General features: G+C 47.1%; 15 protein-coding genes and 1 non-coding gene across 40 annotated transcripts; 9 read left to right on the top strand and 7 right to left on the bottom strand.

Annotated features, from left to right (window-relative positions):
• The first annotated feature begins 6,535 nt into the window (after nucleotides 1-6,535).
• Nucleotides 6,536-9,183, top strand: Hps6 (HPS6 biogenesis of lysosomal organelles complex 2 subunit 3). Its single transcript, XM_041661413.1, has one exon. The coding sequence runs from the start codon at nucleotides 6,654-6,656 to the stop codon at nucleotides 9,072-9,074; it is 2,421 nt and encodes an 806-aa protein (XP_041517347.1). The 5' UTR covers nucleotides 6,536-6,653; the 3' UTR covers nucleotides 9,075-9,183.
• A 16,617-nt stretch (nucleotides 9,184-25,800) lies between these two features.
• Ldb1 (LIM domain binding 1) lies at nucleotides 25,801-38,399 on the bottom strand. Of its 2 annotated transcripts, none has more exons than XM_041661562.1 (11): nucleotides 38,034-38,399; nucleotides 29,545-29,647; nucleotides 29,387-29,431; nucleotides 29,205-29,280; nucleotides 29,002-29,104; nucleotides 28,707-28,879; nucleotides 28,094-28,216; nucleotides 27,827-27,910; nucleotides 27,607-27,730; nucleotides 27,266-27,408; nucleotides 25,801-26,552 (listed from the first exon to the last, which is right to left on the bottom strand). In XM_041661562.1, the coding sequence occupies exons 1-11, from the start codon at nucleotides 38,056-38,058 to the stop codon at nucleotides 26,322-26,324; spliced, it is 1,230 nt and encodes a 409-aa protein (XP_041517496.1). In that variant the 5' UTR covers nucleotides 38,059-38,399; the 3' UTR covers nucleotides 25,801-26,321. The 2 variants fall into 2 exon arrangements, with proteins under 2 accessions (XP_041517496.1, XP_041517495.1); XM_041661561.1 differs by having other exon boundaries at nucleotides 27,260-27,408; nucleotides 38,034-38,398.
• An 8,368-nt stretch (nucleotides 38,400-46,767) lies between these two features.
• Pprc1 (PPARG related coactivator 1) lies at nucleotides 46,768-63,272 on the top strand. 9 transcript variants are annotated; one of them, XM_041661691.1, is made up of 14 exons: nucleotides 46,768-46,944; nucleotides 52,467-52,649; nucleotides 53,202-53,348; nucleotides 53,456-53,557; nucleotides 53,669-56,447; nucleotides 56,730-56,783; nucleotides 57,962-58,019; nucleotides 58,718-58,785; nucleotides 59,628-60,336; nucleotides 61,717-61,851; nucleotides 61,956-62,022; nucleotides 62,132-62,253; nucleotides 62,475-62,626; nucleotides 63,024-63,272. In XM_041661691.1, exons 1-14 carry the CDS (start codon nucleotides 46,792-46,794, stop codon nucleotides 63,125-63,127), a joined length of 4,833 nt encoding a protein of 1,610 aa, XP_041517625.1. In that variant the 5' UTR covers nucleotides 46,768-46,791; the 3' UTR covers nucleotides 63,128-63,272. The 9 variants fall into 9 exon arrangements, with proteins under 9 accessions (XP_041517625.1, XP_041517623.1, XP_041517624.1 ...); XM_041661689.1 differs by having other exon boundaries at nucleotides 58,715-58,785; XM_041661690.1 differs by having other exon boundaries at nucleotides 53,199-53,348.
• A 3,143-nt stretch (nucleotides 63,273-66,415) lies between these two features.
• Nucleotides 66,416-79,188, top strand: Nolc1 (nucleolar and coiled-body phosphoprotein 1). 4 transcript variants are annotated; one of them, XM_041661853.1, is made up of 13 exons: nucleotides 66,416-66,603; nucleotides 69,680-69,735; nucleotides 69,851-69,993; nucleotides 70,094-70,230; nucleotides 71,562-71,724; nucleotides 74,480-74,595; nucleotides 74,890-75,022; nucleotides 75,560-75,688; nucleotides 75,877-75,987; nucleotides 76,103-76,726; nucleotides 76,846-76,952; nucleotides 77,083-77,175; nucleotides 77,329-79,188. In XM_041661853.1, the coding sequence occupies exons 1-13, from the start codon at nucleotides 66,484-66,486 to the stop codon at nucleotides 77,485-77,487; spliced, it is 2,091 nt and encodes a 696-aa protein (XP_041517787.1). In that variant the 5' UTR covers nucleotides 66,416-66,483; the 3' UTR covers nucleotides 77,488-79,188. The 4 variants fall into 4 exon arrangements, with proteins under 4 accessions (XP_041517787.1, XP_041517785.1, XP_041517786.1 ...); XM_041661851.1 differs by having other exon boundaries at nucleotides 74,884-75,022; XM_041661852.1 differs by having other exon boundaries at nucleotides 71,559-71,724.
• A 48,386-nt stretch (nucleotides 79,189-127,574) lies between these two features.
• On the top strand, nucleotides 127,575-130,449 carry Elovl3 (ELOVL fatty acid elongase 3). The gene is made up of 4 exons (XM_041660684.1): nucleotides 127,575-127,678; nucleotides 128,463-128,594; nucleotides 129,701-129,852; nucleotides 130,022-130,449. Exons 1-4 carry the CDS (start codon nucleotides 127,575-127,577, stop codon nucleotides 130,447-130,449), a joined length of 816 nt encoding a protein of 271 aa, XP_041516618.1.
• An 896-nt stretch (nucleotides 130,450-131,345) lies between these two features.
• Pitx3 (paired like homeodomain 3) lies at nucleotides 131,346-143,291 on the bottom strand. Its single transcript, XM_041661926.1, has 4 exons — nucleotides 143,210-143,291; nucleotides 132,963-133,092; nucleotides 132,613-132,815; nucleotides 131,346-132,211 (listed from the first exon to the last, which is right to left on the bottom strand). The coding sequence occupies exons 2-4, from the start codon at nucleotides 133,078-133,080 to the stop codon at nucleotides 131,624-131,626; spliced, it is 909 nt and encodes a 302-aa protein (XP_041517860.1). The 5' UTR covers nucleotides 133,081-133,092; nucleotides 143,210-143,291; the 3' UTR covers nucleotides 131,346-131,623.
• A 4,972-nt stretch (nucleotides 143,292-148,263) lies between these two features.
• Gbf1 (golgi brefeldin A resistant guanine nucleotide exchange factor 1) lies at nucleotides 148,264-291,094 on the top strand. Of its 4 annotated transcripts, none has more exons than XM_041660931.1 (40): nucleotides 148,264-148,506; nucleotides 157,186-157,291; nucleotides 163,469-163,535; nucleotides 245,923-246,054; nucleotides 249,838-249,956; nucleotides 251,314-251,422; nucleotides 251,895-251,955; nucleotides 252,990-253,044; nucleotides 256,881-257,028; nucleotides 257,350-257,573; nucleotides 258,224-258,389; nucleotides 258,740-258,951; nucleotides 259,820-259,918; nucleotides 269,001-269,195; nucleotides 269,413-269,602; nucleotides 269,809-269,949; nucleotides 270,245-270,333; nucleotides 271,579-271,781; nucleotides 272,241-272,364; nucleotides 272,629-272,754; nucleotides 273,236-273,318; nucleotides 274,217-274,453; nucleotides 274,723-274,816; nucleotides 275,147-275,323; nucleotides 277,006-277,070; nucleotides 277,159-277,282; nucleotides 277,471-277,542; nucleotides 277,662-277,756; nucleotides 277,987-278,140; nucleotides 283,957-284,182; nucleotides 284,636-284,796; nucleotides 284,903-285,149; nucleotides 285,242-285,435; nucleotides 288,013-288,163; nucleotides 288,242-288,372; nucleotides 288,562-288,663; nucleotides 288,933-289,046; nucleotides 289,163-289,343; nucleotides 289,636-289,764; nucleotides 290,253-291,094. In XM_041660931.1, exons 2-40 carry the CDS (start codon nucleotides 157,196-157,198, stop codon nucleotides 290,531-290,533), a joined length of 5,574 nt encoding a protein of 1,857 aa, XP_041516865.1. In that variant the 5' UTR covers nucleotides 148,264-148,506; nucleotides 157,186-157,195; the 3' UTR covers nucleotides 290,534-291,094. The 4 variants fall into 4 exon arrangements, with proteins under 4 accessions (XP_041516865.1, XP_041516864.1, XP_041516863.1 ...); XM_041660930.1 differs by having other exon boundaries at nucleotides 285,242-285,447; XM_041660929.1 differs by having other exon boundaries at nucleotides 285,227-285,435.
• A 6,729-nt stretch (nucleotides 291,095-297,823) lies between these two features.
• Nucleotides 297,824-305,208, top strand: Nfkb2 (nuclear factor kappa B subunit 2). Of its 2 annotated transcripts, none has more exons than XM_041660799.1 (23): nucleotides 297,824-297,986; nucleotides 299,060-299,154; nucleotides 299,398-299,479; nucleotides 299,593-299,633; nucleotides 299,847-299,945; nucleotides 300,026-300,177; nucleotides 300,372-300,478; nucleotides 300,561-300,719; nucleotides 300,938-301,042; nucleotides 301,182-301,267; nucleotides 301,356-301,494; nucleotides 301,633-301,755; nucleotides 301,865-302,071; nucleotides 302,155-302,296; nucleotides 302,649-302,763; nucleotides 302,855-303,068; nucleotides 303,190-303,359; nucleotides 303,478-303,580; nucleotides 303,689-303,840; nucleotides 303,978-304,047; nucleotides 304,248-304,420; nucleotides 304,544-304,655; nucleotides 304,738-305,208. In XM_041660799.1, the coding sequence occupies exons 2-23, from the start codon at nucleotides 299,134-299,136 to the stop codon at nucleotides 304,857-304,859; spliced, it is 2,694 nt and encodes an 897-aa protein (XP_041516733.1). In that variant the 5' UTR covers nucleotides 297,824-297,986; nucleotides 299,060-299,133; the 3' UTR covers nucleotides 304,860-305,208. The 2 variants fall into 2 exon arrangements, with proteins under 2 accessions (XP_041516733.1, XP_041516732.1); XM_041660798.1 differs by having other exon boundaries at nucleotides 297,827-297,986; nucleotides 304,735-305,208.
• Psd (pleckstrin and Sec7 domain containing) lies at nucleotides 305,061-319,487 on the bottom strand. Of its 3 annotated transcripts, none has more exons than XM_041660796.1 (18): nucleotides 319,400-319,487; nucleotides 318,802-318,857; nucleotides 316,788-317,521; nucleotides 316,424-316,526; nucleotides 315,657-316,011; nucleotides 314,555-314,995; nucleotides 313,297-313,491; nucleotides 313,078-313,158; nucleotides 312,803-312,915; nucleotides 312,426-312,484; nucleotides 312,233-312,322; nucleotides 308,844-308,887; nucleotides 307,429-307,619; nucleotides 307,274-307,344; nucleotides 307,016-307,173; nucleotides 306,515-306,659; nucleotides 306,199-306,342; nucleotides 305,061-305,857 (listed from the first exon to the last, which is right to left on the bottom strand). In XM_041660796.1, the coding sequence occupies exons 3-18, from the start codon at nucleotides 317,436-317,438 to the stop codon at nucleotides 305,627-305,629; spliced, it is 3,072 nt and encodes a 1,023-aa protein (XP_041516730.1). In that variant the 5' UTR covers nucleotides 317,439-317,521; nucleotides 318,802-318,857; nucleotides 319,400-319,487; the 3' UTR covers nucleotides 305,061-305,626. The 3 variants fall into 3 exon arrangements, with proteins under 3 accessions (XP_041516730.1, XP_041516729.1, XP_041516731.1); XM_041660795.1 differs by lacking the exon at nucleotides 319,400-319,487 and adding an exon at nucleotides 319,028-319,176; XM_041660797.1 differs by lacking the exon at nucleotides 319,400-319,487 and adding an exon at nucleotides 319,091-319,152.
• Nucleotides 319,488-320,801: 1,314 nt separating this feature from the next.
• Nucleotides 320,802-322,972, top strand: Fbxl15 (F-box and leucine rich repeat protein 15). The gene is made up of 4 exons (XM_041662008.1): nucleotides 320,802-321,144; nucleotides 321,309-321,462; nucleotides 321,667-322,172; nucleotides 322,630-322,972. Exons 1-4 carry the CDS (start codon nucleotides 321,092-321,094, stop codon nucleotides 322,817-322,819), a joined length of 903 nt encoding a protein of 300 aa, XP_041517942.1. The 5' UTR covers nucleotides 320,802-321,091; the 3' UTR covers nucleotides 322,820-322,972.
• Nucleotides 322,973-323,064: 92 nt separating this feature from the next.
• On the bottom strand, nucleotides 323,065-331,217 carry Cuedc2 (CUE domain containing 2). 4 transcript variants are annotated; one of them, XM_041662009.1, is made up of 9 exons: nucleotides 331,097-331,217; nucleotides 325,267-325,350; nucleotides 324,375-324,518; nucleotides 324,228-324,289; nucleotides 324,017-324,144; nucleotides 323,747-323,929; nucleotides 323,584-323,645; nucleotides 323,446-323,506; nucleotides 323,065-323,372 (listed from the first exon to the last, which is right to left on the bottom strand). In XM_041662009.1, the coding sequence occupies exons 2-9, from the start codon at nucleotides 325,338-325,340 to the stop codon at nucleotides 323,226-323,228; spliced, it is 861 nt and encodes a 286-aa protein (XP_041517943.1). In that variant the 5' UTR covers nucleotides 325,341-325,350; nucleotides 331,097-331,217; the 3' UTR covers nucleotides 323,065-323,225. The 4 variants fall into 4 exon arrangements, with proteins under 4 accessions (XP_041517943.1, XP_041517946.1, XP_041517944.1 ...); XM_041662012.1 differs by having other exon boundaries at nucleotides 324,017-324,090; XM_041662010.1 differs by having other exon boundaries at nucleotides 325,267-325,347; nucleotides 331,097-331,157.
• Nucleotides 331,218-339,324: 8,107 nt separating this feature from the next.
• CUNH10orf95 (chromosome unknown C10orf95 homolog) lies at nucleotides 339,325-339,960 on the bottom strand. Its single transcript, XM_041661292.1, has one exon. It carries the CDS (start codon nucleotides 339,958-339,960, stop codon nucleotides 339,325-339,327), a length of 636 nt encoding a protein of 211 aa, XP_041517226.1.
• Nucleotides 339,961-344,595: 4,635 nt separating this feature from the next.
• On the top strand, nucleotides 344,596-359,038 carry Mfsd13a (major facilitator superfamily domain containing 13A). 2 transcript variants are annotated; one of them, XM_041661536.1, is made up of 9 exons: nucleotides 344,596-344,649; nucleotides 350,165-350,407; nucleotides 350,779-350,861; nucleotides 351,711-352,163; nucleotides 352,268-352,391; nucleotides 353,378-353,474; nucleotides 355,666-355,837; nucleotides 355,912-356,105; nucleotides 358,280-359,038. In XM_041661536.1, the coding sequence occupies exons 2-9, from the start codon at nucleotides 350,240-350,242 to the stop codon at nucleotides 358,537-358,539; spliced, it is 1,551 nt and encodes a 516-aa protein (XP_041517470.1). In that variant the 5' UTR covers nucleotides 344,596-344,649; nucleotides 350,165-350,239; the 3' UTR covers nucleotides 358,540-359,038. The 2 variants fall into 2 exon arrangements, with proteins under 2 accessions (XP_041517470.1, XP_041517469.1); XM_041661535.1 differs by having other exon boundaries at nucleotides 355,618-355,837.
• Nucleotides 359,039-360,935: 1,897 nt separating this feature from the next.
• On the bottom strand, nucleotides 360,936-379,063 carry Actr1a (actin related protein 1A). Of its 2 annotated transcripts, XM_041661512.1 has the most exons (11): nucleotides 378,920-379,063; nucleotides 371,783-371,847; nucleotides 369,996-370,071; nucleotides 369,255-369,380; nucleotides 367,576-367,700; nucleotides 365,276-365,492; nucleotides 364,602-364,694; nucleotides 363,905-364,079; nucleotides 363,743-363,804; nucleotides 362,776-362,816; nucleotides 360,936-362,622 (listed from the first exon to the last, which is right to left on the bottom strand). In XM_041661512.1, the coding sequence occupies exons 1-11, from the start codon at nucleotides 378,965-378,967 to the stop codon at nucleotides 362,520-362,522; spliced, it is 1,131 nt and encodes a 376-aa protein (XP_041517446.1). In that variant the 5' UTR covers nucleotides 378,968-379,063; the 3' UTR covers nucleotides 360,936-362,519. The 2 variants fall into 2 exon arrangements, with proteins under 2 accessions (XP_041517446.1, XP_041517447.1); XM_041661513.1 differs by lacking the exon at nucleotides 363,743-363,804.
• Nucleotides 379,064-380,590: 1,527 nt separating this feature from the next.
• On the top strand, nucleotides 380,591-481,156 carry Sufu (SUFU negative regulator of hedgehog signaling). Of its 2 annotated transcripts, none has more exons than XM_041661847.1 (12): nucleotides 380,591-380,955; nucleotides 385,691-385,825; nucleotides 412,554-412,690; nucleotides 441,893-442,035; nucleotides 442,617-442,702; nucleotides 442,938-443,010; nucleotides 445,967-446,120; nucleotides 447,767-447,878; nucleotides 464,820-464,954; nucleotides 466,939-467,077; nucleotides 475,622-475,690; nucleotides 478,012-481,156. In XM_041661847.1, the coding sequence occupies exons 1-12, from the start codon at nucleotides 380,774-380,776 to the stop codon at nucleotides 478,099-478,101; spliced, it is 1,455 nt and encodes a 484-aa protein (XP_041517781.1). In that variant the 5' UTR covers nucleotides 380,591-380,773; the 3' UTR covers nucleotides 478,102-481,156. The 2 variants fall into 2 exon arrangements, with proteins under 2 accessions (XP_041517781.1, XP_041517780.1); XM_041661846.1 differs by having other exon boundaries at nucleotides 445,964-446,120.
• LOC121454814 lies at nucleotides 407,918-408,024 on the bottom strand. The gene has a single exon (XR_005975334.1). It is a non-coding gene; the product is annotated as a U6 spliceosomal RNA (small nuclear RNA).
• Nucleotides 481,157-493,861: the final 12,705 nt, after the last annotated feature.

The following is a 493,861-nucleotide window of genomic DNA, read 5'->3' as shown; positions in this document are numbered from 1 at the left end:
CTCTATGGACACGAGGCACACACAAGGTAAACATACATAAAGGATAAATACTCATTCACATTTAAAAAACAAAGAAGAACGGATGGGAAAGAGAGGGAATTGGGGGGCTGGGGAGATGGCTCAGTGGTTAAGAGCACTGCCTGCTCTTCCAAAGGTCCTGAGTTCAATTCCCAGCAACCACATGGTGGCTCTAGTGAGATCTGGTGCCCTCTTCTGGACTGTAGGAATACATGCAGACAGAATACTGAGAATACTGTATACATAATAAATAAATTTTTTTAAAAAAAAGAGAGGGAATTGGGAGGGGGGAGGGAAGGAGGGGAAATGAAAGAAAGGAAGCATGCCTTCAGTAATCAGGGTAAATGAAGACACATGACTTGAATTTAGCGACTAAATTCAGTCCCAAAGGCTTTAAGTCTTGATCAAGGAATGCAAACCGGGCAGCAGTTTGCACACACTTTGGTTCCTGCACTCAGGGGGCAGAGACAGGCCAATCTCTCAGTTCAAGGGCATCCTGGTCTGCAGGGTTCCAGAAAAACCAGGGAGAAAGAGAAACTGTGTTTTGAAGAAAAAACAAACCAAACAAACAAAAAGATGAAAAGAGACCTTTGGCAAAAAAAAAAGCCACTGGAGGAAAAAATAATCTGGGTCAGGAAGATGCTATATACTAAGGGCACATTAGGATCAAGATGTCTGTGAGATAATAGCCAGTAGACATGTACACGACCTTTATTGGCACTCAGCTGAGCAATTAGATGGTAGCTAAACACTTTAGAGCCATTGGCTTGGAAGTAATTGTTCAAGCCAAGAGGAAGGAGAAGATGGCAAGCCAAAGACAAGACAAAACACGGAGGATAATGATATCTAAAAATCAAAGCAAACAAAGGCACAGCAGAAGCGACTGCAGTGTGGACTTTCAGAGAACTGTCAATGCCTCAGAAGAAACAGGAAATAAAAATGTCTTTGACCTTGTGTGTGGCATCACAGGCATGCAATACCAATACTGAGAGACTGAGGTAAGACAATGGAGAGTTCACGGCACACAGACTACAGAGTAAATTCAAGGACAGCTTGCGCTTTCAAAAACCCAAAATGCAGGGTCTGGAGGGATGGCATCACCATTAATACTCAATGGGCCTGGGCTGGAGAGATGCCTCAGAGGTTAAAAGCACTAGCTACTCTTCTAAAGGTCCTGAGTTCAATTCCCAGCACCTACATGGTGGCTCACAACCATCTGTAATGAGATCTAGTGCCCTCTTCTGGCCTGCAGGCATGCATCCAGACAGAACATTGTATACATAATAAATGAATAAGTAAATAAATAAATAAATAAATAGCATATAAAAGATCTGAGCTCCAACATTTCAGGTTATTGGGGAAAAAAAGATGGGATGGGTCTGGTGGTGGTGGCGGCACACATGCCTTTAATCCCAGCACTCAAGAAGCATCTGACTGTTTTGAACCGCCAGCTCCCAAATCATGATACAGAGACTTATTAATTATGAAAGCTTGGTTTAGGCTCGTTCTTTTTATTTCTTTTTTTCCTTTTTTTTTGGGGGGGGGGTGTTTAAGGCAAGGTTTCTTCGTAGCTTTGGAGCCTGCTCTGGAACTGACTCTGTAGACCAGGCTGGCCTCAGACTCACAGAGATGCTGGGATTCAAGGTGTGCACCACCACCACCTAGTTTAGGCTTGTTTCTAACTAGCTCTTATAACTTAAATTAGCCCACTTCTATTAATCTACATGATGTCATGTGACTCGTGGCTTTTATCTCTCCTCCTGCATCTTTTCCCCAAGACCTCTCTGCCCTAGAAGCCCTACCTAACCTCTTCCTGCCTAGCTATTGGCCATTCAGCTCTTTATTAAACCAATCACAATGACACATCTTCACACAGTATAAAGAAATATTCAGCAAGTGTCCTCTTCTGGCCTAGTTACATACACAAGGTGCACGCGCGCACACACACACACACACACACACACTCACATTAAAATTAAACTTTAAGATTTTAATTTCTATTTTTATGTGTGTGTGTCTGGCTCCCTGTATAGGTAGAAGTCTAAACAGAGAGTCTGATTGCCTGTAACTGGAGTTTCAGGCAGTTGTGAGCTGCCTGATGGGGGTACTAGAAACCAAACTCAGGTCCCCTTGAAAAGCAGAAAGTTCTCTCAGTGGCTTAACCATCTCTCCAAACCCCCAAACTAAAAATAAATTTTAAAAAATACCCCAATTAAAAAAAACAAAGACCCACTGGGCAGTGGTGGCATTCCTTTAATCCCAGCACTCAGGAGGCAGAGGCAGGCAGATCTCTGTGAGTTCGAGGCCAGCCTGGTCTACAGAGCTAGTTCCAGGACAGGCTCTAAAGAAAAGAAACCCTGTCTTGAAAAAAAAAAACAGAACAAAACAAAGACTCTAAAATGCAGAGGAACCTTACATATAAATCAGGAGGTGTAGAGGAGCAGGGTATGGTAGTTAATGCATACACAGGAACAACAGCTTATAATACCAGCATTTGGAAAGCTGAGGCAGGGGGATTGTCAAGAGCTCAAGGACAAGCTAGGCTACAGAGTGAGAATTTGTCTCAAAAAATAGTAATAAGGAACTGAGGAGGCGACTCGGTGGGTGAGTATGAACCTAAGTGCTTACCACTCCAGTTGGAAGGATGAACCCGGGAGAGCAGGACCTGAAAACGAGGCTGCCTAAAGGCTCATGAAATAACCAACTTTATTCGGAGCATCAGACAGTTTATACTCTGAGGGTTAAGAAGAGTCACCTGAATAAAGAACAAAATCACAAGGATAAAAGCATATTTTCCATAGAGGCAAATAAACAAACAATAGCCAGCTGCAATGAACAATCTAAAGTGGACTCCCACCACACCTGAGAGACACATGAGCACATCAGCTAAGAACAACCCATGTCATAGAGGAACAGAGGTCACAAGACTCCTGTGCACTTGGAGTTTCCTCACAGGTCCCAGAAATCTCCTCACATAGCTTCACATGGACCAGGTTCCATCACCTGAGTTTGGTCATTGGGACTTGTCTTAGTCACTATTCTATTGCTGTGAATGGATGCCACAACCGCAGCCATTGTTATAAAAGAAAACGTCTAACTGGGGGCTTGCTTACAGTTTCAGAGAGTTATCCCATTATCATCCTGGCAGAGAGCATGGTGCCGAAGCAGTAGTTGACAGTTACATCTTGATCCACAGGCAGAGAATGAGAGACTGGGCTTGGCATGGGTTTTTGACATCTCAAAGCCCACCACCAGGGTCATACACTAACAACAAGGCCACTGTAGGGCCATATTATACAGGCCCATAATTCTAAATCTATGGCGGTCAGAATTTCAGAAGAGTTTGCACCTGCCACACAGGAGGTGATCACCTAGCCTGTTGAGACAAACTGATGCCATCCTAAACAAAGGCTCAGGATATGCTAATATCCTGCTCCTTCTTTGTAATTTGGGAGGTCCCCTGGATGTTAATTCAATCTGTGTGACAGAGCAGGCATAGATAGGTGTGGATGTGACAACAGTCTCCCAGTTACCTAGGAAACGGAATGCTAATGAATTTTTCCCTCAGTTTACATTTTGGTATAAAAGCTGTTTGGAGGCCGGGCGGTGGTGGCGCACGCCTTTAATCCCAGCACTTGGGAGGCAGAGGCAGGCGGATCTTTGTGAGTTCGAGACCAGCCTGGTCTACAGAGCTAGTTCCAGGACAGGCGCCAAAGCCACAAAGAAACCCTGTCTCGAAAAACCAAAAAAAAAAAAAAAAAAAAAAAAGCTGTTTGGAAAATGAATGCAGGTGAAAATTTCAGGGTGTGAACTCAGGATTTCATGAGAGATCACTGAAAATTGCCTCCTGATAAAGCCATGTGAGTTGTGTCTTTATTCCCATGCCTCCCCACTGGTCCAAGAGATGATTTATGATGCGGGCTAGTCCTGGACCACAACAGGCCGCACCTCCTAATCCTTCTAATTCTTTTCAAATAGTGCCAGTCACTAATGACTAAACATTCAAATTTATGTGTTGTGGGACAGTGGTCTGTACCCTGTCACTTGTATTTTAAATAAATGCTGATTGGCCAGTAGCCAGGCAGGAAGTAGAGGCAGGATGATGAAAATTCTGGAAACAGAAAGAGTCAGTCTGCAGTTGTCACCCAGACACAGAGCAAGCAAGACGTGACTGCCTTGCCAAAAAACGTACCAGGCCACATGGCTAATACAGACAAGAATTAAAAGCTAATACAAGTTATAAGAGTTAATAAGAGCCGGGCGTTGGTGGCACACGCCTTTAATCCCAGCACTTGGGAGGCAGAGGCAGGTGGATCTCTGTGAGTTGGAGGCCAGCCTGGTCTACAAGAGCTAGTTCCAGGACAGGAACCAAAAGCTACAGAGAAACCCTGTCTCGAAAATCCAAAAAAAAAAGAGTAAATAAGAATCCTTGAAAGACCCTCAGAGTTGTCCTTCCCTCAGGAGGAGACCCCTAATCCAGGGAACAGTCGAGACCACTGGCTGCAATTAGCAAGAGGTTTATTGGGTGGGCACAGGTACCTGTGGGTGGCAAAGTCCTTTCGGAGGACTTGTGCGCCTGCAGGCTGGGAGAAGGTCTTTTTATAGGAAAAGGGTGGCAAAAGCAGGCATACAGAAGCAATGCATGATTACAGGGATCTCACTGGTCAGTTTGAATGAGGCAATGGGTTCATTTAGGGGACAAGTTCCCCGGAGACATGAAGGTCTGATAATAATAGCAGACTTGGCCCTATCTAGGGAACATGTAGTTTTTCCCAGAACTGTTCGTTCCCCTCCTAGGCCTGGTGTCTGACCACAGATATCCTGTTTGACCACCTAGGAGTACTGACTTTTCCTTGAACTTACATTTGTTTGTGTGAAGGCTTTGCAAAATGGCATTACAGCAGCTAAGCTGGGGTCTTTCAGCCTGAGATACTAGGTCAATCAGTTGATAATTAACGTAGATCTCTGCGTGATTTCCTTGGGACTTAACGACCGCAGGAACCCAGCAGCACAGAAACCTTGGTTAACATATATGAGCCTATGGAGGCCGTTCTAATTCAAACCACCACAGGACCAATGTGGTAGAAGGCAAGAACCAGCTCCTGAACACACACACTAAATTTAATTTTAAAATACAATGAAGACCAGGTGGTAGTAGTGCCTGTCTTTGATCCTAGCACTCGGGAGGCAGGGTCAGGTGAATCTCTGTGAGTTTGAGGCCAGCTTGGTCTACAGAGTGAGTTCGAGGACAACCAAGGCTGCACAGAGAAACCTTGTACGAAAAATGAGAAGAAAAAAAGTTAATGAGGAAGAGAATGAACAGGAATAAGTATAACGATATGCATGTATGGAAATGCTATAATAAGGAGTGGTGGTAGCTCCATCACTAAAGTGTGTACTGCAAGAGCATGAAATTCACCAGGAGGTGGCGCACGCCTTTAATCCTAGCACTTGGGAGGCAGAGACAGGTGTATCTCTGAGTTCAAGACCAGCCAGGAATACATGGAGAAACTCTGTCTCTCAAAACCAAAATAGGGGAAGCTGGAGAGGTGGCTCAGAAGTTAGGAGCACTGCTACTTTTCCAGAGGTCCTGAGTTCAATTCCCAGTAACCACATGGTGGCTCACAGCCATCTGTAATGAGATCTGGTGCCCTCTTCTGGCATGTAGGAATACATGCAGGTAGAACTCTGTATACATAATAAAAGAATGAATTTTATAAAAAAAAATAAGAAGAAAAAATAAAACAAACCCATGAAAACCCCAGTTTTATCCCCAGCTCTTGCTAAAGTGATTTGAACCTGTAATCTCAGCGTGGAAGGCAGACCAGGAGGATCCCTGGAGCTCATTGGCTGCCTAGCACAACCTAATGGGTGAGAAGTCCTTGTGAATGAAGCTGTCTCAAAACAATGTAGACAGATGGCTTCTCAGAAAAGACATCGAGGCTGTCCTCTGGCCTCCACAGGTGCACACAGAAATAAGCATATGGAGGAAGGGGATGCTATAATAATGAAAATCATTACATTGTGTGCTAACCTTTTGAAAAATATGTATAAAGACCAGGGGTGGTACATGCCTTTAATCCCAGTACTCGAAAGGCAGAGACAGGCCAAGCTCCGTGAGTTCCAAGCTTGGACCACTCAGTGAGTGAAGCGTTAACCTTCCTGTTTTCCGCTAGATTTCCGGAGGTTGAGGTTTTCGGTCTTGCTGGGGAGTGGGGGAGAGGCTGACACAAGTCAGTACTCAACCTTGATGAACGAATAACTTCGGGTGAAAGGGCGAGGTCTGGAAGAAAAAAAAAAAAGGACGCCTTGATAGTTTGTCTCAACGCCTGGGATACGTGGGGTCCCAGGGTTGAGACCCCTGGTTGCTGAGGAGGCTCCTCCCCTGACTATCTTCCAGAAGCTCCTCCCACGGCGTGCTAGCCAGGCGTGCCCCGGGGCAGTCCGGACCGGCGGGGGGGGGGGGGGGGGGGGAGAGGGGGGCGGGGCGGGGCGGAGTCGACACTCAGGCCAGGGCTTGGCTCACCTCATCCACCAGGGACGGAAGTGCACTCCCCCCGGCACCACGGACTAGCAGCCGGGCGTCGCCCCACCGGGCGACCAGGCCCTTGGGGAGCTCCAGCGCCAGAGGCATCATGAAGCGTGCAGGAACTCTGCGCCTGCTTTCGGATTTGAGCAACTTTACCGGCGCGGCCCGGCTCCGCGAGTTGTTAGCCGGGGACCCAGATGTCCTAGTCCGCTGCAGCCCTGACGGCCGCCACCTGCTGCTGTTAAGATCCCCCGGGTCGCCTGCCCCGCAACTTCTAGTGTCAATGCGGGGGCCGGGCCTGACGCTAGAGCGTGCCTGGCCGGAGGGCTACCCCTCGCCGCTGGACGCCTTCTTCGTTCCGTGGCTGGCGCGACCTGCGCTGATCTTGGTGTGGGAGAGTGGCCTAGCGGAGGTGTGGGGCACGGGGATGGAGCCTGGCTGGAAGCTACTTCAGAGCACGGAGTTGTGTCCCCATGGTGGAGCCCGCTTGTTGGCCGTGGCAGCAACTCGAGGCCGCCTAGTGTGGTGTGAGGAGCGTCAGCTTGGCGTTGAGGACCAGCCAGGGCAGCTTTCAATGGCTTTCAGCCACCGTGTGTGCGTCAAGACCCTGGAGACCAGCGGGGAGGCTGGCACCAAACTAGGCCGCACACACATCCTGCTGCACCACTGCCCCCCTTTTGGACTGATAGCCTCCCGCAAGGACCTCTTCCTGGTGCCCACTACCACCACCTGGCCTGGCGTGGCCCATGTCCTGCTCATCTGGAACCCAAGCAAGAGCAAGGTGATAGTTGTCGCCCCATCTCTTGGCCTTTCTCACAGTAAAAGCCTGAATCCCAGACAAGGAGACACCTGGGACTTTCGGACCCTGCTGCGAGACCTTCCTGGGTTCCTGTCCCCCAGGGAGCCATTGGCTGTCCACACCTGGGCCCCATCTTCCCATGGCTTGTTGTTACTGGACTTGAAAGGCAAGGTGAGCCTAGTGCAATGCCATGGTGGTACTCGGACTGTGGGAACCCTGCAGGAGGCGCCTGTCGGCCTAAAGGGTTCTGCAGCTCTGGGAACATTTCATGGCACCTTAGCCTGTGTCCTGGGCTCCACGTTGGAACTACTGGACATGAGCAGCGGGCAGCTGTTGGAAAGGAAGGTCTTAAGTACAGATAAAGTACATCTGCTGGAGCCGTCAGCCCCTGGCATGAAGAATGAGGAAGACATGGAGATGCAAGGAGCTCTCTGCTTGCTTTCAGCCTTGGGTCTCTTTTGTGTGGGTTGGGAAGCTCCCCAAGGCCTTGAGCTACCCTCAGACAAGGATATGGTGTTTGAGGAGGCCTGTGGGTACTACCAGCGACGGAGCCTGCGTGGTACCCAGCTTACCCCAGAAGAGCTGAGACACAACAGCATGTTTCGGGCACCTCAGGCCTTGGCCTCCATCCTCCAGGGCCACCTGCCCCCATCTGCACTGTTGACCACGCTGAGGGCTGAGCTTCGGGACTACCGGAGTTTGGAGCAGCTCAAGGCCCAGCTGGTGGCCGGGGATGAGGAGGAGGCTGGCTGGACCGAGCTGGCAGAGCATGAGGTGGCACGCCTGCTGAGAACGCAGTTGACCGGCGACCACCTGGTCCAATTCAACACCATTTTCCAAGCCCTTCCTACAGCAGCGTGGAGTGCCACCCTCCAGGCCCTGCAGCTCCAGCCAGATAGGACGGGCAGGCTGAGGTCCCAGGCACCCCCTGATGTATGGAAGAAGATACTGAGGGGTCCAACAGCTGGAAAGGAGCACCCCAATGGAATCTTGCCCCCCTTTGAACTCCTGTGTCAGTGCTTATGCCAGCTAGAGCCTCAGTGGCTCCCCCCATTTGTGGAACTGGCTCAGCAGCAAGGTGGGCCAGGCTGGGCAGCCGAAGGCCCCAGTCTGCCCCTTTATCGGCGAGCCCTAGCTGTGCTGGGTGAGGAAGGGAAGAGACCTGAGGCCCTGGAACTAGAGCTGCTTCTGGGCAGTGGGCGGCCCAAGGCTGTGCTGCAAGCCGTGAGGCAGCTAATAGAGAAGGAGCAGTGGGAAAAGGCTCTGCAGGCCGGCCTGGCCCTGGACTCCTCCAGCCCCCTGCTTCGGAGCGAGATCTTTAAGCTCCTGCTGGCAGAATTTGCCCGGCACCGCCGCCTTGATGCTCACCTCCCCCTCCTTTGCCGCCTGTGCCCACCAGAAGTGGCTCCAGATGAGCTGCTGCTTTTACTGAGGACGCACCTCCCAGATGATGTGGGAACCGCCAACCCTTTCCCTGAGCCTGGGGCAGAGCCCCCTCTCACAGTGGGTTTGGTCAGAGCCCTCCTAGAACAAACTGGGGCTCAAGGACGACCTTCTGGCCCCGCTCAAAGCAAATATGAGGACATCCTGTGGGATCCAGACACTCCACCCCCAACCCCACCCCGCGGACCTATTGCTACTCTCCAGGCATCCGACCACTCAGGACCAGAAGCATGGGTACCATCTGGACAGGGGCTCTGTGCAACTGACATGGGAGGTCACTTGTAGAGCACTGAGAAGGGGGAAGGATACCTAGGGTTAACAAAAAGCGGGATTTGGATGTGCAATGCTGTCTGTCGTGGAACGATTTCTAAAATACATGCAAATACCAAATGTATTCACATTTTTGTGTTATTTTGAACGGCCGAGCATTGCGGCTTATAGAAGAAATGGTTGGATCTGGATCTCTTTCATAAAGCAGCCACTGCTAGTCATGAACAGCAGTCACGAGTGTTTCATATGTGCTAGGTAGCCCTTAATCTTTTATAGAAATCTTGTCGAATGCTTCTCATAACCCCACTGGGAAGGTGTTAATATTTTTTTTTTATTTTTATTTTTTTATTTTTTTTTGGAAGGTGTTAATATTATCTCTATTTTCTAGATGGAAAAAATAGCTGTTTAGAAAGATTAAATAATGCCTTGAATCCCCACACTTGGGAGGCAGAGGTAGGCAGATGGATCTCTGTGGGTTCGAGGCCAGTCTGGCCTACAGAGAGGGCATTCCAGCGACAGCTAGGGCTACTAAGAAAAACCCTGTCTCGAAAAAACAAACAAAAAAAGATGAAATAGCTTGTCCACATATGTCAGCTATAACAGAGGCTTTAGCATGTGAATCATCTCATATAACCCAGTGGTTCCTGCCCATCTGGGGTGCGCACCTCCTCCAGAGCAGGCTTTCTCAAGGAAGGCAAGGAGAATCCAACTTTCTTTTTCCGGGTCTCTTCTGCGCCTGCGCAGGAATTGTGGCGGACAGACTTCTCCCAGGTTTCTACAAACAGGCCAAGTACTTACAGAGCCCTAGACCAGTGGAGTCACTGCAGCCGGGCATAGCTCTTCGGAGGGCCTCACACTTACACTCCCTAAGCCAGAGGCAGTAGCAAAAGACCTAGGGCTAGGAACTGTTTCCTCAGTTTCTAGATCTTTCCTACTCTGGCAAGGGTTCCTTGGCCACCATACCTGGCTGGTCTTGAGCTGGGCCCATTAGGTCTCTGCAGTGGGAAGCTGTTCCCTGCTCATGATCTTATAGTCTTCACAGTCTTTGAGATTTTGGTTGGGTCCTCCTTCTGTGCCTAGAAAAGAAGGAATTATACTTGGGAACATACAGGGAGCCAGATTTTTACTTAGAGTTGTATGACGTGGGGCAGTTCCTCAGGGCTCCCCGCTAGTGAGGTTTCTATGTGTGCAGCTTCCTGTGAGGGTAGTAGGCAGACTTAGTTGTGAATTCTCACCTGCTTTTGCAGGCTGCATGCTTGGTCATATTCAGCCTCCAGTGAACGGTGCAAGCAATCCCAAGCTACATTCCAGGGCTGTCTACTGGGTTTTGGTGGTGTACGGATCTGGACATGAGTTCTCAGCTACTGCTCAGTGCCCTGCCTACCTGCTTGCTGCCAGCAACCGTGCTCCCAGAGTTGATGCTCGTTGGCTCTAACCCTATGGAACTGTGAGCCCCAAATTAAATGCTTTCATTTATAAGCTAGTCACGTTAGGTTATCAGGGCAATAGAAAAGTGACTAAGACACAGGCCCTTTGGCATGGCTTTGGCCACCTGTCATTGAGACTATTACAAAGGCTTTCAGTTGGTAGCTTTGTCTCCTTACATCTCATCTTGTTTGTTTGTAATGGGATATCTCTACATAGTCCTGCTGTCCTAGAACTCACTCTCTAGACCAGGCTAGCCTCAAACTAGATCCATCTGCCTCTGCCTCTGCCTCCTGAGTTCTGGGATTAAAGGTGTGCACCACCATACCTGGCTGATCTTGATCTCCCAGAACAAAACATTTAAAAACAAGCAAACAGAGAGGCGTGCATAGATCTAATCTACATGGGAAGTAGAAAAAGACAAGATCTCCGGTGTAAATTAGGGAGTGAGTGTGGAGACCTTGGGAGAGGATTGAAGGGGAGGGGAGAGAAAGGGAGGGAAGCAGAGAAAAATGTAGAGCTCAATCAAAAATCAGTAAGAAGGGCTGGAGAGATGGCTCAGAGGTTAAGAGCATTGCCTGCTCTTCCAAAGGTCCTGAGTTCAATTCCCAGCAACCACATGGTGGCTCACAACCATCTGTACTGAGATCTGGCGTGCGGGCATACATGGAGGCAGAATGGTGTATACATAATAAATAAATAAATCTTAAAAAAAATCAGTAAGAGGGGGCTGGAGAGATGGCTCAGTGGTTAAGAGCATTGCCTGCTCTTCCAAAGGTCCTAAGTTCAATTCCGGCAACCACATGGTGGCTCACAATCATCTGTAATGAGGTCTGGTTTCCTCTTCTGGCTTGCAGACATACACACAGACAGAATATTGTATACATAATAAATAAATAAGTATTTTAAAAAAATCAGTAAGAAAAACAAGCAAACAACAAATCTGATGGAGTTTCGTCCCCTGCTTTAATAATAGTCAATGTAAAAGCTGAAGTCCTGACACACAGCTATCTTCCAGTCTGGCCTTGTCTCCTTTCCAGTTTTCTCTCCAGCCATTCTTCTTTGCTGTTCTGTTTCCCAGTTATTCAGTTTTTTTTAAGGCTGACGCCATGATTATCTGTAATTTTGTAACCTCATCATTGGATGCAGGATTTAATGGGTGGAAAGGGCCTTCTTCCCATTTCTCTGTAGGCAAAGCTGACCAACTGATCTATCTAGACATAAAAATACAGGTGGGGGAGGCTGGAGAGATAGCTCAGAGGTCAAGAGCACTGGCGGTTCTTCCAGAGGACACGGGTTCAATTCCCCACAACCATATGGTGCCTCACAACCATCTGTAATGACATCTGGTGTACTCTTTTAGCATGCAGGCATACACGGGGGCAGAACACTGTACATAACTGATAAATCTTTAAACAAAAGAATACAGGTCGCTCTAAAACCACAGAGAAACCCTGTCTAGAAAAAACCAAAAAAAAAAAAAAAAGAATACAGGTCGGCCTAAAGGAAGGAATAGATGACCTGGGCAGTGTTAGGGTCAGTGCAGCAGCTAAGCCAGAAGCATCTTGGATGATGGAGATAGAAGGAAATGATCATCAAGTCCTACTCAGGGCTTCAAGTCCCCAAGTCAGAAGGGAAGACAGGAAAGCCTGTGTCAGTGAGGATCCAGGACAGATGAGCATCTGCTGGAGTGGGAGTTGTAGGTTGAACCAAGAGTGCCAAAGATTGATCTCCATGTATTAAACGTGGGCCATGAGCTAACCAGCCCTGAAGTATTCTGTGCTGGGTGGTGGTGGCTCATGCCTTTAATCCCAGGAAGCTTTTAAACTCAGTAGGCAGAGGCAGGTGGATCTCTGTGAGTTCAAGGCCAGCCTGGTCTGCAGAGCAAGTTCCTTGACAGGCTCTGAATCCAAGACAGGAGAAACCCTGTCTTGAAAAACCAAGAATGCAGATGCACTAGAGTTTGGTTCCTACCGACCTAAGTGGTCATGAAGAAGGAGAGGGGTAGCTCTAGACTCTCAGCCCCCTAAGGAGCCATCCCAAATTTGAATACTTGTCGTTCTTACTGTGGGGACTGGCAGGGGGTTGAAGGGAGTCAAAAGTCTTGAGTGGCTCTTTTTTTATAATTTGTTTTCTGATTCTCCCTCTTCTTCCCTTCCTGATAGATAAAGACGAGGATGACCTTGACTTCTGATCCACACACACACACACACACACACACACACACACCCAGGGTCACAGGAGTACTGTACCACTCCCTGTACCTGGTTTATTGTTGAGAAGTGTCAGGGGAGACCAAGGTCAACCTCAAACTTTGTCCCTGAGACTGGCCTTGAACAGTGACCCCCCACGCACACCTCTGTCTGCTAAGTGCTATAATCCCAGGCCCCAGCCTGACTTCTGTCTTGTTCTAGAGTTTTGTTTTTGTTTTTGTTTTTTTTGCTTTGTTTTGATTTTGTGGGTTTCTTTTTTAACATTTATTTATTTTGTGGATGTTACTATGGGGGCACCTAGGCAAGGGTATGGAGGTCAGAGAACAACTTGGACAGCTTGCCAAAGTCGAGGCTCTCCTTCCACTACGTGGGTTCTGGAATCCAGTGATCCAGTGCAGATCATCAGGCTTGGCAGCAGGTGCCTTACCTGATAAGCCATTCCCCAGTCCAATTCTTGGTGTTTTTCAAATATTCATTTCTTTCTGTTTTATGTGTATGACTATTTGACTTGCATGTATGTCTGTGCACCACGTGTCTGATGCCTTTGGTGTTCACGGGAGGGAGTTGGGTTCCCAGGACCTGGAGTTTTGGAGGTTATACCCAGCTAACATGGGTGCTGGGAACTGAACCCAGGACCTCTGGAGAGCAGAGGAAGCTCTTATCTGAGGAGCCATCTTTCCAATCCCAAGATTTTTTTCTTTTAGTGGATATCTTAAAACAGTGTGTGTGTGTGTGTGTGTGTGTGTGTGTGTACATGTATTCAAATGACCTCAGAGGCCAGAAGAGCTCTTGAGATTCCCTGGAGCTGCAGTTATTAGATGATTGTGAGCTTCTAGACACGCAACTCAGATTCTCTGCAAGAACAGCAACATTCTTAGCTACTGAGCCATCTCTTGCTTTGTTGCCCAGGCTGGCCTGGAACTCACTGTACAGTCAAGGTTTGCTTCAAATTTAGGGGTGTTCCAGTCTCATTCTCTCCAGAAGGAGCAGGACTTCAGCTTCTATAGCCAGGAGCCACCATGCAGGGCTTCAGCATCTTCTTAGGCACTGGCTCCCCCTGCTGGGCTTGCTTGTCACTGCCAGCTTCACTCATCAAATGTGCACAAGGAAGCCTTTAAAAAAGGTAGCAAAATCAAGGTTCTACAGGCCAAGAGAGAAGAAAGAAAGGATGTTAGAAAAAAACTCAGGAAGTAGAGTCATGGCAAGAGGAGAGGGTCCTAGGATTGAACCCAAAGGTGAAGTCAGAGGAAAATGAACCTGAGCCCCAGAATTTTCTTCGGGATTGAAACCAAGTTGACCATACAGTTGTTTCCAAGGGGCAGAGTAAGGTCTTATTTTCTATGAACTTAAAACACAAGAATGTCAGACTTTGTTTTTAAAATTAAGATAATCTCATGTTTTTGTTTGTGTTTTTGCTTTTTATTTTTTGGGACAGGGTTTCTCTGCAGTTTTGGAACCTGTCCTGGAATTCACTATGTAGACCAGGCTGGCCTGGAATTCACAGGGCTCAGCCAACCTCTGCCAAATGCTGGAATTAAAGGCATGCGCCACCACCGCCCGGCTATAGTCTCACTTTTTTTATTTTATTTTAAATATTTATTTATTATGTATACAATATTCTGTCTGTGTGTATGCCCGAAGGCCAGAAGAGGGCACCAGACCCCATTACAGATGGTTGTGAGCCACCATGTGGTTGCTGGGAATTGAACTCAGGACCTTTGGAAGAGCAGGCAGTGCTCTTAACCTCTGAGCCATCTCTCCAGCCCCCTAGTCTCACTTTCATACACAAAATGTGAAATAGAGGTGGACCAACTTCTAATTAATATAACAAAGAACTTTGGGAGGTGGTACTTTACCATGGTGGTATTTCCAGACATTTGGAGCTAGAGGCAGGAGGATCAGGATTTCTAGTTAGTGCTCAGTTACATAGCAAGATCAAGGTCTTGGGGGGTGGGAGGAGGTTACTGAGATCAAGTCTCTTGTAGCCCAGGCTGGCCTCAGATGCATTATGTAGCTGAAGATAATTTTGAAATTCTAGTATATCTATCCTTTTTTTTTTTCTTTTCGAGACAGGGTTTCTCTGTAGCTTTGGAGCCTGTCCTGGAACTAGCTCTTGTAGACCAGGCTGGCCTCGAACTCACAGAGATCCGCCTGACTCTGCCTCCGCCTCCGGAGTGCTGGGATTAAAGGCGTGCGCCACCACTGCCCGGCCTATCTTTCTCTTCTTTCTCTCTCTCTTTTCTTGTGTGTATGTGTACGAGTGTGTGAGGCCAGAAGACCATGTTGGGTGTCTGACTCTATTGTTCTCCACCTTATTTTATATATGTTTACATTTATTATTTGGGTCTGCACACGGGAGAATGCCATGTCCCTTGAGTGGAGGTCAAGGACAATCTATAGCAGTTGATTCTCACCTCCAATTACATGAGTCTGAAGAGTCCAACTCAGACCAGACACCTGCTAGGTACCTTGCCACCTTTCTCTCTTTTTTTTTTTTTGGTTTTTCGAGACAGGGTTTCTCTGTGGTTTTGGAGCCTGTCCTGGAACTAGCTCTTGTAGACCAGGCTGGTCTCGAACTCACAGAGATCTGCTTGTCTCTGCCTCCCGAGTGCTGGGATTAAAAGCATGTGTCGCCACCACCCAAATGAAACACCCTTTCTAAAATAAAATAAAAATGAAAAATAAGGCTGGATGGTGGTAGCACACACCTTTAATCCCAGCACTCGGGAGGCAGAGGCAGGCGGATCTCTGTGAGTTCAAGGCCAGCCTGGTCTACAAGAGCTAGTTTCAGGACAGGCTCCAAAGCTGCAGAGAAACTCTGTCTTTTTTTTTTTTTTTTTTTTTTTTTTTGGTTTTTCGAGACAGGGTTTCTCCGTAGGTTTTGGTTCCTGTCCTGGAACTAGCTCTGTAGACCAGACTGGTCTCAAACTCACAGAGATACGCCTGCCTCTGCCTCCCGAGTGCTGGGATTAAAGGCGTGCACCACCACCGCCCGGCTAAACTTTTTTTTTTTTTTTTTTTGAGAAACCCTGTCTTGAAAAACAACAAAAAAAATAAAATAAAAATAAAAATGGGTCTCTCACTGAACCTGGAGCTAACTAATCAGACTGGCTGATCATAGAGCTTGGGTATCTGCTATCTCTGCCCCTGGGCGTCTACACTGTCCAGGGACGTGGACAATAAGGACCTGAATTTAGGTCCTTATTACAGAGCAGCCACCCTAGCACCAGAAACAGTGTTCTTTTCTTTTAGTTTTTTTACTTAAAGATGTATTTATTGTATGCATATGTGTGAGTGCCTGCATATATACATGTGTACTACATGCAGGCTGGTGCCCCTCAAGAGCAGAGGATGATACTGGATGCCCTAGAACTGGAGTCACGGGGATAGCAAGTTAGCCATCTCTCCAGCCCCAGGGCCTGATCTTTCTTCCTCTACCTGCAAAGGGCTAGAACTGCAGTCCTGGGCCACCAAACTCTTGGAAGGGTTTTGTTTGTTTGTTTGGTTAGGGTTTTGTTTTGTTTTTTGAGTCAGGATCTCACTATGTATCCTTGGCTGTCTGGAGCTTGCTAAACAGACCAAGTTGGGATTAAAGGAGTTCATCACTACGCTTGGCACATTTTTGTTGTTGTTTGTTTTGTTTTTCCAAGGCAGTTTCTTTGTAGTCAGAACTGTGCAGGCTGTCCTGGAACGCACTCTGTAGACCAGGGTGGCTTTGAACTCACAGAGATATGCCTACCTCTCTCTTTTGAATACTGGGATTAAAGGTGTATGCCACTACGACCTGGCAGTTTTTGTTGCTTGAAACAAGTGTCTTGCTGTGTATTCCAGACTGGCCTTGAATTTTTAGCAATCATGCTGCCTCAGCCTCCCAAGGGCTGGCCAGACCCTTCCTGACTACTATCTTTCACCCTTTTTAAAGTGTTGTTTTCAGATTGGAGATGTCTCAGAGGTTAAGAGCACTGAGTTCCAGAGGTTCTGAGTTCAATTCCCAACAACCACACGGTGGCTCACAACCATCTGTAATGAGATCTGGTGCCCTCTTCTGGCATGAAGGCATACGGGCACGCAGAACTTTTATTTAGAAATATTTATAAATAAAGTATTGTTTTATTTTTAAACATATGTTTGTGTGTGCCACACGTGTATGGGTATCTGTGGAAGCCAAAGGAGGCAGATCTCCTGGAGCTGGAGTTAGAGGCAATTGTGAGCTGCTTGATGTGGGTGCAGGAAATTGAACTTGGATTCTTCTGGAATAATACACACTCAAGCACTGACCCATCTCTCCAGCCCTTGACTACTGATTCATTTATTTATTTATTTATTTATTTATTTATTTAAAATGTATACAATATTCTTTCTGTGTGTATGCCTGAAGGCCAGAAGAGGGCACCAGACCTCATTACAGATGGCTGTGAGCCACCATGTGGTTGCTGGGAATTGAACTCAGGACCTTTGGAAGAGCGGGCAATGCTCTTAACCACTGAGCCATCTCTCCAGCCCCCTTGACTACTGATTCTTTGTTTTTTTTTTTTGTTTTTTTTTTGTTTTTCGGTTTTTCGAGACAAGGTTTCTCTGTAGCTTTGGAACCTGTCCTGGAACTTGCTCTGTAGACCAGGCTGGTCTCGAACTCACAGAGATCCGCCTGCCTCTGCCTCCCGAGTGCTGGGATTAAAGGCGTGCGCCACCACTGCCCGGCTTTGACTACTGATTCTTAATCCAGCTCAGTTCAGGGTCCCAGCATGAGTTTTGATGCCCATGAAGAACAATCCTCATGCTGATCATAAAGTCTGGAGAAAATACGCTGACGAAAGGCAGCCTGAGAGCCCCACCCTCTTGGTTCCGCATGGACTGTCCATCTCACTCAACAGGTTGGGCTGGATTTTCTGATGGGCACCCATCCATACGCGGAATATAGCAAGAGGTTGGGAAAGTCTGAGGGAAGATTTCCTGACCAGAAATGAGCCCTTCTGAGAAGGGACAGAAATGAGAGTGGGTAAGCCAATGTCACAACTCTGGGGTCAGGATACCCAGAATCTGAGGGTCCTATCTGGGTGGACCGAGATGCCCTGAGATTCTGGAGACAAGGCTCAGAGAGAAAGTTCTAGATGAAGGCAAGTTAAATCCTTAGTGTGACACCATGACTATAACCTCAGGGGGTCTGAAGCTGGAAGGAGTTCAAGAGTTTGAGGCTAGCCTAGACTACGTAGTGATATCTTGTCTTGAAAACAACTCTTGGGCGGTGGTGGCACATGCCTTTAATCCCAGCACTCGGGAGAAAGAGGCAGGCGGATCTCTGTGAGTTTGAGGCCAGTTTGGTCTACAAAGTGAGTTCCAAGACAGGTTCCAACCCTACACAGAGAAACACTATCTCAGAAAAAAAACAAAAAACAAAAAAGAAAAAGAAACACAAAACAGGGCAGGCTCACTGGGCAAAGATGATTCCACAGTAGAATAAGAAAGCTAACTCCCACAGGTTGTTTGTGACCTCCTTGAATGTCCGTGTGTGTATGGGGGTGAATGGGTGTACGCACCCCCCCCCCCATGATGGATAAACATAATTAAACGAATAATAACAAAACCAGCGGTGGTGCAAGGTAACAGAAGTGGTAGCATTCAGTCAGGAAGGGGAAGCCTGAAGTCTAGGAGTTCAAGGTCAACCTCCGAAGAGCCTTGGCCTGGTCTACCCGAGACTGACAGAAACAGTCTCTCTGGGCCTGAAGGACAGAAGGGATATAGGCCAGGCATAGTAACATCTATCAGTAATCTTAGCCATTCAGAAGGCTGAAGCAAGATCACCATGAGCTCAAACCCAGCCCGGGCTGCATAATGAATAGGGAGTTCCACGCCAGTGTAGACTACAGTGTGAAAATCCGTCTCAAAAAAACGAAGAGAACTTCGGAACTCCGTGAATTCAAGGCCAGCCTGGTCTACAGAGCTAGTTCCGGGACAGCTAGGGCTTTTACACAGAGAAACCCTGTCTCAAAGAAAACAACAATGACAACAAAAACAAATTAAAAATGTAAAAGAGAGTCCAAATCAGGAGCAGAAGGAGAGAGAGCACGAGCAAGGAACTCAGGTCAGGACCATGAGGGGTGCACCCACACACTTAGACAATGGGGATGTTCTACTGGGAACTCACCAAGACCAGCTGGCCTGGGTCTGGAAAAGCCTGGGATAAAACCGGACTCTCTGAACATAACGGACAATGAGGACTACTGAGAACTCAAGAACAATGGCACTGGGTTTCTGATCCTACTGCACGTACTGGCTTTGTGGGAGCCTAGACAGTTTGGATGCTCAACTTACTAGACCTGGATGGAGGTGGGGGGTTCCTTGGACTTCCCACAGGACAGGGAACCCTGATTGCTTTTCGGGCTGAGGGGGGGGGACTTAATTAGGGGAGGGGGAGGGAAATGGGAGGCGGTGGCTGGGAAGAGACAGAAATCTTTAATAAATAAATAAATTAAAAAAAAAGATAAAAAAATGTAAAAGAGAGGGAGGGAAGGAGAGATAGTGAGAGAGACTAGTGACAACTCAAGAGATAAGAGCCCTTGAGTTTAGTTCCCAGAGCTAGTGGAAGGAGAGAACCAACTCTATAAGATGTCTTCTGAACATCCTACCCCAATCTAACTAAATAAAAATTTTATTTATTTATTTATTGAGACAGGGTTTCTCTGTGTAACAGTCCTGGCCCCATCCTAGAACTTGCTTTGTAGAGCAGGCTGGCCTCGAACTCACAGAGAAACACCTCTCTTTGTCTCCCAAGTGCTGGAATTGAAGGTGTGTGCCACCTCCGCCCAGCTATAAAAAAACATTTTAAAGCACATAAAAATTGGACATGCAGCTAGGCAGAGTGGTGCACACCTTTAAACTCAGCACTCCAAAGGCAGGCAGATTTCTGAGAGTTTGAAGTCAGCCTGGTCTACAGAGCAAGTTTTAGAGAATTGATGGTGTAAAGGGGTGTGGTCACAGGTGACTGGTGGAAATGGGAGAAGGGTTGGGCCTGAGGAAAAGCAGATACAGCAGGTGTTGGCCTGGAGTTCTTAATAATGAACCATATACGCAGGGCGGTGGTGGCGCACGCCTTTAATCCCAGCACTCGGGAGGCAGAGGCAGGCGGATATCTGTGAGTTCCAGGCCAGCCTGGTCTACAAGAGCTAGTTCCAGGACAGGCTCCAAAGCTACAGGGAAACTCTGTCTCGGAAAAAAAAAAATGAACCATATAACTCCCAGGGCAGTGGGTGGTTCCTGGCTGCAAACCCAGCTCTCAGAAAACTGAGGAGGGAAAGTTGTGAGCTAGAAGCAAGGCTGGACTACGGAGTGAGTTCCAGACCAGCCTCAGCTACATAGATCCTGTTTTGAGAAAGAATGAAGAGACAGTTCAACCAGAGAGCGAACTAAGTTAAGGTGTGGAGGAGTCCCAGTTTAGGGATTTCTAGAGGAGGACAGAGGTGACTCCTGCCTTGAGAGATCAGAGATGAGGTGAGGACGCGGGGCAGGGGCAGGGGAACATCAAAGGATAGTTATGGTTGGCAGGAAGTAAGGAGTGGATGGTGTTTCAACTGCACTGGAGGAAAGATGTCCCGGCAGAGCGCTGTGGGTGGCAGTCTACCCAACAGGCTAAGCCTCAACAGGCCTGGCAGCAGCAGAGTCCCCGGCACATATCAGGCATGTTGTGCAGCCGGACGTGATGGCGGCTAGCATTAACTGTCAACTCACAGAGTCTATAATCGCCTAGGAGACAGGCCTCTGGGCATGCCTGCTGGGTGCTGTCTTGATGGCAGTGGAGTGGGAAAACCCAGCCATTATGGGTAGTGGACTGTAATTGGAGGGAAGGACACACGGGCATTGCTCTGTTTCACTCTGGTTACAATGTAACCAGCTGTCTGAAACCCCAACCTGACTTTCCCACAATGGCAAACTGTAACCTTGAACAGAGCAAACTAAATCCTTTCTCCCTCAATTGCTTTCATCCATATTTTGTCACAGCAATGAACCAAGTAACTAAGAGAGTCTGTGCTTCCAGCCCAGCAGACAAAAGCAAACGGATCCCGGAATTCACTGACAGCCAGCCTGGCCAAGTCAGTGAACTGCAGGTTCAGCCGGAGACCATGTCTCAAAACCAAGGTGGAGGGGCTGAGAATAGAGTTCAGGGTTATAGTGTTTGCCAGCAAGTGCAAGGCCCTAAGTTTAGTCCTCAGTTCCAGGAGGAAGAAAAGACAAAACAAAACACACAAAAGGACAACAACGCAACTAGCCAAAAAAAAAAAAAAAATGTGGGCAGCAATTGAGGAACACACCAGATGTTAACCTCTGACCTCCGTCCACATGTGCACAACACACAGGCAAACACCACATACCCATACAAACACAACAGAGACATAAAAGTAGCCAGGCACAGTGATGTGCAGCTATCCTCACAGTATCTGGAAACCAGAGGCAGGAAGATCAAGGACAGCCTGGTTTACATAGTAAGTTCTATGCAAGCCAGGGCTATACAATGAGGTTCTATCTTAAAAAAGAAAAATGGTGCCAGGGTGCTAGCACCCACCTTTAATTGCAGCACTCGGGAGGCATAGGCAGTGTAGATCTCTGGGAGTTCGAGGCCAGCCTAGTCTACCAGAGTTAGTTCTAGGACAGGCTCCAAAGCTACAGAGAAACCCTGCCTCGAAAAACCAAAAAAGAAAAAGAAAAAAGAAAAAAAGGAAAGAAAAGAAAAACGGAGCAGTGGGGAGCGAGGGAAGTAGCTCAGCATGCAGAAAGCTCAACAGTCAGTTTCCAGAGTGGCATAAACTGGGGGTGGAGGAAGTACATACTCATTGTCCCAGCATTTGGTTGGTAAAGGCAACAAGATCAGAAGTTCAAGGTTACCCTCAACTGCATAATTTCCAGCCATTCTAGGATATGTGAGACATCTCAAAATAAATATATACATTTCAAAAAACCATTCATTTCCTAGGCTGGAGAAGAACATGGAGGTGTGGTGAGCTCCATTCTCACTAAGTTCCTGCATATCCCAGGCTGAGCGAAGCAATGGATAATCCCCTACCCACTTCCTTTGTAGCAGAAGATAACAGGGTCGGTGGAGAGGAGCCCCTGCCCTGGGCCTCTTGGGAAGATGGCCTCATCAATGACAGTCAGTAGATGACTGTATCACCGAGTTCTTGGGAGTCAGGACTAGCAAGGGCAAACGCAACATTTTTTTTTTTTTTTTTTTTTTTTTGGTTTTTCGAGACAGGGTTTCTCTGTGGCTTTGGAGCCTGTCCTGGAACTAGCTCTGTAGACCAGGCTGGTCTCGAACTCACAGAGATCCGCCAGCCTCTGCCTCCCGAGTGCTAGGATTAAAGGCGTGCGCCACCATCGCCCGGCCCAAAGGCAACATTTTTGAAATCTGGCTGGAACTCTGTGTTTTGAGACAGCCGTGAATTCAGTCCTCTCTGCATCTTGGGTGCTGTCAAAAGTTCCATTTGGGGTTCCCTTCCCTCCTCCTGACACAGAACACAGCTCCTCTGACCCCTCATCTCCTCCTTCTCCCAGATAGTTCCTGACCCTCACAGCTACCAACTCCACAATACAACCAGACTTGGTTAAAGACGCTACGGAAGGACTGGCGAGGCCAGCTTTTTTGCTTAGGGAAAGGAGCTTGAGATCTGATTAACAGGATGTAGGATGGTTGGCTAAGGGGCTTCCTTTTTTAAACGCTTGTGTGTAGGTGTTTACATGTATTTCCGTTTGTGTGCACTGTATGCATGCCTGGAGCTCTTGGAGTCTGAAAAGGTTTCTCTGTAGCTTTGGTGCCTGTCCTGGAACTAGCTCTCGTAGACCAGGTTGGCCTTGAACTCACAGAGATCCCCCTGCCTCTACCTCTGCCTCCCAAGTGCTGGGATTAAAGTTGTGTGACACCACTGACCGGCTCTCTTTTTTTTTTCTCCCTCAGAAAATGTTCTTAGCCGCTGAGCCATCATTCTAGCCCTGGTCTTGCTTTTGAACAGGTGAAGGTCAAACTAGTTTAAGAGCTGCAGGTTGTGAAAGACTAGCAGGGATCTTAAGAAAGGGGTCAGAGCTCAGGTTCCATGCTTCCAGGCCAGAACTGTGAGAAAGGAGCTCAGCGCTGTGGTTTGTAGGGGTTTCACAGCAGGAACGGACTGAGACAAGTTCTTCAGTAGCAGGCTGGAGTCTGGGACTAAATCACACTTGTGGCTCTAACAGAGGGCATGAGAGCCTTGGAGGGACTCTCCCTTCCTTTACCTCAGAAATGCTTTCACCAGGGGCCTTCGCCACAGGGGCTGCTGAGGGACAATGGTGAGGACCTCTGGGGCTCCAGAGAAAAACTGCTAGCCATTGCTGCCTGAGTCCAAAGAGTGAGTTCCTGTCTCTTGAGCCCACCCTTCTCCAAGCAGGGTACTGTCTGCACCTGGCCAGCACTTGCTCGCGCTCTCTCTCTCTCTCTCTTACACACACACACACACACACACACACACACACACACACACCATATAATGTTCAATTCAGTCTTACAACTATTGCCCCAGGACCCAATAATACAGTACAACCTAAATGCTAAGCCATGTATTCAATATCAACACTCACATTACATACTTAGAGCCTCCACGAACACCCAGATGTCATGTTCTCTTTGCCTTGTTTGGTACTACACTCCTAGTACCTAGAATTGGGCCTGGCATCTAAGAGGACTCAGTATTAGCTGAATGAATTCTCCAACCCACACATAAACACGCATACATACACATTTACACACACACTTTTTGTTTTTCAAGACAGGGTTTCTCTGTGTAGCTTTGGAGTCTGTCCTGTAACTCAGTCTGTAGACCAGGCTAGCCTCAAACTCACAGAGATCCACCTGTCTCTGTCTCCTAAGTGCTGGGATTAAAGGCGTGCACCACCACTGCTGGCTCCATTTATACACACTCCTAGGACCTCCTCAGTCCAGCAGCCGTATGCAGAAACACACTGGTACACTCTCAGGCAATGGAGGCCAGATGTGCACTCTACACCAGTCATAGAGCACCTACAGGTATTACACGGTACTTGGAATGAGAAAGTGGCTAGCCAATGCCCTTGTCAGGCCCAGTGAAGCCTGTATGTCTGTGTGTATGTGTGCCCATGTCCATGTGTGAGCAGGCCGGTAACAGGCAGGTAAACTGTGGCAGGGGGTGGGTGTGGCAGTGTGGCAGCCAGCTGGTCCTTCTGCTATCTCCCGGTAACTTGGCAGACGAGGCAGCACAGGTCTATCAGTGTTAGCTGAAGATCCACAGACCTCAGTAAGGGAAGTCTGAGGCTTCCCGTTAGGATGAATATGAGACACTGGGTAGGTAGGGGGCATCATGGGTGCCGAGACCCAAGCTTCAACCCACACTAGGGTCTCCCAGATCTTGACAATCTCTTCAATGGTGGGGCAGTTAGTAGTTAACTAGAAAGAACTTAGGTGACCCTAACAAAGTTTGCAGGAGACAAATCTGTTCCTCTCTTTATCACTCACCAGGGGCCTTGGGTCCCAGGGGAGACTGGTTTAGATCTCATTTGGGCTGGGGGGCTAAGTTGTTCCAGAAACAGCAAAGAGCCTCACAGGCATCCTGACTATTCCTTTCAAGGACCCCTTCCCAAGCCTCTGAACATCTTCATCCAAGACTCTCTTCCAGGTACAGGAGTATAGGAGTATCTCCTCCAGGTACAGGAGTATAGGAGTATCTCCTCCTAACAGCTAGAGATAGCGGTTGGGAGTGGGGTGCCTGTGAGAAAAGACATGATCTAAGATATTGGGGCTAGGCTGGGATACCTAAGAAGAAAGACTGGGACCTGGAGTGAAAGACAAGCATGAGTCAACAACTCCACTGAAAAAAACGTGGGAAGGAAATTCCTGAGAAAACCTGTCTTCAATGGAGAGATTTTGTTTTTGAGACAAGGTCTCAATGTATAGCCCTGGCTAGCCTGGAACTCACTACTATATAGAGGCTGATTTTGAACTCACAGAGATCCTCTTGTCTCTGAGTGTTAGGACTAAAGCCATACGCCACCTTGCCTGACAAACTTTGCACCAATGACTAACCAGGACACTCTCAAACCAAAAAGTCTCTTTATTGATTGGTACCATACATGACTCAAATGGCCAAAAATAGAAAAAAAAAAAGGTAAAGAAAAAATAGAAGAAAAAATCATTTTAGTAGGGATGGGACATCCACCTTCCTCACCCTTTCCTTTGGCTCCTGACAGCATCCTCCCAAAAGTGGCTGGCATGGAGGAAGCAGGGCACAAGGGACCCCATAATCCAAAAGGGAGAATGGGGAGAGGAGGCACCCATACACACTGGCCACGGGAAAAGGCAGCAGAGCCATGAGCCACGGACCCCTGCGTCTGGCCTCTCCTCACCCTGAACCACATGCTCAACTATGAAAGGGAGCTGAGGATACTGGCTGCCCCTCCTCTCTTCTATGAGGGAGGGGACACGGGGACAGGAATGTTTACCTCAGCTTGGGGGAGGACAGAGGCCTTCTCCCTGGTGGGCTTACGCAGGACAGTCTCGGGGCTCCTTTTTCCTCTGTGAGAGAGAGGTTAGGACTAAATACACGGTTTGAGGGGCCGGGAGAGGTGTAAAGTGGGCAAGATCCTCTCATCCTATTCCTGACACACTGAGACAAAAAGACAGTGACAAGCAAAGCAGCTCCCTTCCCTCCCCGCTCCAGGGAGCGAGCCTCCGCACCCATCCAGGATAGCTGCTCTAGTGGAGGACTGTAAAAATACACACCACAGAGGGGGAGGCTGGAGGGCCTCACGGGCACGAGGAGGCCAGGCTAGAGCCCTGGAGGCTGGGGAGACAGACAACATGGGGGTTGCCAGAAGATGTGGTCATCAATGATGCCATTCCCAAGCGATGGCATGCGGCCCCCAACTCCAGTCACCCCAGAAGGAAAGAAGAGAGATGGATGGCAAAGAGTCTCCTTGGTCTGAAGCTTCTCCAACTGTATAAAATGGCACACACACTTCCCCTGCCCCAACTCTCACCCCACCTGGGCCCTAGGCCCTCCATCTGCCGGACGGAGGGAGGTAGCTGGATTTTCAACAGGGGAATAGGGGAACAGGAGTGACTTTTTTTTTTTAATTTACATTTTTAATAATATTATTTTTTTTAAAAACTTGGAGCTGGGTAAGTGGCAAAAGGGAGGAGCCCAGAATTTTACCCCGTTAACAGCCGCCTAGGGAAAAGGCATTCAATCAAGCCCCTTAAGTTTAAGCCCCTAAGGGCTGTGGGTATAAACCCCAGGCTCAGAGGGATAAATCAGGAAGCTGGGACACCCAGAACCTGGGGTGAGAATGGGGGCAAATGCCCTGGGGAGAGGTGGGTCAGGACATTTCTCAGAGGCCCAGGGTCCACAAAGGCATCCACATGAGTACCCCCTTCCCCCAAAAGGCTCTGCAGGGGCCAGGCCCAGCCCAGGGCAACTGGGGGACAAATCTTGGCACCTGCCCCCAGTGAGTCCAGTTCCTCCCTGAAGTGGGTGGATGGAGGTTGCCCATTTCAGATGCTCAGTCTCTTATTGTCTTCTGCTCCCCGGGGCTGTGAGGGGTGGGGCAGGCAGAGCACTGGGTGGCCATGGCAGGGCCTTTACTGGGAGGCCTGTGATGTGGGATTCTCCGATTTGCTTTCTTGGCTGGATGGAGGCTTGCTGTTCCAGGGGCTGTTGGCGCCCAGTGCAGGGGAGTTGTTAAAGCTGTCCTCGTCGTCAATGCCGTTGGCCGCGTCAAACTGGGTGTTCTCCAGCCGAGTGATGAGCCTCTCGTCCTCGTCCCCGAACTCCCCGCCCATCAGGGTGGGCTCCCCCACCACCATCACATCCTGAGAGTGGCGGAGGTCCCCAAACATAATCGGGGCAGGGGCTCGCCCGACCCAGGGCAGTAGATATCCCCAAAGCCCCCATACCCTCCCTAGCGCGATACCCGCCCCCTCTTCATAGCCAAGTTTAAAACCCCAACTCTAGACACCCTCTGCTCCTGGAATCCTTTTTAGTAAAGGATGCCAAAGCATCACAGCTTTTAGCCCCTACCCACTGGATTCTGGAAATACCATTTTACTTCCTAGCTCCCTCATCCATCTCCCTCTGGTTTTAGGGGCTCCCTAAACTTCTGTCCATATTTTAAGAGAGCTTACAGATCAAAAATACGAGGGAGGGAAATGTGTATGTGTAGAAATGTGCATGTATTCTACATATGCAACATTCGAGCCTGCCATCCCTTCCATCCATCAGCAAGTGTATTCTGATGGTGTGTGCCTCACGCTGTCTGCTCTGAACGCCTGTATATTCTCACAGCTGATCCTGTCCCATGCTCTATGTACCTATGGCTGAGTTTGTGTGATCAGAACCATGCATGGATGTGCCTGACAAGGGTTCTCCCATCAATAAAAGGAGTCAGGTCATGCTGGCTCTAGAGTGAGTACATGGGGAAACTGTCTTTGCTTCTACACCTGCTAGTCAGCTCAGGTCAGACAGGGGTCAGGGATGAGCAGTGGGGCAGCCCAGAAGAGAAGAAAGCCGAGATGCTTACAGGTACCTGGCTGGAGAGAGCGAAGGTGCTGGCTGGGCTCTTCTTCTTGCTGTTGCTGTTGTTGGTGTTGCCACCCCCCGAGCTCATGGTGCTACCCCCTGACATCTTCCGTTTCCTCCGTTTGCTGGGCTGCTGCCGTGCAGGCTCCGCTGTGCCAGGGAAAAGACTCAGGTGGGAAAGGGCTCTGGACAACTTTCTCCATTCCCATTCCTCAGGAGCGTCTACCCTGCCCTCAGTCTTGTAGTCCCAGGAGTAAGAAACAGAGCAGAGGGAACTTCATGGAGATAAAAGATACAGTCTCAGGGTATGCTGTCAGAGCCTGGAGAGGGCAGGGACAAGGCACTCACCAGGAGGTGCTACCATGCGCTGCCACTTCTGGAAAAGGCAGGTCTTGAGGCAGTCTCGGGGGCTGAGGCTGTAGGTCTTGTGGCGGGACATGAGTTCCTGCATGGGCTCGAGTATCACACAGAGCTGGGGTAGACCAGAAGGTGAGTTAGATTGTTAGGGGAGAGACATACAGCTCAAACAAGAGAGGCTGGGGCAAAACTGGGGTGATCAGAGACTCACTCGGAGGTAGTTGAGAGTGGAATTGGATAGCCCACACCGGGTAATGTTTTTGGAGAGTTGATCCAGCATCTGGGGGTCCTGGGCCTGGAGACAGAGAAAGAATACTGACATCTGGTTTCATCTTCTCACCTGAGCATGTGACATATTGAGAGAAAGGGGCTAGTATGAAACCCATCTCCCCTCTCTAAGTTCAGGCAGGGAATGGCAGTCTGCTTAGCCCCACCACTGCTAGCCTTCCCCGCATCTCAGGTCCTGCTCACAACTCACGTGCATGGCCAGAATGCTCCTGGGGATGAGTTCTCGGTGCTGCCGGATACTGAAGTGCCATGTCTTTATCCGCATCATGTCGTCAAACATGAACTCCAGGTACAACCGGCCCTCCACACACACCTGGGGATAGGCTTGTCAAAACCCTGTGCCTTCCCCACATACAGAAAAATGTGCCTACTACAGTTCTCCCCTTGACTCACGACTCCCCCTGCATATGCCTCTGCTACCTGTGCAAATATCTGGGTGCATAACTGTTGTAGCATGCCCCCTCCCCATATACCTGTCATACCTGGCCTTTACACACTCACATATACTTACACACACATAGTAGGAAAGCTTAACAGATCCTCGTCCTTTTCCCAAGTAGCCAGAGAAAAACCCATCAGCTACAAGCTCTATGAGGGCAGGCTCTCGTTCACCGTATACCTCGGGGCCCAGAAAACTGACATGAATAAACCAAATAAATATCTGCTGAGTGCTACGCCTGCCCTCCCTTCTCATTTGGCCACTTCCCATTATGCCTCCTTGGGGAACAGCTGTAGTACATGTTGGGAAAGAGGAAATCAAAGCCAGGTGCCCTTGGTGTTCCATATCCTGTTGGTCTGCTGACCTGGGTGAACATGGGTTTGCCGTGCTGGGTCACCATGCTGCCCTGGTCACAGTCGAGGGACACAAAGTTGCTGTGGAATGCCTCCTTGGGGTGCTTAAGTACATAATACAGCTCTGTAGCACCCCCCTCAAAAATGCTGCGGAAGTAGCGTGGGATCAGGGTCCGGCCGATGGCTACAAAACAGGACAAGGTGTTCAGGACAAAGGTACTTCAAAAAGGACCAAGGCAGACCTCTTAAGACTTCTAGACTCACAAAGTACAGAGAGAGTGTAATATTCTCACAGAAGCCACTCACTGTATCTCTTTGGTCCATCCTCCAAGCAGAAAGTGATGGTCAACATGGCATCATCCTCAAAGAACTCAGTCGTGAAAGCGTCCCACCAGAGATTGTCACACTCCTGCAGAACACAGAAATGAGTGCCAGTGTGCAATAAAACATTCCACAGGGGTGCTCACTTGGACCGCCCCGTCGTCCTGATCTCTTTTTCTCGGCCATACCTCTGTCCAGTTCTGTAGCCGTTTGTTAAGCTCAAATATTCTATAGTCGGTTTGGTTACCATATGGTGTATGCCTCCTGGGGAAGTAAAGAAGTGAGGTCAGGAGCAGAACCGTCCTATCTACCCCACTTATGCTTAGATCCATGCAAAGAAAAGCTTCCCTACTGGCTGGAATCCACTTACCCTATCCCAGGCTCCAGGTATGTAGGCGGGTACATGGGAGTTGGGCTGTGTAAGGGGAGAGACGGAGAATCAGGGTGGAAGACAGAAATTACTGGAGGAGGGGACCTTTCCAGGCAGGTTACCATCTAATGAGGGTTAGAAGTAGGAATGCAACTCACCCCACATCCCGATCCAGCATGGTGCCGGGATGAAAGGGAGGGAAGGCGTTGCCGTTCGGGGGCTCCTTCGGCGAGTACAGCTTGAATGACTTTGAGGAACAACCTAACAGAGAGAATGGCACGGCTCCCTTAAGCTTCTTGGGAATTTCCCTGGTAGCCTGCTAGACCGTGTCCATCAATCACCTCTTCAAAATCTAGCTCCCATCTTATTTAATTAAGAAACTGGGACTGGGGCTGGAGAGCTGGCTCAGGCTCTTCCAGAGGACCCGAGTTCAGTTCCCAGCACATAGGGCTGGCTACTCACAACTTCCTGTAACCCTAGCTCCCAGGGACATGGCATCCTCCTCTGGCTTCTGTGGGTACCTGGAATTGTGTGCCCCTTCCTATGTCCCCTCCCCCATAATTAAAAATACAATAAAACAAGGAAAGGAGGGAGGGAGAAAGAGAGCAAGCAGGTAGGGCACAGTATTGAGCACTAATCTCAGCTCATGCTCAAGACCCTGTCTTTTTTGACTGAGACTAAATGATGAAGGATGAACTGAAGCAAGGAAAAATGCCAGGACACAGAAAAAAAGGCCAAACATTACAATTTTGCAAACCTTTTTTTGTTTTTTTTTTGGGGGGGGGTTTCTTGGTTTTTTTTTTTTTTTTTTTTTTTTTTTTGAGACAGGGTTTCCCAGTAGCTGTGGAGCCTGTCCTGGAACTCGCTCTGTAGACCAGGCTGGTCTTGAACTCAGAGATCCGCCTGCCTCTGCCTCCTGAGTGCTGGGATTAAAGCATGCATTACCAGTGCCTGGTCCTAACCTCCTTTTTATCTGCATTGTTTTGTTCAACTTTGTGAGGCAGCAGGATTGACAATAACATTCCCATTTTTAAGATGTGGCAACTGAGGAAGGGACTTGCCAAGAACATACCATTAGCGACCAGCAAAGCCAGGATCTGAACCTAGATATCCTAATCCCCACATCCTACTCTCTTTCTACCCTGTGACCCCTTTAATATGTGCTCTGGTGACCAAGGTGGGGAAAGATAGAGGGACTTAGAGATTTCTCAGCTCTTCCTGGACCCTGCAGGGTCTCAGGAGGGCAAGGGATAGAAAGATAAGGGTGGCTGGTGTGCCTGTTGGGTGCGGCCCACCAGATAAACAGTTGAGCTTTTAGCCTCCCCACCAACAGCCACCCCCTTATCAGCCCATCCCCTAGACCCACACCTACAATGGGTAGAGCATTGTTTCCAGACCAGAAGCTCCAAGTCTAGCCCTTTCTGAGCCTTGAGGTGGGAGGGAAACAGATGGACCTCTCTACTACAGTCTACTTACAAACGAACACAGGAGCCTGGTAAAGCCCCTCCATCCCAGGGGCTCAGTCTAGGGGGCAACACTACTAGAAAGGGGTCTCTGCTGTACACTGCAGGGGTGCCCTCTCCTCCACTACTTTGAAGCAGCATGTGTACTTTCTTGAGTCCTAGTTTATAACTACCACAGTTAAATTCATGCTTGGATAGGAGCCAGTTACCCAGGCAACTCCATTCTTTCCCTCCCCACCAGAAAAGAGGGGAAACTGAGGCATGGTCTCAAAGATTCTGGCCCTGTTTTCACTTTCTTGGCCCCTAAAACTTGATTGCATTTGGAAGACTACCTGTATTGGCTATGTCTGAGCCTTGTCCCCTAATTTAAACATAAAATTTATTTTGCTCCTGGGGGGAAGAGACAAAAGAAGACCCTGTGCCAACTTGTGTCATTTAATTTTCTCCCCAGGGGTTCCATATTACAATGGGCAAGGGGGGGGGGTCCCAGAGGGGCCCAGACTACAGTCTCTAAAGGTGCCAAGAGTCAGAGCCTGTGTGTGCCAGCAATCGGGTGCCTCATCCTGCCTAGCAGGCTTCCACCTTTAGCTCGCCTCAACACGCCTACTGCCGGCTGGAACCCAGCAGCCCCAGGCGGTGTCAGGGTGTCCACAAAAGGCCCTCATCTTCCGCAGGAGCTCACAGGGCCCAGAACACACTCTCAGCACTGCACACACTGCTTTCTCACAATCCTGGACTGAACCCTTGCTTCAGGAAATGACAGCCTTTATCCAGCAGGACTCTCCACTCCACAGACATGCACACCAAAGCCATAAAGAAAGTTGGAACTAATGTAGCCCACCAAAGGTCAGCCCTAGGCAATGAATCCAAGAGTCTGCTTCTCAGAATTGGCCCTCATCCCCTCTTTGCCTAAAAAGCCGAGCTACCTCTGCCCCACAGAATTTCTGGGCCTCCTGTAAAAATTTATCAGCTCAAGAACTTGAAGAGAAGAAAAGCAAGACAGTTGAGTTCCTCATGGGTATTGTTTGGGCTAGTCTTAAAAGTTGTGGGGGGCTAAAGCCCAAACTCTGGGGCCTCTCCACCTCAAGTGAACGGATGCAAACAAATTCAGCATCTCTCAGAGAGCCATAGCAACTCCCAGTAGCACCAGCACAAGGGGCTGGGAGTGCGAAGGGGAGGGACATCACCCTGGCCATCTGTCCCTGTTGCTGCCTGTCCACCGTAGGAGGAATACAGGGACCAAGGTGGGGGTGGGAGTAAAGGAAACGTGTCATTCAGCCCCAGAGTCAACACCTGCCCCTCAACACTCTGAGAGCTCTAAGGAAGCGGGTTGAAAGGAAGAGCTCAGAACTAGCAAAGTTTGCTCAGGTTGGAAGCACCGTCCCGAGGCTGAGAAGGTACCTCCAGCTGGGCATTTCCATGGTAACCAGACTGACCTGAGGGCAGGCCTCCTCCCTTCGGGACTGACCATAGGTCAGCACGCTTGCAGCCCACACGCTGGGAGTCGGGGTACTTCTACCCCAGCCAGCATACCAGGCCTGGGCTAGACAGAGGGCCTTTTGCCCACCCCAACAAGCTTTCAAGGCGCCCAGACTTACCTGGGAGAACTGAGGGGGTCGGGGAAGGTGCGGGGAGCGCCTGGAAGCCCCTGGGACCCTGGCAAGGGTGAGGACTTAGGTGGAGCCAACTTCAGCAGCTCATGTCCCGAGTGGGACAGGCCGGTCAGGCTGGGAGTTCCACTCCGCAGGCCGCACAAAGACTCGCATGCACAGCCTCTGCCCGCCCCGCGGCGTCCACAGCCAGGGGGGAAAGTTACAATGGCCACTGGGCCGGGGGTTGGGGGCCAGGGGGCCGGCCTGGGGGGCGGGGGGCCGCGGGGAGTCCGGAGCCTTCTTTGTTTGCAAGGTTTCCCTCAACAATGGCTGCTCGGCTCTTTCCTCTCTCCTCCTCCTCCTCCTCGGCTCTGCCCGCCGCCGCCTCTCGCTGCCTCTGCCTCCAAGCAGCCCGCCCTCCCTAGGCCACCGGGACCCTCTACTGGGGAGGCGGGAGAGGCAGGGCCCGGCACTCACACTCACTCACACTGGCACACTCAGACACACGCAGCTCCCGCCTGCTCCTTCCTTTCTCCCTTTCTCTCCCTCCTCCCTCCCTCTCCTCCCCGCTCGCTCTCCGAGCCTCTCGCCGAAGGAGGCCCCAGGGCGGGCGGAGGGTGGAGCTGCCCCGCCGGCCCCGCCCCCTCCCCGCCAGCGAGGAGGAAGAGCGGAGGGAGGGAGCGAGGAGGGACTGCTGAGAAAAACAAAAGAGATTGAGACCTGGGGACTGGGGACTGAACGGATTGGGTCAGGGGAGACCTGGACCGAGAGAAGGCCTAGGGAGGGCCAGCAACGAAACGCACCCTTCAGAGCCACATGCTGGGGTGAAGGGCGGTGCTGGCCTTTGCAGACTCCCAATATCTTCACCCAGCCAAACCTCCCACAGACCTCTCAGGTTAAAGGCCGGCCTGAGCTGCCACTCCGGGCTCTCCGGAGAAATCCCTAAGCAGCTAGGAGGGAGGAAGCTGGGGAGGGACGGGACTTTTGAAGGACCCACATTCTGAGTTCAGCTTGTAAATACTAGAGAGAAACGGATAGTCCAGGCTTCCCTGCCCCAAACCCAGCCAAGTTCCAAGCCCTGGATTAGATCCCCCTTTAGAGAACACCCTTCCGGGACACCACCCCTGAAGCCACGTGGATGCTAGGGAAAGCGGCGTTGGGGCGTTGTCAGGATAAGGATGGCCAATTTGCCTATCCAAGGGTTCTTGAAAGGGGCGATGAATCCTGCCCACTACCCCCAGGTCTTAATAAAGGTATTCGGTTAGTGGGGAAGGGCTTGGGTTATCTGAAAAGGGCTTTCCTAGGGGAAGGGATACTTGTGAAACTTCGGTACTAACAGGAAAAGGAAACACACGCGCAGGCACACACTTGAGGAAGGAGCACCTACTTTTATTCTCGGCAGCTGGACTCCTTCCCCAACTACAACACAACAACCCAAGGCCAGGGTTTTCATGACGAGCACAGAAGCAAGAAAATGATAAGACTGCACCCGGCTCTGTAAACACGCTCCAATGTAAATTACACCCCTGACTTTCACATAAATCAGCATCTGGTACACACTCCTTAAACCCTAAATACACTCATAGCCTGGACAAATACAAATTCTGAGTTAGACCCTGACGTCCATGGATAGGGGGACCAGGACCAGGCATGAACCCTGACCCCAACATACACACCAAAACTGCTGAATGGGAACACACTGTAACATGGATGTCCTGGTCACAGCCCACCTTCCCTGCACCGTACCCCTTTCTCTATCACACCACGCTCACCTGCAACACCCCAGCTCTCAAACACTGAAATCCTGGTCATTTATCCAGAACCTGCAGTACGCAGCCTACCGCGAGGATAGGAGACATTTCTTTTAGCTTCGAAATTTAGATACCAATTCTGAAAAAAAAAAAACCACTTTCCCTCACCAACAGAACAACAATGCCTGTAATTAGTGCCTTTAAACTCTCCAGAGTGACCCTGACAGAGCGGAACACAACTGTAATCCCAGAACTTGGGAAGCTGAAGAAGGATTTCAATGAGTTTGAGGACAGTCTGGAACATATACAAGCTCTATGGCCAGTCTCAGCCACAGGGAGACTACTCCAAAAATTAATACATGTTATGGATGTGGTGGCATAAACCTTTAATCCCAGCTCTTGGAGGTAAAGGTAGGCAGATGTCTGTGAGTTCAAGGACAGCCTAGTCTAAATAACAAGTTCCAGGTCACACATGACTACATACATATATACATGGGGCATGTTGGCCTAGTGGAACAAGCACACCCACAATCCCAACACTCAGAGGTAGAGGCAGGAAGAAGGGTCAAGGAATTCAAAAACAGCCTCAGTGAAAAGCCGAAACTCTTCAAAGCATGTTGATGGGCATCACCTGAAGTGTGCACACAGACACACAGACAGACACACACGGATGTCCTTATAGGGGGTCAAACACACACATTTCACCAGAATCAGAGCCAGGAGGCCTTGAGGCTAGGAACCTGGACATTAAACTCCACCTGATAGAAACCCAGTCCTGGAGAGAGGCAGCCATTCCTAGTCTAGACCCTTCCTCCTCCAGGCTTCAAATGACTGTCCACATAGGGATGGGGGAGGAGTATGTGCTCTGGCTTTTGCCCCCAGCCGAGAGCTCAGAACTATCTAGTCAGACAGGAGCCACAAGGGGCCTCTGCTCTTTCTGTGAGGGGCCCTTGAGCACCAAGATGTACCAAGACTCTGACCTATCATTCAAAAGGCTCTTAGTTCCTTTTCTGTAGTAAGTCTACTCCTGCTCTGACCCAGTTCCCCAGTCACAGGGCAGAAAAGGTCCAGCCAAAGGCTGCAAGTCTATGTCAGAAGGTCCTAAAAATTGGTGCGTGGGGGGCAGCCAAGGATGACAAAGGTGATGAGGGAGAGAAGCCTATGAGTACTTCTGGAGGTGGGGGCTCAGAGAAAGGCAGCCCACAGTATGAGGTACCAGCACTGCCCCCTGCCCGGGGCCCCTGACCCAGGCCTCCAGTGTGCCTGCCCCCATTCCTTTGTCTGTGCCCGGCCTCCCGTTGGCCTGGCGCTCTGCCATCCTCCTCTCCTGGCTCCCAGCCGCCACCACTGCTGCCTCCTCCCCTCCCCCTACTTCTCCCTGCCTTAACCCTTCTGAGCCACATGCTGCCCCAGACAGGCCTTAGCCCCTTAGCATCCTGCCCAGGGAGATGCTCCTCAGCAAGGCTTGTTCCTGCTTCTGGCCCTTTAGCCCCAAGATGTTCTCCACCCCAGGAGCACCAGGAGGGCTGGAGAGGCGTGTACATGTGTATCCTGTGGTGTTTCCGCATGTGCCTCTGTGTGGCTGTGTGTGCTCTGGCTCCCTCAGTCACATGTGTGGGGCATGTGCTGTCTCTGGCTGGCTGGGGGAGGAGGAGCCCAGAGACAGCAGAGCACAAAGGAGAGACTCAGGCAGGCAGGCAGCCTGCCAGGGCGCCTAGGCCCCAGGGCTGCTCAGGGTGATGGTGGTCCTCAGGCCTGAGCGGCTAGATGCGGTCAGAATGCCCTTGGTTGAATGATGTGTGTGCTCCCCCCCACATGCAAGCCTGGTCCCCTCTCTTAGCCCAACTCCTACCACTCTACCTCAAGGCCTCTCTCTAAGCCCCTCCCACAGGGTTCTCCTCTTTTAAAGTCTCACCACTCGCTGGGTCATCAGTCCATCAGACTTCTTCACAATTAAGAAAAAGACTCTCCCCTTGGCCATATTTTGCTCCTTCTCTCTCACCCAGCTCCCAGACATATCATGAGCTTTGGGGAACTGACTGAAAATGTACATAGGCATCCCTGGGCAGTGACTCTGAGGGGAACAGGTTCCTCCCACTGACACAGGTACTGGGCCCCAATTCCAGAACCAATCTCCCATCCTCCCCCAGGCTGACAACCTCTCCATATACAACCCCTAGCTACTATCTGCGGGAACTAAGCCAGGAGGTGGTAGGAAACACCATAGTCCCCGCACTCAGGAGGCAGAGTCAGGCGGATCTCTGAGTTCGAGCTCTGTAGCCCCCAGTCTACAGAGCGAGTTCCAGGACAGCCAGGGCTGTTACACAGAGAAACCTTGTGTGTGTGTGGGGGGGGGGGGCGGAGGGGGATTACAGGTTTCAGCCGCTAGCTTGTTTTGAGCCTTACCTTACTTTGGGCTCTCAAGCATGATGCTGGAGGAAAAGGACCCAAGGGTGGGCTGAGAACATGAACTACCTTCTCTAGCATTGGCCAATTGCAAAGGAGAAATACACACACAAACATACACCTCAAATTGGTGGGCCGAATATGAGGCTAGGCAGGATTCCAGCCTAGCAAGCTCTTCTCTCCTCTTCTCCACCCTCTGCAGCAGGAGCCAGGGGTCCTCACACCTAGGTACCCCAGGATCCTCAGGCTCTCCTAGCCCTCCTCCTGGGCACTATGCCTCTAAAATGTCAGCTTCAGCAGGCACCTGAAGTGTGTGCTCAACCCAGTCCAACTTGGCTAGGGTCACATGACTTCCAAGGAAGCTTCAGCACTGGCAGCTTCCCCTGAGGGAGCGTGTATTTGTGAGTGTTGAAGGGGAGGGGGGTCCTGGTTATGAAGTATAGGCTTCTCAGAATACAAGACGTCTAGAGGGGCAAAGAATCCAGACCAGGCTAGACCCAGGACACTGAGCACTGACTTCCTAGAGAAAGCCGACTCCATCCTCGAAGGAAGGCCAATTGAGAACACAGAGTTATAAAGAAGGGGACAGACTATATTCTGGGACCCTCTTTAGCCTACCTCTCCTGTCGCATGGCTCTACTGTTTCCTCCTAGCACCTGTAGAGCCTAAACCCCGACCCTATGAGAAGAAAAAACTCAAACACAGCTATCGCCTGGCAAGATCTGCTGTGCTTGGGGGAAGGTTGTGATTTGAAATTTGGTCCTCAAGTTTTTACTTCGGGGTCAAGCCTTGCTCCCCCTAACACAACTCGGCAAGCCACTCTTACTTCATAGCCAACTTGGAACTGATACATTTCCCCTCCCCCGAAGGGAGATAGCTAACCCAAGGGCCCAATTATCTGACACCCCCTAGGAGTGCTTTCTGTCCCTTAGGAGAGCCAACCTTCTTCCCTGGCAACAGACAGGAAAAGTTAGAGGGGGGCAAGATGGGTCCCGATCAACTCCTCCCCCAAACAGCATCCTGAGAAACAGCCCGAGGGGGGTAATGTCACAAAATATGTAAGAGGCAATAAGAAGCAGGGAAGGGGGGGGGAACCCAAACCAGCCAATCACAACTCTACCATGACCTGAGGGGGGGGTCAAAAGTCCAAAGTCACTTCTGATTGGCTAACACCCTGGAATTCTGGGAATTTTAGTCCCCCATCCCTCCCCAGTTAGCCTCCCCCCCCCTCAAAAAAAATACAAGCCATCCTCGGCACCCCTCCCCGTGCCTCTGGGCTGCTGCGCATTTATACTGAGGCCCCGCTAACTCTATATAGTCCCCGACCCCACCATGCCTTCGACACCCCCCCACACATACAAATTACAACCAAACCAGGGGTGAGGGAGCCTACAGGGAGGGAGGGAGGGGCCAGGCGGCCGCGAGACCCACTCACCAGGACAGGCACAGCCCACTGACATCTTCACATCGCCCGCCGCTGGGGGCCCAGCCGAGTCACGGTGCCCGCCCCTCGCAGGGACAGGCCGGGCATGAGCCGCTGCCGCCACCCGCGGCCCCCGATGCCCTCGCCGCCGGCCCGGCCCGGCCTCTGCCCGGTGCGGGCGGCCCCTGCCTGCAGCGAGGGGCCTGTCAGGCGCGGAGCAGACAGGAAGGAAGCCAGGCAGGAAGACGAGCTGCCTCAGCGTGTGTACGCGCGGGTGTGCGTCCCCGGAGTGTGTGTCCGTGTGTGCGCGTGTGCGTGTCTGTGCGCTCCCGCCGCCCTCGCCGTCGCCGCCCTCGCGCTCGCTCCCGCTCGCGCGGCCTCTCCCTCTCGCCGGCGCCGGCTCCCCGGCCCTAGTCGGGCTGGGCCGGGCTTTATTAATATGCTAATTGTCCTGCTAGTGGGAGGGGAGAGCCGTGTCAAAGTGACCCGGGCGAGCGCGCCGCGAGCGACGACGTGCGTGCGCCGCGCGGCGAGGGGCAGGGAGCGTTCCCGGGAACGGCATGCATGTGACGCAGCTCTTAAAAAACGAGACGGAGGCAGAGACCCCGGTGAGGGCGGGCGCTGGGGAGCGGGAGGAGACGAAGCCTCACGCTCGGCGTCCGTCCTCCGGGTGCGCGGGGTTGGGAGCGGGGCTGAGCGGGAGTGGGGCTTGGGGGAGGCGGAGCCTGAGTGGGCAGTGAGGTGTAGCCCTCTCTCCACCCCCGGGAAGGATGGGGCACTGACCCCTGCCTGTGCTCTCTGCAGAGACCCTAGCCTCAGTCTGCGGGCCCTGTGTTATGCGCTCCACCCGCAGCTCTGTCCTAATTCTCAGAGCAACCCCTAGACTCATCCCCCCCACCACCACCACCACCATTTAAATTAACCAGACCTTGCCTGCTGAACCAGTTAGGACTAGAGAGCTAAAAGGGTTAATTAAGTAGGGTCCCCGCCCTCCCCCGCCTAAGGCCTGAGGTCTGCTTTTTGCAAGGGGACAGGGGCTGTGAATTGACCACTAGGTTTGAATGGGGGGGGGGGGCGGACTACGAAGGCCATCCTTTCCTCTTGCAGGCTCTGACGCACCAGTTGAGACACTTCCCATCCCCCCACTTTCTCCTTCCAGCCCTGGAGCCTTCTACCCACCCACCCCCATCCTCCGCCCCCTGGAAACAGCTCTGGGTTGAGGGTTTTAGTGGTGGAGAACAGGAAGCCGACTCCTCCAGTGCCCCCTACCCGTAGGGGCAGAGGCCACGGCGCGGGTGGGGGGTGGGGCATCCTGGACAGTCTACGTAAGAAACACCCTTCCAGAGGGAGAAGCCGCCCAACCTTCAGGCAGTCCTCAAGGACTCCCCAACCCAGCCCTGAGAAGGGAAGAACTCCTCCATCCCTTCCCCAAAGCCCAGCCCTAGCTGCCTCATAAACAGGAAATACCTATTAGTGGGGAGGAGGGGACTGCCTGAAGGACAGAGTTCCAGGGGGTCCCCAAGCCCTAGCCTCCCTCTCTTAAGCTTCAGTGTGTGTTCCACGGGTAGATGCTGGGGACCTGGGCTAGTGTCCCTTCCCTAAGGTGTCTGGACTAGATTGGGTAGGGGGTGGCTTCCCTTTGTTGCTAAAAGGGGGATTGGTTGAGAAAGGTGTTTGATTTCCCTTCTCGGACCTAGAGTTTGCATAGCTGGCTTGACTAGCCAGGGGAAGGCTACAGATGTGGAAGCTAAAGTACTATGGGACCCCCTTCTCCCAATCTTAGGGTTTTTTTGTTTTTTTCTGCTAAGGAGTAAGAAACTAAGGACGGTCTGGGGATTGGAAGGAGGGCGTGCCTAGGAATGAGAACACCCCTCCCCCAGTGTTTAGAATAGGGGGAGCTCCTCACACTGGCTAACTCCGCTTGCAGTCTTCCCCGTCCCCACCCCCACCAAGGGCAGAGAGGGCCTTGACTGAAATCATCCACACACAACCATTTCCTTGGCAGCACCCTCTGCTAGAGGCCATCGCCTTCCCATTTTCTCTCAGAGGTCAGCGCTAGAGGGAGCAGAGAGAACCTAAGGCAACGGCAACAAATAGCCCAAGAGTTCTGGACGCGTGGACTTGAAACCCAGCCACAACCCCTCGCGAGCTGACTGACCAGGACAACCTGCAGCCCCACCCTGAGCTCCAGCTTTACCTCCTGTAATTGGCACCTGCAGCTTGCTGAGATGTAAACCAGACAATGTATACCCAGAGGCTGGAAAGCCCTCCTGCCCATGCCGCCCCTGCGCTCCCCAAGCCGCCAGTGCGGGTTAGACAGCAATACCGGCACATTTTTTTTTTTTGAGATTATTTCAAGGACAACGGTGCTGACTGTGCCGTGGCGCAGAGTAAGGAGAATATTTTTCAGCCTTAACTCTCTGTCTCCACTGTCCATGAGTGTGCCTTCCCCAGTCCTGTGACCACTTCTCCCTAAGGCCACTCATTCCAGACAACTAGCTAGGCCAGATTCCACGGTGATCCTGATCACCTTGTGGACGCTGCAGAGGTTTCCCTGCCTTTTCAACCAAAGGTTCTTTTGGAGATGTGGAAGGTGAAAGACAAGGAGGGAGAAAAAACCTGCAACAGTGGGCAAGTACCAGGCTCTGCGCTAGGAGGGTCATGCCTGTGGTCTCCTTTACAAGGACATTTTTTTTTTTTTTTTTTTTTTGTCGAGACAGGGTTTCTCTGTAGCTTTGGAGCCTGTCCTGAAACTAGCTCTTATAGACCAGGCTGGCCTCCAACTCACAAAGATCCACCTGCCTCTGCCTCTAAATGCTGGGATTAAAAGTGTGTGCCACCACCGCCAGGCCTAGAAGGACATTTTATATTTGAGTGTGGGTGTGGATGTCTGGGTGTGTGCAGCTGCTTGTGCCTGTGCATCCCTGTGCACGTGGAGGCCAGAGGTTAACCTCTGGTGTAGTTCCTCAAGAGTCATCTTGGTTTTGAGGCAGGGTCTCTCTCTGAGCTCTGGGGCTCCCTGGCTTCTGTGTAGCCCTAGGAATGTGCTCATCTCCACCACGATGCTGGGATTACAAGTGTTTACTACCATATCTGCACTTTGTAAAAAGTTTTTATTTTATTTTCTTTATTTTTTGAGACAGGGTTTCTCTGTGGCTTTGGAGCCTGTCCTGGAACTAGCTCTTATAGACCAGGCTGGCCTTGAAACTCACAGTGATCCACCTGCCTCTGCCTCCCTAGTGCTGGGATTAAAGGTGTGTGCCACCACTGCCCAGCCGGCCATATCTGCAGTTTTTATGTAGGTGCTGGGAATCAAACTCAAGTCATCACGCTTACAGAGCAAACACTTTCCCAACTTAGCTTCTCCCTTGTCTGGAACTCCTGATCCTTCTGCTCCTGCCTCCCAACTGATGGAGTACCATGCCTGGATTTCTCCCTTGTCTGGAACTCTTGATTCTTCTGCTCCTGCCTCCCAAGTGATGGGGTACCATGGCTGGATTTCAAAAGGACTTTTGAAAGGTGCTGGTTATTGACTGCACTAAGCTAGCAAATTGAGGTCAGGGCTGGGCCACAGCTCAGTGGTAGAGAACACATGCCAAAACATGTGTCTTGTGTCTTCAGCTCTGTGACACTGGGGTTCAAAGAGCTTAATACTTTTTTGGGGGGGCACAGGGTTTCTCTATGTAGTTTTGTAGCCTAGCAGGCTGGCCTCGAACTCACGGAGATCCTCCAGCCTCTGTTTCCTGAATGCTGGGGTTAAAGGTGTGTGCCACCATTGCCCAGTGCTTAATACATTTTATAGAGAGAGGAGGAAGAAATTTTAGGAGAGGGAAAGGGGGGAGGTGGTGGCACAGTGGTTCACGCCTTTAGTTCCAGCACTTGGGAAGCAGAGACAAGTGGAGGTTCGAGGCTAGCCTGGTCTACAGAGTGCATTCCAGGACAGACAGGGCTACACAGAGAAAACTCCCATCTTGAAGAAAAAAAAGAGAAAGAGAGAGGTGGGAGTGGGTACCAGCAAGAAGAGGTATGGGGGAGAAGAGGGGAAGGGTGGGTAAATAAAAAATAAAGCATAAATTGGGCAGTGGTGGTGCATGCCTTTAATCGCAGAGGCAGGTGGATATCTGAGTTCAAGACCAGTCTGGTCTACAAGAGCTAGATCCAGGACAGGCTCGATAGCCACAGAGAAAGTCTGTCTCAGAAAAAAAAAAAAAAAAGCATAATGCTGGAGCTGGAGAGATGGCTCAGGGTTTAAAAGCACAGGCTGCTCTTTTGTTTGTTTGTTCTTGGAGACCAGAGTTTCTTTGAGTAGTTCTGTCTGAACTAGAACTTGCTCCATAGACCAGGCTGGTCTTGAACTCAGAAATCAGAAATCTGCCTGCCTCTGCCTCTGCCTCCTGGGATAAAGGCATGGGCAACTACCACCTAGCTCACACAGGCTGCTCTGGCAGAAGACCAGGATTCAATTTCCAGCACCAGCTCACCACCACGTCAATACAGTTCCCACAGTTCCCATAGATAGGGTGCTCTCTTCTCGTTTCCAAGGACACTGAAAGCGTGCTAGACGAGTTCTCTACCACTGAATATGTCACCAACTCTGAAAACCTCATAATGAAACCTATTTCTGCATATGTTTACTTAGAAATAATTTTGTGTGGCTGGTAAAATGGCTCAGCAGTTCAAAGTGCTTGCCACCCAGGCCTGAGTACTTGAGTTCTGAACCTGGGATCTACAGTGGAAGACGAGCTGCCTCCCAGTTCATTGACTGCCATACAGACAACATGGCACTTGCACTGTCTGTCATACTCACACATAACACACATTGCAAAATGAATGTTCTTCCACTGACCCCCAACCCTTAGTGCGGGAGGTTAATAGATCTGAATCTCTTTGAAAACACTTTTCCCTCTTTTCTGCCTATGAACTAGCCACTGCTTCCCAAGTACCTCTAGACTCCCGCACTCCCACCCGCCCAAGTAATGACTTCCTGACCTGGCTGTGTAGTAGTGAGTGGTTAAAGTGAGATTTTGACTGCCCAAGGAACTGTGCCTCAGGTACTTAGGTAATTTTAATTTGCCCAAGGTCACAGAGCTAACCTGCACTAGGCTTTCTCATTAGGGATACTACGTCTCCGGAACTGCTCTGAGTGGGAACTGTAGTGCAGGCACAAAGAAAAGAGACTCTGTCTTGGTTGACACACTTCCTTCCCATTGAAAACTATGATGGAGGGGGCTCGAGAGATGGCTCAGAGGATAAGAGCACTGGCTGCTCTTCCAGAGGTCCTGAGTTCAATTCCCAGCAACCACATGGTGGCTCACAACCATCTGTACTGAGATCTGGCACCCTCCTCTGGTGTGCGGGCAGAATGTTGTATACATAATAAATAAATAAATCTTTAAAAAAAAAAGAAAACTATGATAGAGTCTATGGCTATACTAGCCTGAATATGCTTACTTTGTTTTTTAACATGTATTGTGTATGTATGTACCTCTGCATGCCAGAGGAGGGCACCAGGTCTCATTATAGATGAGTTGCGAGCCACCATGTGGTAGCTGGAAATTGAACTAGGACTTATGGAGGAGTGCTCTTAACCTGTGAGTCATCTCTCCAGCCCCAGATATGCTTACTCTTATTAACAAAGCTAAACAGGTTCAAGCCTGGCTGATAGGAAAATTACGGAGGCTGTGGATGTAGTTCAGTGATAAGAGTGATAAGAGTACAGGCTTAGGGGGCTGGAGAGATGGCTCAGTGGTTAAGAGCATTGCCTGCTCTTCCAAAGGTCCTGAGTTCAATTCCCAGCAACCACATGGTGGCTCACAACCATCTGTAATGGGGTCTGGTGCCCTCTTCTGGCCTGCAGGCATACACACAGACAGAATATTGGTCTAAAAAAATCAAGTTCTAGGAAAAAGAAAAAGAAAGTGGATGTGCTGACAAACACACCTAGAGTTCCAGACTGGAGATGCTATTCCAGGATGCTGCAAATTCCGGACCAGCTGGGGTTATAGGGTGAGGCCCTATTTAGATAACAAAAGAAGGTGAGGCATGGTGGCACGTGCCTTTAATCCCAGCACTCTGGAGGCAGAAGTAGGCAGATCTTTGTGGGTTCTGGGCCAACCTAATCTATAAAATAAGTTCCAAGACACACAGAAACCCTGTCTCCAAAAAAGAAAAAAGAAAAGAAAAACAAAAAGAAATATACTGAAGTCTTTGGTGGACATGGACCCAAACCAGGACAAATAGAGTTCCCTGTGGGGCAGTGGTGGCACAAGCCCTTAATCTTAGCACTTGGGAGGCAGGTTGGTCTCTGTGAGTTCAAGGTCAACTAGAGCTAGTTCCGGGACCAAAGACGTAGAAAAACCCTGTCTTAAAAAACAAAACAAAACAAAAGTTCCCAATGTTGTTTGGTGGTCTCTGAGGTTTTCCTTCACAGTCTTCGGGAATGTGCTTGTAGACAAACCCATGTCTGTCACTTGTTCTTAGACCTGCATGGCTTTAGGGTGAGCTACACGCTCTGATGACCTACACGCAGCCAGAAAATTCAGCTGACACAGCCAACCCTGAACCAACAAGCAGGGTACCTAATTTTGGTAGAGTGTGTCTGTAGGGGACAGTCTCGAACTGCGGTCACCTGGGAGCAGGGCAATACCTTCTGTGCACACTACCAACAGGCTCAGGGGAACTGGGGAAAGACTTGCCATTCCTATGGGTTTAGGTCATTGGACTCCCTGATATGGCTACACTCATGTAGCAATACACGTTCACTGAGGACATCATCTCCTCCCTACACACTGGAGACTTAGATTTTTTTGTTTGTTTTTGTTTTTCAAGACAGGGTTTCTCTGTAGCTTTGGAGCCTATCCTGGAACTCACTCTGTAGACCAGGCTAGCCTCAAACTCACAGAGATCCACTTGTCTCTGCCTCCTGAGTGCTGGGATTAAAGGCCTGTGCAACCAATCTTGGCTTCAAATTATCTATCTATCTATCTATCTATCTATTATGTATACAACATTCTGCCTCCATGTATGCCCAAATGTATGCCCACATGCCAGAAGAGGGCACCAGATCTCATTACATGATGGTTGTGAGCCACCATGTGGTTGCTGGGAATTGAACTCAGGACCTCTGGAAGAGCAGCCAGTGCTTTTAACCACTGAGCCCTATCTCCAGCCCAAACTTTTGGGTTTTTTTTTTAGTATTTCTACAGGCTGGGCAGTGATGAACGCATGCTTTTTTTTTTTTTTTTTTTTTTTTGATTTTTCGAGACAGGGTTTCTTCGTAGCTTTTGGTTCCTGTCCTGGAACTAGCTCTTGTAGACCAGGCTGGCCTCGAACTCACAGAGATCCGCCTGCCTCTGCCTCCCGAGTGCTGGGATTAAAGGTGTGCGCCACCACCGCCCGGCTGAACGCATGCTTTTAATCCCAGCACTCAGGAGGCAGAGACAGACGGAGAAACCCTTTCTCGAAAAACAAAAGACCTTTTTACATCGATTTCTTCATTTTGTGCTTATGTATGTGTGTGTGTGGGTGCACAGGTGTGGACGTCCAAAGACAACTTTAGGGAGTCAATTCTCAGTCCTTCCACCACACCATCATATGGATTCTGGGGATGGGACTCAGGATTGTTGGCAAAGTACCTTTATTGGCTGAGCCTCTCATTGGCTTCCAAAGGTGAGCGTGCCGTGTATCTGTAAACCCCACCCCAACTCTGGTCTAAGGAGGGCATCAGATATGGAGTGTTCGGTGTTTTGGTGCTAGATCCTCTGGAAGAGTGGCAAGCAATCTGAATCGCTGAGTATTCCGTCTCCAGCCCCCTCAAATAACCTGAAGTTTTGTAGTAAATTGTTAAAACAAACAGGAAAATACGACGAATGAACAGTAAAGATAGGCATGAAGACTGGGCTGTGGTGGTGCACACCTTTAATCCCAGCTCTCAGGAGGCAGAGGCAGGTGGATTTCTGTGAATTTGAGGTCAGCCTGGTTCACGGAGCGAGTTCCAGGACAGTCAAGACTGTTACACAATGAAACCCTGTGGGGGGGTGGAGGAGTGGAGAAGAGATGAGAAAGTGTGAAAATACAGAAAAGGGTCCTGACTGACTGGAATAATCAGAAAAGCTTTCCTACATTTATTTAATAAGGTTCCATGCAGAGACGCAAAGGAAAGAATACTTGTCTTTGGAGGATGGCAAGGATTTCTGGAGCAGTAGGAAAGAAGCTTGGTAGAGACCAACGTAATTGCAGAGAAAGAGTGGAAAATGCGGTATTTTTAAGAGAAAATTTTGCTCTAGTGCCGCAGTATGATATTAGATGAGGGTTAGTGTCTTGACTGCGAGTGTCCACTTGGGGGTGCTGTTTCAAAACAGCGGCGACTTGAACTAAGGTGAAAGGAAAGTGCAGCAGGTAGAACGTCAAACAAAGAAAGCGGTCTAACATTTGCACAAATAAACACAAACAGAGTGATACGCAAATGTTAACTCTCTCCCTTACTACTGCGTACTCGGCAACTTAGTCTCTGACAGTGCCACAAAACTGAGCCCTACAATCCTCCTTGGGCTCCGACCAGCTTATCTCCCTTTAGAGACTACTATTCCCAGGAACCCTCGAGGGAGGTCAGGGTCCCTGTCCTCTTCCAGGGTGCAAGAGTGGCCCGTCGCATGGCCTTCTGGGAGTTGTAGTTCTGCAGTGTCCTTCGGGAGATGTAGTTCCCTTCCCACAATCGGCTGGGCGAGGCGGCGCCGGCGATCAGAGCTGCGCTGGGTGTTCAGGGGCCAAGATGGCGGCGCGCCGGGGACGGAGAGACCGAGTCGCGCCGCCTCCGACCGGGGGCCCGGGTCCTGACCCTGGCGGTGGAGTTCGCGGCGGCGGTTGGACGAGTTGGAGCCAAGCGCCGTATGGGACCGTGGGCACCGTGAGCGCCGCGGAGCAGGTGAGAGCGTGGCCGGCGGCCCGCGGCTGGCAGCAAAGCGGCGTGTGCCGGGCGGTGACACGTGGACGCCACAGGAAAGGGAGGAAGCACTTGCGTGCCGATGCTGCGGGAGCTGGGTAGGGTTGAGAGGACCTAAGTCGTTTGCTGGGGGTTCACCAGCAGAGGTAGGAATCCTGCGGCGACTCCTGGGGACGCCTGATGGACAGAGTCGGGCGTCGGAAACGTGGCCCTTGCTGGGGCGGCAGGCATCCGGGATTGGACTGGAAGGCTAAGACTCCTTTCTAAGGATGCCGGAGAGAGCTCCACCAGCTTGGCGCCGTAGTTCCTTTTTCGGAGCACGTGGGGTGTGTGGGGGACGATTTTCCCGGGAGAACTTGTCTGCTCCCTCTCCCCCTAGGCGGCGCGGGCGCCCACGTGGGTAGGGCTCGCCGCCGGGGCGGGGGGAGCCCGGGGCGCGGGTCCACGTGGGGGCGGGGAAGGGATGTCCACGTGGCTCCTGTCCCAGGCTGTCGGGCATCTAGTCTCCGCGCTGGAGCCGCACTGCCGGGAACTGGGTGTGTCTCAGCTGCTCCCGCCATCTCTGGCCTGTGCTGGGGACCTCTGGCCTGGAGGTAGGGGCTGCTAGAGGCAACTTTTCTCAGAGCCTTAGGAGAGTTTTTTCCCTCTTGCGTGGGTCTACAACGCCTTCCGTCGGTGGATGGTGGACTTTCCAGATGTTCTCGAAGCGCGACTTCCTAGAAATGTCAGTGTGAGGCGAGGGTTGGAGGACTGAGCTGAAGGGCAGTGGAGGAATGAGTTCGTTGAGGCTTCAGTCTGACCGGCTCGAAGTAGGTTGAGTCACAAGACACTGGCGGTTTTGATTGCCTGAAGTCCTTCGTCTGTGATTCAAGGGTCATGGGAATGTCAGTTTACCTGGACCTAGCTTAATTTGTCCTCTCACTTTTTTTTTTTGCATCTTATTTTTTGGAGGAGACGGTTAAGGCATGCTCCTCCGAACTCACAGATACAACTGCTTGTGAGTTGTGTCTGTGTGAGTCTTTGAAATTTTTGATGGAGATAGGAAAAGTTTTACGTGGTTTGAAAACTATTAAATATTAGTTGAATATTTCATGGGGGTCAGGAAGAATTCTGTATGTGTGTTTCCTTCAGTTCTCCTTACTTAAGAGGGTTTTTATCCTGCCCTTCATGGTGGGATTCCAAAAATGTTCAACCAGGTTGGCAGTGAGTGAGCAGGAATTGTGTTCTTGAAGCAGTTTAAGCAGAGTCCTTGACAGCACACACCCCCACCCCCACAAACACAAGTGAAAGTTGGGTTGCAGGCTTCCCAGTAATACAAGGTCCCACAGAACGGCCTAGAGGATAATGACTTTGGGATCAATTACTCTCTTCTTTCAACTTGTAAGAGGTCCCATCTTTTGTGTGCTGTTCACATCACCATCTGGGAGAAACAGTAGGGATCCAAGATTCAGCTCTAATGTGTTAGATAGTCCGTCAACCCAGTAGTTATCGAGGTGCCATATGTTTACGTGCAGATGTGTTGCTAAACCACGCAGATGTGATCCGTGCGGTCTTCGGTTTAACTCAGGGTGGACAGATAATAATGAGTGGTTGTGGGAGAGAGAAGGAAAGTGCAGTTTCTTTAGGGTTGTGCAGTCATTAGTAGTAATCTTACTTGAAGAGTCTGTGAATGGAAGAGACCCCCAAGACTGAACTGTGAGACACTTTCATCAGAGGAATGGTCTTAGAGAAGAACTGAGACCCGCCTACCAGAAGGGTGGAATGGGAGAAGATGAGCTGGCGAAGAGACTGGCTGGAAGAGCAGAGCATAAGCCATTATAAGGAGTTTAAATCCATTGCTAAGAGCTGTAAGATACCACTGAAGGGATTTTGTTTGTTTGTTTGGTTTTTTTCAAGACAGTGTTTCTCTGTAGTATTGGCTGTCCCAGAACTTGCTCGGTAGAACAGATCAACCTGCCTTTGCCTCCTGAGTGCTGAGATCAAAGATGGCAGCACACACACCCCTCCCCCCATAGCTTTTGAAGAGACTAATGATGGTCCTAGGACATGACTTGATGGTCCTAGAAATGACAGTTTTTGTTGCTTGGGATTCAGCTATATGTTAGTGTCTAGATAAAGTGCCTGGACTGGGCTTAGAGGTAGGAGAATCAAAAGTTTAAGGTTTTAGCCTGGTGGAGGTAGTCTGTACCTATAATCCCAGCACTGAGGAGATGGAGGCAGGGGAATATCTGTGAGTTCAAGGCCAACCTAGTCTACAGAGTGAGTTTCAGAATAGAGGGCAGTCTAAGGATAGCTTTGGTTACATAGCAAGTGCAAGACCAGCCTGAGCTACATGATATTTTTGTCTCCAAAAACTAGATTTAAAGTTGGCTTTGAATTCTGGATGAGCAAACTTGGTGTGAGAAAGCCAACTGAGAGGCTGCTGGAGTTCAGAGTGTTAGTGGGGAGCATGCTTTGTCTTGGACTCAGCCTTGGTTGGTCTGGACCCCCTGGGATCTACCTTCCCTAGGGATTGTGTAGAGTATGGGTGAAGTGGTTCAAGGGAGATAGATGACTCCATCTTAGCCTCCAGCACCTGCTGAGAGGAGGTGGAGACGATGGTTTACAGGGCTGGACCAGTCTGGCCTGGGCTGGAGAAGGGAGGAGGCAGATGCAAGCTACTGCTCACCTATGACTGTTTGCTGAGCCAGGCGCTATTCAGCTTCTGGTTCTAATTACAGGACTGAAGATCTAGGTGGGAGGGGTTAGTCCCTAAAACCTGCTGCCTTTTCACAGGAGCTCTGGGCCTAGACTCCTAGAGCGTCCTCAACCAGCTTTTCCTCCCTGGGCCCTGCAGCTCCAACTCTGAAGAGGATTGGGTGTATCGAGAGGTGTGATCTTTTTCTTTGGAGGAGTCCAAGTACCTCCTCATCTCCCTTTGCTGCAGAAGGGCGTCTTGTTTGTCTGTTGGATTCTGCCCCCAGCCTTTACACCACACTTCCAAGAGCACATATGCATAGTTGGGGCTCTGGCCTCACCAGTTCCATTTTGGGCCTTGCCCATTCCCTGTCTGTGACACTTAACAGGTCTGGGCGGGTCCTGCTTCATGACAAAGCTTAAGATACTGCTAGTTCACAGAAGCATTCGAGGCGGGGCCTCCATCTCTGGAATCAGGCTTTCTCTCTAGCTCCCATTTGGTAGGGGTGGTGAAGAGTTTCTTCCCTTAGAACTGCTTTCAACATATTGTGGCTCACCATTGGGTCTACTGGTGTAGCTCAGTTACAGTCTTAGAGTGGGCTCCAGCTCCAAAAAACAGGGATTGTGGATCTTGTATACAAGATGTTGTAAGGCATAATGGATAAGGAGGGGGGGATAGGCCCAGAAGAATATAAGTGAATACATGGATGCAATCCTAAGTATTATTTGCACCAAATGAGTTGGAATCTATTATTTTCCTCTTTTAAGAAGAGTAATTTTCTGCCGGGCGGTGGTGGCGCACGCCTTTAATCCCAGCACTCGGGAGGCAGAGGCAGGCGGATCTCTGTGAGTTCGAGACCAGCCTGGTCTACAAGAGCTAGTTCCAGGACAGGCTCCAAAACCACAGAGAAACCCTGTCTCGAAAAACCAAAAAAAAAAAAAAAAAAGAAGAGTAATTTTCTTCCTAGCACTCTGGAGGCAGAGACTGGCAGATAGATCTCTGAGTTCGAGGTCAGCTTGGTCTAAAGAGCAAGTTCCAAGACAGGCTCCAAAGCTATAGAGAAACCCTGTCTCGAAAAACCAAAATCAAACAAACAAATAAAAAGTACAGAGAAATCCTGTCTTGAAGAAAAGAAAAAAGAAAAACTTAAACAACAAAAAGGTTTTGGGGGCTCTTGTTTTGGTGTGAGAAACTCTACCTTGTGAGTTCAGGGGACTGGACAGAGAAGTTGAGCCATTTCCATGGCCCAGGGTTATGTTAGGGATTTGACAGGATAGGCAGGATGTGGTTGTCAGGAGGTTGAAAGATTGAAAAGAATATTTTTGAGCTGGTGTGAGACGAGATCAGCCTGGGTGAGGGAGGCCTAAAAGGTCCTCTTTAAAGCCTGGGATTGGAGCTCAGTCCAGAACAGAAGCCTAAGGGGGCCTGGGGTGAATTGTGAGTTAGAAGCTTAACTCCCCTGACTTTTCTTTTTTCTCTGGTACCTTTCCCGCTGGCAGCAGATGACTTGTTTTGTTTTTTCGAGACAGTGTAGCGCTAGCTGCCCTGGAACTCACTCTGTAGACCAGGTTGGCCTTGAGCACAGAAACAGTACTGCCTCTGCACCCCTTGCTGGGAGTAAAGGAGTGAACTGCTGCCCACCTAGCAGATAACTTTTTTGTTGTTGTTTGTTTTTCAAGCCAGGGTTTCTCTGTAGCTTTAGAATCTGTTCTGGAACTAGCTCTCGTAGTTTAGGCTGGCCTCGAACTCACGGAGATTGCCCTGTGCCTCCTGAGTGCTGGGATTAAAGGTGTGGGCCACCTTCCGCCCATAACTTCTTAAGATAAACATTTAGCCCGGACAATCCCAGCACTTGGGAAGCACCGGGCAATCTCTGAGTTCAAGGCCAGCCTGGACCTACAGATAGCTAGTTCCGGGATAGCCAAGGCTATGAGAAACCTTATCTTGAAGCAAATGTTTATTTACTCTTTGTGGTAGGGTTTTTTTGTTTGTTTTGTTTTGTTTTTGTTTTTGGAGACTGGGTTTCTCTCAATAGCTTTGGAGCCTGTCCTGGAACTTGCTCTGTAGGCCAGGTTGGCCTCGAATTCACAGAGCTCTAAGTGCTGGAATTAAGGCATGCACCACCACCGCCCTGCATGACGGGGTACAGGGTTTCTTAAATAGATCAGTTTGGTCTGAAATTCACATACAATCCTTCTGCCTCAGTTTTTCCAGTGTTTGTGTTACAGGTGTGTGCTACCTTAAGCAGTCCAGCACTTGGGAGGCAGAGGCAGGCAGATATTTGAGGCCAGCCTGCTCTTGAAAACAAGTTCCAGGACAGCCAGGGCTACATAGAGAAACTCTCTATCTCCTAAAAGCCTTTATTATCATCACTGCCATCATCATAGTGTGAGCGTGGGTGAAGGAGTCCTTTGGAGTACGTGTGGGTCAGTGAGAGGACAACTTTGTGGAGTTGTTTCTTTCCTACACCTCTGTGGGTTTTGGGGATTCAATTCCAGTAGGCTTTTGAAGTAAGTACTTGTACTTGCTCGCCAATCTTGATCTTTCTGATGTTCTTACTCCCCAGTTTGATAACATCTCATGGCTCCAGCTGTTTGTGGGTAGAGTCTGAACTCCGCTCTGCCCAGAACACTGCCAGCCTTGTTGGTGCTTTTGCTTCTGGCTTATACCTCTTTGCCTAGCTAGTCTAGATCTTAGACCATGGTGGTGATGCTGCTGTTTGAGCCCATTGGTGGAGGGCTGGATGTCTGAATTTAATGGGGTTTAGTTAGCTGCTCTCCAAAGGACTTGGGTCTTTCTGACTCACTCTTTCTCTCTTTTGCCTCAGGTCCATGAGGAGGGGGACGACTCTAGCTTTGTCAGTCTTTCTCGACTGGGCCCATCTCTGAGGGATAAAGACCTGGAAATGGAGGAGCTGATACTGCAGGATGAGACACTACTGGGGACCATGCAGAGCTACATGGATGCCTCCCTCATCTCCCTCATTGAGGATTTTGGGAGTCTTGGAGAGGTGAACTGGGGCAAGGCTTGGAGTTCTCTAGACAGGATCTTTGCATGGGCTGTTCTGTCTCCTAATATCTGTGGAGTTGTTTTAGACATGGCTTTGTACCCAGATCCTTGGCCTATCTGGAAGCTGAGTATTTGAAAGATGTTTTGTGTGGGTCGAGTTAGACTGCAGAATGTCAGACAGGTGCATGAAGGGATGCCTTTAGCTTGGAGCATGCTCCAAAGCTTATCTCCTTTCAGGCTCTTTGACCTATATGTCCAGGAGGTCCTGGTCTGCTTTTGAGCCTAATACTGGTCTAGCCCAGGATAGGTTTCTGAACATCTTACCTCTTAACTGAATGTGAGAATGTGAAGCCCAAGCTAAGAGTCAGTTTAATAGGTCTCTGTTAGCACTGGAGTTGAGCGGGTAGGAAAAGATGGGAGCCCATGCGACCTGGAACTCAGATCCTTCTTGCTGGGAGGTTAATTCTCTTGCATCTATCTTGGCATCTAGTTATTTTTGTGGCTTAGTAGGTTATTAGAGATCTTGGGGGGACCCCTTTTCTTTCTGGAGCAGAGCAGGTTATCTCTGGAAGACCAGAATGAAATGTCGCTGCTCACAGCTCTGACAGAGATCTTGGACAACGCAGATTCTGAGAACCTGTCCCCATTTGACAGCATTCCTGATTCAGAGCTGCTTGTGTCTCCTCGCGAGAGTTCCTCTGTGAGTATGAGAGGGTGGGATGTGGCTAGTACAGAGGTCACAGCCACATCTGTAAGCATCTTCATATAACTCTGCACAAACTGATTTGGGGTGTCTCTTCTTTTTAGCTCCACAAGCTACTCACTCTTTCTCGGACACCCCCAGAACATGACCTAATCACTCCAGTTGACCCCTTGGGGCCTAGCACAGGCAGTAGTAGGATGAGTGGGGTAAGCCCGACCTGGGGACCTTCGTGAACTCACGGTTTGGGGAGGACATAGGGACAATCTGGAAAGCATGTCTTGAGGAATGCCTTTTGAGCCTGCTTTTCTCTCCTGCAGGTAGAGATGTCCCTTGCAGATTCTCCTTGGGACTTTTCTCCACCTCCTTTCTTGGAAACTTCTTCCCCTAAGCTACCTAGCTGGAGACCCTCAAGACCAAGACCTCGATGGGGTCAGTCCCCTGTCCCACAGCAGCGCAGTGATGGAGAAGAGGAGGAGGAGGTTGCCAGCTTCAGTAGTCAGATGCTTGCTGGAGAACTGGACAACTCTGTGAACAGCTTGGACTTCCCCATGCACCTGGCATGCCCAGAGGAAGAAGACAAGCCAACAGCAGCAGAGGTGGCAGTGTCAGCACCTGCTGATGAGAGCATCTCCTCCCTGAGTGAGCTGGTACGCGCCATGCATCCCTACTGCTTGCCCAACCTCACACACTTGGCATCACTTGAGGATGAGCTTCAGGAACAGGTGGATGATTTGACAGCTCCTGAGGGCTGTGTGGTGCTGGAGATAGTGGGCCAGGCAGCCACAGCTGGTGATGACCTGGAGATCCCGGTTGTGGTGCGCCAGATTCCTTCTGGATCCCAGTCTCTGCTCTTGGATGAGTCTGCAGGGGCCAGTCCTGCCTTGCAGCTACTCATGCCCACCATGGAGGCCAGGATGGAAGCAGCTGTGCCTAAGGTTGTCCCTTGCCCTGATCAAGAAGAATTATCATTGAACTCTGCCTGCTTATTGGAGCCCAGGGAAATCATGGAGTCATTGGCACCCAAGGAGCTTCAGAACCTACCTGCCAGTTCAATTCAGGGTTCTCAGAGAGTTCCCAGAAAGGGCAGGAAGAAGAGCAAGGAACAGCCAGCAGCCTGTTTGGAAGGTTATACCAGGAGACTGAGATCATCTTCTCGTGGACAGTCTATTGTGGCTACAGAGGTGAACTCTCAGGCGGGTAACTTACAGAAACAGCCTCAGGAAGAATTGCAGAGAGAGGCTGGAGCTCCTCAGAGCAGGGGGAAGCCACGGGCCTGGGCTCGGGCATGGGCAGCTGCCTTGGAGAAGCCTGAGTCTGAGAACTTAGAGAGAAGTGCAGGACAGGATAGCCCTGCTGAAGAAGATGCCCTTGACCTCTGCCCTAAGCTGGTTGATACTAGCCAAGCTGACCCCATGCCAGTTGACTCTGTTGAAGCTGGTGCAGCTGCAGTTACGCATGCTATAGCTGACTGTATACCTGTTGACCAGGCTTCAGCTAGTACAGAACTGATTGGTCCTCTCCCGGTAGGCCCAATGCTGACTGACAGGACAGGAATTAAACCTGCAGTGTCTATTCCCATTTCAGATAACTTGTCTCCAGCTGGTGCTGTCCCAGCTAACACAGTGACAGTTGACTCTGTTCCACATGACCTGGCTCCAGTAGACCCTGTGCTAGTTAAGCACAGACCAACCGACCCTAGACGTGCTGCAGTAGCAGCAGCTCAGGGGACTCGTCTTTCCCTAGATTCCTCAGCCCACCCCAAGGTTGCAGGTCCTCTGAAGGTGGAAGGTAGCACCAGCGCTACAACCCAGGAAGCCAGACCTCGACCTCTCAGCCTGTCTGAGTACCGCCAGCGAAGGCAGCAAAGACAAACAGAAGCAGAAGGCAGGAATTCTCAGCCCCCCGCTGGCAAGTGGCCTAGTCTCCCAGAGACCCCCACAGGGCTGGCCGATATCCCTTGTCTTGTTCCACCAGCCCCAGCCAAGAAGACAGCTCCACAGAGAAGCTCTGTACCAGAGACTTGTTTTGTGTCTGTGGGTACCAACCCTGCTTCCCCTACTCATGAGCCTTCTGCAAGCAAACCTATGGTTTCCGTTCTCTTGGAACAGGTGCCGTCTCATGAGATGCCACTTCCAGTTAGACCGCCCCATCCTACCTTGCATTCTGTGTCTCCTGCTGGGCCCATCCCTTCCACAGTGCCCACTCCTTTGCCTTTCCCTCCAGGCATGCCTCCTTTGCTTCCTCTTCCTTCAAGTGGCCATGGAGTCCCTAGTCTGCCCCCACCTCCCTTGCAACCACCTGGACTTCCAGTGTCCAGGAGACAAATACCACCTGATCCCTATACTCATTATGCCCCTGTGCCACCCTGGCCTTGTTATCCCTCTGTGTCCCCTTCTGGCTATCCTTGTCTGCCCCCACAACCAACGGTGCCCATGGTGTCTGGTACTCCTGGTACCTATGCTGTACCCCCAACTTGCAATGTGCCTTGGGTACCCACTCCTGCTCCAGTTTCACCTTACAGCTCCAGCTGTGCCTATGGGCACATGGGATGGGGCCCTGGGCCTCAACAGCCTCCGTTCTGGTCTACTGTTTCTCCACCTCCTTTGTCTTCAGCGTCTACAGAAAGAGCTATTCCCCCATCCAATGTGGAACCTAGTAGTAATCCAGCTGGTTCTCCTGAAGATGAACTTCCTGTGCCAGTGACTCCTTCCCTAAGTTCTGGGCCAGGCAGCCCCATAGCTCCACCAGTCGAGCCTACGAAACTGGAGGTTCAGCCAGTGCCTGTGTCTCCCCAGCCAAAACACAAAGTGTCTACCCTGGTACAAAGTCTCCAGGTCAAGACTTCACCATGTCTATCTACTGAGTGTGTAGCTGTTGGGGAGTCTGCATCAGAGAGGCTAAAGCCTGAGGCTCAGGAGAACAGAGCCAAGGAAAAGCCCCTCTCTGCAACTGTCAAGGCTGGTCCCATACCAAGGCAGATTACTGCTCCAAAGCTGCCTGCTGTCCATCCAGCCCGACTAAGAAAACTGTCCTTCCTGCCTACTCCACGTTCTCAGGGGTCTGAGGATGTGGTACAGGCATTCATCAGTGAGATTGGTGAGTGACAGAATGCAGTTGGTATGAGAAAGGTACAGGGGCTGTCTACAAGTGTTGTTCACCAGCCAGAAGGAATGCTTTCCACGAGGCTGCCTCTTATTGGATTTCTTTGGGAGTGTTCTGAGATACGGAGCTCTAATTATATTGGAATTCTTGCTGTGTACTGCTCCCTTGCTTCATTTACTTTGGACAGGGAGGCATGGAAAGGGACAACTGGGACTTCTAGGACCTGTGAACTCAGTTGATCAGGCTGGATCCTAATCCTCTTGTATTCCTTCACAGGAATTGAAGCATCAGACCTGTCCAGTCTGTTGGAGCAGTTTGAGAAATCAGAAGGTGAGGGCACCTAGGTCGTTTAGTTTCCACTTTTTTTTTTTTTTTTTTGATTTTTCGAGGCAGGGTTTCTCCGTAGCTTTTTGGTTCCTGTCCTGGAACTAGCTCTTGTAGACCAGGCTGGCCTCGAACTCACAGAGATCCGGCTGCCTCTGCCTCCCGAGTGCTGGGATTAAAGGCGTGCGCCACCACCGCCCGGCTTATTTTTTTTTTTTTTAACGCTTCCTTTTGGTTTAGTCTTGTAGTAGCTTAAACTGAGATAGAGAAAGAGTAGGGGCAATCTCAACCACCAGGAGAGCCTCCTCATTGGCACAGGGAGGCATCATTTCCCCTGGGAGAGTAATCTAACCTAGGGACATGGTAGGATAGCATAAGTAATTGAAAGAGTAAATATGGAGAGAGTGTTGGAAGGTTGGGATTGGATGGGGATTTTTTTTCTAGAGGGAGACAGCTCTTTGGTTGAGCTTTGAGAGGTCGGATCTCATACATGGTATATAAGGCAGAAGGAGGTAAAGGATGGTTCGTATAAGATGCTTTTGGAAGGCAATGAAGAGCTTGATTTTCTGAAGCTAGGTACTGTGGAGATTACTGATTGTCTTCTAGAGGAGCTCATGGTAGAATTGGGGAAAGAATCTGCACAGATAATTTGAGTTGATAACATATCTGTAGGTTATAAACAGAACAGCGTGACAGGTAGGCTCTGTGTTAGAGATGGAGTTTCATGGGAGAACCTATGTTTAGCCTGTGCATGGTTTTGGATTTATTTGCTAGACAGTCTAATATCGAGTGTGGTGTGTGCCTTTGATCCCAGCACTGGGAAGCAGATCTCTGAGCTCAAGGCCAGCCTGGTTTATGTGGGGAGTTCTAGGCCTGTTGGGCTCCATAGTGAGACCCTATTCCAGTTTATGGCTAGGACATTAGGTAGGTAGATCATGTTGAACCTTGACTACTAGGCTCATCAGTTTGGACTCTGACTCAGAATCAGTGGGGAATGGGTGTTTCTGAGCAGAAGAGAAATAACTAAATGTCATTATCTAAATAGCACTGGAGGAACTGAATCTGAGCTTAGCGGGGCTATCTAGGCAAGGCTGGCTTCTTCCTCTGGGTATCAGAATGCATTTCTATGCCACCTCAGTTTGGAACATCTGGTTGGGCTTTTAACTAATATGATTTCTTTACAGCCAAAAAGGAGTGTCCTCTCCCGGCTCCTGCTGACAGCCTGGCTGTAGGAAACTCAGGGTGAGTATGGAGATGTGAGCGAGTTACCCTACAGCTGTTGGTCAGCAGCCGGCAGCACTCCAGGACTCCAGCTGGACACTTGTGGCAGAGATGTCCCATCGACTCTAGTTCTTCCCCATTTCTGTCCCCTGCTCTTTTACCACCAGACTCTGTCTTGGGTGATGAGGTTGGGGAGGGTATGTACTACCAGGAATTCCAAATGCCTTGGCGATGCCTCTTACAATTTGTAATTTGGCAAATTATGTCTTCTGGATTTCTTCCCCTCTGTTGTCAGGCTTTGGGCTTGTTCAGTGCTGGTGATGGGGTCACTTAAAGTAGTGGGGGGGGGATTTCTGGGGCTTCCCCTAACTCCCTGAAGGACACAGGCTCCTGAACCTCTTTACTTCCTGGTATTCTAAGAATGAGAGGCGTCATTTTTCACGTTCCACACTGATTTCAGTTAAGAGTTTTTAGAGTTTTGTAGGCAAGCCTCCTCATTGAAGCTCCTAGCCAGCCTGCCTCCCCAGATTTGGCAGAACTGAATAGGCCCAGGCTACAGCATGGTCATTATGGCCCTTTTGTGCTAGAAAATGACCATGGGGTAGTTTGGGCATCCCGTTTTTCTCTGCTACACCTTTTTCATTGCTTTGTGAGGAGAGCAGATAATACAAGATATTGAGGCAATGAATCAGGTTTTCCCTTTTCCCCCCTGCCAGCAGCATTGACACTCCCCAGGAGAAGAGACCCCTAGACCGGTTACAAGCCCCAGAACTGGCCAACGTGGCAGGTGGGTTCAGGTTGAACTCCTCGTCTGTGCAGCACTTGTACAGTACCTGCTGTACATCAGTGTGTGTAGACAGTGGGGTACAGACATCTGATCTTTGTGGTTGTGTTCATGGTCAAGGGGGCAGATGTGTAAACATCTAAGCATGTTGATCATCAGAGATGTATTCAGAGGCTGTGAGGGGTAGTGGGGGATGGGGTTATCACTGAGCTGAGGCTTGAGAACAATCATGGCTCTCAGATGGTAGCTTTTAGGGAATTGAGCAACCTGACTGAAGTACAGAAGCAACTAGCTTGTTAAGTTTTGCAGCACTGTAAGTGGTGTGGTTTGATCTGGAGCGTAGAGACTGATTAGGGTAGTGGACAGAGCAAAAGCAAAAGTTGAGGCTGAGTGACTAAACAAGAGGTTCAATTATGGAGTGTGAATGCTATATTAAGCTGGTTGGACTTCATCCTGTGTGTGTACTGAAGAAAGAATTAAAAAAGCATTCTCAGCCTGGTTTTTTTAATGGTTTGTCTAGCAAGGATCTAGATAATAGGTATGGAGCTGGAAGGGAAGTGGGTAAGTTTATGGCGCGAGCCTAGGCAAGATGCAAACTAGTCATTAGATAATGCTAGTTAGAGGGGTGGATTTAAGCATGAAAATGATTGGTAAATGAGCTAGAGCCTGGTCACTAGGTAGTTTTAGGTAGTTAGTGGCCGATGTGTAGTTACAGCATGAGAGAAGTGGGGCTGTTGTTGATACCTAGTGTACTCTGAGAAGTGGGGTCTTGAGCCTAGGTACACAGAATTTAGAGTATTGAACTGGATCTCACCCTGCTATCTCCATCCTCCCTCCCCCCACAGGGCTCACCCCTCCAGCTACCCCTCCCCACCAGTTATGGAAGCCCTTGGCTGCTGTCTCACTGTTGGCCAAATCTCCTAAATCTACCGCCCAGGAGGGAACCCTGAAGCCTGAAGGAGTTACAGAGGCCAAACATCCAGCTGCAGCCTGCCTCCAAGAAAGGGTCCATGGCCCTAGTCCTGTCCATGTGGGCTCTGGGGACCATGATTATTGTGTCCGAAGCAGGACACCCCCAAAAAAGATGCCTACCCTAGTCATTCCAGAGGTGGGCTCCCGATGGAATGTCAAGCGCCATCAGGACATCACCATCAAACCCGTCTTGTCATTGGGCCCAGCTGCTCCCCTACTTCCATGCACGACTTCCCAGGAGCCACTTGATCACAGGACTAGCAGTGAGCAGGCAGAGCCTTCAGCGCCTTGTCTTGCCCCGTCCACCTTGCTGTCTCCTGAGGCCTCACCCTGCCGGAAAGACATGAACACTAGGACTCCCTCTGAGCCCCCAGGCAAGCAGCGGTCAATGCGCTGTTACCGAAAAGCCTGCAGATCAGTCAGTCCCCCAGGTCGGGGCTGGCAGGGCCGTCGAGGCCGCAGCAGCCGCTCTGTCAGCTCTGGGTCCAACCGGACCAGCGAAGCATCCTCATCTTCATCGGTGTCTTCCTCATCCCGATCCCGGTCCAGGTCCCTCTCCCCCCCACACAAGAGGTGGCGAAGGTGAGCTTTGTTGGCCTCTTAGATTCTTTCCATTTGGGAAGCTCATGAACTCTTTTGTAGTTTACTTTGAAAAGGCTATAGGTTAACTAGTGTACTTTCCAGTCTCTAAGGCTGAAGGTTCTGTCTTTGGCTTTTGTCTTCCTTTTTGTGGCCTGTTAGAGGCAAGCTGTGGGGCCATCCTGTGTTGGAGTCTGGGATAGTGCTGAAATTTTCTGCTTCCTTGAGATGTGCCTTGGGTAGACTGTTACGTTTGATCTTGACTGTGATTACTTAACACTATTATTATTGGTGCTCATACATAGTGTTTTCTTGGTGTTAATGCAGGATAGTGGGTTACCCTTAAATGCTGGTGAGATGGCTCACTAGATAAAGATGCATGCTTGGTGACCTGAGTTTGATCCTGGGACCACACGGTGGAGTGAGAAAAATAATTCTTGAAAGTCGTCCTCTGACCTTTGCGTGTATGCAGTGGTACAACTCACACACGACAGATTAATGTAAAAACAAAGGAAAAGAATTCTCATGGGGTGATGCTGCAGCTGTAGCTCAGTAGAGTGCCTGCCTGGCATGCATGAAGCCCTGGATTTGATTCCCAGCACCATGTAAACTACACACGTGTTACATGCCTGGAATCCTAGCACTGAGGAGATGGAGGCAGAAAGATCACAATTATCCTTGGCAACATTCAGAGTTTGGGGCCAGTATGTGAGGTGCTGTGTTTTAGCACTGGTGCCGGTCTCCAAAAATGACTGTGAATGGTAGTTCTGGCATGGTAACCTCCTTGGTTATCGCCTTGGTTACAGCATTGCTCTGAGATGGCGAGGGAGGGGGGGGATTACAGTTAGAATGTAGACTCTGGTATCCTGCTCCAGCACTGCAATAAAGTAACTGTCCAAACCAGGCTTAGCTAGCTCTCCGTCTCCTGAGTGCCTCTATTTTTCTTTCTGAGTTCAGTGTTCTCCCATTTTCAGTGGAAATCGTGGTAAATGAAGCTCAATAGTAACAGCTGTGTCAAGTCTGTGACGGCCCTAGGTATAATCCTCAGTACCACAAATAAGTATGCGCGCTGGGTACAGTAGCACAATTCCAGTGCTGGCAAGGCAGAGGTAGGAGAATCAGAAGTTCAAGGGCAGCTTGGGCTGCCTAGTGAGACCCCTTTTCAAGAGAAAAGGGGTAATAAAAATGCCATTTAAAACTACTTAGTGTATATAAAATTCTATGAAGTGTTTCCCATTTGTCATCTGCGAAGAAAACTTGGAACGTTTCTGCTCTCCTTTATCGGGGGTCCTGAGCTTCCTGCCAGGGAGGCAAGTCTGAGCCTGGCTGAGGTAATGGAACTTATCTGTATCATTCCCATCATTCCTATGTCCTTTATTCCAGGTCCAGCTGCAGTTCCTCTGGACGTTCGAGAAGATGTTCATCCTCTTCATCATCTTCATCCTCTTCTTCCTCATCATCCAGTTCCAGAAGCCGTTCTCCCTCTCTGTCCCCTCGCAGAAGTGACCGAAGGCGGCGGTGAGCATGATCAAATGTTTGAGTGCAATGCATCTAGGATGCACGTGTCTGAGAGTTCTGAGTCTTGAATTGTGTCTGGGGGCTGATGGGACTTTTCTTGTCAGGTACAGCTCTTACCGTTCAAATGACCATTACCAAAGGCAGAGAGTGCTGCAGAAGGAGCGTGCAATAGTGAGTAGAGAAGCCAGGCATGGGAGGAGGGGTTGACCTCTTCCAAGAGCGCACTTATCAGCAGCTGCAGCTCTGGCTCCCAGAGTGACTTTTTCCTTGTCTGACACAGGAAGAGAGAAGGGTGGTCTTCATTGGGAAGATACCTGGCCGCATGACTCGGTCAGAGCTGAAACAGAGATTCTCTGTTTTTGGAGAGATTGAGGAGTGCACCATTCATTTTCGTGTCCAAGGGTAAGCTTGCTCTTTACAAGGGTAGGATGTTTGTTCTGTTATGTTCATATCCTTGATGCTCCTTTCTTTCTATGTTTTGTTGTGCTGGGCTGTGTGGGGTCACTTTTATTTTTTTAAGATCAGAGGGTTGACCATTGGGGAAATGAGAAGCACCTGTGTACTCTGGGGTGCCGAGTCTGCTTCATAACCTGTGTGCAAATGGCTCACCCTCTCTCCACTAGTGACAACTATGGTTTCGTCACTTACCGTTATGCTGAAGAGGCATTTGCAGCCATCGAGAGTGGCCACAAGTTGCGGCAGGCAGATGAGCAGCCCTTTGATCTCTGCTTTGGGGGCCGCAGGCAGTTCTGCAAAAGGAGTTACTCTGATCTTGGTGAGTGTTGGAGGAGGGCTTGAGACTTGGACATGTGTCATCTCCTCTCCAGAAGGGTTTCTCTGTAGCTTTGGAGCCCGTCCTGGAACTAGCTCTTGTAGACCAGGTTGGCCTCGAACTCACAGAGGTCCACCTGCTCTGCCACCTTAGTGCTGGGATTAAAGGCATGTGCCACCACAGCCCAGCTTCTCAAATATTTGAGAGTAAACCTAGTACCATCTGACATACAAAGACCCCAAAGGAGTGTGGTAAGAGGAAGTGTACTCTCCCACACCTCTGTACAAGCAGGGGAGTTTTGCTCCATCTGCTACTGGTATGAGCCATGGCTCCATTTGAAAACCATGTACTTGAGAACTGTGGTAAGAGACCTAAGTGTTTGTTCCTCTTTGCTCTGTAGACTCCAATCGGGAAGACTTTGATCCTGCTCCCGTGAAGAGCAAATTTGATTCTCTTGACTTTGATACATTATTGAAACAGGCCCAGAAGAACCTGAGGAGGTAACCCTGGGCACTCCTCTCCTACCCATTTTCTCTGGAGGTGCCCAACCTCCTCCACTCCCCTCCCCCACTCTAGGGGGAGAGCTGCTAGTGTGGAAATGACTGTTTTATAAATAAATGGAAAAAAGTTAAATAAAAATGTGTTAAAACCGGGATTTTTAAGTGGTATTTTTTTTAAATAACAGATATTGAACAAATTAACTTGCATTTCTAGGTAATAAATATGAACTGTGGAGAATTTCCAAGTGTTGTTCTTCCTTTTGTGTATGTGTGCTAATGTCACGTGTACTTAGAACTTTTATGAACACATTTAGGGTCATGCTTACATTCATCAAGTTCCTAGGAGCCCTCTTCTGGTTAGGTGTAAAATCACATTGGATTTGGACTGGATAGATGAGTACTGCCTGCTCTTCCAAAGGTCCTGAGTTCAATTCCCAGCAACCACATGGTGGCTCACAACCATCTGTAATGAGATCTGGTGCCCTCTTCTGGATTGCAGGCAAAACACTGTATACATACTAAATTAAAAAAAAAAAAATCGCCGGGCGATGGTGGCGCACGCCTTTAATCCCAGCACTCGGGAGGCAGAGGTAGGCGGATCTCTGTGAGTTCGAGACCAGCCTGGTCTACAGAGCTAGTTCCAGGACAGGCTCCAAAGCCACAGAGAAACCCTGTCTCGAAAAACCAAAAAAAAAAAAAAAAAAAAAATCACATTGGTTTTAACTTAATTTCTCAGGTCTGTCACATAAGTCAAAAAGGGAAAAACACTTCTCAAAGACATTTGAAATATTTATTTATTTATTTATTTAAAGTATTTTATTTATTTATTATGTATACAATATTCTGTCTGCGTGTTTGCCTGCGGGCCAGAAGAGGGCACCAGACCCCATTACAGATGGTTGTGAGCCACCATGTGGTTGCTGGGAATTGAACTCAGGACCTTTGGAAGAGCAGGCAGTGCTCTTAACCTCTGAGCCATCTCTCCAGCCCTTTATTTTTTTAAATATTTATTTATTTGTTATGTATACAATATTCTGTCTGTGTGTATGTCTGTAGGCCAGAAGAGGGCACCAGACCTCATTACAGATGGTTGTGAGCCACCATGTGGTTGCCGGGAATTGAACTCAGGACCTTTGGAAGAGCAGGCAATGCTTTTAACCTCTGAGCCATCTCTCCAGCCCCTGAAATACTTATTTATACCTTGGCAGTCAGTGTGTCCTAGTCTGTCCTTTAGCTTGCCTTGAACATCTGATGATCCCCTCCTAAGTGCTGGAATAACAGACATATGTTAGAACATCTTGTTTCTATGGTACTAGGAAGTGAACCCGGAGCATTGTTCATCTGGGGAAAGCCCTATCTTCTGTATGTGGGTATATGTGTGTATGGAGGCAATAGGACAGCTTCTTGTGTAACCCTCAGGAATGCTGACCGCCTCATTGTCCTGAAGCTCACTAGTTAGCCTAGTCTGGAGTCTTTACCATCCCACCAGCCGGCTCCCAAATCACAACACAGAAACTTCTGAATTATTACAAAGGTTTGGCAGATAATTTAGGCTTGTTTTTAACTAGCTCATGTAACAACCCAGTTTTATTATGTGCTGCCCTGAGGCTCGTGTAACTCATCTACAGACTGTTCATCCTGCTTTCTTGCTTGCTCTGTCTCCGCCCTTTCTAGTGTCCTCTGCCTGGAAATCCTGCCTAGCTATTGGCTATTTAGCTTTTTATTAAACCAGAGTGACAGTAGTCGGCAGTGGTAGGACACCTTTAGTCAGGAGACGGGGAGTCTGGTCTATGGAGTGAGTCCCAAGACAGTCATAGAAAGCCTGTCTCTGGGATTAAATGCGTGCAGGTTTTAAACTTTTTTTTTTTTTAAATATTTATTTATATGGATACAGTATTGTGTATCCCTGCAGGCCAGAAGAGGGCACCAGATCTCATTACAGATGGTTGTGAGCCACCATGTGGTTTCTTGGAATTGAACTCAGGACCTTTGGAAGAGCAGGCAGTGCTCTTAACCACTGAGCCATCTCTCCAGCCCGTAAACGTTTTTTTTTTTGAGACTGGATTTCTCTGTAGTTTTGGAGCCTATCCTGGAACTAGCTCTTTTTAAAAAGATTTATTATGTATACATTATGTGTTATATGTATATAGTATTTATTATGTATACAGTATTCTCAGTATTCTATCTGCATGCAGGCCAGAAGAGGGCACCAGATCTCATTAGAGATGGTTGTGAGCCATCATGTGGTTGCTGGGAATTGAACTCAGGATCTTTGGAAGAGCAGGCAGTGCTCTTAACCACTGAGCCATCTCTCTAGTCCGGAACTATCTCTTGTAGACCAGGCTGGCCTCAAACTCACAGCTATCTGCCTGCCTCTGCCTCCTAAGTGCTGGGAGTAAAGGCGTGCGCCACCACTGCCAGGCTCAAATTACTTTTTTTTTTTTTAATACATATATATGGTTAGAACCATCTCTGGTAAAGAGAGACATAATGGTTCTCTTGAGAAAGGCATGCCTGTTTTGAGGGAAAAAAAAGTTCGTCCACAGGAAATGGATCTTTTCTGCTTCCTAAGGGAAGACTAGTGTAACCTGGAAACGGCTGATACTAGAGTTAGACAGAATTCAGTGACTTCTGACTTACGAAGAAAGCATTACTTTTAGGTCTAATAGAGTATTGCTGTTTGATTCAGGTTTCATACATGATGCATGATCCCTTTTTCTTAAACAGCTGTCCCTCCCCACTCCATGGAATTGTGTAACCTAAGTATGATTGACAGACAGTTTTGGGGGGTATTAACACCATTGTCACCACAATGAGCAACTTTTAAGGATCCTCTTATGATTTGAGCCTGGTGATAACACTTGAGTGTGAAGGTGACAGAAGAGAATGACAATGGCAGAAGAGAAGACATTGTCAGTGGGAATGTTACCAGTAGGGGACACCTAGAAAGGTGGAAAAGGTTGGAGTACTGCAGTCCATTCATTATTGGGTCTGAGTAGCAGCCGGTACTGTGGAAAAAAAGATCCATTCAGCAAAGATAATGCGCGGGAAATCGCAAGTTTTCCCGCCACAGAAGGGAGCGTGACCTCTGACGCAAACGCTCCGCCTTCGTAATGGGCGGCCCACTGGCTAAGCCCTTAGCGGGATGGCGACGCACGTGAGACCGGAAAGACCTTATGCGCGTCGTGGCCTGGGTCCCGCCTCCGAGGTTGATGGGGAGCCGCATCGGCGAGCCCCACGCTTCCGCTGCGCGCCGCGCGACGTGATGACGACACCTGGCCCGCCCCCTGCCCTGGCCGTGCTTTGGAGTTCCTAAGTCGTGCAGCGTGCGCGACTGTAGTGACGCGTATTACCGGGAGTATGGCGGATACCGGCTTGCGCCGCGTGGTTCCAAGCGACCTTTATCCACTCGTGCTCGGCTTTCTGCGTGATAACCAACTTTCGGAGGTGGCCAACAAATTTGCAAAAGCGACAGGCGCTGTGAGTCTTGGCTTTGGTCGCGGACCTGGGTGGGTCGGCTCCAAGAATTTCTAGGCCTTGACATGCTTAGGAGGCAAGGAGGAACGGTCTGGGGTCTGTCAGTCTAATGTCCGCGAAGCCTTTCTGCTCCCCTTTCTAAAGCTTGAGGCCTCGGCGTCTCCTCTGACTATGTCTGACTAGCGAATCTTGCAGCGACGGCAGGCGTGGGTCCCGCGTGGCCCAGGTCATGTGGCTGACAACATACGATGAGCGAGCGCTAGGTCCCGCTGAGAGCATTGGATTGGCGGTGCTTGGGTCTTCTGGTGTATTTTTTTGTTGGTCGCAAATTAGCCTGAGACTCGACGATAAAGTAATGAAGGCTAAGATTTTATTTTATTTTTGCAAGAGAAGAATTGAATGAGTGTAGGGAGAGGCTACTTTCTGTAGGAGGAGTGAACATCCTTCCCTGCCAGTTTCCACTGAGCGTGGAGCTTTAGGTAGTGAAATAAAACAAATGTAGGCTTTGGCCAGGCTCTGCGATTTTCCACATATATGATCCTAGCAGCCTTCTTTTGTTTGGGACAGGTTCTATGTAACTCTTGCGTAGGAGAGAATGGCTTTGATCTTCTCTTCCTCTTGCCTCACCCTCCTGGTGCTGAGATACAGAATGTATTAGGATGTGAACATAGCAGGATGTCATTTACTTTACAGACTTTGTTGTTTTATTTTAGGTTTTTCTTTTTTTCTTTCTTTTTAGTTTTTCGCGACAGGGTTTCTCTGTAGCTTTTGGAGCCTGGCCTGGCTCTTGTAGACCAGGCTGACCGCGAACTCACAGAGATCTGCCTGCTTCTGTCTCCCGAGTGCTGGGATTAAAGGCGTGTGCCACCACCGCCCAGCTGTTCTTTAGTTTTTCAACAAAGGGTTTCTTTGTGTAACCTGGCTGTCCTGGAACTCGCTTTGTAGACCATGTTGTTCCTGATTTACTGGGATTAAAGGTGTGCGCCACCATATCCAGCTTAATTTACAGAGTTTTGATGCATGAGATGCACCAAGAGAAAATGCACGAAGTAGTAATCCCATTATAAGTAGACAGTAAGCACGAGATGAGGGACAGCTTTTCGGGCGATTTGAACCCATGTAAGAGCAAGGTGAAATGGACGACGTGAAATGTTTAGAGTCTACTCAAGGAGAGCTGTAGCATTCATGGAAACACCGTGAGGAGCTGTAGACCTGTGGTCTTTTTTCCAAGGATGGAACCAAGACTAAGAACTTAGGCTGCTTTTGCTTTGCTTTTATTTTTGAGATAAAGTCTCCCTGTGTAACCCTGGCTAGCCTGGAATTTATGTGCCAACTAGACTGGCCTCAAAGAAATGCTCCTGCCTCTGACTGTTGGAATTAAAGGCTGCACACCTGGTCTGCGTGTTTGTCTTTTCCTTCCCCCCCTTGTTTCTGCAGACCTTCCTGGCCTAGAACTTGGTTGGTAGGCCTTTTGGCCTTATTGATCCGCCTGCCTTAGATTCTGAGAATCTTGGGTTAAGGTGAGAAGACCTTTTGAGGTTGACTACTTCTTTGTATGAGTAGGATGAAGGGAACTTTACTGCAAAGGGAAGGGATCAGATCAGTTTCACAAGGGAGTTTCTTCAGCCCGGACAACCTGGCATGTCAGCTCTTAACTGTTGCCCTTTTCTTCTTTTGAACAGGGTTTCTCTGTAACAGCTCTGGCTCTTCTGGCCCTCCTGAACTCACACAGACCCGCCTGGCTCTGCCTCCGGAGTGATGGGATTAAGGGCGTGTGTCACCATTGCTTGACTCTTCCATCTCTCCCTCCCTCCCTTTCCTTCTCTTTCACACAGGATCTCTATGTAACTGTGCCTGTCCTGGGACTCACTATTTAGACCAAGTTAACTCAAATGCAAGAGATCTTCCTATCTCTCCCTCCCAAGTGCTAGGGTTAAAGGCATGTGCCACCACACCTTGTACCTTTTAAAAAGTCAGTTAATTGCTGGGCGGTGGAGGCAGAGGCAGGTGGAGCTCTGTGAGTTCAAGGCCAAGCTGATCTACAGAGCTAGTTCCAGGACAAGCTCCAAAACTACAGAGAAACCCTGTCTCGAAAAACAAAAAAGACAATGAGGAATACTGAGAATTCAAGAACAATCGCAGTGGGTTTTTGATCCTACTGCAAGTACTGGCTTGTGGGAGCCTAGGCAGTTTGGATGCTCACCTTACGAGACCTGGATAGAGGTGGGCAGTCCTTGGGCTTCCCACAGGTCAGGGAACCCTGATTGCTCTTAGAGCAGATGAGGGAGGGGGACTTGATCGGAGGAGGGGGAGGGAAATGGGAAGCGGTTGCGGGGAGGAGGCAGAAATCCTTAATAAATAAATAAATTAAAAAAAAAACAAGGCCGGGCGGTGGTGGCACACGCCTATAATCCCAGCACTCGGGAGGCAGAGGCAGGCGGATCTCTGTGAGTTCGAGACCAGCCTGGTCTACAAGAGCTAGTTCCAGGACAGGCTCCAAAACCACAGAGAAACCCTGTCTCGAAAAACCAAAAAAAAAAACACAAAAAAACAAAAAAGAAAGAAAGAAGTCAATTAATTAAGCCTGCAGTGGTGAACATTAGTACAGGTGCCCGCAGAGACCAGGAATGTCAGAACTCCCTGGATCTGAAATTAACAGGTAGTTGTGAGTCTCCTGGTGGGTAGTGGAGAATGAGCACAGGTCCTCTAGAAGAGCAGTGTGTTCTCTTCACCACTTAGCCGTCAATATTCTTTATCAACATTATTAATTGCTGAAATCTTTCTAAGACTTTGAAAAGTATGGTTGGAAAGGCTTGGGAGTAGATTATATATTAGAGGAAGCCCATTTTTCTGCTCACAGCCAGGCGATATGTAAGTGAACTAAGTTGAGAAAATCTTATGCATCCATGTCAAGTTGAGTAAGTAAATAGCATAACTTTTTTTTTTTTTTTTTGAGACAGGGTCTTCTTAGAAGGCCCTGGCTGTCTATAACTCCATGTCCTATAACCAGGCAGGTCTTGATGAAAGAATAACATAGAATCATGCTATTTCTTTAATTTCTTTAATTCTTTTCTTGTAGACACGGCAGGATGCCAATGCTTCTTCCCTCTTGGACATCTATAGCTTCTGGCTCAAGTAAGCTTTCCTTGTTACACTTGGACTGTTTTCTCCCCTTAGGTGGGCTGGGCTGTGTTCCCTTTTTTTAAGAAGGTTCTGATCCCTTAGAAGTAAGCCTGATCTAAATCAATAGGTCCACCAAAGCCCCAAAGCGGAAGTTACAGTCAAATGGACCAGTGACCAAGAAGGCTAAGAAGGAGACTTCGTCCAGTGACAGCAGTGAGGACAGCAGTGAGGAAGAGGACAAAGCCCAAGGACCTCCAGCAAAGAAGGCTGGTAAGGCGCTGCAGGGGTTGGGGGCGGTGCTTCAGGAAGGACATTTGACACCTGCCTGCACAGCATAGTGATTCTTGTGGGTGCCTATCCTTCTATTCAGCTGTACCTGCCAAGCGAACCAGTTTGCCTCAGCATGCTGGGAAGGCGGCAGCAGCCAAAGCGTCAGAGAGCAGCAGTAGCGAAGAATCCAGCGATGAGGAGGAGGAAGAAGACAACAAAAAGAAGAAGCCTGTCCAGGTTTGCAGCTTTTGTTGTAAAGAATTTGGCAATGAACCTAAACTGGGCATCTAGTCTATGGTTGGGGTGGTGGGAGCTGTTCAGTAAGGGATACATTCTGGGGATTTTTTTTCTTTTTTCTTTCTTTCTTTTTTATTTTTGAATTGGTTTCTCTGTATCTTTGGAGCCTGTCCTGGAACTTGCTCTGTAGACCAGGCTGGCCTCAAACTCAGAGATCCTCCTGCCTCTGTCTCCCAAGTGCTGGGATTAAAGGCCTGTGCCCCCACCACCTGGCTAATTCTGTTTTTTTTTTTTTTATTTTTATTTATTATGTATACATTATTCTGTCTGTGTGTATGTCTGCAGGCCAGAAGAGGGCATCAGACCTCATTACAGATGGTTGTGAGCCACCATGTGGTTCCTGGGAGTTGAACTCAGAACCTTTGGAAGAGCAGGCAATGCTCTTAACCACTGAGCCATCTCTCCAGCCCCTTCTGGGGATTTTTGAAGAAGATAAAATTGAGGTCTAGAATGATGGGATCCAAATGTAGGCAGAAATCACCTTTACTCGGGACTGTGTGTTCTTTGGGATATGTAGAGGGCCCGAGAACACAGTTGTTTTGATGGGAGCTGTTGACAAGATTGTGAGGAACAGGCCAGTGTTAGCGAGTTGTTGAACTTTTTTTTCACTGCTTAGCTCTTTGAGTATTTTATCTTCCTTTTCCTTGCCATTTCAGTGGGTTCTTAAAAAAAAAAAAAAACACGCATCTTGGGAGCCTTTTGAGTGCCCAGGTGTTCTTGCTGATTGCCCTGGTGCATGTTTTGTTTTGTGGTGTTATTTTTCTGTTTTTGTTTCTTTGGGTGGTGGGGGGTGTTTTTGTTTTTTTATTTTTCAAGACAGGGATTCTTTGTAGTTTTGGAGCCTGTCCTAGAACTAGCTCTTATAGACCAGACTGGCTCCGAACTCAGAGATCCGCTTGCCTCTGCCTCCTGAGTGCTGGGATTAAAGGTGTACGCCACCAACGCTTGGCATATTTATTTAGTATGTATACAGTGTTCTGCCTGCACACGAGAAGAGGGCATCAGATCATATTACAGATGGTTGTGAGCCATCTTGTGGTTGCTGGGAATTGAACTCAGGACGTTTGAAAGAACAGCCAGTATTCTTAACCTCTGAGCCACCTCTCCAGTCCTATTTTGTGGGTTTTTTGAGATAGGGTCTCTTTGTATAGCACTGGCTGTCCTGGAACCTTCTGTGTTGATCAGGTTGACGTTGAACTCAGATCCACCTGTCTACCTCCTACTTGTTTCAGTTAAAGACATTTGCCACCATCTTTGTTTTGTTTTAGCAGAAGGTAGTTAAGCCCCAAGCCAAGGCAGTCAGAACTCCTCCTAAGAAAGCCAAGAGCTCTGAGTCCGAGTCAGACTCAAGCTCGGAGGATGAAACACCGCAGACCCAGAAGCTAAAGACAGCTCCGGCAGCCAAAGCTCAGCCGAAAGCCTCAGCCAAGCCAGGTATTTCTGTCCCCGGGAGGGTAGGCTGGGACCAGTGTCAGATGGGTATGGTTGCCGAATGACAGGCGTTCATCTCCTCTTTGGCCGGTCATGACTGGAAAGGGCTGTCATCTCACCTACCCAGAAAAGGGAAACAGGAGAAGTATAAGGCGAGCCTGGAAAACCTACTGAGACCCTGTCTCAAAGTTTTAGGAGGGGAATATGAGGCTGGTCATTATTCCAGTACTTGGGATAAGTCTGTGGGAAGGTACTTGCCTCAACTGTGCAAGGCCTGGGTTTAGTCCTCAATGCTACACACATGTGTCAGGCACAGTGCGCTCCTGTAATACCTGCAGCTGAACTGGAATTGCTGTAATTCAGGGCCAGTTTAGTTAACTTCCCAAGTTCTGGGCCATCTGAAGAGGGGGAAAGAAATCAAAAAACAATTTTATAAAATTTTATGGCTGGGACCAGTATATAAGAAAAGCAGCTTTAGCAAGAAAAACTTTGGTTTCTATTTCTTTTTTGGGTTTTTTTTTTTTTTTTGGTTTTTTTTGGTTTTTCGAGACAGGGTTTCTCTGTGGCTTTGGAGCCTGTCCTGGAACTAGCTCTGTAGACCAGGCTGGTCTCGAACTCACAGAGATCCGCCTGCCTCTGCCTCCCGAGTGCTGGGATTAAAGGCGTGCGCCACCATCGCCCGGCTCTTTTTTGGTTTTTTAATACAAGGTTTCTCTGTAACAGTTCTGTCTGTCCTTGAACTTGCTTTGTACATCAGGCTGGCCTTGAACTTGCTTGTCTCTGCCTCCCAAGTGCTGGGATTAAAGGTGTGCATCACTACCACCTGGCAAGAAAATTTTTTTTTTTTTTAATTTGCTTTTTGCGTAGCAACCCATACCATCCTTGAACTGATTCGTCCTTCTTTACTAAAGGGCTAAGTAGCAATTAAGTTCCAGGTCATCCTGTCTCAGCCTCTTGACAGCTAGAATTACAGATACATGGTCATAAAACCCAGGGGGAAGATAGATGACTTTAAAAAGAACTTTTAGGGGGCTGGAGAGATGGCTCAGCGGTTAAGAGCATTGCCTGCTCTTCCAAAGGTCCTGAGTTCAATTCCCAGCAACCACATGGTGGCTCACAACCATCTGTAATGAGGTCTGGTGCCCTCTTCTGGCCTGCAGGCATACACACAGTAATAAATAAATAAATATAAAAAACAAATAAAAACCAAAATAAATAAAGTTTAATGCAGCCAGGCATGGTGGCACATATGTTAAAAAAAAAAAAAAGAACTTTTAGCCAGGTATAGTAGGGCATGCCTTTAATCTCTGCACTTGGGAGACAGAGGCAAGCAGATCTTTAAGTTCCAGGACAGCCAGACCTATGTGATAACCGTGTGTGTGTGAGCATGCCCCATATGAGTGCAGGGGACTCTGGGACTCGAGATAGAGGAGCTGCTGAGCCATTTCTCCAGCCCCTTAATTTCTATTTTTTTTTTTTTTTTTTTTTTTTTTTTTTTTAGTTTTTCGAGACAGGGTTTCACTGTGGTTTTGGAGCCTGTCCTGGAACTAGCTCTTGTAGACCAGGCTGGCCTCAAACTCACAGAGATCCGCCTGCCTCTGCCTTCCAAGTGCTGGGATTAAAGGCGTGCACCACTACCTCCCGGCTCTTAATTTCTATTTTTTTTTTATGCTGTTCTATTCCATTTCCTTGAATTTTTTTTAAATTTATTTATTTATTAAAGATTTCTGTCTCTTCCCAGCCACCGCCTCCCATTTCCCTCCCCCTCCCCTAATTAAGTCCCCCCCCCCTCAGCCCGAAAAGCAATCAGGGTTCCCTGTCCTGTGGGAAGTCCAAGGAACCCCCCACCTCCATCCAGGTCTAGTAAGTTGAGCATCCAAACTGCCTAGGCTCCCACAAAGCTAGTACGTGCAGTAGGATCAGAAACCCAGTGCCATTGTTCTTGAGTTCTCAGTAGTCCTCATTGTCCGTTATGTTCAGAGAGTCCGGTTTTATCCCAGGCTTTTCCAGACCCAGGCCTTAATTTCTATTTTTGAGAGAAAAAAAAAGTTTAAAAGCGCAGGCTGGCCTTGTAGTTGATCCTCCTACCTCTGCTTCCAAGTGCTAAGGTTGTGTGTGTGTGCGTGTGTGTTACGCATATTTATTTTGTTTGTTCCTTGGGTAAGGTCAGGACTCTCTAGTCCTGTGGCCTTAAACTTGTGATCTTTCTGCCTCAGGCTATCACGTGTGGAACTGATGGGCATTCCTTAGCTCAGCTTAGTGGTACACGCCTCCTCTCAGCCTGAGGTTAGACCCTCAGTCACAGCTGAGCAGATTCCCAGGCTGGGCTGTGTGTGTGATAAGTACTTTATTCCCTGTGAGCAGCACTCACAGGCTGTGTGTTCTTTCCTGCTTTCACTGCCACCCTTACTCCATAAAACAAGCAGTTTCTTATGATGTGGGCTGACTTAGGCTTTACAAGGTCTGTGAATAGAGGTTGAAGAGAAAGACTGAGAAAGTGATGTTTAAGTGGCTTATTGTCTGTGAGGTGTATCTGTACATGTCACAGCATGCACATGGAGCTTAAGAGGAGGGACAGCTTAAAGAACTGGTTCTCCTTTTACTATGTACCCACTAGGCTTCAAGTTCAGGCTTGGTGACAAGCACCTTTATCCACTGAGCCATTTCACTAGCCTTAGAATTGCTAGAGACTCTTAACTCTGCTAGCAGGAGCTTTTTTTGAAGTCTCCCAATTTATCTCTTCGGCTTTGTGTCTCAGGTTCACCAGCGAGAGCACAGCCTAAAGCAGCCAATGGCAAAGCAGCCAGCAGCAGCAGCAGCGACAGCAGCAGCGACGACTCTGAGGAGGAGGAGAAGGCAGCAGCACCTCCCAAGGTTAGGGTTGTGACTGTCCGCTGAAGTTAAGGAGCTATACAGGGTGTCTCTCTGATTGGAGTGACTTGTGGGTTTTGGTTTGTTTGTTTTTATTTATTTATTTTTGCTTGCTTTTCAAGACAGAGTTTTTCTGTAGCCCTGACTATCTTGGATGCTATGTAGGCCAGGCTTGTCTCAGACTCCACCCGCCTCCACCTCTCGTGCTGGGATCAAAGTCGTGTGCTATTAATTCAGCTTGATTGAATTATTTGGAAAGTTATTTTCCTCTAATTTAAATTTTTCTCTCAGATGCAGACTATACCTAAAAAGCAAGTCGTGGCCAAGGCACCAGTGAAAGTAGCTGCCACCCCTACCCAGAAGAGCTCTAGCAGTGAAGAGTCCTCTAGTGAAGAGGAAGAACAGAAAAAACCTGTGAAGAAAAAACCAGGTGATTGGACACTAGGCATCAGGCTGTTGAACGCGCCTGTGAAACGGTCCTCATGGCCCAGCAACTAAGAGTGACACACTGTTAGAGATTCTGTTTCTAGGTAGAGAGAACCAAAGAATTTAAGTACTCACTTTATTTTGTGGTGCTAGGGATTAAACCTAGGACTTTATGCATGTTAGGCAGGTTTTGTTCTTAGAAGATACAATCCTGTGTGCATATTTTATTATTTCTGTTACCTGTCTGTTTTAAAGATTTATTTATTTATTATGGGTACAGCACTCTGCCTGCATGTATACCTACACACCAGAAGAGGACACCAGATCTCATTAAGATGATTGTGAGCCACCATGTGATTACTGGGAAATGAACTCAGGACCTCCAGAAGAGCAGCCATGTTTATTTGAAATATTTGAGGCCCAGGCTAACCTCAAATTTATAGTGTTCTTCCTACCTTAGCCTTATGAATGTCAGAATTACAGGCATGAACCACTGTGCCTAACTAATGCATGTTTCAAAATTATTCTACCTTTTAAACAGGTCCTTACAGTTCAGTCCCACCGCCTTCTGTTCCTTTGCAAAAGAAGACCTTGGGAACCCAGTCTCCAAAGAAAGCTGCCGTGCAGAAACAGCCCGCAGAAAGCAGTGAGGACAGCAGTGAGGAGTCTGGTGAGTTCCAGGATGCAGTGGAACTACAGGGATGGGGGAAGAACACAGAGAAAAATACTCTGCATCTCTGTTGCTTTTGAGTGATGTAAGAGAAAGCTCAGGGCTGTGTAAATTGTTACGTTATTTCCATTGCTTTCCTGGTTGGCTTGCAATTCTGGACCTTTCCTAATGTCACAAGTTCTCCCCAGATTCAAGTTCCCAGGAAGAGAAAAAAACCCCTGCTAAAGCAGTCGTCTCCAAGACACCTGCCAAACCAACTCCAGTGAAGAAGAAAGCAGAGAGCTCTTCAGACAGCTCGGGTAATGCTGCCTAACCCTGGGGTTCCTGGGATACTCATTGTTTTGGGTATCCTGCTGTTATGGGGTTCCCCTGAATTTATTTTTGGGGAGCTGTTCATTCTGTCCTCTTATCTAGATTCTGACAGTTCTGAGGATGAAGCTCCTGCCAAGCCAGTCAGTACCACCAAGAATTCCTTAAGCAAGTCAGCTGTCACTCCCAAGCCATCTGCAACTAAGGCAGCTGTAACTCCTAAGCAACCTGCAGGCAGTGGCCAGAAACCTCAGACCAGAAAGGCTGACAGTAGCTCCAGCGAGGAGGAGAGCAGCTCCAGCGAGGAGGAGACGACAAAGAAAACTGTGACAACCCCCAAGCCCAAGGTTACTGCTAAAGCAGCACCATCTCTGCCCGCCAAACAGGTTCCTCGGGCTGCGGACAGCAGCTCAGACTCAGACAGTTCCAGCAGTGATGAAGAGGAGAAGACACCTAAGCCTCCAGCTAAGAAGGCAGGAGGAGGTGGAAGCGCATCCAAACCAGCAGCTGTGAAGAAAGCAGCAGCCAAGAGCAGCAGCTCCTCCGAAGATTCCAGTGAGGAGGAAGAGGAGAAGCCCAAGGGCAAGGGCACTGCTAAACCACAGACCAGCAAGGCCAATGGCACTCCAGCTTCTCAGAACGGAAAAGCAGACAGGGAAAGCGAGGAGGAGGAAGAAGAGGAGGAAGAGAAAGAGACGAAAAAGGCGGCAGTGTCGGCTTCCAAGTCAGGTCTATATCTGTAGGGTCACCCCCTGGGTTTTATCCTCCATTACTGGGTATACTCAGGGGGGAAGGTAGACAGGGAGACGTTTGCCCCCTGACTTTTGAGTCTGGCTATTGTTTTGCAGGTTCAGGAAAGAAACGAAAGCAGAATGAGACAACAGAAGAAGCAGAGACTCCTCAAGCTAAGAAAGTTAAGCTCCAGACTCCAAACACATTTCCAAAAAGGAAGAAAGTACGTTGCTCCACGGTGTCCTCATAACACGCCCTTAAACCATAGAGGAAACCCTCAGGCCTACCTTGACAGTTGGGCCTGACACCACGGGGCTATCAGTCAACACCATATCTTCTGCTTCATTCTCTAGGCAGAAAAAAGGGCATCGTCCCCATTCCGAAGGGTCAGGGAAGAGGAGATTGAGGTGGATTCACGAGTAGCAGACAATTCCTTTGATGCCAAGGTGAGGGGTGCTGGCTGCTCAGGACCTGGGAGAGAAGGGCAGTTGGGTTTAGGTTGCTGGAACCTCATGGATTCAGATCGCCTTGAAGGGACAGTAGGGGAGGTGACGGTTTTGGTGTTGTCTTCTGTGTATTAACCTATCATTGTTTACCAGCGAGGGGCAGCTGGAGACTGGGGTGAGCGAGCCAATCAGGTCCTGAAGTTCACCAAAGGCAAGTCCTTCCGACATGAAAAAACGAAGAAAAAGCGGGGCAGCTACCGGGGAGGCTCCATCTCTGTCCAGGTCAATTCTGTCAAGTTTGATAGCGAGTGACCTGTGAACATCTTAGAAAAGGAAGGTGATGCTGAGAGACTGGCCCGTCACCTCCACTGGACCAGAGACTCGGTGTTGTTAGGGGAGGGTCTCAGCAAGGATGGTTTTGAGCAGATCCTGACGTCATTACAATCTCCAGGCCTTTTATGTTCCACTTTTGTGTGGGTTTGTTTTTGAGTATTGTCATTGCCTTCCTGTTCTGGGGTCTTCGTACTGAGAAGTTTTATATTTTATATTAAATGATTTCGTACAGATTTTTGTTGTGATTTTCAGAAGTCAGTTCTACAGATTCAAGTCTTAGTTATTGCCTAAGACATAGCAAAATGTCACATGGTAAAGATTTTTGTCAGCCAGGCGGTGGTGGCGCACGCCTTTAATCCCAGCACTCGGGAGGCAGAGGCAGGTGGATCTCTGTGAGTTCGAGGCCAGCCTGGTCTACAAGAGCTAGTTCCAGGATAGGCTCCAGAACTACAGAAAAACCCTGTCTTGTAAAACCAAAAAAAATTAAGTTTCTCCCTGTAGGATTATGTCCACATTTTACCCTTCCTTTCCTCAGAAAGCAGAAATGGCGGGCGCTGACTCTCTGGGTCTGAGATTGATGCTTTCAGAAGCCAGTATGGATCTACCAGCTTTTGGGGATAAAATTGCTGTTCTTGGAATATAACAGCCTATAAAATTGATAGGCAGTGGTGGCGCACACCTTTAATCCCAGCACTTGGGGGACAGAGGCAGGTAGATCAGGACAGCCAGGGCTACACAAAAACCCTGTCTGGGGTGGGAGTTAACAGGCAGAATTTTGTGTGGTGTGAATATAACTGTCTTGAGTATTTTGTTTATAGTAGTTAATATTACATGTTTACAGTTCATCTTGGTTTTAATTTCAGAGCAAGCTTTTCTGATATTTAAAGGCATTTTCAACAACTTGACTATTACTGCTATGTATTCTAAGTTCATGACTATTTGATTTTAACATTGTCACGAACTGAATGACAATGCTTAATTACTTCTGTCTTGGTAACAGTGGTGACATGAAATTGGTGTAATTAATTTCTGCATGGTTGAAAACCACTGGTCAAGGAAATGGAAATGATGGATTCAAATACTAAATCTTCAGCCCCCAATATCTAGTAGGTTCAGTGGGCACATCACGGGAAACTTGTGAGGCGTGGAGGACCTTACAGAGACAGGCTGGAGAACAGGGAGGTTGGAGGCATCTGAACGGATCATTTCGTCTTGGGTGGTTCCCTGGGAGTGATTGTGTCTTGTTTAAGTTTGTCTTCTGGACTAATTGTTAGTACCTTAGCTGTGGAGTTACTGATGCAGACTAATGGGTACCGCTGGGAGGCATCTTGGATAGTGCGCTTGCCGAGCATCCATGAGACCCTAGTTTGATCCCTGACACTTTAAGTAAATACACAAATGAGCAGAGAGATTCCTGGGCCAAGGGAGTAGATGATAAAGACTTGGAATGAGACCATTGACAGCTCAGCCGGCACGAGGGAGGGAAGGAAGATCCGACCCGAGGACAGGCCCAGGTTTCACGGATGAAGAGGAAGATGTCAAGAACGGCCTTCCGTGTTCAGTCCACAGTCACCTGATAACTTGTTAGAGCTGGTTTTCTGTGACCGAAAGAATGTGCTGATGTCTGCGTGGTCAGAGCTGTGCGCCTCACTACAAAACAATAAACTGGATGCTTTATGATGTGCTGAGTTATTTTTGTGAGTGTAAGGCCTCAGCTCCACACAACAGAATGAGGGGCAGGTTTGGGACCTGTTGGGAGTTCATTACAGAGGTTTCTTGGCAGTGGTTTGCCAGATCTTACCCACACTTCTCAGTACGGTTGCTAGGCTCAGCTACTGCACAGTTCAGTTGGGAATTCACAAGATGGCCTATAAACCAAACCTAGCCTGTGCTTTTTGCATCTAGGGGTTAAATGATTTTTACATTAAAATGTCAGCACTTAGAAAGTAGAGGCCAGCCTGGTCTACAGAGCAAGTACCAGTATAGCCAGGGCTACACAGAGAAACCCTGTTGCACAAAAAGAAGAAAAAGCCTTATTTTGGCCTGGGTGTAGTAGTGCAGACCTCTTATTCCAGGCTAGCCTAGCCTACATAGAAAGTTCCAGGTTAGACAATACTACATTAGTGAGACCCTATTTCAAGAAAATACAGCTGGGTGATAGTGTTGTACCCCATTAATCCCAGCACTGAGAAGACAGGCGGGTGGATCTTTGAGGTCAACCAAATCTACAGAGTGAGTTCCAAGACAGCCAGGGCTACATAGTGAAAAACTTAGGCCGGACGATGGTGGCACACGCCTTTAATCCCAGCACTCAGGAGGCAGCAGGCAGGCGGATCTCTGAGTTCGAGACCAGCCTGGTCTGCAGAGCTAGTTCCAGGACAGGCTCCAAAGTCACGGAGAAACCCTGTCTCGAAAAAAAAAAAAAAAGAAAAGAAAAGAAAAAACAACTTAGGGTCCTCTTCCCTCAGATCATGACTAGTCTGACTATGGAACATTTTTGCTTTAATTTTTTTTTATTTTTAGTTTATGTACATTGGTGTTTTGACTGCATGTATGCGTGAGGGTTTTGATCCATTCGAACTGGAGTAACACATAGTTGTGAGCTGGGAAGTAGACCCAGGTCCTGCAGAAGAGCAGCCAGTGCTCTTGACCACTGACCCATCTCCAGCCCCTGTAAAACCTTTTTTAAAATTCCACTTATTGGAGCTGGACAGATGGATCAAAAGCACTTACTGCTTTTGTAGAGGACTGGGGTTCAATTCCCAGCACCCATGTGGCGAATGGTTCACAACCCCAGTTCCAGAGGATCCAAAGCCCTACTCTGACCTTGGGCACCAGGCATGAATGTGGTACACATACGTACATGAAGTTTGTGGGTGGATGGGTGGGGATAGTGCACATGTGGTCAGACAACAGCTATGAGTCAGTTTTCTCCACCATGTGGGTCCTGGTGATTGCATTGGGTCTTCAGGCTTAGGCAAAGTGTCTTTAATTAACCACACTTTTTTATTTTTAAAGACTGGGTCTAGACTAATGGTGGTGTCACACACTTGTCTACAAAACTTAAAAAAGACAGGATCTCATGTAATCCAGGCCTCACTGTAGCTGAGAATGACAGATCTTTTTTCCGGAGTTCTGGGATTAGAGTGCAATGTACCACGTTTTATGTGGTGCTGGAGATCAAAGCCAACTACTCATGAACAGTAGTAGGTTAGCACCCCACCAGCTGAGTCACGTTCTCAGCCCCAGAATAATACTCTTGACCCAAACACAACTGAACTGCTAGGGAAACAATTATTCTAAAGGTGAGTTTTCAGAATTGCAGCTCTGAAGGACCCCTTAAACTTCTGCAGTTACTGAAGAGGCCAGTAGGCGGCGCTCTTACCCACCGCATAGGAAGCCTGTTCTTGCTGTGAGCTAAATACAGAGTAAGACTGATCTTAGTTGCAGCTGTTTCTGGAGGGTACCAAAAGGCAATCTGGCCTATGGGATCATTTGTCACCTGAAAGCCAGCTGCAAGCAATGTGGCTTGTAAAAGCCAAGACTACCGTGGAACCCTGCCACCCAAGTGAAGGGATAAGGAGGGAAAAGCGATATAAAGAGTATAAAGCTAGGTAGAGTCAGGCGGTGGTGGCGCACACCTTTAATCCCAGCACTCAGAAGGCAGAGGCGGGTCATCTCTGAGTTCCAGGACAGCCAGGGCTACACAGAGAAACCCTGTCTCAAAAACAACAACAAAAAAGTATAAAGATAGATACAGAGGGAATATTGGTTGCCTTCATGGATGGCTAAGAGTTGTGTTTAGGAAGTGAGGAAGGCAGCTTTCAGGAGATAAGCAATGCACTCTATCCTGAACTGAACAGGATGTGTGTGTGTGTGTGTGTGTGTGTGTGTGTGTGTGTATTCCCACTAAAGATGGTTGTGAGCCCATGTGGTTGCTGGGAATTGAACTCAGGAACATTGGAAGAGCAATCCATGTTCTGAACTACTGAGCCATCTCTCCAGCCCCCTCCTTCCATCTTCTTACCTTTGGTGAAGTGTTCGTAGTAGACATAAGCTCATTCAGCAGCTGTGCCTGCCCATTCAGGCTCTCAGCATCAGAAGCACTACAAACTAGTGCTCCCTGGCTGGCTGCTGTCCTCAGGAACTAGATTACATAGGCACAGAGGTCACCTGTAGGACTCTGAACTCACCTCAGGCTAAGCAGCAGTCAAACTCAGAGACTGGCCCAGTCCATTCACCTTGAAATTCCTCCTGGGTGTAGCTCTGCCACTGTTACTGCTTCTCCTCCTTAGGGACTCCATAGATCACGGGGTTCTCACCTGTCCTCTGCGACCCTTTAATCCAGTTCCTCATGTTGCGGTGACCCCCAACCATGAAATTATTTTGTGGCTACTTCATATCTGTAATTTTGCTGTTATGAACCGTAATGTAAGTATCTGATATATGACCCCTGTTGGGGTCGCGACCTTCCACACTGTTATATAGGTCCCAAGCATGATCTATTGATGTGTATGCACAGAATTTTTGGGGGCAGCATCCACCACGTCAGACCTACTGGGGGAGCTCCTTGTTGCAAGGATGGCAGTGTTCACAGAGCGGGGAGAGCTGCTGCATACAAGGCAACAGTCGGCAGCCCTGGGGTCATTGACCACTTGAAGATGCAGCTGCTTGGATTTGGTTCATGAGGCTTTCATGAATGAAGTCAGAGTGGTTCCAGTGGCTGGAATTCCTGGAGGGGATAACAGTGACATCTTTCTTTCACAGCTTTCTTTCTTTCTTTCTTTCTTTCTTCCTTTCTTCCTTTCTTTTTTTCTTTCTCTCATCAGTCTTCCTTCCTTCCTTAATTTCTTTCTTTCTTTCTCTCTTGTTTTTCGAGACAGAATTTCTCTGTGTACCTTTGGAGCCTGTCCTGGAACTCACTCTGTAGACCAGGCCGGCCTCAAACTCACAGAGATCCGCCTGCCTCTGCCTCCTGATTGCTGGGATTTAAGGCGTGCGCCACCACCGCCCAGTCTTCAGATTTTTTATGGATATGTCATCACTTTTTCTTTTGTAGATATGCTCGTCTATCAGGAAGTCAAGATGGGTGCCAATGGAGGGGGCCTCCTGCCACGCGAAATTTGAAGATAACCCTTCTACTTTATTTGTATCAAGGGCTGTGCACCCTGCACAGTTTCTCTTTAAGTGACCAAACAAGAACAGTGATGTGTTGTTCTCTTCCTGGGTAGCACAGAAAGGCTTTTGTTTTGTTCATTTCTGTTTAAGGTGGTGCCGTTTCCTTGGGACAAGTGAGATGAGGTGAGCCATGAAACATGAAAAAATATGTTTACACGTTAGGTTGATTTTATTTTTTGACCTAGATATAACCTAAAACCTTCTGGGTTTACTCTTTGGATCACAGATCTTGTAGTCAGGTTCAGTGGTCATTCTTTCGGTTCTGTCCACATTGGGGAATATGTTAAGACATGTGACTTGTTTACACTGCATTTGTTTAACTCTGAAGCTGCAATTCTTCACCTGTCTAAAATATCTGAGTGGCCAATAGCAAGGCAGGAGCAAGGACAGGTGGGGCTGGCAGGCAGATAGGATAAAGAGGAGGAACAAGAGAACAAGGAGAGGAGGACATCAGGAGCCAGCCAGTCAGCCAGCCATGGACTAAGGGTGAAAGTAAGATATACAGAAGTAAGAAAAGGAAAAGGCCGAGAAACAAAAGGTAGTCGGGATAATTTAAGAAAAGCAGGCAAGAAGCAAGCCAAGCTAAGGCCAGACATTCCTAACTAAGAAAAAGCCCCCACCTCTGATTTATTTGGGAGCTGGGTAGTGGGTCCCTCAAAAAGCCCAAAGAGTAAAACTTTACACATGTCTACCTTAGTTTTTCGTGACAGAGTCTCACACTTAACCTGGGTCTCACTGAGTAGGCCATGTTGGCTAGCCAGCAAGCCCCAGGGATTGACCTCCCCAGTGCTGGGATGCTAAGTGCATGCTACCATGCTTTGACAGGGTCTCTCTGTGGCACTGGCTGCTGTGGAACTTGCTGCATAGACCAGGCTGGCTTCTAATTCACAAGGCTCCCGGAGTACTGTGATAAATGGGGTGCTATTGCACGCAGCATCTGCCCCCCGAAGTACGAGGATAAATAGTGTGCCATCGCACACAGCAACAATTTTTTTTTGAGACAGTGTTTCACATTGTACCCCGGCTTGCCATGGAACTCATTAATTATATTGCCATGTTGACCTATAACTTGTGGCAATCTTTTTGCCTCAACCTCTTTAGTGCTGGAATTATCAGTGTCAGCAACCATATCCAGCTCACACTTTTGTTGGGGGAATTGTAGCCCTGGCTGGTCTGGAACTCCTCGCCATATACGCTAGGCTGACCTCAAATTCATGATAATCCACTTGCTTCTGCCTCTTTAGTGCTGAGATGCATCACTGTTTTAAAGAAAAATCAAAGAACTGAAAGAAGGGGCTGGAGAGATAACTCAGCAGTTAAGAGCACCGGCTGCTCTTCCAGAGGTCAAGAGGGTCCTGAGATCAGTTCCCAGCAACCCCATGAAGGCTCACAACCATTTATAATCCAATCTGGTGCACTCTACTGACCTGCAGGCAGGTCACTGTTTACAAAAATTAAATCTTTTTAAAAAAGAAGTAGAGAAGTAGAGGAAGTAAACAAACAAAAATGATGTCTGTACAAAGTAGACAAATGAGAAGAAGTAGAAATCCAGCTGAAGCTGGGAAGTGGGGTGTGGCTCTCGCCTTTCAATCCAACACTTGGGAGGCAGAGGCAGGTGATCTCTGTGAGTTTGAGGCCAGCCTGGTCTACAGGGAGAGTTTCAGTCCAGCCACGGCAATATAAGGAGACCTGTATTTTTAAAAAAAAAAAAATCTTTAGTTGGGCGGTGGTGGTGCATGCCTTTAATCCCAAAACTCGGGAGGCAGAGGCAGGCGGATCTCTGAGTTCGAGACCAGCCTGGTCTGCAGAGCTAGTTCCAGGACAGGCTCCAAAGCCACGGAGAAACCCTGTCTCGAAAAAAAAAAGAAAAGAAAAGAAAAAACAACTTAGGGTCCTCTTCCCTCACATCATGACTAGTCTGACTATGGAACATTTTTGCTTTAATTTTTTTAATTTTTAGTTTATGTACATTGGTGTTTTGACTGCATGTATGCGTGAGGGTTTTGATCCATTCGAACTGGAGTAACACATAGTTGTGAGCTGGGAAGTAGACCCAGGTCCTGCAGAAGAGCAGCCAGTGCTCTTGGCCACTGACCCATCTCCAGCCTCTGTAAAACCTTTTTTAAAATTCCACTTATTGGAGCTGGACAGATGGATCAAAAGCACTTACTGCTTTTGTAGAGGACTGGGGTTCAATTCCCAGCACCCATGTGGCGAATGGTTCACAACCCCAGTTCCAGAGGATCCAAAGCCCTACTCTGACCTTGGGCACCAGGCATGAATGTGGTACACATACGTACATGAAGTTTGTGGGTGGATGGGTGGGGATAGTGCACATGTGGTCAGACAACAGCTATGAGTCAGTTTTCTCCACCATGTGGGTCCTGGTGATTGCATTGGGTCTTCAGGCTTAGGCAAAGTGTCTTTAATTAACCACACTTTTTTATTTTTAAAGACTGGGTCTAGACTAATGGTGGTGTCACACACTTGTCTACAAAACTTAAAAAAGACAGGATCTCATGTAATCCAGGCCTCACTGTAGCTGAGAATGACAGATCTTTTTTTCGGAGTTCTGGGATTAGAGTGCAATGTACCACGTTTTATGTGGTGCTGGAGATCAAAGCCAACTACTCATGAACAGTAGTAGGTTAGCACCCCACCAGCTGAGTCACGTTCTCAGCCCCAGAATAATACTCTTGACCCAAACACAACTGAACTGCTAGGGAAACAATTATTCTAAAGGTGAGTTTTCAGAATTGCAGCTCTGAAGGACCCCTTAAACTTCTGCAGTTACTGAAGAGGCCAGTAGGCGGCGCTCTTACCCACCGCATAGGAAGCCTGTTCTTGCTGTGAGCTAAATACAGAGTAAGACTGATCTTAGTTGCAGCTGTTTCTGGAGGGTACCAAAAGGCAATCTGGCCTATGGGATCATTTGTCACCTGAAAGCCAGCTGCAAGCAATGTGGCTTGTAAAAGCCAAGACTACCGTGGAACCCTGCCACCCAAGTGAAGGGATAAGGAGGGAAAAGCGATATAAAGAGTATAAAGCTAGGTAGAGTCAGGCGGTGGTGGCGCACACCTTTAATCCCAGCACTCAGAAGGCAGAGGCGGGTCATCTCTGAGTTCCAGGACAGCCAGGGCTACACAGAGAAACCCTGTCTCAAAAACAACAACAAAAAAGTATAAAGATAGATACAGAGGGAATATTGGTTGCCTTCATGGATGGCTAAGAGTTGTGTTTAGGAAGTGAGGAAGGCAGCTTTCAGGAGATAAGCAATGCACTCTATCCTGAACTGAACAGGATGTGTGTGTGTGTGTGTGTGTGTGTGTGTGTGTGTGTGTGTATTCCCACTAAAGATGGTTGTGAGCCCATGTGGTTGCTGGGAATTGAACTCAGGAACATTGGAAGAGCAATCCATGTTCTGAACTACTGAGCCATCTCTCCAGCCCCCTCCTTCCATCTTCTTACCTTTGGTGAAGTGTTCGTAGTAGACATAAGCTCATTCAGCAGCTGTGCCTGCCCATTCAGGCTCTCAGCATCAGAAGCACTACAAACTAGTGCTCCCTGGCTGGCTGCTGTCCTCAGGAACTAGATTACATAGGCACAGAGGTCACCTGTAGGACTCTGAACTCACCTCAGGCTAAGCAGCAGTCAAACTCAGAGACTGGCCCAGTCCATTCACCTTGAAATTCCTCCTGGGTGTAGCTCTGCCACTGTTACTGCTTCTCCTCCTTAGGGACTCCATAGATCACGGGGTTCTCACCTGTCCTCTGCGACCCTTTAATCCAGTTCCTCATGTTGCGGTGACCCCCAACCATGAAATTATTTTGTGGCTACTTCATATCTGTAATTTTGCTGTTATGAACCGTAATGTAAGTATCTGATATATGACCCCTGTTGGGGTCGCGACCTTCCACACTGTTATATAGGTCCCAAGCATGATCTATTGATGTGTATGCACAGAATTTTTGGGGGCAGCATCCACCACGTCAGACCTACTGGGGGAGCTCCTTGTTGCAAGGATGGCAGTGTTCACAGAGCGGGGAGAGCTGCTGCATACAAGGCAACAGTCGGCAGCCCTGGGGTCATTGACCACTTGAAGATGCAGCTGCTTGGATTTGGTTCATGAGGCTTTCATGAATGAAGTCAGAGTGGTTCCAGTGGCTGGAATTCCTGGAGGGGATAACAGTGACATCTTTCTTTCACAGCTTTCTTTCTTTCTTTCTTTCTTTCTTTCTTTCTTCCTTTCTTCCTTTCTTTTTTTCTTTCTCTCATCAGTCTTCCTTCCTTCCTTAATTTCTTTCTTTCTTTCTCTCTTGTTTTTCGAGACAGAATTTCTCTGTGTACCTTTGGAGCCTGTCCTGGAACTCACTCTGTAGACCAGGCCGGCCTCAAACTCACAGAGATCCGCCTGCCTCTGCCTCCTGATTGCTGGGATTTAAGGCGTGCGCCACCACCGCCCAGTCTTCAGATTTTTTATGGATATGTCATCACTTTTTCTTTTGTAGATATGCTCGTCTATCAGGAAGTCAAGATGGGTGCCAATGGAGGGGGCCTCCTGCCACGCGAAATTTGAAGATAACCCTTCTACTTTATTTGTATCAAGGGCTGTGCACCCTGCACAGTTTCTCTTTAAGTGACCAAACAAGAACAGTGATGTGTTGTTCTCTTCCTGGGTAGCACAGAAAGGCTTTTGTTTTGTTCATTTCTGTTTAAGGTGGTGCCGTTTCCTTGGGACAAGTGAGATGAGGTGAGCCATGAAACATGAAAAAATATGTTTACACGTTAGGTTGATTTTATTTTTTGACCTAGATATAACCTAAAACCTTCTGGGTTTACTCTTTGGATCACAGATCTTGTAGTCAGGTTCAGTGGTCATTCTTTCGGTTCTGTCCACATTGGGGAATATGTTAAGACATGTGACTTGTTTACACTGCATTTGTTTAACTCTGAAGCTGCAATTCTTCACCTGTCTAAAATATCTGAGTGGCCAATAGCAAGGCAGGAGCAAGGACAGGTGGGGCTGGCAGGCAGATAGGATAAAGAGGAGGAACAAGAGAACAAGGAGAGGAGGACATCAGGAGCCAGCCAGTCAGCCAGCCATGGACTAAGGGTGAAAGTAAGATATACAGAAGTAAGAAAAGGAAAAGGCCGAGAAACAAAAGGTAGTCGGGATAATTTAAGAAAAGCAGGCAAGAAGCAAGCCAAGCTAAGGCCAGACATTCCTAACTAAGAAAAAGCCCCCACCTCTGATTTATTTGGGAGCTGGGTAGTGGGTCCCTCAAAAAGCCCAAAGAGTAAAACTTTACACATGTCTACCTTAGTTTTTCGTGACAGAGTCTCACACTTAACCTGGGTCTCACTGAGTAGGCCATGTTGGCTAGCCAGCAAGCCCCAGGGATTGACCTCCCCAGTGCTGGGATGCTAAGTGCATGCTACCATGCTTTGACAGGGTCTCTCTGTGGCACTGGCTGCTGTGGAACTTGCTGCATAGACCAGGCTGGCTTCTAATTCACAAGGCTCCCGGAGTACTGTGATAAATGGGGTGCTATTGCACGCAGCATCTGCCCCCCGAAGTACGAGGATAAATAGTGTGCCATCGCACACAGCAACAATTTTTTTTTGAGACAGTGTTTCACATTGTACCCCGGCTTGCCATGGAACTCATTAATTATATTGCCATGTTGACCTATAACTTGTGGCAATCTTTTTGCCTCAACCTCTTTAGTGCTGGAATTATCAGTGTCAGCAACCATATCCAGCTCACACTTTTGTTGGGGGAATTGTAGCCCTGGCTGGTCTGGAACTCCTCGCCATATACGCTAGGCTGACCTCAAATTCATGATAATCCACTTGCTTCTGCCTCTTTAGTGCTGAGATGCATCACTGTTTTAAAGAAAAATCAAAGAACTGAAAGAAGGGGCTGGAGAGATAACTCAGCAGTTAAGAGCACCGGCTGCTCTTCCAGAGGTCAAGAGGGTCCTGAGATCAGTTCCCAGCAACCCCATGAAGGCTCACAACCATTTATAATCCAATCTGGTGCACTCTACTGACCTGCAGGCAGGTCACTGTTTACAAAAATTAAATCTTTTTAAAAAAGAAGTAGAGAAGTAGAGGAAGTAAACAAACAAAAATGATGTCTGTACAAAGTAGACAAATGAGAAGAAGTAGAAATCCAGCTGAAGCTGGGAAGTGGGGTGTGGCTCTCGCCTTTCAATCCAACACTTGGGAGGCAGAGGCAGGTGATCTCTGTGAGTTTGAGGCCAGCCTGGTCTACAGGGAGAGTTTCAGTCCAGCCACGGCAATATAAGGAGACCTGTATTTTTAAAAAAAAAAAAATCTTTAGTTGGGCGGTGGTGGTGCATGCCTTTAATCCCAAAACTCGGGAGGCAGAGGCAGGCGGATCTCTGAGTTCGAGACCAGCCTGGTCTGCAGAGCTAGTTCCAGGACAGGCTCCAAAGCCACGGAGAAACCCTGTCTCGAAAAAAAAAAGAAAAGAAAAGAAAAAACAACTTAGGGTCCTCTTCCCTCACATCATGACTAGTCTGACTATGGAACATTTTTGCTTTAATTTTTTTAATTTTTAGTTTATGTACATTGGTGTTTTGACTGCATGTATGCGTGAGGGTTTTGATCCATTCGAACTGGAGTAACACATAGTTGTGAGCTGGGAAGTAGACCCAGGTCCTGCAGAAGAGCAGCCAGTGCTCTTGGCCACTGACCCATCTCCAGCCTCTGTAAAACCTTTTTTAAAATTCCACTTATTGGAGCTGGACAGATGGATCAAAAGCACTTACTGCTTTTGTAGAGGACTGGGGTTCAATTCCCAGCACCCATGTGGCGAATGGTTCACAACCCCAGTTCCAGAGGATCCAAAGCCCTACTCTGACCTTGGGCACCAGGCATGAATGTGGTACACATACGTACATGAAGTTTGTGGGTGGATGGGTGGGGATAGTGCACATGTGGTCAGACAACAGCTATGAGTCAGTTTTCTCCACCATGTGGGTCCTGGTGATTGCATTGGGTCTTCAGGCTTAGGCAAAGTGTCTTTAATTAACCACACTTTTTTATTTTTAAAGACTGGGTCTAGACTAATGGTGGTGTCACACACTTGTCTACAAAACTTAAAAAAGACAGGATCTCATGTAATCCAGGCCTCACTGTAGCTGAGAATGACAGATCTTTTTTTCGGAGTTCTGGGATTAGAGTGCAATGTACCACGTTTTATGTGGTGCTGGAGATCAAAGCCAACTACTCATGAACAGTAGTAGGTTAGCACCCCACCAGCTGAGTCACGTTCTCAGCCCCAGAATAATACTCTTGACCCAAACACAACTGAACTGCTAGGGAAACAATTATTCTAAAGGTGAGTTTTCAGAATTGCAGCTCTGAAGGACCCCTTAAACTTCTGCAGTTACTGAAGAGGCCAGTAGGCGGCGCTCTTACCCACCGCATAGGAAGCCTGTTCTTGCTGTGAGCTAAATACAGAGTAAGACTGATCTTAGTTGCAGCTGTTTCTGGAGGGTACCAAAAGGCAATCTGGCCTATGGGATCATTTGTCACCTGAAAGCCAGCTGCAAGCAATGTGGCTTGTAAAAGCCAAGACTACCGTGGAACCCTGCCACCCAAGTGAAGGGATAAGGAGGGAAAAGCGATATAAAGAGTATAAAGCTAGGTAGAGTCAGGCGGTGGTGGCGCACACCTTTAATCCCAGCACTCAGAAGGCAGAGGCGGGTCATCTCTGAGTTCCAGGACAGCCAGGGCTACACAGAGAAACCCTGTCTCAAAAACAACAACAAAAAAGTATAAAGATAGATACAGAGGGAATATTGGTTGCCTTCATGGATGGCTAAGAGTTGTGTTTAGGAAGTGAGGAAGGCAGCTTTCAGGAGATAAGCAATGCACTCTATCCTGAACTGAACAGGATGTGTGTGTGTGTGTGTGTGTGTGTGTGTGTGTGTGTGTGTGTGTATTCCCACTAAAGATGGTTGTGAGCCCATGTGGTTGCTGGGAATTGAACTCAGGAACATTGGAAGAGCAATCCATGTTCTGAACTACTGAGCCATCTCTCCAGCCCCCTCCTTCCATCTTCTTACCTTTGGTGAAGTGTTCGTAGTAGACATAAGCTCATTCAGCAGCTGTGCCTGCCCATTCAGGCTCTCAGCATCAGAAGCTACAAACTAGTGCTCCCTGGCTGGCTGCTGTCCTCAGGAACTAGATTACATAGGCACAGAGGTCACCTGTAGGACTCCGAACTCACCTCAGGCTAAGCAGCAGTCAAACTCAGAGACTGGCCCAGTCCATTCACCTTGAAATTCCTCCTGGGTGTAGCTCTGCCACTGTTACTGCTTCTCCTCCTTAGGGACTCCATAGATCACGGGGTTCTCACCTGTCCTCTGCGACCCTTTAATCCAGTTCCTCATGTTGCGGTGACCCCCAACCATGAAATTATTTTGTGGCTACTTCATAACTGTAATTTTGCTGTTATGAACCGTAATGTAAGTATCTGATATATGACCCCTGTTGGGGTCGCGACCTTCCACACTGCTATATAGGTCCCAGGCATGATCTTTGATGTGTATGCACAGAATTTTTGGGGGCAGCATCCACCACGTCAGACCTACTGAGGGAGCTCCTTGTTGCAAGGATGGCAGTGTTCACAGAGCGGGGAGAGCTGCTGCATACAAGGCAACAGTCGGCAGCCCTGGGGTCATTGACCACTTGAAGATGCAGCTGCTTGGATTTGGTTCATGAGGCTTTCATGAATGAAGTCAGAGTGGTTCCAGTGGCTGGAATTCCTGGAGGGGATAACAGTGACATCTTTCTTTCACAGCTTTCTTTCTTTCTTTCTTTCTTCCTTATTCCTTCCTTCCTTTCTTCCTTTCCTTTTTTCTTTCTCTCATCAGTCTTCCTTCCTTCCTTAATTTCTTTCTTTCTTTCTCTCTTGTTTTTCGAGACAGAATTTCTCTGTGTACCTTTGGAGCCTGTCCTGGAACTCACTCTGTAGACCAGGCCGGCCTCAAACTCACAGAGATCCGCCTGCCTCTGCCTCCTGATTGCTGGGATTTAAGGCGTGCGCCACCACCGCCCAGTCTTCAGATTTTTTATGGATATGTCATCACTTTTTCTTTTGTAGATATGCTCGTCTATCAGGAAGTCAAGATGGGTGCCAATGGAGGGGGCCTCCTGCCACGCGAAATTTGAAGATAACCCTTCTACTTTATTTGTATCAAGGGCTGTGCACCCTGCACAGTTTCTCTTTAAGTGACCAAACAAGAACAGTGATGTGTTGTTCTCTTCCTGGGTAGCACAGAAAGGCTTTTGTTTTGTTCATTTCTGTTTAAGGTGGTGCCGTTTCCTTGGGACAAGTGAGATGAGGTGAGCCATGAAACATGAAAAAATATGTTTACACGTTAGGTTGATTTTATTTTTTGACCTAGATATAACCTAAAACCTTCTGGGTTTACTCTTTGGATCACAGATCTTGTAGTCAGGTTCAGTGGTCATTCTTTCGGTTCTGTCCACATTGGGGAATATGTTAAGACATGTGACTTGTTTACACTGCATTTGTTTAACTCTGAAGCTGCGATTCTTCACCTGTCTAAAATATCTGAGTGGCCAATAGCAAGGCAGGAGCAAGGACAGGTGGGGCTGGCAGGCAGATAGGATAAAGAGGAGGAACAAGAGAACAAGGAGAGGAGGACATCAGGAGCCAGCCAGTCAGCCAGCCATGGACTAAGGGTGAAAGTAAGATATACAGAAGTAAGAAAAGGAAAAGGCCGAGAAACAAAAGGTAGTCGGGATAATTTAAGAAAAGCAGGCAAGAAGCAAGCCAAGCTAAGGCCAGACATTCCTAACTAAGAAAAAGCCCCCAACTTGGGAGGCAGAGGCAGGTGGATCTCTGTGAGTTCGAGACCAGCCTGGTCTACAAAAGCTAGTTCCAGGACAGGCTCCAAAACCACAGAGAAACCCTGTCTCGAAAAACCAAAAAAAAAAAAAAAAAAAAAAAAAAGAAAAAGCCCCCACCTCTGATTTATTTGGGAGCTGGGTAGTGGGTCCCTCAAAAAGCCCAAAGAGTAAAACTTTACACATGTCTACCTTAGTTTTTCGTGACAGAGTCTCACACTTAACCTGGGTCTCACTGAGTAGGCCATGTTGGCTAGCCAGCAAGCCCCAGGGATTGACCTCCCTAGTGCTGGGATGCTAAGTGCATGCTACCATGCTTTGACAGGGTCTCTCTGTGGCACTGGCTGCTGTGGAACTTGCTGCATAGACCAGGCTGGCTTCTAATTCACAAGGCTCCCGGAGTACTGTGATAAATGGGGTGCTATTACATGCAGCATCTGCCCCCCGAAGTACGAGGATAAATAGTGTGCCATCGCACACAGCAACAATTTTTTTTTGAGACAGTGTTTCACATTGTACCCCGGCTTGCCATGGAACTCATTAATTATATTGCCATGTTGACCTATAACTTGTGGCAATCTTTTTGCCTCAACCTCTTTAGTGCTGGAATTATCAGTGTCAGCAACCATATCCAGCTCACACTTTTGTTGGGGGAATTGTAGCCCTGGCTGGTCTGGAACTCCTCGCCATATACGCTAGGCTGACCTCAAATTCATGATAATCCACTTGCTTCTGCCTCTTTAGTGCTGAGATGCATCACTGTTTTAAAGAAAAATCAAAGAACTGAAAGAAGGGGCTGGAGAGATAACTCAGCAGTTAAGAGCACCGGCTGCTCTTCCAGAGGTCAAGAGGGTCCTGAGATCAGTTCCCAGCAACCCCATGAAGGCTCACAACCATTTATAATCCAATCTGGTGCACTCTACTGACCTGCAGGCAGGTCACTGTTTGCAAAAATTAAATCTTTTCAAAAGGAAGTAGAGAAGTAGAGGAAGTAAACAAACAAAAATGATATCTGTACAAAGTAGACAAATGAGAAGAAGTAGAAATCAGTTGAAGCTGGGAAGTGGGGTGTGGCTCTCGCCTTTCAATCCAACACTTGGGAGGCAGAGGCAGGTGATCTCTGTGAGTTTGAGGCCAGCCTGGTCTACAGGGAGAGTTTCAGTCCAGCCACGGCAATATAAGGAGACCTGTATTTTTTTTTAAAAAAAAAATCTTTAGTTGGGCGGTGGTGGTGCATGCCTTTAATCCCAAAACTCGGGAGGCAGAGGCAGGTGGATTTCTGTGAGTTCGAGGCCAACCTAGTCTACAGAGCGAGTTCCAGGATAGCCAGGAAAGTTTCATAGAGAAACCCTGTCTCAAAAAAACCAAGAAAATAAGAATCTACTTTGTATGCTTTGGACCTGATGACGTGCAGTGGCAGCCTGGAGAGGGGTGTGAGGGACAGTGAGAGACGTGAGGGACAGTGAGGGACAGTGAGGGATAGTGAGGGACAGTGAGGGACAGTGAGGGACAGTGAGGGACAGTGAGGGACAGTGAGGGACAGTGAGGGACAGTGAGAGACGTGAGGGACAGTGAGGGACAGTGAGGGACAGTGAGGGACAGTGAGGGACAGTGAGGGACAGTGAGGGACAGTGAGGGACAGTGAGAGACGTGAGGGACAGTGAGGGACAGTGAGGGACAGTGAGGGACAGTGAGGGACAGTGAGAGACGTGAGGGACAGTGAGGGACAGTGAGGGACAGTGAGGGACAGTGAGGGACAGTGAGGGACAGTGAGGGACAGTGAGAGACGTGAGGGACAGTGAGGGACAGTGAGGGACAGTGAGGGACAGTGAGGGACAGTGAGGGACAGTGAGGGACAGTGAGGGACAGTGAGAGACGTGAGGGACAGTGAGGGACAGTGAGGGACAGTGAGGGACAGTGAGGGACAGTGAGGGACAGTGAGGGACAGTGAGAGACGTGAGGGACAGTGAGGGACAGTGAGGGACAGTGAGGGACAGTGAGGGACAGTGAGGGACAGTGAGGGACAGTGAGGGACAGTGAGGGACAGTGAGAGACGTGAGGGACAGTGAGGGACAGTGAGGGACAGTGAGGGACAGTGAGGGACAGTGAGGGACAGTGAGGGACAGTGAGGGACAGTGAGGGACAGTGTGGGACAGTGAGGGACATGTGGAACAGCAAACTGTGTGTCTTTTACTGCAGCAGTAAGAGAAGCTCCTAATGTTGGGATACTTACCTCTCTGATGCTGTCTCAGTTCCAAAATGCAACTGGATCCTATGGTCGTGGACCACGAAGCGAAGGAGCTGAGCCAGCAGCTGGCTGCACACAGCCTCCCTGGACAATACATCATGTTTTATCTCAGATATATCTCTCATTTTAGAATCTTCACAATGTGCACCTCTCGTAATCCTGACCTCGCATTCAGTACTTTCCTCGGGGCACAGAAACGCCAAGGACGCCTTTGCTATCTGCAGAAGTGGTGGTGTGATACAGTTAGCTCAACTTGATTGCCAGTTTGATGGGACCTGAAATCAAATAAGAGATATGTCTCTGGCAGAGGCAGGCGGATCTCTGTTGTTGGACTCTAGCGTCCAAACACCGAGAAGGAGTCGCCCTCAAAGACCATCTCACACACCACAGCCATTGCAAAAGCATGAGGATTTTATTAATTCTGTCATGACAGGGTCCCCCAGCATTCGGGAAGCCGAGGGACCTCGAATAGCGGGTACAGTCTACTTTTAAAGGGGCCACAGAAGCAAGGGGGGTTGTTCTTTGACTCTTCTGATTGGCTTATTCGAAACGGCTATTACCAATAATTGACTGGAGAGCTGTTGCCAGATCAGATGAGGTAAGAGGGGACCGAACCAAAGCATACGTATATGGGTAATTGTTCAGGAACTGAGTACGTGCGAGTGTAGCTGTTAGGTCCTTGGTTCCCAGGTGAGGAGGGGAAGCACTATGGCACAGAGGCTGAGAGGATTTAGAATTGTCAAAAATGGCTTCAGGATTGTCTTAAAGTCTTACATTCCCTCCTCTTATTTGGTCAAATATCTCAATCTTGAGATATTAGTAAATTTGGAGAACCATTTGGATCTGTACACAGAGATTAACGAACCAGTGTTGTTTTTTCATAATAGGGAGGTCCTGCTGACAAGCATAGCCAATAAGATTGTGTCAAGATGGGGTCAGTACTATTTAGCAAAGAAAAGGCTCCCACTATCAGATTAAACAGTCACTGGCCTGTATTAGAGCTTGCCAGCAGTGAAGCAGGAGTTGTTACTACAACAACTCACAGGGTGAACAGAATCCCTATGTCTTTCCTTCCTGAATCATATAACTATAAAGCCCAAGTATTGCCTGTTAACTGGTTAGCTCTTTTTTTTTTCTCAGTGAAAGTGACTGTGATTTTAGATTTTTTTTTTTTTTTTGGTGTGGTATGGGTGAAAGAGACTAAGTCCTTTTTGTTAACTCTCAACCAGGATACATTGACATTGGTTTTACATTTTTAGGCAGCATAATAAAATACTTTAGGCCCCTCCATATTGCTTTTCCCCCCGGACAAATATATCATTCAGAATATTTGCATACAGGATAAAAGTTTCCAGGGGTTTGCTCAGTATAAAACACACAGGTCAAAAGTTATCTGAAGGAACCAGGTATCCAGGGGTTGAACTCCAGTGGCTAGCCTTAGGGCTTGCCCAGTCTCAAAGTTAGAGTCCAGGTTAAGTCCTGAGGATCAGGGCAAAGATCAGCAAGCCCGGCAGAGTCAGGCCTCCTTGAGAGTATTTGGGGTACACTGAAGTTTTCATTTGGAAGGTCCTGTGGAAGTGCAGGCTTGACATGAGACGCATGGATCCAGGCTGCAATACCGTCCACTTTGAGGGCAGTAGGTGTAGGGTCCCTTCCAGCGAGGTTCAAGGTTCTGGGACCGGTGTCTCTGAAAGTACACAGAATTGCCAACCTGGAAAGGGTGTGAGATTTCCGGGTGCCCGGGCTGGTGTTGGGAGGTGCCAGCAGAGAAGCAGGGAGAGTAGCTTAGTCCAGCGGACAGCAGCAGGGATAGCTAGGGCCCCTTTAGGGAGGGTCTAGTCAGGCTGGCAGCAGCAGGCTCTGGTCAGATAAATACCATTTTATGTCCCAAGTCCTTCCCAACACCCATGGAGACAGTCCCGCTTCTCACCCCTGGGAGACAAGTGGGGGAGATGTCTGAACCCCCGTGTTTAAATATTTTTTCCAGGGGAAAATATTTTGCCAGCCTCCAGGGGCAGCTGTGGGGGATATGTATCTCAGATATCCCAGGAGGCTAGCTCTGCCACTAGTTGACAGAAATCAGGGGTGAGGGCAGGGGTATTAAAAAGCAAGGGCTTGAGGAGGCGTGGATTGCAGGTATGAGTGGGCAGCTGCTGTTCTGGCTGTGGGGTGCTGCAGCTTTTCTCATGTCCCTCCGGATATACCCCAGGCGTCAATTCTGGAACGAATGCGAGATTTTCAGGTGTCAGGGTGGCCAGGGGTCTCTATGTCTGGGCTCGGAGATCTGGAGAGCCTTTAACCGCGCCTGCAGATGGGGTTTGTGAGCAAATGGGTCATGAGGGGCCTTAGGAAACTAAGAGGGGGGTCCCCCATATTGGATCTCATCGGGGGTTAGTCCAAGCTGAGACGGGGTGTTTCGTACACAGAACAGGGCTAGGGGAAGGAGCTGTACTCAGTCTCTAGTGCCAGATTCCAAAGGCTAATTTGGTAAGGGTCTTTATCCTTTTTACCTGTCCTGAACTCTGGGGTCTGTATGCACAATGTAAATTTCCCCAGTCTTACCTATGCCCTGACTTTTCTGAGCAACAAGGCAGTTTTACCATCAACCTCGATTACCTTGAGCAGGCCAAACCTCGAGAAGATTTCTTCTTTGATCTTCTTAGTCCTGGTAAGAAAAAGCTTCTCTGCCATCCGGCCGATGTTCCTTTAAGTAGGCTGCTCAGGTCATTCACCATGGCTGCCCTGTCTTCTTCAGCAAATCCTACCAGCATGTGTCACCAAAACCGGCTCTGCTTGGGCATTGCTGTACCCCAAGCTTCCCACAGCTGCGGTCTGGGAGCTGGGAGCAGTTGTTCTCTGTGAAACTTGCAAGCAGCTCAGGAAGGCTGTTTGGAATTGGGCTCCGGCATCTCCCAGCCCCTCCTCGCTTCAGCCAGTCGCTACCTGCTGGGGCCGGTGGCTGTAAGCGAGTTCCCAGGCTTGGGCTGTGACCAAGGCAGCGGGGAGGAGGATTCAGCTGGCAGTGGCTGCAAAGCCTTCCTCAGCGAGGTGGGCATGGCAAAGGCAGAGAGTAGCCTGCTATTCTTTACAGCCCTGGAGAACAGTAGGGGAAGTCAAAGTCTCCAACAGGTCTTTTTGTAATAAAAGCGTGGGACACTCAGGAATAATCAGCCGTCCTTGTGTCCATAGTCAAATGCTTTAGACAGAGCGAGGGGGAACCTCTCTCCTTTTTTTTCTCCGTACACCCCAGAATCGAACACCTGGGTGCACAGCGTAAGCAAGGGGGAGAATTTCAGTACTGTCACTGTGGCTGCTGCATAGGCCTCTCAGGTGGGCAGAGCGCCCCTTCAGTAGCCGGCTGTGCTCGGCGCCGTTCTCCGACCCGCTTCTATTCAGCAGCTGGTTTGGGAAGTGTCTCGAGCCCAAAGTCCTGTAGGGCCATTTTTCCTCACTAAAGTCCGCATTTGGCCACTCAGGGGCTGCTCTGTCTGAGATGCGCAGTCTCTGCAGCTGTCATCTTCTGTTGCCTCCCTAACTGTCTAATTTTTTCCTTTACTAAGTCTTGGAGGGAGCATCTCTGCAGTCCCTCCATTCTCTGCAACTTGCTGTCTGATGCTGACTGGACTATAAAAGACATCACTGCATTGGCTTGGCAATCTGCTGCCATGGGATCAAAAGGGGTTTATATCCTGTACCCCTCCAATAGTCTTTCTAAAAATCCTGTAGGAGTACTATCAGACCTTTGTACTATTGCTCTTACCTTAGCAAAATTAGCAAATTAGTGGGGTGCTTTGCAAACCCCCCCCCTCCTTTTTTTTTTCAAACCCGCCAACTGGACTCTGGCAATAAAGACGGAGCTGCTCCCTACCTGCTGGAGTATTGAAGTCCCATCCTCTATCTTGTCCGGTGATTGGGTTGGCCTGCTGTCAGCTCCTGGGACATTCTTTTTTTCTCTGTGGTTAGGAGCACCTGTAAGAGCTGTTGGCAATCATCCCAAGTGGGCTGATGAATAACCAGAACAGATTCTATAAGCCCGGTCATGGCCTGAGGGTCCCGAGAAAAGGAAGGGTTGTAAGTAAAGATTAGAGGCAGAAAAAGGCAGTATTGCAATTGGCCTGCTACTGAGTGAAGGGGAAATGTTTGGGAAGTCACTTTCATCCGTCCCAGCGTAGACTCTGAGTACTGAAGTTTTCAGGGCTAGGGCCCAACCAACGGGGCTCCTTAGGAATGAAGTGCTTCCTCCGGGGGAGGAGGAGGAAGAAGTCTGTCATGCTTGGCTGGATATCAGGAAGAACTAGAGGTGCCTGGATTCTGGGTTTCTTTTGCTCCTGTACAGGAAAGAGAGAAAACAAAGGGCTTGGGGAGGGGCAGCCATCACCTCCTCCAGCAGTGGGGCTGCTTTCGGAATCAGGGAAACTGATGAAGGCCAGGGGGGCTGGTACCAGGTTCTGAATTCCTGCAGGTGGATTTTAACAAAGACAAACAGACATACAAAAACAAAAAATACAAAGAGACAGACATAAACTCAAAACCAGAAGCTGGTGCTCTCACCACCACTCTGGTGTAGAACTGAAAATACACAAGAACAAAAAGACAGACATAGACTCAAAATCAGAAGCCGCTCTGCAACAAACTGATATGAACCTGGAAGGGAGTGGGCGATAAGGGCCACAATCCCTAGAAACTAAGATGACCTGGTCGCTCCTAGTTTCACAAATTGCCAGTGAAGCGTCCTCCACAGCTGGGCCAGGGAGTCTTCCCGGACACGTCTGTCCCACTGCCTGGTCCCCTTCAAATACTAGCCCTGCATAGGTACAATTCTCAAGTTACTGATTTACAATTACACAGAAACAGAAACACAATACACAAACAGACAGACAAAAATGAGCTCGTTTCTTTATACCTCCAACTGGGTTTAGAGTGTGTCTGGGAGAGACTCGATTCCCCGTCAGGGAACCAAATGTTGGACTCTAGCGTCCAAACACCGAGAGGAGTCGCCCTCAGAGACCAGCCTGGTCTACAAGAGCTAGTTCCAGGACAGGCTCCAAAACCACAGAGAAACCCTGTCTCGAAAAAACAAAAAACAAAACAAAAAAAAAAAAGAGAGATATGTCTCTGGACAGGTCTGTGGGGAATCTTCCAGAAAGGATATACTGGGAGAAATAGAGCCCCTCTGCAGAGTACGGGAGAAACCTCCCTTCGAGTGGACAGCAGCTTAGAAACCAAGGTAGAAAGCTCTCGGAGGAATATCAGAGTTGCCCGCCCTCCCGTCTTGGTTTCAGTGCTGAGCATGTCTGTCCCTGCTGCTGCTGCTATTGAGGCTGCCATCCTTTCTGACACGAGACTCCAGATTCTTGGGCCCTTCAACACAGACTGAACTGTCCAAGCCTGCAGAATCGATGGGGTCTACTGAGATGTTTAGTTTATGAACTAAAGAGTGACAGGGTCCTCAGCCTCTCCAGAATCTTGCAGACGGTCATTATTAGACTCCCCAGACCCTATCCCATAAGCCATTAGATCCTCTCAGCCGGCAGTCTTAAAGCTGTTCTGAATGCAGAACTCAGAAGAAACTGCAACAGAGGTGTCCTGAAACATTGGATCATCTGGTCCATCTCTTCCCACTGGAGATTTTTTAGGGGGTCTTGTTTGATTAGCCTTATTTTTCTTAACCAAAAATGAATCCACAGCCTCTCATTTCTTGTGGAAACAAAAGCAAACCTCTTTTCCAAAGTAACATATCTTTTGGCTTAAATTTTGAATTCAAAATATATATGTTGGATTAATCCAGCAACACTTATAATCAAATAGCAGCTGTTGCTCCTTCCTCAGTTGTCAAACAATTCAAAGACAACACAATAACGTGCACTATTTCCGGGCGGTGGTGGCACGCACGCCTTTAATCCCAGCACTCGGGAGCAGAGGCAGGTGGATCTCTCGGAGTTCAAGGCCAGTCTGGTCTACAAGAGCTAGTTCCTAGTTCCAGGACAGGCACCAAAGCTACAGAGAAACCCTGTCTTGAAAAACCAAAAAAAAAAAAAATACACTATTCAGATTCTCTGTGTATCTTTATGTGCCTTTTTAAAAATTTCTTCTTTTATTTTAATTTTTAGTTTTTTTGAGATTACAGATGGTTGTGAGCCACTATGTGGTTGCTGGGAATTGAACTCAGGACCTCTGGAAGAGTAGCCAGTGCTCTTAACCTCTGAGCCATCTCTCCAGCCCCAAATAAATATTTTTTTAAAAAGAATTATTAATGTTGGGATCAACAAGATGGCTCAGTGGGAAAAGGACTTGTTACCAAGTTTGAGAACCTGAGTTTGACCCCGGGGGCACCCATGGTGGAAGACAGCATCTACAAGTTGTCCTCGGACCTCCACACAAGCACTGTGGTGTATGCACCAAAGCTTCCTCTCTCTTCTCACTTAGTAAACATGTATAGGTAAGCTTGATGGTAAGCTATGTGTTCCATGTGCCTGCAGGTGCACACAGAAGCCTCAGGAGGGCACTGGAACACCTGAGTCGGAGTTACTGGCAACTGTGAGGTGCCCTATATAGGTTCTGGGAATTAACAATGGTCTTCAGATAGCACTATTGACCACACAGTCCAGCACCTACTCATAAATTTTGAGCGAGGGTCTTGCTTGCCTGGAACTTACTACATAGTCCAGGCTAGCCTCAAACTCACAGAGATCCACCTGCCTCTGCCTCTGCCTCCTGAGTGCTGGGACTAAAGGGCGCGCCGCCACCCCCCCCACCCCATCCTCTTATCTTAACTTCTGTGGCTCTTGGACTTCAAGTGTGAGTGCTGCCACACCTGGACCGTTGTTTTTTGTTTTGTTTTAGATGAGGTTTTACTATGTTGCCCAAGCAGGTCTTGCTGGGCCTAAATGCTGAGACTGGTCGGGGAGGGGTGCCAGAAATTGAGACATGAGGCTTCTTTTCAGGTGGAAGAACAGCAACCTTTATTTTGTCCCAAGCTAAAGCCTTTTATACCTCTACTGCTTCTGTGGAAAACCACCATCCAGAAAGAACACAAACATCCTTGTCAATTACAGACCACAAGGAAGTTCCGCTGTGGGTCAGGGGGAGTGAGGGCAGCTAGATCACAACAGCCTCAAACTCACAGAGATCCGCCTGCCTCTGCCTCCTGAGTGCTGGGATTAAAGGTGTGCACCAACACCACCCGGCTATTGTTCTGTTTGTTTAAAAGATTTATTTATTTATACATTTTATGTATATGGGTACTTTGTCTGCATGTACATCTGCCCACCAGAACATGGCATCAGTCAGTTGTAAACTGCCATGGGGGTGTTGGGAATTGAACTCAGGACCTTCTGAAGAGAAGTGAGTACCCTTAACCACTGAACCATTTCTTCAGGTTACAACCTCTGTCCTATTTTCAAAATTAGTGCTTCTTCTCTCCACTTAGTCTGCTTTTTTTATTATTCTAGGGGTTATTTTCAGTTATTGCTCTTTTCTTCTCTAGAACTCTGTGTGTGTTTGTGTGTGTGTGTGAATGTGTATGAGTGTGTGTGTGAGAGAGATAGACAGACAGAGACATTGAGACAGAGAGACAAAGATGTTGTAGGAATTTAGTAGAGTTACTGTATCCAGGGTATTAGAATGAACAACCATTTTTTTTTTTTAAGAAGCATTTTGGCCTTGAAGAATCCTTGTGGGAAAACAGTAGTTGTTTCCAGTGATTCATAGAATTTTTTCATGATTTTGGCCACAAGAGGCTCAGGCACACCTGAGGCTCTTGGATTATTGTATATTACAAAGGATACATAATAAAGGCCTAGAGTCATGAGGGCATGTGATGATCTCCTTTAGTAAGACATGTAAATCAGATTACGAATCTTGCTATGAGGAAATACTTTGTGTAACGATCAATAAATACACCTTTGTGTGACAGGATCCTCTGAAAGAGCAGCCAGGGTTCTCAACTGCTGAGCTGTCTCCCTAGCTCCCCAAATGCATTATTTATTTCATTTTATATTTATTTATTATTCTTTTTTGGTTGTTCGAGTCAGGGTTGTGGACGACTTTTTTTTTCCTCCACCAGACCCAAATAATGACACGGAGACTTTATAATTATGTAGCTTGGCCTTATCTTAGGCTTGTCTCAACTAGCTCTCATAACTTAAATTAGCCCTTATAATAATCCATGTTCTATCATATGGCATTACCTCTCTCATCTTGCACCTCCTGTTCCCTCTGAGTCTCAATTCCTCCTTCTCTTCCTTTCTCCCCCCTGAAATCCCACCTATACTCCTGCCTCGAGATTGACTGTTCAGCTTTTTATTACACCAGTCACAATACATTTTCACACAGCGTACAAATATCTCACAACAAGGGTTTCTCTGTGTGTCTCTGGCTGTTTGGAACTTGCTGTATAGACTAGGCTGTCCTTGAACTCACAGAGATCCCTCTGTCTCTGCCTCCCAAGTGCTGGGAATTAAGGTGTGTGCCACTACCACCACTGGGCGACTAGATGCATTCTTTATTTTATTTTTGAGTGGGAAGAGTTTATTTTTGGCTTCATCTGAGGCTATACATCACAGCAGGAAGGCATGGTGACAGGCGGATGAGGAGGTGGGTGGTCCCATTGCATCTGCACTCAGCAAGCAGAGATGAAGGCTGGCTCTCAGTCTCAACCTCCCTTGGACTGCATCTGGAGCTTCATCCAAGGAATGGTGCTGTAACACCCAATTCTGTGTTACCCCGTCGGTACAGTTCACGCGCCACTGTACCATACGCGAGTCGGGCAAGGGCCTGGAGAATTAAAGAACACACAAAGAGACCTGGGTCATTCGAAAGGAGATCAGCCAAATGTCGTTTATTTAACCTTGGGGAAATCCTTACTTACCTCGCTGCTGCACAAAGATTTCCACCCAGGCAGGTGGGAAATTACCACACCAAAGATGGAGTCAACAATGCCCTACAGCTAATCACCAGGCAGGGCAGAGGGAGCACAGGAACAAACAGGATGCTTTAGTTAGCTGACCAGAAACTGTCCTCAAGATGAACCCCAGGAACAAGGGTAGACCCGGGCCCCACATGGTGCTACTTACCAGGTACACTTGGATAAACTCCATCCAGAACCCCTCACAGGCACGCCTGCAGGTCTGTCTCCTGGGGGATTGGTTTTAAAGCCTGTCAATAATCAGTACCAACTTCCACACCATCACACATATCTCCCTTGCTCTGTCCCTACTGTGTTTGGGCAGTGGACGCTGGAGACATCCTTTCTGATTTCCATCCCCTTCTGTGCAGAGGCTTCCTCCCCCTTTTGATGTCCTCCTCTCTTCCATGCATCCCTTAGTGGGACAGAGCCCCTGGAGACCTCAGTAGCTGTGCGAAGTTGTCCCTGTATTCTGTACATCCCCCCCACCCCAAGCCCTCATTGTCATCTGCAGACTCGGCCCCCACAAGCCCTCCCCACCATCTGAAGACTGGGATTTCCACCCAAAGCTTCCTCACCCTCTCCTGCGCTCGTGCCTTTTCTCTGTTTCTGGCTAATGCTGAAAGTCATTTGAGGTTTAGTCTCTGAGTCTCATAGTTTATACGGCATGAAACTAGATCCCAGGGCTTCAATGCACGCTGGGGCAAGACTCTACCAACTGAACTACATCCTCGGTGCCCCGCTTGTTTTGTTTTGTTTTTGAGACAGAAACACATGTAGTCTAGGCTGACCTCAACTTACTGAGGTGCCTGAGGTTAGCCTTGAACCCCTGATCCTCCCACCTCTGCCTTTTCAGTGGAATTATAAACAGATGCCATCCCAGCCAGATACCTTTGTTCATTTTTTAATTGTGTTTTATTTGTACTGTTGGTTGACAAGAATTCTTTATTTTCTTTGGTGAGGGAAAATTATGGTTTAAGACAGGATCTCACCCTGTAGCCCAGGCTCGCATCAAACTCACAGCAGTCCCTAGATTGAAGAGGAGACAGGAATATCTAGAAGTTCAGACCAGCTTAGCTTAGACATACAAGTATACAAGTGCTACACAGACATGCATTATCTACAAAACACTCACACACAAATAAATAAATAAGCTTTTTTTTTTAAAGAAAAATATGGGGCTGGAGAGATGGCTCAGAGGTTAAGAGTACTGACTGCTCTTCCAGAGGTCCTGAGTTCAATTCCCAGCAACCACATGGTGGCTCACAACCATCAGTAATGAGATCTGGTGCCCTCTTCTGGCCTGCAGGCATACACCCAGAGAGACACTGTCTATATAATTAGTAAATATAAATATATAAAAAAAGAAAAATATAGCTGGGCATGGTGGCACACCCTTTAATCTTCACACTCAGGAGGCAAGTCAGGTGAATCTCTGTGAGTTTGAGGCCAGCCTGGTTTACAAAGTGAGTTCCAGGACAGCCAAGGCTGTTACATAGAGAAGCCCTGTCTTGAAAACAACAATAGCAACAACAACAACAAACAAGAGAGAGATGAGAATGAGAGCGAGAGAGAGGGAGAAGAGAAGAGAAAGAAAACTATGATGATTCTACTTCCAATAAAAATCTTAATGTCAGAAATTGGGTTCCAAGAAGATTGTGGTGGTATATGCCTGAATTCTCAGTGCTTAACAAGATGAGGTGTAAGGATTGGTGTGGATCCAAGACCAACCTGGCCTAAGCAACATAACAAGTTCCAGACTACATGCCAAGACCCTTTCTCAAAAAACAAAAACAACCACACCCAAACAAGCGGAACCCCCACAAAGACAGCCTCCCTTTCCCTGAAATCAGAAAAGACAGAGAGGGAGAGAGATGATAGGTGAGAGGTTATCAGGACCTGAGGGCAGGGATCAGGGGTGCTTGTTGCTTAATGAGCAGAGTTTCTGTGGCAGAGATGAACAGCTTAGCAAAGAGGCATCGTGGTTGCAAAACCCTGGGAATGTGGGCTGTGAGGGAGCATTTACTTGTAGCATGGCACAGGGTGGTGGTCTGAGCGTCAGCCCTGCTGTTGTGAATATAATTGTTACCACTGAATTAAATTCTTTAAAATGATCAGGCAGTGGCAGTTCAGCACTCAGGAGACAGAGGCAGGCAGATCTATAGTGTGAGTTCCAGGACATCCAGCAATACACAAAGAAACCTGTCTCAAAAAACAAAACAAAACAAAACAAAAATGATTTAAGTTACTTAATATGGGATTCCCTTCTGTATGCTGTGAATACCATTGATTAATAAAGAATCTGTCTTGGGCTTGTACAGGGAGTAGAGGTTGGGGGGGGGGAAACTAAACTGAATTCTGGGAGGAAGAAGGAAGAGTTAGAGAGAAGCCTTGTCGCCGCACCGGAAACAGAACCTGGAACTTTACCAGATAAGGCACAGGCATGTGGCGATGCACAGATTACTAGAAATGGGTTAAATTAAGATATAAGAGTTAGCCAGTAAGAAGCTCGAGCTAATGAGCCAAGCAGTGTTTTAAATAATCTCGTTTCTGTGTGATTATTTCGGGGCTGAGCTTCCAGGCAGCCCGGAAACAACAAGCAGCCATCTTACAACAGCTACACAGTAATTAAGAGCACCATGCGGCAGACAGCTCACATCTGCTCCTGGCTCCTCTGGCACCAGGCACGCACCTCCTGCGCACACACTTATGCCGTCAAACACATCACATCAAAATTGAATTCTATTTTATATTAAAAAATGATAAAAATGGAGCCAGTGAGATGCCTCGGTAGGTAAAGGTGCCTGCTTTCAAGGCTGACCACCCGAGTTCAATCCCTGGGAGCCACACACTAGGAGAGAACGGACTCCTGCAAGTTGTCCTTGGACTCCATGCACACCTGTGCTCCCCCAATAAAGAATTGTAAAACATGTTATTTAAGTGATTAAAATAAGGCTGGGGCTGTAGCTCAGCTGGTAGTGCTCTCTTGCAATGTATAGGCACTGGGTTTCATCCTGAGAAGCAAATGAACCAGGAGCAGTAGCCGGTGCCTTTCCAGTACTGGAAGTGGAGTCAGAAGTTCACGGTTATTTTTTTTTAAATATTTATTTATTTATTATGTATACAATTTTCTGTCTGTGTGTATGCCTGAAGGCCAGAAGAGGGCGCCAGACCTCTTTACAGATGGTTGTGAGCCACCATGTGGTTGCTGGGAATTGAACTCGGGTCCTTTGGAAGAGCAGGCAATGCTCTTAACCACTGAGCCATCTCTCCAGCCCCCCACGGTTATTTTTGTTACACATTACACAGCAAACTCAAGGTCAGTCAGAACTCTTGCCAGGCAGTGGTGACACACGCCTTTAATCCTAGCACTTGGGAGATGGAGTGGAGGCAGAAGGACCGCTGGAGAGAGGGTGGTTAAGAGAACTGTCTGCTCTTCCAGGGGACCTGGGTTCAATTCTTAGCACCCACATGGCAGCTCACAACTGTTTGTAACCCCAGTTCCAGGGGATCTAGCATCCTCACACCAAAAAAGAAAAAGGGGACTGGGGGTGGAAAAAATGTGGTTGTGGTATTTATTACACATCTAAAATCCCAAGAGAGACTGAAGCAGGAGAATTGCCTCAAGTTGGAACCTTGGGCTATACAGGGAGGTCTAAATCAGCATGGATTACAGTGTGTATGGGGGCACGTGGGTGCTGGCAGAAGGTAGCAAGTAATCCAAGGTAGGGGACGGTTTTCAGGATGGGCAAGATGGACACAGAGGTGACATAGTCCTGTCATTCCAGTACTCCAGAGACTCAGGCAGGAGGCTCAAGAGTTTTAGACCAGCCTGGGCTACATAAAACAAGAAGGATAGCTTCTGTCTACCTTTGAGATGCAATTCATTCTCCGTCCCACACGGTGCTTCTGCTGACGTCTTGGCTGAGTAACTGTGTATAGCTCTGGATTAGTTTAGCCAACGTGGCAAACCATCACAGGGAAGAGAAGAGTGAGGGCAGCATATTCTGGCTTCCAGCCTTCAGGTTGAGTAAGTATGTGCAATATGTGTGTCTTTAGTGGCCTTTGAGGTCACTGGATTCCCTGGCCCTGGAGTTTCAGACAGTTGTGAGCCACCAGGTGGATGCTAGAGACTGAACCCAGGTTCTCTCCAAGAGCGACAAGTGCTCGTAACCACTGAGTCATCTCTCCAGTCCCCCCCCCCAATATATGGTTATTTTACTTTGTTCTGGGGACACCTCACCTTGGTAAACTGACAAGTGGGGATGGCCAAGGCAGACAAAGAGAAACTGAAGTTACTGGGGTCTTCAAGAAGGAGTCGCACAAGTTAATAATTTAAAGGAAACTTCTATGTCTCTAAGGAGGGGATCTCCACCTAGCCCATCATTCTCCTATGAAAGTCCTATGGCCTCCCAGTTCCACAATAGGGGACCCTCTAAGTCAGTGCTTCTCAACCTTCCTAACGCTGAGACCCCTTAGTACAGTTCCTCATGTTGTGGTGACCTCAACCATAAAATTATTTTCGTTACCACTTCAGAACTGTATGTTTGCTACTGTTATGGTTCAAAATGTAAATCTTTTTAGAGACCCTTGCCAAAGGGTCGTGACCCACATGTTGAGAAGCACTGTTCTAAGCACAAGAGTCAGGAGCTAGGACGGGGGTGGGGGGCACAGCTGAGAACAGGGTAAGGAGCTGCTGGATCAAGGATGGACACAAACGCTTGACAGCCCACTGAAGAAAGAGGGCCTGCATTCAACCCAGCTGCTGAATGAGGACTTTCCAGGTGAGGGGCAGCGAGGTGAGGGTACCTGTGACCCTGACTTCCCAGAAGATGGGCAGGGAGGGAGAGAAGCTGTTATTTTTTATTTGTTTGTTTTTTTTTTCGAGACAGGGTTTCTCTGTGGTTTTGGATCCTGTCCTGGAACTAGCTCTTGTAGACCAGGCTGGTCTCGAACTCACAGAGATCCGCCTGCCTCTGCCTCCCAAGTGCTGGGATTAAAGGCGTGCGCCACCACCGCCCAGCGAGAAGCTGTTATTAAGGTGATTTTTTTTTTGAGACATCTGACCTTGAACTCAAACTTGCTATTTAGCTTAGGACAACCCTCAACTCCTGACCACCTTGGCTTCAGCTTCCGTGTGTTGGGATTACAGGTGTGCATTCTCAGCTGGGCTGCTGTGTGTCTTGCCAAAATCTTATGTAAGACTTTAAGACAATCTTTTTTTTTTTTTTTGATTTTTCGAGACAGGGTTTCTCCGTAGCTTTTGGTTCCTGTCCTGGAACTAGCTCTTGTAGACCAGGCTGGCCTCGAACTCACAGAGATCCGTCTGCCTCTGCCTCCCAAGTGCTGGGATTAAAGGCGTGCGCCACCACCGCCCGGCGACTTAAAGACAATCTTGAAGCCATTTTTGACAATTCTGAATTCTCTCAGCCTCTGTGCCATAGTGCTTCCCCTCCTCCCCTGGGAACCAAGGATCTAACAGCTACACTCACACGTACTCAGTTCCTGAACAATTACCCATATATGTATGTTTTGGTTCGGTTCCCTGGGAAACGGGGCCAAAATGACCTCTTATCTCATCTGATCTGGCAACAGCTCTCCAGCCAATTATTGGTAATAGCCCTTTCGAATAAGCCAATCAGAATAGTCAAAGAACAACCTCTCTTGCTTCTGTGGCCCCTTTAAAAGTAGACTGTACCAGCTATTCGGGGTCCCTCGGCTTCCCGAATGCTGGGGGACCCTGTCATGACAGAATTAATAAAATCCTCATGCTTTTGCATCGGCTGTGGTGTGTGAGATGGTCTCTGGGGGCGACTCCTTCTCGGTGTTTGGACACTAGAGTTCAACACTTAGCTCTGGTGAGGCAATCCTCTATGTCAAGTTCCTTTATTCTCTGTCTTTTGGCAATAGGTACCTTCCTCCACTTCTTGGCAAGCAAACTCCATGTGAAATATCCTTGTCTTTCACGATACTGGGGCTTTGTTTGAATGACCTAGTTTGGGTGTGCGCTAAGTCCTGCCGTAGATCATGATGGTAGGATGAGAGGAGAAGGAAATGTTTTTTTTTTTTTTTGAGATAAATTCCTGAGAGTTTGATAGACTGGTGGTGTTGTAGATAAGACCTTGACTTTCAGAAAAGTTCTTATAAACTGGGGTGACAAGACACGTGGCCTGGAAACCCCCCCCCCCACAAGATTTGGATATAACTTAGAGAAATAACAATTTCAATTCACAGCAACCAATCATAGTCGAATCTAACCACAGAGTCAAGCCATGAAACAGTGGGAAGTAGGCACATATTGTGTGCTTATCCACTCTGGGGCCAGTATGGACTCTTGTTCAAGCTCTCAGATGTGCTGGAAGGAAGTTTAAGGGAGCTGGCTGTTTTCTACAGACAAATCTGAAAACCAATGTCCCAGGGAAGTGGCAGAAAGAATCTCAAAGACAAGTTTGAAACAAGTCCAATGAAGTGTCAAATCCACCTTAGCTCACAGTGGCTCAACCTCCCAGTCAAATGCAAGCAGCAAGTCATGGAGAGAGCCACACCCCAGGGTTTATCCCGTGAGTAGCTGTCCTGCACCTTCCCTCCCAGAAGCCACTCACAGGGCAAAAGCAGGGAGTTGCTGTACCCATACCTCTGAAGGACTTTTCCCTGTTTGTGTATCTTTCAATGTCCCTCTCCCAGCTGCAGGAAGATTCTCTTTGAACTCACATCTCTTTGAGGCCAAAGTCTGAAGTAGAAGTATTAGCACATGTTCAGGACTTCCTGGTTCATACGGAACTCCTGACAAGCTACTTGGCTTATTCCCTTTTCATTGAACCCCAAAGTCTCTTTCAAGGGTGTAACTTGCACAGCGAGTTTTCCGAAGGTTCTTGGCATGACTGGTAATGGGGTACATGCTTTTGCCAAGGGCACTCATTTGCTTCATCTGAATTTCTTCCGTGCTCTAAGGTCCTGGACACCCTGAGAAGGGTGACACTCACAGCTTATGGTCAGCTGTGGGATCTAGGCCTGGTAGCTTATTTTGTATTCTTCACCTTGTTATTAAGTTCTTAGCCAATGTCTGGCAAACAGCCAAACAGTAAACGTTAGCTGTTATTATCAGTTACTAGATTTTTTGTTTGTTTTTCAAGACAGGGTCTCACTATGTAGCCTTGGCTGGCCTGGAATAAGATACTTTACGTAAGCCAGGTTGGTCTTGAATTCATAAAGATCTGCCTGCTTCGGCCTCTGTGTCAGGCTCATCGCTGTGTGTATGCGTGTGCATAATACGTGTGAACATGTTTGATCTGGAGATCAAACCTAGGGCCTCATATGTGCTACGTAAGTGTTCTACCACGAAAGCCTGTTGTCCTCTGACCCCACACAAGCACTGTGGCATGTACCCTGTCCCCATCAGCAAATGGAATAGATTTTTTTTGCAAAGAAATTCAAATTCATCATTTTTTGGCTTTTGACAAATATTGAGTATCCAAGCTCAAAGTCATCCTTGGTCTTAGCCAGCTTATGGTAGGTTTGAGGCTAGCCCTAACCTTACTTTCCCTCTAATGGGTTCTGAGTTTGGTCTGACAGGAAGGTCTTTGATCTCTTTTGGAATGGATTCTTGTGCAAGATGAGAGATAGGCTATAGCTTCATCTGTTTACCTGTAGATATCCCACTTCCCCAACACTGTCTGTTAAAGATGCCATCTTTCCTCCAATGTATATTTTTGTCATCTTTGCCAAAAATCAGGTAGTTCTTGCCATGTGGATATATATCTTGGGTCTTTCTTTTTTCTTTTTTGAGACAGGGTTTCTCTATGTATCAGCCCTAGCTGTCCTGGTATTATTAGCTCTGTAGACCAGGCTGGTCTCGAACTCACAGAGATTCACCCGCCTCTGCCTCCCGATTGCTGAAATTAAAGGTGTGAGTCACCACTGCCCAGCTGGTTCTTTTCTTCTTAAGACAGGGTTTCTCTATGTAGCCCTGGCTATCCTGGAACTTGCTATGTAGACCAGGCTGGCCTCCAACTCACAGAGATTTGCCTGCCTCTGCCTCCTAAGTGCTGGGATTAAAGGTGTTTACTACTGCACTTACCTGTATCTGGGTCTTCCAATCAGCGTCATTGATCTATGTATTATCTGTTTTTTTGTGCCATTACTGTATTGCTTTTGTTACCTTGACTCTGTGGTATAACTTGAAGTCAAGCAAGGGTGGCGTTGACATCATTCTTCTTTTTTTTTTTTAAATTTATTTATTATGTATACAATATTCTGTCTGTGTGTATGTCTGCAGGCCAGAAGAGGGCACCAGACCTCATTACAGATGGTTGTGAGCCACCATATGGTTGCCGGGAATTGAACTCAGGACCTTTGGAAGAGCAGGCAATGCTCTTAACCTCTGAGCCATCTCTCCAGCCCTCTTCTTTTTTTTTTTTTAAAGTATTTATTTATCATGTGTACAATATTCTATCTGTGTGTATGTCTGCAGGCCAGAAGGGGGCACCAGACCTCATTACAGATGGTTGTGAGCCACCATGTGGTTGCCGGGAATTGAACTCGGGACCTTTGGAAGAGCAGGCAATGCTCTTAACCACTGAGCCACCTCTCCAGCCCCGACATCATTATTCTTTTAGCTCAAGATTGTTTTGGCTGTGAAGGTCCCGTGTGTGTATTTTAAGACCAATTTTTAAAATTAGATTTAAAAAAAGATACCAATCCAAATTCCCACTCCCTCACCTCCTCCCTCTACACAACCTCCCACCCCACCCCCTCCAATCCTAGGAGAGGGTAAGGCACTTTGCTCCCTACTATACCTAGGCTGAGCAATGTATACATCCAAAGAGAATAGGATCCCCAAAAGCCAGTAGAGATAACTCCCAGTGCCACTGCCCATGGCCCCTCAGTCTGCCCCAGCCATACAACTGTCAACCACATTCAGAGGGACTAATTTGGTCCTATGCTTGTTCCTTCCCAGTCCAGCTGGAGTTGGTGAGCTCCCATTAGCTCAGGTAAACTGTCTCAGTGGATGAACCTCTCATGGTCTTGACCTCCTTGCTCATACTCTTACTTCTACTCTTCAACTGGACCTTGGGAGTTCAGTCCAGTGCTCTGATGTGAGTCTCTGCCTCTGTTTTCATCTGTTGTTAGACGAAGTTTCTATGGTGATATTTAAGATAATCATCAGTCTGACTACAGGGCAAGGCCAGTTCAGGCCCCCTCTCCTCTATTGCTTACGGTCTTAGCTGGGGTCATCCTTGTGGATTCCTGGGCATTTTTCTAGAGCCAGGTTTCTTACTAACCCCGTAATGGCTCCCTCAATCAAGATATCTCTTTGCTTGCTCTCCTATCTGTCCTTCCTCCATCTCGACTATCCCATTCCCTCAAGTTCTCCTCAACCCTCTCCTTCTCCTCTCCTCTTCCCCTTCTCCTCTTCCTTCTACCCCCACCCCAAGACCCAATTTCTTTATTTTTTTAATTAAAATTTTATTTTTCTGTGTACAAGTGTCTACATGTAGGTCTGTGCACCGTTTGTGTGCCTGGTATCCATAGGGGCCAGAAGAGGGCTTCTAATCCTTAGATCTGGAGTTACAGAAGATTGTGGGGTGGGAATTGAACCTGGGTCCTTTGCAAGAGCAATAAATGGCACAAAGATAACAGCTTTCTCCTTCTGCCTTATTTTAAGCAGGGGTGTTGTGTCCAGACTCTTGCCCCCCAAAGAGACCACCAGGGATCTGGGACTTGGATGCAAAAGCAAAGTTTATTCCAAAGCACAGTATGAGCATAGGTAAGGAACTCATCCAGCACAGTCAGTGTTGAGGACAACAAATGATTACAAAAGGGTGCGAAATTCAGTGTGCATGGTATCATTATGCAAATGAAGTATGGATGTAAGTACTCCTCAGTTGGCCTGTTCCTGTCTGTCCTTGGGGTATGTAGATGAAGAGTACTATGGACCTATTTTTAATTGGCCAGTTCTTGGCTATCCTTGAGACAATGCTCTCCCAGTTGTATCAGCACCTGGCCCTTGTGATGCAAGAAATGTTCTAGCCTTGAACAGCGTGATTCAAGTGGAAAACAATTAAGTCACTCTGACCAATTTTTCATTTCTCCCAGGGGTTTTCTTGTTCTTTGTACCACTGCACTGCATGTGTGAACTTCTGGCTGACTGAATATTCTATACATGTCTCTTGGTCAATTTTATCTGTGATAACACTGAACTCAACGAGATTGCTTATTTTTGGGTGGGTATGATCCATATATAGGTGAGAATGAGATATTGAAGTCATCTCTTGTTACTGTGTGGTGGGTTTGGGGTTTTTGGTTTGTTGAGCTGGGATCTCATTATGCAGCCCTGGCTATCCTAGAACTTGCTATGTAGAGCAGACTAGTCTAGAACTCACAGAGATCCTCCTGCCTCTATCTTCTGAATTCTGGCATGAAAGGCGTGTACAACTCAACCAGCTGTGCTATGTTTAATCTGTTTACATGGCCTAGTACCTGTTTTATGAAATTGAGTAATCTGTGTTTGATATATAAATTACACATCACCTTAATACAGAGAGACATGCAGTCAAAACACCAGTGCACATAAAATAAATAATTATAAAATGTTAATAAAAATCTCTGCTGACAGTTTTGTGCCTGCAATCTTTCGTCAGTACCAGGACAGCTGCACCTGCTGGCTTCCTGTTTCAACCTCCTACCCTCTTCTGCTCCTGAGGTAGCAGCTGAGGTAGTCGGTGAGGTGTCTTTCTTTCTCTTTCTTTCTTTCTTTCTTTCTTTCCTCCCTCCCTCCTTCCCTCCCTCCCTTCTTTTTTCTCCTCTCTCTCTCTTGCTCTCTCTCTTTTTCTTCCCAAGACAGGTTTTCTCTGTGTAACAGCCCCTGCTGTCCTGGAACTCACTCTGTAGTCCAAGCTGCTCTCGAAGTCACAGAAATCCACCTGCCTCCGCCTTCCGATTGCTGGGATTAAAGGCATGTAGCACTACTGCCCAGCGAGGTGTGTTTCTTTATTTATATTAATTTCATATGCACTGGTGTTTTGCCTGCATCTATATCTGTATGAGGCTATCAGATCTGCTGGAACTGGAGTTACAGACAGTTGTGAGCTGCTGTGTGAATGGTGGGGATTGAACTGGGGTCCTCTGGAAGAGCAGCCAGTGCTCTGAACCACTGAGCCATTGCCTCAGTCTGCAAGGTGGGTTTCTTAAAGGCAACAAATAGATGGATCCTCTTATTATCTATCTATCTGTCTGTCTGTCTGTCTGTCTATCTATCTATCATCTATCTTGTGTGTGTGTGCGTTTGAGAAATGTGTGAGTGTGGTGTGGGTGTGTGCACAGAAGTCAGAGGACAACTTTCAGGAATTAGTTCTCTCCTTCTACTCTAGGATCTAGAACTCAGGTCATATGGTTTTTGTGGCTTCACCTGCTAAACCCTCTTGCTGGTCCCAATCCTATTTTTTTTTATTGAGTCTGTTTGTTTGATTGAGGGACTGACCCCACTCTGTCCATACTTATTATTATATTACTATGTATTATGGCGCTGTTTAAGATGGCTCAGCAGTTAAGAGCACTGACTGCTCTTCCAGAGAGCCCGGGGTTCAATTCCCACCACCCACATGACTGTAACTTCGGTTCCAGGGGACCCGACACTCTCCTCAGACATACATGAGGTAAAACACCAATAGGCATAAAAAATTTTAATACAAACAACAAAACTATGTATTATTTATGCAGTTTTATTGGGTTTTTAGTCTATGGTGGTTTCCTACTCTTTATTTGTTTAACCACTGTTTCTGTGTGGCTAAAACCCTTTCCTGCAGCCCCATGGGTGTGCCTATGGTTCCCTTCACTTTGGAAGACTCCTTCCTGTCATGAGTGGTCATGACTTCCGTTAGCCTGTTTGGGTTTCTCTGCATAGCCCTGGCTGTCTTGGAACTCACTCTGTTGGCCATGCTGGCCTCAAACTCAGAGATCCTCCTGCTTCTATTCCCAAGTGCTGGGATTAAAGGTATGTGCCACCATGCCGGAATTGTTTGTTTTTAATATCTAGCATATTTTTGTTTCTTTTAAAAAATAATTTTTGCTTACATTGCCCCTTTGCTTTGCATGTATACTATCCACTTTATTCTGTACAGCTCTTAATTACGGCAGGAGATTCTGGCTCAATATGAAGAGCGCTTACTGCTTCTGTAGATCGCCAGGGTTTGGTGTACAGTGTCTGCGCTAAGCGGTTCACAACCTCTGTAATGCCAGTACCGGGGCATCTGACACTGTCTTCTGACCTCCCCAGACACCTGCTTGCACATGCTGCACATAAATTCACACAGCCACACACACATATACGTTTGTTCGTTCGTTCATTCATTCATTCACTTACTCGTTTGAGATATGACCTCACAGTGTATCCCTAGCAGGTCTAGAATTTGCTATGTAGAGCAGGTTGACCTTGAACTTTTTCTTTTCTTTTCCATAGTGTCTTGCTGATCCAGGAGCCAAGGCTGGTCTGGAATTCACCATTCTGCTCCAGCTTCTGGGTTAGAGGTATTGCAAATCTGCACCATCCTGCATTCCTCTGCCCATGGCTTTAAAAATGGGCAGAGTCATATCTCCAGACAGCCCCGGGCTGAAGGGTTTTTTTTTTTAACCTTTTTCTTTTCTTATATGCTGAGGATTGAAGCCAGGGTCTTGGGCATGCACCATGAAAGTACATGATCAAGGAAGCTGGAAGCTGCTCACTCGTGGCAAGGAAGCAAAGAGCGAGAAGGGAAGAAATTGACCATGGTTCATTTCCTCTGTATTAGGGAAGCGCCCTGCCATCAAGTTACGTCCCCAGCTTGGATGTTTAAGCTCTTATTTGTCTTAAGTTAATATAGATTTCTGTTCTGGTGTGCTGTGATTCTCTGTATTAGCCTGTTTCTCCAATTCTGGAGACTATAGCAGTTTGCCTTGTGAGTTTTTTTCTTTGTTTGTTTGTTTGTTTATACATGCTCTATATGCCAGGCTAGCTTGGAGCATGTTATTTACTTACTTTCTTACTTGAGATAAGGCCCTCTGATTTCAGGGTAGACTGGAGGGTAGCCTGGGCTATATTACACTGTGTCTCAAACAAGAACAGACTGACAGCCCAGCGATGGTGGCTCACACCTTTAATCCCAGCACTCGGGAGGCAGAGGCAGGTGGATTTCTGTGTTTGAGGCCAGCCTGGTCTACAGAGCTAGTTCTTGTACAGCCAGAGATCCACAGAGAAACCCTGTCTGGGGTGGGGAGGGCAGGACATACAAGAAACCCGACAGTGAAACAGTGACCCGTGAATGAGGAGTGGGGCAGGGACTGGGGGCAGAGGAGGGAGGGGAACCCGCAGTGGGGATGTAAATAAATCAATAACACAGTAAGTGACATCATGGGGATGAGTTAGCAAGTGAGGTCCTAGAAAAAGGAGGAAGGGCCAGGGGTGGGGCTTTAGGAAGCATTACAGAGATAAAGAGATGAGAAGACGAAGTAGCAAAATGCCAGGCTGGGAAAACAGACAATTAAATACTGGGAAAAAGTGAGTTTGATAGACTCTTGTCAAGTGCTCAGTCAGGAGAGCTACAGCAGAAAAACCACTTAGTGAGAGAACACATGTGACAGACAGAACGCACCTCTCCATGTCACAGCCTGAGGGTCAAGCCCCAGCATCAAAATAAATAAAGAGCCATAAAGCTGAGGAATTCCAACACATTTATTAATAAATAAAAACAATAATCCCATCACCCAGAGACAAACTCTTAATGCTTTGATTTATTTACTTATTTTTTGGTTCAATCTTCCTTGCAGTTTCTTCTGTAATTTTTTTTTCTCTGCAAAAATGTTATGCTAGGGGGGCTGGAGAGATGGCTCAGCGGTTAAGAGCACTGGCTGCTCTTCCAAAGGTCCGGAGTTCAATTCCCAGCAACCATATGGTGGCTCACAACCATCTGTAACAAGATCTGGCGCCCTCTTCTGGCTTGCGGGCATACATGGAGGCAGAATGTTGTGTACATAATAAATAAATCTTTAAAAAAAAATGTTATGCTAGGCGGCTGGTGGTGCGCACTTTTAATCCCAGCACTAGGGAGGCAGAGTCAGGTGAATCTCTGAGTTCAAGGCCAGCCTGGTCTACAGAGAGAGTTCCAGGACAGATAGAGATACACAGAGAAAGCCTGTCTCGAAAAACTAAACCAACCAAACAAGCACACAAAAAACTTCATAAACACTCTTCCATCTAAGGAACAGTTAGTCTTACATTTTAAAACTTACCATGATTCCTTGAGAATGTCCTGTATTGTTTTTTTATTTTTAGTTTTTTGGACAAAGGGTCTTACTATGTAGCTCCTGCTGTCCCACTATGAACTCACTATGTAGGTAGACCAGGCTGAGCTCAAACTCACAGAGATCCCATGTCTGCCTCCCGAGTGTGTGTGTGTGTGTAACAGCTCTGGCTGTTGTGGAACTCTCTTTGTAGAGGAGGCTGGCCTCGAATTCACAGAGATCTACCTACCTTTGCTTCTCAAGTGCTGGGATTAAAGGTGGGCACTACCACCATTCAGCTATTTATTTTTGAGATGGGGGTGGGTCTCATGCAGTCCAGGCTGACTTCAATGTTGCAATATAGCAGAGGTTAGCCCTGAGCTCCTGGTCTGCTTGCCTTTGTTTTCCAGTTTCAGGGAGTGGGGAGTAGAGGTCTATGGCCCTCACTCAGCTATGCTTTCCTTTGTTTGTTTGTTTTTATAGACAGGGTCTCTTGTAACCCAGGCTGCTCTGAACCCCCTGTGTAGTAACTGAGGATGATCTTGAACTTGTGATCCTCCTGCTTGTGGCTTCAAGTCCTGGAATTACAGGCTTGTATCACTGAGCCCATTTTTTTGTGATGGTGGGGATTGGGCTCAGGGCCTCTTAAGTGTTAGGTAGTCACTCTACAGACTAAACCCTGTTCATTTTCTGTGGTTGACCCGTCTTGTTACATAGTCCTGGCTGGACTGGTACTCGTGCTAATGGAAATCCTTCCTCAGTCTCCTGAGTGCCGGACTACAAGTGCATACACACCACCAGGCCTGGCAGCTGATTTTACAGCATTTGAGTAATGGAGTAGCTATGACTTTGAATACTGTTTTTCTTTTGTATCATATCATAAACCTGGTTTCATATTTCTTCATATTCTGGTAGGTGCCCAAGCTCTGCTATATTGTCAGTAGTCAATATTGCAGACACCCATGAATGGGTTAATTCCAGCTCGCCATCTTTTTTAAAAATTGTTTTTATTGAGCTATGTATTCTTCCTATACCCCTTCCTTCCTCCCTTCCCCCTCCCCCCTCCCCCTATGCTCCCTAATTCTCTGGTAGCTCTCTGCCTTTAAAAAAATATTTATTTATTTACATATTTTATGAATATGGGTACTCTGCCTACACATACCTCTGCACAACAGAAGGGGACACCAGACAGTTGTGAGCTGCCATGAAATTGAGCCCAGGTCCTCTGGAAGAGCAGCCAGGGCTCTTAACCACTGAGCCAACTTTCCAGCCTCAAGAGAGACTGTCTTAAAAAAAAACAAGTCAGTACTTGGGAGGCAAAGGCAGGTGGATCTCTTTGAGTTTCAGGCCAGCCTGGTCTACAGAGCGAGTTCCAGGACAGGATCCAAAGCTACACGAAGAAACCCTGTCTTGAAAAACAAAACAAACAAACAAACAACAACAACAAAAATCAGTTGGTTCTCGTTACATATTTCCTAATCCTGTTTTTAGATGGATTATGAAAATTGACCTGGCTATTAGTCAGGTTTGAATAGCACTGCTCCAAGTCACTGGCCAGCGTTAGATATTTTTGCTTGGTTTAATAGGCGCTAATCAGAATGGTATTATACATAGTCTTTAATTTTCACTTCCTTAATTACTAAGGAAGTTGAGTCCTTTAAAAAATATATGTTTATTGTTTCTATTTACACTTAGGTGCATATTCAGTTCAAGGCCACAGACATTTTGTATGTCTACCATGTGACCAGGTGTTCTCGAGAGCAAGTGACCTAGTGAAGATTTGGGAGGACTAGGATTGTGCAGCAAATGAACGGCTAACTACATGCCAGAGGTAGAAACACTATTGCTAGGCAGTTTGGGTAAAGACCTCTGGGTAGAAACAAGGATGAGGTTGATCCTATCCTACAAACTAGGCTTGTTGTTGTTGTAAGAGCATCTTTCATGTAGCCTGGGCTGGCTCAGACTAGGTCTGCTGCTGCAGGGGATTTGGAACTTTCCACCTGTCAAGAGCTGGGGTTAATTACAGGCATGTGCCACCACACCTGGCTTTGACTAGTCTCTCAAAAACCGAGTGACTTTAGGGCCAAGCAGCGAATACAAACATGTCCAGGAGAGGAATGTTCTCAGAAAGGGAACCAAATGTGGAGGGAAAGGAGAGGCTGTATTATGGCTAAAATATGAAATGTAGGGCAGAGGGATGCTATGTAGTGTCCTGAGGACTTGGTTGTCATCCTTAAAGAGAACTGACTTGGGGCCCAGAGGATGGCTCAGTCCAGATCCCCATCACCCGTGGGAAAAGCCAGGCAGGCACATGTCTGCAGTCTCAGCACTGGGAGAAGGGCAGATGAGGAGACAAGCAGCCAGAGCTCACTGGCTGACCAGTCTAACCAAACCAAAGTTTCATGTTGAGTGAAAGACAATGACTGAAAAAAGTAAGACAGAGGTAAACCTGTCAACCTCTGGTCTCCATCTACACGTGCATATACATGTGAAAATGTGACACACACCCCTGTAGACACACGTGCAAACATCCACTCGAGCACCTATGTGTGTTCACCCGCTAGATCATTATGCAGGTGTCACACACACATACAGACACATACAAAGAGGAGTGGCAATGGCACGAATGGATCTCACTGACATGTGCTTTCTTGTTTCTGAGATGGCTTCTTGCTATGAAGCCCAGGCTGTTCCTCCTACCTCCGCCTCTCAAGTTACAGGCATGTCTGATGTGTGTTTCAGAAAGACCTTTCTGGATAACCAGGACCGATGGTGCATTGCCTGTGATCCCAGCACTCAGGAGTTCGAGGCAGGAGGATTGTTCTCAAGGATAACATGAGCCACACACATAGTGAGGACATGTCTAATAACCGAAGAGGAAGAGGAGGAAGAGAAGGGGGAAATGATGGAGGAGGAGGAGGAGGAGGAGGAGGAGGAGGAGGAGGAGGAAGGGGCCTGTAATGGTGGCAGCTAGGGAAACAGAAAAGCAGTTACCATTATCTAGAAAGCGCCTTCTCGCAACAGAGGTGGACTTAGAAGGGCTGGAGCGTGTGAAATGAACCATTCATCAGGAGTCCTAGATAGGGCTGTGAATATGTTCCATTCTTTATTTGCCCTACTTAAAACTTTATGTCCATTTCATGATTCTCCCCCTAAAGTTTTTTTTTCTAATATTTATTTATTTATTATGTATACAATATTCTGTCTGTGTGTATGTCTGCAGGCCAGAAGAGGACACCAGACCTCATTACTGATGGTTGTGAGCCACCATGTGGTTGCTGGGAATTGAACTCAGGACCTTTGGAAGAGCAGGCAGTGCTCTTAACCACTGAGCCATCTCTCCAGCCCTCCCCCTAAAGTTTTTAAACTGTGGAAAAAGGTATATAAACATAACCTTTACCATTTTCAACTTTTTTAAGTATACAATACAGCAGTGCTAAGCCTACCCTAGAGTTCAAAAGTCAATCTTCAATCATGACTTTCCTTTTTTTTACAATGTTATGTTTATTGGCATTTGTCTGCATGTATGCCTGTGTGGGGGTGTCAAAAGCCCTGGAACTGGGCTAAAGACCAGTGTGAGCTGCCATGTGGGTGCTGGGGACTGAACCCAGGTCCTTTGGAAGAGCAACCAGTGCTCTTAGCCAGTGAGCCATCTCTCCAGACCCCATGACTTTCCTTTTAATGTAGTTTCATTGAGTTTTATTGAAAATAAACTGAAATTTGTGGTTACCTTTTAAGCAATAATGATTGGTGTTTGCTCAGTGTCTAATATTATTTAATATGCATTCTATAAAATATAGTCCAGGCTTATTTGAAACTCACTATGTAGCCCAGGCTGACCTCAAACCTCAAATAATCTCCTACCTTTTCTTTCCAAGTGTGGGGAATATAAGCATGAACTGCCCTGGGGCTGGAGAGATGGCTCAGCTGGTAGAGCACGAGACTCTTAATCTTAGGGTTGTGGGTTCAAGCCCCATGTTGGGTGAAATTTTGTAAGTAAAGACTGCTCATTTATATTAATTACAACATTGTTTGGCCAATAGCTTAAACTTATTTCTAGCTAACTCTTTTTTTTTCAAGACAGGGTTTTTCTGTAGCTTTGGTGCCTGTCCTGGAACTAGCTCTTATAGACCAGGCTGTCCTCAAACTCACAAAGATCTACTTGCCTCTGCCTCCCGAGTGCTGAGATTAAAGGCGTGTGCCACCACCGCCCAGCTCTAGCTAACTCTTAAATCTTAAATTAACCCATTTATATTAATCTGTGTATTGCCACCAGTCTATAGTTTACCAGTCCTGGCATGTTACTCCTTTGGCAGTTACATGGAGTCTCTTCGACTCTGCCTACTTTCTCTCTATATCTCTGTTTGGATTTCTTGCCTGGCTTTACTCTACTAAGCCATTGGCCGAAACAGCTTCTTTAATAAACAATGGTAATAAAAACGTATTCATAGCCGGGCGGTGGTGGTGCACGCCTTTAATCCCAGCACCTGGGAGGCAGAGGCAGGTGGATCTTTGTGAGTTCGAGACCAGCCTGGTCTACAAGAGCTAGTTCCAGGACAGGCTCCAAAACCACAAAGAAACCCTGTCTCGAAAAACCAAAAAACCAAAACAAAACAAAACAAAAAAAACAAAAAAAAAAACTCGTATTCATAGCATACTGAGGGGAATCACACATCAGTTAAGAGCACTGATTGCTATTCCAGAGGACCTGGGTTCAATTTCCAGCACCCACATGACAGCTTACAACTGTCTGTAACTCCAGTTCCCCAGGATCTGAAATCTTCACACCAATGCACATAAAATAAAGTTAAAATAAATTATTTTTAAAAGGCATAAGCTGTCACACCAGCTGTGCAATCCTCGTTAGAGCATAGTTTCACATGATTTCCATAAACATCCTTCTGAGGAGGGTATTTTCTCCATTTTACAGACTGGAAAGCTGAGGCCAAGAGGTGAGATGTGATCCCTTTCTCCAAGGTTACCTGGAGACAGAATTTGAAGAGAGGAATCAAATGACCATGTCATTTCTAGAAGAAATGCTAGTATTTCATGTCACATGGAAGAATTAAAAAAAAATCTAACCTGAGAGATTAGATAATTAGCAACTGGAAAGATCAGCCTATTTTTGAAGAATTAAAGAAGATAGCAATAAACCTTCTTCTTCTTCTTCTTCTTCTTCTTCTTCTTCTTCTTCTTCTTCTTTTAAAAGAAGAGTCTTATTGTTTAGTTCTGGCTATCTTGGACCTCACTATATAGACTAGGCTAGCTTCAACCTCTGAGAGATATGCCTGCTTCTGCCTCCATAGTGCAGGGAGTAAAGACAGCTGGTCATAACGTCTTTCTGACGGGTTTATTTGACAGTGCTCTGGAAGAGACTGGTGGAGAGGTCAACAGACAGTTGCAGATGGGAGACAAGAGCTGGACGAGAATCCCTAAGCACAGCAGGCAGTGGCCTGGCACCAGCAAACACAGTGGCATGTTATAGAAATTTTGCAAGCCACGGCCTGAGCCAGTCGCCCTGCTCAAACCACCCTATCACTTCTTCCTCAATGCCGAGGTTTTCAGGAAGGCCATCACAAATAGCACAGAAGATAAATAAGTCTGGAACATTTTTCCTGGAGAAACAGTATCACCCAGGTTTACAGACAGCGAATTCCATTGGTCACTGTCTCGTTCAGTGCCTGGTGTTGAGAGACTGATTTTGACTATTTTCCTGCAAAAGTATGTGTGCAGTGTCCTTGGAGGTCAGACAGGGCATCAGATGCCCTGGAACTGGAGTTCAGATGGTTGTGAGAGGTCAGACAGGGCATCAGATGCCCTGGAACTGGAGTTCAGATCATTGTGAGCAGGTCAGACAGGGCATCAGATGCCCTGGGACTGGAGTTCAGATAGTTGTGAGAGGTCAGACAGGGCATCAGATCCCGAGGAACTGGAGTTCAGATTGTTGTGAGCTGCCATGTGGGTGCTGAGAACTAATACTGTTATTCTTTAAAACTTTTATTTTTTCACCAGTCAGCCATGGTGGTGCAGATTTTTAACCCCAGCACTCGGGAGGCAGGTGGATCTCTGTGAGTTCAAGGCCATTCTCTTCTACCTAGCATTTCCCAAGTCACTCAGGGCTGTGTAATGAGACACCGTCTTTTTGGTTTGTTTTATTTTGTTTATTTGTTTTTCAATACAGGGTTTCTCCTTAGCTTTGGCGCCTCTTCTAGAACTTGCTCTGTAGACCAAGCTGTCCTCGAACTCACAGAGATCTGCCTGCCTCTGCCTCCCAAGTGCTGAGATTAAAGGTGTATGCCACCCACCACCACTCGGCTGAGACAGTGTCTTAAAGTGGTTTTTTTTTAATTAATTTATTTTTTTATGGAGTAGGAACACTTCTGCCACAGTATGCATGTGGATCACAGGAGAAAATTTATGGATGTTGTTTCTCTCCTTCTAAAGTGTGGATCTCAGAGATCAAACCAAATTCACCAGGCTGGGCAGCAAGTCCCTTTACCCACTGAGTCTCCCTGCTGGCCAATGCGAGTTTTTTTTTTTTTAATAGTCATTGTTTTGCTTGTTCATTCACCCATCAAACATGTTCTCTCTGATGGCCTCTGAGAGCCAAGTTATGAGTGAAGCAATTAGGAATCCCTGGTTATAGGTTAGAGGTAGGAAAGCCGCAGGATCCGACAGAAATTTGACAGAACTGTCTTCTGCGTGGTTAGGCGGAGATGAGCTAAGGATTAACTACTAAGAGATTAACTATGGCTGGAGCTTATGAACCTGGTAAACACCAGGTTTGGGAACAGTTTTTCTGATTTCAGGATAATAAAGAAAGAAATGTACTGTATTAAAGAAGGCTGAAGTATAACCAGCTAGTGTGAGTTCAGTGGTGGTGGCTATGGTAACCAGGTGAGAGGTGACAAGATACAGAGACACCAGATGCACACTCAAGTCATTTAGATGGGATAGGCAGAGCTTCCCACTTCCTCCTTCTGTAAGACAGCCCTAAATTTTTTTTTTTAAACTGCTTAAATGGCTTTGGGGGTTGAGGGATGGCTCAGTGGTTAAAAATGCTTAAAGGACCTGTTTAATTCCCAGCATCCATGTTGGGTAGTTCATGATGGCCAGGAAAGATAGTTGGCCTCAAAGGGCATCTTTGCATACATAGCACAGACATATACACATAAATGCAAATACATTTTTTTTAAAAAAAATTAAAAATTAATTTTTATGTGGTGTTTTGCCTGTATGTATGTCTGTGTGAGGGTGCAGATCCCTTCAACAGTTAGACAGTTGTGAGCCACCATGTAGGTGCTGGAAATTGAACCCAGGCCCTCTAGGAGAGCAGCTTGTGTTCTTATTTTTTTTAATTTAAATTTATTTTATATACATTGATGTGAGGGTGTCAGATCCCCTGGAACTGGAGTTACAGACAGTTGTGAGCTGCCATGTGGGTGTTGGGAATTGAACCCAGGTCCTTTGGAGGAGCAGCCAATGCTCTTAACCATTGAGCTATTTCTCCAGACCAGTAAACAAACAAACAAGCAAATAAATATGAGTGGTGTGTGTATTTTTATTTGTTTGTTTTGTTTTGATTTTATTTTTTCAGACAGGGTTTTTCTGTGTATCCCTGGCTGTCCTGGAACTCAGATATCTGCCTACTTCTGCCTCCTGAGTGCTGGGATTAAAAGTGTGCACCACCACTGCCCGACTTAAATTTTTTTTTTAATGAAAACTTCTGGGGCCGGGCGGTGGTGGCACACGCCTTTAATCCCAGCACTCGGGAGGCAGAGGCAGGCGGATCTCTGTGAGTTCGAGACCAGCCTGGTCTACAGAGCTAGTTCCAGGACAGGCTCCAAAACCACAGAGAAACCTTGTCTCGAAAAAACCAAAAAAAAAAAAAAAAAAAAAAAAACTTTTGTTTTCCTAATTCATTTGTGTGTGTGAGTGTGTGTGTGCTTGTGTGTTTGCACGCATGTGGTATATGGGTGTAGGAGTTACTCCTTTGAGGCACAGTCTTTGAATGAATCTAGAGCTTGTGATTTCCTGGTAGGCTGGCAGCTAGAAAATCCCAGCAATCCTCTTATCTGTGTCCCCACAGCCCGGGGGTTACAGGTGGTTAGGACAGAACACTGCCTTGTTACAGGTGTCTGGATCTGAACTCAGGCCCTCAAGGTTGTACAGCAAGTGCTCTTAATCATTGAGCCATCTCTCCAGCCCCTTAAATATTTCTTTCTTTCCTTCCTTCCTTCCTTCCTTTCCTTCCTTTCTTTTCTTTTCTTTTCTTTTCTTTTCTTTTTTTAAGACAGAATTTCTCTCTGTGTAGCCCTGACTGTCCTGGAACTCTCTCTGTAGACCGGTGGTGTTGAACTTACAGAGTTCTGCCTGCCTCTGCCTGAGTGCTGGAATTAAATACCGGCCCAGGTGATATTTCTTTTCTTTGCATTTGTTTTGGAGATTCCCATCGCCTCTCAAACTGTTCTAAAGCCTTCCAGTCTCCCTTCACTTTCATAAGTCAAGGGCAAAAAGAGGGACAGCCAGTAAGGGCTTACAAGTTTCGAAGCTTTTTGTTCACTGGAGCCAGACACATAGGTGTAGGAGTAGACTTCATTAGACAAGTTCAGACTGGGAGGAGAAACGGCAGGGAGCCTCTCCTGGACCTGGATATGAGGAGCCCAGAGGGTGACCCCATTTTTCTCTCCAAAGTTTTTACTGGGCGTCAGAGAGGACGGTTCAGGAAACTATAAAAAAAAAAAAAAACCATAACAGCTTGAGTGCCACCTCCTCAGATATTAACATCAGCAACTCGACAGTAAAATCCATTAAATTTATCTCCCTCCTCCCACAAGCACAACTCCAAAGCTAGGAGACAGAACCAGAGCCGTTCTTCAGGGCCCTGCTTGCTCTTCCTTATTCCAGCCTGGGTTTCATAAGGACATTGGCGCTTCCTTCTCTGAAAGTGGGTGCCTGCAGCCGAGAAAGAGTACCTCCACTTTCTCTTCACTGCCAAGTAGGGGAAGATGAAAGCAAAATGAGGCAAAGGCTACGGTCGGCTGTGCCAGAGGAAGACTGGTCTGCCTGGGTACTCAGTGAAATCAAGGATTGGGGCAGGGGGTGTTTATGAGTCAACCTGGAGCAGCTGACAGAATTTTAAAAAAAGAAGGAGGAGGAACCGGGAGGAGTGAAGGAGGACTACTGGGTTCGGGGCGTGCTTGGTTCATTGTTCATGGGGGAGGTGCCCTTGAGGACCGATCAGTCCAAGAGGAGGATGCTGGTGAGGCTCAGGGGCGGGACAGAGATGACTCTTGGCTAAGATTGGATAACTGCTGAGGGCGGGAGCTGACCTTGCACAGCCTGGGTCCCCCAGTTTAATAATTGGCGATATATACGGCCAGCCCTGGCCACAGGAGTGCGAGCGGGCTGGTTAGCAGCGCACGTGTCAGGGTCCCTTCTTCCTACACACAAGTTCTTTCCGTCCTGGTTTTCTTCGTCCGGTCCTGAAATCCATCCATTCCATCTTTGGCTCTCTCGGCTCTCATCCAGCTCCCACCCCAAGCTCTGAACCTCGTCCTGTGCAAAAGCGAAATGGCCACATCCATGAACTTCTCACGTGGTTTAAATGCGGATCTGGTGCAACCCTATGACTTCGAGATGTCGCGGGACTTAAGGCCCTTTTTGGAGGAGTACTGGTGAGACCTGGTGAGGGGGAAGGACCAACTGCTTTGAGGGGAGTAGAGACAGGGAGTGAATGCCTGTAATATTTCTCATGCTGCCGGGATACTGGCTCCAAACCTCCCCACTTCCCATTCCCTCCTTCAAGGTTTGCTTTTCAAAGAGATCAGAACTGGAAGTAAAGGATCCCAGAAGTGAGAAGATGGGGAGAGGGGTGTGGAGGGAGACAAAAACAAAGGGGAAAGTGCAAACTACAGCTGAGGAGTGAGATTCACCAGAATGAAACACTGTTAGGTTACCTCAGAGACAGAGGACCTGCCTGTCGGGAGTGCCTACAGTCAGCGGTCCTACACAATTACTATGTATCTTGGCTGCTGTGAGGATTGCCACAAAGTTGGGAACTTCTTCCAAGCTTTCCCAAGGCTCTGTCTTATCCGCCAGACATGTTCTGTGGGCTGTTTTTGTTGTTCAATCAACTCAGCATGAGCCAAACAGGCAGAAGATGTTCTTCCCCTCCTTACACCGCAGCCTGGACGGAGTAGTTATTGGCTGCAGGTGGACAACTGTCACTGAGAAAGTCAAAGTCACAGAAACCTTGCATACGACTCCTCCTGTCCTGTGCTAGGAACTTTATATGTGAATACTGCTGGTCTCCCCTCACCCCCAACCCGGTGTTCCCACACGAAAAAGCAATGTCACAGTGGTGGAACTCCAGTCTAGAGAAGTCCCTGGGGAGCTCAGTGGGCTTTCCTCTAGGCAGTGCCCACCTGTGACTCCTTCCTCTCTTCCTCCTGTCTCCAGGGTTACCTCGTTTCTCATAGTACTCATCTATCTGTTGCTCATCTTCGTGGGCCAGAACTACATGAGACCACGGAAGAGCTTCAGCTTGCAGGGGCCTCTCATCCTCTGGTCCTTCTGTCTGGCCATATTCAGGTAAGGCACTCTCCACCCAACCCCTGCTATTCCTTAGTCCTTACACCTGCCTGTCATCCCGAAGGGTTTCTAAAGTCCCTAGCTGCATTGACTTCCTCATTATCTTATTTTCCTCCTTTCTTGGGCCCAAGATGGCAGTCTCTGTCTGTCCCATACCTTATCTATTTATTTATTTAGGTTTCTCAAGACAGCATTTCATTGCATAACAACCTTGGCTATGTTGAAATTAGCGCTGTAGATCAGGCTGGCCTTGAACTCATATCCATTTGCCTGCCTCTGCCTCTGGAGTGCTAGGGTTCAACGTGTGCACCACTCCTACCTGGCCCATACCTTTGAAAAAATGTTTACTTTTTTTATTTATTTATTTTAGATTTTATTTGTTATGTATACAATACAGTGTGATGCCTCCATGTATGACTGCATGCCGGAAGAGGGCACCAGATCTCATTGTAGATGGTTGTGAGCCACCATGTGGTTGCTGGGAATTGAACTCAGGACCTCTGGAAGAACGGTCTGCGTCCTTAACCTCTGAGCCATCTCTCCAGCCCCAGAAATGTTTACTTTTAAAGACAGCCTTTCAAGTATTATCCCAGACTGCCCTAATTGCCCCTATGGAACCCAGGCTGGCCTCATACTCTCTGCATCCTTCCTGTCCCAGTCGTCTGAGTTCTGGGGATACAGATGTGAGGATCCACTCTGGGCCTCTTGTACTCACGAAACCAATACAGCCAGCACATTTCTCTAGCCTTAAATACCGAAATTCTTCTTCAAAGTCTCCAACCACTTCCCCAGCCCTTGTTCCCATGCTCGTCCATCCCCATGTTGCCACTCATTTCTTCCGACTTTCACCCCATCACAAGAACCTCATTCTTGACTTTTAGTTCCACCCCTCCCCCATGTTGATTGGTCTTTTCTCAACCCTTATCTCCCTGAGAATACTTGTTAGATCTATCAGATTGGCGTCAGGATCTTGAAAGCTGGAACCACCCTCTTTGGAAGGGTAAGGAGGTAACAGGGTTTAGAGAGCGTGTCCAGATGAGGAGAGGTGGGGATGGGTTCACTCCGGGGAATGGGCCATTATGCTCCTGTGCTCTGTCTCACTTTAGTATCCTGGGTACAGTGAGGACATGGAAGTTTATGGGAACACTGCTATTTACACGGGGCCTCCAGCAAACTGTGTGCTTCGCCAACTACATCGATGCCACCATAGTCAAATTCTGGTCCAGTATCTTTCTTCTCAGCAAGGTTGTTGAACTCGGTGAGTGTAGGGGCTTTTTCTCTAATGCCCAGTGGCTTGCATTCCTCCTCAGAGCCTCCCCTTCCCCTTCACGTAGAGAGTCCCTTCTTCCCCACCCTGAGAACACACCCAGAGCAGTGGGTGGTCCCAGACTTGAGTGGGATGCCAGCTGTGATTCCTCATCTCTCAGGAGATACGGCCTTCATCATCCTGCGTAAGCGGCCGCTCATCTTTATCCACTGGTACCACCACAGCACTGTGCTCCTGTTCACGAGCTTTGGATTCAAGAACAAATTGCCTTCAGGTGGCTGGTTCATGACCATGAACTTCGGAGTACATTCCATCATGTACACCTACTACACTCTGAAAGCTGCCAAGGTGAAATACCCCAGCATGCTACCTATAGCCATCACCAGCTTGCAGATCCTGCAGATGGTTATGGGAACCATCTTTGGCATCCTGAATTATATCTGGAGGCAGGAAAAAGGGTGCTACACCACAACAGAATACTTCTTCTGGTCCTTTATGTTGTACGGGACCTATTTCCTCCTTTTTGCTCACTTCTTCCACCAAGCCTACTTCAGACCCAAGAGCAAAGCTAAGTCCAAGAGCCAATGAGAACTGAACGAAAAGATGGAACCTCGGGCTTTTCTCTGTGGCACTAAGGGTTAGGTGTGGGAGAATGATTAGGGTACCTTCCCTGTCTGGTTTCCCCCATGGGGCTTGTACCCAAAAGTGGCAGGGAGCTATGACAAACAAGAAATGTCATCCTTTGATCTTTCTGCCTTTAATGTGAAGGCCGACCAAACCCTAGGAAGGGGATAGAACTGAGGTCCTTAAAAATGATAATATAAAATTTATTTATATTTAGAAATCTTTCTCTTCTTGCCCTATTTTTTAATTAAAGAGATCAACATTATTTTGAGGGTTTGCAGACTTGCAGAGGGAAAGTGGACGCTGGTGGGGAAGGCTGCCCAAGTGATCTACAAGTGGGAAGCCTGAGGATCTCTGAAGGATAGAGGCACACACAAAGAATCCTAGGCCTGGTAGGCGCTTAATAAATGTCTGTTACAGACTAGAATTTTATTGCTATTCTGTTAGAGGTCCGAGCCTCTGAAAGGAACAGTGAGAAACAAGTGCCAAAATCATAGGCTTCCTAAATTGCAAAATAGATCCCTGAAAGGAAGCATCGGAGATCAAACCTACTAGCTGTCCTCCCTGAGACCACGAGGTGGCGTCGCAGCACCAGCATAAGACGATTCCTGTCAACTAACTGGTTACACCAAGCTTCGTATTCCTTTACTCCAGAAATCCTCGCTTTCCCATCCCGGAGGAAAGGAGTGAGACTGAATGAAGCCATAGAAGCCTGGAGACTCACTCCGTTCCCGTACATCCAGCTGTTCTTTAGGACAATGGGAAGGATGAAGGGAAGGAGGGCTCAACCGCAAGTCTGAATCATTAGGCTTTTGACAGTCCGCGCACTTTTATTTCATTGATCTTTGAAAACGGGATAGGGGAAGTCTGGAGAAGGCGGGATGGGCCAAGGGTGAACTGGCCCTGGGGGAGCTGGTCCCTGTTCCTGGCCTTAGTCCCAGGGGCGCGGTCTCCGTCTAGGGGCCAGACCACCCCTCGGGGCTGTGAGGGGAAAGGCCCTCTTCGGAGTCTGCCGCTTCTCCCCGGGTGCTCAAGCACCCCTTTCAGACCCTGGGACGAGAAGCCAGTCTAGGCGATCCCTGTCCAGAGGGCTGTGAATTACTGCCCCGCCCTCGGGGATGATCCACAGACCTGCGGCTCACACGGGCCGTTCCACGGCATACTGGCAGGGGCTGAGGTTGGCGGCAGGAGGCGGCCCGGGCACGGCGGGGTAGCTGAAAGAGGCGTGCTGTTTGGCTTTGAGCCGCAAGCTAGCCAGGCTCGAGTTACACGGGTCCCGATATACGTAGGGGGAGGAGGCGGCTGCCGCAGCGGCGGCTGCTGCCGAGGCGTAAGGGCAGGACACTGCCCCGGAGGACACGGCCGCTGGAGCCAACCCAGGGGGTGCTCCTCCCAGGCCCTGCAAGGCTCCGGGACCTGGTACAGTGCCCGGAGCAGCGGCGGCCGAGGGCACTATGGAGGCGGCGATGGAGCTGGGTGGTGAGAACACAGGCTGCGAGGCCAGAGGCCCCACGTTGACCGAGTTGAAGGCGAACGGGAAGGTCTTGGCGGCGAGCGGCGGGGCGAGCGCCTTGGGCGGCCAGTTGCCATAGGAGTAGCCGGGGTACACCTCCTCGTAGGGCGGCACCAGGCCCCCGAGCGGGGCTGCGAAGCCACCTTTGCACAGCTCCGCCTGCTGGCTGCGCTCTCGCTTCCGCCACTTGGCGCGTCTGTTCTTGAACCACACCTGCGGGCAGCGGAGAAAGGCTGTGAGGACCCCGGGCAGCTGGGGAGGGGGCCAGCCAGAGTAGGATCGAGCCCGGGCGGGAAAGATCAGAGGTGGATGCAGCCTAGAAGGGAGGTGCACTCTGAACCAGGGGCCCCGAGAAGAGAAGCTAGCGGCCGCAAGGTCTTGCTGGGGAGGGAGGCAGCTTGGGATCAAAGAGAAACAAGACGGAGAAGGTGGGACCGGGGCCGAGCAAGGAATCGCTTTCTAGGGAGTGGCAGGCAAGGCTGCTGGAAGGTGGGGATCCCCGGCGGGAACTGGACCCGACGTGGGGCCCGTACCGCAGAGCCACCAGCTCCTTGGAGAGCCCCGCGAGAGCGAGATGCTTGCAGGTGTGGGCTGCGGGTCAGGCGGAGCCATACCCTCACGCGGGCCTCGGTGAGGTTGGTCCACACGGCAATCTCTTCGCGCGTGCTCATGTCGGGGTAGCGATTCCTCTGGAAGGTGGCCTCCAGCTCCTGCAGCTGCTGGCTAGTGAAGTGCGTACGCTGCCGCCGCTGCTTCTTCTTCAGCGAGCCGTCCTCGGGGGAGCCCCCCGGCAGTGAGGCCGAGGCCTTCTCCGAGTCTAGGGGGCGGAGAACAGATTGAGATAGGTCACAGCGAGCAAGGGCCTGTGCTGATTCTCTGGCTTTGGGACCTCTAGGAATTCTCAACACACAGCCATCAAGGCTAAACTGTTTTCTCCTCCACCCCCAGAAGGGGGCGCGCTCACCACTGTGCTCCTGGCCCTTGCAGCCATGTTCCAGGAGCGGAGGGTGTGGAGTGCCTGCATCTGACAGGGACAGGGCAGGGCTCCGAGCCTCTGCCTCGCTGAGCAGCCCGAACTCCATGGAGGGAGGGCTCTAGGGGAAAGAGAAAACACAGATCAAGTTAACAGAGGTAAAAACCAGGGACTAACGGCCACCCTGACGCGGTGGTGCATGCCTGTGATCTTAAGACTCAAGAGGCAGACCCAGGAAGATCGCCCATGAATTCGAGCCCAGTCTACCCTACATTGTGAGCGCCAGGTCAGCCAAGAACACATAGCAAGACCCTGCCTCAAACAAACAAGACAACAACAACTAAACCCTGGGGTTATCACATTTCCCAACAACATTCTCGCCTCGTTTCTCATGTGTTGACATAAAGCTGTCTTGAATAGTGTACTCTAGAATAAGCGTGGAGAGACAGCTCGGCGGTTTAAAGCACCACTTGGATTCCCAGCACCCACATGACTGGTGGCTCACAACCATCTGTAATTCACTACTAGTGGATGCAAAGCCTTCTTCCGGCCTTCCCGGGGACTGGACACCCAGGTGCACAGGCATGCATGCAGGGAAGACACCCACGCACTGAAAATACATCTAAAAAAACGGAAGAGTTGAGAAAGAGAAACCAAGTGAGAAAAAGGTGTACACGGAGAGGTTTTATGCACACATGAGGACCACAGATACACTAACTGGTAGACACAGGCCTAGTGCCACAGCCGTTCCTTTTTGTTTGTTTGAGGCAGGGTCTCATGAAGCTCGTGGCTTTAATCTGTGATCTTCCTGCCTCTACTTTCGAATGCTGAAATTACAGGCCTGTGTTACCATGCTTTATTAAGTTTCAGTTTTATTTATTTGTTTTTTGGGGGGAGGGTCGAGACAGGGTTTCTCTGTATAGCCCTGACTGTCCTAGAACTCTCTCTGTAGACCAGGCTGGCCTTGAACTCATAGAGATCTGCTTACCTCTACCACCCTAGTGCTGGGATTAAAGGCATGCAATACCACCACCGCCTGGCTTTAAAGACTTTTTCTTTTTTTTTTCAGTTTTATTTTTTAAAATATAATGTTTGTTTAGAGCCAGATGTGGTAATAATTCCAGTACCCAGAAGGTAAAAGGTCTGGACTTTAAGACCAACCTTGGCTACATGAAACCCTGTCTCAAAAAACAAGGGGTGATTCTTCTGTAAAATGCTTGTCACACAAACGTGAGGACTTGGGTTTGACTTTTTTTAGCACGAACATAACACCACTCTTTAACCCCATGCCTAGGGATAGAAACAGGAGGAACCAGAAGATTACTGGCCAGCTCTAAGTTCAATGAGAAACTTGACAAGATGCAGGATGATTGAAGAAGACACAGATGCTGCTCTCTGCCTCCACATATATGTGCACGCATACCTTCATACACATGAACATGTACACAAGGAATACTTGTTTAGATTTCCTGTAGAGCATCTCTAATCAAAAGCTCTGGAACTGCAGGCTGGGGAAATGGCTCGCTAATGAAGAGCAGTGGTTGCTTTTCCAAAGGTCCTGAGTTCAATTCCCAGCATCCACATGCTAATCCACAACCATAGCTATGACTGTAGTTCCATGGGATCTGATGCCCTCTTCTGGCATGCAGGCATACACACAGATAAAATACCCATATACATAAACAAAATAAAATAATTAAAAAATAAACCTGAAACTGGAAATGTAACCGTAGCATGGAATTCATAGAATCCCAGGTTTCAGACACAGACACCAAGATTAGGGATGATCAAGCCAGCTCAACCATTTCATAGGTGGACCCAAAGAACCAAAGTAACTCAACTAAGTCACTGAGCTTATTTACACAGTTAGGACCTGAACTAGATCTGTGGGCTCCTAAAAGGCTTTTTTCAAATTGTGTCCTTGGAGCCTGCTGCAGAAGCCCCGTCAGAGGTTCCACCAGAACGCCACCTTGGGTCTCCTTAGGTCTGCTTCAGCACTAGGGCCACCTTACTTGTTTGGGTTATTATACTTTCTGAAAGGATTTTGTTTGAATAAAGGTTCCATGTCAAAACCAAGTTTGAAAACCACGAGGGGGGGGGATTGTTGGGAGAGATGGCTCGGTGGCTTCAAGCACCTGTTCTTACTGAAGATCTAGGTTTGATTCCCAGCATCCACAAGGCAGCTCATAACCATCTGTAACTCCAGCTCCAGGGTATTCAGTACCCTTGTCTTGTCTCCACATTGGCAAAACAGTCTTGCAAAGTAAAAATAAATAAATGAATACAAATTACAAAAGAAAAGAAAACCAAAGGCACTTAGGACCCTTCTGTTCCTTTGCTTGTCTAAAACATCTTGCTTCCTATTAGTTATCCCTCCATCTCTTGCCTGGCAGTATGTATGGATTCCTTTAGACACATCCCCAACACACACACACACACACACACACACACACACACACTTCCTGCTAGTATTCCTATCCCAAACCTCCTAGCCTGATCTTGTCAAGGAGCCTGCCTAGGTCCCTCTGGAGGGTTTCCCTGCAGGGTCCTCCTTCTGGTGGGCTCTCCCAAGACCTCTCATGGGAAGAAAGGGAAGGGACAGTACTGGCACTGATGATTCCAGGAGCCTCTTCAGCAGGAAATAGAAACTAGAAAGGACAGAGCTAGGTGTGTGCATGGGGGTGTGTATGTGTCCCTCTCTCCAACACCTTCTCCCCATCTTCAGGGACACAGCACAGGCTACACGGGGAGGCATTAATGTGCTGGATTAGCCCATGTCGAGATGAACTTCATTTGGCAGATCTGAATTATTAAGAGCCTTTCTCAAGGGTGTGCAGATAGACAATGGCCTGTGTTTGTACATGGTAATGCCCCCTTCAGCCAGCTCTGAGAGCACAGCTGTGCCCCACCCCAAGCCAGGTTGACAGTAAGGCAGAGGTCAAGGCAGAGGTTAAAAACAGTCCTCCCTCTTCTGCTGGCATAAGGGTTGTGATCTTAGACTTTTTGCTGGGGTTAGAGGGGCGAGCAAGACCAGAGGGAACCCAGCAAGGAAGGGAGAAGTCACCCAAGTGTGCAAGTGTGCTCAGTTTTTCTCCCTTTCCAGGTCTCAGGGCAGGAGCTTGGAATTTGAGAATTCAGACTCGACAGACCACTCCCCACTGGAATGGAGGTGGCCTTGCAGGGACCTGTGACAGTTTGACTAGCACTTCTTCACAAATTTCTGGAAAGATGTGGGGGGCACTTAGAGCTGGAAATTGAGGTGCAGCTTCAGCCTGCCCTTCCTTTAGATTCAAGATGACCTTGAAATTCAAACCGCGCTGCTGACTTTTCCAGGAGCCACCAAAGCAACACAGAACCGGGCGAAAGGGACAGTGAGGTTTGCTTGTGGGAAAAGCTATGTCCCTCTGTTGCCATTCATCCATCCAGTCTGTTTTGGCAGCAGACTCCTAGTTTTCCAAGCTCCCCTTCCCCTGGCATTCCATACCTGGGTCTTTATTTCATCCTCTATTTCAGTAGGAGGAGGCCAGGGAGGAGGATAGCAGCCGGAGCAAAAGACAGGGCTAAGTCCAAGCTGTGCGTTCTCAGAGACAGGCAGACACATGTGCAGACCAACACGGCCCTGACTTAGACACAATGAGCACTTGGACTTGAAGCTAGAGGCACAAAAACACGCACTCTCCCACACATGCTGTCCTACATTCAGGCAGACAGACACACACCGGCACACAGTCTCCTCTCTCTCTGACAGGGACAGCTGCCTGGGTTGTTTTGGAGCTAGCCATTCCCCTCCCCCTCTCCCTTCCCCTCCCTGGCCCCTCTGTACCTCAGCTCTCTCAGTCCCCGGAGTTCAGAACTCTGTATGGGGGAGGAGGAAGCCAAGGGGACCAGGGAATAATATTTTTCATGTAGTGGCTATTGGAGAGAGGCGGCTCGGCTGAGTAAGAAGACACGAGAAAGCTGGTGCCAGGTAATAAAGGCAGGGAGGTAATCTGTTATGGGCCAAAGAAATTAGGTTTGGAGTTAAAAGATCTAGGTTCGTGTCCGGGTAACCCCAAACTTACTCTGTATCCTTGGCAAGATGTTTCATCATCTCTAAGAGGGAGATTGTAATCCCTTTTCTACCTTTGTTCATTTTTTTTTATCTTTCCCCTTCAGATGGGGTATCCTATATAGCACAGGTTGTCCTCAAATTTGTTATCTTCCTAGTAGGATTACAGGTATGTGCCCGTGATCTGCCTTCATTATTATATTTTCTATCTATCTGTCTGTCTGTCTATCATCTATCAGCCCAAGAAGGCCTTGGGCTCACTTATAGCTGAGGATGACCTTGAATTTCTGTTCCTGCTGGCTGTTTCTAGCCCCTAAGTACTGGGGTTAAAGGCACGTGCCACCACCATACCTAGTTGATGTGGTGCTGGGAATCGAACCCAGGGCTTCCTTCATTTTAGGCAAGCACTCTACCAACTGACCCACGTCTCTAGCTCCAAAGTATAGCCTGGGCTGCCTCCTGCCTCATGATCCTCCTGTTTTACCCTCGTTAGCATTTGCCTACTGACAAGCACCACCACAATTGGCCAGTATTGTTATAAGGTTCAAATAACATATAGCTTATATAAAAATAAAATTCAGAATATTTTTCTAGTTCCTTCTAGGAGTTGAGCACTAACACCTCACCCTTGCTTGGGTGGCTCACCTGCCCAGGCTCTGTGTCTGGAGGAGAAAGTCATCTTGTGAAGACTGGCGAGATACTGCACTTCAGTGAGGGCTGCGGCGCTCAGTCCTGAACTTAGAGCACAGGGAATAAAGAAGCAGCAAAAATGGGCTAAGGAGTGCAAGCAGGGAGCCACCGGCATCAGGGGCTGCTGAAGAAAGAATGGAGCTGTCTGACTCTTGACTGAGTTCATAACTACAGTGAGGGGCTGCAGACAGAAGGAGCGCGCACAAAAGCCGGGCTCTGAAGAGATGAGAGGGAGGGCACAGAACTCAGGCAGGCAGCCTCATGTCCGGGTGGGCCGGTCAGGCAGAGACTGGGGGCGCCAAGTTGTTATCTGAGTTGGAGACAGGCTGACTGAGGATTAAGCTCCCCCAAACTGCTACAGGTCAGGAAGCTGAGGAGTTGGGCCAGGGGCCAGTGGAGAGGGAGGGAAATGCAGCCCTGTGGAAGCTGCCTGGCTGGTTGATGCTGGCAGGGTCAAACATAGCCAAAAGATAATTGGTGATGAATCTATCTCCCAGAGGGTTTGCATGTCCTCGCCTACTCTTTTTGACACCCTTTGCTGGAGATGCAAGGACCAGGCTTCACTGGCATCATGGAGGCTAGCCCAGGCCTAGGGAAAACAGAAGTGCAGGTATGTTTTGATTCCAAAGTACAATAAGTCTGTAATGGACCAGCAACAACAAAATATGCAGAAGACATTAAGGCAAAGACCAGATCATAGGCCACTGTGGTTCCCAAGGGACACAGGCTTATTGGAAGAAGGCAACTATCATGGAACCAACTTGCAGTCCAAAAGCCAGAGGAGTAGATGAAGACCACTGGGAGAACCCAAGATAAGTTGAAATAGCAATACCTGAAACAGGAGCAACAGCATGGAAAGAATGGGAAAAAATCCTCAGCTTGCAGGGAGTGGATGAGGAGGGGCAGAAGCAGCCCTGGGGTTGTGGCCTATGGCTCTGCTCAGCAAATAGTAAACTGGGAACAGGGGAAAACCAAGGTCCCTAAACTAGACAGTACCATCCCATAAGCCTAGGGCTGAAGCAAATCCCTGGCATGCCTATAGCCTTCCATTCAGTTGGGGTGTCCAACACCCAGACTCTGGTCTGCTGACCCGCAGTGTGCCAAGGGGAACGGATGCCTCTTAGTTTCCTCGTAGCTTCAGGACAAAACGCAGCACCTCAGGTGGAGACAGGGGTGACTTGATGGACCCAAGTCACCAAGTTTCTGAGTGTTCCTTCTTTGGTCAAGCATTGTATGTGTGCTAAATAAGAGGGTTCCCCTAGAACTGTAGCCCACAGGCTTTAACTGATTACTTACAGTCTAGGGAGCACACAGAACATATGATAAGAGAAAGGTTGTGGGAGATCAGATGTGGGAACCTGTAAGAAGAGGTATCAAGTGTTGGGGCTCAGAGGATGTAGGTACTTGACTGATAGGGTGGTTGTGGAGAAAGAGAAGGGGCAGGGCCTTCTAAAGAACCCAGAACCAACCATTGGGAGTGGTTAAAGTTCTACACAGACCATCGTTTGATCAAAGGCTTAATGTGAGACATGAAGGACTAGCAGCAAAAAGGGCTTAGATCGAGGGGGCCCGTGATGAGAGACAAGTGCTGGTTCAAATTTGATAAAGTCAAGGCTAGAGTGTTCCTGGCTTTTCTGTGGGAAAAAAAAATCCTAAATTCAGGGTGTGGTCGCATATGTGATCCCAGCACTGAAAAGACTGAGGCAGGAAGATCAAGAGCTCAAACCCAGCGTGGGCTTTATAAGGAAACCATACAGAAAAATAGAGATGGGATGTGGTAGCAACTAATAGGAAATTTCTCTGAGATCTCTAGCTTGATTTTATTAATTTTCCTGTGCTCAGGATTGAGTCAGGTCCCTTGTACATGCTAAGTGAAGACCCTACCACCACTAAGCTACCTGAGGCATATCCCTGGCCTCTCTAGCTGAAATTTAAGACTTTAAATTGACTTTGCACCCTATTTCATAAAGCATATGTGTATTTACAACCCCAGTCTTAAGGTAACATCCATCACACAGGGAAGGTAGGCCACAGGCTGCCTATCACTCTCTACTCCTGTATGGCCTTCCCAGCTCTCCCAGGAAGCACTGCTGCAAGCTGTGGGATTAGTTTTGCCAGTAGCCAGTGACATACAAAAGCAGCATCTCTGTGCCTTTATTTGCGGCGGTAACTAGAATGGATTGGCTTTACAAGGTTTACAAGGAAGGTTGCCACCATGCCTGGCAGCACTAGGGAGGCTGAGGCAGGAAGTTTCCAGTTCAAAGCCAGCCTGGAATACATAAAGGAGACTCTGTTACAAACAAACAAAAAAATTAAAGATTGTCTTAAGGAAGGAAGACAGGGAAGAGAGGTGGATTGGACTGTCACTCTTATAGGTCATTGCACACCCTGCACACCCTGCAGGTCCTCTAAAGCTCAGGACCTAATAGATCCCTTTGGCTCGCTGTCATCTCCCTCTCCCATACTGAAGCAAATGTTAGGTTAAGTGAATGGAGAAGAAAAGATCTGACTGTTCCCACCCCTCCGTCACTAGTTCTGCTTCAGTCTTCACCCTGCCCTCCCTTCCTGGACTTGGATCCTCAGCTCTCATTGACATTCTTGAGCAGTAGACAGGCAGAGTCCAGGTAAGCCTATTTGGTAGAGAGGTTAAGACATATGGGGAGCTCCTCATGTACCCAGAGAGGGACAGGATGATGGCTGACACAGGAACTCCAGGGAAGATGTTCCAACTGTCCTTAAGAACCTGGCTGTGGCTGAATCAAGGACACGATGGGGCTACTCCAAAGCAGAAGACCCCACCTCCTAAAGAAAGGTTCTGTGGCCATGGGGAGTGCAGTTTGGGCAGAATAACAGCAGGAAGGTTTCTTGTGGTGTTTCTCCATTTACAAGGAGCTTTCCTTCTGTACACAACTGATATGTTTCATGTAGGTCTCACAGGCCCTGAGTGGCAGGAATGTCCATCCCTGCTTATCTCCAAGGAGGCAGGGAACTGTGTCCTAGGATGCACAGAACCAAGAGGTTTGAGCGGAGTTCTGCTTTTCCTTGTCTCGCCCTCCACACTGCAACCATGAGGGACTGAAGCCCTGATAGATTCCGTTTCTACTTCTCTGAAAATGAACCCTGGAAGTTAGCGGTCCACTGTGTCAGAGCACATTCTCCTATTTATCCTAAGCTGCAATTCTCTAGTTCTAAGAGTCCCCACCCCCCAACATCTCCAGTTTCAGGATTCAGCAGGCAAGTCCTCCACTCATTTAGGTCTTTTATTGTGTTGTAGATTTTCTTCTTGTTTCCCAGCAAGCCCTCCCTGTTCTCCATTTTGCCAACCATCCCCTCTCTCTCTCTCTCTCTCTCTCTCTCTCTCTCTCTCTCTCTCTAACCCAGGACTTTGGGTATGCTATGCAAACACTCTCCCACTAGGCTACACTCCTGGCTCTGGTCTCTGACTTCCCTACGGCCATAGCATCCTCCCTGAGAGCTTCTGGGTCAAGCACTTAGCTACATGGTTTCATACGCGAGAGGAAGAAAGTTCTGCTTTGCTTTGTTTTTGTTTTCAATCATCTTTGCTATGATGCTATCTTTTTTTTTCTTTTTCAGTCTTTTTGGTGAAAGCCAAACTTTGGGTTTTCAAAGAGCCAGCTGTAATGCCTTCATTATTTCTTCCCTGATATGGAGTCCTTAATTTCCTGCATAGTTTCAGTGATTTCCCCCCCAAAAGCAGTGGGAACACAAGCCCCTAAGATGTATACGGACTGTGATGGGAATAGTTGGGGTGTGAGTCTATGTTTATCAAGGAGGGCAAGGGACAAACAAAAGATGAGGAGCAAGGTCTCAGCCAGAACCTTAGGACTGAGGAGTGGAGGCAGGAGTGTGAGAAATAAGAATTATATTTTCCTTATGGGTGGAGGAGGAGAAAAGTGGACTTTTTAAGATTACTCATTGTTAAACAATTTTTTTGTACCCCGGATGAGTTGTCCTGTTCAAGTGTGTAGATTCGGAGTTCCCTTCTGCTTAACTGGGCTCTAGTTAGAGTTGGAGGTCAGGGAGAGAGGGTGGCCATTATACTGGTCCAAAGGAGTCAGAGCTCTCTCTCAGTCAGAAAGAAGCAAACAGGGCAATTGAGACATCTTTCTTGGGCAGATTAAGAGGATGGTGCAGGCATCATGTGGACCACAGAGTGGATTTCATCTACCTCCTTTTCCCTTTCCCCTATCTCAGGAAGGCAGGATTTGCTTTACGAAAGGGCTACGATCTCTTTGTCTGGTGGGTTCTTGTCGCTCAGGAACCGTGAGTGGGCCAACAACCAGACTAGGAGTGTGAGGGCATCTAGTCGGCGGTACTGGAATTTAGGGTTAGAAAGGGGGGGGGGGGAGGCATAACAGTCGACTCCGAGTTTGTGAGGGAACTGAGACTCTCAGGGGCTTGCGGGTGGAAGGATGTTCACTGACCCGCTGCTGATGTACCTATAGCTTATTCTTTGCTTTGTTGGTCTTGATTCTTTCCTCACATTTGTATTGTGGAAGTCTATCGATGCCCTGATCTGTTTGAGCTAGAGTGGGGTTGTTTCGCAGAGGTACCCTGTTCTAAGGCCAGGCTGCGTCGTTGTCGTTTCATTTCCCTGCTCCCTCTGGGTTCAACAGACAGAAGGGGCAGAAAGAATCAAGTTTGCAAACTGGAAGTTGGAAATTCAGGGGACACCCCCACCCCCGAGAAGACCCCATTGCACAAACCGCAGCTGGGCAGGCGCTGCCGGATAGAGGACATGCCAGCCGGCCAGGGACATTCTGTCCACCACTATTGGACACATCGTCTCTTCGGGAGAGACCCACTTTGCCACCCCAAACATTCTGTCCGCTCAAAACCCCACGTGTCGCTGACATTCTGTCTGATTCTGAGGCGGCTCTGAATCTGGACCCTTCCAGATCTCGACGCCCCACGACAGGTCCGTCACTTTTGTCGCGTTGAGCTGGCAGCCTCGGCCCTGTAGCCAGCGGCCATCTGACCCAGTAGCTACTCTCGCAATACGGCTCCTATTCCAACTGCGGAGCAGCTGGGAAGAAAAGCAGGAGCTACTATAAGCACCCCTACTTCCAGCTGCTGCAGTCTGTGTAAGCCTGGGCTAAGGGGCGCTGGGCGCTGCCTGTTGCCCTTACGCCGGACGACCGTAGCTTTCTGCTACCCCTATTACCTTCTGGTCACTTGCCCTCTTCCCCTAGATACCAGGGTGCTTTCTGGCAAAGGTTTCCAGACGCCCTGCTCTGTGATCCATGCAGTTCTTCGGCTTCTCTCCGGGTCCCCTTAATCATCCCGGTCCCCCAGGTCCTTACCCGGAGTTTCCCTTCTCCCATGTACCAGCCCGGGGGCTGCTGTACGCCTTTCCAGAATTGACCGGTTCCCCAAACACCAGAGTTCAGCCGCCCCAGGTTCCCTTTTAGGAGTCCCAGAGCCAGTCTTGACCCTCCGGTCCCCTGAGCTCCTGTTCCCCGCATGGCCGAGCACTCACAGTGCGTCCCGCAGCAGGCAGACTCCCGGTGGTGGTGGTGGTGGTGGTGGTGGTGGTGGCGGCGGCGGCGGCGGTGGCGGCGTTCTGGAGCGCAGGCAGGGGCCAGGGGCCAGGCACCCTGCCGGGTGGGGGCCGCCCCCCTGCTCTGGGGCGGCCGCTCTGCTGGGTGCTCCCAGGCTAGCAGAGGAGAGAGTGAGCCTCACAGAGTAGTGCCACCCCCCGCCGGCGCCCATTCACTTTAAGGCAGCCCAGGGCGCCCCCAGCCCGCCGCCGCTAGCTGCGCGCCCTATGCCCCGCCCCTTTCCAGCTGCAACGCCCAGACTCCTCCCTTTCCAGCTGTGAACCTTCAGGCCCCGCCTTAGTGGGGAGGGGTCCTGCCGGCGGGCAGCCAAGAACCCCGCCCTCTGACCAATCAAAAGCGTCCGCCAGCAACAAAGTAACGCCCCTTCCCCACGTGGCCGGGACGGCGCTCCAGCCGGGACGCTCCGGGTCGGCTAAGCCAGCAAAAGTACCGTGGTCGGCGTTGCGGCCCGAGTCCAGCCCAGTTGGTGGCTTGGGCTCTACTCGGAGCGACGTGAAGCAGTGCCTGGGGAGAGGGCTGAAGGAGGGCCGGGTGAAACGGCGAACCCGGCCGCCGAGTCTCAGCGCTCACACTTTGCTGTCGCTTGTTTCGCCGATTTTCTCCACTTGTCGCTGTCTGTCTTTCCACTCTTTGTCTCTGTTCCAGTCCTCTACATCTCTCCTTCTGACCGCCGCTTTGCTCCCTACTCTGCCACTTTGGAAGGGTAATTTCTCTTTTCAAGACCATCCCACCCCCTTTTCCATCACATCTTTTCCTTCCCAGCTATCTCTAATTTTTTCCTCCCCTAACGAGGATAACTTGGAGAAAGGGGTTGGAACGAGAAAAATCAAAGTGGTGTACAGCACTTTCCCTCACTCAGTGACCTTGGACAAGTAACAACGGTGCCAGCTCCCACCCTGGCCAAAATAAAAGGAAGCTTCAGTGGCTCTCTGGCCTTAGGCTGGGTGCTCTTCACAGATGTGAGCGCTTGGCTTCTCACTCTGCACTATCAGTTTGCCTGGGCTGCGCTCTTCCAGCTTGCTTCAGCGATTCCCCTCTCCCCCCCAATCAGTCCCCACCAATCAGTCCCATGGAGAAGGGGTAGCCTTCGCTCCTTTTGCTTAGGTATTTGCAAGGGACAAGGCAGATGTTCAAGGAATATGATAGGCTGGGTTATTTGGTGCCCCTGAGATCCTAAGCCCTGTACACAATATACTCCTAAAATGACCCTGAGCATACGTACCGATTCTTTTTTTCTTTTTTTTCCGAGACAGGGTTTCTCTGTGGCTTTGGAGCCTGTCCTGGAACTAGCTCTCTAGACCAGGCTGGTCTCGAACTTACAGAGATCCGCCTACCTCTGCCTCCCAAGTGCTGGGATTAAAGGCGTGCGCCACCATCGCCCGGCTAGTACCGATTCTTAAAACAAACCAGTTACCTTTATTGCACTCAGGAGAAAGGACAAGGTTTTTAGGGTGGAATTCTAGACCTTCGGGACCAGAACTCCCCTATCTCCCTGTTGATAGGGTCTTGCCTCTGTAGCTCTGTGATTTTCACTGGCCCTAAACTTTTAACTGTTTTCCTATCTTTGCCTGTACTGAATGCAGTGTTTCCAGGTGTGCGACATGACACTGAGCTCTTAGTCGTCAGTTTCGTTTGTACTGAACACATCTCATCTTTCCTGGCAATAACCAATCATATCGCTGATACTGACTTTTTAACTTTTTTTTTCTTTTGAGACAGGTTTCTTCGTAGCTTTGGAGCCTGTCCTGGAAGTAGCTCTTGTAGACCAGGCTGGCCTCAAATTCAGAGATCCACCTGCCTCTGCCTCCCGAGTACTGGGATTAAAGGCGTGTGCCATCAGCAGCCACCATACTGACTTCTGAGTTCCACTTAGGTCCTGTTTTATCTGAGAAGCCATCCCCGAACTGCCAGGTAAGTCAGATGTATTACCTCTTAACTCCCATGCCCCCATGTTTGCTCTTGTTCATCTTCGATATTGAAAGGATCAGCTTATCTATTGTCTTCTATAAAATAAAATTTAGTAAAGTAAGAAGCATTTCTTCTTTATTATTCTATTTGTGAGCATATTTAAACTCAATAAGTTTTAACTGTTAAATGATATGTAATACTTATAAAAGATGGAAGGAGGGGCTGGAGAGATGGCTCAGTGGTTAAGAGCACTGACTGCTCTTCCAAAGGTCCTGAGTTCAATTCCCAGCAACCACATGGTGGCTCATAACCATCTGTAATGAGATCTGATGCCCTCTTCTGGCCTACACGCAGGATACTGTATAAATAAATAAATAAATCTTAAAAAAAAGATGGAAGGATTGTCATATCTCTGTCTACCTACCTGTCTGCCTGTCTACTGTCTATCCATCCATTTATCCTATCTATCTATCTATCTATCTATCTATCTATCTATCTATCTATCATCTATCCGTCCATCCACCCACCCACCCACCCACCCATCTATATCTGTCTGTATCCCCATCTTTAATGCACAAGCACATCCTTTTAAGATGTCTAACATCTGGAGACGTGTGTCGGTAGTGATGGACGAGTTGGGAGTTTTAGTTCCCTTACAGGGTTTTCCAATGGTCTTTCCAACATGAGACAGGCCCAAAAGATCAAGCCCTTATTTTCATGAAGAGAAAAATGGGTCAGAGGTACCATAGAATGAGGAGCTTTGGTGATGTTTCATCTTCACCTGACTTCCTTTAGGTCCTTAGCTGGATCAAGACCAAGACACCGATCATAGGTACGGGGAGATACTGGGGCGGTGGGGGTGGGGGTTCTTCGTGTCAGACTTCAGTTCTGAGTGGTTCTTTAAATTAGAGGGCCATGGTCCATGGAGGCCTTTGGATGCCTGTTCCAAGACCACAGTCCTATGGGCTTAGGTATGGAACGTCCCTGGACTCCAGTTGTCCATAAATGGACAGACGTGGAGAGAGTGGCTATTCAGTGCTTTTCTGCAATTCTGGGTTCTGTCGGCAGATCAGCTGGGAATTCCAGCACCTATTCTGCAAGCAGAAAGCCTCCCTCTTGCCCTCTTTTCATACATTCCCATTTCTGGATACTTTTTTTTAAGTGTGCATTGGTGTTTTCCCTGCATGAGGGTGTGGGGTACTCTGGAACTGGAGTTATAGACAGCTGTGAGCTGCCATGTGAGTGCTGGGAATTGAACCCGGGTCCTCTGCAATAACAGCCAGTGCTCTTAACCACTGAGTCATCTCTCCAGCCTCTCTAGATACTTTTATTATCTTAGCATTTTCTGTCTTTTGAAAGGAGAGACTTGTTAGCATTTTTTTTTAAATGATTTGTTTTGCCAGGTGTGGTTGCACATGCTTTTAACCCCGGTCCTCAGGAGGTAGTAGCAGGCAATCTCTGTGAGTTTGAAGCCAGCCTGGTCTACAGAGTGAATTCAAAGACAGCCAGGGCTACAGAGAGACCTTGTCTCAAAAACAAAAACAAAATTATTTGTGTGAGTATGTGCCCAAAGTGTTGGTGCCCTCTGGAGCTGGGGTTATAGTAGGTAGTGAGATGTGTAGATGCCAGAAACTGAACTCAGGTCTTCGGGGAGAGCAGAAAGCTCACTTCACTGCTAAGCTAACTCTCTAGCCTCTCCTGTCAGCAGCGCTAAGGCAAACGAGGAGTTTTCATTTTTCTGTCAATGATGTGGACTAATGATGTGAGATTAGGCCCTCAAACTCGATCCTCCTGCACCATCCACCCAATTGTTTGTTAAGATTTGTTCAAGGTGCCGGGTGGTGGTGGTGCACGCTTTTAATCCCAGCACTCGGGAGGTAGAGGCAGGCAGATTGTTGTGAGTTTGAAGCCAGCCTGGTCTATAAGAGCTAGTTCCAGGACATGCTCAAAAACAAAAAACAAACACACACAAACAAACAAACAAACAAAAAAACCCCTCAGATTTGTCCAAGGCTTAATAGGAAGGGCTGAACTCAGAGTCAAATCCCTATGGCGTAAGGTAAAAGAACTATTGGGGGGGGGGGCTGGAGAGATGGTTCCATGGTTAAGAGCACACTCTGCTCTTTCAGAAGACCAGGGTTCAGTTCCCAGCACTCACTTGGCAATTTGCAACTAGTTTTCAGGAGATCCAAACAGGCACTTCACATGTGGAAAAAAACCATTCACATAAAATAAATAAAATCTTTTTTTAAGAGAAGTATCAACGTTTTTCTTTTTCTTTTTCTTTCGTCCTCCTGAACTTGCTGGATAGGTGGATCTTGCTGAACTTGGATCTGTTGTTCTCTGCTAGGCATGGAACCAGCTTTCCTTAATAGAACTTTTTCCAGTTCTGGAACACGAGGAAATTAGTTCAATTAGATATCCAAGATTCCCGCTACCATTTTTCTCTATTTCTGGACGGTAGGAATGGAGTTTAAAACACAAAATCAGAGTTGGAATGAGACAGGCGCACACACCTGCGATAAGTCAAAATGGGAAACAGAGACAGGACGGCACGGAAAGATTGCATGGATTGGATTTAGGAAGGAGGATCCCCAGACTTCCCCGGAAAGGAAGGGATCCCTAAATATCAATGTCCAGTTAACTTTGACAAGAGTTCGGGGAGTAGGGTCGCCCGCTCACGCTCTCAGAACGGACCCCGCCCCCTTTCCAGCAAATCATATTCTTCCTCCCGAGGCTGCCCAGAAGCCAATGCTAAACAGCGCGCTGCAACCGAACACTACCTAACCCTACCCCTCTAACCGCCCAACACGATTTCTCATTTTTTATTGGCTTCTATAACCGTCAGTCAGAGAATCCTCGTATCCGTTGGCTGTCCCCGACCTACTCTCCGTTCCCTTGTAATCTGGGCTGGTCTCTTCGGGCACTGCACGCCTCCCGGAGCCAATTTCTTTCCTTGGATTGGGTAGCTGGAGTGCCACTTCCCAGGGTGCCACACTCTGATTGGCCGAGCGTGGCCGGACTCGCTCAGTTACCAGGCAGCGGGCTAGACTGAGGCTAGTTACCACGTCAGTGAGCTGACAGGAAGGTAGCCGGCTCCGCCGACCGTCCCGGCCCAGTTCTCCCGGCCAGCTGTGAGCTTCCACCCTGAAGTTAGCATCGACTTCCAGAAAACAGTCTCCGTCCCGTGTCTCGGTCGCCGCCAGCGCCGGGAAAGCGGCTGGGAGACACCTCCGGGGCCAGGCTGGACATGAGCCGCAGCTGCCGGTACTGGGACTAGGCCCCGCCATTTTGGATCCGCTGACAGGTCAGCGAAGTCTCTTCTTAGAGTTCCAGCGTCGCTTAGGCCGCCTGACGTTGCCATAAGGAAGGAGGAGGAAGGGTCCTTCGGTTGGGCGGAGCGGGCTGGGGTAGGGCTTAGGGGGAGGAAATTAACCCCAAAGATTGATGTGGGAGAGAGTTGGGAGGTGTGCAGGGGCCAAAGGTCAGGTCCTTGGCCCCGAGGGGTGTTTCCAGCTCTAAGTGACTCTGGGGATGCCAGAGTCATTTCTGGGTTGCTAGGCTTAGTCTAGCCTTCAACTCTTCTTCTTCAGGGCTTCCCGCACTCTATAAAGAATGCAGTCCTTAAAAACTGAGAGCAAAGCTAAGGATGGGTTTTTCGGGGTTTAGACAAGGAATCTTTCCAGGTCCTGTGAGCTGTCACTTTTGGGTGATTCCGTCCTGATACAGCTGAAGTGCTTCCTGAAGGTGCAGGCCGGATTAGGCAGTTAGAAGGTGTAGAGGGAGACCAGCAGCCTGGGGAACTGCCTGTAAGATAAGATTTTCCTTCTACAGGACAGCGCAGCTGTCACCGTGGGTCTGTATGTAAACACTTTTTTTTCTTTTGAGACAGGGTCTCTGTCTGTCCTGTAGCTCTCTAGACCAGGCTGGCCTTGAACTCACAAAGATCCATCTACCTCTGCCTCCCCGGTGCTGGGATTAAAGGCAGGTGCCATCACCACCAACTGTCAACACTTCTCTTCTGGTGTGTGTTTTGAGTAGGCATTTTCCCACTGTGACTTCTTTCCATTTACCCTAAGGACATGAGATTTAGTCACAAGGAAGCCACTCTTTTGTGACACATTTGGTTGGGAGCTAAGGGGGATTTGAATATGGATTAAGTTCGGTACTGGCCGTCTGTTTACTTTTAATAGGTGGAAAAGCACGGAGAGGACTGGAGATGTAGGCCAGCTGGTTGAGGGCTTGCATGTATGAAGTCGTGAGTTCGGTCCCTAGTACTTCATAACCTTGGGCACCTGGGCACACCTGTAATTCTAGTACTTGTGAGGTAGAAACAAAGGGTCAGGCATTCAAGGTCATCCTCTGCGACTCTTGAGTTAATGGCCAGCCTGGGCTAAATGAGACACTGTCTCAAACAAACAGACAAGTTGTGAAACATGATCTACTTGTGGTAGAGTCAAGGAAGCAGAGTTGATGATGGGGCTCAACCCCAAAGACATAAACATAAAGTGTCGTTTATGGCCCAGTAATGACCTTTGACATTGCTGTATTATAAAGCAGTGGCAGTTCATCAAAGGCAAAGAGGACTTTAGAGAGGAGAGGCTGTGGAGTGTTTTTTTAGCGCAGTAACTCAAGAATACCAGGCACTAACGTAGGCCATGTGGAGGATATACATGGAAAAATCTGCCATGGTCTTACAGTGATGGGGATGGAACCATTGGGTCTTACGTATGGTAGCCAAGCAGACTGCCACCGAGTCATAGCCACAGCCTGCTTTGTTTATTTTTGAGACATGGTCCCTCCAAGTTGTCCTGGCTGGCCTGGACCCTTGCTCTGTAGCCCTTGATCTCTCCTGAGCTGCTGGATTTACAGGCCTGCACCACTAGGTCTGACTCTACACTTCTGAAAAGTAGTGACTTATGCTAGGTGTAGTGACAGACAGTCTCAGTACTTTCCGGGTTGAGGAAGAGCATTTTGAGTTTAAGACTAGCCTGGCCTACAAAGTGAGATTCTGTCTCAAAACAAAACAATCTTCCTATTCCTTTCAGCAGATATTGGACCCCACAAAATATCATACATCCCTAGGATTAGTTCAGTATGTGGTTAGGCTTTGCGTCTTGGCCTGGCCCTGGCAGTCAGTCCTTTTGCGTGGTAAGTGGAAACAAGGTGGAGGACTGGGGATTGGAAGGCAGATTATCTAGGATGATACAATCCTTGAACCAAGTTTCTCTTCATTCTCTTTGCCCTCCTAAAAATGGGTGTGTTAGAGTGTGTATACATGTGTGCTAGGAAGAGAAGGAATCGTGTTTCTGATTTATACAGATTTAAAGCGAATGGAGTGGAAATGGTACAGGACACTGCTTTCTATGAGAATCAGACACGTCCAATAAAGGATGCATCTCAGTGATAAAGCATTTTCCTAGCATGTGAGAGAGAGGCCCTGGGTTTGATTTTCAGTGCCGAGGGCAGGATACAATTTTCTATGTAGGAATAATTCTACTAACATAAATTTTCTTTAAGATTGTTCTCGGGGGGCTGGAGAGATGGCTCAGCGGTTAAGAGCATTGCCTGCTCTTCCAAAGGTCCTGAGTTCCATTCCCGGCAACCACATGGTGGCTCACAACCATCTGTAATGAGGTCTGGTGTCCTCTTCTGGCCTGCAGGCATACAGGCAGACAGAACACTGTATACATAACAAGTAAATAAATAAATATTAAAAAAAAAAGATTGTTCTCAAACTTCAAACTTCTTTTTAATAGTAGTGTGCTGGGGCTGGAGAGATGGCTCAGCGGTTAAGAGCATTGCCTGCTCTTCCAAAGGTCCTGAGTTCAATTCCCAGCAACCACATGGTGGCTCACAACCATCTGAATGCCCTCTTCTGGCCTGCAGGCATACACACAGGCAGAATATTGTATACATAATAAATAAATATTAAAAAAAGAACATAGTATCACTTTAAAAAATAATAGTTGTGTGCTGTAGGCAAACTATATAGTATGTTGCAGTCTTTTTTTTTTTTTTTAATTAGGGTTTCTCTGTGTAGCCTTGGCTGTCCTGGAACTTGTTCAATAGGCCATGTTGGCCTCAAACTCAGAGATTTGCTGGCCTCTGCTCCCCAAATGCTGGGATTAAAGGTGTGCACAACCACTGTCTGGCATATGTTCCAATCTTTTTTTTCCTAGATTGGGTTTCTCTGTGTACCCCTGATTGTCCTGGAACTTGCTCTTTACCAGGCTGGCCTTGAACTCAGAGATCCTCCTGCCTCTGCCTCCCAAGTGGTGGGATTAAAGGTGTGCTCTACCATCGCCCAGCTCTTTTGTTCCAGTCTTAACAGTGATGCTCATTGACACAGTAGGAATTAAAGTTGTGGGCACATTTTTATAGCCACTGTCAGTTCCAGTTTCAGCTTACCTGATCCTCTTTCACTCCCTGTGTTCCAGAGTCAGGATGACTGCTGCTTTAAAGTCATAGCACTCACTGGTGGAGTGTCTCTTCTGCCCCAGTGGGCAGCTGGAGAGGAAGAAGACACAGCCCTGCTCGGGAGGAGATACTGTTTGTAGACAGCGTCTCTGGAAAGACCGTTGACTGGTCACGCTTCATCCCTGTTGGCTGGTTGTTGCTGATTAGAATGATTGGATGTTGGGTTCATGGTGGGGTTGAAAGGAAAGGAGGAGAGATCCATTTTACCTTCATGCTGGAAGAGCTATGAAATAAATGTGATGTTGTTGTTCCTCTTTTTTACGTTTCAACTGCATTTGTTTAAAGGCAAATACAGTAGAGTGGTATGCTCCTTTGGATCTCCCGTGGTAGTGGAAATGATCATGGAAGTGATGATTTATCCCAGATAGTGAATGTGCTCAGAGCAGCAATAGTATAAATAATCGTGGAAGTATAATGCAAATCTTGTTGTTGTTGTTTTGTTTGTTTTTTTTTTTGAGACAGGGTTTCTCTGTGTAGCCTTGACTGTCCTGGAACTTACTCTGTCATCCAGGCTGGCCTTGAACTCATAGAGATCCACCTCCTTCTGCCTCTGAAATGCTGGGATTAAAGATGTGTTCTACCACTGCCTGGTTGAGGACAAATCTTATAAACAAGGGTTATACATTTGAGTGCATGTCAGGCAGGGAATGTGAATGACGGAAGCAGTCTGGAGGAAAATGGACAGGAAGCAGCAGAGCTGTACTGTGCAGGCCCTTAATTGAAGAAGGCAGCTGTCGCTTCTGCAGGTGGCTACTGTTTGAAGACCTGAGCACAGCATGACTGGCTGTCCTGTTGTTTAGTCCATGGTAATTCCTGAAAGAGAAACTAGGCAGGCTGTGTGGGACTAGCACTGCCGCTCCCAGGACCCCGTCACTCGAGCTGCTTTTCTTTGTTCCACTCTGCCACTGGTCACCCTTATATTAAGATGAGGATAGAGAGGAGCGTTGATTCATTTGCATCTCTCAGATGGGCAGTTTTGTACAGGTCAGTGGCTTTCCCTACATACAGTTCTGGAGACAGTCTCAGAATCTCCACTGAAGGAGGAGATGGCACGTAGAGCCAAGGTACACCGTGCACCCGATTAGCAGGTTTGAGAGGATTTTCCAGCTGTGCCTGGTCAGATCAGAGTACCTGCTTTTTCCTGGTTGGACTTTCTCTAACTCCTATCTTTTTTTTTTTTTTTTTCTGAGACAAGGTTTCTCTGTAGCTTTGGAGTCTGTCCTGGAGCTAGCTCTTGTAGACCAGGCTGGCCTCGAATTTACAGAGATCTGCCTGCCTCTGCTTCCCGGGTGCTGGGATTAAAGACGTGCACCACCACCGACCGGCAAACTCCTACTCTTTCTGTAATTTCCTGTTCAGTAAGGTTTTTGTGTGCCTCTTTCTCCAAGCTCAGTAGTGTTTTGTTTGCATGCATGTGTGTGTATGCCATGTGTGTGCCTGGTATAGGAAGAAGTTAGAGAGAGTTGGATTCCCTGAAACTGGAGTTACAAATGATTGCGAACCACAATGTGGGTGCCAGGAACTAAACCCAGGTCCTCTGTAAGAGCAACAAGTGCTCTTAACCACTAAGTCATCTCTCTTTACCACCCCCCCCCCTTTTTTTGAGAGAGAGAGGGGATCTCACTATGCAACCCAGACAAGCCTTGAGCTTGTGATCTCTCTTTCTTGGTCTCTAGCTTGTTTATTTTCTGTACGTTTTAGGTATTAGAAGACCTAATTTATCAATTGTTGGCCTTGTTTTCTGAGTGACTAGAGTATCATTGGATTTTTTTTTTTTATTTTGTTGGAAGATGAGAGACAGGGTTGTTCTAGTTTCATTCTTCTGTGTGCGGATGTATGGTTTTCTTTCTTTTTCTTTCTTTCTTTTTTCCAAGACAGGCTTTCTCCTTGTAGCTCTGGCTGTTCTGGAATTCACTCTGTAAACCAAGTTGGGCCTGAACTCAGAGATCTAGCTGCCACTGCCTCTCAAGTGGTGGGATTATAGGCATGTACTATGTACTGCCATGCCTAGTTTGATGGTTTTTATGACTTTCATTTCCTGGGGATCCCATCCCTATTCAATATGCAAATTTAGCTACATAAAATTTTTATTTTGGGCTGGAGAGATGGTTGAGTGGTTAAGTGCACTGGCTGCTCTTCCAGAGGACCTGAGTTCACTTCCCAGCACCCATATGGCAGTTCACAACTGTTTATAACTCTAGTTCTAGGGGATTTGGAACCTTTACACAGACATATATGCAGGCAAATCACCAATGCACATAAAAATCAATATAATCTAAAAAAAAATAGCCAGAAGTTGGTGGTACATGGCTTTAATTCCCAGCATTTGGGATGCAGAGGCAGGCAGAGCTCTGAATTCAGGGCCAGTCTGGTCTATAGAGTGAGTTCCAGGGCAGCCAGGGACACACAGAGAAACCCTGTCTCCAAAAACAATAGAACAGAACAAATTTTTATTTTATGTGTATTAGTGTTTTGCCTGTGTGTATGTTTGTGCACCTTGGGTGGGCCTATGGATGGCTGTGAGCCACTGTGTGGGTGCTGGGAACTGAATCTGGGTCCTCTGAAAGAACAGAAGGTGCTCAAACTCTGAGGGGTCTTTTTTTTTTTCTTGACAGAGTTTCTCTGTATAACTCTGACTGCTCTGGGTGTAGACCAGGCTGGGCTTGACCTCACAGAGACTGGCTTGCCTCTGTTTTCTGTGTGCTGGGATTAAAGGCATGTACCACCATACCCAGATTTAGATGTGTATTTTGTATTTATTTATCTGTATATGTATCTATAAAATATATTAACTGTACTTATCAACATGGACATGGATGACTCTTAGCTAAAACATCAAAGTGCATATTTCAGAAGAATATATAAAATATTCATTACACATAAAGGAGAATGATATTGTATGTTATTTAAAGATACATATCATTGAAATAAGAGTAAAATGTTAATAAATGTCAGTTTTAAAATAGTAGGAGTCGTGGACAGAAGCAAGGAGGATAGAATTGGGAAGTACTCAAGAGTCTTCCCTTGAACCACTAGTCCTGATATTATATGACTGTATTCTTTTGTAGGCTAAATATCACATGTTTAAAGAATAAAAATATAGGGCCGGACAGTGGTGGTGCACACCTTATATCCCACTCTCAGGAGGCAGAGGCAGGTGGATCTCTGTGAGTTTAAGGTCAGCCTGGTCTACAGAGTGAGTTCCAGGACAGCCAGGGATGTTTCACAGAGAAACCCTGTCTCAAAAAAAACAAAAGAAAAAAAAAAAAACCCAAAAAAGTAGTGTTTTCTATGGTGTTTTTTTTTTTTTGCTTTTGCTTTTTTAACTTAAATAGTGGTAGAAAGTCATATACTATAATACTAATACTTTTTTTAAAAACACTTTACAATAGTTCTGAATTCTTTCCTTTTTTTTTTTTTTTAAGACAGGGACTCACAACACAGTTAAGGCTGACTTTGAACTCACTTGTGAATACCAGTGTTACTCGCATTAGCCACCATGCCAGACTGAGGAGTTTTTTTTTTTTTTTTTTTGGTTTTTCGAGACAGGGTTTCTCTGTGGTTTTGGAGCCTGTCCTGGAACTAGCTCTGGGATTAAAGGCGTGCGCCACCACCGCCCGGCTCAGACTGAGGAGTTTTTAAATAATGGGAAGTGGCAAATTTATTGTTACATATTCCTAGGAGATATTCTAAGCCAAGAAAAAAGTGTTTGTAGGAAACAATCTTATGAACCCAGGTTGGTCTCCAGTCTTCTGTGCTGTGAAGCATCCTTCACTTGCCTTTCCTGGTCCTTTTGCCACTACCTACTGTGGCACTTAGACCACAGGTCTTCACCATCGTGCCGGCCTGTGTAAGTGTGATAGGGTTGATTCTGGAGCTTTGTGCACACGCGGTGAGCACTCTACCAGCTAAACCGCATCCCTCATCTTCTAAGAAGAAACTCAATTTTTCAGTATTTTTACCTGGGGAAAGAATTAAATATCTTTTCTAAGTGCTATTCTGGGCAGCAAAGGCAATCCTATAGTAGTTCCTCTGGGAGCAGTTACAATACTAACTTAGCTTTCAGCTTCATTTCAGAGATTCACAGAGCATCAGCTTTACAAAGCGTCTACTGGACTTGACTCCTGCAGTCAGTAAGTGGATGTGAGGTTTTAGAACTTCTCATTCCTGGAACTGCCTGGGCAGAATGCTTGCAGTATTTAAGTTGACATTTAACTGTGATTCCAAACCAAAGCCTTCTTTTTCTCCCCTCTGAGACAGAGTCTCACTATGTAGCCTTGACTGGTCTAAAATTCACTACGTAGCTTAGGCTGGCCTTGAACTCAGAGAGATCTGCATGCCTTATTTTTATTCTTTAGTGGAACATTCCTTTAATCCTTGCACTCAGGAGGCAGAGGCAGGCAGATTTCTGTGAGTTAAACGTCTGCTTGGTCTACAGAGTGAGACTCTGTCACAAAAAGAAATCTTCCTTCCTTCCTTCGTTCCTTCCTTCCTTCCTTTCTTTCTTTTGAAATAAAGTCTCATGTATTCCAGACTAGCCTGGAATTCACTATGTGGATTGGGCTGGATTTGAATTTACAGAGATCTACCTTCCACTGTTTCCAGAGTGTTGGGATTAAAGGTGTACACCATAACAGCCAGCTGCATTGTTGAGTTTGAAATTGTTATCTTGACAACTTGGAACTTCCAGAGACTTTTAGGACAGTCAGACAGTTAGGTTCATAACTTAAGATAGAGTTAACCTTAGTGTCCCAGATTGAAAGTCTTGGTACTGGAAAGTCAAATGACCTTTCTCACATTGTTAGCCTAGTCATGACTATGCTTTGGGTGACTTAACTAATTAGTTGGTAGTGTTGGGTTCTGGACTAAGTTCCACATGAACCTTAGGGAAGTGTTTCTCTAAGCTACATTCCCACCCCTTTTATTATTATTATTTTGAGATGGGGTCTTGGTAAGTTGCCTAGGCAGGCCTTGCAATTTCAATCCTTCTGCCTTAGCCTTTCTAGTAGATGGGAGTACAGGTGTGTGCCAACATACATGGCTAGTTATTTAAATAATCCCCCATCTTGGGGCTGGAGAGAGATGACTCAGTAGTTAAGAGAATTGTTTTTCTAGAGGACCCAGGTTCAATTCCCAGCACCAAAATGGTTACTCATAACTATTTGTAACTCTAGTACTAGGGGATCTGATGGCCTATGCTGGTACTGGGCATGTGCATGGTGCACAGATGTACATACAGGCTTAACATTTATATACATAAAATGAAAGAGAAAAGACAGGCGTGTCGCAAATGCTTTTAATTCCAGCAAAGGCAGCCAAATCTCTGAGTTCAAGGCCAGCCTGTTCTACAGATTGTAGGTCAGCCAGGGCTACACTGAGAAACCCTGTCTCAAAACAAACCTAAAAACAAACAAACAAACAAAAAAAACTCCCTAAAACCAACAAGTAAACAAACCCTAAAGGGAAAAAATATTAACCAGTCTTTTCTCTTCAACTGTTCTGGTAGGTTTGTCAGGATGGTGGATAAGAATATTTACATTATTCAAGGAGAAATTAACATTGTTGTTGGCGCCATCAAACGAAATGCACGATGGAGCACCCATATACCACTGGTAAGTGGGGAATGGGCAGACAGTCTGGTCACTGAGTTATTGTAGGGATCTCATCTTTGGTTAAAACAGTAATCAACTAAGAGTGAGTGTGTGTTTGTGTGTGTGTGAGAGAGAGAGAGTGAGAGATGAAAGAAGAAAGGGGATGTAAAAGGTAAGGAATAGGCCCTCATAAAAGGAGGAGGGAGAAAGAGAACAATAGGAGACCTGACCTCAAAGCAGAATGGAGCTGCTGGGTGTGGTCGTGTGTTTCTGTAACCCTAGCACTTGGGAGGTAGAAAAAAACAGGATCATATGTTCAAGGCTAGCTTTGGTTATATACTGAATTCAAAAGTAACCTGGGCTACTTAAGACCCTATATCAAAAAACAAACAAAAAACCCCAAAAGACAGGGAGTGCAGGGCTGGGGGCTGGAGAAATGGCTCAGCAGTTAAGAATAATTGCTAATCTTCTAGTGGACCAAGTAGGTGGGCAATTCATGACTCTATCTCCAGTTCTAAGTGATCCATATCCTCTATTAGCCTCCTTGGGTACCTGTACACATCTGCTATATACTCATGTAGGTATATACACATACACATGAATAAAAGTCTTAAAAGAGCAGGCGCTAGGGAGATGGTTCAGCAGTTAAAACACTTGCTGCACAAGCAAGAGGCCTACAGTTTGGATCCCCAAAACCCATATAAAGGATTAGTTGCTATCCAGAGCTGGTGAAGAGACTGAGTGGATAAGGCCTGTAATTCAAGTCTTGGAAGGCAGAGACAGGGATACCTGGAGCAAGCTAGCTAGTGAGAGTGAGCTAGTGGAGCAAGCTAGCCATATCAGTGAGCTCTGGGGTTGATCCTCTGCTTCTGAGGATAAGGTGGGAGAATGGTAGAGGTAGATGGCCAGTATTAACCTTAGGCTTCCACGTACCTGTTACCATGTATATATACACACTTGTATACCACACGCACATCTAAATAAAAAGAAGAAGAAAAAAATAACCATAAAATCAGTGGCTGATAAGATGGCTTAGTGGTTACGGGTTTGCTTTAAATCCTGATAGCCTGAAGTTGGTCTCTGAAACCTACATAAGAATGGAAGGAGAGAGCCGGGCGGTGGTGGCGCACGCCTTTAATCCCAGCACTCGGGAGGCAGAGGCAGGCGGATCTCTGTGAGTTCGAGACCAGCCTGGTCTACAAGAGCTAGTTCCAGGACAGGCTCCAAAACAACACAGAGAAACCCTGTCTCGAAAAACCAAAAAAAAAAAAAAAAAAAAAAGAATGGAAGGAGAGAACCAATTCCATAAAGTTGTCCTCTGACTTCCACATGTGCATGATATGTATACATGCTCATACACGTGTTATATATGATAAACAAAACAAATCAAAAGGAGAGAAGAGGAAATCTACTTGAGGGGAACAGAGAACCCACTAGAATGGTGGTAGGATAGGGAGGGGGGCTAGTGAATAAGAACAAAGTATAAGGATGGCGAAAGGTTTTCGTACCCAGTATTAAGTCTCTCTGCTGATGCAACAAATCAGATCAGGCCAAATGAATAGTCCAGGTTTAATGAGCAAAGCATTCCCAGGTGATCCCAGGGAAAAGAGAGAAACCATGAGGGACATCCATATAGCAAGTAGTGGAGGGGGGACCGTGTCTTAACCTGTAGGGGTTTGGAATGGGGGGGACCAAGAATTGGGGGCCAAGATGGAGCTTCCAAACTGACATATATATGAAAATACCATAATGATACCCATCCCATTTACTTATTTACTTATTTATTTATTTATTGCTTTAAACCTAGTATGTAACTAAGGCTATCTTTAAACTCCTGGTCTTTTTTTTTTTTTTCCTTGGTTTTTCAAGACAGTGTTTCTCTGTAGCTTTGGAGCCTGTCCTGGAACTAGCTGTTGTAGACCAGCTTGCCTTTGAACTTACAGAAATCTGCCTGCCTCTGCCTCCCGAGTGCTGGGATTAAAGATGTGCCTAGCTCAACTCTTGGTCTTCTTACCTCCACTTCCTAAATGCTAGGAATAGGTCTGCACCACCACCACCCTCTAGTTGAAACCCATTATTTTTTAGACAAACATAAAAGAACGGCTGCTGGCAAGGTGAATGAGTGGATAAAGCCTGATGTGTTAATCACTGTTCTATTGCTGTGAGAGACATCATGACCTAGGAAACTCTTATGAAAGAAACCATTTAATTTAGCATGGCGCCACCCATGGTACTAGAACAGTAGCTGAGAACAACATCCTGATCTGTAGGCAGTAGACAAAGAGAAAGAGAAAATGTGCCTGGCATGGGCTTTTGAGACCTCAGTGTCCACCACCAGTGACACACTTCCTCCAACAAGGCCACACCTACTCCAACAAGTCCAAACCTTCTGATCTATTCCCTGGTGACCAAGTATTCAAAAATATGAGCCTATGGGGGCATTTTCATTTATACCACCACACCTGACTACTTAGGTTCAATGCCTGGAACCCACATGGTGGAAAAAGAGAACTGACACCCACAGGTTGTCTTCTAATTACTACATGTGTGGCCTTTACATACACATACACACAAAATAAACATGAAAAAAATCCCCCTGATTAAAATAAGGAATTCAGAATTGTTCTTGGTATCCAAGGATACTTCTGTTTTATTTTAATTGGCATCAGATTTATAAGTTTAACCCAAAAGATCATCATATTCTTCTCTCTATACATGTATAATATATGTATGTAAATATATATATGTGTGTGTATGTATATACTGTACACATATATGAAACAGAGATACTTTATTAAGAAAGGAAGCATTTTCGATAGTAGGAGTGAGCTAGTGTCTTCTTAGTTTCATCTCTTGCTGTGGCAGGCACCATGACCAGGGCTAGAGAGATGACTTAGTAAAGAGCACTGCTGCCACAGCTGGGTGCCCATAGCCACCTGTAACTCCAGTTCCAAGGATCCAGTGTCCTGTCTTTTTAAATCTTTAAAAATTATTATCTGTGGCTGGAGAGATAGCTCCGAGGCTATGAGCATTGACTACTCTTCTGGAAGACTCTGGTTCAGTTCTAAGCACTCACATGACAGTTTACAGTTGCCAATTGTAATTGCCGGACTGAACTCCAGTTTCAGATGTTCAGTCACCCTCACACAGCCATGTATGTAAGCAAAATAACAATGATGATAATCTGTGCTATGGAGTCTGTAAGCTTCCACATACAGAGCAGGTCTTATCTTGCCAGTCAAATGAATAAGAAACTTCATTGTTAGTGTTAGGTCTCAGGAAGTCCATATATTCATAAATGGGTTCAAGCTGGCCTATTGAAGGATTTCTGGCTGCAGATAAAAGCCAGTGTTCTTTAGGAACTTGTGAATTTTTTTCTGTTGTTATTGCTGTTTCCAAAAGAGCCCTCCCGCCAGCTATTCTTCCTTATAATCCACATGATTTGTCCACCCCCTGTTGTCTCAAGTTCTGTTGCTCTCTTGCTATCTCCAGTATTCTCTCCCTTTATCCAGCTGCCCTAGCCCTGGCCATGTCCAGTCTGTTTCTTTTTTCTGTCTGCTCTGGCCTCTTCCAGATGCCTCTGAATTTTTTTCTTTCTCTGATACACAATAAAAACCTTTCCCCTCATGAAATGATTATGTCATCAGTTTCTTTTTTCTTTTTTTTTTTTTTAAATATTTATTTATTTATTATGTATACAATGTTCTGTCTGTGTGTATGCCGGCAGGCCAGAAGATGGCACCAGACCTCATTACAGATGGTTGTGAGCCACCATGTGGTTGCTGGGAATTGAACTCAGGACCTTTGGAAGAGCATGCAATGCTCTTAACCACTGAGCCATCTCTCCAGCCCTGTCATCAGTTTCTTTACTGGCTTCCCTCACATATTGTTTTAAAGTTGCCTGCTTGTTGTTGTTGTGTATGTATTATAACACACACATATGTATGTATATGTGCTTATTTGTAGAATTGCGTGAACAAAGTTTTGCACAATTTTAAAAATAAGTTTAGTGTTTTCTAACTAATATTTTACCTGCTAAGACATCTCTCTAGCCCTCAATCAGTGTTTTTGAATAAACATGGGGATATTCCAAACATACTCACCAAATAGTTTATCTTTGCCAAGTTAGAAAGTTCTGATATATTCTGTATCATGTATACATGTGAAATAAAAGTAGAGACATGTGGGTTTTTACATATATAAATAAATGGTGTTCTTGGTCACTTTTTTTCACTTTTGGTCCCTGTTTGTTTGAGAAAATTTAAAATACTATGGGGCAGCCGGGCGGTGGTGGCGCACGCCTTTAATCCCAGCACTCAAGAGGCAGAGGCAGGCGGATCTCTGTGAGTTCGAGACCAGCCTGGTCTACAAGAGCTAGTTCCAGGACAGGCTCAAAACCACAGAGAAACCCTGTCTCGAAAAACCAAAAAAAAAAAAAAAATACTATGGGGCACCTAGACATACAAATAAAACATTTACTGATAATAAATCATAAAGAAACTTATTTAAAAAATAATTGTTTGGGGGTTGCTGAGATGGCTTAGAGGGTGGAGGTGCTTGCCACCAAGCCTGATGACCCAAGTTTGATCCCCAGAACATATTGGAAAGAGAGAAGCAACTCCTGCATACTGTAGTGATTTTTACACTTACGTCAAGTCATCTGAGTGACCATACATATACACACATAAATATATACTTTTTTTGTTTTTCTTTGTTTTTCAAGACAGGATTTTTTTGTAACTTTGGAGTCTGTCCTGGAACTTGCTCAGTAGACTAGGCTGGCCTCGAACTCAGAGATCCACCTGTCTCTGCCTCCTGAGTGCTGGGATTAAAGACATGTGCTACCACTGCCCAGCACAAATAAATGTTTTAAAAACATTCTTTGATAAACATATAGCCTTGCCATTTATTAAAGAAGAAAGCAGATTTACATACTAATGAGGAAGATAGATGTACTTATTTATTTTAAAGAATTAAATCATCACTGAGTATTTGGTACTGCAGGACATAGAATATTGTTCATTTTTTGGAGTTGATAGATATTTTGATTTGATTTTATAATTTTTTTTTTTTTTTTTTTTTTTTTTTTTTTTTTGGTTTTTCGAGACAGGGTTTCTCTGTAGCTTTTGGTTCCTGTCCTGGAACTAGCTCTTGTAGACCAGGCTGGCCTCGAACTCACAGAGATCCACCTGCCTCTGCCTCCCAAGTGCTGGGATTAAAGGCGTGCGCCACCACCGCCCGGCTTATAATTTTTTTTTTTAATTGGAATTTTCTGTGGAGCCTTGGTGGTCCCAGCACTCTCTTCGTAGACCAGGCTAACCTCAAACTCACAGAGATACACCTGCCTCTGTCTACAAGCAGCTATTTTTAAAACCAAATATTCTCTAACACAATACAAAGGTGTTCTAATTTGATCCTACATTCTGAGGAATGGCAGTAAAATTTTTTTAAAATTTTTTTCCCATCACTAAATTTATATTATGTTTCTAGAGGAGCAGAAACCTTCTTTACAGCCAAAGTACTGCAACTCATAAAACATACCAGTTTGAAATCTGAGCTAATGTGGTTTGGGCATGCTCATTGTGGTACAAGGTGTGGCATGTGCAATGCAAAGTGCATGTTGTGTGATTAGAACACTGACTGCCGGCAGCAAAGTAAGGAAAATGCATCATAGGCATACTGCCTGAAACTCCCTGAATTCATTTTGATTTTGAATTAAATTTTGATCATTCTGCATTCAGGAATATTTTGCTGTTGCCAAACTTTCAAGATCCCCCCATATTTGGCTGTGATTAACAGGCGAGGCTAGGTTGAAGCCAGTGAGATGGCTCAGTGGGCAGGCACAAGCCCAATGACTAGCTAGAGTGTGATCCCTGGGGTCATATGAGGGAAGGGGAGAACCGAGTCCACATGTCGTTTCCTCACCATCACATGTATGCTATGGCATGCACATGTACACAAAAATAAATAAAATGTAGTAAAACATGTTAAGAAGAATAAAAGGAACTGGGTTATAGACTAGCATTGAAGAACTTACTTTAGGTAATAGGAGAGTGAGGAGCCGTGGTTAAGTTTCTTTTCCTCAGAAAGAAAACATACTGAATTTTATGGTTGGATTTAGGGAGATAGTTTTGATCTTTCATTTTCTCTTTACTGTTTTGGACTAGTCATTTTTCTTCTTGACCTATGATTCTCCAGGATGAAGAGCGGGATCCTCTACTGCACAGTTTCAGTCATTTAAAGGAGGTCTTAAACAGCGTAACAGGTAAGGAAGGCGCCACATGTGGGAAACAGTGTAACAGGTAAGGCTCCACATGCAGACAGAATTACCTGGCCTAATAAGAAATACATGTATTTGATTTACTGCAGGGATAGACAAAGCTTTCTTATAAAGGATCATATAGGGCAATTAAATGGAAACAAAGGACCATATAGTAAACCCTTTAGGCTTTGTAGGCTGTATGTGGCTCTGTGGCTGCTCAGCTCTGTCCATGCACCTCACTAGTCATAAGTAAGATGTACATTAGAAGTATATATTTGCTTTCTTTTCTTTTCTTTTTTTTTGGATTTTCGAGACAGGGTTTCTCTGTGGCTTTGGAGCCTGTCCTGGAACTAGCTCTCTAGACCAGGCTGGTCTCGAACTCACAGAGATCCGCCTGCCTCTGCCTCCCGAGTGCTGGGATTAAAGGCGTGCGCCACCACCGCCCGGCGTATATTTTCTTTCTTAAGAAGTACGCAAGTCAGATTGGGCTCGGGGATAAAGCTTGTCAATCCCTAGTCATTGCTTTCAGTCTTCCTATGTTCTCAGAATCCTTTGTTCTTTTATTTTCCTAATCAAATTAACTTTATGTATTATTCACATTTAGAATTTTCAAAGCCATTTGTATATTATCTTTGTTAACTTACAGAAATGTGTGAAAGAGACATGCATAATGCCCCCTTTTATGACAGAAAGTGAAGTGTAGAGGGTTTAACGTGATCTGCCTGACGGTTTGGAGATGTAGCTCAGTTTGTCAAGTGGTGATCTCCCTTGAATAAGCCCTAGATTCAATCTGTAGCACCCCAAAAACTTTGTGGTAGCATGGACCTTGTCTGTAATTTCAGGTCTTGGGAGGAGAAGCCAAGAGGTTCAGAAGTTCAATATCATCCTTTAGCTATATACCAGTTTTAGGCTAGCCTGAGCTACATGAGATCCTATCTCAAATGAAAAAAAAAACAACAACAAAAGACAAACAAAAAACCAAAAAGCAAACAGTACACCTAACGTGATTTAGCTAATCTCAGAGGCCGAATCGAGTAAATTTTAGGCTTCTGACACTTGCTTTAGTGATCTTCTCCATGTTGTCCATTGCTTTGATGCATTTAATTAGAGAGGACTGTATATACAAAGTGCCTTTTAGTGTATGTGTGGGAGAAGAGGGTAATGGAAGAAAAAAAGTCAATACCCATGTGGTTTTTGTTGTTGTTATTTATTGTTTTTATTTTGCACTTGTGCTTTTTAAAGGTAATATAGACTAAAAGGAAATGCCTCAGAAATGTATTCCTGTGTTGACCCTAAAGGGCTCTTGTAATGTAGCCTTGGAATGCTGTTAGATAGTGGTATATCATCACATAATTGAACAGTATGGCTGACTGAGTCCATGGCAGTTATCCTCACAGAGGATCTTTGGGGATATTTGTAGTCAGTATCTACACAAACTGTGATAATTTCATTCCCTACAATCAAGAGTACAGAATTTGTATATTGTTACTCTGACAAAAGTATCAGTGAGGGGGACTTGATTGTTCCCCTTAGTCATTAAGGGCTCTTAGATCCTTTCAGAGGGTCTTCTGAAGGAGTTAATGCAGAAGTGTGATTTCTGTGAGGAGTTTCTTTGGGAGTGAAGAAAGTGTTTTATGGTTGTACAATGTTGAAAGTCTATTAAAAACCACTGAGCTGTATACTTTACAAGGATAAATTTTATGGCATGTGAATTGTAGCTCAAAATGTGTGTGTGTTTTTTTTTAATGTAATCAGGGTTTTATTGTACTGTCCAGGCTTGCCTTGAGTTTTTGGACTCAAATGATGTATCTGCCAACCTCCTGAGTAGCTAGGACTATAGGTGTGCACCACTGTACCTAGCTTTATCTGTCATTAAAAAAAACAAATGTAAGTTACAAAACTGATAAATTCACATTTCTTAGGGCTTAGAACTCTGGAGGGAAGCCTTTGGATGTAGTCATGGCCGAGCTTTGGACCCATTGCCCAGCAAAGGCAGCATAAGGCAGCCTCTTGGCCACTTTGTCCTTTTACGTCTCTCTCATTAACTCAAGGAAGCACATGGCTTTTATATTTAAATTTATTCAAGCTGTAATCTTTGACATTTGAGTTAGCTTTAGTACAGTTTTGCATTTATAGTAATATATATTATGTATTTTCTCTATCCCCAAAGAATCCCTTTTAATCTTTTCCGGATGCAAATTTCAGGCTGTCTTGTCCCATCTCCCCTCTCTTGCTTTCTTTCCCCTCCCCCCACAGAGTGTGTTTGATCAGGTGTGGCAGGAATATCCACTGTCAAGCTGCGCCCTTTATATTAGTCAATATTATCCTTCTCCCCCCTCCCTGTCTGTCTGCTCCTTTGGGCTTTCCCAGTTGATTTATAATTTTGGAATTCTCATCGGAGTCTGTAATACAGTTTGTTCATTATTTAACCAAAACCTGTTTAATGAGCAGAGAGAGGCAATGTAAATGTTAGACATGTTGCAGTGATGTACCTTTGTGCTTCTCAGAACGGGTGGGTAGTTAACTCTGTGCTGCCTGCAGGGCTGGGGTATCCTGGGCTTATGGCAAAGGGCCACTTTGGGAGTGGGCAGTGGCCCTTTTGTCCCTAAGTAGCCTTTGTATCTGTCAAACCCTGCCACAGTTTTAGATTCCAATGATACATTTCCTTTCACCTTTCTAGTAATCTTATGGGGCTCTGGCAAAATGCTAGAGTTATGTTCAACCTCACAGCTAGACCCTGTGGTGACATGTGTGCTATGGAATGGGAGCATAAGAAGGAAGGCCGAATATCTTCCTGATATTGCTCTTGGTTTTAGGTGTGAAAAGAGATGGACAATTGAGAAGAATGAGACATGATCTGTAATCTTTGGTTAATTTTTTGCCAGATTAGAGAAGTCTTTGCAAGTCTTAGTACCCTTCTCTAGTATAGTTTTATACATTTCTGAAATGAGTTGTATTCAGTTGTGATTTGTGGTGTTTGGCTTTGCTTATTTTTTAATCCAGATTTAGACTGCCCTTTTCCTTGGTCTTCAAGCTCATCCCCCATATATGTCTATGTGTTCATGTGTGTGCACACATATTTGTACAAAAGGATTCTTTGCTAGAAAAATCTTGAATTTAGAACAGAAAGAAATATTCTAAAAATATCACAACAAAAATTTCTTGAAAGATTTTTTTTGGTACTGGGGATTGTATCCATGACCTTGTACATGTTAGGTAAGTACTCTACCATAAGCTACATCCCAATCCCAGCCTTGTTTTCTATTTATTTATTTATTTATTTATTTATTTTGACAAAGTCTTACCATATAGCTCAGACTGGCTTCAAAATTAGAATTCTCTTACCTCCACCTCCCAAGAGATGGGATTCTAGGTGTTTGCCACCATATCCATTTGGGACCATCTCTTGATGGCATTAAAGCCTTCAGGGCCAGGCTTGAGGAAGACCTTTTTTTAGTTTTGTGTGTGTGCATTCTCATACGCCTCCAACCTGTGTGAGTGAGTGTGTGTGTGTGTGTGTGTGAGAGAGAGAGAGAGAGACAGAGAGACAGAGAGAGAGAGACAGAGAGAGAGTGAAAGTGAATGTGAGAAAGAGAGAGAGAGACAGAGAGACAGTGTATGTTTTTGGAGTTAGTTCCAGACCTTTTTAGGACTTTTGTGTTGTTTTATCAGCTTATCAGACTAGGGAGACCAGTATAAATACCATGGAATTCTTGTAGTTTTTCTGAACCTTTTCTTATTCATTCTCTGAGATTTGGATTCTTTATTTTCCTGAGTTATTGGGTTGCTACTTGCCAATATTTTCTGAATATCTGCTATGTGCCAAGCATTTTTCTTAGTCACTTAGACATTGAATCTATAATAATTGAGAGAGAGAGCATAGGACCAAAGTGTATAGGGAGAACCAAATGTGTTTTGTAGCTGCTGGTGTTACAAGACCAATGGCTCTGACCACTGTGAAGCTACTGGTGTCTATTCTATCCTGTATGATCTTTGCCAGGTATGAAAAAGACAACAGGGAATGAGAATAGTTTGCTGTTACCTTTCTCTCCTCCCCTTCCTCTCTTTTGACTTGCTATTACTGTTTAGCTCAGGTGGTCTTCCCATTGCTGGGATCACAAGTTTGTGTTGCCATGGCCATCTTGTTGCCGTCTTTTCTTGTTTCTTTGATAACAAACAAATCAAGGAGAATGAAAAAAAATGTTTTTCAATTCGGCTTTCTCATGTAAAGCTGTTATGCCCAAAACTTAGATGTTTCCAAAGACATCAGTGGATAGAATATTTCTTTACTGAACTAACTGGGATATCAGGAACTAACATACTTGAATCTAAGAGGGAGAAGCAGGTGCCTGGAGAAAGTGAATGTGTTAGAAGTTTATTTAAATATAGTTTATCTTGGACAAACACACCTGTAGGGTACAGTCTGTCTCAAGATTTTTGAATTCAGAATCTGAGCTAGGAGGTTTGAATACATCTACCCTCCAGAGTTTCAGAGAACATTTAAACAGAGTCTGGAAGCCAACTGGAGAAGAACTATGACTTAACACCTGTCTGACCTAGGCATCTTAGAAATAGCTGCCTAGGTAGAGAAAAACAGTTCAAAAAAGCTTATACCTCAGGTTTCATTTAGAAGAGGAGAGAGGTGTAGGAGAGAGATTTTAGGAGTAAATAAAAGATTTTTTATTTAAGAAAAAGATTGAATGCATTATATGAAAAGTTGCTAAATATATTTCCTATATTGATTGAATGTATATACTCATTTTGTTTCTGTAGGTGTCTATAGTTTGGGGACTAGCAGAATGAGTAATACAGCATTAGCCAGCATATAGTGGTACACTAGTTATTGCCTTTGTTTCGCTTGGAACTAAAGTGAACTTTTTGTTTTGTTTTGAGGTAGAGTCTCACTATTAGCCCTGGTTGATGGAATTCACTATGTAAACCAGGCTTGCTTGGAACTTAAAGATGTCTGTTTACTTTTGTCTTCCGAGTGCTAAGATTAAAGGCATGTCTGGCTAGAACTGAACTTTTGAATTGTCCAAGGTATAACAGAAAACTACTTTGTTTTTCTTTAGAAGAAATTTAAGAACCAAGGTTGACAGACAAATTTATATAAAAGGCTGAATATTGGAAGGGTCAAAGTCGGGTAAATGTGTGCACTTCCTATACCCCTTTTTTATTTTCTTGGTTTATAACAGAACATAAGACCATATATGTTTATGTACACACATAGACACACAAAACATGAAATGTTAGAATATGGCTTGATAGCTGGGCACAATGCTTGCACTTCCATCTGCTTGGGAGGTAGAGGCAACATTGTTGAAGCCTAGCAGTTCAAACCATGATTGGATAACAAAATGAAACCTTGTTAAAAAAGGATATGAGACCCTGCCTCAAAAATAAGGTAGAGATAGCCAGGCAGTGGTAGCGCACACCTTTAATCCGAGCACTTGGAAGGCAGAGGCAGACAGATCTCTTTGAGTTCAAGGTCCCCTTGGTCTACAGAGTGAGATCCAGGACAGTCAGGGCTACAGAATACAGTAAAACCCTGTCTTGGGGGGGGGGGGGCGGGATAAAAGGTGGAAAACAATAGATGACACTCGATAGTGACTTTTGGCCTCCATGTGCCTGTGTATCACACCAGAAACTCATATACACTTGAACATGCACACACATGAGAGGGCGAGTATAAGAGAATGCATTAAAGACTCTTGAGACTAGATAGTTGAATATGGTGGTGCATGCCTGTTATAACATGGGAGGCTGAAGCAGGTGGATCATGAGTTTGAGGCCAGCCTGGTTTATACAGTGAATTCCAGGAAAGGATGGATTCATAATGAGACCCTGTCTCAGAGGGAGAAGAGGAGGGGAGAGAAGAGAGCTCTGTATAGTCTTGCTTCTTCTTGTGGGTACAGCTCTGCCTTTACTTTCCATAATACCTGGACATACACATAGCAGTCAGAATCAAGTCTGGCTGGTAGGAATGCATGTTTTCTATCATAAAGAGGCTTGTAAGTAGTAGTAGCAGTAACAGTAACAGCGATAATAATGCATTGTTAATATCTTAGTTCTCAGAAACAGAGGCAAAGGTACCTGAGTACTTTGTAGCATAGTTTGTAGGCACTGTAGCAGGATGCTCTCTGTTAGGTGTCAGAATCATGGGGGTTGCTTTCATTGCCTTTGTTCTCTTTAGCACATCTATTTCTTGAGACCTGATATGTCTCCCTGGGTATATGCCCAACTTGCTGTGTCAGCAATCAGTTGAGTAAAAAGAGAGGGAAAGCCAGCTGCTCTTTTGTTTTTAACAAGGAGGCAGGCAGATTCCTTTTCTTCCACACCCACTCAAACTCAGGGCAAATGCCAAAAGGATTTCAGAGAAAGCCAAATGTTTGAAATCCAATCAGTATGAAGTTTTAAGGAGGAAAGATAGTGAAGAGTTTGTTTTAGCCCTCCCCATCTCTACCTGTCTCACGTTCATAGGTCCTTAATTGACCACCCCAGTTTCTGAAATAGTATAGGGTATGTTTATGGAAAGAACAAATCCTTTATTTTATCCTGATAGCCATTAGAAGAGAGTTAGATATATAACAAAATATAAATTAGAACTCTTCAGCTCAGATCACCTTAGAAGATTATGGTAGGAAGCTATGACTACTTTATGTTCTCAGTTTTGCCTCAGGAAGTCAACACAGCTATTACCCATTTTGTTTGTTGTATAACCTTTCAGACTTAGATGGACAAGGACTCCTGGACGCCTGCTGGCTGGAACGCCAGTCTTCTGTTAACACTGCTACCACTGTAGGCTAAGTTATGAAGGGCTGCCACATGTGCACAGAACACACTGGCCTTTCCTTGTTCCACGCTTATTGAGCAATTACTTGTCAGTTTGTGGAATTCACATTATTGCCTCAAGTTTCTGGCCTAGTATGAACTATGGGTATTTGGAAGTAGCCTGATAGACTATATCCATCAGAGGGCAATAAATCAGCATTTGATTTGGTAGAAGGGCAGGACCAGATGTACTGTAGGAGGAAGTGATCTCTGTAGTCACCCATGCAGCTGCTTCCTCATCCCATATCCCAGAAAGTAGCTTAAGAACTGGAGGGTAAGAGTGGATGGGGACATCGGTTAGAGAGGTAAAGGGTCAAAAGAACTTCAGTGTTACCTACGATTGCCCTTGGGTTGGGAAAAGTCCTTAAAAATATGAGCAAATAAAATTCCCTGATATTGGTAAGGATTTTTCTATTAGTTATTTTTGTTTTTAAGTAAGACAATTAATTGTCAGAAAAAAAAAACCTGGAAAAAAAAAAAACCTCATTCCACACGAAGTTTCATTTTCTTTAAGTAAACAATACATTTAAGAAAATTGTCATCTATAATGAGTCTTTTTCTATCTTGACTCTTTTTCTGTCCCAACAGAAAGCTCCCAAATAAAGACATGGAGACTTCTTTTTTTGTTTGTTTTGAGACAGGGTTTCTCTGTGTAGCTTTGGAGCCTGATCTGGAACTCACTCTCTAGAGCAGGCTGGCCTTGAACTCATAGAGATTCACTTACCTCTGTTCCCCGAGTGCTGGGATTAAAGGTGTGCACCACTACCACCTGGCAAGACTTCTTATTAGTTACAAAAGCTTAACCTATAGCTTAGAATTGTTCCTGACTAACTCTTATAATATAAATTAACTAAAAAAAAAAAATATATATATATATATATATATTGCTAAATTGTAACTAAAATAAATTAACCCATTTATATTAATCTGTATTTTATCACTTGGCAGTATGTCTCTTCCATCTTGTACCTCTTGTTTTCTCTCTGTGTCTCTTGGCATCTCCCACCCCTCGATTTCCCCCTCCTCTTCCTTTCTCTTTCTGGAAATCCTACCTATGCACCCTGCCTAGCTTGACCGATCAGCTCTTTATTAAGTCAGTCACAGTGATAGATCTTCACACAGTGTACAACTATCTCATAACAGGCACCTGGGGCGGAGAAATGGCTCAGTGGTTAGAACTCTAGAATTCATTTCCTAACACCCACCTGGCAGCTCACAATTGTCTGTAACTACAGTTCCAGGGAATCCGTCGCATCAGGCATGCACACGGTGTGTGTGTGTGTGTATATATATATATATATATATATATATATATATATATATATATATATATATATATACACACACACATATATATATGCATGCATACAAAATATACATACACATAAAAAATAAAAATAAATATTTTTTTTTCTCTTTGAGACAGGGTTTCTCTGTGTAGCCCTGGCTTACATGGAACTTGCTCTGTAGACCAGGCTAACCTTGAACTCACAGAGATCTGCTTGCTTCTGCCTTCCAAGGCCTGTGACACCACAACTAAAACACACACACACACAAAAATCTTGAAAAGGAAAAAGAAAAAGAAAACTGACATCAAATTGACTTAACAAAACAGGAACTGAGATGGTGTCATGACTGAGAGCTAGAGTGATATTTTCAGATTGCTTCTCAATAGGGAATTATGATGTCATATTAGTTGGATGTGTGGCATCTTATCTCTTCCCCAATTTTAATTAATTGATTATTTTTGTTATATTTTGTGTGGATGTGGATGTCAGAAGACAGCTTTCTGGAGTCAGTTTTCTTCTCACCTGTCCCTGGGTTCCCGGGACCAAACTCAGGCTGTTAGTCTTTGCAGCTAGCTCTTTGTATTTACTGATTCGTCTTACCAGCTCACCTTTTCACTTAGTGTGGTTGTGTGTACTTGTACAGGTGTGGGTGCCATGGTGGGTCCCCTCTGTTTTTATTTTTTTATATTTTTTCAAAATTAAAAAAATGATTTATTTTATGCATATCGGTGATATCTGCGTACCACGTGTGTCTGATGCGCACAGAGGGCAGATGAGGGCATTGGATCCCCTAGAATTGGAGTTACAGGTGGTTGTGAGCTGCCATGAGGGTTCTGGGACCTGAACCCAGGTCGTCTGTGAGAGCAACAAGTGCTTTTAACCACTGGACCATCTATCTCTCCAGCTCCTGACATTGTGTTTTTGTAGAAAGCCAGCTGTTTATCTGTGGACTATCCTCCATTCTAGGTTTCCCTGTGTCATTTAACTTGCTCTCCTTTCCTAGTATTTTCTATATACTAGAAGTTAAGGCTAAAGGCTTAATTCAGGTTAAACATTTTTGGCAAGAGTATTTCCTTTTTAACTTGTCTTTTTGAGACAGGGCCTCTCTGTAGCTTAGGCAGGTCAGGATCTCACTGAACTCCTGCCCCTTGAGTGTTAGATTGCCTGACTGGCACGAATATTCTCATCGGATGCATATATGTTTCATATTATATTGCCACAGGAGACACGTTGTGGAAGGTTATCTGTTTTGCTGTTGTGTGTGTTTGAAACGGGATTCATGTAGTTCGGGCTAGCTTTCACCTTGCTGTGTAATTGAGAATGATCTTAAGTCCCTAATCCTGCCTCTCCCTCCCAAATGCTGGGCTATGGTATGTACCATTGTGTGGGCTTGTTCTGCCATTATTTGCTTCCAGTGTTCCTGCTATATTTCTTGATTTTAAGATTGTTAATTTTCTCTTTGTAGTTAAGTAATCCACAAAGTGATGATATAACCATCCCTTTCTCTAACATTCACTCTGTGTCATAGAGAATTATGATTTTTAAATTCTATCATTCTTTTTGCATTTCCTAGTTGACATTATCTGTGAACAACTGCCCTCCTTACTGACGAATAAACCAATTTATCCTAGAAAAGCATGGTAAACACTTACTTCCTTGGTTTAAATAAGTATTCAGAGCGGAAAGTGCATATTAATGCCCATTATTGATGTCAAATTTGGTTTTTGCTTATTTGACTTACAAATATTTACTTAAAGTTTACAACTAATCAGTCATTACTAGTGTTTAAATTGTTTGACCAATGAAACCATTTTCACACTGGTTACTTTTTTCTTTTGATGTGACTCCTTTGAGCACGTCCTGCTTTCTGATAAAGTATCATTGATAGGGAGATAAAGTAGAAGCTGTTGATATGCCACGTGTTATTAAGGGCAATATTATTTTGTTTTATTGAAAGCATGTGATATGGACTAAGGAGATACTCATTTTCTAAAGTGCTTGCCATCCAAGTCTGCGGATCTGTACAGGGATCCCCGGGACCTACGTCAGGCACAGTGGCATGGCTCTGAAATCCCAGCTCTGGGGAGGTGGAGACAGGATTCTTGGCATGTGATGGCCAGATAGTTAAGCCAATGGGTGAGCTTCAGGTTCAGGAGAGACCTTGTCTCAAAAAGAAGAAGAAATCAAGGAAGGTACCCAGTGTCACCTTCTGACCTCCACACATGTCCCTTTCCAATGTACATACACAAATGTGCACAAAAAAAGAAACCTGGGTTATAGTATAAGCTGTTTTTCTCTTGATAATAAAAGAAGTTTGGAAGCCTGGTAGAAAGAGTTTGATTTGATTCACCCTGTTCCAGCACTGTTTTAGATTTACAGTGTTATTTCTGGGGCAAGGAGTCCAAGAGAGTGTTGCCAGGATGCCCTTCCCACTATTTATTTACTTCCTTCTTTTCTTCCTGTGGGGGATAGAACCCAGGGCCTTAGGCATGCTGGACAAGTGCTTACCACTGAACTGCACTCCGAGACCCTCTTGTTTTCTTCCTATTTTTGTGAGGTGCCAGAGCTTGAAGCACAATTTAAAAAACTCAGGGTCAGAAATTGGGGTTCAACTTGAAGATCCGAAAAGCAAAACAGCCAGTCACTAGCTCTTACCTCAACCTCAGTCTGAAATAGTGATCCTGCTTACAGGAATATCAGAATGAGACTGTCTGTTGAGAGCTGTTTCCTCCCATTTTATATTCCTCTCTAGGGCTGGGATTAAAGGTGTGCACCACCATCATTAAAGGCATGCACTGCCCAGTTTCTATGGCAACTAGTGTGGCTACTGGGATTAAAGATGTGTGTCATTATGGCTACTGAAATTAAAGGTGTGTGTTACCATAATCTGGTCAGTAAGGCTAACTGCTGGGACTGTTTTACTGTCAGATTTTCAGGCAGTCTTTTTTTTTTTTTTTTTTTTTTTTTTTTTTTGGCTTTTCGAGACAGGGTTTCTCTGTGGCTTTGGAGCCTGTCCTGGAACTAGCTCTGTGGACCAGGCTGGTCTCGAACTCACAGAGATCCACCTGCCTCTGCCTCCGAGTGCTGGGATTAAAGGCATGCGCCACCACCGCCCGGCTTCAGGCAGTCTTTATTTATTAAAATACAATTAAAATCCACTACAAGTGCCCCTTAAAGTTTGGGAACCATGAGGGTATTAAATCTGAATTACATCTCTATGAATTTACTTTCAGTAAAATAGTTCTATATAGATGATAGTTTCTGGATTACTCAATTTTTGTCAGGCGGGGATTAATTTGAGCCCATTTCAATCATTACAGTTCTAGAAAACATGAAAATAAATGCTCTTTCTTGAGGAAATAAGGGTTGTGGATATAATTATGATTGAGTCATTTGGTACTTTGCACTTTATAAATGGTAAAGTAGAAGTTAAACATACTGCATTTGACATGCAGTCTTTTTAGTCTTCTAGTGGGTCAAGGGAAGAATCATTTGTGTTACAAACTACAGACGTGGAACTCTCAGCAGAAGTTTGTGTATGTGTGTCTGTCTGGTCAATAAATATTTCATAGTATGGACTGTGTGTCAGAAACTGAACTGGCTAGTAGGGGCCTGCTTTTCAAGGGGACTGGCAAACTTTCTGTTCTCATAAAGCTTATGGTCTGGTGAGCTGGTGGCTTGAGAAGCTCTGGGATCTGTAGTCAACTGGACACTGTTTTGAAGTCTGTTCACCTTCCACATGGGACCTCAGGAAATTGTAAACTCTGATTTCCAGAAAGAAGTCCTAGGATGGTCAGGAGAACAGTGGTGTTTTCTGAACAGCAGTGGTCTTGGGATGCCATGGTGCTGTTCCATCCCAGCCTCCCTCCCTTCTCAGCCCTGACTGCCCAGCAGTGACCACAGGGATAAGTAATTGTATGGAAGCTTTGTTAGCTGCTTTAGGACAGCGGGTGTTTTAGGAATGATTAATCCTTGGTTCAGCTCATCTGTACAGAAAATTGTAGGGAAAAATTTGTGTGTGTGTGTGTGTGTGTGTGTGTGTGTAAATGGACTTCTGTTGTCAGAATCCAAATAAGGCTCACTAATCCTCCCAGTTGAGCAGAAGATTAAAATCTTAATCAGTCTTATTTCAGAGTTTTAAAAGACTCATTTTGTTCTCTAGGTTCCAGGAGACAGAAAGTGAGTAGTGCCTGCTTTGGTGGAATTATGTCTAAAGGGAATGGAAGCTCCCAGGGTTCTATATTGCAGGCTCAGGTAATAACATAAAACAGGATTGATTGTATGTGTGGACTGAAGGAAGATAAAGGAAATGTTTGTCAGCATAGTTTTTCTCCAAAAACCAACGGTAACGAGAAAGTCGGCTTGTTTCCACACCAGCAGTTGTTTCTTCCCCATTTGTCTAATTGATCTTAGGACATTTTTAGCAGACCATCCGATAGTAATATGTAGTTTTTGGGATCTGGTTTGGAAATATTTTTCTTTCATTTACTGAGACAGGGTTTTGCTTTGTAGCTAGCCTGTGCTGGCCTGAAATTTACTCTATAGCTCAGGTTGGCCTCAAACTCAAAGCTGTCCTCCTGCCTCATTCTTCCCATTTTTGGATGACAGGTGTGCCACCATGTCTAGCCAGTAATTTCATATGTGCAAAACGTTGTGTAATTAAAACTGAGGTCTCCTATATGCCCTTTTACTAGTTGATCTTATTGTTTTTTTCTCACTACAAATGTGTATATAATTATTTTTCTAAATTGCTTGAGAAATAAATCATATATACCTTAATAATATGTTTTCTAAGAACAATGATAATTTCACTTAATCTAAGTACAGTTACCAAGTTCAAGAAATTTAACATTGATTCAATAATTTACTGTTAGCATTTACCCTACTTAAGGTTTCTGTTGCTGTGATACAGCATCATGTCCAAAAGCAAATTAGAGAGGAAAGGGTTTATTTCATCTGTCAACTCTCAGGTTGTACTTCATCATCGAGAGAATTGGGGTAGGAACCTGGAGGCAGGAACTGAAGCAGAGGCCATGAAGAAATGCTCTTTACTAGCTTGTTCCTGTTGGCTATTCAGGACAACATGCCCAGGGGTAGCATTGCCTACAGTTGGCTGGGCCCTCTCATATCAGTATTAATGAAGAAAAGGCCCTATAGATTTGCCTCTAGGAAATTTTTGTTTGTTTGGTTTTTTTGAGATTTATTTATTTATTTATTTATTTATTTATTATGTATACAGTATTCTCAGTACTCTACCCGCAGGCCAGAAGAGGCACCAGATCTCATTACAGACGGTTGTGAGCCACCATGTGGTTGCTGGGAATTGAACTCAGGACCTTTGGAAGAGCAGGCGGTGCCCTTAACCACTGAGCCATCTCTTCAGCCCCACAACAACAGATTCTTAATTAAAAATATCAGTTTCCCAAGTAGAGTCTTAAAGATCTCTCAAACTTTCCATTGAAATTTCACAAGCCAGGCAGGCCTCCATTGTCTGCAGACCTTAAAGTCTGGAGACCCTCCCTCCTTTTTTCTAAATTATAGACGGGGCTTGTACACCTGTTGTCCATCTCAGTGTTACCTTATTTTCCCCAGCATTTCATTAGACTCTGAACATCCAGTAGCTTTTCTAGCTCCAAATTCTAAACTCCTGCAAAACAAATGCTCAGTTCTATCACAGCCCCACTCCTGGTACCAATTTATGTATTAGTTACTTTTCTATTGCTATGAGGAAACACGGATCAAAAGCAACTTGAGGTGAAAAGAGTTTATTTCATCTTGCAGCTGTCAGGTCATACTTCATCACTGAGGGAAGTCAGGGCAGAAACTTAAGGCAGGAACACAAAGGTAGGAACTGAAACAGAAGCCATGGAGGAATGCTTCTTACTAGTCTGCTTAGCCAGTATATTTCTTATACCATCTAGGACTACCACAGATGGCACCTTTAACAGTGAACAGGATAGCCTCAAACTCATAAGAGACCCTCTTGCCTCTGCTTCCTGATTGTTGGGATTAAATAGCTGTGCCACAACACACAGCTATGACATTGACATTTTTTATAGGTCATACATCTATCATCCATCTATTTGTTCCTCTCTCATTTCCTCCCTTTTGATATTTCTCATTTTTTAATGTTTCCTCATATTTAGATTCAGGTTATGAGTATTTGACATGACTCTGCATGTTACTGCTAATACATTGACTCTTTTAGGTTGTTATTTTTATAGTTACCATTTACAAGTGATACTAGTTTTAATACCTTGATTAAGTGGGTTACATGGATTCTTTATTGTAAAAGTATTACTTGCTACTTGGAATTAATAAGTCATTTACAGAGTGAATTTTAAGTAGTTTGTCTTTTCTTTTTGGGGGAGTACAAAAGATAGGGTCTCATATAATCCAGACTAGCCTCAAATTCACTGTATAGCTGAGAATGGCCTTGAATTTTTGATCCTCCTGTCTCTGCCTTCCAAGTGCTGGGATTGCAGGCATGGACCCCATGTCTGATTTATGTATTTCAAAGATTGAACCTAGGACTTTGTGCATGCTAAGCAATCACTTTACCAACTGAGCTATGCCCTTAGCCCCTTTCTATTTTGTCTTTTCTTTTTGGAGATGGATACTAACTATGCTGTTCAGGCTGGTTGTGAATTCACAATCCTCCTGCTTTAGTCTTCCAAATGCTGAGATTATAGTAGTACACCAGTGTGCCCAGCTGTGATGCTGTTCTTTTGGTAGAAAAAGAATTTAGTGACTGAGTGGCATGGAGAGTCATGGGTCAACCCACCAAGGTTTTACAGCTCTTTGAAACACTGAGCAGAACCAAACAAAACGTTTTTACAAGTAAGACAGCATTAGAAGGAGTTACAGTAAAGATAAGAAGAATTCAAATCATAAAAGTGAGAATTCACTAGAGAAAATAAATAGAAGAGCTGATGAAAATAGGTTTCAGTGTTGCACTATTGCTCAGACTGTCTGTTAAAGCAAGTATTCACATTGACCACAATACACTGAAGCTGGTTCCTGGGAAAGAGCTTCTGATGGACTGTGCTGAACTGATATATGTCAGCTCAGAAGCAGTGATGCTCCTGGGTGAAGCCTGTCTTTGTACTTTCTAGCTTTTAATATGTAACTGGCCAGAGTCTTAGAAATGCAGTTCTCTGTGAACTAATGTTGAAAATGAATGATGGGCCAAGAGCTACACAATACCATGCACTGTTATGCTGTCCGTTCTTACTGATAACCCTTAAACAATGACTGAATGATTGGGGAGCTGGGACATTTTCCTGTCTTTTCTTTTGGTAGGTGTTTTGGTCTTACAAAAGCTATTTGCCAGTGAAGCACTTTACCAAACTGGTGACTTTCATTCTGTGGGAAATATAACTGCCAAATATAAAGTGCTACATTAAATTGTTTAGTCCCAAAAGCTTGGTAAGAAACTTTAAAAAAATTTAGTGATTTCAAGTTTTGAAGCTGGACATGATGGCACATGTCTGTGTTGTCAGGGTTTCTGTCCTGCCTGGTTCCTGTTCTGCCCAGTTCCTGCAGTCATTAAGTCCCAAAAAAAATCACACAGAGGTCTACATTAGTTATAAACTGATTGGCCCATTAGCTCAGGCTTCTTAGTAACTCTTTTTTTTATTATTTGTTTATTTTATTAACTCTTATAACTTATATTAGCCCATTATTCTGGTCTATGTTAGCCACATGGCTCAGTACCTTTTTCAGCAAGGCGGTCACATCTTGCTTCTTCTGTGGCTGGGCCAGGATTGCAGAAGAATGGGCTTCCTTTTTCCCAGAATTCTCCTGTTCTCTTTGACCCACCTCTACTTCCTGTCTGGTTGTCTCACCTATACTTCCTTCCTGGCTACTGGCTAATCAGCGTTTACTTAAAATATAATTGGCAGAATGTAGACATTTGTCTCTTTGACCCACCTCTACTTCCTGTCTGGTTGTCTCACCTATACTTCCTTCCTGGCTATTGGCCAATCAGCGTTTACTTAAAATATAATTGGCAGAATGTAGACATTTGTCCCATACCGTGTCTGGAATCCTATCACTTGGGAAATGGATCAGATCAAGGCTGTCCCAGCTACATAGCAAGTTTGAGACTTGCCTGACTATATGAGACTTTGTCTTGGAAAATAAAACAAGTGTAGTTTTGAGGTTTCAAATAAGCTTTGTCTTGGGGCTGGAGAAATGGCTCAAATGGTTAAGAGCACTGTCTGCTCTTCCAGAGGACACAGGTTTGATCTCCTCACAACCACTGTAACTTCAGTCATAGGGGATCAGACACTCTATTTTGGTCTCCACAGGCACTTCACACACATGGTGCATATACATGTAGGGGAAACACCCTTACATGGAAAAGTAAATAAATGGAAAATAAAGATTTGCTCAATGAGGCTTGATGGGAAACTTGATAATTTCCTAGGACTATGTATGCTAGCATCCATCACCCAAACCATTTTTTCCTCCATTCAACCAAAACCACAAATGTTTGTTTTTGAAGTTAGAATAACACCAGCCATATGACTTCCTTCTTTTTCTATTTGTTAACTTGTTTTTGTGGTAGTGAACTAAACATGGCAGTCTTGCCCAGGTTGACGGCGTACAAGTGTGCACTACTGAGGCCCTCAGGCGTCCCTGTTTTCATAAGTAGGACTGACTATAAATCCATCCTCCTATTTCTACTTTTAATCTTTTAATTTCAGCACATTTAAAATGTATAGTTGTTCATTGAGAAACTCTACATAACCTTTTAAAAATCCATAAGGTTTGGAAGTACCCCTGTCTCTTGAACATGAAGAGAGATGATTAAAGAGATTAGAAAATCATATCCTATTCTCTTTCTGTCACCTTTCCCTCCTGTTGGCCTTCATTTTCCCTTTACCTTCTTATATTGCTTTTAAGGATCTCATTAATATGCTTACCTTTGCCTACTTAGAAATGAGAAAGTATTGTTTTGAGTATTTTGCTATCAAAATAGGCTACAGATATGACCATAACTTTCGTAAACCTTATCAAGTATTGGTCATGTTTTGTTAAATTGTCCATTTAAAAACAAAGAGAGCTACATGGTGTTGGCGCATGCCTTTAATCCCAGCACTAGGAGGCAGAGGCAGGTGGATCTTTGTGAGTTCAAGGCCAGCCTGGTTTACAAGAGCTAGTTCCAGGACAGGCTCCAAAGCTACAGAGAAAACCTGTCTCGAAAAACCAAAAAACCAAAACAAACCAAAACAAACAAAACCCAAAAACCAAACAAACAAAAAAACAGGTCTAGTTTGGGCTTCCCCTTTCAGTGAATGTGCTATAAAATAGGATGAAGTGGGGTGAATGAAACACTCCCATGCTTTATTCATTGGATCTGTCTACTCAGAACTGAGGCATTCTGCCTATAATAAGGTGACTTGACAGACTGATCCTAGTGGGTTAAGGTGGAAGAAAATATGGAGTGATGTATCTTGGTTGGCTGGCACGAGCAACGTTATTTTTAACTTCCCTTTTCAGTTCCTTCATTGTTCATGCTCCCTCACTAGCTACTATGAGAGCAGTCAAAATTAGTAACTACATAAAGTGAAGTTCCTCTTGTCTCCCCAGTCACTTCCAAAATAAACAGGGAGTAGTACTGCCTGTATTTTGTCTCACTTTACTCTGAAGGCTAGCAATAGAGGAAGCATGGATTAGTGTGTAGTGATTTCTAGGCTCTGCCCTCTGGACAGATTCCCCTTTGAGAGCTCCAGCTGAGTGACAGGACCATGTGCAGGAGTGCAGCTGGAAGTCTAACATGGGCAGATTTGGGCTGGGTAAATATAGCAGGAGCAGGATGTCAGTGTGGGAGATGGATTGTTCTGGGAAAGGAAGTGTTGTCTTTCCTCTGAGAAACAATTTCCTGTACTTCTGGGACTTTTGCTTTCTTCTTCTTTCCCCCTGAGGACAGAAGAGGAGTTGGCAGGGGTTAGGTACACTTGCTAAATTCTATCTCTGGTTGTCTGTCTCTTCCTACATTTGAAGTTGAGTATAAAAATCAGATATATTTCAACAAGTTCAGCAATAGACCCAATAAATAGCCATGACTTAAATTTTATCTTTTGCAGTCTTAAATCCCCTACCTGCTTAAAGTCTCTTTTAAAAGGTAACCATTCTTTCCTCAAACCAACAGGTTGAGAGGCAAAAATAATCATACAAAGAAAATCAACTCTATTGAAAGTCAGACATGAAGCACCAGCTGGCAGGAAACAGCTGGGATGTTTCTGGGAGCTGGGCTCTGCCACAGAACTTAACTCTTCAAGCTCTTTGTTATCTGAGGCACTAAGATGACTGCCTACCCACTGTATAAAACTAAATCTTCTAGAGGTTATTTTTTATAATTGAATAGAACTTCATGAATTACAAATCATTTTTGCATTTAAAAATTCCTTGGCTGGGGGCATAGCTTAGTTGGTAGAATGCTTGCCTAGCATGTGTGGAACCCTGGCTTCCATTACCAGCACCACACTGGAAAACTGTTAGCAATGGCACACCCTGTAATCCTAACACTTAGGAGGTAAAGGTAGGAGGATCAGAAGTTCAAAGTCATCCTTTGCTATAATACCAAGTTCAATGCCAGTCTGGGCTCTGAGAACACAGAGAAACCCAGTCTTGAAAAACCAACCAACTAACCAAACAGCAACAACAAAATCCCTCGGGATCCAGAAAAGTTAAGTATGTGTTCATTAATTTCTTTTTTTTACTATTATGAATAGTGCTGCAAAGACCATGTGTGTACGCATGTAGTTCAGTCCCTGTTTTCAGTGCTTTGGGTGAATATTTAGGAATGGAATTGCTGGGTCATATGGCATTTCTATTTAACTTTGTGATGAACTGCCAAATGGTTCTCCTTGGCTTTAGAGCCATCATTTTACATTCTCATAAGTGCAGAAGGGTTCAGTTGCTCTGCATTCTCACCAGTACTTGCTGTTTTCTTTAGGTACAATAGACAAGTACTCTCTACCCCCAAGTTATGTTATGCTATGTTATGGCCCCAGCCCTGTTTTAAAAAATATTATCACTTCCCAAGCTTTCGAGACTCAATTGGGCTGTGATAATAAAGCTCTTCCAGCTCTGGTTCTCCTAATCTTTCCTGAAAGAATTGGGCTGCTCTTTGGGGCCCAGTGTTTTAAGGGTTTAGTTTTAGGGCTAAAAAAAATTAAGAATGAGTTTTTTGGGTTGGAGGGAGTAGCTCAGTTAATGGAGTCCTTGCCTGTTATGCTTGAGGCCTTGGGCTCAATCTCTAGACTTAAAAACAACGGCAAAAGATGACGGTTCGCAGCAAGTGCAGTGAGCCCAGCTTATAGCAAACGAGCAGATGGCCTGTAAGTCTTGACTTTCCAAAACAGAAAAGACAAAGTTGATGGACTGGTGGCACGCACTTTTGATCTCAGCACTCGGGAGACAGAGGCAGGTGGATCTCTGTGAGTTCAAGGCCTGCCTGATTTACAGAGAGAGTTCCAGAAAAAAAAAGTGTCAGTTTTGTGTCTTAAGATGGGATGCCATTTCCGGTTTATTCTGCCATTAGATTCCTAGACCACGCCATAGGCTAACTCTTGCTAACTGTACAACAGTCTCAGTTTGCTTATAGATTGCCACTCTATCTGCCTGCTTATAAAATTAGTCTCTTTCTCTCATTGGCAATACTGATAAGGATCAAATTCAGCATCTTCCACATGCTAGACAAATTCTCAACCACTGAACTACAGTCTTGGTCCCAGAGTAACCTAAAGAGGGAGTTAACTCTTTTTCCTCAAGAATGATTAGTTCTTTTTAAGGTACTGTATTTTAGTTGTTACTGCTGTGTGTTTGTGTGTGTTGCTAGGGTTCAAACCCAGGTCCTAGCACGCATAGTTAGTGCACTCTTACTGCTTGACTACTAGGTGATGTCCTCAGCCCTCAGTACTACTGGTACTAAAACTCCAGCCAGATATGGTGATGCATGCCCACAACCGGCCTGATTTACATAGTAAGTTCTAGACTAGTTGGGGCTACATAGTGAGACCTTGTCTCCAAAAAGAGAGAAAGAGAAGAGGGAGAAGGGACAGAACAAAGGAGGAAGGGCACACTGGAACTGCTGGTTTCTTGCTTTTCTCTAGAGATATGTTTTTCCTTTTTTTCCTTAGCAGTGTTCTTTTCAATTTACATGTTTAGTGATAGATTTTTCTAACCTTTAGAAAAAACTACGTTTGCTATGTAGTTCCTTACAATGTGGTATGTAGTTCCTTACAGTACTGTAAATCAGAATATATTTTAGTATTTAATACTACTATTGGTTGCTTTTTTGTTGTTCAGTGCATTCAAGCCAGTTTCAAAGCAAGCAGATGGTAGTCACTGCTATATCCCTCTACCCCTCAGCACATATTGGTGTTGGGTTCTGAATGCATCCTAACCATTTGATCAAAGTCGGGCTTTGAGTAAGTCAGGTGTGGTGAATGACAGGCATGCCTGGATTTGGTCTTCGGAGATTTGGGGATGTGGAAAGCATAAGAACCACCACTCCCCCCTTTCTGTAATGTGCTGTGGTCTGTAATAGGTTGAGTTGTAACATTCATTAAAACCACTCCTCACATTCCCTGTTTTCAAAGCTTATCAGGATGAGTTTGATTTAGTTATTTGGAACCAAAAAGGCAGTTTGTAGAGCTAGGTCTGGAGCTACATAGCTGTAATATATCAGAGATCAGACTTGGGTCCCAGTGGGATTATTCCTTGGGCTTTATTTGCCTGGAAGTATACACAGGAGCCAAGTGGTATGTATGGAAAGCTTTGCTGGAATGCAAATTGAACACATTTTGTTGGGACCTGTAGGGGATTTTCACTGCTTCATAATTTTTCAAAGGTTTGTTATACAGCAGACAGCCACTGCTTCTTCTTTAAATCTGTAAATCCCCCTCTTTTTCCTGTTCTAAAGGTCAGATTTTTTTTGACAACTGTGTGCAGGAACAAGATTTGCTAAATCCCTTCATTTTTATTCATACAAATATCAGAATTCAGTGAACATCAGTTATCCAGCATTTAGAGGTAAGGAAAACTCAGGGAGAATCTTGTGAATCTCAACTTAGTGTCAGGCCTGTGTCTCTGGGGATAAATTTGCTTCCTCAACTTTACCCCATAACTGATCTGTGGCTTCCTTATATTCAAAACCTATCTTTAATTAACCCTATGTCTGTAGAGCTAGAAGACAGGCAACGTAATTAGCAGGAGACTATTGTTTTGGATGGAGTCTTTTTGACTATGACAGTGAGTGCTTAGATTAGTGTTGGAAAAGATAGATAATCCCTTCCAATGAAGCCATTTCTTTATTCTTATTTAACTTTTAGTTATAACCTTAGGCACTGCCCATTTTTAGTTTGAAGATTCTTATTATATTTATTTGTGTGTGTATGTGTGTGTGTGTGTGCACTCATGCGCACAGGCTCACACAGCAGTGATATGTGGAGGTCACAGGATGACTTTTGGGGCACTGTTCTCTCTTTCCACTATTTGGATCCCAAGGATTGAACTCCGGCTGTCAGGACTGGAGGCAAACACCCACTGAGGCATCTCACCAGCCCAGATGATTCTTATTTAATAGTTCATCAAATACTCATATTATCATCCAGTATAGTTTTCTGTCAAACTTGTTTAGTTTGAAATTATGCTGTCTATTGCTGTATAGCAAATTACTTAAGAATATGGTATTTTTTTTTAATATTTTAAAAAGTTTCTGAGGGTCAAGAATTTGGGGGCTGCTTAGCTAGTAAGTAGGTTCTTTCAAGACACTAGCCAGGCAGACAGTCATTTGAAGGCAGAACTGAAGTGGAAGATTTGTTTCCAATCTCGCCCTGGTCATTTGCCAGAGGCCTGAGTTCTTCACAGTGTAGGCTCATAGTTCTGTAGAGCTGCTGCTAAGCACGTGCTTTATCACTAAGCTGTATTCCCAGTCCAGAAGCCATACATTCAGACATGTTTTATTGTTTGAGAATTTCATACATGCACATGTTTTGATGAAATGCACCCCCCCTCCCGATTTTCTCCCTTATCTCCCACTACTTTCCTCTTCCAACTTTATGTTCTCTTTTTGTTTGTTTTTGACACAACTTACAGAGACACTTGCCTCTGCCTCCCATGTGCTGGGATTAAAGGCCTGTGCCACCATATCTGGCTGGCCTGTATGCTCTTTTAAAAAGTATTTACATATTTTATATATTTTTTTATGTGTCTAGGTGTATGTATGTGCATAATAAGATATATTTAAAATTGCATAGGTTTATTGGAATTTAAAGACTGATGTATTTTTGTGGTTTTTTTTTTTATCTAGTGTGTGTATGTATATGGGTGCATGTATATAGTGGGAGGCCAACCTTGGAGTCAGTTCTATCTTTCCATAATGTGGATCTAGGGTCATCCAGCTTGGCAACCCACTGAACCATTTTGCAGGCCCTAGAGTTTCTATTATATGAAAATTATATTTACCTTACAAGTCCCTCTATCTGTGCCTCTTCCATGCTCTCATGTCTCTGAAATTAGACATAGTATATATTGCAGACGTGTGTGTAAATACTGCTTTAGTATTAATTGCTTTATCTCTCTTATAATCTTAGCCTCAAACACAAATAGAAACCCCCTTGTTCTTTAAACCTAGGAAATGTATTCTGTCTACTTTCCTCCCCTTTTGGTAGGACTTTCATGGCAGCTCGTCAAAGGAACTGCCTCCTCATAGGAGTCCTGCATTTGGATTTAGGTAATCCTTAGTACTCTTCAACCCATTTGCCACTGAGCCTTTAAATATGGTGCAAATGAACTAAACTGAATAGTTATGGGGATACTGTGGTTCTTTTAGACTAAGATGCAAAATGATATAGTTTTGTTTGTTTTTGAGATAATTTCATGTATTCCAAGCTGCCCTCAAACTCCATATCATTCAACTTTTGTGTCTGTATGTGGTGTGTGTACCCATTTTTGGTTGTGCATGTATTTACACATATGTGTTTGTGTGCAATAGAAGCCAGAGATTGACTTCAGGTGACTTCCTTATTCCTTGATTGCTGAACCTCATGTATGTGTGTTATATATATTCACATGTATATGTGGATGTGAGCACCCACAGATCCTAGAAGAGGATGTTGGATGTCCTGCTTTATCATTTCCACCCTAAAGTAAGGTTTCTCATTGAACCTGGAGCTAGGCTGGCAGCTAGCAAGTTCTTGCAATCTTCTATCTCCACCCTGATAGTGTTGGGGTTACAGGTGCCCACATAACCTCACTTGGCTCAGGTACCATTGCTTGTTCAGCTGACAGTTTCCCCACTGAGCCATCTCTCCAGTCACATAGTTAAAAAAAATGGAGGAGGAGGGTGTTGTTTAACAACCAAAGCTTGCTTTAAACCTTATGTAGCCAAAAGAAAGACATCTTCCTTCTTTCATCTTCAAAGTGGTGAGGTTACAGTGTTTTCCCACCTTGTTTTGTTTATGCTGCGCTGAATATTAAACACGGGCTCTGTGCAAGCTAGGCAAGCACTCTACCAACTGAGGTGGAGCCCAACCGGCATGAATTCTTTTTGGATATTATCAAGGAACTCCATAACAGAGGTTAAAGTCTTCTTTTTCTCTTTCTCTTCCTTCTTTTTTCTTCTTAAAACTGGATCTTTTTTTTTTGTTGTTGTTGTTGTTTTTTGTTTTTTTGTTTTTTGTTTTTCGAGACAGGGTTTCCCTGTAACTTTGAAGCCTGTCCTGGAACTAGCTCTTGTAGACTAGGCTGGCCTCGAAGTCATACGCCTCTCCGAGTGCTGGGATTAAAGGTGTGCGCCTTGAGATGGGATCTTACTACTTATCCCAGGCTGGCCTCTTGCACAGCATAGTTGGAAGTGCTGAATGCTGCCAGTGTCTCTTTTTAAAACCATTTTTGAGGGCTGGAGAGATGGCTCAGTGGTTAAGAGCATTGCCTGCTCTTCCAAAGGTCCTGAGTTCAATTCCCGGCAACCACATGGTGGCTCACAACCATCTGTAAAGAGGTCTGGCGCCCTCTTCTGGCCTTCAGGCATACACACAGCCAGAATATTGTATACATAATAAATAAAAATTTAAAAAAAAAATAAAACCATTTTTGACTATTTATGGTCCTAGGCATGTGTGTTGCCCCAGGAATTGAACCGAGGGCTTCATTTATACCTGGTAAGAACACTGTACAAGTTGAACTTTACTCTCAGCCTGCTGTGAGGGTGTTGTGGTTCTTACCAATAAGTGCTCATGCATCTCCTAGTTTATTGAAGTATAGAAATACCAAGTCTTGGATGAGTCTTTGGCTCAGGGTGTTCATGGGAACAGTGAGTGTGGAGAATAGGCAATCCAAGATGTAAGGAGGGCAGATGAGGACAAGGCTGACACCAGACCTATAAATACCTTAAGGTCTCATTTAGTGCTTTGAAATAGTAATTAGGTCACTTTTATTGTCTTCTCCAACTTATTTATTGGTTGGCTATGAAGACAAGACAGAACTTTTCGAGAGAATGCTACTGTCTCTAACTCACAGAGACCTGATAGTGGGCTAGCAGCTCAGTTGGCAGAGTGCTTGCCTGGCATCACAAGGTCATGGGTTCAATCTCAGAGACCAGGTGCACGCTTTTAATCCCAGCACTCAAAGTGGAGGCAGGAGGATTAGGTTCAGAGTCATTTTCTGCTATATAGCAAGTTCAAAATCAGCTGGAATACATTAGACCCCTATCTAAAAAGTGCAGATTCTGGTCAGCTTTGTCTCTTTTTTGTTTGTTTTATTTTTTGTTTATTGAGACAGTGTCTTATTGTATAGTCCAGACTATCCTATAACTCAGCTGGCCACAGATTCCCAAGTGCTGGGATTACAGGTTTGCCCTGCCATGCATAGCTCCATTCTGCCTGTGTTATAGATTTATGTTCTGTTGTAGTGAGCTGACTAGGTTTAAAGTCTGAGTATTAAGACTATGCTAGAGATAATATCCAGCTTTCTAAGCAAGAAGGTGGAACTCTAAGCAGTGAGAGACCTGACTTTCCCATGGCACCTTACTGATAGACTCACCACATGGGCAGGGAGCTGGTGGCCAAGCAGTTATTGTTCCCCTCACCATACATTGCCAGTAGGCTGCCAAGAGTTAGACTCGAAGTCCTAGAACTTTTTCTTTAAAATTAAAACATTTATTTTTATGTGTGTGTCTTTGTGTGTGGATATGTGCATATGAGTGCAGGAGCCCTCAGAAACAACAGGGTCATCAGATTTCCCTGGAGTTAGAATCACAGGTGCTGTGAGCCACTGCTCATGGGTACTTGGGGCTGAACTTGGGTCCTCTGCAAAAGCAGTATGTGCTCTCACCTGCTGATCCACATCTCTAGCCCCTGCTAGATTTTTTAAAAGGTTTGTTTGTTTGTTTGTTTGTTTGTTTATTTTGTTACAATATTCTGCCTGCAGGCCAGAAGAGGGCACCAGATCTTATTAGAGATGGTTGTGAGCCACCATGTAGATGCTGGGAGTTGAACTCAGGACCTCTGGAAAGCAGCAATATTTTCTCTTTTGGGGGAGAGGGTAGGGGTCTTCTTGTTTTCTTCTCTAAAATAAGAAAGTTGACCAAATGTTCCCTAAAATACCTTAAAGCTGAAAGATCCTTTTTCTTTTTCTTTTCTTCCCCTCCCCCCCACAAGATAGGGTTTCTCTGTAGCTTTGGAGCCTGTCCTGAAATTTACTTGGTTGATCAGGCTAGTCTCGAACTCATGGAGATCCTCCTGTCTCTGCTTCCCGAGTGCTGGGATTAAAGGCATGTGCCACCAACACCCAGCTAAACTGAAAGATTCTTAGGACCTTTTGTCCTCTCTCATACAACTTTTGAAATATTTTCATGAGGATTTATCCCATATGAGTGTCATTATAGTGTAATGAAATTTTTTATGTTGAAATATTACAGAATATAATTTAAAGGAGAGATTATGTACAGTCTGTGCTTCTGTGCATTTGGAGGCAGCCTAAAGCCCACAGTTTCCTTTGTGTTTCTGTTGTGCATGTTTAGCATCCTGAATTAGAAAATCCAAAATAAAAAAATGCTATGAAATCCAAAAATGTTTGAGCAATGACATGCCCCAAATAGAAAGTATACACCTGACTTCATATGATAGGTTGCAGTAAAAATACACAAAGTATTATAGTATTGAATATATTGTATAAAATTATCTGCAGCATATATATTTTATATAACATATATATTAGAACACAACCAAATTTTGTGTTTAGATTTGTTTCCCATGCCCAACATATCTTATTATGTTAATACAAATATTCTAAAATCTGAAAAATTGAAACATTTCTAGTCTCAAGTATTTTGAATAAAAGATAATATATAAGAACATTGTTTCAAAATATGGTTTTGGTTATTCTCAATAAACTAATGTAAACTAATATACTGCTATTAAAAGGAATAAAAACATAGCATATACCAAACAGGATGCATTTGTAGTCTGGCCCAGTTTTTTTTTTTAGCTGATTTTTAGTCTATGTTCTGTAGTCTGTTCTAGTTAGCTTGACTTACAGAAGAAGAATAAGGCCAGAGAGATCATGGTTTGAGCAAGATTACACAGTCCATTAGCTGAGAAAGCTAGAACTTGGGTCTGCTGATTTTTTTTTTTTTGTCCATTGTTGATGCTTCTGAGAAAATTACCCATCTGACTGAAATGAGAAATGGAAGTTTGGAGACTGGAGAGATAATTCATAGTTAAGTGCACTTGCTGTTCTTACAGAGGACCTGAGTACCATTCCCAGCATTCACATTGGTGGCTAATTATCATTGGTAACTCTACTTCCAGAGAATCTGACACCCCCTCTGGCCTTCATGGGTACCAAGCATGCATGTAGTGAACCTGGGTACATAGAAACAAAACAGTCATGCACATAAACAAAACAGGGGTTTGTTTTTTGAAAGAAAATACGGGTCTGGTTTTACTTGGTAGTTTTGTTTTCTTAATTAGGTATTTTATACTTTGTTGTTTGTTTGTTTGGTTCTAGGGATTAAATCCAGGGTCTTGTGTATGTTACGTTCATGCTGTAGTACTGAGCTACACACCTAGCCCATCCGACCATAGCTATTTGCTTTTAGAACACTGGCTAGAAGTCTGACTTTTCTCCTTTTTTGTAAGGTGATGGGATAAGACATTCAGTTTTAAAGCCTAGTAGAAATCCTAGCCTAGGGATGGTTTTATTTTTTCAGATGACAACGAGTTGTAGAGCCTGGGTAAGTTATAAGCATAAAAGTTAGGCTAAGGAAAAATTGGTGTGTGTATGTGTGTGCACATGTAGATAAATGGAGGTGGGATGAGAGCAAACAAACGTGCATGTATATGGAGGCCAGAGAGAAGCCACAGCTGTTTTTCAGGCAGTCCATCTTATTTTTTCAGATAGGGTCTCTTACTAGCCTGAAATTGGTCAAATAGCCTAAGCAAGTCCCTAGGGATTCACCTGTCTGTGCCTCATCAGGCTTGGGGTTACAGACATATGCTAACATCTCTAGCTTTCTTTACATGGGTTCTGGGGATCAATCAAAGTCCTCATGTTTGCAAAGCAAGTGCTTTGCTGACTGACCCATCTTCTTAGGCCTTCTCTCCACCCCCTACTTTGTGTGTGTGTGTGTGTGTGTGTTTATGTTGGTCTGTATGATTGTATGATTGCAAGTGTCCATGGAGGAAGGAGGTCGTTTAATCCCTTGGAGCTAGTTACAAGCAGTTGTACATTACCTGATGTGGATGCTAGGCATTAAACTCAGGTACTCGGCCAGCAGGATGTCCTGCTCCCCTGCCTCTCCCAGACATGGTTTCTCTGTGTAGTCTGGCTATCCTGGAACTCACTCTGTAGACCAGGCTGTTCTTGAACTCGGAGATTCACCAGCCTCTGTGCTAGAGTTAAAGGTGTGTGCCATACATACCGAAGTCTGTGTTCTTAATTGCTGAGTTATCTCCTCAGCTCTTTTCACCTTTTTTTTTTTTTTTTTTTTTTAGTTTTTCAAGACAGGGTTTCTCTATGGCTTTGGAGTCTGTCCTGGAACTAGCTCTGTAGACCAGGCTGGCCTCGAACTCACAGAGATCCGCCTGCCTCTGCCTCCCGAGTGCTGGGATTAAAGGCATGCGCCACCATCGCCCGGCCACCTTATTTTTTGAAACAGGGTTTCTACTGAACTTGTAGTTCACTCATTGGGCTCAACTGTCTACCTACTGAACCCCAGGGTTTCAGGGTTCTGCCTGTTTCTAACCAGCACTAGGTTAGAGACATGCAGCACTATACCTATATCTTTCACTGGTACTGGGATCCAAACTCAAGTTCTCATCTTGCATGGCAAGCATGTTACTAACTGAGCGATTCCCTTGATAGAACCTTTGTAAGGTGCTCTACTAGAAAGCTATGACTAGGTTCTGCTTCCTGAACAAGTTAGAAAACCATGATTTGAGCAGTTTTGTTTTATTTGCCTCAATTTAATAACCTAATATGTTGGTTTTATGTTAATACTCCAAAGAAGTCAGTAAAGGAGGAAATACTCATTTGACTCATTATTTCAAAGGTTTCAGGCCATGATGACTTGGCTCTTGTGTTTCTGAGCCTACTCAAGTAAAGCATCATGGTGGATAAGGTGCAGAGAAAGTGTGGAGGAGCCCGAGGACAAGATGCCCCACCTTTCAAGGCACTCTCCAGTGACTTACTTCATCTAACCTGGGCCCACCTCCTAAACAGGTCAGGCAGCTATGAACTCATTAGTGGACTAATCCATTGATAAGGTTAGCATCTTCATGATCCTCTCATTAACACTGCCAGCTGAGGATCAAGTCTTCGTCACACATGGGTGTTTGGGGATATTCCAGAGCCAAACTGTAATGCCTACTAAACTAGACTCGGCCATCATGGAGCTAGTTCTGTGCTGACATAGGTTCACACAGAAAACATTATTTGAAGCAAGATTTATTGAAAGCGCCAGAAGAAAGTAGACTGTCTTGCAGATAAATTTGAATAGTCTTTCTACGATTCCAGTCTCTTCTTTTTTTTTTTTTATCTTGTTCTCTTCCTCCTAAATATTCATGTATTTTCCTATTTAGATCAAAAGGTTGTCAAAGGGAAAGAAATGACCTTTTAAAATTCCTTTATGTGGAGAGTTTGAAGTTATTTTAGAACTTTATAAGCTTTTAGAACCATAATCTGTTTCCCTAAAGAGTCCTCTAATTTTTTTTAAGCTAAGCAGTGGTGACGCCCTTGATCCCAGCACTTGGGAGGCAGAGGCAGGCGGATTTCTGAGTTTGAGGCCAGACTAGTTTATAGAGCAAGTTCTAGGTAGCCAGAGTTAAACAGTTAAACCCTGTATCAAAAAACAAAACAAACAATAAAGCACCCCCTAATTTTTTGTTTTGTTTGCCTTTTGAAACAGAGTCTTGCTTTATAACTCCAGATTTCCTTCCTGTAATTTACTCTGTGGTCTAGGTTGCCCTTAAACTCAATCATCCTACCTCAGCCTCTTGAGTTCTAGAATTACAGGCATGTACTCATAGATGGCTGTAAGAACAACAGGATTTGTGAACAAATTAAGTAACACAAATAGTTACTCAATAATTAACACAAAAGTTCATGTATATATATCTATATATATGTATATCTTATTTGTATATATACACTTAATTTTATGTAATAACATGTAAACATAATTTTAATGTGTTTTTTCTATAAGGTATCTAGATTATTAAGACAAATACCATCTTAAAATTGAGTAGGGCTAAAGAGATGGATGGCTCAGCATTTATGAGCATTTGTTTCTTTTTTGAGGATTTGAGTTTGATTCCTAGCATCCTCACTGGACAGCTCACAACTGCCTATAATTCCAATTCCAGGGTATCTGACACCTTCTTCTAGCCTCCATAGTACCTGTACACATGTAGTGTATAATGACATAGAAACAAATTTAAAAAAAAATATTGACTTGGGTACCTGAAATCAAAGAGTTAAAAACCAGTAGTTCTAAAAAAATATTCTAAGGGCTGGAAAGATAGCTCAGTGTTTGATGCCACCTTTGCAAAGATAGCTTTGCATTTCCTGGTCTTCCAGGGGACCACTGTTTGACTTCTAGCACCCACATAGTAGCTCAAATTCATCTGTAATTCCAATTCCAGAAGATCAGACACTTACTTTTCACCTCTATGTGCACTGTATACATGTGGTGCTCAGATAGACATGCAGGCAAAACATTCATACACATAAAATAAACATAAATAAAAGCTACAATTTTAAATATTTCTATGCTTAGTGTGATAACGTATGCCTGTAATCCTGTGACTTGCAAGATAAGAGGCAGGGGAATTATGAGTTGAAGCCCAGTTTGGACTATATTAGGAGATGCTATCTCAAAATAGAAAGTTAAAGCTATTATCTAAGATTAATCATGAGTTTATCTCTATATATTATTTAAAGATCTAGCTACACATGTTGGCATCACATTGTATAATAGCATCAAATCTCTTTTTAATAGAAGGTCTTTTATACTCTTGGCAGAGGTCAAGCCATCTAATAATTTAGTAAGTACTGACCTATATTTTTAGTAGGCATTTCATTTCGCAAGATTTTATCGGTCTTATGCAATAGGGATTGTAATATTATGTGTTAGGCACTTTGCATATATAATCTCATTTAATCTTTTCAGAAATATTTCAAAGACTGGCAAGATGGCTTAACTAGTAAAAATGACCAGCAACATTGTGATATAGTCAGCACGTGGCCTAGCAAATGATTTCATTGTTTGCTCCCACCTGTCCACCAGAACTTTCTTAACTTCGACCTCCAGACACAGAAGTGAGACCTCATATGATTCTTTCTTATGATGGGGTTCTCCATAAACTCTGATATTTATGTACTAACTCAAATTTAACCTAGGTCAACTTTAATTGGTCTTTCAGAGGTCCTGAGTTCAATTCCCAACAACCACATGGTGGCTCACAACCATCTATAATGAGATCTGCCACCTTCTTCTGGCATGCAGGCAGAACACATAATAAATAAACAAAACTTTAAAAAAATAATGTAAGTAGAATAGTGTCAGCGTGTCTGCCTAGTAGGTAATATATTAAGTATTTTTGACATTATTATTAAAATATATTAAATGTAGTGACATCATTGAAAGGAAGCAGGAGTAATTCTTTCTACCATCTGCATGAATATAGTCAGTAAACAGAAACACTAGGAAGCATGAGTCAGATGGAGTGTTCTTGATGACTTGGTAAGGGCCTTGAGGTCTGGAAGGTAAAAAGGTTAGGGTTACTCTTTCTGGAATGTCTTGACAGTTGCCTTCTTTGCTGGTTGCGTATTATTATTCCGCAAAAAATAGCTTTGGATTCAGAAGCTTCAGTTCCTTTCACTGGCTTCAGAATAGCCTGCAATTTTAATTGATCAAATTGATTAAAGAAGGAGCTGGAAGTGTTTCTTATACTTGGAAGATGGTAACTGGTCTGTGGAACAGCTGTGGCTCTGAAAGCCATTTCTTCCTGCTAGCCACAGCCTTTGCATTAGACGGTGACAACAGTAGGACAAGTATTATTTCAAGACTTTTTTAAGGCTGAGGTCATTGTGGCATTATAGTTATACCATGTGTATGTATGTATATATAGTTATAATAGAAAAGAGGCTATAAGGTAAATTTTTATTGTGTGTGTACATGTGTGTGTGTGTGTGTTTGTTTAGTTTGTTTTTTCGAGACAGGGTTTCTCTGTAGTTTTGGAGCCTGTCCTAGAACTAGCTCTTATAGACCTGGCTGGCCTTGAACTCACAGAGATCCGCCTGCCCCTGCCTCCCAAATGCTGGGATTAAAGGAATGCGCCACCTCTGCCCAGCCGTACACGTGTGGACTTCAGCGTGTGGGTGTAGGTACCCTCGAAGATGAGATGTGTAAGTCTCATTCCTGTAGCTGGAGTTAAAGACAGTTGTTAGTCATCCAATGTGGAGCCACCCAATGTGGGTGCTGGGGACTAAACTTGGGTCCTCTGTAAAACCAGTACTTGCTCTTAACCACTGAGCCATCTCTTCAACCTCATAAAGTGAAATCTTGACCTTCCTATCAAGTAAGGCAGTTGTCTTGTTTAGGAACTCAGATTCTGAATCAAAACAAGTAGAATTTATGATGAAAGGATCCAAGCCTTATGGTGTCTGATAGTTGGCATTTACTAGTCTTTGAATTACTTTTGTTTTAACTAATGACATTAGAAGTTAGGAAGCAGGAGGCCAAAAGAGTGTTTAGTTTAGAGTTTCGGGCACAAAGCCTTAGTGTAGGAATCACTTGATTTTTTTCCTAATTTCTTTGTACTGATAACTCTAAATTCCAACAAACCTCAGTTATTTGATTTGCTTCATAGCTTGTCTGTGCTCTTGATTGTTTTGAAGAACACTGCCCTTTGCTATGAGAAGACACTGCCAAAGTGACTGTCCTTACATTTGACTGATTTTGGCTTTTTCTTTTGGATACCTTTACAGTTGAATTAATAATTTTATAACATTATTTCTAAATAAATTGCATCTTTGAAAGTTTTTTTCATTTTATTATTTTGTGTGTGTGGATCATGTGTGTGTGTGTCTTCAAAATTCAGAGCACAGCGTTGGATCCTCTGAAACTGGAGATACAAATGGTTGTGAGCCACCATGTGGGCGCTGGGAGTTGAACCTGGATTCTCCAGAAAAGCAACCAGTGCTCTTAACTGCTGAGCCATCACTCCAGCCCCAAACTGTATCTTGACAACTGTTTATATAGAAAGTCCAGGGAAGCCAAACATGGTGGTGCATGCCGGTAATACCCTTCTCTTGCATATGAATGTCTAGTTGCCCCTCAATCTTTATTGAAATGACAACTCTTTTCTCATTGAATAGTCTTAGTACCCTTTTAAGAATCAATTGACCATCATGACCCTAGGTGTCAAAGTGCTTTACTTGCGTGTTTATTGAGACATGGCCTCATTATGTAGCCCAGGCTGGCCTGCAGTCTTCCTGCCTCAACCTCTGAAATGTAGGGATCATAGAATGATCTACATGCCTGGCTGAAAAATCTTTTGTTTCTTTGCTTGTTTGACATAGGGTCTCAAAGCTGATCTCAAACTCACTATTTTATTTAGCCAAGGATGACTTTGAACTTTCGATCCTCCTGCCTTGACCTTCAGGGGGATTACAGAAGTGCTCTCATACCTGGCTTTCTGGTTAGAAAATCTTCATGACTCTCTACTGCTGTAGCTACCTAAACAACAATTCATAGTGTTTCCATATGGGTGCTGCTGTGCCTGCATAAGAAAATGCTAAGGGTAAAAGTGTCCTTAAGTCTCCTTTTAACATATACCTTGGCAGCTCACAGCATGCAACAGCTCAGATCCCCAGCTATTAGATAGTTAATGATTTTAAAACCTATGTCACTGAACTCTGTACTCAGTATTTTGAATCTATCCGCATTATTTTGTTTTGTGTTTTTGTGATAGCATTTTCATGGTACCTGGCATGAAACCTAGGGCCCCGTGCATGTTAGAGAAGCAGTCTACTACTAAACCCTATCCCAGCCTTAGGATACCTTTTCATATACAAAGTTGTAGTAGTAAGAACGGCAGGGCTGCGTCCGCGGCACCCGGCCGCCCACATGGCTAGCTCTAGCTTATGCCCCGAAATAATTACACGGAAACTGTATTCTTTTAAACACTGCTTGGCCCATTTCTATCTAGCCTCTTCTCGGCTAACTCTCGCACCTGGACTAGCCCATTTCTTATAATCTGTGTAGCCCACGAGCTGGTTTACCAGGAATGATCTTAACCTGCGTCTGCCTGGAGTGGGAGAACCATGGCGACTCCCTGACTCAGCTTCTTTCTCCCAGCATTCTGTTCTGTTTACTCCACCCACCTAAGGGTGGGCCTATCAAATGGGCCTAACAGTTTCTTTATTGCTTAACCAATGAAATCAACAGATTTGATATATGACACTCCCACATCACTTCCCCTTTTTCTGTTTAAACAAAAAAAAAGGAAGGCTTTAACTTTAACATAGTAAAATTACATATAGCAAAAACAGTTATCAAGCAAGAATTACAGTTACAATATTTATATCTACTTTATCTTTTATCATAACAATGGAAAACTATAACTATAACCATTCTTCAAGTTTATCAAAGACTCCAGAAGAATATAATATTACCTAAGTAAACAAGAAATCCAAAACTCTAGAAATGACAGAGACATCTCACTGCCTGGACAGTCACCCAAAGTTCCTCTGTACCGTTGGGGCATCTATCTTCAGCCTACAGGCCCATAGTTTCCAGCAGACATTTCCACAAAGCAGGGAATTTCAAAGGCAGTCACTATCTGCTTGTCCTGCAGAATGTCTTGCAGACTCTTTCATGAGTCAGGAACCCCAAAAGACCATCTCACGTTTAGGCAAGTTCAGCAGTCCTCTCTCTGCGGGTTCTTTGTGTCCAGTTTATGCATCAGTCCAGGCAAGAGCAGTTTCTTGCCCAAATAGCTATCAAACTCCATAACGAGCATCTTCAATGCCCATCTTCCTCTTGAAGTAGATTGGTGTTGCCAGGAGCAGAGTGTCTCATTGTCATGAAAAGTCCTAAGTTATTAAAACATTAAATGCCATATTCTGCAGTCTTTGAAAAATATGAAGAATGTCTATCTAACTGAAATGTATCTCTATATATCTAGAAAATCTAACTAACATGACTACAAGCTTGACTATTACTGATGATTATCCATTAACCTATATTTCTTAATTATACATTACATTTTTTAATGAACTACACAATCACAATATCTTAATCAATAGCAGAAATATGCATATACCTATAACAAAATTGACCTTAAATCTCTATCAATAAAGCAAAATCTATACTAATACAAATTATTCATATCTATATCATATCCCCCTTTAAATGTTAAAGAATGTTTATAAACCATATTTGGGAACATGGGCGCAGTTTTTTTCTCTCCAAACTGCTTCCTGCTGAATGGGGGCGTCGTTAATTAGGTCTTTCATGGTATGACCTGTGTGCTAATTTCATCTCAGTTGGCAGTTTGAGCGAAGCAATTTTCTGAAGATGTTCACAGCAACCCTTCAGGAGGGTGTGGTCCATCATACCATATCGGAATAGAAGAAATGAACAGGGTCTCATCCTCTGTGAAAACAAAATAAGAAACTCCTTTCCAAAGCATCATGTCCTTAGATCCAAATTTCAAAGTCAAGGCATTTTCAAGATATCTATGTTGGATTAGTTCAGCAGCATTTATAAATAAATATCTTTTAGCAGCTGTTGCTCTTTCCTCAGCATTCAAACAATTCAAAGAGAGCATAATAGCATACAGTATCAATATTCTCTGTGTATTTTCCATCTTTGTGCGCTTTATTTTAACCTCTATTTTGTTTATTTTTACTTTTATTTTTTGCTTTTTGAGACAGGTTCTCTGTATCTTTGACCTGGAATAACTCTGTAGACCAGGCTGTCCTTGAACTCTCAGAGATCCACCTGTCTCTGCCTCCCAGGCATTGGGATTAAAGGTGTACACTACTACACCTTGAACTCACAGAGATCTGTTTGTCCCCGCCTTCTAGGCACTGGGATTAAAGGCATGTGTTACCACACCTTGAAGTCACAGAGGTCAATCTCCCTCTGCCTCCCAAGTGTTGGTATTAAAGGTGTGTACTACCACACCCACTACTCTCTTTCATTTTTTACTTTTAAGAACTTTAACTTTTAGTTTGCATATATTTTTAACACACTGTAAAGCATTTAGAAATTTTGTCTTTGAATCTCTCTTTACTGTATATCTCTCCTTTTCTGACCACATGAGTCTTTAATTTACCAAGCAATATCAGTAGGACTAAAGCCGTGGCTTTGGCAGCTGGATCCAGCCCATTCCTTAGCTTTCCAGCCTCATGGCTGAGGTACCGGTTGTAGCCAAGTTTACCGCCACAACTCTATGGCGTTTTAAGGTCCCTGCCAGCAAGTAAGTTGCAGCATTATGTCCACAGACAACACACAAGTCCTCTCTCTGTAGTCGGCCCTCCTGCCTCAAACAGTCAGAGTTTGCCCTGGCAGGACGGCCCAGAAAGCTGGCATTTTAAAACAACACAGGTTTTTTCCTGCTACTGCTGAAAACAAGCATTCAGTCGGCTTTTATCAACACCATTTAAGTGTTTCGTGACCGGACCTCTTAAGAGCTGCAGGGTTTGCAGCTAAAGCTGAGTCAGGAAGCCTCTCTTAGATGAGAGCACTTGCTTGCCTCTAACAAGCAGTGCAGACCCAAGAAATTGCCACAAGAAACATGCTTTACTCTATTCTTTTCCAAGCTTTCTCAGGCTTTCTGTGGACTCAGTTATCCACACGTCTGGGCGCCATTCTGTTGTAATAAGGGCGTTGTGGGCCTTCTTTTCATCCCGCCCGGCTTCCGCCCGGCTAGCTTTACACCAGAAATAACAACACACAAACTGTATTCATTTAAACACTGCTTGGCCCATTTCTATCTAGCCTCTTCTAGGCTAACTCTCGCACCTGAACTAGCCCATTTCTTATAATCTGTGTAGCCCACAAGGTGGCTTACCAGGGAGATTCTAGCCTACCTCCAACCTGGGTTGGAGCTTCATCGTGTGCGTCTGGCCGGGCGAGGGGAGCATTGCGTCTCGGCTCCAGAGAGCAGAGCTGTCGTGTCTGAGCTCACTTCCTCTTCCTCCCAGCATTCTGTTCTGTTTACTCCTCCCACCTATGTTTTAACCTATGAGGGCCAAGCAGTTTCTTTATTGCTTAACCAATGAAATCAACAGATTGATATATGACACTCCCACATCACAAAGTAAATACTCTTGGTGTTCAGTCTTTTTCAAAAATTTCCATAACTATTCCTGAATGTTTTCTGTTCACTGTTATATAATTCTTAAATAAGTTTATAAGTTTGGATTTTTTTTCTTTCTTTTATGTTACAGATGTAGAAACTGCTTTAAAAAGTTTATTTCCTATGATCACATTAGAACTAAGATTTGAATCTAGGTTTCTGACTTCTAATCACTGCCTTTCAAGAATACATAATGAGCTCTCACCTGCATATATGATTGATTTCTAAGAGAAATAAACTACAGGGCTAGAGAGATGGCTCAGGGGTTAAGAACAGTCTTCTCTTCCAGGGGACCTGAATTCAATTCCCAGCATCCATATAGTAGATTATAACTGTCTCTAACTCCAGTTCTAGGGCGATTTGGTGCCTTCCATGGACACCAGTCAAAACACCCATACACATAAAATAAAGAATAATTTTTGAAAAAGTTAAACTAAAGCTGAGCATAATGGTACATGTCCTTAGATAAAGCACAGGGAGGCAGAGGCAGGCGATTCTCTGAGTCCAAGACCAGCCTGATCTATAGAGCTGTTCCAGGACAGCCAGGGCTACACAGAGAAACTCTCTCTTGAAAATAAGTAAGTAAATAAATAAATAAATAAAATACAACTAATAGCCTCACAGTCAGTCATCATCATCATATGGAAAGTCTTGAAGACAAAAATCATAGCATCATAAAAAAATTAAAATTATAGTTCTGCATGGTAGCACACACCTGTAATCCCAGCACTAGGGAGGCCGAAGCAGGAGGAGTGCCTCAAGTTTGATGTCAGACTGCATTACATAATGAATTACATGTCAGGGCTACTATGTGAGATCCTACCAAAAAACAAGAAATAAAACAAAACAAACCCAAAATCCTGAACAAGCTAAAGTTATAGCATGTTAAGATCTTGACTACTGCTAGGTATTGTGGCACAAACCTTTAATCCCAGCACTCAAAAACAGTGTTCAAGGCCAGCCTGGTCGACAGAGTGAGTTCCAGGGCAACACAGAAACCCTGTTTTGAATCCGTCCCCCTAATAATAATAATAATTTTTTAAAAAAGAAGTTGATAATCATTTCCTAGGACAAAAACACCGACAGCACATATGTCTGATAATAAACAGAAATTCTACATAGCCTCCGTTTCCACCTTTCAAATAATTTATAGTTTAATGTCAGCTAAACTTAGTAACATCTCCCATTTGTTCATGGCAAGGAGATTCTTGGCTAGCTTTGCTTGGTCATTATAGGCCTTTTCATAGACTCTTGAAATATGATGTGGCCATCAAAATGTCAGCACTTACCTGTTGTCCACACTTCAGAGACATGGTCCAGTTTGCAGGTCAGTGACTTAGTAAGAGAAGAAACAAGACCAGCTTTATATCTAATTCAAGAATGTATGCCTGGGGGGCTGGAGAGATGGCTTTGGGGTTAAGAATACTGGTTGCTCTTTCAGAGGACCTGGGTTCAATTCTCAGCATCCACATGACAGATGAAAACCATCTGAAACTCTGGTTTCATGGGATCCAACACCCTTTTCTGATCTCCAAGGACACCAGGTACAAATTTGGTACACATACATGCATGTAAGCAAAATACCCACAAATAATTAAATCTAAAACAAAAATCAAACAAACAAAAACTCGGGCTGCTGCGATGGCTCAGCAAATAAAAGTGCTTGCCACTAAGTTTGATGGCCTTAGTCTGATCCCTGGAATCCACATGATGGAAGGAGAAAGCTCTGATCTCCACACTCATGCCATGATACCTAATCCATCCCCGCCCCCACCACATAAATAATTTAAAAATTAAAATTTGTGACAAATATGATATGGAATTATAATAGTTTAAGATATAGGAGTCCCGTATTTTTTGATTCTCTGAAAAGTTCATGTTTTTAAATTATATGATGCAGGGGATCCGCTCAAGCCAAGAGCCTTACTAGGCAGATCTTTTACCACCACATACTTTCAGGTCAAATATTTTTAAGGTAAAATGAAAGTTTCTAGCTAGAACTAGAGCCACACGTAGGCAGTCAAGGGTTTTGTTTTGTTTTTTTTTTGTTTGCTTTAGTTTTTTAAGACAGGAGTTCACCCTAGAGCTGGGATTAAAGGCGTGTGCCACCGCCACCACCTGGCACCATCATTCTTCTTTTCGTACATATTTTTCAGCCATATTGGGAAGAAGATTCTCAGCTCTATTGGGGCATGTACATTAGTACTTTCCTATTGGTAAGACCGCACTTACCCAAAGTAATACATGTACTGCTGACAAAGCCTGGTCTATAGCTCATTCCTCAGATGTTTTGTTAGATGTCTTGTTAACATACCTCTTGACACTCCTTAGTCAGTGGTTAACATACCTAATGACACTCCTTAGTGGTTAATAACCTTCACATTATAAATCCAACTCATTTGTTCCTCTCTTCCACAGGATTCCTTGTTCTTTACCAAATGCTACCCTTGAACAGAAGTTCTTTCCTTTAATGTTTACCCATCCTGAACTGTTTGGCAGTCATTAGATGTGAATGGATTTGTGTCCTACAAAACACCCAAAAGATGGCTAGCATATAAAAGATGCAAGATTTAAAATGCTGTTTGTGCTGGGCAGTGGTGGTGACACCTCTAATCCCAGCACTCAGAAGAGGGAAACAGGCAGATCTCTGAATTCAAGGCCAGCCTGGTCTACAGAGTGAATTCCAGGACAGTCAGGTCTACACAGAGAAACTATCTCAAAAAAACCAAAAACCAACTAAACAAACAAAAATACTACTTATAACTCAGAATTCAAGCTTTGATTCAGCTTGTATTCAGAGGACGCTGGGGACATATGAAACAGCAGAGGAACAGGAAAGCTGAGGGCTTAAATGTTAGAGCACGTGCTTAGCATATAGAGTCCCTGAATTCAATCCCTAAAACTTCAAAAAAGTTTGGAGGGGTGTGGAAATACAGTTCAGTGGTTGATTCCTGACTCCATGTGAGCTGTAGTCCAATCTTCAGCACAGCAAAGGAGAGAGGAAGGGAAGAAGGGAGGGAGAAAGGAGGGAAGGAAAAAGGCAGAGACAGACAGAGCAGGAGACTGAAGCAGGAGGACTGCAAATTCCTAGGTATCCTGGACTGTACAGAATTGAAGGGTTTAAGACTACACTGGGTTATATGTGAGAATCTATCTTTTAGAGGAAGAAGGAAGAAAGAAAGGATGGAAAGAAGGAAGAGAGAAAGAAAGAGGAAGTTCTAGTGACAGTCACAAACTGTGTTGTGTGACAAAACTTTTCCTGTGAAAATGTAACACACACATCTACTCATCTGAGATAAGGGATTCTACAACAGACACCAAATACCACAGATACAACAGATACCACCTGTCCTGACTAGTTTTATGTCAATTTGACACAAATTAGAGTCATTTGAAAGGAGGGAACATCAATTGAAAAAATGCCTCTGTAAGATCTGGTTATAAGGAATTTTCTTAATTAGTGATTAATAGGGGAGAGCCCAGACCATTGTGGGTGGTGCCATCTCTGGGATAATGGTCCTGTTGCTCTTAGAAAACAGAGAAGCCACGATGAGCAAGCCAGTAAGCAGCACTCCTTTATGGCCTCTGGATCAGCTCCTGCCTCCAGGTTCCTGCTGTGTTTGAGTTCCTGTCCTGACTTACTTCATTGATGGGCTATAATGTAGATGAATAGGCCAAAAAAAACCTTTTCTTCTCCCAATTGCTTTTGGTTGTGTAGTAGCCCTAAACTAGACACCAGCTAAATCCAACTTGGTGAACCATGAGTTTTATTTATGGGTAAGGGATTACTTACAGGGGCAGAAATGACTCAAAGACAGCTGTAATGCCAAAGCCCACTGCATGGGTAACTTCACAAAACTGGGGATCTGGAGCACAGCACAAGCTGCAGGCAGCCCAATAGGTTAGAGAGTGACCTTTCTAGGTGCCTCAGTTGGTCTAAATCTGTTCTAGGCAGCTCAACTGATTTCTGCTGCTTCCAGTCGGCAGGTCTGGCCTGAGGCTATTTGCAGCTTGTACAATTTGGCTTCTCTTCTTCCCAGAGGGACTCTCTACTTTTATTACTTACTCTGACAGGAAGGGAGGGGGTCTAGAGAGTCTGGTCAATTTCAGGGACTTCCTAAAGTTCCTGTGAGTTGTTTACCTTCTTACTAAAGAGCTTCCCTGCAGGATGGAATGTTTCAATCTCATAGGAAAGCGTTAAGCAATGTTTAGCAAGTAAAGAAAGTCCCCACAGAATTTGTATAAATCAATTTTTTAAAAACAGCAGATTTCCTACTAGAATGGACAAGAGGCCTGACTACTTTATTATAGAAGGTATCTGAGTAATCAATAAATGTAGTGAAGGGGATTGAGGGTTCTGGAGACATGGCTCAGCAATTAAGAGTGTGTATTACTCTTAGAGATGGCCTGAGTTCAGTTCCTGAATCCAGATCAGGCAGCTCCTCGTCTAGCTTTCTTCAGCATCTGTACTCACGTGTGCATGTCATTCTGAGGGTGAATTGTAATTGGAAAATAATTTGTAAATTGGCTACTTCTACTAGAGCTGAATTTCTATGAACCAGCAAATTCTGTGTCTAAGGATATGCCCAATAGTAATTCATACATGTGTTTATCAGAAAACAAGTTTGAGAATTTTAGTGCTGCTCAAAGGAGCTTCAAAAAAAAAGTAAACTAATCAAATGTCCATATGAAATAAAATGCAATGTATTCTTACAGTGGAATAGTTTACAGCAATAAGAGTTAGTGGGCTATAGTATATTATAATATGCATAAATTTTCCCCATGTTGGTGAATGTTTCTAGTGTGGAGTGAAAGAAAGCCAACATAAAAACAAAGTGTATGATATTATTTACATAGATTAGAGCTGAGGATGAGCTTAGCAACATTTAACTGGTACAGGTAATAGTTTGTGGGTTAGCCCTCTAACACCAAACAAATTAAAGAACTGTTTATATAAAGTGTAGTCAAAACTGTCCCGTGATTTAGGAGCTATAATCGTGGATTCTTTTAGAGGCGTTGCAACTATAAAATCATGATTGGGTTTTTGGATCCAGTAGTTTAAGTTAGAAAAGTAAAAGTGAAACTTAATTGAGTTTTATACTTAGGATATTATATACTTCAACTTAAACATGTCCTTAAAGGAGCTGGAGAGATGGCTCAGTGGTTAAGAGCCTTTACTGAGATGGCCCAGAAGTTAAGATCCCTTACTGTTCTTTCGGAGGATCCAGGTTTGGTTCCAACATCCACATGGCAGCTCATAACTATCTGTGACTCCATTTCCAGAGGATCCAGTGCTCTGTAGGTGCCTAACACATATGGTACACATACATACATTCAGGCCCATACACATAGATTATTTTTTTTTATTATTTTACTTAAAAATTTCTACCTCCTCCCATTTCTCTCCCCTCCTCCCCTCCTCCCCTCCACCTCCCTTTTCCTCTCCAGTCCAAAGAGCAGTCAGGGTTCCCTGCCCTGTGGGAAGTCCAAGGTCCTCCCCCCTCCATCTAGTCTAGGAAGGTGAGCATCCAAACAGACTAGGCTTTCACAAAGCCAGTACATGCAGTAGTATCAAAACCCAGTGCCATTGTCCTTGGCTTCTCAGTCAGCCCTCCTTGTCCGACACGTTCAGAGAGTTCAGTTTGATTACATGCTCCATCAGTCCCAGTCCAGCTTGCTTTGGTGAGCTCCCATTAGATCAGCCCCACCGTCTCAGTGGGTGGGCACACCCCTCGCAGTCCTGACTTCCTTGCTCATGTCCTCTCTCCTTCTGCTCCTCATTTGGACCTTGGGAGCTCAGTCCAGTGCTCCAATGTGGGTCTCTGTCTCTATCTCCATCCATCGCCAGATGAAGGTTCTATGGTGATATGCAAGATATTCATCAGTATGGCTATAGGATAGGGCCATTTCAGGCTCCCTCTCCTCAGCTGCCCAAGGATCTAGCTGGGGACATCTCCATGGACACCTGAGTACACCTCTAAAGTCAAATCTCTTGCCAACCCTAAAATGGCTCCCTAATTAAGATATATACTTCCCTGCTCCCATATCCACCCTTCCTCCATCCCAACCGTCCCATTCCCCCAAGCTCTCCCCATCCCCCCCTTCTCACTTTTTTCTCCCCATTAAAAAAGCATTTACTGGGGGCTGCAGAGGATGGCTCAATGGTTAAGAGCACTGACTGCTCTTCCAGAGGATCCGAGTTCAATTCCTAGCAACCACATTGCAGCTCACAGCTGTCTGCAATTCTAGCTCCAGGGGATCCAACACCTTCACACAGACATACATGTGGGCAAAACACCAATGCACTACAAATAAATAATTAAAAAAAATCATTTACTAATCTTCCAAAGTCTGAGTTCAGTTTCTAGCATCCACATCTGATGGCTCACAGCTGTCTGTATCACCAGTTTCAGGGTAACTGTCTGTCACACTCTTCTGAACTCCATGGGCAACTATATTATGTGTAGCATATATATGTATGCACACACACAGATGAATACATAAACATGCATACACATACACAAATTCATACATATGCATACACATAGGTATATGTGCATATTCATACACATATACAGAGAGAAAGGGGAATATACAAACATGCATACATATACACAAATACATACACTCATACACATAGGTATATATGCATATACACATTCATATATACATATATATATATAAACACTAAAAAATAAATCTTGAGGGGAAATTTTTTCCTTAAAAAGAATATTTCTCCCTTGATGTTCCTCTTAGTTCTTAATTTTCCTTAATTTATGTTTTCTCTGTTCCAAACAAAACTAAACAAAAGCCAACTCTCTTTTTCTTAAAAAAGATATAGAGGGCTTAAATTTGGAGATTCTGAGCTGGGCTCACTCACCAGCTAAAGGATTCCTCAAAGTTAAAGGCCGTCCAGGTTTATGATAGTGAGTTCCAAGCCAACTTGCGCTAAATATGAGACAGTGCCTCAGAAAATACCCCCATTCCTGGCTAAGAAATTATTTTCAATTCTAGTTTAGTTTATTTATGTTCCTAGGTTATGGGAAAATCTCCTGGTTTTGGTTCTTGGTTTGTAATTGTTTAATTTAGGAGAAATAAGACCAATTATATTTTACATACAGGCCTCATCTTTTCTGGTGAGCTTGAAGAATTATTCTGGATACTGTGGAACAAAAAGGACACCACGGGGATAGTTAGAGGATTTAGGGGAATTTGTAGTTGATAAAAGTAGTGAACTTAGGCAGCTGGAGAGATGGCTCAGAGGTTAAGAGCATTGCCTGCTCTTCCAATGGTCCTGAGTTCGATTCTCAGCAACCACATGGTGGCTCACAACCATCTGTGATGAGGTCTGGTGCCCTCTTCTGGCCTGCAGTCATACACACAGACAGAATATTGTGTACATAATAAATAAATAAATATTTTTTAAAAAAAGTAGTGAACTTGAAAGGTAATAGTATATCTGTATTCTTTATTCAGATCAAATCTGTTCTTATGTTTGATGTCAGAATAAAAAAATGTCAGTAGCTCAAAAGAATCTTAACAAAGTAGAAAAAGTTAGTTGTGTTTCGTGCTTTCTGTTCCCAAGAGATTGCATTTTCAAGCTAGCTTCCCAAGATGAAACTGAAACTGTATCTGCCTGTTTGTTCTTAACTCACATTTTGGTTGTTCAGATCTTCTTATCAGTATGATACACTGCTTTAGTATTGCCTGTCTGCTGTGCCTGTTAGCTGAGATGCTGATTAATCTGTATTAGGTTTCTGTTAGGTTGTTTCTATCACTGGCATCCCCTAGTGGATACAGTAGATTTACCTGGGACTGGTACACCTTGCAGTAGCATTGGCTTAGAGGATGTTGGAGATTTGTACATAACTATAGGGAGTTATGTTCAGTTTGTGGTCTATAAACCAATACTTCCCTTTACTCTAACCACAAGCCACATTTGCAGTGAGACTGAGGAAGGAATTGGTTTTCTATTTATTAGAGGTGACATGGGCAGTGGCAAAGAGGCCATGTTGCTCTTGCTAAATATACATCCCTGACAGTTGGATAATAGGTTCCAGGAAGTTCAGTTGAAAATTAAAACAAAGCAACATTTATAGCTGATTGAACTTGAAAAGCCATTTTGGTGTTGAATGGCAAATATGTGGACTTCAGCATTCCTAGAGCCTGATGCATCCTGCTGGATGGGCCTTGTCTCGTGTACATGATGGCCTGGGGACTCAGCAGTGTTCAGGGTGCCCTCCTTTGGAGGATGCTTTGAAGAAAGAAAGCTTGCTGCTAGGAGTCTCGTTTGCATAGATTTATGGAACACAAACTGCTCCTATCTGGGAGCATCTTTCCTCTGATGGTTAGAGAACCTTCTTATTAGAAGGACTGGAATGTCTGGCAAGAGATAGGGGATCTTGTATGTGCTATAAATACTCCTAGTCACCTAGCAAGGCCGGAGCTTCAAGCAGATTGTTGTGATGTATTCATGTGATCTTAACATAGTAACAGTTCTGATTAATGTCCCAACTTGTTCTGAGGATCCTGGCATAAACTTAAAATTAGGTCAACTCTGCTATGATGAGAAAGCTTTGAATTCACATGTGAGATGATTGATTTCCTTAGAACCAGAAGAAAAGCTGTAGGAAATTGGACATGAAGGAAGAGTTTCCAGAATATTGGAAGAGAGAGACTTGAGTCTTTTTTTTAAATATATTTATTAATTATGTATACAATATTCTGTCTGTGTGTATGCCTGCCGGCCAGAAGAGGACACCAGACCTCATTACAGATGGTTGTGAGCCACCATGTGGTTGCTGGGAATTGAACTCAGGACCTTTGGAAGAGCAGGCAATGCTCTTAACCTCTGAGCCACCTCTCCAGCCCCCGAGACTTGAGTCTTTTTTAACTGTCAAGAAAATTATTTTGCTTGGCAGTTGCATCTATTACAAAGGAATCTTGGGGACTGACTTGCAGTGTATGCAACGTTAAGGGTCTTACTTGGAATATCCCCACACTTGATGTTATTCTCAAATTAGGAAGCTCTTGCTGCTTCCGTAGCAGCATCAGCTCTGCCTATGCAGCCCCACACCTGGTATTGTCCACGGAGTCACAGAGGCAGCCAGGTCTTCCAGTGTTTTGACTTGGTTCTGTCCTGATAGTTTCTCAATCTGTATTCACTAGCACCATGAATTTGCTTTGAACCAGTTTAAATCCTAAACTGTGTCTTGTCCTGTGGTGCTCTTAAACTTGCCTGGGTGATTGGCTGTCTTGGTAGCCTCTAAATGGTGAAATTAGTGCCAGACTCTGAGGAAAGGCTGGTTGGCCCTGTGGTGTCTTAGAGATACAGTTCTTCTAGTGTGTACTCACTTTGGCAGACCAAGAAAGTAGCTCTGAATGTAAATCAAGAGAGACTCAGCTGCTCTAGTATTTTGTATACACTAATGAAGATTGAACAGTGAACAAGAAAAGATCTCATGACCTGAAAGTGCATTCTGTGTGTGGTAGAAGTTGGGTTATTTCTCCACTGTTATTGAAGGGAAGTGATGCTCCAGTGAGAAGTTTTGTGTTCTGAGTACACAGACAAGTAAAGCCATGCTGCAGTCAGTTCTCGTCTCTTCCTGAAATAGGAAGGTGATTTATTAGCTGTGGGCTTTTACGTGAAGGAAAACAAAACCGGCTGCTGTGTGGGCCCATAAAATTCCTGTGCCATCTTGGTAGTGTAGATTACAAGAAGAAGAAGAAGAAGAAGAGCAAGCTGACTGCCCCACCCCCCCTCGCTGGGGCTCAGCTGCCCCAAATACTTGTGATATTGAAGGTAATTTATGAGCTCTTCTGGACTGGGATTCTCTGCTCTCCATCCTGGTAGGTGAAGATTTGCGAGCAGAATGTAGAAGCCCTCATTAATCTTCCTGGTCTTGTTGAGGATTTCTTGCCGACTGGAGCTACTATTGAAGAATGGATTGGCCTTTTCCACTGAATTGCAATGGCTCAGATTAATATTAATCCCTTTAATGCCACAGTTCATGATATAGTCATTAGGTGACTTGGAACTAATCCTATCTAGCTAACTAGTATGATTTATTAAATACACATAGAGATGGAGTCTGAATACAGCTAGTCAGAATCAGCAGCAAATAAATACCTTGTGCGTCTGTATTAATGCTGGTTGATTGGGGGCACAATTGCCGGCTGACCCAGGAAAACAGCAAAAGGAAGCTGAACTCTCAGAATCAGTAGCATTTGCCCACCCCATCCCGCCCTAGCAAACTCAGTATGAACTCATGCAAGAGAGTTGGTGTCAGTAACAAGGATTCTAAGTTATCTAATTCTGTACATGTGAAATCAAATAGGAAAATCCTATATTAATACTTGAAAAACTGAAAAACAGGATCACATTAAGAAAAAAAATCCTTAAATTTTGAATGACTTCCTACTATAACTCCCCCCACCCCTGAGTGTGTGTGTGTATGAGTGTGTGTGTGTGGGGGGGGCTGAGTTTGAATTCATTTGTAGTCTTCTTAACTATAGGTATGTTCTACCATGCCCAGTTATTCTTTCAAATTTTTTTTTTTTGAAATAAAGTCTCTGTAGCCCAGGCTGGCCTCAAACTCATCATTTTCTTGCTTTAGCCTCGTAAGTGGTAGGATTACAGGTGTGAGCCATTCCTCTTGGCTTCCTTTAAAGCTTTAATAATAACTGTTCAAGCCAGATCTAGCACTGGTAATACAGGCCTGTACCAGGACAGGCTCCAAAACCACAGAGAAACCCTGTCTCGAAAAACCAAAAAAAAAAAAAAAAAAAAAAAAAGTTTGAGGTCAACCTGAGCTCCAGAGGGACTAGGTAGGTAGTGCAATAGTTAAGAGCATTTGTTGTTCTTGCAAAGGCTCCAAGTTCAATTTCCAACACCATATGGTGTCCCTCAACTATCAATAATTCCAGTTCTAGAATATCTGACACCATCTTGTGACCTTCTCAAGCGCCAGGCACACACATTTACAGTCAGATATACAGGCAAAACACTTATATACATAAAATAAATCTGAAAAAGTCACTTTTTTTGTTTGAGTTTTTGTATTTGTTTTTGGCAAGGGTCTCACTGCAGCCCTGGCTGGTCTGGAACTCCCTATGTAGATCAGGCTAGCCTCAAACTGGAATCAAAGTTGTGTGCCACTATCATAAAAGTGACTATTTGGATGAGTTTTCTATGACTTTTAAATTTAGTAGTAGTAGCCCAGGCCCTGGTCACACTGGCTTAGTTTTTTGCCTGTCATGGCTTCAAGGCTTCATTTCTTCTAGAAAGAGGCAAGAAAGTAGAACAGCCAGGCCTTCCTTATAACTATTCTCTTCTCTGATATCCTTGCCCAAGCTAGCAGAATCATAATTTCTTTTGTAAATAATTGAGGTTTATCATTTTCCTTTCTCAAACCTCCTTTTCTTCCCCCTCTCTGCTCTTTCAGCAGCGATGGCATTAATATGGAAAACATCTACCTAGCTGGCTTCGTTTAATCAGGCAAGTCTGACATTTGTGAAACCTCTCATTAACATTTTCCCCAAAGAGCACAAAATGGCCTCTCCCATCCATATACAGCCACCTCAAAGTTTAGGCTGCTTTCCATAGCCATTGGCAGGTTCTCCTCAGACATGTTACTTCTCTAAACTCTCATGTCTGGCCAACAGCCACTGGTCACATATTTGGGAACCTTCCGCTCAGGTGCCGACCCATTCCTTGTAAACATTGCTTTTTACTAGTTTAATCTGGGAATAACAAGATTTAGGAAATTGGGGGTATATATTTTTTTCTTCAGTACTTCCATGGTCAACTAATTCAAGGGCACTAGTTGAATGCTACTATGTTCATAATATTCTATACCACACTGTAATTAGCAAAAGCAAAGACACCTCGTCCCTCACTGCCCTCCAGGAGCTTGTAAACATCAGTTAGCTATAAACAGGTTATGCTGTAGATTCTGTATTAAAGCAGTAGCATTCTGAGGAAATACCAAGAAAGAAGAGATTAGTTCTGAGAGTAAGAAGTCAAGGCTAGTTCCTTTGTTGAAACTGAGAACATGAGCTGTAAGAGAGCTAGGCTTAGACTCTAAGGAGGGTCTCAGTTTTATTACCATTAAAACAAGACCTTGGAGCTGAAGAGATGGCTCAGAGGTTAAGAGCATTGACTGCTTTTCCAGAGGTCCTGAGTTCAATTCCCAGCAACCACACGGTGATTCACAACCATCTATAACGAGATCTGGTGCCCTCTTCTGTCTTGCACACGGAACACTGTGAACATAATAAATAAATGAATCTTTAAAAAAGATAAAGACTTCATGTGTTAGTATACTTTTGCATAGCTTGACCAAGATACCTAAGAGACGATCATAAAGGGAAAAGGGACTTATTTTGGTTTTAAAGATTTTTTAGCTACTTGTTTTGACTCCATTGGTTTTAGGCCAATTGTTAGGTAAAACCTCACAATAGTGAGAGAGGGGAAGAGGAGGAAAATATTCACATAATAGCAGAGAGGGAATAAGAATGGAAATCAAATAGATTCAAAGATTTGCCTCCCTGTCTCCTCCAATCATACCCACCTCCTAAAAAGTTTCTTGAACTTTCCGAGGAAGTACCATGCTGGGGATGGAGCATTCAACAAATGAAACCGTGAAGGATGTTTCCCATGTACATCATTGAGTGGGGCTAACTTAGAATAAGGGTGATGGCACATCATAGTAACAATAGTACATCCTATTTTACTACAAGATAGTATTGCCCCCTTCATTCCTTTTATCTACTTTATTCAAATGCAAGTTATTTCTGTGGGGTTTTGTTATTGTGGTTTTTCTTGTAGTTTTATTTATTTTATTTATTTATTCATGAGCTATGATCTTATAGCTCATGCTGTTGGTGAAATTGTCATGCAACCTAGACTGGACCTAAATGTCCCCCTGTCCTCTCCCAAGTGTGTGCCACCATAGCCAGTTTGTGTGCTTAGATTATATTCTTAAGATTAAATTCAGTCCCCTTTTTCTCCCCTCTGGATTTTTGTTTTTTATTTTAGTTCTCTAGCTTTTTAACTAAAGACACAGACTGCTTATACTTGGTAGTTTTCTTTGTCCTCTTTCTCTTATGTTTCATCACATTATTAGTGACTATTCAAGAAGTATTAGGAACAGAACCATCTAAGTCTGTGTGAGCCAGAGTTTTAAAACTGTGGGGCTGGGGGTGGGGCTCAGTGTTAGGGCAAATGGTAAGTGCACACAAGCACTGAAACAGAATGCAGAACTTCAAAACACTAATATTTTTAGCTGTACATGGAGACATGGCCTTTGGAGATGGGAGAGTCACTTGAGTGGAGGAGTTCAACACTGTCTTCTTTTCTTTCCTTTCTTTCTTTCTTTCTTTTTTTTTTTTTTTTGGTGGTTTTTTGAGACAGGGTTTCTTAGTAGCTATGGAACCAGGCCTGGAACTTGCTCTGTATGTAGTCCAGGCTGGCCTCAAACAGGTAGAGATCCATCTGCCTCTGCCTTCTGAGTGCTAGGATTAAAGGCCTGTGCCACCACCACCTGGCTTTTTTTTTTAATGATTTATTTTTATTTTTGTACATTGCTGTTTTGCCTGTGTATATGTCTATGTGAGGGTGTCAGATCCCCTGGAACTGGAATTGCAGACAGTTGTGACCTGTCTCATGGGTTTTGGGAATTGAATCCAGGTCCTCTGGAAGAGTAGAGGATTTAACCACTGAACCATTTCTCCAGCCCCAGGGCAACCGTTTTAAAACAAAGCAAAACCAAAGAAATCAATGTCCAAGTTAACAAGTGGCAGCACTTGGACTGCTTAATGACCAGAAGTCTTAGTTACTGAATTTCAGAGGTAGAAGGTCAATTTTAGGGGGTGGGGAAGTGACTTGGTCAGTCAAGTACTTGATGCCTAAACATGACAACCTGACTTCAGTCCCTAGGAGCCACCTAAGGCTGGGCATGGTAGTGTGCAACTGTAATCCGAAGCTGGGGAGGCACAAACAACAACCTCCTGAGGCTACCTCACCAGCTGACTTAGCCTCATTGGTGGACCCAGGTTTGAGACTTTGTCTCAAAAGACAAGGTGGGTAGCTTCTGAGGAATAACACCAGAGGTTGACCTCTGACCTCCTCCACATATACACACAGGTACCTTCTTCACCCAACCTAACAAATTAAAAATCGAATAATTTTTTTTTTCGAGACTGGGTTTCTTTGTAGCTTTGGAGCCAGAATTAGAACTCACTCTGTAGACCAGGCTGGCCTCAAACTCAAAGAAATTTGCCTTTCTCTGCCTCCCAAGTGCTGGGATTAAAGGCATGTGCCATCAATGCCCAGCATAAAAGAATTCAAAAGCTTAATTAAATATAGGGAGAGTTGATATCTTTGTATTTGGCTCCTTATCTGTGTCTTCTCTATATAAAAACTTCTTTTGTTATTCAATAAAAATTTTAAGTTCTTCCCCATTTATGTCTATTTCTAATTAAGTTTATTCATATATACATTTAATAGTTTTAAAAAATTATGTGCCTGTGTGTGTGTGTGTGTGTGTGTGTATGTAAATGCAGTGACCACAGAGTCTGGCAGAAGGCATCAGATCTCCTGGAGGCTGTTGTGAGTTATCTGATGCAGGTGCTGAAAATCAAACTTAGGTCCTCTGGAAGAGCAGGAAGCACTCTTAACTGATGAGCCATCTCTCCAGCTATATATATATATATACTTTTTTGGTGGCTAATACAAATAAAATTTTCTCCATTATAATTTTATTTTATTTATTTTGAGATGAAGTTTTGTTTGGTTGCCTTGGCCTAGAATTCTTGGGCTCAGATTCCTGCCTCAGCCTTCTGAATAGATGGAACTTCAAACACATGCTGCTGCTCCCAGCTAAATTTCTTCTCACTTAACTAATACTGTCCAGCTCCTCCTGTATTCCTATATTGTAGTTTAGTATATGTCCAGGACAAAAAGACTAGTAACTTTTCATAAAGCGCCAACTGCTTCAATTGCTATCTATTGTTGTGCAGTATATGACACTGAAACTTGGTGACTTAAAAACCACAGCATTTTATTATATCTCACAATTCTTTAGACTGTCTGGAACTCAGTTGGGCAGTTCTTCTAATGGCCCTTCTTGGGTTCTCTCATAGTCAGACGTTATTTGTCATTTGTAGTTTGGTACCATGTGGCTTCTTTTTTTTTTTTTTTTCCATGTGGCTTCTTTTGATACAATGCCTCAGTCTTCAGGGCTTTTTCCTTGTGACTGCTTTCTACTGCAGGGTCAACTTTGTACATATGTGACAGTTCACATCTCCAAAATGGGAGAACAAAGGCTTCAGAGCTTTTTTAGTGCGTAGGCATGAAATTTCTAAATTGTCATTTCCAGATCCACGGTCTGCTTCTTGTGGAGCTGTCATTATATAGATTAGGCGTTGGAAACTCCCCTGATAGCATTTGTTAATTTGTGCTTTTTCCTTTCATTCTTTCTTCTAGGTATCCATCATAGATCCTACCATAGTCTAGGCTCCTTACAGGATCTTATAGCATCTTTCATCACAGGATCTTATAGCATCTTTCATCTGGTCAAGTTCCAGTACCAAACAGCGATATTTATGGTTATGAGCAAAAGTCTGTTTGAAAAGGTTAGCAAAGGAAAAAGAAAATTTTTTTAGTGTATCCATCTTCCCATTTGCTATCCTGGGTGAAGCATAACTCCCATGGACAGAAATACAGAGTTCATTTGAGCATAAAATAGGCGAGGAAACAGGTGTAGATGTGCCTTGTTGTGAGTTCTGCCTACTCTCCAGGAAGACAGCCTCCCCCTCTCCTCCCCAGCAGAAGTCCATCCCCTTCCTTCATTACAGATCTTCCTGAGATTTCCATCCTATGCTGGTCCACGTAGAAGTGAGAGAGTACATACTTTCCTTTTCTCATAGTTCCTTTTCCTAGTCAGAGCTTGCTAACCTCTAGCTTAAGTGCTCACCAAGTGAAGATGTATAGTCTTCCTTCCTTCCTGTCCCTTGCTTAGTCTGAAGGAAGGCAGCAGGTGACGAATTGCATAAAGGGTGGGGGTGGGAGGCTGAGAAGGGCGGAGTTTTTTCTCATACACTATGGATGTTGCTTAACCAAATGGTGTGAAATTGAGTCAGAGCCACAGCATGTGTTTCAATTTTCCAGGGAATTTCCTCTTCCTCACTGTAGGTTTAACCCTTTCTTTTGTTTAATGCCATGAGCTACCTAAAAGCATAAAAAGAGTTACATGTAAGAAGGAAAAAAAATTAAAATTCCACAAGGCCTCTCTTTGGACTCTAGATCTCCAGCTCATTTCCTGCCAAATGGCTATAGAAAAAGGCATAACCTTTGGAAGTCAGGTAGACATAGTTTCAAATCCAATCTCTAGCAAACATGCCTTATAGAGTTCTTTTGAGAATTAAATGAGAGAATGTGTAAATTATCTACCACAGTGTATACATTAGACATAGTACATACTTAATACATCTATTTGTTTGTTTTCATCTATAGTCTGTGTTGTGGAATTTTTTTCAGACAGTTTTATTATATGTATTCTTGAATGTTCAGTCTCCTGCCTCAGCCTGCCAAGCGGAAAGGTTATAGTTGTGCATCCCTCTGAATTATGTAGAGATCTGTGTTTTCATCCCATGCCACATTGGGTTTGCCACATTAGCAGTTTTTCACAGCTCACAGTTGCTGCATTTTCTTCTGGAATCTAACTTTGTATAAAGGGCAAGTAGGCGTTTGCACAGACATTGAGGAGGATCACAAGGCTTGCTCTCCCCATCTGATCTGGAGGCTTCTTGAACTTGCAAGACCTCTGAACCTCACATTGTTGAGAGATGAAGTGAAACATACAGGTCACACACTGTTTTTTCAGGTAGGGTCTAGCTATGTTGCTCAGACTGCCTCAAACTGGAGATTCTTCTGTCTCAACCTCTCAAATGCAGGGAATGTAGGTGTATTATACCTCACTTGCCTATTTGTTACATTTTACAGGGGAAGAGTTGTGGCTCAGAAGTCACCTCAGTGAAGGGCATCAGAACAGAGTGGTGGCAGCTCTGGGGTCAGAGCTCTAACTTACTCATCAATGCTATGGCTATAAATTAGGGTGTTTTTTTTTTGTTTGTTTGTTTGGTTGGTTGGTTTGGTTTTTTTTTTGAGACAGGGTTTCTCTGTGGCTTTGGAGCCTGTCCTGGAACTAGCTCTTGTAGACCAGGCTGGTCTCGAACTCACAGAGATCCGCCTGTCTCTGCCTCCCAAGTGCTGGGATTAAAGGCGTGCGCCACTACCGCCCGGCATTATAAATTAATTTTTTTTCTTTTTTTTAAAAGATGTTTTTATTACATTTATTTATTGTGTGTACATGTGTTGAGGTAAGAGGAAAGCTTGCTGTAGTTAATTTTCCTTCCACCATGTTGGTCCTTGGGATAGTACTTAGGACTTCAGTTGTGGTGGCAAGTGCCTTTGCCCACTGAGCCTAAAATCAGATGGTGCACACAGCCTGTAATCCTGAACTCTGCAGAGCCACAAGATGAAAGATCATAGTTTGGGCCCATGCTAGGCCTCAGCTAGCCTGAGGCAAACCTTCAAGGGCTACATTAGATTCTGTCTCAAAACAATAAAACATAAGTTAGAGTCCAAGGGATTCAACCTTTTTTTGAAGCCTCCGTGGATACCTGTGTTCACAATATGTGCAATTAAAAATAAAAAAGCCAGGCAATGATGGTGCCTTCCAAAGACTGGTGAATCTCTTGAGTTCGAGGCCATCCTGGTCTGCAGAGCAAGTTCCAGAACGGCCAGGGCTACACAGAGAAACCCTGTCTCAAAAAAACAAAACAAACAAACAAATAAATAAATAAATTTTAAAGAGAAAGAAAATCATTTATTTTTCCCAAAAGTTGTCCAACGGCACAGAGGTGGCAGCCCGGCTAGCTGTTGAGCCTGTGCTAGCAGGACAGTGGATTGGGAAACATTTGTTTCTCTTCTGTCTTCATTATTATTCCAAGTAGCATGAATAATAAAAACCCAGAGATAGATATTGGGGTTCAACCTGAAGATCACAAAAGCAGAGCAGGCAAGCCACTAGAAAGCTCTTACCTCTAAAAAATTCTCAGACAGAAAGAGAACAAGTTCCTGTCTCATCCTGGTTTATATTCCTCTCTAGATCTGGGATTAAAGGCATGTACCACTATTGCCCAGCTTCTGTGGAGAACTAGTGTGGCTACTGGATTAAAGGTGTATGCCACCACTGCCTGGTCTGTAAGGCTGACCAGTGTGGCTGTTTTTCTCTCTGATCTTCAGACAAGCTTTATTTATTTTTATTGTATTTTAATACAATGAAATGCTGGGCGGTGGTGGTGCACACCTTTAATCCCAGCACTCAGGAGGCAGAGGCAGGTGGATCTCTGTGAGTTCAAGGCCAGCCTGGTCTAATTCCAGGACAGACACCAAAAGCTACAGAGAAACCTTGTCTCGAAAATCAAAAAAAAAAACACTAATGAAATATCATTATATTTCCCCTTTTTGTCTAAAATAAAAAAGGCCATAACTAATATAAGAAAAAATATATGCAATATATGCAGTAACTACATACAATATATAGGCAATAAATACATCAACAATGTCTAGTCCATTTGCATTTTACAAATTCAGAGAAAATACTCTTCTATCTTGATGAGTCCAAAGTCTTGTACCTAATTTACTTTCTATCATAACTTACATTACTATCCAAATCTATCTTTTGATATCTTTCAACCTTAATATACTGTACATTTCTTTAGTGAAATTTCTTTTCTGAGTCTCGTAAACAGTGAAAACTATAATTATCTAGTCTTCAACTACCTCAGAGACCCAAGAAGGAAATAATGTTAACTGAGGAAGCAAGTAGTGTGAGCAAGTGACTTCCAAAAATTGTGAAAAATGACAGCAAAAGCTTGCTGCCTGGACAGTCACCCAAAGTTTCTCTAAAATATTGGGGGCATTCTTTAACCTACACCTAGAATATCAGCCTTTTTTTTTTTTTGGAAGGTTTTTGAAGGACTGTCTTACCTTGTCTGGGCAATGTTTGGCAATCACTCTTTTTTGTGTCCTGCTTGTTCCATTAGGAAAGCATGCTGTCAGTAGTTGCCCAGTGGCTTACTTTTGCCACAAAGAAGGCAAACTCCATGTGGAGTTCCTTTGATGCCCATTATCTTCTCTGAAGTAGATTGGTGCTTCCAGGAACAGACATGTCTCACTGTCATACGAAAACAAAAAAGAACCTGTGTTATTAGAACATTGTACATGCCATAGTCTGTAGATCTCTGAAGTATTTGAAGATAACCTGTTTATTTAAAATATATCTGTTTGATCTTGGAAAACATACCTAATGTGACTACAAGTTCGATTATAATAGGTAATTGACTACTAACCTGCATTTCCTTATTATTCTAAACAGTTGGTAGTAATAATTTTCAAGGACTAGAAATTTGCATTACATTGCTAAATGAGTTGTATAGGTACAGTTCCTTGAACAAGAGCAGAAATGTGTGTACAATGTATTCTACAAAATTAATCTCAAATTTGTATCAATATACCAAATTTATATACAGTATATAAAAACCCAATCCAATGTAAAACATTTAAAACTAGTAGTTGCTTTTTAAAAGTAGATTCAATAATCTACCATTTTATCATACCTATATCCTTCCTTTTTTAAAAAAAAAAAAACAAGAACCTTAAATCTAATTTTCCTTTGTTTAGTTTTTTTTCCTGACCATTACCAATAACAACTTGTAACCAGTCCCCCTAAACAATGACAAATATCCATAACCCATTGAATGACCAAAAACTACCCACTCCACCTCTTGGGAATGTGGGCATAGTATCCTTAAATTTACTTCCTGCTGTCTGGGGATGATGGTATCTTTAGGGGAATCCTGAAAAGAAAAATTGAGTTAATTGTCAAATCCTGGGAGAGGTAGCTTTATCATTTGTTGTCTAGTCTCTGCATAATGAAAAAGTGCAGGACTTGTCTCAAGTCCTGGCTAGAGTAGTTTGTGAGGCTGGATTGTCTTAGCTAGACACCTCGAAATTGTTCTGTAAAATTTGTAGTCCAAAAACTGGTCTTTAGGTGGTGTTTTTCAGCTTAGTGGTGTTATCTTGGTCCTGGAGGAATTGTCGTTGTGGGCCCATTCTCTAATAGGCATGTTCATGGTTCACTACAGAAAACTGATAGAGACTCAAACCCAAAATCATGTGCAGGAAAACAGATGAAATCTTTCTCTAGAATTACTTAGGACTCTTTATGATGATTAATATCATGACAAAAAGTTTAAATATATATATATATATATATAATGTATATATCTTATAAATCTTATACTTTAAAAAAAGTTGTTAAAGGGTCAATATAAAACCAAAGGATGCCGGGCGATGGTGGCGCACGCCTTTAATCCCAGCACTCAGGAGGCAGAGGCAGGCGGATCTCTGTGAGTTCAAGACCAGCCTGGTCTACAAGAGTTAGTTCCAGGGCTGGAGAGATGGCTCAGTGGTTAAGAGCATTGCCTGCTCTTCCAAAGGTCCTGAGTTCAATTCCCAGCAACCACATGGTGGCTCACAACCATCTGTAATGAGGTCTGGTGCCCTGTTCTGGCCTTTAGGCATACACACAGACAGAATATTGTATACATAATAAATAAATAAATATTAAAAAAAGAAAAGTATTAAAAAAAAAAAAAAAAAAAAAAAAAAGAGTTAGTTCCAGGACAGGCTCCAAAGCCACAGAGAAACCCTGTCTCGAAAAACCAAAAAAAAAAAAAAAAAAAAAAACAAAAAAAAAAAACAAAAAAACCCCAAAGGATTATGGGATTAGTAGCAGTAAAATAGTCCTTAAATTTTTGTTTTTCTTCTGTCCCATATCAGGTGTCTCTTCTAACATGAGACAGAGATTTTGGATTTCACTTTAATAAGCTTACTTGAGTTTAGAGAAGGAGACACACTACAACTCCAAAGCCATCTTTAATCTTGAATTGGACTTAGAGTACAAAAAGACCATTTGTATTATATGTCTGTAGAGAATAGCAGAAACAAACATTTGGGAATAGTTATGAAATTTTTATCCTGTTGAAAATGTTTTATATCAATAGACCAATTTACTCTTTTTCTTGAAACATTCTTTCTAGATGATTTGTCCCTTTTCTTCGGATGTCTCATTTCTCCAATGGTCTTCAGATTCCATAGCTGGATACCTTTATTCTCCTGAAAAGACAGAAACAAAACCCTTCCCCACCCCTAATTTTGGGGAGATTCTCTTTTGGCAAGTTAAATCTGATCAAATGAAAAGCATTTGCTAGTTTTATAGGTTTAGATTAAACAACCATGGTGCTTAATGAACTATAATCTCTACTAATTAAGAGGTGTCTCTTGTTCAAATTGAATCTTTTTAATATTTATTTATTTATTATGTATACAATATTCTGTCTGTGTGTATGCCTGCAGGCCAAAAGAGGGCACCAGACCCCATTACAGATGGTTGTGAGCCACCATGTGGTTGCTGGGAATTGAACTCATGACGTTGGAAGAGCAGGCAATGCTCTTAACCTCTGAGCCATCTCTCCAGCTCCTCAAATCGAATCTTTATCCATTTTAATGGTATCCATAGCTTTTCTTCTTTTGTGGAAACAAAAGCAAAACCCCTTCTCCAACATAACACATGTCCTGTTTTCCATTCTGAGGTCAATACATCTTTAAAGTATATCAGCTGATTGAATTTCATAATTCTTTTTCTACTATCCAATGTCTCTCCATAGCTGTTGTTCCTTTCTCATTAACATTTAGAATATTCAAAGTTAATAAAGCCTTATTCAATCTATTGCTGGGGTTATTTATTATGCCTTTCTGTTTATTTAACATATCCTTTAGAGTTCGATTTGATCTTTCTGTAACTGCCTGTCCGGTAGGATTGTATGGTATACCTGTAATATACTTTTTTTTTTTTTGATTTTTCGAGACAGGGTTTCTCTGTAGCTTTTGGTTCCTGTCCTGGAACTAGCTCTTGTAGACCAGGCTGGCCTCGAACTCACAGAGATCCGCCTGCCTCTGCCTCCCGAGTGCTGGGATTAAAGGCGTGCGCCACCACCGCCCGGCTGTAATATACTTTATAATAAGCAAAAAAACTGCTTCATTTTCTTAGAGACATATCCAGGAGTACTGTCTGTCTTTATTTGTGCAGGTATACCCATGATGACCATAACTTCTAGCAAATGTGTGATTACCAAATTAGCCTTTTCAGAACTCAAAGCAGTTGCCCATTGCAAACCTGAATAGGTATCAAGTGGTGTGATGTACATATTTAAGTTTTCCAATTTCTACAAAATGGAACACATCCATCTGCCACATTTCAGTCTTTGGGTGCCCTTTTCGGTTATTTCCTGCGGCTAGTGGTGTTTGGTTGTATAAAGAACAAGTAGGACATCTCCTTACAATTTCCTTGCCTTGTTGCCATGTGATGGAAAAGTCTTTTTTGTTGTTGTTTTTGTTTTGTTTGTTTGTTTGGTTTTTTGAGACAGGGTTTCTCTGTGGCTTTGGAGCCTGTCCTGGAACTAGCTCTTATAGTTCAAGCTGGCCTCAAACTCACAGAGATCCACCTGCCTCTGCCTCCCAAGTGCTGGGCTTAAAGGCATGTGCCACCACCGCCCAGCTATTTTGTTTTTGAGACAGGGTGCTTTTAGACCAGGTTGGCCTTGAACTCACAGAGATCCTCCTGACTCTGCCTCTTGAGTGCTGGGATTAAAGGCACGTGCCACCACCACCTGGCTGGGAAAGTCTTTTTTTAAACCTATGCTGTTGACATGATGTTTTTATGAAATTCTGAGGCCTTCACCACATGTCCTATCAATAACTGATCGATTTTTGCGTTACCTTGTGCTAGAGGACCTGGCAGACTCATGTGGGATCAGATGTATGTTATGTATATGGGATGTGCCTGATTATATCTTGTAACTGAATAAATAATGAAGTCAATTCTGTATCATCTGGTATAAATTCAGCAGTTTCAATATGGAAAACATCTCTTTCTGCATATTGTGAATTGGTAACTGTGTTGAAGTTTTTTTAAATCCCTTGGCATCATGATAATAGCATATAATTCTGCACTTTGGACAGAATCATAAGGGATTTGATGAAATTTTCTGATTTGTACCTGCCTTCCCTGATTTATAGTATAGAATGTTGGGGCTCCAGTTATTGGTGTGTCCCATATAATGCAAGGAACGATCCAATTAGTTCTCAAGTTGAATTCTTGCCAGGCAGTGGTGGCACATGTCTTCAATCCCAGCACTTGGGAGGCAGAGGCAGGCGGGTCTGTGTGAGTTTGAGGCCAGCCTGGTCTACAAGAACTAGTTCCAGGATAGGCTCCAAAGCCACAGAGAAACCCTGTTTTGAAAAAACAAACAAACAAACAAACAAAAACCCAACAACAACAAAAATAAGTTGAATTCTCTTGCTTTTGGGATATGTTGTTGTTAATCTCTCCAAAAAAAAAAAATTACTACAAGTTCTTTGCCAGGGTTCACTTTCTTCCCATTAATTAATTTCATCATTAGTGAATGGTACTACAATATCTGCTGACTCTATTTCTGATAATTGATGAAGTCTCAGTCTTCCTTATGTGGTAAAAAGATTCATTATAATATCTTTTCTCTGCATTAAAACTCCTATAGGGGTTGTTTAGAGGGTAATATGACCAGAATCCAGTTAAGATTTGGACTCACAAAATCCACATGTGCCTTCTGTGATTTCTCTTTAATCAAAGTCAGTTCTCTCTCAGCTTCCCTGGGCAGCAGCCTGAGAAGGGGGGCTCAGAGAGAACCCACAACCTTTGGTGGGAAGAGAGAGAGAGGGAGGGAGGGATGCTGTTGTCTGAAAGGGGATGGTTCAGGAAAAGCATGTGTTGTGGGGGGAGTGCTGTCTGAAGGCAGAACCAGCCAGTTTGGAGCCCAGGTGTATCTGGAATTTGGGTGGCAGCTGGAGACTGTTTCAGAGTGGTTACAACAGGGAAATCCCAAACTTTTCTCCAAGGTTTGGGAGCCAAATGTAGCACTCTCTAGGGCTGGGGTTAAAGGCATGCACCACTACTGCCTGGTTTCTATGGAGAACTATTGTGGCTACTGGGATTAAAGGTGTGTGTCACCACTGCCTGGTCTCTATGGCTGATCAGTGGGGCTGTTTTACTTTCTGATCTTCAGGCAATTTTTATTTATTAAAATGCAAATGAAGTATCACTATACCTGACACTCCACCCTCCCCTCCCCTCCTGCCCTCCTTCTTTCTTTCCTTTTGTGGTGCCAGGGCGTGAGGGGAGGGGTCAAACCAAGACGTTAACAGGTTCTCTACCACATGCACAAACACACTACTCTTTGTTTTTTCAGGTGTAATTGCATACAATGAAACAGGCAGAATTTTGATGTTTAGTTAATAAGTTTTGATAGTTGTATAAACTATGTAACTACTGTTTAATAATCTAAAGAAAAGACACAGCTGGGCATGATGATGCAAGCCTGTAATTCCAGCACTTGGGAAGCTGAAGCAGCAGGATTCCAAGCTTAAGACCAGCTTAGGCTAATAGTGAATTCCTGACAGGTATTGGTGACATAAAGAGACTTTGACTCCAAAATGGAGTCAGAAAAAGAGAGAACATTTTTATCATTCTCCAGTATCCCCTTTGATTCACACTCTATACCCCATATAAAAAATGTAAATCCTGTCACAACAGATTAATTTTGTTTTGAGATTTTGTGCAGACGGGGTGGCTTGTATTTCATTTCTTTAAGTTAGCACGGCTCTGAGCTTCAGGCATGTTATTGGATCAGTATTTCTTTTCCTTTTTCTTTCCTGAACAGCATTTAATGGTGTATATACCAAAAGAAGATGCATCTGACTCTTATGGAAGACACTTCCATTGTTTCCAGTTAGGGTCGTTACCACTGTAAATATCTCTAGGTCTACATGCCACCTCTTTATTTATACTTGGGAGCCTGTTTTAGTTTCTTTGGGATAAATACTTAAGAGCAAAATTACTGGGTCATAAGTTTATATCTGTTTAATTTAAAAAGAAACAGTTCTTCATGGCTGCCCTCCTCTCCCAGCTCTCTATCTTTTTCTTCCCTGAGGGAGCATGCTCTTTAATTTAAGGATTTGGCAGGAGAGAAGTCACATCATCAGGGTGCCTGTTGCCAGAGCACAGTGGCCTGAATTGGACACTTACAAAACTGAAACAGGTGTTTGAAACCCTACTCCAGTCTCTGTATTTGATGCCACCCCCCACCCCCTCCAGTTCTGAGGCTTTGCCAGCAGAACTCAAGGCGAATCAAATGTATGCTGGATTAGAGGCTTTGATGAAACAAGGACTCTAAGTGTATGTATAGTAGCCTGTTTTGTTTAAAGCAGGATAAAGAACATTTTTATGTAGAAAATACTGCCCAGTGAGGGGTGATTGGCTATGTATAAGTAAAAGGCCTTTTTAAAAAAATGTGTGTGTGTATATATATATATATATATATATATATATATATATATATATATATATATTTTACCCTACCTTTTATTCTCCAGTCTGTGTAGAATTCAGCCAGGACTTCCTGTGGTAAAGTTAAGATTGCCAGAGCCCCCTGAGCCAGCTAAGATTTGGTATCCTATGTATCAGACATGGAGATCAATTATGTCTTAGTGAATTATTTTTGTTTTTATTTTATTTTATTTCATTTTGAGACTGTGTAGCTCTGGCTGTCCTAGAACTTGCTATGTATACAGATCAGGGTAGCCTTGAACACCCTACTCTGCCTCTTGAGTGCTGGGATTAAAGATATGCATCACCACACTTGTCCTAATTCTTTTTTTTTTTAATATTTTTGACTTAGCCAAGCCTTGGGATATTAATCCTCATATTCAGGTAGTTAAAGCAGGAAACTGAAGGTAGGGTCTGAATTCCCAAAGCCAAATGACTTAAATGTACCATGTTCAGTCAAGTTGAAACCAGTAGGAATGTGATCTTGTGCGCTCTCTCTTTTTCTCTTTCTCTCTCCTTCCCTCCCTTTCTCCTCTACCTTTTCTTTTTTTTTTTTTTTTTTTTTTTTTTTTTTTTTTTTTTTTTTTGGTTTTTTCGAGACAGGGTTTCTCTGTGGCTTTGGTTCCTGTCCTGGAACTAGCTCTTGTAGACCAGGCTGGCCTCGAACTCACAGAGATCCACCTGCCTCTGCCTCCCGAGTGCTGGGATTAAAGGCGTGCGCCACCACCGCCCGGCTCTACCTTTTCTTTTTAACAGAATCTCACAGTATAGCTCTGGCTGTCCTGGAATTGACTATGTAGATCAGGCTGGCCTGAAACTCACAGGACCTACCTACCCACCTGCCTCAGCCTTTAAAGTGCTGACTTGTAATCTGCTTGCTGGGTTTTTTTTGTTTTGTTTTGTTTTTTTGTTCTTGTTTTTTCTAAACAGGATCTCACTACATTGCTGACTGTCCTAGAACTCACTATGTAGACCAGGCTGGCCTCAAACTCACAAAGATCACCTGCCTCTACCTCCTGAGTGCTGGGATCAAAGGCTGCGCCACTACACTCATATATGTTCTGCTTTCTTAAGGGGCAGCTTCCACTGAAGGTTTCAAAAGAAAGTTCCCGATTCTAAATCTTTTCTTGCACTGATTAGAAAAGTCCAAGAGGGAAAGAAATTGACTTTTCGACTTTTCATGTGTTCCACTTTGGCTTCTCCACAAACCCTCGAGAAGAAAAAGCATTTCTGAATTGAGTTTCACATTCATAGGCATCCATTTCCTTAATCTTAGAGCTTGCTACTAGGCTACATCATGTGGATACTGACCTGAGACATTAAGCAAGGATTAAAAGGCTAAGGTTATTTTAATCTTTTTTTTTCATTGAACTATGATAGTAAGCTAGGTTTTTTTATTATATGGTTATGTGAATTTTAACACTGGATTTGTATAAAACTACCATTACAGACAGAATATTATATGGTTTAATTGCCCCAGAGAACTCCCTCTGTCTTCCCTTCACAGACGTGCTCTTAAGCCATGATCTGTTCTCCTTCACATGGTTTTATCAGGAAGTTCATATGAAGGGATCATATTTACAATGTGTAATCTTCCGAAACTGGCTTCTTCCACTTACCATGATGCCTTTGGGATTTATGTGAGCTTTTTTGTGTATCAGTAGTTCATCCCTTTTTACTGCTGAGTAGTCAGTCGTCCCTCATGTGTGTGTGGCTGAAGGACACTTGGGTTCTCCAGTTTACGACTAGAATTGCTATGAATGTATGATATGGGTTTGTATTGGAAACAAAGTCTTGCTATGTAGCCCAGCCTAGCTTGGATGGAACCTGAGAGCCTCCTGTTTTAGTAGTCTGAGTGTGAAATTACTATTTTGCTGTGCCATGCTTGGCTTGATTGTTGTTTTTAGACAGGGTCCCCTGTAACTCTGGCTGGCTTCAAACTCACTATTTAGCCAGAGATTAAGCTGAACTTCCTATTTTAAAACATTACCTTGCCTATACTTACAAATTAAAGGAGTAAGTCACAAAACAATCTCATACCAGTTTGGAATTATGATTAATAAAAGGCTTATTTATTTCAAGGGAAAAACTTACAGATCACCGTCCTAGACAACAGCCCTCTGCACAACCAGGAAAAGAAACTGGTAGCCAGAAGAGGATTCCGAGAAAGAGAGGGAGCCCACAGCTCCTGCTGCTTTTTCAAGTCAAAGAGACCACGCCCAAGTGGGCTGGTATCTTAAAGGCTATTGGCTGAAGGAGCGGAAGGAGCTCCCGCAGCAACAAATAATCTTTTTGGGAATTTCAAAATAAGTGCACAGAATATGCAGATCAGTTTGGGGAGCAATGGCTTCAATGCTGTGCCTTCCTATCTACGAACATAGTATGTCAGGTCATTTATTTATATCTTTGTTATTTATTTTATCAGTATATTGCGGTTTCAGCATTCAGGTTTTGTGTTATTTTTAGATTTATACTTAAACATTTACTTTTTCTTTTTTTAATTATTAATTTATCTATTTTTTTACATCCCAGCCAGTTTCCCCTCCTTCCTCTCCTCTCTGTCCCTCCCCCCTCCCTACCTCTGCTGCTACCCCCAATCCACTCCTCTTTCATTTCTCACCATATAACCCTGGCTGTCCTTTAGGTGCTGAGATAAAAGGTGTGTGTTATAAACCCCAGAGATGGTGGCTCACGCCTTTAATCCCAGCACTTGGAAGGGTGAAGCAGGGGGATTTTTGTGAGTTTTAGGCCAGCCTGATCTACAAAGCAAGTTTCATGACAGCCAGGGCTGTTACACAGAGAAACCCTGTCTTGAAAAACCAAGAAAAAGAAAAAAGATGTGACTTCAACTCCTGGCTCTGTGTTTACTTTGATTTGGAGTATTCGTTGTTAGCATATAGAAGAAGCAAGATCCATTTTTGTGTGTTGACCTTCTATCCTGTCACCTTGCTAACTTTTCTTATTCTGAGATTTTTAATTGTAAATTCTTTGGGGGCTCAATGTGTATATATAGCTATGTTAAAAAAAGTTTTATTTCTTTATTAAAAAAGTTTATTTTTTTCAAAACAGGGTTTTTCTGTGTAGCCCTAACTGTACTGGAACTGACTCTGCAGACCAGGCTGGCCTCAATACACAGAGATCTACTTGCCTCTGCCTCCAGAGTGCTGGGATTAAAGGCATATGCTACCACACCCAGTTTTTAATTCATATTTTATTTGCTTTTCTTGTTGTACAGACCAGTACTTTTAGGTCTGTGACAGTGGATAGCTTGCTCTGTTCTTACTTTTAGGGTAAAAAAATAAAGCATTCTGTGCTTTATTCTAAAGTATAACATTAACTATCCGTTTTTTGTGGGTGATAATGGAGGTGTGAATGGATGTTATATTTTGTCCGATATTTTCATCAGTTGACATAATCATGTATTTTTCTTCTATATTAAATTTTTTAATATATTAAAATGTTTTCCAGATATCGACTCAACCTTGTGTTCTCAGGATAACCTCACTTAGTCTTTCGTTCTTTCTTTCTTTCTTTTTGTATCTTGTTACAAGAATTAGCTTACCTACTTCTTAAACGAAAGCTCAGGGTGATATTGAAACGTTTGCCAAAGGCAAGAGTGATGAAATTATATGGGGGATATTCTGGAAGCTCTGGTTAAACCTCTCAGGACGAATGCAAATTCAATCAACAGATAAGTAATAAAGTAGTATCTATCTTAAGATACCCACATTCCTCATCTGTCAAATGTGTTAAATCCTATGGCTGCTAAGATACCTTCATGCCAGTATTTTATCCTGTGGATTTTGGCTTCATAAGAACTTAGCCAGTAGAAAAATAGAAGGGCTAGATTTTATTTTTTAAATAACCCCACCAGGAATCTTCACTGTCACCTTGACTCCATCACTTTTCCCAAGAAAAAGGAGAATTACTGAACAGTGGTGGCGCACACCTTTAATCCCTGCACACCTTTAATCCCAGGAGACAGAGGCAGGTGGATCTCTGAGTTTGAGGCCAGCCTGGTCTACAGAGTGAGTTCCTGGACAGCCAGGATAGCTTCATGAGAAACCCTGTTTCAAAAAACTAAAAAGAAAAAAGAGAACTGATGTGGGATGGCCTTCTGTATATGTATCACTTTTGTTGGTTATGAATAAAGCTGTTTGACCAATAGTTTAGGCATATTTATAGCTATTTTTAAAGGTTTATTTATTTTAAAAACTTAAAAAAAAGATTTATGTTTGAGTGCTCTACCTGCATGTACACCTGCATGCCAGAAGAGAACATAGATTGCATTATAGATGGTTGTAAGATACCATGTGGGTGCGGGGAATTGAACTCAGAACTTCCTGAAGAGAAGCTCTTAACTGCTGAGCCATCTCTCGCTGAGTCATCTCTCCATCCCCCATTTGATGGAAGTGGATGTTGAGTTCTAGATTCAGTTATGACTGCCATAGCCACTAGAGAGGTTCTAACAGAGGCACCTCTGCCACGTCTGGTTGTGCATAATAGCAAGGCATCTGGGGGGACTTTTCTGATTTAAAGGTTATGTCTTTGTATATGTGCAATTAATAGACAAACTAGAACTTCAAAAAATAATCCCAGTGTGATATTCAGAAGAGCTTCTGAAAGACTGGTGACTTGTCTTCATTTCTTTTCTCTTTGTCAATGCATTTCACATTCAGCGTTTCATATAGCATAATAAAATTAATTATGAGAAAAAATTAATTTTGAGAAAAAATTATATTAAAAAGTATAAACTTGGTTTGTTTTAAGACAAACTGTGTAGTCCAAAATTCACAATCCTGCCTTTGCTCACTACGCATTGAGATTGTAGATATAGACCATCATTCCCAGCTTAGGTACTTACTGTTAGCTTGATGCTAACCTGCCGAATTATTAGTAATTTCTATCCATTTCTGTTTGTCTCATTGTACACCAAGCAACAGCTTATTGGTTTGCAGTTTACACCTGGATCAACAATATTTTCGAAAAAAATATAATCTTCAATTCCAGAAAATATTCCAAATCCTAGAATATTATGGTAAAAATAGGCCCTAAAAGTTTTATAAATGAGATAACTGGAATGATGTAATTTGTATAATGACTAATGACCCAAAACCGGTTAGTGTTAGAACTAACACTAGAAGTTAAGGATCCAGGTAAAATCAGAGTACCACTTCAAACCCTGGTTATTTAACTTCTCTAAGTGTCTAATTTCATCAAATGGATGAATTAAAATAAACCAGATATGCTGGTGCACACCTTTAATTCTAGCCTTCAGAAGGTGGAAGTAGGTGGATCTCTCTGAATCAGAGGCCAGCCCAGTCTGTATAGTATATTCAAAGCCAGCCAAGGATACATAGTGAGACTCTTGTCTAAAGAAAACATTTCAAGCCGGGCGGTGGTGGCGCACGCCTTTAATCCCAGCACTCTGGAGGCAGAGGCAGGCGGATCTCTGTGAGTTCGAGACCAGCCTGGTCTACAAGAGCTAGTTCCAGGACAGGCTTCAAAACCACAGAGAAACCCTGTCTCGAAAAAACCAAAAAAAAAAAAAAAAAAAGAAAACATTTCAAATTTACTCTTCTTGGGGCTGGAAAGATGCTCAATGTTTAAGAGCATTTGCTGCTTTTCCAGAGTGTATGGGATATTTGTACACTGTGTGAAGATGTATTGCTGTGATTGGTGTCATAAAAAGCAAACAGCCAATAGCTAGTCAGGAGAATATAGGTGGAACTGTCAGGCAGAGAAAGGGACTCTGGGAAGAAAGGTGGAGTCACCAGACAGATGTAGAGGGTTCAGGATGGGCAGCCAGTACAGCGATGAGGTAATAAGCCAGGAGGAAGAATGTAGATTTGAAAATATGGGTTAATTTAAATTATAAAAACTAGTTAGGAACAGGCCTAAGATAAGGTCAAACGTTCATAATTATTAGTAAGCCTTGGTGTCATTTTTTGTGTTCTGGCAGCCCTGATGAGAGAGTACTGTTATACCAGAAGACTCAAGTTCAGTTCTTAGCACCTACATCAGGCAGTTTAGAACCATCTGGAGCTCCAACTCCATGGGATATGATTCCTTCTTCTGTCCACTGTGAGCATATATACGTATATTCACAAATAAACAAAAATAAAAATAGGTATTTTTTAAATACAGAGATTTAGGAAAGATAGAAGGTCTGCTCTTCAATTTTTTTATATTTACTTAAAAATTAAGCTATTTAGCAATATAGAGGGGACATTGCACAAGGACTCTAGAGCTAAAAAAACCTAAATAATATTGTACTTATTGAATACTTTATTTCATGTATTGTACCCTATATATACATGAAATTGGAAAATGGGTACAAGGTGCCAATCACAGGGCCTCGTACATAGTATTTATGATAAATGTTAGCTGTTATTATTTACTCTTAATTAACTTTAATTCTACATTTGTCTGTTGTTTTGTTATATATGGGTTTACTATATACTTCAGGCTTGCCCTGGACTCCATATCCTCCTATCTTATCCAGAGCCCTGGGATTTCAACTTCTGGATTTTTATGTATTTGTTTTATTTATCTGTTTGTTTATTGTTTATTTATAGTTTTTTGAGACAGAGTTTCTCTGTGTAACAGCTCTGACTGTCCTGAAACTCAATTTGTAGACTAGACTGGCCTTCAGGTCACAGAGATCTGCCTACCTCTGCCTCCCAAATGCTGATTAAAGGTGTGCACCACCTCACCCAACCAGACTCCTGGGTCTTTTTTTTTTTTTTAAGATTTATTTAGTTATTATATATACAACATTCTACCTGTATGTATCCCTGTAGGCCAGAAGAGGGCGCCAGATCTCATTACAGATGGTTGTGAGCCACCATGTGGTTTCTGGGAATTGAACTCAGGACTTCTGGAAGAGCAGCCAGTGCTCTTATCCTCTGAGTCATCTCTCCAGCTCCTGGGTCTTAAAAGGGATATAAGTTAAATACCAAAATACCAGGTAACTGATGGCTGATATTTATGATGCACTTTGGGATTGCTCTTTTAATTCCTATCCATTGCAAGGTATACATATATCAGAGAAAGAAGCTGGCTTCTTTTGTTTCCTCCTAGATCATTTTAATGTGAGGACTGTATCCAAAGCTTCTAGAACTTTTTGTGGCACCTTCTTGGTTGATTCATGATCTTTCTAGAGAAAAAAGATGATAAGAGGGTATCTTGTGCCATGCCACGCATCCAATACCTGCTTACCTTTTCTCTTTGTAATCCATGAAGCTTCAAAAGGTTAAGGAAATTTACTTAGAGTTAAGATCATAAATTAATGAGTGTTGGAAACTGGAGTCAAACTCAGGTCCAACTGTTTCCAAAGCTGTGCCTCTTAGTCATTCAACTTTATTGCCTCCTATAAAGCGCCAGCAAAAAGGGGTTTCTGGCATTCTTTCTAGATTGTCCTTCCTGAAGACTGGGTTTACTTGGATATTCTTTAGAGTCCTTCAGAAGAAAAGCATCATGATGCTGCTCATAGTAGGCATACTGAATAATTTCACAACCAAAAGACATGTGACAGCATAGAGCAGCAGCCAGAATTCCCGCCCTGGAGAACTGTCACTCTTAAGGCACAAACAGTCCAGTAAACAAAGAGTGCATATTAGGTAGAGGGTTCTCTGAAGGTGACTGACTCATGTTCTAGGATTGGAGAAAACAGTTTTAAGGACGGGAAATCTAATCCCTACTGGAGAAAGGAGTTTTGGGGTCCTCCTAAAATCAATACCGTTTCTGATTAGTCGGGGTCAGAAACTGGAGAGAGGCTCAAAGGCCCCTTTAACGCAAGACAGAAGGCAGACTTTTGGAGATGAATTGGTGGTATTGTCCTTATACCTTGCTTAAGACTGGTGGACAGAAAGGTTGATTTAATATCCTACCTGTATTAGGATATTAAAACAGAGATGTCCTAAATTGACCGTGTCATTCTGTCCATGTCTCCCAAGTCTCCTGTTTTCTCAAACGATGGGTGACCTGGCCTGAGGGAGATGAACATGAACCCTGACACTGTTTTCTCATACCATAGCTGCTCCTCTCCTCAGTCGTCTGTGTCGGAGCCTCCATGTGGCCTCGAGCACTGCCCTTAGACAAAAGAGGACTCTCCTGCCCTACGCTCTTAGTGGTGACTATCCTCCCAGGGAGGGATGCTCTCAGCTGCAGTAGCCTTTTCTCATTTGGCCAGGATTGGGCTGACACATTCCTGAGCCAAAATGCACACATAAGCTGCTTTCCCTGGTGGTGAAGCTCTTCACTCCTGAGTGACTCTTATCAGGGGCAGTTGGGCATTCTCAATTGGATTACGCTGACAAGGAAAAAGGCCGGGGGTATATTATTTCAACACCGTTTGGCTTCAGAAATGCCTGTCTCTATCCTTTTGCCCTCAGTCTACTTCTCTCTTCTTGCTTTCTGTAGGGCTGTCCACTGCCCCCATCTTAGCTCTGCATCCTGCAGACACTGACTAGGTTTCTAGAGGCAGAGTCCTTCACAGAGTGGATCACATCCAACAAACCTGTAAGTCACCCGAAGAGAAAGACAAGCCATCCATTTAACCCTCTTGACATTTCTGTTACCCAGAGGCATAGGACAAAAGTATTTGAGCACAACTGCTTTTTGGTTTCTGTCTGTGATGGTATGCACAGTCTATCTTAGGAACTGTTAGGTCACCACATTCTACTTTTCTGACAATGGTGTGTCTGCTCAAGATTCTGTTTCTTGTGAAAGTCAGAGTTTGAGAACAGTCCACAAGTGGAATTTCTGAAGTGCTGTAATGTAGTAGGTAGGAGCTTTAAGAGCTTATTTATTGTTCACCACATAACGTCCAAGCCTGTGCTTGGGAAGCAGAGGCAGGCAGATCTCTGAGTCCCAGGTTAACCAGGGCTACATAGTAAATCTCTATCTTTTTAAAAAAAAAAAAAAGTTTTGGTTCGAAGCTGGGTGTGATGAAACACATCTGGGGTTCCAGGAGGCTGAAACAGCAGATTGACATGAGATCAAGGCCAGCAAGTTCACCAACAAGGATGGCATAACAAGAGCCTCTCTCTTTTTTTAAAAAAATTTTATTGGTTTTTATTGAGCTCTACATTTTTCTCTGCTCCCCTCCCTGCCTCTTCCCTCCCCTTCAACTCTCTGCCAAGGTCTCCACACTCCCAATTTACTCAGGAGATCTTGTGTTTTTCTACTTCCCATGTCGATTAGGTCTATATATGTCTCTCTTAGGGTTCTTATTGTTGTCTAGGTTCTCTGGGTTTGTGGCTTGTAGGCTGGTTTTCTTTGCTTTATGTTTAAAAACCACTTATGAGTAAGTACATGTGATAATTTGTAGTGAGGAGTGGTGGGCTGTGTTCCCACCTGGCTCCCACACAGCTAGCTTTATACCCGAAATAACAACACACAAATTGTATTCTTTTAAACACTGCTTGGCCCACTAGTTCCAGTCTATTTTGGCTAACTCTCACATCTTGATTAACCCATTTCTAATAATCTGTGTAGCATCACGAGGTGGTGGCTTACCGGGAAGATTCTTAACCTGCATCCATCTTGGAGAGGAGAGCTATGGTGTGTGTCTCACTGCCTTCTTCCTCCCAGCATTCTGTTCTGTCTTCCCTGCCTATCTAAGCTGCTGTCCTATCAAAAGCCAAGGCAGTTTCTTTATTAACCAATGAAAGCAATAGATAGATAGAAGACCCACCTACATCAATAATTGTCTTTCTGGATCTGGGTTACCTCACTCAAAATAATGTTTTCTATCTCTATCCATTTGCCTGCAAAATTCAAGATTTTTTTTCTGCTGTATAGTACTCCATTGTGTAAATATACCACACTTTCCTTATCCATTCTTCGGTCAAGGGGCATTTAGATTGTTTCCAGGTTCTGGCTATGACAAACAAAGCTGCTATGAACATAGTTGAGCACTTGTCCTTGTGGCATGATTGAACATCTTTTGGATATATACCCAAAAGTGGTATTACTGGGTCTTGAGGAAGGTTGTTTCCTAATTTTCTGAGAAATCACCACACTGACATCCAAAGGGGTTGTTCCAGCTTGCATTCCCACCAGCAATGCAGAAGTGTTCCCTTTCCACCCCCACAACCTCTCCAGCATAAGTTTTCATCAGTGTCTTTGATCTTGGCCATTTTTAGAGATGAAAGATGGAATCTCAGAGTTGTTTTGATTGGCATTTCCCTGATGGCTAAGGTTGTTGAGCATTTCCTTAAGTGTCTTTTAGCTATTTTAGATTCCTCTGTTGAGAGTTCTCTGTTTAGATCTGTACTCCATTTTTTTTATTGGATTATGTGTTCTTTTGGTGTCCAATTTCTTTGTGTATTTTGGAGATGAGACCTCTGTCTGATATGGGGTTAGTGAAGATCTTTTCCCATTCTGTAGGCTGCCATTTTGTCTTATTGACCATGTCATTTGTTTTGAAGTGTTTCAGTTTCAGTTTCATTTATTAGTTGTTTCTCTCAGTGCCTGTGCTATTGGGGTCATATTTAGGAAGTGGTCTCCTGTGCCAATGTGTTCAAGTGTACTTGCCACTTTCTCTTCTGTGAGATTCAGTGTGACTGGCTTCATTTTGATGTCTTTGATCCATTTGGACTTGAGTTTTGTGCATGGTGATAGATATGGATCTATTTTCATTCTTCTACATGTTGATATCCAGTTATGCCAGCACCATTTGTTAAATATGCTTTCTTTTTTCCATTTGTTATGTTCTTGTCATATAAGTCTTCCACTTGTTTGGTTAGAGTTACTCCAAGATATTTTATGCTATTTGTGGCTATTGTGAAGGGTGATGTTTCTCTGATTTCTTTCTCAGCCCATTTATCATCTGTCTACAGGAGGGCTACTGATTTTTTTTTTGAGTTAATCTTGTATCCTGCTACATTACTGAATGTTTGAGTTGACAAGAGCCTCTCTTTAAATTAAAAAGAAAGTGATTGTGTGCACCTTTACTCCCAGCACTTGGCAGAGGCAAGCAGTCTCTGTGAGTTTGAGGCCAGCTTGGTCTATACGTTTGGAGTTTCAGAACAGCCGGGTCTATATATAAAGAAACCCTCTCTCAAAAAAACATGTATATGTAGTGTGATTTCTAATTGGTCTTACTAATAAAAACCCAGAGTCAGATATTAGGGGGTGAAAGCTGGAAGATCAGAAGAAGCAGAACAGCCAGCCACTAGTTCTTACCTCTGCGGAATCCACAGACCAAATGGGGTATCCTGTCTGCCTCTGTCTCCTGAGTGCTGGGATTAAGGAAGTGTGCCACCACTGCCTGGCCTCTGTGGCTAAGTAGTGTGACTAGCTCTGAAAGGCAAGCTTTTTTGTTAAGGCGCAAACAAAATATCACCACACATGTATGATTAGATTTTTTAAAAATTAAATTTAAAACATTAATATAAAGAATGATTTCTGGACTGGAGAGATGGCTCAGTGGTTAAGAGTACTTGCTGTTTTTGCAGAGAGTCCAGATTCAGTTTATAACATTCACAAGGTGGCTAACACTTCCAGGGGCTTCAACCCTCTTCCGGCCTCCATGGGCTTCATGTACACACATGGTGCACAGACATACATTCAGGCAAATACTCATACATGCAAAATAAAAAATAAATCTTTTAACAAAAAAATGTAAAAGAAAGGCAAGTAGGTGCTGGGAATATAGCTCAGTTGATAGAATGCTTGCCTAACATGCATGAGGTCCTGGGTTCACTACCCCATACCATATGAAAGTGGATACGGTAATGCATGTACATTTGTAATCCCAACACCTAGGAGATAGAGACAGGAGTATCAGAAATTCAAGGCCATAGCATTTTCAAGTCCAGCCTGGGATACATAAAACCATGTCTTTAAAAATAAAAGGAAAATTATTTATACTGGATTCATTAGAATGGAGGGCCAGCAAGATAGTTCAGAGGATAACGGTGCTTAGCACCAAGCCTGACGACCTGAGTTTGATCCCTGGAACCTACGTGGTAAAAGAAGAGAAATAACTCCTACAAGTTGCCCTCAGAACTACACAGAAGCATAAAATAAATTCATAAATTAATTTTTCAGGATTTTAAGGATTATGTGTACATATTTGCTTGTGTGTAAATGTATATATGCAGGTTCCCCTGGAGTTCTGTAAAGTAAAAATAAATATCTTTTAGAAAGTATTCACTTCTCAGGCTATCAACTAACCTAACTTGGGTTTTGCTTTTAAACATTTTTGTTACTTTAAGAATTCTACTTTTTTGCCGGGCTGGTGACTCATGCCTTTAATCCATCCCAGCAGTCAGGAAGCAGAGGCAGGAGGATCTCTGTGAGTTCAAGGCCAGCCTGGTTTACAGAGCTAGTTCCAGGACAGGCTCCAAAGCTACAGAGAAACCCTGTCTCGAAAAACCAAAAAAAAAAAAAGTGTTTTTCTGTGTAGTCCTAGTTGTCCTAGAGTGCTGGGATTAAAGGCGTGTACCACCTCTGCCTGGCTTGGAATTCTACCTTTTAATTGTATTGATTGGTACTGGGATTGAAGCCAGGACCTTGTAAATATTAAGCAAGGGCTTTATCACTGAGCCACATCACCAGTGTCACTTACTCTTTATTGAGACAGGGTCTTACTAAATTCCTGTGTCTGATCTTGAACTCCATATGTAGCTCAAGCATGCTTTGAATTTGTCATCTTCCTGCATCAGCCTAAGTAACTAGGATTATACCTGAGCCACCATACCCACCTCCCACTTGGTCCATGTGGATGGAAAAAAAAAAAAAAACCACTCCTAACATACTCTGATTAAGCCTGAAGTGATTCCTCAATTTACACACTTTGGGGTTAACATCTAAAAATCCTAGGATTAGACATCATAAATTTATGTTTCCTTTCTGTTCGTCATTGGTGGTTTACAGACCATGGTCACAAGTCCCCAGCCTAAGTTAGAAATGACATAAAACTCATCCTTCCTAAAGATCTGCCACACAAAGTCTCAAGATAACCAGTAAAAAAAAAGGGGGGGGGGGCTTTTGTGTGTGCTCTCTGACTGAATACCTTGTCAGGCTGCGGCCATCTTTCTGTCCTCAAAGCGCAACTCTCCCTGGGGAGAGACCAGAGGGATCCTTGTCCAGAAACAACATCTCGCAGCACATGGAACAGGAACAGCCGCTCTTGGTGACTCTCTGTACCCAGTACTTACTTGCTGTCTCCTACAGTTTTACTGCTTGAGATCACATTTAGCCTCCACTTTAAAAAGATAAAACAAGAGGCTAAAGAGATGGCTCAGTGATGAGGAGTACTTGTTTCTCTTGCAGTAGAGCCAGGGTGGCTCACAGACATCTGAAATTCCAGTAACGGGACCTAATATCTTCTTCAGACCTCAGAGGGCTCCAGGATCACACATGGTGCACAGACATACATGTAGGCAAAACACTTATACATTAAAATGAAAAAAATTCAAAACACAAGGCAAATACGTAAAGATAGGGTATACAAGGGAACTACTATCCAATCTGACAGTAATGCATGAATCCTGGTTGGTACAGCAATGAAAGTCTGGCACACTGTGGGTGTCCCTACTATATGATAAGGTTAGTTTGCTGCTAGAGTTGCTACTTATCACTTTATGCAAATCTGGTGTAGGAGAGCCCTCCCTGCAACACAAGTCCTGTTCCGTTGTCTGGGAAAACAGCTTCAGTTTGCCTCTGACATCAACAATAACTAAATAGGTTATTCAACAGTTTTCAAGATAGCTGCTGTGTTGCAGATATGTTGTAATTGTTGCTTCAGGAGGCTGAAACAGAAGGATCCATTGAGCCCAAGGGTTTGAGACCAGCCTGAGCAACATGATGAAACAGGTCAAATTTAGACTATTTTGTTCTCTCAATAACTAAGAAACAATATTGCCATCTCCATTTTTCACTAGTAAGGAAATGAAGGCTCTCAGAGGTTGTGGTGCCCAATGTCATAGAATAAATGGAAAACATTGAGTTTGAACCCAGGCTTTGTTAATTCCAAAGCTAGGGTGCATAAACACTTCGTTAAATTGTTTTTTATTTTTTTATTTTTGTTTTGTTTTTTTGTTTGTTTGGTTGGCTGGCTTTTCAAGACAGAGTTTCTCTGTGAACAGCCCTAGCTGTTCTGGAACTAGCTCTGTAGACCAGGCTGGTCTTGAACTCACAGAGAACCACCTGCCTCTGCTTCCCAAGTGCTGGGACTAAATACATGCACCACTACTGCCCGACGTCTTTAAATTCTTAAAAAGTATACCAAGCTGGGCTGGAGCAGTGGCTCAGAGGTTAAAATCACTGGCTGTTCCTCCAGAGGGGGTTCAATTTCCAGGACCCACATGGCTGCTCACAACTGTCTATAACTCCAGTTCCAGGAGATCTGACATCCTCACAAAGACATAAATGTAGGCAGTTGTGAAGTGCTATATGGATGCTAGGAATTGAATCCCAATCCCCTGAAAGAACAGCCAGCTCTCTTAACTGCTGAGTCATCTCTCTAGCCCCAATACCAAGTTATTTCTGTAGGTTTACTATGTGCCTCGACTGTCCTAGGATTTTAGTTTCTTCTGTTCCTCTCCTCTTACCCAGTCTCTATACACTGTTAGTTATTGATTGGAGTACTGCCCTATGAATTAAGTCTTGGGTTTATTCAGGTTCACTCCTAATCCAAGAAGGAGAACAAGGCCCCTTTAACAAGGCCAGTAGGCTAAATGAGGCCCATAGGGACTGTCCTCAAACAGTGGCTTGAGGACAGACTGAGCCATCTCCCTCCCTGGAGCATAAGTTTGATATGTGAGCTTTAAACGCTAGTACTTTTCCTGCTAGAGGGAACTGGTGAGCAATTCATCTGTAACATACAGGCAGACCAAAGCTGCTTGCTATAGCCTTTCTCTGCTTGCACTATTACCACCAAGTCCAGAACAAGCAAGCAGTTTCAAAGCCCAGGAGAAATTAAAAACTTGTGTTGCTGTACTTTGCAGCATGTTGGCGTACCCCAGCTTTATGCAGCCATTGTACTTGGAGCAGCTTTTTCAATCAAAATTCCTTTTATCTAGTAAAAAGTTTCATTCTTCTATAGCAGAAAAAAGAAAAGACTCTTTATAAGTTTATTATCAGCTACTACCCTGTCAGGTATCTACAGGGGACTTAAAGGGAAAAGAGAAAATAAAAAGAAAATTCCAAATTGACATTAGTAAGATCTGTAGGTAATGAGCCTGAGAGGTAAATAAAGCGGTGGAGGCAGTGGTGGCAGCGGTGGCAAAGGAGGAAGTAGAGAAGAGGAGGAGGAGGTGAAGGAGGAGGAAAGAAAAAGAAGGGGTATTATTATTATTATTATTATTATTACTATTACTATTATTATTATTAGAGTATCAGGACTGCTAACAACCTCTCCATATCCCTTAAGCAATGTAAAATCCCTCTTCAACAGCCAAAAATAGCTACTACTACAGCAGCATGTCATGAAGTCTTAGCTATACTGGGACTCTTGACTGCTTCTGCTATCCTCATGCTAATGTGCTTAAGAACTTTTATGATAAGGGACATTTCCCATTTTACCTGTGGGAAATATAAAGGCATTAAAGCTGTGACACATGAGCTTACAGTGTCTGTGAGGAATTTAGTAAACATGGTTCATGAGAGCAGTAGTCTTTTGAATATTCACACCTTTGAAAAGTACCCAGAGAAACTTCCAGGACAACTGAACCTGAGTATACAATCCTGAAAGGTTTGGAGAACAATGCCACAAAATAAGGAGCAAAATCTATACCTACCTGGCCAGCACATGTCACATCAACAGTGTCCATTGTCTGTCTCTTTTATCTTATCCCAACTCTGTGTGTAATTCAAAAGCTGTGGTTTTTCTGGTAATATTGCGTTCTAGCCCAAGGTGCCTTGTTAATATTTTAGACAGCTATGTGAGATGGATAATGACTTTTTAAGAAAATTCTTTATGTCGAATTATTTATTTAGAGAGGTGGCTCAGAGTAAAGAACACTTGTCTCTCTTGAACTTCTCACCTCCACAGGCACTAGCACACACAGTGCACGGTTATACACAGGCAGCACACTCATGCAGTAAAATCCAAAAAAACTTTAGTATTTTTAGTTCCAAGCCAGTAAGACTGAATAGTGAGATCTTCTCTCAAAATAAATAAGATAAACAGACAAAAGAGAGCCAAATATGGTTTCATGTGCCTGTCATTCCAGCACGTGGGAGTTGGAAACAAGAGGATAAGTTCAAGGCTAGTCGAGGCTATATAAACTCTTGCTTCAAGGTGGAAAAAAAAAACTGAAGAAGCCTAAGATTCACTAGAATGACTTTAAAGTATCACATCAAAACACAATTTATAAAATAAATATTAATAAATTGGGTTTCATTGGATGATGCACACCCTTAATCTCCCTTGTGAGGCAGAGGCAGGTGGGTCTCTGTGAGTTCAAGGCCAGCCTGGTCTAGAGAGTGAGTTCTAAAATAGCCAGGGCTATTCAGAGAAACCATGTCTCAAAAACAGACAAACAAACAAACAAACAAAAAACACCTCAAAACCAAAGCAATAACAAAAAGACAAATTGGGTTTCATCGAACCCAAGAACAATGGCAATGGGTTTTTGATCCTACTGCACATACTGGCTTTGTGGAAGCCTAGGCAGTTTGGATGCTCACCTTACTAGACCTGGATGGAGGTGGGTGGTCCTTGGATTTCCCACAGGGCAGCGAACCCTGATTGCTCTTTGAGCTGACGAGGGAAGGGGACTTGATTGGGGGAGGGGGAGGGAAATGGGAGGCGGTGGCGGGAAGAGACAGAAATCTTAAATAAATAAATAGTATAGGTGGGCATTGTAGCACACAACTTTAATTCTAGCATTAAGAGGCAGAGGCAGGCAGATCTCTGAGTTTAAACCAGCCTAGTCTGGAACACATAGTTCCAGGACAGCCAGGGCTATGTAGAGAGACCCTGTCTCATAAAAAAACAAAAACAAAAAACAAACCCAAGACAGAAACATAACCAAAATTATGTCTGCTGTATAAACATGTAAAAGGCTGGAAAGGACCAATCCTTAGATTGTGAGAATATCTGCAATTAACTGTGTCATCACTGAAGCCTTGAATGTGGATAAGAAGTCGATACAACAGTGATTCTCAACCTTTTATGCTGTGGTGACCCCAGTATAAAATTATTTGCTACTTCATAACTATAATTTTGCTACTGTTATAAATCATAATATAAATATCTGTGTTTTCAGATGATTTTAAGCAAGCCCTGTGAAAGGTCTGTTCGACCCCAAGGGGTTGCGACCTCTAAGTTGAGAAGCACTTTTCTAATGGGCAGGGTAGTAAACTGGAGACTGATGCCCTTCCGCCAGTTAATGAATAAAGAACCTACACACACATGGAGAGGATACTGTCCTACAGTAAATAGGGACAAACCCCTGCATGCAAGCAGCTTGGGTAAATATCTTATGTATACCAAATGTGAGCATTTTTTAGATGATAGACCAAGGTAAACATAAAGTAGTAAGAGAAGATGATTTTAAGTTTTCTTGTGTGTATGGTAGCCAGACCTCAGATGCCTACCTATTGCTGCCTACCTTCGTTTTTGAGACAGAATCTCTCATAAATCTTCTCAGCTATGCTGACTGGCCAACAAGCCCACAGGATTCTTCTGTCTCTGCACCTAGCACTGGAGTTAGAGACTTTAACATAGGTGCTGGAGGTCTAAACTCAGGGACTCATGTTTATGCAGCGAGCACTTTATACTCATTTAGCCATTTCCTTAGTCTAACTGTACATCTTTTAACATGCTCTTAAAAAGTGTTATGTATTCCACTTTTCCTAAATATAGTCTGTCTACCTTAATGCTTATTATTGCACACATACTTGTGCACACATTTCTCTTTAGTTTTTATGTAAGTTGTCCTCTCTAGGTAGACCCAGTGGGAAATGAGAAGCAGGTTTTATCCAGCTGATGTGATCACTGTACAGACAGGCTTGGAAAATTCTACCCAGTCTGCCAATTAATTAAAGCATTAATCTGGGAAGCAGCCGACCCAGAAAATGTTTGCTCAGAGAGACAAAAGGTAGGAACTGAGTAGGGAGTGCCCTATATTTGCATGAAAATAAAGGTTCATAAGAATGAACACACACACACACACACCTACCTTCCCTTTGTCTCTAAAAATGGGATAGCCTTGATCATATCTCTTAGCAAGTTTCTGACTTGTTAAGGAAAACTAAAAGGGAATGAACTCCGAAAGCTGAAACCACAGTAGAGTATAACAAGCAACTTCAACAACCCTCAGCAAAGTCGGGTAGGCAGGAAGTCCAGGGCGGTGTGTCTTCTTGACCTGGAATGAAATCTGCTACAGTGGAAGTATGTGCTGGCAATTAAGTAGGATAGGTGTATGGTTTGGGGAGCTTTAGAACCACGTAGATCCCAGCTCTGCTTATTGTGTGGTTTGAGGCCAGTCATTATCTTAACTAACCCTTATTTTTCTCAAAGACTGTTATGCTCCTTCATCTCAGGACAGTTAGCTGCCTGTGTTCTCTCGGAAGGAAGGAAGGGAGGGAGGGAAAGAGAGAGAGAGAGAGAAGGAAAGAAGAAAGAAAGAAAGAAAGAAAGAAAGAAAGAAAGAAGCCAGCAAAGAGTGGTTAGGACCTTCCAAGATTACAGATTGTCTCTGTAACTGGAGGCTGCTCAGCCTTTTGCTTGTTTTAGGCTTCCATTTCAGCAAGGGACTATGAACCAGTCTTTCTTTTACCCTGGGATTTCGTTAGTCTTACTCTGTACACAAGGTAAAGCTTACCTGTGTGTCACCAAAGACGATGATGACAAGAGCATGGACAATTGACTCATGCTTTTTGGTTATATTAAATAAGTATTGCTGATTTCTTTGTTTGTTTGTTTTTTTGAAACAGAGTAGTCTGCTACTCTGGCTGACCTGGAACTTGCCGTGTAGACCAAGCTTGCTTCAAATGTGTAGTGATTTTTCTACTTCTGCCTCCTGAAAACTGGAGTTACAGATGTGAACTGCCAAGCCTGATGCCCAGCTATTAATTTCTTGATTGATCAAGGGCTAGGAGTATAATTCAATGGAAGAATAGTTACATAGCATATGAAGTGTCCTGAGCTCAATCTCCAACATAACAAGCACAACACTAATGAAATATAGCAAAATGTCTGAAAGTCTGAAACTGGAGAGATGACTCAGCAGTTGAGAGCACTGACTGCCTCTCTTCCAGAGGACCTGAGTGTGATTCCCAGCAACCACATGGCAGCTCACAGCCCTCTATAGTGGGATCTGATGTCCTCTTCTGGCATGCAGGCATACATGCAGATAGAGCACTCATACACACAAAATAAATAACTCTTAAAAAAAACAGAATCTGGGGCTGGAGAGATGGCTCAGTGGTTAAGAGCACTGATTGCTCTTCCAGAAGGACATGGGTTCAATTCCTAGCATTCACATGGCAGTTCACAACTGTCTGTAACACCTGCACACAGACAGACATACACACAGGCAAAACACCAATGCACGTAAAGTAAAAATAAATTTAAAAAAAACCTGATAGGCTGTATATGTCATAAAACTCCCCCTTTTAATAATTTTACTGTTAATTTTTAAAATGTGCTTTTTAAAAATGTTTAATCTTTTAGAGCTACATAGTAAAACTTTTACAGATAAAATGGTAATGTCAGGAATTTAATTCAAGTTATTCTAGGGGGAGGAGGACTGACCCAACCATGAAGACCTATAGCTTACTTCAATAGACGGAACTGATCTTTTGCCAGAGTTAACTTTTGTTAGATAGTTTCTTGATTTGTGTCTTTTCGTTTTACTTGCAGAACTCTCAGAGATTGAGCCAAATGTATTCCTTCGTCCATTTCTGGAAGTTATTCGCTCTGAAGATACCACTGGTCCTATCACCGGCCTGGCACTCACCTCTGTCAACAAGTTCCTGTCTTATGCACTCATCGGTAAGCCTTAGACTCTGTCGGATATCTCCAACACGCTATTTCCTGCTTCTCTTCAGTTGCTCAGGCCTTAAAGTAGCCAGTGAGTCTTGCCTTCCCATTCCTGGTAGAGAATAGGACTACTTATTATCCATCATGCAAATTGTTATTTCTTTGTCTTGGGCTACACAGAGAAACTGTGTCTAAGAACTCGCCTCCCCCTCTAAAGAGTAAGGAGCAAAGAAAACAGGTGAGTGGCTGTGTTTGTTCCAAAGTGGAGAGACAAGGAAAGATGGGGGAGGCCTAGGTTCTAGCTAGCCAGAAACAAATGAATGACCTTCACATTCAGGAGAGAAAACTCTTTATCTTTTCTAGAAAATTTGATTTGCTTAACTAAAGCATTTAGGATCCTAAGCAGTAAGCAGGAGTCTTGGGTGTCAGCCAGGTTCTGAGTAGATAAGGTCTCAACCTCTCCATCCAGGCCAACTAAACTTAGCTTCATACTTTCCCTAAAAGAAACCAGGCCCAGTTGCTTCCAGCCTTGACCTGAGCACCACCTGCAGGTCACGTCTCTTCACAGCCTCAGCCAGCTGCCCTTCTGAGTCTTTCTTTCCCTTTGATCTTTTCTCCTTTCTCTGCTCCCTTCCTGGACTTGGCAAACAGGCTGGTCATTGGAGCCCTCAGGCCAGCTGGTCAATGGAGCTTCCTGTGGTGGGAAAGGAGAATGTTGGGAGGTGATGATTGCTATAGGGTGAGAAAAGGAGCAGGGAGGAATGTACAAAAGCAACCCTCTGGCAACTCTCTCTGAAGCTGGCTTCCAAGTGATAGAAAAGGAAGATGTCTGGAGTCTCCAACAACACAAGGGCTACTAACTGAGCTGTCAACTCACCCTTTGTGTCAGCGACCTCCTAATAGAAACCACCACTGTCCCTGAATCCTGCAGCCCAAGACTTCTGAGATGATTTTCGGTCCTTAGTTTGGTCCCACGTATCTGCCAAGCCATGATTTGTCTAGCTTGCTGGCAGGTTCTTCCAGTGATTCTAAGGACTGTTACTATTACCTGCCTTTTTGGAAAACTTTTTGGAAAAAAAGAAAATTGCTACTTTGTTGAAGCTGAGGGAATGAGAATACAAAAAGATCAAAAGAATTTAAATCACTTTATCAGGAGATTACTAAAAGATAGGAAGAAACAGACTCCAAAAGCCCTGAGCAAGACTGCTGTTCACTGAACTCTGATATGCCATTCATTACTAAGAAAGACCAGGCTTTCCTGTAACCCTGGAGGCCTAAATAATGACTTTCAAGCAGAGGGTTTAGGCAGGGCCATAAGGAATGGAATTTTCAGTTGGGCAGCGACGGCACACGTCTTTAATCCCAGCACTCTGTAGGAGAGGCAATCAGATCTCTCTCTTTGAGTTCGAGGCCAGCCTGGTCTTACAAGCAAGTTCCAGGATAGCCAGCGCTGTAATGTAGAGAAACCCTATTTCACAAAACAAACAAACAAAAGAATGGAATTGTCTGTGCTGATTGAGAGAGACACAAGAGGATGATAGGAGGAAAAGCTGGATCACCACATTGTGCTTTGAGTCCTGAAACTGGTTTCCCTTTGCATATCTCTGAAGCAGCCACTGAATACTAGGCAGAATAGTCTTGGATGTGTTGGAGACTAGTGCCGACAACAGACGAGAAAGGAAAAGCAAAGAGTACTCATGTTAAAGAAAGACTTCCTGCTCATTGTTGCCAGAAAAACGCTCAGGCTTCTTCACAATCCTCCAAGCTTTAGGCCCAGGAACTCCATTAATTTCAGGTACCAAAACAGGGGAAATCGCCAGGTGTGGCACTTATGGTTAAGCCCTGCAACTTTGGAAGCAGAGGCAGGGGATCTGTGAGTTCAAGGCTAGCTTGGCCTACACAGTTGAGTTTCAGGCAAGCAAGGGCTACATAGTGAAACCTTGACTCAGAACAAAGAAAAAGGAGGGAGGGGTAGCGAGATGTGTCTCCTGACTCCTATCACTATGTTCAGGAGGGGCTCACTCTCCGTGCTACCTCAGCTTTACCCCGGTTTGAGCTTTACCTTGTGCCTTTCCTAATTAACTCCATGAGCTCACTTTCTAAAGCTATGCAACAAATGAACTCTCCAGAAGCAGCCTGGCGCTTAAGCCAGCAGTCCACGTAGTTCTGCAGGACTCTGAAGGCATTGCTGGAGACAGCTCTTAGCCTGCTCTGTGTGACTCTTTAACTCAAGAGTAGAAGCAGAGTTTATCCCTTTACTACCAGCCTTTAGTTGTAGGTCAAATCCTAGCTGCCTCCCTCTCCCCAGTCTTCGGTCCTATTCAGTTTGTTTCTTTTTCTCTCCTAAAGCCTGGTTAGTTAAAGGAGGAACAAGATTTTTTTTTTTTTTAAAAAAAAAAAGCTGCTTATGGTTGGCTCATACCTTATAATTTCAACTCTTTGAAAGGTAGAAGGAGGAGGATAAGGAATTCAAGACCACACTTAGCTTCGTAGTGAACTCAAGGCCAGCCTAGGCTACACAAGCAAGACCCTGTCTCAAAAACAAAAACAACAACAACAAAAAGACCAACTAAATAAATAAATGAAAACAAGTTGTTTGAAGTAGGTGGCAGGATCTCTGTGTTTACAGTCCTGGTTGGCTTCAAGCTCATCACTCAGCCTGTCAAGTGTGTGGCATCCCACCTGGTCTTGGTATCAAGAGTCTTACTCAGTGTTGTTGTTTTAAATAAGAATGAACTCAAAGGACCTTTGATCTGGTATAATATGGTACCCAGATTGAAGTACTGGTGGCACTAACCATCTATTTTTAACATCATTCCCTTAATTCAATTGTACCAGAACATTGTACCAGAACTCCAAAAAAAGTTCTATTAAAAGATGAAAAGAATGCTGGGCGGTGGTGGCACACACCTTTGATCCCAGCACTCAGGAGACAGAGGCAGGCAGATCTCTGTGAGTTCGAGGCCAGCCTGGTCTACAAAGCACGACCCTGGACAGCCAGAGCTGTCACAGAGAAACCCTGTCTCAAAAAGATGGAAGGGGGGAAAAGATTAAAAGAGAAAAGCTACAGCCTTGGCATTCAAAACTCTGACTCTACTTGCTTTTGGTTCCTGTTTTTAGGCCTTTCCACTTCAAAATGAGTAGTTTACTACTGGTGATTACCCAAGTGTGTCCCTGGTCCAGAAGTATTAACTTTACCTCAGTTCTTAGAAATGCAGGTTCTTAGGCCCCACTGTATACCTACAAAATCAAAGTTTCTGCGGGGTCAGTTGAGAAAGTACACACAACCTCAGGACCTGAGTTTGGGCACTGTAGTGCAAGCTCTGGAGACGTGAAGATAGGAAGATCCCTAAGGCTTGCTCACCTCAGTCTAGCTGAATCACTCACTGAACTATAGGTGCAGTGAGAGACTTTGTCTCACAAAAATAAATAAGGTGGAGAGTAACTGAGGAAGATACCTGGCATTGACCTCTGACATACACACATGTACACACACACACACTACACAAAAAAAAATAAAAGCTAGAAGTAAGCTGAAGGCTGAGTGTTTTTTTTTTAAACAAATACTACAGGTAATTTTGATACATGAGACATGTTTTTTGACTCAGTAGAGTTGTGCAGAGGGAACTGTTAAAGCCAGTTATGGGTAAAATTCTTAGGTGGCTCAAAAAAAAAAAAAAACCTAGTTAGGGAACTGGTGAGAAAGCCAGAGTCTCTCCAGCAATTTATAGAGGTCATCTTCCTTTTTCCCTGTCTTCCTTACATGATTTAATCTGTCCCTTTTTGCTGGAACAGATCCAACTCATGAGGGCACAGCAGAGGGCATGGAGAACATGGCAGATGCTGTCACTCACGCCCGTTTTGTGGGCACAGATCCTGCCAGTGATGAAGTTGTCCTGATGAAAATCCTCCAGGTAAGTGGGAGAGAAGAGCAATTAGACTAATGGCCAAGGGCTGATGCTGCTGCTCTACTTACCCAAGTCTGCAGGCAGCATGGAGCTGAGGCTTAGAGACCAACTCTGTTTCCAAACAAGGAGCTCAGGTACCCAAAGTAAAAGCTTTCCTAAGGAAAATAATTAAGAGCTTTAAATGATCTGATATCAAATACCAGAAGCTCTTACTACATGTGTGCCTCTGGTAGACTGTATCCATGTCATCCCTCTGTAGGTGTAGGCTGGAGGGAGTTATGAGCTTGTGTCCTGACTGTGCTAAGCACAGAAAGGGCTCCCAAGTCAAGCACTTGGGTGTCTCTTTCAGGTTGAATGAAATAAGGTCAGCACTTAATTTTTTTGTTTTTAGTTTAGTTTAGTTTTTTAAGGCAGAGTATTTCGTGTAGCCCTGGGTGTCCTAGAACTGTAGGACTAGGCTAACTTGGAACTCAGAGTTCTATGTACCTCTGCTAATCTTCCTGCCTTGATCTCCCAAATGCTAATATTACAAGCATGTTACATTATACCCAGCTTTGAGGTCAGCATTCTTGCTAATTTACCCTGAAATCAGGCATGGTCATGCATACTTGTAATTGTAGTTCTTGGGAGACTGAAGCAGAAATTCCAGCCCAACCTGGGCTAAGTACAAAATCCTGTCTCAAAAAATAAAAAAATCAGGAGGTAAAGAGATGCTCACCTGTTTTTTTGGGCAAAGCTCTTGCCTAGCATATGTAATTTGATCTCCAGCACCATTTTTTTTTAAGAGAAAGAACTGAAGAGATAGCTCAGGTAGTAAACGGTATGCCTTTTAAGCATGAAGACCCCAATACTCATGCAAAAAGCCAGGCAAGGTGGTGAGTATAGTTGTAATCCCAGGGAAGCAAAGACAGGAGGATCCTGGGTCTTTGCTGCTCAGCCCGTCTAGCCTAATTGGTGAGCTCCAGGTCAGTGAGAGACCTAGCCTTAAAAGAAGTTGAGGAGCCAGGCATGGTGGCACACATCTTTAATACCAACACTCAAGAGGCAGAGGCAGGCAGATGTCTGAGTTCGAGGCCAGCCTGGTCTACAAAGTGAGTTCTAGGACAGCTAGGGCTACACAGAGAAACCCTGTCTTGAAAAACAAAAAGAAAAAAGTTGGACCAATTTTTGAGGTTGATACTCATGCTATGATCTGGCCTCCACATGCCCATTAACATACACAAACACACATGAACATGCACACAACACAAGCGCTGGTAATAATAATAATAAATTTACCCGGTAGGTGTCTTTTCTACCTTCAGGTAAGCTTTACTCAGCCTACTTGGTTCATCACAATGTTCTCTCTTTCTTCCTTTTGTAGGTTCTCCGAACTCTCTTGCTAACCCCAGTGGGTACCCACTTAACAAATGAATCTGTATGTGAGATTATGCAATCTTGCTTCCGGATTTGCTTTGAAATGAGGCTTAGTGGTAGGTACTTGAATTCTAGTTCCTTCACTCTCCTGCTGTTATCTGGTATCTATGTGTATAGGATGCTATCTCTGAACCCCATAGGACCAGGATTTCTCCATCATCTACCTTGGGTAACCTTGGGGATTTTGTTTTGAAGCTAGAATAGAGATCTTAACCCATTGTTCCCAGGCAGGAGTGGGGATAGCTCTTAAACTGACTCAGTTACAGAACCAAATCTCCCTTAGGGTTTCTGGGATTGACACCAATTGATAATCCAAGAAAACCCATCTAGTTGTCCCCTTTTCCTGACTCGGTAGTACCACCTAGTGGTCTGATAAAGTTATAGCTACCAGGCTGAGCTGGAGCTGGTTTTAATAAGTTTGGCATAATCCTTAGTAAACACAGTTTGGAGGGGAGTCTGCTCTGAGAAGTCTCCTGATAATAGCACAGCAAGTAATGACACCTGTGTTATTTGTTTTTGCCTGTGCAGAGTTATTGAGGAAATCCGCAGAGCACACTCTCGTAGACATGGTGCAGCTGCTCTTCACAAGGTAAACCTGCTGCTGTTTGCTTCTGCCCGGCTGCCCAGGCCTCTGGAGTCTGCCTGCTTCCACACAGCCACTTTAGGGACCTGGCCAACCCCACAACCACATCAGAGGCCACTGGGATTATAGATAGCAGTAGTTCTCCAGGCCCAGGGTTACTGAGCAAGGGAGAAGGAAGAGAGCTGCTGTGGCCTCTGGGAGGCAGAGGGTTATTTAATCTCTGCTTCCCAAACTTGTGTCTGTTTCTGTGCAGGTAGCATCTGGGAAAGGGAGCCTAGAGAAGATGCCAAATTTAAGCAGCCTAGAACAGGTTGCTGAGCTTCCAGAGCTCAGCCTGATTTCTGTAAAAGAAGGCCAAGACTAGGGCAACCAAGAGTTGTGAAAGCTGATTTATTGGCCCTTATCTTGGCTGGCCTGAGATTCCCTGAGTTTAGCACTTAAAACTCTATATCCTGGCAAACCCCTTAATCCCAGGGAAACCATGATTTTTTATTTCCCTAGGAAGGACTCCTTCATTCTAGAGCCCAAGAAGCCTTTTTGTCCTAAATCTAATTGCCTATTCTATACTTCCTATCTAAAGACTCACTAGAGAAGAATTGAAGCAATGACTTTTAAGCCTATCGATGGTATTTCTTTTTGCTTTTAGAGTTAATCCCTATTGTCTGCACATTAGCCTGGCTTCAGACTCTGCTGCCAAGTTTGTTTCCCCGTGGGTTTACTGCCTTTAAAACACCAGCCTGTTTTTACTACTTTCTCTGTGCCTAACTCTCTGTCTCTTGGCTTTCAGCAGTGATTTCCAAGGATAAAAAGAACCTCCTTACTCCCAAGGCTGCTTAGTTACCCTACTCCAGTGTCTACTTTATCTATGTCTTACATGACCCACCCAGTTTCTATGGCTCTGAAGCTTTAAAAGGGATGAGATTAGCTTTTCTCTAACTAAGAGACAAGGATGCTGTGGACCAATTCACCTGTTATGACTGGCATAGAGGAGAACATTGTCATTATCCCTAGTAATAGTCATGCCATTCTCTATCTTATAGGTTACCTCAGTTTAAAGAAGAACCCAAGAGCTATGTGGGAACCAACATGAAGAAGGTGGGGTCTGAAAGTTCATCTGTTGTTCCCTGTCCAAACCTCCTTAACTTCCAGACTCAGTGCTATGGAATACTATTGATTAGTAGCAAAGACATGGTTTTGCCTAGATTGGTCTGCTTGAAATCTACAAATAGCTGTCACTCCTATAGTCAGTACCTCTCCTTGCTGACCTACCATGTATGCAGATAAGCCAGTCCTTAAGGAAACTGGACCAGGCTTTCCAGGCTGAGCTAAAGACTCATGTTGACAAAGATGAAAGTCTGACCATCTCCTTCTGGCTCAGTCTTGTCAGCAAATGAGAGCCCTAGAGAGGCTGTGCCCCAACTCCTTCCTAATGCTGAATAAGACGGGACTTTCCTGCTCTAGTCTCTGTTGAAGAGATCAAATCAAGCTAAACTCCAGATCAAACTGCTAGGAAAAGAATGGTGATGAGGATGGCCTCTTTCTGTCTGGAACCAAAACTCTGGACTTGTCAGACCTCTGATGAGGCTCTACCTGTGGAGTGACCCTTGGCTACTAGGTGCATGCACCTGCCCTGCTCCCTTCCATTCACCCCATTCCTGCCCTGTGCCCTGAGCTGACTTCACTCTTTTTAAACTGTCGTTTGCCTGTCTTTCACAGATGTCTCCATGTCTCCTCAGCAAACTGCAGCTAAGTAGTGGGGAGCAGACCAAAGCCCTGAACCAGTTAGAGAGGGTGCTACTCTTTAAGAACCTCAAGGTCTCTCGCCCTCGCCTTCCCCCCTTTTATTTATTTATTTATTTATTTATTTAAATGTTTACTTTTTTGATATGTAACACTGGGTCCAATTTCTGTTGTTCAGAGCACAACTTACCTACTCTAGTAACACAGCTTGGCGTTTGAAGAGTTGCATGTGTTTGTAGCTTTGCAGTACTGGGGATTCTCTTGGGATTTCTGGTTGCCTGGAAGTAGAATTAAGTCTTGAGCATCACATAATGAGCCTAGAGAGCCTGGATCCTGCTATCATCTTGTGGGAGGACTGAAGACCCACCATTTCTAGGGAAATTACAGGGACCTCAGGCAAGATCTTTCTTTCTCCCCTCCCCTGTCTCAGAGCTGGTGTGGAGAGCTTAAGCATCGTCGTTGAGTAGGTCAGGATACCTGACTGATTTGGTGGTGAAGGTGGCACATCCTGTGAGGGTTTTTATTTCTTGGTTACATAAAAGGGATCATTGCAAGATTTAGGTCTCTAAGTTGACAGACAGGAACTAAGGAGCATGGCAGTCTAGGGCACCGGGAATTTTTTTTTTTTTTTTTTTTTGAGACAGTGTTTCTCTGTGTAACTTTGGAGCCTGTCCTGGAACTTCCTTTGTAGACAAGGTTGGTCTTGAACTCACAGAGCTCCGCCTGCCTCTGCCTCCTGAGTGCTGGGATTAAAGGCATATGCCACCACTAGTGGTGGGAATTTTCTAATATCTGCAAAGATACCCTCTGTTGTTTAAAATTCAAGATGTAGGTGAGTTTAGTGGAGAAGTATAAAAAGGTTACCTGAGCCCTTGAAAGACGATGAAGAGAGGGATGAGGGATGTCTAGGTTATCCATCACAAGAGTGTGCATGCCAGAGGTGTGATTGTGAGCATTCCTGTCATTGAAAATAAAATAACTATGTGTGAGTGCTCCCTAGCTTGGGGTGTGTCTGTCCTATCTGAATGCATTGTCTCATTTTGTGTTTGCATAGTTACAAATTTCAGCTGTCTTCAGTGGCTAGCCTGCATGTTGCCATGATTATTTGCCTAGGGCCTGTACTATTTTTATAAAGCTATTGCCTTATTGGAATCATACAGATAAGGTGGCATAAAGTTCCATGAACACCTGCTGCCTGCCATGTACCTTAGGACACAGACATAGCAACAGTGAGGCCTATATGAAAACTGCCAGCCTTTGGACTCCTGTACCAATCAGGAAGCCAGGAACACTCACTGAATTAACTTGCTTGGGGCTAGCTTTGCATAATACAAAGTGGAAGATAGGAAATACCAATTCTTGTGTAGAAAGAATGTCCATTGGGACTGATACAGAGGAGTCTTCTAGAAAGGAGAATTATCTCATAAACCTTTAGTTGTTTGTGCTTTCTGGAGCCTAGTGATAATGACCAGTAAGGCCAGATGGCCCTTTTGTTCTTTCATTGACCCTTTGAGTTTTGTGTTCTCTGTTTGTCTCATTCTTCTCCCAGATCAGTCTTTACCATGAATGTGATCTATCTGAACTCCAAGGTTACTGGGAAGAGCATCCTTCTGGCCCCTGCATAGTCATAGCAGCTCAGTTTTAGACATATGATTGCAGGTGTTTTAGAGGTGGAAGGACAAGAATATGAATCCAATGAGAAGCTGGTACTCTTCAGAACTAAGAGAAAGGTTCAGTTTGGGGCCTCTCCTTTATTAGGAGGAGATTTGGGGAAGGAAGGAAGGAAGGAAGGAAGGAAGGAAAGATTATCTGGTTTCTTAGTAAATGTTCAGAGACTATCAAAGCTTTATGAGGGAGCTTGAAGAAAGACTTTTATCTCCAAATCTTAGAAGAAATTGAACAGATCCTTTAACATTGAATCTAGTGGTACTAGGGATGTAGTTCAGTTGCAGGAGTCTTTGCTCGCATATACAAAGCACTGTGTTCGAGCCTCAGTACCACATAAGTGGAGTGTGGTAGCACATGCCTGCAATCCTAGCATTTGGAGGTAGAAGCAGAACCCAAAGCTCAAGGTCATCCTTGGCTACATAGTAATTTTGAGACCTAGTCCAGGATACATGAGGCCCTGTCTAAAAAAAGTAAATAGCGATAAAATAAAATGTAGGGGGGCTGGAGAGATGGCTCAGAGGTTAAGAGCATTGCCTGCTCTTCCAAAGGTCCTGAGTTCAATTCCCAGCAACTACATGGTGGCTCACAACCATCTGTAATGGGGTCTGGTGCCCTCTTCTGGCCTGCAGGCATACACACAGACAGAATATTGTATACATAATAAATAAATATTTTTAAAAAAATAAAAAATAAAATGTAGGAAGGACAACTGTAAGAACAATAGGCTTGGGCTGGAGAGATGGCTCAGTGGTTAAGAGCATTGCCTGCTCTTCCATAGGTCCTGAGTTCAATTCCCAGCAACCACATGGTGGCTCACAACCATCTGTAAAGAGGACTGGCGCCCTCTTCTGACCTTCAGGCATACAGACAGAATATTGTATACATAATAAATAAATAAATTTAAAAAAAAAACAAGAGGCTTTATTGCTATAGCACAAATTGGGAACAGCAGCAGCACTCCATTCTTAACACCACAAATTGGAGTATCATTCCTTTCTCTATAAGATCAACCCTTCACCATCCATTTTAATGCAAGAACTCTAGAATAAAAGTGGTCCTTATGGTCTAGGTCCCAATTTATGCCTTAGTGAGAATGCTTTGACTCTAGATAGGAAGAGTAGGTACTCATATTTGGACAAGAACTAGAACTAGGAGCTGCTCTGCAGAGTGACTGTGGAAGAAAGTCAGTCCACAGGCTTGCAGGCAAAGCTGCCCTTCCCTGGTCAGCAAGAACAGTGTGTGACAGCTGGCTATATCAACGACTAGTCAAAAAGCAGAATGTTGCCTTCCATGTGGAGGCCACTGTGCCGCTCCAAAAGCTGCAAGTGTATAAAAAAAAAAAAAGCTGCAAGTGTAGAGGCCCAGGTGTATAGTCTGGTGGTCTAGATTATCTAACAATGATTTGGGGGCATAAGCTGTTTTCTAGAGAACAGAAGGACTAAGTGCTGAGATATTTCTAGGAATAACATCTTTGTTTAAATTACTCTGTTAGTCTGGATACTAACGATGTATGATATTTCCAGCTGAAAATGAGAGCAGGAGGCATGAGTGACTCATCCAAGTGGAAGAAGCAGAAAAGATCCCCTCGGCCTCCTCGTCACACAACCAAAGTCATACCGAGTTCAGAGCTGCCCACCCCAAATGGAGCCACCTTATCTTCTAACCTTTCTAGTGAGTGCCTAGGTTGCTTCTTCTGATGAAAACAGAAAAGATCCTGTCTTTCTCGGGGAGTGGATTTGAAATGGAAAGCCAATTGCTGAGGGGCTTTGGTCTTTCTGCAGAGAACAGAAAGGGACATTTCAAGTCAAATCAAACTATGACCATTTAACAACCCTGCATGACTTCAGGTCATTCCCTTTTCAGAGAGATTTCCACTACTTCAGAGGCATTTATAGATGAGTGTTCAGTCTGAGTAACAAGGCCCTGGTACTAAAGGGGATGCTTCACTCACAGAGCCTCTGCACCTTCAAGTTCCCTTCTGTTCCTTGTCAGGTGGCATGCCTTTCATTGATGTGCCCACATCCGTCTCCTCTGCAAGTTCAGAAGCTGCCTCAACAGTGGTCAGTCCCTGTACAGACAGTGGCCTGGAATTATCTTCCCAGACCACCTCCAAGGAGGACCTTACTGACCTGGAGCAAGCTGGCTCCCCAAGGGAAGGCACAGCCACAGAGCCTGGGAGCACTGAGATAGGAGTTTCCGATCAGCTTGACCCTCAGGTATGGCTGACTAATCCTAAAGGTCCCTCTACAATTTGTTACTGTAGGAGCTGGCATGTTCTTTTGGGTTTTGTACCCATGCTTTGTCTTAAAAGAAAATTGGGTTGAGCATGGTAATACACGTCTTTAATTCCAGCACTTGGGAGGCAGGTGGATCTCTGTGAGTTTGAGGCCAGCCTGGTCTATACATCGAGTTCTAAGGCAGCCAAAGCTGCACAGAGAAACTCTATCCTGAAAGAGAGAGAGAGATTGGGGGTGGGGGGAGAGAAGGAGGAAGATTGGGATAGAAAGTTTTTCCATTTCCCAGAATCATTTTTGCTGCTCAGAAAACACATAGCATGACTTGCTGTGAGATTTATCAGGGTATACCTATGTTGGTAGGGGTAGTATCTGACGAAAGGGAAGGAAATAGCTTTTACAGGAAGGTAACCATCTAAATCCTGAGCATATGAGAGCCTTTGCACATGTAGAGTAGTCACCCTAGATCGGTGCTGTTTAAGATGGCCCTGGGCCGTCTTATAGAAGTTCATAAATCAATGAGCTGTGGTCCATTGAAGACAGCTTGGAAGACACATACTTCAGGAGAATAAGTTCTAAGTTGTTCTTGCCTCATCTTTGTTCCTGTATCTGTCTGTAACTGGCCGCATCAGGAAGGGGCCCATGGGGAAAAGGCCCAGTCAGCATCGGTGGAATCTATCCCTGAAGTGTTGGAGGAGTGCACATCCCCTACTGACCACTCTGCTTCTGCCTCTGTCCATGACATGGATTATGTCAATCCCCGGGGCGTTCGGTTTACCCAGTCCTCCCAGAAGGAAGGTAGGTACTCTCTGGCTAGGCATGGCAGCATATGCCTGTAACCCCAGCATTAGGTGTGCAGACATGTGGGTCCTGAGAGTTTCCAGTTCAACAAGAGACCCTGTTTAAGGCAGTGAAAGAGAGCGAGACATCTGACATCTGCCGTGGCTTCCATCTACACATGCTCAGGCTCGTGCAGCTGCACACTACACATAAACGTGCATGTACCACACATATACACATGACACCCACCCCTCCCATGCACCTCCCCACATACACACACAAGTTTTTCTCATGAATAACGCAGATCCAAGTGTTGTTAAGCAGCCAGGATATATCTTAGTGTTCCTGTTCTCTTCCCACCTTCTCAGGCACGGCTTTGGTTCCTTATGGTCTTCCTTGTATCCGTGAGCTCTTCCGCTTCCTTATCTCCCTCACAAATCCACATGACCGCCACAACTCTGAGGTTATGATCCACATGGGACTCCATCTACTGACAGTGGCTCTTGAGTCAGCCCCTGTAGCCCAGTGCCAGACCCTCTTGGGTCTCATCAAGGATGAGATGTGTCGCCACTTATTCCAGGTAAGACTAGATTGTTCAGGATTGGAGAGGTGACTAAGCAATTGAGAATACTGGCTGCACTTGCAGCGGTTCCAGGTTTGATTCCCAGCACCCACATGACCACTCATCGCTGTCTGTAACTCCAGTTCCAGGGAATCCAACTCTCTCACACAGCATATGTCCAGGCAAAACACCAATGCACATAAAATAAAAATAAATAAATCATTTTTTTTAAAAAGACACTGGTGGAAAAAAAGTGACTAGAGCCCTTGTTTACTTTTTGAGATTGAGAAGCCAGAGACCCTGTGATCATGATCCTAAGAAACTACCTCCCTTTCAGTTGACCAGAAATCACAATAAGAGGCTTCCAATAGCTCTCCAAGGAGTTAAGGAAGGAATGGCTAAATTGAGGCTCTGTCAGAATCCCAGGTATGGTGGTATGTACCTATAATCCAGCACTTGGGAGGAAAGGGCAGGAAGATAAGGAATATTATTCAGCCATATAGTGAGTTGGAGACCAGCCTGAGCTACATGGAACCCTATCTCAGAAAAACAAAATCAGGCAGCATGAAAGCTCAGCAGGTAAAAGCATGTACTATCAAACCTGACATGCCGGGTCTGATTCCTGATACCTAGCAGGTGGACAGAGAACCAGTTACCATTGGTTGTACCTTTTCATGTGTGTCCCTGCTCCACCTCTTACACACAAATAAATAAATGTAAAACAACATTTTTAAAAAGCAAACAGCAAAGAAGAGCAGCAACAAAAGAATTCCCTTACAACGCAGGCCCTCTGTGGCAGCTTCACTAGTCTGCTCTCGTGTATCTTTTTTGGCTCAGTTACACTCAACCTCAGAAATCCCATGACTTCTCACTCTCTGATCTCCAGCTACTCAGTGTAGAACGACTGAACCTGTATGCTGCTTCCCTACGGGTATGCTTCTTACTGTTTGAGAGCATGCGGGAGCACCTCAAGTTCCAATTAGAGGTAAGTTTCTTGACTCTGGAAGTAAAACAAAAGTGGGAACTGGAAACTGGATGGAATTGTCAGTGGGGCCTGCTCAATCAGTCATGCTGTAGAGATAGATTTTTTCAAATTTTTACTTATTCTTCTCTCATACAATATATCCTGATTGCAGCTTCCTCTCCTTCCATCCTTCCTAGTTTTCCCCACATCTCCCCTTTCCCTCAGATCCACCTACCCCCTGTTTTCCCCCAAAAAAGAACAATTGATATTGGGATATCAACAATAAGACCAGGCACAAACCTTCACATCAAGACTAGGTGAGGAAACCCAGTAGGAGGAAAAGGGTCCAAAGAGCAGAAGAAAGAGTCAGAGACTCTCTCACTCCCACTGTCAGGAGTCTCCCCAAAATACTAAGCCAACAACCATAACATATATGCAGAGGACCTAGCTCAGACCCAGAGTCTGGAATTGCTGCTTCAGTCTCTGTGAACCCCCATGAGTTTTGCCTAGTTTATTCCATGGACCATGCTCTCCCAATGTCCTCAACCCCTCTGGCTCCCACTATTCCTTCTTTCTCTCTTCTTTGGAGAGCTCCAAGCTCCAAGGGGAGGAACCCAATAAAGACCTTCAACCTGGGTTCTCTCTCTACCTAATGCTTGGCTGTGGGTCTCTACCTCTGCTCCCATCAGCTGCTGGAGGTAGCCTCTCTGATGACAACTGAACTAGGCACTAATCTATGAATATAGCAGAACATCCTTAGGAATCATTTCATTGATATTTTTCCCCCAGTCCTGTTTGGTTATACCCTAGGCTATCTGGGCTATCTAGCTTCTGGTTCCTGGTGATCTAGGCAGTGTTGTGCATGAGTTCTTTCTTGTGACATGGACCTCAAATTAGACCAGTCATTGGTTGATGGTTCCTACAAGTTCCGCTCCACCATTGCCCCAGCACATCTTGCAGGCAGGACAGATTGTAGGTCAAAGGTTTTGTGGCTGAATTGGTGTCCCAGTTCCAGCACTGGAAACCTTGCCTGGCTAGGGAAGATGGCCAGTTCAGATTTTGAATCCTCCATTTCTAGGAGTCCTTACTAGGGTCACCCTCGTGGATTCTAGGGAGTTTCCACTGCACTAGGTTTCTACATCATCCCCCAAATGCTTTCTAATTCTAGTTGGCTCTCCTATACTCTCCCAACACACACACCTGATCCCTTCTATTCTTATCCATACCCACCCCTAGTCCATCCACAAAATTTATTCTATTTCCCATTCCCAGGGAGATCCATTTGTTCCCCCCCAGAGTCCCCCTTGTTATTTAGCCTCTCTGGGTCTGTGGATTGTAGCATGAGTATCATTTACTTAGCAGCTAATATCCACTAATAAATGAGTACATACCATGTTTGTTTTTCTGGGTCTAGAATATCTCACTCAGGATGATTTCATGATATATTTTTAACTGCTAAGTAATACTCCATTATGTAAATGTATCACATTTTCTTCATCCATTCTTCAGTGGAAGGCATCTAGGTTGTCTCCAGCTTCTGACTGTTATGAATAAAGCTGCTGTGAACATAGTTGAGCAAGTGTCATTGTGGTATGATTGAGCATCCTTTAGGTATATGCCCAAGAATGGTATGGCTGAGTCTTGAGGTAGATTGATTCCCTGTTTTCTGAGGAACCACCATACTGATTTCCATAGTGGTTGTACAAGTTTGTGCTCCTACCAGCAATGAAGTAGTGTTCCCCTGCTCTACATCCTCAATAGGATGGGCTGTCACTTGTATTATTGATTTTAACCATTCTGTCAGGTGTAAGATGGATCTCAAAGTCGTTCTGATTTGTATTTCCCTGGTGGCTAAGGATATTGAGCATTTCTTTAAATATTTCTTTTCTTTTTCTTTTTCTTTTTGGTTTGGTTTTTCGAGACAGGGTTTTTCTGTAGCTTTGGAGCCTGTCCTGGAACTAGCTTTTGTAGGCCAGGCTGGCCTCAAACTCACAGAGATCTGCCTGCCTCTGCCTCCCGAGTGCTGGGACTAAAGGTGTGCGCCACCACCACCCAGCTAAATGTTTCTTAACCATTTGAGATTCCTCTACTGAGAATTCTCTGTTTAGATCTATACCCCATGTTTTAATTGGATTGTTCATTGACATCTACTTTCTTAAATTCTTTATATATTTTAGATATTAGCCTTCTATTGGATGTGGAGTTGGTAAAAATCTTTTCCCATTCTGTAGACTGCTGTTTTGTCCTATTAACAGTGTCCTTTGCCTTACAGAAGTTTTTAGTTTCATGAGGTTCCATTTATTTATTTTACTTTTTTATTTATCTATTTGTTTTTTTTGAGACAGGGTTTTTCTGTAGGTTTGGAGCCTATTCTAGAACTAGCTCTTGTAGACCAGGCTGGCCTTGAACTCACAGAGATCTGCCTCCTGAGTGCTGTGTTTAAAGGTGTGCACCACCACCACCTGAGGTCCCATTTAATAATCATTGATCTTAGTGAGTGCCTGCTCTATCAGTGTGTTCTGCTCAGGAAGTTGTTTCCTGTGCCAATGCATTTAGGGCTATTCTCTTTCTCTTCTAGCAGGTTCAGTGTATCTGGTTTTATATTGATGTCTTTGATCCACTTGGACTTGAATCTTGTGCAGGGTGATAGATATGAATCTATTTGCATTCTTCTCTATGCAGACATTCAGTTAGACCAGACTCATTTGTTAAAGATGCTTTCTTCTTTTCCATTCTGTTTTTCTGGCTTCTTTATCAAAAATCAAGTATTTCTAGATGTGTGGATTTATGTCTGGGTCTTCAATTCTATTCCATTGATCAGTATGTCTGTTTTTATGCCAGTACCATGCGATTTTATTTATTATAGCTCTGTAATATAGCTTGAAATCAGGGATGATGGTACCTCTGGAAGCTCTATTATTGTTCAGGATTGTCTTAGCTATTCTGGGTTTTTTGTTTTCCCACATGAAGTTGAGTATTATCCTTTCAAGGTCTGTAAAGAATTTGTTAGAATTTTGATGGGGATTGTGTCGACACTGTAGATTGCTTTTGATAAAATGGCCTTATGTTAGTTAATCCTACTGATCATGAGCATGGGAGATTTTTCCATCTTCTGCTGTCTTTTTCTTTTCTTTCTTTTTTTTTTTTTGATTGGGAAAGGCTTTATTTTGAGTGCTTACATTTTGCAGTTCTTTACATAGTCTAGATATTGACCCTTGTCTCAGTAAAATTGGGAAGATTTCTCTCCTGTTCTGTAGGCTGTCGGTTCAGTTTGCTGATAGCTTTCATTATGCAAAAGTTTAACATAATATAAACCCATTTTAAACTCTTGATGTTATTTCTTTTTTTTTAAAGTTATTTATTTATTAAGGATTTCTGCCTCCTCCCCGCCACCGCCTCCCATTTCCCTCCCCCTCCCCCGATGAAGTCCCCCTCCCTCATCAGCTTAAAGAGCAATCAGGGTTCCCTGACCTGTGGGAAGTCCAAGGACCGCCCACCTCCATCCAGGTCTAGTAAGGTGAGCATCCAAACTGCCTAGGCTCCCACAAAGCCAGTACGTGCAGTAGGATCAAAAACCCACTGCCATTGTTCTTGAGTTCTCAGTAGTCCTCATTGTCCACTATGTTCAGCAAGTCCGGTTTTATCCCATGCTTTTTCAGACCCAGGCCAGCAGGCCTTGGTGAGTTCCCGATAGAACATCCCCATTGTCTCAGTGTGTGGGTGCACCCCTCGCGGTCCTGAGTTCCATGCTCGTGCTCCCTCTCCTTCTGCTCCTGATTTGGACCTTGAGATTTCAGTCCAGTGCTCCAATGTGGGTCTCTGTCTCTGTCTCCTTTCATCGCCTGATGAAGGTTAATATTCAGGAGGATGCCTATATGATTGTCTTTGGATTCACCTTCTTATTTAGCTTCTCTAGGATCGCGAATTATAAGCTCAATGTCCTTTATTTATGGCTAGAAACCAAATATGAGTGAGTACATCCCATGTTCCTCTTTTTGGGTCTGGCTTACCTCACTCTGCTGTCTTTTTCAATTTCTTCAAATCTTTGAAGTTTTTGTCATACAAGTCTTTTACTTGCTTGTTTTGTTTTTTTGTTTTGTTTTGTTTTTTTGTTTTTTTTTTTTTTTGAGACAGGGTTTCTCCGTAGCTTTTGGTTTCTGTCCTGCTGGAACTAGCTCTTGTAGACCAGGCTGGCCTCGAACTCACAGAGATCCGCCTGCCTCTGCCTCCCGACTGCTGGGATTAAAGGCGTGTGCCACCACCACCCAGCCTACTTGCTTGGTTAAAGTTACCCCAAGATACTTTACATATTTTGTGGCTGTTATGAAAGATGTTGTTCCCCTGGTTTCTTTCTCAGCCCATTTGTCATTTGTATATAGGAGGGCTACTGATTTTTTTTTTTGAGCTAATCTTGTATCCAGCCACTTCGCTGAAGGTGTTTATCAGCTGTAAGAGTTTTCTGGTAGAATTTTTGGGGTTGCTTATGTATACTCTTAATATTATCTTCAAATAATGATACTTTGACATCTTCCTTTTCAATTTGTATCCCTTTGATCTCCTTTGGTTGTCTTATTGCTGTAGCTAGAACTTCAAGTACTGTATTAAATAAATATGGAGAGAGTGGACAGCCTTGTCTTGTTCCTGATTTTAGTGGAATTGCTTTGAGTTTCTCTCCATTTAATTTGATGTTGGCTATAGGTTTGCTGTAAATTGCCTTTATTATGTTTAGATATGTCCCTTGTATCCCTTAAGGGGTGTTGGATTTTATCAAAGACTTTTCAGCATCTAATGAGATGATCATGTTTTATTTTTCTTTCAGTTTTGTTTATATGGTATATTACATTGACTGATTTTTATGTATTGAACCATCCCTGCATCTCTGGGATGAAACCTACTTGGTCATGGTGGATGATATTTTTAATGTGTTCTTGGGTTCGGTTTGCAAGTATCTTATTTAGTATTTTTGCATCTATGTTCAAGAGGGAAATTGGTCTGTAATTCTCTTTGTTGAATCTTTGTGTGGCTTGGGTATCAGGGTAACTGTAACCTCATAAAATGAATTTGGCAATCTTCCTTCTGTTTCTATTTTGTGAAATGGTTTGAGGAGTATTGGTATTAGTTCTTCTTTGAAAGTCTGGTAGAATTCTATGCTAAAACTGTCTGGCCCTGTTTTTTTTTGTTTGTTTGTTTGTTTGTTTGTTTGTTTTTTGGTGGGGAGACTTTTAATGACTGCTATTTCCTTAAAATGGATACCTTAGTGGTATCTATTGAGAAAATTATCCATTTCTTTTAGATTTCTCAGTTTTGTGGAGTACAGGTTTTTAAAGTATGACCTAATTATTCTTTGGACTTCTTCAGTGTCTGTTGTTATGTCCCCATTTTCATGACTGATTTTATTGTTTGTATATTCTCTCTCTGTCTTTTAGTTAGTTTGGATAAGGGTTTGTCTATCTTGTTGATTTTTCTCAAAGGACCAGATCTTTTTTTCATTGATTTTTGTATTCTTCTCTGTTTCTAATTTATTGATTTCAGCCCCCAGTTTGATTATTTCCAGCCATCTACTCCTCTTGAGTGTACTTGCTTCTTTTTTTTTTTTTTTTTTTTTTTTTTAGAGAACTTTTGAGTATGTTATTAAGTTGCTAGTATGAGATCTCTCCACTTTCTTTATGTAGGCACTTAGTGCTGTGAGCTCTCCTGTTAGCACCGCTTTCATGGTGTCTCATAGGTTTGGGTATGTTGTGTATTCAGTTTCATTGAATTCTAGAAAGTCTTTAATTTCTTTATTTCTATCTTTACCCAGTTTTCATTCAGTAGAGAGTTTTTCAGTTTCCTAAGTTTGTAGACTTTCTGTTGTTTCTGTTGTTGAAATCCAGCTCTAACTCATGGATGCATGGGTTATTTCAGTTTTCTTATATCTGTTGTGACGTACTTGTGACTGAGGATGTGATCAGTTTTGGAGAAAGTTCTGTGAAGTGCTGAGAAGGAAATGTATTCTTCATGTTTGGGTGAAATGTTCTGTAGATATGTTAGGTCCCTTTGATTTATTTGTTTGTTTGTTTGTTTTTCGAGACAGGGTTTCTCTGTAGCTTTGGAGCCTGTCCTGGAACTAGCTCTTGTAGACCAGACTGGCCTTGAACTCACAAAGATCCACCTGCCTCTGCCTCATGAGTACTGGAATTAAAGGTGTGTGCCACCACTACCCAGCATTATTTTTTCCTTTCTAAGACAGGGTTTTTCTGTAACAGCCCTGGCTATCCTGGAACTCACTTATAGACCAGGCTGGCCTTGAACTCAAGAGATCTGCCTGCTTCAGCCTCCTGAGTATTGAGATTAAACATCTATGCCACCATACCCAGCTCTTTGGATTAATTTTGGTTTGAAGTCTATTTGTTAGATATTAAAATGACTCTACAAACTTGCATCTTAGGTTCATTTGCTTGGAAAATTGTTTTCCAACACTTTACTCTGAGGTAATGTCTATCTTTAATGTTGAGGTGTATTTCTTGTATGTAGCAGAAGGATGAATCCTGTTTTTCTATTCATTCTGTTAGTCTTTGTCTTTTTATTGGGGAATTGAGTACATTGATATAGAGAGATACCAATGGCCAATGATTGTTAATTTCTGTTATTTTGTTGGTAGTGTCATTGGTGGTGTGTGTGTGTGTGTGTGTGTGTGTGTGCTTCCCTTTTTTTGGTTTTGTTAGTGTGAGATTATTTATTATCTGTGTTTTCTTGTGTATAATTAACCTTCTTGGGTTGGAGTTTTCCTTCTAGTACCTTCTATAGGGCTGAATTTATAGATGGATATTGTTTAAATCTGACTTTATCATGGGATATCATGTTTTCTCCATCTATGTTGATTGAAAGTTTTGCTGGGTATGGTAGTCTGGGCTGCCATCTGTGTTCTCTTAGAGTCTACAGACATCTGTTCAGATCCTCTGGCTTTTACAGTCTTCATTGAGAATTTGGGTATAATCCTAATAGATCTTACTGTATTTGTTACTTGTTCTTTTTCCCTTGCAGCTTTTAATATTCTTTCTTTGTTCTATATGTTTAGTGTTTTAATTATTATGTGGTGAGAGGACTTTTTTTCAGGTCCAATCTATTTGGTGTTCTGTAAGCTTTTTGTACCTTTATAGGCATGTCTTCTTTAGGTTGAAAAAATTTTCTTCTGTGATCTTGTTGAAAATATTTTCTGGGGGCAGGAGAGATAACTCAGTTTTTAAGAGCCCTGGCTGCTTTTCCAAAGTATCTGGGTTCTATTCCCAGCACCCACATAGCAGCTCACAGATATCTGTTATGCTCTCACATAGACATACATATGAACAAAACACTAATCACATAAAATAAAAATAAATAAATCATAAAAAAAATACTTTCTGGGCCTTTGAGCTGGGGTTCCTCTCCTTCTTCTATTCTTATTATTCTTAAATTTGGTCTTTTCATAGTGACCCAGATTTTTGGATGTTTTGTATCAGAAATTTTTTTAGATTTAACATTTTCTTTGACCAATGTATCTATTTCTCCTATCAATATCTTCAACGCCTGGGATTCTTTCTCCAATCTCTTGTGTTCTGTTGCTTCTAGTTCTTGTTCACTTACCTGGATTTTTCATTTCTAGAATTCCTTCAATTGTTGTTTTCTTCATTGCTTCTACTTCCATTTTCATGTCTTGAATAGTTTTGTTTGCTTCAAGTGTTTGTTTTGTTTTGTTTTTGCCTTCTTTAAGGGACTTATCCATATTCTCCATTTTTTTTGTCTGTCTTTTCCTCAATTTCTTTAAGGGATTTATTCATTTCCTCTTTAAGGACGTTATTTCCATTATGTTGGTTTTAAGGTGTTTTTCTTATGCTTCAACTGTGTTGGAATATTCAGAATGTACTATGGTAGATAGCTGGATTCTCATGGAGACAAATTGCCTTGGCTGTTGTTAACTGTGTTTTTACACTGGCATCTGGGTTTGGGGTGATTATAGATCTAGGTGCTGATTTCTCAGTTTGTCTTTGTTGCCTTTGTTTCCTCTCTGGTCTTCTGGCCAGAGTGGCCTGTGGTTGAACAGCAGGCCACCATCTGAGTTAGGGATGGACGTCTGGCAGCCAGTGTGACCTCTGGTCAAGCAAATGGTCTCTGCCCAAGTTGGGGGCTGAGACACAGCAATGAGGATTAGAAATGGGGTAGGGTAGCACTAAGAAAGTGGGGGAGATCTGCTGGCAGACATCCTACCTGGACTTCTGGTAGCCTGTGTGGCCTCTGGTTGAGCAGGGTATCTCCACCTAAGTTGGGGGCTGGGGCACAGTAAGAACAAGGTAGAGGGGGCAGGTGATGGGGGACACCAAGAGAGTTGGAGGTCCACTGACGGGGGACCTACCTGGACTTCTGACCGCTGGCATGACCTCTGGTCAAGCAGGGTGTCTTGGCCCAAGTTTGGGGCTGCGATATAGCAGTGCAAGGGGGGGGGGGGTTGTTCGGGATAGTGTGTTGGAGGCACCAAGAGAGTGAGGGGGAGCTCTGAGGGTGGGAGGCCTATTTCTAGAGAGAGATTTTTATGAGCTTCCTGTAGAGGATATGTTGGCCCCCATACTTTGTGTCATTAACTAGCCAATGTAGTAGAATAATTAAGAGGAACCCAGAAAAAAACCCAATTAATTATAATATAGGAAAACACACCACTGTGCATGGTGGCTCATGCCAATAATCCAAGTACTTAGGAGGCTGAGACAAGATTGCTGCGAGCTGAGAAGCCAGAACAAAACTGGCTTTTAAAGAGTATGAGAATCCAAATATGAGATTGGCAGGTAATCTCACCATGAATGGGACAGCTTTTTTGTCTAACAGTTCTTCTAAGTCAAGCCAGTATTGCCGCTAAATTGCCAGAATAAGATTAGGGTAGGGCTCATATAGACAGCACACAAAAAAGGGCAAAAGACAGGGACTAGGAATAAGAGCCTTATCACCCATCATGGAGACAAGGAAGGGATATATTATTGGGGATAGAGGACCTTTTGGTGTCTCTTGAGGCATGCCTCCTGTTTAATTTTGTTCCTTTCCAATTTTCTCTCCTATCTTTGCCCCACCCAAATGCTTGTCACTGGGTTGTTGACAGATGTACATCAAAAAACTCATGGAGATCATCACTGTTGAAAACCCCAAGATGCCTTATGAGATGAAGGAGATGGCGCTGGAGGCCGTTGTGCAGCTCTGGCGCATCCCCAGCTTCGTCACTGAACTCTACATCAACTATGACTGTGACTACTACTGCTCCAACCTCTTTGAAGACCTCACCAAGCTGCTGTCCAAGGTGCTGAGCACTGTTACTGGCCTCTAGACCTACCAAGAAGTTTCCCAGATGGTAGTGATGCTGGTACAGAGAGGGGACACTTCAGAGATGGGGAACAGGAAGGAGGAAGGAATTTTGTAAGGACAATGGAGAAGTCCTAAGTTTTTGGATTTTTGGAAAAATAATCAGGTGAAGAATATTCTAACTTCAAGTCTCATGGGATCTGTTTATTTTCCAGAATGCCTTTCCTGTGTCTGGTCAGCTTTATACAACACACCTACTGTCCCTTGATGCCCTGTTGACAGTTATTGACAGCACTGAGGCTCACTGTCAGGCCAAAGTCCTCAACACCCTCACCCAGCAAGAGAAAAAGGAGACAGCCAGAACTGACAACGAGGCAGTGGATGGCACCAAAGAAACTAACAATAGTTAGAAACATCTCTTATTGTTCTTTTTCTTTTTCCTTTCTTTTTTCCCCTCTCCTCCCTTGCCCTTCTTACTTTGTCTTGAATTTGCCAATTGTGGCTGGTGCCCAGTATAAGAACATATAGCTCTTTTTGGCTTAGGACTCAACCTCTTCTTCAATACTGCTTGGCTTCCTAGTCATAAGTCTTCACGTCTCTTCCTTTACCAGCTGAGAAAGGAGCCATTGATGGGAAAGCCACAGGCATGGCCTCAGATGTGCTAGGCCTTCATCGTCCAAGTGGAGGATGGCTGTCAGCAGAACATGAGAAACCAGGATGCAATGATGTGGAGGAGGCCGGTGACTCTGGGGGTGGGTACTCAGTGTCCATGACTCTAAACCCCTTCAACTAGAGGACTTAGAGAGAAGGAGAAGTGGGAGGTATGGGGAAACTGAGTGGCCTAACGTCATACCTGAAAGAGCCCTAGCAGTTCACCTTGTTTTAAACCCCAGAGAAAGGAAAGAAAACAGAGTCCCAGGAGGTAAAATTTCTAGCAGGCTGGAGACTGTGGAGAAGGAAATCTCTGAGTCTGCTCTGTTTTTTCTGGGGTGAGTATCAGTAACCTTGTGAAAAATCTTATAGTTTTCCTCCTCCTTCCGTTCCTAGCTGACAAAAAGTTCTCCAGGAAGCCACCTCGATTTTCCTGTCTTCTGCCAGATCCACGGGAACTAATTGAAATTAAAAACAAAAAAAAGGTATGTACATACAAAAATACATTCCCATGTGTTCACGTGTGCACACCTTGTGTGGGGTCCTCTGTAGAATTGGGTTCTGTCCCAGAGGACAAGGATGGGGATGCTCTTAGTACGTCAGTATATGGCTTCCAAGGCTAGTCTATAGTTTTTCTGGAATTGCAGCAACTGCTCCTACTCTTTTTCTTACACCCAAGCTGTGCTGCTGTTGTTGGCCTCTGAGCAAAGCTCCTCCAGCCAACAGCAAGATACTCCTAGTGGTGCTGACAGAAGCTTTGGAGGCTACTGTCATGTCAGTCAGCAAAGGTTATTATTCATCTCTAGGTCTAGCACGGTGATTGGTAGTAAAAGGGAATTGATATTCTGGTGCTTTAATAAAGTACAAATAGCTGTTTGTTTATGGCTTTCTTCATTTGAAAAGATAAAAAAATTCTAATCATTTATTGCTGCCCTGTTTTTTGGGTTTTTTTTTTTTTTTTGGTTTTTCAAGACTGTGTTTCTCTGTAGCTTTGGGCCTGTCCTGGAACTAGCTCTTATAGACCAGGCTGGCCTTGAACTCACTCTGCCTCCCAAGTACTGTGCTAAAGGCAGGCGTCGCCACCGCCTAGCTTCTTTTTTGTTTTTTTTGTTTGTTTGTTTGTTTGTTTTGTTTTATCTTTTCTTTCTTCCCCAGCAGCAGGTATCAGTTGTAAATAGCTTCTTGACTAGGGGTGGAAGTTTTAGGTTTTCTTAACATAAAACTTCTAGTTAGTCCTTTCCTCCTCTTTTAAATGTATTTGATTGCCGGTCTGTGACTAGACATACAGGGTGAAAAGAGATCATTTAATCTGCCTTAACCTTCAAACCCAGGACCTTAGAAACAAGGCAGCCCAAGAAGGAAGGGGACTCTCACCCCAGCTATACCATGATGCTGGCTGTCCATAGATGCCAGAGATGGCTATAGAACTGAAGAGAAGGCCACACTAGTTTGCCTCCTCTCCATCTTCCTGAGCTCTCATTAGAGGAGGGGAGGTGGCTCTCTGGTCATCTGGACCACTCAGAAGGAGTAGGAAGGAACTCTCCAGACAGTTCCAATAAGATGGGAAGATGGGGAAAAGCCAAGGCCGATACAACCCAGTGTCAGAATTAATTAGAACCATGTCTGAAGAGCTTTGTTAGGTGAACAGCTATACACTACAGTAGAGTCTAGCCTGCCTGTCTGACTGACAGGCACAGCAACTTCTGATGCCTCTAGTCTTTGTCTTCTAGTTGCTGATTACTGGCACAGAGCAGTTTAATCAAAAACCAAAGAAGGGGATCCAGTTTCTACAGGAAAAGGGCCTCCTCACTATCCCAATGGATAACACAGAGGTGGCCCAGTGGCTCCGAGAGAACCCTCGACTAGACAAGAAAATGATTGGAGAGTTCGTGAGTGACCGCAAAAACATTGACCTGTTGGAGAGTTTTGTGAGGTGAGGAAGAAATAAACTGTGTGGGGATTGGGATGTCTATCGCTCAGTGGTGGTGTGGTTCTTTAGCATGCCCGAGGTTCACAGAAAAGAAAGAGATATAGGCAAGTGCAGGGGAAAGAAGAAAGGAAGGAGGAGCTGTCTGAAGGGATAGGGCATTCTTCCCTCAAAGGAAGTCCCTGCCAGTTCCTGCTGATGCAGGCTTTAGCAACCCTCCCCTATGTTCCAATGAAAGCACTGCAAAGTGGCATAGAGCAGGGTTCTGAGAGGTGAGCTCTCTAGACAAGAGTTTTGCTAATGTGAGTGCTAAGGTTAAGAATTTTGTTAGGAATGACTAGGCTGTACCACTCCTTTGCCAGAGCTATCAGCCTCCTCTTCACTAAGAGAAGGTTATGAAAACAAACAGCTTGACGTGTGCAGCTTCCACGCCTCCAGTCTCTTCACTCTGTTTTCTCTCTGTAGCACCTTCAGCTTTCAGGGTCTGCGTCTTGATGAAGCTCTCCGACTCTACCTGGAAGCCTTCCGTTTGCCCGGGGAAGCACCAGTTATTCACAGGTTGCTGGAAGCATTCACAGAGCATTGGAGGGTAGGTCTAGTGTTAGAAATTCAATCAAGGATCCTGATCAGTTTTAGGGTTTCTTTGTTCCCTCAGCTTAAAACCTCAGCTCCTAAGAAAGTTCAGAGTCCACCAGTGGGCTTTCCATGGAGAAACTTTAGTTAAGGAGTTGGCAAGAACTTGGCCTGCCATTTTCTGGCTGATAGTTCAACTTGTAAACCAACACCGACCAGTGGGTTGGTGGAAGCAAGGATATAATTGGCCAGAAAAGGACATTTGTCTTTGATTTTTCAGAACTGTAATGGGTCCCCATTTGCCAATAGCGATGCCTGCTTTGCCCTGGCCTATGCTGTCATCATGCTTAACACTGACCAGCACAACCACAATGCTCGCAAACAGAATGCACCGATGACCTTGGAGGTAAGCTTGGACTCCAACCAAGAGAGATGATCCAGTACAGCTTTAAAAGTAACAAGAAAGGGGGCTGGAGAGATGGCTCAGCGGTTGAGAGCGTTGCCTGTTCTTCAACAGGACCTGAGTTCAATTCCCAGCAGCCACATGGTGGTTCACAACCATCTGTGATGAGATCTGGCGCCCTCTTCTGGCCTGCAGGCATACATGAAGGAAGAATACTGTATACATACTAAATAAATAAAGCTTAAAAAATTTATAAAAAAAAAAAAAAAGTAACAAGAAAGATAAGGGAAATTTCCAGTTTATATGGGAGCCAGAATTTTGTCAAGGGACTCAGGGAGGGCTGACCAATTCAGATAAGGGACTGGGAAGGAGAATGGGTTCTTTCACTTAATTGTTTCCAAAGTCCTATTTATCACAGACTTAAGGAGTTCCTTGGGTGGTACACAGCATTAACACAAGGGAAAACATAATGGCCTATCTCTAGGATTTTCGAAAAAACCTAAAAGGTGTGAATGGAGGCAAGGACTTTGAGCAAGACATCCTGGAGGACATGTACCATGCCATCAAGTGAGTATCTCTGGAGAGTAGTGTAGCATCTCTGCTACAGAGAAATACATTGCTTCTTTTTCCTGTTGTCAGAGTCACATCAGACTACAGTGACTCTCATGCCCTGGATTTAGCTTTGAGACTTATCTGGGCAGCCTCCTCTGTGACAGCTCATTTCTTGTTTAAAGAAGCCTGAACCCAAAAATGGACCTCCAAGATTCCTTAGGGTCCATACAAATTGACTCTGGTGTGTATGTGTGTGTGTGTGTGTGTGTGTGTTTGTGTTTACAGACATGTTTGGTAACAGGGACTGAACTAAGAATGTGTTTCTTTGCAGAGCTTCTTCTCCAGTCCAAACTATTCCTCTTAAGTGAGGTATCATGAACATATTTCCTGATCCCAAATTACCTGGTTTTCCTGGAGAACTCACAAAATGCATTCTCTGGTTTGTAGAGTCATTATGCCCAGTACTAGAGAGTAGCTTGAGTCTGAGATAGGAAACTTAGTTGTTTTGGTAATGTTTTGAAACAGAGCCTCATATAGCTCCAGATTGCCTCAAACTTGCTATGTAGCTGAGTCTGACCTTTGAACTCCTGATCTTGCATCAGTCTACCAAGTGCTAGAATTATAGATATGTACCACCATATCTATATTCTTAGTTCTTTATAATAAATTAGAAAAGGTGGATGTTTATGCCCCTACCCAGAAAGAATGTGAACTCTGAAGGCTTAGAGATGGGATTGTGAGATTATGAATGCATTCACTCTCTCCCTCGCCCAGAGGTGGCTGCAGACAGATCACTTAGCTGCGGCTGTGATAGTCTCATAGAATGGAGACACTTGTAGAGATGAAACCCCTTTTCTTAGTTTGGAAGCAGCATGTTCACAGGAGTGCATCTAGTTCTCTTCCCCTCTAACAGGAATGAGGAGATCGTGATGCCTGAGGAACAGACAGGCCTGGTCCGTGAGAACTATGTGTGGAACGTGCTGCTTCATCGAGGTGCTACCCCTGAGGGCATATTCCTTCGTGTCCCTCCTGGCAGCTATGACCTTGACCTCTTCACTATGACCTGGGGCCCCACTATTGCTGCTCTCTCTTACGTCTTTGATAAAAGCCTTGAGGAGACCATCATCCAAAAAGCCATCTCAGGCTTCAGGTAGCCCAACCTTGGCCTTGGTCTTCCTGTTTTTCCATCTCACTAAGTTAACATGGGCTTGCCCCCATGCCTCTTTGACTCAGAATGGGATGTCTCCTGATTTTCTAGAGGGAGGCTGGAGCCTGGGAAATCTCAATCTTAAACAGACTGGAGTTAAAAGATTTCTTTCTGTGACCCATTGGGGAAGAACCAATAGGAAGCTGCTTAGGAACTTGAGAGGGCTGAGTGGCCTTCCAGTGATTGTTTCTGTCATGGGGGTGACATTACAGGAAGTGTGCCATGATCTCCGCCCACTATGGCCTCAGCGATGTGTTTGACAATCTCATCATCTCTCTGTGCAAGTTCACAGCTCTCAGTAGTGAGGTGAGTTGGAGCAGGAACTATGCTTAGAGCCCCAAAGGAGAATAAGCCTCAGCCATGGAGGCTGCATCTACCATATGTACCCACTTGAACAAGCTTAGGCCATTTCTGACTGGCAAGTTCTGGAATGAGAATAGTGCCATCTCATGTAATGGGATTGGGGAGGAGATACCATAGGAAGACCTTGGTCAGGTTGACCTTTCCCACTAATATTATAGGGAGCTTGAAGCGTATCTAGCAGATAGACTGTCAGGGAACCATAGGCAGAGAAACCTGAAAGAGCCTCCTTTCCAGACATGAACCAACCTAAGCCTCTTGACATCGCCTTTCCAGTCTATTGAGAACCTGCCCAGTGTGTTTGGAAGCAACCCTAAAGCTCACATTGCAGCCAAGACAGTATTCCATTTGGCCCATCGTCATGGTGACATCCTTCGGGAGGGCTGGAAGAATATCATGGAGGCTATGCTGCAGCTCTTCCGAGCCCAACTTTTACCCAAGGCTATGGTGGAGGTAATCCTTCCTTCTCCCCTTCCTTCTTCCCCCCTTCCCCACACCGTCTTCCTTTCTTCCTTCCTTCCTTTCTTCTCTGTTTCTTTTGCATCATGTATCTTGATCCTATTCATTTCCCCATCCCTTCGCATCTGCCCTCTGCCCCTGCACTGCCCCCAAATAAAACAAAATGTAAGAGAAAAAGGGGGAAATAATGGAAACTTCAGTGTGACACAGTGAGTCACACTATAAACCCCTTTGTCCATATATGTTTACTTACAAGTGTTCATTGCAAAGAGTCATTGGTCTGGTTTGAGGACTCTGGTTTCTACTATACTATCAATGCTGGGCCCTCACTGAGACTCTTCCTAGATATCCTGTTATTGCCCTGTTTAGTGAAGCTCCTGCAGCTTTGGGTCTGCAGATCAGGCCCCTTCATATGCTCCAGCAGATCAAAGATGGAGTGGATGTTGGGTCGGCCAAAATCATAACCCTGAGTCTAGGCCTGGGCAGTTGTAGGGTTGGTCCATCAGATAAGAAATGGAGACAACTCCATGTAGGTAAATCTTGATAGAATGTTCAGCATTAACAAGGCAAAGACTTAGCCTTCTGTGCTATGTATAGAATAGCACTAAACCTGATGCTTGCCAAAGCTCACTAGAGCATCTCAAATGTAATACTACAGATCTTGGAGAGAAGCTGTAAAGAAAGGCTGGCAGAAGCCATTGTCAATCACCTCTTTTTTTTTAAGTTTTATTTATTTTTTTACGTATACAGTGCCTTCATGTGTAACTGCATGTCAGAAGATGGTATCAGATCTCATTATAGGTGGTTGTGAATCACCATGTGGTTGCTGGGAATTGAACTCAGGACCTCTGGAAGAGCAGCCAATGCTCTTAACTTCTGAGCCATCTCTCGAGCCATCAGTCACCTCTTTTAGGGCACATAATAGTGTATGAACTGTCTACAGAAAGAAATCCAGAGAACTTTGCCTGGGCCAGTGAGCACAAGGAATGTAAATAATATACAGAAACAAATTATTTATTTTTTTGAGACAAGCTTTTGCTAAGTTGACTAGGTTAGTCTTGAACTTGCTATGTAGCTTCTGTCTCAGTGCTGACATTACATCTGTAGCTTTGGAGCCTGTCCTGGAATTTGCTCTTGTAGACCAGGCTGGCCTTGAACTCACTCAAACTCAGGCAGAAATCTACCGGCCTCTGCCTCCCAAGTGCTGGGGTTAAAGGCGTGTACCACCACCACCCGGCAAGATAATTCCTTTTAATTATTTTTTAGATTTATGTGTATATGCATTTTGCCTGGATGTGTGTATATGCACCACATGCATACCTAATACCAATGGAGGTCAGAAGAAGGCATCAGATTCCCTGGAACTGGAGTTATGGATGATTGTAACCCACCATGTCGGTGCTAGGAACTAAACCAAACCAGGTCCTCTGCAATAACAACAAGTGCTCTTAACCTCATAGAAATAAATTACTCTTTTTTTTTTTTTTTTTTTTTTTTTTTTGGTTTTTCGAGACAGGGTTTCTCTGTGGTTTTGGAGCCTGTCCTGGAACTAGCTCTTGTAGACCAGGCTGGTCTCAAACTCACAGAGATCCACCTGCCTCTGCCTCCTGAGTGCTGGGATTAAAGGCGTGCGCCACCACCGCCCGGCAATAAATTACTCTTGATCTGTTTTCCAGGTAGAAGATTTTGTGGATCCCAATGGCAAGATCTCTCTACAGCGGGAGGAGATGCCATCAAACCGGTAAGGACAGACCCATTAGTTGAGGCTTTAGGAGAGGGAGGCAATCAGAGCATTGTTGCTCACCAGGACATGTATCCTTCTCTTACAGAGGAGAGTCATCAGTACTTAGCTTTGTGAGCTGGCTGACACTGAGTGGTCCTGAGCAGTCTAGTGTACGGGGCCCATCTACAGAGAGCCAGGAAGCCAAGAGAGTGGCCTTGGACTGTATCAAGGTAACTGCCCATCTGTGTCTCATGAGAAATCCTAGACTCCTTCCTTCTAGAAAGAGGGGACCTGTGAACTGAAGAGTATAATCATGTAAGGCTTGTAACAAGGACAATTCTTCCTGCTTTCCCTGGCTTTTGGAAATTCTCTTCCCTATAGCCTTTATTGTAAATTCCCTTTCTTATATTCCCTCTAGCAATGTGACCCAGAAAAAATGATCACAGAAAGCAAGTTCCTCCAGCTGGAATCACTGCAGGAGCTTATGAAGGTACAAGATGAGGAGGTCTGAGAGGCAATGGGGTAGTGGTGTGTGCCTCAATTTCTGTTGGGACAGAGTCAGTGGCTGGCTTCTCTTCCATTCCTACTTTCCCTGTTGTTGCCCTCTAGGCTTTAGTCTCAGTGACCCCAGATGAAGAGACATACGATGAAGAAGATGCTGCTTTTTGTCTGGAGATGCTGCTGAGGATCGTGTTGGAGAACAGGTGGGAGAGAGCAATCTTTAAGCAGACCTATCCTGAGCTTGTGCTGAAGCCTAAAGCCATCTTGCTGAGTGGCTTCTGGGAGCAAGAAACACATGAAGCTCTGGGCACAAGGAGAGAGCTTGTGCTTGACTGCGTAGGGCACAATTCCAGTGAACTGTGAAAGGCCTAGGAGACTTACTTCCTAGTGGCCTGTCCAATTGAGACTGTCCTTTACCCTTCATGATTTTTAGGGACCGTGTGGGCTGTGTATGGCAGACTGTTCGAGATCATCTATACCACTTGTGTGTTCAGGCACAAGATTTCTGCTTTCTTGTGGAACGAGCAGTGGTAGGGCTTCTACGCCTAGCCATTCGGTTGCTCCGGAGAGAAGAGATTAGTGGCCAGGTAAGCAAGTGCATGTAAGAGGATGGGCACGTGTACAAGGGTTAAGGTCATAGTATCAGCTGTGGATATGGCCTAAGCATAAAGTCTGTGGATATGGCCTAAGCATAAAGTCCATTCAGTATCCTGTATCTTTAGCACAGTGGTTCACCTCAGGGCTGGTACAGTCTAACAGGGGCATTGAGGGTGGGCCTGGAATGGTTTTAGACATAAGGTTTGCTTTAGGGTTGGGCTGCTGCTGTTTTTAGCAGTCCCTCATCTCGTATATGGTTTCTTGTTCTGGAAGAGGTGTTGAAGTTCTTATCCTTACATGTAAAACCCCAAAGGTAAGATCTCATGGTTCAGTTAGAGTCAACAGTCACAAGATTAAGATCTGTATGCAAAGCCATACTTCCTCGTGATAATATGAACAAATGGAATTGAAATTAAGAAATGTAATGTCCAAGCTGGGCGGTGGTGGTGCACGCCTTTAATCCCAGCACTCGGGAGGCAGAGGCAGGCGGATCTCTGGGAGTTCGAGGCCAGCCTGGTTTCTACAAGAGCTAGTTCCAGGGTAGGCACCAAAGCTACAGAGAAACCCTGTCTCGAAAAACCAAAAAAAAAAAGAAAGAAATGTAATGTCCACCAGATGTCCAGGCTAGGGTGATAGCTTAGCCATTAAGAGCACTTGCTGCTCTTGCAAAGGACCTGGGTTCAGTTCCCAACACCCACTGAGGGCTCCAACCATCCTTACTCTTATTCCAGAGGATTTTCTAACCTCTGCAGGTTCCAGGCACATGTATGGTGTGTATACATACATGTAGGCAAAGCATGTAGAAGAGGAGGAGGAGAATACAGTTTCAGGCGGAATGGTAGTGTTGGAAAGAGGGTCCCTTTGTTCTGTCCCAGCTGCCCTGCTAGCTTACCCCCTAAATAACCACACAGAAATTGTATTAATTAAATTACTACATGGCCCATTATCTCTAGCCTCTTAATATCTAATTCTTACATCTTGATTTAACCCATTTCTATTAAATCTGTGTATTGCCACATAACTGTGGCTTACCAGCAAGACTCTAACCAGCATCCATCCCAGGTAGGAGATCCATGGTGTTCTTCCACTCTGCCCTTCTTCCTAGCATTCAGTTCTGTCTACTCCGCCTACCTAAGTTCTGCCCTATCAGGCCAAAGCAGTTTCTTTATTGATTAACCAATGAAAACAACACAAATACAGAAGGACCTCCTACACCATGGTAATGCGTGCCTTTAATCCCAGGGGTCAGGGACAGCCACAGTCAATCTCTGTGAATTTGAGTCCAACCAGAGTCACACAGACCTGTCTTCTAAAAAAGCAATTCCAACCTGGCATGGTGGTACAAGACTTTAATCCTAGCACTTGGGAGGCAGAGGCAGGCAGATCTCTTTTAATTTGAAGCCAACATAATGAGTTCTAGGGCAGCCAGGGCTTGTAGAGAGACTGCTTCAGATAGGTAGACAGACGGACGGACAGATGGACGGATGGATAGATACAGTGCTACAGTTCTACACCGGATAATCAGGCATGGTCACCAGCCTGTGTGATATCAGCATCCAGGAGATAGAGACAGATCACCAGGGGATCATGGCACAAATGTTACTTGGTTTGTTTGTTTACAAGATAGGATCTCAACTTCTAGTTCTGACTGTCCTGGAACTCACATGTAGACCAAGCTAGCCTTGAACTCAAACTAACTCACAGAAATCGTAGCAAGATAGGATTTTTTTTTCCTGGCTAATGGTTTTGGTTTTGTTAGTACATTTCTGGCATCATTTTTCATCAGGGAGACTAGAAAATTAATATGGGCAGGGTGAGTATAAAATTAATATATGCCACATATGGTGATCCTCTGCAGTAAATCTAATTGCACACTGAGCCAGAGAGTGAATAGAAGATAAGGCACACACTGATTGATTTTTCTTCATCAAAGCCTGCAAGATTTCATTTCATTAAATAGACAGCATATCTAAGAGTGAATTTTATGTGACACTTGAACAAAACAGGATTTTTTGTTTGTTTGTTTTTTGTTTTTTTGGAGACAGGGTTTCTCTGTGGTTTTGGACCTGTCCTGGAACTAGCTCTTGTAGACCAGGCTGGTCTCGAACTCACAGAGATCCGCCTGCCTCTGCCTCCCGAGTGCTGGAATTAAAGGCGTGCGCCACCACGGCCCAGCTCAAAACAGGATTTTAATCCTTGTACTTGGGAGGTAGAGGCAGAGGCAAATTAGGAGTTTAAGGCCATCCTCAGCTCCATCATTAGCTTCAAGGGCAAACTAGGCTATATATGACCTTGTCTCAAAAGAACAAACATAAAAGCAATACTTACAAGTACTCCAGATAAAGTGAAGTTCTTAGACACCTTATAAAACATTCAACATTTATATGCTCAAAACTAGGAAATGACCAGGCAGCAGTGGAACCTTCAATCCCAACACTCAGGAGGCAGAGGTAGGCAGATCTCTGTGAGTTTGAAGCCAACCTGGTCTACTTTGCATTCCTGGGATATAACTCCCATTATTAGGCTTGGCATGGTAGCAAGTGTCTTTATCCACTTGGCCATCTCACCAGCATGGGTTTTTGTTGTTGGTCAGGTTTGTTACTTTTGAAACAGTCCCACTGTGTAGCCCTGATTGGTTGTTTTGACTTAGGTGTACCGTGTATCTCAGGATGGCCTCACAGTCGTCCTGCCACTGCTTCCCTAAACTGGGATTACAGCTGTGCATCCCATGTTCTGCCACTCTAGCCAATATTAAACTTTGTTGTAGTAGTGATTATGTAGGATTGGGGGCTGGAGAGATGTCTCCAGGGTTAAGAGCATTAAATCTTTTACCAACACACCCTGGTTGGACCTCCAGCACAGTAGCTAACAACCCTCTAGAGCTCCAATCCCCGGAATCTGATGCCCTCTTCTGGCCTCCATAAAGACTGCATTGGTACACAGACACATACAGTCAATACATACAGGCAAATCACCCATACACGTAAATAATAAATAATTTTTAAATTATGTAGCATAAATGAATAAGTAGACAAAGCTATTGAACAAATAGATGATCCAGAAATAGACTCACACAAATATGTTCAACTGAATGGTTTGGGGCTGTTTTACTTTGGGTTTTTTTATTTGGTTTTTTATTTGGTTTTGATTTTGAGATAAGATCTTTTTATGTGACCCACACTGGCCATATTTATTCCTGTCTCAATCTCCCAAGTGAACTTGACTTGAACCTTTATTTTGCATAAAAATTAGACAAATGATAATTTAAAAGATATAATGGAGAGGGTAGAGAGATGGCTCAGTAGTAGAGAACACTAGCTGTTCTTGCAACAACCTTGGGTTTGGTTCCCAGCAACACATAGTGACTCACAACCATTGGTGACTCCAGCTCCAGAGGATACAGCGCCCTCTTGTGACCTCCTTGGGCAGCAGGCATGTACATGGTACACATAATGTATATGCATACATATAAAATAAAAGATCTAAAAAATAAGATATATATATTGTAAAATCTTTAGATACATAGAGAAAATCTCAGGTTCTAAAACTAAGTATTTCTAATGTGGTTTACTAGTTTATTACATACTTATTTTTTAAAAAACTCAAAAGTCTGAACACAAACACTGCACCATCAGGGAGGGCCTCAAGCTCCCATCTCTCCCTTTAGACCGCTCACAATCTAAGACAAGCTTCTTCTGCTTCTGTGCATAACCTGAAATTCTTTCTTCCCCTCAAGTGTTTACACTCCGGCTACAAAGTGGAGCTGGGAAAGGCACAGGAAGATAAAAAATGTTCTTGTTACTGCACAGCATCTGAAGTGACTGAAGCCTCGGTAGTAACAGGAAGTAAAGAACTTGTGTGAAAGACTGGGGTGCCTGCCCCTAGCAAGTCCTGTTACTGTTTCTTGTCATTCTTATGTCCCCTACAAAGTAGGTCTGTAAGGGCATAGGCACATGAACTAACTAACTATTTATTTAGTTAGTTTTTAGTTTTAAATTTTTTGAAACAGGGACTCACTGAATAGCCCTGACTGGCCTGGAAATCCACTATGTAGACCACACTAGCCTCAAACTCAGAGATTTGTCTGTCTCTGCCTCTTGAGTGTTGGCATTAAAGGTCTGTGCCACCACTCACCATGCCCAGCCCAATAAGTTTTTTTACTTGATATTAAAAGCACAGTCCATGCCGGGCGATGGTGGCGCACGCCTTTAATCCCAGCACTTGGGAGGCAGAGACAGGTGGATCTCTGTGAGTTCGAGACCAGCCTGGTCTACAGAGCTAGTTCCAGGACAGGCTCCAAAGCCACAGAGAAACTCTATCCCGAAAAACCAAAAAAAAAAAAAAAAAAAAAAAGCAATGTCCATAAGAGGAAGGGTTGATAAATTAGATTTTCAATCTATGAAAGCTTAATTGAAAAAATGAAAAGCTAAGTTATAAAGCAATAGAAAATGTTTACAAATCATACTTGAGAAAAGTCTAGTATCAAAAAGCAAATATAGGGGCTAGAGAAATGGCTCAGCGGTTGAGAGCACTGACTGCTCTTCCGGAGGACCCTGGTTCAATTCCCAGCACCCACATGGCAGCTTACAACTGTTTGTAACTCCAGTTCCAGGGGACCTGACACCCTCACACAGACATACATACCAATGCACATCAAATAAAAATATATAAATTATTTTTAAAAAATGCAAGCATGGGAAAAAGAGATAGTTCACAGATGATATACAAATAGCCAGTAAGCCCATGAAATAGCATTTTCCATTAGGAAAATGCAAAAATAACACACATCACTATGTACTTACCAGAATAGCTAAAATTAAAAGTGATAATACCAATTGCTGGCAAGGATACAGAGAAACTAGATTATTCATACATTTCTTGGGGGAGTAAAAAATAATATAGCTACTCTAATGGCAGTTTATTATAAAACTGAATATTCATTTAACAGAAAATACACTTTTGGGCATTTATCCCAGAAAAATTAACTTTAAAATATGTATGTAAATGTTCATTGAAGCTGTATTCATCAAAGCCAAAAGCTGGAGTCAGCCTGATGACTCGCAGGAAGAGAATACACTATGGTATGAACATGCTGTGGAATGCTGTCCAGCAGCCTAGAGAAGCCGACCCGATGTGTAAAAGCGTGGGTAGATCTCCAGGTGGGGGAGACTAGTCTTAAGCAGTAGTTCCATCTAGATAACATTTTAGAATTCACAGAATTTTAGAAGTTGAGAGCAGATTGCTAAGGGTTATAAATGGGACCAGAGAAAAGGACAGGAAAAGTGGCTGTCAAGCAGCAGCGTGGCTCCCATAGTGTAGGAACTTGTGGGTAGACAACGCTACACAGGTGATAAATTGTAGAACTCAGTACACCCTTAGTACACATATGAATTCAAGTAAAATTTGGGAAAGCCTGTGGAAACCAGTAGATTATTCCTAATTCTGTCCTGTTGCCATGTTATACTTAGTTCTGCATCACATTGCCTTTGAGATAGACTAGACAAAGTATACAAGGAAAGTCTATGTGTTGTTATAACTATATGTGAACATATAATTAATAAAAATACCAATATTAAAAAATGAAGCATGACCAAGGGTGTACTTTAGCTGTAGAGTGGTTGCCTAATACATCAAGGCCCTGGGTTCAATTCCCAGTACTCCAAAAGAAAAGAAGACAATACCAGATCAGTGACAGTGAGTCCAAGCCACACTCCCCACACTAGCCTAGATGACTGACTAATAGGGATGATCAGTCAGGAAACTTGTTCTATGTCCATCCCACTTCCTATTCCTCATCCCATCCCAGGTCCTGCTCTCCCTACGCATCTTGTTACTGATGAAGCCCAGCGTGCTGTCCAGAGTCAGCCACCAAGTTGCATACGGGCTCCATGAACTCCTCAAGACCAATGCAGCCAACATCCACTCTGGTGATGACTGGGCCACCCTCTTCACATTGCTGGAATGCATTGGCTCAGGCGTGAAGCCTCCAGATGCTCTACAGGCCACAGCCAGGCCCGATGCTCCGGATGCTGGTATGCACTTTCCCAGGAAGATGCTCACTGTCAGATAAGCAGTTAGGACCTAGAAGCTGCTGTGGAAAAACAAAACACAGGTTATTATAGTCAGCAAATTAAACACACCTGGTCTCTGCCATCTGCTTCCAGATCTTCCTGTACTTACTGACAACCCACAGGCTAGATAGTGTGAAGGCAAGCAGATAGTGCAGAAAACTATCAAGCCCCATTTCTACTGTTTTGAAAACCATTTTACAGAAACCTATGTCCTGTGCCGCCACATTTCCCTAACAGCTGCTCTTAGTTGCTATCAGAAGCCCAAATTAGCTTGCTACCCTATTTGGTCAAGAAAGATGATGTCCAGGACCAAAAGTAAGCCAGGCATGAGAGATGTCAAGTCTCAGCAACTTTCTTTAGGATCTGTTTTCCTGTTCCATGTCCCATCTCTGCTCTTTTCCCTGCCTGGCTTAGGAGCGCAGTCAGACAGTGAGCTCCCATTCTACCATCAAAATGATGTCAGCCTGGACCGTGGGTATACTTCCGACTCAGAAGTCTACACTGACCATGGCAGGCCTGGCAAGATACACCGATCAGCCACAGATGCTGATATGGTCAACAGTGGTTGGTTAGTGGTGAGTCTACTACCATGCTGAGCCTGTAAGAAAGATTCTTGGTTCTCAGAGAGACATCTGAGGTGCCTTAGAACTGGGCCCCAACATGTACCATGTGTGTTTATAGGTGGGAAAGGATGACATCGAGAACTCCAAAGCAGGAGCAGGGCTCAGCAAGCCAGGCCCTTCACCCCTGGTGAATCAGTACAGCCTCACAGTGGGCTTGGACCTGGGACCACATGACACGAAGTCCCTGCTCAAGTGTGTGGAATCATTGTCCTTCATTGTTCGTGATGCTGCTCACATCACTCCTGACAACTTTGAACTCTGTGTCAAGACTCTCCGCATCTTTGTTGAGGCCAGTCTGAATGGTGGTAAGTAACCTATTGAAGGGACAGTTGGGGTGTGGATCAGGTAGAGAGGGGAGAAAGCTATGGGAATATGACCTAAGTCTGGCTCTGCTCAGGGTGCAAGTCCCAGGACAAACGTGGCAAGAGTCACAAATATGACAGCAAAGGGAACCGCTTCAAGAAAAAACCCAAGGACGGCTCAATGCTTCGGCGGCCCCGAACCTCCAACCAACATGCCACTCGGGGTGGACATAGTGATGAGGAAGAGGATGAAGGTGTGCCTGCCAGCTACCATACGGTGTCTTTACAGGTCAGTCAAGACGTAAGTATGGCACCCTTTACTTCTTCTGCACTTGAGACTCAGAACTTGGGCAGAACCAGGGAAAGTCAGAACTCAGAAGGAATACCCATTGTATGCTTCCCATTCCATCAACCACCATCCCTTATTTGAAACCACCTGTAAGTCTTTGCCTATAGTACACTTGTTCATTTGGAGACAGGGTCTCACCACGTAGTGCTAGCTTACCTGGAAATTCCCCATGTATACTAAAACTCACACAGATCTGTTTGCCTCTGCCTCCTGTGTACTGAAGTCAAAGGCATGTGCCATCACAGCTGGCACTAAATTAGTAGTTTTTGGGCTGGGGATTTATCTCAGTGGGTAGAGTACTTGTCTAGCATGTTCAAGACCCTTAGTTCAAATTTACATATTTAAAGACTTCACTTATTTAATACATGATACAAGGTTCAGAAGGTAGAAAAGGATTGATTGATAAGATTGCGCTTCCATTTATTCCTGTATCCAGCCAGAGATCCCCTTACTAGAGGTGGTTACATCTCTAGCATTTTGTCTATCCTTCCATAGTTATTAAGTGTCTTTCAGGTTAACTTTAATTGACTAGATAAATGGACAAACAGTTTCCTTCAAAGTAGCCTTAGAAAGATGATGAAAAGCCAGCACGGTGGTGCACGCCTTTAATCCCAGCACTCAGGAGGCAAAGGCAGGCAGATCTCTGTAAGTTCAAGGCCAGCCTGCTCTATAAAGGGATTTCCAGGACAACCAGGGCTATGCAGAGAAACCCTATCTCAAAAAGAAGTAGAAGGAGGAGGAGGAGGAGGAGGAGGAGGAGGAGGAGGAGGGAGGAGGGAGGGAGGGAGGAATCGGGTAGGAGAAATAGCTCAGCAGTTAAGAGTGCCTACTACTCTTGCAGAGGACAGATGGACCAGCTTCAGTGGCTGTAACTTCTTAGAAGTCCAGTTCAGGGAATCTGATACTCTTTGGCTTCTACAGGCACTTATGCACACATGGTGTACCTGAAGTCACGTGGGCACACACACATAAGTTAATTTGAAGGCTGGAAAGGTGTCCTGCAGTTAAGGACACTGACTGCTCTTCCAGAGGACCCAGATTCAGTTCTCAGCACCACACGGCAGCTCACATCTGTAACTACAGGTGCAGGGGACTCTGATGCCTTCTTCTGGCCTCTTAGGCACTGCATATACATGGTGCACAGACATACTGCAGGCAAAATACCCATACAGTATAAAATAAAAATAATTAAATCTTTTTAAAAATAGAATAAATATGTTCAGGAGGCAGAAGCAGGCAGATCTCTGAGTTCAGGGCCAGCCTGGTCTACAGAGCAAGCTCCAAAATAGCCAGGGCTACACAGAGAAACCCTGTCTCAGGAGGGTGGGGGGTAATTTTTTAAAAAAAGAAAACTGATTGAGCTGGAGAGATGGCTCAGTGGTTAAGAGCATTGCCTGCTCTTCCAAAGGTCCTGAGTTCAATTCCCAGCAACCGCATGGTGGCTCACAACCATCAGCAATGAGATCTGGCCTCTTCTGGCCTGCAGGCATACACGCAGACAGAATGTTGTATACTTAATAAATAATTTTTTTTAAAAAAGAAAACTGATGAAAAAAAATGTGTTAAATCTGGGCAGACACTGTTGGCCGTGCAAGCCTTTAAGCCTGAAGTTTGCTTTTTAAGTTTATCGTTGTATGTGGGCATGTGCACCATGGCATGAGTGTGAAGCTGGAGGACAAGTCTGTGAGCTGGTTCTCTCCTTCTACCTGTGCATTGCTTACAGGATCCAACTCAGGTTGCCAGGCTGCATGGCAAACACTTTCACCTGCTAAACCATCGCACTAGCCCCAAGTTTGCTGTGTTTTTCAAATGAGATTAACAAGGGCAATTGATATGAGTCAAGTGGATAAAGGTGCTTGCTGCCAAGGCTGGTGACCCGAGTCACCCCCAGAACCCTCATGGTGGGAGGAGAGAACCAATTCCTACAAATTGTCCTCCACACACATGTTGTAGCATGCACACACAAAAACAAAATAAGCATTTTTTATTATAATAAAGTTAATAAAATTTTAAAATTAATAAAATTTCCAGGTGTGAAATAGGATTGAGTATCTTTCTTGGAGCCAAAGAGATGGCCCAACAGTTAAGAGGATCTAGGTTTGGTTCCCCCACTCATGTGGCAGCTCACAGGAATCTCTAACTCCAGTCTCAGGGCATCCAGTGCCCTCTTCTCTCCTCATGGGCACAGCATGCACATGATGCACAAACAAAACATGTGCAGGCAAACACCCGTAAAAATAAATACATTTTAAAAATTAAAAAAAAAAAAACAGAAAGTGCCATTCTCCCTGTAATCTCAGTGCACATGCCTGCTAATGTCTTCTTCTATAAGTAACTCTTGACTTCCTTCCTCTAGGAACACTGCCTGGACTAGAGCAAAGGAGGTTGTGAGAGGAATGGAATGGGGCCTACTTGTGCTGAGGGTCCCTTGACGACTCAGTCAGGGAGAGCTGGGGAGGGAGGGAAAGGGCCCGGCACAACAGCCCTACTCACATCCTCACTCCCTTCTCATCCCAGTTGCTGGACCTGATGCACACCCTGCACACTCGGGCAGCCTCTATCTACAGCTCCTGGGCAGAGGAGCAACGCCACCTGGAGTCAGGTGGCCAGAAGATTGAAGCCGATTCACGCACTCTCTGGGCCCACTGCTGGTGCCCTTTATTACAAGGTAAACCTGGGGAGGGATGCAAGGTGGGACAGGTGACATTGAAGCCTGCAGAGCATCAAACCCTGCTCTTACTCTCAGGTATTGCCTGCCTATGCTGTGACGCCCGGCGCCAGGTGCGGATGCAGGCGCTGACGTATCTGCAGCGAGCACTTCTGGTACATGACCTACAAAAGCTAGATGCCCTGGAATGGGAGTCCTGCTTTAACAAGGTAAGACTTCTTACTTGTCTAAGAGAAAGTCCAAACCATAAGGCAGAAAGAGTCAGGCACCCTAAAAAGCTCCTTCCATCCCCCAGCATCAGATCTTCTCTGTTGTTCTGTGCCTATCCGCCCGGGCCCAGCATCCCTGGGACAAAGTTGTTCAACTGACTGAGCTAACATTGGATGTTTACCTGCCAGGTGCTGTTTCCTCTACTGACCAAGCTGTTAGAAAATATCAGCCCTGCAGATGTTGGTGGGATGGAGGAGACCCGGATGAGGGCTTCCACACTGCTCTCAAAGGTACTGCTCAAAACCCTGCATCCACCTCCTCTCTCATTCCTGCCTTTTCCCCCAGAGAAGTCAGGTCTTCTCATAGGGTCCAGAGGTGACATGTAAGTGCTCAGAACCCCAGCCATCGAGGCTGCTCAGGAACTCAGAGGGGTCTGGATTTCAGAGGAACCTCTGATTAAGTACTTGCAAGTTGGAGCCAGCTTCCTTCAGCTTTAGAGAGAGCCACAGAAGGTTCCCCCACTACCCTTGGCTAAAAGGGGCTGGCTGGTGGGCTCTAGGTCTTCCTGCAGCACCTGTCTCCACTGCTGTCGCTGTCCACCTTTGCTGCCCTGTGGCTCACCATCCTGGACTTCATGGACAAGTACATGCATGCAGGTTCCAGTGATTTGCTGGTATGTTCTCCCTTGGCCCCATTCCCTCTTCCACATGCTGAGAAGACTTGCTATTTGCCCTTCATGACTGCCTCCAACTTACCTCTCCTGTTCCATGGTCCCTCTGCTGCCTGCAGTCAGAAGCAATCCCCGAGTCTCTGAAGAACATGCTCCTGGTGATGGACACAGCAGAGATCTTCCACAGTGCAGATGCGAGAGGAGGCGGCCCCTCTGCCCTCTGGGAGATTACCTGGGAGCGCATTGATTGTTTTTTGCCACACTTACGTGATGAGCTCTTCAAGCAGACTGTCATTCAGGGTAGGGGTCTGCTCTGATCTCAGAAGGAATCCTCAAGGATGAACTTTTTCTGTTCACTGGGAGGATGGGCAGATTAGTGGCTTCCCACTGGTCATGGTGATACATGCCTATAGTCCCCAGTACTTAGGAGCTGAAGGCAGGAGTCCAGAGTTAGGCCTTCTTCGGTTTCAGGTATATGTGAGCTAGCCATGGCTACCTGAGACTCTGTCACAGGGGGTGTTGGGGGTGGGGTTAGTCAGGATCCTGCAGGAAAGAAAGTACTGAGAGTTGCCATCTGGATTCTCTGCCCCAGACCCCATGCCCACGGAACCTCACAGCCAAAAGCCTCTGGCCTCCACCCACCTGACTCCTGCTGCTGGTGACCCCAGGACGCCTGGCCATCCACCTTCCCCAGAGATACCCTCAGAAGTGGGGGCCTGTGGTGAGTTCCTCAGAGATGGTTGGTTAGAGAAAGCCTAGAAAGATGCCCGGTGTAGTTTAGGATTACTGCTGGAATGGAGCTGGGAGACTGGGAAGAAGTCAGGGTGAGAAGCCTGCCTGCCGGCTCCTCCTATGGGAAACAGCAGGACCAATTACACTGTGATAAGGTTTCTAGGCTGGGAGGAGAGGGTCACTATACAAGGCCTGTCAGGCCTAATGATCCAGACCAAAACTGGTCTGACTGAGGAGCACAGGAAAGGAGGAAGAGGCTAGAGGCAAGGTAACTGCATCCTGAGTGAGTTGTGGGCTTTTTATATTGGTAGATGAATGCATTTTGTTACACGTGAATGTGGAAGCAAAATTGAAACTTAGGTTCTTTTATGTTTTAATGTATTAAGAGGAGTTTCACCTAAGAGAGGGGTTGGGAGGGACAGAGGTTTGAGAAGTCTACTAGAAGTCTGACTACAACCGCCTTTACTTTCCTTACAGACTCGGAGAAGCCTGAGGGTACGCGAGCCCCCAGCAGCAGCTCTCCCACGTCACCAATGGCCTCTAGCCCCAGCAGACTGAGTCCTTCCCCAGAGGGCCCTCCCCCACTGGCCCAGCCCCCACTAATCCTACAGCCACTGACTTCCCCACTGCAGGTGGGCGTGCCGCCCATGACACTGCCCATCATCCTGAACCCCGCCCTCATCGAGGCCACCTCCCCAGTGCCACTCCTGTCCACACCCCGTCCTGCAGACCCTATCCCCACCTCTGAAGTCAACTAAGACAGTCCTTGGAGAGCGGGACCACTACTTCCCACCAGACGTTCCAGTCTCAAGAGCCACAGAAATCTTCAAGCCCAAAGCAAGCTGCTATTGCTACTACTTGATGGGGGAAATGAGAATTCTTATTTCATTCAGTGCTGGAATCCACTTCAGGCTGCAAGACTCTTCCTCTACTGTCCATTCCTGAACTTCCAAGCTGAGAGTGGACACAGGCATAGCCCGTAGCCTCTGCTTTGAGCCTGGCAGCCCTGGGAAGGCATGGAGCCAACCCTGCTGTGCCAACCCTGCAGTGCCTGCCATTTGCCCCTCTGCCAGGTTAGGCATTAAGAGCCAAGCCCAACCACTCTGCACTTTGTTCCTCTCCATCCAGTCCCATCAGCCCTGGGCCACCTCCTCCAGTTCTTCTTCCTTTACTAAATAGTTAGTCAGTTTGGAGTTGCTTGGCACCATGGAGGGTGGGCAGGTAGGACTTGATGGGGGTCTGCCCATAGGAGCATGTACATATGGAGAATAACACCAATGGACTTTTTATGATGTAATAAATATATTAGTACCAACACATTTCCTATTCCTCTGGCTTTCTTTTGCATTTGTGTCAGGGTACTATGTTATTGGATATCCTGTCCAAGGCTTGCTTGGGCCTTGGATAAACCGGTAAAGTGAAGCTGAACTTATCATAGAGGCCTGGTCCTCCTGACCTCCCCCTTCCCAACGACCAGCCAGAGGCTCCCCACTCACCACCTCATGAAGGAGCTGTGTCAAGGGCTTAGGCAGTCTTAGGCAGTTTCATAATTGCTCCAAGAGAGAACCTTAAAGCCTTCCAGGACCATAGGGCAGGTAAGTCAGAGCAGTTGTAGCTGCCCAGAAGTCTTTCAGATAAGCCTCATGGCCTGAGATTACAAGGAGGCCATTAGGCTAGACAGGTGGACGGCCATCGTGCCCACAGATGGAGTCGTGTTTCTGGGCACAGGCTATCAGCCTGAGTCCAAACTGTAGTACGTCCGGTTCCCAGCCCCACACCTTCCACCTACCCTAATCACCTAAACGTGACTGAAGGGCCTCTCCCCTTGACCTTTGCGTCATGATAAGGCTGGCAGGACTGCCCGGGGCAGGCCCTCCAGGACCCAGGCACGCCTGGGGACACTGGGGACAGCACCGTGGCTCAGAGGCAGTGCTGTGTCCAGCCCTGCGGAACCAAAACAACAGCAGTAGCTGAGTCACTTCCTACACAGTGGTGCCTGCCCTCCCGGGCACAGGTGTGGACCTGCGGACCTGCTGGCCTTGCTCCTGTTGCCCGCTGTCTACACAGCTCTTCAGTACCCAGTCTCCCCTTTGCTGGCACTTGTACGCCGCCAGAAGCTGGGGCCTCTATAAATATATTACTCCTGTGATGAGAAGTGAAAACCACCTGAGAGGAGGAAGTTTTCATAAAACATCAACTAGTTTCTCTTCTTTCCTTCTCACCCAGGTCTAGACCAGGCCTAATTTCCACATGAATCAGAAGCCTGGCTCCCTCCCCCCACTCCCGCCCCTGGGAAAATTAGGCACTAAGTACTCTATGGGTGATGGAGAAAAGCCAGTTTATAGTCGGCTAGACACCAGGGCCTTGCCTCAGCCCCCATCTCTCCCATCTGAGCCCACAAGCTCTGCCCCAAAAGCACCTTACATTTCCCTGTGGGAGTGGGGGGACATCTAGGGCTCTGCCTTGTTTTCCTAGATCAATATACAGAAATGTCTATTTGCTGACAGACTAAAGAAATTCCACCCAAGTCTAGCCTGGTAAAGAAAGGAGTTTATTGGGGTGACTTACAGGAGCACAGGTGAGCAAGTGTAGCGTGCTTTTTTTTTCCTGAACACCAACCAGCTCCCTAATCATGACACAGAGACTTAATATTAGTTATGAATGCTCGGCCTTGTCTTAGACATATTTCTTGCTAGCTCTTATAATAATTGAACCTGTTTCTCTTCATGTTTTGTCTTGGGTCTTTTTTCATTCTGTACATCCTATTCCATGTCTGGCTGGATGGTGGCTTCCTGGCTGGCCCTGGGCATCCATCCCCCTCTCTTTCTCCCTTGTTCTCCCTCCTTTTTGACCTAAATTCCTCCTCCTACTCATTCTCTCTACGCTCAACCCTCTACACACTAGCTCTGGCCACTCAGCTTTTTACTAGATCCATCAGGTGCCTTAGCAGGCAGGTGAAACAGGAACACACTTTTACGCTGTTAAAGTTGAACTCCACAACTCTCAGGCGCCTGTGCCACCTGAGAAGCCCACTACAGCGTGGGTGATGGTTCACAACAGCCTTATCGCTAGGGTCCCAACCCTAGACAACCTTCTACCCCTTTCATAGACCATGAGTCACTGGGACAGGACTCTGCACAGGCAGATGGGAAGTGGTAGCTGAACCCTCAGGTGAGGCTCTCTATCCCACTCCCTTCTGGGAGCAATGTTCACAGGCCTGGAGCACCTCTTCTGGGAGGGATGCTCCCAAGCCTGGTTCTCTGCCTGAGTGTTCCCCATGAAGCTACTGTGATTCCAAGACAGCATTGGTCCTTTCCAGCTTGGGGGACAGAGTTGCACTAGGCCAGCCTATGAAGAAAAAGGACACCTGTATATCTCTCAATTAGTCTCACCCAGTAGAGAAGATGCTGAAGGACTTCAGGCTGACCCCCTGCTGGGAAGCAAAGAAAACCATTTGTGGGGGCTGGAGACAATCCCAGCACCCTCCAGCTCCACAGGATCTGATGCCCCCTTCTGGCCTTTGCATCACCTGCACACACCCGCAGACAGACAAGCACATAATTAAAAACAAATCTTTTTTAAAAAGGAAAAGAAAAATCACTCGCCAGAATTGCCCTTCTATTATAGAAAAGAACAGCTGAATCATGACAATAATATCTCCTCTAAGAAGGCAAAAGTGGCCGTGAGAGGAAGCTTCAATTCTGACCAACAAGGACAGCCACCTTGGTGATGTAGAAATGATAGGATCCTTGGGGAAAGCCACAGCCTGGTCTGGAGGACAATGCTTGTCTCCCTTAGAGGTCAACGAGAGTAGATTTCAAAAATGAGACACCCATGAAGTCTCGCCTCACCAACATGGCTGCTTGACCTGAACCAACTAGTGAACACACTACCATGGAAGGAGAGAGTTGAGGAAGCCTCGACCCTAGGCAAGAAACTATGGGCAACTGGGGGAATACAAGAGCAAGAGAAACATCTTCCTCAGGAAAGAGGCTCCCAGTTGGTTACAACAGCAAGTGCTCAGTTCTGAGACCATGCATCCACAAGTAATGCTAAGACTGCATTTATGGGATGGGGTGGGGGATGGGTAGAGGGGACAGGAGGATGGGAGTGAGAGAGGGAACTGGGATTGGTATGTAAAATGAAAAAAGATCGTCTATTTGCTTTAAAAATTTAAAAAAGACTATGTATTTAGGACTAAATACTGTACATGTGTGTGTGGGAGTGTGTGTGCGTGCTCATGTGCAGCACATGTGTCTGTAACAGAGAAAAAGATCATGACCTGCCGGGCGGTGGTGGTCACACCTTTAATCCCAGCACTCGGGAGGCAGAGGCAGGTGGATCTCTGTGAGTTCGAGGCCAGCCTGGTCTACAAGAGCTAGTTCCAGGATAGGCTCCAGGATAACCCTGTCTTGAAAAAAATAATAAAACAAAACAAACAAAAAGAGTACATGAATTTGATTTTTTGTTTTGTTGTTTTTCGAGACAGGGTTTCTCTGTGGCTTTGGAGCCTGTCCTGGAACTAGCTCTGTAGACCAAGCTGGTCTCGAACTCCCAGAGATCTGCCTGCCTCTGCCTCCCGAGTGCTGGGATTAAAGGCGTGCGTGCGCCACCACCGCCCGGCAAGAGTACATGAATTTGAAAAGGAGCAAGGAACTACATGGGGTGGGGAGAGGGATTGGATGGACAAAAGGAAAGGGAGAAAGATGTAATTATAAATTCAACAAGTAAATTTTTTTTTTTTTGGTTTTTCGAGACAGGGTTTCTCTGTGGTTTTGGAGCCTGTCCTGGAACTAGCTCTTGTAGACCAGGCTGGTCTCGAACTCACAGAGATCCGCCTGCCTCTGCCTCCCGAGTGCTGGGATTAAAGGCGTGCACCACCACCGCCCAGCAAATTTTTTCTTTTTACATCAGGGTTTCTCTGTGTAGCCCTGGCTGTCCTGGAACTCACTCTGTAGACCAGGCTGGCCTCAAACTCACAGAGATCTGTCTGCCTCTGCCCCCTGAGTGCTGGGATTGAAGGTGTGTGCCACTACCATCCACCAAGAAAAAAATATATATATATATATTATAAATATATATATATATTTGCCATTTATCACACAAGCTAAAGAAAATATATTTTTAAATGACCAGAAGAAAGCTGGTGATGGATCCGTGACACAAGACCCTCACCCTGAAAAGTGACATTGCTAGAGCAATGGGTATGTCAGTGCTGAGCATCCTGTAGAAGTGTTTTCCACAAGTCTGAAGCCAAGGCTTAGAGCATGGATCAGACCCACTTCTGTCTCCAGTCTTCCTGTTCCTTCCTGTGAAGCTTCTACATTCTAAGAGGTGGTGGTAGTGCCGGAACTCCACATATACCAAGAATACATGTGAACATTCTCATGCAAGATGATATTAGGAAGGGTAGCTGCAGAATGAGCCGCATGGTACACACCCACCTGCTAGGAACAACAGATCTGAGGTTAACAGGGCACAGGCATTCCTTTTTGTTCAGGGCTCACTGGCTGGGCAACAGTAGCCAAGGGGTAGCAGAACTAGTAGTTGAGTCTCTAGAGAAAAGGACGTTCACCACAGCAGCTGTGTAGGCGGAGTTTTCCATCAGAACCATCAATCAGCTCTGTCCCACTAGGACTCCCAAATAACCACACAGGGACTTAATATTAGTTATAAATGCTCGGCTGATAGCTTAGGCTTATTTTAAGCTAGCTCTTAAAAAATATTTACTTATTTATTATGCATACAGTACTCTGACCAGAAGAGGGCGCCAGATCTCATTACAGATGGTGTGAGAGCCACCATGTAGTTCCTGGGAAGTGAACTCAGGACCACAGGAAGAGCAGCCAGTGCTCTTAACCACTGAGCCACCTCTCTAGCCTTTAAGCTAGCTCTTATGAGTTAAATTAACCCATTTATCTTCATCTGTTTGCTGCCCCGAGGCTCATTTACCTCATCTACACCCTTCCCATACTGCTTGCTCTGCCTCTCATAGCATCCCCCCGACTCCTGAGACTCCACCCTTCTTTTCCCCCAGCATTCTCTCTGCCTAGCCATTGACCAGCCAATCAATTCTTTATTAACAATGAGAGTGACACACCTTCACAGTGCACAGAAGGGTTATTCCACAGCACAGCGGGCCGTCTGCACTTGGAAATATTCTTCCCTGTTTCTGAGGCATTGATTTTTCTTAGTTCTTATCCACCCCATTGGCCACGTGGCCTTTTCTGGTCCCTTTACTGGTTCAACTCCACAGTCTCTGAATATTTGAGCACCCAAAGCTTAGTCCTTAGGCCCAACCTGCTCTCTGGTCTCTCTGGGTGGCACCATTCCCTGGCCTAGCATCGAACACCATGTCCTAAAGATTAGGGCAAGTCGTAGGCGAGCCCTGCAAGAGCCTGTGCTCCAGGAATGGAGATGCTGCCTTGTACACAGCTCCTACAGGGAAAGTCGACAACCAGAGGTCCAGACACAGAGTCCATGCTTCAAATGCTTGTCCTGTGTCAGCAAGCATGTTCAAGAAGTCATCAAGTGTGAAAGTTCATTTTCAGGGTGACTTTTTTATTTTATTTATTTGGGGGGAGGGTCTGAGACAGGGTTTCTCCATGTAACAGCTCTGGCTGTCCTGAAACCAGGCTGGCCTCGAACTCAGAGATTGCTTGCCTCTGCCTCCCGAAGGCTGGGATTACCCTCACCACCCGGCCTTCAGGGTGACTTTTTTTTTTTTTTGGTTTATTTGAGACAGGGTTTCTCTGTGGCTTTGGAGCCTGTCCTGGAACTAGCTCTGTAGACCAGGCTGGTCTCGAACTCACAGAGATCCACCTGCCTCTGCCTCCCGACTTTTATTTTATTTTTATTTTTTGGTTTTTCGAGACAGGGTTTCTTTGTGGTTTTGGAGCCTGTCCTGGAACTAGCTCTTGTAGACCAGGCTGGTCTCGAACTCACAGAGATCCGCCTGCCTCTGCCTCCCGAGTGCTGGGATTAAAGGCGTGCGCCACCACCGCCCGGCCGCCTCCCGACTTTTAAAATAGATTTTTTTTATTTGTGATTATGTGGGGTTTGGGGGGTAGGGAAATGTGAACATGAATTCAGTACTCTCAAAGACTGGGAGAGAGCCATGGGACCCGATGTTGTTGATGTTTCAGATACTTGTGAGCTGTCCCAAGTGGGAACAGAACTGCTGAGCTGCCTCCCCAGCCTCCCGCCACCTTTTACGATGGTAGCTCGACCTCCTTCATGCAAAGCACACCACCGAGCAATATCCACAAACCAAGAGACCGTTTTTTCTGCACTGGAGGAAGTTTGAAATATTTTACTTTGGACACCTTTGTGTGCATGTTGTTGAGATAGGGTAGCTTTAAACTGGGGAATCCTCCTGTCTTGGTCTCATGAAAGCTGGGACTGGAGGTGTGCATCAAGCACATCCAGTTGGTCTCCCAATTCTAATAGTCCAGACGTCTGTGGTGGATGAACGAGGCCTGAGACTCCCAGTCAAACATATCCTTTTTTTTCTCCCAGCGCACCGTTCCTCCAACAGGTCATCCTGAAAGCCTGTGTGCTTGCAAACCTGCCTCTTACAACATGAATTGTAAGTCCAGAGAGTCTCCTCCAGAGGCCACGAAACTGAGACAGTTGACCCAAAGTTTCCGTGCAGATCCAGAAGGGCCACTAGATGGCGATCTGGAGCTGACCTCAAGATCAGCCTCCGTCCACCTTCCTTAACTTCTCAGCACCGAGGTCCCTGTCCCGGAGGGACCGAGGGTCGGGGCTGGCCCGTTTCCCCAGGGGTTCCCCAGTTTCAGAGACAGCCAAGAACTAGGCGCAGCAAGAGCCGAGGGGCCCCGTGGGCCAGGTCTGGGGCAAGCCTGCGAGGGTGCAGAGATCCGAGCCCCGCACTGCGCTGGCTTCGCTGTTCCGCCTCTCCGGTCCGCAGCAGAACCGGCGCTGGGTGACACCCGGCAACAAGCCCCCGGCGAGCCTTCCCCGTAAGGGGCGCGCCTGCGTCGCTCCGGATTGGCTACAAAAGTCCCAGAGTTAAACTTTCAGCCAATAAAAAAAGGGCATGAGGAGTGACGCACGGGAACGTCACGGGAATTCCCCCCCTCGGGGGGCCGAAAGGGGCTTTCCCGGCTGGAGCCCAGCGCTGTAGAGCAGCGGCTACCGGTCCGGGGCAGGGCTCGGAAAGAAGTCGGAACCAGAGCCGCCACCACGGTGAGTGGCCGGGTTCACCTGAGTGACCGAGGAATGGAGAGGGAGGGAGGGACGGAGGGAGGGAGGAGGACTTTAGGACACAGTCTGGGGCTGGACACCACCTCTGGAGAGCGCGCACTCGAACAGGACACCCTGGCACACATCGCCACGTACGCCTGCCCTCACGCTGGCCTGCGCAAGCCGGGCTGGGTGTCAGCCCCGCACACACGCGCGCGGGCAGAAGTTCACTGGGCACCGACATCCAGACGTGCACCGCCGTCTGCCCACACTGACCAGGACTCACCTGTGCGGACGGATGAGCAATTGCACGTGCCTGCTGCCACCGCCCGCACTCACCACGCACACCAGACATTAGGGCTGAAACGCCAAGTCCCGGTAACGGACACCCGCGTGTTACAAATGGTTGTGGGGCTGGGGTCTCAGGGGCCGGTGGCCCGGAGCAGGTGCAGCGGGAGAATCTGGGATGCCAAGATGTCCCGGAGTCGCTAGAGACCGTGGAGGGGGAAACTCCTTTCCCCACCCTGCGGCTCGTATCGCTTCTCTGGGCAGAACCCCGGGGGCCCCACTGGAAGAGCCCCCGCCTACGGGCCATTCGGAAAAGAGGCCTCCGACGGCAGGAATGTCCCCACAAAAGCCCCCGGGTGAATCAGCCGTGTCCTCCACGCTGGCCGAAAATCCCAAGGTTGCTCCAGGCCGCGGAGTGGGGGCGAGGCGGACTAGGCCCCGGCTAAGCCCCGGGGGCTGCAGCCGCTAGCTGCGGGGGAACCAGGAACTGCCAGGGCCTCCCGCCCCTCCCGCCGCGGGGGCGGGGCCCCGGCGTCATTTCCAGGCCCGCCCCCTCCGGCTCCTCCTCCCCCTGGTATTTTCGGGACTTTCCTAAGCAGCACTAACTTTCTGCCCCTTCCCCGGCCCGGCCCCGCTCGGGATCTCGACCTCCAACCGGATTTTATCCGCCACGCCCGGCCGGCCGGCCGGAGGAGATCAGACCCTCCCCCAAATCTGGGACCCCTCTCCTGCCCACTCCTATCCTGACCTCTCCTCCCTACCCCCTCCCGTGTCTCTCTTCACTTTAGGCGGGCGTCTGAAACTCTGGGAAGCCGAACAAGGGCCCGAAGCCGCCAGCCACAGTCGGGCCTAGCCCAGAGACATGGACAGTTGCTACGGCCCAGTGAGTCACACTGCCTGGCCCTGAAGCCAACTTGTGCCCCTGTGTCTGCTTGTCTACCAAAGGCTTCCCCCCCCCCCCCACACACACACACACTCCTCCGCTTCTGCATGTCTTCAGATTGTCTCAGTCTGTCTGTCTGTCCTGTCTGCAAACTTTGTCCAGAAAGGAGCTTCCTCATGGCTTGAGGAGGAGCCAGGAGGAGGAAGGCTCGGTTTCAGCCTCCACCTTCTCTGTCTGGAACAGGGTGTGGATGGCATCCCTGACTATGATGATTTTGAATTCAGCCCCTCCATTGTGGAGCCCAAGGATCCAGCCCCAGAGACAGGTCAGTGAGCCCTTAGCTTCAGGTGTCCCAGAACCTGGAGGAGAGTGAGCGTATACCCTCTGCCAGGGGGTGGACTTGGGGAGCCTGGCTAAGTGAGGCCCCTCTCCTTCCAGCTGATGGCCCCTATCTGGTGATTGTGGAGCAACCCAAGCAGGTGAGTGAGCCAGGGGTGTGCGATGGCTTGGGCTTTGGGGACAAGTGGGGTAGCTGGCGCGATTGGATGGTTGGTTGCTGCTGGTCTGTTGGGCAGGAGGTGTCCAGGAGACACACTATTGGTCACGTGGTCAGTGATGGCCAGTGGTTGCCTTGTGTGTGTGTGGGGAGGGGGTGTCTCCTGACCTCATTGTCTCTGTCATGGAACCATCAGCGAGGCTTCAGATTTCGATATGGATGTGAAGGCCCCTCCCACGGAGGCCTCCCGGGTGCCTCCAGTGAAAAGGGCCGCAAGACCTATCCTACTGTCAAGGTGAGCTCAGATGATAATGGGGGGTAGGCTAGGGGACGGTGTGTCCAGGGCCACGACTGACAGTCCTTTGTCCTTCTCAGATCTGTAACTATGAGGGACCGGCCAAGATCGAAGTGGACCTGGTAACACACAGTGACCCACCTCGTGCGCACGCCCACAGCCTGGTGGGCAAGCAGTGCTCAGAGCTGGGGGTCTGTGCTGTGTCTGTAGGACCCAAGGACATGACTGCTCAGTAGGTGGTCCCCGTTCCTGGCCCCCTGGGGATGCTCCTTGCCTGCCAGTCCTAGGTCCCAGCCTGCCTGTGTGGCTGTCATACAAAGGGGAGAGAACCCCGGAGGACAAAGCCAAGCTGAACCTGGCAGTGGGGATGCTGCCTCGGGAAAGAGCTCCAAGGACAAAGCCCTGACTCCTCCTTCTCCTCCCCAGATTTAATAATCTGGGGGTCCTGCATGTGACCAAGAAGAACATGATGGAGATCATGATCCAGAAACTTCAAAGGCAGAGGCTTCGCTCCAAGCCCCAGGGCCTTACAGGTACGGCGACACAGGGCTGTCAGGGAGCTGCTTCCAGAGGAGCGGGGCAAGCCCAGGGCTCACACCCAGGCTGTCCACGCAGAGGCTGAGCGGCGGGAGCTAGAGCAGGAGGCCAAGGAACTGAAAAAAGTGATGGATCTGAGTATTGTCCGGCTGCGCTTCTCTGCTTTCCTTCGCGCTAGCGATGGCTCCTTCACTTTGCCCCTGAAGCCCGTTATCTCCCAGCCCATCCATGACAGCAGTGAGTATCCTCGAAGGTGCCCAGTGGGAGCGCCCAGAGGAGCGCCTAGGATACCTCCAGTCTATGAAGTTTGAGCCTGGCCCTGCCACGTGTGAGATGAGCTGTCTGAAGCAAGTCTGAGTGTTGGTGAATGAGAATATTGCGTTTCCTGAAGTGTCAAATGACCACCGAGACCCCAGATCCATCAGTGTGGCCCTAACCCATCTCCCATCCTACAGAGTCTCCAGGGGCCTCAAACCTGAAGATTTCCCGGATGGACAAAACAGCCGGTTCTGTGCGCGGTGGTGACGAAGTTTATTTGCTTTGTGATAAGGTGCAGAAAGGTGAGGCCGGAGACCTTGCTGGGAACTGAAAATGGGTGTTAGAAGACTGAGGGGTGGGGCGGCGGGGGCGGGGCAACTCCAGGATAAATGCACCGGCCTGCAGGTTCTCCGTAAGGCTCAGCTTCACTTTCCTCTATAGATGACATTGAGGTTCGGTTCTACGAGGATGACGAGAACGGATGGCAAGCCTTTGGGGACTTCTCTCCCACAGACGTTCATAAACAGGTACTGAAGGACTAGGGCCTGACCTGGAGGTCGAACTGGGCAAAGATCTCATTGACAGCTAAGCTCTCTCTCCCACCCTTCACCCCAGTATGCCATCGTGTTCCGAACACCGCCCTATCACAAGATGAAGATAGAGAGGCCTGTAACGGTGTTCCTGCAGCTAAAACGCAAACGTGGCGGGGACGTCTCCGACTCCAAACAGTTCACCTATTACCCTCTGGTGGAAGGTAGGGCCGGCCTTCAGGATTCCCAGGGGCTGCGGGGAGCAAGGTTGGCCTCCAGGCGCCCTAGAGGTGGCTGCTGTTTGGGGCACTTGAAGGCTACCCATGTATTGGATTTAACACCCCGTTTCTTGTTTCCCCTAGACAAGGAGGAAGTGCAGCGGAAGCGGAGGAAGGCCTTGCCCACCTTCTCCCAGCCCTTCGGGGGCGGATCTCACATGGGTGGGGGCTCTGGGGGCTCCGCTGGGGGTTATGGAGGCGCTGGAGGTGAGCGGGTGCCAGTGGCCCGGAGAGGGGTGGAGGAGATAAGGGGAAGTTGGAAGAGAAATCTGGGAAAGTCCTGGCTGGCACCTCACAGCTTTGCCCATGCCCACAGGTGGTAGCCTCGGCTTTTTCCCCTCTTTGGCCTACAACCCCTACCAGTCCGGCGCGGCCCCAATGGGCGGCTACTTGGGTGGAGGGGGCGGAGCACAGATGGCCGGCTCTGGGCGGGGCGTGGATGCTGGGGAGGTGGCGGAAGAGCCGAAGGCGCCCCCTGAGGTCCCCCGGGGCGAATCGCAGGCCCTGGAGGCGCTGCAGCAAGGTACGTCTTAGGAATACTGGTGGGGGGGGGGGGGGCGCAGGGCTGGGGACCTGGCCCGCACCCACGCGCCCTGTCGTCTCCAGCTCGCGAGTACAACGCGCGCCTGTTCGGTCTGGCGCTGCGCAGCGCCCGAGCGTTGCTGGACTACGGCGTCACCGCGGACGCGCGCGCTCTGCTGGCCGGACAGCGCCACCTGCTGACGGCCCAGGACGAGAACGGAGACACGTAAGCGGCCGGAGGGCCAGTGGCCTAGGGACATCCAGAGGGGTCTGTCTTCTAGTACCAAGTCTAGAGGTTGGGCAGTAGAGGAAACTGCAAAGAGCCAAACCCTAGAGTCGGACAGATCTGGCCTCAAGTCCTCGCTGTTTTCTAGTGTTCATGAAATTTACTCTTCCCAGCCTTGAATTTTGTTAGCTGTGAAAGGGGCACAGTAGCAGGGTGACAAAGGATTAAGATGGTGACGTTCAGGGCTCACCAGGCCCCAGTGACAGAGACCACGGAGATGTGGATTTTGAGAACAGATGATGCTCTGGGTGGCTGGGTTTCCCAGACCAAAGTCTCACTCTCCCATCCCCAGGCCGCTGCACCTGGCCATTATCCACGGGCAGACTGGTGTCATTGAGCAGATAGCCCATGTCATCTACCATGCCCAGTACCTTGGGGTCATCAACCTCACTAACCACCTGCACCAGGTAAGGGGGAAGCCTCTAGTGAGGGGCGAGGGGTTGAAGGCAGGGAGCCCTACGCTGGAGTGAGCTCGGCTCACTCTGCCTTCCTCTCCAGACACCTCTACACCTAGCAGTAATCACTGGGCAGACAAGGGTGGTGAGCTTCCTGCTGCAGGTGGGTGCAGACCCCACACTGCTGGACCGGCATGGAGACTCAGCTGTGCACCTGGCTCTCCGGGCAGGTGCTGAAGCCCCAGACCTGTTGCGGGCACTGTTACATAGTGGGACCCGCGCTGTGCCCCAAATATTGCACATGCCTGATTTCGCGGGTTAGTTTCCCATCTCCTCCAGTCCTGGGGACAAGGGTGGGGACCAAGAAGGGTGTGTGACTAGTAGACATGAGTAGGGGCCACTTTGGGGGTCACAGCTGCTGAGTGTGCTGTTCTCTAGGACTGTATCCAGTACACCTGGCAGTTCACGCCCGGAGCCCCGAGTGCCTGGACCTGCTAGTTGACAGTGGAGCCGAAGTGGAGACAGCAGAGAGGCAAGGAGGCAGAACACCCCTGCATCTAGCCACAGAGATGGAGGAGCTGGGATTGGTCACCCATCTGGTTACCAAGGTGGGAATGAAGACTGTGGAAGGGAGGGGAGGATTGTGGGAGGACCAGGAGTGGTGAAGAGGTCTGTGGGAAGGCTTGGCTACCTGGGCCATGCTGGTCACTCCTTGCCACCCCACAGCTCCATGCCAATGTGAACGCCCGGACATTTGCTGGAAACACACCCCTCCACCTGGCAGCTGGACTCGGATCCCCAACCCTCACTCGCCTTCTCCTAAAGGCTGGTGAGTGAGAACAGAGCTGGAAAGAGAGAGGGGACCCTCCCAGCCATTGTTCGGTCCTCAGTGTGGGGCCTTCCACTGGTCTCTTCTGATGACCGGCTCCTCCTCCAGGTGCTGACATCCATGCAGAGAATGAGGAGCCTCTGTACCCTCCGTCCTCACCCCCTACCTCTGGGAGTGACTCTGATTCTGAGGAGCCAGAGAGGGACACCCAAAGGAACTTCCGGGGTCACACACCTCTTGACCTCACTTGCAGCATCAAGGTGAGGTCATCCTGGCAATAGAAATGCCAGGGACTCTGGGCACCTCCTGGGCCTGGGGATGTGGACCAGATCATAGACTTAGGGAGAGCTGGCTTAAGGTCTGGGATGACAGGCGACACTGTCCCCCCCCCCCCCAGGTGAAGACTCTGCTGCTAAATGCTGCTCAGAACACCACGGAGCCGCCCCTGGCCCCACCCAGCCCTGCAGGTGAGACTGGTGGGCATTTCCAGTCTCAGGCGCCTCCTCCCAGAGGTGATCTCCCTCAGGACGTTGGCGAGGGCTCTCGCTATCCATGCCCCGTCCATGTCTGCCCTGTCTGTCAGGTTACCAGGGACAAAAGCTATGTCCAAGTACGTGTTCCTGCCCTCCTCTGGAGCTACCTCACAGATGTGCATTTGTCTCCGCAGGGCCAGGGCTGTCACTGGGAGATGCAACCCTGCAGAACCTGGAGCAGCTGCTAGACGGGCCGGAAGCCCAGGGCAGCTGGGCAGAACTGGCAGAGCGACTGGGGCTGCGAAGTCTGGTGGATACATACAGGAGGACCCCCTCGCCCAGTGGCAGCCTCCTGCGTAGTTACAAGGTGGGGTGGCCCGTACCTGCCCAGCTTACCCATCTCAGAGTCTCCTCTCCCCCCCACCCCCTGGGACTTTCTACCCCACACCCTGGATATCACTCAGACCTCCTGTCTCCTCCTCCTCTTCAGCTGGCTGGCGGGGACTTGGTGGGTCTGCTGGAGGCCTTGAAGGACATGGGTCTGCACGAGGGAGTGAGACTGCTGAGCGGTCCTGAGACCCGAGACAAACTGCCCAGCACAGGTGAAGTAGGACCAGCTTGGAGCGTGCGTCTAGGCTGAGGGTGGGAGGCCCGAGGTTTGACTCCCTCCTGTTCCCCCAGCAGAGGCAAAAGAAGACAGTGCCTATGGGAGCCAGTCGGTGGAGCAGGAGGCAGAGAAGCTGTGTCCACCCCCAGAGCCGCCAGGAGGCCTCTGCCACGGGCACCCCCAGCCCCAGGTGCACTGACTGCTGCCTGGCTAACTTCCTCCACCTGCACCCTCTGTACAGCATCCCTGCCTAGTCGAGATCTTATTTAACACCTCAAGCCCACAGCTCAGTGGGCCGAATAAAGGATTCCTATGGGAACGGGGAGGCCCTTTCCCAACTTGGCAACCCCAGAGTGACGCCCATCCCTGTCCCTGAGTGAGAGGAGAGGAGTCCCAGCCAGCAATTCAGAGCAGTTTTAATGAGGGTGGAGGCTATACAAAGGGCAGGGCCCACCAAAGGAAGGAAGCAGGCCATGCCACCCCGGCCTGTGGATGCCCTTCCTCTGTCTCTGTGGAGAGAGAGGCGAGCCCTTGGGGGGGAAGAGGGGGACCAGCTCAGCCCCAACTCCTGGCCTCTGTCTGAGCCAGGCCTCAGGACGAAGGGGTTACTGCTGGTGTCAGGGTGGGGCGGTCTCAGCAGAAAGCAGAAACTTTTATCAGGCCTCCTCCACAAAAATAAAAGAAAACCCCCAATCAAAAATTAGGGGCACGGGCCCCTCCCACCCTACCCACCCTTCCTGTACGAAAAAGTGCAAACATTATCACAAAAAGGGGGTCTCTGAGAGGCCCTTTGCCCAGGCTCTGAGGCCCGGCTCAGCCCTGCCCTGCCCCGGACACCGCGTCCGGCGCGGTCGGGCCCTGGACCAGGAGGCCCTCGTGGGTGGCCCGAGGCTAGCTGAGCTCCGGCAGGGCCATGTCATCATGCAGGTGCCCAGTAGGCACTGCCCCCATTGCTCCTGTTCCTGTTCAGGGCTTTGGCCTTGTACTGCCTGCCCCAGCCCGGGCTTCTGAGCCAGGACGCTGAGCCCGGGTCTGGCTGGTGGGGTTGGGCTGCAGGGAAGGACTGGAGTGAGGTGGAGGGCATCCATCCTCCGTGCTCCCAGCCTGGGTCAGCGCTGCTTCTATGGCATCCAGCTCCTCGCTGGCTGCCTTCATCTTGACTCGAAGCAGCGCTGCATAGGTGCTGTAGCGGGATTTCTGAGGCAGAGGCCAGAAGCAGTGAAAGCCTGGCCTCCTCTTCTGCCCCACCCCCCACCCCCTGCCAAGAGATGCTGGCTCTAAAAGATGTCTGTGAGAGGTTGATGGCCCTCCCGGGCTCTTAGAACCTCTAATGACATTACAGGGCTGAAGGCACAGAATACATGTCACTTAACCCTAGTGGGTGTGGAATTTAGACTTGCTCCCCACAAGAGAAAATGAAGACTCAGAGATTAAGCAGTCTGCCAGTCACCTATCTGGGCTCCGTGCCTGGATGCCATGCCCATATCCCTAGCCTTGTCCCATATGAGGGCGCCAAGACATCAGGCGGGGAGGCTCACCTCAAACTCCAGGTAGGCCTCCTTCTGCCGCTGCTCATCGGCCTCCTTGCCTCGGGCCTTCTTCCCCGGATGTGCGGCCCGGTGCTCACGCAGTTCGCTTGCCATGGCCTTCATCTTGGCCTCATGGGTCCTCACCTGTTCCTCCTAACAGCAGGGATGTCTGGTCAGGGTCACTGGTCTACAGACCCTCTGTGCAGATTGTAACAAGGGGCTCGATTTCCATCACCGCCACACCCCTCCTGTGACCCACCACATGCAGCCTGGAATACAACCCAGTGCCCTGACCCTTCCCACCCCACTGCCAACAGGTGGACACCTGAGACAGGCGGGTGGCAGCACTGGGCAGCAGAGGACGGCTGAATTTCTTCTGGGAACTAACAGCGGCGGGGAAGGGGGGTGCAGAGAACATGGCAGCCACCACGTTGATGCGAGTGATCCAGGACTGCATTTGTTCCAGGCTCCTAGGGAAATAGCGTAGGGACCCCAGGTTGGGAATGCCAGTCCCAACCTGGGATGTGGTCTTCTTGATTAATTTATTTATTCACTGAGATAGTCTCAAGTATCCCAGGCTAGGTCCCAACTGACAGTTGTCAAGAGTGACCTTGAACTTCTGAGCTTTTTGCCACCTAAGTGCTGGGATTATAGGTGAGCGTCACTAAGTCTGGCAGGTACAGGACTGGGGACAGCACCCAGAGCCTTCTGCTACGCATTCACTCTACCAACTGAGCTATGTTCCCAGCCTGTGGAGTGTGGTCTTACAGGGAGAGAGAGGAATCCAGTGAGCAGGGCTTGGAATGGGTAAGAGGAGGACACTCACGGGGCCTGGAAGAGGAAGACCCGCCAGTCAGCTGTGCGCAGGTAGAAGACGTGCGGCCTCTTGCTGTAATCGCTGGCTCGGGTGGCTAGGGCATGGTGGATGCTGATGGCATTCTTCAGCTCTGCCTCAGAAAGAGCCTTCCCAGGCTGGTACTCCTCCTACGGGGGTACCCATCTTGTCCTGCCCCAGTCCTGGCCTGGCCATCTCCAGCCACCTACTCCCCTCTGCCAAGCCAGCCCCGCCACCCCAGCCCCGCACCTTCTGCAGGTAGAGGATCATGCCCTTGAGGATCCCGTGGAAGCTCTTCCAGCCCCGCTTGCCACGAGGTGCTAGGGAGGGAAGGCAGGTCAGGGTGGCCTGAGGAAGGCCACCTCCCATCCACCACCACCCCAGCCCCCTGCACAGCCACATACTCTTCCTGCAGTCAGGGTCTGCATGCACCTTGCGGACCAGGGCCCCGTGCTTGTAGACAGCAGCCCCAGGCTCAGGAGTCAGGTCCAGGAAAGGGCTGGAGCTGCTGCCACTGCCCCCGCTGACCCTCTTGATGACCTTGGGGTTAGGGTCGGCCAACTCTGACAGGGATCTTCTCAGCTCCTCCTCGTCTCTGCAGGTGTGATTGTTTCAGAGTACTGGTCACTCAGCCACACACACCTTCACCCTGCGCTGCTGCCCCGGCATGCTCCTCTGAGTAGGGCTTCCCCAGGCTGCAGGTCTGTGTCCTCCCTCAGAAGTCCTCCTCGGGGAAGGACCTTCCCATGGTCTGTTTCGGCACACACCCAGTCCTCACACTTCTCGGGGACAGACACGAGTGACACAGCTCTGCCCTAACCACACCGAACACCAGGCTGCTCACGGCTGTTGGTTTCATGCTGCCAAAAGGAAGAGATGCCCCGGGTCTGGTGGCTCATGCCTGTAATTCCACCACCGGAGAGCCTGAGGCAGGACTGTCAAAAATCCAAGCCAGCCAGAGAAACTGTGAGACTGTCTCAGAATCCAAAGGGCAAAGGGGCCTCTTAGCGTCCCCTCAACAGCTCTGTCGTAAAGCCGGTCAGAAAAGTCGAACCCTCCTGCTGCTGTGCTCAAGAATTTCGACTAGCCCCACTGCATCCTCCGTGGAACCCACACTGGTTTTCCTTCCAGGCTCTTTTCCAGACACCCCAGCCAGGCAGGGGCCTTGTTTCCCTGCTTCCGTGCCAACTTCAGCCTCAAGTCTCCTGAATACCAACTTCCCCCGTTATCTCCTACAGTGTACTGCTGACTTCAAGGCTTGCCTCCTCAAAAGCCTTCCTTGATCCCCTCCTCCCCCAACGCACACTGATCCAGAGTCCTGTTCTCAGAGGGATTTCCTCACAACCAGAAACTCCTATTTAAGCTGAGACGTGACTGGACCCTGCAGATAGCAGCAAGTCGGGTTTCCACAGATGTTTAGGCAAGGGCTCTCTCTCAGCCTGGGGCCCCAAAGACTTAACTGGATCTTCTCCTTCAGATAGAACACTTCCAAGACAAAGGGGAAAACTTTATTCCTAGTTCTATGGCACTCCAAGGCAATGCTAGTGCTCCCAGAGCTGCTCTGCTTTCTCCTTGGGCTGCCAGGGCCTCCGTCCACATTTCAGCACACACTCCCACTATGTCAACCCAGCTTGTCATAACAACAGAGCCAGACACAAGACAGACCCCAAGTCTAGGCAGGCATTTCCAAAGAAGGAAACGAGGTAGCCTTTCTGCTTCTTAGGGCCTCCCATCCCCAGTTCTCTGGTGTTCCCAGGCTCTCCCTTCCTTGTGCCCCAACTCTTAACCCTAACCCTTACCAAAGGGCCCCAGTACTCACATGGCCCACTGCAATTTCTCATTCTTGATGGAGCTGTACAAGGCCTGGAGAGAAACACATCGAGGGGTGTGGATTAGTCCTGTGGGGAGGTGCATCATGGACCTCAGCGCTCAGAGCCTTCCCTCCTAACTTGGGAGAGGAAAGGGAACTAAGAGGAGGGACATAGCAACCACAACCCGGTTCTGGAACATAGCACGGAGACCCAGGCCCATCTCCATCCTTGGAGCTGCCTAACTTGGGCAGGTTTCCACAGGGTGAACAGCCACATGTGGAGGCAACTGGCTAGTCAGCACAGGAAACCCTAGCCACAGCTGGTGCATAGCAACTGCCAGTTGCTATTATTATCTATGATTAAGTGGCTCTCCTGCTCAGAGCCCGGTAAGAGAAGCACAGCCCTAAATGGAATCCGAGACCAGCCAAAGAAATCCTCCTGCCCCCAACCATGTGTTCTGGTCTGGTTCCACAGCATAAACCCATCCAGGGCACACGGGGAAACAGGCTCCATGATAGAGTATTCACCCTGTTTGGTTCCCAACTGCAGAGCAAGCGAGCGTCCCCCCAGCTCCAACAGCACCATCAAGGCAGACACCAAGGGGCTCAGTGCTCTACCCGCAGCCATGCCAGACTGCTGTGGTGCCAACCAAATGCTAAGTCAGGAGTCTCAGCTTCCAGTCACTCTCTACCTCCAACTGTGGGTTCTGAGCCAGTCTCTTCCCCTCTGGAGAGGTGGCCTGGGAACATCTGAGGGCCGTGCAGTGCCCGAAGAGAGAATAATGGCCTTCAGAAGTCGTATACAAGACCCCTGTACTTGGGGACGGTTCAGAATACACCAGCGATTCCAACTGTGGGGGCGCTTCTGCCAGCCTGTCTGTGAGTGGGTGTGTCCCCAGCATGTGCGTGTTTTGCTGTGGGGCTGTGATGCTGCCTGAGCGTGAGTTGGGTGCTGTGGTGACGTCGGTACCTTCCTGATGCTGGGACACAGCACCCCCTCATTCTCCCAACACACTACAGGCTCCGACTCTCTCGCTGCCCACAGCCATGCCCAGCCACAGGCTATGCAGGCACTCCATGCCTGCGCATCCTGTCTGCAGGTAGGTGCACCCCAAAGCCTCCACCTCACACGACAAACCAGGCTAATCAACGCACAGCTCTCAACACACCTGGGCCAAACCCAGTAGGGCTCAGACCTTGAACCCTCTCACACCTCAACTATCCAGCCAGGAGGCTGGAGTAACCACCAAGACCCAACCCACAACCTTGTTTCCAGCCTTCCAGTTCTTCATCCTGCCCTCCTCAGGACTACACAGGCCCACAACCACACCTTCCTCTGAAGGTCCTGAACCCCGTCACAGAGTCCTATGTAGATCCCATCTAGAAAACCCTCCGCACCCAGAATTTTGTGGTTGGTGAAGGTCCACCTTAGCCCACCCCCACACCCCATACCCACCTCTAGCTGCCCAGAAATTCTATCCCCATTGGGTTCACCAAACACCTTCGCCCCCACCCATGCCCTCCTCGTTTCCTCGCCCTCAGCACCTCCCACAAGCCGCCCCCTCAATCGCCGCCCGGCCTGGCGTGGGCTGCGGGCCCCACGCCCTCACCGCCTTTTTCTTCTTGCGGCTCTGCAGGCGGCTGACCACCAGGTCGGTGTAGAGCACGGGCTTGAGACTGCGCGAGCGCTGCGGCCAGCCGTAGCACAGGGTCTCCGCGCCGCGGTGGGTGCGCCCGTAGCGCACCGAGCAGAGCGAGCGCGAGCGCAGCCGCCCTGCGCTGCTGTGGATGCTGTTGACGCCAATCATGCTGGCCCGGCCGCCGCGCCGCGGCCCCCGGCCATGCCCCCGCCCGTCCTCGGCCCCGGGCCGCCCGGACGGCCGCGGACGGCTCCCCGACAGCCGGCGCGAGCGCCCGGCCCGAGCCCGCCGGCTCCCACCGACGCACCGAGTGCTCGGCGGCGGCGCCGTGGGCTCCGCAGCTCCGCAGAAGGAGGGGGCGCCGGCGGGAGGGGAGGGCGCGGGCTGGGGCGGGGACGTCGCGCGACAGAGCAGCACGGCGCGAGCCCGGCGCCGTGGGGAGGGCCGGCGGCGAGCGGGGGCGCATGCGTGGGGGCTCGCCAGGGGGCCGAGCTCGCGCGCGCGACAGGCGGCTGCGGGCGGCGGCCGAGCACCCTTCAGCTAGTCAGGATTGGGAACTGAGGGGACCGGTCGGCCTGCCCTCCTACCCTCCACCCTCCATCCCCGTGGCCCTCCTGCCTCTGACACTCGCAGGCTGGTCTTCGAACAGTCATGACCTCGTCCAACCCATAAGCAGATATCCCAATGTCCAAGCCAAGTCCATATGCCACGAGGTCAGACATACCAACTTGCCAGACGCACCGATCCCCACTCACCCCAAGTTACAGACATACACCTCAAAAGGAGCCATCTACAGCTGACAAACACCTACTGTCAAACCAGACCCAGCCAACTGGGAAATGCATACCACGTTGCATCACACACAAATACCCAAACTACACCCAAAGCACAAACACCTCAAGTCACACAGGTCCCTTGATTCAAAGACAGTTGCCAAACACACACAACTCACGTAAACATCCCAATTCACTGACACCTCAACTTGCAGTGGACGCGTCCACTCAGATACCTGCTCAAACTCAAATGCCCGATATACCCAGCCCAGGACCTGTATAGAGTGGTCCAGAGACCCCCCTTCTTCAAGTTAGTCCAGGCCTCCCGAGGTAAAACATTCCATTCTCCATCATGGGGAGGAGGAAACTGCGAGACAGGGTCAGACGGCCCCCTCCCACTGGCACCTATCTCATTCCTGGCACCTGGGTGCAGAACCAGTTTCCAAAGCAGCCGGAAGAGCCGTATCTAGTCCCAGAGTTGTGCCCTGGATGCAAGAACCTGGGAAAACCTTTGCGACTTCACTGACCCCTCTGCTTTAGGCTCCCTCCTGGGCAGAGGCGCCAGGAGGTTCTTTGTAGCTCTAATACATTAAGGTGGAGAGCAGTGTCCCCGTGCACACCCCACCCCCGCGCACCAGCAGAGACATCTCCCTCCCACCCTCTGTGAACACTGGAAAGGAGGAACCGAAGAGAGCAAATGCGGAGTCCAGGACGGCCAGCTCACGTGTTTTCCAGAACCGGCCCCCCTTTCCCCTGCCTCAGGATTGCATGCGCCTGCGCATGTGCGGTGAGAGCCTGCCTGTGGGGGCTGGGCGAGGGGGCGGTCCCCAAGCTGAGTCACTGGAGCCCAGGTTCCTGCTGCCGGAGCTACCCAACAAGTCCCAGGTCCCAGCCCTCCCCACATTACAACCCTGCTGCTGGACAGGTACCCTGTCCTTCCCTTCCAACAATATCTACTGGCTGAATACTCCCCCCCTCCCCCAACCTTGAGCAGCTCCCTGGGGAAGTCGCCACCATCATTGAGGCCTTCCAGGTTTCCGATGAAGTCCCCACAGGTCATGCGCTTCCCAATGTTCTAAGGGAGGAAAACAGAGAGATGTGAGGTTGGGAGGTGCTTAGCCTCCCAAAGCTTTCAAGTCTCTTGTTTTCTGGCTCCCACTTGCCAAGCCCTCACTCACGTGGCCGTGGAGATCTGTGTTGAGGAGCATGAGGGCACAGGTCAGCGTGTGAGCGCCATCTAGGGGGAGAACGAGTGTCAGCTTCAGCCACCCCCAGGGGTTCTCCCTACAGCATACATATGCACAGCCATTGAGCCCCGCGGCCAGACCTGGCCCAGCCCGGACATATGAAAGCAAGCACATCTCCACCTGCCTCTCAAAGCACACTTGACCTGGCAACATGCCTGCCAGACAGCGCCATATGTACAAAGCTGTATTTACACTGGTGCATGTGCACATGCCCACAAACATGAACATTCATTCCCTCTTGCACAGACACTTGCTCCTGTGTGTGTGGCTCTGACCAGCAGGGACAATCCTGCCCGCAGCCTGCTCACCCTCTGAGGACAAGGCTTCAGGGTTGCACTGGAAGTATCGCTGGGAGAAGTGGGCCAGTACACGCTCCCGCTCCTGGGTCTCACCCATTAAGGCCAACTCCTTTAGAAACACCCTAAGATGGGAGGAAGATGATGTCACTCCCGACTCAAGATCTCCTTACCAGGAAGTCCTGGTCACTGAAGAACCATGTCAAAACAACTTCAAAGACACATAGCTTGGACCGCAAACACCAAGCCTGGTCAGTAGGACTATCCTCAGAGGGCTAATCACCCACCTGAGAGCTTGATCCAGAGTCATGCCCGTGAAGACAAAAAACTTGAGATACTCGCCAGCCACCAATTTGCTGAAGTCATTGCTGTGGGCAGGGTAGACAGGTAGGCGTCACAAGGAGAAGGGTGAAGGGGCCAGCTGGGCATTGCCTAGAGGCCTTGGGCATTAACTGCAGAGGATGCATTCCTTGACCCCAGCCTCAATCCCAGCCCAGGGGCATTACTTCTTGCCCAGATGCCGGGCCACATCAGCCTTCCTGAAGCCGTCAAGTCGGTATAGCCTCTTGGCCAGGCGCTGTGCGGCCTCCAGGTCTGCTTTCTGTCCATTGGACAAGGTATCTGTGCTTCCCAGCGCCAGCCGCTCTGTGCTGTCCAGCTCTGAGTCTGAGTCGGACACCAGCTGGCTTAGGGGTGGTTCACTGCCAGGGTAGAGCAGCAGCTGAGGGTTGGGTCAGAGCCTTGGGGATCATCCAGAGCCCCCCTTTGCTCTAGACCCAGAAGTTGGGGGCTGGCTGGAGGGACATGGAAAGGTCCTTTTCTTCTTTCTAGGGGAAATGGGCTAGCCTCCTTTCCACCTGCCTACGTTATCTGTCTCAAATCCAATTCATAGAGGTATGTGGGAATCCTGACTGATCCCCAGAGGTCCCAGGGACCTAGTTTGCTTCATCTCCACACCTGCCCCCTCGAGGCAGTCCTTCTCTCTGCACACACACACCCCTGTCCACAGGCACCCAGGTATGAATGGGGTTCTGGGGAAGCGCAGTGAGGTCATGCAAAAATCTGGGGGCAGTAGGGATACCTCCTGCTCCTTTCATCTCCTGCCTCTCTGAGGGTTCTCCTCGGGGCTCCCTTCTACCCATAGAGAAACAGTTTCTGGGGTTACAGTTTTGGAGGTCAGAGTGCACCCCTTCATCCTCTTCATCTCCTTCCTTCCCCACCCAGCTGCTCTACTCACAAAGCCACCTGTCACCCCAGAGACAGAGGCCGGAAACTCCTGGTTGCTAGGCAACCCTGTCTCCCTGGCCACCCCCTCCTGTTGCCATGGCTTCCATGACTGAGAGGGTAGCAGCAGAGGGTAGCACAAAGGTTAGGCTGTGAAAGGACATTCCTAGAGCAGGATGAGACAGTGTTTTGGAGGAGCCAGTGGAGGGAGGGAATGGGAGGGGCTTTTGGCAGTGGGTCTGGCTGGGTGGGGGTGAGAAGCTCTGTCTGGGAAGGAGAGGGCCCTCCAGGAGAAAAAGAGGATGTTCTCTGGGGATTCTTCCATCCTGAATCATGGCTTCTCCAGTCACTGGATCTGAGCCCAGGGAGGGAGCTGCAGGGGGCCAATGGCAGGAGGCCTCCAAACGGGAAAACAGACATCTGGTAACCACCTGCTCTCGGTCAGGAATATAAACTATTTCCTCATTCTGGGGCTCTGTCCCTTAATCAGCAATTCCTGGGGGCCCGGGATGGGGCTGACCAATGAAAGAAAATACTCACCTGCCCAGGGGTGCTGCCCCCAGCCCAAGGCTATCCTCAGAGTGGGAGGGACTAGGAAGCTCCTTCCTTAAGGCCACCTTGGCCCCAGCATCTGACTCTTCCACTTCCCTTCTCTGGGTCCAAGGACCAGCAGCAGCAGAGCTGGTACCAGGATCCGGTTCCAGAGGGGCAAGTGGGGCAGGGGCGGGTGGGTCAGGCCGGGGAGCTGGGGGTTGGGGAGGCATCTCAAAGGTGAAGAAGGGGCTCTTGGTTGGGCCAGGTGAGGCCAGGGCCTCCACGGAGACAAGACTGCTATAGGAGGTGCCCTTGGCCCGGTGTGACTCCAAGATGGCTTCAAACACACAACTGAAAGAGTCAGGCCCATCTGCTGAGGGGCTGGTCCCAGGTAGAAAGGGCACTGGTGACTTGAGAGGCCCAGAGAGTGGCATGTGGTCCCCCGGTCTGCAGAGGCAGGAAGAATGTTTATCAGCTCCCCAGAACCAGGCCTTGGCAGAATTTCATTGAACTCTTGCCAATTGATGCAGGGCAATTATCCCCTTTCTGCAGACCCAAACCCCCTAAGGGGAAAAAAAAACACTACGGGAGAGGGCCCATGAAATTCAATGTTTATGGTGTCCCATCCCTGCTATCCCGGCACCCAGTTCCCCGCCTTCCCTCTCACTGCTAATCTCCCTTTCTTCTCCTTTCCCCTGATCCGCTTCCCTCCTGCCATCCCTTTTCTATTTCTGGCAACATCTTAGGAGAAGATGTGGCTCCAAACTGCAGTGGGGCATGAGACAGAAAGGAAAAGCCCCCACATTTCCACACTTTCTTTCCAGGACCTAAGGATCTAACCTGTGCTCCCATGCCCCTGGTTTGGCCTGTGGCTTCTGGCCCCTGAGAGTCTAGAACCCTGTTTTATCATGTGGCTGCCCTGACTCCTAGGTGTGCCCCATGCTCACACATTCCTAACACTATCCCAGGCCTCAGACCTCTGCCTGAGATCTCCTTCCCATACTACCCTTGCTGTCGTGATCCTCACAGCCCTGGTTTCCCCTCCACCGCAGATTCTTGTTAGAGGAGGTAGAACACAGTGAGCTGCTGTCCCCCCCATCCCACTCACCGGACCCCCTCTGAGGCCTCAAACACCTCATCATCCACATCCTCATCACCACCAGCCTCATTGTCTTCATTGCCACTGCCCAAGCTGGAAGGAGGGCCAGGGCATGGGCTGGGTCGTGAGGCAGGTGGTCGGGCAGTGCCAGCAGGGCCCTCAGAGCTGGGCTGACTCTCAATGGCGGAGTCAGCCTCCTCCCGCTCGGCCAGCACCTCGTCGATGTCAGTTTCGCGGTAGCACCTCAGGGGCACCGTGTCCAGGTCTGTCTCAGAGTACTTGGCTGCTCGCCCCACAGCCACCCCAGAGCCTTGCTTGGAGCCCACCCCATGTGATGGGAGGGCATGCTCTGGGGGCTTAGCACCTGTATGCACAGACATCCAGGTCAGGAGGTCATTTGTGTTGGGGAGCTCCCCAATGCCTCACACAGGCTGGAGACTCTTCATCTAACTACTATGTATCTGCCACACTCTTCACTTGATCAAATGCCTGTGGAACTCATTTCAAATCAAGCCCTTGTCAAATAACTCTGAAGGAGACCAGACTTTCTTCCACTCCGAGGAATAACCCTTGAGATCCGGCCATCCCCTCCCTCTACCATCCAGCTCTTCCAGAGCCCAGCTCAACCTTCATGTCACAAATGAAAGACTAGAGCCTGGAGAGACTTGGCAGCCCAAGGAAACCCCGGGGAAGGTTTGAAGTTTCCCTCTTTGCCAGTCCTTAGATGCCCTGGAGGAGGCCCTACCCTCTTCCCCTGGGCTAAGTCCAAGCCTTACCTGCGCTGGGGGTGTCCAAGGAGCCATAGAAGAATTCCCATTTGGCTCGAGCGATTCTCTGAGCATGAGAGGAGACTTCCCGGGGGGAGGACCAGGTGTCCCCCTGAGCCAAAGAGGAAGTGAAAGGCACAGGACCCCAAAATGAAAGCCAGACATACAAAGACACAAGCATATGGAGCAGCAGAAAGAAAACCACATGGGACAAGGATGAAGGTGCAGGGACACAGCGACAGAGGGCAAGAAAGCTGGTTTAGGACATGAAAGGATCTGGGTGACTCCAAGACAAGCTCAGTCCAACAGGGGCCAAGCTTTGTCCCTTAGCTGGGGTGCTAAGGCCCCAGGGAGCCCAAGGCAGATTGCATACCTGGTTTAGGAATCCAGTGTCTGCGGGTCCTCGGAAGCGCATGGCCAGGTGCTCAGGGGTCCCCCCCAGCCCATTGGGGAGGGAGGAGTAAAGACCATCTGCCCCAGTCTGGGGTGGGATCAATGGCCCACGTGAGGGATCCCGGCTGCCAGGAGCAGAGCCTCCTCCAGCTGGGAGTGGGTCTGATGTGGATGCCTCTAGCCGCAACTTCCGGTTGCAGCCAGGTCCAAGGGCTGTGGAGGATCTGGGAGGAGAAGCCCCACCCAGGTCCCAGCTCCGACTCAGGCCTCCAGAAGCAGGTAGGCCATTCAGTGGCCTCACACTGGCCTTCTCCACAAAACGGAAGATGACCACAGAACTCTGTGCCCCTGGTGGGGGCTGCCCAGTGGGTGAAGAGGGTCCCCAGCGTGAGGGAGCCATACGGGGTGATGGGGGGCCTCGAAGAGGGGTACAAGGTGCTGTCACACGTCCCAGCTCCCTGCCTCGAGGGCCTGGACCCGCCACTCGTCGTATTAGGGATCCTGTGCTGCCATACATGCTGGCTGGGGGACTTTGGGGCACTGGGCCTTCGGGGAGCCAGCGACGAGGGCATCGTGGTGGGGAGATGGCACAGTCGCCTTCTGAACAGAAGCGCATGGCACCCTGGGCCATGCTGGGGCCGGGGGTCAGGCTGGGGGGGCAGGGATGGCGAGGCCAGGCAGGGCGTGAGGGGACTGCATGCTCTTCAGACAGGCCTGCAGGGGAGGAAGGGGGGGCATGGATGAGTGTGTAGCAGCCACACAGGCAGGGCAGCAGAGACAGGGAGGAGGAAGATGGATTGAGGCGTCTAAGGTCCAGGGACCTAGTCAGGCCTGGAAATATGGGATCACCCATCCTGACCCTGATGGCTCCTTCCATGGAAACCTTAGGGAAAAGGACCATCCACTCAGAGGGCCTTCAGTACCTCTCTTTCTGTCTGGGAGCCCTGAGCATCTCTTTAGGAAGAAAGAGCAAGCTAAGTCAGAAGTTCACTGAATTCAGTTCTGGGGCAGTTGGGAGACTGGTGTCCCACCTTCTGGATCATACGGCCCTGGGTCCCCATAGTCCTACTTATGGGAGGGGGCTCACTTAGGAAAAAAAATTAAGCTTTTTGGAAGGAGAGGGAGGAAAAAAGGATTCCACAGGAACAAGGAAGTGTTGAGAGACACAGGGAAGAGGTGAGAAGAAAAACCGGAAAAGAGGCTCCTAACATCAGCCCATAGATGCTGAGTGGGGAAGATACATCCTTTTTCCGTGTCAGTACATGCACACACACACACACATACACACATATGCACACACACACATACACACATATGCACATACACGCATGCACATACACACATATGCGCACACACACATACACACATGCACACACACGCACATACACACATGCACACACATGCACGCACATACACACACACATACACACATATGAATTCGTATACACACATGCAGAAGGACAGATATGATATAGTTAAACACACTCATAGGCAACACCCTCCAGTACAACAGACACACGCAGTACTGCTCATAGACACACCCTCATACACTCACAGTCATAACAAATATGTGTATAATGGAAAAGCACATGTTTGTCTTACACACAGATCACCAGACAGGAACACACAAAGAGGTACGAAATATACAGACAGGCTCTCAGTCTTCTGATGCACACAGAGACAGGTGGATCAGAGACCTCCTCGACACAATCGTAAACACAGATGCACATTTACACACACCATCAGAGACACACATCCTCTCCTCCCCCCACCAGGAGCTAGGTCTGGATGAGGGGATTGCACCCATCCCTCTCCCCCAACTCCAGGGTTTTGACATGTCTTGGCCAGTCCAGGAGGGGCCATAAAGGAAAACCGGGCCTCTGGTGGCAAAGCAGGGCAGGGAAACAGCAACCCTGCCAGGCAGGTTCTTGAAGCTCAACAGGATCCGCAACATCCCCTGTGCAGCCCCTCCTCCAAGGCACCCCAGTACTCACCGCTGCTCCTTCGGAGCTGGAACGGAAGGGAGGCAGAGAGGCTGGGCCCCGCTCAGCTGTGAAAGCAGCACGGCTCCCGCTTGCTCCAGGCCCGCCCGCCTCTCAGTCCCTCCTCCACCCCTCCCCACGCTCTGTTCAAGCAACGCTAATCCCCCTCCCTTCTTTCCCAGGGCCCTGAGTCCCAAAGAACGCCAGCCCCCCCCCCCAGTCACTGCCTAAGACTCACACCAGAGGAAGGGAGAGTGCAGAGACCCCCTGGTTCTGTTTCTTAAACCCTCATATGCCCCACCCCACTCATGTTCAGGTCTCCCTCGTCCGTCATCTCCTGAACCACACGTAGAGTCCAGCTGCACACGCCTGTCCTGCACCAGACCCCACGCGTGTCCCTAGGAGGCTGCCACATGACCTGTTACATGCCACACGCGCTCCCGCCCCCACAAGCACGCGGCCACGCAAACCACACGGTACGGGAGTAGACCGGACCCGCCCCCTAAAACCAGAAGACAAACTATGGAAGGGACATCGTCAAATGAACGCAATCTTAAACACTTCGGGGTTCCCAACCGCAGACCCCGGAATCCCTGTCCTGACCACCCACCCGGAGTGCGGAGGAAGGATAAGTCAGACTCCAGGAAGAACTTCCTTGCTGCCTAGGTTAATCGTCCCGCCTTTTCAGGAGCGAGACTTTAGAAGGGATGACCCGAAGATTGGGAAGAGGAGCACAGGCAAACCTTGTGCCCTTGGCCAGGGTGGAAGAGGGTCTGGCTATTTTAGGAAAACGCCACACGAGTTACTATGGCAACTATTCTCCTTTGGAAGGCCAGGGCCGGCAGGTTATGACCTCGAAAGGAGGAGAGGGTCGGTTCGGGTGGTCAGAGGGGGCGAGGACGTTCGAGGAGGGGGGGTGCGCGGGGCTCACCGCGGGGAGGGGTGGCGCGGGTTCCGCGAGGTGCTGAAGGGGACAGCGCCAGATTTGTCGTAATGCGCAAGCGCAGAGGCGCGAACAAAGGGGCGGGGGAGGAGGCGCGCGGCCGGAGGAGGTGCGCGCCCACATCTATCTTTGCAGAGATCTTTCCAGGCTACCCCTTCCCCAGGCAGGCTGAGGAGGAGAGGAAGCAATCCCCTCACCCAACTGCACCCTCTTCTGCTCTTTCCGGTGCTGGCTGCCTTCTCCCTTCATGCTACACTGAGTAATGAAGTAGTGTGGAAGGGATTCTGGGAAAACCAGGATGTCTGGGTCCTTTATCCTTGCTCCGTTTGATGCTGGTTAAGGAGCTTCCTCCCCAGAGCCTCGGTTTGCCCATCTTTAAAATGGACAGACCCGCGTGCCTTTGCAAAGGTGCCCAAAGCCCTGGTGAGAGAGATAACGGATGGGAAGCAGCTTTCATTTGAAGAAGCGGCCGAAACCTCTGCACAGGGGCGCGCAACCATGTAGGATGCAGCGGCGCAAGATCTTTCACGTGCCCCACACCCTCCTTGGATGCTGGAGGAAATTATTACGCCAGGGGTTACTCAGAGTGGGACTTGAGATTAGTATATGGGGCACAGTGAAAGGAAAGCCTATGACTGAGCTGCGAGCTTTGGGGCGTCACTCTTCCTACAATTGACCCAGGCCAGTCAATAAAAAGCAAGGCTAGTAGATTGCGCTGAGCACGCATTCCTCCCGGACTCTGGACCGCTGGAGAGGAGGCGCTGCTCCTTAGGCAAAAAGCCGGCCTACGCTGTCCTGAACTGGAAAGGGATAGCTGCATTGAGTGTGCACTTCACAATTCACAAGGAATGGCAGGTTTGAACAAATCTGCTTGATAAGAAAGGCCTTAGCGTCGCCCATTTAATTCATTCTATGAGCAATGACTTATTGAGCACCTACTGCATACCAGTTAGAACCTGGGCAGTCCCCCCCCCCCCTTTTCTTTCCTCAAAGTCGCTTAAACGCGACCAGAGGACAGAGGGAGGCACTCGGTAACCTAGGAGTCCTGGCTCCGCCCCTTCCGCCTTTGGCCTTGTCTGCTCCTCCCATCACCACTCAGAGGCGGCTACTGGCCCGCAACGGAGACCGAAAGCACAGTCTCGGGCTTCAAGCCCTGTAGCTGCGAAGACATCTGATGGTACATCGCTGGTTCGTCCTGCCTCAGTTTTGGGGGCCATCCGGAAAGCTTTCCGAAAGGATTCTCAGTGAGGCCGCACTCGATTAAATCGGTCTGTCTCTCCAGACCAAGGAGGCGGGCTCGCCGCAGCCGCTTCAAGGCCAAAGCTAGAAGAGCTTACTGCGCACGCGCAGTAGCCTGCGATGGAGCCACCAATGGAGCAGTCCGGAGGGGAGCAAGAACCGGGAGCTGTCAGGTACCGAGCACTGAAGGGGCCGAGGGAGGGAAAGGAGACCCGCGGGAGGGCAGCGGAGTCCTGGCCGGACCTGGACTCGCTCTTGCCAGCCGGGACTCTGGGGTACAACAGACTGACTCGCACGTCACAGCGGCCCGGAGACGTCAACGCCTCTTTCCTCGCAGGCTCCTGGATCTGCCCTGGGAAGACGTGCTGCTCCCGCACGTCCTGACCTGGGTCCCGCTGCGCCAGCTGCTCCGGCTGCAGCGCGTCAGCCGCGCCTTCCGAGCGCTCGTGCAGCTGCACCTGGCGAGGCTGCGCCGCTTCGACGCCGCTCAGGTGAGCCGGGGACCGCAGCCCCGCCCCCGCGTGGCCCCGCCCCGCCCCGCCCCGCCTCCAGCCCGGCCCCTCCAGGGGGCGAGCAGGGAGCTGCGAGCGTGAGCTCTCTCCTGGGAGGGCAGGTGACTGGTCCTCAAGGTAGGCGGCTGCCAGGCAGCGTCCCGCCCCAGGGGCAAACTGAGTCTCGGTGCCTCCCGCCCGCAGGTGGGGCCCCAGATTCCTCGGGCCGCGTTAGCCCGGCTACTGCGGGATGCGGAGGGGCTGCAGGAGCTGGCGCTGGCTCCGTGTCACGAATGGCTGTCGGACGAGGACCTGGTGCCAGTACTGGCACGGAATCCGCAGCTCCGGAGCGTGGCCCTGGCCGGCTGCGGCCAGCTGAGCCGCCGAACGCTGGGGGCGCTGGCTGAGGGCTGCCCGCGTCTGCAGCGCCTTTCGCTTGCTCACTGTGACTGGGTGGACGGTCTGGCACTACGTGGCCTCGCCGACCGCTGCCCGGCTCTGGAGGAGCTAGACCTCACCGCCTGTCGCCAGCTCAAGGACGAGGCCATCGTGTACCTGGCGCAGAGACGCGGCGCGAGCCTCCGCAGCCTCTCGTTGGCTGTCAACGCTAATGTGGGGGACACCGCGGTCCAAGAGTTGGCCCGAAACTGCCCGCAACTCGAGCACCTCGACCTCACAGGCTGCCTTCGCGTCGGAAGCAACGGTGTCAGGTGCCTGGGCATGGGGCTAGTGGGTGGGAGATGGGCAGTCACTCTAGGGGTAGGCGGAAGGGTTGTACTTGTCAAAAACCTCTGGGATATTTTTTTTGGGGCTAGAAAGCCTATAATTAAAAAAAAAAGGACTTCTGAACCAATATTGACACACTGAGAGATGTGACATAAAGTTGATTTCTGGCATTTCTGCAACCAGGGAGGGTAATCTTGAAACGCGGGACAGAACCAAGGATTGGTACTCTCTGAGAGCCAGAAGCCCCCAGTGAGCGGGGGGGGGGGGGGGGGGGGGGGTGGAGTCTGTAATTCCATTCCGGCCTCCTCCCTAGGGTAGAGAAGAGCGGACCCTGAGCTGGAGGGAAACCTAGAATTTGCAGGAGCCAGCTGCAGGTTTAGTGGGCACCCCCCTCCAAGCGAGAGGGCCCCCTGCACCTAGCATCACCCTGTTTCTCCTCAGGACCCTGGCCGAGTACTGCCCGGCGCTGCGCTCGCTGAGGGTGCGGCACTGCCACCACGTGGCCGAGCCCAGCCTGAGCCGCTTGTGGAACCGTGGTGTGGACATCGACGTGGAACCCCCGCTGCACCAGGCCCTGGTGCTACTCCAGGACATGGCAGGATTCGCACCCTTTGTCAACCTGCAGGTCTAACGGACTTTCCTTGGGGTGGGAGCACAGCTGGACTGTGTAGCAGGGGCCTGACACTGAGCTGTAGGGAAACTGAACTGTGGGGGCCTGGGGTTGAGAGGCCTGTGACAAACCCTGCCCCACCCTGGAATTTCAAATAAAGAGCTTTTTACCCCTTCTGGTCTGGTGCACAGGGCACAGCAGCTAGGACCAGAAGGTCAGACACACGTGTAACTAACTCTTCCTGCCCCAGTGGCAGGAATGACTGGAAAGAAGTTACACCTTCCTTGGACCACCTTTACTGTGCTCATGAAGGCAGCTCCAAGAATAGATTAACACTAGAGCAAGGAAATAGAGAAGGGGCAGTGGGGTGGACAGGAGGCTGCATCCCTCTGGGATCTGGAAGGCTCGGCAGAGTCCTGACAGGGCCTCAGTGGAAGCGGTACTTTCTGGCTGGCTTGAGGTTGATGTATGTGGCCTTCATCTCCTCAGCCTCGGGGTTCTGCATGTTTTTGAACCGCTCCCCTTTGGTGCTCACTACTTGGTTGTCAATATATCGGATCAGCTTTTTGGGGGCCTGTCAAGGAATCAGGCAGTGAGTGACTGAAATCACGGGTCAGTACCCCTCATCCCACACCCCCAACTCTTACCTCCTTGGGAGCCATGGGTCGGTGAATCTTCTGGTCCTCTGCACTGTCCACCATCATGTACCTGCCAAACACTGGCTACGTGAAGCTCCCGCCACCTGGGAAGACCCTAGGGCCCAGCCCAGCCCAGCCCAGACTCACTTCTGAAGGATGAAGGACTTCAGTTCATCCTTCTGGGGGCCTCGGAGGCGCCTGGGCAAGTCCTGCAGATATGGGAGACCTATTCTAGGTGCAGTGGCAACAATAGGGGACACAGATGAGGATAGGGACACAATAGAGCTGAGGTGGGGCTGAGAGAGGGTACCTGACTTGGGCCGTCCCAGCCGGGAGGCCCCTCTTCCTTGCCCTCTGTCAGCATCTGCACTGCTTCTTCCAAGTCCCCCCGAGCTTTGGCCAACACCCACTGGGCCTGCTCCACAGAACAGGTAGGGAATACCTCCAAGAGGACATCTACTCCCGGAAGAAGTTCTTCCTCAGAACCAGCTGCCTGTGGGCACAGATGGTAACTGTAGGCCACACTCCTTCCTTTCCTACCCCCACGGTCCTTCATGGGTACCCCCTCTTCTTCTAGTACCTCATGTTGGGTGTCCCCAGTAGCAGCAGGAGATCTGGTCTCTTCTCTGAGCTTTTCAGGTTGCCTCAGGGTCTCTGGAAAAATGGGCACCTGACCTTGGACACAGGAGCTCTGTGGGTGCAGGTTCTCTTCAAGAGGCAGAGAGGGTATCGGATTTGCCAGGGCTTGGGGTGGGGGTAGAGTCCTCCAAATGCCAGAGCCCCACACTCACCTTTGTTCCTAGCATCACTCAGCTGCAATGACAGCTGTTGCATCATGTCCCCTACCATGCCCCTAAAAAGCAAAGAAGGTGGTGTGGGGATCGCTCTATCCCAACCCCAGCCAGCCGCCACCTCTTTCTCGCCCCGCCAGGCCCTACCTGGGGATGTGGGCGAAGCCAGGCACATAAGCCTCCATCATCTCTGTGAAGGCATCCATATCAAAGTTCTCCTCTGAGGGGCCTGAGGGGCCCAGGTCCTCCAGGACCCCCAGCACATAGGAGAAGATGACCTCATCCAAGCCACTGTGGGAAAGAACAAGTTCACTGTCTAGGAACCTGGATATTTTCAGCATCCCCACCTAGTCTGACGTCCGTCCTCAGTTCCATGGGTGCCCATGAGTCAGCTCGGCCCTTGGAGCCAGAGTATCTCCTCCCAATCCTTCAGCTTTGGTTTCCAACCAGTCCAGATGATGATAGACAGTGAGAGACCATATAAGCAAATAAAAATCAGCTCTTCCCAGGCAGGAGAAATGGCTCAGCAGTTAAGAGCACCTGCTGCTCTTGAGAGGACCCAGGTTCAGTTCACCCAAGCCACATGAATTAGCTCACAGCTGCCTATCCTTCCAGCTCCCTGGTATCTGACACCCAGTTCTGGCCTCGTGGCACCTGCACACACACACGAGACATAAATAATCTTGAAAACAAATGGGGGGTTGGAGACATGGCTACGTGGTTAAGAATTCCTCTATTTTTTTTCTTTAGTTTTTCAGGACACGATTTCCTCTGTGTAGCCTTGGCTGTCCTGGAACTCACTATGTAGCCCAGGCTGGCCTTGAACTCACAGAGATCTGTCTGCCTTTGCCTCCCCAGTGCAGGATTAGGTTTATGCCACTACTGCTCAGAGAGTGTTCACTATCCTTGCAGAAGACCTGGGTCAGTTCCACCTCAGATTGGGCTGAATACTTTGTAAGCATCTTTTCACTGGCCAGTGTAGAGTATTGTCTGCAACCCCCCTCTGAACTTGGCCTGCTCCTTCAGGAGCAGCCCTTACCTGACGTCGGCCTCCGAGAGGTGTGTCTGCACAAAGGCAAGGAGGGCGGAACTGACGATGCTCTCCAACTCCATGCTGTCTCTTCTAAAGAACACAAGACAGAATTGCCAGGTCTCTGGGCTGCTTCCACCCACTGGGCGGGGGGGCAGCAATCCCTCCTCTGCCTTCTGAGGCTGAACCAGCTGCTGGCGCTGCCCCCCCAGCTGCTGCAAGCAGAGTCAGTCAGTCCCTGAGCCGCCCACTTCTACCTCCTCCAGCCCCAGACAGGGTACAACACTGTCTCTAAAGGCTTCCAAAGGGAGTTGGGCCCCTCCCCCATCTCCTGTGGCAAGAAGGGTCACATGCTTCTTGGCTAAGGAATCTCATCACTGAGGGGGCTATTTGGCCCCCAATTCCAATCACAAGGCCCCATTGTCCAGCCCCCAAAGTAAGGAGGTCTCAGGACCAAGCACAGCCCTTCCCCCATCCATGACCGGCCACCCACCCTTTGTACAAAGGGACTTTTTTTTCTGGTTCAGGAGCCCATATGGAGGGGAAGTCCTACATCGATTCTCTCCTCTTGCCCAACCCCTGCCTTTCCAGCAGCCTGAACCATAAGACCTTTGTCATCCCCCAGCCTGTGGAATACCGCACAGTCCAGCCCTTGCCCACTTCTAAATCACCACTCCTCCTCTCCCCCCTCTCCTCCCCGCCCCACTGCCTTTGCTATTTCTCCAACCTGCTGGCTCCCTTATTCTTTGGCAGTTCCGGTTCCTAGTGTCTAGGAAAATGTCTGTATTCAGCAAGTGCTAGGTATATATTTTCTGGCTTAATTCATCTACAAGCTTTTAAAAAAGATTTATTATTTTCTGTGCATGCGTGTTTGCATGCATTTATGTAAGGACACAAAGGTACATGCCTGGTACTCAGGGAGGGCGTCAGAAGAGGGCGCCAGATCTACTAGAACTGGAGTTCAAAAGATTATAAGCCACCATGTGGGTGCTGGGAACTGAACCTGTTGTCCATTCCCAAAGCAACAGTGCTCTTAACTCCAAGACAGATCTCCAGCCCCCATCTCCATACTTTTGACCCCCAAACTCTATTTGGGAGTCAGGAATGCACAGATGGTAAGAATGGCTCAAGACTCAGAGAACCAAATGTTAGCCAACCCTCTCATTTGGAAGGCTCTAGAGGAATCTCAGAATCCAACCGCCCATACTCATACCCTCCTCACACCCCTGCACATACGCACCCCTCACTCACACCCATGCCCTCCTCACACCCCTCACTCAGCTACTACATCTGAAGCATGGGACTACTCTTGATTTTGCCTTCTCTCACCCTTCCCTGGACCCAAGCAATCATACCAACTCCTACTGAATATACCATATTTTCCCTAATTTCTCGTGCTAAGGTTACCAGTTCCTTTTTAGGTTTTGGTCTACGAGGGACTACTCTTGATTTTGCCTTCTCTCACCCTTCCCTGGACCCAAGCAATCATACCAACTCCTACTGAATATACCATATTTTCCCTAATTTCTCGTGCTAAGGTTACCAGTTCCTTTTTAGGTTTTGGTCTACGAGGCTGAACCACGTAACTCCCGAGTTTGGTCTTGAGAACTGTGTGTATAGTTTCGGTTACTATCTGCACCACCACCCACAATCCTGAGCTCACAGCCTCTGGCGTCCTCCCCCTCAGGTACTTCTTTCCTGACCCCTGCCTCTGTGCCCCATCTGTGGCCCTCTGGCCCTGCTGCCTTCTCTCTGCAGGGTCTCACCTGGGCCCATCCTTAGCAGCTGTATGTCACCGGTTCCAAGATGCTCAGTCCTCTAGGTCAGCCCGAGCTGCCAACTGGTGACACCACCACATGGAAGCTTCCAGGTGCCTCACACTTTGCATTCCCTAAGTGATACCCTCTCAAGTACACTTATCCTCTGGGAGTATCCTCCCTAAATGAATATCCAGACACAGCTCTTCAGCTAACAGCCTAGGAATTCACCATGACAGCCCTCTATCCCTTGCTTTTCATCAGCCAATTAGTTACCAAACCCTGATTATTCTCTACCACATCTGCTGTGTGTGTGGTGTGGGTGCATGGGGGTCTTGCCACTGCAGTGGAGCCAGAGGCTGACATCAGGCTGTCTGCTTCCAACACTTCTCTCCCCTTTTTGTTTAAAATAGTGTCTCTAGGGGCTGGAGAGATGGCTCAGAGGTTCAGAGCACTGACTTCTTTTTCAGAGGTCCTGAGTTCAAGTCCCAGCAACCACATGGTGGCTCACAACCATCTGTAATGAGATCTGGTGCCCTCTTCTGGCCTGCAGGGATATATGCAGGAAGAGCAGGAAGAACACTGTATCCATAATTAATAAATAAATTTAAAAAATAAATAGACAGATAAATAGATAAATAAATAAGTGTCTCTATAGTCCTGGCTGTCCTAGAACTCCCTATGCAGACCAGAATTGTCTTGAACTCAGAGGGATGAACCTGGAGTATTCTATTTTGGCTTTTCCGGCTGGCCATGGCACTCCTGTCTTGAGCCCCAGTGCTGGAGTTACAGCTGTGCACCTCCATACCTGTTGTGACTGTCTGCTTGTCTTTGAGACAGGGTTTCTCTATTTAGTCCTGGCTGTCCGGGAATCTACTATGTATACCAATATGGCCTTGAACTCACAGTGATCCTCCTGCCTCTGTTTGGCATTTAAGGCAGGTACTATTGTGCCTGGCTATACCTGCTTTTATGTTTTGTTTGTTTGCTTTGTTTTTGTTTTTAATGTGGGTGCTAGGGATCCGAACTCAGGCCTTCAGGCTCACACAGTACACACTTTCCCTACTGAAGCATCTCCCTAGGCCCACACCTTTCTTATCCCCTTGGCTGCCATTTGGCACTATTTCTTGCCTGTAGGTGCTTCCTGACACCTCTCTCCTCCTGCTACCATCTCCCCCAGCAACCCCTTCTCCCCATCACAGCTGTATGAACTACTTAAGATGCAATTGTGGGGGCTGGAGAGATGGCTCAGTGGTTAAGTGCATATAGGCTGTTCTTCCAGAGATCCTGAGTTCAATTCCCAGCACCCACATGCTGGCTCACAACCATCTGTAATGAGACCTGGCGCCCTCTTCTGGCCTGCAGGTGTACATGCAGGCAGAATAGTGTATAATAAATAAATAAACAAATAAATAAATAAATAAATCTTTTTAAAAAATGCAATCGTGGGGGCTGGAGAGATGATTCATTGATTCAAAGTACTCTCTGCTTTATCAGAGTACCAGAGTTTGTCAGCATCCATACTCGGAGGCACCCAATAGGACTGGATATCCTTTTGGTACCTCACACACACACACCACACACAAATAAGTCTTTAACAAAATGCTGATGTGGTGGCGCACACCTTTAATCCCAGCACTCAGCAAGTAGAGGCAGGAGGATCTCTGTGACTGAGAGCAGCCTAGTTCACATAGTGAGTCCCAGGCTAGCCAGTGCTATATAGTGAGACCCTGTTTTAAAAACAAACAAACAAACAAACATCAAATTTAATAGTTACTTCCTATTACCTTCCCAGAAAGTCCAGCACTTGATTGTATGGACCCTCACCTGGGTCCCTAGCAATACTACAGTGTTAATTTAGGGGTAACTCTGGGGATGAGGGATATCAAGACTTCCTCATGGGTTGGACCAGTGACCTGGTCCTTTCAGTGCTAAATCAGAGTGACTGTGAGTGCACAAAAAGGAACTTTAAAAGGAGGATTGAGTAGCTGCTGTCTCTCAAGGGAGATGAACACCTTCTGCCCTTAGCTCCAGGCCCCGGTGCAGGACTGAACACCTTAGCCCGGGCATTCTAGCTCCCATCATGCAACTGTCCTATAAAGGTAGCCCCCTCCAGAGACCTACCCCATCCTCACACCCTGACTGTTGATAGTGGCCTGGAAACCTCTGGGGGGAGGGGTGAAGACACTTGCTGCTGTATGAAAGCCCCATTTCTAAGGAAGCTTTGTGGGGGATGAATGTGAGGTTTCTAACCAAGGTGTTAGAAACCTGCAAAGTTGTTACTGGGAAATCCTTCACTGTCTTCAAAGGAAAAGCCTTCCTCCTCCAAGGTTCTGGGGCTGGCTCTTCTGCTAAGAGACCATCCTATCTCCTCCAGTTTTTGGACTGACCAAACATGGTTCAGATTTCAAAGCCTGTCACGTCTCTCTTCCCACCCTTTTCTCTCCTCCCAGCTTTCCCTGACATATCCTTCCTGTTTGAGAACACCTCCTAATATTTTCTCCCCATAGTTCCGGAGTTGGGGGAGATGTGAACAACTAAATTGGCTTCCTAAGTCAACCTGAGCAGCACCCCAGGATTTCCGTAAGATTTTTGAAGTTCCAGATAGAGCCCACAGAACCTAGTACTTTCTGATCAGAGCTCACTAGTTAGTGGTTCCTATGAAATGTGACAATCATTGTCCGTGAGTCCTGCTACAACTCATCTGATGGGGGCTGGAGAGACCGAACAACAGTCAGAGCACTGGGTGTGCCTGCAGAAGACCTAAGTTTGATTCCTAGCACACACATAGCTCACAACTGTTCACAACTCCAGTCCCTCTCTTTTGACCGTCAAGGGTACCGGGTGTGCATGTGGTACACGGACATACATGCAAGCAAAATGGTGATATATGTGAAATGAAATAAATCGAAAAACATTAAACAGAAACACTTGCACTGATCGTTAGAAAGTGTCTACTGGCTGCGTATAGAGCAGTGCATTAACTTCCTTAATCCCAGTAACAGCCTTGAAATGTGGATACTAATATGCCCAGTACCTGGGAGGAAATGAAGACACCGAAAATGTGAGAAACTTTCCCAAGGTCATGGGATAGGTTAATGACAGTTTCACACACAGGCAGCCTGGCTTCCGCAGCCTCGCTATTACACTAGCTCTCGTGAGGCCAATGGTGTGGCCCGGACCTGTACTCTGGGCCTCTCTTGCCTGGCCAGCAGTCTCACCCACAACAGAATCTTTGCTCACTCCCTTCTCCCTGCGCCTCTACAAACACCGCTCTGCTGGACTCACTTTCTCCGCACAGCCAAAAAGCTCAGCTGCCCATCCTCCTTGCCCTGGGATAGCCTGAGCCTCCCAAAGGACCAGATATAGGTCTGCATCTGTTAGACACTCTATTAGAGGGTGCAGGGCTAGAGAGATCCTCTGGGCAACTTAGCTTAGGATAAGCAGTGTCCACTACTCCCCTGGAGTGGACAGAAACTAAATGGGGGTTGAGCGCAGGCCATGTGAACGCAGAATTCCTGGGAAGCAACGTGGGAAGGAGTCCTGGAGGTTTAAGGGAGCAGTAAGGGGTCTAGCCCAAAGGTCTTCACTATTTCTCCCTGCCCTATTATAAAGTCATGATGCAGCCCAACGAAAGCCCCAGCAAAAACTATTTCACCCTGATCCCCACGCCAGGTCTTAGAGGTACCAAGGACATTGTGGGGAGCAAAGGATCCCGCCATCTAACGTCAGGCAGGTGCACAAACCCTGGGAGGTGAACACAGGAAGTGGGATCTCATTGATGGCCCACCCTTGAAGCAAGAGCTTTTTATAACCGTTAGCAGGGCACTCAGAAGCGTCCAGAACAGGGGGCCTGAGAACCCAGGGATGCAATAGCCGCCTTGGGAGGGGTGAGTCACATGACGAGATAGGCCTGAACAAGCTAGATGGTCCTCGATACAGGCCACGGGAGACAATTAGAGAAAGGGGTCCGGCCGACCCCCCTCCCGGGGGGTACCATAGGGAACGCGAGGAGGGGTACCCTGTGCCAATGCTCTCCGCGACTCTCCTAGCCCTAGGCCCGGGGCTGGAGGGGAAATCACCTGCTCCGTCAGGCGCCGCCGGCGACTAGTCCCGCGCGGTGCAGTTCTTATCCCCTAGTCCCACCAACGAGATCAAAGGCGGGGCCCAGAGACGCCGTGGTGGCCATTTTGAAGGAGGGCGATTTGCCCATACCGGGGCAGGGCTTCTTTCCCCATTCTCCAATGTCTTAGCGTTTCGGACCGGTTCCCCGGCGGCCATGTTTGTTTTGGGAAGAGAGGCATCACTGTGTTGTTCTCTTTTGTCCGCTAGAGGTCCCGGACCTTTCAGCCTTTATTCCTGAAGGAACCCTGGATTTTCCTGCCCGCCTAATTTCCTCGCCCCTAGGATCCTCACCTGGAAAGCCTATAGATTTTCCTTTCCTCTTCCTTGTCTCTCTTGCCCTTCTTCAATCTCCACAGCTTCCCGACTGGATGTGGTGTCTCCTATTGCAAAATCTAATGATCTCCCCCAAATTCCAGCACCTCCCCCTTCGTGTTCAGCCTGGCTTCAAGTCCTCTCACTCAGTCAGCTCTTAGGACCTGAATTCCAGGACCTCATGTATCCCTCCCCTTTGTCCCTTGATGTCTTCCCAAGAGGTGGCTTCCAGGGTCTTAACGTAATGAACATTAAATGCTTGGCATGAGGATAGACCTGAGCCTAGATCCATGATGGCTGGTAGACCTCCTCCACACCCTGTGCCCTCTTGCCTACTCTGGCAGGGCTAATAACCTAGAAGAGACAGGACAGCTACACACCAGGACCTAGTAAGTAAGGTCTCAGCTTCCGCTTTTTGTTCTGCTGCCTCAGCTTCCCCAATGCTCTGTGAGGAAGCCCACAAGCATGCCTTCTTTTGAACTCAAAAATGGGTGCCTAGAATCCCTTTCGATTGTTGAAGGGCCCATCCCAATCAGCATGGGGGAGCCTTGGTTCAGTGCCAGTAGGGTGCCAGGGTCCCAGGAACTGCTAGCCTCTAGAAACTCGGTCCCAGAGAGAAAGTGCTGACCCATTCCCTAGAGACTGAAGTAGAGCCAAGATCTGGAGAAAAGAGATTTCTGCCTGCCTTCCTTGCCCTGCGTCCCTCACCATGGCTCCCTTCTCCCTGGCGGGGTGCGTGGCTGCTGAGAAGGGGAAGGAAAGAGGAGATGGAGAACAGGCTTGGCTTCTCCGCTGCCAGCCTGGCTCTGCCAGGGTTAATAAGAGGTGGGGTGACAGCCACTTTATGGTCTCCCTCTTTAGCCCCAGGCCCCTGCCAGCCCTCCCTTTTGGGTACCCTTTCCTCCTCCCCTTTGCCCATTGCACAATACTGATGACTGTTCATGCCTTACCAGCCTCATTCTCGGAACTTACAGGTTTCCTCAGCAGGGCTGCCTGCTGAGTTCTGACCCAAGACCCCTGCAGCAGCCACTCTGAGGTTGGGTCTTCCTCCTCCTCCGCAACTCCCCGATTCTTGCCGGACTGGCTCTGAGATGTAGCTAGATATCAGAAAGATCATCCTGGATTCTCAGGGAAGAACGATGCCAAAAGTTGCTAGGGGGAGCCTCTCTATTCCTAACTCAGATTCTGGGGAGACTTAACTCTGTGCAGACCAGGTCAGGTTCTGGGGCCCCAGGAAAGAAGATTGGGCAGAGGGAGGGGATTACCACAGGCAAAATGTCAGGTGGCATTTCCATGAATCTCTAGAGCAGCGGTTCTCAACCTTCCTAATGCTGCGACCCTTTAATACAGTTCCTCATGTTGTGGTGACCCCCAACCATAACGTTATTTTCATTGCTACTTCATAACTGTAATTTTGCTACTGTTATGAATTGTAATTTAATATCTGTGTTTCCCGATGGTTTTGTGACTCCCATGGAAAGGGGTCATTCTACCCACAAAAGGGTCGAGACCCTCAGGTTAAGGACATCTGCTAGAGATGCCACAGCTAACCCGACCTTGCCCATAGTTCCTGGTTCTATGTCCCCTAAGTTCTTCCTTTTCCCTTCCCCAAAATGGGAGCCAACTCCCCTGAGTGCTGCTTAAACCCCTGGCACAGGGGTGGGGAGGCCAAGTGTGCCTCCTCTCTGCTATTCCCTTAGGTAATATACGTAGGCTGCAGGGTCTCCTCGATTGACAGAAAAGACCAGGAGCCTATGTTATATGCAATGCTTGTAATTCCCCAGCCCCCTGCCTCAAAACCAGGAATCAGGTTTGAGTTCATCATCAGGGTAAGAGGTTCCTGGCATCCAGAACAGCAAAAGAACCAGAGGACTGGTCTCCGGGCATGGGAGGAGCACCCAGGCACTGAAAATAGGGAAGGGGACACTGAGAAGAATGGGTTGGGGCGCGTTGTCCCTGCCTCTGGCTTGAGGTCAGAAAGGACTCTCTGGGCAGCAGACAGCGTGCCTGGCCCTCCCACACCTTCCTCCTTTCTCAGAAGAGCCTGCAAGCGTGGGTGGGGCTCTGGGGCAGGGGGAGGGCCTATATAAGGAGCTCCACACAGTTGGTTTTAGCAGATCCAGCCCCTGGGATGCCAGAGAAGAGGATCTGTGGGTAAGTGCTGCTCCTTTCCCAGGATTCAGCAGGGCTGTGGGGAGGGTGACTCCCGAGTCTGCTGGTTTGGCTTTCCCTCTCCAGGGACCTGTGAGGGGAGCACCCAGCTGTCATTTACATCTCCAGAAACTGGAAATGCATCCCAGGGAAGACTTCCTCCTCCCCTCAGCTATCCCAAACACTCAAGACGTCATTCAAGGGGGCCATTTTCTGGAGCTAACATTCCTGAGCCGCTGTCTTGGCAGTCCCCCTTAGCTGAGGAAGCTCCTCCAACTACAAATAGTCAGGTGCAAGTTTTGGCTCCCCCCCCCCCCCCCCGCTACCGACTTTCACCCCTCTTGCCCCTATACCGGCCCACCATGAACACATCTGGGCAGGCGATAAAAGGACTCAGCAATGTCCAGTCCCTGGCATACCCTGAGCCCCTCCCCTCATGCTTGGCTCCAGCTCTTGTCCATTTCTCTACTGTGGGATCCCATTTCAAGCTCCAAGCTCAGCACCCCACAACTGAGTGGGTAGGAAGTGTTCTGAGATCCCAGGCTACACCCCGAATCTCAATTTGTCCATGTTGGGATTGGGGAACATTTACAGAAGGGGACCAATGAGATGGCTCAAGGTACTTACCACAATATCTGGTGCCCCTGAAACTCACAGGGTGGAACAGAAAATCCATCTGACCTCACATGCCCTGTGTATAGACAGACACACACACACACCACACACACCACACACACACACACACTAAATAAATGTAAAAATAATTCACAGAAGAGCGCTCTGGAGGGCAGCGTCCAGACTGAGAGAACACCAACCACCTGGCTCTGAGAACTGAATTCCATAGGCTGTGAGCTCTAGCAAATGCCCTAGGGACTCAGTTCTGGTGCCCGGCTGTGCTATCCCGTCAATGCCAGAGTTACAGGAAACCGGATGGTTCTCATCCACAGCTGCCCAGCAGGTGCTCCTGGAGGCTCCTTGGCCAAACCCTTTACAACATCAACTTGGGGTATTCTTCTGCTCAAAGGCTTCATGACTTTCTAACAGTCTACCCCACCTCCCTCCCCCCTCTGAGACAAGGCCTTCTATAGCCCAGGATACCTCTCTAGCTAGCCAAGGATCACCTTGAACTACGACCCTTGCTGCCTCCACCTCCCAAGTGTTTACAGACATGCTCCTCTATCCGGCCTGTGTCTGTTCGCTGTCAGTCCTCCAGAATGGTTTCCACGTAGCTTCCAGGGCTGATCTTCCACTGCTGTCTCCATGATGGCCTGCTGCTTCCTCCTGCGGCTGCCAAACTCGCTCTTGCTGTCTCCTGCTAGGCTCTTCTTGGCTGCCTCTTCCCCATCACTCTCTAGCAGAGTTCTATTTGTCTTTTGAAGCCTCTTCCAACTTCCCAACAGTACAGGTTCCTCATGTTCCTATTCAGTGGGTAGATCCACAAGCCCCTTGCCCTGGTATTGTCTAACCCAGGGTTCTGCACGTGACAGTTCCCTCAAGAAACATTCCTTGCATTTTGTGTATGTGTCTTGTGTATGACGAGGAAGTTTGACCTAGAGATTAAAGTCAATAAGATCACATTCTCATTTTATAACCGATATAGGACTGTGTCAGGCTGCTTCCTCGTATGTAAATGGAAATAATAATTATATCCACATCGAAGTTTTGTGAATTGATAAACGCCTGCACGGGGCTTTAGCATAGCACCTGGCACAGAGCAAGCCCTCAGAAGTGTGGGAGACCATGGTTCTTATTCTAGTCCTTTAAAAGATACTTTATTATTTATCTGTTGTGTGTGTGTATATGTGTGTGTGGAGTATGCATGGTACAGCATGCGTGTGGAGGTCAGAAGACAGGGGCGTTGGTTCTCTTCTACCATGTGAGTCTCAGGTACTGAAATCAGTAGTTAAGCTAGGCCTCAATACCTGTACGGGCTGAACCATCTTGCTAGTGCCTTGTTCATTAGGTTTTTCTAAGTAGAATGGGAATTATTCAGTGGGAAGGGCAGTTGTCAAATGGTGTGGGACTTGAAATTTATCTGTCAGGCCTTGCTGTGTGATGGGCTCCACACTGATCCTTGGGCTGAGCGGTGTTAGGGCCAGGAGAGGGCAGCTGTGAGGATCAGGGCTTGGGTGCTCAGGTCCTCCTGGGAGCTGCGAATTCTGTATTTCCACCTACTATGTGACCTTGGATGAGCACCCTCTTGTAAATCTGGAGTCCTGACAGGATGAACATTGAGGCAGGGAGTCTTGAAGAGCAAATGAACTGTAAGATCTCAGGCAGTCTGGGTTTTATGAGTCCTGCGCTTTGCTTTAAAAGTTAAGTTCAAAAAGGAGCTCAAACAAGGAAGTGCTCTGCTCCCTGCAGGACTGGGAGTGGAGTGTGCTGCTGTGAGCTCTGTGAGAAGCAATGTCCTTCTCTGAAACCTGCAATAGGGGTCTTCCCCCTTCAGTATGTGAAGCCCGGAGCAATACAGGGAAACCACAGGGCACCATGTTTACAGGGCAGAGCATCAGCGACTGGCGGGGCGGGTGAAAGACCCAAGAAGAGGGAAAAGGAGCAGACAGAATGCAGAGAACATGTTATGTTGGTGTGGGGCTCACCATTTATTTGAAAACTTCATTTGTTTCAAAGTGTGGTTTGAACTTGGCTATGGAGACACATGCCTTTAATCCCAGTACTCGGAAGCTAGAACTCTCTCTGAGTTCTAGACCAGCTGAGTCCTACATAGGAATTCTAGGCCAGTCAGGGATACACAGTAAGATGCTGTCCTTTAAAAAAAAGTGGGGGAAAGAGCACCCAGGGGACCCAATGCCCTCTTCTGGTATTGGAGGGCACTAGACATACATAAGGTATACAACACACGCACACACACACACACACACAAAATAAAATAAAAGTAGATAAAATCAGAGGCTGGGGATATAGTTTATCAGGTAGGATTGTTTGCTATCAGAGTTTCTAGCTCTAGAATCTACATGGTGGAAGGAGAGAACTGCTTACCAAAAATTGTTCTGACTTCCGTAAGTACGTATGCCATGTGAGTGTATGAATGTAAAAGTAAAAAAATGGGGCCGGGCGGTGGTGGCGCACGCCTTTAATCCCAGCACTTGGGAGGCAGAGGCAGGCGGATCTCTGTGAGTTCGAGACAAGCCTGGTCTACAAGAGCTAGTTCCAGGACAGGCTCCAAAACCACAGAGAAACCCTGTCTCGAAAAAAAAAAAGTAAAAAAATGTTCTATTGTGGAATATTTGTTTAACAAGGCAAAGATGTGTTATATTAGTTTAACTATGTAAAGATGGGTTGCTGTTTTACCTTGTCTGCCTAAGGTACCTGATTGGTCCAGTAAAAAGATGACCGGCCAGTAGTGGGTAGTGGAGGGATAAGTGGGGCTGGCAGGCAGAAAGAGTAAGTAGGAGGAGGACTCTAGGCTCCAGAGAGGAGAGAAAGAACAAGGGAGAAAGAGAAACACCCAGGGCCGTCAGTCACGAGCCAGCCAAGAAGGAAGTGGTGAAAGTAGACATACAGAATGAAAGGTAACAAGCTCCGAGGCAAAACATAAGATGAAAAAGGCTAAATTCAGTTATAAGAGCTAGCGGGAGAAGCATAAGATAAGGCCGAGCATTCATAATTAATATTAAGTCTCCGTGTCATGATTTGGGAGCGGGTTGATGGCCCCAAAGAAAGCCTGCTACAATATCCAGACATGATAAAAAAATAACTTAGTGCCTGAGAGGCAGAAGCAGGCAGATCTCTTGTGGATTCAAGGCCATTTTGGTCTATAAAGCAAATTCTAGGTCAGCTAGGCTATACAATAAGACGCTGTCTCAAAAATAAATAAAAATATGAAAAAATCAGTGACAGTTATATAGAATTTATTTTTGAAACCTCTTTTAACATTATAGTAACATAGCAGGCAGTGGTGTTGCACACCTTTAATCCCAGCACTCTGGGGGCAGAGTCAGTTTATTCATTGTGAGTGTGTGTGTGTGTGTGTACCAACAGGGCCTGAGTTACAACTTCAACACCCACGTAAAAAGCCAGGCATACTGGTCATGCCTATCCCCCCAGCACTGGGGTGTGGAAAGAGGAAGATGGTTGGCTCCTACTAGTTCTAGCATAGTGGTAAGCCCCAGGTTCCAGTGAGAAACCCTGTTTCAAAAAACAAGGGGGGTGGGGACCCACCTGGCAGCCAACAACTGTTTAACTCCAAGATCTGATAGCCTCACACAGACATATATGCAGGCAAAACACCAATGCACATAAATCAAAATAAGCTAATTTAAAAAAAAGTGGGCTGCCGGGCAATGGTGGCGCACGCCTTTAATCCCAGCATTCGGGAGGCAGAGGCAGGTGGATCTCTGTGAGTTCGAGACCAGCCTGGTCTACAGAGTTAGTTCCAGCACAGGCTCCAAAGCCACAGAGAAATCCTGTCTCGAAAAACCAAAACAAAAAACAAACAAAAAAAAAAACCAAACCAAACAAAACAAAAAAAAAACAAAGTGGGCTGAGGAGTGGGGCCTCCTCGGACACCTACAACCTACACTGATATGCATACATAATCCACAAACACACAGACAGACACACACCTGATAAGGTTTTGCAGTCTTACTATGTAGCCCTGGCTCTAGTTTGGAACTTACAGAGATCAAGATCTGTAAACCTCTGCTTCTGAGTGCCAGGATTAAAGGTTTCTCCATTCAAGCCCATCAACACCACTACTAAAATACTGCATTAAAAGCATGCGCCGCCGCCACCCAGCCCCCAGCTCCATTTCTGAGGGAAAAAAACTAGTAAAGTGTGGTCCCATTATATACGGGGACCCCCAAGTAGGCTGAGACAGGAAAACTGCTGCCAGTTTGAGGTCAGCCAGGGTTAAATAATAGCAAGACCTTCTTTATTATGAAACTAAAGAATGTTAGCAAGAATTGGGATAAACCCGGCGTGGTGATACAAGCCTTTAATCCCAGCATTTGGAGGCAGAGGCAGGCGGATCTCTGTGAGTTCGAGGCCAGCCTGGTCTACAAAGCAAGTTCCAGGACATCTAAAGGCGGTTATACAAAGAAACCCTATCTCAAAAATAAAATAAAATCAAAACAATAAATAATAAAAAGGGTAAAAGAATGAATGAGATTCCTCTGAACATCTAGGTAAGCTAATTTTATATGTTTTACAGATGTGATAGTTGAGGGGCCCAGAGAGGACACATGGCTAGGAAAACGTCAGAAGCAGCTCTAAACCTAGCTCACAAGTGACATTTTCCAGTTACTCCCACACTTCAAAACCACCCTAGGTCTGGAGAGTGAGTCCAGGAAGATGAGTCTAGAAGATCATCGAGTGTGCACTGCAGAGATGCTGTTGAAGCCCCAGACACGCAGAGAGGCTGGCAAAATGCCAACTTCTTAACAGTTAAAAGGAGTCGGACTGTGAGGCAGGCAGATGTCTGTGAGTTTGAGGCCAGCCTGGTCTACAGAGCGAGTTCCAGGGCAGCCAAGACTACACAAAGAAACCCTGTCTTGAAAAAGAAACCAACAAAAAACTATCTCGCAGTGAACACTAGACAAGCTGGAAGAGGAGGGCAAGCGGGGCCCACACAGCCGGCTAAGGGCGGAGAGAAGCATCTAGGTGCTGCTTTCACCCCAAGACCTTCTCTCCTTTCCCGCACCGTCGAGCGGGTTTCACTCAAGAGAAACCATACTCGGGGCCGGCAGGCGCGCAGGCGCGCTCAGCGCAGACCTTGCTTCTTCTTGGGGCGGCCACGCTGCACCGCCTCGGGAGCGGCCCGGCTGTCCCCGCCGTCCCCGCCGTCCCCACCGCCTGCCGGCCGGCGCACTACACGCCTCGCCACCTGGTACTCGGGCTCGCCCACGCGCGGCGCGGCCTGCAGCAAGAACTGGCTGCCGCGCCGGGTGACGCGTACGTCGGTGCGTGGGTAGGTGCCGTACACGCGCCGCAGCTCGCGGCGCACCGCGTCTGGCAGCGGCAGGGGCCGTCCCCGCGTGCGCTCCACGCATCCCCAGCGCAGCCGCAGCTGCAGGCTGCCGCCCTCAGGCCACTGTCCCCAGCCCTCGGCGTCGGGCGCGGGCTGGGATGGTGCTGACGCGCCGGCCGCGGGGAACGACGGGCCAAGGGTCGCGGCACACGGCCGCGGGAAGAACCACCAGGGCGGCGTGGAGGCCAGGGTCGCACGGTAGAAGCAGTGGAATTCACGCGGGGCCGCGCTCAGCCCGGCCGGCCGGCTGCAGAAGTTGTGGGTCTGGATGGGCGGCAGCAGCAGGGGAGCGGGCAGGTAGGTGTAGGTGAGGGACTGCAGCCGAGGCCAGATGCCCTCCTCAGGCGGCAGGCAGACGTAGGAGTACATGACCTGAACCTCAGGAGGCAAGCATTTTTACTGGGTCCAGACCTGTGGATGGTGGATAGATACGCAATTCTTTTTTGTTTGCTTCTTTGTTTTTCGAGACAGGGTTTCTCAGTGTAGCTTTGAAGCCTGCCCTGGAACTTGCTCTTTAGACCCAGGCTGGCCTCGAACTCACACAGATCCTGCTGCCTCTACCAACCGAGTGCTGGAATTAAAGGTGTGCCGTCCGGCTGGGTACACAATTCTTAACCACCACAAGTTGCTGGACCCGGGCTCTGGTTCATGGCCTGGGTCTTGCGTGTCTGACTGATGGCCTTCAGCAACCTTTCCTGAGTCAGGCATTCAGCCCCCCACCTTCTCATCCGGGAATGTAGATCTGTTAATAGAGTGTCTAACATGCCCAAAGCCCAGGGTACAATCCCACCAGATCCAGCCTGTAGTCCCAGGACTCTTGGAGTAGAGGCAGGAAGACCAGGAATTCAGGGTCAACCTGTTAGAGAGCAGCCTGGGCTACGAGAGACCCTGTCCCCAAACAAGCAACCCCTCAGGTACCCAGGCTTTTCAAGCCCTCAGCCCCTGGTATGATTTCCCTTTAACTCTTCCCATTCACTTGCCTCCTTCAGCCTAGTGGGATTTTTCTCCAGCCTTTGGCAGAGCCAGAACAGTCCAGGACAGAGCTTCTCTCCACCACTTTACAGTTGCATTCTTCCCTTACATGCCTGCTTTAGCCTCACCTCCCTGTTACTAGGCAAAGAGAAACACCTTGAGCTGGCTGGGAGCCAGCCAGTGTGTAGACTGAGCAGGAACTAGGGCCCAGTGACCCCAAGCAAAAGGCAGTAGCCTGAGCTTACACATGCACTCCTCAGAACATTGGACGCTTCCACCCCTTTTTAATAAAGTCCCAGCACCTGCGAGATGGTCCACAGCCCCCTGCAACTCCAGGTTTAGGGAATCTGGCCTCCGAGGATTCCTATGTGCACGTATCACACAAATTTGTGCAAGCAAACTCATAACCTGAATAAAATAATAATCTTCTCTTTTTTTATTTTTTTTAATATTTATTTATTTATTATGTATACAATATTCTGTGTGTGTGTCCGCAGGCCAGAAGAGGGCACTAAATCTCATTACAGATGGTTGTGAGCCACCATATGGTTGCTGGGAATTGAACTCATGACCTTTGGAAGAGCAGGCAATGCTCTTAACCACTGAGCCATCTCTCCAGCCCTAAAATAATAATCTTAAGAGAGTACTCTAGACTACATATGAATCCAATGTAATTATGAGAACTTCAAACATGGAAGAGGTGGGCCAGAGTCATACTGATGCCTGCCAGAAAAGACTTTTCCCACCAGAAAGAGAGAGATGAGAGATTCAAGCACAGAAGCCTGCAGAAGGGAAGAGTCAAGCCAACACCTTCCTTTTAGCCAGTAGGACCCATTTCAGACTTTCCGTCTCCACAGCTGGTAAATTTTCAGTTTGTCACACCCAAGAGGACTCCTACTTCTAGAACCTGCTGTTTATATAACTTTGTCCCTCTGTAACCAGCACCTGAGGACTAGTCAAGGTTATCCATGGGCTGATCTCATGCCAGCCTAGACATGAGTGACAGGCCCCATGGACTGGTCAGCTTTACCTGTGTGTACTTCCTCAGGAGAGTCTCGTTTTACCTGGTTGGTGGACGGATACACGTCAGACCAAGTTCAAGCCGAGACTGAGAAGGTGCAGACCCTGAATTTTAGTACGGGTGCCTTTGTGCTTGCTGCTCTGAGGTTTTAGGCTCAATGAGGGAAATAGGGGTCAAGTTGTGAGTCAGGGTTTATTCACTCTGGCTCTAGAAATATCCCTCATGTTTCGGGGATGTACACTTTCCTCTTTTAGAAATATTTATTCATTGGGGCTGGAGAGATGGTTCAGAGGTCAAGAGCACTGACTGCTCTTCCAGACAGTGCTCTTCTAGAGGTCCCAGCAACTACATGATGGCTCAACTATCTATAATGAGATCTGGTGCTCTCTTCTGGCCTGAAAGCATACATGCAGGCAGAACACTGTATACATAATAAATACAACTTTAAACAATGTAGTAATGGGGCAGCGGGGCTGCGTTCCCAGCACCCCGGCCACCTGCTCGGCTAGCTTATGCTCCGAAATAACAACACACAAACTGTATTCATTTAAACACTGCTTGGCCCATTCTCTTCTAGGCTAATTCTCACATATTAATTTAGCCCATTTCTAATCATCTGTGTTGCGCCCCTAGGTGCGCTTACCGGGAAGATTCTAGCCTATGTCCATCCTGGGTCGGAGCTTCATAGCGTGCATCTGCCCAGGAGCGAGGAGCATGGCGTCTCTCTCAGGCATCTGCTGCAGAGAGGAGAGCTGTCAAGACTGAGCTCACTTCCTCTTCCTCCCAGCGTCCTGTTCTGCCTACTCCTCCCACCTATCTTTCAACCAATAAAATGGGCCAAGGCAGTTCCTTTATTAGCCAATGACCTTCCTCCATCAAAACAATGTTTATTCAGGGCTGGAGAGATGGCTCTGAGGTTAAGAACATTAGCTGCTCTTCCAGAGACCCAAATTCAATTCCCAGAACCCACATATGGCTCACAACCATCTGCAGTGAGATCTGGTGCCCTCTTCTGGCCTGTAGGCATATATGTGGGCAGAATACTGTACACATAATAAATAAATCTTTTAAAAATGTTTATTTATTTAATTTTATGCATATATGTGTGTTTTCCAGAGTCTGTGACTACACCATGTGTGTGCAGAAGTCCTTCAGACGAAGGGTTCACTCCCCTGGGACTGGAGTTACCTATGGATGGTTGTGAACTGTCATGTAGGTGCTGGGATTGAACTTGGGTCCTCTGGAAGAATAGGCAATGCTCTTAACCTCTGATCCATCTCTCCGGCCCCTTTTCTTTTTGAAACAGCGTCTAGCTGTGCAGTTCTGGTTGACCTGAAGTGATGTGGAATTCCCCTCTCTCTGCTGTAAATACCATTGGTAATAAAGAAACTGTCTTGGGCCTGTTATTCAGAATCCTTTTCTATCTAATTCTTCTTTTAATTTTTTTTAAAACAGTTTTTTTTTTTTTTTGGTTTTTTCGAGACAGGGTTTCTCTGTGGCTTTGGAGCCTGTCCTGGAACTAGCTCTGTAGACCAGGCTGGCCTCGAGCTCACAGAGATCCGCCTGCCTCTGCCTCCCGAGTGCTGTGATTAAAGGCGTGCGCCACCACCGCCCAGCCATTAAAACAGTTTTTTTCTCAGCCGGGCAGTGGTGGCGCACGCCTTTAATCCCAGCACTTGGGAGACAGAGGCAGGTGGATCTCTGTGAGTTTGGGGCCAGCCTAGTCTATAAAAGCTAGTTCCGGGGCTGGAGAGATGGCTCATAGGTTAAAAGCATTGACTGCTCTTCCAGAGGTCATGAGTTCAGCTCCCAGCAACCACTTGGTGCCTCACAACCATCTGTAATGAGATCTGGTGCCCTCTTCTGGCGTTCAGGCAAACATGTAGACAGAACACTACATATAATAAATAAAATAAATTAAAAAAAAATAATAAAGCTAGTTCCAGGACAGGCTCCAAAGCTACAGAGAAATCAGGTCTCAGAAAAAAACAAAAACAAAACAAACAGTTTTTTTCTCATTTTACATGCCAATCCCAGTTCCTTCTCCCTCCCCTCCCCTCCTCCCTCTCCCCCCACCTTCCACCCACCTCACGCCCCCATCCACTCCCCAGAGAGGGTAAGGCTTCCCGTGGGGAGTCAACAAAGTCAGGCACGTCACTTTGAGACAGGACCAAGCCCCACGTCAATATACCTAGGCTGAGTATAGTATCCCCCCAAAGAGAATGGGCTCCAGAAAGACAGTTCAAGCACTAGAGACAAGTCCTGGTTCCACTGCCAGGCCCCACAGTCTACCCCAGCCACACAACTGTCACCCACATTCAGAGGACCTAGTTTGGTCCTATACAGGTTCCCCGCTGTCAGTACGGAGTCAGTGAGCTCCCACTAGCTCAGGCCAGCTGTTTCTGTGGGTATCCCCATCACGGTCTTGACTCCTTTGCTCGTGTTATCACTCCTTCTTCTCTTCACTGGACTCTGGGAGGTCGGCCCGGAGCTAGCTGTGGATCTCATTACCTCTACGAAGAGGTCGGGCTGCGTGCTTGTGGCTTGAAGGTCCAGTGCCTGTGTCTGATATTCCCTGGCTGCTGTGATCCGAATCCTCATACCCACAGCTCGAGCAGTACTTCGTTCTCACAGGGCTCACAATCCAGCCTTAGATAGTCCCTCATCAGGAATGTCTGCCTCAGCTGGCGGTGCTAAACGTTTGCTCATCCTCTTTGGACTGGGAACAGGGTAGGGGAAGAGAGCATCCCCAAGAGAAACTTGATTTGAGCTGAAATAACAGGTAAAAGAGAGGGGATAAGTCGGTCAGGAGTCCAGGCAACCTGTTTGCTGATGCCCACTTTCTTTTGGGTCCCTAAGGGCAAGAGCCCATGACAAACATGGAAGCAACAGCCTCAGGCGCCGTCACCTGCCCGGACTGCGGTCGGGCGAGCAGCGCGGAGCCAATCGCTGGGAAGGGGCGGGAGGAGAGACCCGGCAAGCCCGGGGCTGCTAGCGCGCAGGCGCACTGGCTGGCACCTGGCTCCCGGCAGCCGCGGAATTAGGCATCCCCTGCCAGGATTGCGGTGAGCTGCTGGCCCGCGGCCGGGAAGAGGGGGCAGGAACCTACCGGACCTACAAACGACAAGCCCGAGGGTGGGGCGGGGATGCTTTGCGGTGTGAGAGTCTTTGGGACAATTTGCGGGGTTCCTTGCGGAATCAGATTGTGGATTGGGAAATTCTGGGGTCAGGAGGAGTTGTGTTCAAGGGGTAAGCGTAGAATCCCTGCAGAAACTGTTGGGGTAAGGAGAGGGGATGCAATGTCCAGGGTGTCCCCAGAAGAATCTGAGTTCGTGGATGCGATGGTTCAGGCCGGGATCCACACACTGACCTGATGGACCTTAACCCTGGTGGCACATTTGGGAAGCCTGAAAAAATTATGGTGGGCATCACCTCCAGAGACCCCAATTTAGTGGTCTGGGTAAGGCCTTGGTGTTTGAGAATCAAAAATCAGGTGATTTTAACGTGCAAACATAACGAAAACCACTACACGTATTTCTGAGTAAAAACTTCCCGGTTGATGCCCAGTTCCTCAGGGACTTAAGTGTTCTGTGATTCTGAGGTGAATCGGTGACTTTTGTGCCAGGATAGAATTCTGTGAAGGAGGGAGAAAGTCCCTCTCCAATGGGTGGAAGCCCCATTTCCCGCCCGAGGAGTGTCAACCTGTTATTATGGGGGAGAGAACAGGGCCCTTCTGCAGCTCTCCTAGGGCTTCCCTGGCCGGGCTGTGAAGATGCCAAACACGTGTGAAACAAGGAGATAGCAATCCAGTCAGCTGCTCGCCGAGAAAATGGCATGCCTCCTGTTTGCTTTGCTATTATGCCTCAAACTTCCACCTGTTCATCTGATAGTCCTTCCAGGACAGGCAGGAAATAGATTTGCTCTCTGCGCTCCACAGATGTGGGGATAAACTCCGACGTCTAGTTGGTGATAATATTCAGCCTTGACCTAGTACAGCGAATACCACCTTACTTAGTAGCTTCTCCCCACCCCCCTGCTGTGGTCACTACAGACTAAGGCCAGAACTTCCCAGAGAAGCCACAGCCACCCTCCTGTCCACATTCCAGGCCCAGCCTGGTTTCCTCCCCCAATTCCATTAGGGACCCCTACCTGGGCTCACCAGGGCTTGCTGGGAGTTGCGGTCTTTCCTGTTCTTTATCTCCCAGGAACCTTGGAGCGTGAACTGCCAGGGGAGGGATTGGCCAGTCACCAGAGGGCTTCTAAAACAGAAATGCTTCCGTGGTCTCTTAGGGTACTCGGTTGGTGCCATCATCTTGATAGAATCTTTTGGAGGCTTACCAAAGGCCTTCTATCTCGTCTGGCCTCTTTTACTGCCGGGACCATGTTCGGCCCATATTGTTTTCTTAGCATGGTGTTGTGCCCTTGGAGAAAGTGTAAAAAATGTTTCAACTCTCCCCTCTGTATAGCTGCAGCCTTGGTCCGCATGTATCTCTCAGAGGGACAGTGCCTGCTCCAGGTTGCTGTTTTTCCAGTTCCCATAGCCAGCCACAACACCCAGTGTGGGCTCTGGGAGTTTTCCAGTGACTGCCCTCTCTAAGGCAGAGGACACCCGCATCCACCTTTTAGGGACAATGGACTAAGCAGGCATTAATTGAGCACTTGCTGTGTGGTAGAGGAGCTTGGGAGGACCACGATGAGATTGGCCTAGCCTTGCCCTTAAGGAGCTTGTGGGCTGGGGGAGATAAGGAACCCGAGGTACTTGAAAAGGTGGCTGAGCCTGGAGGTGAAGACCTGGCCTGGGCACTGGCTGAGCAGGATTCCGCCAGACTGTGGAAGGGGTGCTTGGTGACGTGAGAAGTGTTGAGGTCTGAAGTCAAAACCGATTTTGAGCCGTGTCTCCGGCACCTTGTAGCTTGTGACTGTGGGCCGATTATTTAACCTCGGACTTCAGAGCCTTGGTTGCTTCTATAAAATGTGGATGGGAATAGTAACTGCCCTGCGAAGGAGTCGCTGTAGTGGATGTGGAAGCCAGGCCCGTCCTAAATGTCCGGACACATGGGAAGGCAGGGGATGCTGCAGGCAGCGAGATGCATCCATGCTGAATACTGCAACGCAGCTCAGCTGGGTGTGGGGGTATAAACCTGTTATCCAGCACGGGAGAAGCTGAGGCAGGAGGATTGCCACAAGTTTGAGGCCAGCCAGGACAGCACAGGTTACATAGTGAAATCCTACCTCAAATAAACAACAAAAAAGACTTTAGTTACATACTTGTCAGAGGGATGCCTAACTGGTCCCTAACTGAATTTTTTAAAAAAGAAAACATTTTATGTATGTATGTGTCTGTGTGTGTGTGTGTGTGTGTGTGTGTGTGTGTATATATATATATATATATATATATATATATATATATATATGTTGTTGGTTGTTTTACTCTTTTGGGTCTTTGGGGGCCCATCACTCAGTTCCCAAATAAATCACACACGAAGTCTTTGTAATGGTCTGTCCTGTCCTGTTAAGAGACAAGCCCTGCCAACTCCCCCCTCCACACACACACACCACCCACTGAGGCAGGCAGATCATCCTTCTTTCCTGCAATTCGAGCCCATTCTTTCTGGCTCTCTCCCAAAGAGGTAGCTGCTGCCATGGCTCCTCTCCTCTCCCCCTACTCTCTCTTCCTCCCCCCCCCGTTTCTTTCCTTGTCCCCCTTCTCCCTCTCTCTCCCCTTCCCTTCCATAACCCACTAAATAAATATCCAACCTCACTCTGTATAGCGTGCCTATCCGTCTGTCTTTTACCTGCCTGCTGCAGCTCCTCATGAGACTGGCTACTCTGGCTCTCTGTCTCTCACCTGTTGTTTGCCATCATGCCTGTCTCAAGAACATTTTGTTGTTATTGTTGTCAAGATTTATTTAGCTTGGTGATGGTGGTGCACGCCCTTAATCCCAGCACTCGGGAGACAGAGGCAGGTGGATCCCTGTGAGTTCGAGGCCAACGTGGTCTTCAGAGTGAATTCTAGGATAACTATGGCTGTTACAGAGAAATCCTGTCTCGAAACCCCCTCCCACAAAAAAAGATTGATTCAGTTTTACCTGTATGTGTGTTGCCTGAGTGTATGTATGTGTACCATCTACATGCAGGAACCATGAGGTCATAGGGCAGTAGGTCCTCTGGAACTGGAGCTGGCGTGTGGATCTGGAAACTAAACTGGGTCTCATACAAGAACAATGATGCTCCTAACCACTGAGCTATTCCTCCAGCACCTCCCTCACCTTCCATCTTTATACGGGTCCCGTGGATCAAGCACAGGTCTCAGTGCTGGCACAGCAAGTGTTTTTAAACCCTAAACCATGTCCCCAGCTCCCAGCTGATTTTAAAGGTCACGAACCCGGCCAGAGCTGTTGTTTATGGAGCCTCCTCCGTGTCCTAGGCTCTAAGCTTGCTGCTTGTTTTCTGTTCATTTTGCATTTAGACCCCACTTTAAAGGAGTTGGTATCAACTTCCCCGCTGGCCCAAGGCCACCCACTAGGCCATTCTCAGGATGGGGCCTCCAGCTCTTGTGCAAGGGTGTGGTGAGCCTGGTCGCAGGTTACAGTCACAGGATCTGCAGGCTTATGCACCTAGAACAATGTGGGCTCCGTGCTATCCTTGGGGCCTCTGCTGGCTTGTGGAGTGGGTTGAGGGTGGGAAGACCAGAGGAGGAAGGCTGTTTGCTGATGGAGGAGTGGAATCTGGAGGGGAATCAGGGAAAGCTCCGACACACCCACTGTCTTCCTCCACCTGAGGTCTGTGACTTGTGGGGGGGGTGGAGGGATGTTCCCCGGAGTTCCTTCTGTGTGTTCTTGTTTGCGGGCTTCCTCTCTGACTCTCCTGTGTCTATGTTTTTCCTCTACTTCCCTTACTTCAGAAAGCACCCTGAGTTCTAGGATATTCTACCAGCTCTGACCCAATCTTCTTTAAGAAAATGCTAAATTTGGGAGTAGAGGCAGACAGGTCTGGGAGTTCCAGGCCGTCCTGATCTGAAGTTCCACTGTCTCGAGATAGCAAAGGCCTATTTTTGAGCATCTGCCTGTGCCTGGTGTGGTACTCAGGGTGTCCTGAGTATTAGTTTAAGGTTTGCTGTAGTCTGGTAAGGACAGCTCTTATTTGCCCATCCTGCAGATGAGCAAGTCGAGGCGCAGTAGTAGTAAATGACTAAATTTACTCAGTAGTAGTAAATCTAGTAGACTAGATTCACCTGTAGGAGGATGTAGTGATTTGAACCCTTTCCCTTCTAAGGGCAAAAATCACCAGCCTTTGAGGTCTTCTAGCCTGGCCTCAGCATGGGTTCAGGGAGGTCCTCCTCCGGTGACAAGAGCCAGTCATTGAGTAGGAGTGGCCTTTGGCAAAGGCTGTGTTTTGAGAGGGACAAAGTTACTGTTCTATTGCTGGGCAGAGACACCATGACCAAGGTGACTCTTATGAAAGAAAACATTTCACTAAGGTTTGCTTACCATTTCAGAGGCTTAGTCCATGGTCACTGTGGTAGGGAGCATGGCAGCACACAGCCAGGCACAGAGCAGTAGCTAAGGGCTACAGTCTGATCCCCAGGCAGAGGAAGAGCCTAGGCATGGCTTGGGCTTGGGAAAACTCAAAGCCCACCCTCAGTGACACACTCCCTCAACAAGGCAACACCTCCTAATCCTTTTAATCCTTTCAAACAGTTCCACTCCCTGGGGACTAAGCATTCAAAAATAGGAGCCTATGAGGGGCATTCTTATTCAGACCGCCACAGTGCCGGGGACCTAAGTTATGGATAGTAATAGAAGTGATAGTTTGTGTTGTGCTCCCAAAGGTCCTGAAGCCACATTTTCTGTGCTATGTGTGTATTTGTGTGGTCCGGGCAGTGGTGGCACACGCTTTTAATCCCAGCACTTGGGAGGCAGAGGCAGGTGGATCTCTGAGTTCAAGACCAGCCTAGTCTATAAAGTGAGCTCCAAGATGGCCAAGGCTACAAAGAGAAATCCTGTGTTGAAAAACTAAAACAAAACAAAACAAAAAAGGTGTGTGTGAGTGAGTGTGTCTCTGTGTATGAGTGTGTGTCTGTCTCTCTGTGTATGCGCATGGGTGTATTGAAACAAAATCTCACTATGTAGAGGAGAGGAACTAAGGTTACCTTGACGATGCTATGAGCACACTGCCCAAACCCACCGTGGTCGTGTCTAGACAGTAGCAGGTGTACAGTGGGCTGAGCAGCAGCCCCATAACGTGAGCAGACCCAGGACTTGGATGCCCACTTTCTCTTCCCATGGCCTTCTCAGTTTCCTGGACCAGCTCCAGAGTGGTGGCCTCTGGCCTGGATTGTTTCTGCCCTGCTTCACTGGGAATTCCCCAGCTTTGTTTTAGATGCAAATTCCTCACAAAGGAAACGAGTTTAAGAAAAAAAATTTTTCGGTGTCAGGGCTTAAACCCAGGAGCTGCCGAGCTACAGATCCAGCCTAGGATGAGTTATTTTATCTTATGGGTCGTTAAACGATTCAGAGGGCTAGACTGGAGAAGGAGTTTTTCCTGATCCTTATTTCTGACTGGCTTCTTCTTCCCCAGAGACGAGCATGATCCCACTGCCATTGTCTGTAAGCCCTCCTCCGTGCTCCTGGGGCTGAGGCTTGGCCAGCAGCCATGAGACTAGACTGGCCCCAAGCCTGGCTGTTGGGCCTGCCCACAGCCGTGGTGTATGGTTCCTTGGCCCTCTTCACCTCCGTCCTGCATAACGTGTTCCTGCTGTACTACGTGGACACGTTTGTCTCGGTGTATAAGATCAACAAACTGTCCTTCTGGATTGGAGAGGTAGGCCAAGCATGGCGCAGCCTGTTGGGGAGGAGACTAGACATCGGGTTTCCAGGCAGACAGAGGAGCTGGGTTCTGTCCTAGTGTTAGGCACTTGGGGCAGGCTGTGTTGTTCAGCAGGACTCAGCCAGAAAAGCTGGCAGGGTCTTAATGGCTCTTCAAGAGAATTCTAGCTCCTGACCGCTGCCTTAGGTGTCCACAGTTGTATATTCATAATGTAGCCAAATGCTTATCTGCTGGATATACTTACCAGCCAGGAGAGGGGCTTTGCCACTGGAAGCGCTGCCATCTTTGGGGAAAGTGCAGAGACTAGAGTAGGGAAGCCTGTGCTGTTGTGGGTGCAGCCCACCTTCCCTTCTCTCTGCTTGCAGGCTGTATTCCTCCTCTGGAACAGCTTCAACGACCCCCTCTTTGGCTGGCTCAGTGACCACAAGTTCCTCAGCTCCCAGCCCTGGTGTGTGTCTTCCAGACGGCGCGTCACAGCCCCAACCCTACCCTGATGTTCCCCAAGCTGGAGCACTGTTCACAACTGGGGTGGGAAACGGAAGGGACACCGGTTGTGGTATGAGGATGGCTGGGCCAGGGGGAGGGGTCGACCCTAGTGACATGTGTAGCAACGAATAATAAAAGCCTAGAGTCAGAAATTGGGGTTCAACCCGAAAACCATAAAAGCAAGACAGTTAAGCCACAAGAAAAGTCTGCCCTCTACCAAGGCTGGGTGACCACAAGCTAAACAGACTAAGCCTCTCTCTCCTCCCATTTTACATTCCCTCTAGTGCTGAAATTAAAGGTGTGTGACTCCCTAGGACTGGGATTAAAGGTGTGAGCCGCCACCACCTGGATTTGTTTCTGCTTTGGTCTTGTGTAGCCCAGGGTGGCCTTGAGCTCACAGAGATCCACCTGCCTCTGTCTCCCAAATTCAGGGATTAAGGGTGTGTGTCACCATTGTCTGTCGTCTAGTGACTTTAGCTTTGCCTCTGGTCTTCAGGCAAGATTTCTCAATCAAAATACAAATCATATGGCTCATGACACTGCCGTTTCTAAAGCACTTCCTTACCACCACCAGCCTGAGAATCAGTATCTCATGGCTCTTTGGTCATCAGCCATGACAGGCTGGGGACAGACAATGGGCTGAGGAGGAGGTGGATGACTGGGAAGCTGTGCTTCTTAAGTCTCAAGTCGGGCTTGGGGTGTATCTTGGTGTGAATTCTTCCATTCCATCTCCTGGGCCCAGCCAGGGGAGCTGAGCTAGGGTCTGCTCAGGCCCAAAGGTTCCTTCCTAACGCCTTCTTCCCTCTGACAGGTCGGGAGCCGGGCTCTCCTCCAGAGACGTGGTGCTGACCCGGGTGAGGGCTCTGAGCTGGCACGGGCCCTTGTTGGCATTGTCATTCCTGGCCTTCTGGGTGCCCTGGGCCCCTGCTGGCTTGCAGTTCTTACTGTGCTTGTGTCTCTATGATGGCTTCCTGACCCTCGTGGACCTCCACCACCACGCCTTGCTGGCCGACCTGGCTCTCTCCGCCCACGACCGCACCCACCTCAACTTTTACTGCTCCCTCTTCAGTGCGGCTGGCTCCATGTCTGTCTTTGCCTCCTACGCCTTTTGGAACAAGGAGGACTTCTCCTCCTTCCGTGCCTTCTGTGTGGTACTAGCTGCTGGCTCTGGCCTGGGCTTCCTGGGGGCCACACAATTGTTGAGGCGGCGGATTGAGACCACCAGAAGGGACAGGGGGTACTCAGCCATGGTCGTGGATAGCGGGTGAGTCACCAGCCTTTGCTCCCTAGGGTCAGAGTCTGATTTTAACACTCGGTCCCCTGGCCCACTCTGGGCTAACCCTGCCGTCTCCTCCCCTCTGCCCACAGCGTATGTGAGGAAGAGCCTCTGGTGGGTGGTGAGGAAGCAGGCAGCATTACCTTGGGCCAGTACCTCCGGCAACTGGCACGCCACCAAAACTTCCTGTGGTTCGTGGGCATGGACCTGGTACAGGTATGGGAGCTGTTCCCTCACCCCTCCTTCAAGGGTACTTCGAGATGGAAATGGAGGAGCCCTCCTTGGGTTTGATGGTAGGAAGGTTGGGGAGTTAGGAGACCTAGGTTCTAGCACTTTCTGTGCTCCTTAGTCACCCCCTTGTGTGATTGCCCCCCATTCCCATAGTGCTGAGCCCAGGGCCTTGGATGTTCTTAGGTAATGACTCTACCACTGAGCTGCAGCCCTGCCTCTCTGTGTGATCTGAGGCAGTAGGTCTCAGCTTCTGAGGCTAATCCTGTCTTCATAATGTAAAGACTCAGATATACACACACACATCTATCTATCTATCTATCTATCTATCTATCTATCTATCTATCTTTGGTTTTTCAAGACAGGGTTTCTCTGTGTAGCTCTGTCTGTCCTGGAACTCACTGTGTAGGCCAGATTGGCCTTGAACTCACAGAGATCCACCTGCCTCTGCTTCCCAAGTGCTGGGATTAAAGACGGGTCCATCACCATCCAGCAAAACTTGTATTTTTAAAATACATTTTAAACACAAAAATATATTCATTATCTTTATACCATGAAAACTTAAAAATTGTTCTAGTTGCTATCTAACCACGCCTTCAAACTTTTAGTAAAATTAGGTAGGCCACAAGGAATGTCACTTAGGTTTGTTCTGGTAAGTTCCATGTTTGGTAGCATGGGGAGAGAGGCCAGTGCTCACCCTTGCTCAGAGGCTGGGGCTGCTGTCCGCCTGCTGGCTGTGCCCCGGTGAACTCCCACTATTATGTTCACCCTGAGGCCCAGCGCTGCTGCCCCCTGCTGGCCGTGGCCATGAATTCCCACCGTTCTGTGCACACTTGGCCCTGAGGCCCAGCGCTGCTGCCCCCTGCTGGCCCTGGTCATGAACTCCCACCCTTCGGTGCACTCTTGGCCCTGAGGCCCAGCGCTGCTGCCCCCTGCTGGCCCCGGCCTTAAACTCCCACCCTTCTGCCCCGCAGGTGTTTCACTGCCATTTCAACAGTAACTTCTTCCCTCTCTTCCTGGAGCACTTGTTGTCTGACCACATCTCCCTCTCGACAGGCTCCTTCCTGTTGGGTAAGTGAGGCCAGCAGCTTGCACATCCTGCTCCCAGTTCTGTTTCCCTGGGTGGAGGTCTAGTGGTCCTCACCTTAGTCCTCATGATGACGGTGTACCCACGGGACGTGATGCAGGGCATTGCCAGTGTACCGTTTGCTGAGCGGGCTTGGGTTTGTTCTTCAGTCTTTCTGAGCTACATTTGTTTTCTTTCTTTCTTTCTTACTTTCTGTCTTTCTTTCTTTCTTTTTTAAACACGGTTTCTCTGTATAGCTTTGACTGTTTTGGAACTAGCTCTGTAGACCAGGCTGGCCTAGAACTCACAGAGATCCACCTGACTCTGCCTCCTGAGAGCTGGGATTACAGGTGTGTGCCACCACCACCCAGGCAAAAAAATTATTTGAAGGAAGAAAAAAGAGATAAGTTAAAGTATATGAGAGGGGTTTGGGGTGTGGAACCTGTGTGAGGCTCTGCTGGACTACATTACCCAGCACCACATAAACATGGCATGATGGTACACAGCCGGAATTGACGTACTCAGGAGGTAGGAGGATCAGTTCAAGGTCAGCCTAAGCTACACAGCAAGGTATATGCTAGCCTGGGCTACATGAAACTCTGTGTCAAAGCAATTAAAGTAAAAAGAGGTTAAGCAAGGCAGTGCAGGCCTTTAATCCCAGCTCTCGGGAGGAAGAGACAGGCTGATTTCTGAGAGTTTGAGGCCAGTATGGTCTATATTATGTGTTTAGTTACAGGCTAGCTGGGGCTATATAGTGAATTCCTATCTCAAAACAAAAACAAAATAAAATAGGTTGGGTGTAATGGCACATGCCTTTAATCCTAGCACTTTGGTGGATCTCTGAGTTTGAAACCAGCCTGCTCTACGTAGAGAGTTCAAGGACAGCCAGGACTACACAGAGAGAATCTGTCTCAAAAATAAAAAATAAAGCTGGGTATGGTGGTTAGGACTATAATCCCAACACTCAGGAGATGAAGGCAGGAGGATGGCCAGGACTGTAACCCCAACACTCAGGAGATGAAGGCAGGAGGATCAAGAGTTCAAGACCATCTGGAGCTGCATGGCACTAAATTCAAAAGCTAGAAGAAAATAAAGTGCACGGAAGTCTGTCTATGAGCCCTGTGCAGATGCAATGCCATTTATATGAAGGGAGTCTGTCTGTCTATGAGCCCTGTGCAGATACAGTGCCGTTTATATGAAGGGAGTCTGTCTGTCTATGAGCCCTGTGCAGATACAGTGCCGTTTATATGAAGGGAGTCTGTCTGTCTATGAGCCCTGTGCAGAGACAGTGCCGTTTATATGAAGGGATTCTGTCTGTCTATGAGCCCTGTGCAGATGCAGTGCCGTTTATATGAAGGGAGTCTGTCTGTCTATGAGCCCTGTGCAGAGACAGTGCCGTTTATATGAAGGGATTCTGTCTGTCTATGAGCCCTGTGCAGAGACAGTGCCGTTTATATGAAGGGATTCTGTCTGTCTATGAGCCCTGTGCAGATGCAGTGCCGTTTATATGAAAGGAGTAAGTCTGTCTATGAGCCCTGTGCAGATACAGTGCTGTTTATATGAAGGGAGTCTATCTGTCTATGAGCCCTGTGCAGAGACAGTGCCGTTTATATGAAGGGAGTCTGTCTGTCTATGAGCCCTGTGCAGAGACAGTGCCGTTTATATGAAGGGAGTCTGTCTGTCTATGAGCCCTGTGCAGAGACAGTGCCGTTTATATGAAGGGAGTCTGTCTGTCTATGAGCCCTGTGCAGATGCAGTGCCGTTTATATGAAGGGCTGGCAAATCTGCAGATTTTGCTGTGCATGAAGGGTACTGGAGTCAACCAATTAAATCCCGAGGGGCTGTAATACCTACCTCGAAGGGCTTGGGCGTGAAGAGTAGGCAGGGCGGTGGCTCAGCAGTTAGCACCGGTTGCTCTTCTGAGGGCCCAAGTTTGATTTCCATTTACCCACAAGGTGGCTCACAGTTCCAGGGGACCCAATGGCCTCTTCTGGCCTCTGCACAGATATACATGCAGTCAAAACATGCATCCGCATTAAATAAAAATTAAGATATGATACTAAAGCGTGAAGAGTGCAAGGCACTTTTGGTAGACAGTTAATGCAAATCGATTCTGATTGTTCCGATGTCGGCTGCCGACCACCGCAGAGGCTGTGGCATTGCTCCTGAAGAGGCGGGACCCTCTTCCCTCCCCAGGCATCTCCTATGTTGCTCCTCATCTCAACAATCTCTACTTCCTGCCCCTGTGCCGGCGCTGGGGTGTCTACGCCGTGGTGCGGGGCCTCTTCCTGCTCAAGCTGGGCCTTAGCCTCCTCATGCTGCTGGCTGGCCCTGATCGCCCCGGCCTGCTTTGCTTCTTCATTGCCAGGTATGCCCTGATCACCCTTGCCCCCACACCTCTGCGTCCACCCCCCTCACTCTTGCTCCTCTCTCCATGGGCAGCAACCGTGTTTTCACTGAGGGCACCTGTAAGCTGCTGACCCTTGTGGTCACTGACCTAGTGGATGAGGACCTGGTGCTGAACCACCGGAAACAGGCAGCCTCGGCTCTCCTCTTCGGTATGGTTGCCCTGGTGACCAAACCTGGCCAGACCTTTGCCCCACTGCTGGGCACCTGGCTCCTCTGCTTCTACACAGGTGAGGCTCCTTGTCCAATGAGCTCTGGTTCTGGTGAGGGAGGCAGAAGGGCTGTGCCCAGGCCTTCACTGCCTGGGGTTGATGACCCTCGTTGGCACACCCTTCACATTCTCAGACGTTCATTGATTCCCCCAACAAATCAGCACAGACTTCTGTATAGGCTGGCTCCCGTATGTAAGGGAGGTAACAGTGGTAAGACAGACAATATCTTGGCTGTTGTGGAGCTTAAATTCTAGACAGGGCAGAGTAATTAAGCCTTTAATCTCGGCGCTTGGGAGGCAGAGGCAGATGGGTCTCTGAGGCTAACCTGGTCTACAGAGTGAGCTCCAGGACAGCCTGGAGAGAGAAACCCTGTCTTGAAAAAAACAATTCTAGGGCTGGAGAGATGTCTCAATGGTTAAGAGCTTGCCTGCTCTTCCAAAAGTCCTGAGTTCAATTCCCGGCAACCACATGGTGGCTCACAACCATCTGTAGTGAGGTCTGGTGCCCTCTTCTGGCCTGCAGACATACACACAGATAGAATACTGTATACATAATAAATAAATAAAAATAAAAGAAAAAAAAACAATTCTAGACAGGGAGAGGGGTGGACAGGGTGTCGCATGGATTGGATTTTCAGTGTGGAGTTTCAGGCCAAGAGGCGACATGGTCTGATTGACGTTTTGAAGTTCACTGTCGCTGCCCTGAGGAGTACATACAGCCCAGAGTGGTCAGTAACACGGAGACGTTAAGGAGACGGCAGAGGCTATGGAAGTGTGGACCAGGGAGGTGGCAGGTGGGGCACTGTGGAGCTGAAGTGGCACCTAAGGACAGGTGTGAGGGAGGGACAGCTGAGGACCAACAGATACGGCAGCGACGCTCAGGAGAAGGGAAGAGTGTGAGACACAGCGGGATTGGGCGAATATTAAGAGAGGTTTGAGGCCAGCCTGGCCTCATAGTGCGCTCCAGGTCAGCCAGGGCTACATAGGGAAACCTTGTCTTAAAAAGCAAAGCAGACAGGAAAAGATCTATGGTGGGAACGGGCCAGATGGCACACACCTCTAATGGCAGCAGAGTCACCCTCGACACACGCCTCTAATGGCAGCAGAGGGGTCACCCTCAGCTACATGCCGACTCCGAGAACAGCACAGGCGCCTGAGACTGGCTTTTTGTTTCTCAGGAAACAGACGGTGCTGGGGATGTAGCTCAGCTGGAGAGCACTTGCCTAGTATGCACGGAGCCAGAGCCGGAGTTTGACTCCTAAAACCCCACAAACTCGCTGTGGTGATGGACACCTGTAATCCAAGCACTCAGGGAGTGGAGGCAGGAGGATGAGAAGCTCAAGGCCATTCTTGACCATATAAGGAGTTTAGGGCTAGTCTGGGCTAGATACCCCAACAAGATGAGGAGGAGGAGGAGAAGGGAAGGAGGACAAGGAAAGGAAGAAGAAGCCCTGCATGATGGCACTTGCCTTTAATCCCAACATGTCAGAGGCAGGAAGTGAATTCTGTGTATTCAAGGCCAATTTGGTCTCCATAGCAAGTTCCAGAACAGCCAGGATTACTTAGACCCTGTTTCAAAAAAAGAAAAAAACAAAACAAAAAAAAAATAAAATAAAAAATAAAATATAGCTGGATAGGTGGTTAGGAATTGTGGCGTATACCTATACCTATAATCCCAGCTACTTGTTAAGGCTAAAGCAGGAAACTACAAGACTGAAATCACTGTTTAATTTTTGTTTTTTTCCCGAGACAGGATTTCTCTGTGCTGCCCTGGCTGTCCTAGACACTTTGGTTTTTTTTTTTTTTAAATATTTATTTATTTTGTATACAATATTCTTTGTGCGTGTATGCCTGATCGCTAGAAGAGGGCACCAGACCTCATTACAGATGGTTGTGAGCCACCATGTGGTTGCTGGGAATTGAACTCAGGACCTTTGGAAGAGCAGGCAATGCTCTTAACCTCTGAGCCATCTCTCCAGCCCCCGTCCTAGACACTTTGTAGACCAGGCTGGCCTTGAACTCACAGAGCCTCTGCCTCCTGAGTGCTGGGATTAAAGGCCGTACCACCACTGCCCAGCTTGTTTTAACTTTTTAAGTGTGGTTTAGGACACTTACCTGTACTGCCTGAGATGCCTGTGGACTTTGGAGGTGCAGCTGGGCTGACCACGGTCCTTCTGTGTGTTCTCACCGTAGGTCATGACCTTTTTCAGCAGTCCCCAGTGATCGTGGGGAGTGTCCAGCCGAGGCCAGAGCCCCCAGCCCCGGCCCCAGCACAGGCTGCGACACTCCGCCAGGGCTGCTTCTACCTGCTAGTGCTGGTGCCCATCACCTGCGCGCTGCTGCAGCTCTTCACCTGGTCCCAGTTCACGCTGCACGGGAGACGCCTCCGCATGGTCAAGGCCCAGCGCCAGAACCTGGCACAGATCCGAACGCTGGACATTAAGATGGTGTGAGAGCGGTTGCAAAGCCACTCTGCTGAGGTCCTTGCCCCAGTCTCAGCAGGAACCTCTCCTGCCAGCCAGTATCCTACTTCACCTTCGCTGGGTGCAGCTCAGAGAGCAGGTGGCTGGGGCCGCTCCTGGGGAGGTCTGCCCTTCACTAGCTGGCTGATTGAGCTTGGGCAAGGGCTGGATTGTATGTGCTCAGGAACTGAGGCTCCTGTGGGGCAAGAAGGAAGGAGGACCGGAAAGGGCAGGGGGAGTGTGGTGCACAAGGAGGTGCTGGGGTCCTGGAGCTGGAGCTGGCAACTTGGTGGGTTCAGGAACTTCTGAGATTGTAACTCCTTTTGCCCACTCAGGCGAAGCTGACTGAAGTGCTCCTTGCGTCTCCTCGTGTCATTTCTCCGAGGCTTCTCTGCTTCAGTCGGAAGTAGCATGGCCTCTGTGCTGTGGGCTCCCCAAAGCCCAGCAGGCCTCCAAACTCTAAAGTTTCCAGTAAAGCCAGTCATTCCCACTCCTGAGGTCTGTGCCCTGTGTGTGGGGAGCAGGCGCACAGTGTTGGTGGGGGCTGGGAAGTACCCCACGAGCATTTTCCTAGCTATACTGGGACGGAAATGCAAATTATGAGCTGGACCTGGTGATTTGTGCCTGATTTGTGCCAGTGTTTGGAAGGCTGAGGCAAGATTGCCTCAAGTTCAAAGCTAGCCTTAAAAAAAAAAAAAAAAACCAAAACACTCCCACCACCACCAAATCAGCCCAGCAGACTGCTGGGTGATCAGGCCTGGAGCCAGTTACCTCCGTTGTGGTTCCCACACACCATTGCGGACAGTTGTCAGAAAGGAGCTGCTGCCAGGCCAGGGGCTCGCCACCCTGAACTCACCTGAAGAGCTTCTGAAATACCCTGCCTGAGTTTTCGCCCAGATTCAGACTGGGTCTGGACTGGCCATGGGAGCATTTGTGTGATGCAAACCTCTGGGGGTGATTTTCCTCACTGTAGGACCGTTGCAAACTGGTTAGCAGTGTCCTGGGCCTCCTCTACCTACCAGCTATCAATAGCATCCCCAGTCTCCAGCTGTGATCACTGAACAAGTCCAGATGTTTCTAGATGTGTCCCATGGGCAGACTGATCCTAAAGGGAACCTTCTGCTCTAGGCCAGTGGTTCTGAGGGTCTGCACAGGGGATCAAACTAGGCACACAGCCCAGCCAACAGTCACTCTCTCAAGATTATTTTCGCTTATGTGTATTTTTGTGGTTCTGACAGTCTTTCTGATATGGATGATAAAGCAGCCATACCTTATACTTATTGGGGGAGAGTAAACATTTGTTAGGTATCTGCCAATTTTCTTTCAGATACAGGTTTAAATTATTTATAGTTTTTTGAGTGTAGCCCTAGCTGTCCTGGAACTCACTCTATATAGACCAGGCTGGCTTCAGAGATCCACCTGCCTCTGCCTCCCTGGAGTGCTGGGATTAAAGGTGTACACCACCACACCCAGATCCCTTAATTTTTTTTTTTTCTTTAACAGTTCTGGCTGTCCTGAAACTCGCTTTGTAGATCAGGCTGGCCTCGAACTCACAGAGATCACCTGCCTCTGCCTCCCGAGTGCTGGGATTAAAGGTGTGTGCCACCACTGCTCCACATCCAATTTTTTTAAAAGAACAAATCTTTATTACATTTGTTTGAGTATGTATGTGCACTGTTGTGCATGCGGAGGTCCGCGCTCAGCTTGCTGCGTGGAGTTAGTTCAGGTGGACAGAAGTGTTGGTGACTGTCCTTTCTCTGCAGTCATTGGAATGGTTCAGGCTCTTCAACCATTCCCAAATGCTTTGCGTGGGCAGGTGAGGGGCACTGAAGGGTGAAGGCAAGGTTTCATGCATGCTAGGCAAGTGTTCTACTGAATTGTAAACACCAACTGTCTTTGAGACGGTCTAAGTGTGGAGACTCAGAACTCACTCTTTAACCCAGGTAGTCTTTAAACTTGAGATTCTCCTGCCTTGGTTTCCTGAGCAGCTAGTGTTACAGTCCTAGGCTATACATGAGTTTTAAGAACTCTTATTCTGCCGGGCAGTGGTGGTGCATGCCTTTAATCCCAGAGGCAGGCAGATCTCTCTGAGTTTGAAACCAGCCTGGTCTACAAGAGCTAGTTCCAGGACAGGCTCCAAAGCTACAGAGAAACCCTGTCTCAAAGGAAAAAAAAAACCAAAACAAAAAAACTCTGATTGCAGGGATGCCAAGACAGCCATCATTTGAAGTCAGGCTTTACTCGTGGATTTGAGTGTGCACAGGAATTAGACTCTCAGTTCCCTTTCCATCTACCTAACAGGTTGAGGATTGGTCTGCATATCAGATCAAGACCACAGTGTCCTTTTCTTCCCACCAGGCACTGGCCACAGAAAGGCTGAATCGATGTATCTATTGGAACGACTTTATTTAAGTACACTGGGCCCCACCAGGCAATGTGACTTTGCAAGGCTGTGCAAGGGACAGGCTTGGGCTAAGAGAGGTGAGCTGGTTAAGCACACTGCAGTCCACGGGTTGCCACATCGATGCCACACACACCAGCTTCGGCTTACATCTGGCAGGGGCCTTTGGTCATAGGACGGTGGAGAGAGAATACTGTCTGGAATCTGGAACTGAGGTGGGACTCGATACCACTGGTGAAGGAGCAGGCGAAGACAGCCTCACCCTAGCTTTGTACTATCTGGGTACAAAGGCCCTTGGACCGCTTCTGAGAGCCCGTGTGAGCCCATCAGTTCTTGGCACTTGGGCCCCTTCTCTCCATTCCTGAACAGGTCCAAAGTCAGAAGTGGCTTTGACCAACCCAGAAGGGGCCTCCCTGCCCCTTTCCCTTCGTCTCTCTGGTCAGCTAGAGCGGTCGGTGAAAGGCAACATGGTTAACTGCAGCTTTCTTGGTTTTCATGGGTCTAGACCTCTAACATACCTCCCTCACAAGGGCCTCTGCCAAAGAATGATGCTATTTCCTGTTTGGGAAAATCCAACTGCAACCAGCCTGGTGGTTCCAGGGCAGTGAGCAAGTGGAGGAAGGAGAAAAGAGCCCGGCTGGGGTGCCTTGGTGCAGCCCCCAATCCCGCAGGGTTCCACGGCCTACGAATACTGTCAGTTCATCAGCAGGGAGTGATGGCCATGGGTGCTGTGGAAACCTAGTGCTGTAAACATTAGTGTAAGCAAGGTGACCAGTGGGCAGGGGACAGTGAGTCCTCCCTGTAGCCCCTTTACCGAACAAACACTTCAATAAATAAAACTGTGAAGATGGCATTGAAACAAGGATGGATGAGAAGCAAATAACAGGCCCTGGAGCCCACAGGTCCTTAGAGTTTCCTAAGACCCCTGGATGTGGCTAGGGCTTGTAAATTAACTCTGAAGCTATCTCCTGTCCCAAAATGCCCAGTGTGGTCCTGGTTCCTACCTGCTTCCCGGCTGGACATGAGTGTACCCTGCTCTCTCCTGAACCCAGTCTACAAGCACTGCTGGAGTGTTTTTCAGTCTCCCAAACCCAACCTGAAACAGAGCCAGACAGAACTCAGCCTCAGCTCTCAGTCTGATCCAGAGGCACGGACAGCAGGATGATGAACAGGGCAGACAGCACTGCCTCCAGCCTCGGCATTCTGGGGTGGGATGGGGCCAGCCCAGCCTTGATTGGCAGCAGCAAGGTCTCTCTATGGTAATCACCATAGTTCCACATAGCCAGACAAAGGCCTAGCCGAGAAAAGAGTGGGCCTCTGCCAGAGCTCTTCCCTGGAAGGGGCCAGTTAGTAGTCAACCCCAGGCCTCAGGCCATCCATCCCCATCGTGGGTAGTTCAATGTCCTTTCTGGGCCCGGGATCCCTGGGCCCCACGGCACTCGATATGCGCACACACTCATACCCACACACACACTCACACACAGGCAGCTCCTCTCCAACACTCCAACTCCAGAAAGCGAGTTTTCAAGTGGAGTTAACTTCAGAGAGAGGTGAAGGTGGTGTCTCAGCATTAGAAGGTTTTCCTGTGGATGGATCGGGCACCGTCTTCTTCGTACTCCTTCTTGGAGACCCACATCTTCTTAAAGGTATCCAGGGAGGCAAGGATAGAGCCTCTGGAGTGGAGGAAACCCAAAGGAGCAGCATGAGCGAGTGAGATTGTGCAGCCAGCCAATCCTGCAGGGGTCTTTCTTAAAGGGACAGGGTAGGATGGTGGAATGGTCAAAGCTCTCGTCTCCCACTCTGCTCTTACTCCGTGGGCTACTCACCCAATCCACGTGGAGTACAGCCTCTCCTGGGGTGCAGATATCTGCAGAGGGGTGAAAGGAGGAGTCTAAGACACCCGACCCTACTTACTCCTCTTCTGTGTATGTGAGCATGTGTGAGCACACATATGTATGTGGGTGTGCGCACGGGCATGCACCGCAGAGGCCAGTGTTGGCATCTGGTGTCTTCTCAATCTCTCTAATTACTGAATCAAGAGGCTCTTGCTGAACCCAGAGCTTAGCAGTTCTGTCTAATCTACATAGACAGCTTGTCCTTGGGGTCACCACGCCTACCTGGCCTTTATGTGAATTCTGGGGACCTGAACTCTGGTCCAGATGCTTGCACGCCAAGTGCTTTGTCCACTGAGTCATCTTCCCAGCCCCACCCCTGCCCACCTTTCACTCTGTCTCACAAGTACAGTGGATGGATGCCATGCAGTAAGTTCCTTGCTGGACTGCTGGCTTCCTGCAGGAGCTGTGGTCAGCCCGACACTAAGCAGGGACATAAACCTGTGGCAGGACTTTGACCCCTTTATTTGGGAACTTGCTTTCTGAGTGACTCCCTTCAGCAGTCACTTAGAGGAGTTCTACCTTGAGGGATGAGGGGAGCGTGGCAGCAGTAAAGTCAAACTGTCCGTTTAGTGCTCCGGAAGGACACAGTGGGGTCCTAGCTAAGTTCTCTAACACCCTCGCGTATATAAACTTGACTGTTCTCAGATAGGGTGTCTATGTAGGTCTAGCCTTGAACTTCTGGCAGTCCTTCTGCCTCGGTCTCCACAGTGCTAGGATTTCAGTGGGAGTGAGAACGGGTCCTCTTTGAGGCCATGTACACAATAGGGTCGTTCTATGTGCTAGGAGCCCCTGGCGCTGCCTGTGATTGCCTGAAGAGACCCAGAAGGGGGATATACCACACCATGTGCTAAGTCCTGGGAGCCCAGGTCTACCAGCCTGACCTCCAGCATGCCCCTACCCTGATCTTGACGTCTTTCGGAGCTAGTTTCTTCACTTCACTCAGGAGTCTGTCACCAAAACCTAAAGGGACAGGAAAAAGAGACCCCAAATTAATTCTCTGTACATCCAATTCTTCTAGGATAGACCTTCTCCAACAAGAGTCCCATGAGCAAAGACCAACCTTTGAACAGGGTAGAACCTCCTGAGAGGACGATGTTGGAAAAAAGCGTACGCCGTAAGTCCATGTCAGACTTCTGGATGGCAAACACCAAGACCTCATGGATACCCTCACTCTCCTCGCCAATCAAGTCTGGCCTGAACAGCAGCTCAGGGGCCCGGAACCTGGAAGGGCCGATCTGTAGGGTAAAGAGCCAGCTTAAGAGGTTGGGCTGGGACTGGGGTCCCCTGGAACTGGGAACAGAAGAGGTCTTTCTGCCTGTTTCTTAGGAACCAGGTATATGAGAAGCCCAGACTGAAAACAAACCTTCTATGTCAAGGGCCTTAAAGAGCAGACAGGGCTCCTGGGAACAAACGAGGCTTCCAGGAAACCAGGGAGGGGAAATGTTAGCATGAGCTCTGGCATCTCTAGCTAAGACATCTGTGGCATTAACACTCTTGGTAACATCTTATCAGAGGGAGTTCCAGGGAGCAGTGACTTTGCTAATCTGTACCCAGGGGTGGTTAAAGACAGCACAAATACCCACTTCCCTATGCACCCTGACAGAGGGAAGTCCCTCTGAGCCCCTTCCCTTTTCTACAGAGAGGCACTGGGCTGCCCATGCTCTCGGGAGTACTGCTTCTCAGGGCCTCGCAGGGCATTCCTCTTGAATCCAAGCTTAATGGTGGGTATGGGGGAGGAGGGAAAGATGTGGCACTACCTCAATGGTGCTGCCATCGGGCAGGTAGTACTGGGCCTTCTCAGTCTCCAGCGTCTCATCCTTCTGGGGGTTTATGGACAGGTAGCAGGCTCTCTGCAGAATCAGGTATGGCAGTCAGGATGGCAGGAAAATCTAGCACACTCCCAGGCAAAGTCATACCAAAGTGACATGCTGTTGCAGAGATCTGTTTGTCTGTCGTGACTGCCTAAGAGTTGCTCGCCCAGAACCAGGGACAGCACTCTGCTGCCCTGAGTTCTTGTTCCACCTTCCCGGTAGGCAAAGCTGGGACTTGGCTCTATAGCTGCTTGGCCTGAGGCTACCCAAATTTAGCCAGGCGCAGACATCCTTCTCCTTCTACCTCTGATACGGTTCTGGTTTCCCATGAGCAGCTCAGAGGCATGTCAGGAGGGTACGATCCACTTAAGAAGGAAAAGGCTGTTTCTCCAAGGACGTGAACCACAGTCTGCAGTAATGGGTGCTGTGCAGAGGCCAGCTTAGGGACTGGAAATGGCTCCTTTCCCACAAGATGGCGGTATTCAGGAAGGTGAAGGAGAGAGCCACACACAGTGCCAGGGGAGAACAGAGCCTAACCCAGGCCCATGGAGCATTAACCCTTTTCTCTCTGAGGGTCACTATTCCCCATCCCACCCCTAGTCCCACAGGACAGCACTCACTTCCTTTATGGCCTTGACAATCTCAAACTCGGAGGAGGAGTGGAAATCATAGCCCTCCTTACGTAGGTAGAGGCGGAGGAAGCGGGAGACGTCTCGGCCAGCAATGTCGATGCGCATGATGGAGTGAGGCATGGCGAAGCCTTCATAAATCGGGACTGCATGGGTGACACCGTCCCCGGAATCCAACACCACGCCCGTGGTCCTGCCTGTGGCATAGCTGGGGCAAAGGGACAGTCACTGAGGCCCACGCTCCTCCAGGGAGAGACCCACCTGTCAAAGCTCAGTCACTGAAGTTAAGCCTGGGGTCTGCTTTTCTCCTGGGCCCTTCTGCAGAGTGCAATACCAGGGAAACCTTGAATGAGGAGCACAACTTCTCCAGCATCCTGAAGAGTCCAGCAGGCCTTTAACTGTCGTGGAGACCCGGCCTAAAGGGCAATTTCAACTCCCAAGAGAAGGGGAGGGTAAAGAAGGGCGAGGGAAAACACGATGCTTTTCATTTTCCTGGAGAGCCTGGTCTTCCCCTGGCAGCCTCTGGGGTCTGCCTATAGTTTTCTATCTCCAAATGATAGAGATAAGAGACTCAAGCATGGGAGCAAACCCCTACTCTGCCTCAGTGTTCAGAGGTCAAAGGTATAGTCAGCTTGTACACCCTGTATGTTATGGCAACTTGATGGGGAACCTCCTTCAGCCAATGGCCTTTGAGAGGCTGGACCAGGTTGAGGTGTGGCTTTGGGTACCAAAAAGCCACGGTCCCACCTGCTTGCCCCTCTTCTTCCCATATGCCACACCTGAATGTCTGACCCCGTTCCTATTTCCTCATTATGATTCATGAGTTTTCCTTCTTAATAAAGAAAAACCTTAGTATACCCAGTTCGGAGCTAGTGTGGGATTATTTGATCCACGTTCCCCCACCTGACACACTCTGCTTCAGCAGCTGCTGTCGAGGTGAATTCTGTCTTATAGAGATGCAGTCCAAAAATATGAGCGTTTTCCTTTGTTCAGAGGTCACAAATTAAGATCTGGATATGGAAGTCTTCAATTTCCTTCTGGGGATGCTGGGATCAGACCCTACACCTTTGTCTATTAGGCTCTACCAGTAAGTCTCATACTCAGCCTAGGAAATCTCCTAGACTAAAAATGCTGGCTCACAATTTCTTTTTTGTTTTTTTAAATTTATTAACTTTTTTTTACTTATTATGTATACAATATTCTGTCTGTATGCCTGAAGGCCGGAAGAGGGCACCAGACCCCATTACAGATGGTTGTGAGCCACCATGTGGTTGCTGGGAATTGAACTTAGGACCTTTGGAAGAGCAGGCAATGCTCTTAACCTCTGAGCTATCTCTCCAGCCCTCACAATTTCTTTCTTCTTTTTGTTTCTTTTGGTTTTCGGGACAGGGTTTCACTGTTTAGCTCTGGCTGTCCTGGAACCAGCTCTTGTAGTTCAGGCTGGCCTCCAACTTACAGAGATTGTCTCTGCCTCCCAAGTGCTGGGATTAAAGGCATGCGCCACCACTGCCCGGCAGGCTCACAATTTCTTAATGGGGTCAAATAAATCCTCTGTGTAGGTCATAGGGTACCATCTCAGCAGCAGACAGATGAAGGCATGAGGCAGGGTGTGGGGGGATCGGGGAGCATGGCAGGGTGGTGGTGTCTGGTTCACAGATATACTGTGGCTATTTGTACACAATTGTGAAGATGTTCTTGCTGTGACTGGTGTAATAAAAAGATGAACAGCCAATAGCTAGACAGGAGTTATAGGCAGGACTTCCAGGAGGGAAAGGAAGAGGAGGAAAATCTATGTGCACAGGAAACTCCAGGAGACACAGAGGGGAAACAGGATGGAAGAGACATAACGCTACGTGATAGAATGTAGATTAATATAAATGGGTTAGTATACGTTATGAGAGCTAGTTAGAATAAGTCAAAGCTATAGGCTAAGCTTTTATAATAATTCTGTCATTATTTGGGAGGTAGCTGGTGGGACAGTAAAAGCCTCATTACAGATACACCAGCATCCTTGCGCAGCACCCGGCACAGACAACACAGAGCAGTGCTGGGATGCACTGAGCCTTCAGGAAGGGCGGGGGCGGCATACGGTCATGGACTTGGACACCAAACCTGAGATTAGACACTGGGGTAGCAGCAGTCCCAGCCACACCCGTGCTCCTGGTTTCCTCTGAGGCCTCAATGTCTAGTTTCAGGAAAAGTTCCTCTCACTCTCCTAGCTCCTAGCTCCTCCTCACGGGCGGAGGCTCGGGTTACCGTGTGCGGCCGCGAGCCAGGCAGCCACTACTCACAGGCTAAGCACAGCTTGCATGGAGATGAAGAGAGCTGGCACGTTGAAGGTCTCGAAGAAAACTTCTGCGGCTCGTTCCCGGTTTTTCCGAGGGTTTAAAGGCGCCTCAGTCAGGAGCACAGGATGCTGCGGAAAGAGGCCCAGGAGGAAGGCAGTGTGAGCCGGCTGTGCACTCTCATGACCCTGCCTTCAACCTGCCAGCTTCCCTCAGAGGAAAAAGCTGAGCTCGTCACATGCCGTGCCCAACTTCACATCCTAAAGTTCCATTCTGTCCTTACCCTCCGAGTCCACCTCCTTGTCTTCCAAAACTCATCTCTACGTCCCTGAATCTGCTGTGTATTGTCTACTTGACAAGATTTTGTTAAACTCTGAATTATGATACGTAAATATGTCTCAAAATAGAAAATTAAAATTTAATGTTGATTTTGTTCTGTGGTACTGGAGATTGGTTCACATGCTAGACTCTTCCACAGAGCTGCATTTACAGCCCTTTTATTTATTATTTATAATTTTTATTTTATGTTCATTGGTGTTTTGCTTACATGTGTCTGTGGGAAGGAGTAGGATTCCCTAGATCTGGAGTTACAGACAGGTGTGAGTAGCCATGTGGGTCCTGGGAATTGAACCCAGGTCTTTTGCAAGCACAGTTAGTGCTTTTTTTGGTTTGTTTGTTTTGTTTTTAAAAGACTTATTTTGAGTGCTCTATCTGCATGTACACCTGCATACCAGAAGAGGGCATCGGATCCCATTAGAGATGGCTGTGAGTGAACATGTGGTTGCTGGGAATTGAGCTCAGGACCTCTGTATATCTCCAGCCCCCATTTTTATTTTTTGAGATAAGAATCTTGCTATAGTCAGTTGGGGGTAGCACAGACTTTTAATCCCAGCACTCAGAAGGCAGAGGCAGGAGGATGTCTGTAAGTTTGTGGATTGCCTGGTCTACAGAGGGACTTTCAGGACAATCAATGGTACACAGAGAAACCCTGTCTCAAAGAACAAAAAACAAGGTTGGGTAATGGTAGCACATACCTTTAATCCTAAGAAGGTGGAGCTCAGTGAGTTTGAGGCCAGCCTGGTCTACAGAACTAGTTCTAGAACAGCCAAGGTACACAAACCCTATCTTTTTTTGGTTTTTCAGACAGGTTTGGGGCCTGTCCTGTAACTAGATCTTGTAGACCTGGCCGGTCTTGAACTCATAGAGATCCACCTGTCACTGCCTCCCAGGTGCTGGGATTAAAGGTGTGCACCACCACTGCCTGGTTTAGAAACCCTATCTTGAAACACCCCCCACCTCCAAAAAAGGAGTCTTGCTACATGGCCCTAGACTGGTCTCAAATGTTCCCCCCTCCTGCCACTGCTGCCTTCCAGGTGCTGGCATTACAAGCATATGCTGCTATACCTAAATTCCATTCTAATACACATATTAGAACTGCCTCTGCCTCCTGAGCATTGGGGTTAAAGGCCTGCACTACCACCACCCAGCTCAGTTCGAACATATTAATGGACTGGTATGAAGATAAAATTAGACTATCTCTAGAAAGTATATAAAGCCGAGTGCCAGCACACATTTAGACTCATCTTGGCAGCAGTCACTGCCATCCTCATCCTCATCATCACGGGAGTGTAGTTCTGCCCAGCGTGGCATCCTGCACAGTAGTGTCCTGCATATGGGCCCCTCACCTCCTCTGAGAAGGTCTGCAGCTGGTCCTTAGAATACACGTACTGCCAGATGCGCTCCATGTCATTCCAGTCCTTGACGATGCCATGTTCCATGGGGTAGCGGATTGACAGCAGCCCTCGGTGCTCCTGCAAGCAGAAGGCACAGTCTGTAGCAGCAGCTGGGCTCTGCCTGGCACCCTGCTCTCCCAGGCTTGAGCTGTGTAGGCAGAATCCCTTGTGAAGGAGCTGCAGCTTCCCAGGGTTGCAGCCTGCAGTCCTCACCCATGCTGACGGCAGGCATCATTCTAAGCTGGAGACTGCATGCTGCAAGCTGCCTGTACTCTCTGAGCAGCTGCACAGCAGAAGGTCTCCGTATTTCCATGGCCCCCATGTGCCCTGTGGTACCCACCTCCGCACTTGGAGTTATGGTTCTGCCAAAGCTAGGGTAATTAACTCATACTTAGGGCAGGTCAGAATGGATCACCCCCCTGAATCCCTCTTGCCAAAAATATAACCAAACCAATCAACCTAAACATTGGTAAGGCAGTGACAAGATCCAGAAAGACAGTAGAAGTCCCATTTTCCAGACTGGTCTCTAAATTACAAAGTGGGGTTCCAGATACTTTTTATCCAAGGCCAGAGTCTGCTCTTGGGAGAAAATGATCCCTTTACTCATTGCTGTGTCCAGCTGCAAACACTTCCATTATGGCGGCTAAGGCAGGTCCTCTGCCAGCCTGTGGTTCCTGCTTCACTGGGGATTACCTCAGCTTTGGGGCCAATGAAGATGTCACCTTCGAGGGCTCCTGCCATGACACGGACATGCTTGGGTCTGCCCACACTAGAAGAGACAGCAAAAGGAACATTTCTCATTTCAGGACAGACCACGAGGGCACAGTCCAGATGCAGCAATGTACTCCCAGTCCACTGTGCCCATCTCCGAGGAGGGAGGTCTCAAGTCAACCTCCATTTCCTTTCCTTTCTGAGTTTTGTGTAAAGAACATGTACTGCTCTCTTCCCGCTGCTCTTCTGAAGAGGCAAGCAGGCCTTTGTCCCCTCTCTCTGTCTTTCTCTCCCCTCCCCTTTACCCTTTTCTCAAAAAACTTCATATTCAAGCTCTGAAAAAATAAAGATAAAAAGAATATGTACTATTTCAAGTTATTTTCATATTATCGACTTGTATTATATTGTTTGTAAATTATAACTCTAGTTCTTATATTTTCCCAATGTGTGTATAGATAGAATTTCTAAATGGCTGGGCAGTGGTGGCACACTTAGGAGGCAGAGCAAATCTCTGTAAGTTCGAGGCCTGCCTGGTCTCCAGAGCTAGTTCCAGGACAGCAAGAGCTGTTAAACAGAGAAACCCTGTCTTGAAAAACCAAAAAACTAGGGATGGAGAGATGGCTCAGCAGTTAAGAGCATTGCCTGCTCTTCCAAAGGTCCTGAGTTCAATTCCCAGCAACCACATGGTGGCTCACAACCATCTGAAATGAGATCTGATGCCCTCTTCTGGCCTGCACACACAGACAGAATATTGTATACATAATAAATAAATAAATATTAAAAAAAAGAAAAACCAAAAAATAAAATAAAACTAAATTAAGAATTAAAAAAAAAATAAGCTGGGTGGTAGTGGCACACACCTTTAATCTCAGCACTTAGAGGCAGGCGAATCTCTGTGAATTTGAGGCCAGCCTGGTCTACAGAGCAAGTTCCAGGACAGGCCCAAAAGCTACAGAGAAACCCTGTCTTGAAAAACCAAAAATAAAAATAAAATAAAAAAAAATAAAGGGTTCTGTGGCTCTCTAAGTCACCAAGGACAAAAATTGATGGCATTAGATAGAATCAGAGTTGGTTTGTTTGTTTGTTTTGAGACAGGGTCTTTCTGTTGTCCTGATTGTCCTGAAACTCACCATGAGGACCTGGCTGGCCTCCCAAGTGCTGGACTTAAGGCATGTGACACCATACCCAGCCTTAGAATCAGATTTTAAAAAGAGGGCCAGCAAAAGGGCTCTTGATTTGATCCCTGGAACCACATAAAGGTGGGAGGAGCAGACTGACTCCACAACGCTGTGCTCTGACCGGCACACACATGTTGTAGAACCTACCTCCTCCACCTCTCACACACTCACACACACTCACATGCACACACATATACACACACACTTAAAAAAATTAGAGGCCAGCCGGGTGGTGGTGGCGTACGCCTTTAATCCCAGCACAGGAGGCAGAGGTAGGTGAATCTCTGTGAGTTCGAGGCCAGCTTGGTCTACAAGAGCTAGTTCCAGGACAACCTCTAAAGCTACAGAGAAACCCTGTCTTGAAAAACCAAAAAAAAAAAAAAAAAAAATTAGAGGCCTTTTGCTGCACCTCAGTATATGCCAGGTAGTAACACATTCCTTTGCTCATCTAGAACCCCCTTCACATCCTTTGCTTATCGTCCTGGGTACCAAGGCTAACCTGAGAATTCTTCCTCCTCAATGAGGCAGGGCTGGGCACGGGACAAAGTCGACAAGAGCCCCACAGTCACAACCAACCTCAAAATGACTTACTAGTTTGGAAAGCAGTATTTGGGGATCTGATCACCAGCAAAACCAGCTTTAATCACACCGGATCCCTGGGGAGAGAGGACAAAGAAAAGTGAGGCCCAGCAATAAGTCAAGCTGTTACGGTATGGTTCCATTTCCATTCAGAGAGAAAAAGCACATATTTGTGCGTATAACAGACGTGTTGACAGGAGCATAGGAGAAGGTGAATACTATTCAGGAAGAGATGGGACTGGAGATGGCGGCAAGGACCTCCACTGCATACTCAATGAACTGTTCAATTTTTCTGTAGTTTTCTCCTTTACTACATGGAATATACTTTGCGTATAACAAGTGCTATTAGTGGGGCTTATCAGATAGAAGCCTTTGTCATACCCATCTGGTGGAAAGTGAACCAGCTCCACAAACTTGCTCTCTGCCTCCACATGTGCACTGTGGCATGTACACACCTGAACTGCCAATGCGCATACATGATAACAAATAAAACGCAATTTAAAATATTAATAAAGGGAAGAAAAAATAAACAGAAAACATGAGAAACAGAATTATCTAGAAGTAATTACCACAAGTAGGGCGGCAGGGAAAGCATGTGTATTTTTCTGTTCTCCTAGCCTTACACGTTAACCTTCCTGTCCCAGGTCTCTAGGACACATCTGACTAGGTATCTTTCACTAGGATGCATGTTCTCTGGCTCTTATAGGACACAAGCACTACACTTTGTAGGGTTTGTTGTTTTTTACAAGCCCGTGTTTTACTCCTTTGCTTCCTGATAGTCAAGGGCAGGGAGGTCTCAATGTCTTGCCTGAGGAGAGAAGACAAGAGTCAAACTCCTAATCCACGACTCGAGTGCAGTGTCAGGAAAGAAAGAACCCTTTTCCTTTTTATTTTCTTTCTCTCTTCCTTCCTTCCTTTTTTTTCTTTCTCTTTCTCTTTTTTTTTTTTTTTTTTTTTTTTTTTTTTTTTGATTTTCGAGACAGGGTTTCTCTGTAGCTTTTGGTTCCTGTCCTGGAACTAGCTCAGGCTGGTCTCGAACTTAAGAGTTCTGCCCTGCGTCTGCTTCCCAAGTGCTGAGATTAAAGGCATGTGTCACCACTGCCCACCACCCAGCAAGAACCCCTTTTCTAACAAGTAAAAAGCATCATATCTTCCAGGACCCAACCAATGTGAACACTGACTGTAGGAACTCACAACCGCGTGCAGGGAAGACGGCAAAAGCTGATGCTGTTTGCAAATTCGCCGATTCCCTTCCTCTAACCCTGACTACAACCAGATCTGATGCTCATGTTCTTCTAGCTCACCTGGTTTTCTGTCAACTACTTCTCCACGCTGCATACAGTTAGTACACGACAGATGTAAGCTAACCAGCTTATCTTTGCACCAAAGGCTTTCTGGCACACCTCATCTGGAGGTGACGAGAGCAGTCATCTCGGTGTGTCTGCCTCTAGCCAGTCTGAGGACCGGGGTATGTGTGGTGAGAAGTGGTGGAAGGACTGGGGAGACAGCAAATAAGGGAAGATGTGCAGACTCGCTGGCCTGGACAGTGTGGCAAGGAGCCCGGGAAGTTGCAGCTGTGACCTGAGCTCAAAAGCCTAGGAGGGGGAATTCTCTGACGGCAAACCCCAGGGCTTGGGCAATGGTATGGATGGATAGGCACAGGCTGTGCAAAAGACCTTCAGGAACTTGTTAGTTCAAGCTTCTACTTGTTCATTGTCTGTACAGGGTGTGTCCAGCCTACAGACTAGCTGGATCTCCTGGCAGGGGTCCAGACCAGAGAGTGAAGGTGAGTCCCAAGACAGGATTTCTCGTCTCACAGGCTGGCCTCAAACTTGTTCTGGAGCTGGAGGTGACCCAGAACTCCTGCTCTACCGCCTCCACCTCCTCAACGATGGGATTTTACAGGTGTGTGCCTCCATGCACTCTCAGATCTGAATTCTTTTCTTTTTTTAGGTTTTTGAGGCAGGGTTTCTTTGTATAGCTTTGGCTGTCCTGGAAAGTTAGGTCAGGCTGGCTTTAACACAGAGAGCTGCCTGCCTCTACCTCTCCAGTGCTGGGATTAAAGGCATATACCACCACCGCCCAGCTAGATTTGAACTTTTTTTTGAGACAGGTTTCTCTAGCTTTTTTATATTTATTTATTATGTATACAATATTCTGTCTGTATGTATGCCAGAAGAGGGCACCAGACCTCATTACAGATGGTTGTGAGCCACCATGTGGTTGCTGGGAATTGAACTCAGGACCTTTGGAAGAGCAGGCAATGCTCTTAACCTCTGAGCCATCTCTCCAGCCCCTTCTCTAGCTTTTTTAAAGTTTGTCCTGGAACTCATTCTGTAGACCAGGCTGGCCTTGAACTCACAGAGATCTACCTGCCTCTGCCACCCGAGTGCTGGGATTAAAGGCGTGTATCACCACCACCTTACTTTAGATTTGAATATTTTTAAGAGTTGATTTCCCAAGTAGTTTGCTTTGAGTTTACTAGCACAAGGACAAGAGTCTGGGTAACAAGGCAGCTTAAGACATCAGATTCAGCCAAGCATGTGGCACATGCCTGTATACACTTGCAATTGGAGGCTGAGACAGGAAGATCCAGATTTAAGGAAGCTACATGGCAAGACCTTGCATCAGAAAACCAAGCTAGAGATGGCTCAGTGGTTAAGAGCACTGACTGCTCTTCAGAGGACCCAGATGGATTCCCAACAACCACACTGTGGCACTGCATGTTTGTGGTGTAAAGACATGCAGGCAAAACACCATATATATAAAATGCAAACAGAGCTCAACAAAACCCAAAGCCAAGTGAAGCAATTCCAGACTCATTTATTTGTCTCTGTCTTTCTAGCAGAAGTGTAACAGGCCCACTGCAGTACTGTGCCTTTTTGAAGGGAAACCTGTGATTATCCTCCTGTGTCTGGCAGCAAACCACCACTACATGACAAAGCAAGTGTCTCACTGTCCTCTGTTACAATTTTTGCTTCCCCCTTTTCTCTACTTTATTTCAAGTTCCTTAAGATCAGAGATGTCACATCTGTCATCTGCTAGACACTCACAAGAGACTAGCTGATGAGAGTTAAAATCACAAGTAAAGGAGTGACAGATAGTTGCCAGGCAGTGGTGGCACACACCTTTAATCCCAGCACTAGGGAGGCAGAGGCAGGCAGACCTCTGTGAATTCAAAATCAGCCTGGTCTACAGAGTGAGACCCTGTCTCAAAAAAAAAGAAAGAAAGAAAGAAAGAAAGAAACAAAAAAATTACAAAAGAAATTGGCAGGTGAACCTATGAAAATTATGAATCTGAACAAGCAGTTGCAACGCCAGCAAGCAGCCCCAGGCAGAGGTGGTGTGAAGAAGGCAAATGTAGCATCAGAGTGAGGCGTTCAGAAGAACCAGACCCAGATTGTCCCTAGGGCCCCGGCAGGCCTGTCAGGACCAGGGCTGGACCAACAAGCAGGGACAGGAGGTGAGTGAGGTACTCTATTCTGTACCTCACCTCAGAGCACACAAAAGCCGATATCCACTTCTTTAACAGCATCTAGACAGGAACTGTGTACCTCGCAATGAGCTGCCCCCATGCTATTCGCTTTAGCAAAGGAAATAAACAAACACCCTGTAGAGGCTTCTTGAAAATGCAGTCTCATGAAATGTGGATTTAGGAGGGCTAAAGTCAGCTCCTAGCCACCAATGACCACTCTGATGCAGGCAAGGAGCAACTCCCTCAGCAGGCTCTCCCAGCACCAGCGGGCTGTAGGCTTGTGCCTGAGCAGATTTTATCTAAGCACTTCAGGTTGCTTGATGTGGTGGGAAAGAGGCCCGTGATCTCCCATCTCACAAATAAGAGCAGGATTCTTTTAGAGCGCTGGTTTCAGGACAGGGGTTGCTAATTGGTCCATTTTGATTCTATGACTCTGTTTGGTTCATAAAGTACTTTAAAGAAAGACAAAAAACTTACTGAGATAAAATTTCACACACATAATTTACAAATTTAAGGTATAGTACAGTTCGATGTATTTTAGTATGGTCAGACTTGTATATAACCAGGGTTTAGGCCAGGTGGTGGTGGCGCACGCCTTTAATCCCAGCACTCGGGAGGCAGAAGCAGGCGGATCTCTGTGAGTTCGAGACCAGCCTGGTCTACAAGAGCTAGTTCCAGGACAGGCTCCAAAACCACAGAGAAACCCTGTCTCGAAAAACCACAAAAAAAAAAAACAAAAAAAAAAACAAAAAAAAACAAAACCAGGGTTTAATCACAAACTTGTAACTAATTGAAGAACTTATTTTACCACTCCAAAAAGATGCCCTGTGCCCAGTAACAGTCATTCTGCATCAGAAGAACCCATTCCTCCAGCACTTGCTGCTACCTACCTAAGTGTTTTCGTAAATCACAAGTCTTAGATTTACTGGCAATGGCTACAAATGGCAGACTGGATGTGAACTTCCCTTCTGATTTCTATAGGTGGTACACACCTGTAATCTCAGATCTCTGGAGGCAGGTAGGAAGGAGGACCCTAAGTTTGAAGCCAGCTTTGTCTATATAACGAGTCTCCAGTGTAGCCAGAGCGGCATAGTGAGAGTCTTTGTAAGAAAAGAAACAAAGTCTGGACAGACAGTTAAGGACACTTGCTGCTCTTCCACAGGACATAGGGTGGATTCCCAAGCACCAAACCAGCAGCTCATGACTCTATAATTCCAGTTCCAGGGCATCAGACGCCCTCTGCAGGCCTCCACAGGCCCCGCATGCATGCAGCGTACAAAATTTGAGAAAAGAAATGGGAGGCTGAAGAGATAGCTCATTAGTTGAAAGCACTTGCTGTTCTTCCAGAGGACTAGAGTGGTTCCCAGAATCCATACTGGTTGCGAGTGAATTCGCAACCGCCTGTAACTTCAGCTCCAGGGATCCAAGGCAAAGGAGCTGGTGGGATGAGCAGGCTGTTCCTGCACTGTTAATGCCAAAACAAAACTGATAATTCTTTTTTTAAAAAGATTTTATTTTAATTATGTGTATATGTGTATGTCTTGTGTGTGGTCTATGTATGTGTGTGCAAGGGCCCTCAGAGACCAAAGAGGGTGTCGGATCCTCTGGAGCTGTAAGCTGCCTACAAGGGTGCTGGGAATGGAACTGTGGTCCCCTGCAGGAGCACCAAGTGCTCTGAACTGCTGAGCCATGTCTCTAGCCTGAGACGGATCATTCCAACACAGTTCTTTCTTTTAACAACTAAATAAAAGGTGGATCCAACACACAGAAATGAGCTAAAGACATAAGTAGTCATGTTCTCTAGATATCAACACTGAGAACAAGAAATTCCACAAGACCCTGTCTCAAACAAACAAACAAACAAACAAACAGGGTCTCACATCTTAGAAGCTAGCTTCAAACAATGACCTTGAATTTTGGATTTTCCTGTTTCCACCTCCCTAGTGCTGGGATTACAGGCATGGACCACCACATCCGATTTATAGGCCAGGTCTATGCTGTGCTAGGGATGGAGCCCAGCACATGTCATGTCATGCATGCCAGACAAGCACTACCAGCTGGGCCACCGCCCACCCCACCCCCCAGTCTCAGCTTCACCCTTTTTGCTTTTTTTGTTTGTTTGTTTGTTTGTTTGTTTTTTCAAGACAAGGTTTCTCTACAGAACAGTTCTAGCTGTTCTGGAATTCGATCTGTCGACAGGCTGGTCTCAAACTCACAGAGATTCGCTTGCCTGTGCCTCCAGAGAGCTGGGATTAAAGACGTGCACCACCACGCCCCGGCTCAGCCTCACCTTTTAAAAAGGCAGTTTACAACATAGAAAGCAGCCTTCCTTGAAAGACTGAAGAACTTGGAACCAGGTGATTTCATTGTTAGTTGGATCTTCAACTCCTAAAGTGGGTGGTCTGAAAAATCTTCCCCAGCCTCCTGTTCCTGCATAAACTGGGGAGAGCAATCTTCATCTACCTACAATGCAAATAAAAGAACCTAGTGGCTCGCCCAGGTCAGAAGGGCTGGAGCATCACAGGTACTCTGATCGGATAAGGTCGGCCTAGGACAGAGGGAACTGGTGGTTTGCCTCAAAGAAGGGGTCTTGAAAGAGCACGGAAGATTTCAGTCAGTCTCGCCTTTGAGTGAAATACAGAAACTGAAGATAACTGCCCAGCCTCATAAGAGCAATATTTAGGTTCTTTTGGTCATTATTGATGCATTTGTGGGGGCGTGGCTAGCAAAGGAACGACATTTGGATAAGGTGATGAACTTAGAGGGCACTGATGCGGAATATGACCTTGATCTCTTCCATCTTCGATGTTCCTTCTGTGAAAGGGGCGGCAAACTTCCTTCTGAGCCATTCCCTTTTCCTGAGGCTTCCATTTATATGTTGGCCAAAGTGCCCTGCAAACGCTAGCGTCCCTGACAGACACTGCATAGATAATCTGCCGCCTCTCAGCTGGGCACCGCAAAAGGAAAGCACCTGGCTTGCTTTTCATTTTTTCACTCTCCTTTTTGTTAACCTTTACTAACTATAATTTATAATCACAAAATAACTGATATCCTATAGCCATTTCTGGCACCAGATTGCCCGGCCCCACCCAGGTACAGTTTACTACGCCGCCCGGCCGGCTCACACCCAAAGAAACTGCCCTTCTTCACCGGTGGCCCAGCCATCGCCTTCCGCACTGAGTGAGTCCAGCCAATCCCCACCGCCCTAGAGCACTGCCCCACCCCTCACAGAAGGGAAACACTATGGCGGCCAGAAGAGCGACAAGCGCGCCAGCCAATAATCGCAGAGTGCTGTTCTAATCCGGCAAGGCCCAAAGGCGGGACCAATAGGCCAAGATAGACGGCGAGAGCAGCCAATTGAGTGATGGGAGGCCAGGGAGAAGGCGGGTGCTAGGGTCTCAGAGAACGGTTAAGGCCCCTTGAGCCGAGGGTCCAAGGACCCTTCTCAGTCTACACCTCTTCCCTTTGTCTGCCCTTAAATTCTCCGTCACACGGTGCTGCTGGCCGCCCTCCGTGCAAACTGTGGATGTGGAGAGGACGGGGGCGGCGGCAGCTGAACCCGCCTGACAGGCCGGGCCAGTGACAAAGAGCAGGCGGCCTAGGCTGAAACCTCGGAAACGATCCCTTCTGGAGGACAGCACAGTCTCTTCAGAGATAGGAAAGACGCTACTCACGTTGTCGATCACAACAGGCTGGTTGGCGATCACATCGTAGGACTCCATGGCAGAGGAATCTTTCCTTCCGAGGAAGGAACTGCCAGCCCGGTCCGCTGCAAACGCCACTGACACGCATGCGCAGTCTAATCGCCGGTTCTGGGCGTTCAGGGAGCGGCCCGACCGCGCCTCCCAAGAACTACAGTCCCCAGAACCCTTTGCCGCAGGGCCAGAGCTCCAAACAGGGCCCGAGTCCCGCGGGGTTTAGAAAATTGGTCGGTGTATTTCCGATGTAGGGTGCCATGGGGTTTGTAGTCTCGGTAGATTCGAGAGCCACAGGTTGATGCATGCCTGGATATGTAGTCCCTTCGAAGCGTTTCCCAGTACACTCTTAAATTCTAGAGTCTAGAGTACTTGGGCTGAGATTAGTCAGTAGTTCAGGTGCGGTTAAATTTTTCAGATTAGTCCCACCACTCAGCCATTCCTTCACTTGGGCAATATAAACTATTAATAAACATTTCTGGGACTGGAATGTCTCTCAGTGGTAGATTGCTTTTCCTGCATGTACAAGATCCGCAGCCCCTCCAGCTGGTAGCTACGCACTCGAGAGACACAGGCAGGTGGATTTCTAAGTTCGAGGTCAGCTTGATTTGCAGAGTGAGCTCCGGGACAGCCAGGGCCACACAGAAAAACCCTGTCCTCAACAAACAAAACAAAAACCCTTGTAACGAAAGCTAACAAAAGTTATCAAAAACATCTAAAGTTGGATGCAGTGGAACTACTGGTCTAAAATATCATTTTTTAAAAAAGATTTATTTATTTATTATGTATACAGTCTGCGTATTTATTATGTGGCCAGTCTGCATGTATCCCTGCAGGCCAGAAGAGGGCACGAGACCCCATTACAGATGGTAACCATGTAGTTGCCGGGAATTGAACTGGAAGAACTGTCAGTGTTCTCAACCTCTGAGCCATCTTCTCCAGCCCTCACCTAAATGCTTAAAAACTGCTTAAAAACTGAGCGTAAAACCTAGATGGATGAGAATATTCAAGTGAAGAGAAAGTATGCATAAATGCTTTTAACAGCCTGATATTTTTCCTTGGAGTATTTATTTCCCTGCCTCTTCAAGTTGCTTTTAGTCACTAGCGCCTAGAAATAATAAAGGATTGTAATATATTATTAATGACACACGCGGGGCGGTGGTAGTGCACGCCTTTTAATCCCAGCACTCGGGAGGCGGAGACAGGCGATTCTCCATGAGTTCGAGGCCAGCCTAGTCTATGAAGCGAGTTCCAGGACAGCCAGAACTGTTACACAGAGCAACCCTGTCTCGAAAAACCAAACAAATAAAAATTAATGGCACACAAAAAAATGAATTGGTCAGTTTTCGGGCTTATCTTAAAATCGGGTCAACAAAATAATGTTAAGCGCTTCTTTGGAGCTTCTTAGAGCTATCATCGGACCCTAGCACCTCTATTTTAAACTGTGTCTGGGGTTTAAAACTGGGTTCCTCCTATCACTAGGGGGAGGCCAAGATCCTTGGGACGTTCCCAGCACAGGGGCAGGGAGGCGGGGCCCATTGTCAAGTCACGCCTTCCCCTCTTGTGACTGGCAACGGCACTAGCCAATAGGTGCCAGCCAAGGGCACGTCGACGCCCCGCCCCCTGGAGCTCCCCGCGGTCCCTCAGCACCCTCTGGCCGACTTCGCGAAGGCTAGGGCTTGGGCGGACGAAGCACCGTGCGCAGGCGCGGAGTTAGACCTCGCCGTAGCCCCCATCGCCTCGGGGAGTCGCATCCACAGTGGGTCCGCTAGTCCATCAGGGCGCTTTCCCTCCTCTACCCTCCCGGGTTCCCCGCGCGCCCTACGCGCCCCGATGGCGGAGCTGCGGCCTAGCGTCGCCCCCGGCCCCGCCGCGCCCCCGGCCCCTGGCCCTAGTGCCCCTCCGGCCTTTGCCTCCCTCTTTCCCCCGGGACTGCACGCCATCTACGGAGAGTGCCGCCGCCTTTACCCCGACCAGCCGAACCCGCTCCAAGTCACCGCTATCGTCAAGTACTGGTACGCTCTGGGCCTCGGGAGGACGGGGGCCGGCCGGGAAATCTTCGAGCTCCGGGGACGAAGTAATTTGCTGGAGCGGGAGGAAGAAAACAGTTAAAGTACTTGGGAACCAAGAGCTTCCTAATATGCTGGGGAAGGAGTTAAGACAGAAGTTGGGAGTGGGGACAAAGGGTTAACGGATCCCTTGAGTAGTGAGGGGTTAACCGGGATTGGGAGAACTGGGGGTGTATGCAGCAGCGCGGGGGGGGGGGGGGACGTGTGAGAGGGAACTGTAAACGTGGAGAAAGGAGGGGGCGCCCGTAGTGGGTCATTAGTGGGCTCGGGGAAGCCAGGGGGCGGCTGGAGTGGGATGGGGGAGGTGAGGCGGGGCCTGGAGAACATTTGCGAGGGCTTTGAGGGCACGAGACTGCGTAGTCTAGGGCGGTCCGGGGACCAGGACGCCCCTGTGGGCTAGGAGGGAGCAAGATGAGGGCATTGTGCATTTGATGAGTGAAGGGTTGAGGAGATGACCTTCTTTCCGGACCTTCCCGAGCGCAGGGGCTTCTGTCATTCAGCGCGAAGCTGTTGCACTTGAAGTTTGACAGAGCAACTCTTCCAGATAAACTTTTTGCTTACTCTGCACAGTTCTCTCTCTGCAGAGCTTGCTTCTGGTGTTGCAGCTGCTTTTGCTTTAGGACGTTAGTTAAGAACAGGCTCAGGGAGAGCCATGCTTTCTTCGCTCGGAGGTTGAAGGGAATCGTAGCTTGCCACTTATCGTGGGAGGTGCGTGGTGGAGACCCGAGGCAGGGAAGTGCAGCCTGAAGAAGCGCTTCCTGTCATGTTTTCGGTATTTCAGTCGAAGTTTCTCTGGGAAGCCCAGGATAACTTTAAGGATGCTCAGTAAAGGATCCGTTTCCAAATGCTCTTTCTTTGGGGGTAGAAATGACACTTTCTGATTTCCATTCTTGTTTGCAACCCGTTTCTTTAGTCAGCCTTCAGACAAAGCAGGTGTGATGGGGACGGGTTCTCATGGTCTTTCTGAACCAAAAATAGACTGAGAGATGGCCACATCCATACAGGAGCTCACTGTAGATGACCCCTTTCTGTGGATCCTGGTGGCTGCTGGGGGCGGGGGGAGTAATTAGCAAAAGATAGACTTGAAGGGGGAAGGGGCTGCTTACACCCCCTTTAAGGCTGGGTCTTTTTCCTGTGTGACATCTTGTTACTCCTAGAGAAGGCAGGCTGCACAGGGTCCAGGCTAACTCCCCATGGCAGTGGGAGGATGATGTAAAGAAAGCTGACAGCCTGAAAGGGCCTGGGGACCGGATGCGGGCCTGGTAGCCAGGAGGTGTGGCGGCAGTGCATCTGTGGCGGGCACACTCTTCCCAGACGGAAAAGCAGTCAAGAATGCTTCTGAGTGGAAAAGAGCTCTTGCTAATCTTTCTTCTTCTTGTTGTTTTGAGACAGGGTCTCACTGTGTAGCTCTGGCTATCCTAGAACTCATTATGGCCTGGACTCAAAGAGAGTCCCCTGCCTCTGCCTCCAGAGTGTTGGAATTAAAGGCGGGCACCACTAAGTTAGCAGTGCTAACTTAATCAGTCATTTTATTGCCCCTTTATATTTAACTATGTTGTGAACTTGTCCCATGTTAGGAGAGAAATGAGGCTGACCTTCCCAGGAGGCTTGCTGTGATCTTGTTTAAGAGTGAGGGGAAGACCCTGCGAAGTGCTGGTCCCTGGTTCTATGTACCTCCCTGGCTATCCAGAGAGTTGTGCGGTAAAGGTAAAGAAATATTATACACAGGACCAAGGGTAGTTACAGCATTTTTCTTTCTTCTGCAAGCGTGTATGAGACTGGATCCTCAGAGGTAGACCAGCATGTGATAACAATTGAGAAGGCATGGACAGCATTTTGTGAAATAAGAAATGCCACCTAGACGCAGGAATCTAAGAGGAGAGAGCTTAGGGTCTGTTTTTTTCTGAGACTCAGATTTACAGAATTGAGATACCGAAGAAGTGTGTTGTAACCCATCAGTTCTCGCAGCAGGGGGGCTGGCTAAACTGCTTGGGTCTGGCTATGGGATTTCTCTTGGGTTTGAGGGATGACTTTTTAGCTAGTGGACCCTGGCTGGCAGGGGTTCTCCAGCTAAGAGTTGAGACTTTGATAAGCAAGGCAAGGATCAAAGCGGGAGGTAGAGCCTCGTGTCCTGGGTCCACTCTAGTGCTGCAGCTGTCCTTTAGAGAAGCCAGGTGTCGGGAAGTAAGGTCAAGGATGCTTTAGGCCGTTAGATCACATCTTTTTCTAAGTATAAAACACAATTTTCAACCTTCATCTGAGTGTGAGTGATAGACCAGCACTCTCTGAGTGTGAGTGATAGACCAGCACTCTCTGAGTGTGATAGACAAGCACTCTCTGAGTGTGATAGACCAGCACTCTCTGAGCTTGGTTAGGAGGCTGTTTGAGTCTCTTTTTGTTTGTTTTTCGAGACAGCGTTTCCCAGTGTAACAGTCCTAACTGTCCTGGAACTAGCTTTTGTAGACCAGGCTGGCCTCGAATTCACAGGGATTTGCCTGCCTCTGCCTCTCGAGTACTGGGATTAAAGGTGTGTGCCACCACCGCCAGCCAAGGCTGTTTGACTTGACTCCCTGACTCCTCTTTTTTTTGGGGGGGGGGGGGTTGTTTTTTTTTTTTTTGTCTGTTTTGTTTTGTTTTGTGGTTTTTTTTTTTTTTTCATTTTTCGAGACAGGGTTTCTCCGTAGCTTTTTGGTTCCTGTCCTGGAACTAGCTCTTGTAGACCAGGCTGGCCTCGAACTCACAGAGATCCTCCTGTCTCTGCCTCCAGAGTGCTGGTGTTTTTGTTTTTCAAGACAAGATTTCTCTGTGTAGCCCTGGCTGTTTTGGAACTCTGTAGACCAGGCTGGCCTCAAACTCAAAAACATCTGCCTGATTCTGCCTCCCAAGTGCTGGGATTAAAGGTGTGGGCCACCACCGCCAGGCTCCCTGACTCCTCTTGTGGTCCCTATTTGATGTGACCTCTCCTGGGAATCTGTCTGAAGGAGCTACAGCGTGCTGGCAAGTGGAGCAGGGCAGCCAACAGTTCACTGCTTGTTGCTGGATGGACCTAGGCTGCAGCAAAGACTCTTGGGATTTCTAGTAGGAAGTTGGAGGGAATATGGAGCCTGTCTTTTTTAGGATTCTGCAGCCATAATGGGGTCCTCTATTCTTCCCCAAAATGTTTTTAAATTCAACTGATTATGGTTTAAGTCAAATGATTTGGTGAAATCACAGTTAAAGACAGACAGAGGCCAGGTGGTGGAGCACATGCCGTTAATCCCTACACTTGGGAGGCAGAGGTCTTTGTGATTTCGAGACCAGCCTGATCTACAGAGTGAGTTCTAGGACAGCTAGGGCTACACAGAGAAACCCTGTCTCGAAAAAAAAAAATTAAAAGAGAAGAAAACAAACAAAAAGCAGACATAGAGACTTGTCCCCTTACCTAACTCACTCAGGTGAGAGTTAAGCTATTTGGAGTGACTTTCTTTCTTATGAATTCTATAAGTAACTTAGTTTTTTCCCCCAGAGAATAAAGATTTCTGCAAAGGCTAATAACATCCTGGCAAAGAAGATGAAACTAGACTTACTGGTTTTAAGATAGGGTTTGAATTGCATAGTCTTGGCACACTTGCTGGGATCTCCTGTACCATGTCTTTTATTTGGTTGTTAGCATTCCCTCAGTAGTTTAGCAACATTCACTTCTGTCCATGTCCCAGGCCAGGCAAGGCGTCTACAGTCTGTGGAGCGGTCCGTGTGAGGCAGCTCAACTGTGGGGTTCATGGGCTCAGTGCACGCTCTCTTCTGCTGATGGTTTCCATTTAGTGTGCTTCTCAAGTCTGTTTTCCTGTCCATTCTGAAGGAAAGCCCTCTTGTCTGTTGTCTGCTTTCTTTTGCCTAGGCACTAATTGCTAAAAGAACTTTTATTGAGTTAAATCTCCAGTGAGGTAATGACTGAATCTCTTCCTCAACTGCTTCTCTGTTGGGTTTATGGGGAGACTTAGTGTGATTCTTAGGAGCTTCGAGTTGTGAACTGTCCCAGCTCTCCCTCTGAGACAGATTCCTCCTGGGACCCTCTTTAGAATGCAGGTGCTGACAGGGTTCAGTCTGGGTCTTGGTGCAGTGCTCGGTGCAGAGCTGGGCTAGCTGATGCTTGGACTTGGTAACTTGCAGTGACTACGTTTTGATCTGTGGTGTTCAGGCTGGGGTCTGTGCAGGCCAGAGGCTTTATGTGTATTCAGAAGAAACGATACTAGAAGGCACAATATAGGCTTTCAGGAACTAGCTTTCTAAGAGACAGGTATAGAATGAAACCTGTACTGCAGGAATGATGTCCATTGGTCATACTCTGGATGGTCATTCAACAGAAGCCATTGATGCATCTCTTGAAGCCTGGCATGCTGTCAGGCACCATAGAAGACTCCATTTGGAGTCAGCAAAATGTGCAGCCAGCAAGTCTGCTTCGTTTCTAAAAGAGGCCCTGTCTGTTGGAGGGAAGAGGAGGGAGTTTCTTGACCATGTGGGATCACATAGCCTCGGATGCTTTTCCTTGGCTCATTGCTAGAGAGATTTTTGCCCTGCTTTAGTTATCTTTTGTTTTAGGTCCCTCTAGGATGGAGATTTCGGGTTTGTAGAGCAGAGCCTCTTACTTGATATTTTCTGGTTTCTAGGTTTAAATTGACACCGTGCGTTTTGTCTTTTGCAGGTTGGGTGGTCCAGACCCGTTGGATTATGTTAGCATGTACAGGAATATGGGGAGTCCTTCTGCCAACATCCCTGAGCACTGGCACTACATCAGCTTTGGCCTGAGCGATCTCTATGGTGACAGCAGAGTTCATGAGTGAGTATATGCCGCTGTCTTTCCTTGACCCTAAGCCTGTTTCTGAGGTTTTATTGGACATGTGTGATGACGTTGGTTTTGTGAGGGTGACACTTTTCAGTGTCCTCTCTCTGCTTCTGCCTTCTGCTTGTGCTGGTCAGCTTGGAACTTGCTATGTAGTTCAAGCTGGTCTTGAACTGGCGGTCGAAGGGCTGCTTGTAGAATTGCTTAGGTTGGTCTTGAACCTTTTTATCCTCCCATGTCAGCCTCCTGAGTGACAGGGTTTGCAGATGTGTGCGGCCAAACTTGCATTCTTCTTGCCTGCCCTGTCTACTTCATGGTTAGCACTGATCTGCTTCTGTTCTCTGCCATCTGTCTTTTAAAATCTTACCCTTTTTGAGCTTGGAGAGATGACTCTTCTGTGGCTCAAGTTAAGAGCATTGACTGCTCTTCTAGAGGACCCAGGTTCAATTCCCGGCACCCACATGGCAGCTTACAGTTGTCTATAACTCCATTTCTAGCAGAATCAGTGTCGTCCTCTGGCCCCTGCAGGCAATAGACACATAACTGGTGCATAGACATACGTGCAGCCAGAATACCCACACACCAAATAATAGAATAATTAAAAATTTTTCTTACTCTTCTCCTTGATTTCTTTTTATAATCACCTAATATATGTTTTAATTCCAAAACATATTATGATATCAAGCAAAATGTAGTTAACTTAGTATTTAATCTTCCAAAATTACAATTAGAATAATTATAAAAGCTAACAACATTTTTTAAATCACTGATTATACACCGGGTACTCTTTTAGTTATTCTATACATGTGTCACTAATGAGTTTAGTTTTCAGCCTGAAACTGTGAAGCTGGTAGATGATAACATGTGCCCCACTTAGGGCGAGGGAATAGAAACATGAAGAGCTTCTGTGACTTAATATCATTTCTCAGCAGTGTGAGGGCCAGGATCGATTGAATGATTGGGTGATTGATTTGGAGCCAGGATTTAGATGTTGATAGTCTGAGTCCTCAATCAGACTCCTTCAGGATCAAACCCGGGTCCTCAGGCATAGTAGCCAAGTGCTGCATCATGGAGCTTCATCTTCGGTTCAAATAGTCTATAGTCTGGGTTTTTTTGAGACAAGTTCTTACTATATAGCTCCGACATGCCTGGAACTCACCATGTGAAAGTATTTAACAGAGCGACATGGGATATTTAGGACTACAGCAGATGGGGTATGATCGTCTTCATTAACACAACCCCGTCTCCAGAGTCGGTCTCTGTAGTCAGGACAGTGGAGCCTTACGACTTTCCAGCTGCCTACACTAAGTCCCCACTACCCAGAAAGAACGCCGGGGGGGAGGCCTCCCTGTTACTAGAGTCTCTTGTTATTGCTGGTTTACGAATGAGGAAACTGAATTGCTCAAACCCCACATCTAGGTTATAAAACTGGAGTTTGATTTAGATTGAGTCCAGAGTTTGAACTCTTAAATTACAGCACTGTCCCATTCCAACTCCTTGCCCACAGGTAGTGTCTGTGCCTGTCTTCACAGCCTTCAAAATGGGAATAGACTTAATCTTGCCTGAGTGCAAGCCCTGTTTTTTGTTTTGTTTTGCTTGGTTTGTTTATTTTTATGTACATTGGTGTTTTTGCATGTATATTTTTGTGAGGGTGTAGGAGCCCCTAGAACTGGAGTTACAGTTGTGAGCTGCCATGTGGGTGCTAGGAATTGAACCTGTGTCCTTTGGAAGAGCAGCCAGTATTTTTAACAACTGAGCCATCTCTCCAGCCTTGGGGACCCTGTTTAACAGTATTTATAGTGGAGCTAAAATAATATAAAAATATGTATATGAGGGAGTAACACACCCACAGGTTTGGGGAGACAGGATCTTAATCTGTATCTCAGGCTGTCTCCTAGGACTCACAGTAGTCAAGGCTGACCTATAGCCTCTTGAGCTAGAGTTACAGGTGGGTGCTGGGAACCTAATTCAGTTTCTCTGGGAGAGAAAGAAGTGCTTTTAACAACCTTCAGAGAGTGCAGTGAGATGGTTCAGTAAGTAAAGGCACCAGCTGCCGAGCCTGCTGATAACCTGAGGTGGAGGGAGAAAACCGACTCACAGCTGTCCTCTGAGCTCCATACTCTTGGCATGGCACACGGCACATTCATCCTCGTACACAGGCTTAGTTAGGGTTACCATGGGGCGAAACACCGTGACCAAAAACAGCTTGGGGAGGAGAGGGTTTATTTAGTTTACATATCCTGAATCACAGTCTATTGAGGGACGCTAGAGTGAGAATCAACACCAGGCAGGAACCTGGAGACAGGAACTGATGCAGAGTCCGTGGCAGAATGCTTGCTCCTCATGGTAGCACCAGCTCCACCAGAACAGGGCAGTACCACCCCCTAAGGGCTGGACCTTCCCAGGTTAGTAACTAATTAAGAAGTGGCATACATCCCAGCACTCAAGAGGCCAGCCAGCCTGTTCTACATAATGAGTTTCAGGACAACCAGGGCTATGTAAAGAGACCATCTTTCAAAAATAAATAAATAAATAAAATAAAAAAGATTTCTTTTTATTATTATTATTATTGGTGTGTGTGTGTATGGGCACATGTGTGCGCAGGTGCCCATGGAGGCTAGGAGAGGGAGTTGGATCCCTTTGAGCTGGCATTACAGGCAGTTGTGAGCCATCTGATATGGATGGTTGTAGGAGGAGGGCCCAGCTAGCTTAGCCCCAAAATAACCACACAGAAATTGTATTAATTAAATCACTGCTTGGCCCATTAGCTCTAGCCTCTTATTGGCTAACTCTCACATCTTGATTAATAGAAATTTAATCCATTTCTATTAATCTGTATGTTGTCACGTGGCAGTGGCTTACCGGCAAAGATTCAGTGTGTCTGACTCTGGTGGTGGCTCCATAGCGTCTCTCTGACTCCGTCCTTCTTTCTCCCAGCATTCAGTTCTGTCTTCCCTGCCTACCTAAGTTCTGCCCTTTCAACAGGCCCAGAGCAGTTTCTTTATTAACCAATGAAAGCAACACATAGAAGGTCCTCCTACACCAGATGGTGGGAACTGAACTGGGCTCTTCTGAGAGAGCAGCAAGCACTCTTAACCACTGAGCCCCAGGTCCCCTCCTCACCATGAGGAATTATTACCTTTGAAGTATAGACACAGAAATTCAGAGGTGTTTGCTATGCAGTTGGTAAAGTAAAAGCCATATCTGGTGGCACCAAAGTCTGTTCTTGGCCATGGTGTCTTCCCGCTTTCTCTCTGTTCCTACCATGTCTCTCCTAGCAGCCTTTCTCTTTTTTCCACAGAGCTTGTTGAGGCATTTCCTCTTGCTCAGGGGAGTCCTGTTTGGTAACCCTAAGGTGGAGAACAAGTGACTGTCATGGCCATTTCCACCCATGTTCACTAGAGGGAACAGGATGAGAACAATTGTTTGCACCAAAATTGCTTGCCATACAAGCATGAGGGGCTAAATTTGGTTCCCCAGCACCAACAAAAATGCTGGGCACAGTGGTACACACCTGTAATCTTCGTATTGGGCAGGTGGAGACAGGATTGCCTGGAGCTCACTGGCTAGTTAGTCTTACTGTGTGGTGAGCTCTGGGCTCAGTGAGAGACCCTGTCTCAAAATATAAAATGGAAAGCAATGAAGGAAGACTCCTAGCGTCATCCTGGAGTCTCCACACATGTGCACACCTCATGGACGTGTGCATGCACACACACACACACACACACACACACACGCACACATGTATATTGCTATTTGGATGCTGAGGATTGTCCTCAGTCCTCTCACCCCATGCTGGGTGGACACCCTACCACTGACCTACACATTAAGAGTCTAAAAACATAAAAATGATGTCATGAGATCACATGGTATTTTGACACATATATCAATTATGTAGTGTTTAAACAACTTCATTTCATATGTTATATATTTTTTTAATGGTTAAAACATTTCAAATCAGGGGCTGGAGAGATGGCTCAGTGGTTAAGAGCACCAACTGCCCTTCCAGAGAACCCAGGTCCAATTCCCAGCACCCACATGGCAGCTAACAACTATCTGTAACATCAAGATCTGACACCCTCACACAGACATACATGCAGGCTAAACACCAATGCAGATAAAACAAAAATAAGTTTTTTAAAAATTCCAAGTCCTTTTTTTAGCTTCCTGAAAACTGCAGTACACTCCTGCTGTGCACGGTACCCATTGTGCAGTTGCTCCCGTGTTTCTTGAACTTCGTCCCTTTAGTTGCTTGATCAGCTTCTCCCATGCTGCTCTTCCACTCTCCCTTGGGCCCCTGGTTAGCCACAGTTTCATTCCCCTTCCTGTGAGTGAGTGTATCAATGGGTTTGGGGGATGTTTGTTTGTTCTTTCTCCGTGTGTATCCTTGGCTGGTCTTGAACTCACAGAGATCCACCTGCCTCTGCCTCCCAAGTGCTGGGATTAAAGGTGCTTGCCACCATTGCCTGGTAATTTTTTTTATTCTATGTCTGGGTGTTTTGTATCTCCTGGAAGAACAGCCAATACTCTTAACTGGCTGAGCCGTCTGTCTAGCCCTTGGATTTTTGAAATAGGGTCTCAGGTCCTTGCTTCAGATTTGGTGTGCTGCTGAGGATGACCTTGAATTTCTGATCCTCCTGCTTGCCCCACCCCACTTCTAGAGTTACAGCGTGTGCTACCACAGCCAGGTTTATGTGGTGCTGGGCTGGAACCCCAAGCTTTGTGCATGCTAGAGAGACAGTACCAAATGAGTCACACCCCAGCCCTAAAGATTTTGAAGAAGCTGTTTCTGAAGTTGAAAGATGACATTGATCCTAGTTGGAGCAGCAGGAGGGTTTTCTAGAAAGTGGGAGACTACCCACAATGCCTTCAGTAGAAGAGACTGCCCTTCCCAGCCCCCACACTTGGGAAGTGTCAGGTATCTGCACTTGTTAAGCCTGCAGCTCTGGCCGGCTCCTTTGTGGACAGGCGGCTATGGATAGAGTGGGGAGATTTGCAGGGCTCTGAAAGCTGTAATATCAGTGCCTTTCTCTGAGGATTTCTGGTGGTTCCTGGGACCTCCAGAAACCCTCGCTAGATAAAAGTTTCAGGCCTAAGGGTGGCCAGCTGGAGAGTGTGTTCATGAACGAAGGCAGACTTCCCAGCGAGAGCCTGTGGGGCAGTCATCTGCTAGATGTATGTCCTGGACTGGCTCCAAAGACTCTTCGTGTGGAATTGACCCAGATTTGTGGCCCTATGGTTAGGGCCACGCGTCAACACCATGGGAGAGGTAGGCTGTGCCCCACAAAGTTGGCTGGTTGACAGACATGGCGTGTCCAGGTGGGTTTGAGACTGTTGTGGCCTCACCTGAGATCTGTGGCTGTGGCTGGCAGGCTTCCGGTGGCCGCCTTGACTGAGGTGGTAGAGAGCCTTCTTCTTTGTGCTCTTCACTGGACTCCTCACCACGTGAGTTATTTATTGAACACTGGGCACAGATTAACTTGTCCACTTGTCCTCAGTCACCGCAGGTGAGAAAGGTTAGCTTTTCTTTCTCAGAGCTTGCCTTGCGGAAGCCCTGAAGCATGTCCCATTGTCTGCTGGGGTCTCCAGAAGCCCTGCATTTGCTGTGTGTTCATGTTTTGGCCTTGCCTCCCTGTGGACCTGAGCGTCTCTGCCTCCCTGGAGTGCCTCACAAGACCACCTGCGGATGACAGTCCCCAGAATGGCCTGGTCCCCAGGATAGCCCAGATGAGTTCAACAAACTGGAGGAAGAGCTTTGTGGGCTCAGTAGAGGGCAGGCCACTTGGAAGTCTCAGAGATGTTTGGTTTCAGGGTGACTGTGAAATTGGGACGGTTGCTACTAAGGCTAGGGATTCAGACCACCTGGGAAGAGTGGGAGGCCATTTGACTTGGGCTGAATGGGGGTACAGATCATTACATTTAATTGGAGGTGGGATGCATGCATAGAGACTAGAGGACAATTTGTTCTCTCTTTACCATGTGGGTCCCCAGGACCAAACTCAGGTGGTCAGGCTTGATTGACATCAAGCACCTTAACCAGCAGATCCATAGACCTCTAGTCTGTAATTGCAGTGTTGTTGGGTATCAGACCCAGGGCTTTGCGTATGCCGTCGGGCAGGCTCCCTAGAAACCCAGGCTCCAGGCTGAAGTTGTCAATGCTGAGAATTCTGTTTTCCCTGTCCACCAGAACAACATTGTGGTGTTGTGTATGTGAAAGAGTGCACGTGTGTGTGTGTGCCTGTGTCTATGTGGAGAGTGTCTGTACACTTGCCTGTTTGCTCGTGGAGCAAGCTTGACTTTAGCTATTTTCTGTCACTCTCTGTTTTTCTTCTTTTTTTTTAATCCATACTTTTTAAAAATATTTATTTATTTATTTATTATGTTTACAATATTCTTTCTGCATGTATGCCTGAAGGCCAGAAGAGGACACCAGATCTCATCACAGATGGTTGTGAGCCACCATGTGGTTGCCGGGAATTGAACTCAGGATCTTTGGAAGAGCAGGCAATGCTCTTAACCATCTCTCCAGCCCTCTGATTTACTTCTTTGAGGCAGGATCTCTCACTGTGTCTTACTCAGGGTAACTATTGCTGTGGTGAAACACATGGCCAAAAGCATCTTGGGGAGGAAAGGGTTTATTTTCTAATACTCCCACATCACAGTTCATCAAAGGGACCGGAACTCAAGCAGGGCAGGAGCTAATGCAGAAGCCATGGAGGGGTGCTGCTTACTGGCTTGGCTTGCCCCTTACACCTTGCTCAGCAGTTTTCTTATAGGAGCCAAGATTCCCAGCCCAGGGCTGGTCCCACCCATACTGGGCTGAACCCTCCTACATCAATCACTAATTAAGAAAATGCCCCATAGGCTTGCCTATCCCCAGATCTTATGGAGGCATTTTCTCGATTGAAGTTCCCTCCTCTCAGATGACTATAGCTTGTGTCGAGTTGACATAAAAGCTAGCCAGGACATCCACTAAACCTGGAGTTTGCTATTTCGGCTACACTGGCTGGCTATTAGGCCCTCAGAATCCACCTGTTGCTGCCCTCATCCCCACTGGGTCTATAATCCTGTACCACTGGGCTCAACTTTTACATGGGTGATAATATGACCTATGTGCTCAGGTATTCATTGCATAGCGAGCCCCTTACCCACTGAGCCATCTCCCCAGCTTATCTATCAACATCTGTATATTTTTTTCTGAGATAGGATCTCATGTAGTCCAGGTTGGCCTTGGAGTTTTATACCTAGTTGGGCGGTGTTGATATGTGCCTTTAACCCCAGCACTCAGGAGGCAGAAACAGGCAGGCAAATCTGAGTTCAAAGTCAGCCTGTTCTACACAGTGAGTTCCAGGACAGCCAGGGCTACAGAGAGAAACCCTGTCTCGAACAAATAAAAAACAAACAAGCAAGCAACAAAAAACTTCAAAAAACCTTATATATCAGGATGATCAAGAATGCCTAATCCTCTTGCTTCCACCTCCCAGGTGCTGGGATTATAGCTGTTACCGGAAGCACACCCAGTTTATGGGATGCAGGGATCAACCCAATGCTTCGTGTACATGCTGCTAGCACTTTACCAAGTTTCAGCTTCCGCCTCCATACCATGTTTGTGCAGGGCTGTCCTAAACCTGTCTTAACATAGTGAAGAATACCTGCCTTCATACTTCCTGTGTTGTCTGAGTCTGCCAGCACCTTCCTTGTTCAAATGCTAGCTCTGACCCTTGACTCTGAAATTCCTTCCTGCATCCTTCCTCTGATGTATACACTGTATATATACCCTGTACACTGCATCTTCTGCATCAGGCTTCTCAGTTCTGATCTGCAGTTCTGAGATATGACTAGAGTGATCTTGGTCCTCTGACCTGAGCCCTGCAGCATGCTGGCCTGCCTCTCGGATCCAGAGGACTAGGTTGTGCAGCACGTACACCAGCAAAGCGATATTGACCCCTCTTTAAAATTCACAACATTAGGACCTGGAGAGGAGGCTCAGCAGCTAAGAACACTTGCTGCTTTTCTAGAAAACCTGAGCTTGGTTCCTAGCATTCACATTAGGCAGCTCACAACTGCCCACAACTCTAGCTCCAGGGGATCTAACACCCTCTTCTGGCCTCCATGTCCACCTACACACTCGGGGCATACATTCACATAAATACATAAATACACAAAATAAAAATGCTAAATTCATAACATTGGGGGCTGAAGAAATGGTTCAGTGGTTAAGAGAATGTACTTCGCTTGCAGAAGACCCAAGTTCATTTTCCAGCATCCACCTCTAGTGACTTTCAACACAACCATCATGACTCCCAATGGTTTACCACACAACCTTCTGGTAACCTGAGTTTGAGCCTTGGAACCCATGTAAAGGTGGAAGGAGAGAACTGACTCTGTGAAGTCCTCTTCCGACCTACACACGCTTATACATGCACACACACACACACTCACACGCACACACACACGCGCATGCACACACACACACACACACATGCAATTATAGTAATAAAAAATTAGGTTATGTTCCCTGCCCTTAACTGCCCAAGGGGGAGCTTAGCTCCTGTCTCACCAGACTGTTCTCATAGAGACCCCATGGATGAGGAAGTTTCTGGGTAGCAAAGAGCATATTCAGAATCCTGGTTTGTTAAGTGATTAGGGTAGTGGTTCTCCATCTGTGGGTCACGACCTCTTTGGGGGCCGAACAACCCTTTTACAGTGGTCACATATCAGATATCCTGTGTATCAAATATTTACATTGTGATTCATAACAGTAGCAAAATTATAGTTATGAAGTAGCAACAAAAATAACTTTATGGTTGGGGTCCCCACAACATGAGGAACTGTATTAAAGGGTCGCAGCAGTAGAAAGGCTGAGAACCACTGGCTTAGAGGCTGGATAACAAAATGGGAAGCTGTGCCCTCAACCTAATTACTCCATACTGAGGAAGCAGTACTTTCAAGCTGAGCATTTCTGTGGTAACTCCATGTTACAAAGTGACATTTGGCTCCGTTTTTTTAAGTGATGAGCAGAGGCAGAGTGGTTCTGCATCTGTTGCCTGTAGACACCATCACCTGTCCAGCACCATCAGGAGATACCACCAAAATAAAGTTGTGCACCAAGTTCAGAGGCTTCTTTTCTTTTTTCTTTTTCCTATTGGTTTTTTAAAACAGGGTTTGTCTTTGTAGTCCTGGCTGTCCTGGAACTCACTCTGTAGACTAGGCTCGCCTTGAACTCAGAGATCTGTCTCTGCTTCCCAAGTGCTGGCATTAAAGGTGTGCGCCACCACTACCCAGAGTTAGTCTGCTTTCTTATATCATCCAGGACCACCTGATCAGGGGTGGAACTGCCCAAAATGGGCTGTGCCCACCCACATCAATAATTAAATCAAGAAAAGCACATAGCCTTTCATATAGGCCAGTCTGATGGAGGTGTTTTCTCAATTAAGGTCTGGAGTGAGTTCCAGCCCAATCACGGTTACACAGAAAAACCCTATCTCAAAAATCCAAGAGAGAGAGGGGGGAGGGGGAGAGGAGAGAAAACTGAACAAGCTGGGAAGAGCAAGCCATTAGTTCCTTCCTGACCTCTGCTTGCTTGCGTTCCTGCCCTGACTTCCCTTCATGGTGGACTGTGAGCTGAAGGACATCGTAAATTCCTTTGGTCACGGTGTTTATCACAGTGATAGAAAACTCAGACATCCAGTTTTGGAACTAAACTTGGGTCTACTGGAGATTGAACTTGGACCACCAGTTTTGAGCAGGTGCTTTTGTCAAATGCTGAGCCTCCTCACTGATCTAGTCAATCTGTCTGCCTGCCTGCCTATATAACTATCCATCTATCCATCTATACCTTCCTTTTTTTCCTTCGGGGTGGAGTACAATAGGGTCTCACTGAGAAGCTCTGGCTCCATAGCATTGGAGTGAAAGGTGGCCCAGTTTTGTAGTTGATTTCTTTTTGTTTTTGTTTTTTGAGACAGGCTTTCTCTGTGTAACAGTCCTAGCTCTTCTGAAACTAGCTCTGTAGACCAGGCTGGCTTCAACTCACAGATATCTGCCTTCCTCTGCCTCCCAAGTGCTGGGATTAAAGGTGTGCGCAACCACTACCCGGCGTAGTTTCTATTTCTTAAGGACATCTTGTTTTTAGGTTTTGGTGACTTTTGAATGACGCTGATATGAACACTGTTTTTTAGGTAGGTTTTTGTGTGAATAAAAAATAGGGTTTCATTTTGTTTGAGGGACTGGATGGTAAAAGTTTGTTAAGCTTTGTGAAAAACTGTCAAACTGTCTTCCAAAGTGACTGTATCATTTTGCGTCCCATCCAGCAGTGAAGGGAGGGTTCCTGCTTCATGTCCTTACTGATATTCAGTGTTGTTTTTAGCCACTGAGTAGATGTGGGACGGTAGCTAACTGTTTTAGTTGCAGTTCTCTAATGAGTTGTGGAGTTGGCCATCTCATCGCCACCTGTACCTTCGCTTTTGTTGTTGGCCTTCTCTCCTCTCTCACTTCCTGGATTCAGGATTGAGTCCTATTTTCCTTTTGGGTTTTTTGTTTTGTCTTGTGTTTTTTTTTTTTTTTTTTTTGTTTTTTTCGAGACAGGGTTTCTCTATGGTTTTGGAGCCTGTCCTGGAACTAGCTCTTGTAGACCAGGCTGGTCTCGAGCTCACAGAGATCCGCCTGCCTCTGCCTCCCGAGTGCTGGGATTAAAGGCATGCGCCACCACTGCCCGGCTGTTTTGTCTTGTTTTTGATACAGGGTCTTATGTATCCTAAACTGACCTTAAACTCTCTGTGACCAACAATGACCATGATTGTACCTTTACTTCTCAAGTGCCACAACAACTTGGCTCATGAGCTGCTGGGAGCAAACCTAGAGCTTTTTTCATGCTAGGTAATCAGTCTGCTGCATGAGCTCCAGCTCTGCTTTGGTCCTTTCTGAGGCTACTCAGTGAGTGAGCTCTCCTGTGTGAATGCTGGGAAGAAGCCCATCTTTGAAGCCTCAGGTCTCTGTGGGAGCTGGAGCTGGCTCATGAATTCTATGCTTTATTTTCTTCATCGATAGAGAAAAAGCAGCAAAAGATAGTTGACTCCGGGACATGCAGCCTCAGTCCCAAGGCAGCCCCAAGGTGCACTGAGTTGTGTCCTCTGTGCAGACTGTACAAAAACTGGTTGACAAACTTTACCCCTCAGGTCCTATTGGGCATAATTTTGCCCTTGCTGAGATTGACTGGACTGTGAGGCCCCAGCATGATCTCCCTGCCTTAGTTGAACCATCACAAACCAGACAAAATCTACAACTTTCCTGGCCTGACTTTTTCCTATTCTACCCATTGTTGTCCAGCTTCTTTCATGTATGAAGAAAATAAGTCATTTTCTCACAGCTGGAAATTAAAGCAGGGAGGGAGGACTCATAATCCTTCTACCTTTTGTTTGTGATCCTTAATTCTGACCCTGTGAACAGTTGGCAGTGACTGCTGCCCAGTTCTGTGTCCCTCACAGGAATCTAACATCTTCCAAGGCTTTTCCTGCCACTTGGCTAACCCTGTTGTCTCTGTCTTCTAGAGTCTGAAAACACACATTTACACATTTAACACTCAGTTGTCTCTGCCTCCGCCCATTGCCATATCAGCTTGGCTCCATTCATCTTTTCCCTCTGGCTCTTGGTGCAGAGTACTGGAGAGCACATACATGTATTAGCTGTGTTGGTACCCACTTCTCAGCTAGTACTGACATCTTTTAAAATTTTAGCTCAGTTTTATACTTATATATATTTATTTTTTGAAACAAGCTCTTATGTAGCCCAGGCTGACTTCAGCTTACTCTGAAACCATGACTGTCCTTGATCTCCAGATGGTGTTAAAGATTTAAGCTACCATGCCTGACTTTTATTATTATTTCCTTTTTTTAAAAGATAAGCTTAGTTACATATCTGGTGTGATGGCTATTCTTGGTTGTCAAGGTGACTACATCTGAAATTAACTAAAACCCAAGCACCGGGCATACCTGTGAGGGCTTTTCCTGATTAAATCACTTAAAGTGGGAACAGCCATCTTTAATCTGGATCTTTGAGGTGGGAAGACCCACCTTAACCTGGGCCATACCTGCTGGCAGCCTATGTAAAGGACATGGAAGGAGGAGGCTGTTCTCACTTTCGAGTTTATTCGTTCACTGGCATTAGTGCCTGCTTCTTTTTTGATGTTTTGTTTTCCTTGCTTTAAAAACAATTTGTTTTGTGTGTGTACATTGATGTTTTGCCTGCATATATGTCTATGTGAGGGTGTGGGGTCCCCTGGAACTGAGGTTACACATAGCTGTTGAGCTGTCATGTGGATGCTGGAAATTGGACCCAGGATTTCTGGAAGAGCAGCAGTGCTCCGAAGGGCTAAGCCAAGTCTCCAGTGGTTCCCTAGAACCCACTTCTTTAGGATTCTGTTGTGTACTGAAGACCAGCTGAGATATCTTGCCTCTTGGACCAAACAACTCTAGATTCTTGGACTTTGTTGGTAGACAGCCATTGTTAGACTAGCTGAACTATACCTAGTAAAGTCATTCTGATAAATCCCATACATACATACACACACATATACATGCTTACATAGATTCATTCATTCTCTTGGTCTTGTTCTCCTAGAGAACCCTGGTTAATACACCCAGGCAGTCCTTGGCCTTTAGTAATCCTTCTGCATCAGCCTCCTGGGTACTAATATTACAAGCATGGTCTTCTGGCTCCTAGAATCTTTAAATAAAAACATAAACATACTTTCATGCAGCAGTCTTGATATGTTGATTGTATCATTTTTCTCTTAAAAAGGTCATTATTAGGCTGGACATGGTGGCATGTACTGTAATCTCAGCACTTGGGAAGTAGAGAAGCAAAGACCACAAATTTGTAAATTTGTAACCAGCAAGAACCTATCTTTAAATTAAAAATTTATAAATATGTGTGTCTCATGTATGTATGTGCACATGTGTGTGGGTATCCACAGAGGCCAGAAGAGGGAGGTGGAGTTATAGGTTGTTGTGAGTGCCTGTTGTGGGCACTGGAGGGTGAACTCTGGCCCTCTGTAAGAGCAGCAAGTGCTCTTAACTGCTGAGCTGTCTCTCAGGTCCTTATACCTGAAATACACAAAATATTCAGACATGAGTAAAAATGCTGAGATGCTCACAGACATGGGCACAGATGCCCATTGTTGAAATAAGAGCTAGCTTATGCCCGAAATAAGAACACATAAACTGTATTCATTTAAACACTGCTTGGCCCATTTCTATCTAGCCTCTTCTAGGCTAACTCTCGCACCTGGACTAGCCCATTTCTTATCATCTGTGTAGCACTGGTCTTACCAGGAAGATTCTAGCCTACGTCCATCCTGGGTCGGTGCTTCATCACGTGCATCTTCCCGGGAGCGGGGAGCATGGCGTCTCTCTGAGGCATCTGCTCCTGAGAGGAGAGCTGTGGAGTCTGAGCTCACTTCCTCTTCCTCCCAGCATTCTGTTCTGTTTACTCCACATACCTATGTTCTAACCAATAAAATGGGCCAAGGCAGTTCCTTTATTAGCCAATGACCTTCCTCCATCAGCCCATGGTAAGTTCCTCTGGTTGCTGAAATAAATGGACTACATTTTACGCCAGTTTTGTGAGACTTTGTATAGTACATAGAAAAATGCAATACTTGGTGTTTGGGCTTAGAAGAAAGGATGACCCACTGCCCGTTCTGACACAGGTCTACCAGGTGTTGGGTAGGCAGACCCAACTGGTTTCCACCCAGCGTAAATCCTGGGACATCTTTGGAGGGCTGGGTTTGTGATAATGAACAACACACCCGGTCCTGCTCCTCACTGCCTATCTTTTGGCTGAAGTGTCACTGTAGGGAGGTGGACTTGCTACAACTTAGGTCCTCATGGTGCCTGACTGTCTCCTCTTATAGAGTTCTTGCCTTGGCTGTGGAAAAGGAATCAGAGGCTTAGAAATGTGGTCATCTTACATTTGAGGCTAGGCCAGTTGGCCGTTTGGCAGTGAGGACTTGGGTTCATAGCAGCTTCCTAGAAGGTGGAGCACACTGAGCTCCAGGCCTTTGGTGTGACCCTGTGTGGTCCTTCTCTCCCTCTCCTGTTGTTTAGAACCCGCAGTACCTGGTCTTAGAATCAGCCTGGCCTCGGCAAGACCACTCAAGTCAAAGAGCTGTTTGTGATTTCCACAACAGACTTTCATGCTAGGAGCCCTGCCTCTTACCGCGGGCTGTCCAGTGTGAGGTCGGAAGCTCGGGCCACAGCTGTAAGAGGAAAGCCTGCTGGAGAACGCAGTCTGCCTCAGCCTTCAGGCCCCTGCCTGACTGGCTGACTCCACTTTCTGCTGGTTATAGAGAGGCCTCTAAGCACCTTTGAAAGTTTGGCTGGATAGAGGGGAAAACACTGAGTGAAAACTGACAGGTGACACAGTGGTGTGCCCAAATTCAGTCTCCTTCCTGCTCTGGCATTTCCAAGGTCAGGTTGCAGACACTGGATTCCCACCCTGCTGGCTCCAGTTTTAAAATTTTTCGTTCTTGGGGCTGGAGAGATGGCTCAGTGGTTAAGAGCACTGCCTGCTCTTCCAAAGGTCCTGAGTTCAATTCCCAGCAACCACATGGTGGCTCACAACCATCTGTAATGAGGTCTGGTGCCCTCTTCTGGCCTGCAAACATACACACAGACAGAACATTGTATACATAATAAATAAATAAATAAATATTAAAAAAAATTTCATTCTTGTAACCAGGGATTTTTAAACAGAGAAAGGCCTTTAGAGTTAGATTTCTAGAAGCATTGGCCATGTGGGCTTGTTGGCTTTATACTAGTTCTTTTACAGGGACAATATGATAGAATGTCATGTAGTCAGGCTCTGGACCATCTCTGCTCAGAACCATCCCCTGACTTCCTGTTGAGTTCTCAGGTAAAAAGCCGTTGGCTATGTTGGCCAAGGGTAGCCTTCCAGGTCCAGCCCTCACTCCACTGTGGCGCCTCTCCTGGTGCTCTTGCCCTTCCTCCTCCTGCTCCCTGTTCTCAGCACTCTTCTACCTCAAGGCCTTCCCACGGGCCTGCCCTGTAGATAGGCTCCCCCCTGACTCCCTCCCCTCCTTAGGCATTTCCTCAAATAGCCTTCTCTAGCCTCCTTTCTTTTCTTTTTCCTGTTTTTCTTCTTTGGAGAAGGGTTTCACCATGTACAACAGGATGCCTTCAACTCCCAGAGCTCCACCTTTCTCTGCCGCGGATGCTGAAATTACCAGGCATGCACCATACTGTCCAGTTTGGCCTCTGTTTAATTTGGGAACCTTGCACCTGTACCTGAAGCACCGTCCTCCTTTTCTTGACTAATTCTTTAAAACACATAGTCATTGCCTTCTAACTTAGGATGCTCATTCTTTCCCTCTCTGAGCGTGTTCGTAAACACACATGTATCACTGATGTTTCCCTGATGAATCCAGTCTTCATTGGATGTTGAACAAGAACATTGGAGGTGGTTTTTATCCAACATGTTCAGCTCTTGCAGAAAAGCCCTCCACTCCAGAGAGATGTGTCCTAGGACCAAGTCCAAGCACTGAGCTCAGGAGAGAGTGCTTCTTCCATTCAGATCCAACTGTGGAGTCCAGAAACACTCCAGGGCCAGGTCAAGCCTTTCTCTGGGAGTGATATGTGATGTGGGTAAAGAGGCCTAACTTGGCTTAGGGACTTAAACTTAGGTGAGGGACTCAGCCCTGTACTCAGTGTGTAGGAGCTCTTGGTCTGTTTCATGGATTTCCAGGGTGCATTTTGGAATGGTCTTGTGCTCTGTTCAGTGCTGGGATACCTTGGAGAGTAAGGCAGGCAGGGTTCCTGCTCTCCTGAGTCTTGGGTTCTTAGGGAAGACATGTAAATGCATTGATAGAGTGCAGACCCTGGGTTCAGAATAGAGTGGGGGATGGAGTGTTGAGAATTAGCTGAGAATTAAGGTGAGTTGAGCAGTAGGCGCATTTTACAGTGAGACCAGTATCAGTTTGTGAAGCTTTGAGATCTTGGTGACAAGGTGACAGCCAGGGCTGCCTTGTTGTACAACTCTAGGGACACTGATCGTAGTGTTCTGCAATTGGTCCTCCCTGGAAGGCAAGATGCTTAGAGTCCTGACCATCCGACTATGTGACAGACCTAGATAGTGAAGAGAGCTACTGCAGAGTCGAAGCAAGTGTGGCCTTGAGGCATTCTGGGAACAGCAGGAAGGCCAGTGTGGTCCTAGAGGAGGCCAGGGGACAGGGTGAACATGCAGTCTGAAGGCAACGTGAGAAGTGTGGTAGTTAGCACTGGAGAGATGGCTCAGTGGTTAAGAGCCCTGGGGTGTGGTTCTTAGCATCTTTATGACAGCCCACAGCCTCCTCCAATTCAAGAGGGTCATGTACCAGGCATCCACATGGTGCGCGTACATACATTCAGGCAAAGAAAACAAAACAAAACATAAAACGAAACAAAAAACCCAAAACAAAAAAAAAAAAACCAAAAAAACAAAAAAAAAACAGTACTTATAAAATAAAAATAAATAAAAAGTTAAAAAATGCGATAGCCAGAACCGGAAGATGGCTCAGCAAGTAAGAGCACTTGGTGCTTTTATGGAGAACCAATTTTCAAATCCCAGCACTCACAGGTGGCTCACAACCATTCATATCCAGTTCCAGAGGATCCAATGCCTTCTGACCTGCTCCAGCATTAGGTACACATGTACTGTGTGTACATACATCCAAATAAAACACTCATCACACATAAAAAATTAGTCTTAAAAATATAATTAAAATAAACTGTTTCATTTTGAAAAAAGAATGTGGCAGTCAGAAAATGCATGGTTGGCTAATGGGGACACAGCTATGCCATATGAATGCAAGAGTAGTGTTTCAGGGAACTTGACCAGAGCTGGGACTCTGCTCTAGTGTGAAGCGGAAGAACAGAGTTAGCTGCAAAGGTGGCTCCAGGAGCATCAGGAATGTGCTTGAGCCCGACAGACAGTCAGAGGAAAGCTCCTGGCTCTTTAACACTGCTTATCTTGTTTGTAGTTTGATGTCGTGGTCTGATTGTCTCCTTGAAATGATGGGATTGTCATTACCACTTGGCATCGCTCAGCTCTGACGTGATGTACTCCGTGTACAGCACACACAAAAAGAACAGCCCTTGCCCTAGGGGGACTGAGACACTGGAAAGATCATGTCCTTGGTCTTCTAAGGCACCTAGCTGCTCAAAGCCTTAGGAGATGGTGGGTGGACAAAGGACCTCTGGGCAGATCTTCTGACTCTTGGGCCAGCAAGGAGCTCTTGAGTTATACACCGGAGTGCCGAGAGGCCCATTTCCCAAATCAGATTGTGACTTGCCATCATTGGTCTAGCTTGTCTTCTTAATTTTTAAAGGTTTTGTAAGGTTGTTGATTAAAGTCAAAATAAGGAATGGCAGCCGTCAGAGTTCTTTTACTTTATTTTATTATTATTTGAGGGGCGTGGTGAGACAAAGTTTCTCTTTGTAGCCCTGGCTGTCCTGAAATTCTTTGTAGACCAGGCTAGCCTCAAACTCACAGAGATCCGCCTGCTTCTGACTCCCGAGTTCTGAGATTAAAGGTGTGCACCACCACCGCCACTCACAGTTCTTTTTAGCTTGCCCAGCTGGTTTGGGTTCCTCTGGGTTTGAGCGCTGCAGTCTGGAGGTGGTTGTGAATGCAGGGAGCAACGTCTAGCAGATCTTCCACAGGGAAGGGCTGGCCGAGCCTCCACTGCTCTGTGGGAAAGGGCCTGCTGATCCTGGCCTTTACTTAAATTCCACGCCTTGGTCTGGGAAGCTCTTTGCTCCCTGAAAGCCCAGGACAGAGTTAAGCTCCTAAAGTATTGGGAGCAGGAAAGTTTGTCTGGTCGGATTCTTAGCTGAGTCTGTCCTGGGAACTACTGCTTTAAACCTGAGGAATGCTGTGGGAACGTGGTCCTTGGCCCCTGGCAAGGCATCTCGGGAAGGGGCTACTCCAGTGAGTCAGATGTGTGCTGTCTGATTGGACAGGGAGTAGCAGACAGCAGGCATGTGAAGGGCAGAGCTGACAGTCTCTGCTCTCAGGGTGAGCGTGGTCTCTATGCCCCTTTTCCTATTCCTTCTCTCCTATTCCTTCTCTCCTTTTGCTGGGAACTGAACCCAGGACCCATGGCCATCCTCCTTTTTTATTTTTTGTTTTTGAAGCTGGCCTTGTGTTTGTTATGTAGCTGAGGACGATCTCGAACTCCTGATCTTCCTGCCCTCACCTCCCCAAATACTAGAATTATAAGTTCTTGTTGCCATATCCAGCTTCCCTTTCTTTTTATAAAGGTTATAGAGAATGGTTTAATATAACTCAGAGTTTTAAAGAAGTCTTAAGTTCTAGAAGAATATTGCCATATAAGCATATCTAAAAATTTTTAGTTTTTTTTTTGCTAAGTTTTACTACCCAGTATAGTATTGTCACTAAACACTGTTTCTAAATGGCTAATGATGTTATCAGTAATTTTGAATAGTTCAACATGAAAACATCCCTCTGCTTACGTCTATTCAGTAGTATTTACAGAATTCCAGCATAGAACACAGTAGTGGTCACGAAGTCTCAGGACAGCTGGGGAGGTAGTGATGCATTTAATCCCGCCGCTTGGGAGGCAAAGGCAAGCAGATTAGAGTGAGTTCCAGGCCAGCCAAAATTACACAGAGAAAGCCTGTCTCAAGAAAAAAAAAGTCTCGGGCTGGAGAGATGGCTCAGAGGTTGAGAGCACTGACTGTTCTTCTGGAGGTCCTGAGTTCAATTCCTAGCAACCACATGGTGGCTCACAGCCATCTATAGTGAGATCTGGTGCCCTATTCTGGCCTGTAGGCAGATATGGAAACTAACACTGTCTACTAAATAAATAAATAAATAAATAACCAAAAGAAAGAAAGAAAGAAAGAAAGAAAGAAAAGTCTCAAGCCAAGTTCGAGGTCTTTGGGAGGAATCCACAGCCAGGAAACTGGACAAAGCTGGTAGACTCCGGCCAGTGGTTCTTGAATGGCTGTGTCCACGAGTCCAAGAGTTAAAATTGAGGTGTGAGAGGGTGGGAACAGGTGGCTCCGAGCTGACTCTAAGAAGATAGTCAAAGATGCTCTCCTGCCTGAGGTTGGCAGTCTGTGCTCTATGTAGAGAATGTACTTATTCCAGTGTGCAGACAGGAAACTGGGCCACAGGAGGGTTAATTTGCCCTTGGGTCACCCAGAAGCTACTTGAGGCGATGACATCAGTTCAATTGGCCTTTGCAGCCTGTCTTTGTGCTATTTCACTCTTTATGCCAGCCTCTTACTGGGCTCCTGGGGCAGTGTGGCTTTGAAGCCCACCCTGGGCATCCATGGGTCAAGGAAGCTGACACTGAACTGTCAGGTGATGCCCCTCAGTGTCCATTCTACCTCAGTCATCTGCGTGTGTGTGTGTGTGTGTGCGTGTTTACATGCATATCACAGTACATGTGTGGAAGTCAGGGCAACTTATGGGAGTCAGTTCTCTGCAGCATGTGGGGCCCAGGGATGAAACTCGGGTCATCAGATTTGGTGGTGAGTGCCTGTAGTGACTCATCTCATTGACCCCTTATTTTGACTTTTGAGATAGGAGCCTACACGTAGCCCCTCAGCCTTCTAAGTGCTAGGATATGGTGTGCATCTCGCCCTCGGCTTTTATTTTCCTGAGACTTATCTTCCTGCATCCAACTACAGGTATTTTTGATAATTTTTGTTAGCTTTTGATTCATGGCTTTAAAAAATTTTTTTTAATTTTATTGATTTTTATTGAGCTCTACATTTTTCTCTGTTTCCCTCCCTGCCTCTCCCCTTCTCTTCAATCCTCTCCTAAGGTCCCCATGTTCTCTGGAGATTTTGTCTGTTGCTACTTCCCATGTAGATCAGATCTATGTAAGTCTCTCTTAGGGTCCTCATTGTTGTCTAGGTTCTCTGGGATTGTTATTTGTAGGCTGGTTTTCTTTATGTTTAAAAACCATTTATGAGGGAGCTGTAGAGATGGCTCAGTGGTTAAGAGCACTGCCTGCTCTTCCAAAGGTCCTGAGTTCAATTCCCAGCAACCATATGGTGGCTCACAACCATCTGTAATGAGATCTGGTGCCCTCTTCTGGCCTGCAGGCATACACACAGAATATTGTATACATAATAAATAAATAAAATATTAAAAAAAACCATTTATGAGTGAGTACATGTGATAATTGTCTTTCTGAGTCTGGGTTACCTCACTCAAAATGATGTTTTCTAGCTCCACCCATTTGCCTGCAAAATTCAAGATGTTATTTTTTCTGCTGTGTAGTACTCCATTGTGTTAATGTACCACATTTTCCTTATTCATTCTTAGGTCGAGGGGCGTTTAGGTTGTTTCTAGGTTCTGGCTATGACAAACAATGCTGCTATGATTTAGTTGAACACATATCCTTGTGGCATGATTGAACATCTTTTGGATACATACCCAAAAGTGGTATTGCTGGGTCTTGAGGAAGGTTGTTTCCTAATTTTCTGAGAAATTACCACACTGACATCCAAAGGGGCTGTACCAGCTTGCAATCCCACCAGCAATGCAGAAGTGTTCCCTTTTCTCCACAACCTCTCCAGCATAAGTTATCATCAGTGTTTTTGATTTTGGCCATTCTTACAGGTGTAAGATGGAGTCTCAGAGTTGTTTTGATTTGCATTTCTCTGATGACTAATGATGTTGAGCATTTTCTTAAGTGTCTTTCAGCCATTTGAGATTCCTCTGTTGAGAGTTCTCTGTTTAGGTCTGTACTCCATTTTTTTTATTGGATTATTTATTCTTTTGATGACCACTTTCTTGAGTTCTTTGTATATTTTGGAGATCAGACCTCTTTATGATGTGGGTTTGGTGAAGATCTTTTCCCTTTCTCATTTTGTCTTGTTGACCGTGTCCTTTGCATTACAGATGCTTTTCAGTTTTTGGAGGTCCCATTTATTAATTGTTTCTCTCAGTGTCTGTGCTACTGGGGTTATATTTAGGAGGTGGTTCCTAGTGCCAATGCACTCAAGTGTATTTCCCACTTTCTCTTCTATGAGGTTCAGTGTGACTTGATGTTGAGGTCTTTGATCCATTTGGACTTGAATTTTGTGCATGGGTCTATTTTCATTCTTCTACATGTTGATATATCCAGTTATGCCAGCACCATTTGTTAAATATGCTTTTTTTCATTTAATATTTTTTTGCTTCTTTGTCAAAAATCAGGTGTTCAAAGGTGTATGGATTAATATCCGGGTCTTCAATTCAATTCCATTGGTCCTCCTTTCTGTTCTTATGCCATTACCAGGCTGTTTTCAGTACTGTAGCTCTGTAGTAGAGTTTGAAGTCAGGGATTGTGATGCCTCCAGAAGTTCTTTTATTGTACAGGATTGTTTTGGCTATCCTGGATTCTTTCACTTTTCCATATGAAGTTGAGCACCGGTCTTTCGAGGTCTGTGAAGAATTCTGCTGCTATTTTGATGGGCATTGCATTGAATCTGTAGATTGCTTTTGGTAAGATTGCCATTTTTACTATGTTAATTCTGCCTACCCAAGAGCATGGAAGATCGTTTCACTTTCTGGTGTCTTCTTCAATTTCTTCAAAAATTTGAAGTCCTTGTCATACAAGTCTTCCACTTGTTTGGTTAGAGTTAACTCCGAGATATTTTATGCTATTTGTGGCTATTGTGAAGGGTGGTGTTTCTCTGATTTCTTTCTCAGCCCATTTATCATATGTGTACAGGAGGGCTACTGATTTTTTGAATTAATCTTGTATCCTTCTACATTACTGTGTTTATGAGCTGTAGAATTTTTGGGGTCATTTATGTAAACTATCATATCCTCACGCCCAGACCTGCAGAGATCCTGGCTCAGGCCTAATTCCTCAGAGGTCCTAGACTCATGCCCAGACCCACAGGGGTCCTGGCTCAGGTCTACTCCCTTGAAGGTCCCAGATTCACATCTGGAACCCACAGTGGTCTCTGGCTCTGGTCTACTCGCTCAGCAGTTGTTCCCCTGTACCTGCTCCTGTGGAGTTCACTGCCTCAGGCCTGATCTGGCCCAGGTTGCTGGCTCAGTCCTACTAAAAATATGGAATGCTTCACGAATTTGTGTGTCATCCTTGCGCAGGGGGCATGCTAACCTTCTCTGTATCGTTCCAATTTTAGTATATGTGCTGCCGAAGCGAGCACTTAATTTGTTTGTTTTAATGCCCATTCACTTTTGGTAAAATATTCATGATATGAATTGCCATTGCCACCATGTTTAGGTATAGTTTTTTGTTTGTTTTTTTTTTTTTTATTTTCGAGACAGGGTTTCTCCGTAGCTTTTGGTTCCTGTCCTGGAACTAGCTCTTGTAGACCAGGCTGGCCTGGAACTCACAGAGATCCGCCTGCCTCTGCCTCCTGAGTGCTGGGATTAAAGGCGTGCGCCACCACCGCCCGGCTAGGTATAGGTTTTTACATTAGTGTACAGACATTATCACTTTCAGTTTCTAGAACGTTTTGGTCTTCCCAGTTGAAACTAGACCTATTCAAAATAATAGTTCTTATTCTCCATGTCTCTGCTGTGGGAACTCCTTCAGCCTTTCGGATGCTATCCCAAAATCCCACATCATCTCCCAACACCTAGAAGCCACAGTTGTATTTTGTGCCTAACTATTCCAGTTGCCCCATCTGAGTGGGTGCTTGCAGGGTTGCTCCTTTGTGTCGAGCTTGTTCCACTTAGCATGATATCTTCAAGATTCACTCATATTGTCAGATTTGTGTGTGTGTGTGTGTGTGTGTGTGTGTGTGTGTGTGTGTGCGCGTGCGCGCTTGCGTTTGAGACAGGGTTTTCTACAACCCAGGCTGGCCTCGAGGATCACTATATAGCTGAGGGTGGTCTTGAATTGTTGATAGTCCTGCCTCCATCTCCCAAATTCTGGGAATATAGGAATATGCCACTACATGCTGTTTGAAGGCTGAATGGTTGGCTGTCTCGTATCTGCACATTTCTGTTTACTTGCCTTGGCAGCAGGCTTTTGGATTGCCTCTGCTGTCTGTGACTGCCCCAGCACTGTTGTGAGTAATGCTGCTGTCAACAGGGTTTTCGAGACCCTGTTTTCAGGCTTTTGTGTAGATACCCAGACATGAAATTCCTGCCTCATTGCAGTAATTGTTTCAGTTTTTGAAAACACCCATGTTTCTTTAGCAGCTGCATTGTACCAGCCATGCCCAGATGTTCCACTCTCATGACCATTTGACTTGATGAGGCTCTAGTGTATGGTTGGATGTCACCTGGTTCCACCTCACCAGGTAGGGCACAGAGGGCCCTTTGCTTCTCAGAGCTCACACAGATCAGTCTGTTTCTTGCTAGCCCTGGCTTTTAGTCACGGTGGTGTCCTAATGAAGCACCAGAAACTTATATAAGCCCCTACTTATAGAACACTGGGATTTTTTTTTTTTTGATAAATACTACTGGATATGTTTATGCCAAAGGTTTTTTTCCAAATACAAGATTATTCCCTTCTGGTGAGTTCCCAGAACTAGTAACCGCTACTGTAAATAATAGCTGATATGGCATAAAGGCTTGCAGCGGGGCTGTGAGGAGGCTCGGTAGGTAGGTAACACCTGAAAGCCCGACAGCCTGAGTTTGCTCTCCTGGATCCTCATGGCTGGAGGAGAGAACCAGCTCCTCAAAATGTTCTTTGATGGTCACGTTTGTGCCGGGGCATGCGGTTCCCTGATGTCCCCATATATATGCGCGCGCACACACACACACACACACAATGAATAAATCTTTTTTGTTTGTTTGTTCTGGGACACAGTTTGTTTAGCTCTGACTGTGGAACCTTCTAGGTAGACTGGCCTGGCCTTGAACTTGAACAGAGATCTGCCTGCCTCTGCCTCTAATACTGGGATTTCGGGTATGCGCCATCACTGCCCAGCTTGTGAAAAAAAAGTTATGCCTACATAGCACACTTGCTGTGAATGGCAGTTCCAGGATTAGAGCTTGTCTGGCTGAGTCTGTGGTTAGTGTGAGGCCCAGGACATTGTGATGCACTACTACAGACTTTATAAACACTGACACGTAGGCCACACTCAATCTCCAAAAATCATTTTCTTCAATAATTAATTAACCTTAAATCACTATAACATTTTTACTTTATAAACTTTTTTGCATATATATATATATAGTGTGTGTGTGGGTACGTAAGTATATGTGAGTTGGGGAGGCATGAATGTGTGTGTGTGTGTGTGTGTGTGTGTGTGTGTGTGTGTGAGAGAGAGAGAGAGAGAGAGAGAGAGAGAGAGAGAACATGTCTCGTTGCTCTCATATTTCATCCTAGAAGACATGGAAGACAGCTGTTCCTTTGGAGTGGGTCCATTCTCTGGTTAGGCAAACCCTCTTTGGCAGGAAAAACCTTTGTATGAAGTGGTCCAGACCAAGCCAGTCCCCTTTGGGGAACTTTAAACACCGAATGATTTTGTTGCTTGGCTGTTATTGCCTGGACAGCCTTCTTTGAAAAAGAAATCTGACAGGCCCAAGTCATGTGTTTATCCTAAGGCTGGGCCGTTCCAAACTCCTGTTTCAGAGTGTTGAGGTTGTGTCCAGCCACCCTGGTGGGTGGTAATCAAACACAGGTGGGAACCATCCGCTGGCTCTGCCCCTCCTCCTCAGCCAAGTGAGAGCTGGCCTGCCCACCACAGAGCTGGCTTAGAAAGCCCGTGTGGAGACAGATGGTGTGCACATGTGTGTGTGCATGTGTGTGTATAGAGCTCTGCTCAGTGAGATGTGCTGTGAGTGCAAACGGTGCAGTGGCTTCTCTCTCTGTGCCTGCGATTCTTGCCCTTGTGCAGTCTATAATGCATATGTTCCTTTTAGTCTGTTTCTCAGGTTTTGCGGTTAGAAATCATGTATTTTCCTTGGCCCAAGATGAAAGCCCTAGAACAATGGTCTAATGCATTTTACAAAGCTGTCTCTAATTGGTGGCTGCCTGAGATCTTCCTTTTGCCCTAGTGACCCACGTCCCTGTGTAGAGTTTTGTTTAGTTGTTGATTTTTGAGAGGGTCTCACTGTGTAGCTCTGGCTAGCCTAGAACTCACTGTGTAAACCAGCTGGCTTCAAATTTACCTGCCTCTACCTCTTCAGTGCTAGGATTAAAGGCTGCTCACCACCATGCCCCAGCCTTTTACAGAGTTTTAAAGTCAATCTCACAGCTCTGGATTTCCACACACTTCCAAACCTGCGGCCTCTGGGAGGCAGCTTGCTTCCTTAATGTAGCTGTTCCCACAGACTCTGTGCAGACTTGACCCAACAGAGTAATTCATCAAGGAAACAAATAGTCTAAATAGTGTCACTTTAAGCAGTTTGCCTTGTCCCCAAGAATCCATGTGTGCCCTCTAGATTCCACTTCCCACCTGGAAACCAGAAAAACAAGCAGACCGCACATGCACACATCCTTAGATGCAGTTGCAGGTGACTGCAACGATGTCTACGGATGCATTTTCAGTCGGAAGGCCATTGCATGCAGCTCCTCAGAGGTGCTCTCTCCTGGAGTGGCGCCTGGAGGCTGATCTGCTGAGCACACAAAGCAAAAGCTGGGACTCCAGTCAGTGTCTTTCTGCCCAGTCTCCCATGCTAGCCTCTTGGGGACGTTGACAAAAGAAGATGCTCTGGCCGGGCGGTGGTGACGCACGCCTTTAATCCCAGCACTCGGGAGGCAGAGGCAGGCGGATCTCTGTGAGTTCGAGGCCAGCCTGGTCTACAAGAGCTAGTTCCAGGACAGGAACCAAAACCACAGAGAAACCCTGTCTCGAAAAATCAAAAAAAAAGAAGATGCTCTGAGGGGTTCCAGGGTTGGACACTGATAGTGTTTTCAGCTCTCAAGACATAGAAGGAAAGTGTTAGCTGTCATTTTAGTTTATGGCTTGAGTTTACATGTGTATAATCATTGTGGTTCATGTTTGTACAAGATATAATTACTGAAAATTACATGATGAACATATTTTAACTCTTAACCCTTCTCATCCTGGCAAACTTTGTGGAGTTCTTGGGGACTCCTTCCTCCTTAGATACCTCCCTCACCTGAGTAGGTGTGGCACTCCCCCAACCAAGTTCTGCTCTTGAGTAGACATCACTGCCCTCTCTGGTAGTAACCTGTCTCAGGGACTCAGCTGAGACTTGCACTGTTGTCCTTTGGGGTTCAGTGACTAAGGGGGATGCTCATGGGAGTTTAGAGAAGGTGGCACTCACTGATAGGTGTGGGGACTGACCTTAGGAAGAGAGTGGGACCTGTGACTTAGGAAGCCACTCAGTACAGCTAGGCATGGTGTCCCTGGAGGTGGAGTAGAAGAAGGCCATATCTTCCCAGAGCACACAGCCACTGTTGGATCATAGGATATGTGTTCTTAGCAAACTCAGTGGGTACTCATTAGCAGTCTGAATAAGAGAGGAGCATAAGGAAGATTTTCAGTAGTGTTTCTTCTGTCATATAAAAGGAATGTCCTAGAACCACAAAATCTGGAACTTATAACTCAAGAGTTCCAGTGTAGGAGTTTGGCTGGGCTGACATCGTACATGTATACCCGCAGCTCACTGGAGGGTAAAGCAGGCTTTGGAGAGACTTCTTTACCCTGGCATTCCCTTTAGGTTGAGGAAATCTTGTGATGACCACCACACAAAGACTGTAGAACTTTATCCAGTGCTAGTTAAACTGAAAATGTTTTTCTCCTTTCAGGTTTACAGGAACAGATGGACCAAGTGGTTTTGGCTTTGAATTGACATTTCGTCTGAAGAGAGAAACTGGAGAGTCTGCCCCACCAACATGGCCAGCGGAGCTGATGCAGGGCCTGGCTCGATATGTCTTCCAGTCAGGTAATAGCCCAGAGGCTGCTGCTGTTCTGGTCCTATGACTATCAGTCTGGTGGGCGTTGGGAGCTTGCAGGTGTATTTTGATGTCTGCAGAGTCCTTTCGTGGGTGGGGAACTATGTGGACCTAGGCAGAGACTTGTGCCAGTGTCCTGATGCCCTCAGGCTTTGTCTCTGTCTGTCATATCTAGCCTGTTCCCTGTGCCCAGTGGCCTGACTGTCTCCATGTCTGTCTCGAGGCCTCAGGCACATAGGCTAATCTTGGCTCAGCCTGGGCGAATGACAGAGACTGGAACTTGTTCCTTTCCCTCACAGGGTGGAGGGATGCTAAAATCAGAGCCGAGTTAGATTATTCAGATGCCCTCTAAGAGATTGTCCTTTGCTCCCAGTGCCCACTGGGGACTGCTACAATGGATCTTGGGTAAAGTCTTTGTGCTGGGAATGGTCTTACATTTTAGCTCATTCTGCCAGCACCCTCCAGCCTATGAAGGCTTCATAGCTCTAGAATATCTCTCTGTGGCTAGTTATGTGACCTAGATTTTTATCTTTGATTTGGTGTATGGCCTCCTTCCCTCTTCATCCTTTCCTCACTATACGTAATGGCCTTGATGAGCTTGAAATGACACTTTGCTAGCCTCCAAGAGCTAGGATGACAGGTTCATACCTGCACCTAGGTGAGAGAGAGAATGTAAGACATAGGGATTGGAGCTGGGTCTTGCACATAAAGGCGAGTGCTCTGAAACTGACCTGTATCCAATACTTTATTTTTATTCTGAGACAGGGTCTCATTAAGTTGTCCAGGCTGATCTTGAACTCACTCTTTAGCCTGCGCCATCCGGTCTAACTTTGAAAATAGATTTGTCTTTGATGTAGAATTTGATCTGCTGTGGGAACAGGGGCTCTAAAGATGAGGTGGTACTCCACTGCTTGTTAAAACATTCATTTTTTGTCCCTGCTTAAGGAAATGTAAAGTAAATGTTACAACATACTAGTAATTTCTAATGTGAAGTAATTTTAACATTATAATACAAATCAGATTTATATTAGTGACTGTTTTATTTTGCCTTTTTTTGGTGGGGGCACAGAGAGTCTTTATATATAGCCCGAGTTGGCCTTGAACTCTCAATCCTCAAGTGATTTAAAAGGATACTGGGACTGGGGAAATGGTTCAATAGGTAAAGGTGCTTGCTGCTACCCTGACCACCTGAGTTGGATTCCTGGGATCCTTATGGTAGAAGGAGAGAACCCACTCCTTCAAGTTGTCCTCTGACCTCCACATATATGCCAGGGCACATGTGCCCACACACATATACACAAGTAAATGTAATTTTTTTTAAAAAAAAAGAAGAGCCTGCTGAGCCCTGGCTTGATCCCTGGAACCCAGATAATGGAGAGAACCAACTCCTCAAATTGTTCTCTGACTTCCATGTGTGCCACAGCATGCACGTTCATCCTCAGGCCTCCACGCGTGTGCCACGGCATACACCTTCATCCTCAGTAAATAAGTTGTTAGGATTCAGGAACTCAAAGAATAGCTCTACAGATTACTTATTTATTGGTAGGGGGAAAAAGAGGGACTAGAGAGATGGCTTAGTGGTTGTTCTTACAGAGGACTTGGGTCCAGTTCCCAGCACACACATGGTAGCTCACAACCTCCTGTAACTCAAAGTTCCAGGGGATCCAACTCATTTTCTAGCTTCCATGGGCTTCTACTCATGGATGTACAAAATGACTACATGCAGGCAAAATACTCATATACGTAAAACAAAAATAAATACATTTGAGAGAGAGACTCTTCTGACAAAGAAAGGTCTGAGCAGATGTCTCCACAGCTGAGATGAAGCTCTGCAGCACGTACAGCCAAGTGGTACTTTGTGTCTCTCTGTACATGCTGTCCGTGTGCAAGCCAAGTATGAGAAGACAGCTGAAGAGCACGTCCTAAAAGGTTGAACCTAGATCCCAGTAAGTTACAGCCAAACGTGGCCATACTGCAGGCCATTCCACAGTGCTGCTTCCTGGATTCTGCCCAGCTAGGACTGTCTTCAATTTAAGGAAACTTGGTGGTTTACATGCTGTGTTTGATCCTTGACTCAACCTGGGAGAAAAATGTCTGTAAGCTGGCTGGGAAGATGTGAATGTGAACTGTCTGTTAGGAACTGTCACTGCAGCATCCTCGTGTGGCTGTGGTATTGTGCTTATATACGACTCTGACTTTACTCTGGGGAGACAAAGTTTGGAATGCCTATAGATAATGCTAAATGGTTCTGCAAAAAAGTATGATATGTGGGAGAAAGCAAGCGTGAAGGGTTGTTGTGATTGGGGTATCTGGTTATTCACATTACGCCTTCTGACTTCCCTATAGACCCAGGTACTTTTGCACCAAAAGTTGTGGCTCTTTCTAAGTGTGTGTTGACAACTGTGTGCTCTCAAGTCCCTTCTGTACCAGTGGCCCCTCACAGCTTCTCCAGTGTAACTGCTGTCAGCTATGCCTGCAGAGCAGTCAGGCACTTCAGAACAACAGGGTGACTTCTCTCTCTCTCTCTCTCTCTCTCTCTCAAAAAAAAAAAAAAAAGAGGTTTATTTAGTTGTTATGTGTACAATATTCTGCTTGCAATACCAGAAGAGGGCCCCAGATCTCATTACAGATGGTTGAGAGCCACCATGTAGTTGCTGGGAACTGAACTCAGGTTCTTTGGAAGAGCAGTCAGTGCTCTTAACCTCTGAGCCATCTCTCCAGCCCAACTTCACTTTTAAAGTATAATAACTACTTTCTATTTTCCAGATTTTCTATGACACCATTGTACTAGTTAAGTAATAGGTAAATTGGGTAGTGGTAGATCACACCTGTAATTCTGGCATCAAGGAGACAGAGGTAGAGAGACTCTGAGCTGAAGGCCAGCTTGGGCTATATAGTGAAACTCTACCTCAAAACAAAATGAAACAAACAAACAAACAAAAAAAAAACCAACCAAGTAAATAGTTCAATAAGTCTACATTAAGTTTGTTTTGGAATTTTACAGAGAGTAGTAAGTTATTGAAACACAGGAAAGTGATGAGAACACAATGGTCCCTGATTGAGACTAAGGCTAACGGTAGTGAGGACAAGAGCTAAGATGTTGGTGTACCTTGTGTGCCTCTGACACACAAAAGGTAGCACCTGGTATTGGTTTTTCCTTTTGTTTTGTTTTATTTTGTGTTTAGAGGCAAACTCTGTGTAACCTAGGCCGAGACTCGACCTTTTTCTGCCTTAGTTTCTTGAGTGCTAGGCCACTATGCTCAGTTTAAGTACTTTTTTTTTTTCTCTTTCATACTGGGGATGGATCACAGGGCCATGTCAGCCTTACAGTTGCAGAAGACAACATCGAGAAGGTTAGTAACACGTTCAAGATCACAGATCTCATAGATGTGAAGGCAGGATTTGAGCCCAGGTAATGAATGGAGTACATTTTGCCCCAGTATTGTGTTGACAGGAACTCTGTGGACATCTGGTCTACCTGATGTCACAGGCTGTACAATGAGAAACTTGAAAATCATCCATGTGGCTAAAAGCTGCTGGTTCACGTGACCACTCTGCTCTATGATGGCTTGCTCAGTGTTAGACAACACTAATGCTCAGAAGGGTGACAGTCTGCAGCTTGGAAAACGGAGCTAGGCGAAAAAAAGCATTTATAACATCTCCAAAATCCTCTTAAATATATATCTTTTATTTTTTAAAGCATTTGTGTTGTGTCTGCAGCTACATGTGTGTGGAGGTTAGAGAACAACTTTGGTTATAGTTCTTCAGGAACTATCTGCCATATATATTTGATGACTTATTTTTATTTTACATGTATGTGTGAATGTCTGCATGTATATATTATATATGTGTACCATGTGTGCCTGTACCACATGTGTGCCTGGTGCCTTCAGAGGCTAGAAGATGGCATCAGGAGTGACAGGCTATTGTAAGCTACCATGTCAGTGTTAGAAATCAAATCTGAGTTCTTTGTAAGAACAGCAAGTATTCGTAACTGCTGAGCCATTTCTAGAGCCCCCAGCTCATTGGTTGTGGTTCACAGGAGACTGCTGGCCAGCAAGCCTGAGATCCGCCTCCTCCTCCTCCGAGTGCTGGAATACACAGGTGTGTGCCACAGCATCCAGCCTTTTCTTTTAACTTTCTATTTATGAAAAAGAATCTGTGTGCAAAGTGCATATGTATCTGTGTAGTGTGATGAATTTTCACAAACTGAACAGACTCACATAACCAACACCCAAATCAAGAAATAAGCTAGTCCTCCAGAATCTCCACATGTGCCTGAATGGTGCCATCACCGCTCTTTCTCCCTGAATTTCCAGCACCTTTATCCTCTCTTTTTTTTTTTTTTTTTTTTTTTTTGGTTTTTCGAGACAGGGTTTCTCTGTGGTTTTGGAGCCTGTCCTGGAACTAGCTCTTGTAGACCAGGCTGGTCTCGAACTCACAGAGATCCGCCTGCCTCTGCCTCCCGAGTGCTGGGATTAAAGGCGTGCGCCACCACCGCCCGGCCTTATCCTCTCATTTTTGTTGTCTGCCATATTTATTTGATCTTACAGGCCTGTGATCTTAAGACTGTATGGAATCAGGAGGTGGTGGTGCACACCTTTAATCCCAGCTCTTGGGAGGTAGAGGCAGGTGGATCTCTGTGAGTTTGAGGCCAGCCTGGTCTACAGAACAAGTTCCAGAAGAGCCATGACTGTTACACAGAGAAACCCTGTATCCAAAAAAAAAAAAAAAAAAAAAAGGAAAAAAAAAAGAAAAAGAAAAAGAACGAAAGAAAGAAAGAGAAAGAAAAGAAAAACTATATGGATCAGCAAGCTGGTTTACCAGGTTGTGGTGGTGTGTTTGTTTGCTAATGTCTTGCTTGTGTCTGTCAGATGCCTGCCTCAGCAGACAGTGGACATTTGGTGCATTATCTTGCCCTAATGTAGAAAATCAGCAGTAGTCATACAAATACAATTATTTAATTTGTGTTTCACATTATAAACCCAACTTGGATGAGATGTTGTGATGTGGGAGTGTCATATATCAATCTGTTGATTTCATTGGTTAAGCAATAAAGAAACTGCTAGGCCTATTTGATAGGTCCACCCTTAGGTGGGTGGAGTAAACAGAACAGAAGGCTGGGAGAAAGAAGCTGAGTCAGTGAGTCGCCATGATTCTCACACTCCAGACAGACGCAGGTTAAGATCATTCCTGGTAAGCCAGCTCGTGGGCTACAGCAGATTATTAGAAATGGGCTAGTCCAGGTGCAAGAGCTAGCCTAGAAGAGGCTAGATAGAAATGGGCCAAGTGGTGTTTAAAAGAATACAGTTTCCGTGTAATTATTTCGGGTAAAGCTAGCCGTGGGGGCAGCCAGGTGCTGGGGATGCAGCCCGCCGCTCTTATTACAACAATGTTGCTCTGAGGTTTTTGTTTTGTTTGAGACAGAGTCTCACTATGTAGCCCTGGCTGTCCTGGAATTCACTCTGTAGACCAGTCTGACCTCAAACTCACAGAGATCTGCCTGCCTCTGCCTCCTAGATGCTGGGATCAAAGATATGTGCCATCGTGCCAGACTGTTTCCTGATTTTGTGTTGATTTGGGTACTTGCCTTGGAAGCCCTGTTGTAAATGCAATGGAGTCAGCATGGTTTAGTGGGGCCGTAAAGTAAACATTGATACAGACTCTCTATAGTATGATTAGCTGCTCTGTAGATTGGATTTAGGCTGCTCAGGCTTTCAGAGTGGAACTTTCTCAGCTTCATAGAGAACCCCTCCTGTGGCTTGTAGCTGTCTTTAACCCCTGTGTGGTACACTCTACAGGGTCACACATGATCATAGTACACAGAATTGTGTGTTCTTTGCTTGATATGTCCACAGATATACTTACATGAATAAATGATATCAGAATTCTGTCTGGTAGCCTTGCCTCTGTTCTGTCCACTCTACACCCATTAACTTCATACAGAGTGCTCCACCCTCTTCCCCACCTAGTTGCATGTGAAGACATGCTGATCAGTATAGTCAAATGAGTGTTGAGACCTGCTTTTCTGGATTAAATATCAGGCACATTTAGTGCCAGGTCAGTGGCAAGCAAAGGAAAGAGAAATGAACTCTGGTGTGTGTAGCGCAGGGGGCAGCAATTGTCTTCACAGGGCCATCAGACCACAGTAGGCAGCCTCTGAAGTTTGCTCCAGAGTAACTCAGATGGGCCCTTAACTCATCTCTGGCCAACCCACTGGAAGGTTTGCTGAGAGGTGGGAAGCTAAGCCAGAGACAAAGGGCAGCAGAAAACAAGGAAGAAGCTTCCGTAGATGGCAAAGCCTTCCTCCTGACTTTATTTGGCTCGTGTAACAGGAACACACAGGGTTTCAGGTGTCGCTTGATCTGTGTACTCAGTGGTGCTGGGTTTTAGTGCCGTGTGTCTGTCTTGTATTACAGAATGGTCTTTTATCAGTCAGAAATGATGATAACACTAATCCTCCTTCCAAGTTATTATTAATCTGCAGACCAACAGGTGGAAGATTTTTTTTCTCCGAATGCTTCTATGTCAGTCCTGGGGAGGGTTTCAGATCAGTTCTGCCAGGGGCATTTGACTACTGTTGTTGGCAGCAGTGGTCCAAGTACAGTACCAGGGTCTATATGGAAGGTCCCCCTCATCCTTACTTCTAACTACAGAGAATGGCAAGGGGATTCCTTAAGTAAGGAGTAACTGTTGGTAGAGAAAGTAGTTTGTGACTCTGGCTGGCAAAATCAGTTGTTGATGGGGCAGTAGAGGCACCTCTTAGTTCAGTGGTGGTGTGCACTGGGAGGGAAGTCAGTCATCAGAAGAGGATTGGTTAGAGCAGGCACCCTTCATTCTGTCTCCTTGCATCTTGATGTCCTGACAAGTGGGACAGCACTCTGACTGGAGTGCCCAACGAGGACGCTTTGTGTAGAATCAGCCAGAAGGGGGGCTGATCCTGTCTGGGTTGACTTTCTCAACAGCACTTGGTCTGCCTTTTTAAGCTGGCTCTCTCCTAGTCCAGGTATGGTAGCCATGGTCCGATCAATGTCTTTCCTTTGAAGACAGGTCTGTAGTGTAGCAGCATGAAGGGACTGGAACCTTCTGTGCTGTCTGGCAAGCGAGCAAGCTGTTACAAAGCAAGGCTGGCCACACATTGGTCTCCTGCTCCTGCCAGTCTCTTCCTGCTACTTCGCCATTGTGTTTGTTACTTTTCTTGTTTCTGTGGCAAAGTTCTTGACAAAAGCAGCTCGAGAGAGAGGTTTATATACCAGGAAGCCAGAGCAGGAGTGTGTGGTGCCTTGTTGCCATCTTAACCTGTTCCCAGCATCCTGCTGCTATCAGCTGGGGACTAAGTATTCAGACACAGATGCCAAGGGGGACATTCACTTTCAGGTAGCATTGCAGATGTGTGACAAAGCTAGGAGCCCCTCACTGGAATCAGAACACTATGATGTTTGGAACCTCCAACTGTCGCAATCTTGAGCCTAGTATACCTCTGTGTATTATTAGGTTATCCAGCCTCAGGTATTTTGCTATAGCAACACAGAAAATAAGGCCGCAGGAAATAGGGCCCAGATGAACAGAACAGTATCTACTGCTCTTTTTTTTTCTTTTCTCTTCTCTTCTCTTCTCTTTTCTATTCTTTTCTTTTCTTTTCAAGATAGGGTTTCTCTGTGTAGCTTTGGAACCTGTCCTGGAACTCACTCTGTCGACCAGGTTGGCCTCGGACTCATAGAGATCCTCCTGCCTCTGCCTCCCAGTGCTGGGATTAAAGGTGTGCGCCACCACCACCCAGCTTAGTGTCTATCACTCTTATCTAGAAAGCGGCAGACCCTGCCTGGAGTCCAAGGAACCTTGCCTACTGGTCAGGACCTGGGACAGTACAAAAGTGAAGGAAGAGAACGTTCCAGTTGTAGGATGGGCAGCTGTCATTGCACCTGCTCCTGCAGATTTAGAGCCAAATCTAGCCTCTGGCAGAGTCCTTGGGAATGTCTGGAAGGTTTTCATGGTAGTCACATCAATACTCAGGAGCAGACATTTCAACCTCTGACTTCCCTATTTTGCAGTCAGTTCCTCTTCCTTCCCGTTCACTTTTAACTTTTTGATCAGTTTATTCTTTCTTCTCAGATGGCCAGTGACAGCTCTTGCCCTGCCCTCTGGGTTTCATTAGGAGGAGGCCCCACCCCCATGCCATCCCGTGCTGCAGGACTTGATTCCTGAGTCGTTCTGCAGGAGAGAGCATCTGCTCTCAGTTCAGCTGTGGGTGGGTCTTAGCCAAAAATTCCAGGCCAACTTCACTTGAATTTTTAGGAAAAACACAGTCCCTACCCTTGTAATTGACACAGCGGAAGTTCAATTGCCTTTGCCTGCTGCTGTTTAATGGCAACCCCATGACAGTTCAGACTCAAATAGGGAGACAATGGCAATTCCAGCAGGGACCTTTTCCTGGGCAGGGGACCAACTGAGTTGTCTGTGGTACTGACAGACTGGCACCACAGGGTTGGTTTTTAAACATTTCTCTATTTATAAAAAAAAATTGCAGCAGCCAGGGCAAGGCATGCACACACCTGTAATCCCAGCACTTTGGTGGTGGCGGCAGAAGAGTCATGCGTTTGAGATCATCGTTGCTCTATAGTGAGTTCAAAGGCAGACTGGGCTACATGAAATCCTATCTGAAAAGCAAAAACAAACTCATAAATAGTGTTTTCTGGCCAGTGGTAGTACATGCCTTTAATCCCAGCACTTGGGAGGTAAAGGCGGGTGGATATTTAAGTTCAAGAACAGCCAGGGCTACACAGAGAAACGTTGTCTTTAAAAACCAAATAAAAATAAAAAATTGTTGATTTTAAAACTCAAACAGATAATGGCCTTCAGAATTCTCTGAGGCTCAGCAGCCCCATGCGTGCGCCTCCAAGACTGTCTAATGAACCCTGCTTCGTGTGCTCTGGCCTCTTGAGCCTCCAAGGACCCAGAGGAGGAGCTGGGGAGATGAGCAGTTTTTCCTCTTCTGCGCTAGTTTACTTGTCTGCCTTCTGTGTACCTGGGAGCCCAAGTGAAAGAAACAGGATCTATCCCAAGATGGAGACAGTGGCTGGAGATGAGCAAATGAGAACTAGATTCTGTAGCTAGCCAGGGGAGGAGCAGAGAGCTCCAGATACAGTGACGTGTGGTACCTTTTAGGTCCCAGGGTCGGCGAAGGACAGACTGGAGGCAAGAAGGAAGAGAAAGACATTTTTGACAGAGAGAAACAACATGTGTGAGCCCCTGGAGGAGGGAAAGAGCCTTCTTCAGCCAGTTGAGGGGTAGAAGAAAGTGCTGACACTCGAGGCCAGTCAGGACTGAGTCTGGATCTGCCTCTGGGCAGTGGAAAGCTGCAAATCCTTTTAAGGAGAGAGAGAGAGAGAGAGAGAGAGAGAGAGAGAGAGAGAGAGGGAGGAGAGAGAGAGCAAAGGAGGAGCTTGAATAATGAAAACTTCCTTCCTTTTAGTAAGATGTGCTTGGATTTGAGGTACCTGCATTTTGGTTTGGGGTTTTTTGTTTGTTTGTTTTGTTTTGTTTATTTTTTGAGACAGGTTTCTCAGTGAAACAGTTCTGGCTATTCTAGAACTTGGTCTACAGACCAGGCTGACCTTGAACTCAAAGAGATCTGCCTGCCTCTGCACATTTTGGTTTTATTAAACATTTTGTTTTCTGTGTGTATTTTGCTACATTTGTAAGTGCATCATCTCGTGCATGCTGAGTAGGAGGCCAGCAAAAGTGTCAGGTCCTCTGGACTGAGTTACATATGGTTGTGAGCTGCCATGTGAGTGCTGGAAACAACCCAGGTCCTATGGAAGAGCAGCTAGTGCTCTTAACCACGGAGCCATCTCTCCAGCCTCTTCTTCTTCGTGAGTGGTTCTTCCCCAGAAGCTGCTGATGCTGTTCAGGGTTAAAGCTAAGCCATCACCTGCCGATATCTTGCTCTGCCATCCTTGTCCTCGGGAACCTTAGCTCAGGAAGACGTTGCCTGCCGCAGATGCCCAACCTGCTAGCTCCCTAGCATCCCCCATGCTGTGTGCATTACTGCCTGGCCCTCAAGGGAATTCTGAAAGGAGATGCTCTTACCCAGGAGAGCTGGAGCCCTCTGCTTCCTGATTTGGATAGCTGCCCTCATCGCCCCAGTCAGCTAACCAAAGCCAAATGGGGCTGCCATCTTGCGTTAGCATCATTTTTCTTCCTTCTAGTCTTTTTGATTTTCCTGACATTTTCCCCCCTTTGGCTGATTTATCCTCTTTTCTGGTTGCTATGGATCTGTAAAATATTTTCTCTTTCATCTGTTAGTAATACTGACCAACTGCAAGTCAAAACACTTTCACTGCATTTCCCGGGATTTTAGATTAATAGCTGAAAGATTGCATTCCTACCCACAGAAGGAAAACAGGTCAGTCCTCAGAAACAAGCCTGTGCTCCAAAGTCTAAGTGGTTTAGCCTGAACTAATAAATCTAAGCATTTTTAGGGAAGACAGAGCAGGGTTGGTAAGTACAGCTAACAGGCCAAATTCTGCTGGCCACCGGCCCTGTACAGGAGACTGCCCTGGAGTACTGTGTCCCTTGCCCCTGCCATGCAGCTACTCTGCCATGACAGCAGGGTTAAGTGGTTGAGGGTGGGGTGTAGATCAGTGGTAGGGCACTTGTTTCACAAATGTGAGGGCCTGGCTTCAAATCCTTATAAACGAAAAATGCACGAATACTTAGTATCTGGCCGCTCTCCGGAAAGCCTGACTTCTCACTTGGAAAATGCCTTCCACTCTGATTATACCAAAATGCAGAGGTGACTGCCTGGAGTCTGAGGTTGCAGAGACTGAGGATAGAATCGCCTTCTGCGTCCCAGCCACTACCAAAGGGGCCCTGTAGCCTAGTGCTCAGCTAAGGAGGGAGAAAACGCACCTCCTGCTGGCTGCGACAGGCTTTGGGCAAATTCCTTTGGCTTCCTGGGTCTGTATCCTACTCACAGGCCTGGAGAACCCCTGGGAGCTTTAGTACAAAGAAGATGTTTACCAGACCTTAAACTGGGATAATTTACCCTCGGGCTGGGTCTCTCTTCTCTGGTGTCCTGTGGAGTCTTAATTGCTTAACTGTCAATCTGATTGTGGCTCCTCTGTTTAAGTCACCTGTGGTTTAGGGATGCTCCCTGCAGGGGACACTGGAGACCTCTGGCCAGAAGAAAGCATGGCTGGAGAGTTGGGGTGCTAGAGCCAGGTTTCTGACCACTTACCATAGGTTGATTTATTATTTAAATTCATTTGTGTCTGGTTGGCTTTGATGATCCTGACCGTGGGTTTAGTGAGGACTGAGGAATAATGTTGCAGGGCCCCAAGTGTCAGGCTTCCTGGGTTCAAATCCCAGGTCAACCAGGTGACATGCAGAGAAGCTTAGGTCAGAGCCGTACTTCCCCACAATGTTTTCTTCATCTGAGGAACACAGTTTTAGATATGGGCAACTCCTAGTGCACTACCTGGCACACACACACACAGAAACAAATATTAGTGTTGTTGCTTATTTGAGTTTTTGAGACAGGGTCTCCTGTAACACAGGCTGACATCAAACTCACTGTGTAGTCAAAGATAATTTTGAGCTCCTGATGCCCCTGCCTCTACCTCCTGAATACTAGGATTACAGGTGTGTGTTACTGCACACACAGCTTGGAAACACTCTTTAAAGAGAAATAAATGGAAAGAAAGCCCAGTACTGTAACTCGGTGGGTTCCGATTCTGCTAACAGTGTCCTCACCGTGGACGTGTGAATGACTGGAAAGGGTAGTGATGTGTGCTGAGTTGCACTAGGACTCATTGCTGCTTTCTTTCTTCTACCTGCCATATCGTAATTTTATACAGAGATGAGATTTGTTATTGAAAAAAACAAAGACTGAAGAGATGCCTCAGGGGTTAAGAGCACTGACTGCTCTTCCAGGGACCCAGATTCACGTGGTGGCTCACAGCTGTCTGTAATTCCAATTCTTGGGGATGTTACACCCTCACATGGACATACATGTAGGCAAAACACCAATGCACATAAAAATAAATAAATTAAAAAAACTTTTAAAAAAGAAAAGACAAACAGATAACATCAAAACAAAATCAAAGGGACAGCTGCTGGCCTGATCCATTCTTTCAACCCTCTCAGTAGGAAATGACTGGCACCTCTAAACCAGTCACAGTGCTGCCTGAGATCCCTGGAAGTGGATCCCACAGCTAATCAAGCCTTTCTTATTGCCTTAGGGGCCAGACCCAGTGGCTGGTATGAGCCTGGCCCTCCAGAGTTCTCATGAGGTTCCAGCAGCATTTCTGACTTAACACAAAGCCCTTTCTAGGAAACTCACCCAGAGAGGAAGAAGGTGCTTGGTGCCCCTCCAGAGAGATGATGGCATGCATGCTGTTCCAGCTACTCAGGCAGCCAAGGGAGTAGGATCACTTGAGCCCAGGAGTTCAAAGCACTGAGACCAGCTGGACTCCACAGCCACTACAGGGACCTTTTTTTTTGCTTGGTGACAATAGCCGGACAGCACATTCCTAGGGTGCCACTCTGTTCTGAGCTCTGGGCCCGCCTACTCTAAGCAGACCTTGTTTAGATTTGATACTTTAGGAGAACAGGATGCTGTCTGTCACCTTTCACCTGGGCACATCTGGGTCCTTCCATGCTGAGCAAGAATAGTTACCTGAACCTCTGAAGTTTGTCCTTTATCTCAGACCACACTTGTTAATGTCTGTCTTAGCTGGAGCTCTTTAACTTCCTAAATGTGACTTGATTGTTGTTTTCACTACTGCTAAAATATCCAGGTGATACTAGAAACATGAAAAAAGCAAGTCTTGGGGCTGGAGAGATGGCTCAGTGGTTAAGAGCATTGCCTGCTCTTCCAAAGGTCATGAGTTCAATTCCCAGCAACCACATGGTGGCTCACAACCATCTGTAATGAGGTTTGGTGCCCTCTTCTGGCCTGCAAACACACACAAACAGAATATTGTATACATAATAAATAAATAATAAAAAGAAAAAAAAAAGCAAGTCTTAGGAAAATAGGTAGAGTTGCATTTTTGTGTTTAAAAAAGAAAAAATGGGCTGGGCAGTGGCAGAGGCAGGCAGATCTCTGTAAGTACGAGGCCTGCCTGGTCTACAATGTGAGTTCCAGAAGAGCCAGGACTACACAGAGAAACCCTGTCTCAGACCCCAAGAAAAGGAAGGAAGGAAGGAAGGAAGGAAGGAAGGAGAAAGAAAATATGATTTCAAGGCATGAACTGCATCCCAGCCCAGAAAAAGCAAAAAGAAACAGGAATTTGATTACTCATCCTCATAAGAAAGTGGAACTGGCAAGATGGGGAAGGTGCTGATGCCAAGCTTGAGTTAGATGCTCAGGACCCACAAGAAGAGAACCAGCTCCTCACATGTCCTCTGACTCTCACAGCGTGTTCTCTCTCTCTCTCTCTCTCTCTCTCTCTCTCTCTCTCTCTCTGTGTGTGTGTGTGTGTGTGTGTGTCTGTATCTCTCTCACGTACATACACACAAATCAATGAGTGTTTTTTAAAAAAGGTAGGCACAGCTGAGAAGGGGCCGCAGAAGAAACGCTGTCGTTGCTGTACTTCTGTGCTTGGAGTCTTCAGATGACTGTGAGGGCTGTGTGACTGAACATGAAGAAGAAATGTCGTCCAGCACTCGGCCCGGGAGTGGCCACTTGATTTGTGTCACCCTCTGAGCATGTCTCTGACAGGAACTGATTGGATGGTTTTACTGAGTACTGTAAATGATGACATACCTTCTACACCCAGTGTCATCTCGGAAGTCTTTGATGGTTTTATTTTTAGAATATTGCTGTGTAGCTGAGGCTGGCCTGAAAGTTATTCCAGAGCCTATGGCCTCAAACTCATAGCAATCCCCCTTCCTCAGCCTCCTGAGCGCTGGGATAACAGCTGCACCACAGCATCCAGCTTGACGTCTTTGGAGCTGAGTAAATACAGTTCCGTGGCAGTGTTCGTGACAGCCAGGGTGTAGTGCTTCCTCGCATGGAAGTAGAATGGCAGACCCCTCTCCTGATGTGCTTTCAGCCTCCCAGGTTAAATACTCTGTAAGGAACATGTATGTGCAACTTGCAGCTATGCCCCTTTAGCTGAGGACAGATTCCTAAAGTGGGTTGCCAGGTTACATGGTTCTGCCATTTTGCAGTTTGGTGCCTATGCCCAACTGTCCTTTAAGAAGGAACGCACAAGCCTTGGTGCTGCTGTCTCCTGCTACTGCAGCACTTCCACCTGCAGGAGCCCAGGCTCCAAGGAGATACTGTATCACCTCTAAAGTCCAGGAGAGTCACAGGAGTCTGCCAAGTTTTAAGACTTCAAAGCTGGCTCCATCCCAATATTAAGAAAGTTCTCTGAGGCTGGAGACTTACAGGCTAAACATACTGGATCTCAACAAGCCATGCTTCCCACCCCGATCCTGGCAAGGAGTCTGGCCAAAGCACCAATATTATCACTAGTATTCTTATTGCCTCTTCCTACAGTCAGGTCACATAGAATTGCTTATCCTTCCTTTCTTTCCTTTATCTGGAAGTACCAGGACCAGCAGTACAGACAGCTAGGATCTGTCTGGACTTTACCATACACCTTTGTATGCCATCTGTGACCCAGCAGCCCCTTCTGGGCACCATTTTCTATACAGCATGTTGGTAAAGGAGAGTGGATCCAGACAAGGACTGCTTGCAGACTGACAGCTTCTTTGAGCTGTGCAGTGGTATAGAAGGGCCAGAGTGGCAAACTGAAGGTACCCCCGTTTAAAGGAGGGACTGGCAGAGTGTGGGGCTCTGACCCACAGCAGTGCGTAAAAACATCTACGGTCTTGCTCTATGGCAAAGGGTTTGCATTTTAGTATTTAAAAAAGAAAAAATGGGCTGGGCTTTGGCAGAGGCAGGCAGATCTCTATAAGTTCAAGGCCCCCTCCCCCCTTAATGGAATTCAACTAGAAAACTGTTAGCTGCTTATCAGGGCCTGGGAACATCTCCTTACTTGACTAAGCCTTAGGAGGCAGTAAGTAGATTCACCCAGACACTGCCCTGGTAAAGTCTGGGCAGTGTCCTGTGCGTGAAGTCGAGGCAAGCGGATCTTCCTTCCGCTCTCTTTTCTGTCTCTCCCCCGAAAAGGTGGCTTATCCTCTCCTCTCCCTCCCCCTTTTTCTCTTTGCCTCTTTCTCTCCTCTTCCCCCTTCTCCCTTTTCTCCTCCATAACCTACTAAATAAACTATAACCACTTTCTCTGCATGGTATGCTATCAGTTTCCCACGGGGCTCCCTGCTTGGGACCCGCTGCCACCCCTTGGGAACTGCGCCGCAGCGTTTTACCGTTACAGTATGGACTTGCCTGATTTGGCTATTTAGATGACTGACCCAGTGGCTGTTTGGTTTTCTGGATTTTTATTTATCTTACTTATTTTGACAGGGGATCTTTGCAACCAAGAGTGATCTGAAACTCTCTGTACCTGACCTCGTGGTCTTCCTGTTTCAGCCTCCTGAGTGCCAGAGTTCCAGGTGTGCTTTCACACCCAGCACAACCCAGCTTCTTTTCTTTTTCTTATTTTCAATTCTGTGTGAGGCGGTGTGGGTAAATGCGCATGAGTGCCAGAGTCATCATCGGATCCTCCTGCAGCTGGAGTTATAGGCAAATGTGACCCTCCAGATGTGGGTGCTGGGAATTGAACCCAGGTCCTTGGGAAGGGTAGCCAGTGCTTTTAACCACTGAGCCATCCATCTCTCCAGTCTTAGGCCTTGGTTTTTGTTGTTGTTTTGTTTTATTTGGGATTTTGTTTGTTTTGAGACAAAATTTCTCTCTGTGTAGCTTTGGAGCCTGGAACTCGCTCTATAGACCAGACTGACTTCAAACTCAAAGATCTGTCTGCCTCTGCCTCCCGAGTGCTGGGATTTAAGGTGGGCACTACCACTGCCAGCTTGGGCTTGTATTTTTAATGGACAGACAAAACATCTAGTGGATGAAATCAATGGGGTTTTACTAGGAATAGCCATGGGCTGTGGTTAGGGGGATCTGTGAGCTCTTTCAGCAGTGAGGAGATTGAGGTGTCCTGCCTGACCAACAGGGAGTTCAGGAACCCAGGGTCTATCTCTGCTAGCCCTAGAGACTTACTTTGGGCACAGGCCTCTTGCTGTGACTCACAATTTCAGGTACTTAGCTTCCTGGACTATGAAAGGGATTTTCTTTGTCCTCTCTCTGTAACTGTGGCTTTGAGCAAGAGAAAGGAACATAGGGAGTGAGAGAGGTTTTAGTTTTTTGTTTTTGAGACAGGGTCTTTATTGTGTAACCTTGGCTAGACTGGAACTCATTTTGTAGACCAGGCTGGCCTCAAACTCAGAAGACCCACCTGCCCTGTCTTTTAAGTGCCTGTATTAAAGGTGTGCTCCGGCCGAGTGAGAGGTGCTTCACAACATTCCTAGAGGAACAACCTTGTATCTCCCTTGGTTAGATTTGTGATCTTTCCCAGCTCCTTTTGATGCCAGGCAAAACCTAGAAGGAATACCTTGACTGTTTCGTCTTGCTTTTCTTTTGGTTTTATAAAAGGGTCTCAATTTTCAGTTCTCCTGTGTCTGCCTCCTGAGTGCTGGGATTACAGTCTCGCACTCCTGCCCGTCCTTCTTGGTCATGTGAATTCATATTCATTTCTACTCAGAGTCTTGCAATCACATTTAGTCAAATTAATGTCAGGCAGAACTAGTTGGGAACCACACTCAAATTTTTCAAGTTTCAGAATTTTCAAAAGATCTGATAGGGTTGGAAAAGGAAATTCTTCTACCACTTGAGCAGGTGGAAGAACTTTATAACAGGCTCCCACCTGCAGCAGCTCAGCTATGACGACTTGGTCCTTTAAACACAAAGCCCTTTGACCACACGAATTCCCACAGATCCTCCTGCCTCTGCCTCCCAAGTGCTGAGATTAAAAGTGTGCACCACCACCACCAGCATTGTTCTCCTTCCTTTTTTCCTTCCTTTCTTTTCTTTTTTGTTTTTGTTTGTTTGGGTTTTTTGTTTGTTTGTTTTTGTGTTTTGAGACAGGGTTTCTCCGTGTAACGGCTCTGACTGTCCTGGAGCTTGCTCTGTAGATCAGGGTCTGCCTCCCTAGTGCTGGGATTAAAGGCGCGCTCCACCACCACCCGGCTTTGTTTTTGTCTCTTAAAGAACAGCTCTACCTTAGCCCTTCTCTGTTCGTAGGGCTTCTGTGTGTGCACGTGTAGAAAGGCAGGGTGCAGGTTTGTACAGCTGAAGCTTCAAAGCTCCAGAGTGTCCCATCGTTTCCTCTCCCTGCGGGAGAAGGTCGAGTGTTAAAAGGGGAGCTAATTACCTAGGACGCACTTTGATTTTACTCCTGTGTGATGTGTACGTCATCCCAGTCTGCTGCTGTCTTGGTTTCTGATGTAAGCCTTGCTGCACAACAGAGCTCTTGGCTGGAGCTTGGGAATGGGGGTGGGGCAGGCAGAGACGTGCAGGCTCCTGTTGAAGCTCTCACTCAGAGCTGTATTTGATGTCCTTGAGAGTCAGGGTTAGTCTGGTTTTCCCCAGCAAGAGGAGAGTCTGCTGTTCCCTCTTGATGAGTTAGTGCTGCATGCCAGGCGGAGGTGGAGGCTGACTGGAGGAAGGGGTCTTAGGACACTGGGCCACATACGGTACTCTTAGGATTAGTGCTGGGTCACCCCGTCTGCAGCTGGTGTAAGCACTGCATGGGTGTATGAAGGGCTGCAGAGACCACTGTGGCCTCCTAAAGCTCGGTGGGTGCTTTACTTCTGGCAGGACACTAAGTATGTACATTTCACTTCTCTCCCAGTGTGGCTTAGAGTAGGGACAATGTCCCTGCCTGTGATGCCAAACTTGGGATGGGATTATGGAGAAATGCAGTGGGGGCAGCCTGGGGACCCAGTCAGGACCCAGTAAGGCAGAGCCAAGAGGATTGCCTTTGAACTTTATTCCTTGCACTGCCTCGGGCGGGCCTGGTTAATTCTGCGACCTCTGGGGAGTCACGATGCTTGTCCCAACCTGTAAGTCTGCACCTAAGTGGACTGCAGCCCAGGTGGGGAGCTCTCGTCCGATTTCAAAGGAGACCTTCTCTGGACCCAGCTCCATTTTGCTGTCCCCAACAGCTGCAGCTCGGGCCATGGAAGGATGGAGCTGGCAATTTAGACTCTATCCATGTGCTTGGGTTTCACCCTGGCTCTTCCATAGATGGAGTGCCTCCAAATTGCACTCAACAGTCTGGGAGCGTGAACCCCTCAGAACCCCCACCCTGAGTCTGGAGAAAGGACACCTGGGCTTTGACTGGCACTGTGATCTGTGAACACCACAGCAAGAGAGGATAAGCTGGGAGTTCAGCTCTGTGGCACAGTGCCTGCCTGGCACATCCAAGGCCCTGGCTTTGGTTCCCAGCACAGCACTGTAGGAACAAACGAGAAAATGTCAAGACCCTTTCTTGAGAGACTATGGTTGCTGTGCCATGAGCAGCTTGACCTCAGCATCTCCATACTTGAGTCTTCAGTCCGTCGTGCGCCTCCTCCCATTTTCTTCCTCTGTACAGTACCCACAGACTTGATGCCTGGCACAAGAGTGTGTGTGTTCATGTGTGTGTGCGTGTTGAGTGGTGTGTGTGTGTGTATGTGTAGTTGGACTTTCTTGTTAGACTTCCTTTGGACCACTAGCCACCAAATAATGACATGGAGACTTATTTCCAACTAGCTTTTATAACTTAACCCGTTTCTATTAATCTGTGTTTTATCACGTTCCTCTTCACCCCTCCTCCATTCTGTACTTCTGACTCCCTCCATGTCTTGCTGGCAAAATCCGAGCACCTAGATTCATCTCCTGACCTCCTCTCTCGGCCCCAGAAATCCCACCTAACCTCTCCTCCCTAGCTATTGGCCATTCAGCTTTTTATTAAACCAATCACAGTGACATATCTTCATACAGTGTAACAACTATCCTACCCAATGTGTGTATGGTGTGTGTGTGTGTGTGTGTGTGTTTGTATGCGAGTGTGTGAGTGTGTGCGTGGGGGTGAGTAGTCTAGTATCATGTGACCTGCACAGCACACACAGAAGTCAGATAACAACTTGGGAGTTGCTTTTTTCTCTACCATATAGGTTCATCAGGCTTGTTGGCCCTTCTCCCATTTTCTTGCTTTGTTTCTGTCCTTGGAAAGCTCATGATTATCCTAGGCTTCTCAAAACAAAACTTGAAGGAACATTTGCTTTGGACATACAAACCCCAGAAGGAACACTGTCTTTTCCGCCCTGTGAACACCTTACTTCCAAGGGCTGAGTGTGTGTGTAAGGGGGGGGGCGGGGGGGAGATGTACTTTTTCTGTGTAGACCAGTGGAACTGTACTTTTACATAGAATACAGGCAGCCCTCTCATCATGCTCCAGGGTTGGGATAAATTAGGAACCCTTGGAGAATGCATTCATTTTTTCAGTGTTTCAAAGGCAGGGCTAATTATTTTTTCAAACAATATGCTTCTTGCAACCCATTTCCCTAGATTTTGTTAATTTGTTACATCCTGACTGGTCAGGCTTCAGACCACTGTAACTAAAGCTGGACTCTGGGGAGGTAAGGATGGAGTGAGGGTCAATTTGAGGTGCCCATGAGTGTTTCCACACCCATTCAACACTAGGCTTGCAAGCATGTACACATACACAAATACACACATACAGAAATCATACATAGCACAAGCATACACACATATGCAAGCACACACAAGAGTTTTAGGAGGTTTCACCATAAGGAGTTGTTACTAACGAACATGCTGTGGATTAAGGGGCTTCCTTCCAAGCAGGGGATGGCACTGACTGGAACTGGCTCCCTGAGCATTCAGCATTCAGGAAGACTGAACTCTGGGGCCTGATGGGGGTCTTTCATGTACCCTGGGGGCTCACAGGAAGGAAGAGATGGAAAACCACTTCCCAGCCCCCCACTAGGGATGGCCTTTTACAGACCCCCAAGGATTTCCAGTTCCTCTTGGTGAGGAGACTTAGGGAACCAGAGAGGGAAAGAGCCCCTCTAACCCCTGGCTGGACAGCTGCACCTCTGACCGAGGCTTTATTAACATTTGAAAACCCCTCTGAAGGGCCTGAGCTTCCCGGGGCAGGCTCTGAAGGTTAGTGCAGAGACCTGTGGGGCTTCCCACAGAATAGGGCCAAGCATCCAGGGCATAAAGACCAGGCCGGACTCAAGAATGAGCCCTTTGTGGCTTTGTCCATAGCTTGAAAACTGTGACCAAGGCTCTTTCATTGTTAAGAAAGACTGTTTCTTGGGGGGCTGGAGAGATGGCTCAGCGGTTAAGAGCACTGCCTGCTCTTCCAAAGGTCCTGAGTTCAGTTCCCAGCAACCACATGGTGGCTAACAACCATCTGTAATGAGATCTGGTGCCCTCTTCTGGCCTGTAGACAGAATACTGAGAATACTGTATACATAATAAATAAATAAATCTAAAAAAAAAAAAAAAGAAAGACTGTTTCTTGGCCACTGCAGACCCTGCCTTTCCCTGGAAGGTTCTGTTAGTGTCACACTCTAAACATTCATAGCAAGGGTCAACTTTCTGGTCAACTCCTCTAACTCAGTAATGCCTTCTGCAGTCTTGACCACACATACACTCAGGGGAGTGTGTTGGCCCTAGAGCCACAGCTTGGCCTGGAGTCTTTTCATTACTTCCTAAATTAAGCCCTTTCCCAAATTAAACCTCAACAGAATGCTATTTGAGCATTCACAGTCTGGTTTTCAATTATTTATTTTTAAATAAGTCTCAATAATAGTTAATAAAAGATCACAGCTCTAACCCTTTACAGCCTTTTCCCTGTGTCTGGTCTAAGCCCTTGCCTGGTGTGTGGTTCAGACTAGACAGCTGAGCCTGCAAGGGTCTGGCCATCTTTCGTAAATCAGGGGCAATGGTGCCACCTACTGGGCTGCCGTTTTCTGACAAGTACACATTGACCTGTTATTCTAGCACAGTGCTGGAATAAATAATGACACATTGCAGTCATATGCTGAGTACAGACTGTCCAGTTTGATCACATGCTCGTTCAGTCCCAGTCCAGCTGGCTTTAGTGAACTCCCATTAGATCAGGCACACTGTCTCAGTGGGTGGACCAACCCCCCGCCCCACCCCCACCCTCAGAGTCCAAAAACAAAAAAAAGTGTTCCACTTAGATGCCTGGTGCCTGAGGTGGCCAGAAGAGGGCATCAGATACCCTGGAACTGGAGTTCTAGACATCCATGGGCTGACTTGTGGGTGCTGGGAACCCAACCTGAGTCCTCTGGAAGAGCAGCAGGTTCTTTTAACCATTAAGTCATTTCTCTAGCCCTGACAATGGGCTAGATGGGAGTGTTCTCACTCTGACTAAAGACAGCTAAAGAACCGGCAGGAACACTGTGCTCGATGGTAAACGAGTGACTCATTTCCCTCTTCGATGAGGACCAAGACAGGTGTCTCGCTGCTTGTATTCATCATTGCAGCTGAGGTTCTCATAGGAGGCTTGGACACAAAAAGCAATCAAACATATCCAGACTGGAAAGGAAGAGGAAAACTGTGTTCCAACACCAAGGACTTGTGCATGCAACATCTGAGGAATGCATGAGAAACTACATTTATAAAGGTGGCAGGGTACACAGGCAATATGCAAAAATCATTTTTATTTCTAGATGCTAGGAATGAGCAAACAAAATGAAATTAATGAAAACAATTTCTTATGATAACACCCATAAGAGTACACTACTTGGGAGACTAACTATTTGGGAGACATCTAACAAGAAAATTAGAAACGTGGACACTTAAAATTTCAAAACATTGTTGAAGGAGGTCACCGAAAACCCACACGAATGCAAAGTCATCCACTCAGAAGACAGAACTACTCGGTGAGCAGCACTCTCTGAATCATCTACAGACAGTTCAGGCATTCTAAGAACGTCAGGTGTCTTTCTGGGAGAGTCGTACAAACATTCTGAAATCCATAAAAAACGCCAAGAGGGCAAGAACAGGCAAGAACAGATTTTGAAACAAACAAGAGGAAGAAAATCAGGTAAGTGTGATCACATACACAGGTTACGTAATCCAAACACAGGAGGATTGAGAGCTTGAGGCTAGCCTGAGCTACATAATAAAACGGTCTCAAAAACCAAGGCCTAGCTGCGTATGTGGTAGGTCATGTCTTCAGTCCCAGCACTTGGGAAGCAGAGACATGTGGATCTCTATGAGTTCAAGGCTAGCATGGTCTATGTAGTGTAAAAACAGTGAGACCCCAACTAAAAGAAATAAAATAAGCCAGGCAGTGGTGGCGCATGTTTTTAATCCCAGCACTCAGGAGACAGAGATAAGGGGATCTCTGTGAGTTCGAGGCCAGCCTGGTCTACAGAGCTAGTTCCAGGACAGGCACCAAAGCTACAGAGAAACCCTGTCTTGAAAAACCAAAAAATAAAATAAAATAAATAAGTCAATTATGCTAATTTTAATAGAAAAAATACCCAAAGAAAACAAAACCCAAGGACTGGGCTGTATCTCAAAGAGAGCACTTGGAGAGATGGCTCAGTCATTAGAGCAATCATTGCTCGTATAAAGGACTGGAGTTTTGTTCCCAGCATTCACATGGGGCTCAGAGCCATCCGTAATTCTAGTTCTAGGGGATCCAAAGTCCTCTTGTAATCTCAGAGGGCACCAGGTATGCATGTGGCACAACACATACATGCAGGCAGACTGCTCATACACATAAGATAAACTAAAAGAGAGAGGCAAAACACTTTCCAAGTGCCAATAAGGTTCTGAGCTCAACTCCTGGAACTGAAAATAAATAAATAATAAACAAGGAGAAGGAAAGAAGAGTGAAGCTGAAGGACACAATCTCCGATTTTATTGTTTATTTGCTTGTCTTCGCAGGGCTGGGGATCATCCCAGGGCCTGACTGCACACCATGCTAGTTCCAGTGAGTGAGCACTTAGTCAGCCCTCTCTATGTTGAATTTGCTCTAAAGCTTCGGTAGCCAAGTGAAGACAACACTGCATAAGGAGAGATCAATACAACACAACTGGAGGTCAGAAATAAAGCTGCACGCTTATGGCCACTACTCTGCCAACAGTGCCAAGGCAACACAAGAGGGAGGTGAGGGAAGTCTGTTCAGCACAACACAAGAGGGAGGTGAGGGAAGTCTGTTCAGCACAACACAAGAGGGAGGTGAGGAAGTCTGTTCAGCACAACACAAGAGGGAGGTGAAGAAAGTCTGTTCAGCAAATGGTGCTGGAACAAGGGGCTATCCAAATTCAAAGGATACCATAAACAATAACTCACTCAAAAGGGATCACAGACCTAACTGTGATCATTAAAACTGCAGAACACTTAGAAGAAAACAAAGTGTCAGATTAGGCGATGATTTCCTGGATGTAATACCAAAAGAACAAGCAACGATAGATTGACAGATTGAACAACAAAATTAAAACTATGTTGTGCTGTAGATATCACCATCAAGAAAAAAAAGAAATGCAAATCAAAACCATGCCTACTTTATACCCATTAGAATGGTTATTATAAACAATAACAAAACAAATCCAGAAAATGACAAGTATTGGTGACTGATGTGGAAAAATTAGAGCCCTTGTACCCTGCTGGTGGCGATGTCAAACAGTACAGCTGCTACGGAAACAGTATGGCAGGTCTTCAAAAACTAAAAAAAAAAAACAGAATTACCATACGATCCAGCAATTCCAATTTGGGGTACAAACTCAAAAGAACTGAAAGCAGGGACTTGAACAGACTGTGTGCCAATGCTCAGAGCAGCACTGTTCACAAAAGCAGAGACATGGAAGCCATCCAAACGCTCATCAGTAAACCAATGGACTAACAAAATGTGTAATTTGCACAAAATGAAATACTATTTAGCCTTCAAAAGACAGACATCCTAACCTATGCTACAACATGGATGAGCCTTGAAGACATTATATTAAGTGAAATCAGTCAGAAAGGGAAAATGATTTATGATCCCACTGATATGAGGAACCGATCCCAGTAGTCATGTCTACAGAGACTGAGAGCAACGGCAACTGAGGGACTGGTTTACTGGTGAAAAGTTCAATTTGGGGAGGTGACAAAAGTACAAGGTGACTGGTGGGAATGGCCGTACAGCACTGTGATGAGGCTTAGCACTACTCAAGTGTTTTAAGGCAGAAATCTTTGTGTTATTTATATTTAAACACAATTTTACCACCCACTGAGACAGCGTGCCTGATCTAATGGGAGCTCACCAAATCCAGCTGGACCGGAACCGAACGAGCATGTGATCAAACGGGACTCTGAATGTGGCTGACAATGGGGGCTGATGGAGAAGCCATTGATAAAGGCACTGGGACCTGCTTCTACTGCATGTACTGACTTTTTGGGACCCTAGTCTATTTGGATGTACACCTTCCTAGACCTGGATGGGGAGGGGGGCTTGGACTTCCCACAGGGCAGGGTTCCCTGCCCTCTCTTAAAGAGGGAGGGGGAGGGGGGAGCGGGAGGGGAATGGGAGGAGGGGAGGAAGTGTAAATTTTTGAATGGAAAAATAAAAAAAATAAACACAATTTTAAAAAAGACAATCCAAAAAATAGAAAATATTGTCAAGACAAAAACTTGGTAAGCCCTCATAAACTATAAAGCATGTTGTGTCCAGAATATGTAAAGAGCTCTTACAACTCAATAAGAGACAAATAATTGAATTAAAAACGGGCAAAAGATCTGAATAAATGTTTTTTCAAAGAAGAAACACAATCAATTAGCACATAAAAGGGGGAAATTCAAGCCAATGCACAAGGAGAGACCACTGCTTTGTGTACCATAAGGAAATGATTGAAAGAATGTGGACAAATCAGGCTGCAGAGATGGCTCAAACTGCTTACTATAAAAACATGAAGACTTGAGTTCAATCGCTCAGAATCCAGGAAGAAAGCTGTGGCAGCTAGTGCCTGCGATCCAAGCTCTGGGGAGACGGGGGATCTTGCTTGCTCGCCAGCCACTTTGAGCTATGAGCTCCAGGTGTTTTGAGCGATTCTGTCTCAAAAAACAAGGAGGGCTAGATTGATGACTCAGGCGTTAAGAGCATTTGCTTTTCCTTCAAGGACTCAGGTTCGGTTCCCAGTACCCAGATTAGGAAGCCTGATGACCTGGGTTTGATCCCCACAACTCACATGGAAGAAGGAAAGAGCTGATTCCTGCAGTGGCCCTTCAACTTCCATGTGTACCGTGCACACACACACATGTGCACACGAACACATTCACGTACACGCACACACTCGCGTGTGCACGCACAAGTGCATATCATTAATGAATGCAGTTTTTAAAAACTGCACTAAGAAGACCATGTATTTGTTATCTGACTCTGTTGACACAGAGCACTTGGGTAGCTGAATGGCTGGAAGAAATAAAGAATGAGCTGTCAAAGGGCTGGATGTGCTTCTCTGGAAGGTGCTGAAAATATTCGAGGTACAACTGTGAGTTATACATTATGTGGACCATCAAAAGCTATTTGAAAAAGATGATGATGATGATGATGATGATGATGATGATGATGATGATGATAAGGAGATGCTGATGATGCTGGGGGGGAGGCAAAGGAGAGAAACCACGTCTCTCATGACACCTCCTGGGCTCATAGTGACGTGACAGCACAGCATGCTATTGGTTCCTATGAACATCTGGACATATGAACAACATTTCACTATCTGCAGCTGAGAAAAGGGTCCTTGAGACTGTCAGTCAGGTGGCATTCTAGAGAGGATGGACAAGCCCAGTGCTCAGCAACACTTCCAAGAGCTTTCTCTGCCTCACTGTGCCCTGCACCATTACTTTACCTCTGTTTCCCCATGACTCTAACATAGCATTTTGCCTCCAAGACAGGGCTGCCCTGGAACTCACTCTGTACACCAGGCTGGCCTCAAACTCACAGAGATCCACCTGCCCCTGCTTCCCAAGTGCTGGGATTAAAGTTGTGCACCACCACCACCTGGTAACACTAACATACTTTTTACCCAAACTTTAAAAATATTTTTTGTTTGTTTTTATTTGACGTTTGCCTGCATGTATGTATATGCACTATGTACATGCATTGCCCTAGGAACCAGAAGAAGAATTGGATACCCTGGAACTGGAGTCACACACAGTTGTGAGTGTCATCTTGATGCTGGGAACCAAACCCTGGGGCAAGAGTAGTAAGTTCTTGTAACAGTTGAGCTAGGTCTCCAGGCCCTAAACAAACCTAATTTGCTCTAAGCTACTTGTTCCTCAGTGCAGGGGGTGGAACTCAGGACTTACACATTAGGCATGTACTCTGCCACCAAACATTCTCTCCCAACAAATGTATTAAAACAAGCAAGCAAACAAACAAAAACAACTCACTTTTATCATCATGCTAAACGAGGAGAATAAGGTGAAAATCAGTGTTGCTTACCATCAGTAAGATCTGACAGCTTTAAAATAATACCGCGGAAACAATGCATTATTAAAAAATGGAAAGGAACACAGCTCACTGTGGGAGTAATTTCTTATTAATAAAGAAACTGCCTAGACCCATTTGATAGGCCAACCCTTAGGTTGGCGGAGTAAACAGAACGGAATGCTGGGAGAAAGAAGCTGAGTCAGGGAGTCGCCATGATTCTCCCATTCCAGACAGACGCAGGTTAAGATCATTCCTGGTAAGCCAGCTCTTGGGCTACACAGATTAATAGAAATGGGTTAGATCAATATGTAAAAGCTAGCCAATAAGAAACTGAAACTAATGGGTCAGGCAGTGTTTAAAAGAATACAGTTTCCGTGTAATTATTTCGGGTAAAGCTAGCCAGGTGGCGGGGCACAGCCCGCCGCTCCTTATTTCAACAGAGTGGCGCCCAACATGCTAATGAACTCCACATAAAACCTGAGAGGGCTTAAAAAGGAGAGAGAGACAATTTAAGACAGCTTTTTGCTGTTTGTGGGTTGCGTGCCGCAAAGAAATTGTCCTGACTCAGCAGCAGGAAAAAACTGACTGTTTTAAAATGCCGGCTTTCTGGGCTATGCCACCATTGTGATCTCTGTCTGGCTCCTGCGGGAGACAGAGCTTTTGAATGGAGCATTTGGAGTAAAGCTCTACGGCTTGCTTGATGGCAATGTGGACTGCTGTGTGCCTGGAACTGTGTGTGGCTCAGGGGCACCAAATGGCTCTGAGGCAGGAGTGGCTTGGCTCAGCTCTGCCATGCTGAACTGTGCTGGTCTCAGGCAGGAACTACCGTAATTACCATAAAAACAGCGCATTTAAGGTTTCAACTGGGCAGGACACAGGCGGTACCGTATTACCTGTACATGGCACAACTTAAGTTTTTAAGAACTGCTTAACATTTTAAGAAATGTTCCAGGACAGGCTCCAAAGCCACAGAGAAACCCTGTCTCGAAAAACCAAAAAAAAAAAAAAAAAAAAAAAAAAAAAAAAAAAAAAAAAAAAAAAAGAAATGTTCCTGGATAGTAAAAAAATGTTATAGATTCACAATAAAACAGATTCAGACATAAAAGACCACACTGTTGGATGAATGCACAATGAATGCACAATGAATGCACAATGAATGCACAATGAATGCACTGTTGGATGAATGACAATGGGGGCAGACTGAGAAGCCAATGATAATGGCACTAGGATTTGTCTCTACTGCATGTACTGGCTTTTTGGGACCCTAGTCTGTTTGGATGCATACCTTCCTAAGCCTGGATGGAGTAGGGAGGGCCTTGGACTTCCCACAGGGCAGGGTACCCTGCCCTCTCTTAGGACTGGAGGGGGTGGGGGCGCGGGAGAGCAGGGGAGCGGGAGAGAAATGGGAGGAGCGGAGGAAATGGAAATTTTGAATGGTATTATTTATAAAGCAATAATTTAAAAAAAAAAAGACAGGATTTTTTCTGTGTAACAGCCCTAGCTGTCCTGGAACTAGCTCTGTAAACCAGGCTGGCCTTGAACTCACAGAAATCCACCTATCTCTGCCTCCCAACTGTTAGGATTAAAGGCATGCACCACCATCAGCTGGTTTCATGCACATTTTAAAGAGAAACCAACAGCTGGATGTGATGGCACATGTCTATAATCTCAAGACTTGGCTCAGAGTTGGAGGCCCCACAGGGAGTTTGAGGGCAGCCTGGGAACCTGCCGGTGCAGGTGAGCTGGCAAGCACAGCACACTGTGAGCACTCAAGACAAGAGTTGGGGTAGGAGGGTACTTAGTACTACACGGAGTGCTCCACTGTGGCTTTGTTCTGTTTGGGTTTTTGTTTTTATTTTTTGAGACAGTGTTGGCAGGTAGCCCAGGCTGGCCTCAACGCTTGCCTTAACCTCCTGAGAGCTAGGGTTACATGCATGTGCCTTCACTGCTGGCGCTTGGTTTTTTTTTGTTGTTGTTGTTTTGTTTTTTTAAATAAATAGTAGGCCTTTGTGAAGCATGATCCTGAGTCTGAGGTTAGTTGCTGTGCTCTCACAGAGGCAGCCACCCGTCAGCAGTGCTGTCTACTGAGGTATGCAAGGCACTGTCCTGATCTCCATTTACCCTAGGTCTCCGGTGTTCATCTGAAATCCCCAGATCTTCTGTGGGAAACTGGCAGCAGATCTCCAAGGCTTTTTGAGGTTGAGTGTTCCCTTTCTGCACTGATTCACCAGAGCAGAAATCCCGGGGAGTTTTTCCACCAATTCCCACTGCTTCCAGCTTCCCTGCTTGCTGATGGTCCATTGGCCCCAGTGGAAAGCACCTCATTCTTAGCCCACTTGATTGTGCCCATCCCCATGTGTAAGGGTACTGGAGGAGCACAGCAGATGCTCGAAGTCTGGCCTTCCTGGGCCAAGTGAGCATGCAACACCAGTAGCCTGTCCTTTTCCAGTGAAGGCAAACACGCTGTTCATCCAAGACCATTATTTGGTGTTTTGGGAGTAGCCACTTGTATTGGGAGTGGGCTCATCTGGCTGTTCTAGGAGTCTGGGGAGCCTCCCTGGGGTGCATCTGGCTGTTCTAGGAGTCTGGGGAGCCTCCCTGGGGCGCGTCTGGCTGTTCTAGGAGTCTGGGGAGCCTCCTTGGGGTGCATCTGGCTGTTCTAGGCCCTGCAGCCTCTCAACCCGGGCTTCTGCGATCAGGGCAGATTCCAGGGCTCGATCCAATGCTGAGGCTCACGCTGTCTCTCCACAGAGAACACCTTCTGTAGCGGGGACCACGTGTCTTGGCACAGCCCTTTGGACAACAGTGAGTCGAGAATTCAGCACATGCTGCTGACGGAGGACCCGCAGATGCAACCTGTGCAGACCCCGTTCGGGGTGGTTACCTTCCTCCAGGTGAGACGCCACCTGCGCCTCTTGGTCCTGTCTTCCCTGCCATGGTCTGTATTGATTCAGATGGTCTGATTTCATCCTCTGCAATGCAGAGGTAAGAGGGACATCCCAGCAGGAAACCAGCTCCAGGCTTACCTCCTGTTTCCTCAGTGGCTGTGAATCTCATCAGCTGCTGCCCATGCTTGCTTGCAGTTCTAATGAGGGGAAGTTTCACTTGTGTCCTAGAGATTCCCACAGACCTGCCCACAGGAACAGCCACCTGACCTCACCCTACCTCTAAATACCTGGCCTGAGGGAGGACCTACCCTGATATGGTTCAAGCTGCCCTTAGTTTCTTCTGTAGCCAAGAGCTTGGTTCTTTGCTACTAGATACCTGCTCAGGCCTTGGTGGCTTTCTCTGGACTCAGGGACCTTCCAGCTAGGTAGCACCTCCTGAGGGAGCCATCACATTTGGGGAACACCAGCCTAGAAACACAAACTGTACCTGTATTGCCCCTCCTTGAGATGTCCCTGAGAGGGCCTGGGTAGCTGGACATCTGGGAGGGATGGCCATAAAACACATGGCGTCTCGTCCTGGGCCGCAGATTGTCGGCGTCTGCACTGAGGAGCTACATTCGGCCCAGCAGTGGAATGGGCAAGGCATCCTGGAACTGCTGAGAACAGTGCCCGTGTGAGTACACGTCCCTTGAAGGAGGGGCCTTGACCCCTGGGTCTTGGGGGTGGGCGTCCTCCCTCTGTCCCTCCTGTCGGGTCCTTTGCTTTGCTGTTTGGGGCACTCATTTCCCTATGGTCCCTGGCTACTAACAGTGCCCTGTGTGTTCTGGGCCTGGGACTGCAAACAAGAAAGCCTGTTGACTGATGCTCAGTCCAGACCCTCAGTTCTCATCGTCTCTCCTTGTTCACAGTGCTGGCGGTCCCTGGCTGATAACTGACATGCGGAGGGGAGAAACCATATTTGAGATCGATCCACACCTGCAAGTATGTCTTGAGTGAGGAAAACCTTGCTAGCACTCTTCCAAATAACACTGGCTTTCATCCCGAGAAAATGTGTGTGTGAGCCAGTAGGAATATGGCATGGTCTGGAACGTGTCCCCTGAGTTCTGCAGCCATATAAGAAAGCAGATTTCACCAGAAAGGCGAGCCTGACACGTGCGTGTGTGCATTTATATATCAGCTTAAAATTAGCCCACTACCAACAAAGGAAGGCAGTCGTAAGGAATGTTGCTTCCTTGCCCTATGCTCCTTTCCCTGCTCCCCCTTCTTAGCACACATTTTCGGTGAGCCACCCTCCCTATGTCAGACAGCAGCACAGGCTAGGTTGATCTAGTCATCCAGCCATTGTGAAGGAGTCTCTAGACCCCACCATGGCTGCCTGGACAGTGTCACTGTCACCTCTGGTACTTTAGAAGAGATGCTCGTGCGGCACCCAGCTGGACTTTGGAAGCTACAGAGCACTGCTGCATTTCTTGCATGCTTGTGCAGGGGCAGAAGCAGCAGACCACACGTCTGCCTTGTTGTTGTTTGGCTCCTTCTGCTTACCGTGCCACCAGAGGCAGGTCACGCTTCTGTAAGGCTCTGGCAGGCCACAGCAGTGACTGGGCATTGTAAGTCATACAGTAGGGGAGAGGCTAAAGGACATGAAGCCTGCAGACCTGTAAGTGAGTAGCTGCTGACCTGTGAGTTCTTGAGCATACACCCTCTCCATTCATAAAGGAGACTCCACTCTGCGTACCTTTAACTCTAAGTGCTCACACTGCTGCCAGGATCTTTTGTTACCTCTACTTTGAATTCACCTTCTGTGTAGCATCTGTTTATGCAGGAGCCAGAAGCCATGAAGGCTCCATCCCTAAAGCCCTGGTTCTGCAGCCACACCGAGATTCAGCGTGGGGCATGGTGGGCTCTTGTTTGGCCTCTGTCATGAGTGCCAAGTACTGCCTGAGGCCCTCTTGAGACCCCAGCCAGCAGGACCCATCCCACCCTATGGTCATTACCGTCAAGTCAGAAGCCGGTGGGAGAAAATGTACCTTGCTTTCCCAATGGCTCTATGTACCAAGTGAGCTTTCTGGGTCCTGTTTGCCATTAGTTGCTTTGGAAGCTGGTTCATGTTCCTTTGATCTTAGTTTACTCCTACTAACCAGCTGTGCGCCTAAACAGGCCTGTCCTTCCATTGCCTTTTTTTTTCTGACACTGGGTACTAAATCTAGGGTCTCATGCATATGAAACAAGACCTCTGCTCCATCCCCAGCCTAGCCAACATTTTACTTGTTTTTGTTTTGTTTTGTTTATTATTTTTTTTAGTTGTTGCAAAAAAAATTTCCCATTTCCCTCCCCCTCCTCGCACACATTGCCCCCTCCCCCACTCCCTTCCCCCTCCCCCCCACTCCATTCCCCCTCCCTCTCTTGCATATCACCTTAGAACCTTCATCTGGCGATGGAACATTTTACTTTTTGAGGTGGGTTCTTACTAAGTTGCCTAGACTGGACTCGAATTCACTCTGCCCCGCAGCAGCCTCTTGAGTTGCTGGCATTATCACAGCAGCCATGGTTCTTAACTCTTCCTTTTTACATTAAAAATAAGCAATCTGGGGGCTGGAGAGATGGCTCAGAGGTTAAGAACTGCTCTTCCAAAGGTCTTGAGTTCAATTCCCAGCAACCACATGGTGGCTCACAACCATCTGTAATGGGGTCTGGTGCCCTCTTCTTGCCTGCAGGCACACACACAGACAGAATATTGTATACATAATAAATAAATAAGTATAAAAAAATAAATAAATAAAAATAAGCAATCTGGACTAGTGGGGCCATGAACCAGCTGTCCTTAGCTCTGCCTCATGGAGGGTTCTCAGGATAGCCATTGACAAGAAAACCCAGGTTCTCCCCCAGCAGATCCTGCTTGCCCACCCCATTCACCTGTGCTCATGCCTAGAACACCTAGAGCTGTGGCTTGCCTGCTGCCAGCCTCACCCAGGCCGATGACAGCACAGGAAGAAAGAAGAAAGGGTGGCTGATGGTAGGAGGCCACCTGTGACCAAGGCTTAAGAATAATGCCCTTGTCTGGGAGCCCTGAAGAGGGACCGGCTGGCTCATTAGAGTATAAGCTTCTGAGGTGCCTACTCACAGGACGTTTACTTGGCCTACATGGCTGTTTAGCTGTTTATGAACAGGGCTGCTAGAGTCTTCCAGATGACCTTCGATCCAAAGCCCAGCACCACAGAACTATGTTTTACCAGAAAACCCTGGGATGTTTTTAGTACAACTCTTCCTTGAGGCCATTTGGAGAAAGTTTAGTCTGAACAGTGCCAATGTCTACACAAAGGCAGGGCCTCTGGGGGAAGCGTGCAGCAGTTACTGCCCTCCAGACCCTCCATTTCAACCTAGGAAATGGAAAAGTACCCCGTCCAGAGCCCTTTGCCAAAGTTAGCTGGCACCTATGGACAGAGAGCACTTCTACTCTGGAGTGATAGCTCCCTCTAGTGGTTATCATGGGGAACTGCAGGTATGGGTTCCCAGGTCTGGTCTGACTCACATCCTAACTCCTGAAGGTGGGGTGGGCAATGACCATTTTTGGAAGATCAGGAAGAGGAGAAGGCTATGCCTTCCCTGAGAAAAATAGATTTTTGTCTCTGCTACATCAGCTTTGAGGGCTCTCAGGCACAAAGGCCGTGGTGCTGGGGTTGATGGGAAGGAAGCGTCCATGGCATGTTCATTCCTCCTGGCTTCCCTGATCTGCTCCCCAGAGGAGTCTAAGGGCTCAGAAGCCACTGTGCATGCAATCAGAGAACAAAGTCAAAAACCCTGAGTTTGCAGCAGCTGTCCATGCTCAACACCTCCAAGGCTAATACTGGAAGAATAGTGACCAGTGACCGGGTGTGGTGGTGACCTTGGGCTACCAGTTCTCTGAAGGAACTCTGACTCTTTGGTTCTTTTCAAGCAGGAGAGAGTTGACAAAGGCATCGAGACAGATGGTTCTAACCTGAGCGGTGTTAGTGCCAAGTGTGCCTGGGATGACCTAAGCCGACCTCCTGAGGACGATGAGGATAGCCGGAGCATCTGCATCGGCACACAGCCCCGGAGGCTCTCTGGCAAAGGTTGGGGCCTTCCCCTGCCTTCTCCACTTGCCTTTCAGACTGCCTAGGATGAGCAGACAGTCCACTGTGGATGAGCTGTATGAGCATTGTCAGCACAGTCCACTGTGGATGAGCTGTATGAGCATTGTCAGCCTGCTTGTAGCTGTTTCCTGTGCGCATTTCAGACACACCCGTGGAGCTGTGTGGACCCGCTGTTCCTTGGAATCTGAGGTCATGCGTGTGAGTGGGAGCCATGGGACAGTTAACAGGAAAAGTCCACAGCCCACCTAAAGACAAGGCAGCAAATGTCCACCACCCACAGAACTGACACAGGTCCCAGTTCTGGCCAAACAGCCCTGTCGAGCCTGTGGATCTCTCTCCTTGGGCCTGCTTGGGCTTTTGACGAGAGTGGCCTGAGCGTGAGCCCCCACACTGCCCTACACCGTACTTCAGGAGGCTGTGGCAGGGCGCCCTGCTCCCACTGCCTCCAGGGAAGGTCTCGGGCAAGGAGGATGTGGCTGTCCTGTTGGACGCTCCCTTGCTGGTCTTGGCTACAGAAGCACTTGTGGTTTTGTTTTTTTCTTTTTTGCTAAGGCTGTCCCTAGCCAGTGCCAAAGGAAAGCAACCATTTACGCCCATGTATGTGGGAGGCTTTTTGTCTCCTTCCTTTGTTGCTTCTGTCGTCTTATGCTTATTGAAGAATAAGATGCCTTCAACCCTGAGTAAAATACCTGGCTTTGTGACTTTGTTTGCTTTTGCGATAGAGTCTCATTTAGTGCAGGCTGGCCTCTTAACTTACTGTGTAGCCACGGATGACCTTGAGTTCCTGATCCTCCAGCTCCCAATCTCTGAGGTGTTGGGTTTCCAGAAGCCACCACACCTGGCTTTCTTTTTCTTTCTTTCCTTTCAGTGCTGGGGGTAGAAGCTAAGCACGGATTCTTCTGTGGAACTGTACCTCCACACTCCATGCCGTGTGTAAGCTGGAGAGATGGCTCAGTGCTTGGGAGTGCTGGCTGCTCTTCCAGAGGACCCAACACCCATGGCAAAACACTAATGCACATGAAATAAAAAAGAAAAAAAAATGAATAAAAAAAGATTTCTGAAAGGACAACTTAAACCCCAGAGCAAACATCTGGCCCCCTCTTTACTCTCCTGCAGGAGGGGTTCATACTCAGCTGTCTTTGACCAAAGGCTAACTTAATGAGAGGTTGGTGATCATGTCCACAGTTGCAATCATCACGGTTATTTTACTTATTGTTTATTTATTTTTTAGACAACCTCTCTTTCTCTCTGTGGCATAGGCTGGCTTCTAATTTCCTGCCTCAAATGTCCCAGTGCTGGGATTATAGACAAGCACCGCCATACCCAGCACTGTTGGTTTTTATGGGGGTTTTGGTAATCAACAGCAGGTCACAGCAGAGCTGGTGGTCATCCCTTCCCTGCTAGTACTACCCACCCACCTTTTCTTCTTTCTCTGTTTGGAGGCAGGATCTCATCATGGTAGCCCAGGCTAGTCTCAAACTGTCAAACCCGTACCTCAGCCACCCAGAGCTAGGATTACTGGTGTGTGCCACCATGCCGGCCTTTAGCCAACACACTGCTATCCTGGGCTCTAGAGCTGCTGGGAGCCCAGAGGACCAGCAGGCAACTTCGGGATATTGTTGCAGATACGGAACAGATCCGGGAGACCCTGAGGAGAGGACTCGAGATCAACAGCAAACCTGTCCTTCCACCAATCAACCCTCAGCGACACAATGGCCTCACCCACGACCGCCCTCCGTAAGTGTCATGTTCCAGGGCTAGGACAAGAGGATGGTATTTTCCCCGAGGGGCTATAACCAAGGATTGCATGAGAGAGGTCACTGCACATAGTTCTGGGTGTAGGGACCCAGGGTCTCTGGGTAAGGATAGCCCTGGTCCAGGGGCACACAGACCTGTGGTTGAAGGAGAGGTTCTCAAAGGGGACCCTGCAGAGCATGAATGTAAACAGCAGTAAATATTTATATGGGCTGTGTGAACAGACGAGAGTCCAGGTCAGGGCAAAATCTGACTGGGGGCCTCTCAGCCTTGTGGGAGCCCATTGTGCTAAGCCAGTCCCCTTATCTCAGCCGCGGTCAGAGTTGCCCTTCCTTCCTTCCTGGAGCCTGGGCTCTGGCTGATAGCTGCAACCCCAGGGACCTCCTTGTCTGGCCAGCCCTGCACTGCATGCCTACTGCTTAGGCCCTTCTTCCTGCCTGCCTTTCCTGGGGCCCAGGGAAGGGAAGGAAAATCCTTAGCAGGTCTCTGCCGCCTGTCTCGGGGTCCTGTAGTCCTTGGGAGAAACCAGCCGATCCCAGAGGTCAGATCTGCTTCCTTCCCACCTCTTCCTCTGTTAGAAGGCGAGTGCAGAGCAAGGCTAGAGCTAGGAACCCTTCTCATCTGACCTGGATGCCTCGGTGCTGGCAGCTCAGAGCAGGAACCTGGCCTGCCCAGGAGATTGTTGGGCCTCAGGTGAAAATGGAGCTGGGCTGATCCTACACCGCTAGTATGATCTGCCCACCTTCTAAGAAGCCTTTACTATAAGCTTGTTATGTGGCAACCTCAAGTCCTGGGGGCCAACTAGGATGCGCAGGCCTTCCTTTGCGGGGAACACGAATGAAACAATGGACTGTTGATGGCGGATGCCGACTGACTGCACACACGGTTTGTTGGAAGTGACCACAGCTTTGGAGTCAGGCTCCAGTTGTTGATTCATGATCCCCAGAAAGATGAGTGATACCGCACACTACAGGAAAGATGCCATCATCTGGAGTAGGCAGCGTGTCTTAGAGAGAGAGGATTGGGTGCCCCCAGAACTGCAGCTAGCATAGGAAGCTGCTGTAGGAACTGAGGTGGGGAGTTTGGCTGCTTAACACCAGGGCTGTGTCCTGGGAGCAGATTATGGTGTCAAGAGGGTTACTCTGAGCGCCGATCCACCCAGCGCGGCTCACCTGGTGCATCTGCCTTCTAGAGCTGGAAGAACCGAGCTCTCTGACAGCATGGAGAGGCTTCATTGCCATCAGCAGCTCTTAGCTGCAAGCCAATGACTTTCTTAGGTCGTGGCAGTAGCAGATGGCCAAGCTGTGTCATGGGGCATCTGGAAGCTTTCCAGCTGCAGTCTGGACCCTGACCCAGGACTGTACTCCCTAAGCCCCAAGTGTGGCTCCTTGCCCTGGGCATCTCTGGCACTGGTGGCAGGTCAGAAGTGGACTTGTACCTCGAGTAGTTTGCTGGAAATGTAGGGAGGCTGCTCCTCCCGCCTCCCAAAGGACGCCAGAGCTCTGACAGAGAGCTCTTGCAGAGATGCCCCTCTCTCTTTGACCTGAGACACGCCTGATATCTCGTTCTGTTTCTTATTTATATGTCTGGCTATTGTGCCCCTAGACACTGCAAAGGGCACAGACCAGGCTCTCAGTTCCTGTAGACACAACTGAGTATTGGCAGTTCCTGCAGACAGCAGGGCTGGGTATTGGCAGAAAGCCGTCCCCTTTGCCCCTACTCTTTGCCCTCCATTGGCTGATATACAGAGATGGGTGAGGATAGATCAGAGGTGCGAGCCCTCTGGAGTCTTCTGCCCTCCCTGCAGCTCAAGTGCCCAATCAGGAACCCAAAGTGAAGTCTGACATCTGGGGAGGGTGGGGGTCAGACCCTCTCCTGAGGTTCTTGGTCCTTGTTAACAATTTGCTAACAGGCAATTGAGCAATGGTCCGCTAAGACCGTTCTCCCGATGCCCTCAGCTCTCCCGGAGCCTAGCTCTCTGCTGTCTCAGGCTTGACAGTGGCCAGCTCTGTTGAGATTAGCAAGCACCATTGTAATATCTGTGCTGCCCACTCTGGGACCTGACCTCCTTTCAAACTCACCATAAAGATGGTGACAGAGAAACCCAGTCCCAAATGTGCTGGCACCGGTGTTTGTCGTCCTCTGGGAGGCTGCCATCACAGCATGGGCCCTATTTTGTCTGCCTGTCTAGTTTCCCCTTAGTCAGGACTTTGGGCTGGGCAGCTCTGAGGCATGGGTCTTTGTGGCTCTGGATGTGATTGAGGAGGTTACAGAGATGGGTTCGCTTAGAACAGCTGATCAGGCCTCGGCATCAGCAACTGGGTTCTGGCCTACTTGGGGAATTGGGCACTTGCTAATTTCATACATCCATAGCAGCCAACAGTTCATACCAATATTAATTCAATTCATCCTTGCAGCCACTGTGTGAAGTAAATAGTCTTATAGTTTTTCCTTTTCCAGAAGAAACACTTGAGATGTAGGAAGCTGGTAAGTAGTTAAGGGCAATCTCAACAGGTGTGACCTTCCTTGTCCTGTGCTCAGGGACCCTCTGAGGATCTGCAGGCCATGTCTCTGGGGAACTTGTGTAACTAACTGGTTGTAGCATGACTAGGGACAGGTTCTCACATGACACTGAGGACAAGCTAGGTCCACGTTAGATGACTGGGTTTGTTAGGCTGTAAGGAGGACCTCTCATTAGCCCCATGATTCTTGAAATAATGAGCTGTGTCATAGCTGGCTCGTTCTGAAACAGGCCTCATTTTCTTCTTCAGAAGCAAGCATAAACCTATCTCTGGCTCATATCCCACCTCAGGACCAGGGGATTTCTTTTTTTTTTTTTTTTTTTTTTTGAAGGCCCTAGTTCCTGCTTCCCAGAAGGCAACCCCTCTGGTAACCTGTTCTCCAACCCGCTGTTGCCAGCCCTCCTCCCACTGCCTTCCTGGAAGGAGCATCCTGGGCCCTCTTTGGGGTGTCTTCAGCAGTTTCACAACCCTTGCATTCCAGCCATGAAATTTGTATCTGCCTTTTCCCAAGATGATCAGTTGAGAAAAGCCTCCTTCGGCTTGCTGGCGCCTCCCTTCCCACTGCCTGCTTGGGTGAGTTTGGGAAGCAGCCCTTTGTGCCACATGAGGACAGCCTGGCCTAGAGCTGTGCCTGCCAACATTCGTTGGGATCCAGGGTGGGAGTCACTGGACGTTCTCTCTATCTGAGGTCCCGGGTCAGCCAGACTCTGGCATTAGCTCCCCAGCCTCTCCGTTGTGCTGGCAACAGGTGGGCATGTGTGGTCAGGTGTGTGCAGGAAAGGTCTGTTTCTATAAACTTCCACCAGTGCCCTCTGCCTCACTTAGCCAGTGACTCACTTACTAAGGAGGGGAGTTCCAGAGGAACTCTCTGGGTCTCACATCTTCCCAAAGACGGGCAGGCATCATGTGTGCTAGAGAGAGAAGGTAGTCAAGGGAGCTCTCAAAGGCAAACTTAGCCTCCCTGCTCAGCTAGGTCTCTATTCATCTAGAATAGCTCTGGAAGTTTATGTGGATGCTTCCTGCTTCACTTCCTGGAGAATGATGCTGTCATAGCACGAATTCTGTTGTGAGAGTGCATCTGTAAGATGCCCAAACACACACACGGAGAGACATGTACCCCTCTTTCTTTCTCTCTCTCTCTTTCTTTCTATCTATTTCTGCCTAAGATGGGGTCTGTCTCTAGCCCAGGCCTCCCGTGTAGTGGGATTACAGTAGGAGCCACAATGCCCACTCAGTTCTGCTCTGAAGTCTCTGCTCCCATTTGTTTGGCCTTCGGACGGGGTGATTTTCCTGCCTCTCACTCACTCCCATCTTGAGCAGTGTGTGCCCTGGCCAGGGACTAGTTCTTTAGAAAAAGTTGCTTGGTTTTGCTCAGCCCATGGGGCCCCTGGAGTGTAATTAGCGTTCTGGTTTTCATCCGTCCGCCAGTGGATTTGGGTGAAGGAAGGTGAGTTTCCTCCTCGGCAGGCAGCTGGTTGCTGTGGTGCCACTTTGCACACAGGACAGATTTAGATGACCCTGCTGTCAGGGTTGTGTGTTAGGGCAGTAGACAGCCTGGAGCCACTCTGTCATGGTGGCTTCACTCACAGTTCCCATACTGGCAGAGGACAGTCCTTTGCACTGGAGAACAAGTCCAGAAAGAAAGAACCCTGCTCTCGGGGCTGACAGTAGGAAACGTCAGGGCCTCTCCACTTGCTGCTTCCTGAACCAGGATCTTCCTTTTTGGGTCCCTCATATGAACCAGGTTGTCCTGCTAAATATCTGTACAGTGTTTCTCAGAGAACACAAGTCAGCTTATGTTCTGACTGCTGTCTTTTACTCTGCTTCCCCAAAGAGGCAAAGCTGTGGCCATTATTCAAGGTTCCTGGCTGGGGCTTTGAATCTAGGTGCAAGTGCTACATCCTCTCCCTCAGGTTGCACAATCCAGGGTATTTTTATCATCCATCCTTGATCTTCAGTGTCACCCAACACCAGCAGTGAGTCACTTCTGCAGGGAAGGGAAAAGGAAGGTTCAAAGGTGAGAGCTGAAGAAAGGAAGTGACTCAGTCTCAGGGAAAGGAAAGCCACAGGGGTCCTAGCCTTACCCCTCAACCAGTGGGGCCAGGCTAGGATAGAGTCACTGGCACCCACAGCTGTCGATGGATGGTTAGAGAATCTTCCAGAGCTCAGTGCCACTGTTAGTCTTGTCCTGCCTGCCTCTGCACTGCCTTTCCCCTTCATGCTCCCTATGTGGGATGGCCTATTTAAAACATTACCCTTACTGTTTGCTTGTTGGTGCTTACCAGCAATACTGTGTAGTCTTGTATTGCTGATCTCATCCTAGCAGAGAGTTTGTCAGCATGACAGTGACCCACAGCCCTGTGCTTCCCTCCACCTCACACCCTTTCCCAGTCCTGCCCCGAAGGGAGGCTGACAAGTAGTTCTTTCTCTGGAGAATTCAGAGCTCAGTCAGCAGTCAGAAAGCAATAGGAATAGTCTCCCAGGCGAAAAGCACAAGCCAGAGGTGGGGCTGAGCTTTGCCAGCCAATTGTACTTCACTTTTGATTTGTTGCCAAGCCCGATGTCCTGCTTCCAGGTGTCCCCAAGGAAAAGGTCTCAAGTCATGTGGCCAGTGCAGCCGTCATGACTGTCACAGGACGAGGACTGATTCTTCTCCCACATTGCCACGGATAGAAAATTGCAGTGCTCCTTGGGTGAGTGTGGAGAGGTTAAGACCTTTCCAGATGGAGAGAAAGTAGGTTCTGCCAGTCTGCAGCATAGGTAGGGTGACTAGGGAACGTACCATAAACCACCCAGGACTGGAAATCCTGTCTTATCTTGACACTGGAAGGATGGGGTGTTCTGGGATATGTGAAAGCCACCTTATACAGTGAGAAGTGTAAATATAGATGTGTTATTTGGACTGGAAGAATTAGGTTCATTTCTGAATTGCCAACATATGATCACTCCTTGGTCTTTGGGCAGAGATTAAGTATAAACCATCCCATATACCAGCCCTTGGTGTTCCCAACACAGGCAGAGCCCTGGGCTGGACAGCTAATTCTTGAGGCTGAGCAGGTAGTTATTATCTGTCACCTGTGTGGGCTATTGTCCCCACTTCACATGTTAGAGTACTCTTGCCCAGGTTTTATAAGATAGAGTCAAGCCAGGGCATGATAGTTCCAGTACACAGGGCTACACAGAGAGACCCTATCTAAAAAACACAATAAATAATTGTCATGTCGTGGCAGCACACACTTTTAATCTTAGCACTCAGGAGGCAGAGGCCAGCCTGGTCTTTAGAGCAAGTTCCAGGACAGCCAGGCCTACAGAGAAAAACCTTGTCTCAAACAAATAATAACAACAACAGCAGCAATATGGTCCAGCAGGTAGAGTAGCTTTCCACCAAGCCTGGTGTCCTGAGCTGGGCCCCTGGGATTCACGTGGTAGAAGAGAAGTGGCTCCTACAAGTTGTCCTCTAACCTCATATGCTGTGGTTTGTACGTGCATATACATATATAACACATACACGTAAATAAATGTAGAGGGAAATGGCTCAGTGGTTAAGAGCATGTGTTGCTCTTGCAGAGAACCTAGGTTTATTTCCCAGCCCATGTGGTGGCTTGCAACCCTCTGTCACTCTAATTCTAGGGGACCTGATGCTGTCTTCTGGTCTCGGCTACCATGGTTCACAGACATCCCTGCAGGTAGAATTAAATAAATAAATAACAACAATCGATGTAACATAAGTATTTTAAAGAATTGTAAAATTTCAAAAGAAAAAGAATCTGTGAGTTCAAGGCCAGCCTGGTCTACAGAGAGCTCCAGGACAGCTGGGGCTACACAGAGAAACTAAGGAAAACAATAAGAAAAATAATTTAGGCTGGTCCGCAGGTAGTGAGTTCTTTGAGCTGATTGTTCACAGTCAGCCAATTAATGACAATTGTTAGCAATTGATTACCCTGTTCTCACTACTATAGTTGACTAGTCTTAAAAAAAAAAAAAGAGGGCTGGAGAGATGGCTCAGCGGTTAAGAGCACTGACTGCTCTTCCAAAGGTCCTGAGTTCAATTCCCAGCAACCACATGGTGGCTCACAACCATCTGTAATGAGATCTGGTGCCCTCTTCTGGCCTGCAGGCATACCCACAGACAGAATATTGTATACATAATAAATAAATAAATGTTTAAAAAAAAAAAAAAAAAAAAAAAAGAAAGAAAGAATTTAAAGAGTAAAACACAAACAGTGAGGAAAGTATATAACTGATAATCTGAAAATCTACATGTGAATGCAGAGGGAAACTGGTATTTTACTTTCCCTGGAAACCCTTGAAGGCACAGGCAAGTGGAAACCATTTGGCTGAGGTAAACATACTAAACAATCAAGTGAGATCTGCTAGCTGTGAGTGAGGATGACAGGTGAGACTTCACTTTCTATTGCTATGATTAAGACCATGACCAAAAGCAGTGCCTTGGCATGGAAAGGGTTTATTTCATCGAGCACTTCCATGTCACAGTCCCTCACTGAGGGAAGTCTGGACAGAGCTTACGGCAGGAACCTGGGAAGAGGAGCTGAAGCAGAGGTCATGCAAGAATGCTGCTCATTGGCTCGCTCAGCCTTCTTTCTTATTCAACCCGGGGACCTGAGTAGGAGAGGCAGTGCACAGTGGACTGGACCCTCCCACATCCACATCCATCATTACTTAAGAAAATGTCCCACAGGCTTGCTTACAGGCCAGTCTGATGGGGGGCATTTCCTCAGATGAGATTCCAGCCTCTTCCCAGATGACTCCGGCTTGTGTCAAGTTGACAAAAGCAAACCTAACCTAAGCAGCAAGGGCTCCAACAAGGGCAGGCAAGGGGCATCAGGACCAAACTGAAGCATGATTTCAGGTGACGGGTGTGTAGTAAGAACAGAAGATAAGCAGCTAGAAGGCAGAGGCAAGAAGATCCCTGATTCCAAGGCCAGCCTGGTCTGCAGAGAGAGTTCTAAGACAGACTCCAAAGCTACACAGAGAAACCTCATCTCAAAAAACAAACAAACGAATGAATGAATGAATGTCAAAAATTTTGCTGAGCTATGGTGGCACATGCCAGCATTCGGAGGCAGAGGCAAGTAGATCCACAGAGTGAGTTATAGGACAGCCAAGGTTACACAGAGAAACCCTGTCTCAAAAAAACAACAACAAAGAGTAATTCTGGCAATTAAAAAAAAAAAAAGTATATTAAAAACCTAGGGGCCGGGCGGTGGTGGCGCACGCCTTTAATCCCAGCACTTGGGAGGCAGAGGCAGGAGGATCTCTGTGAGTTCAAGACCAGCCTGGTCTACAGAGTGAGTTCCAGGACAGGCTCCAAAGCTACAGAGAAAGCCTGTCTCAAAAAACCAAAAAAAAAAAAACCTAGGGAACCTTTATGTGAGGCAGGTGATCTCTGTGACTCTGAGGCCAGCTTGGTCTTCATAGCAAGCTCCAGGTCAGGTCAGCTAGGGCTGCTACATAGTGAGACAATGAGACCCTGTCTCAAATATATGTGTGTATGTGTGTGTATACACATATATGTATATGGCCCATGAAATAGCTCAGCAAATAAAGGTGCTTACTCTCAAGCCTGAACCCACATGGTTAAACGAGAGAACTACCAAAACTTGTCCTCTCTTCCATACGTGGGTACATACAACAAACATACATACACAATCAACAAATGAATAAATAAGTGTAGTTAAAGACTATCGGGATAGGGCAATGGATCAGTCAGTGACCCCAGGCGCTGGCACCCATGTGCACGTACCCATAAAGACATCACACGCACACATAATTGTCGTACTTCACACACCTATACTTCCAGAGGCAGAGATTGGGGGTCTATCCAGCCCTTCTAGCTGCTTCAGCAAGCTCTGGGTTCAGTGAAAGAGCCACCTCAACAATAAGGTAGACAGGGATTGAGAAAGACCCCCAACATGACCTCTGTCCTACCTGCTGTACACACACAATACACATATCAAGGAATATCCAGGCGTGGTAGCTTGTGCCTGTGACCCTAGCACTGGGAGGGTGAGGCAGGAGGACTGGTGTGGTTTAAGGCCAATGTAGGTTACAGAGTCGAGGAAGAATCCGCCGTATTGACTCTGGCAGCACATCCACTGCGACTGGGAGGACACAGAAACAGCATCTGACAGATGAGTGCTGTCTCTGAGGGAAACCTGGAGTACCCTGGACCAGTAGTGAGGTGCGGTTGGCTCTTTAGAAGAGGAAATGGTGCCGGGCGGTGGTGGCGTACACCTTGAATCCCAGCACTCGGGAGGCAGAGGCAGGCGGATCTCTGTGAGTTCGAGACCAGCCTGGTCTACAGAGCTAGTTCCAGGACAGGCTCCAAAACCACATAGAAACCCTGCCCCGAAAAACCAAAAAAAAAAAAAAAAAAAAAAAAAAACAACAGTATCCTCAAAGGCAAGCCCACAGAAACTTGGTTTCCCTGGCATCTGGATAAGTTGGAGGCAAACACTGGCAAACCCTCTGAGAGTCCCTTAAGAGCGTCTGTTGCGAAGTGAGGGACTCAGGGTGGATCTACTTCTACACATTGAGAAGTGTCAGAGGCGGGACTGGCATGGTCTTGAAAGGAAGTACCTGAGCAGGGCAGAGCTCAGGAGGGGAAACCCCGAGCCCCACCAAAGTGGCACCTGGCCTCTTGTCCCTGGAGGGCATCCCCTCAGCCTCAGGGGATTTCGGTATTCAGTGAAAAGGGAGTTATTGACTGAGGTTGGAAAATGCTGGCTTACAAAAAAATGAAACCAGCTCATTTTCCCTCTAGTCCTCAGTCCAAAATGCCAGCTTCTGTGAATCGCTGATTTGAAAGGCAGCATATTAAATCTAGCTTTGCTGTGTCTATTTTTCTAGAAGCACCTCTTAAAATTTTTGAGAAGCACTATCTTGTATTCCAGGGAGGCAGCTCTTTTTTTTTTTTTTTTTTTTTTTAAAATATTTATTTATTATGTATACAATGTTCTGTTTGTATGCCTGCAGGGCAGAAGAGGGCACAGGATCTCATTACAGATGGTTGTGAGCCACCATGTGGTTGCTGGGAATTGAACTCAGAACCTTTGGAAGAGCAGGCAATGCTCTTAACCTCTGAGCCATCTCTCCAACCCCGGGAGGCAGCTCTTTTAAGAGCTCCGGGAGCCAGGCCATGGTGGCGCACGCCTTTAATCCCAGCATTAGGGAGGCAGAGACAGACAGATCTCTGGGAATTCGAGGCTAGCCTGGTCTACAAGAGCTAGTTCCAGGACAGGAACCAAAAAGCTACGGAGAAACCCTGTCTCGAAAACAAAACAACAACAACAACAACAAAAAGTTCAGGGAAGCCTGGTGTGGCGGCATAAGTCTATAATCCCAGTGTCTTAGAGGCAGGGACTGGGGGATTGCAAATTTGAGACTAGCCTAGCTTGCATAGATAGTCCAGGCCAACCTTGCCTACATAATTGGACTTTGTTTAATAAAGTCAGGGGAGGTGTGGGAAATTGTGTATGAGAGAGAAAGAGAGAGCACGAGAGAGAGAGTGCACGCGTGTGTGAAGGCTAGAGATAGACACTGTCTTTCCTCTGTCTCTCAAACCCTGTTTGAGGCAGGGTTTTTCACTGAACCCTGAGCTTACAGATTGGCTAGACTGGCCAGCAAACTCCAGGAATCCACTTGCTTCTACCGTCCTGCCCATTGCTAGAGTTACAGACACATGCTGCTTTTGCCAGCATGTATGTGAGCCTGCATGAGTGTATGTACCACATGAATTCAGGAGAGCATCCAATCCCCTGGAACTGGAGTTACAGGCTGTTTTGAGCTACCACAGGGTGCCAGGAGCCCAAACCTGGGTCTTTCTGCAGAAGCAATCAATGTTCCTAACCACCGAGGCACCTCTCTACCCACATATGCCCAGCTTTCCCTTGACTGCCTGGGCGTCTGAACTCAGGGTCTCCGTGTTTGTGTGGCCAGCATTGCACTTTACCAGGCCATGTCCTCATCTCTGAGGTGGGAGGGGTTTTTGTTTGTTCATTTTTGTTTTTGTTTTTCAAGACAGGGTTTCCACTGTGTAACAGTTCTGGCTGTCCAGGAACACTCTCTGTAGACCAGGCTGGCCTTGAACTCACAGAGATCCACCGGCCTCTACGTCCCCAGTGCTGGGATTAAAGGCGTGCGCCACCACTGCCCAGTGAGGTGGGAGAGTTTTAAATCCAGCGACGCTTTTGCTAAGATGTTGCTCCAGCTTTTAAGTGTATGTTGAATGACTTGTGCTTGTTATCTAAGATCTTTGGGTGACCATTTCTTCATCTTTAAGGTGAGGGAAATGAGTCCTATTTATAGGGTTGTTATGAAAATGAAAGGAAGTGATGTATATGAAGAGCTTAGCCCGGGAGAAGCACCATTGTCTACACTCAGTAAAAAAGGTGTCTAGCTCAGCGAGATGGCTCAGTGAGTAAAAACACTGGCTGTGTAACAGAACCCATGTAAAGGTGGGAGAGAGAACTGCCACAGGGGCGTCCTCTGACTTCCACCTGCACCATGGCATCCACACACCACACAGTGATAGCAATTTTTTAAAAATTAGAAATATACCAGTATAATTGTGACTATATCCCTGAAAAGGATGCATAACACCTCTAGACACCAGGGTAGGTATTTGAGAATTAAACACATAATTCACATTTTATTTTTTTGTTTTATTTTATTTTATTTTTGGTTTTTCAAGACAGGGTTTCTGGGGCTGGAGAGATGGCTCAGTGGTTAAGAGCATTGCCTGCTTTTCCAAAGGTCCTGAGTTCAATTCCCAGCAACCACATGGTGGCTCACAACCATCTGTAATGAGATCTGGTACCCTCTTCTGGCCTGCAGACATACACACAGACAGAACATTGTATACATAATAAATAAATAAATATTTTTTTTTAAAAAAAAGACAGGGTTTCTCTGTGTAGCCTTGACTGTCCTGGAACTGACTCTGTAGACCAGCCTGGTCTTGAACTCACAGAGATCCACCTGCCTCTGCCTCCTGAGTGCTGGGATTAAAAGCATGTGCCACCACCTCCCGGCCGTTTTTTAAAACAATTTGAATGATAGCTAGAAAAAGAGGTGTGTTATACCAGCACAAATGTTAATAGTAGGGAGGGTCAAGAAGAGCTGAAATTTTCTGGATATAGTGATACATGCCTTTAATACCAGCACTCTGGGGGCAGAGACAGGTGGATCTCTGTGTCTGAGGTTAACCTGATATACAGAGTTTAGCCAGGGCTAAACAGAGAAACTCTGTCTCAAAAAAGAAGGGAGGGAGGAAGAGAGAAAGAAAAGCCAAAATAAAAGCAAAGCTGGCTAAGCATGTTGGTACACACCTCTAATCCCAGCAGTCCCAAGACAGCCAGAGCTGTTAAGCAGAAAAACCTTGTCTCAGGAAAAAAAAAAAAATAACCCAAAGCTGAAATTCAAGGACTGGGTCTTGAATGATAAGTTATGACTGGCATAAAGGACTTTTATTTGTTTGGAACAAGAAAAAAAAAAACCTAGACCTTGTTGCTTAGACAGAGTAACACTGAGCAGTGACAAAGGGAGCAAAATGTGCTGGAGCTGTGTCTGTTTCTACCTCAACAAATGGTTGTCAACCCAGGAAGAGCCACACAGGGCAGAAGTCCTGCTTTCACTTCCCTCAGGCCGCACGTACTGTGCCCCCAGAAGAATTCAACAGCAGAAGTGGCAGATGAGAGTTGTGTTCATCCGGGGAGTGGAGGAGATGGGTGCCAGCAGACCGAAGCGTTGGAAGTCCAGGCTGCTAAGAGCATCTTGTGCTTTCTGGACCAGTAATATACCCAAAAAGCAATGTTGCCCATCTCTCTGCCCAGCCCAGGACTTTTCTCAATTTAATCAACCACTGGATTAAGAATGTCGATGGCAAATCAATCGGTTATGTCAAGGATGTGACGTCAGGAAGAAATGCCAAGATGGTGGATGCCAGAGTCAACTTCAGAATCATCCCAACTGCCTGAAACTCTTGCCAGATAATGTAGAGTTCTGCCCTTAGCTTCAAATAACCCACCGCACACACTGGAGAGGAGAGGCGGGTAGCCTGTGGGAGAAAACCTGAGTAAGATCCCGTTGACAGAGGGAGTGCTGTATGAGTCGGTAGTGTGATGAGGTTACAAGGAAAGACAATTTGATGACAGTTTTAATAGAAATAAACCGCCCCAGACAGGAGTGATCACAGCCTCAGATCTGCACTGGTTAGACCACATACTGTATTTATTCCCACACATGCCACTTCACTTCCGGACATGACACTCTAGCTTTGACGAGCTCCAGTAAATTCCAGGGAGGGTGGCTTGAACGGATGGAGGATTTCAGAACCTTGTCAAGAACGTAGTTGAAAGTTAGGGCCATGTATCCAAGAAAAAGAGGCTGTTGATAGAATTCAAGAACAGCCTCCGGGGTGCGAAAGGCTGCCATGAAAAGATGGATTAAACTACTGGGCTGCATACAAGCTGGTGGTTTGAGAATTGCAAAGGCGGATTGCAAGATGACCTGGCACCATCTCCTGGAATGGAGCAAAAGCCTTGATTTTCTTTGCCTTTAACCAATGGTTGACCAGGACCTGAAACATTTGCTCCTGTCTCCCTTTCAGGCCAGTCTCAGACATCCCCTTTCAAGACCTTTGCAGGCCTGGTGGTGGTGGCACACGCCTTTGATCCCAGCACTTGGGAGGCAGAGGCAGGTGGATCTCTGGGAGTTCGAGGCCAGCCTGGTCTACAAGAGCTAGTTCCAGGACAGGCTCCAAAGCTACAGAGAAACCCTGTCTCAAAAAAAAAAAGAAAAAAGAAAAAGAAAGTTGCCATTATTTGGGGCGGAAAAAAAAATCAAGACCTTTGCAGATCTGGCCAGGGGCAACTGGACTCTGGGCCCACATTAAGGGCAAACAAATTTCTGTTAGCCATTGCCATTCTTGCAGGAGGAGCTGAGAAGCACCTGCAGTACCCATGTACTGTTAGATACTACCTTAGACTCATCTCACTTAAATATGAGCGCGACCCTGCTATACACCTGGAATCCCACTACTCCATAGGTTGAGTCAAGATGAGGGCAATATGTGTTCAAGATCAGTCTGGGGGTTCAAGAGTGGTGTGCTGAGTTACCCCAACAGATAAAGACAAATGCCACAAAGTCTGATGGGCCTGAGTTTGATCCCTGGGCTTCTGGAATAGAAGAACCAACCCCTGCAAGTTGTCCTCTGATTTCTATATGCGCACACACACACTAGATAAATGTGATAAAATTGAAGACCAGCCTGGGCTACATGGCGAGACCTTGTCTCAAAAAAGGAAAGAGAAAGATTGTCATTTGCCAAGGTCACCTGTGATACTTGCTACTCTGCCTCATTGAGCATGCTCCTGGGTCCGTGTCCCTCCCCTAAGGCCTCCCAGTGGCTGTGGGTCATGTCTCCCCAGAAACCCCTCTCCTTCCCAGCCCCCACCCCCAAAACTCTGCCTTATCCTCTATGGAAAACTCAGGGAGAAAGCCTAGCTGAAGAATTAGGCCATGCTGCCAAGCACACTACTTATTTTTTTATGACTAAGATTAAGCTGACAACCATGCAAAACATTGCAAACCTGTGTTGGCTGCAGATTTAATACCTCACCCAGCCCACACAAATAATTCATGCTTCTGCATCGATGTCCAGAAAAAACAAATCAGCAAAAAGCTGGGCTCCTGCGCATGTGAAGCAGCCGCCTTTCCACCGAGGCAGTATGCCGGAAATACCCAGGCTCCAGGAATGCAGATCTAGCATTTTGAGATTCTTTTTTTCTTAAAAGATTAAAGTATGTTTTCTCAAATGATTGAAGGTTGGTGGGAGGTGTAAATGTGGGCACTTGTCACATAATTCTTCAGATGATTAAGTTCTTTGCTGCTTCTTGAAAGCTGTTTGCAGTTGGGTTTGATGTCCCCGTTCTGGGTGAGTGTGTTGTAGCAGTTACCAAGGTGACTTTAGCTGACTTTCAACAATTTATTTTTCCCTCCAGCTTGAGACTCTAGCCCTGTGTGCTGTGTGATTCATCTCTATCAGCCCCCACCCCACCTCCCATGGCTATTCATCAGCATTTTTGCCTGGCCGCCTGAGACCAGGATCCTCCAGAAGGTCCCACCCAGCAGGCCAGGCCTCAAGCCACTGGGCAGCATGGCAGCATAAGGGTAGATAACCTGCCGTCAGATGCTCACCGTGTGATTATAAGGCACATCCTGGCTCTGCTACGTAACTCTGAGGCTTGCTGGGGCTGGTGGTAAAATGTTTGCCTAGTATGCATGAGCCTCTGAGTTTCAGCCCCAGCACCCCCAAAAGTAAAACTGTGACTTTGAGGTTGTTTTGGCTCACTTTATTTGTAAAAGGGCTAAGGGAGCGAGCGTCCATGCTTGTGTGAGGACCCACTGAGTGACTGCAACAGAGAGCCTGGCACAGAGGAAACCTTGACAAACATGGCTGCTCTCATGTCCTGTATTCTGCTCTTGCTTGGGCCCCAGGAGCACCCCCATGTGACCTTTGAACCCATCAGTAGTGCCTGAATGAAATGTGGGGTTATCCTCAGAAGGCCGGCATAGAAGGTGGTCAGATATTCACAGTTCACAAGCTGGCCCGCCACAGACATGCTCTTTGGCCTTTGATATATCCCCTCTTTGAAAAGGAAAGAGGTAAATTGAACAGGTTGAGTTTCTTTCCAAGCTTGGAATACTGTGACCCTCTTGGCCAGTGTTTGTCTTCGTCACAGGTCTGGTGAAAGTGCTTGCCAAGGGAAAGGTAGTTCCCAAGGCAGCTTTGGGAAGCTGCAGGAGGGGATGCCTTGGTGACAGAGATCACATCTAAGGTTGTATCCACCTGGGGAGAGGAGTGAGCTGAGCCACTGCCTTGCCAGTACTGCTGTGCTCTCTGTGGGGAGGGGCTCTGTCTGTCAGCTGGGCCTCTGTGCTCACCCTACCTTAGTAAGATGAGGCCTGCTCCAGGGTGACTGTCCAGCTCAGATGTCCAGAGTAGCTCCTGCCTGCTGCTTGAATGATTTAAAAACAAACAAACAAAAATGATCCTTCCCTAGTTTTTTTTTTAATATTTATTTATTTATTATGGACACACTATTCTGTTTGTATATATGTCTGTAGGCCAGAAGAGGACACCAGACCTCATTACAGATGGTTGTGAGCCACCATGTGGTTGCTGGGAATCGAACTCAGGTCCTTTGGAAGAGCACGCAATGCTCTTAACCATTGAGCCATCTCTCCAGCCCCCCTTCCCTAGTTTTTTGATGGACACTTGGAAGAATTGTTCTGGGTTTCACAGCCCAAACCAGAACCCCGTCTTTTGAATGCTGTCAGTGGATGACCCTCTTTTCCTGCTGGGGAAGATTTGGGAGGTCAATAAGGACAGCTGAATTTGAAAAGCAAAACTTAGAATGGTGGGGCTGGAGAGATGGCTCAGTGGTTAAGAGCATTGCCTGCTCTTCCAAAGGTCCTGAGTTCAATTCCCAGCAACCACATGGTGGCTCACAACCATCTGTAATGAGGTCTGGTGCCCTCTTCTGGCCTGCAAACATACACACAGACAGAACATTGTATACATAATAAATAAATATTTAAAAAAAACAACTTAGAATGGCAAGGGACCCAGTAGCCCAGCTGTGTGACCAGCTGTTGGTGAGGAGCTGAGCTTGAAAGAGCAGGAGTGACACTGACCGCTTAGTATGGCCAAGGTCACTGTCAGGAGGTATCTAGTTTAGGACTTCCATATACGCACACACGACACACAACACATATCCACACACATGCACACATCACACCACACATGCATCTGACTCGTAAGGGTCCAACATTCACCCCTCAGCAAGGATTGCACTATCCCCTGCTTAGAGGCTTACATCACTTCCTTGCCTGCCCTATGCAAGGGTATGCTTGCTCAGAACCTGAAGGTCAGCTAGCTCCTAGAGCTGTTGTTCCGCATCAGCCTTGTAGAGCTTAAGGCAGGAAAAGAAAGGCTTCTCAGAGTGCCTGTTGATTCCATGGGGCAAAACAAGCCACTGTGATGTGAACTTGCATGTGTGTTGGCCAAAGATGTGGGCTATAGAACCTGACTGACTTCAGGCCAAACACCAGCCCCTCTTCTTCACTGGCTACACAACCTGAACACGTAACTTAGCCATTCCAGTTCCAGTGTGCCCACCCGATGGGGCGTCGGGAGGCATGGGCAGCCAGTGAGAAGTGCTTGCCACCTGCTGGTCCTCGGCTAGTGCTTAGTGAAGGGTGTTACCATAGTTAACAGGCACCGTAGTTGCTAACCAGGAACTCAGCCAGAAAACCCCATTTGCTCCTCCCAGTGGTTTTCCCCATGTGCTTAATCTGTCCCTTGCTTGCCTCACAGGAGCCGCAAAGACAGCTTAGAAAGTGACAGCTCCACGGCCGTTATCCCCCACGAGCTGATCCGTACCCGACAACTCGAGAGCGTACATCTGAAATTTAACCAGGAATCAGGGGCCCTCATTCCTCTCTGCCTAAGGTAAACTGAAGCACTCCATTCCACAATACCCTGTAGGCCTCAGAGCCTCCACAGTCTGCCTTCCCCCAGCACAGACCAGCTAAAGCTTTGAGCTAGCCATTTTCACAAGACCGCTATCTGTGGGCAGTTGATACCAGAGCGGAGTCCAGGTTGGATGGAAGAGAGCCACTGAGGCAGCTCTGTCCCAGGACTCTGTGTCACTGGCCCCTGCAGTATCCTCCCACATCCAAGCCTCTGGGTAGGTAGCTCAGGTGATTGAGAAGTCTTTAAGCAGAGTAGTGAGGCCAGATGGCCTGGCAGATTGTCGCTAGAGAAGGATTGTTCTTTTCTTGGGGGTGGGGGGTTGAGACAGGGTTACTCTGTAACCTTTGGAGCCTGTCCTGCTCTTGTAGACCAGACTGGTCTTGAACTCACAGAGATTCAGCTGCCTCTCCCTCCTGAGTGCTGGGATTAAAGGTGCGCCCCCACCACTTGCTCTGTTCTGTATCTCTTAACCTAGAGCAGCCCTGAATCATAGAGCACATCCCCCATTGGTCTGTCACCTGGGTTGGTATTTTGTTTTAATGGGATTGGCCTTGAACTCACAGAGATCCTCTGCCTCTGAGAGCTGGGGTTAAAGGTGTGGACTCCACACCTGGCTTTCTTATCCTCTGGTTCTCTGAGAAGTTTCAAAGTCAGAGTCCATGGGGAGTAGATGCTGAGAATACTCTTTTGTCCAGGAAGTGTCCTTCAGCTGTGCTTCCCTTTGGGAGGTCAAGTGACCAAGAGAGTCTAGGATGGCCCCTGCCATCCTGTAAGCTAAGACACAGGTCGTACTGAGCTGTCAGGAGCAGGAGGGTTCTGATAGGTTGGACTCTACCTCCTCTCACTTGGTGCTTTTCCCATGCAAGACTCTCAGTTCTTTACAAACCCAGAGGCCAGCCCAGCAGCCTCCTGGGGGGACCAGAAGCCCAGCTGTGGCTCTTCTGCTATGAGAGTCAGAGCACCCGCCTTGTGACCAGGATGTAGGTCATGCAGAACACTGCACTAGGCTGGATCTCTTATGGCTGGCTTCCTCCAAACCCTTGGAGTTCCATCCTCACTTTGCTAGCGCAGGAGGCAACAAGAATCCTCCTAAACTCGAGGGCACAATGACAAGGAAGAAGGAATTGCATGGTTTGAACACTGCCCACGGATCCAAGAGCCAGGAGAAGTGGGGGTGAGTCAGCCTTAGCCAGCTGCTCTGAGCAGCAGGGCAAAGGTATCCAGTGGTCTGAGTGAACAGGACCTCCCAGGTCCAGCTTTAGGCTCCAGCCCTGTCCTCCTAACAGCTGCTTGGGCACAGGCTTGGACTTTTAGCCTGGGGAAGGGTTAATCCAAAGCAGCCTGAGAATGCAAAGAGCTGGTTTTGCCTCCTTTGCCACTTGGCATTCCTGCCCATTGGTTGCCACTGCCTGCCCTTCCTCCAAGTATATTTCCAGTCTGGGGATACATGGTGTCTTCTTGCAGTCACCCTGCTTGGCTTCAGACTTTTGTTTTGTTTTTGTGATTTTAAAGATTTACTCATTTCCTCTAGGATAACTGCTTAAATGTTACAGGAAAGCCCAGGAACAAGTGGAAGTTCCTGCACGGGCACAGAAGTGCCCCACTGGGAGGCATGAGTCCTCCTTCGCTCAGGACATGATGCTGGCACACTGCTAGCATCCCTCCTTAGCCTCGATGTTCTCACCTGCCCTGAGGCCCTTGTGTCAGAGCCCAGAGTGTCCACTGGCTAGAGACTCTCGGAAAGATGCCATTAGCATATAAAGGTGGTGCCTTTCGCTAGTGTGCTACAGTGCTTCAGTGAACATGTTTGGTTAAAGTCCTGTTAGTGGGCAACTGGGCCCTCGGGAGGCACTGGCCAGGCACTCTGCCTCAGGGAACTTTGTTCTGTAGCCCCAGCACCTTGACTAGGGACTGTGTTTTTGGGCCCAGATCCCCACTGTCTCCATGTTCCCATCCCCAGGGGCAGACTCCTGCATGGCCGGCACTTTACCTACAAGAGTATCACAGGTGACATGGCCATCACATTTGTGTCCACTGGAGTGGAAGGCGCCTTTGCCACTGAGGAACATCCTTACGCAGCTCATGGACCCTGGTTACAAGTGAGAAGCATCCTTTTTTCCTTTTTTTCCCCCTTGGCTCTTCACCTGCTGCCTACCCTCCCTCCGAGGGCAGCTCCTTATGGCACCCATCCTGGGCTGGGAGCTGCCTCTTGGATTCAGAACCTGAGCTCTGTGTGTGGTTATGGAGAATGGGTGCTGCTGCTGTCTTCACAGCTCCAGGGGCACTTCCTGACCTTCTTCCCATCCTCTGATGCGAGTTTCTCTTCTGGCCATTGGTGCAACCACTGATGACAGTGGAAATCCAGGTGCGAGGAGTAGAAACATCTCCTACCCTGGGAAATCAAGATACAGGACATTGGAGGGTGAACAACGTGTGGATGCCACCCTATATGGACTATATGGTGACTATATGGAAACCTCTCCAAAATGCATAGGAGTGAACTCGGTGGCCACACTAGGCAGGCCACAGTGATCAGAGCTACCCCATGAGCTCCTGATAGAAACTATTGAGCAGAACCTGATGGCGTTCTGTGATTGTGCTCTCCTGATTGGAGCAAGGATCAGAGCTGATGCTGAGTACCGTGCTTGGGGCTAAGAACCATCAGCCTCTTTCCAGTGCCTACCCTGCCAGGGCTCTAAGGGTCACTGGCCTGGTCTGCTATGCTTTTTTTTCTTTGCTTTTGGCTGTGTTTTGGAGTAGGAGAAAAGCAATTTACCTCCTTTCACAAGAATATCAAGAAAAGGAAGCAGGGCCAGATGTGTTAATGCACACCTTTAATCCCAGCACTTGGGAGGCAGAGGCAGGGGGATGTCTATGAATTTGAGGCCATCCTGCCCTACAGAGAGAGTTCTAGGACAGCTAGGGCTACAAAGTGAGACCCTATCTAAAAAAAAGAAAAAAGAAAGGGATTCGGGGCTGCAGAAAGAGAATCTGACCTCCATTCAAAAGGTAACCAAGCTTTGTTTGTGATGTGTTAGAGAAAGCATGGGGGAATTACAGTAAAAAGGAAGAGAATTACACTGGCTTTGTGGGTGCAGTCTGGGGTCTTAAATGGTATGTTTTTGTCTGTGTGTGTCTACTTGCAGCTGATGCTCTCCTTCCTCATAACAACCTCCTCCCTGCCCCCACCAAAGTCCTAACCCTTAATTAAAACAAACAGCAAACAAAGACTACCAACCACTCTAAGCCCAGAGGTAGGAATGGGAGCTAGTGCTTTAGGGATATTGTGTTCCATAAATTATCTTGCCTTTTTCCACTGTTGTTATTACATTGTTTCATAACAAAATTACTTTGAACCATAAAGTTATAAATACATTTTAAAAGTCCCACTTGGTAACATTAGATTTCTGTCTGTGTGGTGTTGGTAGTTACTGTAGCAAAAGCTCCAAAGTGTAACATTTGAAATGAGCCCGGTACTAGTAGAAACGGCCTCCCATACCTCCCATACCTCCCATCCCTAGCCATGTCCCAAGCTGCCACCCATCTCTACTGACAACCAGACAGACTAGTATGGAGCTGGGAGATGGGGATCCCCACAGGTGACCCCAGCCATACAGCGTCCACAGATCATCATTCCAGTGGATGATGCCATGCCAGCAGGTCTCAGCAGAAGTGTCCTGGGAGTTCATGAATGTGTGCGTCTGCAGTTCAAGCACATTTGGAGGGAATTAGGAACTGGAGTCTCCCTAGACTAAAGAAGAGTGTCTGCCCTTTTATTCTGTCATCTCTTGTAGAGCATCTTCCCACCCTGAGGGCTGAGGTGGACAGCATCTCTGGCTTTCTGCCTGCTTAGGAACCCGGGCCCCCAGAAGATTCAACAGTTATCTGGCACTCCTCAGTCTTCTGGAAGGAAGCTTCCTGCACCCCCAAGTTCTTAATCCCCTGGCTACTAGTGTTCCTGCTCTTGGCGACCCCCCTCCCTGACACATGGAAGCCCCCCAGTGAGTTGGGGCATTGGGCACCCGCTGCCTCCCAGCACTTGGGTCCCCTCCTGTGAGCTGTTGCCCAGGGAACCAGGGAGCGGTGGGAACGAGTTGCTGGCCTCGGCATGTTTCAATCAAGTTGCTGTGCTGGGACTGCTTAATCAAAGGCCTGTTACGGGCTCATTAGTGTGGTCCACCATGGGCCGTCCTCAGGAGAGCTCTGGGAAGGCTGGCTCAGGTCCCGCCCTCCAAGCACGCACCCTTGATCACCGAGTGGTTTCTCAGGCTCTTTGCAAGGAGCCCTGGGAAACTCTCCATCTGACCTGCCCCAGCCAGCCGGGTTCTCAGCAGTGAAGCCAACACCCACATCAGCTTCCTCTCTGCCTGAGAGCAGTCAGCATTTTCTGCATCTGTCTGCTAGCCTGATTTTCCCTTTAGGGTCTTGCCTCTGTGGTCATAGACAGCTCCCCAGCTTGTGGGAACTGGGCTTGTCATAACTTGTGGGCCTCTAGGTTGCCTCGCAAGGACCAGCTGTCTCCCTAGGAGTCTGTAGGACCTGAGGTTCCATTCAGTCACAGATCAAGCCCCGCTGTGCCAAGAAGAGGCCCAGGCCTGTTTGGAGAGAGAACTCAACACCCACAGACCTGCCCCTGCTCCCTACACGCCTCTGCCACTCACTCACAGGGTCTGAGGTGTCTCTTTGAGCCTTGTGTGCCCTTGTGTGTCCAGGCCTACTGATGGCAGAGGAGCAGGGGTGACTGAAAGCAGTAGGCATAGGACAGAGAGACCTAAGTTGCTGCTTGAACTGTCCCTGTGGGTCACAGCTGAAGTGGGAGGGGCAGGGAGACTGCCTTGCATCAGCCTTCAGAGCCTTTAGAGTGCTCACTCCCAGCCTTGGCACCTTGTTCTGGCTGCCAGCCCAGACCTGCTATCTCTGAGGGAAGGGAAGACATTCTCCCTGTGCTGAGAAAGGATGACTGAGAGAAAAAGGGAAAGCCGGAGTGCCAGAGTCCTTTTCCGCCCTAGTGGGATGGCCTCAGACAGGCTTCTGTACCCACCCCATCCCAGGCTGCCACCTGCTCCCCCACTTTCTACCACCTCAGAGAGACCCAGGCCTGGGGAAGTCAGGACCCAAGACCTGAAGAAGAGGCGGGCAAGTATAGTTGGAAACTCACACATCAGGAATTGCTGCAGGGGCAGGAATTGGCTTGAGCCTATACTCTTTCCAGAGCAGAGACCTGGCTGCATCCATCCTGCCTGTGTCACCCTTAAGATTAGAGAACCTGAAAGCCAAGTCCAGAGCTTCATGAGAAGTCTCCAGACCCTGAAGCAGGCCTGCTCACGGGGGACTGTGGCATGCTTCTCCCTTGGCCTGTTGTCCTGAACTGTCAATCTTGTGAGCAGAGCCCTGCCCAGCACTGAGTCTGTTCAGTCATCCATTCCTAGGCAGGGCAGTCTGAAGGAGGGAAGCTTCAGTCCCAGAGGTCACAGAGAGGGCAGATCACCAAACACGAGATTATTTTTTTTTTAGGCCCTGCAATGCTTTCTCAGCTGTGTGGTGTCTGACAACTCACCCAGGTGGCGCCCTTAGTCCCAGCCACTCCCCACCGGCCCAATGGGAGGTCTCTGGCTTGGGAGAAGACACCTCACAGCTGTTCCCAGTGGGGTCTGATGTTCCCAGCTGGGAAACCACTGCTAAACTCTACCCAACCCAGAAACAGGCTCCCCATACTCCTTCAGCCAAGGTCCTGTGTCCTCCTGTTCCCATGCACCCTTTTGGATTCTTTATAGTGGGCAGCCTAGGAGTCCCCAGCTCCTGGTACCCCCTTTCTGATGCCTACCATTTCTCCTGCTGGTGGGCCTGGCTATACCTGCCTCCTTTGGAGACTTTGGCTTGGGCTGTCTCCAGACCTCATTGTCGAGTCCTGGGCCTGTTAAGGTTTAGAGCAACAGTAATTCCCTGCTGTGTCAACAGCTGGAGTCCAAGCCTGCTTCTGGCCACCAAAGCCAACTTCTCACCACCCACCCAGAGCAGGAAATGAGTGGGTGCCCCCCTCCCAAGCACATGCCTCTGCCCCTCCCAGCACGGGAGTGTCCACAGGCTATTAGCTGGCCTTTGTCTGCCTGAGATGGGGGAAAGGGGAACAGCAGACCCGAGCCCTTGCGAGTCCCCACTTCACTGCCATCGAGGGCGCCAGAGCTGCTCTTTGGCAGGCCGGTCTCTAAAGAGCACATTTCCTTCCTGGAGAAAAGGAAAGGGAGGGAAAGAAAGCCAAACTTGCTGGGAAGCAGAATAGCGTGTCAACACAAGGAGCAAACAAGGCCCAAGACAAAGTGTGGATTGTCATCGTACTGAAGGGAAGGAATGGCATTGTCAGCCGCTCAGACATCCGTTGACCACAGACCTTGGAATGAGTGTCAGATTTGTAGCCTTCTAACCCCTGCCTGCAGCGCAGCCAGGCCTGCCCAGGGCAGGCACTGACAAAAGATCGTTTTTCAGGTTCCTTTCTGGAACTTGTTGGAACCTGGAGAATTGAGAGGTTGTTGACAGTCCTTTCTCACCACCACCAAGCCAGGCTATCTGACTGTATGTACCTCTCGTGGCCTATGACGTGTGCCCACTGGAGTGATCTACCAGCCGAGCCTAGATTCCAATCCCTCAGTCGGTCAAATAGTGGTGGAGCTGCAGCCACTGTTAATTTACCCTGTGCCCACTCCTCCTCTGGGCCTCTTTCCTTGTACTTCCTCCCAGTGTGATCTCTTGGAGAGTTGTGAAAATGCTGGTGTTTTTGCATCCCCTTGGTGATCTAGGGAGTGCGTAGCCCAGCAGCGCCACATTCTCCAGAGCCCTTCAGGGGAGTGTGTCACTCAGATTGGTCCAGGGGCCTTTCCTCTATCATTAGAGCATCCCCTCCCTCCAAGGACTATTTGTACATACTCCTCAGTGTTTTGTCCCAGTTCTTCATGCATGCATGGATGACAGAGTGCAGTGATCGCTGTAATGATTTGTCATTATTTCTGCCACTCTATTCTGGGCTGGAGGAACTGTTGAAATTTGTAGACTCAGAGTGAGGTGTGGCGCCCCGTGCTCAGGAGGGAGAGGCAGGAGAGTCTCTGTGAGTTTGAGACTAGTCTGGCTTGCACAGGGAGTTCCAGGACAGCTGGGTCTAAATAGAGAGACCCTGTCTCAAAACATTAAAAAAAAAAAAAAAGGACGGCTCAGTGGTCCATAGCATGCTTTCCTTTCTAATTAGCCTGCACGCTCTGTTATTTGTTGTTAGCAGCAGTGTGTTTGTGATGCTCGGTGTCTAGCCCTATTGAAATGAGAATACACATACTCCTGGCTGGGCTTGAGGGTGCTGTTCTTCAGGCCATTGGTAGAAGTGACCATTACCTCCATATACCTTGTATACCTGAGTATACATACCTTTAGAGTCGATGCACCTTCCCCAAACAGGAAAAGAGCATGCTCCATCACCCAGGCAGGCAGGCAGGCAGGCAGGCATTGCTCTAAAGCCAAGAAGACTGTCTTCTCCTCAGGAGCCAGTCATCTGCACACTGGGAACTAGAGTCACGGCCTGTGCAAACCATCACAGGATCAGTGAGGAGATGCAGGGCAGCACTTAGTACAGAGCCTGCACACAAGGCAGGTACTGCCCCTGTGATTGGTTATTTCCACTGTCCTGTATTACTGTGGCAGAGGCTGGTCGCTTCAGGGAGACGGTGAGCCTCAGGAGCTCCAAGCCCTAGCCCTGCACAGGCTTTTCCCACAGTGGCATCACAACAGCGAGTCTGTTCCCAGGGAGAGCTCCCGGGAGCTGCTCCATCATAGCTGCCTATCTCCAGTATCCTGTCGATAAAATCTGTTAACATTCTCAGCTCCAGCTCTGAAATCTGCAGAGAACAGGGCCTGTTTGTTCAGTCCAAGCTTCTAAGGTTTTACTCCCAAAGGAAATTAAATCAGGTGCCTGGAGCTATGACAGTCTGTCGTGTTTCTTTGCCGAGAATGTCACCCTTAATATCATGTGGATCTCATGTATAATTTTTCCCCTTTAATTCTTTTAAAACAAGGTGGTTTCCAGCAGAAACCAGCAAATCATCAAAAGTGAAAATGGACAGCTAGGATTTGTCCCCGTTTGGGGGTCTTGTCATCCCCTCCCCCAACAGAGTACAAAATTAAGTCCACACACACAGATGGTGCCACACTCTGCTGAAAGCTTCCCCTCCATAACTCAGCAGTGCAGACCTTTGACAGAGGCGCTGGCTTAGGACTGGACTGTTGGTGGCCTCACCTTCCTGTTGTTGAAAAACACCCTTGGGAGTCTCCTTGGGTGGCCACGGTTCTTGGAAGCCCTCCCCCACCCCATTTTACCCTAGTTCCAGACCTGGTTACCATTCTGGAGAAAGACCCTCCCTGTGGATTATTTATGGGTTAGAAATAAACCCAACCCATGGGGGCTGGAGAAATGGCTCAGTGGTTAAGAGCACTGACTGCTCTTCCAGAGGACCCGGGTTCAATTCCCAGCACCCACATGGCAGCTCACAACTGTCTGAAGATCCAGTTGTGGGGGATCTGACACCTTCACTCCAATGCACATAAAATAAAGTTAAATAAATCATAAAAAAATATTAAAAAAAAAGAAAGAAAGAAACCCAACCCGGCCAGGACTGGAGTCATTGTAATATGACTGGGTTTGAGCTGTGCTTGTGCTAGCGTTTCAGAGATGGCAAGAAGCCCCGGAAATGCCGAAAATATGAATGTGACTTTATATTACTCAAGCAGACTGGTGATAACCAGTGGAGAAACTCGGCTGGGGGGAGGGGACCCATGGGGTAAGAGGAGGAGGGCTCAAACTCCAGGACGGAAGGCCAGGTGTGACTGGATGAGGCCAAAAACCAGAAAGTGCCAGACAGGCTAGAAAGAGCCAGCCAACCCCCTCTGGGGAGCTTGGAGGAGGAAAGGAATAAGTGCTTTGGATGGACACTCCCCTGGATACTATTTGCGCCTCTCTCTCTCTCTCTCTCTCTCTGTGTGTGTGTGTGTGTGTGTGTGTGTGTGTGTGTCCTCTCTCTTCTCTGTCCCTCCGTGTCTTTCCCTCATTATTCTCAGTCAGAGCTGTTTGACCCTGTTTTGGGAAGCGGGTCTGTTCCTCTAGGAGCTGCTGGTTGGGTGGGAAACAGGCTTGCTTGCCCAAGAGGAATGAATGTGTGAGTCAGTGTCCTCCATCTAAGAATCTAAACAGCAGGGTCCAGGCCAAGACATGATATATGGTCTTACTTTGGCCCACAGGGCAGGTGCCTCAGTTTCCCCATCTGGAAGGAGACTGAATGAGATCAGGTGTGAACAGTCAGCATAGTGTCTGGTAGGTTAGAGCTTTTCCTTCTCACTCGCCACCACCACGCCATCAGTTTACTTGTCACTTCACCTCATGTCACAAAACAGAAACCCCTGCCCTTACAAACTGATCAAGTCCCAAGGGAAACTTCATGGGTATTTTCCCAACCTTCTGAAAGGGAGGGTTTCTCTGAAAGGAGCCTTTCAGTTGGCTTTGCATCCTTTTACTCTTCTTCCTCTGTGCACTGCACAACGTCCTCCAGAGAAGTGGAGAGCTCCTATAGAGCAGGGCAGGAAGGATGGAGTAGAAAGGCCTGGGTCTGCAAGGAGAGCATGGATGAGCTCAGCCTGGACCAGCAGATCTGTCTGAGAGAGCCATAAGTTGAGAAGGCTTGACAGAACTCTGAGTTGCTGTGGATGTTCCCATTAGCTGAGAAAACTTGCTTAGGGCATAGTGGTTATTCCTGCAAAGAGTGGTGCTAGACGGTCTTGGTCATCAAACCTTGTGGTACCAGGCATCAGAAAAAGCAGTGGAGTGGGGGAGATGGAGACACTCAGAGAGGAGGTGTCTCAGAAGTCAACATAGCTGCTGACTGGGGCCTGCAGGGACATCCTGAGACATGACCCTGTGGCTGGAAAGGGAAATTCTAAGTCCCAGCCCCCTCTGTGAAGGGGCAGGCAGCTTATTCTGCAGCTCAGATTTTTTTCTCTTGGTTTTTATCTGCTATCCCCATCCCCCAGTGGTAGGGATTGAACCCAGGCTTATGCTCCAACACTAGGGTGCATCTGAATCCCAGACAGGGCTTGTATTCCCAAGTCAAACAGATTCCTTTTGTCCTACATGGTTGGGAGAAGTGGGTGGGAACACTTGAGCCTGATCAGGCAAGGACCTTGGCAGTGGCTCTCCTATGGCCTTGGGCTTTCCTGTCCCTCTCCTTTGCCCTGCAACGTCCAGAAAACCACACAGCCCAAAGAAGTGGGTGTCTGCTGCCTTCCAGTTCCCTTCCGAGGCCAGCACTGCCATCTTTCAGATGCCATCCCTTTCTCTACTGCCACACCCCCACCTCGCCGCCCTTCTCTAGTCTATGGCACAAGCAGGAGGGGGTGGGGGGAAGGCATTGAGAGCGCGCAATTTTTTTTTCCAAAGGCCTGAAGTACTTCCCTCTGTCCCTAGCACCGATCAGTGGGCCATCCCTCCTCCATAGCGAATAGAAACTTCCCTAACTTGGCAGTTGGCAAAAGGGCTGTATATAGTTTTTGGGTTTTTTTTGTTGTTGTTGTTGTTTTTTTTCAAACAAAAACCTGCCTTTTGCTTTCTTTCCCAGATTCTGTTGACGGAAGAATTTGTAGAGAAAATGTTGGAGGACTTGGAAGATCTGACTTCTCCGGAGGAAGTAAGCCTGTTTGGTTTCTCACTCAGAGAGGGGTCCTGGGCTTGAGAACACGGACCTGTGTGCGTGTGTGCGCACCTGTGTGTGTGAGCATGTGCACACTTCAATGGGCTGTTTTCTGAAGTACAGGGATAATGTAGAGAGGACTCTGAGAATGTTCAATGACTTTATTTTTCTTCCGTTTCCATGAACCACCTCTGCCCCACCCCCACCCTTGTGAGGACACCCAGCAAACTGTCTGAATTGCCAGCTCTTGAGAACCTCATTGAAGAAGCAGCCAGGGCCTTCAGGCTAGAGTTCTCCCCAGCCCCTGCTGTTCCCTGGCAGGTTCTGAACAGAAAGCCCATGTCTGCTGCCAGAGAACATTCCACTGGGGAGTTCTAGTGGGCAGAAGGGGACTCCTGCTCTTGCCTTGGGGCCACCCAAGAGCCACACTCCCTTCCTTCTCCAGCTATAGCTTGCCTCTCTCAGCCTCTTCTTGGCTAGCTCAAAGCCTGAGGAACTGGCAGGCCAGGTGGGTTATGCCTCCCCTTGGCTTCTTCTCTGGGGTACAGGAATGGAGTCCATAATCCCTTCTGTTTTTCTTCCTTGTTCCTGGCCTCCTCATTTGCAAGGACTTACCTCATCCTGGAAAGTCCCTTCTCCTGCTGTCTCCTACTAAGCAGCACCCAGGCAGCAGACAGGCAAGCCTTGCTGGCCCTAGTGCTCCATGGGGTAGTGAAACATTAGCAAGCTTCCCAGGCCCCTGGAGGACCTTCTTGCCCTCCCCCCTCCCCGAGCTGCCTGTGGCAGAGCCTGACCCTTCCCTCCCTTTGTCCTAATGTGCTAGCTCCCTTACTTCCTAGAGGCCAGGCAGGAGCACCCAGGGGTCGGCTGTCCCAGAAACTCAGGATAAATAGAAACTCCTCAGAGTTGGTCACCCCAATAGAGCCATGTCTTCCCTGTCCCCACTCCAGGGATCCAGCTTGATCGATTAATTCATTTATGTATTCCAAGGTTATCTAGCACCCAATCCATGCCGGCCAGTCACCCCTACAAGTTGCTGCCTCAGAGGCCTTGCTCCCCCATTCATTCAGGTCAAAGCTAGCTGCCCAGGGCTTCCGGAGGTCTTGTCACACTGCAATGGCATTATGCCAAGCTGCTACTCTGAGCTTGGGTGCTTAGTGGGCGGGAGGGGACAGTCCAGGCAAGAGAGACAGGAGCCAAGGGGAGCTTCAGAAAGTAGGTCACTAAAAATGACTTCCCTTTCTGCTCTCCTATCCAGAGGCTATCCCCACACCCTGCCCAGTCTCCACTCTGTCCTGGGTCTTCAGTCCCCCATGAGAGGGAGGGCAGAGGGAGCCGGCCAGGAAGTGTTAGTTTGTCCACCCCCAGCCCCGCTCCAGGCAGGCTGGATCATGATTCTGCCCTGCTGGCCCTGACTTGCAGCCCAGCCCAGCCCCAAGACAGTGGGGGCTCCGAGAGCTCCTGTGCTAACCCCAAGTCAGAAAGAATTTATTGAGCACCAGCTGTGTGCTAAGCTACATGAAAGTTCTAGAACCCAGAGGAATAAGAAGTCAGCTCCTCCCTTTTCACAAACAGAAGGCCCAGGTAAGTGAGAGAAATAAAACAGTCAGGCTGCCATTGATTTTGGATGTGGAAGACCTTGGCTCTCATCTGGGATCACTCTGAGCAACGAACTCTGGGAAGCAGGGTGAAGGGGCAGTAGGTAGTGAAGGATTTCTGCTTCTGAGAAAGTACTTCCTAGGACAGGCTATATCCCAGCAGGGTCACATGGGGGGGGGGGGCTGAGCTACAGCCTCCTTCTTTGTTGACCCTTTGACCCAGCTCTGGAGGACAGGTTCTAGATTCCTTCCCACAACAGCCTCAGAAAGAGAGCCCACGACTGTGACAGACCTCTACTCCCTGCTGGGTCCCCTAACCTCCAGCCCTAGGGCCTCAGGGAGCAGATTCCTCGCATGCTTGTGGCTGGAGGCAGAACCTAGGAAAAGAGCCCAGGGAGGTCTACACAATCAAAGAACTAGGAAGACACGTCCTCTCCAGTCTGTAGCGCCCTGGCTGTGTGGGAGGATAGGAGCACCTGGACCAGCCTCAAGCACTTGTTCCTGTATACACACACACACACACACACACACACAACACACGCACGCACACATGCACGCACACCCTGGGCTAGCATTTGAGAGATCTTCAATAGCCTGTCTTGTCCCCAGCATCCTAGGGACAGGTCTGGGCCAGTTTCTGCCTCTCTGTAGGTACTGTCTTAGAAGGGAATGGAGTTTGCTAACCAGAACACTTGGGCTCTGTGCTTGCCCCCTCTGCAGTTTAAACTTCCAAAAGAGTACAGCTGGCCTGAAAAGAAGCTCAAAGTCTCCATCCTCCCCGACGTGGTGTTCGACAGCCCGCTGCACTAGCCTGGGCTAGGCCCCACGAGGGCCAACCCAGTGACTTCAGTGTGACAGCAGTGTAAAGGAGACTCGCGTGAATAAAAGGACAAGGGTGAGGATGACTGCCAAGTGCTGCACCTACCACAGGCCCCACCTCACCTCCAGCTCAGGGGCCTCACTCCCAGCTGCCAAGCCCATGTGACCAGACCCCTGTCCTGCATGCCAGTGAGTGAGGCTGCAGCTGTAGAGGTCCCCACCCACCTGCTGCTGCCACAGGTTTGACTGCTGTGCTACGGGGAAGGACATCCTTGTCACACAGCCAGGTGTGCAGAGCACACTTGTGGACCCCAGCGAGCCTTTGCGGTCAGGCTGCTCCAGCCTGTGGAATGATTGCTCCTTCACGATTGTTTTTGCCTTCCTTAGTCTGTTGTGGAAACCGGATGGTATTTTTATTGCTCAGCAGAGATGGCCCAGAAGCCATGTACATAGAGGTTTTTAAACAGGACTTCATTCCTAGATGAACTTCATCATTCTCTTAGACAGGGGTCTGGGGGCTCTGCCTCCCCCACACCATCTGCCCAAGAAGGTGCCTGGTGCTGCCTGTCAGCTCTGAGCCCTGGAGGAACCTGGGATAGGGAACAGCTGACACAGTCTCTGCGCAGCCCTGCCTGGGGCCAGATATGCCATGGCCTAGAAGGGGTGCCACTGCCTTCCAAATAAACTAGGCTTCTGCAAGGCTGTGGGGACTTTAGGGACTCAAGAACATGGAATGATGGTCCTAGCTATGTCTTTCAGTCCTTTTGTACCCAGCCAGGCCCGCCAAGGAGAGGGTAGAGCCCATTGCCTCCTCGTCCTGCTCCTCAGGACCTCCAGCTCTTTGAGTCCCCTGTCCCCTGCATTCCCAGCCCCCTGGGCTGTGGGACTCAAGCTTATTAAAAACTGAAGAATCAGCCTCTCAAGGTCCCTTTGCTGTCATTTTGCTGGCTGCTCTCTGTGACCCCATCCTTCCCACATCCCTTCCTTACTCACCTCTCATCTCATTGTTGCCTTTTCCTATAGCCTGGCCCCTTGTGTGGGGATCATTCTCTCACCCCAGAACTGTAGATCTCTACGCCTCCCAGGAGCCAGCCTGTCTTTGGCCATGCTGAAACAGGGTTTCTCTGTGTAACAGCCCCTGTCTGTGCTGGAACTCACTCTGTAGACCTAGCTGGCCACCCAGCTTCTTCATTCTTTAAGTTCTGATCTCTCCAAAGGAAAGACATTTTTTTCTGTCAGGGACCTTGCCAGAGTTCCACCACTCTGCTTCCACCACGTCTAATGGGTACTGCCAGGGTGCCCCAGGGTGCCCCAGGAGGCCCAGAGGTCAGCAGCCAAAGAGTTGCTCCCAGGGGCTGGAGGGAGCAGGAATTACCCTTTCAAGGAAGGCCCCTTCTACATAGCCCAAATCTAAGCAGTTAGCTCCAAGGCCAGCACTTGGGGGCAGACCCATCTGGAGCCACTGGCTGCAGGCCCCCACCAGCTAGGATTCAAGCCTCTCTGGAGCAGACACCATGCTGCCCTGGGACTTTTCCTTTTCTAATTTTTTTGGTTTTTCGAGACAGGGTTTCTCTGTAGCTTTTGGAGCCTGTCCTGGAACTGAACTAGCTCTTGTAGACCAGGCTGGCCTCGAACTCACAGAGATCCTCCTGCCTCTGCCTCCCGAGTGCTGGGATTAAAGGTGTGTTCCACCACCGCCCAGTGGGACTTTTCCACAAGGACACTTCCAACCTTACCTTTTTAAAGCTCTTGTCTTCTGAAAGTTTATAGGCCAAGAGATGCTCTCAGTTTGCCTCTATCTCTTGCTGTCTTACCCAGTGTGGTAAAGGTTCCCTTCCCCCATTCTCCCGGAGACCTACCTAAGGACCCACTGCTGCATTCTGCCCTCCCTTAGCCTGGCTTGGGGGCAAGAATGCAAGCTATGTGAGACTCCTGGTCAACTGCTTGCCCTAGGCCTGCAAGGTCTTTGCCACCACCTGCTTGGTGGCCCCATTCTTAAGGAACAGGGAATGCCAGATAAGCTCCAAATGAGATGTCTCCAGGGCCTGAGGTCTCTCCTGCCCCCATCCTGTCAAGAACCTCAGGAATGTCTACAATCCTGCTGGGGCCAGGTCTCCCTCGCTAAGCTCCCTTAGCTTAGCGCAGCAGGCTCTCAGCCTGGGGTGACCAGGCCTCCTTTCCCTTGGGCTCCAGTTTCTTCCAGAGGGATCTCAGGGAACAGGTTCGCCATTAGGCTGCTGCTTGGGAAGGAGAGACCCTAACACGGATGGAGCAAGGCTCACCATGATGGGGGCCCTTTCCTTCCCTCTCTATAGCCTAATGAGGCTGTTAACCCATCCTGAGGAGGGGTTCGGGAATGTGTCCCATCATGTCCTCCCTCTTCTGCAGACTTCCTCCAGGCTGTTCCCATCCTTTGACCTTCTAGGTCCTCAGGACCAGAGCTTCTGAAAGGAAGGACCTTTGCCCTCCTGTTAATTAACTAACACTTCCCCAGGCCCGTGTAGGCCACCGAGGGTGGCAATGCCGGCTGCCATGCTGGGGAACAATGTTTTCCTCTTCTAAGTGTGACAGCTGCAACAGGGCTTGTGGAGGCCTTGGGGAGCCTATAAGGACCAGGATATCTGCAGTCCAGACCCTGTGTCCTGGGACTGAGTTTTGAAATTGAGTCAAGAGCAGGGAGAGAGCCTGAAGTTTGTGCCCCTATGGGGCGGACCAGCCCATTACTCCCTGAACTGTATTTTTTTAACTTGGTCTTCCCTCTCTGGCTTCCATGATCTCGGTGCCAGGTGAGGTGTCTGGGTCCCTGTTACAAGTCAGGAGCCCTGTAAGGAGACCCCTTCTTTTGTACAAAGATCCTAAATGTTGCAATGCGCAGACTTTTGTACATTTTTATATTAGTTTTTAATGTCAGAGGCGACTCGGCTCCTGGGGCTACAGCTGGCTCAGGACTTTTGTAAGAATTTTTGAGTGACTCACTTAGATTTTGTTCCCACTTATCCCTCTTCCTCTGTGTAATCTAAGTGCATTAAACATATCTGCAGAAGCATCTGGTTTGTTTGTGTGCTTCTTTCTGGCATGCTAAGGTGTGTGTGTGTGTGTGTGTGTGTGTGAGAGAGAGAGAGAGAGAGAGAGAGAGGAGAGAGGTGTGTGACACCAGGGTTTGAACTCATGGCCTTGCTGCGTGCCAGGCAAATGCTCTACTCTGAGTTGTGTCCCTAGGCCTTACATGCTTCTTTCTTGATACCTGAAGTAAAGGAGCCAGAAGACTGGCACCCTGGCACCACTGAGAAGTGGAATGAGCCAGAAGCGCAAGGTGCATTCAGCAGGCGCTCTACCACTAAGGTCAACACACACAGCCTTCCTTTGTAGGTCAGGAGGGCTGGGTCCAGAATACATTTATGTTTATTATATTTGTGTGTGTGTGTGTGTGTGTGTGTGTGTGTGTGTGTGTGTACACATTCCATAGCACATGTAGAGACAGAGGACAGCTTGCGGGAGTGATCTCCTCCTGCCATGGACCTGAAGTCATCAGGCTTTTGTGAAAAGTGTCTTTACCCACTGAGCCTTCTTGACAGCCTGTATTTTGGTTGTTGCAGTTGCTGCTGCTGCTGTTTGAAAGAGGGTCTCATTGTTTAGCCTCCCAGGTGCTGAAAACACAGAGTGGTGCATAGCCAGACCTCTACCCTTCACTCTGTTCTTCCCACTCTTATCAAGAACATTTTTCCCTCGGTTCCAGAGGGATCCAAAACTGAGAAAAGCGGGCCTTCCTTACCTCCAGTTCTGGGAGTCTTCTCCGGAACAGCTAGCCACTCTACCAGGCATCTAAATTCAGCCTCCTCTTCAGTGGCCTGGGGCTACACTCAGATCTGGAAAATCTCAGAACCAGATGACATAGGCCAGCTCACCCTTCTAGCAACACCCAAGCTAGGTAAAGAGGCAGAGTGGTATGCCATCCTCCCCCGGGCTCCTGATGGCATGTGCCCTTTGAGGACCCGATATCAATAGAGTCCAGTGCTGGGGTGGGGGAGAAAACAGCGTAGGCCTGGCAGCATCAGCATCCACACAGGATTCTGAAAACCCTTGGAACCACCTGAGGCTTTCCACATTCTTTCCCTTCCTACTAGGCCTAGTTTTCTGTCCCAGCACGTGGCAGGGCCTTTCTCTTGATCTTCAGGATGGACTGGTAGCACTCAGGGGTCTCCGCCAGGACTAGTGACAGGTCATGAGACATCACAAGGCAGAGGGATGTCTGGAGACCTTACCAACAAGGAAGTCAGTGTCCATCTTGCCCCAGTGACCTCTTCTTGAACTCTGGAAATGGCTAGCTCCCTAGGGGTGGAGTGGATCATGTCTGGATCCTTGGTCCCTCTGGTGCACACTGGTGCACAGGACAAGAGAATAAGTGGGGGTGTCTGAGGCCAGGGTGCCAGGCCATGCCTTTCCCCTTAACTCACTTCCTCGCCTAACTGACCTAGAAAGCCCCGGAAGTCCTGCCCCAACTAGCACAGAGCAGGGGGGTCCTGTGCCTGTGTCTCGGAGACAGTAGCAGGCCATGGATGTCTGGAAAGACAAGAACTTTTTAGAGACCTGGTCTCTAGAGCAGAAGCCTCATTCTTTTTTTTTTTTTAATATTTCTATGGCTTATTTAACTTTATTTTATGTGCATTGGTGTGAAGGTGTCAGATCCCCTGCAACTGGATCTTCAGACAGTTGTGAGCTGCCATGTGGGTGCTGGGAATTGAACCCGGGTCTTCTGGAAGAGCAGTCAGTGCTCTTAACCACTGAGCCATATCTCCAGCCCCCAGAAGCCTCATTCTTGAAGACCTAGGAGAGAGAGCTGCAGTGTGCTCCTTGACGGCTCTTCTAGAAGACCTGGGCATTGCTGTGGGCATCTATTCTGCCTCCTCTGGGTCCTTCAGTGGGGGCTGCTGTTTCAGCACCTTGGGGCTGAGGAGCCCAAGAGATTTGCCAAACTGGCCCAACCACAAGGGCAATGCAAGCTGGAAGTGATTGCCCAGCCTGCCAGGCATTGAGGCAGCTGCAGGTACTGAGAGGGAGGAGGGAGATGGGGGTGGGGTGAGGGTGTGATTTGCTGAACAGAATGAAGGGTAGGTTCCCAGCCTGCAGAGGCAGGTCAGGATGTGGTGGGGGGGCAGCCCTTCTTGGGGGACCTGAGCCAGTCCCCTGCTGACTCAGGAAATCTAGTGAGATATTTCTGCACTTGCTGCCAAGCCTGCTTACCTGAATTAGAGTACCCCAAATCCACATGGTAGGCAATAACTGACACCCCATAGTCTTCTAACTCCACATGGACATTGCGGCATGTGTGCATGGGCACACATAAATATTACGGGTTTTTTTTTTTTTTTGGAAGAGGCTGTTTTTTGAGACAGTTTCTCCATATAGCTTTAACATGCCTCAAACCCCCACTGTAGGTCAAGTTGGTCTCAAACTAAGTGATCCACCTGCCTCAGCTTCCTGAGTTCTGGACTTAATGCGCCACCGTGCCCAGAATACACACACAAATATTTAACCAATGCTATTTTCCCATGTCTGAGAGAGTTAAGGGCAGACAGAATGGGGAAGGGCCCCTGCTCGCTAGTGGGTATTCCTAGAGTGATGATTTTTAAGCACCACGGGGTGAAGGGAACTTGAGGGCTTGTCGTTAGGGTGGTAGTATTTTTGAAGCCGGGGGTTGAGGACAGTCCCTTGTTTCTGTGGTTTTGCCCCCCCCACTCACACCCACCTCAGTCTCAGGGCATGGAGTACAAGAACTCGCAGGTGGCGGCCGGCCTGTAGACAGCAAGGCAGCTGGCCATTGTCGAGGTTCTGCCATAACATTGTGTGAGCAGGAAGAACTGGAAATCAGGCTGAAGAGATGGCTTAGTAAGAGGTAAGAGCAATTGCTGTGAAAGCTGAGGACCAGAGTTCAAGTCCCCAGCATCCATGTAAACATCAGCCATGTGTGCCTCTAACCTGAGCGTTGGGGAATAGAAACAGTCGGATCCAGAACCCTGACAGCCAGCGTCAAGTTCAGTGAGAGAGACTCTGTCTCAAATGAAAGATGACATTGGACGTGGCAGCGCACGCCTTTAATCCCAGCACTCAGGAGAGACAGAGGCAGGCGGACCTCTGAGTTTGAGGCCAGGATACACAGAGAAACTCTCTCTTGAGAAAAATAAAAACTAAAAAAAGGCGAGTGATAGACATTGGATGTCTTCCTCCAGCCCCTGCACAAAGTAGTCACTGGGTTGGTGTGGTTGTTTTTCAGACCGGCTCAGTAGGTAAAGGTTTTCTCACCAAGCCTGGCAACCTGAGTTTGATTGCTGGGACGCATGTGGTGGAAGAAGAGAACCAACCCCTGCCAGCTGCCCTCTGGCCTCCACATGCACGTGTGCGAGTGGGCGTCTAACTTAGGCCATATATATACTCAAACACATAAAATAAATAAATGAATATTTAAACATTTTTTGACCTTTATATGTTAAATTGTGTGTACTTTTGGGGTGTGTATGTTTGTGTCTGTGCGTGTGCGCAAGTGCCTGAGGAAATGAGAGGTGCCTGATCCGCCTGGGGCTGGAGTTATGAGCCACCTGACATGGCTTCTGGGAACAGAATTTACGGCCTCTGTAAGTGCTCTTAATTGATGATCCATCTCTCTACCCACAAGAATGTTTTTTTTTTTTTATTTTTTTTATTTTTTTTTATTTTTTTTTTAAAATATTTATTTATTTATTATGTATACAATATTCTGTCTGTGTGTATATCTGTAGGTCAGAAGAGGGCACCAGACCTCATTACAGATGGTTGTGAGCCACCATGTGGTTGCCGGGAATTGAACTCAGGACCTTTGGAAGAGCAGGCAATGCTCTTAACCACTGAGCCATTTCTCCAGCCCCAAGAATGTTTTTTTTTTAAACTGGAAAGTATCAGTGGTTCTTCTAGCAAAAGTATGCCAAGAACTTTTCATGCCAAGGCGTGGACCCAGGCTGGATGTGGGGCCAGGTTGACGGGCACAAACCCTTGCAAGGAAGAGCAAAGGAAGAGAAAAGCCGTCGGTGACGCTCTGCTCTGTCTACCCTCGTTCCACCCTTCACGCTGAGACTAGATGCGTCCACCAACTAGCCTGTGCCTGCAATAGATACTTATAAAACTTTTGCAAAGATTATGAGCAGAATACCTGAGCTTGTCTGGTCGCATTTACCATGCTGTTTGTTTGTTTGGTTGGTTTTTCAAGACAAGGCTTTTCTGTGTAGTCCTTGCTGTCCTGGAATTAACTTTGTAAACCAGGCTGGCCTCGAACTCAGAGATCTGCCTGCCTCTGTTTCCCGAGTGCTGGGATTAAAGGTGTGCGCCACCACTCTGTAGACCAGGCTGGCCTTGAACTCAGTCATCCACCTGCCTCTGTTTCCCCAGTGCTGGGATTAAAGGTGAGCGCTGCCATACCTGGCCTGCCTTTGCCATCCTTTAAAAGCATCCAGTCCAGATAATTATATTTGACTTATTTATTTTGATGTGTATAGGCCCTTTGCATGTGTTTCTGTATGTGCACCACATATGTGCCTGGTGCTCACAGAGGTCAGAAAAGAGCATCAGATTTCCTAGAACTGGAGTTATAGATGGTTATGAGTCACCCTGTGGGTGCTGGGAACTGAACCCAGGGCTTCCACAAGAGCAGCAGGTGTTCTTAACTGCTGAGTCGTCTCTTAAACCCACACACACACATACATATACACACACATACATATATATGTAAATTATATATAGTTTATAGATTATATATATTGTTTGTTTTTCAAAACAGTTCTCTGCACATCTGTGGCTGTCCTAGAACTCACTCTATAGACCGGGTTGGCATTGAACTCAGAGCTCTGCCTGCCTCTGCCTCCCAAGTGCTGATTTAAGGTGTGCACCACAACCATCCAGCTCCCAATAATTTTTAAAGATAGAATATATAGGCTGGGTGTCTTGCTACCTGCCACCAATCCCATCACTTGGAGGGTGAAAGGAGAAGGGTTTGGAGTCTGGGCCAGCCTGGGCTACATGAGGCCCTGTCTCAAACAAGCAGGCAAGCAAATGTACGTGGAGATAGCTGCTGTGAAGAAATGGGAGAGTGTGCGGACGCTTTTTATATAGGTCAGGGAAAGCCCGAGGCATAGGTGTATCTGAATGACGGAAGACTTGAGCTACAGAGGCCTCTGGGGGAAGAATGGGTCAGGCAAGGGAAGAGCTACTGCAAAGCCTAGACAAGCATCTTTGAGGAACCACAGGAAGCCAGTGGCTAGAGCTGAATGAGGTGTTTGGCCAAACTGGCCAGGTTATTTGGGGTCTTCTAATACCCTGGCTTTCTTTTCTTTCTTTCTTTTTTGTTTGTTTTTGGGGTTTTTTTTTGGGGGGGGGTTGTTTGTTTGTTTTTTGAGATAGGCTTTCTCTATATAGCTTGGAGCCCATTCTGGAACTAGCTCTGTAGACCAGGCTGGCCTCACTCAGAGATCTACCTGCCTCTGCTTCCCGAGTTCTGGGATTAAAGTTGTGTGCCACCACTGCCCACCCAGCTTATTTTATTTTGTTTTTTATAACTTACTAATTTTTATTTTATGTGCATTGGTGTTTTGCCTGCACATATGTCTGTATGTGGGATCCCTTGGAACTGGAGTTACAGACACTTGTAAGCTGCCATGTGAGTACTGGGAATTGAACGTGTGTCTTTGGAAAGAGCAGGCAGAGCCATTAACTACTGAGCCCCCGTTATTCATTTTATTTAGAGACAAGATCTAGCTAATGTAACCTGGGTTAGTTTTGACTCCGAATCCACTTGCCTCAGTTACCCTTCCGCTAGGATTACAGGTGGGTGCCACTATGCCTGGTTCATTTCACTTTTGAGAAAGTTTGTCATGGTTAACATTCCCAACTTGACGGGATCTGAAACCTGCTTAGAAGGCAAGCCTCTGGGCACACCTTGGTAGGGTATCTAGACTAGGTTAGCCTTTAGGCAAAACAGTCAGGGGTTATCAAGATGAGATCAATTGAGAAAGCAAGCCCCACCTAACCATAGGCTCCTCCATCACACTGGCTGGAGTCCTAGACTGAAAGGAATTGAGTTGAATGAGGAGTATTATCTCCCTTTTCTTCCTGACTGGGCTCAACGTGACCAGCCACCTCCTCAAGCTCAGGCTACCATGACTGACTTCCTCATTACAAAGGACTGGACTCCGTCCTAGAACTGTGAACCCAGTGACTGCTGCTTGCTGCTTCTTCTCCTTCCTCCTCCTCCTCCTTTTTTTTTTTTTTTGTTTGTTTTGTTTTGTTCTGTTCTGTTCTGTTCTGGCACTAGCTCTTTGCACCAGACTGGCCTCAAACTCAGAGATTCACCAGCCTCTGCCTCCTGACTTATGGGATTAAAGGCATGCACCACCACCACCCAGCAAACCCTTGCTTCTTTAAACTGCTTTTCTCTGGTATTTGATCCCAGTAACCAGAAAAATGAGGGCAGGTTCTGTGTTGCCCAGGCTGGCCTCCAATGTTCCTCTTACCTCAACCTCACAAGTGGGACGCAATTATGTGCCACAACACGTGACTGTCGAGTTTTTTGTTTTTCTCAAACATTTTTGTATGTCTGAGTATTTGGCCTGAGGTGTATGTATGTGCAACACGTGCGTGCCTGGTGCCCTTGGACGTCAGAGGAGAGTGTTAGGCTCTCTGGAACTAGAGCTACAGACAGTTGTGATCTATCATGTGGGTGCTGGGAATTGAACCCAGGTCTTCTGGAAGAACAGCCAAGTCCTCTTAATTGCTGAACCATTGCTTCAGCCCTTTATTTTTACTTTCAATCATATGTGGGGAGGGGGCCGGGCGGTGGTGGCGCACGCCTTTAATCCCAGCACTCGGGAGGCAGAGGCAGGCGGATCTCTGTGAGTTCGAGACCAGCCTGGTCTACAAGAGCTAGTTCCAGGACAGGCTCCAAAACCACAGAGAAACCCTGTCTCGAAAAACCAAAAAAAAAAAAAAATCATATGTGTGTGGGGAGGTGGAGTACCTACAGAGTTGAGAATAGGGCATTGGAACTCTTGGAGCAGGAGTTACAGTTTAAACCATCCTCTGTCTCCGACTTATATATTATGGACTCAGCCCATTGTGCTGGCGCACACCTTTAATCCCAGCACTCAGAAGGCAGAGGTAGGCCAATCATTGGGGGTTTGAGGTTCTCCTGGTCTACATAGTAAATTTGACAATAGCTGGGGCTACATAGAGAGACCCTGTCTCAAAAACAACAAAAGAATATTCTCTATACTATGTTACAAATTGATTCCAAGAGGCAAGAGCAGAAGCAGAATCAGGACCCACTGAAATAATCCAGGCAAGAGATTATAATGAAATCATGGATATTCTAAGCAGTCATGGGCTAGGAGGCATAGCTCTGTGGAAGTATATTGTAGGAGACAGGCTTTGAGACCTAATGCCATGAACAATAAAAATAAAGGCACCTGAGGCTTTGCTGAGTGAGGCTGGGGCTATAGCTCAGCCAATAGAGTAGACGCTTAGTATGCACAAAGCCCTGCATTTGATCCCCAGCACCACATGTAAAAAGTCAGGCATGATGGCATAGGTTTGTAATCTCATCACTCGGGAGACGAAGGCAGGAGAGTCAGGAGTTCAAGATTAGCCTGGGCTATATAGAGAGTTTGAGGACAGCCTGCGTTATTTAAGACCCTATCTCAGAAAAACTAAAATAAGTAAGTACATAAATGAACGGGTTTTCTGAGGCTGGCTTCCAGAGAGGCAGAAGGCTATAGCAGTGACAGGTTTGGGGGGGGGGTGCAGAAATAAGAATATGTTTGGATGTGATAGGTTTGAGATCTTTATTGTAGCTCCCACTAAAAAAGGCACATAGCAGAAGCAGGCAGATTTCTGTGAGCTTGAGGCCAACCTGGTCTACAAAGCGAGTTCTAGGACAGCTAGGGCTACATACAGAAATTTTGCCTGAAAAAAAAAAAAGGCACGTGAAAGCCTGGTATCCTTGAAGGTGAAGGGAAGAGAAGGACCTAGCTACAGCTCCTGATGCTGATGGAGTGGATGGGGTAGGGAAAGATAGACATCCGGTTATTTCTCTCATGCCTGACTGGGCAGTGGTTGAGTGGCTACTGGGGAAAGAATTCGAAGCTTAGTGGGACTCTGAGTGCCTGTGAGGGACCTGTGGTGTGTGGTGTGCGTCTCGAGCACCGGGCCACTGCTCATCATCAAGGCTCAGGAGGAAAGGAGACGTGTGGTTAGGAAAAAGGGGGATGGAGAGCTGGACTCTCAGAACTGTCAACATCTCCAACTTAGAAGAGGCCCCATTGTATATTTGTGTCAATGAGTTATCATATTAGACATCATGAGCATCATCTTGGGTGAGGTTTCTGTTGCTGTGATGAAATACCATGACTAAAAGCAACTTGGGAAGAAATGGTTTAATTTCATTTTACACCTGTGTCCATCATCCAGGGAAGTCGAGGCAGAAATTCAAGAACTTGGAGACAGGAACAAATGCAGAAACTATGGAACCGAGCTGCTTACTGGCATGCTCAGCCTGCTTATAGGATTCAGGGCCATCAGCCCAGCCCAGGGATGGCACCACCATTGAGTTGGGTCCTCCCACATCAATCATCATCAATCAAAAAAAGGTCTTACATGCTTGCCGGAGTATTCTCTCAACTGAGGTTCCCTCTTTCAAAATGACTCTAGCTTACGTCAAGTTGACGTAAAACTAGCCAGCATAACTACATATAAGTATTAACATTTTAATTAAGAATCTAAAAAAGAGCCGGACGGTGGTGGCGCACGCCTTTAATCCCAGCACTCGGGAGGCAGAGGCAGGCGGATCTCTGGGAGTTCGAGGCCAGCCTGGTCTACAAGAGCTAGTTCCAGGACAGGCTCCAAAGCTACAGAAAAAGCCTGTCTTGAAAAACAAAAAACAAACAAACAAAAGGGCCAGAAGTGGATGGTGGGTGGGGTGGCGTCTGTCTTTAATCCCAGCACTCAACTGGTAGAGGCAGGCAGATCTCTGTGAGTTCAAGGTCAGCCTGGTCTACAGAGTGAGTTACAGCCAGAGCTACAAAAAAAGAATTTAAAAATAAAACTTGGGTCTTGCAAGAGAGCTCAAGCTTGCAGATGTGAGGATCAGAGCGGAGTCTCCAGAGCCCATGTAAGAAGCCAGGCATGGCAGCAGTGCACTGAACTTGTGAATCCCGTGCTGGGAAGTGGAGACAGCCAAGCAAGTCTATTTGGTGGTCTCCAGACAAGTGAGAGCCTGTCTCAGAAAACGAAAAGCAGATATGCCCGAGGAACACCACCAAGCGACACTGTGCTTTGGCATGGGTACACTTACACTCCACATAGGCTAGCCAGGGATGGAGCCTGGCCAAGGTTTGCCTAACGTACAAAAGCTCTGGGTTCAATTGCCACCTCCACAAACTAGATAATATATTGTGTAAGATAGTGGAAGAAATACATGTATGTATATACTTAGCAGGCTATACATATAATGCTAAGTGCATCGTGGTCCTATTCCTACCTAGCTCCTATTGTTATGTGGATTCTCCTCTGCCCCACAGCTAATCAAACATTAAGTCCTGTTGGTTCTCCTTCCAATATATACCAAGCCCAAGGACTCACAACTAGCTTAGAGTCCAAATTCCTTCCTGTGTTGGTGACTGGCGATATCCTGTGTGTTCTGGTCCCTATCTCTCTCCCTCCCATGATGCCTTCTTTCTTCCCAGGAACAGCTTGTGCATTTGCTTTTGCCTTTTGATGAGAGTACTCCTTCCCAGGTTGTCACTAGCCTGATTCTTGGTGCGCATTCAGTTCTGGGCTCAAAAGACAAGACACTTTTACTTAGAGCCTTTGTGTGTGCCTCTTACTTACTCTCAGAAATTATCCTACATATTATTCATTTTTTTAAATGTACGTTTTCCAGGAAATTCCGTGGGCCTAGAAAAATGTCACCAGTATGTAAGAGGCCTTTGTTATACTATATGCATATTCACGGACTGACCAACTAACTCAGGGAGATGTCTACAGTTCCTTAAGCGTCAGGTTTCTCATCAATATGAAAGGGATTACTAGCTTGGTAGTTTTAAGCTTCAGAGATGTGAGGGCAAGTATCGAGGAGATAGGGCAATGCTCCACGACGAACCTTTGCAATTCCCTGCTCAATTCCTCTAGACACTTGAGCAAACTGATTGACAACCCTTTTTTCCTCTCAGATAAAAAGAGCTATAGCTGACGAGGACCCGGAAAAAACGGTGCCACAGTCAGGCGATATCATCGCCGTTTTAAGAAGCTGGGACAGAGCTCCTCCCTTAGCACCCAATGTTTAATGTACCGAAGTTAGTGCAAGTCACGTGAGATCACGGCGCTTCGCCACGCCTTAAGGAGGCGGAGTCTCACCTTGAGGGCCAATAGCATAAGCCGCTTTAGGAACAGCCCTAATTCCAGATAGGGAAAGGGGCGGGGCCAAGAGTCTAAGCAGCTGTAAGAGCACTTCCGGAAAATACGCCCCTCCCCTCACCCCTCCCCGCTGATTTCGCTAGTACCGGGTGGGCTGAGCCAGCGGGTGCTGATTAAAGGAGCCGCCTGCCGCTTTCTCCTCGCCTCCCCCCCCAACCCCGGTCTCCCCGCCCCCTTCCAGAGTAGCGGGACCGGCCTTGATGTAGGGATACACACCCCCCACCCCAGCGCTTCTGTCACCCTTGTCCACGAGCCCTGAGCTCTAGAGCAATCCTCCTGCCTTCTCGCGCCCCCATCTTGCCGGCCTTTCTCTGCTTCGAACCCATTGTATGCGGGGCGGCTGGGAACCCCGGCCCGAGACACTGGACCCCAGTGTGCCCCCTCGGTGGGTCCTGCGGGCCGAGGCCCCTCCCCGCTCGTGCTGCTCCAGGCTGGGGCGAGAGTGTCCTTCCCTCGCTGCGCCGGCGGTGGAGGTCGGTGGGCCGCACCCCAGCCCCAACACGAACCCCCCGGTACCCTTTCCTAGAGGGAGAAGAGCCGGAGAGACCCAAGGCAGGGAGAAGCAACCTCGAACTGCCCGGCCTGCTGATCATTTTTATTATCGAGATTATTATTGAAAGGGGGCGGGACCCCAGGATACGGAGAAGGGGGCCAGAGACGCAGCTATTTCTATTAAACAGATTATTCTTGAAATAATACACGCAAGATGGCTGAAGGTGGCTGTGATGAGAGTGTTGGGCTGGGGAGTGGCTGGTTTTTATCTTTTTACCCCGTTTTTCTTTCTTCTTTCTTTCTTTTTTTTTTTTTTTCCTCTCTCTTGATCTGAGGATAAAGCTCTGAAGCGACAGCCGCAGCGTAGACCCTGCCCGGAGTGCCCGCCCTCCCCTCACTTGAGAAGCTGCGGGAGAGGACAAACGGACCCACGGACCGAGCGACGGGTGCGGGCCCGCTCCGGACGCGTCGCCCGGGCAGCGCTGGGGGCCACAGGCGCTCGCCGTTCCGCCGACTTCTTCCATTTCTAATCTTTTAAAAAGAATTTTTTTTGGAAAGGACCGGGATGGGTGGAGCAGAGGTGGAGAGGAATCAAGACTTGGCATTTTCCTCCTTCCCTCTCTCCTAATTTGCTGGAGGCCGCCAGCCCTCCCCTTGGAGGAAAAAAAAATCCCACCAAAGGGAGGGGGGAAAGAAAAAAGCGAGCTGCAGGACCCTCAAGCGCGCGCCCGGACCCGGGCCTCAGCGCGGCCGCTGGGAGCTCAAGATGGCTGGGCGCTGAAGACGCACCCGGCCCGGCTGGCTCGGCCCGGCCCCGCCACGGCAGGCTGGCTCCGACCGCAGCCCGGAGCCGTCCAGGCCGGAGCAGCAGAGGCCGAGAAGAAAAGAAAGTGGGGGGGGAGGGGTGGGGGGGCGAAGGGGGAGGGCCGGGCGGGGGGGAGGGGAGGGCCGGGAGCCGAGCCTCCTGTTCATTAGCAGTTGAGAAAAATTCCTTTCTAGTTTGATCAATCCTTGTTTTCCTCGGCGCAGGCGAGCCGCCCGCCCAGCGCGGAGACGGGGAGTGGGGTCTCTCTGCGGCGGGGGCGCCCTGCGCGGGGCCTCCGGGGAGCACAGAAGTAGCGACAAGGGGGTCAGGCCAGAGCACCTCCCGGGCTTCTCCCTCCCTCCCTCCCTCTCTGGTTGCTTTTTTTTTTTTCCACTTCTCTCCCTCCCCCTTCCGTTTCTATTTGTGAAGGGAGGAGGAAGGCAGAGGCGGGCTGGTGTCTCTGGCCGGGGACTGGAATTTCATCTGAATGACTGCCCCAGCGCGCACGCAGCGCCCCGCAGTCGGCCCGCCCGCGCCCTGCAACCCGCAGCCGGCCGGCCAGCTGGAGGACGCCCGCGTCACGGCCCAGGGACCGCCGGCGCGCCTTGCTCGCCGGCTCCGGATCGAGCCAGCTTCGGTGCGGCTGAACTAGCTTTCCGTGCCCCTCGGACCTCGGCCGGGAGCCAGGCAAAAGGCGCGGCTCGGAGCAGCCGGGAGGGAGCCACCGTTGCCGCGACCGCCACCCTAGGAAGAGTGCGGCTCCCCCGCTCGGTGCGCCGCGGGGCGCGCCCCGATGCCAGCCGCGGGGCCGAGCGCAGGCCGCGGGACGCCCCTTCCCTAGCCGTGCCGACGGTGAGGCGGCCTGTTATATGGAATTTGGACCACGGCGTTCCCCTCCAGGGCTGGTGCCCCGGCCGCGGCCCTGGCGCAGCCCGCCGCCTCCCGCTAGGCACTCGCCAGGAGGAG

This window comes from Microtus oregoni, unplaced genomic scaffold, assembly GCF_018167655.1.
Source record: "Microtus oregoni isolate MIOR12 unplaced genomic scaffold, Mior012 000012F_ref0000307, whole genome shotgun sequence".
Taxonomy (NCBI): Eukaryota; Metazoa; Chordata; class Mammalia; order Rodentia; family Cricetidae; genus Microtus; species Microtus oregoni.
The sequence above is the reverse complement of the archived record's forward strand: the minus strand, read 5'-3'. Positions and strand labels throughout refer to the sequence as shown.

Coding starts and splice junctions, on each gene's coding strand:
- Pprc1 (XM_041661688.1), top strand. CDS start 46,792: ATGGCGGCGCGCCGGGGACGGAGAGACCGAGTCGCGCCGCCTCCGACC. Junction 52,650..53,198: donor ATTTTGGGAGTCTTGGAGAG/GTGAACTGGGGC, acceptor TTCTTTCTGGAG/CAGAGCAGGTTATCTCTGGA. Junction 53,349..53,455: donor CTCCTCGCGAGAGTTCCTCT/GTGAGTATGAGA, acceptor TCTTCTTTTTAG/CTCCACAAGCTACTCACTCT.
- Hps6 (XM_041661413.1), top strand. CDS start 6,654: ATGAAGCGTGCAGGAACTCTGCGCCTGCTTTCGGATTTGAGCAACTTT.
- Nfkb2 (XM_041660798.1), top strand. CDS start 299,134: ATGGACAGTTGCTACGGCCCA. Junction 299,480..299,592: donor GGATCCAGCCCCAGAGACAG/GTCAGTGAGCCC, acceptor CTCTCCTTCCAG/CTGATGGCCCCTATCTGGTG. Junction 300,178..300,371: donor CCCAAGGACATGACTGCTCA/GTAGGTGGTCCC, acceptor TCTCCTCCCCAG/ATTTAATAATCTGGGGGTCC.
- Gbf1 (XM_041660928.1), top strand. CDS start 157,196: ATGGTGGATAAGAATATTTACATTATTCAAGGAGAAATTAACATTGTT. Junction 246,055..249,837: donor CCTGTCTTATGCACTCATCG/GTAAGCCTTAGA, acceptor TTGCTGGAACAG/ATCCAACTCATGAGGGCACA. Junction 270,334..271,578: donor AAATTAAAAACAAAAAAAAG/GTATGTACATAC, acceptor TTTGTCTTCTAG/TTGCTGATTACTGGCACAGA.
- Sufu (XM_041661846.1), top strand. CDS start 380,774: ATGGCGGAGCTGCGGCCTAGCGTCGCCCCCGGCCCCGCCGCGCCCCCG. Junction 385,826..412,553: donor GGTGACAGCAGAGTTCATGA/GTGAGTATATGC, acceptor TTCTCCTTTCAG/GTTTACAGGAACAGATGGAC. Junction 412,691..441,892: donor TCGATATGTCTTCCAGTCAG/GTAATAGCCCAG, acceptor GTCTCTCCACAG/AGAACACCTTCTGTAGCGGG.
- Cuedc2 (XM_041662009.1), bottom strand. CDS start 325,340: ATGGAGTTGGAGAGCATCGTCAGTTCCGCCCTCCTTGCCTTTGTGCAG. Junction 324,519..325,266: donor CTCTCGGAGGCCGACGTCAG/GTAAGGGCTGCT, acceptor TCTTTCCCACAG/TGGCTTGGATGAGGTCATCT. Junction 323,507..323,583: donor AAGTCCTTCATCCTTCAGAA/GTGAGTCTGGGC, acceptor AGTGTTTGGCAG/GTACATGATGGTGGACAGTG.
- Elovl3 (XM_041660684.1), top strand. CDS start 127,575: ATGGCCACATCCATGAACTTCTCACGTGGTTTAAATGCGGATCTGGTG. Junction 127,679..128,462: donor CCCTTTTTGGAGGAGTACTG/GTGAGACCTGGT, acceptor TCCTGTCTCCAG/GGTTACCTCGTTTCTCATAG. Junction 128,595..129,700: donor TTCTGTCTGGCCATATTCAG/GTAAGGCACTCT, acceptor GTCTCACTTTAG/TATCCTGGGTACAGTGAGGA.
- Fbxl15 (XM_041662008.1), top strand. CDS start 321,092: ATGGAGCCACCAATGGAGCAGTCCGGAGGGGAGCAAGAACCGGGAGCT. Junction 321,145..321,308: donor CAAGAACCGGGAGCTGTCAG/GTACCGAGCACT, acceptor CTTTCCTCGCAG/GCTCCTGGATCTGCCCTGGG. Junction 321,463..321,666: donor GCCGCTTCGACGCCGCTCAG/GTGAGCCGGGGA, acceptor TCCCGCCCGCAG/GTGGGGCCCCAGATTCCTCG.
- Psd (XM_041660796.1), bottom strand. CDS start 317,438: ATGGCCCAGGGTGCCATGCGCTTCTGTTCAGAAGGCGACTGTGCCATC. Junction 313,492..314,554: donor GGGGCAGCACCCCTGGGCAG/GTGAGTATTTTC, acceptor CTACCCTGGCAG/TGAACCACCCCTAAGCCAGC. Junction 312,916..313,077: donor ACTCTGGATCAAGCTCTCAG/GTGGGTGATTAG, acceptor CTCCCATCTTAG/GGTGTTTCTAAAGGAGTTGG.
- Actr1a (XM_041661512.1), bottom strand. CDS start 378,967: ATGGAGTCCTACGATGTGATCGCCAACCAGCCTGTTGTGATCGACAAC. Junction 364,695..365,275: donor TTGTCAAGGCCATAAAGGAA/GTGAGTGCTGTC, acceptor CTGATTCTGCAG/AGAGCCTGCTACCTGTCCAT. Junction 363,805..363,904: donor AGGTTCTACCCTGTTCAAAG/GTTGGTCTTTGC, acceptor CTGTCCCTTTAG/GTTTTGGTGACAGACTCCTG.
- Pitx3 (XM_041661926.1), bottom strand. CDS start 133,080: ATGGAGTTCGGGCTGCTCAGCGAGGCAGAGGCTCGGAGCCCTGCCCTG. Junction 132,816..132,962: donor CAAGGGCCAGGAGCACAGTG/GTGAGCGCGCCC, acceptor TCCGCCCCCTAG/ACTCGGAGAAGGCCTCGGCC. Junction 132,212..132,612: donor TCACCGAGGCCCGCGTGAGG/GTATGGCTCCGC, acceptor CGCTGCCCGCAG/GTGTGGTTCAAGAACAGACG.
- Nolc1 (XM_041661850.1), top strand. CDS start 66,484: ATGGCGGATACCGGCTTGCGCCGCGTGGTTCCAAGCGACCTTTATCCA. Junction 74,596..74,883: donor AGGCAGCAGCACCTCCCAAG/GTTAGGGTTGTG, acceptor TTTTTCTCTCAG/ATGCAGACTATACCTAAAAA. Junction 77,176..77,328: donor ACAATTCCTTTGATGCCAAG/GTGAGGGGTGCT, acceptor ATTGTTTACCAG/CGAGGGGCAGCTGGAGACTG.
- CUNH10orf95 (XM_041661292.1), bottom strand. CDS start 339,960: ATGTACTCCTACGTCTGCCTGCCGCCTGAGGAGGGCATCTGGCCTCGG.
- Mfsd13a (XM_041661535.1), top strand. CDS start 350,240: ATGAGACTAGACTGGCCCCAAGCCTGGCTGTTGGGCCTGCCCACAGCC. Junction 353,475..355,617: donor GACAGGCTCCTTCCTGTTGG/GTAAGTGAGGCC, acceptor CGACCACCGCAG/AGGCTGTGGCATTGCTCCTG. Junction 355,838..355,911: donor CTTTGCTTCTTCATTGCCAG/GTATGCCCTGAT, acceptor CTCCATGGGCAG/CAACCGTGTTTTCACTGAGG.
- Ldb1 (XM_041661561.1), bottom strand. CDS start 38,058: ATGTCAGTGGGCTGTGCCTGTCCTG. Junction 29,105..29,204: donor GGCTACAGAACTGGACAGAG/GTATGGCCGAGA, acceptor TGTGTTCTGCAG/GAGTGTGACAATCTCTGGTG. Junction 28,217..28,706: donor GCAAACCCATGTTCACCCAG/GTCAGCAGACCA, acceptor GCCTATCCCCAG/GTGTGTGTGGAGGGCCGGTT.